We start from the raw sequence: 576,716 nt of genomic DNA, 5'->3' as shown, positions 1-576,716 counted from the left end.
GATGGAGAGGACCTTAAAACATTAAATGAAGTAAGATGCATTCTTACAAGTTACAGTCTCAAAACAATATTTAGAAACAACTTAAATTATCATCGAAAAAAATCACCAGTTCTACTCAAAATCTGCAGGGTGTTCAATCTGCTCAATAAAAATAGGCAAAATTAAATGTTTCCTTTCCATTTCCCCAAACTCTGCACAAACACAAATCATTACTGTTACTGTAATAAGAGATTGTAGGGGTGCAATTTTTGAGGTGAGGACCATAATTTGGGGGCCATTTTGTGCTGAGTGTTGGTGTTGCCTACATATCAATCTCTAGTAGTCCAGTGGTTCAGTCAGGGCTTTTGCTGCCAGTGATATTCAGCTTTGAGGTCCTGCAACATAGTGGATTTGAGGTAATTAAAGGTAAGCATCAATATTTTGTCTTCTTTCTCCATGCCTGTTCACTAACTCTCACTGTAACCATGAACCATCTGCAAAAAAATAGCTTCCTTTTTGTTGTTCACTTCTTCATGGCTGTTGCCAAAACCTCAGGCATTGCTGGACTTATGTTGTGAACAGCTGCTCTGTTCTGTTTTGCTCCTTTGCCAAGACAAAAAACATCCATGTTTTAGGTTGTTGTAAATTTGGAACCTGCATCATTGCTCAGACTGTTGCCTTCTTGTTCTCTGCCAGTTTGGATTGTGCTTCATCCTTCATCTCACCTAACCAACTACCTTTCTGTTCATCATGGAGTTACAATGTTATTCCCCATAGTCTTGCAGTGAAGTAGACCCCATGTCCAATTCTTCACCCTCTCAAAATGCTCATCATTGGTGCAGATGAATCTTGCTTTATTTTCCACAATGATGGACTAAAATGTAGAGACATATCTCCTTTCTCCCTCTGTCCAAACTTCCTTTCTCCAGAGTCCAGGACCCTATCCTAGTGGTATCAAAGTGTAGGATCTTCACTAGTTTTATAAAGCACTGAACTACCCAGAGTGCAGTTAACCTTCCATCCATTTTCTGGTGCTACTAAATGCACATGGCTAATAACTTATGCAATAACTTTACATTGGTCAGGTTTGTGGTTGGATGGAACGTTTTTTCATCACTTTGTACTATTTATGTATTTGCCACAAATCCTGAGACCACATAGTGACACTTAGTTCTCAGATGCCCAGCAGTACAACAAGGCCTGCCCCATTGCACTTTCCCCGATACTGGACTCAGAATCTTGAAACAGAACCCTGCTGCTCCCAGAGGGGTAGCGATGGTCCTGGGAGGTTAACAGTTAGATAATCTTTCACAATATGAGTCACCTGGTCAGGCAAGAATGTCACTCTGTCTGAAGATTCTGGGTCTGAATTGCCAGGTATCCCAAAACAAGCATAGGTTAATTGTGCTTCACTGCCTTAATTTGCTCGGACTTTATTGAAGAAATTACTAGCTTTGAATTCCAGTAGAGAGTCTTCTTGGAAGAATTTTTTTAATGTACCTTCCAGGAAGTCAGTCTGTAAGACAAAAGCTCAAATTTGGTCGGCCCCCTGAAAATGGATCTAAAGATTACAAAGTGTGAATAACCCATACCTGGTCATAATGTCAAAAGAAAAATAATCAGCCTGTTTGCCTGCACTTGCCTTTTAAGTCAATGCCAGCAACCCCATTCAAATGACCTCAAGACACAGGTGTGGAGTCAGAGGTGAGCTGACTGTGGAGACAATGTCACTGGCCAGAGGTGAGTAGTCTTTGGCCACTGCTCAACTCACAACAATCCCACAACTAACCACCCAAAGATCTCCATCAATTAGGACTCAAATCCAATATTCTTTACTTTCATATCACCCTTATCTTTATACTTAGAATGAAGGAAGATTTATATTAATACCTTGTCTTTCACTTGTCTGCCAAATCACCTCAAAGCACTCAACAGCCATACACCACTTTTGAAGAGTAATCACTGTTGAAAGTAGGGAATTCAGCAGCCTATTTGCACACAACAAACTCCCATTAAGAGTGATGTTATTAAAACAGATAACCTGCTCTAATGATGTTGACTGGAGGATACATATCATCCAGCACTTTGTGTCAATTCTTCTGTTCTTCTTCAAGAAACTTTGATAACTTTTATGCCTTCCAGGGAAGGCAGAGGGTTCCTCGGTTAAGCGTCTCACCTGAAGACAGTACTTCCAACACTGCAGCCCTCTGTTACAATACATAAATATCCATCTGATTACTTTGCTTGTTTCCAGGCTATTGGAAGCCTCAAATTCACATTTCACAGCTTGCACACATTATTCTATTACAATGTCACCCAAACATGTCACACATTAGTTATCAAAGTACATCCCTCCTTTTGCAGAAAAAGATGGTGCCCAACAGGACAGAATAAGAACACTCCTTAACCATGCTGTCTCACAACATGGCCAGCTAAATGAGGTTAATTGGTTGCAATATGGTACTCCAAAACATGGCATGGGTATATTCAGATTTGCATACAGCATTTTGGAACCTTAAGTGACTGGATTATACAAACAAGGGTACAAGCAAACCTAATTTTGCCACTTAGAATATATTGAAAACAAATGTGGAATTAATTCTTAAGAATGTACGAGTGATACATAAATCTGCCATCATGATAAAGGATGGCAGGGCAGAAATATCCAATTGGAAGTATCAAAATATAAAGGCTGTTTGGATTTAATCCAGTTTCTATCATATTCACCTTGACTGTGACCAGGCAAAGATTATTGGCTGCTGGTGTTGATCTCTGTGGGATAGTGAAACACAAATTTCAGCTGGTTACTTTAACCAGCAGCCAGTAATATACAAGTATCTGCAGTTAGCTTCTAAATGATCTCAGAAGTTTACTAATTACTTGAATTTAATTATTTCAACATTTCTCCACAGGGAAACGTAAATACAACTTAAACAGTGGCCTAAAGACAACATTCCAGTTCTATTGCTGATGCATTTTAGCAATAAGTTACCATGTTCCAGACCATCTAGGACCAATAGCCATAAGAGATCAGCTATGACATACTTGCCTAGAAAATGTATTGCATTCTCTTTTGGTGGGTTAAACAGCTGCTGTGTATAGTGCTTATGCCCTGCCAGATCACCTGCAAACATTTGGGAAAATGTGCAAAATTACAACAGAACAGTGTACATTGAATATCCCAGTTCTGTGTACAGAATCCTGTGCTAAAATAAGACCTGTGGAGCTCTCATTGGAAGCTCCTGAAGAGCACAAGCCATTGCGAAGCGTATCTGACCTTAAATCTCTCTCCATGTCAGTCACAGAACAGCTGCATAGAAGACTGGTAGAGGTGAGGAAAATGCAGGGAGTGGGGGGTGACATAGTAATCCTCGGTATGTGTGGTCAGACCCAGGTGAAGACCAGGTATGATCAGCTCCCAACTCATAGTTGGCCTGATGCAGGATGAGGACTGATCAAGGGATGATTAAAACATGCAGCTCAGAAGTGATTTGCATAGAAAGGGCTGCAAACACTGAAGGGTGAGGACTGAGGCTAGCAGACCCTTTAATTGTTGTCTCATTGCCAGTCCTGTTACAATGTGCTCCTGGCTTTTCTGTGAGTGACCAGTGAAAATCATTGGTTGCCCCCAAAACTACAACTCATGCCAGTGGTGGAGGATCTGTGATGTCATTAGGACTGTAAAGGATGGTGGGAAAATGTCATCCACCACAAGGTGAATCCCACCACAGAGCAATTTTGTAATTGGTGCAATTTCACTGGAAGTGATTGTTAGCATAATCTATGGCAAAAAATACCTTAATACATGATTTGTCCTCCAGGTGCTCCAGTTTCCTCCCACATTGCAAAGATGTACGGGTAGGTTAATTTGGGTTTAAAATGGGCGGCGCAGACTTGTTGGGCTGGAAGGGCCTGTTACCATGCTGTAAATAAAATTTTAAAGATTTAATTTAAAACATACACAAATGGATCCAATTTCTAGATAATCATTAAATGAGAAAGGTCCCCAAGGAAAACACTCTAAAATTTGACTTGAAAACTTTTCATTAATGCTTCTTTTCTCCTTCACTTTCTCAAGACCACTTCCTCTGTTCTATGTGCATCCTACCTTAGCCATTAATCACCAGCCTGAAAATCTTGTTAAAAGCTTTCTGAAAATCCAAGTTTATGGGATCAGCTTAATTTTTCATCTGGCATGCCCAGTGCGCGTATTGAAGAACTGCACATTTGATTGAATGCATCAACTAATAAGTGGCCAAATTGCTGCTTTTAGTTGATGTTCAGATTGTTTTCCAAACATTCTGGAATAAACAGAAGTCTGACAGAAAATCACCCAAAAGCACTTGCTTTCTTTCTAATCTCACTATCTCCTCACTAATGGAAAGCAAAGTAGAACACTTACTGACAACAGGCTTGTCTTCATATTTTAACAAGGATTGTTACTACAGCTTATCTGTTTTTAATCTATTGCAGCACATTGTTTTTAAAACCAAAATCTCCTAATGCATTTCTGCGGTGTTATTAGCACAGAAATAAAGTAAATTTATTTTATCTATAGATTTTTAAATCAAACTGTTATTCTCCCCATTCATTGTACATGTTAACTCAGTAATATTTCATCAAAGTATGTTAGTGATATTGAAGTTCCCTTAATATTTAATGATTGAAAGTGTTGAAGGTTTGATATGTGACTGAAGATTCACAGAATATCCCATTAGTCTATGCAGTTTGTGATTGAGTCACTGTGCTTAGGAAGGTTGTGAAGTGTTTCAGATCTGATAATCTTATATAATTGATCTCAACTGTGATATTTTCCATTACCTTGAATAAGAATGTTTTGGGATATTAAAGATTGTTTAATTAGCTTTGATCTTATCAGATTTTAAGTTAAGTGGCTTCCACTGTATATAGAGGTGGTTGTAAGAATAGCTAAAACTATTCATTAACACTTCTATAGTGTGATCATCTCTAATCTTCCTCTTTTTAAGATCATATGAACATCCTTCATAATGAGGCAAGACTGGACTAAAGATGTGTGAAAGGAACTATTCATTCATTTTCCATTTCGTAGATTTTAATATTGCTATTTCAGACATCACTCAAGCTCTTATCATCTTCCCTTTACATCTTCTAAAGAACTGTTAATGGATAAACTCTGAGCCATTTACTGAAATTTTCTTTCCTTCTGATACTGTACTAATCATTTGGTCCAGAAAACCAAATGGATGTTGATCTAGTAATTTAATAAAATAAATGTTAAATTTTAATATTCCTCTGAAAATGCTAGCTCTTAATTAATTTTGACAATATAGAAAATAACCTATTTATTTCTTTCCCTCATCAATACCATTACCACAAATTTAAGTTTCCAACTAAAACATCAGATCTTTCATTAATTTAGCCTTTATAGTATAAGGTGAACTGCCTTGTAATACAATAGTATGGTAATGACAGTCACCATGGGGAAGGACCACAGTCTAAGGTCCAACCACCACAGGACTTGGAGGGGCCTCATGAGTGTATTGTTTAAGAAGGAAACAGGAGTGGCATTGACACACCTAAGAGGTGTATTGAATTGATGGTACAATGATTGTGAAGAAAGGCATGTCCTGATTGCATCTACTCTGTATGAGTAAAGTATACTTTTGGAAAATAATTGACATACTTGTGTTTATATGGAAAAGCCTAGAAAAAAAATACATTTTTTATGGAAATAGGTAACAATTTCTCAATTTCAGAGAATTACTCAAACTAGGCCTTGGGAACAGAGAGAACTTGAATTAAGATAGTGCCCTGGAAACTCTTAGGATATCACAAAATATTTCACAGCCAATGAATTACTTTTGTGGTCTAATCCCTGTTAGGTTGGGAAATCTGGCAGCTTCTCTGTGCCCAGCAAAGTCCCAAACAGCAGGAGTCAATTAAACTGGCTGCTTTGTGATCTTGATATGCTCCAACATGGCAGGAAAAACATTTGTTGCATTTCTGGGGAAAATGCACTACCCTCCACATGGGGTAAGGACATGGAAACAGAAGATGCTGGAAATGCTCAGCAGGTCAGTCCACATCTGCGGGTAGAGGAAGAGTTAGCGTTTCAGTTTGAAGACCCTTATAAACAGGCAAACAAGCAACATTCTCTAACCATATCTGAAGCTTGTGTCAATCCACTTGCATATGCAAATGTGACCTTCAGATGACTGCTGGATCTTTGATTTCTCCTGCAACATCAGATGGCAAAGTCAGCTGTCTCACAAGAAAAACTTCAGCATCATAACAATAGAATAAAATGTCAGCAACTTCCCTGTTGATTCTGGTCCTGAGAGGTATTGCCCCTTGATAAACATCAGTCAGCATCCACAATAACTAGGCCTTCAACCTGCATCAATCCCATTGCCATTGATATTCCTTCTTACTTGGAGATTACACTGGATCCTGGTCTCTCTATTGTGTTATTATGTGTTGTTATGTAGTTATAATAAAGAACTACAGTTCCCAGTAGGCAATGCAAGGGGTCACATGGGGGAACAGGAAGTGGCTGGAAAGAGTGGGAAAAGCCAGCCAGCCTGTCTGTCTGTTGTAAGTCTGTGCAGTCTGTTGTTGTTGTTTTAATAAATGTTCAGATGTTAAACCCAAGCCAAGTTTGTCTCGTGATGAAGAACAAACATAACACCTATAATGGATATTCTTGGGTCTGAAATCATTAGAAATTGTTCCAAACTCCAGGGCTGCCACTACACCATCAGAAAAGGAAATGAAGGATCTTGAGTGAGCAGGAGCTTGAAAATCCCAGTGAAACCCTGAGCTGAAAGTGAGGTGTTTAGCAGTTTGGCTCTAGGTCATTAGCATTGCTTCCCATGATCTATTGCCATTTTCCCAGAAAATGTCTTAAAGGAAGGGAAATCTCCATGGTATCTGAGACCCTACTGTTGTTACAATGGACAGAAAATGCCTATTCAGTGCACCTTTAGTGAGAATGGTGGACATTGCCCATTTTCTGCCAACTGATTTCAAATTGGATCATGGAAGAGATTACCAGTCTATGATTTCTATAATAGTTAAAGTACCTGTGTAGCCTTGTAACTTGCTATTACCTATAGAATTAACAATTAGTGCCTGCAGAATTTTATCAATCTTTTCATTTTTGGGAAATAATGAAAACAAATGAAGGAAGCAGAAATTTGACCACAAACAAAATTGTTCAATACCATTTAGCAAAAAGAATCCCATAAATCCATTGATATCTGCTATAGATGAATTATTTTTGGATAAGTTTTGAAACATTGCATTACAAGATAACTCTTTTCCTTTCATTGTAGATCCTTTCTGACCTGTTGAGTATGTCCAGTATTTATGTTTTATTTTGTTTTAGACTTTCAGCTCCTGTAGCATTTTACTTTTTATATTGCTACTGGATTATCACCTTCCGTCTATCTTTGATATCTTACCTCACCACCTATCTAGGCTGTGATGCTGATTGAATGTTAACCCAGATATATTTATGTTATCCAGCTTGATCAAGAGCTCAGAAACAAACCACAGAGTTTGCAATTTTTAAGCTTTTGCACCAGGTTCACTTCAATATTAAACTCTCCATTGCTTTACCTCTTGGCACAAGCACTCTGCAGTACATGGTGCTAATTAACAAAGAGCCGAACAACTCATTCAACTTTTCTGCCAACATTTATCTCTCAAGCAGCAGCACCAAAACAGATGATTTGGTAGAGAAGAGAATCAAAGGGCTAAAGATGCTGGAATCTAGATGAAAAACACAATGATATTGGAGGAAATCAGCAGGCCAGGGAGCATCCGTGGAGAAAAGCAGGTGATCAACGTTTCGGGTCAGGACCCTTCTTCAGGACTGAAGGTAGGAAGAGGGGAAGCCCAATATATAGGAGTGAAAAGCAGAGCAGTGATAGGTGGACAAAAGAGGGGGGGACGGGGTGAGCACAGGGTGGTGATTGGTAGATGCAGGTAAGAGATAGTGATAGGCAGGTGCAGGGGAGGAGGGGAGAGCAGATCCACGGGGGGGGGGATGGGTCAAAGGTAAGGAGAGAAAGGAAAAATTTGGTAATTTGGCAATTGAGGGATTTTTTTGTTTGCAAATTAACTAATTTATGTGTTTACTTAAAGACAATCACACTTCAAACAAGTTATCGATTAGCTTTGAAGAACTACGAGGAGTTCTGAGGTTATGGATGGTGCTATACAAATGCAAGTTTATTTGTTCTACATGAGGTAGTTACTGAGAGCCAAAGTCCAGGGGACCAATTAAAGCTTAGTGATATAGCATTTTTAAAATGCAGATCACAACACTTAACTCAAAGCAATAGCCTCAAATATTTGGGGAGGTTGTACCTATCACTTGCCAAAAATTAGCAATACCCCAAATGAAACAATAGTTAATAACAGCCACTTACACTGTTTTTCTATTGGCTTATTTTCAATGCTTGTAGAGCAATCATATCCAATCTGGATATAGGTAATTACAGAAATAAAAGTGGTAGCAAAGGTTAATTAAGCTGCAAGATGTTCATCTTTGGGTTTCTAGGTTTTATAAACAGTGGTATGGAGAATGTAAGAAGAAGATGAAGCTGAACCTGTACAATCACTAACTATACATCAATTAGCTTATTGGGTGCAGCTTTAAGGGTGGCATGGAACCAGGTAAGATAAAGAAATGCTACCAGAGATGAGAGCTTTTAATTAAAAGGAGAAACTTCTTTAACATTTGAAACAAAGGTTTGAAAGGTTAAGATAAGATCTGATTTCCCTATTCAAAATTGTGATAGGCATGGTAAAGTTATTCTATATAAAGCATTTCCACTGGTACATGAATCAGTAGCTCCAGATGATTCACTTAAGATCACTACTGAAGACCAGTAGAATTTTAAATGGTGGGCTGTTCAAGCAAAAAATAACCCAACATTAGTGGCAGTGGAGACACAATTGATAGCCACTGCACAAAGGAAAAAGTGGATAAAGATGAGGGAAAGAATAGCATCAAAAGGGTGTGGTGATCAGGTTTGAAATTTAGATTTTGATAAACTGGGTTCTGCTCAGACCTTGCTCAACTCCCAGACAGTAAAGACAAATGACTCTGTGATGTCGGTGCAAACCACAATCTATTCCTAATTCTTAAGACGTTGGTGAGAAATTTTATTTTCTGAAGAAAGCAAGATTTAATCTTTCTGAGCTGCTCACCCTGCAAGTTTGCTAATGATTTCCACAGTATAAACTATAAATCCAGTTTATATTATCTTCTGATTTTGAAATAAAATTATTTATTCTTAAATGCAGATCTCAGCACTGAAACGACTAATAACATTTTATACATTTTAATATGACTATCCTTACACCCACTTTCTGCCTTCTATTTATGAGCCAATGTACTATCCATTCAGCTAATTGTCTCCTGATTCTACATGCCTTAACCTTTGTCATGTGATACTTTATCCAGTGCATTTTGACAATACAAGTATATCCCTTGTTCCCCGTTGCCCTTCTTACTCTTTAGCTCTTCAAATTAACAACCTTATGTTTGCAGCTGGAAGTTCAATGTTTAGATTTGTGACTTGAATAGGTTATATGTTAATGAGCAAACTACAAGGTTAGGTGGGTGGACTGTAAGTGCTTGCTTTTCCAGAGAATACTGGTTCTACTTTGCTAGTTGCATATTATCAATTGCAGCATCCAACTAATTTGAAAGTTTGAACATCCTATGAATTTAAAATAATTTCGATATAACTCTTCCCTGAAGACAATTCTCTTCCTTAAGTGGGGAAGGGAGACGATATCCAAATCTGCTGAGCAAAGCTAAGGATTGTGTGAGATAGCTTGGGGTGTTCCTGATATCTACTTGGTGCCAGTCTCTGAAGCATGCAAGTCAGACATCGCTATCTCAAGATCTCACTCTATCCATCTGCAAAGGAAAATCAATAAGTAACTTGTATCCACTGATTTGAAAGGAAATGTTTTTGTTAATCGGCATATCATCTCTGTATTCTTCCTATTGAGAGGGAAGTCCCTAGTGTGGACATTATGTTCAACAAAATCTAAGTTAATTCTGAAAAGAATGTAGAGACATGTTTATGACCCTTCCTGCTGAGGCTACATTTTCCAAATTTGGAAGTAGAAATTAGTGACCTTCCAAGAACCTTGCATAGCTGTGAGAAGTTTTCATCACAAAAGGTCCATCAAATCTATGCAGACTCATTGTGAGACCAGTCCGTTCCATTGCCCTGCTCTCTCATCTATTAGTCACTCAATTGGTGTTAAGTGTGTGTGAAATTCCCATTGCCTGTCTCAAGCTTACACTTCCCAAAACATCACTAAAAAGGGCTGTGTGCTACAGTCCTGAATTATAGGTGCCTCCATAATCTTCAACACTTTTGCCTTCTGCTGTTCTCCTGTTCTACTTTCACAGAAGTGCAAACAGAGTGCTGGAGTAAAAGATAACAACAAATAACTTGCCACAGTTTCTGAAAGCATCTGCAAGAAAGTATATGCATTCTTCATTTTTTTAATTCTACTTAATAATAGATATCAGTTTTTAACCTTGCTACACAACTGTTTAAGATCTTAACTCCTTGTTGAGTGCTTGAAAAATGTCTTTGGACATTGGGTCTCTGCCCTCTGAAAATAACTTCGTAAGTTCTAGGTATTCCCTCTTGATTCAAAGTTGCACAAAGGTGAGTTACTGTTTGGCTTAAAACAAGTTTTTTTTATATTTTTCTATTTGTAAAACATTGAGATTGTGGTTTTGGGCTACTGGTCATGATTTGGAAGCATGATTTCCGTCACAACCAGCTTCATTTGACAATATTTTCCCACTTTATTTTGTTCTTTCATGAATGCAGATGTCGCGAATGATGCCAGCATTTATTGTTCAAGGAGGACAGAGCATGTAGACTAGTCTTATCATCTGACAGTGGTTTTATGCAATTCAATGGAAGAAGCACTGAGAATAGTAAGGGCAGAGAAACTGCTCTGGGTGGGGATCTTCAATGTCATCAAGAGAATCCTGATAACACCACTTCTGAGCTGGTCAAACTGTGAAGGACGTGTGCTAGACTGAGTCTGTGGCAGCTGGTGAAAGAAGTAAGGCATGGATAAACATACTGGACCTCGTCCTCTCCAATCTACTTACTAGAGATGCACTTGTCCAAGAGTGATCACTACACCTTCCTTGTGGAAAGAAAGTCCCTTCTTCAAGCCAAAGTCAACCTCCTTTATATTTAGCATGACATTACAATCATGCTAAACGTGAGACACAACCGGTCTAGCAGTCCAAAACTGAGTATCCATGAGATGCTATTAGCCATTAGCAGTAGTAAAAATGTACACTAGCACTAGCTGTTACCTCATGGCCCAGCACATTCTGCATTCCAACTTTAGTATTAAGCCCTGGCTCAATGTGGAGCTCTAAAGAACATGCAAGAGCAACAGCAAGTGTACCCCAAAATGAGCTTCCAACCTGGTGAAGGTACCAGACAGGACAACATGGATGTTAAGATACCATACGGCATGCAAAGGACACAGCAAAGTGAACAGATCAAATCAAAACTCTACAGGCTTGCCACATCAATTCTGAATGCTGATGGATGGTTAAATAGTTGATGAGAGAAAGAGGTTCCAAAAACGTCTGCATTGTCAACAATTGTACAGAACGAGAGACACGGATGAAGAATGTCCAACCGCATTCAGCAAGAACTGCCAAGTCCTAAGATTCCCACAGTCACAACCTGGTCTCCAATTTGATTCATTCCACACAATTTGAGGGCATCGCTGATAACACCGAAAACAGCCTAGACTCAAGGCCTGACATCTCAGCCGCAACATGACTCAACCCTTGCTGAAACTGTCCTTCACTCCACCCAACAGTGTATTATCTGGTCCGCTCTTGTACAGAAGTTGAGAAGGTTTATGACAACTGAAAGGCATAAGGTCTTGGAGCAGATGGTATCCCAGCTGAAGTTCTAAAATTTGTCTGAGAGGAACTTCAGGAACAATTTCAGAGCCTGATCTCCCTCCTCTGAGAAGATGAAGACCTGCCAGGGACCTTGGAAATGCCATAAGTCATGACAACCTTCAAGAAAGTAGATAAATGTGACTACAATAACCACAGATGAATCACCCCACTGTCCATCACAAGGAAAGACACCTCCAGGGTTGTCCTTAACTGCCTCCTTCCAGTCACTGTAGAATCATTATCTGAATCACAGTGTGCTTTCTGTTCATCAAAAGGCACAATGTACATGTCCTTCACCACAGTACAACTCCAAGGGAATAGCGTGGCCTTCTTTGCCCCTACAAAAGCATATAACTCCATCAGTTGAGAGGCATTGTGGAGAACTCCACTCAAATTTGTCTGCCTGCAGTAATTCATCCTACTCTACTTCTGATTATAACCAAAAGGTCCACCATAGACCCAAGCAATGGAGACTGGGGTCAAGCAAGTGATGTTATTGCATCAACCCTCTTCTCAAACTCTTTTGTTGCAATAATGCACCTCATCTCCAATAAGCTTTCCACTGGAGTCAAACTAATCTACAAGATAACCATTCAATCTCTGCTGCCTCTATATGAGAACCAAGGTAACTCTAACCTCAGTCATTGAGCTGCAGTATACAGATGATGCTTCTTTATGTGTACAGTTACAAGCTAAGCTCCAAGCTCCGAGACAATGTCGACTCTTCACTGAAAAGAATGGGCCTTACACTAAGTGTTCACAAAGCAGCACGACCAATCTGTCCTCCGTAACACAGTCCCTGATAATAAATGCATATACCTGACCCTAGAATAAATGAACCACTTTCTGCATCGTGGGAACCATCGCTCAGTGAAGGCAAACATAAATGATGAAATTCACCACTGTATTCAATGCAGCACCACACCAACACAGCCTTTGGCTAAACAAAAAGCAAGGATGGTTGAAGATCAAGACCTCAAACTTACCAATAAAATTTATAAAGGAGTCATATCCATCCTCCCGAATGCTTCTAAGATGTGAGCTAACAATAGCACTGGGGGGGGGGGGGGGGTGGTGCTGCCAATGCAGTCTGTATAAAATCCAACAAATCCACAGGCAGGATAAGTGAATCAATATCCTAGCATCAAAGCTGACTCTATGGGCTGGGCACAGTATTCGTATGTCCAACATCAGACCCCTGAAACAGGCATTAAAGTTCTGTCATGGCAAGATATTGGCAGGAGGAAAGAGGAGATGATTCAAGGATGCTTCAAAGACTATTTAAAAATATGTACCAACTCACCAGCTTATAGGAATCCCTGACTCATGACCTCACAAAATGGAGGAGCATTTGGGATGGAACGGAGTACCTCAAGCCTCTCCATTGGGTGCACGTAGAAGCCCAGCAAAAATGACATAAGTGCATCCCCTCCCAAACTTCCCGCACCTCCCCTGTCAAGCAGCTCCGAATCCACCTGTGGTTGAGTATGCATGGCCCACACTGGCCTCAGCAGCCACCTCAACATCCACAGAACTGGAGTGGAAACAAGTTGTGCTCGACCCCAAGGAGCTGCCAAAGAAGAAGAAGATCCTGAAAATCTGAAAAACGTTTTTGAAGCTCATTACCAACCAGGAACAAACAGTTCCATTAATTGACTCCCCATCTGAATCATGCTCATTCACTGCACTATGGCTATAGTGTCTAACTCATTCAAGATACATTGTAGCAACCTGACAGGATCTCCCAAACCCATGGCCTGTACCAGTAAACAGCAGCTTTACCATGTTTCCAAGTGTCACGGTATCCTGATATCATTACAGATTGAAATTTCTGGAGCTCCGCACTAAAAGCGCCCTGGGAATCCCTTCACAAAGCAATAGCAATTCAAGAAAGCAGCTCACCAACACCTTCTCGAGGCAAATTAGGAATGAATGAGTCATCAGTTCTGTCAGTAACACATTCAGGGAGAGATTTAAAAAAAATTAAGGGAACCTTGTACACAGTGAAAATAGACTGCATTGAAATTTCGTAGTTGTGATGATGGTGAAATTATGGGTATTCGCTGTCAAATCACCACAAAATCGACTACAACTTCAGAATTCCTTCATCTGCAAAGTTCAATGTAGAATGTCAGTGCCATTGAATCAATAGTTCTCCCGATGCTGCACTGCCCAGTGCAGTTGAGGGAGTCTATTGAACTAATAAAAATGTCAGGTACTTACATTCAGTCCTTACTGTAAAATACACTGAAAATTTTATGCTTTGTGATTGTGTTTTTAGGTATACTAAGCCATATTTTCTGCTTTCCTAATTTCCTTCCTTAAATAACTAATCCTGTGCATAGGGATTGTAATTCCCTCACAAGAACGTTTTTAAAATTTAACAAACTTCAAAATAAAATAATTTTGAAAAGAAGTATTTGACTCCTAATCATATGTGGATGTTTCAATCTTTATCCAGTGCTCTATGGAATGTTTAAAAAGTTCTTCAGCTATACTTTCTTGATGTATGTAAGAAATCTTTAATGGAAGCTCAGTCAGCTTGATGCTATTGTGCTTTATCAGTCGAAGATTCCCCTTGAACTGACACTTGACAGCGATCAAGGTTGGGAAAAGGTAAGTCGCCACAGTGATCACCAAGTCCTTGTATGCAATTTTGTTGAATGTCAGTGGTAGGTAACATCACTATGTCAGTTACTGTAAAATCCAGGCTAAGGTTTTCTTTGTTATTAAAGATGACTGACACGCATATTGATATCATCCCACCTTAAATACCCAATCAATTGGGTGTTAAGTGAACTGGAAATACTAGACACCTTCTTGAACTATTGGACATTGCACTTCAGATCTGTCTGCGCCTGAAAGAGAAAGAAAACTTTCATGATGTCATCACAATTGGTAAATTTATTCTGAAACATTAATTAGCCTTTTTTTTAGCAGTTGAAAGTAAATACACAAACCAGACAGCATGTGATACTATTGATAAAATTAAGCATCGCAGTTATAATCATATTAATGTTTGGGCTGTAACTACAAACGGCCTTCAGAAGGTAATCAGGATGAAAGTCGTCATTTGCCTTCTTGTTTTTGTTATCACCTTTGGCATCCTCCCAGTCGGTGCTTCAGCTTCAGAATTCCAAACACACAATGTTATCTAACCATGCCATCTTCTGTCAAGGTCACAGGAATAATACAGGAAATCTTCTTGAACTAAAACCTTATGTTCAAAAAAGTTACATTTTGAATCAAAAACTCTCAATGTCGAAACCTTTATTGAGATCTGTAACTTGGACAAATTCTGTGGTAAATCACATGTAATTTAATATTAATATATTCCTGTGCAAGTATTACATTGTAATTCAGACTATAGTAGAACAAAATACAAACAACCTAATTCCACAACTTGCCACAGCTCTAGACAGCTTTTGAAATAGTTCTTTGTAGATGATGGAAAACGATCAAATTCTGATGGAGCTTTCTGCTGTGATGAATATATTTGAGTGCAACTTTAGGTGGAATCCAAGTAACTATTTAAAAAAACCTGATTATTGTTTTAATGAGACTATTGTGTTCCATTGAGCCATCTCTGTGGTAGCACAGGAGATGCAGGTATGCTGTGTATAAAGTCTGCAGAGGAAATGGAAAGCAAAATATTCACACACTATTTTATCTGTAGCACGATTAATCAGCAGAACCATTCAATAAGACTTAGTCATTCTTGTAGCTCACTTTTAAATGCTTATTTTTGGAACAAAATTGGGAAAGATTTGACAAGATAAAGAGACACCAAATACTGAAAGGTTGCAAAAAAAAACAGCTTGCTGGAGGAATTCAGTGGGTCAAGCAGCATCTGTGGATGCAAAGGCATAATTGACATTTGAGGTGGAGACCCTGCATCGGATAGCCAGTATAAAGAGGTGAGAGAGAGGGGTGAAGCAGGGGCCAGGAGGTGACAGGTGGAACCAGGTGAGGCAGGAGATGATAGGCAGATGGAGCAGGGTGGGGGAGGAGTTGGGAGACAGCGGCTGGTGGGCGATAGGTAGACACAGATGGGGGGAGGTGCAGAGGAGACGGGTGGGGGAGCAAGAGTGGAGGAAGATACAAAGAGACAGAGGCTGAAAGGTGATATGTGGAGACACAAGAAGCTGCAGATGCTGGAATCTGATAAGTAAGGAAGGTGATATATGAGGGATGATGGCAGACAGAACCAGTTGCAGGAGGGGATAGGAGACTCAGTAGATATAGTGTGTGGATGGAAAGGAGATGGAACCAGGTGGGAAACGGGCACAAAACTGAGTGAAGGTTGTACACAGTTTCATTTTCAGAAGTAATTGGCCAGAGTAGCCTAATCACATCCAGAGGTGGAAACATCAGGATTAAAACATCTGAATCAACAGATTAAAGATTCATGTGCCACAAACTGTAATCAACCAGTGCTTGAAAGACTAGAGAACTCTTGCCAATTTCCATTTTATCCACACAATTACATGTTCTTATATTGCCACTGTTCTTACATCATGAACTTCAAAACTTTTTCCAAGCAGGAACTTGGCACATATCCATGATAGCACTTTAAAAATAAAACTAAAAGTGAAATATAATATTTGTCATAAAAAAATTAAAGATGATGGAAAAAAAAGCATTAATGAAGCTTGGCATCTACATTACAAATGACCTCTATTATACAGTTTAACTGTTGGCTCTAAATCATGTTATCTTGTTTCATCCCAGAGACTAAAGATGCATACATTGGGAAGGGAGAATTAAAAAGGTTTAGAAAATATCAATGGCTTTGATACTGGAAAAATCATATATATTTAATTATTTATCATCTTTTGGGAAAAAGAATCAGGGCTGGATATGCAGGTCAGAAATTGGAAGCAGTTTAATTTTGCCTCACAAAGATGTGCAGGGTAACTCTTATCTTCTCCTACTGTCTATAATTATAGAAAGGAAAAAGCAGCTGAGATTCAGAAGGCACAGCTGACGAGATCCATTGTATTTAGCAATAAAATCCAACCAGAGCTTCTTGGTTCCAAGTGATGTTGTTGAATAATTTGAAAACATTCAGAAATGTTCATAAATTAGATTTGGTTTAAGAAAAGGAGGATTTGGAAGAAACAAGTTCTGATGCAGGGTTTTAACCTGAAATGTCAGGGTATCCAATCCAAGGGTATCAGGTAATACAGTAGGATAGGCAGGAAGGTAAGGGAGGTGGGGTAGTGCTCTTAATTAAGAATGAGATCAGAGCGATAGTGAGAGAAGATCCAAGGAGCAGAATGTTGAGTCCATTTGGGTAGAGATTAGGAATAGTAAAGGGAAAAAATCACTGGTGGGAGTTGTCAAAAGGCCACTAAATAATAACATTACAGTGGCACAGGCAATAAACCAAGAAATATTTGATGCATGTAAGAATGGAACAGCAGTTGTCATGGGGGACTTTAACTTCTACATAGATTGGGTGAATCAATTTGTTCGAGGCAACCTTGAGGAGGACTTCATGGAATGCATCTGTGATAGCATGTTAGTGAACCTACAAGGGAAAATGTTATCTTAGATCTGGTTCTGTGCAATGAAACAGGTAAAATCAATGATCTTGTAGTTAGGGATCCTCTTGGAAAGAGTGATCATTAGATGATTGAATTTCTCATACAAATGGAGGGTGTAACAGACCTATCTAAAACCAGTGTATTATGCCTAAACGAGGGAGACTACAATGGGATGAGGGAGGAGATGGCTAGCATAGACTGGGAACACAGGCTATGTGGTGGGACAGGTGAGGAGCAGTGGAAGACTTTCAAAGAGATTTTTCACAGTGCTCAATAAAAGTACATTCCAGTTAAAAGTAAGGATGGGGAGAGCCAGCTTTGGATATGAAGGAAATAAAAGAAGGCATCAGGCTAAAAGCTCATGCATACAATGTTGCCAAGAGTAGTGGGAAACTGGAAGATTGGGAAAACGTTAAAAAGCAACAAAGAACCACTAAGCAAGCAATAAGGAAAGGGGAGATAGATTATGAAAGCAAACTAGCACAAAATATAAAAACAGATAGTAGAAGTTTTTATTATTATATAAAGCAGAAAAAGGGTGCAAAGGTGAACATAGGTCCCTTGGAAGATGAGAAGGGGGAATTAATAGTGGGTAATGTGGAAACGGCTGAGGTCTTGAATGACTATCTTGTGCTGGTCCTCATGGTGGAGGTCACGTCTAATATGCCAAAGGGAGGTGTTATGGATGTGATGGGAGGTGAGGATCTCAATACAATCGCTGTCACTAAAGAGGTAGTGATGAGCAAACTAGTGGGCCTAAAGGTAGACAAGTTCCCTGGTCCTGATGGGATGCATCCCATGGTACTGAAAGAATTGGCAGAAGTTATTGTAGAGGCGTTTGTGATAACTTACCAAAATTCTCCAGACACATTCCAGTGGATTGGAAGACAGCATATGTCATGCCATTGTTTAAAAAGGATGTAGGTAAAAAGCAGGTAACTATAGGCCAGGTAGCTTAACATCTGTAGTCAGGACAATGCTTGAAGCTGTCATTAAGGAAGAAATAGCGAGCCATCTGGATAAAAGTGGTTCCAGTAGGCAGACACAGCATGGATTTAGGAAGGGCAGGTCCTATTTGACAAATTTACTGGAGTTCTTTGAGGATATAATGAGCACAGTGGATAGAGGGGGACAGGTTGATGTTGTATACTTGGATTTCCAGAAGGTGTTCGATATGGTGCTGCATAAAAGACTTATCCATAGGATAAGGATGCATGGAGTTGGGGGTAATGTATTAACATGGATAGCAGATTGGTTAACCAATAGAAGGCAGAGAATTGGGATAAATGGGTGTTTCTCTGGTTGGTAATCAGTTGTGTGCAGGGTGCCACAGGGGTCAGTGTTGGGCCCGCAATTGTTCATGATATACATTAACGATTTGGAAGAGGAGACTATCTAAGTTTGCTGATGACACTAAATTGAGTGGAAATGTAATTTGTGCAGAGGATGCGGAGAGTCTGCAGAGAGATATAGATAGGTTAAGTGAGTGGGCAAGGGTCTGGTAGATGAAGTACAATGTTGGTAAATGTGAGGTCATCCACTTTGGAAGGAAAAATAGAAGATCAGATTATTATTTAAATGGTGAAAGATTGCAGCATGCTGTTGTGAAGAGGGACTTGGGAGTGCTTGTGCATGAATCTCAAAAGGTTGGTTTGCAGGTGCAACAGGTTATCAAAAAGGCAAATCGAATGTTGGCCTTCATTGCTAAAGGGATTGAATTTAAGAGCAGGGAGGTTATGCTGCAAATGTATAGGGTATGGTGAGGCTGCACCTGGAGTACTGTGTGCAGTTCTGGTCTTCTTACTTAAGGAAAGATATACAGGCTTTGGAAGTGGTGCAAAGGAGGTTCACCAGGTTGATAACAGAGATGAGAAGGTTAGTCTATGAGGAGACATTGAATGGCCTGAGACTATACTTGCTGGAATTCAGAAGAATGAGAGGGGATCTTATAGAAAGATATAAAATTGTGAAAGGGATAGATAAGATGGAGGCAGGAAGGTTGTTTCCACTGGTAGGTGAGACTAGAACTAGGGGACATAGCCTCAAGATTTCAGGGAATAGATTTAAGACAGAGATGAGGAGAAACTGCTTCTCCCAGAGAGTAGTGAATCTGTGGAATTCTCTGCCCAGGGAAGCAGTAGAGGCTACCTCATTAAATATATTTAAGACACAGTTAGATAGATGTTTGCATAGTAGGGGAATTAAGGGTTATGAGGAAAAGGGAGGTCGATGGATCTGAGTCCACAGCCAGATCAGCCATGATCTTACCGAATAGCGGAGCAGGCTCGACGGACCAGATGGTCTACTCCTGCTCCTATTTCTTATGTTCTTATGTCGACAATTCCTTTCTTCCCACAGATGCTGCTTGACCTGTTGAGTTCTCCCAGCAGATTGTTTGTTGCTTTGAAAGAAACCCAACTGAGGAAGAGCTTGGAATTTAAAGAAATTGCACAGGAAATTCATCTGAAGGGACTATGGGGTTGGGTCTGGGCTTGAGAGCTTCTGCTCACATTGTTGATGAGTTCTGAAAGCAAAAATCTCTGATTTTCAGATCATCACTTCAGATGTATGCCAACATCATTTGTACTGTTGCTGCTCACAGCAAAAATAGACACAAAAATATTTAAACAAGGCACCAGCATTGTTATTATTATTCCTTTCTTTTTTCTTTTCTTACAACTCCAAGGTTGATTGCCAGGGATATGTGGATACTTGTCGCACTATGGGAATGCAAATGGTGGGAAATACTTAATGTAAGTTACTTCCTCCCTTTAAATGTTGCCATAATATCCCCTTTCTAGTGGAGAGATTACCCAAAAATGATCACCCAAAAACCCAAGGTAATGTTGGTAAAGAAGGGATATAGATTCAGAATAATTACTATCTCCTCCAAGTTTCACCCTGCCTAAAATGTGATGTTTTTTAAAGCAACACAATAACAATGAAAGTTCAAAGCTGTGGTGGCCCTCTGTTTAAAAAAAATGAGTAAACTAGGACTAAAAATTCATTTGCATAAAGCCTTGTTGTTATGTGCTTCACAACTGAATTTAGCGATCTCATCTTAGCAGGTCAAGAAGGACTTGCTTCCACCACAGTTCTGCGAGCCCTGAGCTGGCTGAAGCATTAAGTGGGATCGACCGACTCTGGTGATGGTGGCCTGGGGAGAGATGTTGATGTTGCTTCATCTATCCTGCCAATGGATTGGGAGTATTTTATGGAGACAGCATTGTTTGTATATGTTGAGCTGCCAACAGTAGGTTGCTCATGCTGCCACAGCACAAGGGAGGAATCATTGCTCCTCAGTAGATTATAAGGTCGCGGCTGTCATGTGACAACACTGCCCCCACCTGGTCGGATGATAGTACTTCCCCAATCTGTTCAGAAGACACACCACTGTCAATCAAGGCCCAGCTCCACCCCACCCATCAAGTGCACACCTGACGATTTGTCTTTCAACCACCTTTGTACCTGGTGATTGGCCTGTTTGAACTACCTGGGCTGGACCACCCAGCCCTCCAGCAGTATAAAGAGTGCCACATGCTTGATTCTGTCTCTTTTGTCTCCAAGGGATGCTGAGGTAAGCTGTGCACTGCTTAAGAGTAATTAGTTAGCATATCCCTCTAACATAGAGCTGATGCTTGCATTGAGTTGAGGGGTGGCAGGTGTTGTATTGTTTCTTCCTTGATTTGTTTGTACCCAGTTTGTTGTGTGTGTGCGTCTCACCCTTGTTGTGATATCCCCCATGTTTGTGATCACCTGTGTGTGTTTGTTCCTGTTCATCCTGTCCTGTGTTGTCTTTGTAAATAAATTATTTTAACTCCAAAGACTGTGTCCAGAGTTCTTGCCCTTTGAGACCTTTCAAACTTGTCCTACAACAGCTTGGTGCTAGGTGGTAGCTCTTGATCTTTCAACATTCTTTCACTGAGACAAATGCAATGCTGGTGTATCGAATGTGAATCAAAACTTTGACAGTGTTGTCTGCCTTTACTGAGTGATGATTGATGGAAATGACTCATGTTTTCCAGGGCTTTGTTATGGATCTTGTTTATTGGGAGATGGTTTTGTAAACTGGGGGTTGATTGATAAAGAACTTCTGTCATCTGGATGTTTGACATATGGTAAACACTCAGTGAATAAGCCAATAATCACTTGGGACTTGGTCTATGAATGCGCACGTACATAATCTTCACCAGTGGGGTGCAAGTGGATGGCTGAGATTATCGTGAACTTGGTTTTAGAGTGGAGGTGGCAAAAATTGAACAGTTTCCCATTCTTCCTATTGATTGGCTCTACTTCGGTGGGAGGTTTGTTAGAGGTCAGGTGTCGTACTGCGGTGAGGAAGATTGAGATGAGGTTTGAAGTGATGATGTCACTGCAAGCTGATGACACAGCCCAGAGCTTGCACGAAATTTACATTTATGTTGGATCTGTTGGCTAGGATCATGGCTTCATGGATGCCATCACGTAGCAGATATAAAAATGAATTTCTGAGAACATTCAAAAGATTCTACGTAATCCCTCTTAATTGGGGGCAAAGAAAGGCCATGTATGATGGTTGGTTCTGTTCCCTTTTCCTTGGATTAGTTGCATGGTGAAGATTACATTTATTGTATCTTTGATTAGATGGAGTCCAGGTCATAACTCTGGAAATGGCTCTTCAGCTACTGGGAGGAGACAGTTATAATCCTTATAAGATCTTTATAATATATTTCCCTCTGGCAGACAACAGGAAGATCTTCCCCACCACTGATACTCTCCTTGGATTTGCCCACTCTCTTGAAGATGGGCAAGATTATGGCATCTCTCAATTACCTTGTCATGCTTTCATTTCCAGATGAGGTTGTGAATTCATGTGAGAAATACTCCTCTGCCATGTTTTAATATTTTGGTAAGATTTTCATCTGCTCCGGAGGCCTTGTCTTTTAGCTATTCTAACATCATGCCAGGCTGGTATAGCAGCAGAAAGTGTGCTGTACAATGGAGTGAAGGATGCCCATGTCAACAACAGAGGCCTAGTGAGGAGTCCTGCAGTTCTCCTTCCAGTGGGCAATGACTGCCTTGCTGCACTAGGTATGCTGCTCCCCCAACCCTGGCTTTCAGCAAGTGGGCCCTTGGGTATTTGGGCCATCAATGGCCTTGACAGTGCTAAAGAGCCCACGCATGTCATGGTTATCAGCAAATTGTAGGATATTCCCTGCTCCTTCCACCCACTTTGTTCTTGATGGACATTGCCCTTCAGAAGCCTGTTGATCTATTTTTTCTCCTTGTGACATGGTGTATCCAGTCTAAGAATGCTGCATGTTTATGATTAATTTGTTCCTACATCTCCTATCGTCAAACTAGTCTCACTGTTTTCATTAGAGAAGCCAAGAGTGCTGTTGATTTTTGTGGAGTTCAGAGCAGATCTGGCACAGTGGACATGCTGTGGCTCTGAAATTAGTGATCGGGTACTTTGTATGTGTGTAATTCACTTCCATAAAGAAAATCCCTGTTCACTGCCCAATGCATGAGTGGAGGCACTGGACCTATACAGACATCAATCACTACACAACCTTTTAGTTTGCATACATGTATGAGCAAGAGGTTCAGACCTCGATTACTGCAGTGGGTCTTAACCTGCCCATTGTCGGAGTTCGGAAGTCAAGATTCCCTGAGTTTGCATAGATCTTTCCAAAAATATGTTCTATTTTATTTCCACTTCAGAAATCATTGTCTCCTGCTCCATTCCTCACCAAGCTCAATCTCTGTTCCCCAAAAATATTTTACATGGCTTCATGGATCTCCGCTCTACCTCCCTCAGTGGTTTTGACTTCCTTTCTGAACCATTGAATTCCTCTACAATATCCTTCAAACTCTCTGAACATTTGCCCAGCACCAATCTTCCTTCCAAGTTTCCTGATTATCTCCCCAGACTTCTGATTCCCTCTCCTCATCCCCCCCTCCAAATGTACACTCCAACATCAGCCTTCTCCCTCTGTCCCTGTGACCCTCTCCTAGGACACTTTATCTTCTCTCTGATCACTTCATTCTGCACATCATCTCTGTAATCTACTCCCCATCACCTTCTTCATGACTTTCCACCTTTTATCATGGTGGGTGATTTTGGAGGATTTGTAGTCAATGACATCTGCAAGATTGGCATTTGACAGCTCTACTTTAGGTGACATAGACAATGCAACAATAGGCCCCCACGGCTGACTGAAATAGCATGGGCTCCCATACAGCAATATACAAAAGCATGTACTGAAGTATGTACAACTTGTCCCTGTGCATTAGTTAGTGTATGACTAAGACAATTACATTCTTATCTTCATTGTGAATATTATAACTTGCTTTTTAGTGCTAATATCTTTAAGCAATTGTAGTCCCTTCCTTACGCTTTTCTTTTCAACATATCCTGCCCCCACTGAGAAGATATGTACTTATTCATACACCCAGGAGCAAAACTCACATGGGAATTCTTCCTGTTGTCCACTAGAAATCAGCAGAAATCCATAGAAATTGGAGCTTTGCAGAAATGCTGTGACACTGCACCGCTTAATTCTAGTAACTGTCAAATCAATTTTTACCAACAATACTCAAGGTGAAAGTAAAAAAAAAAAATGCAGGTGCTAGAAATGTGAAATAAAAACACAATGCTGGAAACACTCAGCAGGTCAGGCAGTATGTGGAAAAAGTTAACATTCCAGGCCAAAGACTTTGTCAGAACTGGAAAGAAAACAAGTTAGTTCCAAGTTGCAGAGGGTGGGAGAGGGATGGGTAGCACAAGGGATCATCTCTGATAAGATGAGGCCAGAATTGCCATAGGTGTGAGCTATAAATGAGGTTATGGGTCAATGGGGGATGGTTAGAGAGATAGAACATTGACAAAGGAACATAAAAGCTATGAAATTTGATACCAAGCCCCACAGGTATTAGGAGATGTGCCCAAATGCTTAGTCAGAGAGGCAGATTCGAAGGAAGAACTGTTTGTGATAAAGGCCTGTTTCTGTGTTGTAATTTCAATGTAATTCAATGAATGCCTAATGAGTCACAGCATTTGTATTATTTGGTTCTGATGAAGGGTCTTGGACCTGAAGCACTAACTCTGTTTCTCCTTCCACAGATTCCATCTGACTTGCTGAGTGTTTCCAGCATAATCTGTTTTTATACTGATGCACCACCTGGGAAAAAAACTCCATGCAAACTGTGTGCAGACCTCCGTTTATTACAAAGGCTTCACTTTCACCTGGATGAGATGCAGGTCAAATATGCATTAAGTATCATTAACTGGCAATTTTTACCAAAAAAATGCAGTAAGTAACAGCTGGCAAATTGGGTGGTTAGTGAAGTCATGCTCTGGAAACAAAAGATTAACTTTTTGAACAGGTCAAGGGGTCAAATGGCCTCTTCCTGTGTTTCTAACAGAATGCACATTAGGAGATGACCAGCAAATATCAAAATAATATTTTAAAAACCAATGGCCAGCAAAATTAGCAAATATAATTGACATCTTATGCAGAAGGTTTGTGGGGTAGGAAAAGTTTGCTGCAGAATGTTATGAGCATCCAAGGATTTGATAGCTTGGTTATAGACGATCTAAAAATTAGTCAAGTACATAAAAATATTGCTGATAAAAATCATGAGTTACCATAATATTGTTTGCTAATTCACTGCAAATTTCCATGAGAAGAGAGTATCCTAACTCCTTGAAATTGCCTTGTAATGATAAAGTAATGATTCCCTTTCATTATTTTGCAGCAACACAAAAAAAAAATAAATTAATTAAACCAAATTTTTATACCCTGTCTGAGTTAGCAGTTCTGAAGTAGATTCATTGTGCTTATCTTCATTACAAAAACAAATGTAATTTATTTCATTTTAATTATGTTGTACCATTGATGTACTTGCTAGGATACCAATTTTAGGTAGAACAGTATACAATAAGATTGGATTATTTTGGCTTAAAATAAACTATTAGATAAAATACAAATCAACATTCCTTACCCACATTATTTACAGAATGATTATGTCAGAAGTTGTGTCTCTTTTCCCTCTGTTTACCTACTATATTTTATACGTATTTGTCAGTACTCCATCAGAAAAATATAGGCAAATGCTAATGGCAAACAAAATATACTAGGTATCTAGGAATAAAAGAGACAAAGTAATTTAAAATAATCTAGAGAAAAACTTCTGGGCAGACTTTTGTGAATAAAGGCTGATAAATCACCTGAACTCAGTGACCTGAATCCATGGGTGCTAAAAGAGATCCCTGCAGAAGCAGTGAATGCATTTGTTATCTTCAAAAGTTCCCTATATTCTGAAAAGTTCTAGTGATTGGAAACTAGACTGCTGTTCAAGAAAGAAAGGACAGAAAAAGCAGGGAATCGCTCTTCTTTACATACATTGTACACATGCACATAATATGCAGGGTACATAACAAAAGATCAATCCATGTACAAAGCAAATTTTTCACCACTTGGGTAGTCTACAAACCAATGGTATGAACACTGAACTTTCCTGTTTCAGGTAACCTTTGTGTTCCTTTCCTACTCTCTCTGGTCCACCCAAATGCTCTCTCCCTTTATTTACCTTTCCCACTTCCACCCACCCAACATACACACACCTGTCCACCTGGTTTTCTTCTCCTTTGGCTTACCCTTCCTATTCCTTTCCCCATCTGTCCATCATCCCTTCCTTATCTGACTCCACTTATCACTTTCCAACCTCTGTCTCTACCTTCCCCACATAGCTCCATTTGCCCTTATTTTTTTCTTTATCTGTTTCCAGCCTCAGTCTATAAATTCCACCCTACCTGGTTCTATCCACCCATTTGTTCCACAGCCTCTGTCTCACCCCTCTCTCTCTCTCTCCCTCTCTCTCTCTCTCAACTCTTTATACTGGCTACCTTCCCTCTACAATCTCAGTCCTTACGCAGGGTTTTGACCTGAAACATCAACCATCCCTTTGCCTTCACAGATGCTGCTCATCCCGCTGAGTTCTACCAGCATTTGTAGACTCTTGTCTCTCCAATATTTTGCTCTCCTGGTAAAACTGGTCTGCATCAATGCACCTAACACACAAAGTAAGCCATGTATCAGAGGTCAGATGTAACCCATAAGAAAAATCACACACACAAGGTCACAAGACAAAGGAGCAGAAGTAGGCCATTCAGCCGATCGAGTCTGCTCCAAAGAAAAGGGGAAAAACGAGAAAAGGAATGAGAAATGGGGGGGGGGGGGGGGGGGGAGCCTGCTCCATGAGCAACAAAAAATGAAACTATTCTAACCCTGATTTCTGGCCTTATCCCCTTATCCCTTGATACCTTGACTAGTTAGATATCTATCTATCTCCTCAAATGCCTCCACTGCTGTATGTGGCAAGGAATTCCATAAATTGGCTACCCTCTGGCAAAAGAAATTTCTCCTTATCTGCTTTAAACCTGTACCCTCTAATTCTAAGATTGTGCCCTCTGGTCCTGGACTCACCCACCAAGGAAAACAGCTTGGCCACATCTACTGTCCAGTCCTTTCCACATTTTAAATGTTTCTGAGGTCCCCTCTCATTCTTCTGTACTCCAATGAGTACAGTCCAAGAGCTGACAAACGCTTATCATATGTAAGCCCTTTCATTCCGGGAATCATCCTTGTAAATCTCCTCTGAACCCTCTCCAACATCAGCACATCCTTCCTAAGATATGGGGCCCAAAACTGTACACAGTATTCCAAATGAGGCCTCACTAGTGCCCCATAGAGCCTTATCAACACTTCCTTACTTTTATACACTATACCTCTTGAAATGAATGCCAACATAGCATTTGCTTTCCTTACCACCAATCCAACCTGGTGGTTAACCTTTAGGGTATCCTGCACAAGTACCCCCAAATTCCTTTGTATTTCTGTACTTTGAATTTTATCCCCTTCTAGATAATCTGCCCATTTATTTCTGTTTCCAAAGTGTACAACTGCGCATTTCCCAACATTGGGCAAAGAAATGGCAGATGAAATTCATTCTCCTAAACTGTCTAGGTCTCTCTGCAACCTTCCTGTCTCCTCAATACTCTCTACTTCTCCACCTATCTTGGTGTCGTCCACAAACTTAGCCACAAAACCATTTACTCCATCATCCAAATCATTAATGTACAGAGTAAAAAGAAGCGGCCCCAACGCCGACCCCTGCGGAGCACCACTAGTAACCAGCAGCCAACCAGAACAGGATCCTTTTATTCTCACCCTTTGCTTTCTGCCAACCAGCCAATGCTCCACCCATTCTGTTATCCTACCTGTAATTCCATGACCTCTCATCTTATCCTCGCCCATGCTATTTAAATAGCTCTTTAATTGCTTGTTGGGTGGAAAATGGGTAGAACAGGGATAAAGGCAGATGGTGGAAGACTGAAGCTTTCTCTTGCCTAATGCTGTGCTGAAAGATGCCTTCTGGTGTTGAGATAGTTGTGGTCATTCCAATTATGGACCAGCAAAGAGTTATGCCTGTATCACTCTGTTTTGCCTCTAGCAACTGATGTCTGCCATGTATCACCAGAACTCAGGATTGAATCCAGGTTGCTGGAAATGTGAGGCAGCAGCTCTACCAGCTACACCACTGTGTGGCCCCAGCGTAAAAAAAACAGATCTGAATTTCTGTTTGTCATTGCTTCACTGCTTCCAAAGCTTGCAATGACTGTAATGGATGTTGATGTGAGCATTTCCCCTTTAAGATACACAAGCATGACTTGAATCAGTACAGTTAGATTCATCCATATTGGCAAAAGTGTTTCCACAATGTCGTGAACCAGAAGCTCTTGTTATTCTTTGTAGTGGTTTGCCACTCTTCAGTGGTTTTCCAGATTGCCTCAGAAGCTATTAGGTATTAACCATAGTGGTGTAGAACTGGATTCAGACAGTAAGCATTGTTTCATTCCCTATCAACCACCTGACAGCTTCGTGACTACTTTAACATACATCAGCTGCTTCATGTGTATAGATTTTTAAAAAAACCCTGATTTCAGATTCCTGAATTACTGTAGTAGGATTTCAACTCAAGTTCCTTAGCAGATTAGTTGTCCAATAACATAAAAAAACACTTTTGCAAAGCTAATATCTGTTAAAGCCTGTAGAACTTTAACAGCTGTGAGGGTCAGTTCATTGATAATGTTAGCTTCACTTCATGGTCAGCAAGAGTGGTTTCACTTCCCTCTACATTGGCTCATCACCTTAGCATTCTGATTTCAATCTGTTCCATTAAGTTTGAACTTAATCCTAAATAATTTAATTTAGATCGAGAGCAACTGCATGAAAAATGACTCATTGGTTTATCTTTTAATGTTTTTGACTAGATTCTAGAAATCCAGACATGTATTATGAAGTTTTAGAGGCAGATTAAAACTATGCTGGACTGCAGAGCAAGGACATTTCAAGGAAGCTATCTACTTATTAAAGCAGGGAACAAGCAGTATGAAAGAATCCAAATGTCACTGTGACATTACTCATGCTACCAGATCAATGTCACATGGTAATTGTGAGCTCCTTAATTCTAAAATTAGGAAAATATTTCTTTGCTCTCTGGTTTGAGCTGAAACTGGCTGAAGTTTTGTTGTTCCTCTGCCTCCCCACTAAAAGATATCAGACAAGGTCAACACAATATATCTGTAACTATATTTAAATGAAAAACAGCATGTAATGATGTGTATGTTGGATGAAATGCTTAGTCTTCATTCTCATTGTTTATTAACTAAGGAGGCATTTGTGTTTATCACTGTAAATTGGTTGTAATATATATATTGTCCAACTTCAAATAAATATACAAGGTGATTGTTGCCATTTTCAATAATGTAGTAGACTGATAAGATTTCTTCTAATTTTGTCAGACTTATCAATTTAACAAGTTTAACACCTACACCATGAAGCCAGTAAATTTTCATCATCACTTAAGTGACTATCACCTGTAAATCCTCTATTACTGTGTGTTAAATGAGTTTTAATTGCATTATTTTGGAAATGTGAAACAGTCATGAATTGGCAACTTGCATGAATTTAGCATGTGAAAACAGAATTAATTTTCCTCACCTTTAACCTTTAGGGATGCATAGTCCTTGAGCATAAATGCCAGAAATATGGAAGAAGGGATCTGTGATAAAGGGCTGCCATTTTCCTTATGAAATTTGGCCTAGGAAGCAGACAAACTCTAGGCAAACTTAGTCTGAAAATAGTTGCCACATTATCCATATAATATAGATCCTAAGGCATCTACTGGAAGTTTGTCCCACTGCATCTTGAGATTAGTCAAATGCCCTTCCTGTGTTTCCACCCATTTGTCACCACAGTAAGCAAACCCACAAATAGGGAGGGCGTGGGAGGGTGAAAAGTCACACACATCAATTAAGCATGGTTATTGCAGTTGGTTGTTGTTTCCATTACTTGAAGATGCAGGCTGAACACGGGAACATATTTTCTGAAGTAACAAACAGTCTACTGGAGGAACTCAACTGGTCGAGCAGCATCTGTGTGGGGAAAAGAATGATCGACATTTTGGGTTGAAACCCTGCATTTGTCCTGGGTCTCTGGTGCTGTGTGACAGTAGCTCTACCAGCTGTGCCACTGTGCTGCCCTCTTCATTAATTTTCTCTAATGCCAGTGACATTCAAAGTCCTTGAACAACTTTGACACCTGAGGAGGTGGGGTGCAGTTTTGGCAGCTGTCAAAGATTTTTTTCAGCTCCTTCATGAGCAGCACTTCTACAGGCCCGTACACGACATCATTAGGCTGCACTAGATGCTGAGGTCGCACAGGACCTTGTCATTTTAAACCCCCAACCCACCAGCAAGCCAAAACTAAGGGTCCACAAAAGATTTTCCATGTGTGAACAGCACACATGGCTGGTTCATCCCAGCAAGTAGGTCTGGCCCAGTGAATTTCTTTCCTTCAATTCTTCCTGTGTTTAGTGGAGATACAGTATGTGGAGGTGACAAGAATGAGTGTTTCAGAATTTATGTAAGTAATACCCATCTACAGCTGTCTATACCACATTACCTTTGGACCCTGGGGAACATATGTTTTGTTATATTTTATGGTTCAGTCTGTGTTCATCTGTCACCATGGTATAAAGTTTAGGAATCCCACTTGCAGCTATTTGCATTGAAAACACTGCTGCGTCAGTGAAGGTGTCACCAGCTTTTAGGTAGTCTCTGGTGATGTTAATCTCAGCAATCAGTCACAGTTCATTTCAGCATCTGCATTAAGCACATTATGGATCATAGTTCTGGTGTACAATTGAAATTCATTCAGTTTCACATGGAAGCAGCCCTCATTTAATCCCTTATGGCACATTCCAAGGTGCAGAGTGCCATTGGTACTACTCATGACTGAAAGGCCTATGACTTCATCAGAAGGAAGGGATTTATTTTCTTGAATATGGTGAATGATATTCCAGATTTCAATGCATACTACCTGGAGAATTGGCATGATCCATTTAGTCAGACAATCGAGGATACTTCAGCACTGGGTTATAGCATTGCTACAGGATTGTTGAGAGTTTCCTTATTCACCCATAACCAATCACACCCTTCTAAGTGCCTTGTTATCACAATGATGGATTCCTGCACTTTCCTTACTTCTGATATCTCACTAACTGGCCTGTAGTTTCCAGTCTTTCCTTTCTCTCCTTTCCTAAATAGTGTGCTTCCACTTGGTACCTCTCGATCTGTAAGGACCATTTCTGAATCAGTTGAATTGTGGAAGGTGACAACCGTTGCATCAATTATCTCAATAACCACCTCTGTCAAAACGCTTGGATGTAGGTCATCAGGTCCTGGCAATTTATTGACTTCAGGTGTTAAATGCCCCAATACTAGTTTTTACTAATGTAAATTTTGTTGAGCTCCTCCTTTACTCCAGACTGGTAGCCCTCTGCTGTTTACAGGAAGCTTTCTATTTCTTTGGCACAACCAGAATCCCTGTGAACATGGCCATCTGTAATCTGATCGATATTCACTTAATCACCTCTGATCTCCAATTTTAATTCCACTTACTTACCTTAACTGCAGGAAGCTTTCTGACAAGTGCAAAGCACTTGGGCAATAATAGAGGGGGATTTCAATTACTCTAATCCTAACTGGGATACAAGCAATGCAAAAATATCGGTGGCATAGAATTCATATTCAGGAAAATGTTTCCAACCAGTATGTCAAACAAGGATGAAGGCAGTGCTGGAACTATTATTAGGGAGTGAAGCAGGACAGGTAGAAGGAGTATCAACTGGAGAGAGTATTATTCCAGTAATGATCATAACTCAGTTGGCATACTAAGAGTCATAGAGCCATACAGCATGGAAACAGGCTCCTGCAACCCAACTCGTTCATGCTGACTGTGTTGCCCAGTGAGCTAGTCCCACCTACCTTGTTTGGACCAGAGCCCTCTAAACCTCCGCTATCCATGTACTTATCTAGATGGCTTTTAAATCTTGCTAATGTGCCTACCTCAACCACTATTTCTGGCAGCTCATTCTGACTACACCATGCTTTGCATGAAGTAGCAGCCCATGATGTCCCTTTTAAATCTCTCACCTCTGATCTTAAACCTATACCCTCTTGTTTTTAGCTCCCCCTCCCTGGGAAAAAGACTATGTGCTTTCACACTGTCTATGCCCCTCATGATCTTATATACCTCTATCAGGTCACCCTTCAATCTCCTACGTTCCAGGGAATAAATTCCTAGTCTACACAACCTCTCCTGGTAACTTAGGCCCCCAAGTTCAGGCAACATCCTTTTCTGCACTCTTTCTAGCTTAATTACATCTTCCTTATAACAGAGTGACCAAAACTGTACACCATGCTCCAAGTACAGTCTCACCAACATCTTATATAACTGCAACATAACTTCCCAACTTCTATACTCAATGCCCTGATTGATGAAGACCAGCATGCCAAACGCCATCTTCACCACCCTATCTACCTGTGACGCTACTTTCAGCGGACTATGCACTTGCACTCCTAGTTCCCTCTGTTCCATAACGTTCCCCATGGCCCTACTATTCATTGTATAAGTCCTACCCTAGTTTGAGCTTCCAAAATGCAACATCTCACATTTATCTGAATTGAAAGCCATTTGCCCAGCCTCAGCCCACATACCTGGCTGATCAAGATCCCCCTGTAATTTTTCATAATCTTCTACACTGTCTTCAACACTATCTATTTTAGTATCTTCCACAAACTTACTGACCATGCCTTGTACATTCACATCCAAATCATTTCTATAAATTACAAACAACAAAGGTCCCAGCAGTGACGCCTATGGCACACCACTAGACACAGGCCTCCAGTCTGAGAAACAACACTTAACCATCACCCTCTGCTTCCTACCACTGAGCCAATTATGAATCCAATCCGTTATCTCCCCCTGGATCCCATGGGATCTAACCTTCCAGACTAGCCTGTCATGAGGGACCTTGTCAAAGGCTTTGCTAAGGTCCATTTATACCATCTCCATTGCCCTGCCCTCATCTACCCTCTTGGTTACTTCCTCAAAGAATTCCAAGAAATTTGTCAGACACGACTTCCCATGCACAATTCCATGCTGACTATCCCAGGACCCTGTCTCTCCTGTTGCTCAGAATCCCCTCCAGCAATTTACCCACTGCTGATGTCAGACTCACTGGCCTGTAGTTTCCTGTCTTGTTTTTACTACCCTTTTTAAACAATGGTACCATATTAGCCACTCTCCAGTCCTCCAGAGCCTCACTTGTGGCCATAGGTGAAGCAAAAATCTCTGCAAGGGGCTCCACAATTTCTTCTGTAGCTTCCCACAAGGTCCAAGGATGCACCAGGCCAGGCCTTGGGGATTTATCCACCTTAATGCACTTCAATACCTCCTCCTTTCTGTGATAAAACTAGCTTAAGTACGATTATTTGGGTTGAGGAGTGATTTAGCAAAGCTGGATTGAAAACAGTTATTGGAAGGTAATTTAGCCTCAGAGCAATGAGAAGCATTTAAGAGGGAGATCCAAAGGGTTCAGGTCAAAATGTACTCAAAGAAAAAGGGTGAGGTTGTCAAATTGCAAGCCACATGGATGACAAGTCAAAGTCGAATTCATTGTCATATGCAGAAGTACATGTATGCACAGGTGCAATGAAAAACTTACTTGCAGCAACATCACAGACACATAGCATCAGAGACACAACAATCACAAGAAAAACGTAAATTAAACATAAATTATGCATGAAAGAACACACTTAGAACAAAAAAAAGCAAAGTCCGTTGTAGTGTAAAGTGTTCAAAGTTGTCATTAGTGAGGTAGTGATTAGGGTTGTGCAGGTTGGTTCAAAAACTGAATGGAAGTAACTGTTCTTGAACCTGGTGGTGTGGGACTTCGGGTTTCTGTACCTCTTGCCTGATGGTAGCTGTGAGAAGTTGGCATAGCTGGATGGTGGGGATCTTTGATGATAGAAGTAGCCTTTTTGAGGCAGCGCCTCCTGTGGATACTACCGATGGTGGGGAGGATTGTATCCATGATGTATTGGGCCGAGTCCACTAACCTCTGCAGCTTCTTACGTTCCCGCGCATTTGAATTGCTGTACCAGACCATGATGCAACCAGTCAGGATACTTTCAAAGGTACATCTGTAGAAGTTTGTTAGAGTGCTCAGTGACATGTTGACCTTCCTTATCTTCTAAGAAAGTAAAGACGCTGGCACACCTTCCTTGTAATTGCTTCTATATCGTGATTAGTGTTGCGATTAGATTTGTGCAGGTTGCTTCAAAAACTGAATGGTTAAAGGGAAGTAACTCTTCTTGAACCTGGTGGTGAGGGACTTCAGGCTTCAGTACATAATGGCAAAAAAAGAGAGAGCTTAATACAGCAGAAAGAGTATAGAAAGTGCAGGAGTGAAATTAAAGGGTAGTTAGGAAAATAAAGAACATGAAAAAGTGCACATGTGAAATCAAAGAAAATCCAATAATATTTTACAAGCAAACAAAGAACATGAGGATATATAAAGAAAAAGGTGGGCCTATTAGGAACCAAAAAGATAACCTGTGCAAAGAGGAAGAGGATGTGATAAAGGTTCTTCATAAATTCCTTGTATCTGTCTTCACAAAAGAGGGGAACGATACTCATATTGCAGGTGTTCTAAACTACAATTTTCAATCCTTTCTGGTTACAGCAGTGATGCTGAAGGATCTAGCAGTGTACCATTCTTTAAAAAGGGAGGAAGGGATTACAGGCCAGCTTCAGTGACGGCAAATCATTGTTAAAACTTTCATTTAGATTACCTAAGGGCATTCAGCATGGATTTGTTATGGAAAGTTTTAGTCTATCAAATTTAATTGCACTTTTTGAGAAGGTAACTCAGAAGGTTGATGAGGGCAGCGCATTTGATGTAATTTTGCCAGGGTCCTACATGGCAGGCTTGTCAAAGAGCCAAGGGAGAGTGGCAAATTGGCTCAGTGCTAGGAAGCAAAACTTAATGTCTGAGAGGTGATTTGTATCTGGGTGGCTGTTATCTGTTGCTTTCCACGGGGCTCAGTCCCTTGCCTGTTCTAGTATTTATCAATGATTTAGATATAACTGTAGTGGCCATGATAAAAGAGTGTGCAGATGAGACTAGAGTTGGCCATGTGATTGAAAGAAGAAGAAACCAGTTACAATGCCAGAAGATATAGGTGGTCTGGTCAGTTGGACAGTAATATGGCAAATTAAATGAAATCCAGTGAAGTGTGAGGAGATGCTGCAAGATAATGAAATCTACTTAAACTGGGAGGATATTGAGTGGTAAGGAGGAACAGACCTTAGGATGTATATCTACAGATCCTTACAGGTAGGAAGACAGATCAATAAGATGGTTTAAAAGGCAAATAAGATGTTCTGTTTGATTAATTAAGGCACAGAATATAAGAGCAGGAAGGTTATGCCAGAACTATATAACGGTATTTCACAGCTTGAGATCTTCATACAGTTTTGGTCACCACATTATAGGAAAGATGTGAATGCAGTACAAAGGAGATTTATGAGAATGTTGCCAGGACTGCAAGATTGTAACAATGAGTAAAGTTTGAATAGACAGACATGTCTTCTTTGAAACAGAAGCAGCTAATGAGAGTCTTAAATGAGGTGTATAAAATTATGGACAGCCTGGATGGAGCAACTGGGAAGGACCTATTTTCCTGAGCAGGAGGGTTAAAAACTAAGGAACATAGATTTTAAGCAACTCGCAGAAGGATTAGAGGGAACGAGAGGATTTTTTTTTCACCCAGAGAGTAGTAGGTCTGGAACTAAATGTCTGAAGGATGGTAAAGACAATAACTCTCATTATACTTAAGAAGAGCTTGCAACTTCACTTGGCAAGTGGTGACCTGTAAAGTTAGAGACCTCTACTGGAAGGAGGGATTAGCCTAAGCAGTCCTTTTCTTATCCAGAATCCATGATGGGCTGAATATCCTCTTTCTGTGCCAGAAATTTTCTTTGATTTTTGTGATCTTCTGACTCCTCACAACAAAAAGCTACCATTCACGATACTGAAATGTTCAATTGACTCCCAGCCTCCTTAGTCTTTGGGATAGAAACTCCAGACTTTCACTGCACTTTTTGGGACAATGTGTTTCCTGACATCAGTCCTGGGCAGCCTACAGCTGAGGCTAAGGTTATACATGCCAGATCTGGCTCCCACATCAGAGGAAATCCTTTCTCTCTATTTATCTTATCAAATCTCTTAATTTGTGTAAACAACCCAGTATTGTGGGCACTAGATAGATGTTTACTGTGTGGTACTTCAGTTCTGGCCATCAGTGCTATCTCCGGGAAGCCCTTTTTCTGGGGTGTGAGACATTTGTGCCAAATGCCTGTTGCTTACTGTGTTTTTGAAATCTTGCTTTGTTGTTGGAGGAAGTTGGTACCTAATCAGCCTCCAATACAAGCTCCCCTACATCTCCACCACCAACCATCCCCTGCCCCAAACCCATCCACAACTTCCTGTGCCTCATTCAGAACTGCTTCCTTTGTAATTCCCAGAAATGAAGCTCTGCATGATGTTATGCTCCCTCCACCAGCCTCCATGTCATTCATGCCGTATTCGAAGGGGAGGCAGTGGGAGAAGTGAGCTGAGAGTGCGCCGCCTCATGTGCAAGGGCATTTCATTGCCTTCATCAACTCCTAACTCTTCCATTCTGCCTTTAGCTTCTAATCAGGATGTAAAGCTAGCACTTATATTCCATTCCACGACACTACAGTGTAAGTGTTTCTGTGGTCAAACTCCATTGCAATATGCAGTCTTGATTGAAGAGGGACAGTGACAGAGCATGGGTGTGAAAGACAGAGTGGTTTTGGATGCTCAAGGCTGAAAATACTTGTTCCTGGTTTAGTGTGTTCACTTGCTTTATAATCAACATTCAGTCTGCCTACATTTGGCGATTTTTGACTCAACAGGCTCATTTACACATAGGTCATCTACAGGGAAATTATGTCAGATGCTGGTAGAAACAATTTGGATAAATCTATTACTGGAGTTTGTCCCAAAATAAATGAATGATTATCAGTGTGACAGGGAGATTATGGTAGTATTAGTGAAATTCTCTGTGGTCAGATCATAAGCACAGTAGAAGTCTGGCCCAAGAATGCTCATACTGCTGCCACAGAGAATACAGTTTTCATACTTCTGAGCAAAATATTTACTTGCTCTAACACACTTGGAAGACATATACACACATTCCAAACCCATTGATTCACAGGCCTCATAGATAACACTGCTCTGTCTCTCAGATAGATTGATGCATATGTCAAAAAGGTGCCCAGAAGTAAGAGTGTATATTGATTGGTTAGAGATCAGACAATTGCCTGTAACATTGGCAAGGCAAGAAGCAACTTTATCTAAATGTCAAGAGACTCACTAATGGAAAGCACCACAATGTACAGTCTTATTGACGTCAAACAGAGTGAGGGTTCTTCTGGTTCCATTGAATATGGCAGATTAAATTAAATTAATTCAGATGAGAGTTCTCCTGGTTTGACAGATTCAAGTTCCTAGGAGTGAACATCACCAATAGCCTGTCCTAGACCAACCACATAGATGCCACGGCCAAGAAAGCTCACCAGTGCCTTTACTTACTCAGGAGGCTAAAAAAAATTGGCATGTCCCCTTTAACCCTCACTAATCTTTATCAATGCACCAGAGAAAGCATCCTATCCAGATTTATCATGGCTTGGTATGGCAGCCACTCTGCCTGAGACTGCATGAAACTGCAATGAGTTGTGGACACAGATCAGCACATCACAGAAACCAGTCTCCCTTCCATAGACTCTGTCTACATTTCTCACTGCCTCAGTGAGCAGCTAACATAATCAAAGACCCCACCCACCCTGGACATTCTCTCTTCTACCCCCTCCCATCAGGCAGACGATACAAAAATCTGAAAGCATGTATCACCAGGTTCAAGGACAGCTTCTATCACGTTATTATAAGTCTATTGAATGGTCTGCTGGTATGATAAGATTGATTTTTGACCTCACAATCTACCATGACCTTGCACCTTATTGTCTGCCTGCACTGCACATTCTCTGTAACTGCAACACTTTATTCTGCATTCTGTTATTGTTTTGCATTGTACTATCTCAATATACTGATGTGATGAAATAATCTGTATGGATGGCATGCAAAACAAAGTTTTTCACTGTACCTTGGTACATGTCATAATAATAAACCAAATTACCTATTTATCAAATTATTACTCATGGAGTTCTAAGGCCATCCCAGCAGGCTGCCACTGAAATCTGACACCCAGTTGCCACACCTTTAAAGCAAAACAGTTAAACTTGTTAAGAAAAATGTCATGATGAAGGCTGTATTCTCATCTACAGGGTCACAGTGACACTGGAAGAAGACTTCACACCTGGAGGCCACTCATATCTGCAGAGTATTGTTCCATTAAATTCTTCAAATAAGTTAGTGGCTGTAATAATGTTGATTCTGCAGAGCATTTCAGGTAAATAACAAGCTTTTGTTTGAAATGAAGAGTTTAAGATGCATTATTCCCAAAGCCTTAAAATACTACTTAATATTTGCACTCAATGTTTGTTCAGTTCTGAAATGCTATCAAAGATATAAATGGCACTCAAGAATAGTGAAATAAAGTACATGAAATAAAAATGTAAAACAGTGATTTTTAATAAAAATAAGTCATTTACTCAGTTAAGTATCAACAGAGTTGCTTTCCAAAATTCCAAAAATCAAACAACTATCAAATATCATTTGTCTTTAAGAACCTTGTTTGAACAGGACAGGTTGCAGGATGTTCCATACACTCCATTGGAGACATTTAGAGTGGATTCTCATCCAGTGGTGTGAGATAGAATGGGAATCTAATGTTAATATTAACACTATGATAATATAGCACAACCTCATTCATTCAGCAAAAATCACATGCAGGAAAATGCAATGGAAAGAAAATTGGGTAGCAGCTTGCAGTAAGAAAAGCAGGTCCTATTTACTTATCTTTGTGGAACCATTCTATTATCTATCAAAACATAGTTCACAAACTTTGTTCCAAATTCTTATACCAGACATGTGAACTCCTCTTCATTCCTCCACCCCTGTATTGTCTCGCTCCTGTGAACAGAATTATGTTGGGTCTACTGGTTTAAAAGTGATGAGTTTAGTGTATTGCTTTTCTGCAGGAAATGAGGAAATCTTCTCAATATGTGAAAAATTCAGTTACAATTTAAGCCTTTATCTTCATTATAAATCACAGATAAGATGAAAAGTCACCCATCATTAAAGTTCATTTTCACTTTTGTTTGAAAGAACAAAATAATGACAGTCAGGCACTGAAGAAAATTCATCAGGCTTAATGAATATGAAGGGAATGCAATTAGTTTTTTGTCTCAAAAGAAGATGATACAGCATTCAAGCCTTTGATTAAGACATATAAGACTGTTAGGTCTGTGGGTCACACCTTTCTCAGTTCAATCACAGTTGCAGAACCAGGTTTAATTTCTTGATCATCAACTTATTGAAAGTTGCTCTTTGGTCAGAAGTACGTGCAGAGGGTTGCACTGAAACTTGGTGCAGCCAACACAATGGCTCTGTGGGGAAGGACCGCAGTATCGGCTCCTTCTGCTACTGCACATGGTGGGGCTGAGTCGGGTGGGGCAGCCTTCAATGAAATGGTGTATCACCCCAAGGGACCAAATGAATGGCAATGGTGCCATGGTCTTAAAAAAAAGCTTTAACACTATTGAATGTATTGACCAAATGACACTAAGAATGTAGAGAGTTTTGCACTATGTTTTTCTTTTGTATATTATTATGAATAAAGTTAATCTTGAAATTAAAAAAATCATTCTTCCTACTTTCCTTCATGGTGTCTTTCAGATTCTAGCTCACTCCCAGCATGAAAGGTAGTAGAGCCACTGCCTCCCAGGTGCCAGAGAACCAGGTTCAATCCTGACCTCGGGTGCTGTCTGTGTGGAATTTGCATGTTCTCCTTTTGGTAATGCGGGTTTCTTCCTGTGAGTTTACCCCACATCCCAATGATGTGCAGGTTGGTAGGTAAATTGGTCACTGTAAGTTGTCCCAAGTGTCTCAGTGAGCAGTAAAATCTTGGGGGAGATAATGGCAATGTGGAATCAATGTAGGATTAGTGTAAGTGGGTGGTTGATGGTCAGTGCAAACTTGGTGGACAGAAGGCCCTGTTTCCGTGCTGTGTCTTCTCTATGACTTTGCTTCCCAGAAATACTGCATTCCCTGTGGATGCTGTTACTGTATATATCTGTGATGTGCCACCTATGTCACCCCTTAAGCGGTGTGATAGGAAGATCACCCAGTTAGAGATGAAGGTCCATCCCAGCCCAGCTTCATTCAGCTTCATATTTCCACCTAATGTGAGTTTCTCTCACATTCCTAGAAGTATCCCTGCAAACTTCTCACTTCTCACTCCTTGCTTAATATTGAAGGATAGGTTATCTCTATCGCTAGTGCATGGTCACAGTCTAGAAAATGAGATGAAAATACAAAAAATTATATAGAGAGAAGGATACTAAAGTAAGGTTAAAATATGCCCTTGGGATATATTCAGTGCTGGAGTTATGATAAAAAAGGTAACACAAAGCAATTGATCAGAAGACCTACTGACATTATGCAAGTGAACTGAAATCAGAGGTACTATCAGAGCATTCCTTGTCAACCCTTAGTTGAAGGAATTATCTGTGATATAACGGCATATGAGGTTGGGAGAGATTTGTAAGAGAATCCTGGAAGAATTTACATATTATCTTACAACATAGAAGAAGGACATTTGGCTCATTGGTCTATACCAGCTTATAGAGCAATTCCAGTCACCACTAATTTTCCCTGCAACCTATTGTCTCCCCATCCCTATTAATTCTATCATCTGTCTACACAAGAGGCAATTTACAGTAGCCAATAAACTTACCAACCTGCACGTCACAAGGATGAAACTGGAGCACCCAGGGGAAACACATGTGGTCACAGGGAGAACATGCAAACTCCACACAGCATAGTCATAGAGTCACACAGGATGGAAGCAGGCCAGTCGGCCCACCCTGCCCACATCAATTGATGGCCACCCATCCGTATTAATCCCATTTTACATGCCTTTGGCTAGGCGATGCATTTGCTTGTTTGAACACTTAAGTGCTGTCAGCAACTCTGCTTCCACCACTCTCTCTGGCAGAACATTCCAGGTACTCACCACTCCCTGGGTGAAAAAGATCCCCCTCAGATATCCTTTAACACTCTCACCCCTGATCCTAAATCCTAAGGTTGGATTGTATCTGGATTGCTGGAGCAATAAGGCAGCAGCTCTATTAGCTGTGCCACTCTACTGCCTGAATTTGGCATATATTAACTGAACCAATGGAAATAAGAGAAACAAGTCACATAAAATCAGTATAAAGGTATCTAAATGGTAGCAAAGATCAGAAACAAGCCACTTAAAACCTCAGGGTTTTACTGCTGATTGCAAGTCTAGTGCTGGAATGCATCTACAAGGACTAAAACGACTGAAGATGCAAGTTGTGGGAGATTTAGATGTAAAAGACAAGCTGTCATAATATTCTAGCTTGAATCACCAAATGAATCTGTAAGAAGAATGCCAGTGCCATTTGCCTGTTGTTCTGAGCTAAGGTGGTTTTAGCATTGCTGGGTATAATATTAAATGGTTGATAGATGTCAAAGTGAAGAACGCTCCAAGATCTTGCGGCATGCAGTTTAGACAAATTTAAAATGCAAATTACTTTGAAGATCCTATTATTTTTCTTTTATGTCCAGGTTTCCATATAAAATGCAATCAATCATGTGAAATAGAGAGGCACCAATGGAACCAGCTAATATTAGCCAATGAGTTGGGGGAAATATTGACTGCAGTTGTTGAGCATATGGGTGTTCACTAACAGTTGCACAATGTTCAAATGCATTCATACCCTCTCCTCAGTTAATGAAGCAGCCCACATTCACAGGCAATAAGATCTAGACAATATTCAGGGCAACAGGACAGATGGGACAGCTCTGCTGGGAACTGGCATAGACCCAATGGCTGAATACCCTCCTTGTGCGTTGTAGTAAGTGAAGGAGTTCCGATTGTAATCATGCTGCAGTTTCTGTGAGCTTCAAGAGCCAAGCTTCCTTTACTCTTGTTGCTGGCAGTTTACTCCAAACTTGTTTTCTCTTTGGACAAAAGATTATAATTGAAAACAATGTGTTTTTTTTGTTCTGGCGAGGGGTGTGGGAGAATGGGTTAAATTCAAGTATCTAGAAATGGGCTGGAATGTGCGGAATTCTGGTTTAAGCTCAGTCATGTCCATCTACTTGTGCTTCCTGAAGCTCAATATTGAAACCAAAGCTTAAGGATTCAATGGCAATTCACGGGGCTCAGTAATAGTCAGACACACAGAAAGAATAAATGATGCTTTCTGGGCCCCAATTGGAAAAGGTTTCATTGAGAGCGTTTTATCCTTCAGAGGGAAGCAGCAGTAACAGCAACAGCCTGCTGAGGAGAGACTGTAGACGGCCAACAGCAAAGGGAACCAACACCAATCCAACTTTCAGGACAAAATACCAATGGAGCAATGGTTGCTGGGTGTCTCAAAAAGTCTATGTCAGTGAATGCTTGGCTTAATTTAGTTAATGTTTTAAATAAATTGTTAGGGTCTTTACGTGTTTTTAACTAAGTTTATTTATCACTTTTTTATTGTTTTATTCTCTTTGAATAGTTTTTTGATTTATGGTGAGCAGACAAAGGTTATCAGTGTGTCCTGGGGGTGGGCTGCAGGGACAGAGATCTGAGGGTGAGCTGTCGCTCAGATCATGCTCTACCTTGTTGGTTGGTGCTGAGTGCAACATGTCAGCTCATTCAGCTCTCTGTGGGTGCAGGCAGGCAGAGGCAGTGGGCAGTGAGCCCAGGCATCAGACCATGTCCTTGACAAGCTGCTCCAGTAACTGCTAGGTGCTCCTATTAAACAACAGAAACTGAACTATATGACATTTTCTCAAACCCCATGTGCCTATCCTTGTGCAATTATAAATCTTTACTCTTCCTTTCCCTTTTACTCCTATGTGGTGTAGCCCGTGTAGCAGAGGGCAAGGATGCTCCTTAGATCCTTCATCTGACTATTGGGAAGGTCTTGGTTGTCATGATCTGGATGCTTTGGGTCCATGAGAGCCTCCTGCATTGGCTCTTCCTCCTGCATCTGTCCATTGGGCTATGATGCATTTTGCCAGGTAGTCAATGTTATGTGGAGTAAACCAGCTTGGTTGTCCTTGGAGAACTATAATGGTGGAATCTTGGAAGGAGGCCAAATGGGACTATTCATCTGAAGTGTATGACAGTTGATGGTTGTTGGACTCTTCTGTCTTTTCTTCTCATACCGAGTTTGAAATATTGTTTCATGTAGCTAAGTATACCTCATGTTGTTCCATGTACCAGATAAGAATATACTGATCAAATGAAGAAATGGTGATTGAAGGCATTAAAGAAGGTAGTGTAAAAAAGCTGCCAGCACATTAAAAAGTGTGCCTTGATTCCCAAATTCAGCTCACAATAAATGTATTTGGGCATATGGAACAATTTGAACCCAAATTTTAATTTGGGGCAGCTATCCTTCTGGTGGGACTGAGTTGGGTGGCAAACCCTCCTGATCTTGTCAACATTCTAAGCCCCAAATTGGACTGGATGGGAGGAGCCTACATGGGATACCTAATGAATTGCCTCAGTCATTCAGATAAATGATGAAGACAGATTTACTGGGAATATTTCATTGGGAAGGGAAGCACAGTACTGAGATATCCACAGAAGGACGGCCAGGGTTGGAGTATCCGAAGATTTCAGCGTGGGACTTGATGAAGTTAACATGTTACCACTGACAAGAAAAATCAAATAGAGTATCTCTTTCAGCTTTGTATAACAGCAGCTTTCCTTCCCATGAGCCATGAAATTTAGTGCACTCCATATAAAATGCATTAACCTAGTTGAGGTTGGATTAGGGTAACAGGAAAGCAACCGAGAACTTTTCTATTATGGACTGAAATTTAAACTGGACAATGAAACTGTGGGGATATTTTCATGTAAGTATTTAAAATAGAAATTGTTGCGCTAAGCATTTTAGTAAAATTCTTTCATTCATTTTACAAAAAAGCAAAGCATTTATATGCTATGAATGAAAAATCACTTAACAGCATGAAGGAATTTATGAAATCAAACTACATGATTTAAACTTACATTTCAGGGTAGTAAAAATGAATTGGTTTTGGAGGTATCATCTGTTGGCTGAGATGCTAAACCAATTTGTTTGCATGGGTATACAAACATCCCAAGACCAGTTGAAGAGAAGGAGGTTCTCCTGGCCTTTCCTTAGCTATAGCTTGAATTCAAAAATGACCTGATCCTTCATTCACTTTCAGCAGTTTCAAAAATATTTAATTGATGGGAAAGTGCTTTGGAAGATCATAGTGCACTACATAAATGCAAAGTTTTCTTTCTTAGTTTCCTTCACCATTTTGCCATTTTTAATTTGCTTTGTACTTTAAAAAAACCTCGAAATCTTCTTGGAGCCTTTGTTGTTGTTAAGTACACATGCTAGAAATGTATTTAGTTAATAGCAGTTAAACATTGCACAGGCTGATTCCCCTGTTATTTTATGAACAATGAAATTCCATAATAACTTAATTTGTTAAGACACTGATAATTTTAGATATATTTTTGCAGTAGCATACAAGACATAACAAATAAAGCACTGAAGCTTGGATAATCCGTATGTAAGTAAATGATAGATATAATCAGCTTGCTAGAGACACAGTTCAAATAACTGCAGATTTCTCATTGTAACGTTCAAAGGAATAGAAAAAAATACCTGGGGAGTTAAAGCATTGTTAAAAAGAAGCGATCTGGCAATAATCAAAAGAGAATGAACCTTAGACAAGGTAAGGACTGAATCAATTTAGGCAGAAACTTGTCAAGTGAAGGAAAAGAAGTTAATGATTGGAAATTGTTATAGCCCACCAGAGCAAAAGGAAGAAACTGATACAGATTTATTGAAGCAAATAAAAAGAACATCAGAGTACGAAGGGTACTAATTATGTACAACTTTAATTACAGACATCATGTATAATGATGGTTGAGATCTTTCAAAGAAGGAGGAAATTCATAAAATTAATAGAGAACTATTTGATCTGGGTGCTTAGAATGGCGTCCAGAATAACCGTTCCTGATCCAGTTGTGATCCAGTTCAAATACTGTGCCTTTGAGTCTTGTGCTTTTTCCAATGCATGGACCAGGTAAGATGGATGTAGGGTTTCAAAGGTGAATGGCTTTAAGACAATAAACAAAGATAACAGAGGAAGACAAACTGGCAATTAAACCTTGGATGGAAATACTAAACAAGCAGAATGCTGTGAGCAATATAGTAAATTGTATGAAAATGGCCCTTAAGTATAGAATAAGAGAGCATTATCAAATATTGATCCAATGCTTAAATAGGAATATTAAGGCAAAAATTACCAATTTTTATTAATCCAAAAATTTAAAAGAATGAAAGATTAGAAATGGTACCAAAATAATAAATGGATGAAAAGAAATTGAGAAAATCAAAGGTGAAAGTAAATTTATTTTGGTTTGTTTACAACTAATTCAGATTTATAAACATTGTGAAAGGAAAAAGTCTTCACTTCCTGCAGTGAATTGATAAATTCAGTTGTTAAGAACACATATAAAAATTGGCAACCGCTAGAAAACAGTCAGTCCCATCCCAAAATATATGCCTCTTTGTTGTGTTGTACATTTCCCAGGTGTAATGAAGGGAAAAGATCTACCTTATGATTTAGCTTGCTATTTTCACAGCAACATGCATTAGAAATTATAGAGAAGAAAGAGAAATGTTATAATGTTAAAAGTATTCGAGGAGAGGACATATTCTACATTAGTACAAGGAAATAGATATAAAGATGTATTCTGTGCACCTGTGTCTTTAACCTGGGATATGCAGAATGTATCAAGCTGTTACTACTGCAGTAGGTAAAGACCCAGGCCTATGGATGTTAATAAGGCTCAAGTTCTTGGTGTGACCAGGCTATGGTAGAACGGAAAATTAGTTTAAAAGATACAACAGTAGACAAGTAATGCACAAACTTTAAAGAATTAATACACAGTTTGCAACAAATGTATATTCCTTTAAGGCCACAAAAAATCAATAAGAAAAATAATTTAACCATAGCTAACAAGAAGAGGTAAAGTTGACATTAGATCAAAGGAAAAGGCTTATAAAATTGATGAAAAGAGTAAGGATTGAGAATTTTTCAGAATTCAGCAAAGGGGTCCAATTGATAAGGACAGGGAAAGTCAAATATGTGTAATCTAGTGAGAAAGAAGAAAAGAGACTGCAAAGGCTTGTTGTAATAGTCCGTAAAAGATACGCAAAAAGTAAGTTAGCAAATACTAATGTGGATCCCCTAACAAAACCAAGAACTATGTTGGGGAATAAGAAACTGGCAGATAAACAAATATTTAGCATTTGTCTTCCTGGGAAAAAAAATCAAAAGTAATTGGGAAAATTGTGGAAAATAACAGGTCTAGAGAGAATGAGGAGAGGAAAGAAATTATTGTTACTAAAAATAGTATTGGAGAAATCAATGGAACTGAAAGCCAACAAGTCCCCAGGATCTGATAACCTACTTTACAGGATATGAAACAAAATGGTGATAATCAACGCACTGGTTGTCATTTCCAAAATTCCAGAGATTCTAAAATGGTTCCCACAGATTAGAAAGTAGAAAATGTAACTCCATTATTTAAGAAAGGAAAGATTACTGGAATGTCCCACAGCCTTATGTACTCAACATATAACACAGACAAAGATGTATAATGTGCTTCCAAGTGCCACATTAACCCATTTGGTGTCACCTTATCAGAGATATTCCCTTTCTTCACCCCATTCACCCCTCCATCTTCTCTGAAAACTAACTTGTTTTCTTGCTTCCGCAGTTCTGACAAGGGGTTTCGGATGTGAAATGTTAAATTTGTTTCTCTTCCCACAGATGCAGCCTGACTCACTGAGTGTTTCCAGCATTTTCTGTTGTTATAAAAGAAGTAGTAACAGAATACTCAGAAAATAATAAACAGATAAGCAGGGTCAACATGGATTTTGGAAAGGAAATCATGCCTGATGGATCTGTTAAATTTCTTTGAGATTACAAAAAGCACTATAGATAAAGGTGAACCAGTTGATATGCATTTGGAATTTCAAAAGGCCCTCAGTTAAGTGCCACACAAGAGGTTATCAAGCAAAATTAGAGTGCACAGATTAGGGGTAACAGGGATTAATGCAGAAAACCCAGAGAGTGTGGGTTTGGATATTGGTTGGAGAGCAGTGTGACCAGTATTGTGCCATAGGGATTGGTTCTGTGCACTCAATTCTTCACAATCTATATCAATAACTTGAAAGGGGCTGGGGGGAACCAACTATAAAGTGTTCAAGTTTGTTGATGATACAAAGCTGGGTGTCAATATAGGTTGTGTGAGGATTATGCAGAAAGGCTCTAAGCTTCAAGAAACAAGCTAAGTGAATGGGTAAGGATGTAGCAGACAGAACATAATATGAAAAGAAATGTGAAGTCTTCCACTCTGGTTAAAAATAGCACAGAAGATTATTTCTTAAATGGTGAGGGATTGTAAAATGTTGGTGTTCAGAGGAGCCTGGGTGTCTTTGTACACGAACAACCGAAAATTAACATGCAGGTAAAACAAGCAATTAGAAAGACAAACAATATGTTGGTCTTCATTGCAAGAGAATTTGCTTACAAGAGTAAAGATATCTTAGTGCAATTATATGGGGTCACAGTGAGACCTGACCAGGAATATTATGTCCAAGTCTAGTCTCACTCACCAGGATATTTACAACAGAGGGATTGCAAGGAGCATATCATCAGATTGATTCCTGGGATAAGAGACTGTCCTATGAGAAGATTCATTCAATAAGTCATAGATATCCAAACATAAAAATGGCTGTGCTGAGCATCGACAGTTCTGATTTGAACCATCAACAAAATTCATCAAGGTATAACCCATTGAATTCCCAGCAACATTTGGAGCTCTAGGTCTTGTCTTCTAAGGCTTTCTACTCCCACTGCTCTCTGTGCCTGAGAGACTGATTGACATCTCTTCCCTACTTTTTATCTCTCCCTTTAGGTCCCCAAGAAGCTTAGAGCCCACGATTTTCCACACTGTACCATTTTTTGTAACTTCTTAGTTCAGGTTCATCTTCCCATGGTTGCCAACATCCAACACCCATTTAAGATGTGCAGGCTCTTTCTTTACCTATTCTCAGACACATAAAATATGCTTCCCTGCTAAGTATTGCCAGCCAATAAATAGCACAATTAATATAGAGTGGAAGCAGAAATTATTCAAATGAATAGTCAGCATAAATTTGATGTGCTGTTTCATTTCAATCAATAGAAGTGGGTTAACTACAAATGGTAATCCTTGTATCCATTTTTGGGGGCTATCCAATTTATCCTCCCTCTTTTCTAAATATCCTTCTGTGATATTCTCTATTCTTTCCAAAACATTGAGTCACTTACTGATTCTTGGTCATATACAAATAGTTTTGCTGCTTTATTTATAGAAAGTAAATGCAATTATATAGAAATAGTCAAAGCAAATTAATAACACTTCACTCAATTTCATTGGTCCATTCATAAAAAAAATGTAAATAAACACTGATTCAAATGCCCTATCCTTTTAGAGCAGTGACTTTTTTTTGATAAAAAATGGAAAACAAATGACCTTCTATATCGTAGCTTCCTTCTCCAAGCCGAGGCCCAGGACTGTCTCACGCAGGATGTGCTTTAAAATTTGTCACTCAAGATCTAGGTCTTGAAATTGTCCATAGAAACACCATACCGGCCTCCTGTGTGTGCAATTTCCACAACCTACTGATGAAGGAGTAGTAATTAATTTTAAGGTATGCTCTCTGGCTTTGAATTGCCCAGCAGAGAAAATTGTTGCTCTCCTAATTATCTAAATGTTTTGATTACAATACTCCTCAGCCTTCGACGTCAAAGCAATACCAGTCGGTTATGTAACTTTGCCTCAGAATTTAACCTTTTAGGTCCTACCTTCATTATATTGAATATGCATTGTAACTTCTCAATGCCAATATACCTTCTTCCAGACTAGAAAGCTGTTCTCTAAACAGGGGCTGTTCATAGCGCAGTAAAACCAAAGCATCACTAACTTACTTTCGAAAACCAACCTCTTTGAGACGAAAGTCAACAATCCTTCAGACTTTCTGATAACGTCCTGTACCAGAAAAGGGCCTGAATCTGATAACTGGGCAACTAATACAATGAAGATAACTAAGCTTCATTGGTTCGCTATTGCTTGTAGGATGCCAGAAAACTGCTTCTCTTCATCTTGACACTTTAAGCTTTAGAGTAGGATGTTTCTGTTTTAGATGTGATCAATATGCTCCTGAAGAATGTGTGCTCTTCTCATTTTTGCTGTTCTACCTCAGGAGATGCTGCTTCTGATGCTTCAAGTTAGGACTGCACCTTTCTGAACCCTGTCTACCCACACACATCCTCTACCCCCACTCCACCGTCCCTGCTGCTTCTATCCCAGATAGTCTCAGGTTACAAGGATGAAAAATCTCGGTGCTTTGTCAATCTTGTTTCAGCACTTTCTTTAATAGAACTTCTCTTTGAAGCATGGCCTCTACTAACCGTTCTGCATGTATTACTTCATTCCACAGCCATTTCCTCACTGCATTACATGAAGTGGGAAGGGAAATGAGAGGCAGGGGAGTGAGGAGTGAAAGCAAGAGGAAAAGGGGGAGGTGGCCTGAAAAGCCATAGTTAGAAACATGGTCAGATGAGAGGCTGCAACATGGGACCGGGAATGGGGCCTGGTATGTGGCTGGGCAGAGGAGCTGGAGACTGAAGCATGAGCAAGAAGGGGGTGAAAGGTGAGGGAGAAGACAGTGGGCACGGTCTGCAGTGCCTATAGGTTTGTGTGGATGCTTGAGAAGTAAATATGCACTTGCCATATATATGTGTGCCTGGCTGTGTGCAAGCAGGGCCTGGTCTCCAGTCGTCTTGTTTATGTTGTCATTGGATCAAGCCCTTGCTCTGTGAAACCTGTGAGGTAGCTAGTATGCAATGGCTACCCAACATTAATAGAAACCACAGGCAATTTCCACTCCACAATATGAAGTTCGGGACCTGGGAATGTCAGGACCTGGACTACCACAGCAAGCACCTCAAGGTTCCAGAAAAATACCACCAACACTGTCTTGGCAAAATCCAACAGACTGAAGTACAAGTGAACCAACAACAATGTCCTCTCCCAGGTCAACATCCCCAGTACTGAGGTTCTAGTTACAGTCAGTCAGCTACTTTGGATAGGCCAAGTCATTCACATGCTCAATACCAGACTTCTGAAACAAACATTCTATTTTGAATTCTGTCATGGGAAGAGTTCACCAGGTGGACAGAGAAAAAAATCAACAATGTACACAAAGACTCCTTGAAAAACTGCAATATCCTCACTGACTGTTGGGAATCTCTAGCCAATGACCCCTTAAAGTAGAGAAGGGACATTCGGGATGGCACTGAGAACCTCAAGGCCATACATCGGGAGAGCACAGAAACCTGTGTAAGTAGCAGAGGAATGTATTACCTCACCAACTGCCCATCTGATTGCCCGGTCAAGCATCTCTTGCCCATTCTGTGGAAGAATCTGCAGTTCCCACACCTCAGAACCCACAAAACTGGAGTGGAGGTGAGTCATCTTCGATCCTGAAGACTGCCTAAGAAGGAGGAGATTACATCCTCTAATATTTGATTATATTCTTTACCTTCTTACTTCATAATTCTAGTGATCTGGGCTCAATGCTCACCTCAGGTGCTGTCTGTGTGGAGTTTATATGTTCTCCCTGTGAGCATGTGTTTTCACTGGGTGCTCTAGTTTTCTCCTGCCTCCCAAAGATATGCAGGATGGTTAACCAGCTGCTATAAATTACTCTTGTGTATGTGGGTGGTAGGAAAATTGCTCTCTCTGTGTGTGTGTGTGTGTGTGTGTGTGTGTGTGTGTGTGTGTGTGTGTGTGTGTGTGTGTGTGTGTGTGTGTGTGTATGTGTCTGTGTGCGTGTGTGCGTGTGTGTGGGGGGGTTGGTCGGGGGGGTGGAGTTGATGGGCATATGAGAGAGAATAGGCTACAGGGACATAAGTAGGGGAATGGAACTGATAGGAAAGCTCTGAGAGCTGAAATAGACTTGATGGGCCAAATAGTTTTCATCATAACTATGATAAGAAGATAATGAAAAGTATTCCTCCAGCGGTTTGGTCTTGCCAGCTGCTGGCATATAATGGTTTACAGATGTTAGATGTAGCAGCTCCTTTTCCGGAAAGAGAAGCTTAGACTTGCCTACTTCACCATTACCAATGGATGCCACTGTAGCAGATCACTAGGTTGTGAATCCCATCCTAAAAATCTTCCGAAATTAATCGGCCAGTGTGTTGACTCCAATCAGGAGAGCTTATGGTGGCTTGGAAATCAATAGCAGCAGTTTGTTTGTCTTCACTGGTTTTAGGAGCTGAGATCTACTGTATATAGGCCAGCACAAGTTGAGGGCTCGACTTCAGTGCAGACAACTGAATGAATTTGGACTTACTGGGCTCCTCTGATCCTAGACCCAAAAACTCTTATCGATGTTCTACTTCAAACAACAATTTCCAAATGAGGCCAACTCTCCATGTCCTCCAGTACAATACAGACAGTACTGGCCCTTGAGCAGCCTGTGACTGCTTCTCCATCTTTTGAATTAGGACTGTCCAGGTGCAGGGTCCTTTTGTTCCCTCTTCAGAGTCTCCTGGCCATGCATGGCTGCACTAGTGGAAAGAGATTACTGTGAGGCACTCTTGGATGTGGGCAGGCTTGATGACAATGATTGTGCTGGCTTAAGGGAGAGCCATTTTTAGGAGATACAGAGATGGCAAGGTTGGGGTTTCAAGCTGCAATACCATTTTAACTGACAATTGAAACAAGCTGTCATCTTGATATGAAGTGGAAACCTAAGTTTGGAATGACTGCTGGAGGTGCGATTCAACTTATTAGCACCGCTTTGGTGCCTGTTCATGATTTTTCACTAAATTAACGCTGATTCTTACAGGCCAACAAAAAGAGGAAGGGTGTATATCAAAGTGATGACTCAGAAAACCCTCTTTAAAATAATCAGGGAAGGAAAAAAATCACACCACAGAAGGATGCTGTGATTTGATTATTTCAACTGCACTAGAGCTAGCTCTTAAACTGGAGTAATCACCAGCTATTTCCCAACACTCTCATTACATCCTATTATATTCCCAGTTTTCAAATGCTTATGCCTTTATATTATGTTACAGTCCTTATCTCAATAGCCATCTGTGGTAAAGCATTCTATGTTCTAATAGTATTCAGAATAAAAAGAATCAAACTTTCCCCTTCAGTGAAGTTGCTTATTATGGGATATGGATGACATTGGCCTGGATGTTACTGATTTATCAATCAGTGGAAACAATCTTTCCGTTAATCCTCTCAAAGCTATTTATCATTTTGAGAATCCTTCAACCATGTCTGCACATGTTCACCCCAGGTTATGAATGTTCAACTTATGGACATCCTGTACATACAAATGAGCATCGGGAAGGCCAGTGGGATGGATGAGGATGGATTTGCCAGCTGTGGTGGGCCTGCAGGCATCTTCTGCTGGGGGGGAATGGGGTACTTCTGTGTGCCTTCTCTCCCCACCTCCCTACTGAACCAAGCAGAACTGGAAACACTGAACAAAGTCACCGGTTCACTCACTGAATCAGTGAGGCCAGCTGGTGGCCACTTTTACTGTGCCTGCTCGCTCTCCCATCACACTGTTTCTGTGATCTTCTCCCACAAATTGTTTTCGTTCATTTACCACTCATGAACAGTTGTCAGGAATGGAATCCTGTCCTAACCTGGAGACTGCCGGCATCTATCAAACCTTTCTTTCTAATTGTAACCTTTTATTAATGGTATACTTTTAGTGAAACTTCATAGTAACGTCCTCATATTTTTATTATAATTTCTAGAAAATAAGCCTCAGAAGTGTATATGATATTTCAACTGAGGTTTAACTATTGTACAAATTCAACTTCGCTTCTGCATATTCAATACCTCTGCACAAAATACACACCAATCAGCAGTCCTTTCATTGCAATATATTTTGTGCGACATTGTGCAATTGAGATTACGCCTGTTTTAGAAAATAGGGAGTTGACATGATGAATGTTCACCAGACTGATTCCTGGGATGAAGGGATTGTCCTTTGAGGAGAGAATAAGTAGACATGACTAATACTCTCTTGAATTTACAAAAATGAGAGGGGAACCCATTGAAACATTCAAAATTCCTACATGCATGGCTCAACAAGGTAGATGCAGGGATAATGTTCCCTGTGACTGGTGTGTCTAAAACCAGGAATCACAGAATCAAAATAAGGGATTCAGGAAAATGGCTTGAAGTAAAAGATCGCCTTTGGTCATACAGTATGAAGAGGCATGACTGGCTGAATGACCTACTCCTGCTTCCATTTCTTATATTCCAGTTGGAGATGGATACGGATTATTGGGTATCTGTAGGATATTGTGGGTTCTTCTGAAGTGGTCTGGAGCTGAGTTACACCTTCACTCATATACTTGCCCAGGCACAAGTGAGCACCAACTTGTGGTGTGATCATGTTTCAATGATTAATCTTGTGACATAGTCCTTAAGATTAAAATGACCCCACTATCCTTAATGTAATCATAACCCCATGGTTAATGGGCATATACCACACTCTTTTCCCTTTAAATGGGCGGTAGTAAACAATGCTGTCTAAGTACCTAAAAATGTTTATGCCAGAGGTTTATATAAATCAACATAGGTCAATTGTAAGATTGTATGTTTGCTTACATTCAAAATATAAGCTTGTAAATCTTGTTACATTAATGAATTCACATACACATATGTGTACTTCAACAGCTCCTGCTCTTGTAGTACCCCGTAGTTTTGTAGCTGATCCAACTGGGTCTCTGCTCAATGGTGATCCCCAGGATATCAATGGTGGGGGACTTGGCGAAGGTAATCCCTTTGATTGTCAAGGATAGGTCGTTACACTGTCTTGTTGGAAATGGTCATTGGCTGGCACTTCTCTGCTGCAAATGTTATGTTCCTCAGACTAGCAATGCCATCTCCAATTGCTTCCTCTGGTACGTCTTTACAAACATGTAACTGAAATATTCTGAATGGTGCTGGGTTGAAGTGCGCCTTTAGATACGCAACCATTGTATCAAATGTAGCATAAAGTGCACTTTGTGGTGGCAACAAATTTGCAAGTGTTGGAGCCCACCTTTATTAATTATTCAAATTTTTTCCACTCAGAGATAAACATATTTTGTTCTTCAACATTGTTGCATGTTTTCTCTTTTCTCACAATGCCATTAGCCCTGAAGAACATGTCTACATGCTCCATACTTTTCTGTTTTCTTCCATTTCCCAAGCTTTCCAGTAAATCCTATTTGTTTTGTTCCTGCCATCTTGTCTTGAGGACTCTTTAGGCTGCTCATCTTATGAGGGTTTGGGCATGTGCCTCCTGTTTTACCACAGTTTTGCAAACTCATCCAGTCTTTCTTTCGACACCCTGGGCATTTCACCTTCATCACCAGTGTAGCGTATTGTGACTTCTTCTGAAACTTTCCATTTATTCACCCATTAAGATACACAGTAAAAAATAAAACACAACTGTTTCTGATGGCATTTGGCTTTCAATTAAGGTTACAAGGATAGAACAAACAATGCCACAATGATTAGCCATATGATATAGTTCCTAAACTGACAATGATTCCACCATCCTTAAAGTAACTACTACTCCCACAGCAATAGACATCGCAGAACGTCTTGTGAAATGGAAGGGTAGGGCAGTGTGGTTGGGAGTGGAGGGTAGAATAGAAACAGAGGAAGGCCTCCTCTGGTACAGTTACGCACATGCAAAGTGGCCAAAGGAGATGATACGTGCAATTCCTGATCCCCAGCTGAATAACGTTCTCACCACTGGGTCAGCATCAACCTGGAGAATTGTTAACAAGTGTTGGAAAGGAAACAAAATCAACAATGAAGGCAAACCAACCAACTGATAGAGTAAAATACAACCAGCTGCATCAGATCTCAAAAATGAAATTAAATTTATCTTTTGATTTTAAGAGGAAATTAATTAAGTCGCTTCTTAGGTATGGGTCTGCCACAGTGAATAACCTTATCTAAGCTTGGAAGATGGGGTATACTTACATTAGGCTTGCATGTGCCTGAAAGCTGCTCTCAAAATAAACTCCAGAGGTTTGATTGGAAAACCCAATTACATCAAGTGCATGTGCCTCTTCAAGGGTAGCAGAGAGTCAGCCCTTCAATACTTGCTTAAAACCTCTCTATTGCTCCGCATGGCAACAATTTCATGTTGCCATTGGTTTGTCTGTGGTGAGGTTGGGAGCTTGTATAGCTGCTTACATAAGTAACAGCTATAAACATAAATATCAAGCTGATGGCAATTGCCCACAAGCCTTCAGTAACCCAGAGTTCCTAATAAACTATCAACATCAATTCTAAGGTTCTTGTTTTAGATAAAGAAAATAGCAATTCACAAGATGTGAAAGAGTCTAAAACCAGCTGTATTCAGCAAATAGGACTAATAGAGATTGAATATATTGGGTGTGAATATCATATTTTAAGTCACTTTCACATTCATTGATAATGGAGATTGATTTTTCCATAAAAGAAGAATGATATTCTGTTTAAGTCATGCTTAAGTTCCTACAATTAAATCACTTTAGTATAAGGAGGAATAAGTGCAACCTTCTCCAAGGCTATTAAGTACTGTTACCCCATCACAATGCATGGTTTGTGACAGTTAATCTTACAGGTAAGACTGATCGACATACCCAGATGATATAAGTAGTGTTCTTGCATTGGTTCATTTTCCAGAATTTTGTAATTTATCACATGTTCTATCTTTCTTGAAACAGATGACACTAATGTGAGCAATCATTTTAAATTCTCAAAAGGTGCAATCTCTTGTCATTACGCATAGAGCCAAAGTCAGATCAGGCAATAATTTTATGTGTCAAGATCACCTTGTTTTATACTATTAGTTTTCTAAAGGTTGATGGTCAGATTCCATGGCCCAACTTCTTCAAAACTTGACAAAGTCCTGCTGTACACAAGGACATAACCAACTGGATTTTGCTCTCACCAGGTGCAGTGTAGTAAGTAGTGGGACCAGCAGAGAAAGGAAGCATTATTATATATGCTGTTGAGACATGGGTCTATGAGTTGGCCTATTGACAGGAAATTAAAAAAAAAGGACACTTCAGAGGTAAGTCTCAACCTCACTACAGGCAAAACCAATGCTCATGGTGAAATTGTTGTCATGTGGAGCATCAGCAATGGTTTCAGCAAACATTGAAAAGTTGACTTTCTGAGATTCTACAAGATTCACAGTGTTGAAAATGTTCTTGATGTAATCAGTAATCAGTTGTCTGTGTTTCCAGCTGGTAGTATGCTTCTCTGGTACTGTCCCAAGATGAGAGACTTCATTTAGAAAATTCAGAATCAAGACGAATAACACAAAACACTGCAGGAGCTGGAAATCTGAAATTAAAATGGAAATTACTGGAAATACTTAGCAGGTTAGGCAGAGTCCTGGTGAAAGCTCAAACTGTAATATTTTTGTCTCCACATATGCTGTGTAATGAGCCAACCATTTCCAGCATTTTGTTTTTTTTAGTCGAAGCTAAGTGTTTTGCCTTTGACCAATCATCTGCAAGTAGTGAAGTCTCAAAGTAAGAGATTGGAAACTGGCAGGAGATTACAAGGCTATTATTTGCCTTTGTCATGCCTTTTACCCCAACTTCAAATATGGCAATGCACGAAAAGCTGGAGGAACTCAGCAGGTCAGGCAGCATCTATGGAGGCAAATGGACAGTCGATGTTCTGGGTTGGGACCCTGCATCAACCTGAAATGTCAACTGTCCACTTCCCTCCATAGATGCTGCCTGATCTGCTAAGTTTTTAAATAATTTTTTTTTAAATTTTATTTACAGCGTGGTTACAGGCCCTTCCGGCCCAACGAGTCCGTGCCGCCCATTTTAAACCCAAATTAACCTACCTGTACATCTTTGCAATGTGGGAGGAAACCCACGCAGACACAGGAGAACATACAAACTCCTTACAGACAGCGACGGGAACCGAACCCCGATCGGTGGCACTGTAATAGTGTCGCGCTAACCGCTATGCTACCGTAGTGTGTTGCTTCAGATTCCAGCATCTGCAGTCTCTTGTGAATTCAAATATGTCAAGATTTTTAAACCATCCTTCCAACTACTTAGATGGAACAATGAATTCCTAAAATAAAATTGGTAAGGTATTAAATATACAAGAATGCTTTCTACTGTATTCTTATTCTTTACACAGTTTAATAATGCAAAATCCTTTTGGTTATTATGAATGTCAGTAAACATGTAAGAAAAAGGTAAGTAATTATCCATCTGCATTAATCCCATTGGTAATCATTGAAGAAACAGAAACTGGCCAAACATTTTTATTAATCCTAAAGTACAGTTTATAAATTTAAGTTTGTATTTTACATTCATGTCACCGCTTGTCAGAATGTAGTTCTTTAATTATTTTCTGAATTTGTCTTGGCTGCTGATTTCAATAGCATTTCTGATGGTTTGAACAACTTGTAAAAAGCAGTGTTAGGCACAACAAAAGAATTGTTCATTGGCAACAATAGGAATTCTTAGTTTATGACATACAGTTATAACACAGAAGAGATTTTTGATGCTGTCAAGAAAATAACAATAATAGCTAATAATTAACCAATTGTCAATTAACTTGTATTAGGTTACACTTTATGATAATTTAAGATTTTAATTATGTGCCAAGATTTTAATTAGGTGCCTAATTTGGAAATGGTGCAAATGGGACGATTTGTAAACCTAAGAAGAAGGCAGTTATATATAAGTAGCTTTGAGTGCAACAGCTGACATTCTTTTGAGAAGGAACAGAATCGGAATAGGGATAAGGTCAGTCAATAGTAGTAGTATCTGAAAACGTATATCTATGCTAAAAGCTCTGTGTTTTTACACACCATTCTCTTAGATCAGTGTGAACTTTGGTGAGGTTAGATTACTGGTGATAGAATTAAATAAATTAGTTAAATTAAACAAATAAACTATTTGAAGACAGGACCAGATGATGTTTAACAGCTGTGTTGCATGGAAGTTGATGGAAACAATTGGGATCCATGAGGACCACATCTGCGGGATGTGCCTGTAGTTTGGAGAAATTCGGCTCAGATCTGATGAGCTGGAGTTTGAGAATCCAATATTGCAATATATCAGGGAGTGTTAATTTATCTGGATAATTTGATCCAGAAGACAATCACACCCCTTTGTCTAAATATTATAGAATCGGATCATTGAGGAACAGGAAGGTATGACTAGGTGTACAGCAGGTGTAGGAGTCCAGAAGATAGAGATGCAAGAGCCTCAGTGCTTGCAGTTGTCCAACAGATACAAGGTGGATGAGGGTAGAGACAGTAGGGTGGATGGGCAAAAGAACAGTGATACAAGGGGCTATTCAAGTTGTCTAAAAAGGAATGAGGCAGTGATATTTAACGGTATAGCTTGCAGGATAGATACTGTTCTCTGTAGTCATAAGTATGAGTCACAAAGGCTGTGTCGCCCATCCATTGCTGGGGTAAAGCATATCTCCTTGAGAATTGCAAGGAGTTTGTGTGGGAGGGATAGATCTAGTTGTCATAGTCCATGTGGGAGCCAATGACATAAATAGAACAAAGAAAGAGGTTCTGTTGAAGGAATACAAACAGATGGGTCCAAATTAAAATCAGAATTACAAAGGTATTTGTCTCTGGATTGCCACCTGAACCACATGCAAATTGGCATGGGGCAAATAAGGACCGAATGTGACTTATTGATTGGTGTAGGACAAATGAGGTTCGGTTCATCAGGGTATTGGCACTAGTATTGGGGAAAGAAGGAACTGTTTCATTGGGACAAACTTCACATGAATTGGGCTGGGGCCTGAATCCTAGCAAATCAAATAACTAGGTTTATAGATAAATCCTTAAACTAAATAGTGAGACACTGAGTTCTGGGGACAGGCAATTTAGAAAGTTAAAGAGAAATGATAAAGTGAAAGTGTAGGGTACCAAAATGGATTATGATCATGAATCTGTCAGGAAAAGGCAATTCATACAATAAAAGTACAGTTTGAATTAGAGTCAAAGCAGGGAAAAAATAATCAAAAGGCAAAATTAAAGGCTCTTTATCTGCATGCGCAATATTTGTAAGGAGACAGGTAAAGTAATGGCCCAGGTAGAAATAAATTGATACGACTTGATAACCAATATAGAATGCGGTTGCAAAGTAACCAAGGTTGGGAATTAAATATTTCAGGATACTTTACTTTTAGAAGCTATGGACAAAATGGTAAAGAAGCTGCAGAGGCCCTGATATTAAAAAATAGGATAAAGGTGGTAAAGAGAAAGGATCTCAGCTCAGAAACCAAAACATAATATTGCTTTGAGTGGAGCTAAGAATCAACAAGGAACAGAAAATATCTGTTGGAGTTGTATATAAGCCCAAAACATAAATGGCTATACAGGGCATAGTATAAATCAGGAAATTAGAGGTATATGTGACAAGAGTAGTACATTAATTTTGTAATACATTAATATGTTAATCTACACATACATGAGCAAACCAAAATAGTGATAAATATGTGAAGGATGAAATTAATAAGGATGAGATTAAGAGATGTGTTGAGGAATCAATAATGGAACAGGCTATTTTAATTTCTAATGTTCTAATATTGTGTAGTGAGAGGGGATTATTCATAATATGTTTAAAAGGTCTTTAGGGAACAGTGATCATAATATGAGAACATTTATAAAAATTGAAATTGATTTAATTCAATCTGAAACCAGGGATTTAAATCAGATTAAGCCATCAGTGAAGGGCTGAGGCATAAATTGGCTATAGTAATTTGAGAGACTACATTAAAAAGTCTGAATTTAAACAAGCAATGAATAATGTTTAAAGAAGTAAAACATAATTGACATAATATAAATTCCTTTGAGGCACAAAACCAATAGGAAAGATGGTCCAACAGTAGCTACCCAGAGAAAACAGAGGTAATATTAACAAAGTAAAAGGCTTATAACATTGCCAAATAAAAAAGGACTGGGACAATGACAGGATTCATCAAAGAAGAACCAAGAGAATGAGGAGAGGGAAAGTAGAAACCAAGCATAGTCTGGTGAGAACAATGGAAATAAACTGTAAAAGCTTCTATATTTATGCAAACAATGAAAAGGTAAGTAAAAGTTTGTGTGGGTCCTTTTCAGATTGAAACAGGAGAAATTACATCGAGGACTAAGGAAATAGCAGAAAAATTATACAAATATTTTGTGTCTGACTACACAAATGAAGATACCTCCTGGAAATAGTAGAGAACCAGAGTCTAGAGTAAGTGAAGAGCTGAAAGAAATTAACACTGCTGAAAAATTAATATTGGTCAAAAACTAGTGGGACTGAAAGCCAATAAATTTGCAGGACCCGATAACCAGTTCTCATGGTTTTGAAAGAGGTAGCTAAGGAAATGGTGGAAAGCTTTCCAAAATTCTGTAGATTCCAGAATGTTTCCCACAAATTGGAAGGCAGTGCATGTAACCTCACTATTTAGAAAGGGGAAGAGAGTGAAGACTGGGAACTGCAGTTCTTATCTTAACAAACCAGATCATGTTGATACTTACTCTCTTCATATGCAATGTTACTAATTTTGTGTGCCCAGCCTGTTCCCCCTTGGTCCATCTACCTTCCTTTAGTCATTTATCCAACATGTTAAGAAAAGCTGAAACCTGAATTCTATCAGAATTCCTTCTGTTCCACACCCATCATTTTTTTCCAGAACATTATCTTTCATGATCTCTCCTTCAGATCCTTTTTATCAACCATGAGGCACAAGCCAGCAGTGATGGAATACTTTCCACTAGTTCCTTTTATTTTACTGATTATACTTCATTCCATTGCCTTCTTTATCTCTTAATTCCTTCCTTCTCTTTTATGTTCATACTTTTTTAATCATATCCATGGGCATAACATGCCCTCCTTTCCAATTTCAGTTCCCTACTATATTTATTCACAGCACTTGGAAACTTGAAATAGTGTTTAATAGCATGTATTTATTCTGTCACTTTGTAATGTTCTTTAAAACAAAACTTAATTGTCAATCTCCAATTTCTATTCCCACCTTGTCTCAACTGGCTCACTAATTTTCCTTTGTGTTAGTTTAATTGAAATGTGTGAAATGATAGCAGATGGTTCAAGATTTTCTGTAATGAGAACATTGGGGAGGTGTAAAAAGGCAGGGCAATATATAATAAATGAGAAGGTATTGAGTGACATGGAGGAACTGAGGGACCTTAGAGTTCATATGTGTGGGACAGGTCAATAATGTATTTAAAACAGCACACAGTTTGCTTTCCTCTTATTACTTTTGTTAGCTGACTGTGGACTTCAGGAAGAGGAGGTTGGGAGACCACACACCAGTATTCATTGAGGGGTCAGCAGTGGAAGGGGTGAGCAGCTTCAAGTTCCTGAGCATCAACATCTCAGAGGATCTATCCTGGGCCAACACATTGATGCAATCACAAAGAAGGCATGCCAGCTGCTCTACTTCCTTAGGAGTTTGAGGGGATTTGATATGTCACCAAAAACTCTTGCAAATTTCTACAGATGTACGGTGGAGAGCATTCTAACTGGTTGTATCACTGCCGGGTATGGAGACTCCAATGTGCAGGATCAAAGGAGGCTGCAAAAGGTTGTGGACTCAGCCAGCTCCATCATGGGCACAAACCTTCCCGCCATTGAGGACACCTTCAAGAGATGGTGCCTCAAGAAGGCAGCATCCATTAATAAGGACCCTCACCATCTGGAACATGCCCTCTTCACGGTACTACCATCGGGGAGGAGGTACAGGAGCCTGAAGACCCACACTCAACATTTCAGGAACAGCTTCTTCCCCTCTGCCATCAGATTTCTGAACGATCAATGAACCCATGAATACTACCTCGTTGTTCCTCTTTTGCACTATTTATTTTGTAACTTACAGTAATTTTATGTCTTGAACTGTACTGCTGCTGCAAAACAACAAATTTCACAGCATATATCAGTGATAATGAACCTGATTCTGATTCTGAAGCATTGACCATAAGAAAGGGGAAGCTACAATAGGAATCTATACAAAGTTTACTACGTTTGTATACTATATATAGTTCTTGTCACCACATTACAGGAAAGAATTAACTGTATTGGAGAGAATGCAAAGTAGATTTATAAAGATATTGCTGGAACTAGAAAATTGCAGGCACAAAGAAAGATGGGATAAGTTAGGGTTACTTAACTAAGGTATATATAATTGTGATGGGTCTTGGATAAAAAGAAGGGCCTATTTCCATTAGCAGAAGGGTCAAGAACTAGTGGCCATAACTTTAAAATATTTGGAAGAAGGATTGGAAGGGAGATGAGAATTTTCTTTTCACTTAGATGGTGGCAGGGATCTGCAGCTCTCTGTCTAAAAGGCTGGTGAAAGCAGAAAGCCTCACCACATTTAAAAAGTTCTTGGGTGCTTACTTGAAGAGCTCTGATTTTCAGGGCAATGGACCAAATGCTGGAAGGTAGGATTAAGCTGGTTAGCCCCTTTCAACCTGCATGGGCTCATTGTGGCTACTGAGTTTTTTTTATTAATACTGACTTCTTCAAATGAGTTGATGGTGATTTAATGAGTATACTTACATCACATATACAATACTTATATCCTGTTGAAACCTCAAAGAATCATCCATTTCTAATTATGTGAAAACAAAATAGTAGGACTTGACCTTATGCAATGGTATGTGGCAGATATTAATGGGTCTTACATTCAATAATTTAATTTCAAATTGTATAGTCAAAACTTATCCTCAATAGTCCAAAAAGCAGCTAAACTTCCAGAACATTGCTAATTTCCTCAGTCCTGATGCAGGGACTCGACCTGAAACATTGTCAATCCCTCTGCTTCCACAGATGCTGCTTGACCTGTTGAGTTCTTCTAGCAGTTTGTTTCTTGCAGCGTTTGCCTCTTCCACAATAGACTGTGGCCAACACTACCAATGAAAATAACACTAACTGAAAAACAAATTGTTTTGAAATCCATTTGCAATCTTCTCACACGAGACGGGATATCTTTCCTCTCACCCACTGTGCCGTGCTCCTAGCAACCAGGGACTCTCACTGAATTCATGATGCATAAATAATGGGGAATAAATCTAAATGACAATTGTAAAATAGCTACCCTTACTTTGTTGAACATATACATTAGATTTTGGAAATTACATTAGCATGACCGAACAGGATATTCATCCCCAAACTGCACTTAATATCTAAAATGGATTTCCCAAAACTTTGTCCAACTTTTGGGTATTATTGCCATCCATGAAAGATGACAGCAATTTTAAGTAACTGATTTTTTTAAATATTGCCCATTGAAAAAAGGCAATTTTGTGAATCTGTCCATCAACCACAGCAATAGTCTATTAGAAAGGCGGCCATCACTCTGTCAATGACAAATGAAATATTTAACTTTCATTGTAAGTGAGGGTAGAGGGTTTTTATGAGTTGGCTCCATGCCATAAATTTTGTACCATGAACTAATTTTCTTTTAAATCAAAGATGTCATCCGTAACAACTTGTTAATAACTATTTCTTGAAATTTAGATTCACTGCCTTCATGAGTTCCATCTTAGTGTCTTATCAAAAAATCTGTATTAAAATTCACAACAAACTTATAAGTGCACTTTGATTTGATTCCTGTTACAGTTTCCTCTGAATATTTGCATTTGCAATTGCAGTGGGTTGGGGTGTGTGTGTGTGTGGAGGGGCGATTTTAACTTTCATATACTGGCAGAGGCTCAGGGGAGAAAGGTTATATAGTGTGGGAAAGGGATGGGACGTACCAGTGGGTGGAACACCCCACATTGTTTCACAAGGCAATTATCAGAGCCTCTTGAACACAACCATTAAATTAAAATATTACTCTGGATCTAATGGCTGATCAGGCTGAATGAGCTTGATGACATCATGTGCATCTCAATTTCAGCTCAACAATTGAAAGGGACGTTGTAAACATAGCATTTGATAAATTTTGAAGTTAGCAGCAAAACATAGGAAGACTATAAAATGGACAGCGGGTTAAACAATATCTTGTTCCTGTGGATTGGAAGTATCTGCTCTCATTGATGTAACACTCCAAATATCCTGAGGCTTTGCTGTTCAGAACTATCAAGAGAGCCTATTCTTTGTTTGCACATTCTTTGTGCTGGGTATGGCCTCCTTTGAACTGAATCTTTCTCTGTGGTTTCCCCTCTCTCCTCTGCAACTGAAGATCTTTGAGGACCAGCCTGTAAACATTGCTCTGGGTCTGACTAATGTTGACTGTGATCCTCTCCTGGGTCACAAAGTATGGCAGCCTTTACAGCACCAATGTGGATTTCATCTTAGAACACACTTCACTAGTTACCTGCAAAGTTTAACTGAACTGTTTACAAATGACTCTCTGAAAGCTATAACTTTATTTCTGAGGGTTTCCATTTAACCTTTCAGGTCAACTTCTTTGAAGAAAGCCTTTCACACTATCATTCAAAGAAGCAAGTATGAGTGTGAAATATTTACTGACAGATATGCCTCTCAACTGTGCTCCTTCCTGATTTCACTGATAAGTTCCAGGAAACTCCGGACACTTGTGTTCATTAAAGTACCAAACTTTTGTTAGTTTTGCTCTTAGTACTTAATTACCATCTTAAACGTGCCAGCACACCCCTCGCAAAGGTGTTACCCAATCACTGCCTAATTCGCTTGGATAGAATGGAATCGTCATTGTTGAGTTATGTGCATTTTACCAGCCAGCTCATATCACCCATTCTAAAACCCATCCAATTACAGGTTTTGAAGTTCCATTCAAAGTCTCATAGCAGTGCAGCTTTGGATAGCATGGGTGAGCTCATTAGTCATTGATGTTGTGAATACAAACATGCCTGCAGATGAAAAAGTGGCTTCTTAGTTTTAAAAGACAAATTTGTGAAGTATTTACATGAATTAAATTATTAACTAAATCATTATTTAACAAACTTACATGCAATTTAGAAGTTATTCAGTTGGAAGATATTATGCAAAGCAATCTTTTTTGGAAGAACTAGGATTTTTTTATATGATGATGGGTCAATGGATGACTTTTTTTTATCCCACAAAGCAAATATAATCCACATTTAAAAGATTATATGCAATATTTTGTTTACAGATGCTGACACATGATATAGAATTGTGGCTTTTTCTATTTTTATTTTGTCTCTCCAATGTTTGCAGTTCTCTTTTCTACTTTTCCATTTTGATAACCAAACAGTAGGATTGTTTATATATTGGTTATTCTCATTGTAATACCATTTCAAATTAGTAAATTTTTGAAATTATACTTTTGTATAGTGCCCAAGTGATTGTCTGGGCCTTCTGTTGTGATCAGGTGTTCCTTTGGGCGATAAATTGAATAGAAATGAAAAATTGAGACAGGATCACAATGTGTGATTAACCCTTGGCCATTTGACTTGGTTATCTAATTGGAAAAGTAGAAAGCAGAACTGCAAATATTGGACACTTGAAATAAAAATAGAAAATGTCAGAACTGTTTATTATGCATCAGCATCTGTAAACAGAATATAACATTTATCTGGTACACACTGGACACAAGATTTCATGTTGGATTTATTTTGGCTTTTATGTTCTAATCAACACTATAATATTCATAGAGACATAAATTGATACAGCATGGAAACAGGCCCTTCAGCCAACTAAGTCCACACCAACTATCAAGGACCATTTTTGTGCTAATCCTATGCTAACCCATTTTATTCTTCCCACATTCCCATCAGCTCCACCACATCCCCCCCCCCCCCACCCATCTCAAAAAGATTTCTACCACTTATCTGCACACTAGGAGCAACCTACACTGGCCAATTAACCTGTCAATCTGCAAGCCCTTCGGATGAGGGAGGAAGCTGGAGCACCCAGAGGAAACTCACTCAGCCACAGGTAGAATGGGCATAATTCACATAAACAGCACTGGAGGTGAGGATTGAACCCAGGTCATAGGGGCTGTGAGGCAACAGGTGTGGTGTTTTGCTGTCCCAAATAATGTTCATTAATGGATGTAAGATATTGTTGAGATCACCTTGGAACATCTTAGAAATCAAATCAGCATTTTAACTGATCTCCACGAGTGTTTCAAAGATTCATCCCAGGAATTAAGCTATTAAATACTGACTAAACTATGCAATGCAATAAAAACACTAAACACAAAAATAATATTTAGTGAGTTGTGAAAATTCATGCTAATGCAGAACTTCTACTAACTTAGGTAAATTAAACCTGGGCGTAAGGGAGTCCATGTAACCCACAACCAAACTCAGGACAATGTTTTTAAGGTTCTGGGCCAGAAAAATATGTATCAATCACAACGCCATAGTCAAAAAATTGTCTCCCAAACATAATCAAACAAATTGAGTTAATAATGAAACAAAAATGAAACATTATGCTATTGGGCTCACACTATACAACTGTGCCCTCAGAACATTGAGTGACGCTTTATAATGATTTTTTAATAAAAAAAATTAATGTTCCAACTGTCAGAGAAACCCTAAATTTAATGCTGCATTCATCTTTGTGATTGTGTAACATTTCACCTAATTTCACTCATGAAGGGTAGATTTTAAAGACATCAGTCTTCAGTTATATGTTCACATAGACCTGCATTATTGCTCTGAAATCCTTTCAAACCTCCCTATAATTGGATAGCGTGTGATACTGCATGACACTGAATTACTTTGAACTTTACCACTTAGCTCAGATAAGTGGAAAGTCCATTGGTTCAGGGAGCGATTTTCTTCAACCTTTTGAAAACTATAATGCAAATTATGAAGTACTTGATGACTTTACATATTCTTGAAATCAATTTTATAATTTCAACTCTTGATACAATCATCAAGAATGATTGCCAAGCCAGAACTTGGAACATGTTTTCACTTCTGGTATCCAGTAATGGCATCAGAACCTCCAAAGATAAAGTGTGGGATAATGCAGAAAAATTAGTACCTGTCTTTGGCCTTATAGCAATTTATTATAAACAATGATTAATTAAGACATGGCATTGTTGGTGCTATTGAATAAGAACTCCCAACGGAGACCATCCAAAGTTATCTCAGTTAGGTTCCTTTTCATCAAAGGTGAAGGAAACTTGACACCTTAATTGTCTGATCTGAAGAGAAATCAAGGGCCAGGAATTAACTTGTTGCTTGTGTCACCAAAATCGCTACTGTTCTGTTCTTTTAATCATATCCGAATCTATCTGGCATTGATCCAGTGAGCCAGTTGTGCCAGAGCAGTTCTATGATTCTACAACTAGATCCCATTTGTCCTGAATCCAGTAGAGATTTATTTTGGTTTGATGTCATTTATTAAAGTTTTATCAACTTTTCCAATCTGTTGAAAACTAAATTCAATATGTACAACAAATTTGAACAGACTCATCAGGTAAAATGATTGTTGCTTTAGAATATGTAGGTAAATTTTAACTTCCTGACACACTGGTGGCAGGATTGACTCTTAGGAGACATTGGTAAACTAGGAGATCCCCAACAATTCTTTACATCAGTGTTTTTGATGCTGTGGATTTGAATTATCAGCTCCAGTTTAACTGACCCACTAGGGGAGCAGACTTGATGATGTTGCTTGCAATTCAACAGTACATTATAAGCACTATATTTGGTACACTTCAAGGGAGGAGGGGTTTTGCCAAAAATGTCTAAAGCTTCATTTTCCACTACATCGATGACTGCATTGGTCCTGCTTCCTGCCTTCCAGAACTCGTCAATTTAATCACTTTGCTACTAATTACCAACCTGCCCTCAAATTCACCGGGACAATTTCGGACACTTCTTTCTACTTTCTCGATCTTTCTATCTCCGATTAGTTTCCACATCCAGCATATCATCATTCGCCATTTCCACCAGCTGCAACGGGATCCCACCACCAGTCACACCTTCCCCTCTCCGCCCCTTTCTGTTTTCCATAGAGACCACTCTCTCCATGAGTCCCTGATCCGCTTATCCCTCCCTGTTCCTGGCACTTTCCCCTCTACATTTTCAATCCTGATGCAGGGTCTCGGCCCGAAACATCAACTATTCCTTTGCCTCCACAGGTGCTGCTTGACTTGCTGAGTTCCTCCAGCAGTTTGTTTTTTGTTCCAGATTCCAGCATCTGCAGTCTCTTGTGTTTTTATTGATTCCTCATTGGTGCAGAGTGGAATTCATCTTTCCCACTGAAGTCAGAAAGAAGCCTGTAGTTGGTACCAACAGTGAGTGGCTGGAGGTGGCCACAGAAATAGAAGCAGGTATGTATGTTCAGTACGGCAAGCTTAAAGACTTCCTCAGATCAGTAAAGGTGAGCAAAGTATTATCTTGACCTATATCTCAAAGTATATACATGTCTTACCTCCCCCACTCTGCCACTTAATGCCTATTCCAGGATGTCGTTGCCCATCATTCACCTTGCATCTTTGCCTATGTGCACCCTCACATTGCTGTCCATCCAGTGAACCTTGAGTTCATGCAATGTTATGCCTCACCTTCAAGTCACTATCAACAAATGTTCTCTACCCATCCAACTGTTCACATGTGTCTTTACTCTTACTCATGAGTTTCTTTCCTCCAAACAAGAGGAGAGAGAGCACTGGACACCCAGGAGATGGTGGACAACTAGAGCTGGCCCTCCAGACATTAACTTACATCTCCTGGAGATGATCAGATTATTGGAATGCATAAACAGAGTGTGGGAGATGGGAGCCTCACCACTACCTGGAGGAAGAATTCTTTCACATCTACCCACATTGGATAAAACAACCCTTCACCTTACTGATGCCAGGGGATGTTGAAAAGCGATCATTCCAGAAATTCACTTCCTCCAAAATTAATGCATTAAAAAAGCATTGCACGTAGAACTAGTATTGACGCCAAAGGATTGTGATCTTCCAATATGATCCTCGGGCAATGGCACAGACAGACACTTTTTCAAACATGCTTGCTAGTATGGAAACTGTCATTAAAAAAGTGTGGAACATAGAACCAGTACTGGCTTTACAAAGTGCTGAAGAACTGTTGTCTTATAACCTACAAACAATGGCATCGGCACATACTTTCCTCATATCCTTACTTGTAAAGAAACTGTATCATCTTACAAAGATCACAGTGTAAGTTGATGCCACATAGGCATGCATGTACACAGGCACGCACACCTCGAAACACTGGCAGAGGAGATCCACAACAGGGGAACAATTCTTTGTGCCAGAGAGCCTGGAAAGCATTCACACAAGAGGGGGGGACCGAGCTCACCTCCAGAAGCAACAGGCCCCAAATATGCAGCAATGGAGGAAGAAATACTATGGGTTGACAAGGTGTGAGAAAGGAGGAAGAGAGAAGATGGGGAACTACAAATCAATTTGCCTGATATCAGTAGTAGGGAAATGGGAATATCAACTATCAACAAAGTGGTAAAAGGGCACTTAGAAAATAAATAATAGGATTAGTCAGAGTCATATGAAAGTGGCATCATGTTTGCCACGTCTGCAAAGAATTTTTGAGGTTGTAACAGAATAGATAAGGGAAAGTGAGTGGATATGATTAATTAGGATCTTTAGAAGGCCTTTTATAAGATGCTACTAAATAGTTTTTAAATAAAATTAGGAAACGTGGAATTGTTTAATATTCTGAAGTGGATTAAGGATTCATTATTGGAAAAAACTTCTACTCAAGTAAATGGATTATTTTCAGGCTAGGAAGCAGTAACTAATGGGGTTACATGGGGGTCAGTGTTGGACTGTACTCGCTGGAGTACTGAAGAATGAGAGGGGACCTCATAGAAACATTTTGAATGTTGAAAGGACTGGACAGAGTAGATGTGGCTAAGCTGTTTCCCTTGGTGGGTGAGTCCAGGACTAGAGGACACAGTCTTAGAATTAGAGGGTACCCATTTAGAACAGAAATGAGGAGAAATTTCTTTAGCCAGAGGGTCATGGATTTATGGAATTCTTTGCCACGTACAGCAGTGGAGGCCAGATCATTGGGGGTGTTTAAGGAGGAGATTGATAGGTATCTAATTAGTCAAGGTATCAAGGGATATGGGGAAAAGGCAGGAAATTGGGGCTAGATGGGAATAGTTTAGTTTAGCTCATGGTGAGGTAGCGGAGCAGGCATGATGGGTCGAATGGTCTACTTCTGCTCCTTTGTCTTGTGATCTTGTGACTGAAGATCGAGACTGAACATCTCCTCCTCCACAAATACTGACAATCAGACTGTACCCCACCCCCAAACACACTCACTGACAGCCAGACGCCCAAACCTCTCACCCCCTATCACCAAGAACCAGACTGAAGCCCTCCACACACACAAACTCACTGGAGATTTGAGGATTCCATTTCAGAGTGCCATGACGCAGCACACCTTGGCGATAATATCTTTGTCCATGGATAATATGGCTGCTTGCTTGAGGGACAGGACTGGCTGCTCAAAGTTCCTGGGTTTCGTTGTTTTAGATGTGATAGAGAGAGGGGTAAAAGAGATGAAAGGGTGGCACTACTGATAAGGGAAAATGTCACAGCAGTACTCAGAGAGGACATACCGGAGGGCTCATCCACAGAGGCAATTTAAATTGAGCTCAGAAATAAATTAGGTACAATTACGTTGATGGACTTATACTATAACCCCACCAGAAGCCACCAAGAGGTGGAGAAGCAGATATGTAGAGAGATCATGGAAAGGTGCAGAAACAACAGGGTTGTCATAGTGGGGGACCTTAACTTCCTCGGTATTGATCGGAACTTCCTTAATGCAAGAAGCTTAGATAGGGCGAGATTTCTTCAGTGCATCTTGGAAGGGATTTGAAGCAGCATATGAAGAGTCCAACTAGTGAAGAGAACATGCAGGAACCTCATTTTGGAAAATGAGTCAGGCTCAGTGACAGACCTGATGGTGGGTGAACATTTTGGAAATAGCGACCACAACTCATTATGTTTTAAGATTGCTATGAGTAAGGATAAAATTGGATCTTGCGGGAAGGTAGTAAATTGGGGGAGGGAAAATTATGACAGGATAAGACCAGGAGCTAAGGGCTGTTGATTGGGAGCAGCTGCTGTCAGATAAGTCCACGTCTGACATGTGGGAGTCGTTTAAAGACCAGCTGATCAGAGATCAGGATCGGCGTGTTCTGGTAAGGAGTAAGGACAAGGATGGTAAGGTAAGGGAACCTTGGATGACCCGAGTGGTCCTAAACTTAGTCAGGAAGAAAAAGTAAGCATACGCAAGGTTTAGGAAGCTAAAATCAGACTGGGCCCTTGTGGAATATAAAGATAGTAGGAAAATGCTCAAGCAGGCAATTAGGAAGGCCAGAAGAGGTCATGAAATGTCCCTGGTGAGCAGGGTCAAGGATAATCCCAAGGCATTTTATACTTACATTAAGAAAAAGAGGATAACTAAGAAGATAGTGGGTCTACTCAAAGATAAAGGAGGGAATTTGTGCTTGGAGTCAGAGCAAGTGGCTGAGGTACTTTGAGCTTTGTGCGGAGCAGGTCATGTCTTACAAACTTGATTGAGTTATTTGAGGAGGTGACCAAGGTGCTTGGTGTGGGTAAAGCAGTGGGCGTTATCTACATGGACATTAGTAATGCATTTGCAAGTAAATGAGTACTTTGCATCGGTATTTACTGAGGAAAAGAAATTGGAGGATAGTGAAAACAGAGTGGAGCATGCTAATGCGCTGGGACATTTTGAGGTTAAGGTGCTGGGTCTTCTGAAAAACAGTAAGGTGTATAAGTCTTCAGGGCCTGATCACATCTATCCCAGAATATTGAAAGAAGCAAGTGAGGAACTTGCTGGGGCTTTGACAAGGATCTTTGTGTTCTCATTAGCAATAGGTGAGGTCCCAGAGGACTGGAGAGTAGAAAATGTTGTGCCTTTGTTCAAGAAGGGAAATCAGGATAATCCAGGTAATTATCGGCAGGTGAGCCTCACATCCTATTGGAGAGGATACTGAGGGATATGATTTATGCACATTTGGAAAGGCATGGCCTGCTGAGGGACAGTCAGCATGGCTTTGTGCGGGGCAGGTCATGTCTTACAAACTTGATTGTGTTTTCTGAGGAGGTCACAAAGGTGGTTGATGAAGTTAAGGCAGTGGACATTATCTACATGGACTTTAGTAAGACATTTGACAAGGTCCCTCATGGCAGGTTGATTCAGAAGATAAAGATGCATGGAATCCAGAGTGAATTGCAAGTTTGGATTCACCCCTACAGAGAGTAGGGGTGGAAGGCTGTAATTCTGAGCGGTGGTGTTCTGCAAGGATTGGTTTTGGGACCTCTGTTTGTGATATATATCAATGATCTGGATGAAAATGTAGATGGGTGGTTTAGCAAGTTTGCAGATGACACCAAGACTGGTGGTGTTGTGGACAGTGTAAAGGATTATCAAAGAATAAAGCGGGATATAGATCAGATACAGATATGGACAGGGAAGTGGCAGATGGAGTTTAATCCGGACAGATGTGAGATGTTGCACTTTGGGAGGTCAAATGGAAAGAGGAAGTATACAGTTAATGGTGGGCCCCTTCATAGCATTGAGGTACAGAGGGATCATTGGGTCCACGTCCATAGTTCACTGAAAGTGTCTACGCAAGTGGATAAGGTTGTAAAGAAGGTATATGCCATGCTTGCATTCATTGGTAGGGGTGTTCAGTATAAAAGTAAGGAAGTCATGCTGCAACTATATAAAACTTTAGTCAGACCACACTTGGAGCATTGTGTGCAGTTCTGATCACCCCATTATAGGAAAGATGTGGAGATTGTGGAATAGGTGCAGAAGGGGTTTACCAGGATACTGCCTGAATTAGAGGGCATAAGCTATAAGGACAGTTTGGACAAACTTGGGTAGTTCTCCTTAGAGTGTCGGAGGCTGAGGGGAGACCTGATAGAGGTTTTTAAAATTATGAAAGGCATAGATAGGGGAGACAGTTAGAATCTGTTCCCCAGAGGACATGCTTTTAATGTTAGAGGGGGGAAGCTTAAAGGCGATGTGAGGGTCAAGTTTTTTACGCAGAGTGTGGTAGGCGCCTGGAATGAGTTACCAGGGGTAGTAGTGGAATCAGGCAATTTGGTGGAGTTTAAGAGGCTTTTAGATAGACACATGTATATGAAGGGAATGGAGGAATGTGGATGATAAACAGGAGGCTGACATTTAGTATAAATCATCATCAAGATTGGCACAACATTGTGGGCCGAATGGCCTGCCTAGTGCTGTACTGTTCTATCTTCTATCTCACAGCAATGCTGCATGAGCAGCTCCCATGCAGCCTCCTCAGGGAGAGGGCAAACTAGTGGACAGATCTAGATGCACTGAAACTGAACATTTACTACATTAGCACTAATCCATTCAGATAGTCTCACCCATTTTATGCTGACATTACTTTAGCCACACAGAAAAAACACCAAAGAAATTCTTGGGATTTATTCTTCAGTAACACATCACAGAGAAACCTAAATCTTCTCAGAATTAAATTCTACCATGCTGGAGAAACAGAAATTGCACAAGTGATGAGCCAATGACCAATTATAATTTTTTTTTGCAAGAGACTACAGACCAGCTTTAACAATCAAGGTTTTCACAAGCATTTACAATCAGCTTCATTTCCAATTTGTGACAGAGTAAAAAGCACTTTAAATGTTAAAATGAAACTGTAAATGGGTTTATGTGAATAAAATGATTTGTACCGTGAATGAGGTGGGAAAAATACTGTTTCTTTAGAAGTGTCCACTGCATTCAAAAGAACAAAACTAATTCGATGTTATTTTGAAAGATTCCATTGTATTAAACTAAAACTAAACTTTTGCCATTAATGATACAAAAAGGAACAATAAGTACCCAATAAACAAGTGTGTTGCAATGGATGTCACAAACTGTTGTAAGATATCGTTGTATTTGATGTGCCCTATGCAAATTGAGTGTGACATCACATGACCGGGTAATGGAAATGAGGGTTGTGGCTGCGGAAATAGAGATGGTTTGAGGTGGCTGCCACCATGGTGCTTCCCTTAGCTGCTACTGTTTCCATCTAAGCCCTGTTTTCTCAATCCCGATGTCATTCTTCACAACCAAATATGCACTTAGGATTGTGAAAGGTCATTCAACCCATTCTCCTAACCCCATTGCCTTTGCTCCCTCACACCCTCCACTCATCTTCTATCAAGCTTGCCTCCTTCATATTCAGCTCTCACAAGAACATCAGCAATAGAACCAAACTCCTGACATTAGAGAAATCAACCATTAAGCAGTTTTTGCTGATTATTGTTAATAAAGTGAATATTTTATTACACTCCATCTCAAATGCTTTGAAGCTGAGATGAGTCACTAAATGCTCACTCCTGAATCTAAAACCTGATCTTTCTCCCTTTTACATGCTCCAGACGGTGGAGCCCTATTTATTACAAACGGTAAACTTAGAAATAAAATACTGTTTCCTGCTTAACAAGCTAGAAAGGTTGCTGAAGAGTAAGAACTGTCACAGTAATTAGGTTCCATGAGCTACCTGGTACATCTTTAAAGTTAAAAGTTGCTCATTCGGCTTTTCCTTTAATCAAACACTTCAAGAGGAACCCACTCCCATTTGTTTCTTGCCCAGTAGGCACATGCAGAGTTGACCCCATGGACACCAGAGGTATTCCTTAATAATAAGTTGGATATTTTGTCTGTGCTAGCAACTTATTTTCACTAATCACTAATCAATTAAGATATAAGTAACTTATGTAGCACCTCTCCAAGTCTACATATACCCTTAACTGTATTATGGTCAATTAATATAAATTTGTGTAGCTGAGGAAGCAGTTGTAGTTGTATATCCATTCAATGGCTTCAGGTGTGGCAGTGTGTATGGCTGTAATGCCTCCACAGATAACTGAGGACAAGGGTTCAGTATCTGACTTGGGTGACCACAGCCACAATTTGCACATTTTCTCATTTTCCACTTGTGAAGCAGGTGGCCACATCTTCTCTGAGCTGTCCTTATGTGACTGAGTGCTGTCTGGTTTTCCTTGGAAGGTTAACACAAGTTGTGGCTGGTGGTGCTTGCAGTAAGCCAAGAGGTGCACCGTTAAGAGGTGGGCCTTTTATTAGTTTGTAAGGTTTGGAGTGTCTTCCAGTAGGGTTCAGACAGATACATGGAGGTTTACTCGAGGCATCTTGCAAGTGGAATTTCATCAGCATTCAGTCTGTGGTGTCTTTAAGGACATTGTTTTCCCAGCAGATATCAGGAGGTTCTGTGTTGGTCTCAGTGAATGGCTTTTGATCAATAGTTACTATTATGCAGTAAATATACAGACAGGGTGGAACAAAACAAAATCACAACAGGAGCAATTATAACTTCCTATGATGGTGGAAAATGCATCAGCTGATCATGGACAACTCTTCTGATTTGAGTTTCCATTGACATCTATGAACCTTTGGTCTCTGAAACTCAATGGTCAGATTCAAACAAACCCTCAGGGGCTCCTTCACAGCTGGAATGAGTGGCTGATTAGCACATGCCACCTATAGGTAGCACAATAACCTGCACCTACTTCAAGGTTTCCCACAGCATGAGGCCATTCAACCCATCTGTCTGCTCCACCAATTAATAAGATCATGACTAATCTTTTACCTCAATGACAAAAAGTCCTGTACACACCCCAAATCCTTTAAATCCAAAACAATATTTTTCTGAAAGAATGCTGCAAGAGTAATTCCAGTCTTCAAACAAAAATAACTTGCTTATGTCAAAAGTACAATTCCTTTCCAGTGGATTTCCAGACTTTAAGTACTTCCATTTTGGCAGCTATGAATTGGCTGTTAGATTTAAAGAACCAAATCTGAAACTTGCATAGATTTTTGAAAGTTTGAGCAAGGCCAAGCCCCTGGTGTGCAAGTTTGTTCAAAAACATTCAATTTACTGGAGTCTTGGGGAACTCTTAAAGCAAAGAAGTAAGTTTCCAATTGCATTGAGTTAAATATGCTTTCAATCCTCTCACCAGCATTTCAAGCATTGGTTGGTTTTGCATGATGGCTTTTCAGATTTGGCTTTTTGGGATTCATTCCCCTCACATACATTTAATGTTTTTCATTTTTCTGGCAAAATACTATCTTTACAATGCAATCTTCACAACTCCCTTTACACAGAGACAAGAGTGTTTTTTGCTAATGCAGCTAATGAAAGGGGAAAATAACTTTTATGAGGGACCAACAAATGCAAGTATTTTGTCCCAGACATGTGCCTGCACCTGCCATAGGTGTCAATTCATCACAAGGCAGGCTGCCATGTGATCTTACCATTCTGCACACTGTGATGTTCACTCAATATCTAGATCAGGACCTTCTATTCTGTTGATAGGAAGGCACAACGATATTCATTGGTACATTCACATTGGTACATTCTTCCAAATTATCATTAGGTAGGGCAATACTATGTATTTTCCCTTTGAAATGGAGTTACCAAAGATGAAGCAATTTTGTGAGACAGGTGTCTCCTCACCTAGGGATGGCACAGTGGCCTCACAGCTCCAGCAACCCTGGTTCAATCCTGACCTCTGGCGCTGTCAGTGTAGAGTTTGTACATCCTCCTTATAACAGCATGTGTTTCCGCTGGGTGCTCCAGTTTCCTCCCACATGCCAAAGACTTGCAGGTTAGTAGATTAATTTGCCACTGCGACTTGTCCTGAACGTGTAGCTGGGTGGTAGAATCTGTGAGGGAGGTGATGGGAATGTGGAGAAAATAAAAACAGGATTCTTGTGGGATTAGTGTAAATGGGTGCTAAATGGTTGGTGAAATGTTGGTGAGACAAAGGGACCATATGTATGACTTGATGAGGGACCATATATAAAGTTCACAGATGTCAGACCAGTGCCTTTAACCAATGGCAGTTGTGGGATGTGTCTGGCATTATGGCTTGGACAGCAGAAGATTTGGAAGACCAAAATATTTCAAAGTAGATATATAAATCTGGGGAGAGTGACTTCATAATCCAAGCATGGAATTCCACCAAACTTTCTAGATCTGATGTTTTCACATTCTTTGAGATTTTTTTTACAGATCTCATTGGACAAGATCATAGAATGATTTACATTGAGCTGTTGAATTTTTAAATAAAGCGATTTCACACATCTTCAAAGAAGCTGGAGACTGAAACCACTTTATATGTTCATTTGTGAATGAGCATTGAAGTCAGCTGGTCCTGTTTGTGGACTGTCAAGGCTTAGAACCATTCAAAAAGAAAATGAAGATCAAGTTTAGAAACCAAAGATCTTATAAGGCAAACTCTCCAATTAATCAGCAAACTGAGTCTGAGGAGGATCCTGTAATAGCAAGAAAATCTTTGTTCATCTTAAGCCCAGAGTAGGTTAGCATCAGAAAGCTAACTGGATAAGGTTAAGTACCATAGTAGGATAATGTGCTGTACTTTTGTTGTGTTTAGAACAATTGGAGTGTTGTGCATGAGCCTGCAGGTGGAAATGTGGGGAAGGAGGAAGAACATTGTTTTTAGACAGAGAGCTGAGCTTTACCATTCTGTGTTTGGTTCCCCAGTTCCCAATCCTTCTTGTGCCCCTGCAGCCCCTTGCTGAATCTACACTGATCACTTTGCATAAGTCAGAACAATGTCCAATGATTTAATTGCTGGCAGATTCCTAGGTTTACTTGCTGCCAATGAATCTGAGGTAAACAAGAGTCAGGTATTGGGCAGAATCACCTAATCTAATGGGGAAGTGTTTTGAATCTGAAGAATTTAAACATTGAGGACATACCTTGTGATATGGCACTGCTTTTGAACCTCTGATACTCTGCACCTGCCTTTGAATGCTTCTGTGAGGGATCATATTAAAGCATATTTTCAGACCCTGCTCTCATTCAGACCACCTCAGGTTTTGCAATGCCTTTTATGAATATTTGCAAGCCACTATTATGGAGGAAGATCAGCACAGAGTGGAACTCAGGAGAATCAGGTATCATTTAAGAAGGATGTAGCCTATCAAATATTACACTCCCACCGAAGATAAAGGCAGCACAATGGTTAAAAGGGCCATTTTGCATTAAGGATGTATTCTTAGAAGTTAGAATATTAGGTGCCTGTCTAACTTCAGATTGAGTAAATGCATCCATGAAATCATTGATGCCATTTCCAGAAAAATACTATTCATCACATTTAGCCATAAGGGAAAGTAGAATATGGAACCTTTCAGTTTTATGGGCTGGTTGGTTTCTTCAAATTGTCAAAAATGCTGCTGATAATGTTTTCCTGTAGAATTGGCATGACTTGTGAAACTTCTCCCTCGTTATCAGTTTGTTTCATGTACCATGGAGGAAAAAATGGGCACTTGTCGTATAACTATAACTTAAACGTGTGCTGAGACTTTGTCTCTGTCTTGAGAGAGTTGGGAGAGACCAAGGACCATTGCCACAGTGCCAAAGATTATGTCCATTGCTAATTTTGGCACCCTCCAGAATGATTATCTGCTGGGAAGAATCAGATAGCTCAAATATTTTCTCCTCAGCACCAATGATACCTGCTTTTAAATTGTGCAAAGTTATAATATAATTCACAGAGTCATACAGCACAGAAACAGGTCCTTTGGGCCATCGTCCATGCCATCCATTGTGCCTACTTACCCCATTTATCCACATTAAGTCAGTAGCCTTCTATGCCTTAGTGATTCTAGTGCTTGTCTAGATGCTTCTTAAATGTCACTAGACTATTTACCTTCAGCAGCTCTCAGGCAGCACATTACAGACTCCAACCATCCTCTTTGTGAAAAACTCCCACTCAGAACCCCACTAAAGCTCTTACCTCTCACCTTAAACCTGTGCCCTCTTGGTTTTGTCACCCCCACCATAAGAAAAAGATTTTTACTATCTACCCTATCTATTCCCCTCATAATTTTATATATCTCTATCAGGTCACCCTCTCAGCCTCCTCCACTCCAGGGAAACAAGCTCAACCTATCTAGTCTCTTCTTGAAACTGTAATGCTCCAATCCAGGCAACATCCTGGTGAATCTCCTCTGCACCCTCTCCAGCTCATTCATATCCTTTGTCTAGTCTGGTGATCAGAACTGCACACAGTACACCAGGTACGGCCTTACCAATGTTTTATAAAATTGTAACATGAAATCCCAGCTCTTACATTCTATGCCTTCAGCGGAAAGGAGGGGAGACATCCATCATATCCTACTTAGAGGTCGTGAATAGTGCTAGTTTAGAATTAAATTAGCAATCCTGACACATGACTTTGTTCAGTAAAGGAGTTTTGTCAGGAATTCTGGTGCAGAATCGGCATAGCTGGCAAAACTTTCCCCTCATTATTAGTTCTTACGGGTCATCAGCCAGTAATCTTCTATTGATGAGAGATCACTCTCCCACAGATCATGTGACTCAAGAGTAATTTATGGGATTTACAGCCTTGAGTTTCAAAGCATCTGTTTTATTCAATGTGTTGCTTTTTTTGTAAGTTCTGCAGGAAGAGTTAAAGTCTTATGCTGCAGCTCATTCTCAGTGCCTGTTTAGCTGAGAATTTAAAGTACCCTTACACATTTTACACATTCTAGACGCAAGACAATTCTGTAAAATGGAAATGGAGTTATTTAGAATAATTGAGAAATGGTGAACATTCAGCAGCATTACAATGCATAATATCTTTCTTCACTGCATTCCTGACCTTGCAATTTGTCAATCCCTTATGTAGCTGAAACTGAGAACTCACTTTCTCTTCCATCCACTTTTTAGTAAATGGCCTTGTAACTTGATGCAGCATTGATGGAAGAAAAAGGAGACAAAGACCTAGAAATTTCCTGCTGCGGTGTCAGCTTTTCAAGTATTAAGCAGGCATTTAACTTTCCAGCTGGCAAAGAGCACAGGCTCCTCCTGACTGGAAGCAATCTATCCATAGTAATGTGTGAGGCAACAAAACAGGCACCCAGGACCTGAGCCTGGAACAGGATATTATCCCTTTGCATTTGTGAAGGAGTCTAGCTCCGGTCTGAGGGCTCTGACCTGGGCTATCCTAAACTCAGATTATGTTGCCAAAAAAATAAGTTTTTCAGAAACACACAACTGAATGCAGAACAGGAATGTCGATGAGTGGATCTCCCGGTGCATTTCAATCTTTGGCCCATATCACACCTCTTGCTGTCCTGACAACTTCACCTAATTAAATTCTTTCCTCATGTCTTGTCGACAATACAGAGGCTTGAATGTGGAGGCCTGAAGTTACAAGCCCCACTGATGGTAGGTGACCTGGAGATGTGCAACAGGTCTCAGGTATGGTCTTCCAGGCTCAATGTCTTGTGGGATTTGGACCTACCTATTCAGGACTCCATGCAGCAAATTCTTGGTATTATTGGCATTGATACTGGTTTATTATTGTCACTTGTACCGAGGTACAGTGAAAAACCTGTCTTGCATACCAATCGTACAGGTCAATTCATTACACAGTGCAGCTACATTGCGTTTGTACAGAGTACTTGAAATAGTGTAAGTAAAAACAATAGTGAAGAGTGTCACAGCTACAGAGGAAGTGCAGTGCAGGTAGACAATAAGGTGCAAGGTCACAACAAGGTAGATTTGAGGTCAGAGGCCATCTCATCATATAAGGGAACCATTCAATAGTCTTATCACAGTGGGGTAGAAGCTGTCCTTGAGCCTAGTGGTATGTGCCCTCAGGCTCCAGTATCTTCTGCCTGATGGGAGGAGAGAGAAGAGAGAATGACCCGGGTGGGTGGGGTCTATGATTATGCTGGCTGCTTCACCAAGGCAGCAAGAGTCCAAGGAGGGGAGCCTGGTTTCCATGACGCGCTGGGCTGTGTCCACAACTCTGCAGTTCCTTGCGGTCCCAGGCAGAGCAGTTCCCATACCAAGCTGTGATGCATCCAGGTAGGATGCTTTCTATGGTGCATCGATAAAAGTTGGTGAGAGTCAAAGAGGACATACCAAATTTCTTTAGCCTCCTGAGGAAGTAGAGGTGCTGGTGAGCTTTCTTAGCTGTGGCATCTACATGATTTGACCAGGACAGGCTATTGGTGACGTTCCCTCCTAGGAACTTGAACCCTCTCGACCTCAGCACTGTTGATGTAGACAGGTTCATGTACACTGCCCCCTTTCCTGAAGTCAATTACCAGCTCTTTTGTTTTACTGACATTGTGGGGAAGGTTGTTGTCATTACACCATGCCACTAAACTCTATATCTCTTTCCTGTACCCCAACTCACTGTTATTTGAGATACGGCCTACTACGGTGGTATCATCTGCAAACTTGTAGATGGAGTTAGAGCGGAATCTGGCCACACAGTCATGAATGTAGAATGGATGGCTGAGGATGCAGCCTTGTGGGGCACCAGTGTTGAGAATAATTGTGCTGGAGGTATTGCTGCCTATCCTCACTGATTACAGTCTGTTGGTCAGAAAGTCAAGGATCCAGTTACAGAGGGAGGTGTTGAGTCCCAGGTCTTGGAGTTTGGTGATGAGTTTGCTTGGAATTATAGTATTGAAGGTGGAGCTGTAGTCAATAAACAATAGTCTAATGTAGGAGTCTTTACCGTCCAGATGCTCCAGAGCTGAGTGTAGGACCACGGAGATGGCGTCTGCTGTCGACCTGTTTCAACGATAGGTGAATTGCAGTGGGTCAGGGTTGTCTGGGAGACTGGAGTTGATGCATACCATGACCAGCCTTTCAAAGCACTTCATGATGGTGGATGTCAGAGCCCCTGGTCGGTAGTCATTGAGGCATGTTACCTTGCTTTTCTTGGTTACCGGGATGATAGCGGTCTTCTTAAAACAGGTGGGAACCTGAGATTGAAGCAGGGAGAGATTAAGTATGTCTGCAAATACCCCCGCCGGCTGATCAGCACAAGATCTGAGCACATGGTCAGGGACACCATCTGGGCCAGATGCTTTCCTCGTGTTCACTCTCTGGAAGACTGATCTTACATCCTCAATGGTGACCACGGGTTCAGTTGCATTGGTGGCTGTCAGGGTGGGTGGTGACAATCCACTTCCCTTCTGTTCAAAATGCATATAGTATGTGTTAAGCTCATCAGGAAAGGATACGTTGTTGTTAACTATGCAGCCCGTCTTTGTCTTGTAGCCTGTTATGGCATGTAAGCCCTGCCATAACCGACAGCTGGTCAGGATCACCAGATTTGTGTGCAGCAGTCCTCAACTTCAGTGGGGAGTGGATCTCCCAGTTCATCCATGGTTTCTGGTTTGGGAACACCTGTATTGTCCTCTTTGGTACACAGTCGTCAACACACTTGCTGATAAAGTCTGTGATGGTGGTGGCATACTCATCTAGGCTGGCAGTTGAGTCTTTGAACATAGAACATGAACATGGTGGCTGCCATACCTCCAGATCACCTCACGCCATAGGAGCAATCCAAAATTCCACCTAATTTTGCAGAGTTCTCTGGTTATGGATGTATATATAAGAGCACACTATACATACCCAAACTGCACTCTTCATCCCCTCCCCTCCTCAATTTTCCCTCTCTCTCATATCTCCATGGCAGCTGCTGTCTGAATATGCAAGTTGGCTTCTATTGCTTTGAAAATAAGAGAAAACTAGAATTTTTCTTAAAACACGGATGTCTCAATTTTGTGGTTTTGTTTCTGATGACTAACTACCTGCCTGTTGGACAGAATGCGGGGCCCAGTTAGTACACAAGCATGGGTGAAATCCAATTTATAGGCAATTGTGTGTAACATTTTAGTTAAATACCTCATTGCCTTCAATTTCTTCCCCAGAAAACATTTTAGTGAATGTCTTCTCCATTTCACAGTAAGTGCTAATTATGTGTCAGACCAACACAGATGCGGCAATGCTCATCATGTCCAACCATGGAAAAAAGATTTCCTTTGTGCACTTTGTGTAGTTCAATCATAAATACAGTCCGAAAGAAGAGGGTTTTTGTCTTGTTACACAGAGCATTCAGAAAAAATCCTCTCCATTAAATGCCAGACATGGAGTTTGATTTAAAATGCCAAATCCAATAATCCAGTACCTCAACATTTTTGAGTGGAACACAGTGAACATCCTTTATGTACGATTTGAAAACAGTCAATAAATCTAGGTTAAAGAACACCCTCAACTATTTGGGATAACTTCTTGTATAAACAGAATTAACAGCATAACATTGTGTTGGGCAAATAACTGCAAATATTCTCCACTAATTAAAATTTTATTTGAATATTAGAAAAGAAAGCAAATGGAAAATAAAAGAATATTTACAACACAGACAAAAAGAAAGGTAATATCTTTCCAGACTCAGTTCTTAGCATTTAAACTTGTCGAGCGCAACCATTTCAGGAACAGATTTCAGAAAAATAATGTCAGTTGAAGAATATGGGAACCCCTTTCCTAGCCTGATAAGCTTCAGTACTAGTTCGTTACCCTATATCTTGAGCCTTTCTGTCCCACAGTTGAGTTGTTCTTGGCCCACTAAAGTGTGATGTCTTTCTCCAATTATAAAGGCCCCAGTGAGACTGCATCTGGTCTCCCTTCTTAAGGAAGGATATATTTGCAATAGGGAGACTGCAGCAAAGGTTCACGATTGATCCCTGAGATGGTAGCTTTGTTATGTAAGGAGAGATTAAGCAGAATAGATTTGTACTCTCTTAGAAGAAAGAGAGCTGATCTCAATGAAACATACGAAGATTTTACGGAGCTTAACTGCGTGGATGCAAGGCCGATGATTGCCCTGGTTTGGATGTCTAGAATAGAGTCTCAAAATAAGGGTAGAGATGAAAAGAAATTTCTTCACTCAGAGAAGGGTGAATTCTCTCTCCAAGCGAGCAGTAGAGGCTAAGTCACTGACTATATTCAAGATAGAAATAAATAGATCTTTAAATATTAAAGGAATCGAAGAGTACAGGAAGGGGAGGTTCAGGTGAAAAGTTAGCCATGATCTAAATGTATGGCACAGCAGGCAGAATAGAGCAGAACTGGAAGACTGTTGAGTAGAAGTTCCAACCTCCTTGTTCCCTTTTGCAACTGAGATTTCCTGAACCAGCACTACAACATCCCTGAAGCAAATTACTAAGATTTCTGTAAAAGCATAACCCAAACCTCCAACTTCCGCCACAATCAAATGGATGAAACTACAATCACTTCGAAGTTTCCCTTCAGGCTCTAAAGTGATCGCACTTGGAGACACAATGTTTTATTCATTGTCACTCGGTGAAAATCATGGAATCCTGTTCCTTCATCTTTTTGACAGGACCACTCACCACTCAGACTCCTGGAGCTTCTTGTGTGAAGCAGATTTGAGCAACAGTTGCCAGAATTTTCAGCAAAAACTATCTCATGAGAAGGTTTTTATTTAAAATAATACACATCACTGAGTGCTTTTGGTAATCATGCTGAATTTTACAATTATGTGCAAGGGCCAGATAAAGTGAATGCATAAGTGCTCCTGAGCAATGATCAGGTAAGTTCTTCAGGTACACAATATTAAAAGGAGACATCTGTTCCGAGGTCTGTGCAATTGCACACTATATATTCGTTTCTTTGTTGGGTTGTCCAATATTTTTGTAATTTTACTTTATTTCCACTGTCAATATTTTCTTTTATACTTCTAGGTAGTGTTGTAATAGAGCTGTAAACATATGTGTACTTGGATTAGATCTAAATGAAGAATTTCATGAAGAGGTAACCAATGTAGGTGTTTTGCAACATGATACATTTCAAGTAAATTCGATCATAGTATAGAATTAACTTTGTCTTAAGCGATCTTCATCAGTCAGGGCATTGAGTACAGAAGCTGGGATGTTATGTTACAGTTGTACAAGATTTTGGTGACGCCGCATTTGGAATATTGTGTTCTGTTTTGGTCACCCTGCTATAGGAAAGATGCCATTAAGCAGAAAAGAGTGCAGAGAAGATTTACGAGGATGTTGCCAGGACTCGAGGGACTGAGTTATGGAGAGAGGTTGAGCAGGTTGGGACTTTTTTCATTGGAGCATAGGAGAATGAGGGGTGACATTAAGGAGGTGTATAAAATCATTAAGGGCATAGATAGCATCAGTGCACATTTTTCTTTTTCCCAGGGTTGGAAAATAAAGAACTAGAGGGCACAGTTTTGAGGTGAGAGAAGAGAGATTTAATAGGAACCTGAAGAGCAACCTTTTCACCCAGAGGGTGGTCAGTATATGGAATAAGCTGACAGAGGAAGAAGTTGAGGCAGGCACATTAACAAAATTTAAAAGGCACTTCAACAGGTACATGGATTGGAAGGGTTTAGAGGGACATGGGCCAAATGCAGCCAAATATGACTAGCTTAGATGGGAATCCTGGTTGGCATGGACATGCTGGGCCATAAGGCCTGTTTCCATGCTGTATGACTTCATGACTCTATGACTCCATGACTCTGTGACCAAACTTCACAAAGACAGTTGCTGCAAAACAAATAATTTGGTACCAAGTAACTTGTGGTCAGTATTGAGGGAAAAATTAACACTTTCTCCAGAAAATAATACTGTAATTGAAAAAGATAATGGTGTGCTATACATCTTAATTTATGGTCTTTTATTAACTCCAAATGTTTATGCTGTGTGTTCCCTTGTCCCTTGTAGCCAGGGGGTCCAAATAAATCTTTCCAGCTTTGGGGTACATTTCACCACAGCTGTTATGTTACTTACTGGCTGGAACAGCTTAAATGAATAGAAATAGAAGTTTCCAAAAGCAGAAAAATCAAGTAGTTTCACAATGGTCAGTGTTCCTGATGATGAGTTCTCATTATTTAAAACAGTTGCCTGAACTTGTTAACACTAGTTCTGGAAAAAGACTTTGAATTTTGTTTTGTAGATCAAAAGATGGTTTATAATTTGCAATAGAAATTAAATGTTCAGGTTGCCAAGTCATTTCATAAATCACAGAGAATATTTGCCATACTAGACGGTCCTCTGTTGAAAACTATATCAAGCAACTGGGAAATACTGAACTGGGATAATGGACAAAGGTGCTCGGGGTGTACGGATGGTGGAGGCAATAAACGTAGCTATTATCACCAAGCAGAAACTGATGGTAAGATATCAGCAGCAAATGTTCGTTCCCAAATGCATTTGCTCGGGACAATAGTTTAATCTTCGAAAAGCAAAAAAAAACGTAGGTGCTTGAAATCTGAAATAGATATAGAAACTGTTGGAAGTACTCAGCAGGTCAGGCAGTGTGTGTGGAGAGAGGAAAACAGAATTGACATTTCAGTTGAATGACCTTTCTTCAGAGTAACTACATTTGTCTTTCTTATGAAAAGGACAGTGACCACTGCTCCCTAACCTTTAGCATTGTCATGGACAAGGATAGGAGCAAAAAGGACAGGAAGATATTTAATTGGGGAAGGGCAAATTATGAGGCTATATGGCTAGAACTTACGAGTGTAAATTGGGATGACATTTTTGAAGGGAAATGTACTATGGAGATGTGGTCGATGTTCAGGGATCTCTTGCAGGATGTTAGGGATAAATTTGTCCCGGTGAGACAGAGAGGGAATGGCAGGGTGAAGGAACCATGGGTGACAAGAGAGGTGGAACAACTAGTTAGGAGGAAGAAGGCAGCATACATAAGGTTTAGGAAGCAAGGATCAGATAGGTCTCTTGAGGAATATAGGGTAGCAAGGAAGGAACTTAAGAAGGGGCTGAGGAGAGCAAGAAGGGGAACATGAAACGGCCTTGGCGAGTAGGGTTAAGGAAAATCCCAAGGCTTTTTTCACTTATGTGAAGAGCAGAAGGATGACGAGAGTAAAGGTAGGACCGACTAGAGACAAAGGTGGGAAGATGTGCCTGGAAGCTGTGGAAGTGGGTGAGGTCCTCAATGAATACTTCTCTTCAATATTCACCAAGGAGAGGGGCCTTGATGACGCTGAGGACAGTGTTGGTAAGGTTAATGTTCTGGAGCATGTAGATATCAAGAGGGAGGATGCGTTGGAGCTGTTAGAAAATATTACAACAGATAAGTCCCTGGGGCCTGACGGAATATTCCCCCAGGCTGCTCCTCGAGGCAAGGGAGGAGATTGCTGAACCATTGGCTAGGATCTTTGAGTCCTTGTTGTCCACAGGAATGGTACTGGAGGATTGGAGGGTGGCAAATGTTGTCCCCTTATTCAAAAAAGGAAGTAGGGATAGTCCAGGCAATTATAGACCAGTGAGCCTTACATCTGTGGTGGGCAAGCTGTTGGAAAGGATTCTTAGAGATAGGATCAATGGGCATTTAGAGAATCGTGGTCTGATTAGGGACAGCCAGCATGGCTTTGTGAAGGGCAAATCATGTCTCACAAGCCTGATAGGTTTCTTTGAGGAGGTGACTAGGAAGATTGATGAGGGTAGTGTAGTAGATGTGGTCTACATGGATTTTAGTAAGGCATTTGACAAAGTTCCAAATGGTAGGCTTCTTCACAAGGTCAAAGGGCATGGGATCCAGGGATGCTTGTCCATGTGGATTCAGAATTGGCTTGCCTGTAGAAAGCAGAGAGTTGTGGTGGAGGGAGTGCATTCAGATTGGAGGGCTGTGACTAGCGGTGTCCCACAGGGATCGGTTCTGGGACCTCGACTTTTCGTGATTCTTATTAATGACTTGGATGGGGGAGTAGAAGGGTGGGTTGGCAAGTTTGCAGATGACACAAAGGTTGGTGGTGTTGTGGATAGTGTGGAGGACTGTTGAAGATTGCAGAGGGATATTGATGGGACGCAGAGCTGGGCTGAGAAATGGCAGATGGAGTTCACTCCGGAGAAGTGTGAGGTGGTACACTTTGGAAGGGCAAACTCCAAGGCAGAGTACAAGGCTAATGGCAGGATTCTGGGCAGTGTGGAGGAGCAGAGGGATCTGGGGGTTCATATCCACAGGTCCCTGAAAGTTGCCTCACAGGTGTATAGGGTAGTTAATGAAGTTTATGGGATGTTAGCATTCATAAGTCGTGGGATCGAGTTCAAGAGCCACGAGGTAATGATGCAGCTCTACAAAACTCTGGTTAGACCACACTTAGAGTACGGTGTCCAGTTCTGGTCACTTCATTATAGGAAGGATGTGGAAGCATTGGAAAGGGTGCAGAGGAGATTTACCAGGATGCTGCCTGGTTTAGAGAGTATGCATTATGAGGAGAGACTAAGGGAGCTAAGGCTTTATTCTTTGGAGGGAAGGAGGATGAGGGGAGACATGATAGAGGTATACAAAATATTGAGAGGAATAGATAGAGTAGACAGCCAGCGCCTCTTTCCCAGGGCACCAATGCTCAATACAGGAGGGCATGGGTGGGAAGTTCAAGGGAGATATCAGAGGAAGGTGTTTTACCCAGAGAGCGGTTGGGGCATGGAATGCGCTGCCTGGGGCGGTGGTGGAGGCAGGTACATTGGTCAAATTCAAGAGGTTGCTAGACAAGCATATGGAGGAATTTAAAATAGAGGGATATGTGGGAGGAAGGGGTTAGATAGTCTTATGCGAGGTTTAAAGGTCAGCACAACATTGTGGGCCGAAAGGCCTGTATAGTGCTGTACTGTTCTATGATTCTATGAAGCACGAACTGGACAAACTTTAAAGTGTGCACCAGGTACCAGTATTCCCTGGTATTGTGGGTAACAATCACTGAAGTTCTTCAGGGAGACTCCCTGAAAAACTTCACACTCTGGAGTTCCCAACGTAACTAATGTACCACACCAAAAAGAGCAGAATTGACCAGTATATCTAGCCTCATCATGCTTTGCTTCTGTCCTGGTGTCTGCTTAGCTGGAACATCTGCTCTGCTTGCATGTTATCTGTGGACTATTGACGGAGGTAGCTTACATAGTGTGTTCTTGTGGTCAGATATTAACTGAGTGAAAATTTCATTCACAAATTCCTACATTGTGAAACACACTATGTAAGTTACCTCTGTAAATAGTCCTAGCAGAATAAGACACACCAGATGGACCTCTCTTAGGAGAAAGGTGATATTATTGATAGCTGATGAGTCCACTTAAAAACTTCTAAAGGTAGAGGAAATCTTCTGTCCTAGTGTCTGGTTGGCTGGAGTATTTGCTCTGATTTCATTGAAGCCATGGCTGTTTCGAGGTGGTGGTTGCTATGGAATAATGTATGCAAAAGTTTTCACACTCTGGAGTTCCCAACTTAACTGATGTACCACACCAAAAAGAGCAGAATTGATCAGTGTATATAGCCTCATCATTCTTTTGCTATCTGCCAACTTAACCTTCACTTGCACCTAGAAGGACCTGAATCACAGCAATCGCTCCTTCAGAATCCTCCCTCCATCCTAATTTTACTAGATGCTGACCATCTGATCCAAATGAAGCCATTCAGCTTTGGGCAACTCTTGTAGAATGAGTTATAGCACTAACATAAAATATTGTGACTCTCTCCATATGTTTCCACTGTACCTTTGGAAAACAATTAACCATCCTGTCTGTCATTATTATACTTCCCCTTTTAAACTGAACTAAAGCTCTTTAAGAGCAGTTGTCTTGTCAGACACATATTATTCAGGTAAAATCAGAAAACCCTGGCAATCCTCAGTAGGTCAGACAGTATCTGTGGAGAGAGAAAGTGTTAACATTTCAGGTATCTCCAGGATTTTCTGTTTTTATTTCAGATTTCCGGCATCTGCAATTTTTCTTTTGCTTTTTGACATATCTCCAGGAAGTACCAATAACAATGTAGATTAGGGTGGGAAGTAGTCATACAGTTTAAAGCAACCTGAACAGACACACCCAGCACAGCACAGTCCAAACTCCTTGGGGTGGAATTTCATCCTCTTCTGCTTGTACCAAATGCATATTGCAGTTACGTACTGAATTCAATCTTAGATGCCAAGTTCAGCACACATGACCACCACATCATGTAGTCTGCAATTTTCCAGGAGAGACTGGACCTTGCAAGGCTTACTCGTAGAAGGCTGTCATCCACCATAGGAGCATAGGATATTTCTATGGTTTGAAGATTCATGTTCCTAAGGTTATTTGATCATTCCTGCCTTTTATTTCTGAATTGTGCTCTTCACAAGATATTCACTCGGGTGTCTTTTAGAAGAAGTCAACAAACCCAGCATTAATTGCTTTTGCTGGATGACTGTGGGATATTGAAAATTGTTTGAGTCTCTTTAAGCTTGTTAATTTTGTGTTAATTTCCTCTGCTTCTGCATTCACAGCCCATTAAATAAGCTACTCAAGTCTACAGTATCCGTAGTTAGCATATTAAACATCTAGATCACGACTTGTTCTTTGCCTTTAACTATAATAAAGAGATATTCATTTTAGTGACTAAGTATTTCAAAGCACCTGAGGTATTCGCAGTGCTGTTCTCTAAATTAACTTCAATTCATTAAGCTATCTTGAAAGTAGTTGTCTCAGTGTGCATAATCTGTAATTTGTAACCTAGCAAAAGAGGGAGAAATGGTAAAATATCTTTCTTTCACTTAAAACCAAATAGTCCTTGAGATTCTGAATATGGAAGGATCTGGCGATGAACAATCTACATGCTTCACCCATTTAATTTCTATTTAATTTCCACAGATTAGTGTTAATATTTCAGCTAAATTCAAACTCTCATTAGGACTTCAAACAGTGTTGGATTAAAAAAACCTGCAGATGCTGGAAATCTGAAGTAAAAACAGAAAATGGGGAAATACACAGCAAGTCAAACAGCGTCTGCGGAGCCAGAAAAACAAAGGACTTCAGGTCATTCTTTTTCTCATTCTGGTGAAGCGACTTCGATCTGATATATTAGTTCTATTTCTCTCTGTGCAGATGTTGGCTGATCTTCAAAGTCTTTTGTTCAGTTCTGTGTCAGAATAACCCTGACCGAAGCAATAGTCCCTGCAGGAGTAAGAATACGTCCAAACCATAACCTCAGGGAGTGTGGAATCTGCCAAAGGAGTTCAGAGTGAGGAGAAATATTGGTGCCAAGAGAGATACCCAGAAAGAGAGAGTGAATTAGAGAATTCAGTATGGGAGGAAAGAGAAATCTCATGGAATACAAAAATATGAAGGTGAAAATAAATAATAAGGAAGAAGTACTAAGGGAAGCAATAGAAGCAAAGTTTAATATGGAAAGAGAGTTAGAAATATGGAAAAACAGGGATAAATTTAACTCATTTTCAGCAGTAGAGAGACAGAAGAGAGGGAAGCAGAAATGAGGAAGAAAATAGTTGTTTGAACACATGGACAATTCTCCACCCCCTTTTGCATGAAACAGATGGACTGAGAAATTGAACACTAACATTTTTGGAGACATGGTCCTGATGCAGGGTCACAACCCGAAACATCGATTATCTCTTTGCCTCCACGGACCCTGCTTGACCCACTGAGTTCCTCCAGCAGATTGTACTTTACTCTAAAACTTCACCTCACCTGCTCAATAAGGGTAGGGTCTCTCTCTCACTCTCTCTCTCTCTCACTCTCTGACTCTCTGACTCTGTCTCTCCCCTGCCCACCACCCCCCCCCCCAATCACCACTACACCTTTTATGATCTTCAGTAAAAGAACAAACAAATACTGGAAGAGCTGGCCCAAAGTTCTGATGTCTGCTATATCTTCTATGGTAAGAAATGGAAGATGATTACCAGCACAATTCAGCTCACCACTCTGTTATAACCAGCTGTAATTTTCATTTCCATAGCTTTCCTTCATGGCAGGAAGAATGCAAAACAGTTCTTTACATTGAAGAGAGGCAAAACAATTGAAATTCAGCAAATGAAATGCAAAATACTTCAGATGCTGAAAATCTGAAATAAAAACACAGAATGCTAGAAATACTCAACAGATCAGGCAGCATTAGAAGAAAGTTCTCTGGTTCTCTTCACGGATGCTGGCTGACCTGCTGAGTATTTCCAGCATTCTCTGTTTTTTTTCCAGAAATTCAATCAATAAAACAAGTTGGAATAAATCCTGTTTTTTCTTGGATGTTTTAGGCATGACTTCAAACTTTGCTAACAATGTGAGCAGCAGCAGTGTGACAGTAAAGGCACAGATTACCAACATTAAGAAGTCTCTTAGCTTCATGTCAAAATTCTCATGATACTGATAAGTCAGTGTTGCTATCTGCACTTCCAAAAACAATTGGGTATGACAGCCCAATTTGTACTAACAGTTAAGGTGAACTTGTGTCCCAATAATCCTTCATAACCATCAAAGCTCTGGGGGAAAATTGCTAAAGAGATTAGTACTTTTTCAATGACCTTGTTCCATGTCTCCTTACTTCCTTTTAAGAGTTGGGCCGAATCTATTGGCCCTGGCATCCCATGAGCATATACAACAGGGTCTTTGTTACAATGGTGCTGCCAATAATGTAGTCAACAAAGTTCTGGAAGGTATCTATTATGCTGGGCCTGAGGTGGGGAAGGGCATTATCCTGTAATTTTCTTTGTTTTCTGACATTGCCATCACCACTTGATTTCTTCGTCTAGCGATGGGTGCAAATTGCTCCCATGCAAAACTTTCCACAAACAGGTTTAGGTCCAATGAGCCTGAGTCAGCTCCAATTGCCCTTTGGAGTTTCATAACTTTACCCTGCAGCAGGGTTAACCCAAGGAGTAACCATTGGAAGAGGTCCTTCCACATAATGAGAGCGAGGACACTTGAGAGTGCAGTGAAAGTAAGTTACAGGAGGACTCCCACATTTGTCTGTAATCAGAGCTCTTCAGCAAAAGCTTGTAGCAGAGGACATCAACTAAATATTCTCTGCTTACTTGCATTAACAGTTCTGATAAGCGTTCATCCATTTACCCCACTCCCCTCCCCAACCCTAATTCTTGAATAATCAGCATCTGCCCAAAGACCAATCATCATGTCACCTATTTCTGCAAGGTTATTATAGGAACACTTGTTGCACACAGTGATAACCAAGCACCCTCATGTTGCATATTCATAGAGCACCTGTATGGATTAACACTTTAGTGTGAGTGGGGTTTTCTCAGACTTTCTCTGTCCCACTTCCATCCACTGGCTACTCCTCCAATGGCTTCAGTATGTGAGACAAGTGACTCATCCACGGATTCACCTAAGGTCCTGAGAGGGTCCAGGCGCAATCTGGCAGCTTCTGGGGCATTTTGTCCCAGATGCCTTTCTGGCAGAGGGTGTGCACTGCTTGAACACCAGGTAAGGAAGCAGATGTTCTCTCTTCCTGACAAGTATCCCATTGTCAATCGACCATTATGTGTCCTGCTGGGTGGCAGATTATTATTCCCTCTGATCTATACTGCAGCAGCCTGTAGGAAATTCAAATCCATAAGATAAGATAAGATAAGATAAGATAAGATAAGATAAGATATCTTTATTAGTCACAGATACATTGAAACACACAGTGAAATGCATCTTTTGCGTAGAGTGTTCTGGGGGCAGCTCACAAGTGTCGCCACACTTCCGGCCCCAAAATGGCATGCCCACAACTTCCTAACCTGTACGTCTTTTGGAATATAGGAGGAAACTGGAGCACCCAGAGGAAACCCACGCAGACACGGGGACAATGTACAAACTCCTTACAGACAGTAGTCAGAATTGAACCCAGGTCGCTGGCACTGTAAAGCGTTACGCTAACCGCTACACTACCGCGCCTGCCTGTACAAAGTGCCTGTACAAAGTGGGAGAACTGGTTACACCAAGTGTATGACTCCAGTGAAAGTATCCCTAAAGAATGCAACTTCTGGTTCCATGGACTCCAGCAAGAAAGGGTCAGCTGGTGCACCGATTGAAGTAAGGTGACTACGTGATCTAGAACTGACTGGAGAATGGCAGAACTCCAGATAATTTGGTTATGGACTCCTCCACATGCTCCATTTGTGTGTTACAAGCTTGCTGGCTGGTAGTCCACTATGTATATTCAGTAGAAAGCAGAGTTACACGGAAACCATGTTGCCTCCACTGTGCTTTTCACCTATGTCCTTGTCAGCAGATCTGCAACTAATGTGTTCATTCTGGCACCATTTCATGTTTATCCTTTCTACCTGCCCTGCTCACATGAACTCAGTGCAGCCTCATCCAATTTGATACCCAGTCCAATGAGATGCTGATTTCAACGCTGATGCAAAGGCAGGTAGCCTTCCCTCCACTGGTGTTACAGAATCCAGGTCATTGGAATGATTTAGAGGAAGGGGGATTGGCCAAGGGTTGGCTTCCAGTGGCCCAATTATGCAGTAACAGAGGCAACAAAAAAAGAAAATGATGGACATGTTCAGCAGGTAGAGAAGAACAGAAACTGAGGAGCAATGACGTTAACAGCACAGGCTGATAACCTTGGTATTGGTATTGGTTTATTATTGTCACTTGTACTGAGGTACAGTGAAAAACTTGTCTTGCATACAGTTCATACAGATCAATTCATTACACAGTACATTGAGGTAGTACAGATGCATTGAGGAAGTACAGGGTAAAAACAACAACAGAATACAGAGTAAAGTGTCATAGCTACAGGGAAGTGCATTGCAGGTAGACAATAAGGTGCCTTTTACTAGAAGTGGAAATAATTAGAAATATAATTGCATTTCTGGCATTTTTATTTCAGATTTGTTCTACATTTGATAACATCTCCTTTAGGCATTTTTCCCAATCTTTATCTTGTCCTTTTTGTCACTTAATCTCCCTTGCCTTCCACACCATCAAATAATTACCCTCTTGAGTTGTCTTTCTGACCCCACACCCCCAACTCATCTTTCTCCTCATCTTTAAAGTTATTTAATCTCTAACAATTTTCCAATATTAATGAAAGGTCATTGTTCTGAAACATGAACTCAGTTTCTTTCCCCACATTGCTGTCTGATCCACTGAGTGCTAGAATTTGACTAGAGTAATGGCACAGTGCAAAACAAGGTTATTGTGCTGCGTATAGGTGAGATTAAAGGGTTTAAGTGGACAGGGAAGATAAGAGATATGTCCGGTTGCCTCCCTGTGCCTGGATTCCAGTTTGACAGTCACCTCTACTGCTTGTCCATTTCTTGCAACAATGGCATTTGATGTCCCTTTCATTGTCCAAATACCTGTTCTTGAAGTCTCTTTGATGTTTTATGCCAGCTTCTCTTGCAAGAAAGAGAGCTATTGGTTAGTGTGTGCACAGAATCAGAATCAGAATCAGAATCAGAATCAGAATCAGAGTTAGAATCAGAATCAGAATCAGGTTTATTATCACTGACTTATATGCCGTGAAATTTGTTGTTTTGTGGCAGCAGTACAGTGCAAAGACATGAAGTTACTATAAATCACAAAATAAGTAAATAAACAGACAGATAAATAAATAAACAAACAAACAAACAAATAAAAAGATAGATAGATAGATAGATAGATAGATAGATAGATAGATAGATAGATAGATAGATAGATAGATAGATAGATAGATAGATAGATAGATAGATAGATAGGGCAAAAAAGAAAGGGAAAAATGAGGTAGTATTCATGGGTCATGGACCGTTCAGAAATCTGATGATGGAGGGGGAGAAAGCTGTTCCTAAATCATTGAGTCTTCAGGCTCCTCCCTGATTGTAGTAGCAAGAAGAGGGCCTGCCCTGGATGGTGGGGGTCCTTAGTGATGGATGCTGCCCTCTTGAGGCACCGCCCCTTGAAGACCCACCATCGCTGAAGTACTTTGAATCTGTAGGACAGTTGAATATAGAATGAGTGCTGAGAGGAAGAATTAAGGACTGGAGGAGGGTGCAGCTATGAGGGCCACGATTGGAGGAGAGGAATGAGAAACACAGGAGGGAAAATCATGGTAATGCTGAGGTTAAGGTTATGTGGCACATAATTGTAGAGAGAGAGTGATAAAGGGTCTTACCTTAGTAGTTCTGGTGAGGTTCTTAAATTTCTTCAAGTTTTGCAGTCATGTCCTGGGAAGCGTCCTGCTGGCATCAATTTATTCAGGCAATTCTTTCTACTGCTGCTGGTTCATTTTACAGCTAGCACAAAACAACCAAAGGGGAAGCAGACCCCTACAGAGGAGAATGTTTTCAGACAAAGGAAGACCATGATAATTGGGTGAGTTCCCAATGGCCCTACTGTGTGAGCAGAGCTGATACTCCGGACACCTGCTCGATAAAATGTTCCACATGGAAAGTAGAGAAGTGTGGGCAATGCCAAACCTGATCCATGAATACTTGGTAGAAATCTAGGATCAACGTCTCTCAAAAAGCATCAAGTAAAGCATTACCACATGCTTGATATAAAAGAAAAATTTTCCAACTGGAACGTTTATCTTCAAAGCACAGTGCTGTGGTTTTTGGGAAGACAAACTTCCTTGAACAATGTGGTCCAAAAACATTTACTTCAGACTTGCCATATGTGGCATTCTAACGGATCTGCTACAGTGCAACTCATTGTGTTACAGATACATTCTTTTAATTAAGTTACAAAAATGTGGCATGACTCATTCCTTATGGAGAATTGAGGAGAAAATAAAATAGACAGGATATTAGAGAGAGAAACTATACCAAGTTGCACATTAATAATAAAAATGTTTAAAAAGCAGTTATGATACTTCAACAAGGTTTTCCAAAGTTATTAATGAGCTGTATGATTAGTGTGGTGTAAACAGCCCCATTGTGGAGATGTCTTCTGTTTATGGTTTTGGAGGATGATGTTGTGAAATTGTGAAAAAGAAAGGTAATAAAGTTAGAGAAAGGAAAAGAGAAGTAGAGATGTAAAAAATATTAAATCCACAAAAATATCACAAGAATAGAATCTGTTGGATTTAATGAAAACACCCTTAAACCTTCAGTGGTGATGAAAAATGCAACTAGAATCTAAAGGTGCACACTTGAAGTCACACCACAGACTAGAACCGTATCCTTATTTTCTATATGATGCAGAAACACATTCATGTATTATTACCATGGCAGCTGTAAAGCAAGACATAGGGAATGGGATGCACATTCAGGAGCTGCTGTCAAACTGTTAACAGATTTTTAAATCTAATATTATGTATCACGTGCAGAAATTGGATCAGTTCTGAATAGAGAGATAAACCTTTGTTAGATGATTAACCCTTGTCTGTTCATACTGATGTAGCTTTCATTCAAGATTAAATCACAGTTCTTGTTAAAATGTCTTTGTGAATTTGAGTGCACAGTGCTGTTTCTAAGTACTTAAGTCATGGATCCTTATCCTAAATAATTCATTTCCCAAACCTACTGGCATATTCCTGTACTAATTGACTCCTGTGTTTAACAGGCATTTTGCACTAAGCCTCATCACTCCTGGAAAGGGTATGTGTGGTGCTCTTTCATTCAAAATGGTTGCAAAGGAGGTTGCATTAGAGAGGGAGTGTCTCTCCATCCCTCCTTTTCAGATCCAACCCTAAGTAATTGTATATGAAGTGGAGCACTGGAACCATGTTACCTATGACTGGGAGTCTCGAAGATCCTCTGAAGCAGAGATGAGACATGATTCTCTCGAGATTTGGGAACCTGCTGAAGTAAATACCTTGGGATTATAAGGTACATCAAAGCACAACCTTGGACACTTTACTGCCTTTAAATGCAACCACTTACACCAGTTGCCATCTCGGATCTCAGCTGGGCACCACAGAAGTACTCATGGCAAAGAAGTATCAAATGTAGAAGTGTCAGTCTACACCCTCAGTGGAACTCTGCACCAAACTCCTGAGTCGTTCAAGGCAGCCTCATGAGTCACTTTTATTTCATCCCTTCTGCCCACATCAGGGACATCATGGAAGAAGATTTATTCTGTATCTAACCCTTGTTGCCTCCCCCCTCCGGAGCACCCTGCAACAGACACTGAATTGTGCACCACTGATGAATAGTCCTTTAAGTAGTGCAGCTGCAGTGAATGGAGTGGAATAAAGGCATGTTTCCTTTCCAAAAGAGAAATATGTGACCCAGTTTCAGCTGGCAATGCTCAAAGCGCACATGGGTAGCTCATGCACCAAATGTCTGGTATCTGCTGATGTGTACCCCCACCAGAGTGCCAGTTAAAATTCAATAGACTACATGATTCTTGCAAACTGACTGCGTTTTTACAATTTCCTCACAAAAAATATTAGCAGTTAATTGCATAGTGTTTAAATAACACAGCAACTAGAATCTGGTTGAAGTCAATGAAAAATTAGATTTTACCTCCCTGAAGCCTCTGTAGTAAATAACTAAAATTTCTTAACAGAAAATCTGCGAAACATGTATCTTCTTGACATCTTGCCTGACTCTCTTCAAGGTAAAAGCTAGTGTTTGTAATTAAGGTCAAAAGTGACGACATTGGAACTAAAAATACGCATTATGTTTTTAACTGGTCACTTCCATCTGTGCATCATATGTACTCCTCCATGTCAGAGGAAACAGTCAGAGAAGCTTCTGTACTTGACCATGGATAGGAAGTTATATCAATGTCATATAGCCCAGAATTATTTTTTTTTAAAAAACTATTTTAAAAACTTTTTTTAAAATCTCTATCTATGCAGCACGGTAACAGACCCTTCAGGTCCAATGAGCCCGCGCCGCCCAATTACACCCATGTTAACCTACTAACCCGTACGTCTTTGAAATGTTGGAGGAAACCCACACAATCACAGGGAGAACGTAGAAACTCCTTACAGAGAGCGGCAGGAATTGAACCCCAATTGCTGGTGCTGTAATAGTGTTACACTAACCCCTACCCCACTTTGCCACCGCTGATGATTATTGAATTTTTATTATTGATGTTGAACATAACAAAATAAAACAAAATAGTATCAATAGCTTGGTCTAGAAATTCATTTGTCTCTTTAATGGTATACTAAATGATTGTTATGTGATGCCATGGCCCAAGTTTTTGCTACTACTGTTTGTCCTGCATGTACAGTGGAGTTCATAATGGATCTTCAGCTGGGACAGGGTCTGGGGGTTGTTGGGAAGAGAAAGTTACAGTCAGGATCCTAAGTCGGGCCTTGGAGAGGCAGTGGTGGGCCCAGATATTGAGGAATTGGGTGAGTGGCATGGAAGATTGAAACTGGGTCTGGCAATCAGTCTGGAGTATTGTTGGGAGGCCATGGGGCAGAATGGCCAGGAAAGTTGGCCCAAGTACAACAGATAAGTTAATACACTCCAAGTGAGCTTACCAGGGTGAATTTCTCACTGTTGGGAACTGCTCTAGGAGGGCCTCTTTAAATAGCTTTGTTGTCTCTGCAGCAGGATGGTTGTTACTGGAGGGCCCAATACTGGGTGCACCTTGTAGCAAAGGAGAAATGTACAGAGAAGCCCAGACACAATTAACACAGAAATCACATCAGGCACACAAGGGTGATTTACCACTGGAAGTACACTTCAGAGTCTGCAGAGGGATATCATCTGATGCCGAAACATTGACAATCACACTCCACACTCTCCAACCTTTCGATGTTAGTAACCTTAATTCTCAAGAATGCCTATATTTATGTAACACCTTTAATTTAAATAGGAATATTTTGCTTTGTGCAACGTGGGGCAATATTTACTTGGGTCATGTTGAAAGTGATTACTCAGTACTCCAAACATCAATGTCATTAATCTGATTGTAGCTCACCAAAAGTGTGCCAACAGCCTCAGGCTTATCATTAAGGTGCTTGTTTCCAGTTTTCCTATTTGCAGGCAATGGATGTTGGGCCTTTTGCCTTATCACCTCTTCTGGGAGTTGAGATGCTTTGGAGGTGCTCTGGGGGAGCAAGAATGATTGCAAGGCTTGTCAACACAGACATGGTGGGCTGAAGGGCCTGTTTCTGTGCTGTACTTTTCTATGTTCTGAAGAATTCTGAGCAGAGCAGGACTCTCATCTGCTTCACTCATCACTAATGTCCTTCCACAAATAGTAGGCCTCTTATAAGCATACTGTATGTATGGAGTCTCATTTAGAAACAGAAACATTTACTACCTCAGCTCACAGGGGACCCAGAGCAGGATTAGTTTTGAGACTGTTGAATAGAATTTATTTTTTAACAAAATTATGGTGGTTCCCTGCAAATGGGCCACAGAGGACACATGATATCTCCACAGAATATCTGGAAAATGCATCCTGCTCTCACAGCTATACATTTTGTTTTTTATATCACAACAACTGCTTATTTCCACTCCACAACACCCTCCATTTTCATTGCAAACTTGGCTCCTCCTCTGCACTGAAATGTTTTCATATGGCCTGTGATCATTTCCATAATCTCTTGCCTCTTTTCTTAAGATTGCCCATTACACCTCATTACCAATAATGCTGTAAATATTTGCATGCCTCTCCACTCTTGTAGAAATGTGAGGGAGCTAAACCTGGGAATTATAGGTCAGCATACCTAACAACTGTTGTGGGAAGGTTGCTGGAATCTCCAATTAAGGATAGAGTGACCAAACACCTGAATTTGTTCACAACCAACCAGCAAAGTTTTCAAGGGTTGGTCATGCCTGTCAAACCTGAAAAACTTTTTGAAGAGGGATGCTGTTGGGGGCATGTCTGTGGTTTAAATTTTTATGGGCTTCCAGGAGGCATTTATCAAAACGTCTGAGTAAAGATTGCCAAGTAAAGAAAAAGCCCTCAGAACTGAAGGAACATTTTGCATAATTAGGAAATGAGTGGCAAGGAACAGAATATCGACAAAAAGCTGGTACTCAACTGTCAGGAGATGACTGGCAGTATTGTCAACTATCTCTATTGGGGCCACAACTGTAGCTATACACAATTTAGCTAATGGGATAGAAAGATGGACTTCCATGCTTGACAATGACACAAAAATAGGTATTAATTTGCAATAATATATTAATAGATCAAGGGACTGAGCAAAACTATAGCAAATGGTTCTCAATGCAGGCAAATGTGACATCACTTGAAACCAAAAATGGACTAGGAACTGTAGAAGTATTGAAAAGTTAGAAATAAAATTGGTCCAAAGGGACTTGGACTTGAACCATACACAAATAACAATAAAGTGTCATGGAACAGATACAGAAAATAATCAAAAGGAGTAATTTAGCAGAGGCCTTAAGGTTAAAGGGTTGGAGTACAAGGTGGCAAAAGTTATGCTACAATTCCAGAAAGCCATGGTTAGCCACACCAAGAAAGCTGAGATCAGTTCTGGATATCACAGTTTCAGAAGGATAAAGTGGCCTTGGAGAAGTGTAGTATTCATTTTCCAAAAAGGTACCTGCATTTCAAGTTTGAAATATGAAAAAAGGTTGCAGAAACTGGGGTTGAAATCCATGAAACTTATGAAGCTAAAAGATGGCCTGATTAAAGTTTTCAAAATATAAAGGACACCAACAAAGAGTAACTGCTTTCACTGGCAAACAAATCACGAGCTGAAAGACATAGTCCAAAAATTAGACACAAGCCCAAAGCTAGAAAATATTCTACATCTAGATGGTGGCAGATGTTTGAAACTTTCCTTCACAAATGGCAGTTAGTGGTCAGTCAGTTATTCATTTTAAATCTCATATTGATTGATATTTGCTGATGAAACATTTTAAGAGGTTTGGTATTGATGGATGAAAGTTGGATCACCGATCAGCCAAGATTTCATGGAATAGTGGAAGAGATTCAAGGACCTTAATAACCTACTCCTGTTTCTATGTCCTCATATATTACCGGATGTGGCATGTCCAGCACAATATCTCTGACATCCCTTATTTTTAATGGACAGAAGTCAAGTAAGAATAATTATGTCAAACTAATTAATGTCTTTTGAATGAGACATCGAAGCAAATGAGGCCACTCAGGCCAGAACAGATTTCGCAGCTCTATACTGAGCAACTATGAGGCACGATTGGCCATCAGCAGCCATAAGGTTATATGGGCAGCACAATGGTGCAGCCAGTAAACCTGCTACCTTGCAATGCCAGAGACCCAGGTCGAGTCCTGACCTTGGGTGCTGTCTCTGTGGAGTTTGCACATTCTTACCGTGACTGTGTGGGTTTCCTCCAGATGCTCTGGTTTCCTCCCACATCTCAAAGACATGTGGGCTGGTGATTTGGCAGCTGTAAAATCCATAGGTCATTGGTAGAATCTGGGGAGACAATGAGAACAAATGGAAAAATAATGATTCATGTGGGATTAGTGTAAATGGGCGGCTGATGCTGAGTGCAGACTTGGTGGGCTGTAGGGCCTGTTTCTGTTCTGCATGACTCTATGACCATATGTCACCTCCACCTGTAATCTGAGGGCCTGGCATATCCCTCACTGTCATTACTATCAAGCAAGGGTCCAGCAATTGCAGTGAGTAGAATGGTAAGTGAAAACAGCTCCTGACAAACTAAAAATGAGCTGCCTATCCAGCTGGAGAAGCTGCAACACAGGATTACATGTCTGTATAGTAGAAACACCATGCATTACACAGAACTAACAGTTGGCGCTCAGTCAGAGTCACAAATAGTAGATTACATCAAAACTCTCCAGTCCTGTCACATCTGATGTGAATGGTGGTGAGAATTAGAACAGCTAATGGGAGGAGATTCCATAGGTATCCCAAACCTAAGCAATAGTGGAGTTCAGCACGTGAGTGGCAAAGAGGTGGTTGAAGCATTCACATTCATCTTTAGGCAGAAGTGCCAAGTAGGTGAACCGTCTTAGCCTCTTCCTGAATAAACACATCACAGAAAGGGCTGAGAGCATTGGATACAGCATAAGGCTACAGAACCAGACAGCATCCAGAGCTCACCTTGGCATTGGTGTTGTAATAGTGTAATAGTGTAATATTGTAATGTTACAAATTTCCCAGAAAAAAAAGAAATACAGAGCATTTTTTAAAATTGTGAGACACTAATAAACATTATTATTCAGAGGAATTGGGTACCATTTTTGTTGCAAAATGCAAAAACACTGCCATAAGAAATACAGCAAGCAACTTGGATCCTAGAAATTGGAGTCACTTACGCACAAAAACAGTTTTTGATAGGTTAGATTGTGCTGGTGATCACTTTCAGCTCAATTAGCACCCACTGGGAAATTGGTCTGGACACTTCTGTGCATGATTCCCCATTGTGTAGCTGTCATTTGGCTGACGACAATCACACAGCTATCATCATGCGTGCAGGACCTAACAACCTAAATCATTGCATAAAGATGCAATCAAAAACAAAGGCACAAAAAAGGAGCAAACCACAGATGGGGAAAGACATATGACTTATAGGGTTCCCTGTGTGACATACTTAACTCATTGCTCCTGAAAGTTCATTTCTCACTGCTTCATACATATCCAGAAGCATCACAGCATTTCTATGTTACGTACTACAGTACAAAATGCTGCAATATCTGCCAGATTGATCAACCCCCAACTCACAGAGTAGTGGGGCCATTTCTGCCATTCATGCACTGTGTCACATGGGAGGGATTTGGCTACACATGCTGTCTGTTGTTGTATGTTCCCTCAATCCATGCCAGCCTTTTCTGCAGTTGGTCTGTGACCACTGTGGAGAGGAGTCTTTCGGGTCTGAATGCCTTCCCAACAGTCAACATGGCAACAATGTAGGACCTACAACACCCCCCCCACCCCCCTCCACTGCATTCAGTCCAAACGGGGACTGCACAGGTGCTATTTTCAAGCATGAATCAAAGCAGTATGCTATTAATCTTAATCAATTTTTGGCCAAGTTTTGCTAATTCTTGCAGAGAGCCATTAGTCTATGTGCAGCATATCTTAGCACACCAAAAGAGGGTGAACTTGACTTTTAGGTAATGGTGTGCTGGTCTTTTGTGCAGCAGGGCTGGAGTACAAGAGCAAGGAAGTCCTGCTACAGTGGTGCAATGTTTTGTTGAGACCATGCCTGGGATACTGCATGCTGTTTGGGTTTCCATCACCAAAGCTCCATGAGAGGACATATTTGCCTTTGAGACACTGTAACAAAGTGCACTGGATTAAGTCCAAGAATGCAGAGATGGTCCTGTGAAATGAGACCGGGTACCGTTGACCAATATTCCCTAGGACATAAGAGGAATGAGACGGGATTTCGATGAATCATACAGGATTTTGAAAGGGATTTGCATGGTGATCTCTGAGGCTGTTTCTCCAAAGTGGAATATGCTTAGGATAAGGGATAGGCCTACGACGGAGATGATGGAAAATTTCTTCATTCAGATGGCAGTGCATCCTTGCAATCTCACAACACAAATGGCCATGGATACTCATTCATTCAAGCTTGGGATCAATAGATTTTTGTTGGGATCAGTGAATCAAGGAAAAGAGGGATCAAGCAATAGAGAGGACTTATGGCCAATAGAGAGGACAAAGCAGCCCAGGTGTGCAATATGGCCTACTCTTGGTTGTAGTGCTTAGCTTCCTATTATTCTTTGTTGTCTTCCTTTAAATTAATTGAGAGAGGAGCGATGCACATAGCTGACAAATCAATTGCAACAGAAAGAAATAGTCATTGCAACTCTATGTAGGAACAAACCCAGATCTTAAGACCCATTTGAAACAAATAAAAATTCTATGCTGGATGTTCATGTTGGTGCAAAAGAACTGGAATAGCGCACATGATTTGCAAGAAGCAAGGAAAGTCCTGGGCTTGTTTATAATACAGTTTAAAAACAGATTTGAAGTGATAATGAAGCTGTCGCATATTCGCTATGAGAGAATGAGTGGTGCCAACACACATTTCCAGGCAGCAATTGAAACTGCAGTGCAGTGCAAAAATTTATGGGCTTTTTTAAAATTCTTCTTTTCCTTATAATGCACCACTTAAAAGCTTAATAAAAATTTTAAAAGGCATTTTTATATTTCCTCTGATTCTTGAAAGGATAAGGATTCATCACAGACAAACAATTCTTGACCTGAAAGAAAGATGCAAAAGTGAATCGAGAAGTATACTCTGGCTGCAAATGTTTGCAAAAATAACAGACTGACGAGAAGTATGTTGAGAGAGATTGTGTTAAATAAACAGCCTACACTTCAATACTGCTGACATGGCCTCGGATCTAACCCATTGCAAGGAAATCTCGTTGGGATTGAATTTTACCTTCAACGTATTCTTTTCGTAATGTCATTTTAACTCTTCAGAGGTAAATGAGAAGGAAAGCAATAAGAATACAGTCCCTTCTTCTAAAAACCTCTGCTAAAATATTCTGTTGCTTAAGGTTACTCTTTATTGTAACATTCAGCAATTGCATACTAAATTTCAATAAATGCCTTGAGAAAGAGAAAAGGATGACCTAAATTGACATCACAACTGTGTCAGAATCAATCCTATTAGACAAGACTTATTTCCCATATCTTGCTCAGGAAAAAATTCATTTTTGTTGATATTTCTCAAGTAAAATTTTAGTGCTAAATAATTGTTAACTCCTTTAATAAGAATGTAAGTGCTTCAACCAATGTTCAGTAGATTGATCCAACTGTGAAGTACATATTTTGAAGTACCAATGGAGGAATTCAACCTACAAAGAGATAATTAACTGAGAACAGCTCTGAACAATAAAGGACTGTCTTCAAAGGACTGCATGACTGATTGGAGAATGGAAAATTGGACAACTTTGATGCCATTTAACTGTATATCTGCCTCTGAACTAGAAACTGCACTGTAACTGTGGACAGGAGGGAATGTTCTGAATAGAAGAGTGGCATCTGGAGCTATAGATCAGGCTCCTATATTTTGGAGGCATGGATTCAACCAACAGACTGTAGGAGACCAAGTCTTGAAACCCCAAGGCAGCAGTAAAGAGTTCAATTGGATAATCCAGGCAGCAAAAGCATTACTGGAACATGCCAATGGTCTGCTCAATAATATTTACAGAGGTAATTATTGTAAACATACTCTGCAAAAACATTCAAATTTCTGATATAATTCATGTGGTCCAAAGAACATACATCTCTGGTTGCCAAATAATTGTGTCCTCATTGCTTTGTTGAAGGAATGGCTGCACAGAGGATGGGTGCAAGATAAATGAAACATAACTGCTGCCAGGTAATTGAGCACAGACAGGCTGTATTTTCAGGCTGTGGTTTCCCTGAACATGGGTGCTGATTACAGCTCCTTTATCTCAAAGCAGGGTGAGCATAGATTATTACTTTCGTGTCCAGTTTCACTATCCATTGGAATGTAGTGCTTCTCCTGGACTAGATACCCCATGACTGGAGTAGAGCCAAATCCGTGGTTTAGCACGGATTTAATTGTGAAGGTCCGAATTCCCTTGTAGAACAAAAAATATAACCAAGTTAAAAGACACAGAAATTAACCAGAATTGAAAATCAAAAAACTACAGATCCACATTCAGGGATCATGCTTTACAATTTTTTTCACATTCAATGGGATTCCATTGCCAGACGCATCTTCTCCCCTGCTCCCATTTCAACCTTCCAAAGCAGCTGTTCTCTTCATGACTGCTTGGTCAGCTCCTTCATTTCCACCAACCACTCTCCATCTCATGGCATAGCCCCATGCATTGCAGGAGATGTTACACCATCTCTTTCACCTTGCCCCTTGCCAAGTCTCATAAATAGTTCTTTCAGGTGAAGCAGTGATTCAGTTGGACTTCTTCTAATCTGCTGTACTGCATTCAGTACTCACAGTATGGTCCTGACTGCATTGGAAAGACCAAAGGCAAATTAGGAGGCCACTTTGTGGAGCATCTGCATTCAGACACAGTGGTGACCCTAATCTTCCCGTTGCTTGCCACTTTAGTTCTCCATTCCACTTCTAGTCTGATCTGTCTGTGACCCCTTCACTCTTCCAATAAGATCCAAAGTAAACTGGAGCGACAACATTTCATCTTCCTTCTGGACATGTTGCAGCCTTTTGGATTCAATATTGAATTCAACAATTTCACATAATTTACTTTTTCTGTCTGTATCAGAACTGGATAGTTAGCAGATCTTTGCTAACTGTCAACTCCATGAAATGCTGAGTGAGTTTATCACTAAGTGAGTCGGGTACTGGGGTAAACCAATTTCACAAAGGATTGTTCTACACAGAACATAAACCCCACTTTAAGTATATGAATCTACATCCTAAATGGTTTGAAACCCACATACCTATAGAGGAATGAAAACAGAAAATGATGCAAATACTCAGTGAGTTGAGCATCATTTGTGGAAATAGAAACAGAATTAATGTTTCAGGTTGGAGCCTCTTCATCGGTGGCTACAGTGGAACCTGATCCACCGAAGAAGCCAACCATTTCCATTGTGGTTGGAGACAGTCTGCACCATTTCTTGTATCCTTAGGTTCTTGTTTAATGCCAGAGATAGCAGTGGGTTATACACTGAGGTCAAAGTGTTTGAAGTAAGCCTGCTCCCATGATGAGGCTTACTTCAAACACTTCCATCACCATCAATGCTGCCCTAACCCGTATCTCCTCCACTTCCTGCATGTCTACCTTCACCCCCTCCCACTGCTGACATAACAGGGACAGGGCTCCCCCTGTCCTCACATACCACCCCACGATCCTCCGTATCTAACACATCATTCTCCGCAACTTCCGCCACCTCCAACGGGATACTACCACCAGACACATCTTCCCCTCACCCCCTTTCTCCACTTTCCGAAGGAACCGCTCTGTCCATGACTCCCTTGTCTATTCGTCCCTCCCCACTGATGACCCCCTGGCACTTATGCCTGCAACCACACCAAGTACTGCACCTGTCCCTACACCTCCTCCCTCACCACCATTCCGGGTCCCAGACAATCCTTCCAGGTGAGGCAGCGCTTCACCTGTGAGTCCGAGGGTGTCATTTATTGCGTCCGGTGCTCTTGGTGCGGCCTCCTGTACATTGGTGAGACCCGACACAGATTAGGGGACCGCTTCGCCAAGCACCTTCATTCCGTGCGCCGCAACAGTCAGGACCTCCCAGTGGCCAACCCTTCAATTCCACATCCCACTCCCATACTGACATGTCTATCCATGGCCTTCTCTACTGCCAATTTGAGGCCAGATGCAAATTGGAGGAACAACACCTCATATTCTGCCTTGGGAGTCTCCAACCTGATGGCCTCAACATTGATTTCTCTAACTTCCGGTAACCCCACCCCTTCATTCCCCCTCCCCCCCCCCCCCCCATAACTCCTTTCCTTATTCCTGTGCCTCCCTTCCCCCTCCTTGATGACCTGCCCATCTCCTCTCCTCCGCTCCTCCATCCTTTATTCCATGGTCCACTGCCCTCTCCTACCGGATTCCTTCTTCTTCAGCCCTTTGCCTCTCAGCTTATTACATCTTCCCTCACCCCTCCCCCACCCACCTACCTTCTCCCTCTCACCTGGACTTGGCTATCACCTGATTTCACCTATTCCCTGCCTGCGTGTGCTCCTCCAACTCCCCCCACCTTCTTATTCTGGCTTCTGCCCTCTTCCTTTCCAGTCCTGATGAAGGGTCTCGTCCCGAAAAGTCGAATGTTTATTTCCCTCCATGGATACTGCCTGACCTGCTGTGTATTGCTCTAGATTCCAGCATCTGTAGAATTTTTTGTGTCTCTAAAGTAAGCCATAGTTCCACAAGTGTTAAAAAAATGCTAACACTAAAGTTGACTGAAGTACAAAAGAATTAGGCACTGAAACAGTTATCTGAAGTCACGATGCAATTAGTGCTATGTTAGCATTCGATAAACACCAGTTGTAAAATCTAGAGCAAGGACAGGGCTTAAGCATGTTTACCGACCCTAGTTTTTGAATCCCACTGTGTCAAAAATAAACTTCATCACCTCTGTGCAGAAGCAACATTTAAGCATGTAGTCTGGAAATCTTACAGAGGTTACAAGTGTGTCTTGTATAAAAAATAAAAATGCACAGTGGAGCATTGCTGAACACTCCTATGAGACTTTAATAACGTATGCGATGTGGAATGCAAAGGAACCTTTTCTTTTATCTAATCTGTTCCATACGTTACTTGGGATAGGGTGCAGATAATGATGAAAAATTACAGAAATATTTCATTCCCCAGCATTTTAATTTAAGAGATCAGGATCACAGTGAAAATTTTAATTCGTGTTGCCAAAAAGGGTCAGGATGACATTTTATCACAAAGGATAAATGCAGACTGGGTCTGATCATTCCAGTTCCTCTGAAACATGTCACTTTGGCCATATTTGTATGTAAGTGGCTAATCTTTTGTTCCAAGTGAATGAATCCTCTGAAAACTCACAAAGGATGTCAACTGCTTCATATTCCAGAAATTTTTATTTTGAATTTTATTCTAAAATCATTTGAATTAATTCAATAAGTAGGTACAAATCTTATATAAAATGTGCAATGAATAAAAATCAAAAGCATTTTGGATAGCCATCCTCTCCAATCGTGTCAGAACTAGTCAGTTCCATTGAAAGGACATCAACCTCCAACATTAACTCAATTTTTCTCTATCCACGGATGCTGCCTGAGCTACTGACTACTAACATTTTCTTTTATTTCAGTACCTGTGGTGTTTTGCATCTCACAATTCCATTTTTGTGCTATTTTTCTTTCTTTTGTCAGTTCACTTTCATCTCCACCTGGTTATATCTCCTCCACAGTGGGTAACAAGCCCCTCTCAGCCAGCACAACCGTCACTGTGCTGTACTGTTCTATGTTCTATGTTTGTCATTTAGTCTCTTTTGGTCTCCAACCAAACCTCTCCACCCCTCTCCCTTCTCTGCATCTTAAAACATATTTGTTCTTTCATTTTTTCCTAGCTCTAATGACAGGCCAGTGGCCTAAAATGTTAACTCTGTTTCTCTCTCCATAGAAGCTGCCTGGTCTGGTATTTCCAGCATTTTATGTTTTTATTTCTGAAAATGAATACTGTTTTTTTCAATGTCATCTGATAATTGCTCCTGTGAAAGCCCTTTGCAGATTTTAGTATGCTAAAGGCATTATTTCTATGCATGTTATTATTGCAAAAACCCTGAGAATTTCATCAAAGTAGACCAGTAAGGTTTTATACCTAGGAACAATAAGCTGACTTCTTCATTTATCTCTGTTCATTCTTTCGAGGATTGTTCTTTCCTCTGGTTCTAATTGTGGTCATCTTGGAACTGGTATTCTTTGAACAAAGAGCCAAAATATCCTTTTTCTTTGGCTGAACTTAACCGATGGTTAACTATTTTACAAAGAGCACGTTTTGAAACATGGAAGTCAGAAACCTATTTTACAGAAAATGTTTTACATTTAAGAACAGAAGAAAATAGGAGCAGGAGTAGGATGCTCGGTCCTTCAAGCCTGCCGCCCCATCCAATCTGATCATGGCCTCAGCTCCCCCTCTGTGCCAGTTCCTCATGGTCCTCAATTCCCTGAACTTTTGAAAATGTAACTACTTCTTCTTTAAACATTCCCAGTGATCCAACCCCTACGACCCTCTGAGGTAGAGAATTCCAGAGATTCACCATTTGTCCTTGGGCAGCAGAATACAATCAAGAGGACAACTAAAGGTATCAGAATGTGTGTGGCTGTGCCGGGGGGTGGGGGGTGGGGAGGTGGTGGGTGGGTGTGAGTGTTCCAAATGGAGAGTAGGTGTGGTTGTGCCAGAGGGAGAAGAACATTATATCAAAGGAGATTGGATGTGGTTGTGCCAAAGGGAGCTCGTGCTAAAGGGAGAGTAGGTGCAGGTGTGAGAAAGGGAGGGGGTGTGCCAGAAGGAGAGTGGGTGCAAGTATGGGAGGGAGATATTGAGCATGAGTGCCAGAGGGATAATAGATGTGAGTGTGGGAGAGGGAGAGTGGGTGCGGGTGTGGGAGAGGGAGAGTGGGTGTTGGTGTGGGAGAGGGAGAGTGGGTGCGGGTGTGGGAGAGGGAGAGTGGGTGTTGGTGTGGGAGAGGGAGAGTGGGTGCGGGTGCGGGTGTGGGAGAGGGAGAGTGGGTGCGGGTGTGGGAGAGGGAGAGAGGGTGCGGGTGTGGGAGAGGGAGAGTGGGTGTTGGTGTGGGAGAGGGAGAGTGGGTGCGGGTGTGGGAGAGGGAGAGTGGGTGCGGGGGAGGGAGAGGGAGAGTGGGTGTGGGTGTGGGAGAGGGAGAGTGGGTGCGGGTGAGGGAGAGGGAGAGTGGGTGCGGGTGAGGGAGAGGGAGAGTGGGTGCGGGTGTGGGAGAGGGAGAGTGGGTGCGGGTGTGGGAGAGGGAGAGTGGTTTCACCATCTTGAAGATCTGCAGTAACAGTTCATCAGGACTCTTGGCTTGAATCAGATTAATAGGGGAAGGAACAGGGGTCTAGGGTGTGATATTTAACAGTGGTAGCATGCATTACAGACTATAATAGAAATGATAAATAAATGCCATTGTTATATTGCTCATTGCTCTCTGGGGCAAAGAACAAGGTGTCCTGTAATTCTCTGAATAGAATTACATGAATATTGGGAAAGCGAACAGACACCTGTTTTTTTTATAGTGAGATGCTCGATTAATCAGGTTGCTGTGAACTAATCTTTGATGACTTTGTGAGGTCATTATATTTGGAGTCTACAAGGGAGTCCTTGGATTTATGGATGTGTCACACATAGCTCCCCATTTCAACATGGACTGTGCTATTGAATCTGATGGCTTCTGCTTAGCTGTTTCAACAATTTCTTCCCTTCTTTTTCTGGTTTCCATGGCAGAGTGTTCAATTGGTGTAACCCTTCAAGTAAATAAGCTCTGCTTATGCTCTAACTCTTTCAAAAATGTTTTGCCCTGCCAGAATCATGGAAATCTTTTGATCCCAGGAACTCTCATTGGGCCAGCTTCTTGACGTTTTTCAACATTCCAATATCCAGCTCCTCCACACTTACATTACAAATGGGACGCAAGAGTCTGGGGACTGGAAGATTCTTTATTGGAATGAACATGAATATAGTTGCAAAATATACTGAAGCTTTCATGACAAAATAAATTTAAGGCAAGGCTTGTCAAGCCACATTCTTGAAGGAAACTAGAACACAAGTCAATTTCAAATTGGTCTTGGATAATTTGCGTGCTGATAATGCATCAAGTCAGCCTCCACTGCTCACTTTCCTGAGAGGTACATTACATGAATTTTCATGCACTGACAAGTTTACATTTAGATGGAAAGAAGCACAAACATCCTTTCTATTCACAAAAGCAATAGTTTTAAATAACTGCACTCAGCTTGAGGCAGAATATCAAATAACTTTCACTCTGTATTCTATTGCTGTCATAGTTGAATATATATCAGTTGTATGGTCAACTAGCATTTCAGAGGCAACAGAACCAATTAAAATTTATAAATATTATATTTTTAACTTATCTGCACCAATGACTGTATTATTCACTGATGCCAGAGCTGCTAAACTGCTGGTACTACTTATTACACATTTCAATCAATTTTCCTTTCCATTGAAGTCAAAGGAAACCCAAGACAGAGTCTTTCATGGGCAGCCTACGTGACATTTTCATTTTGTGTTCGTTGAAGATTTCAGTTTCACCTCCCTTTTTATTAAATGCTTGGAGATTTGGAAAGATTAGGTCCAATTCCAATCATATAATGGCAGAGATAACTGCTCTGACCAAGTGCAAATTGGCATAGGATTAAGAACTAGTATTAGTTTGTGTGGAGCTAAAAAAGGAAGCAAAAGGCAGTGTGTGTTGATGAAAGTTGACAATGGGCTCCAAACAGAAAGTGCAATGTGGATTATAACAGTATAAATCAGGAATTTAGAGGCAATGGGATAAGGATAATACAATAATCATGGGGGAGGTTAATCTATGTTTAGACTAGGCAAACCAATTTAAGAGTAATAAGGTGCAGGGTAAATTATAGAGTGTATAAGATTTAGGTTTCTTGATCAGTATGTAGAGGAACCAGTGAGGCATCATTGGTTCTTCTATTTTAGATCCAGTATTGTGAAACAAAAAAGGGTTAATTGATTATCTGGTAATTCGGAAAGCATTATCACAACATTTTAGAATTTTATATAAAGATTGAAAGTAATGTAATTCAATTTGAATCCAGGTTTTTTAAAACCTAAACAAAGCAAACTAAAAATGAATGAGTTGTCTATGGTAGATTGGGCAATTGCACTAAAAGTTATGACAATAAAAAGAAATGGCTAACACTTTAAGGAATAAACCAGAGTTTATAACACATATGTATCCCTTAGAGACAAAAAACAGGGAAAGTACTCCAACTGTGGTTAACAAGAGAAGTTAAGTGTAGTATTAGACCAAAGGAAAGGGTTAATGTTGCCAAAGAAAAGCTGTAAAAATTAGGCTTGGGAAGATTTCAGAATTCAGCAAAGGAGGACAAAATATTGTTAAAGAAAAGGAAAGTAGACTGTGAGAGCAAACTAGCAGGAAACAAAATCAGATGCTATAAGCTCCTATGGATACATAAGTAGGCAAGGATTCGCAATTTTCAATGTGGGTCTTTTACAGACTGAGACAGCAAAAATTATATTGGGGAATAAGGAAATGGCAGAGAAATTAAGCAAACATTTGTTTCTGTCTTCACAGAGAAAAACATAGAAAACCTCCCAGAAATATTGGAGAAGAATCTAGAGTGAAGAAAAGATCTTTGAGAAGTTGAAAGAAATTAGCATTGGTAAAAAAGGTGGTATTGGAGAAATTAATGGAACCAATAAATTTCCAAAACCCAATGACTGGCAGCCCAAGGTTTTGAAAGAAATGGTACAAAGAATATGGATGCAATTGTTGTCATCTTACAAAATTCCATCGATTCTAGAATGGTTCCCACAGACTGGAAGAAAGCAAATGTAACCCCATGATTTAAGAAAGGAGGGACAGAAAAAATGAGGAACTAACAAAGGGTTAGCCTGACACCACCTATAGGGATTTGTTAGGTGCATCCAAGGGGGATTCTTGACACAACGTGCAGACAGCCTATTGGAGTTTTTTGGAGAAATCACAGGTAAGGTGGATAAGGGAGAGGCGGTAGATGTTGTGTATTTAGACTTTCAAAAGGCCTTTGATAAGGTGCCTCACAAGAGACTGATTAATAAGATGAGAGGTCATGGAATTACGGGCAGGATAACAGAATGGGTGGAGCATTGGCTGGTTGACAGGAAGCAAAGAGTGGAAATAAAAGGATCTCGTTCTGGTTGGTTACCGGCTACTAGTGGTGTGCCGCAGGGGTCGGTGTTGGGACCGCTCCTTTTTACCTTGTACATTAACGATTTGGATGATGGAATAAATGGTTTCGTGGCTAAGTTTGCGGATGACACCAAGATAGGGGGAGGAGTAGGGAGTATTGAAGAGATAGGATGGTTGCAGAGGGACCTAGACAGTTTAGGAGAATGGGCAAGGAAATGGCAGATGAGATTCAATGTAGGGAAATGTGCAGTTGTACACTTTGGAAGCAGAAATAAGTGGGCAGATTATTATCTAGGAGGAGAGAAAATCCAAAGCACGGAAGTACAAAGGGACTTGGGGGTACTCGTGCAGGATACCTTAAAGGTTAACCACCAGGTCGGATCGGTGGTAAAGAAAGCGAATGCTATGTTGGCATTCATTTCGAGAGGTATAGTGTATAAAAGTAAGGAAGTGTTGATGAGGCTCTACGGGGCACTAGTGAGGCCTCATTTGGAATATTGTGCGCCGTTTTGGGCCCCACATCTTAGGAAGGATGTGTTGACGTTGGAGAGGGTTCAGAGGAGATTTACGAGGATGATTCCAGGAATGAAAGGGCTTACGTATGAGGAGCGTTTGTCGGCTCTTGGACTGTACTCGCTGAAGTACAGAAGAATGAGAGGGGACCTCATAGCGACATTTACAATATTGATAGGAAAGGACAGAGTAAATGTGGCTAGGCTGTTTCCCTTGGTGGGTGAGTCCAGGACCAGAGGGCACAATCTTAGAATTAGAGGGTACAGTTTCAAAACAGAGATGAGGAAAAATTTCTTTAGCCAGAGGATGGTGAATTTGTGGAACTCCTTGCCACGTACAGCAGTGGAGGCCAGATCAGTGGGGGCGTTCAAGGAGGAGATAGATAGATATCTAAATAGTCAGGATATCAAGGGGTATGGGGATAAGGCCGGAAATTGGGATTAGAATAGGTTTTTTTCTTCTTCTTCTTCCCCCATTCCCCATTTCCCATTTCTATTTCCCTTCCTTGGAGCAGACTCGATGGGCCGAATGGCCTGCTTCTGCTCCCTTGTCTTGTGATTTTGTGATCTTGTGATAGCCCAACCAAGGACCTTATATTGGAAGTGAGCCTGGCCAAGTGGTCAGAGATTCAATAGGGGAGCATTTTGGGAACAGTGATCATAACTCTGTAAGTTTTCAGATAAGTATGGATAAGAATATGACTGCACCTTATGAGAAAGTGCTAAATTGGGGAAAGGCTAACTACAAAAGTATAAGGCAGGAGCTGAGGAGACTAGATTGGGAGCAGTTATTATTGGATTAGTCCCATCTGACATATGGGAGTTGTTTAAAGGCCAGCTGATCAGAATTCAGGGCCAACATGTTCTTCTGAGGAAGAAAGGCAAGGATGGCAAAGTGCGGGAACCTGGGATGATGAGAGATGTTACAAATTTACTCAGTAAGAGAAAAGAAGCATATGTAAGGCTTAGGAATCTGAAATCAGACAGGACTCTTGAGGAATATAAAGGAAGCAGGCAAGAATTTAAACAGGGAATTAAGAGGGTTAAGGTAGGATTAAAGAGAATTGAAAACAAGAGGAAGCTTGGGAGAGGGTAGGACGACTCAAGAACAAAGGAGCCAGAGAAGTGGGTGAGGTACTAAATGGGTACTTTGCGTCAGTATTCACCAAGGAGAAGGACGTAGAGGATAGTCAGACCAGGGAAGGGTATGCTTATATTCTAAGGTATATTGATATCAAGAAGGAGGAGGTGTTGGACCTCTTAAAGAACATTAAGGAGAACAGTGTTATGAGAAAGGTTCTTTGGGTCTCAAAAGTAGAGGTATCTGGACACACAGCCTTGTATTTTAAAAAGGAGAATTTATTTACAAAGACAGACGCGGGAACAGAATGAAAAGAAACGGATGCTCACTCGCACACTCGCACTCAGGTAATTGCGCAATGTGAGGGAACTCACAACGGGGGCGAAGTGCACACAAACACACAGACACACACACAGACACACATACACACACACACACACACACACACACACACACACACACACAGACACACACACACACACACACACATGCACACACACAACGAACTGGTACAAATGATCAAGGACTAACAATACATTGCCTGAGCCCCCTGAATCTGGACAAGCAACGGCTCTACACTACTGGGAATCTACTTAAGATGCTCCTAGACCCCTGTGGAAGTGCACCCTCTTACCAGTGGTCCCTCGGTGTGGTCTTGACCCCGGCAGCAATCAGCAAAGAGAAAGAGCTGCCCATGTGTACCATCTATTACAGGGCTGGAGAGCTGGGTGGAGCCCCCTCAGGTAATTCAAACAAGCCAATGATTCAGGGTCAAGAACAAAGGTGTGTTACAAAGCCAACCCTTAGGTGTGCTCTTGATGGGTGGGGCAGAGCCGAACCCTTGATTGACAGTGGTGTCGCTTCTGACTCGATGGGCAATGCTATCATCCGACCATGGGGGTCAGTAGTGTTGTCACTGTCATTGGACAGCCATGGCCTTTCATACTACATTCCACGCCTTGGAAGTTACACCAATTGCCAATCATGGGGATAGCTGTAACTAAGCTAACAGAAATACGCATCAGTGTGCGGTACTTAATGGAAGGCAGAAGTGGTTCTAATAAGTTGGCATACACAGAAAAAAATGCAGACTGCTATTATAACTAAAATGAGGGCGGTGGCCCAGTGGACAATAGTTGCCCACCATCCCCCCAGAGACCCAAACGGCCACCAGTTTCCCTATGAGGTGTCTTGCTGGAGCAGCTTGTCCCTTGCCTTTTGAATTTTAGTTATTGAGTCCCCAGTGTGAGAAGCCAGGTCCATGATGTTGCTGGACGCTTCTGGGATAAAGGTACAGCACTCCTTCCCGACCACTGCACAGGTTCCACCTTCTGCAGCGAGTAGGTAGTCCTGGTCCATCCGGTTCTGAAGGGTCATCTGTCTGATGGCAGCCAGCTCCGCTGCCATCTGCGTCAGGGCATACTTAGTACGTTGCAGTGACAGTTTCTGTTCATCAGCCATTGTCTGGAGCACGATGGTCATCTTGATGACTTCTCGGGACAGTCGGGCTGTGCCATACATGGGGAAGGCAATCATCCAGAACCTCTCTGCCTCCTTGATGGCTCTTTTGTTCCGGTGGTCGATGTACGCTGGGTGCTCCCCGAGGTCGTCAAGTGCGTGGATATAGGGCACCACAAATGCTGGGAAGCAGCAACCGTACCAGCTCATGGGGAGCCACAGATAGGCACGGTGCCCGCACACCCAGTGGGTGTCATTCAAGGTCCAGGGAGCTCCCAACTTAGTGGCCCCGCTGGCAGTGGTCACTGTGGCCCCTGGGTACCAGTTGCTCTCACAGTCACTGTAGCCGACTGGAAAGGTGGAAATGTGGTCGTTTTGGAGTCTGCACCAACATTCTCTCGGCTGACTGGATGGCTTCGGGGTGACTCTGAGGGTTGGGACTTGGGTTGAGGTCAGATTGTAAGAAGGGAAATACCAGCTCCTGAAGCACCCACCCCATCGGGAATCACTGGAAGAAATATTCTGTAATGGTGAGGGGAGTGGTGAGGGACTACCGTCCGGCCGTCCCCAAACCGATAGACCGAACCCAACAGGCGCAAAAAGTCTGTGTCAGCAGTTCATTTGGAGATCATCAAGGGGAATCGCTGTAAGTGGGAGAGCTTCACCGGCGTGTGCTGGGGTTCAGAGGCAAATCCACCAGTCTGATTGATTGGAAGTGTTGGCGAATTCGTAGGCGACGCGAAGGAAGGTGATTGTAGGCTCCCCGATGCCGATCATCGCAGTTAGGAGGAGTAGTATCTGGAGCAGCGCCATTGTCCTGTAGGGTGGGGGGGCGGAAGGGACAAACTCATTCTCGGTGGGTCAGGTTTTGGATATGAAGGCAGGAGAGGTTAGTTTGACCCGGGATCGCAACCCAACGAGTGTCCCCAGGACTGCACGCGACAACTTCCCCCTTCTGAGGGGACCCTGTGGCTGTCGGACCCAGACCCTCCCAGAGTCCTCAGTCTGGGGGGTTCAGGGTCTCGTAAGTCTGATGGTGGGGAGTGGGCCAGATGGCGAGATAATGGAAACCCCCCTTGGCCAGTGGGCCGTGGGTTGAGCTGATCGACGGCCTGCTGCAGCACGCCCGAGCACCCCTGCAGTGTGCGGGAGGATGTCAGCATGCGTATCATTTCTTTCAGCAGGCCGTTCATTCTTTCTATCAGGCCCGATGCCTGGGGATGGTAGGGGATATGAAACAGCCACGAGATCCCTGCCTCCGCCACCCAGTTTTGTACCTTAACCCCCGCGAAGTGTGAACCCTGATCGGATTGCACTTCCCACGGGACTCCATAGATGGAGGAGAGATGCTGCAATCCTTTGATGGTGCTGTTCTGGTCGGCCCTCTCACAGGGCACCGCCACCAGGACACCTGAGTATGTGTCCACCATCGTCAGGACGTACTGTTATTTATTGTGACATGGGACCGGTCCGATATAGCCTATTTGCCACAAGCGACCTGCTTCCGTGCCACAGTGAATGTGACCCGGTGGCCCCGCCGGCCAGCCTCGTGATTTTACCTGCTGGCAGGTGGGGCAATTTGCGACAGTGGTCTTACACTGATCCACTGTAAGGGCGACCCCGAACTGTTCTGCCTAGTGCAGTGTACCATCAACCCCTAAGTGGCCGCTCTTACAGTGTGCCCATGCGGCTAGGGCGCTGAGTATTTTCTGTTCTTGTTTTAGATTTCCAGTATCTGCAGTTTCTTTTTGATTTTCACTTTGTTGTGCTTGCTCATCAGGCTTCTACTAGCCCTGGCACTGAGGTCCTCATTGTGATCTCCGTGACTGAACTTGTCTGTGACTTTGCTCTCTGGGGAGTTTGTAGGTTGGGCTGACTCAGGCTGCAGGTCCCTCCTACCCAGTGGCTTGCCGTGTGCAGATCTTGCCACTAACTAACTCTGACAGTACATACATGTCAGTATCTGAGCTGATGGGTGGGAGAATTAGATCAAATGGTGACATATTTTTTTATCTCCAATCTGTTCTCTCTCTTGCTGAGTTAATGTTCTTGGTTTTCTGAAAGGAGAAAATCAAAAGGAGAGGGATGCAGTATTGATAGGTACAAGTTCACATCATTTGGGAGTTTTTGAACCAGCGGAGCTTCTAGGATGACAGGAAAGTAGGACTTGACGAAGTGGATTTGGTAGGAGGATGCCATCATCTTCTATGATATTCACTGCGGCAGTCCATAGATCCTGTAAAGGCTATCCCAGTAATGGCAAGCATCCACACCACCATGGAAATTAGAATGTAGGAAATAGAAGCAGGTTTCAGCTATTCAGTTCCATGTCTCTGCTCTCAAGAGAATCATGGCTTATCTTTTTACCTGGGAACCATTATTCTGCACGGGCACCATATCTCTTGCTATCTATCAACCTCTGACGTGAATATACTCTGCATCCAGGTCTCTGCAGCCCTCGAGTAAAGAATGATATTCTTTGGTCTTCATCCTCTGTACTGAATGGGTGCACTTTATTTTGAAACTGTAACCCTTTGATCTAGACATTTCAACCAGGGGAACCATCTCCCCTGAATCTCCTCCAGAATGGCCGTAAGATTTTTGTACGTTTCATTGAGATCACCACTCATTCTTCTGCACTCAGAAGAGCTAAGGTCCAGTCTGTTTAAGCTGTCATCATAGGACAAAACTTTCACATCACAGAAATCAAACTGTTGAAACTTTGTTGCACTCCTTCTATTACATGTATATCCTTCTTGAGATAGAGAAGAAGACCTGAAGCTAATATTCAAGGTCTGGTCTCCCCAGGGCTCTATATAATTACAATAAGATGCCCTTACTCTTGTACACAAATCCTCTTGCAATAAAAAGCAGCATACTACTTGCCTTCCTAATTGCTTGCTGTGCCTACATATTCAAGTGATTTGTGTATAAAGGCATCCAGGTCCTTTTGAACTCCAATATCTTTCAATCCTTCACTATTTATAAAAAGACATTGCTTCCCAATTCTTACTAAAAAATTGGATGACCTCTCACATTTTTCTGCATAATGTTCCATCTGCCAAGTTTCCACCCATTCAGTTAGCCTGTCTGTATTTCCCAAAGCTGCTGCATCCTCCTCACAATTCACACTGGCATCAACTTTGTGTCATCAGTGAACTTGGATATATTAGACATGACCCCCTGAACAAAATCATTAATATAGACTGTGAGCAACTGGGGCCCAGCACCACTCCCTGCAGCAGTCCACTGCCTTTCAACTTGAAAGGCACAGCCTTTCAACTTGAAAATGAACCATTTCTTCCCACTCTCTATTTTTTTTGTCTTCCCCCAGACTCTTACGTGGTACCTTATCAAAACCCTTCTGTTAGTCTAAATACATTGGTTCCACCTAACCTATTCTGCTAGTTGTAACCTGAAACAAAGTCTGACATGATTCCTCTTTCATAGAACAACAGAACATAGAACAGTACAGTACAGGAACAGGCCCTTTGGCACACAATGTCTGTGACAACCATGATGCTGATTTAAACTGCACATCTGCCTGCACATGGTGTGTATCCCTCCATTCCCTCTCAGTTCATGTGCCTGTCTAAATGCCTCTTAACTGTTGCTGTCTTATCTGCTTCAACCACTTCCCTGGCAGCACGATCCAGTGCTGTGTAAAAATCTAGTCTTGTAAATCTCCTTTACACTTTCCCCTTCTTACCTTAAAACTATGCGATCTAGTATTTGACATTTTCACCCAGGGAAAAAGACTCTGCCTCTCGTAATGTTATATAGTTCTATCAGATTGCCTCTCAGCCTCCGATATTCCACACAAAACAAATTGAGTTTGCATGACCTTTCCTTATAGTTAATACTCTCTAATCCAGATAACATCCTTATGAACCTCTTTTGCACCCTCTCCAAAGCCTCTTCATCCTTTCTGTAGTAAGGTGACTAGAACAGCACACAGTACTCTAAAAGTGGCCTAAACGAAGTTTAATACAGCTGCAATTTGACTTCCCAAATTTTATACTCAGTGCCCCAACTATGAAGACAAGAATGCCATATACCTCCTTTACCACCCTATTTGCTTGTGTTGCCACTTTTAGAGAGCTATAAACTTACACCTCAAGATTGCTCTGTACATCAATGCTCCTAAGGGTCCTGCCATTTACTGTATAGTATCCTCTTACATTTGACCTCACAAAATATAACACCTCACACTTGTCTGGATTAAACTCCATCCACTATTTCTCTGCTCACAGTTCCAACTGATCTATATCCTACTAAATCCTTTGACAACCTTATGCACTATCTGTAACTCCACCAATTTCTGCATCATCTGCAAACTTACCAATCAGCCCACCTACAGGTTTATCCAAATCACTTATATCTATATCACAAACAACAGAGGTCCCAGCACTGATCCCTGTGGAACACCACTGGTCACAGTCCTCCAGTCAGAATAACACCCTTCCACCATCATCCTACGGCAAAGCCAATTTTGAATTCAATGTATGAAGTCACCGTGGATCCCATGTGCTTTTACCTTTTGGATCAGCCTACAATGAGGTACTTTGTTAAATGTTTTACTAAAGTCCAAATATACAACATCCTCTGCCCACCCTTATCAATTATCTTTGTCACCTTGCCAAAAAAATCAATCGTTTGTGAGACATGACCGCCTCAGCACAAAGCCATGCTGAATGCCCCTAATATCTATGCTTTTCCAGATGTGAATAAATCCTATCTCTAAAAACATTCTCCAGTAACTTCTTTAAAAAATTTACTCAGTAAGAGAAAAGAAGCATATGTAAGGCTTAGGAATCTGAAATCAGACAGGGTTCTTGAGGAACATAAAGGAAGCATTTTTAAGGTTCACTAACCCATAATTTCCTGGTTTGTCCCTATTACCCTTCTTAAACAAAAGAGCCACACTGGCTATTCTCCAGTAGTCTGGGACCTTGCCTATGGCTAAAGACGATACAATGATGTCTGTCAAAGCCCCAGCAATTTTCCCTCTTGCCTCTCTCAATAACCTGGAATAGATCCCATTAGGTCCTGGGGACCTATTTGTAGTATGAAAGGCCATGGCTGTCAGATGACAGTGACAACACTACTGACCCCCATGGTCGGATAATAGCATTGCCCATTGGGTTGGAGGCGACACCACTGTCAATCAAGGTTTCGTCTCCCCACCCATCAAGAGCACACCTAAGGACTGGCTCTGTAACACACCTTTGTTCTTGACCCCGAATCATTGGCTTGTTTGAATTACCTGAGGGGGCTCCACCCAGCTCTCCAGCCCTATAATAGATGGTACACGTGGGCAGCTCTTTCTCTTTGCTGATTGCTGCCGGGGTCGAGACCACACCGAGGGACCACTGGTAAGAGGGTGCACTTCCACAGCGGTCTAGGAGTGTCTTAAGTAGATTCCCAGTAGCGTAGAGCGTTGCTTGTCCAGATTCAGGGGGTTCAGGTGACTATTGTTTATTCCTTGATCATTTGTACCAGTTCGTTTTGTGTGTGTGTGTGTGTGTGTGTGTGTGTGTGTGTGTGTGTGTGTGTGTGTGTGTGTGTGTGTGTGTGTGTGCGCGCGCGCGCGCACTTCACCCCCGTTGCGACTCCCCTCACGTTGAGCAGTTACCTGAGTGCAAGTGTGCGAGTGTGCATCCATTCCTTTTCATTCTGTTCCCGCATCTATCTTTGTAAATAAATTCTCCTTTTTAAAATACAAGACTGTGTGTCCAGATACCTCAACTTTTGAGTCCGAAAGAACCTTTCTCATAATAATTGGCGCTGCAAGCAGGGTCTTAAGGGTATTGGCTGGACACAGATGTGGGTAGGATGTTCTAGAACAAGGGAAAGAAGGAAAATGTGGACACTGAGGAGAGGATTCCCGGATGGACCGATGAGAGAGAGGGATTTGGGAGCCTGGCCTGTCTGCTGGCAGACCACAGGAGGCCAGTGGACTGGGCTGAGCAGTTAGATCCACGTGGTAAGAAACCGGGGCACCACGTGGTGGCCCTCATCCAGAAGTCGGGGTTCCCCAGAGCCAAAGGGAGTCAAAGGGGTGCCTTCTGGCTCCTGGCATCCCTCTTGAGATTACTGACTAGTTACGGGATACCTGCCTACAGATGGAAAAGGAGATAGAAACGCTTCGGTAGCGATGTTGCATGCTGCAAGAGCCAGTTCAGACCACCCAGGCTCGGGCCAACAACCTCGAGGCCCAGGGTACCGAGGTCGCCTGCCGGCTGATTCAAGTACAGCAGGCACAAGCCGCCTGCAGGTCTGGCTGGCAACCAGACCCATTTAAAATCCATGCCTTGGTCAAGCGTGATGACAAGCTGGACACGTGGCTGGGGGATGGGGACCTATGGATGGACAATGATGAGGAGGGTGCACCTGAGGAGCCCGAGCCCCATCATACCCGCCCCCCGCCCTATGCGCCGGAGCCCCTGCAGGCTTGACCCATCACCACGCGGTCCCAGGTCCGCCATAGAAGGGAAGGGAGTCAGGATGGGACCCCTGCAGGGGAAAGTGCCCGCGGCCCCTCCGAGACCACGGAGACCTGGGACTTCTCCGTTAAAGAGCTCACCCAGCTGGCGGATCAGTACCGCCAGTGGCCGGGCAAACCGCTCGCCACGTGGCTGCTCCGACTGTGGGATGAGGGGGCCCCCAACGTGAGCCTTTCTCACCAGGAGGTGAGTGCCCTGGGGAGCTTGTCAAACCAACAGAACATTAATAACTGTCTGCGGGCACCACCGGGAGGGATCGGGGATTGGGCAGTGGCCGTCATGAGAGTCCGGTACCCTACCCTCCTCGAGTGGGATTTATACGCGCGACCACGGTGGAACACAGTCAGTGAGGTCACCAGGGTCATCCGGGAATGGGCACTAGTGACCGGCATATACACAGGGACGGGTGACCTCAGGCTGTTAGAAAATACCATCGCGACCAGTGTGCTAGCGGGGTACCTGGTCGCCACTGCGCGTCCCAACCTGAAGCCAGTGGTCCTGCCCCTCATTGGACCTGCCAGCAGGAAGACCGTACGGGAAGCCATTACCCTCCTGGAGGGGTTAGAATACATGCAGTGGGGGGTGCCCACACTGGTCCGTAGAGTGGAGACGAAGGCTGGGGACACCACCTCTTGCCTCACGTGCAAGCAGCTGTACCTCGACCTGTTGCGCGCAGGGGTGGACCATGCTACCATAGATGGGATCCCGACCCCTGCTCTCCATGTACGATGGAAGGAGTTCTGTGGGGGAAAGCCTGGCCAGGGGGACGCTCTGTGACCACCCCAGGGCTAAGCCTGACTCAGGGGGCGCCCCCAACCACCGGACCACTTGGGCTGCCACCGCAGACACCGATACTGCCTCTGCACCTCCCCCACCTGAAACAGCTTTCCCTGCCCTCCGGGCTCAGCTCCGGGACCCGCTGCGACAGGAAATGTCCCACTTCCGCCAGCAGGAATCCTCGCCCACCGGGTGGCAGCCCCCTACCCCTCTCCCATAGGATGAAGGTCAGGGTTCCCAGCGCGTCCGCTCTATCACCCTTCAACGCCCGGGGGACCTGAGGCCACACATACCCGTAGCGGTACACTGGGGAAAGGGGAATATGCAGAGATGGATGGCACTCGTCGACACAGGTGACCAGCACACCATCGTCCCGGGGAACCCTGCTGCGTGGAAGGGGGCCCAAATGCAGATAGAGGGGTTGGGGAGTTCCCTTCTGCCCGTAAAGGAGGTCAGGGTCTGCATGACCATCGGGAACCAACCTTCCCGAACTGTGACTGTTTTAATCGCAGACTCCACGGAATGTATACTGGGGAGTATTCTGGTCTCAGAACAGAAATACTCAGCAGATGAGGCTACTTCTGTGAGAAGAGAAACAGAGCTAACGTTTCAGCTCCAAGACTCCTCATCAGAACTTGAAAGGGAACAGAAGAAGCTTGTTAAGCTGCAGGGAGGGTGTGTCTGACAGGTTAAAATCAGGGTGACCATGGAGGTGAGCTGTAAACAAGGTTATCTGGTTAGTGAGTGAATGGGAGCAGTTAGAATGAGAACATAAACAAAAAAACATAGACTGAAGAATGTAGGAATTGTGAGATGCAGAGTGGGAAGACATGCCTGGCAGCTCAGGCTGGGTGTATCCTCCACTTCCAAAGAAAAAAATAGAAAAAAGACAATCTAAGCCAATATCATAGATAGATGACTGATACAGGCAGAGAAATCTGTTACCTAAAGTTGTAGAACTCAACATTGAGTCCAGAAGGCTGCAATGTGCCCAGAGAGAAGATATGTTGCTGTTCCTCAAGCTTGTGTTGGGCCTCAGTGTAACAGTACAGGAGGCCATAGACTGATAGGTCAGGGTGGGAGTGGGATGGAGAATTAAAGTGACAGGCTGCTGGTTGCACCATGTCTCTATGTACATGTAATACAACATCAACTCAATCACTGGCATCCTGCAGACTCAACCCAGGTGTTCCACAAAGCCGTCACCCAATCTGCATTTGTTTTCTCCAGCGTAGAGGAGGTCAGGTTGTGAACATCGAATGCAGCACACTAGATTGGAAGGAGTGCAAGTGAATTGCTGCTTCACCTGGAAAGACTGTTTGGGTTCCTGGATGTTGGGAAGGGAAGAGGTGAGAAGGACAAGTGTTGCACCACCTATGGTTGCAAGGGAAAGTTCCATAAGAAAGAAGTTGGTTGATAGGAACTGAAAAATGGACCAGGGAGTCATGAAGGGAATGGTCCCTGCGAAATGGTGAAAGGGGAGGAGAAGGGAAGATGTGACAAAGTGCTTGGCACATTGTTAGGTGTGCCGGGAAGGCAACATATTATTATATCCTGGAGGATAGCAGCACCAATCTTACACAGAAATGGAACTCATCATGGAGAGGAGACACAAGAGACTGCAGATGTTGGAATCTGGAGCAACAAACAATGCGCTGGAGGAACTCAGCGGGTCGAGCAGCAGCTCTGGGGGGAAAGGAATTCTCGATGTTTGGGATTGAAACCCTGCATCAGGACTGAGGGTGGAGGCAAGATGGCCAGTGTGAGGAGGAGAAGCAGAGTGGTGAAACAGGAGTCCGAGGTGATTGGTGGACTGAGGAGGGGTGTAAGATGACAGGTAGGGGAGGGGAGTGGGGGTGGAGTTGGGAGACAGAGGAGGTGAATGATAGATGGAGCAACAAACAACCTGTTGGAAGAACCTGTCCTGATGCAGGGTTTTGACCCGAAATGTCAACAATTCCTTTCTCCCACAGATGCTGCTTGATCTGCTGAGTTCTTCCAGCAGTTCGTTTGTTGTTCCAGATTCCATCATCTGCAGTCTCTTGAGTCCCAAATGATAGATGGAGGCAAACAAAAAGAGAGGCAAAATGATTACGGACAGATGAACCTGTTGCCCTCAATGAATATAACACCCACCACTGCCCTAGCTGTTGTCTGTCAGTCAGCCAAACTGAACTGTAGTCACTCCTGGTGAGGCGATACAGTCAATGTCAGGATATCTAACTCCAGAGCTGCTTGATGCCATCCTGAACTACATACAGCCTCGTCCTTTGTGTCATGAGCCTTCCATGACCCTATATTGAAACAACAGGGCAGACAAAGTCCCAGAGGAATTCACAAGTGCGATCAGCTGCCATTAACACAACATGACTTTGGCGCAGTTTGACTTATAAAGTTACTTTGTTTCGGAATGCTCATTTTGTCTTGGTTTTTGCTCCTGCACTGAGACCTGGTCAGTGTTGCGATGGTCGACCACACAGGGAAGGTAACATAGGAACTTCTGTGAAAGAGGACTTTTGGTTGTTTATATCAGTTTCTCAGTCAAATTGATCAAGCACAGACACCCTGCCCTGAAGAGATTTCCCTGTAACCTTCTCCCTGTCTCCCCCTCTCTACCTCCTCCTTGTCCTCTAACTTACTCTGCTGTTGTTCACCATTCAGCTGGCAGTAGCAGCTGAACTTTTGAGCAAGGTTGTGCAACATACAGGTCACCACAGTGAACCTCACACCTCGTTCTAACTAATACTGCAATGCCCCTCTCGAGTGGTCCTGAGAGCGGAGCCTCTGTGTGACCATGTTTTGTGTTCATCACATTCCATGTGATGGCTACAAATATTGATAGCATAATTAACTACCATAAGATAAAAGCACTGTGCCTCCAGCTTCATAACATGACCACCATTTTTGCCACAGTGGTCAGGCAGCAGGTGGATGACTGAAGAAGAGGATCCTTTCTGGTTGCAGTATGTCTCTATGTGCCTGTGATACAACATCGACTCAACCAGCAGCGTCTTGCACCATTGAGAAGCTTGCAGTCCTGCAAAACTCCATGCACACCTCACCCTCTGCTTTCTTGCAAGGAAGGGTGAGATGTATTCAGTTTAGATGGAATGAAGAGAGTCTGTGCTCTCTCTAATGCAGCAGTAGACACCAAACCAGAATATGTGGCAGGTATTCCCAGCTCAATCTAGAAGAACCTTTATATCTAGAACGTGTGGTCACTATTAACTTTACAGCAAACAATGGTTGCCCAGCACTGCAGTTATAGTTATGGCTGTAGCATGTAAAGAAGTTGTTCCTGAATCATAGAGCTCGCATATTATTCTCTCCTAATGCGGATTCAGGAGAATTGCTCCCAAGCTTCCTTGGTGCGTATATGTGCTCCAGCTGTGTGCCTTTCTGAACCTCCTCTTTGGAGTTACTTTTCTTTCTCACTGCTCATTCTCCACTCATGACAGGTATTAAAACACTCGGGTCTAGGAGCTGTGACTCACTGCAGAATCTTTAAAGCCAAGGCAAACTTTTCAACTACTGGCACAACATTCCCTTGGACTTTACAAACTCTTAAGAAACTCTGAAGGAATCAAACTGTGGCTGAATTTAATGAATACTTAACGGAAATTAATGAGCAGCTAACCTGCAAGTAATTGATCCAAATGATATTTACAGCATTTTCTGCTTTTATTGCAAGTAATTGATGTCTTGCTTAAGAGCTCTGGTGATAGGGAAAGTTGCAGGGTGGGTCTTCATGTTTTTGAATGTGAGTTTATGTGTGTAAGACTTAACAGAAGTATTAGTTGCTTTGTTTGTAATCCTGTTTGGCAGCATTTGCATCAAATATGCATGGCACTAAAGTTGATGTCACAATTTAATAAACATAGCATCCAAAAAAAAACGTCCTTAAGGCAAAAAAATGGGTTCCAGGATCCTCACTTGATGAATTCAGATGAATATAGTCTCTGCAATAACTGTGAATGTGAACAGCCAGTGGAATATTAAACTAACCACAATGCTAGTTTCAGATATCTTCTGTGACAATCAATAATGTGTCTGCCACCTCTTTGGTCCAGTGAATGTAATTATATTAAAGCAAATTTAAACTTTGCACATAATTCACATTCATGTCCTTTCTTTGGAAAAAAATGGTCAAAAATCCATAATTATGACAAAAGGCAAAAATTGCTGTTGTAGAATTTCTGCTTCTTTCTCAGAATTGCACTTGATTAGGTTAACTGTATAGTGAAGAAGAATGTCAATCAATATTGACCGAGGAAGTATTCACAGTTTATATTTTAACACTGGGTTAACTTTAAGTTGCTAGGTTTGATTAAAGTGATTGCAATTCTCTGTTTCAGCCGTGCTGTTGAGAGCATCTTGCAAGTTGCCCTTCAGCAGTTTTGCCACCGTGGAACCAAATTTCAGAAGTGATGTTCATGGAACAAGCTTTGCTGAATCATGAGCTTGGCACACACAGCAGATGACAAATCTCTACCCTACCTTTGAATTTCATGAAAAGTCACAATTTGATGAGTGAACTTAATAGATATTCTACAAGAACATAAAACATAGACATAGAACAGTACAGCACAGTACGGGCCCTTCGGCCCATGATGTTGTGCTGACCTATATAAACCTTATGGGCCGAAGGGCCTGTTTTGTGCTGTATGGTTCTATGGTTCACATTCAATCTATCCCTCTCTCTACTTCACCTCCCATAACCCTCTATTTTTCTTTCACCCATGTGCCTATATAATAGTCTCTTAAATGACCCTATCGTATCAGCCCCTACCACCACCCCCGGCAGCACATTCCAGGCACCCACCACTCTCTGTGTAAAAAACCTACCTCTGACATCTCCCCTGAATTTTCCTCCAGCAGTTTAAACAGGTCACCTCTAGTATTGGCCATTGCCACCCTGGGGAAAAGATGCTAGCTGTCCATTCTGTCTATGCCTCTCATCTTATATACCTCTATCAATTCTCCTCTCATCCTCCGTCGCTCCAAAGAGAAAAGCCCTAACTCGCTCAGCCTCTCCTCTTAAGACGTGCTCTCCAACTCAGGTAGCATCGTTATAAATCTCTTCTCCACCCTCTCCAAAGCTTCCACATCCTTCCTATAATGTGGTGACCAGAACAAAACTACAAAAGGAAATGGTTCTTTTTTAATTAGATACCAATTTGAATGAGTTGGTTTGCCTTTTGATTTAAAATACAGGAGTTGTCTCAGCTGCTTAATATTCAAAGACAACAATCATGATTTGGTCGATAGTGTTAGTTCTTATGTCACTGTCACACTATACAAATACAAATACACTTATGATCATGATCACACAGACTAGCTTTTCTCTGGTATCAAGTATGTAAAATGACAAGGAAACAAGGAGATCAAAATTAATTCCATTGTTTATAAGCTGTGTAAAGTAGTATCATAGAGGCAATTTTAACCTTCTCTACCTAGTAGAAATGAAAGAGGTTAAAATTGCCTCTATGATACTACTTTACACAGCTTTACACAACGAAAGTCAGTACAGAGTGCTTACTGGTCCACTCTGCATTCCTACTATCTTTTATTTCAATGGCATAGCTTTATATTCCGCTAATGAATTAACAATAGCAGGAGGGGACTTGAAAACATTTGCAAATTGGGCTAATTAGGATTTTAATCTTATTTTAATGTAAAATTGTAAATGTTTCTGCCTAGTATCCAATACATTGGGATTGGTCTTTAAGCATCATGAGAAGCTCTCTTCAAAGAAACCTTCAACTCCTGGTAATTGGAGCATTGGAGCTATTTGAATTCTACCAAGAATTTGCAGCTTTCAGGTTATTTATTTCTGACTTGTTTTTACCCTCAATAATCTCTAATTGCTCATTCTATGCTATTACTGTAAATCTGATCTTGATGAAGAAAAGACTGTTACAGGAACAGCGATCTCAGCAGTAAACATCTAAAGCAGCTGAGCTTATCACAGGTGCAGGTGCTGTGTGGGTTGGGTTCTACCAGCTATGAAAGGCAAGAGTTAATTTTGAAATGAATGTGAGGAGCAGCCAACAGATGATTGTGCTTCTCCAGACAGGCTGTCACAGATCTCTGTTTTTCCAACAGATGGTTGGCTGATTTGCTCCTCTCTGTAAAGTCAGTATAGCCCTTTAACTTTTAGTCGCTGATTCACCTCAGGCAGCATATTTTACAAATCTCAGAATATATACAAAGCGACATTAAGCAGATCACCAATGTTCTTATCGGAGCAAACATTATTTTCTCATTAGTTCACAGTACAAGAGCCAGGGGTATGCTTCATTGGTTGGCTTTTCTCATGTCCAGGGCATATAGAACCTAGAAAGATCTTACTAATGCGGTTCACAAGATTTATAAGATGAATGAATGCGCAAGTTTTCACTAAACTCCAAAGGCTAGTAATAATAACTTCCATCAAAAGAAAGGGTTTTCAGTGTGCTTGCAGGTTCTCACTCACTCCATGGTAGATTCTAGAATGAAACTGACATGTGAAATAACAGTGCACAACCTGGAATCAAACTCCACCATTATTTTGGCTATGGCTCTTCTTGGCTGGCCTTCTAATGCCTTGTGCAATAGCTCAAAGATTCCTAACTTTTCCCATTCAAAGTTCAAAGACGAGCCAGTATACAAACCATCTTCTGGGCTGACCTGCCACCACTATTAGCTCTGACTTACTCGAGCAGAGTCTGCCAACATTCTCTGTACTAATGAGTGAGATGGAACAAACAAACATCTTCTGGGGATTTGTTCACTTGTAGGTTCCAGGAGTTGAGAAGGAATGAGAGGGAAGAGGGAAGGGACATGAATTGTTGGGAACCAACAGGCTGGGCATTAATAGCTGGCAGTTTTAAGAACATGATTGAAATTGTTTGATCTCTTGAGGTAAGTAAATAAACAGTCACCACATTTATCTTGGTCACCTTCTCCTACCCTCAGGCATCAACCCAAGGAACTAAACTCCAGGGATTACTTTTTAAAACTTTATTTATATAGCATGGTAATAGGCCCTTCCAGCCCAACGAGCCCACACCACCCAATTACACCCATGTTAATCTACTAACCTGTACGTCTTTGGAATTACCTTTTGATATTGATGAGTATAGCTGGAATAATGAGTATATTGGTGAGTACAGCTCCTTCTATTTTCAGGTTTGTTTTACAAAGAGAGAGAAAGGAAGTTAGTGAGTAGCTGTTGGAAAGGAAATGAGGGATCAGGAGCACCTCTGCCCATAATGTATTGACTGAGTGCTGAAGGAGAGACAAACTAGAATCAGGATGGGTTGGTGATGGATGGAAAGCCAAGTATTGGAATATGAAATCAGGAAGTTATGTGGGCAGTTACTGGTTCTGTAATTGCAACCAGATGAGAAGAGACTGCTGTTAGTGCATAGCATGAAGGTATTAAAGGAAAAGGAAGGTGAAATAAGAGGGGGACAGAGGGGCCCCTTGTAAGGGGATGAGGAAGGGAGGGATAGAGAATTGCTCAGAATGCTAGAAAAGTGGGTAACAGGACTGTTGCTAGATGTCACAGAGAGAGAGAGAGAGAGAGAGATGGGGAGAGAGGGACAGAAAGTGAGACAGAAAGGAAGAGAGAGAGGGAGATGGAGAAGAATATGAACTGCAAAAATATTTGTCCTTAGTCGGTAACCTTCAATACTTTGTACTCCCACATCCAAAATTCAGTTCATTTGACTGCAATCTAATATACCAAATAAGTATTTTGCAATAGTGTTTACTGAAGAAAAGAAATTTTTTGAAGGTGTTCTGGTATTCCAGATAGAATGCATTCTGGTTTGCTGAGGGAGATGGTGGCAGAAATGACAGAATTCCTTGCTCAAGGACAGGAGGATTGCATAGGTTGCAGTCTTGTTTTGAGAAATGGGGAAGCATAAACCTGACAATTACAGGTAGGGAGAAACAATGATTGGGGAAAAAAATAACAGCTGTTTGACAAACATGGACTGAACAATAAAAGCCAACATGGAATTGTAGAATGCAAAATATGTTTTTTTGTGCAATAATAGAGAGCATAGATGTGGGCAATCCAGCTGCAGTTGTGTACTGAGACTATAGAAAGATGATTGACAATGTATCACCTATTGAGATTTTTAAGATTTTAAGATATCTTTATTAGTCACATGTACATCGAAACACACAGTGAAATGCATTTTTTGCATAGAGTGTTCTGGGGGCAGCCCACAAGTGTCGCCATGCTTCCAGCGCCAACATAGCATGTCCTCAACTTCCTAACCTGTACATCTTTGGAATGTGGGAGGAAACCTGAGCACCCAGAAGAAACACATGCAGTCACAGGGAGAATGTACAAACTCCTTACAGATAGCGGCGGGAATTGAACCCAGGTCACTGGTGCTGTAATAGCATTACGCTAACCGCTACACTACCGCGCCTGCCAGTAGGCAGAATTGGAGCTCATGAGATAAAAGGGACAATAGCCTAAAAGTCAGGAAGCAAAGTTGTGACGAATGGCTGTTTTTTAGAGTGGGAGGATGTATACACTGGGGTTCCTCAGGATTCAGTACTAGCATCACTGAAGTTTGTACATGCACTAATGACTTAGAAACAGAACACGGCATAATTTCAAAATTTTGCAATTTCGGAAGTTTAGTAAACAGCAACAGTGATGGTAAATGACTTCAAAAAGAAATATACAGATTGATAGAATCGATGGACATTTTCCTAGTTTGAATGAGGAGAGGCAATATAAACTGAATGGTGCACTTTTAAAACATTGCTAGAAAAGTGAGACCTGAAGGTTTTTAAGCAGGGGAAGTTACCAGTTAACAAAGCGCATAATAATTTCTACAGAATTCTTTGTAAGTAGAGGCAGAATAAAAAAAGCCTGAAAGTTATTCAACTACAAGTATTAGTTTGAACTCAGATTGAGTTTTGCATCTTTTGCATCGAATTTTAGACACCACTTTAGAAAGAGCAGGCAGGCTTTAGAGAGGGTACGAAGAGTTTGACTGGAATGATTCCAGGGATTACTCATTCAAGTTACCTAGATAGACATAAGATGATGGGTGGCCTTCCTCGAAGCAATTAAAAGCAATTTTTTGGATGTGCTTAAAATCATGAGTAGGTTGAGAAAAGAAAGTGGAGCTGTTTCCAATGGCTGAAATGTTGATAATGAGAGGACATAGATTTCAGATGATTGGAAAATGAATGTGAGGCAGCATGAGGAAAACCTTTTAAAGCAGTGATTAAAATTTGGAATGTGCCGCCTTTTAGGATGGCAGATACAGATTCAGTATTAACTTCAAAAAGGACATTAGGTAAGTAATCAATAGAGAAAGAAATTTGCAGTGATATAGCAAAGAGCAGGAGAGTGTGCCTGACACGATAGCCCTTTGAAGAGAGTAAATCACAGAGTCAATCAACTGAATGACCTCTTTCTGTGTTGTGCTGCTCCATTATTCTGAATCCAAATTTACATGTGCAGATATCATCAGTTGCACATGTGAGTAAACTAAATGTTAATTGTTTATACATCAGCTTGCTTAGCAGTAAAGGATTCATATATATGCTGACTGATGATTGATCAACATGTTCTTCATACTTCAGTCATGCGCAAGCAGTGGGCATGTAAGAGTACATTCAAAATTTTCATAATATGTGAAGTGGATCATAAGCTATCAATTGTAATTTGCTATCAATTTTACATAAAATTCAGTATGATAGCACTTCAAAAGCAAGCTCTACGTAATTGAATTACTGGGCCTTAAGTTTCTCCAGAAAATGTAGGCAGGTGTTATCATGTAGATGAGGCAGAAAAAGAAGAAGAAAAGTAAAAATTCCAGTGTAACATGAAGGGAATAGAAATAGAGGCCAATTCTGAAGATACTCTGAATATAATCAAATGGATGAAAATGGGATAAAAGAGGACAGCCCTACGCTGAGCTAGTTGTGTCAGGCAGCCATTAGAGAGGATGCAGAGGGGGATATTGGTGGATAAAGTATCACAGTCACAGTTGCGTACACTAAAATGTTTTTCTGTACAATTATCACAGTTTGTACATAATTAAAGCGGTTGCAATTTATTGAAGGGGGCTGTGATTTTTTTTTCTTCTCTTCTTTGCTGCACCATGGTTCATTTCCATGCAGCGTTAATAGATTTGGAAGGTGTTTGCAGGAAGTAGTTCCACAAAGTTCACTGGTTGGAACATAGCAACCAGAGGTCAGCTTGCTCATCAAGATGCACAGTTTCAGGCTGTGCTGCCTTCAGCATTGCAGCCAAGTATCGCTTCAACTGAAACTTTCTCACTTCATAATGTAAATCTTCAGATCTCACCTTGCAATGACCCACTTGTGGCTGTTTTATCATTTAAATTGTTTGGCTCCACAGGTTATTTCTCTTTAAAAAGCAGAAATGTCTTTTTCTTTCTGTCTTCACAGCCTCCAAAGAAAACAAGATGTCTTTGATGCAAAGAAACCATGAATCTCATGCAACCACTCACATGCAGAAGAGGAAGACAAAGTTGTTGAAACAAAAACAAAAAATGCTGGAATTAATCAGCAGGGCAAGCAGCTTCATTGGAAAAGAAAACAAAGTTAATGTGCTTTAGTCGCTGATCTTTCAGACCAACTGGCAAAAGTTCAGAATCAGAATCAGATTTATTATCACTGACTTCTATGACGTGGAAATTTGTTGTTCAAGATATAATAGGTTTTAGGCAAGTTAGAGATGGAAAAATGGAGAAGGAGGAGGAAAGAACAAAAAGGAAGTTCCATGATAGCATGAAATGCTGGAGAGATTAGAGAGCAAAGGGGTAATGGTGCAATGCAAAAGGGGAATGATGATGAAACAAGTGAATGCAAAGATCAGTCTAGTACAGTTGTAAATGGGAATCATTTTTAACAGCTCCTGCCTGAAAAATGGGGGTAATGAAATTATTGAATTCAATGTTAGTCCCAAATTATTGAACTCAATGCTGTCCATAAAGTATACAGATGACTAATTGAATAATGAGGTGCTGTCCCTCAAGCTAACATTGAACTTTATTAATACTGTGTAGGAGGCAGAGAATCAAGGACAAAGAGGGAGTGGGTGGAGAATTAAAGTGACAGGCATTAGAATCACAGGATTGCATTTGAGGATTGAATTAAGGTGTCCTGCAAAACAGACCTCCTAAGTGCTTTTGGTTGTCTCAATGCAGAGAGATTACACTGTGGCCAGCAAATACAGTGTGCTAAACTGAAGGAAGTTCAGGTGAATTTTGGAAAAAAAAGTCATATTGCATAATTGGGACTGGATCTTGAACCCCTCTAGTGTCTGTCCTACAGAAATGTGAATCTCAACATGACACATGACTGCTCTGAGGATCAGGATGGTGCTGATGAAGGAGGGGCCACAAGTTTTAAATTTCAGAAAGGAGGCAAAGAAACCTGCAAAAGACCTGTGCTCTGCTGGGAATACACTCATGGAGAAAACTGACAGGATCTATTGAAATAACTCTGGAATTTCCAGAGCACACTCTGTGGTCCAGTGAATGGCACAGAAATCCCGTGGATCTGGCTTTGGCTCGGTTTATGACTCCTATTGGAACTGAGCTCTATTTCAGTTCCATAATATGCATGATGTCTGATCCTGTGGGCTCAACATCTTTTGCTCATGTTGCTCATTCACACATTGTCCATATGAATAATGTTTAACTGTACACATGCTTTTCTGGAAGGCTGGATTTACATTGCAGCCTGCAAATTATAAAACGGGATTGAAATCTGAAATAACAATGTTTTTCCTCCTATTTTAATGTAATTGTGTCAGATCAGTGACTTGACCTATGCCATTGCTACTTCTGCTGAAGTCGTTTTGCAATGTAATTTATTGGTCATCTGCTACAAGTGATCATCTCTGTTTGAGATTTTTATATTTAATAAGCAATAATTCAAGGATGTGAGTAATAGGAAGTGGCAGTCTGTCCCAAAACTGTCAGCCTGTAATTTTTTTAATTGATGTAATGTGTGGAAATAAATAAATATTCATGCACTCTAAATGACCTTTACTAATTACAGTTCACCACCTATTTTCTCCTGCCAGGGTAAACAAGTTTTCACATGGTTGACCTGTATATTCCTCTGCAGAACACACTTGTCCAACACCAACAAAATTCATGGATATCAATACACCTTAATATCTCAAGGAGCACAAAGAATTTGCACCAGGAGTATGATCCAGATACTTTCAAATTTCCTAAGGTCATTGTCTCATTATATAAGGGTGACCTCACCAAACTATTAACCAGAGTTGTGTACACCCACAGGAGTATTGGTAGAAATATCAACTATACTAGAAATTCAACCCCAGTCAGCAGCACTAAATGTGCTGTACAGTGGTGACTGCACATCTTATTTCACTTCTGGAACAGAGTTCCTTCAATTTCAATGGAATCAGATTTCAGAAGTGGAATAGGATGCACACTGCTTCAGGTCAGCATGCTTAATACCATTGATCAGGGATGAATTTCCAACCAGTTACATCATACTGTGTGCCGCCACACATTAGATTCGGAATAGATCTAGCAGATCAAAACTGGGCATCCATGGCACACTGTGAGCCATTGGCAGCTTCAGAATTGGATTCTATTACAATCTGTTGTCTCGTGGCATTTCACACACTCTCCTATTATTATCAAGCCAGCAAATCAACCTTAGTTCAATGAGAAGTATAGAAGATTGTGTCAGGAATAGCACCAAGTCTCCACTTCTGCTTACTGAAGAGTGAAACTACGGTGCTATAGCAAGAAGCAATCTATAACCAGATTTACCCCCTGCAAGATGGTTGAGTTTGGGATTGGGTATGTCAAGAAGCTTGTGTGCTTTGTAACTTGTACACTTCAGCTATGGTGGACCAATGGAGGAAGTCAATGCTTTGGATGGTGAATGGAGTGCCTATAAAGAACTGCACTCATTCAGGCAAACAGAGAGTATTCCATCCCTCTGCAGTTCTGCCACATCTCGTCAAGAATGACAGTGGGCATTTTAACCACTAACCTTAAAAAGATACTGGTGGATATCCTTAGTGGAGCCCAGATGTGAAGGCAAAAAACAAGGCTGGTCTTTGAACGTTCTTAAGCTAAAAGTTTTGAATAAGTGATTAATCCATCCCTAGATCCTAGTCAAAACAGAAGCCAGACTTCAGTTGATTTGATTCACTCCACATGATATAAAGAAATGGGTTAAATGGTCACACACAGCAAAGGATTTTGGGCTTGATCACAACCTGTGTATAAAGTTGAAGCCAAGAGGATTGATTCATTCACTAACTGGAGTCATACCTTACAAAAAGAAAATGATTATTGGACATTCATGGTCTCAGCTGCAGGACATCTGTGTGGATGTTCCTCAGGTCAATTTCCTAAGGCCAGCCGTGATCATTCCTCCACTACGAAGTCAGTAATCCAGATTTTTCGTGAGCATTTAGTTGGACAATGACAGTTAATGCCTGCATACACCAAAGCCTGGCAAACATCTAGGTCTAAGATAATAGATGGGGAAGTATGATTCACACTACGTCCATCAGGAAAGGGCCTAACCATCTACGCTTCTTCAAATATCCCATCATCAATTGTCCTGGGGGCCAATGTTGAAAAGCACAATTGAACCAGCTACATAAATGTTTCGTCTACAAGAGCATATTGGAAGTTAATTTCACTGTAGTGAGTGACTCACCTACACCATCTGCAAGACACAAGACTGGAGAGAGACGAAATACTCTCTATTTGCCTAAATGAGTGCAGTTCCAACAGTACACAAGAAGACAAAGTAGTCTGCTTGATAAGCACTCCATTTACCATCCTAAGCATTGACTCCCTCCATTGGTTCAGCATAGCTGAAGTGTACAATTTACAAGGCACATAAGCTTCTTGACAGACCCAAACCTAAACTCAACCATCTTAAAGAGGTAATTATGGTTATTACCTTTGGGACTGAAACTGGGCAGGTGGAAGACACATCAATGGGAGATCACAATTCAGTCAGATTTAGTATAGATGAAGAAAATAACAAAATAAGAGTAAAGATTCTAAATGCAGGCAAAGTTCATCTTAATGGAGCAAGAACTGATTCAGCAATCATGGACTGGAAGTCGTTATCTGAAAGTAATTCAGTATTAAGCCAGCAGAAGGCATTTGATGCGAGCTTCAGGATAAATTTGTTCCCAGAAAGAGAAAGGATGTGACTTCCAAATCTAGAGCCTCCTAGATGACAAGGTGCATGGAGGGTAAGGAAAGGCAAAATAGGGAAGCTTACATCAGTCAACTGGGGTTGAATATAGCAGAAAACCCAAAAGGGTAGAGAAAATGTGGAAGTTAAAAGGAATTTAGGAAAGCAAAAAGAAGTTATGAAAAGGCCCTACAAGTAAGATAAGAGAGAATTGAAATATGTTGTATAGGAATATAAAGAGAAGGAGGATAGCTAAGGAAAAAGCAGGGCCACCTCCTAACCAGAAAGGTAACTATAAGTTGAAATGAAGCTTGTGGATAATGTTCTTCATGAATATTTTGCAGCTGCATCCAATATGTTTGTTTTCATAAACATATTGGATGATTCCAATCTGTAGTTAGGATGATAAGTGGATGGGGATGAACATATTAAAATATGAACTATTAAGGGGTTTAACATCTCTGAAAGCAAATAAATCATTATGCCTGGATGAAATACATACCAGGCTTCTGGAAGAAACTGCAGACTTTAAATCCTCACTGGCTATAGCAATGTGCAAGAGTGTCACTAGCATTGTACCATTGTTTAAGAAAGATGGGAAAAAAAAAGGAATTACGAGCCAGTTAGTTTAACTTCGATGATAAGAAAATGACTGGAATTATTTAGAAAACCGCTGTTTAGTCAAGGACAGTCAGCATGGTTTTTTTAAGCGTAATTCAAGTCTGACTGATGATTGGATTTTTTAGAAGGTCACAAGGAGGGTTGATGAGGGAATTGGGTCTGATGCAGCAAGTTTAGTAAGGTTTTTGTCAAGGTCTCATATGACATGTTGGCCAAAAGAGTAAAAGGACATGGAATACAAGGGACAGTAGCAACTGAATCTCTAATTGACTCAGCAGCAGGAGTAAAAACTAACGGTTGGTGGGTGCTTTTGTGACTGAAAGTCTGTTACCAACGAGATTCCACAGGGCTCCATACTCTGTTACTTGCTTTATGAAATATAAATTAATAATTTGTGAGGGGCCGATCATGCCTCACGAGCCTAATTGAGTTTTTCAAGCAAGTGACAAAACAAATTGATAAAGGTAGAGCGGTGGATGTGGTGTATATGGACTTTAGTAAGGAATTTGACAAGGTTCCCCATAGTAGGCTCATCCAGAAGGTCATGAGACATGCGATCCATGGAAACTTGTCTGTGTGGATTCAGAATTTGCTTGCCCACAAAAGGGAGAGGGCAGTAGTAGATGGAACGTATTCTACCTGGAATTCAGTGACTAGTGGTGTTCTTCAGGGATCTGTTCCAGGATCCCTACTCTTTGTGATTTTTATAAATGACTTGGATGAGGGTTAGTTAGTAAGTTTGCAAATGACACAAAGGTTGATGGTGTTGTGGATGGTATAGAAGGTTGCCATAGTTTACAATGGGATATAGACAGGATGCAGAGCTGGGCGGAGAAATGGCAGATGGAGTTCAATCTGGAGAACAGTGAAGTGATACAGTTTGGAAGATCGAACTTGAAGGCAGAGTACAAGGTTAATGGCAAGATTCTTAGCAGTGTAGAGGAACAGAGGGATCTTGGAGTCCAAGTCCACAGATCCCTCAAAGTTGCCTCACAAGTTGATAAGAAGGCATTTGGTGTGCTGGTCTTCATTAGTCAGGGGATTGAGTTCAAGAGCCATGAGGTAATGTTGTAGCTCTATGAAACTCTGGTTAGACCACACTTATTGTGTTCAGTTCTGGTCATACATTATAGGAAGGATGTGGAAGCTTTAAAGAGGGTGCAGAGGAGATTTACCAGGATGTTGCCTGGATTAGAGAACACATCCTATGAGGAAAGGTTGAGCAAGCTAGGGCTTTTCTCTTTGGAGCACAGAGGATCAGATGTGACTTGATAGAGGTGTATAAGATTATGAGAGGCATAGACAGAATGGACAGCCAGCACTTTTTCCCCAGGGTGGCAATGGCCAATACCAGAGGATATCCGTTTAAGGTGAGTGGAGGAAAGTTTAGGGGAGATGTCAGAGGTAGGTTTTTTCACACAGAGAGTGGTGGGTGCCTGGAATGCACTGTCAGGGGTGGCGGTAGAGGCTGATACAATAGGGACATTTCAGAGACTCTTAGATAGGTACATGGACGTAAGAAAGATGGAGGGTTATGGGCTGTGTAGGAGGGAAGGGTTAGATTGATCATGGAGTAGGTTTATATAAGTCAGCACAACATCGTGGGCCCAAGGGCCCATAATGTGCTGTACTGTTCTATGTTCTATTTTCTAATTTATACTTAAATGTAAGGGAGATGATAAAGAAATTTGAAGATGAAACAAGACTTGGCCTCAGTGAGGAAAGAAGTTTTGGACTGCAGGAAGAGATAAGTGTTCTGGTTAGTTAGGCAGAAAAGCAGTAAATGGAATTTAATCCAATGCAGTGTGGGGTAATGTTTCTTAGGGAGGTGAAACCCAGAAGGGAAATGCATAAGGGGTGAGAAGTTGTTAAGTCATACAGAGGAGCAATGGGATCTTAAAGTATAGGTCCACATATTCTTAAAGGTAGCTTGACTGGTCAGTAAGGTGATTATAGAAAAGACGTGATTGCACTGGAGTGAGAGCAGTGGAGATTTTCGAGGATGTAGTTAGAACTTTAAAGTTGTAGTTATGAGGAAAGATAAAATAAACTACCATTGCTTTCTTTAGAACAGAGGAGGTCAAGGGGAGACTTAATTGAGGCATATTAAATTATCAGGAGCCTTTGCAGAGTAAATAGGAAGATCCTACTTCCCTTAGTATAGGATTCAAAAGCTAGAGGGCATAGATTGAAAGCAACTAGTAGAAGGATTAGAGGAGTAATGAGGAAAATTGTTTTTCACCTAGAGGGTAACAGGACTCTGGAACTCACAGCCTAAAAGGTTTGTAGGGGTAGAAGCACTCATAACTTTTATGAATTGCTTGCAATGTACTTGAAGACCCTAACTTGCAGGACTGCAGACCAAGTGTTAGATGGGGAGATTAGGCTGTGGATCTCTTTCTTCACCAGAATAGGTGCAAATCTATGAAGGATGACGGAACAAACTGCATGATAACACCACCACTTCTATTTCTCTTCAAAATCACACACCAAACTCTCTCCAAAATATATTGCCTTTGCTGGGCCCAAACCCTGAATCTCCTCACCTAACAACATTGTGGGGTTACCTTCACCACCCAAGTTACAACAGTTGAAGGATGTGGTATTACAGATGGGCATAAAATGATGGCCTTACTTCCAGTATCCCTGTTTTATAAATGATTACATTGTTACATTTTTTGCTTGTTCAGTCTTACCATTACTCATGTAATTAGATTATATCATTGGAGAAATATTCCTAAAATTGCTTGGATACCAAGATGTTGGACTTTCCAGCCTGTAGGTGGAGTTCTTGAGACAGGTGTTTTCTCTTTATCGAATTACTGTAGTGTAATCAAAGAATACCAACACAATATCTGAAGAGAATGGCTCTAAACAAAGCAACGACAGATATAGATAATTGTCATGGAGCATCACATTGGCTATTTTTGAGAGTCTAGTGCATCCTCCATCAACCCTAATACCTTATCTGATGAATTGACTTGTCTTTGTCCAGAAGAAAGTAGAACTTTGTCTGTTTACACAGATTGGGGGATTGATGAATAGTAACCATGCCAACTTTTGATGAACACGTTTAGACTTGGAATGCTATAACGTAATATGGACCAGTCGTAACTTTTTACAGGGTTTTATAGTCCAAATGCATCTCATTACTATGTGGATGATGCCCCATTACGTAACTTTATGGCCCAGAATGTGAAGCCACTGCAATTGTTGCTGACCACAAGGAAATTTCCACACAAAGATCTAACAATCTCTGTTGTGAGAACTTCCCTTTTACTGATGTCAATTGCTGTTAGATGTTAGTTTCCAGAGAGCCCTTGAGTTCAGCAGCCGGCTGAGCAGCCAATCCAATTAGAGAATTATGACACCAGTAAAGAAGCAAATATCACAGCTTTTAATCAACTTTTTAAACATTATACAGAACTCAAATATGTCAATGTAGAATTTGATGTATCATATATAAGCCTTTTTTATATTTTAAAATCCTTACATTATGCAATAGATATTTGATGCAATTCCAATATACAGGCATAAAATTAGTTTTTGAAAGCATTTAGTTTACTGGAAAAGAATTTTTAAAAACTCACTTGGATCTTATGCAATGAAGTATTCAATTTCTGTAATATTTGACACAAGGACTCGTTCATAACAAGTTTAAATTTATCTCAATTCAAGTGATTGCCCCAATTCCAAACATTACAACTGTGAAGAAGCAGAGAGGAACTGAGAGCAACTTTGCATTTTCTGAGTTAAATTTAGCATGCTTGAAAATCCTTAAGCTGCTTTCTTTGTTTTCTGGAAAAAAGCTACAAGTGCACAATTCAAACTATTAATTTCAATGAACAGTTGACTTTACATTGCATTATGTCTTGTAGGAAGAGATAGATTTTCATACACAATACAAAGTGTTTTTCAAACTGGGCAGACAAAATCAATGAGTAACACTAAGTACTTAGGAATCCACTCATCAGCAGGTATTCCAGCTAATAATTCATAGCATGCTTCTCCAGTGTTGTAGCCTGAATTTCATCAGATATGTACAGGAAGGATGGTAGCACCAAAACTCTGGAGTGAACAAAACCAGGTCCTACATGCTTTTCACAGCACTGTTTCCCATGCATATCCCATCGAAACAATGAAAGGATGATTCGTCACCACATTTCACCCAAAAAAACAGAAAATGTTGGGAACACTCAGCGACTCAGGCATCATTAATGAGAAAAAAAAACAGAGTTAATATTTCAGGTTGAAGACACTTCATCAGAATGTTCATCAAACTGAAACATAGGCTCTGTTTCTCTTTCCACAGATGCAACCTAACATGCAGAGTGTTTCTGGCATTTTCTACTTTTATTTCAGATTTTCAGCATCTGCAGCTTTTTTTGATTACCTTTGACTTCCTAGTCTCATTCAATGGGCAACAAAATTATTGACCTGTTCACAAAGGTCATTTGGAAATAGTAATGAACCATTCCAACAAACATCTTCAAGATCTATGAGAGATTGTAATAATTGCCACAATAGAGAAAGAAATAAAATTTTTATTTAAATGGAATCTGCATCTGCATGTCTGATAAAAATACTTACAGTACACATTGTGCAATATTTACAATATTTACAGTACCTATAGTTTTGCATGTTCATAGTGATTACAGATCTCAATGCTGCATGCTCATGCTAATAGCATTGACTCTGTCATGATCACAATATCTACAATACTCATCACAGTGCAGTTTGTACACAATGTTTGTACAGGCAGGCGCGGTAGTACAGCGGTTAGCGTAATGCTATTACAGTGCCAGTGACCCAGGTTCAATTCTGGCCGCTGTCTGTAAGGAGTTTGTACGTTCTCCCTGTGTCTGCGTGGGTTTCCTCCGGGTGCTCCAGTTTCCTCCCACACTCCAAAGACATACGGGTTAGGAAGTTGTGGGCATGCTATGTTGGCGCCAGAAGCATGGCGACACTTGCAGGCTGCCCCCAGAACACTCTACGCAAAAAAGATGCATTTCACTGTGTGTTTCGATGTACATGTGACTAATAAATATATCTTATTTTATGTTTAGAGCAGATGCAATATTTACATTATTTTAGAGCAGTTCACAATATTTACAGCGATCATAAAGCTGTGTGCTTACGTTGCTTACAGAACTTGTGTTCACTATATTTACAGTACTCAGTGCAGTGATCACTATAACTACAGTAATAGTGAAGTGTATTCAAATTACCTACAGAACTAATGCATCAAATATACAATATTTACATTACTTACAGTGCAGTTTGTTCTTGATATTTACATTTCTGATTATGCAGCATTTTCACAATAATTACAGTACTAATAGAGCAAGAAATGTGTCCATAATATTACATTATTCATAGTGCAGTTTTCTTATTATAATTACAGTTCTCATAGTGCAGTGTGATCACAATATTGACAGCATTCATGGTGCAGTATGTTCAAAATTTTTTCAGAACTCAGTGCAATATGTCTACAATATTGCCTATTCTTCGTATATGTTCTGAATATTTACTGTACTCATAATGTAGTGTGTTCACAATCCAGTAGTTTCATTGTCACTATTAACTTTTTATTCCAGATTTATTTATTCACTTGAACTTAAATTATCCAACTGCCATACCGAATCAAACTCATGGTTCCAGATCAGTAATCCAAACTCTGAATACTAGTCCAATAACTTAACTATGATGCTGCAGTACCTACTGTATCTTCTAATGTTAACTTATGCCCACTCCACTTACTGTCAACAGTCAGCTCTCCCAAGTAAGGCATAATATGGACTGCATGCAGACCAAAGATTTTTGTCACCTATAAATAACGTGTCTTAAAGCCAATCTCAAAAGAACAACCTGTACTGCAGGAGTGTGATTTTTCTTCCTATATTACCTATTTCCCAACTACTTTCAGTGATTTTGTCATGTTATGCTAATTTTGTGGAGTTCAGTGGCATGAGTCACATTCACCAAGGTTGTAGTTTGAAGATGCCAGGATTACACCATAGCTCAGTGAGCAGAGAGGACTTTGTGCTAACCTTTGTGTCACCCAGTCCTTACTCCAAGAGTGATTTAATAACTCTATGAGCTCTAATGGTGTAGCCGGCAGAATAAGGTCTTCAACTTTACTCTGGGAAAAGCACAACTCTTAAATTAATGGCTTCAGTCAAGGTGATTTTTGCTAAAAACTTTTGAACTAATTTCATCATATTTGAGAATCTGAGGCGAGAGTTTTCAGAGAGAAATTCAGTCTCTGCAATGAGGCAACATGGGCAGCAGCAGATTTAAAAGTGCAGGTAGTCGATCCACTACCATTCCAGCTGAAGCTGACTTTGACCCCATTTGTTTCCTTTCCACTGAAAGTGTTTGCTCCATCTGGGTTAAAAAAAAGTCCTTCTACAAACAATTGATCTCAGATCTGGTTTGGCTCTAAGTTAGAAAGCTATGGGTTCAGGCTCCATTGTAAGACTTGTACACTTGATATAGGTTGAAAAATTATGTAGGATCAGGAAGTTTTCAAGGCTTGCTAGCCAACATTCATCTCTCAACTAATATTCTAAAAATAGCTTATCTTCAGTTTCACTGTGGCAAAGGCATGGCATTTACCATTGACCTTACATCCATTCGTAAGGATACAGTGGACTCATGACTTCAGTGAGCAGAGAAACAGCATTTTAACTAATCAGACTGAAAACTCACCACTGAGACACACAAAGGCTAAAGCAGGAAGCAACAAAGAACATATGCAGAAAGTAAATTTATAATTGGTAAAGAGAGATAATGTGATGGAGAAAAATAAGAGACAACTATATAAAAAATTAAAAATTATTTATCCTTATGTTTAAATGCTGAAACACTGGTTTCATTGTGCAATATGTTAGTTAACTGTCATCTGGCACTCTGTGTGGCTGTAGCTCTGGACATGATTAGCATCACTTCAATGAAATACTACCATGTACGTGATGCATGCAAATAGCACAGACTTTGAACATGGAAATAAGTCTTAACCAACCAACGGTTTGAAGCCTATTTTGGAAGTAGCACAAGCAATCAGTCAGACCTGAGTCATTTCAAGGATGTCTGAGGCATCCATCTTCCTCGACATTAATGTATTCTTCAAGTTGCCATTGTTACTGACAGCCCAACACCCATTGACATCCTTGGGTGAAACACCTACCAACTTCCAATAACGTCTCCAATCAATTCACTCCTATCTCCTTTATTTTCCTGATCACATCTTCATCACAGCCAATATTCTCTCCGACTCCCACCCAAATATCTGACCCAACCAAACGTTCCACGTTATCTCCCTGACTAACTTATTACCTTCCGCAATCATCTTCAGGATCAACTACGCCCCTATCATCTGAACTTACACACCTACCCCACTCATCTTGCTAACCAACTCCTCTCCAATCACCTACCACTTCACAACTCCCCAGCACTCTGAGTCTCAATAGACAGCCCCCAATCTCTCTCCAAAAGCCTTTCTCCATGATCTCAACTTTCCACAATAACATTAAATAGTAGATGAATGCTCTTTGAGGAAGTTTTCCTCAGAGCTTCTAAGGATGCATGGAGTTGGGGTAATGTATTAGCATGGATAGAGGATTGGTTAACCAATAGAAGGAGGAGAGTTGGGATAACTGGGTGTTTCTCTGGTTGGCAATCAGTGGTGAGCGGGGTGCCACAGGGGTCAGCGCTGGGCCTGCAACTGTTCACGATATACATTAACAATTTGGAAGAGGGGACCAAGTGTAGCGTATCTAAGTTTGCTGATGATGCTAAATTGAGTGGAAAAGCAAATTGTGCAGAGGATGCGGAGAGTCTGCAGAGAGATATAGATAGGTCAAGTGAGTGGGCAAGGGTCTGGCAGATGGACCACAATGTCAGTAAGTGTGAGGTCATCCACTTTGGAAGGAAAAATAGAAGATCAGATTATTATTTAAATGGCGAAAGATTGCAGCATGCTGTTGTGCAGAGGGACTTGGGAGTGCTTGTGCATGAATCGCAAAAGGTTGGTTTGCAGGTGCAACAGGTTATCAAGAAGGCAAATGGAATGCTGGCCTTCATTTCTAGAGGGGTTGAATTTAAGAGCAGGGAGGTTATGCTGCAACTGTACAGGGTACTGGTGAAGCTGCACCTGGAGTACTGCATGCAGTTCTGGTCTCCTTACTTGAGGAAAGATATACTGGCTTTGGAGGTAGTGCAGAGGAGGTTCACCAGGTGATTCCGGAGATGAGGGGGTTAGCTTATGAGGAGAATTGAGTCGCCTGGGACTATACTCAATGGAATTCAGAAGAATGAGAGGGGATCTGATGGAAACATATAAAATTATGAAAGGGATAGATAAGACGGAGGCAGGAAGGTTGTTTCCACTGGTAGGTGAGACTAGAACTAGGGGACATAGCCTCAAGATTCGGGGGAATAGACTTAAGACGAAGATGAGGAGAAACTGCTTTTCCCAGAGAGTAGTGAATTTGTGGAATTCTTTGCCCAGGGAAGAAGTGGAAGCTACCTCATTAAATATATTTAAGACACAGTTAGACAGATGTTTGCATAGTAGGGGAATTAAGGGTTATGGGGAAAAGGTAGGCAGGTGGATCTAAGTCTACAGCCAGATCAGCCATGATCTTATTGAATGGCGGAGCAGGCTCGATGGGCCAGATGGCCTACTCCTGCTCCTATTTCTTATGTTCATAATGTCTGTTTATGTGTACATGACATCACGGCTCATGTGCGCAATAATATATTGCAGCTTGAGTTCCTTGCAAAAAGCTGACATATGCCCCATGAAGAAGGATAATGAGAATTCAAATGTATTTTACTGATGATAAAGTACTTTGTGTGTCCCAAAGATATGAAAGATACTAAATAAATATTAGTCTTTCATTGTGACCTGATGTGATATTGCTTACTACATGTCAAGTGCATCAATGCTTCAGTCTTACTTATTTATTTTAAGGATAAACTATACAAATACATATATTTAGAGAGAAAGCATATGACGATCCTTTAACCTTCTGATGGATTACATCTGTCTCCATTGATCAATCAAACAAAGTTCTGATTTCTGGGATGGCAATTTGCATGGCAATCATTACCATCTTGCAAAAAATCCTGTCTTGTCACGTCATTGTTTGTTATCTTAATCAGAATGTGAAGCCTTCCAGATGATCAAATATCAGAATTCAGAAAAGACCATGAATTGAAGTTAACTCCACTTTTTAATCTGTTAAAATGGTGTTACAATCACTAGTCCTTAAAAGTCTCCATTGTTGCCTTTCCTAGGTGAAAATCAAAGAAAGCTTAATGGAACATTTCAATTATCACTGGAGATTGTGTATTGATATTTTCCCATACGGACAACCAACACTTGGTTCAGCAATCCAATTAAATGCAGCAGATCCCAATTATGACAAAGAAATATACATTGATTGCTGTGAGGATGTAAATAAAGGGCCATCTCAGTTGTCATTTGGATGCACAAGACAATTTGCAGGTGGGTGCTCAGTAGGGTAGGTACCTGCTTAATAATCCCATCTGCAAAGTCTGGTTCCAATTGCAATTTTCAGTTATAAATGGACATTCTCTGTGCACACTCAGTTCAAATGTCCCACATGATGAGTAGATTAACCTATGGTCTTCAAAGGAACCAGTGAAAATTGAATGGTTTAGCATTGGAGCCAATGAAACTCCTGCCCTTCCACAAACACCAACCTCTGCCAGAACACCTGTCTTTGCTTCACAGTATTCAGGATACCTAAAATTAGGCTCAATTTGAAGATTGCTTAGGGCATTCCAATCCTGACATTAGACTGTAGAAGTCTTCTTGTAATCTATGGAACTGTGATGGGTTTTAATTATTTGTCTACTATTTGCTAATGCTCAAGTAAAGCATTGGGTTGAAATATTATAGATATAAAACAGATGAAGACTGAAGTTCATGTTTCTGAGACCAAAGTTACTACTTACAAATCTATGGATTATGAAGTTTTCCTTTCTACATCAGAACAAGTCTCCAAGTGAGGCATATTCACAATATTTATAGAAATTATAGTACAGAGTGTTCACAAAGATTACAGTACTGATAGTGCACTGTGTTGACAATGTATACACTAGTCACAAGGCAGCCTGTTAATAATATTTACAGAATTCATCATGCAGTGTTCATGATATTTGTATTACTCATAGTGAAGTGTTCATATTATTATGTACAGTAACAATAGTGCACCACATTCACAGTATTTGGAGCTCATACAACAACATGTTCACAATACTAACAGTACTCATCATGAAGAGGTTCACAATTTTACATTCCTAATAAAACAGCATGTTCACCATACTTAGTGCTCACAGTCTTTACTATACTCATAGTACAGTGATTTTACTTTATTTACAGAACTCAGTGCAGTGTATTCACAGTATTTACGGTACATTTACTGCTACGTGTCCACACTATTTACAATATTACTTGCATTGGTAGGTCACAATGTTTACAGTGTGCAGCATATTAACAAGGTTTACAGTGCTCATGGTGCAGTGTGTTCACAATAGTTGTAGAAAGCATGCAGAATAACAAAACACGGTGCATCATTTTACAATAGTTGTAGTACACAATGTGCACTTTGCAAACACGTGTTCACAATAATTACAGATGTAAAGGGAAAGCATGTTTGCAATATTTGCAATCCTCATTGTGCAACATGTTCACGATCTTCACAGTCCTAATCATGCAGTGTGTTCACAATACTTACAGACTCTTAGTGCTGTGTTTACATTATTTATAGTTCTCATAGTATAATCTGTTTAAAACATTTATGGTAATGAACACATGTATTCACAATATTGTAGTACACATAGAGCAGGTTTCTCACAACATTTACAAAACTCATAGTGTATGTGGTCATAATATTTGCATTACTCATAGTACAGAGTGTTCACAACATTTACAGTACTCATAGTATCACCTTCTTACAATATTCACAGTACTCAAAGGGCAGCTTGTTTACAGTATTTTCATTGCTCATAGTGCAGCTTGTTCACAATAGTTACACGAGTCATAGTACAGAGTATTCACAATATATTCCAACATCTTCATGGTCTTTACTGTACTGATAAAACAGCATGCTCACAAAATTTACAGAACTCAGTGTGTAGTGTTCACAATATTTGCATTACCCATAGTGAACTGTGTTCACCATACTTATATTACTCACAGTGAAGTGTGTTCACCATATTTGAGAACTCATAGTGTTGTCTATTTCAATGTGTTTCAATATTGACAGAATTTGCAATGTAGTATGTTCACAATGTGTACAGTACTCAAAATATAGCATGTTCACAGTGTTTACAAAACTCATTGTACAGTGTGTTCTCAATATTTACAGTACTCATAGTACAGCATGTTCACATTATTTACAGAAGTTAGTGCAGTGTGTTCACAATATTTACATTATCCATAGGATTTTATGTTCAGAATAACCACAGAACACAAAGTGTAGTTGACAATACTTATTTACCCACAGTGCAATGTATTCATGATATGTGCAGCAGTGCAGCATGTTCACAATATTTATATCATCTGTAGGATTTTATGTTTACAATAATAATCGAACACGAAGTGCAGCGTATTCACAATATGTACAGTAATTACAAAATAGCATATTCATAGTATTTACATTATCCACAGTGTAGTGTGTTCACAAAATCTCCAGGACCCTAAGTTTAGTGTGTTTAAAATATTTACAGTGCCCATAGTACAATGTATTCACAATACTACATTCATCAAATGGATGGCAACTACCATACTTAGTGAACTCACCGTGCAATATATTTCACTACTTACAGATCTCACAATGAAGTGCATACAGGATATTTATTGAAATCACTGTACAGCATATTTGCATTATAAACAAAACTCATAGTGCAGTATTCACAATATTTACAGTGCAGTGTTTGCATTGTGCAGTATGTTTTCAATACAATATTCATAGTTCACATTTTTACAGTATTCAGTAGTGTGTTCACAATATTTACAGTACTCAATATTTACAATAATAATAATGTGCAACAAATTCACAATATTTTCATTTTTCACATTGCAGTTAGTTCTCTATATTTACATTTCGGATTGTGCATGATTTTCACAATAATTACATTAATAATATAACTATATGATCACTATGCAGTAAAACTCTGATACTCAGGACTTTGGTGGTAAGAACTGGTGGATTTTCCATTCTATTGTGTCACACAGTGGTATATTAAACTTTCCAGAGAACCTGGTGAGTTTAAAGGGAGAATAGGAAATAGGATCCTGGTGAATTTAAAGGAAACGTAGGAAACAGAGTACTGTGTGTTTAAAGGGAGTATGGGAAACAGGGACATAGTGAGTTAAAAAGGTGTGCAGAAAATAGAGCCCCAGTGAGTGTAACCAAAGTGTGCAGGAACAGGGGCCCTGATAAGTTTAAGGGGAGCATGGGAGTGGGGCCCCAATGAGTTTATAAAGAGTGTGGGAAATGAGGCCTCAGTGAATTTAAAAGGAGCATGAAAGCAGGGGCCTGGTTAGTATATAAGGAGCACCAGGAATGGGGGTCCATTGTGTCCATAAGGAGCACCAGGAATGGGGCCTGGTGACTTTAAAGAGAGCTCAAGAAATGGGGTCCCATGGACTGATAGAAGCATGGGAAATGGGGCCGCAGTGAATTGAAAGCAGTGCAGGAAATGGAACCCTGGTGAGTTTGCATGAAGTTTGAGAAACTAGGCCCTGCTGAGTTTAAAATGAATGTGGGAAACAGCAACCAGAGAACCAACTGCTGAGCCATTAGGATTTCTGAACAATGGGATAGCAGATTATCAGAGTTTTCCTGTACTTACATTATTTGTCTTGCAGTTTGTTGATTATAATTAATTACTCACGGTCTAGCATGGTCACAGTATTGACAGCACCCTGGTAGAGAGTTTGTATAATGTGCTGAGAGGAACTACCCTCTGCCTTCAGCTCCTTCTCTGATTGTTTTTCAGAGCATCCTGGATGGAATCAAGGTTAGATAGGATAGTCGTGCACCATAATTCTCCAGTAGGATTCACTACTAGGAATAAGATGCTGATTTGGTAGAATTTGTGAATAACAGATATTCAGTATCACCTAAGAAATTAAACGATGAATGCTTTGGCCCACTTTGTAACGAGCACCAGCCCTTCAAGTTCTCCTACTCTCCGGTTGAAATGAAGTCAATAACCAAACTATGATGAGGGCAGAGAAAGGTTCTTTTCACAAATATTTAACCACATTGGGATTCAAGACAAAAAAAGTTACTGCAGGGGGGGAATTGTTTGAGAAATGTGTGCATTTCAGACAATTTGGATGAAAGGAAGAGGCGTGTTTGCCAATGATACACAAACCCAGAATTGCAATGTCTTCACATCTACTATCCCTTTAAATGCTGCTAATTTTTACCTTTTTCCTTTGGTAAGCTCTGAATGACAGCTAGATCTGCAGTCAGGAGTTAGCCCAAAATAATCAAATGATGCCAACCCCAGAAACTACAGTGAGTTAGTTCATAGTCAATACAAGTGACAGAAACAACAACACAAAGGACTTCCACAAATCAGAGAGTCTGTGCATTAAATCTTTTTTGATATTTTGTTCTTCTAATTATGTTTGCATGGTATAATATGTATAAATTAACAGCTTTTGTTACATTAAAGAGTTCAGTTCAATTTTACACCTACAGGGATGGTAATAACTTCACTAATAATGCTTAAATTTATGCTGAATGTATGTTTATTTTAATATGTTATCGCCAGGCAGCAGTCTAACAATAGAGATAAGGCTGTGCAATGGTTTCGGGGAGGGTTGTTGGGATGGGAACAGAAAAACACAAGAAAATAGGAGCAGGAGTAGGCCATTAAGCCACGAGTCTGCCCCACCATTCAATATGATCGTGGCTGATCTATGCCGGCCTCAATTCCTCTTCTGCGCCAGTTCTCCATAACCTTCAATTCCTTGATCTATAAAATTAATTATTTATCTCCACCTTAAATATTTCTAGTGATCTGGCCTCCACCACGTTATAGGATAGAGAATGCTAGAAATTCACTACTTCCTGAAAGAAGATATTTCTACGCATCTGGTTTTAAATGACTGTTCTCTTATTTTGTAACTATGTCCCCTTGTTCATGACTCTTCCACTTACTGAGAACATCTCCACATCCACCCTATCAAGCCCCCTTGGGATCACAGGAAGGGGGATACAGGCCCGCAGCTACCCCTCCAACAATTATGCAAAAGGGTAAGGTTATAGATGTTTAAGACACATTCCCCCATAACATTCAGGATGAGGACAGCTCTAGTCACCACACTACAGGAAAGATATGATTAAGCTGGAGAGGGTGCAAAAGAGATTCTCCAGGATGTTGCGTAGACTGAAGGGCTTGAGTTTGCAGGAGAGGTTGGGTAGACCGAGTAGGCTTTGGTAGCTAGATTGGATCGGCTTTCCCTGGAGCAAAGGAGGCTGAGATGGCTTGAAAGAAGTATATTAAATTATGAGAGATGGTATGAAAGAGGTATATTAAATTATGAGAGGCTTATATAGGGTAGATGGCCTGTGTCAGTTTCCCATGATTGGGGTGTTTAAAACAAGAGGACGTAGGTTTATGTGAATGGGACGAGGTTTAAAGGGGATCTAAGGATACATTTTTCCCACAAAGAATAGTTGGTATCTGGAATGAGCTGCCAGAGGAGGCGGTGGAGGCAGGAACAGCAACAGCATTAAAGAGGCACCGGGACGGGTACTTGAATGAGCAAGGCACAGAGGGATATGGAATTAATGCAGGCAAGTGGGATTAGTACAGACAGGCATAATGGTCAGCATGGACGTGGTGGGCTAAAGGGCCTGTTTCCATGCTGCATAACTCTATGACTCTATGAGCACATGTATCCCTCCAAAAGGCAGCAAGGGTTCTTTATGACATTCTTGCTCATACACTATACGCCTATTCCCTCACACTTTTTAAACCATTTTCTCAAAATGCCTTGTTACTTTCAACAAATTGTGCTCACATACCTCCAGATCCCTCTGTTCCTGTACCCCCTTCAGAAAGGTGATCTCTGGTTGATATTACCTTTCCTTGTTCTTCCAATTGAAATATAACATTTTCATTTTTCTGCATTAATTTTCACCTGCCACATGGCCACTCATTTTCACCTGTCACCTGTCTGACCTTATGTTATTGAAGTCAATTCTCATCTTCCTCACTATATTTCCAAGTATTGTGTAGATTTAGATGAATGTATTGTCATATACACATGGATGCAATGAAATTCCTTGCTCGCATGAAGCTCATAAACAGTATACATGACGGTAATAAATACAACAAAAAATACAGCAAACCAGCAGAATGGTGCAAAGACTGTAGTACAATCTGAGGTGGTGCAAAAAGAAATGCTGAAGTGACAATAACAGAATAAACAAGAGAGGTAGCATTAAGAGTCCTAGAACGTGGCAGCACCACTGGGAAGACGATGTGAAAAAGCTTATTGGTTCGGAAGTCTGATAGCAGTGGAGAAGAAGCTGTCCTTAAGTCTGAACATCTAGGCTTTCAAGTTCCTGCACCTTCTCCTCAAAGGTAGGAGAGAGAAAGGGGAATTGCCAGGGTGGCAGGCATCCTTGACAATACCACTGGTCTCAAACAAGGTGCTGGAGGAACTCAACGGGTTGAGCAGCATCTGTGGGAGGAAAGAAACTGTCGACATTTCTGGTTGAAACCCTGCTTCAGGACTGAAACTTGCCACTCCCCTCCTCTTTACACTGGCCATCTCACCTCTCTACTCTCAGTCCTGATGCAGGGTTTTGACTTGAACCGTCAACAATTTCTTGAGAAACTAAGGACTGCAGATGCTGGAATCTAGATGAAAAACACGATGATGCTGGAAGAACTCAGCAGGCCAGGCAGCATCTGTGGAGAAAAGCAGGTGGTCAACGTTTTGGGTCAGGACCCTTCCTCAGGACTGAAGACAGGAAAAGGGGAGGCCCAATATACAGGAAGGAAAAGCAGAGCAGTGATAAGTGGACAAAAGAGGGGAGGTGGGGTGGGCACAGGGTGGTGATAGGTAGATGCAGGTAAGAGATAGTGATAGGCAGGTGTGGGGGAGGAGGGGAGAGCAGATCCACTGGGGGATGGGTCAAAGGTAAGGAGAGAAAAAGGGTGGGTAGAAAAAAGAGAGATAGGCTAGGAAAGGGAAGAAGAGAAGAATGGTGGGGGGGGGGGAACGTGTGGGGAAGGGGGGTGGGGATTACTTAAAGTTAGAGAATTCAATGTTCATGCCATTAGGCTGCAAGGTTCCAAGATGGAAAATGAGGTGCTGTTCCTCCAGTTTGCGCTTGGAATTCTCCTGGCAGTGGAGGAGGCCGAGGACTGACATGTCAGTGATAGTGTGGGAGGGGGAGTTGAAGTGACTGCCAAAGGGAAGATGTAGATTGCTGGGGAAGGGGAGGGGGCCGGAGGACCATGCCGCAGCTCCCCGTTACCGATCTGCATCTCCCCATTGCCAGTCACTTCAACTCCCCCTCCCACACTATCACTGATATGTCAGTCCTCGGCCTCCTCCACTGCCAGGAGAATTAAGCGCAAACTGGAGGAACAGCACCTCATTTTCCATCTTGGAACCTTGCAGTCTAATGGCATGAATATTGAATTCTCCAACTTTAAGTAATCCCCACCCTCCTTCCCCACACCTCTTCCCCACACACCCCCCCAACTATGCGTCTTCTTTTTTTTCCCTTTCCTAACCTATCTCTGTTTTTTCTACCCCCTTTTTTCTCTCCTTACCTTTGACTCATCCCCTGGTGGATCTGCTCACCCCCCCCCCCCTCCCCCGCACCTGCCTATCACTATCTCTTACCAGCATCTACCTATCCCCACCCTGTGCCCGCCCCGCCTCCCCTCTTTTGTCCACCTATCACTGCTCTGCTCTTCCCTCCTATACATTGGGCTTCCCCTTTTCCTATCATCAATCCTTAAGAAGGGTCCTGACCCGAAACATTGACCGCCTGGTTTTCTCCACGGATGCTTCCTGGCCTGCTGAGTTCCTCCAGCGTCACAGAAATTGACAATTTCTTTCTTGCCACAGATGATGCTCGACCTGCTAAGTTCCTCCATATTCCAATATCTGCAGTCTCTTGTGACTCCATAATACCACTTGCCTTCCTGAAGCAATGCACCAGAAAGATGAAAAACACTAAGATGCTGGAGGAACTCAGCAGGCCAGGAAGCATCTATGGAGAAAAGCAGGTGGTCAACGTTTCAGGTCAGGACCCTCCACCATAAAGATTGTCTGGAGGGAAGCAAGTGATGAGTCTGTGATGGACTGGGCAGTATCTACCACTCTCTGCAAGTTCTGTCGGTCCTGAGCAGAGCAGTTGCCATACCAGGCTGAGATGGGTACTGTATACCAAAATCCAAATCACTAATATACATCTATGAAAGCAGTGGTCTTGGTACTGACTTATAGCGAGCACCTCAGTATACCTCCCACCACTGTGATGTGACTGGTTCCTTCAACTTACGATCAGTGGTAATCACCAAAATGCTGAGCAAATTCCCTCATACACACTTCTGGTTAGTGAATTGACCAATAATCCTTTGCACACAAGGCCCATTTTCTAATTGGCAGTAACTGATAAAACATATCCTCAGAAAACAAGGCATGGTTCCACACGACTTTATGTCTGCCCATCCATATCTAGTTTGTAACCTGGCAAATGTTAGCAACCAAATGTTGAAAGAAAATAATTGCATACACTGAATTTTATATACCATAGGAAAATGTTAAATAGACCAAAGAATAACTATACTAAATTAATGTGGAAGATCTCAGTTTTATTGGTCAATAATAACTGTTGTAGAAGAGCAACCTCTTATCCTGTAAATTTAAAAGAGCCCTTTGCACTGTGCTATTTAAGGAGTTAAAAGTCTTACTTATTCATAAATAGAAATAGTTATTTGTCAAGGCTGGAATTCTCAAATAGCCAGGTGTTTGGAAGCAATGTTGTCTGACACAACATCGGTGTTTCAGCTTTTCATTACTGAATGTTACTTAATAATTTATGAGGAGTATTTATGTCCTCCATTCATTAATATTTTGATTTTAATCCGACTTTTTTATTTAATCCTGCATGTTTAAGATTATTTTGTGCATACTGAATTCCCTGTGACCAATTTAGCTGCCAAACTTTGCTCAGTAGTATTCCTGAGCTTGGCATATTTATCACTAATGGACTGACTAAATGTTTTGCATCAGCAGCACATTGTTTAAATGCATTCTTTTTGAGTTTCACGTATGCTAATTTAAAGCAAAATCTTCTTGAAAGACTTACCTAAAAGGTAATTTGCTCCTTTTGTGCTGATAAATTGACAATGAAAGCCCTTATCTGTTGATTGGAAGTCAAAGTTATCTCTTACTTGATATTTTCTTACTTTTGGTTACTCCTTTTTGGCACTGAAGTGTTGAGCTGCTTTGGTGGTTCCATTTATACCCAACCTCACTTGACTGCCTCAACATTTTCTTCTGGAAATGCCACTAACTTGGAGGAAGAAGAGGAGAATTAACAAAAGAATGCATGGTGGGTCATGTGGGAGCATAGATGCTCTGTGTTCATTTGTTAATATCCACATTTACACATTTCAATATGACAGTGCAGCAGAGTTTTCTCAGATACAATGGAAATTGACAAGTAGGATGATTGTCAAAATCAGTTTGGATAATCTCTGTAGGATATCCCATAGTTTTACAGATTGCAGTCATAGAGTGCCAGAGCTGGATTATCCAGTGGCAGGACATCTGATCAAATGGATGGTTCCATTCAGTGAAGTGAAACATTCATATTTCTCTGTATCAGGTTTCATCTGCTACATGTCCAGCCATTCCGTCAGTCTGAATATATTCTCTTAAAGTCCATTGCTATTCACCTCACAGTGTACCATGCTTCCAAGATTGGTGCACTCTGCAAATCTGGAAATCGTACTCTGTTCATCCAAGTCCAAATTATTAATACGTATCAATAAAAGCAGTGGACCTTGTACTAACACTTGTGGAACACCACATATCCCCTTCAGCCTGGTATCACCGATCCTTCAATTTGCCTGAATCACCCGAAGTTGGTAATGGCAGATTAGATAGCCATCACATGATATCAATATGCTGCAAATTCTTTCTGCCACTTATCATCCTAATCATAAACATTGCCCGGGTCCTACAGCAATAAGATTGAGTCCCATAAGACTGACTATCCTCCCTGTGTTGAATATGAGAGATGTTCCATTAGATCACCTTCAGTTTGCTTGGACTCTCTAATTCATATTTAGTCATAGGCTGCTCTGATATTGAAGGCAATAACTTATTTCTCCTCTGGCATCCAACTCTTGCGTGGATCAAAGTTTGATCCGACTTTGATCAATGCTTGAAATTTGAAATAAAAGCAGAAAATGTGGAAACACTGAGGTCAGATCCTTCATCAGAACAGGACACGGGGTCTTTGACCTGAAACATTAACTCAGGTTCTCTTTCCATAGACACTGCCTGACCTGTTGAGTGTTTCCAGCATTTTCTGTTTTTATTTCATAATATAATGAAGCTGAACTCAGAAATAAAAATGGGGCAGCATAACTGGGTGCTTTGTCTATATCATCCAACCTCTGATTGGACTAATGCTGAATTGGATACTCCTACATTCTACTTATGTTATATTTTCACTGCAGGCTGTTATATTCTTACATTGTTTCTGACTGCACATTAATGCACCATTTGATCACCTATAAAATTCACTAGAATATAAATTTCCCTCTTAAAATATTAAATGACCACATTTGCAAAAAATCCAGTCACCCATTGAAATTCATACATTTTATTTCCTTCATTTTGATTCCCTTCTTCCTCCAAGCTATCTCCACCACAGCTCAAATATAAAGGTTCTTCTTAAAACCATAATGCACTTCAAATGATTTTAATTGCAAAGGAAAATTCTTTCTGTAAAAACAATAATATTAATTTCAGAAAGCTTAACGACAATTTCATCACTGATAATAAATCTCTCTCTCATGTTGTTTTGTTTTTGATTGGCATCAGTAGTTGAGTCTGGTTTGTTAAGTTATTCCCTGTTTAAGGGCAACTGATATGATTATTCATTACTCCTGATCTGTAACTCGCCTTCTGACTTGTACTGCTTTCCTTTAGTTTTCAGTTTACATTGTTTTGGTTTTGAAAAATAGATAAGCAAATCTTAATGCAGACCCTAAAAGAAAACCATCATCACATATAATCAAATCAGAGTACATTGTGAGGTTGTTACTAAGTGCTTACTGACAAGGAGGATTGCAATTCAGACCATCAACCATTGTGCAAATTATAGCAAATTAGGGATTCCATTTAAATCAAAAAATAGTAGTATTCTTTTCTAACTCATTCTGATTAACAGTTGTAAAAGCTGGTGGATTCTTGTGCCTTTTTCTTTGAAATTATTCATTTAATTTCCTGGCTACAATACACACTATCAATTGCTCTCCAAATCAGCACCATAGATCCCACACACTGCTGACAGAAAATTCAAATTATAAGTGTAATGCAGTGTATTTTCATGGCATGATATTCACCTGCATGCTTTACCTGTATGTTTGACCCTTTCCCTTAAAGAAACACCAGAAAAATTGCCAGTAGATTAAAATAGTGGAATTTTTTTTCTCTTTTTTTTTTCTCTCTTCACTAAAATGTGCTTTGACTTTCTGTGATTCAGAGGAACCAGCCATGATTCAGTGTTTTGTTTCAACTACTTTTACAATCTGTCAAATGATCTATTTCCTTACCACTAAAAGTAAATATTTCCTACATTTTGATTGATCTTTCTGACAGAATTCATTTGTGCATCTGTGAAAAATGAGAAGGTATATTGTATAAACATCTTCAGAAAACCATGCTCAAATGTATCTTGAACTTGAAAAGTGCGGCAAGGTGCATATGGATGCAGATAAGAGTTGGGGAGAAGTAGTTTCTGTGTAATGGTGTTAAATTTGCACAGGAGGATGACTACTAGTTTCATACAGCCTCTGATAGCCAGCTCCAATAATCTTCCCTGCTCTTCTGGGGAAAACAACTTTCCCTTAATCTCTCAAAATTTCATTGTATGATACTTCTATAAAGTATCCCACATCACTTCACAGGAAAGTTATCAAGCACTGAGCCACTCAAGGAGATTTTAGGGAAGGTGACAAAAACCATGGCCAAAATGATAAAAATATGTAATATTTAATTCTAGACAAATCCATTTGAAGGGATAATGAGAATAATTTGGATTTTTATTTTCCAAATATATGTGACATATTCTTATTTCAAAGTACAATATTTCCCACATGTCCATGTTGAAAACCATTTACCGATTAAATGCCTGTTTGCAAATTTGTTAGCCCTCCACGGTACAGACTATCTTCCTTGCCAAACCCCACAATGGGGTCATTTGCACATTTAAAAAATCATGATTTTGATTCCAAGACCTAAATCATAGGGAGTGATCTCAGCACTTATAATTGCGAAACCTCCCACCTTTTGCCAATTTGAACAGATATCCTTTCCCCATGATTTCTGCTTTCTGCACTGCAACCTGCCAACTATCCATCCTGCTACATATCCCATGACTTCATGTACACCTTACGAAAGACCTATTGGAGATCCAAACCAAATACTCTTCATAACTGCCCTCTCTTTTTCCCTTCAAAGAATTCAATAAGGTTTAATTCAATCAAGTTAAAGATTCCCTTTTGAGATCCATGTTGTCTTTTTATTCTTATGCTTTTGGTTTCTTGATACTTTACTACTTTCCTTTTTGTCAGGAGGTTCATATTTTTCCATCCCACAAAAATTAAGCAAACAGAATAAATTACAGGAGCCAGGGCAGGTTGAAGAGGAAATATCTATTCCCTTTGGAATAGAGGTCAATGATGAAGGAACATAAAATTCAAACAATTGATAAAAGGATTAAAGAGCAGCTGACGACTTTTTTCACCCAACAAATAGGATCTGGTAGGATAGTGGAGGCAGAAGAACATTTATAAAATATCTTGAAAGAATGCATGTGTATCACCTGCCTCTATGGGATGGACTGAAAATTAGGATATGGGAGTAGGTTTAAAAGCTCTTTTTTTTTTGCCTGAGATGGGCCAAATAGATTTCATTGATGCTATAAATGTCTGTGAATCACTTATATGGTTTTCAGTTCTCTGGAAGTTGAATTCCAGAATCACAGATTGGTTATAGCACTGAAGGAGGCTATTTGGCCTACCTCATTCCCTTCCCAAACTCTCTTCCTAAAGCCCTGCAAATTCTTTCCCTTCAGATCCTTATCCAGCTTCCTTCTGAATGTCACGAATGAATCTGCATCCACCTCCGGATTTGGTCAGCATTTGGGTCTGCATTCCTGATGTTACTTTGCTGCGTAAAAACACCTTTCTTCCTGGATGGCACAGTAGTGCAACAGATAGAGCTGCTGCTTCACAGCTCCAGAGATCTGGGTTCGATCCTGACATCTGGTATTGTCTGTGTGGAGTTTGCACCTTCTCCCAGTGACCGCATGGGTCTCCCCTTGAGTTCTCTTGTTACCCTCCATGTTCCAAATATTTACAGGTTGGTAGATTAATTGGCTGCTGTAAATAACCCCTTGTGTTGGGAAGTTGATGGACCAGGAATTGGATGCAATTCTGCATTTGTGGCAAAACTGGTCTTTAATAATGGTCAATCATGACTTCCTTGCTCTTATACTCTCTCTATTTATAAATCCAAGGATCCCGTGTGCTTTTCAACCTGCCGTGGCACTTTCAATTAACTCTGTGCATATACCCCCATGTTTCTCTGTTAACACAGAACATAAAACAGTACAGCAATGAACAGGTCATTCGGCCCACGATGTTGTCCCAATCTTGATGCCAATTATCCATGTCCTTTCATTCCCTTCATATTCATGTGTCCATCTGGAAGCCTCTTAAGCTCCACCAAACTGCCTGATTCCACTACTACCGCAGTAACTCATTCTCTGTGTATAATGCTTGCCCCTCACATTGTCTTTAAATTACCCCCTCTAACCTTAAAAGCATGTCCTCTTGTGTTTGACATTTCTACCCTGCTAAACAGATTCTGACTGTCTACCCTATCTATGCCTCTCATAATTTTACAAACCTCCATCAGCCTCCGACGCTCTAGGGAGAACAACCCAAGTTTGTACAACCTGTCCTTGTAGCTCATACCCTCTAATCCAGGCAGTATCCTGGTAAACCTCTTCTGCACCTTTTCCACAGTCTCCACATCCTTCTTATAATGGGGTGACCAGAACTGCACACAATACTCCAAGTGTGGTCTTACTAAAGTTTTATATAGCTGCAGCATAACTTCCTTACTTATACTCAACAGCCCCACCAATGAAGGCAAGCATGGCATATGCCTTCTTATCCACTTGCGTAGCCACTATCAGTGAACTATGGACCTGGACCCCAAGATCCCTCTGTACCTCAATGCTATTAAGGGGCCTACCATTAACTGTATATTTCCTCCTTCCATTCGATCTCCCAAAGCACAACACCTCACATTTGCCCCGATTAAACTTCATTTGCCATTTCTCTGCCCATATCTGTAACTGATCTATATCCTGCTGTATTTTTTGATCGTCCTTTACACTGTCCACAGCTCCACCAATTTTGGTGTCATCCACAAACTTGCTAATCCACCCATCCACATTTTCATCCAAGTCATTGATATATATCACAAACAACAGAGGACCCAGCACTGATCCTTGCGGAACACCACTGGTCACGGACCTCCTGCCAGAATAACAGCCTTCCGCCCCTACTCTCTGTCTTCTATGGGCAAGCCAGTTCCGAATCCCAGCTTACAATTTACCCTGGATCCCGTGCATCTTTATCTTCTGAATCAACTTACCATGAAGGACCTTGACAAAAGCCCTACTAAAATCTATGTAGATAGCATCCACTGCCTTACCCTCATCAACCACCTTTGTCACCTCCTCAAAAAAAATCAATCAACTTTGTAAGGCATGGCCTGCCCTGCACAAAGCCATGCTGACTGTCCCTAAGCAGGCTATACCTTTCTAAATGTTCATAAATCCTATCCCTTGTAGCGGTTAACGTAACTCTATTACAGTGCCAGCGACCTGGGTTCAACTCCGGCCACTGTCTGCAGGGAGTTTGTACGTTCTCCCCATGTCTGTGTGGGTTTCCTCCGGGTGTTCCGGTTTCCTTCCACATTACAAAGACATACAGGTTAGGAAGTTTTGGGCATGCTATGTTGGTGTCGGAAGCATGGCTACACTTACGGGCTGCCTCCAGAAACACTCTACACAAAAGATGCATTTTCACTGTGTGTTTGATTTACATGTGACTAATAAAGATATCTTATCTTATCAATGCTTCCCTACCACTGATGTGAGGCTCAATGGCCTATAACCTACCTGGATTATTCCTATTTCCCTTCTTAATCAAAGGCACAGCATTTGCTACTCTCCAGTTCCCCAGGACCTCGCCTGTTGCTAGTGAAGACATAAACATCCTTGTCTGAGCCCCAGCAATCTCCTCACTTACTACTTTCAATATTCTGGGATATATGCCATCAGGCCCTGGGGACATCCACCTTAATGCTTTTCAGAAGACCCAGCACTACCTCCTTCTAAATCTCAAAATGTCCCACTCTGTTTTCACTATCCTCCAATTTCTTCTCCTCAGTAAATACCGATGCAAAGAACTCATTTAGTACCTCAGCCACTTGCTCTGACTCCAACCACAAATTCCCTCCTTTATCCTTAAGTGGACCTACCCTTTCCTTAGTTATCCACTCTTTCTTAATGTAGTATAAAATGCCTCGGGGGTATCCTTGACCCTGCTTGCCAAGGATATTTCATGGCCTCTTTTGGCCTTCCTAATCGCCTGGTTGAGCACTTTCCGGCTGTCTTTATATCTTTCTATTCATGTACTCCTTTTTTATTATGCTCTCCAGTTTATATTTCCTCTTGTCATCTTTCCTTTTAAAACATTTCACATTCATCAGTATTAAGTGTCATGTGCCGCATATCCATCCATTCCGCCAGACTGTCTGTATCTCCTTGAAGTCTCTTACTATCCTCCCCACAGTTTTGTGTCATCTACAAATTTGGAAATTGTGTCATGCCCACCAACTCTAGATTATTTATATTAAAAAACAATGGTCCTGATACCAGTCCATGGGGAACTTCACTGAACGTTTCCCTTTAGTCAAATAAAAATTTTTATTTCCACTTTCAGTGCCCTATTACTGAGCAATTTTATATACATGCTGCTGGAATCCCCTTTTATTCCAAGGCCTACAAGGCTCAATGACAAACCTATTACTTGGCACCTTATCAAATTTTTTTCAAACTTCATATACACCACATCAATTGCAGTGCCTTCATTTACCGTCTGTGTTACATTGTTAAAAAAATTAATGGATTTAGATAAATATGGTTTTCCATATTCAGATATATGCTGTTTTTTTCAAATGAATCTGCATTCATTCAAATGACTTCTAATTCAGTTCCTGACTACTAAACTTTCTCCACCACCAAGAATGAATTTGTTGATGTACAAATATTGGGTTTAACCCTCCACCCCTTTGTAAACAAGGGTGTAAGGTTTGCAGTTTTCCAGTCCTCACACAATCCCTGAATCTGTAGATTTTTGGAAAATTTTGCAATTTCCTCCTTTACTTCTCAACAACCTAAATACTGTACATTTTTATCTAGAGCTGCTGATTTGTTCACTTTATGAAAAGCTAACCCCTATACGATCTCCTTCTTATCAATTTTTAGCCCATTCAGAATGTCATTTACATATTCCTTTTGCTGATTGTCTATTTTCTTCTATCTTCTACCTTTCATCTTAAAGACGTATTTAAAGCTAGCTATATGTCAGCCTTTGATACGACACATTTTTTCTAATAAATTATTCAATAGGTGAACTAATGTTTTTGCTATCCATTCCCTAGACTTTATTTAAAATACATAGATTTTAATCTGTTGGCACTTGAGCTTTAATTCTCTTTGAGCCAATTAATTTATTTAATGGGCCAGAAGTCACTGCTATGCATGCTCATTGCTGAACTGTAAAGTAATTATGAAGATACACTTTCCAGATGAACTGGTGTTGACGCTCCCTGGAGCTATTCTGATCCAGAAGGACAAGGTACTTCACGGTAATAAAGTTTTGTTGATATAATGCCACACATTGGTGGCCAGAAGAAGGCACATTATTTATCACCTGAACAAAGTGAAATCTAGCTAAGCCATGCACCCAGCTAAGCTGGCTCTCAAAACTGTCAATGACGTTGAATGGTTCCAAATGTCCTTGACAATCTAAAACATTTCAGAACTATTAAAATCAACGAATCAATTAAGAAAACTAGCATTTAACATGTCAAGACAAATAAAACACTCAAACACAAAAACAATTAGAAACATTAATTCCAGTCATACAAAAACTGTGATTAATACCTTCCTCCCTTTTCAGCCTTTCCTCTCCATTGAAATAAATCGATGCTGCTCTCCTGGCAGGCAGAATCCTCAGTGTAACTAGTAGGGGATTGCAGTGAGCACCTCTGCTGGATACCAACATCAATGTTCACTCAGGAAATCCAGAGTGAGAACTAGTCAGCGGGTTTGGATGCTTCAGTACTCACGTAGGAATCTGAGCACTTATGGGGAAAAAATAACAATTTGGTACAGGAGTGCTGCATTGCCAACATGCTCTGGATCAATATTTCTCCTCCCATTGTTTCAGATGGGCTTATATCATTTCTATTCTCATCTTCTGATGTCACTTCCACCTGATCTGTCTCTCTGGATATTTCTGAAACAAATGTTACTGCCCTTTCTTCACCATTCCCTGTGATTTTATGCTGTCAATCTACAACCTTATTGCAGTGAGTGCTTCTTTTTTAATTAATGTGGCTGCAGAACCATTTGTTATTTTGTTTTATCTTCCTTGATAATTTAACTTCTTCATCTTCGTACATGTTTTTTTTATCTTCTCTCTTTGTCTCTTCATATCTTCCTTCATCATTTTCCCCCCTATAGTCTTGTATATTCCTTATAATCTTCATCCATGGTGTCTCATTAGGGTTTAGTTTCTCTTTGTTGTCACTGTTCTTCATCACAGTTTGCCAATATTCTTGTCTTTATTGTTTTCCCAAGTTCAAATCCCAGCTCTCAAATATCACCTTCTGTCCAGTCTATTACTCTGATCTTTATTATATTGTGATGATTATTATTATATGTTCTCTTACTTCAGTCATCTAGTTTTATGTCCAGTGACTAGATTCAACAGCGAATCCTCCCTTGTCGGCTTCAATCTCGCCTGCTGGATGCACCTTCAAACATTTATGATATATTTATCGGACATAAAACTCCTTTTCAAAAATCTGTTAGTCTCCTCAGTCTGCAGGTTTTCAAGAGCATTTTATTTACCAGACCTTTAATTATAGATTCTAGAATTTACCCTGTTACTTTCTCAATGATTGTGAGCTTCATTGTATTTTTGACGCTGTTTACAGGGTCACTCCAAAGAGCAGTTCAGAGTCAGCCACATTGCTGTTAGCCTGAAGGCACATACAGGCCAGACCAATAAAGGACAGTAGATTTCCTACCCAAATTGATACTAGTGAACAAGATGGCTTTGTAAGTAACAACTCATTTGTTTCACAGTCACTATTATTTATATTAAACCCCCATTTCAGCTGCCATAGTAAGAATGGATCACGTTTCCAGGTTGATAGTCCTGATGTCTGGCCACCTATACAGTAAGCTAATCATTGTGCCACCATACCAAGAGTTCTGATGTTATTTATGTAAGGCTAATGTAAGGCTTTTAAACAAGTACCATCCTTGGCCATTCCAGTTTATCAGGCTGTACGACTGTCCAGGGTAGTTCTTGTTCTTTAAGGAATATACATTTAGTGAGAATTACTTATTTTAATAAATGCTATTATTTAACTGCTTTCATAACTTTTAATCTATTTTCTGAATCCATTTTAGCCAATTCACTTCTCAAACAAACAACAGCTTTGTTTAAACTTAAGACCATTGTTTCAACTTAACCACAATGGTCACAAACTTAACATTCTGTTACATTGTGGTCACTCTTCCCCAGAAGATCCGTTGCTATGAGATGACTGAGTAATGTTTTTTCATTACAAAATAAATACTGTTTCCTTGTTTGTTCCTTAACATGCTGTTCTAGAAAACTAGCAAGTCACAAACTTGACGTCCAAGCTTTCTAACCAATTTGCTTCTAAGTGATGAAAGAATCAAGGATTATGACAATATCCTTGTTATTTACACCTCTAGTTTCTTTTTTTCTGCTTTTACTGCTTTCAACTTTTGGTGAAACCAATATTTCCACCTGTAGTATTTCCTGGCTCTGCCCATACTAAGCCTTCAGTACTTTAGACCACAATTATTTTATGAAGTTTTATCACCTGGAAGCATAGTAAAAATCTCTTGGAGAAACTTACAGCAGGGAACAAGCTATATTTGTGTTCAAAAGATTCTACAACAAGTATTTATCAATATCATTTGTGTTGTTGATGTGGACTACTTCTATAGGTGATCTGCCTTGCCTAATCTTTTTGGCTCCAATGTTATTTACCCTGACCTTCCCATTTCTCATATGTGCACTGCTTCTCGGCAGCATTTTCCGAAAACTTGGTACATACACCTTACCAATATCTCTCTTTATTTCTCCACCATCTCAGCCCATTTGTCCAACATCCAGTACCGAATGAACAGAAATTTCCTCTGATTAAATATTGGGAAGACCCTGATCCCTGTCAAATACTCTTTTCCTTTCTCTCTGATCACCAGCCTCCCTGACAACTGTCTGAAACTGAACCAGACAATGCACAAGCTTGCTATCATATTTCAAACTTTTATCTCTGCCACTTCTAAGATAACCTTTTCCTCTTCCATAACATCAATCAATTGTGCCATGATTCCGCTCACCTGCAGCGGGAATCCTCATCTGTGTGTGTCCTAATTTGCACCACTCCATTCACCCATCACCCAATGAGCTTCCAGTTAATCTATGTTCTATTTTAATACTTGCATCTGCATTTTCAAACTCGTCCGTGGTTCTGCCTTCCCTATCTCAGTAATTTCTTCCAACCTTTGAGGCTTTGAACATATTTGTACACATCTTCAAATTAATTCACTTTGAAGGTGACAGTGGAAGATGTATCTTCAGTCCCATGCCCTGGGCTTCTTTAACTTTATTCCTCTCTTTCCTCCCTTTAGGTTCTTGTTAAAACCTACTCTTTGCCAAACTTTATCTGCTTTAGTATTTGTTTGTTTTTACTCCTGTGAAACACCGCTAGAGGCTTTTGCTACATTAGAGGCACCATATGTGGCATTTGTTGTTATTGTTGTTGATGATGCTGTGATAAATCTTTGAATTTCCCATGTCAATCATTTTCAAACAACTCCATAGACGTTCCACCAGCAGTTTTGACTACATCTTAAGACAGTGCTACTGGTCTACTGATACCCTCACAATTGTTCAGTTTTATTATTCCAAATACTTTAATTTATACCATGGCCTTACTCAATAGAACCAGGTCCTCTTTTGAGCTTGTGAAGATGATATTGAGGATACCTCTCATAAGCAAACAATACATGCTAACTGGAGCAGAAAAAAACAAACTGCTGTAGGAACTCAGTGGGTCAGAGGCAGCATCTACAGAGGGAAATGGGCAGTATACATTTTGGGTCGAGATCCTTCATCTCGACTGCTCTAGTTTCCAGCACCTGCAGTCTCTTGTATCTCCAATATATGCTAACTGTTATGCACATAAGATTTATCTACTAGTTTCTCTGAGATGTCGTTGTGTCAGGAGGAAACCAAGCATATTGCTGATCACTTCTTTAAGCATATAATAAATGTCATGACAACAAAGCATAGACTGGAAATAAGACTTCAAAGGCATCGTATAATGCATAATGGAGACTTTCTATGAGTATATGTTATCAAAGTTATTGACCTGGGGAAGTATTACTTTATTTAGTTTTATTTCTATGTTAGAGAGCCCCAGTTGACTTACTATGAACAGATTTAATCTTTTGTTCTGTATCGATGGGAAAAAAATTGAGTATAGACTAAAAGTATTAAGAGTTGGCATGATAATTACCTTAAATAAAGGATAAATGCTGCTGTTGACCTTGCCATTTAGAAACAATTCCTGATAGGGATAAATAAATAATAAATTTTAAATTCCATGTTAGCACAATAATGCAATGAATTAGACCACCATGATGTGTTCCAATAGGAAGCTGAGAGTCAGATTCACTTCTAACTCCACATTGCTCTTGGAAAGAGAAACTTAGCTGAAGTGACACACCTTGTACAAGGGGAAGGGGAACGTCATAGGGATGCATATTCTCCCATGCAGAAAATTACTGCTGGTGTAGGTAAGTGACAAAAGAATCAAAGGATAGTTGATGAGGATGAGAGACAGTAAACAGGACTTATGAGATGGCTCTGTTGGCAGCCAACATGGACCTGATCATCCAAATGGCTCCTTTTTGTGTCATAATAAATGAATAGTTAGAACTAAACCATAGAATATAGAACTAAACATTAATCTTCTTTATTTCATATCCAGAATTTCTAATGATCACTCATTTTAGCTGTTCAATTATGTCTAAACTAAGTGATCTATATGATACCCATTTCTTCCCAGGACTGCAATTTCTGTATTTTTGTAGACCAGCAAAGGTCATAGAGTCATTTAGCACTACAGCACAGAAACAGGCCTTTTGGCCCATCTAGTCCATGCTGCCTGGTTTTCTGCCTAGTCCCGTTTTTCTGCCTAGTCCCATCCACCTGCACCCAGACGATAGCCCTCCCTACCTTTTTCATTCATGTACCTACCCAAACCTCTACTGAATGTTACAATTGAACCCTCATCCACCACTTCCACTGGCATCTCATTCCACACTCACATCACCCTCTGAGTGAAGTAGTTCTCCCCCAGATTCCCCCTAAATATTTCACCTTTCACCCTAAATCTATGACCTCTAGTTCTAGTCTCACCCAACCAGAGGGGAAAAAGCCTGCTTGCATTCACCCTATCTATACCCCTCATGATTCTGTATACCTCTGTAAGGTTCTGATGTGCTCCAGGGAATAAAGTCCTAGCCTATTCAACCTATCCCTGTAACTCAGGTCCTCAAGTCCTGTCAACATCCATGTAAATTTTCTCTGCACTCCTTCAAGCTTATTGATATCTTTCCTGTAGGTAGGTGACAACAACTGCACACAATACTCTAAATTTGGCCTCACCAACGTCTTAGACAACTTCAACATAACATCCCAACTCCTGTACTCAGTGCCCTGATTTATGAAGGCCAAAGTGCCAAAAGCTCTCTTTACGACCCTATCTGCCTGTAATGCCATTTTCAAGGAATTATGGATCTGTGTTCCCAGGTCCTTTTGTTCTACCACACACTTCAGTGCCCTACCATTCACTGTGTAAGTCTTACCCTGGATTGTCCTCCCAAAGTGCATCACCTCATACCTGTCTGCATTAAATTCCATCTGCCATTTTTCAGCCCATTTTCCCTGCTGGTCCAGATCACTTTGCAAGCTTTGATAGCCTTCCTCGCCGTCCACTGTGCCCCCAATCTTGGTGTCATCCACAAATTTGCTGATCCAGTTTACCACATTATCATCTAAATCATTAATATAGATGATAAACAACAACGGATCCAGCACCAATCCCTGCGACACACCACTAGTCAGAGACACAACCATCCACCACCACTCTCTGGTTTCTCTCGCTAAGCCAACGTTGAATCCAATTGACTACTTCATCCTGAATACCAAGCGACTTAACCTTCTGGAGCAGCCTCCCTCAGAATACCTTCCAATAATTTACCCATGACTGTCAGACTTACCGGCCTATAATTTCACGGCTTATTCTTAGAGCCTTTCTTAAACAACTGCACAACATTAGCTATCCTCCAGTCCTCTGGCACCTCACCCGTGGCTAAGGATGTTTTAAATATCTCTGCCAAGGCCCCTGCAATCTCTGCACTAGCCTCCCACAAGGTCCAAGAGGACATCTCGTCAGGCCCTGGAGATTTATCCACCCCAATTCGCCTCAAGACAGACAGCACCTCCTCTTTCGTAATCTGGATACAATCCATGACCCCACTACTCTTTTTCTTCAGTTCTATAGACTCTATGTCTCTCTCCTGAGTAAACACAGATGCAAAAAAATCCATTTAAAAATCTGCCCCATCTCTTTCGGCTCCACACATAGATGACCATGTTGATCTTCAAGAGGACTAATTTTATCCCTTACTATCCTTCTGCTCTTAATATAGTGATAGAAACCCTTGGGATTCTCTTTCACCTTGTCGTCCAGACCAACCTCATGTCCTCTTTTAGCCCTCCTGATTTCTCTCTGAAGTGTTCTCTTGCATTTCTTATACTCCACAAGCGCCTCATTTGATCCTAACTGCCTATATCTGATATGCACCTCCTTCTTTTTCTTTACCAGGGCCTTACTATCCCTCAATAACCAAGATTCCCTAAATCTGTTAGCCTTACCTTTTATCCTAACAGGAACATATAGATTCTGTTCTCTCAATATTTCACTCTCGAAGGCCTCTCGCTTACCAAGCATCTCTTTGCTGGAAAACAACCTATCCCATTGCACGCCTGCCAGCCCCCTTCTGATGCCATCAAAATTGGCCTTCCTCCAGTTTAGAATCTTAACCCTAGGACCAGTCCTATCCTTTTCCATAATTATCTTGAAACTAATGGAATTATGAACACTAGATCCAAAGTGTTCCCCTACACTCACTTCTGTCACCTGCCCCGTCTCATTCCCTAAGAGGAGATTCAGTATCACACTCTCTCTAGTTGGGACCTCTACATATTGATTAAGGAAACTTTCCTGAACACATTTGACAAACTCGATCCCATCCAGTCCTTTTACAGTATGGGAGTCCCAGTCAATATGCGGAAAGTTAAAATCACCTACTATCACAATTTTATATTTCCTGCAACTGTCTGTTATCTCTCGCCAAATTTGCTCCTTTAAATCCCGCTGACTATTGGGAGGTTTATGATATAGTCCCATTAATTAATCATCCCTTTCTTATTCCTTAGTTCCACTTAAATTGCCTCGGTAGTCAAGCCCTCCAGTATGTTCTCTCCGAGCACTGCCATGACATTTTCCCTGATGAGTAATGCCACCCCTCCCCCTTTAATACCTCCCCCTCTATCATATCTAAAACAACAGAATCCTGGAACATTGAGCTGCCTGTCCTGCCCTTCCTGCAACCAAGTTGATAGGCCAGATGGCTCCCTTTTGTGTCAAAATAAATGAATAGTTAGAATAAGACCATACAATTTAGAACTAAACATTAATCTTCTTTATTTCATATCCAGAATTTCTAATTATCACTCATTTTAGCTGTTCCATTATGTCTAAACTATGTGATCTTTCTGATACCCACTTCCTCCCAGGATTGGAATTTCTGTATTTTTGTAGAACAGCAAAGGTGAACAAACACGAGCTACTAACAGCAAAAATGTTTCAATGGAATCAGCCAAGTAGCCTTCTACCTGGTTTATCACAGCCATAATCGAGATAGTGCACAGCAGAAGCAGGACCAGCAAGCAAAGGTGGAAAGCTGCCACTAATAGAGAGCACAGGTATCATTGTAGGGATCACATACTCGCATATTCCCCTGTACAGCAAGTTACTGCTAGTGTTGGTAAGTGACAAAAGAATCAAAGAGTAGTTGATGAGGATGAGAGACAGGGTAAATGGGACTCACAAGATAGCTCTGTCGGCAGCCAGCATGGACCGGATAGGGCAAATGGCTCCCTTTTGTGTCATGCCTTGGTAGCTAATAAGTCTACTGTGATTGAGTTGACAGAGCCACTAACTCATTGTGAAGTGTTCAGCACTGAGTAATCCAAATATTGAGACAGTAAATAAATTTATAGGCCAAGTTATTTTTTTGTTTGCTGCCATTTTCAAACAAGTAGCCCATTTGAAAATAAATTAATTATGTTAGGAAAACAATTTTTCACGTAATTTATATCTTCTTCCATTTTCATGGCTGTTCTCTCTACTTCATTGAAATGAATTAATATTCAGGCCATATCATACAAGGTCCTCCATGAGCATTCTGGACTCTCTGGACTACTTCCAACTTACCCATCTCTTTGGTAGATCACAATTTGGTGCATCTGTGGCTCCAAATATCCTTGATATATATGAAACAGGCACCACCTATATATCTAAATAGGTCATCTGGCTGACAGAAAATTGGTCATGAGTTACTGCCAAGGAGGCATGACTGACTAAAAGAAGGTAGCAATGATAAGAACTGTAAGCTGTGCTGAAGTTCAATTTAACTGCGAGATTCCGAATTTTCAGGCGCAAAATAAATTGGCAGATTGAAATTTAGAAGTGAAATGCTCCTTGGCTACTGTGTCAAACAGAGATCTAGTAATTGCCAAGTTTAGTCTATTGCCAACAATGACAGGTTTTTCTTAACCAAGTAAACAGATTGCAAATCTATTTACATGAGGAACTTTTAAAGTGAGACACACAAACATTCTATCATTTTCTTTTTTAACAAAATCGCTGGGTTATACAGATATTCAATGAGATTTGACAAGTCTGACACCTCTGTTAGAGAATGAATTAAGGCAGATCAAGAAAATAAAACTAGGTTGCTATTTAATGTAGAGCAGCCTATAACCTTTATATATTTAAATAAAACACTTTTAGTTGACTACATTTCAGCCACATTAAAATCAGCCAACATTAGGATGTACCAACAGTTTGAGAAGGACCTTTTATTTTTCTCCCCAAGTACAGAGTGAATGCTCTGATTTTATTTCTTTAACTGTTGATATTGTTGCACATTTTTGAGACATCATCAATTTTGCAAAACTCTTATTTTTAGTAAAATACTCCAATGTCAAAAGATGTTGCAATACTGAAGGACAACTGTGTCTCCTTTTTGACTTTGTAATAAAAAGGATTGGTGTCAGATGTATGTTAACAGGATAAAAGAAACACAGGCCGTGATCCCAGGTTAACCAATGGGATTGCACCCATCAGGGCCCATAGACGTTACCCAGCCAGGGTTTGTGTTCAGTTTGCAGTTGGAAACTTTACCTTCACCTTCCTTTGCATTGTAGCCCCACAAAAATAATTTTAAAACTACTTTTCCCACTTTTATTTGTGTATGGTCTGTTCAGGTCTCTTAAGAATCATTGATAAAATCAAATACGAATGCATTCAGCAATTGGTGGTACAAAGATAGGAAACTTCTTTAAAAAACATTGGACCCTTAAATGTTTTCCAAAAGAGTGAGATATAATTAAACTGAAAAACCTTCTGAAAACAAAATACCTGCAAGTTCATTTCTTTTTTTTTTGGATTAGAATACAATTGGAGTGGAATAGCATTACAATGGAAATTCACCTGGGTGCTTCCACTCACAGAGAGCCCTTGCACATCTGGTGCACTCTCTACTAGAGATGTGCACCAATTACATCATCACTCTACACCTTTCGGAATGTTGCTGAGGCAACCAGTTCACATTGCCCTGCAAATGCCTGCCGTCAGAAGTCCCCGAACAACCAGGTTACATTAACACCATTGTAGGCAGGGAACCCACTCCATTATGTCACATTATTCTGAGTCAGGCTCCTTCACCATCAACCAATTATATCCTCAGCCACCGTGCTTATCACCTGATTAGCTGCAAACCCGCCCACCGCATAATCAGAACCCAGCCCTCAACTGGACTGAGATCTGATTCCCTAAACACCCCCTGCACCAACTCTTCAATCAGTCCTGCCCTTATTCCCAGAATCCTCGAACAGCCTCATTCCCAACTCCTCAGTCAGTCCCCTTTTCAGTCCCCCTGAAGTCCTAAGTGACCCTTGCTCCGATTTCTGGACTACTGAATCCCCAGTTGCTCTGGAGCCCCCCAATTGTCTCCACCCAAGACATCCTGATCCCATTTCTCTGATTGGCTCTGGCCACAGCTCTCCAATCATCTCCAGCCTCATCACCTAACTTCCAGTTCAATACTGTCCTGAAGACCCCAACTCCCTGATCAGCTCCTGCCCCAGCCCTCAACTACATCAATTAGCCTCAACTCCGCACTGCTGACTCCTCAAGAGGCCCCAGCTCTCACCCTGTGACTACATAATCATTGCTGACCTCTACACCCTGAATCCCTCAATGGTCATGACTCTGAGAGCGATCAGCCCAGCCTTTGTCCTTCAGCTCTCTGATGCTCCAATCGGCCCCTGCCCTGGATCGCTCCTTGACAACACCCTCAATCCTTGATCTTCCCCACCACTGATCTACTGGCTCTGATGGGCTCCAGCCCTGGCTCTCCAATCAACCCCAACACCCCCTTTCCAATTGTCCCAGAGCACCTGACTCAAATCTTCCAACTTCCTGAAAAGTCCTGGCCTCAACACACTGTAGTTTCCATTGGCCCCAGGCCTATTTCTCTGATAATCCCCAAATCCCCTGTCAGATATGCCCCCTTGCCTCTCTGATTAGCCCCTGCCCCATTTCCCCAAATATCCAATCATTCCTTCCCTGACTGATTAGTCCCTACCCAATCATTTAACTCACCAATTAGTCCCTGCCCCAATCACCTAATTGTTCTTACTCTGCCCTTGCAATCCCCTGCTTGGTCCCCACCCTCTTCCCCACAACTCCTCAATCTGCCTTTGCCCTGATGTCCTGACTGACTCCAGCTCTTGCTTCCCAATCAGTTGCGGTCCCAACTTTCCAACTCCTGGATCAACTCTGCCCTAACTGCCCAACACCCCAATCAGCTCTGAAACAAAAGCACCAACTCCCTGATAGTCCTCTGCTCTGATCCCTGTGAATATGAATTCCCTGATTGACCCTAGTCCTGAACCAAAATTTCCTACTTGACCCCAATCTTCCTGACTCCCTGAATCCTCAATCAATCCCAGGCCTGATTCCTGGTTGATACTGACTGGTTCAGGCCCCAACTCCCAACTGACACCCATTCAAACATCCAACTCCCATACTGAGCCAGGCCCTGATCAACCCTCCAGATAGGTGCTAATTGCCTCCTAAATACCGTCTCCTGACAACTCTGGTGCTGATGAAGCCACCAACCAGCAGCCTTTCTTGTTGGTTGGTCTGAGTGTTGTTTTACAGCTCCCGAGGAAATGTATCCAACAGTGGCTCAGTCAGACCTCAAACCTGAAGCTTTCAGCAGTCAGCCCACAACCTAAAGAAAAATGTCATACGTGTTTTAGGATGCACAACTCTTTTCAGAAATTCATGTTTATTTACTGAATGGGTGTGCAGATGACGAATGAGATTGGTACATTTTAGTCAGGACAAATAGGAAGGTACAATACACGATATTTGTAAAATTAGGGATCGTGGAGCAAAAGGGCCGAGGGGATCAAATTTCCACTTTTTAAACAGAGCAGCAACACAGGGGCCCACAGAATGACAAGAATACAAGCAAAATACTGATTTGATTTCTAGAGAACAGAGCAAACAGCAGGAGCATTCTGATAAAACTTTGGTTAAACTAGATAAAGTATTGCACACAGTTCTGAAAGGATGCAGAGGTAATGGAGAAGGTGCAGAAAGATTTACAAGGATAATATCAAAGTTGAGAGGTTATAACTTTCAGGTAATGTTGAACAAGCCAAGTTTTTTCTTCCTTTAAATTTGGGAGTGCTACTAGAAGATATAACAGAATTGTATAACATCATGAAGTGCTTTGATAGAGCAAATTTTGGGACAACGGATGAGAAGTTGCAACTTCCCTGTAAAAGCACATTGAAGCCATAGTTTACTGAGAGCCTGTGACGGTTCCGGCCAAGGCCTCCTGGCAGAGACATGCTGTTGCCCACAACAGAACAGGCCTTGGACACTTGAACACACACAAGGGCTTTCATCAGCAAGAATCGGCTGCAACAGAACTCCCCCCAGGAGATTAGATAGGCTGTGGCTCCCAGTGGCTGGAATAGAATGGGTGAGGAAGTGTATGGTAGAGAGAGATCAGGCAGGTAGAAAGGCTGGGGTTGGGTGGTGGGGGGGATGCTGTAAGAGATGATGGGGGTGTTGGTGAAGGAGTCAGGGAGATGATTGTGGAGGAGACCATTGTTTTAGACCCACAGCAATGTGCGCGACTCTTATGGGTCCTCTGAAATAGCCAAGAAATCCTCTCAGGAATGGGCAATGAGTGTTTGCCTAGCTAGCATTGGACTAGAAAATGAAAACACCACCACATCAAATCTGTCACGATGATTATAAATTCAATTAAGTTGTGCCTTCAAAAGCTGCCAGTTTTTGAAAATTATATGGCAAATCCAAATAATTTTATTCAGATAATCTTAAAATCTTCAAGTGAATGGAATCTATTTCCCCAAGATTATGTCATATTTTGGTATCCTACACATTGCTGTTGTGCTCAACTTAATTTCAAAAGGTTGAGAGAACAGGACAGTGCGGCTACGAGCGTATAGAGTCATTTAAAAAGAAAAGGTACTTGAACATTCATGTAGCCATTTGCTGACTTCAGTTGTGACAAAACTATTCAGCTCAGCACTGCCTATTGAGCCTGGTGCATTCCTGCAAATAGCATTGCTGAAGGTTTTTATCATGACTCCAAGCCAGGGGAAAAATGAACATCAACAAAGTTTCAGGTAATGTGCTAGAAAAGGTTCCTGAGATGGTTGGAAATAATAAACAAACATAATCCCTAAACAACATTCAGGATGAATTTTATCCAGTATGCAGCAAGCCTGGTAAGAGTGGGTTATTCACAACAGGCAGATAAAGAAGCATTAATGTGTTTGTAACTGCCCCTGTTAGCCCATTTGGACTCATCCCATCAGAGGAATTTCTTTTGTTCTACCTATCCCTCCTCTACCTTCTCTGCTACTGAAAACTAACTTGCTTTTTTTCTTTGTAACAAAGGGTACCAACCTTGAAACGTTAACTGTTTCTCTATTCACAAGCATTGCCAGACTTACTCAGTAAGTTTCCAAATGTTTTTGTTTTCATTTGAGGCAATTCTGGATCTAGTTTTAGGGAATGAAGCTCGGCAGGTGAGAGGAGCAGCAGTGGGTGAGAATTTTGTGGCATTGATCACAATTCAGTATTAATTAGTATAGTTATGGAAAAAGACAGAAAATAGGAGTAAAGATTCTAAATTGGTTTAAGACCTTGTTTCTACAAGAAAAGCATGTGACTGCCAAACTAGAACTTCTTGCATGACCATTGAGGACAGGACAAGGCAGAACGAGAGGTTATGCTTGACACCGAAGGCTCAATACAGCAAAAAAACAAGAAGGATATAAAATATGTAGGAACAAAATTAAAAGGGAAATTAGAAAAACAAAGGAAGTGCCTGAATAAATATTGGAAAGTGAAAACAAATAAAATCCAAAGATATTTTATATTTACATAAAGAGCAAGAGGATGGTGAAGGAAAGAGAAGGGCTTTTTAGGGATCCAAAAAATAATTCCTGGAGGAAGAGGACATGGGTTAGATTATAAGGCAAACTTTGCTGGTATTTTCATAGAAGAAAGAAATAATGTCGATAATTTAGCTAAGAAGGAAGACTGTGAAATATTGCGCTGTGAATGTAATATTTGGCAGTTTTGAAAGCGGATATATCACCAGGCCCAGATGGATTTTATCAGAGGCTTTTAAAAGAAACAAAGGAAGAAATTGCAGAGGGCCTGACCATCATTTTCTGATCCTTCCTGACTACAGGATTGCAGGATGGTGAATATTGTGTCATTACTTAAAAAGGGAGGAAGGACAAATCAAAAGATCAGAGGTTAGTTTAGTTACAACTGGAGGCAATTTATTAGAATCAGCCAGAAGGGATGTTATTAATCTTCATTTAGAAAAGCACAAAATAATCAGGACAATGAAAAGCATTTGACCAATCAGTGGATTTGTCTGAGGAGATACAAAGAGGGCATTGGGTTGGATGCAGTATAAGTAGATTTTAGCAAAGCTTTTGATAAGGTCCATGTGATGAGTAAGTCAAAAAAAAAGTACGTGGGATCCAAGGAAGAGTAAAATTGAAAATGAAATTAACTCAGTGGCAGCAAGCAAATGGGAATGCTGGATGGGTGATTTTATGACTGGAAGGCTGTTATCAATAGTGCTCCACAGACCTCAATGCTTGGTCACTTGCCTATTGTAATATACATTAATGATTTAGATTTAAATTCTGGGGCATTGATTAAGAAGTTTTCAGCTGATGCAAAAATTGGCCATGTGGTTCAAAGTGAAGGGGGAAAGCTTTAGTGCAGGAGGATATTGATGGACTCGTCTGTCAGCAGAAATGAGTAAATGGAATTCAATCTGGATAAGTTTGAGGTACAACAAGACAAGTGAATGAACAATAAATTGGTGCGTAAGAACAGAAGGACCTTTTAATACATAAGTCCACAGATCCTTAAGGTAGTGGGACAGGTCAATAAGGTGGTTAAAACCACCTATGGGATGATTTCTTTTATTAGCTGGGTACAGCGGTTATGCTACATCTGCTTTTGATATTAGTTAGCCTACAAATTGATTACCATTGCGGAATTCTGGTCCCCACATCACAAGAGAGTGCAAAACGAGAATATTGCCAGGACTGGAAAATGTTAACTATGAGGAAAGATCAGATGAAGTGGGTTGTTTTCTTTGGAATAGCAGAGTCTAGGATAAGATTTCGCTGAGGTGTTTAAAATTATGAGGGGCCTTGATGGAATAAACAGGAAGGACTTATTTCCCTGAGCAGAAGGGTCAATACAAAAGGCACAAATCTAAAGTAACTGGTAGAAAGATTAGAAGACATTTCTTTCACCCAAAGGGTAGTGAGAGTCTGGATCTCACTGCCTGAGGGATTGTAGACGGAAACTGTCATCACATTGAAACATTACTGGAGCGTGCACTTGAAGAAACTGCAGGGCTAGGGACCTAGTACTGGAAGGAGGGATTTGGCTAGGTAACTCCCACTCAACTGGCAAAGACTCAAGCTGAAGAAAGGCATCTTTCTACATTTCTGTATTATGAATTTTATATGATTTTTTGATACTATGAAAGACCAGCAAAATAAATCTGCAGCTATGAAATAAAACTGAAATCAAAGAACCCAGGGAGAATTTACACCTCTGAGGTAAACCTCAGTGGATGAATATGTACCAAAAAATGAGCAGGTTTATGCACTTATTTTATAGTTTCTTTCTGCATTAAAGTTCATTTATGTGCTATTTCGTATGTTATATTTTAGGGTTATTTAATTAACTGATTATTGGAATCTCACCTCTCTTTCATTTGTTGTGCAGCAGTTTCACATATCTATCTCTGAAAAGAAAGTGTGCAATTATTGTTTGGTGTTCTGGGCTGACAACTTTTCCATCTTGGGGGGCGTTCAAGGAGGAGATAGATAGATATCTAAATAGTCAGGATATCAAGGGATATGGGATAAGGCCGGTAATTGGGATTAGAATAGTTTTTTTTCTTCTTCTTCCCCATTCCCCATTTCTCATTTCTATTTCCCTTTCCTTGGAGCAGACTCGATGGGCCGAATGGCCTGCTTCTGCTCCCTTGTCTTGTGATCTTGTGATCTTGTGAACATAATTGAGCAAATTAATGCAGTTAATAAGCTTGTAAGAAAAATACTTCGAATAGTGACAGAAAATTTCCACAAACAATATGGCCACAAATTGGATGCAAAAGGTTTCATTATATGGGTGTTCATTTGGTAGTACATTTTATCTAATTTCTCCCATTTCTGTACTCAGTATTTGTTGGATTTTTTAACTACACTTATAACTCAAGGTTCTATGCATATTGGTTATGCCACAAATCCATATTAAAATATAGCTTACCTTTTTCTTCTAATTCTTATAGAAGGAGGATATTCAGCCATCAAGTCTATGCCAGCTCTCAGTGAAATTCTGTCAAAACTTAATCCCCTATTTGTAGCCCTAAAAACCTATTCTTTCACATACCTATCACTCTATGCTGATTCCTCCCACCACCCACCTACACAAAGGGTAATTTACCAATTAACCCGCCAAACAGTTAGATGTGGGAGTAAACCAGAGCATGTGGGGTGGGGTTGGGGGTGTTGTGCACAGGAACCGATGGGGTCACAGAGGATGGTACAAGCTCCACATAGACAGTAGACTAGGGGTTCTGCTTTCAGAGAAGGAGATTGTCTGGATTCTCTGCACCACTCATGCATACTGGGCTGAATGTACCAACTACACAACCTATCTAAATAGGGCATTTTATCCTCTGAATGTTTCTTTCCACACAAATGTCACAAATCAATTCATCTTTAAACAGATGGGTTCCTTTTCACTGAACTATCAACTACTTTATAAAGGTCAGAGATGTAGAGTTATATAACAGAGAAAGAGATCCTTCAGCCCATCATGTCCATGCCAACCATTAAGTATCTCTCTCTCTCTCTTTCTATGTATGTATATATATATGTGTGTGTATATATATATATATATATATATTATATATATATATATATATAAGAATTGAACTAGTTACTGCAGGCTGCCAGTTAACAATGGGAGGCCACTTAAGGAATTTGCTTTGCAAACTGACAAGGTGATCTCCTTTATTGATACTTGCATCCTCCAGTTCACAGCAGGAGGCTACATAAGGGATGTGTAGAGTGAACTGGCAAGCTAGGGGTTAGGCATATATTTCCTTAGGGTGTTCTTGGGGCAATTTCTGTGGTCTAGCATTTTATTTTGATCTGCCACCAGCCAGATCCCAAGGATGCAGGACCAGAGAATTTCAATCTGCATCTCCATTCCAATACCAGCCAGAGAATGTATATGAAAAAGTGTACATTTTATTACTATTATCACCACAATAATTTCTAACCCACCAACACTTAGCTTCCCTTGCCAAATTTCCTCATTTTACCATTTAATGGATACTATAGCACTATGCAAATTGAAGCATTCCAAATCTACCTGCTTTAACAATACATGATAGTTTATAATAGCAAGGTAATATTATTCACTATAATAACAAACAAACTGCTGGAAGAACTTAGCAGGTCGAGCAGCACCTGTGGGATGAAAGGAACTGTCGACGCTTTGAGTCAAAACTTTGCATCAGAGTACAGCAGGCACAGTAGTGTAGCGGTTAGTGTAATGCTATTACAGCGCCAGTGGCCCAGGTTCAATTCCCACCACTGTCTGTAAGGAGTTTGTATGTTCTCTCCACTGCGTGGGTTTCCTCCAGGTGCTCCAGTTTCTCCCACATTCCAAAGATGTACGGGTTAGGAAGTTGTTGGCATGCTATGTTGGCGCTGGAAGAGTGGTGACACTTGTGGGCTGCCCCCAGAACACTACGTAAAAGATGGATTTCACTGTGTATTTCGATGTACATGTGACTAATAAAGATATCTTATCTTATTCCACCAGATTCAAGCATCTGCAATCTCATGTGTCTCCATAATTCACGATAAGTCAGGAGTTTAATTATTTAACATAATCTGGAAATTATAACAAATAAATCATATTTGATTTCAATTCTTTTGAATAATAGAGAATACTAAAGCAACCAAAGGATATTAATCCTGCATGATCAGTAAAATGAGGCAATTGTCTCCTGGCCAGTGCAAAGATTACCTGGGCAACAAAGTCAGGCGGAGATCTAGCAAACTAACTTAATTCCAGAAATATAAAAATGCAGCAGAGTACCGAAGAGAATTGGAGGAAGGTACAGTTCTGTAACCCAGTAGTAACTTGAAGTTAGAGGAAGAAAGATAGGACCACTGCTTGTGTCTAGAAATCAGCTCTGTTACACTGATCAAGAAACGTAGCTACAGATAACCAATGAGAATAAAGATAGTTATTGATCCATCTGCCAGAAGTAAAGAGGATCCAATTACAACTTGTATATCAACCAAATCAGCCATGGCATGTTTGTGAACAAAGAATAGGCTTGTGCATGTTCTAAATCCAGGAAGGCTGTACATATACTTTCAGAGGAAAGGGTTAATGAAGGTGAAGGCCGATCAAACCTCAAAGACAGCTTAAAAATTATGTTTGAGTATTAACAAGGTAGGTAAGCTAGCAACAGTGAAAATAAATGGTTTACTGCTTGCACTAAATAGTGGATAGGATATCATATCAAGAAATTAGATTGAAATTCTTCAAAGTTGGTATAGTTGAGAAATCTTGTAACCATTGGTTGGAGGATCCTTTCAGTACCAAAATGGAGCTGACACAAACTTACGTTTAAGTGCGGAGAAATTAAATGTTTTATTTGCCTTTTCACCACTTGTATCATTAACTTTTCCAAAATATCCCCTTTAAATGTTACATTATGAACTACATTTTTAGCAATGATATGAGGAGAAGCCATTTTTAAGTTACCTGCTCACATAACTGTTGAATGGAAACTTGAAGCTCAACCATAAGTACTCAACCACTAGTGTCACCTACCGGCTGCATCTTCTTTCTGATGGTGAGGCAAGGAATCAAAGGATGTACTTGTTTTCTTCTATTATTAGGTTCTAACTGACATTATGGAAAGTTACCAAGAAATGTTTTTCAAATTTATAAGCTTACATAGTACTGTGGGATCTTTTATGTCCACCTTAAGAGGTCAGAGGGGCTGCAGAAGCTTAGAAGCACTCCCTTAGGCCTAGTCAGCCTGGATTTTGTGCTCAGGTCACAGGTATGAGGACTAGAGTCCATGGACCTTCTGACAGAGGAGGGAGGGCTATCAGTGAGCCACTAATGTCATTGCATATAAATTGAAAGTTGCGAGTATGATACAAAGAATAAATATTCATTCGATACTCTACATAGCCCAAATATTGTTCTCAACTTTTCTGGAGGAAGTCTAAAGCCCACAGTTTACCGGGTCAGGTCTCAGAAACAACTGACAACTATGAATAGTTGTCTTTTATTGATTAAAATTATATAAAACAAACTTTAGTTCACGTTCAACAGACTGACGAGACAGTAGGAAGATCTCTATCTCACATTGCCCATAGATATGACATTGGATGAGTTCATTCAGGATATTTGAGTCCTTTCTTTAATGTCGTCAGGCTTCTGAGTTGTATTGGATTCCATATTTTTATTGCCACACCTTAGAGGCTGCTAATCAATTTTCTACGACGTTGAAGTACTTAAGAACTTTTGGAAGCCTTTCTAAACATCTTTTTTTTAATTTATGCATGTCTTTACTCTTTTGTAGTTGTTAACATTGATTTCATGCTAATGATCTGTCCTGTTAATTTATGTTTTATTTCTTAAACAAAAAGGATGATGTAGAGTATACAGTATTTATTATTCCCCACTGCCCCTCTGTACTAATTACATTGACAATCCTTAGTCTTTGCCATACTAAAAGAAATTGATATTTTTCCATCTGGTAACTCAAAAAGTAATTAATTCTAAAAAAAGGAGTGGTAAAAATTTGTAAAAAGGACAACAAAACCATGTTCTACAATAATAGTAATTGCTCAAGAAAAGGGTTAATGAAATTAAGCAATTGTCCTATTAATGATCTATCACTGGATAAACAGGTCTTGGCAAAAAATAGATATTTAAAGTGCAATTTTATGAGTTTCTGCTATCAGGGGTGAAGCAATAGTTTCCCTTTCATTCAATTTAAGTGATGTAAAATCACGGGTCGTCAGGCCACAATTTCTCAAAGCACACAGCTGGCTGATCAAATGTCTTGCTGATAGCACAAAACGAAAAAACGATTCTTTTACCATCAGGTCAGACCCAATATTAATCAGTTTAACAACTGTCAGGAATTGAAGCAGTTAGCATAGAAGTCAAAGGATGATACAGCTCTGCGGAACCCTGTATTCCAGCAGAGAATCTGTATAATAATGCATAGTATAGGTTCAAGGACCCACCTTGGGGATTTCCCTATTGGGAGCGGAGTGGCCTCATTTGAAAAGGGGTCATTGAAGGTGCATGTCTTGACCAAGTACCACACCAGACAGCAGATCTATACCAGTACTGCCAGGTGTGTCCATGGGCATTATGAGGCTGCAGTCCCCAAAAAGTAGCTGATTAACTGTAGGGATGTGATTGAGCTGTGCCACTGCTTTCAAAACAATTGGCAAGAACAATCAACAAGCCATTCTGCAACATTGGTGGTGGTTAAAGGTCCAAATGTTCTCAACTGTTATATCGCAGTAACATTCCAGGGATTCTCAAATCAGACAGCCATTTCTAAGGCACTCTTCTGTTACTATCTCTGTTTACCTATAAACTTCAACTCCACGCATTTGTAACAGCAGCAATCTTTTGTTTCAAAATTCCTTGCATGCCCACAGATGAGCTTAACTGTTTCTCTTTTATTTCAGATTTCCAACTTCTTTAGTTTTCTTATTTTAGTTTCTTATCAATACTTTTAGTTTGTAACCATCAGCACATACCACCTATCATTGGGGATGCTTAAAAGTATTATCATTGAACTTATATATAAATGGCATAAAACCACAACCAGAAATTGCATCAATGCGTTATTTCCTGGGTAGCCCTCATGTTGCTTTCAGTCAAACTTAGAATGTGTTTTGGAGTTCTGAAACAAATACTTCAAATGGTTGGACCATTCATGTCCTATGGTCTTAACAAATAAGAGTAAAATGGCAACGGAGTAGTATTCTACACAACTGTTCCATTAGCTCTGTCACAGTGCAAACTATGGAAGACCCAGCTGAATGTGATGTTCAGCAACCTACCAATGACTATAGCCAGCAAAAGGATTTATGAGGATCTCATTGACCATTTCTTCCTGGACCATTTGCAATTATTATATATTGCACACATTGAAGATGATTTGAAGGGCCCCATTAGTGTTGGACATTAGCAGGTCAGTCACTGCCCCACCCCCCAAGCAGATTTCTGATTTCAAAGCTGCCTATCCCAATGTGTGATGTAAAATGCATCTAATCCAACTGGCCTTAGCTCAGTTATTTTAGTTACAAATAAAAGCAGAAAATGCTGGAGATATTCAGCAGACCCAATGGCTTCTGTGGAGCGAGAAGCAGAGTTTATATTTCGTCCATAACTTCTCATCAAAACCAAAAATGTAAGAAAACAAGTGGCAGAAAGGGGGAGAGTTGAAGAGAACAAAGGGAATGTCTCATATATAAGGTCAACCAGGTGACATAAACGCTTTTGAAGCTGCCCAGCCAAGTTCTTTTAGTCCACAGAGGTGACCCTGAGCATCCAGTCAACAGTAGCTTTAATTCAACGTCCTGGTCCCACCATGACCACTCTGTCTTTTGCCTCTGACGACATTCCAATGAAACCCAACGCAAGTTCTTGGAAAAGCACCCCATTTTCTGTCTAGGCATGTTGCAGCTCTTGGGGCTCAATATTAAATTCAAGAATTTCAGATAACCAGCTTTTCCTGTCTGCATTAGAACTGGCCATTCAATTGTGGCATTAACTCAGTTATTCCCTCTCCATGGAATGATCTGCTGAATACTTCTGGCATTTACCTTTATTTCAGATTTCCAGCAACTGTTGTGTTCTGCATCTAGTGGTTCCAGCATGTTATTTTTGTCCAACTGTTCTCTATATTTATTGTAGTCCCTTCCATATAGAACAGCCTTGATTAACTAGGCAACTCCCAAAGCATGTGCCACAGGTCACTTGGACAACCTTGGTCTCCAGCCTATCTCAGACATTCCTTCAATCTCTCCAGCACACCCACCCAACTTAAACCATGCTTGTTTTCTCATGTTTTCCAAAAACACAAAACATTAACTCTGTTTCTATCTGCACGGATGCTGCTTGAATTGCTGAGTATCTGAAAAATTCCTTGATTTCATTTCAGACTTCAGCATCCGGAGATTTTGTTTTAAGCTTACCTTATTTTAGAGCTTTAATAGGCATCCAACCCAAGTGGCCACTATACGCAGTTTTACATTTGTTGCATGGTTGCAAGCCGGAACAAGTAATCTTATAAAATGTCGTGGTAACAGGACATTACAATGAACTCTTCATGGTTCAATTAATGAGGAGACTGTGGTATAACACTAAATCAAAGACCAAGGAAGATTTCGGATCGATCCTTTGTTTATTTAATATGTGAAATCATGTGGCTTAAAAGATTATGCAAGTTTACTTGTGAGTTACATACATTGCAATCACAATATATACAAGACTCATATGACTGGAAATTGTATCAAGTGCTGCATTATTTCTAATGACAATGTGATATGATTTTTTGAGGGGAAATGCTTTAGAATACGTGAGGAGCTATTTACTGCATATTCCAACACTCCACAGGTGCAACCAAGGCTGATAAATGTACACAAATGAGCACAGTGGCACCCAATAGCTGAGGTGCCATTTAGTTTTGTGTACACATGCATGCCCATGAACATACATATACTTATCCTCACCAAGACCTACTCTGGTGAGTTGACTTGTTTTATTCTGTTTTATATCAAAGTGCAAGTCCACATTAAAATTTGAAAAGCTCTGCAAATTGCATGTTCTGGTGGTGCCTGATGGGCATCGACAGTGGTTGAATGTGGCCACACTGTTGTGACTGGAGTTTCCATGGCACCTGTTGTATCAGGAGGCTTCCTCTGGTTTACGACAGTTCACAGCCAGCGGAATTCTGGCGCCTTCCACTAAAATCAGGCGTTTTTCACAATCGACGATACGGCCGCAGCTTTAGGTGCATCCCGACTTGCGCCCGTGATTGAAACCCCAGGCCTGGATTAATATTTCCTCACATGTATAGTGGGCGCATCAAATAAATGCCCAAAATGGCAGGATTCACCAGAGAAATTCCGGTCACAGTTTTACCCACAACAACTCTCCATAAAGTCTCCGAGTTACAGAATGGCTGCTCCCAATCATTATCAGTGTCGGGGGTGCTCTGCGTTAAGTTCACCATTCACTTCTTCTCAGGACGGTCACAGGGGAAGGGTGGTCTTTGCTTGGGTGTGGTGACAGGGTAGAGCGTGGAAATCATCTTCGGCTTTGCAGCGACCTTTGGAAAAGAAAGGAGAGAGAGAGGCAAGGACTGGAAATGTGCACTGAATTTTCAGCAATATTTCACCATTATCTTTGATATTCTGATCCAATGATTGCCCCGTTGTAATCGCACTTTTTTTGTGGCAGTGAGTCAATATTATTTCCTTTAACATGTTATAGACCCCAAAATCTGGAAGAAAATATAATCGAGAGACATTCATTATGTCAAACATGCACACTATCTTGGCCTTGTCAAGCCCATTGTCTTGAACGAATGCTATTGCAACATCTAGATTGGCAGACCGGGTACGTGTACCTCGTTGTTCTTTCACACGTCACGTTTGTAGATCTTGGGTAACAGGATGTAATTTCTCAATAAGAAAGATATCGTGTCCATCCTCTAGTTCCTGTTAACTACAGACCTTCTTTATATGATCCATTGTTGACTTCCCAGTACCCCACGCACTCCCCAACCCCCGCACAAAACAAAAACATTCGTGAGCCACTGGCTACCATACTTTAGTGGAACTTCCCGGTACTTTGATAAAAACTCCTATTTACACACAGCAAATGATTTTTAGATTGACGCCTCTGATTTGCGAAATCCATAGTCTTTTTTTCTTTTAAACAGCAGCAGGCGGCCCCTTTCTCTGTTCAGTTCATGAAGTGTGTTCTTAGTTTCATTACAAAATACTGAACTGCGGTTTTTAATTTAATTTTTATGCAGTATATATATTTTTTAAAAAGATCTGGAAAGGCGCATTTAGTTTGTGGCACTTTCACCTTAACTCAGCCCGGTCAAACCAGTGACCGCCGGACTTTGAGGGAGCAGCTGTTATTGACCTGAAATTGACAAGGACTGAGCTCTTCGCGGGAAATCAAGCGACAACGCGGCTTTCAGGCAAGCGAGGAGGAGGATAACATGACCCCGGATGTTTCTACCTTGTAAGTCAAAATTTTCAGGAGTAAACTTTTTTTGTGACGTGTGATGATCGCTGCACAATACGTAAAGTCTCACATCTTCACTCACACGTGATAGAGGGAGAGCTGAGACAGCGAGGGGAAGGAGACAGAAGACCAGAGACCAATCCGGCTACGATCGCGCTTTGAAGCGTTCAGGTAGGTTTTGTTCTCGATAGCGAAACGAATTAATAAAACTGAAAAAAATGAAACCTTAGTTATAAAGCGGGGAGTTCTAACTGACAATCTACGCATATAGCTGGCGCTTACAACAAAACTCCGAACTACACCGGAGTTAGTTCAGTTCTGTACCCCAACCGGCATCTGTAACAATTAGACAACAAATATTGGTCCGTACCGAGGGGTTTCAACTGGTGATTCGAGGTTTGCCTTAAGAAAAATCAGCGGCACCGGGATTCCTAAATTAGCGAAGTTTTAAAAAAATAAATCTGAGTTCGCCCTAATGATGCTTAGACTTCACCGCTTACATTTAAATTAAGTGCTGATATCATTAAATCATTAACTTTGTTCCGCCCGCAGCATTTGGTTCAGTGCTCGATTTTCAAACATGTCAGTTTTAATTGTAGCGAGCTAGGCAGTGAAAAGTTGTGCAGTTTGATAGAAAATGAAAGTTTGTGCTAAGCACTGCCCTGGTGCCTTTGACAGTGAGGTGAGCAGATGCGTGGGATGGAGTTCATGCTTGGGGAAAGTTGCGGAGTCGCGGTTGGCGGAGTTCAATCTTGAGAACCAACACAGCGGGCAGAAAGCGAACACAAGCTGCTTCCTGTACACTTTCACCTGTGAATGGATCAAGAGGGCATGAAAAACATGGACGAGAAGGAAACAGCTGACAAGGTTCTACCTTACTCTTCTGAAACTAGTTCCAGAGATGGGTCCACAACAGACTTGCTAAAGGCGGTCTCCGACTCAATGGGACTGTATATGGATGACCTGCTTCCTCAGACTGAGCTGACGACAGCTTTGGATAGGAAAGTTGAAAGTGACTCGGAGAAAAGCGGTATTTCTCCCAAACATCTGGAGGGCATGGCCTTATCGTCTGTATCCAGTCTCAGTGAGGCGGCAGAACCGTCCACTTGGACCAACTGCGATTTAGGTTTGAGTGAAAGCACTTCTGAAGGGATCGGAGCGGGGAAACAGCCCATCCCCTCCGCCCCCGCGAGTTCCTGGTCGCTTATCAACACAGATAGGAATATCCCCACGGATCCCAAACTGCTCAAAGTGTGTCCCGGGGAAAACCCGAGTTCGATGGACCAAGTTGGTATCTCCGCCACTCTGCAGTCCATGAAATCCGAAATCTGCCTGGAGAGAGACGATGGATGTCACTCAAGCTCCCGGGGGCAAATGTCACCTCTGAATATTTTACGTTTCCCCTTCTTGCCCCTCAATCCGATCTATCTGGCCGCGCGTACTCACCAACTTCTCGGCACGGATGATTGCGACCACGCTCCTTACATCCCGGACATTTCCAGCTCGTACGCCTATGCTGAGACTGGCAGCTCCTCCAGTTCAAAGGGTGAAAGGAACATGCAACCTGACTCGCAGCCGCCAATAAACATGAGCCAGGAAGCCAGCAACACATTCGGTTACATGCCCTCTGGTTATTCCCCGTATAGCGACTATTCCATTTCCCCTCAACAGCAAAGACCCATCGTAAGAGGCGAACCTCTTGAAGATGCTGTCATGTTTAAGACTGAACCTATAGATTCCTATAGTATCCCACACCATGAAGCAGGACTCAACTGCAGCTTCTTGGTTCAAGATGACACCATGCCGTCAACTTCTTCAGCTCCCGTGACTTGGTACCAACCCATTACATATTTGGGTTATCAAGGTGGAACTAAAACAATGGCAGACAATTATTCGCAAAGCTACTCTCAGTACACTGGTTTGATAAGGTAAGTAACGTTTAATTACTACACTGTTAGCCAAGCTCAATTCCCCCCCCCCCCACCCCCACCGTTGAAACTTTCTGTGCTATCTAACATTTTAACAAAAATGAAACACGTTCCAAAGCGATCTGTTGAGGAAAATTACCATTTTCAGCTGAGATTTACATCGGCAAAGTATTGGGAGAGAATTCACTAAAATTTAAAACGTCTAAAGTCGATAGCCGAAGACGTCATTACAATATATTTCGCACTTTTTAAAATACCTTCAAAATATCTTGTACAATTGGCCTTAATCTGTCTCTAAAATGGGCGACTTTTCCGCCTGTTAGAAGTTTTCTGACCCAGAAAATTATCTTTGATCTATTCGTTATTGACATTAGCTGAATATTGTTACTTATTTTGTAGACAGCTGTAACTCTGACTTCCCTGCAAAATATACTTCCTGCACTAATCATAGCTACCATTTTAATTTTAGTAAATTATTTGGTTCCCTTGTGCTTCATATTGTCTTTGCTTCCACCCTATGTTGATTCCATCCAAGCTTAATATTAATGCAATTCCTTAAAACAAATAAGACCAAGTAATTGTATTGGTGTATAAAATTCATCAGTGTATTCAACAATGTAGCCCTCACCATGCAGTTCAAGTCAAGACATGTTATTTTTCATTTCTAACATTGATTTTTTTCCATGAGCAACTGGGCTTCATTTCCTTCAATTTGTACATTACACTTTGTTTTCTGTTGCCATATTTATAGTTGATTGGTCAGGTTAGGTATTGAAATTGTTAATCCAGAACAGCGATTGAAGGCTGTGGCTCAGGCCTACAGTATAAGGAGAAGAAAACATTAGTTTATAGAGAAGTAAATAAGAAGATTTAATGTTAATTTCTATCTCCATAAAATAACTTTGAGGTTGGCGCTTTGGAAAATAAATACTTCTGCTGAATGAAAAGGCACTTTCTAATTTTATAATGATTGCAATGTCTAATTTTCTACTTTGAAAAGATTTATTGAAAGGTAAAGGTAAATAAAGTAATCAGAGAAAGAAACAATAAATTTAGTCTTCCCTGCTTTGCACAGCTGCTTACCTTTTACCAGCACATTTTTGAAGACTATTGAAAAAAGGTCAAATTAATTTAAATTACATTTTGTTTAAAGGTTATGTGTGGGAACCAGTGCACAATTCAATAACCACAGATAACACCAAAAACTGAGTTCAGTATTGATGTGTGATCATTAATAAAAGAAAAACATATGTGAAATGGGACAACATTGATTAATACTGCAGTATTTAAGTACAAGCAGGGGAATAGCAGCCAGTTAGGCACTTTGTAATGGATAAAGTCGAGAGAGAGAGAGAGAGAATGAGAACACAGGCATAGGAAGCTCCTAAGTCACAATATGTTCTACATCAGGTAACAAATCCACCGGAATGGAGCCAGCTACCTGGATGTGGTGGAGGAACAATGCTTATATTAGCTTAAATGTTTTGTGGAGGAGATTTGTACCTGTTGCCATAAATATGCTGGTAGAGACAATCAGTTGTAATGCAGAGCCCTTCAAGGTGAAGGTTGCTGTTGCTTTCATCTTTTGATGCCCAAAACTTTCGGGCATACATTGAGGAACCTTGAATTGTTTTTTGCTCCACTGAGGAAGTGACTGAAACCCAGTGTTGTTGCACATGTACCTGTGCTACATCCATTGCGGCAAGAATAAGCAGCTTAGCAGTTTCCATTGGGAAGCTGAAGGGTGCTATGGGGTCTAATTGATCAGCTCAGCCACTGTGCTCTACAACTAGTAATTAATATTTTCTCATTAATATATTTACAATCACAGAACAGCTGTTTGCCATCCCTATTTATTCTTTTGGTTTGTAGTATTTGGTCTGTTTGTCTTTTAGATGTTGATATTTAATTTTCTGTATGACAGAATGACAGACTCCAAGATGTATTCCCAGTGAAATAAATTCGGTTGTGCAGCACCAGTGGCATGTGTGCTTACTGTGGCTTTGCCGCTGCATTTACTCTTTGTTTATGATCTATATTACCAAGCCCTAACAGTAAATGTTTTCCAAGTTAAAGGAGTACCACTGGTAGCTGGGTCCAGCTGACACTGAAGGATTAGCATCAATATCAGGGGCTTCTAGGATTGTAGTCACAACTTTTGCAAATGGTATTTCACTCATGCCACTGATCAATGGTGTCATGTTCTGAGATACATTGATCCATCCATTAGATTCCATACCTGACTGCAACCAATTTTTATCTGGTTATTATTGTGTCTTAAAATTTAAACCTCAAAGCAACCAAAGCAGGAGTGATAAGAATTATGTGAATGCTCATATTTCTTTCATTTCCTAAGTAACTAATACTGCAAATGCCGTTGTGATGACAACACATAGCTTAAAGTTAGACACTGCAACCTAACGAAACTACTTTTATGTTAGATGCAAATAACTTCTCAATATGCTCAGCTAATATGGAAGCAGGGTCACTCTATTTGACCTCTGATATGAATCAGTATTGGGCTTCGTTCCTGTGCTGGATTATTCCCCGCATTAGGCATTGGGGCTGCTGCTCTTTTCTTACCAGAGTTCAAGTGCTTCTTCCGTTTTTGACGCCCCATTCTGTGCTTTGTGCTGTATGACATTTGTACCATTACCAACATCTTTTGCAGTGTGCTCATTTGTTCTGCTTCAAAATTCAATTGTTCATTAACTTTGCTCTTCCAAAATTATTAATTATGGCTTTTTGTCATTGCATGGACAATTGCACCCTTGTGCATAACTAATTCATATGAATGCATTCATGAAGTATGCCTTATATAACTAAAAATATATGATTAATGCAGTTCACGAGTTTAAAAGTCCTTTATCCTATTCTAGTTTTCATGGTCTGAACCCATTTCAAGCCCTCAGTTTAAAAGAAAATCAGATGTTTGACTTCTTCTCTCAGTATGTATTTCTTCTCTCAGTATGAGGGTTCATTTCACAGTCTACATTATGGCCTACTATTGTGTGAAGGTTTTAGGTTTCCAATGATGGAGTTGTACAAGTGGAGACAGTAATTTGATACCTGAAAATTATTTTACTTTTAAATATTCTTCAGGTGGAAAAAGGATGTGCACCTCATTTCTGTGGTGATACTCATGTTTTACTGTTGTTTGTTATTTCTCAGTTCTTTTTCTGGCCCTTCAGTACATGCCTTTGAGTGGAGAAGACAGAATTGCAGTTGTCATTTCCAATGCAGGCAACTTCTACTGATAATTAAGCAGGTGTCCCTTCCCACCAAACATGAGCCTCAGTCTTACCATATCTCTGCTCACAGAATATGCAACATCTTCACACTGAAACCTGTTGCCACTTTTGTTGTAAATCATTTGTATGAATACTCTAAGTTCCACGGTTATATCTTATGACTTTATAGGGGCTATGCATCTTTAACTGCTTCAGATATGTGAAATAAATATTGCTGTAAATGGTCAAGATTGTTACTTTTTATTCCTATTTCTCAAAACATCTATTTAAGAATGTCATTCATTATGGTAATTTTATCTATGGATTTGTTAAAATTTCAGATAGAATCTTTAAAATCTGATTTCTGCAAACTAGAATGTCAGGTTCAGTATGATAAACTAGTTAAATATTTATTTCTGATATATGCTGGGGAAGAAGGGCTTGTACAGGTGGTTAACTCCAACATTTTCATTGGTTGCTTTAATTACACAAACAGCTTGGGCAGTTTTAATCTAATTCAAAATGAGCAAAAATTGGTAACATAAATCTGCCCATTATTCATTTCTGAAAGACATTACATTAGTAAGATCACGTCTACATCAGTAATCTCATTGAGAGAGACCACAAATCTGTTCAGTGAAAACAATAGGAAAGTTAGGTGCAGGAATTATATTGCTCCTAAAACTAGGACTGACAGTATGTACTTGGATTACAGTCACAAGTGAGCTTTCAGTGGTGTATTAACCCATGAAAGTTACCATTAGTTAAGGCCTAACATAGGAACAGGAGTTTAGTCCTTCAGCTCTACTCCACCCTTCAATATGATCATGATTGATCATTCACTTCAGTACCCTATTCCTGCTTTATTCCCTTGATCCCTTCAGCATTAAGACATTTTTCAACCTCCTGAATATATGTAATGACTTGGCCTCCTAGGTTGATTGGTGCAGGAAATTGAAATGTGACAGTTGTGTACTTGCGAGCACTCTTCTGAAGTTAATAGTTAAACATATTATTGGGACAAATCCCAGGGCACTTAGTACTGCAGCTGTCCCTTGCTATACAAGTTATAAGTACTTGATACTGACAGTGGTGTATGAATGAGAAATTGTTCTGTTTCACATTAGTAAGAATAAAAGAAAATAAATAACATTTTAAAAGTACAAAAAATTAAAATTAGATTGGCCATCATAGGTACTCTTCTAGGATTTCTGTATATCAGGAATAGAGAGAAATTTACCACACATTGAAAATTTATACTACCTACTTTAGACTTATAAACTGTTGACACTGAGTTCCAGAATTAAGAAAGTATTTTTTTTTGGCACCAAATGACCCTCGACTTCAGTGTAAACTTGAACCTCTTCCCAACTCTTGAGGAAATTACACAGAGCCTTATATTTAACTTGTTAAAGTCATTCACAGCTTCTTATAGAAACCTGTTGCTGCAGCTTTTTACTGTTTGATTCTTTTTCAAGTATGGATAATGTCATTGGATTGTACTAGAGAAAGATTTTGAGTTCATGCAAATGCAAAAGCACCTCTCACACCATCAATGTATATGGGGCGGGGGGGGGGGGGGGGTGAGAAGCAGACAATGCAACACAGAGTATTTTAGCTTGCATTCTGTAACTATAACTCTATTTAGGAGATTGATAAATATGCCTTTGCCTCTTAAAGAAATCAACATGTCTAAAACGGTCTTGATTTTATATTGTGCTGTAGACTTAATGGGATGGATCTGGGTTGTAAGTAGTTCTTAACAAATACTAGCACAAGGTAGCTCTTGTAAATTAACACAGAGAATACTCATTAATTGAATATTACTATTATGTAGACATTTAAATATACAAATATATAGTGAATAGCTTGATATTATTTCATGCAACTGACAAATTATTCTTGGATTTGATCAATCAATCATAAGATTACATAGGTTACAATACTATTAAATTGTGGATGCTTAAGATTTGATTTCAGAACATCTATTTTAATGGTAAGTGCATAATAAGCAGAATTTTCCATCTGAATTATACATTTTTTGGCATCTAACTTGGACAAAGACCTGGACCAAAGGGTCTCCACACTCCTGTGCTCATCCCAAATTTCTGGTCTTGCTTGTAGCAGAAACTGGATGTATCCAAGTGTACATGAATAACTGAAGTGATGTTATCAAAACAGTTGACCTGCCAAACTTTGGATGCCAGCCACCATTTACATGAGGTCCATTGATACTGGGACCACCAATGTTTAACAAAGAATATTTAGATAAATTACTTCAGAGAAAGTGGTTGATTAGAGAGTGATTAATTTCAGAATATCCTGCTCTTATTGGCAGCAGATCCCTTTAAGCTATAATGAGTGCTCAGTGCAGTTTGGCATAGCAGATTATTTGCAAGTGGTCAACCTCAGGAAAATTAGGGAGGTCAGTGGTAAGATACCCTTCTGCAGTGATTTCCCTGCAATGGAAATTCTTGCCAGTCATATCTTTCATTTAAAGTCCTCAAAGATGTCAAACGTTATTTACACAAACTTCACAAATAAATGTTACCAGCTTTTGTTGTCATTTTGTCCATTTTAGCTTCTTCAGCCTTCCATAATAAATTGATATGAATTCTTGGACATTTAGTTGCAGGTACCAGTACTTTTCTGCAGCAATTGAGAAACATTTATAGTGACTTCATGCATCATCATTAGTGGCATTGCAAATTATAACTGACAATACACTCTGCTATTTAAAGTGAGCTAACCTTCAAATTGTACTATGGGGAGTTCATACAATAGAAATTATCATGCTTTGAAAATGAGTATGGATATAAGAATTTGAGGTTTGTTGAGGGTGAACCATGTACCATGCTTTCACTTCCTTTGTCATTACTTTTTAAAAAAAATTATATTATAACTAAAATCCAATATGTTCAATAAGCATTTAGAATCATAGTCATGGGCAGATACAGCCTTTGGCATATTGAGTCCAATCTGACCATCAACCATCCATTTACTCAAATGCTACATTTAGGTTTTTAAAGGTAGAAGGTTCTCTATGCTGTTCTTAATGAGCTGGTTAAATGGTTTGGGTGAAAGTTCTGTGTTTTTAATAGTCATATAACATCCAGGGAAATTCCATCTTAAACTACCAATCAATCAGCAAACAATGTAGTCTACAGAGCAAATTCCATCTCTCAGGACGTTTTCCTTTGAGCATTCAGTTTTAGTGACCAAAACTGATACCAATTCATTACAAATTTATTGTTAATTTCTACTGCCAATTCAAGTGCTTCCATTCTAATATAAGTTAGTATGTTAAAGAAACTTTACAAGAAGTTGTATTCCCTCGGATTCAAGAGTTATTAACTTGTTAAATACCACTTTGGAGATACTAATAAGAATTGCACAGTGGATTGGGTCAGAGGCTGGGAAGATAGCATAATATCTTTTATCAAAATTTTGACTTTAACATCAAGTTAATTTAATGACAATATTTTATTGGGGGCAGAAATTAACATTTTATGAGATCAATACATAATAAACTTAATTGTAGTTTGCCTGACAGAAATATATAAATGAATAAATTGCTCAATGCAACAATTTTGTAACATGATGAAGTGATATGATTTAGTATGTACTAAATGTGGTTAATTTTAAATATTTCAACATTTTATTGCTTTTTTCAAAGTGTAAAATGCAATAGTAATTTAGAATTATGAGCTAATGCCTGTTTTATTTCAAATTCAAAACACTGTTTTAATGGTTATAGAAGAATGCACCTGGATTTATAGTGACTGTTAGGATGTTACAATAATGGATTTTTGGAACTTTTTAACGTATAGGAGCTTTGAAGGTGCTGATTGTTTATATACCAGCTGGTCCTAACTCTCAATGCAATAAAGAAAGCATGAAACTGTTATGCTTGTGCCAATATTTCCTAGTTACCAGTGAGTCATGGAGGCATACAACAATTTTCAGTGTCTAATTAACCTACCAACCTGCATGTTTTTGGCACATGGGAGGAAACCAGAGCACTCAGAGGAAACTCATGCATTCACAAGGAGAATGAGCAAACTCCACAAAGACAGCACCAGAGATCAGGAGTGAACCCAGATCTCTGGAGTTGTGAGACAATGGCTCTAGCAGCAGTGCCACTGTGCCATCCTAATAATGTCGACATTATTACTTCACATATGCTTCATACCCATTGTTTGAAACCCAATGATTTGAAGTTTTGTACAATAGGGGGGGGAAACAGTAATCAGAGAAATGATTAAATACGTGCCTTTTTAGTTTATATAATTTTTGCCTCTGTTTGACTTAACAACCATGTTCCTCAAACAGAAACAAGCACATTGTGAATTGTGGGTCTCATTTACTTCACAGTGCACCTAAAATTAAATAGGTTCCAACTGAATGTATCTGTTCAAAACAATTAGACTTTATACCTTTAAGACGATAGGTGTATTAAACAAAGCACAGCTCAGAACTGGAATAATGTATTGTGTGTTATATAATTGATTCACCTGCCTTTGCTAAACATTAGCTTGATTTTATCAAACAAGTCAGGTAGCAAAGGGGGAGGTAAACAGTTAAAATCTGAAAAATAGACAGTTGACTCCTATTTTAGCTTTGGTGATGTTTTAAGACCTAATTAGAAAGCCCCTAGTTACAAACGGTGAATGCCTTACTAAATTCAGATAAGAGTCTTATAATGTCATTTGGGATTTTAATTGAGTGGGCAGAAGTTTTGTCTGTTGAGCGGCAAATCTGCCAAGTAAAGGTGGTGGGATTCATTTACAGACTGACTAACATTGCACGCTGAACCTAAAGGATGACTCACCTTCATCCACTCAGGTCACTGTGATCTCTGTGTCATTGTGAAAAGAGTATTTCCAAGGTAGTCCTGAACTACCACCTTGCCTCTTTTGATTTATTTTTTTGCCTGGTTTGCTTACCCTGATTAAACATTCACTATTTATCACGGGTGCTGTTATTGCTTTGCACCTTTGGATGAACGACCAATATGAGGAAGAGGAGCAGCAACGGCAACCAATCAGAGCAAACAACAGGTGAAGTTGGCTGCCTGCAGAAGAGCTCAGCCACCCATATAATATTCAATCATCTTGGGCCCTAACCTCTGAGTCTGCCTTAATATTGCCTCATTTGGCTTGGCATTACATCTGTCTGACAAAACTCTCGGTAGAGCAATAGAAACTGGCTATATTACTACATCTTTTATGACTTCCTTTATTCATTCAAAGAATAGGCATGTCACTGGCAAACTTGACATTTATTTTCCATCCTTTATTGCCCCTGAACTAAGGAGTCATCAACATATTTGGGACTGGGGTAACATATAGGCTTGGGTAAAGATGACCAATTTCCTTCCTTGAAAGGTTGAAGCGAAGTGGAAAATGCAATGGATGTTTATGACAATCCATTGATTTCATAGCTATGGTTAATGAGACTTTTTTTTTTGCTTTAAATTCCAGATATATTTGATTACTTGAATCTAAGGTCCCCAGCAGCCATGGTGGGATTTGAACTCATGTCCCTGGACCAACGGTCCAGAATTCTGGCTGGCAATCCAGTAACATGACCATTGAGTATCTTGTCCCATTCTGTCAAGTGCGAAGGGAGTATTGATTTCTGGTGCCTACTGTTCCAGCTCCCGTGAGTTTGGCCATTTCTTCCCCTGTTCTTGCTTCTTCACCTTGCGTGCTTTCCTCTATTTTTTTTCCCAAAGAAAGATAAGAGCTTATGTTTTACTTCTGCAAGAGAAAGTACACTTTGGTGGGAATTGAAATGTGATGTAGGAATTGAGAACAAGATGCAGTCGGGATGGGAAAGCCTTGAGTGGAAAGCCATATGTAGAGAGTGAAGTCATGGATGAGCCAGTTTGCACGAGTGGGAGAATCCTGAACATGAGGACCTTGTTTCAAGATGAGAGGCCGGTCATTTAAAACTGTGGTGTGTAGAAGTTTCTTCTCACAGAGGGTAGTGTTTCTGTGGAATTCTATACCACAGAGAGCTGTGGAGGCTAGATCATTAGAGTATTTATGGTAGATACATTTTTTGAAAAATTGGCCAGTTGAGAGCTGTGGAGAACAGACACAGAAGAGGAGTTGATGCCTGTGATGGCAAGACAAACTTGAGAGGCCAGGTGGCCTCACTCCTGCTCCTATTTTCTCCTGTTTCTTGTGTGTGAGAGAAGCAGGTGATTGTGCAGACACCAGCAGCTGAGAAGAAGCTGGTGTTGGTGGCAACTGTGACGAAAGCAAGAAGGTGTTCGTTGTAATGAGAATAAGAAAAGTGATCTTGTGGTATTGGCTACTGTGAATGATAGGGATGAAAGAAAGGACTTCTGAAGTACATCGAGTATGGAATCGAAGAGCTCCTCTCACCTGCTTTACTCTTAAGAGGTTGTCATACAGGTTCTTGGGATGGTGCATATGGTGCAGAGTATCCCTGTGCTGTCTGTTCCTCCATGATGGTCCTTTAGGATCCCCCTTCTAGTAGTTGGAAAAGTAACTTCCCTCCTCACCCTATCTCCCACAACAGAATTTCCAGGCAATATTCAGAAAATCTGAAATTATTGCATCGCATTTCTGAACAATTTCCTTTCAAATTAATTAAATATCAAGATCTTGTGGAAAGGAATTTAAGAGATACATTCCTGCTTTAAATGTTGGTTGCATTACTGGAGCCTTCCCATTACCTCTGTACTCTGGTACTACCTGCTGCCCCTCAGCAACATTGCCAGTAAACATGATGCCAGTTTCCACATTTGCTGATCATACCCAACTACATCTTTGCCTTTTCCTCTTTTGAACCTTTTGCTATATTCAGATTGGCAGATTAATTTTCAAATATACCATCATTGAGACCCCATAATGTCATTCAACTTTGACCTCACCTCAACTCATCTGCTGTTGCAAACCTCACCCATCCACTTCTGACTGTTCCGCACAATGCAAGTTGGCCTCTCTCATTCTGCTCCCTGTAGAATTTTGGATTATAGAACCATTGAAGAACACAGCACAATACAGGCCCTTTGGCCCACCATGTTGTGCCAACCTTTAAACCACGCCTAAGACTAACTAACCCCTGCCTCCCACGTATCCCCCAATTTTAAATTCCTCCATGTGCTTATCTAACAATCTTTTGAACTTGACCAAGGTACCTGCCTCCACCACAACCCCAGGCAGTGCATTCCATGCACCAACCACTCTCTGGATAAAAAAAATCCCTCTGATATCCCCCTTGAACTTCCCACCCATTACTTTAAAGCCATGTCCTCTTGTATTGAGCATTGATGCCCTGGGAAAAAGGCACTGGCTGTCTACTCTATCTATTCCTCTTAAAATTTTGTATACCTCTATCATGTCTCCCCTCATCCTCCTTCTCTCCAAAGAGTAAAGCCCTAGCTCCCTTAGTCTCTCCTCATAATCCGTACTCTCCAAACCAGGCAGCATTCTGGTAAATCTCCTCTGCACCCTTTCCAACGCTTCCACATCCTTCCTATAATGAGGCGACCAGAACTGGACACAGTACTCCAAGTGTGGTCTAACCAGAGTTTTGTAGAGCTGCATCATTACCTCACGACTCTTAAACTCGATCCCACGACTTATGAAAACTAACATCCCATAAGCTTTCTTAACTACCCTATCCACCTGTGAGGCAACTTCCAGTAATCTCTGGATATGAACCCCCAGATCCCTCTGTTCCTCCACACTCCCCAGAATCCTGCCATTAACCTTGTACTCCGCCTTGGAGTTTGTCCTTCCAAAGTGCAAAGTCCTGTTCATCCATCACCCCGTGCCAGTAGGCATACATTGACTGCCAGCTAACCAGTGCTTTGATTTTCCTGCCTCCTTCTGCTCTATAACCCTTCTCATTCCCAAATTACATTGCTCCATTATTGGGTGGAATTTTGTCTACAAATCTCCTATGTTCTCCATCCCTCATTCTTCAAGAAGTGCTTACAAACCTACCTCTGACCAAACATTTGGTCAGTCACCCTAGTAACTCCTTTTGTAGCTGTGACACAATTATTTTTTTTATTTGCTAACACTCTTGTGAAGTATCTTGAGATATTCTTACAACATTAAAGGCAAACTGTTGTTGTTATGAGCAGCAACAACAAGGAGACCTCTTCCTATATTCATTGTTTACATTTGGGTAAAGTGGCTGCCATGAATACAATAAAATCTTCATTTTAATAATGTAAGTAATTATTTTGTTTCAATCTCACTTATTGTAAAGTATGGAAATATATTTCATTCATTGGTTCCACAGTAGCTGTTAATTGTTCAACAAACTTTTTGTCGGCAATGAAAGATTATATTTTTAACAAATTTGTTACTTGGCATGCTTTGATCCACGTAAGGTGCTCATAAATGGAATCTGAAAACTTCCTGAATCTGAAAAAAGGAACATGTCAGATATCATTAATGTATTAGCTGGCACATATTTTGTGTTTTACATATATGTTTAATACAGTTCAGTGTAAAAATAAATTTGCTAATAAGGAAAATGGAGATACACGAGGCATAACAAGTGATGAATAACATAATATTTGGTCAGTGGCTAATTTTACAACTGATGGCCAATCTGTTGCTAGGAGTTGTCACTTACATGCAAAGCTTATTTTTTTCTTTGTATTTTCTACTCTTTTTCATTCTGCATGTAAACTCCACATTCTGAATTGCTCATTTTTCTTCAATATATAATATTCTTGATATAACTCCTCATGGATTTTTTGCCATATGAAATATTTACATCTAGGCATTTATATACATATACTGTATACTACTGACACCATCCAGGCCCGTCAGTGGCTGAACACATCACTGACTCAATCTCTCAAAGCAAATCTTTGTTCCCATTTATATTATAGGTGTTTATTTATTGATAACTGGAAGAACGCACAAAGCACAAAATGCTTGATACCAATTCTTGACCAATATATATTCAGCAGCCTTTTCTCCAATGAGTGTGAAGTATACTTATGTAGGACCTACTCTTTTAAATGTAGCTTTAATCCATACACATGTATTCTAAATCAGTTTTATGATAATTAGCCAAGTAAAAAAGACATAGTAATTAGAGAGCAAATGTTTTGTTTTGGGGGTGGCAAGTTTTATAAATGCTGTAAATAAGGATTCCAGTTTTATGGAACCATTATGTATTTACCTGCTAGGCTGCAGTGCCTATTCACCAGACTTTTCAACAGTTATATCAATCAGTTGAGATAATTTGGTTGCCTGAGAAATGTGAGAGAGATATTGGGCCTGGTGGCACCTTGTGGTGATCCTAAACCAACCTCACAGCCAAACCAACCATCTTACTGCTGCACAGCTCCCAAAACCCTCCAAGATCCACTGCCATAGTGGTTTCGCAAAGCAGAGTGACAGCTGGGCTTCAGGGAGTGCAAACTGAGGTCTCACCAATGTTCCACCCTAATGGCCTTCTGATACCTCAGGGAAGGCCTTTCCACTGCTGCCAAATTTCCCAATGATCAAAGACATTTACAATCATTTCAAAAATGATAAGTAATAAAAAAAATCTCACTGACCTAAATCAATTAAAACATTAAAAAATTTAAAAAAAACTGATGTTTGCTTAACATTTTAATGAAGGTCAGCAGCCCCACTCAATGAATGACTCTGTGCTAGATACACCCGCTATCGCCTGTGTAATGCGAGGGGCCAGATACAAAGTGTGTTTGGACCCTTGGCCCAAAGTGAATGGAACTGATCGTGGACTCAGTGCTGTAGCTAGCCTGTCATTCCCTCTGGACCCTCAAGATCCATCAGCAGATTCTGGCCAATTATTACAGGCACACCATGAATGGCTGGTTTTCTACCATCATCACTAATAAATTGAAGCTATTAAAATTAGTTAAAAAGCAAGATTGTTAACAATTTCAGCTGCAAATAATAAAAACTTGTCAATATTTAGGGGTGAGGAGTTAAAGGTTTGGGCCTGTGACCCACAGTCAAGAATAAAAATTGGTAAGATTTTCAATGCTTCTACAATTGTTATTTTTCAGTTTATTCTTAAAAATACTTCCCAACATAACTCTACTTGAAATATTTACTCATTGTAATATTTCTTCAGTATATGTATGATTGCATTTATTGTGCTGTTAAAGCTGGAGCACGGGAGCTAGTGGTGCAGTAGTGCTGCCATCCCCTGGCTATGAAACGGTTGTTGTGGCTGTCAAGCCAAGCTCGGGTTATTGTAAATGGCTTTCAGGATCCCCACCAGAATAATAATGGTTCCACGGGCCCTGTACAGCAGTAGGAACCACTCCACACTTGCACAAGGTAATATCATACGTCTTGTGTATTGTACACTGCTTCTGAAATTCAGTTCCATTCAAAACCACCAAAGTTAGCTCAATCAAACTGAAGAAACAAAGCACATCTTGCATAAACTACTCCATTCCATATTAGACTGCGGATGAATTTCTACTCCATAGTCTTGCATTGAACAAGAGTGTGTTATTTAACTTGCTGGACCTGCTTTAGTTTCATCTGCTGGAGATATCAGCTTTTTAAGTTCCTTAAGGGTAGGTGAAAGTAAGCACAGCGGGTAGTAAAAAAGACAAAAATGCTTGAAGGTTTTATGTACTGTTGTTCAGTGAAACCTGGAACTGGTGTTAAAATCACTCTGCTCTTCCCAACCAGAGTCAAAATGGTTCAATACCTCCCCTGCAACCACATTGCTGTAAGTGACTAAGATTGAGTTTTTGTACGTATTTGTAGCTATCTTCCACTCACTGCATTTTCTTGGAAAAAAATGAACGATTTTCATTGGAGGAAGTTGCTGTCGTTTCTGTTTTCTCTGTTCTTAAAACAGATAGTTTTCTGAGTAAATTGACTTTATCTGCTATACCATTTTGTGTTTATCATGAGCCCTACCCCACATGCAATTCTTTGGCTAGCACATAGTTATCAATAAATACTCTGTACTTAGCTTTATTCAAGATGTTAGTGATTTCACAACAAAGGAAGGACATTGGAGTCATGGAAAAGATGAAACAAAGAAGCACCGGGATGATACTAGGATGAAAGAAAGAAAACAAATTGGTTTTAAGCCACAGAGAGATGGGGAGGGATGAATAAAACAAAAAGAGTCTCTCTGACTTTAACAGTTTTATTCCCACAGTAAACAATACAGCAGGTGCTCACACTCATCACTGCTTTTACAGGCTTCTAATTACAATAGTACAATCAAATTTCATACCAGCAGCCACTCATTTCTCACTTTATATGAACTATCCTGATTTTAATATGTGGAGCCTACTGACTAGAATATGATATCCAAAGCAGAGATCATTAGTTTTGAAGAATGATTTGTCTTATTCTAACCTAACCTGTTTCTTGCAAAAACTTGGAAGATATTTTTTCTAATTTGGATACATATGCTTGGTCTAGTTGATTGTGTGTTATTTAATGATGGCGAAGCTATTAGTTTTGAAGCTGGGATTTACTTTTGTTCAATGTTGTAAAAAGAAGTTCAAGTGTATAAAACATAAAGTGCTGGAAACATTCGGAAAGCCAGGAAGCATCTGTGGAATAAAGAGCCTTCATTAGAAAGAGAAAAGTTGGCTTTAAGTTGCAGAGAGGGTGTGGAAGGGTTGGAAAAGACAAAGCAGTTTAGGAAATTAAGCCAGGCAGAACATATACAGTGACTGGCAGACACCTGGCGACTGTTCTTGAATACCGAGACCTTGGGATACAAGTACATATTTCCCTGAATGTGGCAACACAGGTAGACAGGGTGGTGAAGAAGGCATATAGTATGCTTGGCTTCATCAGCCTAAGCATTGAGTATAGGCATAAGTACATCATGTTACTGTTGTACAAATGATTGGTTATGCTGTAGTTTGAATATTGTGTGCAGTTCTAGTCACTGATTTGATTAAGCTAGAGAAGTTGCAGAAAAGCTTAACAGGAATGGTGCCTAGACTGGAGGGCTTGAGCTATGAGAGATTGGACAGGCTGCGACTGTTTCCTCTGGAGCTGAGGCTGAGGGGGTGACCTTATGGAAGAGAGACACAGATAGGGGACATAGTCACAGTCTTTTACCTAGGGTAAGGGAATCGAAAACTAGAGGGCACTGGTTTAAGGCGAGAGGGGAAAGATTTAAAGGGGATCTGAGGGGCATGTTTTTGAAACAAGCTGCCAGAGGCAGTGGTAGAGGAAGGTAAAATTACAATGTTTAAAAAACATTTGGACAGATACATGGATAGGAATGATTAAGAGGAATATAGGCCAAATGTAGGCAATTAGGATTAGCATAGATAGACATCTTTGTCGGCATGGACAAGTTTCCATGCTATGTAACTCTATGAATCTAAAGGGAGTATCTCTGATAAAGTGAGCCCAGGTTTGTTGTGGAAATCTTTATTGAATCATCCAGTTGATGAGTTGATAAGTTAGAGACAGAGAGAGAGAACCTGAACAAAGGAATGTAAAAGCTGTTGAATAAGGCCAGTGAGAGAAAGAACACAAACAAAGAGGTGTAATAGTTGCAAAATGCAAGGATGCAGAGTAAAGGCTGTGCTAATGGCGAAAGAAAACCTGACCCGGGATGAAAGGTTCTAATTATAAATAAATGGCTGAAGTAGTTTTCCAATAGAAAATTAAGATGGGATCAATGAATAGTTTCAAAATGTGAATGCTGTTAGGATGTAAAGAATGAAAGATTCTTTACACCCTAAATTTCTGATTGGTTAAAGGGCTTTTCAACAAGGTGATAGTCTCAGAACTCTCACAAGATTTTTTTCACATATTGTCTTCATAAAACATGGAAGCATTTGATGATAAATGACTTAAGGACGCATTACAAGAAGACATGGAAGGAAATTGGTTGAAAGGCAGAAATATAAAAGGATAAGAAAAGAAGACAAGCAAATGTCATCCAATAGCATTGTATGAAAAGTTAACAGCAGACTGAGTGCAGATACATCTCAAAGTAATGAAAGAGGGTAATAAAAGAAGTAAGTTGAACATAAAGGAGAAAGAGGCAGATCTGAGTAAATGTTTTAAAAAGAAACGACTGAGCAATAAAATGGATGGGAGAAAAATAACAGTTTATGAAACATCATTAACCAAAAGGTGAAACATACCAAAGATTCAGAAAGGTGACTATAAATAAAGAGATAGGAAATAATCAGACTAAATTCAACAGCACCTGAATTTGGGGGTCACAAACTGATATGAAACTGTGATCATCCAGTAGAATGCAGGCTGCATACCAACTGGGTGGTGCTGCTGGGGACCAATATTGTGAGCAGCCTGCATCTCTGAATAGCCCAGGTTTATGTGGTTGGGCCAGATGCTGGCAAGTTTTCTTTTGCTGACCTGGTGAACTGTGTGGAATGGTGCTGCATGGGAAGCTTTGGTGGAGGATGTAGAAAGTAGGAGAGAAGTCCTATATCCCTCCTCAAGCAAAAGATGTGCTCAAAAAGCAATAAGAGGTGATAGTTATAAAGGCCAATGTCAGACGTTCAATCCCAAGAACCTAAATATAGTGCTGCAAAAATTGTTATGACCTTCCATGAATGGTCAATGTCAATTAATGCATCTTCAAATCCATATCCCAACAAGTGAATCACCCAGCTCCACAAGGTGCTCAAACTGCCACACTCCATCACTTACCTACTAACAATATCTTGCAGTCATGACTAATATCTAGCATTGATTTACTCTCTGCATCCTCACTACTGCAAGCTTCACACCCTCACAGTTTGTATACACTTTCAGCAATACAGTAATGACTCACTCTGTGTCTCTACAACAATGGTAGATACAGTATTGGCCATCATTGGAGCACCTATTGCTCTGGTCATGATTAAAGACAGTACTGTGAACATCAATGGTAACGGCATTCTCTTACCAAATCATCCTACTAATACCTCATTGTCTGCTCAGTTGACTCTCTGTTTTGACTGATAGATGATGTAAGCGTGCACCTCTTACTCCCTCACCCTACTGCACCACAAGTTACCTCCATGTTTCAGAAAACTTAGAACTTGATACAGTGGTGCAGGAAAAGGTTCATGATGATGACATGTCATCACTTGGTTTCACGCTGCCATTCACCAGCTCCTGAAGGAATAAAAATTAAAAGCTGAACACATTCAGCAGTTCAGGCTGCCTTAGTGGAAAAAGAAATGGAAATAATGTTTCGAGTCAAAGAGCATTCATCAGAAGTGGGAAAGCGAGAAAATAAATTAGCTGTTTATTGCTGAGAGATTAAGGGAGGGGTGGATAGAACAAAGGGAATATCTCTGATAGGGTGAGGTCAAGGTTGCCATGGAGATAAACTGTTGATGAAGTAACCTAGTTGATGAATGAATGAAGGCAGTTAGAGAAAGATAACATACAATGAAACCTAAAATCTGTGTGATGAGGGCAATTAGAGAGAAGATGCAAAGAAAGAAATGTAAAAGCTGCAAAATGCAGAGACAGTCAAGCAGTTCTGAGCATGATAATGTAGAGAGGAAACCAAGCAAATATTATACATGAATAACCTACAACAGAATTCTTCAGTTCTGATACAAACAGAGAACAAATCACCTGAAGCTGTTGAACTCAGTTCTGAGCCTAAAGGGTGTAAAGTGCTCACATGGAAGATGAGGTCCTGCTCCTCAAGCTTATATTACAATGCAGGAGGTCCATATGAGACAGGTACCAAAAGAGTTCACAAGGATATTTAGTTCATGTTGCTATGAAATATGCTTGGCATCATTTATATATTTGATTTGGGGTGGTTACTTTCTGGCAGATTTTATTTCCCCATCTGGATGCTGTAATACATCACTGACAGAAGGAAGGTGAAGAAGATTGGGCTTGTGGTTACTTGATTCACAGACAAGCCGGGAGGAAGGGATCGGTCCAGGTTTTCTCCTCCCTTCATTGGCCATTTCCATTTCATGCTCATCATCCTACTCATGCTCCTCAGCTCCTCATTGTGTAGCTCGTGCTGTTGGTTGAGATAAGCCCTTGCAGTGGCAATGGATATGTGCTGAACCTGGCACCTGCTTTATCGACTGTGAATGACTCCTCTAGAGTGGTGCAGACAGCACAGGATGCCCATGTTCCTCTTTATCGCAGTTTTCCGTGCACCATTTTGTTGTCTGCACACTGTTTACATTGGTAGGGCTGTGTGCAAACAAGACATTGGTTTGTTGTGGTGTCACAATTACAGGTAGCACACAGAAGTGATATCCAGCCACTGAGCCATGTCATCCACTGCCAATGGTCACATACTAACTGCACAGTCAATGCAGGTGAAATCCTTTCCAGTTCTGCATCAGTAACATGCGGTATCTGCAGAGCGACGTGTGTAGACAATGGCAGCCAGAACATGGTGAGGAAATCCCAATGTTCAGCAATATCGTATCCTCCTCTGCCTACTTGTGTTCTAAGCAAGGAAATGTAACTGTAGTTGGCTTGATTGGAATAGAAAGAATCCATAACTCTGCTTATGCAATGGAGGACAACACACCAGGATATATAGCAAGATGCTGCAACTCCAGCCTGAATGGAACCAGGTGCATAAAGTCTTTAGCTGCACTTACCTTGACAGCCATAGTCAATATGGCTCTTGCCCTGAATCTATGACTGTAGTTGTCACAGAAACTGGCAGATTTCAGCAAGGACATTGTTATAGAAGTGCAGAGATCTTTGTTCACCTCAGAGGTTCAGGTAGAAAAAATTATTTCATGAACTTCTTGGGCATGTATGCCCCCCCCACCCTGCCCCCCACCACCACCTCACCCCTGAATCCAGCTCCCTCTTCTGGCAGCCTGTCTTGCTTTGCATGGATTCCCAAAGGTCCAAAAAACAAACTGCTGGAGGAACTCAGCTGGCTGAGCAGCATCTGTGGGGGGAAACAAATTGGTGACATTTTGGGTCACAAAAGGAATTGTCGACCCGCTGGATTCCTCCAGCAGTTTGTATTTTGCTACAGATTCCAGCATCTGCAGTCTCTTGTGTTCCCTAAGGTTACCACAGATAAGAACTTTTATGTCATAAATCCTTCCTCACTACACTACCTATTGCTCACACTTGTGTTTCTGCTTTTACTTTTAGAATATAGAACATTGAATATAGAATAGTACAGCACAGGAACAGGCCCTTTGGCCTACAATGTTGTACCGAGCTAATTAAACTATTAATTAAATGCCTAACTAAACCAATCCTTTCTGTCTGTACGGTGTCCATATCCCTTCATTCTCTGCACATTCATGTGCCTATCTAAGAGCCTCTTAAACACCTCTGTTGTATTTGCCTCCACTACCATCCTTGGCAGCGCATTCCAGGCACCACTCTCTGTGTAAAAAAACTTGCCCGCGCATCTCCTTTGAATTTACTCTCTCTCACCTTAAATGCATGCCCTCTAGTATTAGACATTTCATTCCTGGGAAAAAGATATGCCTCTCATAATCTTATAAACTTCTATCAGGTCTCCCCTCAGCATCTGCCGCTCCAGAGAAAACAATCCAAGTTTCTCCAGCCTCTCCTTATAACAGCTGCCCTCTAATCCAGGCAGCATCCTGGTAAACCTCTCTGCAACCTATCCAAAACCTCCACATCCTTCTTATAATGGGGAGACCAGAATTGAATGCAAAACTCCAGATGCAGCCTAACCTGAGTCTTATAAAGCTGCAACATAACTTGCTGTCTTTTGAACTCAATGCCTCGACTAATAAAGGCAAGCATGCCATATGCCTTCTTTACCACCCTTTCAACCTGTGCAGCCACCTTCAGGGAGCTATGGACTTTGACCCCAAGATCCCTTTGTACATCAACATTGTTAAGGGTCTTGCCATTAACAGTGTACTGTCCCTTTACATTTGAGCTCCCAAATTGTAACACCTCATATTTAGCTGGATTAAACTGCATCTGCCATTTCTCTGCCCATATCTGCAACTGATCTATATCCCACTGTATCATTTGGCAGTCTTCTACACAGTCCACAATGCCACCAATCTTTGTGATTACTAGTGTTTCTTTGTCACCTCAACGTATCTATTCAGCCTACATCCAGTTGTTTCAATCCTTTTCACTTTCTTGCACATCTCCTCTCTATCACCTTTCTTTCACAATGTCCAACTCTTTACATAGTCTATTAAGTTTATCTGCATGGATTTTACATACTTAACTGAAGAGTTTGATCAACCTTTTGTGAGTACATAGTTGTATTAGAATAATTTGTAAAAATCTGCTAAACAGAGGGAAATACTGAAGTCCTTTTCTATTACTGTTGTCCTTTTCTATCCCTGCCTCTCTCTTTGTCCTTATCTCATTCCAAGGAGACCGAGAGTCACCTACAGGAATTTCAATGCTGTGAAAATTTCAGAAATTATCTTGCTTGTCCCTGAACATTGAGGAAGAAGCCAAAGGTCAGACCAATACACAGACACACTAACTCTCTCACATGTACACCCAATACAATTCCACATACATAGACACTCCAATACAAAAATTATCACTGTTGATTTTCAACTTACTGCTCAGCTATAGACTGATTTGTGGCTTAACTGCTCATTGTATGATCTAATATAAATTTTATTTCAAGTGAGCACTTGATGGAGAAGAAGTTGGTGGGAGGGGGGGGAAGCAAAGCTATATTTGTGTCTGGACGGTACCAAAAATCTATGCTATTTTGATTCTTATGTTGGAAGAAGAGTAGTTGGTCGAGCATTCAGTTCTGGGACCTCTGTTCAAATTATTCCAAGTTAAGTGAGCCTGGTCAGGCCTGACCCAATCCTGAATGGAAATAGGCTCATGGCATTCAGTACAAATTGATATTCTGCAAGCAATGTCATTTCATGATAGCACGGATCTGGGAATGGAAATGTCACATTGACCCTTGGATGGTATTCCACTGGTGCAAAGGTTGATCATAAACTGCCATGTACATATCCATTGCTGATTTACAGTAGTGGGACATGTGTCATGCTAATGTACATCTCTGGAGAGGCAACATCTTTTATGAACCTAAAACTAGAGGTAACAACTTCATTAACAATAAAGATAATATGATAAAAGTTCAGAGCTTTCAACTCAGGAAGAGTCATGCTTTGTGGGTCAGGAAGAGCAGATTTTACCCTGCTCCCTTTACAATAGACAACAGTCTCCCTTTGCCATTCACGGCCTCCCTTTTCCTCAAGGTGATGGCAGACATCCCTACCGTCTCCAGCTATCGATGTCCTCTCCTTGCTGTGATCAAGGCAGACTTCCTTTTCTCCCACCTCCCAGTCCCCACTCTCCGTCCTGCCCATCTGCAGTGATCGCCACTCCATCTTCACTACTACCCTATCTCCCAAGCTCCTGTCTCTGGTTTGGCTCTTCTTGCTGTTTGGAGACCATTTTGAAGAATCCTTGTCTGTGGCTTCTTGCTCTTGTTTTCCATTCGGCAGCTGGCCTATCTATTTGGCTCCCCGCCAGATGGGAAACAGACCAGAAGAATTATAATGAGATCTGCTGTTTGATGTGACAGGACCCCCTGTCCTTGGCCTCATAGGTTGCCTGGATTCCTTTGCCCTCCCCACAAATATCAGGACCTTTCAGTGTGATATCGCCTGATAAAAGTAGGACAATAATTTTCCACTCCGACAGATTTCTCTTTCATTTTTCATTGCAACAAATTTTGGAAGTCAAATAATAAAATTTAATTGCGACATAACTCTACATGTTGATTCTATTTCATTAGTCTCATCTGCTGCAGAGTCACAGATGCCTCAACACAAGTTGTACCCTAGAGGGAAGAAGGCATTCTGCTGGAGATTTTTCTCCCCCAAAATTGAGGATATGCTGGAAAATGTTTTAGAGTTAAAGTAGAATTTGTAGAGGTAAGGGCTGTAAAACAAAACACAATATAGAGTAAAGGTCAATAACACTGTGAAAACACCACCAGCGTGGTTGTTTCACAACTGCTGAGAAACTGCAACAGAAGGCTGCATTTCTGCAAAGACACATGCCCATGTATGTTAATTGTGCAGATAAATGAGCCAACTGTGCACACAGAGCTGCAATAAATCACAAGTGCAATGAAGAAAGTGTTGACTGTTGTGCCTTTTGAAGTCACATGACCCAAATCTTCAGTATACTATATTAAATGAGTTTGGCTATGGTTAGATTAAATTAAAGGTTACATAATCTGCCAAGCAGCTCGTCGGTGGGGAATCATACAGTGTTTACAGAATAACTGCAGGATAAGTTCCTAATTAAAAGGCAGCGCTAAATACCAAATGACTGCACATTGTCCTTAAAAAAATGCTTCACCAAAGATACTTGTTTTGCACATTAAGCACTAATCAGCCATAAAAGATAATGTCTATTAAATAGTCTGGAGTACAGTTTGAAATTTAATGTCTAATTTTAATGCTCCATTTTATGTGTCTGAAGTGTGCTGTAGAACTTTCCACGGGATTATAACTTAATAAATAAATAGTAATTTTATTGTCTTGATAATAAAGTAAAGGAAAATATATGAATCAGTGGATGATTAAAAATTAAGATTGTAACTTTAATTGAGGGACTGATTGCATCATAAATTTAGCAGGTTGTTAGCATTATTGACAACACTTGTAGATTAAACTGCAACAATATAACTGCCTCATAACATGAGGTATTTTATAAATAATTACTTTTATAATTACAAAATTATTCATTACCATTACACCAACAGGACAATAAATTATTACAGCTGCTTTCTGCAGACCGATGCAATCAAACAGCATGTGATATCATTGACACAGCATATTTTGGTTCAAAATAGTGCAAATCAGCAAATCAAGCCCAAGTAAATGTAATGGTTTGCTGTTACACAAATCTAATACATATAAAGCAAAAGTCAAATTTTCCACTATTTCAATATTAAATGGCACAATGTTGGTTATTGCACCTAATACAGGACGTGAAAAATGGGACAGACTTTCCACAAGTGCAGTAGAGCTGCAATTCTGAAGGTGCAGTTTAGGTGTTGTGAAAAGAGCTCCTCTCAGTATCCAACCATGATGGAAGCGAGCTGGGAATGCTTGAATCTACATGGGACTTGAAAAGGAAAACACTTTCTTCTCCAGCAAGTGCATACTTGTGTTGATGACAAAAGATGCACAAACTATTAATAAATAATACTGATACTTGCACATGCATTTCACTTTTTACAATTCTGTCATATATAAATCCTGAATTTAGATGCTATCAAGTATGTAAATTAACAGTTACATTAAAAAATCAAAATATTTTCCTCTCATAGATTAGGAAGATAAATAGGAAAATGAATCATGTTTTTCCCAAGATCATCAGAAATTTTGTTGTGATGCATGCACAGCAGCATTAAAGCTGCAAGATAAGATAAGATATCTTTATTAGTCACATGTACATCAAAACACACAGTGAAATGCATCTTTTGTGTCGAGTTTTCTGGGGGCAGCCCGCAAGTGTCGCCATGCTTCCAGCGCCAACATAGCATGCCCACAACTTCCTAACCTGTACGTCTTTGGAATGTGGGAGGAAACCGGAGCACCCGGAGGAAACCCACACGGACACGGGGAGAATGTACAAACTCCTCACAGACAGGTCGGAATTGAACCCAGGTCGTTGGCACTGTAAAGCGTTACGCTAACCGCTACACTACTGTACAGTTTTTATAACAAACACAATCAATCTGTAACATAAAAAAAATTAGTATTAGAAATATGCTAGAGGTGATATCTGTTAAGTTAGTACTATATGTTTAAGTTTCTATATGTTACATTATTTACATTAAGTTGCTATAAGCTCTGATTTATGGCAAAATGAATGACAGTGTTATATTCTACTTTCGGAGACCTGAATTCAACTCAGCTTCAGGCAGCTGGGATGAAACACTTTGATAGGATCCTTTGTGAGATTGATTTTGACAGTCACAGAACAGCCCATTTCTCACAATGCAATATTTGCACTCTCTTAGCCAACTCATTCAGAAGCAAAATCATAAACTCCTGTCAATATGAAGAAAGTTATGAACAAGTACACAAAAAACACAGTCTGTTTCCCTAGAATGGAAAAAAGGTAAAAGAGATTTTGTGGAGGTTTTGAAAGCTGCAAAGATTTGAAGATTGTAGATATTGTTTTGTTTTCCCCATGAGATAGGAAATTCTTGACAAAAGGGCATATACTCAAGATGATCACCACAAGAATTAAAGAGGAAATTTCACATTCAGAGTAATGAAAAACTCAAAATGACTTACTAGATTGAAGTAGAGGTTATGGCATCATCTACAAAGGAATGGGATAGGCCCCTGAAAAGAAAGAACATGAACGACTTGAGCAAAGGTTATGGAAGTAAAGTTGATTACAGGGTTACAAGATTGTACCAGCATGACTATAGCGGACCAACTACCTTTACTTTCTGGAATTCAATTAAGTTCAAAATAGGTTAGTGGAATCTGAAAAGGAAGATTTGTTAATTATATCAATGCTTTTCAGTATTTTAATATCCAGGAATGTGTGGACTTGGAGCAGTTAAGAGCTTAATCCATGGAAGTTTACAGTGCTTTTTGAAATTGGTTCCAACCTGCCACCTTTTGGGTTTTATTGAGTGGCATGAGAGATGGCATTTTACAAGGAATGGTTGGCCTTTTAAGTATGCTGATGCCATAAGAAGTCTCTGATTTAACTTGCTCTAAGTGTGAATAACTGTATTTGGCAAGCTCAGGACCATGGTAGCTGCAGTGAGACAAGAACAAGTTTGAAAAGAAGGTATGCGCATCCTCACTACGGCTTGTGGTCCACAGGGTGCACGAACATGGTAGGGTCAGAGATTTAATTCAGACTGTGAAGAGACCAGTCCCTTGATTTGGTACCAGACCAACTCCCACAACCTACCACCATTTTCTCCAAGTGTTAGACTTGCCCATTTCCTATGGCCTATTCTGAAGTCTTGCTCTCCCAGCTGAAAGCCAGCACTCTCAAGCAGATAGTTTCACCAGCAACAAGCAATTTGCTGGAGGAACTGAGTGAGTTGAGCAGCATTTGTGGGAGGAAAGAAATTGTTGATGTTTCATCCTGATGCAGAGTTTTGACCGGAAATGTCAATAATATCTTTCCTCCCACAGATGCTGCTCCATCTGCTGAGTTCCTCCAGCAGATTGTTTGTTGCTCCAGATTCCAGCATCTGCAGGCTCTTGTGCCTCCAGATAATTTCTCTTTTTGGCTGAAATTCTCCCTTTTTGTTCTCCTTCTTTGATCATCTCTACTTCTTTTCTACCCCTCATTCCTACCCACAGCCACCTAAGATCACTCCCAGTAACTGTCCAGGGCTCTCTTTCAAATGGGGCGGCTCGTAAGGGAGATGAAAAATTTGGGAGTGGTGCAGCACTTGCATAGTGAAATATGCTGTTGAAAAACATTCACTTAACCTTGGTTCCAGATACACGACAGAATTACAGCACAGAAACTGGCCATTTGGCCCAGTTGTTCTCCACTGACTCCATACAAGCCTACCCAATACTCTTCATCTAATCTTTTTAATCTACCCCATTCCTTCCTTCCTCATCATTCCTTCTTCCTCTCCTTCTTCTCCTTAGACTGTCCACCAGAGTTGAGGATGAGATGCTTCCACTGCAGTCCTTAGGTACTAAGGTGGCCGATGAGACCAATGTGGGGAGAATAAGTTAGAGGGAAAATTAGTGAGGCATGGGATTACCCTGTGAGCTGACATTCACTCAATGGGTCAAAGTAGCCTCCTCCTGTGTTGTAAGGAAATATGGTACGTGATTGTTGACAATTAAGACGAGGTTTTTGATGGGATGGATTGGTGGTTCGTGTGGGAGGTGGTGTGATCCTTCTGCCAATATTGCTTGGCTTCCACGCATTCACAACCAAGGGACCCGATGCTTCTAGTGGTATCCTAGATGCTTCTTCTTCATTTTGAGTAATCTTGAATTATCCAGCTTTCCTTTAACTCTATGATGGGGGAGTGCACAACACTCCATAATAGGATCCTAAATATTACACAGCCAGAATCAGATTTACAATTGGTTAACTTTTTGTCTTTTTCTTATCATTTTGGCAGGTATTAAATTATTTATTTGAACTGGATGGGCAGCAGAGTGTAAAATAGGACTCTGAAACTACTGGTTAACTCTGTCTACAGTGTAATTTTGAGGCCCATGTGCTGAATATGGATGAAAGTTTATCGATCTCTGAAATACTTTCAACTTAAAATTCCATCATCAGTAGATAAGTAAAACTTGTCAAGCATTTCTGCCCCAGTGATACTTATTTACTTTTTATAATAGGTTACTGAAACCATTACAATCTTAATTATGCTTACCTTGGGATGATTAATGGTTAATATCTGAGGTGTTTTTCTACTGGATGAGGAGTAGAAGAACAGAAACAGTAGAACTACCCCTTCTCCCCAAACAGCCCCCACAATGCTAAAGGTGCTGGCATTTTTTAGGGTTACTGTGGCCTTATATAATTATGAAGAATGAATTGGAGAAGATCCACTGCAATTCACCCCCATTCTTGGCAGAGCTTTCTTTTTCAATGAAAACAAGATAAATAATGATACATGAACTGATTAATACAAACTGTATTAATACAAATGAACATAGGCAAGTTACTTGTACCAAAAATAAAAGTTGTCAGGTATGTTGAAATGACTAAACAGTCATACGTTGCTGCTGGATACCGATGATAACCTTGATCTATTTCAGTTGATACAACCTAACCCAAACTCAAATGTGTTAGCCAAAAAGAGTAAGCCTAGAATATACAGCATCTGCATAGTTAGTGTTATGAGCTTATTTCCAGAACTCTTTCAGATATTTCTATTTTTCCCAACTAGAGTTTCACATTATTTAAATTTTAATGACACAGTTCTTTTACATGCACCTTGTTGTTGTAAATGAAGTTGTTGAGTTCTGGAACACTTGGAAGATTTCAGTTGTCATATTATTTTGTGATTTTTTTTGTGTTTTCCTATTAGCTTCACTTTTTCTTTTATCTTCTCTACATGCTGTTTGTTATCTGTAGTATATGTTTCTTCTATATTTATTCTCCTCTCCACCACTATTGATGTTTCAGCTTGCCTGAGTTCACTTTCATTTTAATAATTTCTATTTCTTTTGCTTTCTTTTCTGTGGTGCTCTGCTTTCCCTGGTTTACTTATTATTATTATTTTTCCCTCTTCCCATCTTGAGTGTTTTTAAGCATTTATTTCCACTTTTCTTTTCTTATATATTCCCTGTTTTCTCCAATTTGCACTAGCAAGGTTATTCTCGATATGGCTTGACCTGCATAGAAGCTAAACCTTGCACCGTGCACTGGAACTTGTACTTGCTTTCAGAATATATAACAACTTAGTCCAATGTGGGTTTACTTCACTGCATCACCATTTGTGAATTCATTTTAACTAGATTACCTCGTGTGTCACTGGAAATTATAACTTTTAAAAGATAGATGGAAACATCAATGAGTTTATTTTTCCTTATTAAAGAAATCAGTCTGAGTTAGTGAAAAATATAATGACAAGCAATATCTTCTATCTTACAATCTCAGGGAGACTTGTTTGGATTATTTTCCATGTTGTAGGCATTTCCAGAACTTCTCGTAAAAATAATAAAGGTTTACTGCTGTTTCATAAATACAAAGAGAATAATTATGTTTTCTTTTTATTTTATTGTAATTGCATCCAGCTCAAGAGCTCAAAAGGAGCATGTTGATATCTGACCCAGGAATCCATCGCATTTGTGTGCTATGCAATCGGCTGGAAGTCAAACAGAATTGAATGTGATCACCGGTTATATATGCACTTAGCATATACTCTGAAACTGTGTTGCTGTTTTTTGGAAGGGATGAGTGGCTTCACGGCTACAATAATGAAGTGCAGATGCATGTGAAAATGCAGTCTGGACCTTGAATGTAAAAATAGATCTTAATGGCATCACTGAAGGCCTGCTCAAGTGTGAGATAAAGGGCTAGTTCTTGATAGGGTGAGTTCTTCAGTTGGTGATAGGGTGTCCTCTACTGACCATCCCACCATTCCTGATTAGATCAGAAGATTCAGCACTGGTATTTGAAACACTGACCCTGTTGGGAATTGTTTGAAGAGCCTATGCCATTGTCAGGATGTGACACAGGTGATTTAGTGCTTCCCACGTTAATCCTGAGATTATGTGCAATTTACTTTGTCTGACTGTGCAATCACACCTTTCACAACACGTGCCTGACAAAATTGCAGCCCCAGAAGATATTAGTGCAGATGCACCGCCCTGTGCCCTTTTGACACATCTTTCTATGCACTTTTACAATTTTTAGTCCATTGTTCTTCTGAAGTCATGTACTTTTATTAATATTTACATTTTATCAATATTTGGATAATAACCACTCTTAATATAGTATAAATACAAAATGCTGGAAAAACCCAGTGGGTCAGGCAGCATCTGTGGAACAAGAAACAGATTAAATGTTTCAGGTCCAGCACCCTTCATCAGAACTGGGAAAGAGGAGAAACAAATTGGTTAAGTTTCAGAGAGGGTGTGGGAGCGATGGATGGGACAAAGGGAATATCTCTGACTCTTAACACCTTTGTTGCAACAAACATACAGGAAACAATACAGGACATGTTCACACTGATGGCTGCTTCTGCAAACTGCTAATTGCAATAGTGCAATTAAATGTATTGCACAAATAAATGTATTGCACAAAAAATTAAAACAAAATGCAAAAAATACATCTTTTACCAGTGTCCCCACCCCCTTGCCACTTCATAAGAACTACCTTGATTTTGCACCTGCATTAAGTCTAGAGAGGCAACCCTGCACTACCTGTTGCCTGCCACTTTAATTCTTCATCCCACTTCCACTCTGACTCATGCATCTGCATATTTTTGTTTTTATACTTCAGAAGGACAGTTTTTAAAATATTGACACAAAATAAATTCCTGCTTTAACTAGTAAATGACTCACTGTCTTAAAATTACATTTCTGGAAGTTAACTGGACCAAGAATATTTATCAAAATCAAAATTAAAATTATTCTTGAAGCATTTTCAAAAAATAGGTTAGCTTAGAGTAAGACAAAGAACTTTTCACACTTAATGTTCAATGCCAATCGATGGTGAACTGTGTGTCAATTTATTATAGGGAGGAAGAACGCAAAGCTGTGCAGGATCCCAAATTGTCACAGTATGAATGCAGTAGTCAAAAAGGCAATGCTTATGAGAAATGAATGTGTTCCTCTTCTAATTTATAATGCGATGAACATAGGAGTCTTAAAGCTTTTAGTGTTCTTTTGTTTAACTACATACACTCCTTTCACATGTAAGATAAATCTTGATTATATAGATCCGGGAAAGTATATTTCAATTATATTACAATCACATGCATTCAACCACTTACAATAAGTGGTTGTAATGATATGTAATGATAAATTACAATCCTGTGTTTGACCTTCTGGTTAAGTAACAACCTATCTAAGTACTGTCTCACTTGACTCAACTCATTTGATGTCTCCATTGCCTTCCTCCCTACAATGCTCTTAAAAAAAGTTGAGAAAGGCCCGCATTTATGTAACATCTTCCACATTCCTTTCAGAATGTCCCAAAGCATTTTACAACCAATTAAAAACTTCTAAAATGCTGTTATTGTTGGCACATAGGCAGTTTGACTACATGGAGCATTTATAAACAGCAGTGTAATAATGGCAATTTATTTGTTGATTACAGGACAAAGATTAGTCAAGATACCAGCATAACTCCCCCAGTCTAGTTTGGGGTAGTGTTATGCAAAACGCTTGAGAGAGTAGATGGATCCCAATTTAATATCTGACATTGCAGTACTCCTTCCATACTGCACTGTAGTGCCACCCTGGATGTACCTTTAACTTCTCACTGCCACAATGTATAGGAAGGATAGGCAGGTAGGCAGAGGGGGAGGTGTGGCCATGATGGTTAATAATGATATAAAATCAATAGAAAGGAAGGACATTGGGTCAGAAGAGGCGGAATCCTTATGGGTGGAGCTAAGAAATAGCAAGGGTAAAAGGACAATAGTAGCAGTTATATATAGGCCCCCTAATAGCAGTCAGGAAGCGGACGATAAGTTGCAGTTTGAAATAGTAAAAACGTGCCAGAATGACAATGTGAAGATAATTATGGGGGATTTTAACATGAAGGTGGACTGGGAAATCCAACAAGGCAGTAGAACTCAGGAGAGTGAGTTTGTGGAATGTCTACGGGACGGTTTGTTGGAGCAACTTGTTGATGAACCCACCAGGGGATTGGCTGTTTTGGATTGGGTGCTGTGTAATGAACCGGAGGTGATTAAGGAACTAAAGGTAAAGGAACCATTGGGAACTAGTGACCACAATATGATTGAGTTCAGTTTCAAATTTGAGAAGGAGAAGCTGATAACTGGTGTATTGATATTTCAGTGGAACAAAGGAAATTACAGTGGTATGAGTTGGAGTTACAGTAGGAGTTGGCCCAAATTGATTGGAAGAGTAAGCTAGCTGGAGGGACGGCGGAGCAGAAATGGAAGGAATTTCTACAAGTAATAAGGAAAATGCAGGATAGATATATCCCAAGAAAAAAGGTTTTGAATGGAAAAAAGGCACAAATGTGGATAACGAGAGAGGTGAAGGCTAAAATAAAAGCAAAAGGGAGGGCATACAAGGAAGCAAAAATTAGTGGGAAAACAGAAGACTGGGAAACTTTTTAAAACTTTTTAAAAACCTGCAGAAAGAAACTAAGAAGGTTGTTAGAAAAGAAAAGATGAATTATGAAAGGAAGTTGGCAGGTAACATTCGAAATGGTACTAAGAGTTTTTTTAAATATATAAGGAGTAAAAGACAGATACGGGTTGATATAGGACCAATTGATAATGGTGCGGGAGAGATTATAATGGATGATAAAGAGATGGCAGAAGAACTAAATGAGTATTTTGCATCGTTCTTCACTGTGGAGGACATCAGCAATATACCGGTTAGTCAGGGGTCTCATGGAATGGAACTGAGTTCAGTTAAGATTACCAGAGAGAAGGTGCTAGGAAAACTAAATGGGCTAAAGACTGATAAGTCTCCCGGACCGGATGAGGTGCATCCCCGGGTTCTGAAGGAGGTGGCTTTGGAGATAGCGGAGGCACTGGTGATAATTTTCCAGGAATCGATAGACTCTGGCATGGTTCCTGAGGACTGGAGGGTCGCAAATGTAGTTCCACTGTATAAGAAGGGTGGGAGGCAGCATAAAGGAAATTACAGACCTATTAGTCTGACGTCAGTGGTGGGAAAGTTATTGGAATCGATCCTCAGGGATGGGGTTATGGATTACCTAGAGGTGCAAGGCAAGATAGGTCCTAGCCAACATGGTTTTGTGAAGGGAAGATCCTGCCTGACCAACCTATTGGAGTTTTTTGAAGAAATCACAGGTAGGGTGGATAAGGGAGAGGCGGTAGATGTTGTGTATTTAGACTTTCAAAAGGCCTTCGACAAGGTGCCGCACAAGAGACTGATTAATAAGATGAGAGGTCATGGAATTACAGGTAGGATAACAGAATGGGTGGAACATTGGCTGGTTGGCAGGAAGCAAAGGGTGGGAATAAAAGGATCTTGTTCTGGTTGGGTACCGGTTGCTAGTGGTGTTCCGCAGGGGTCGGTGTTGGGGCCGCTTCTTTTTATCTTGTACATTAACGATTTGGATGATGGAGTAAATGGTTTTGTGGCTAAGTTTGTGGATGACACCAAGATAGGTGGAGGAGTAGGGAGTATTGAGGAGACAGGAAGGTTGCAGAGAGACCTAGATAGTTTAGGAGAATGGGCAAGGAAATGGCAGATGAGATTCAATGTTGAGAAATGTGCAGTTGTACACTTTGGAAACAGAAATAAACGGGCAGATTATTATCTAGAAGGAGAGAAAATTCAAAGTACAGAATTACGAAGGGACTTGGGGGTACTCATGCAGGATACCTTAAAGATTAACCACCAGATTGGATCAGTGGTAAGGAAAGCGAATGCTATGTTGGCATTCATTTTGAGAGGTATAGTGTATAAAAGTAAGGAAGTGTTGATGAGGCTCTACGGGGCACTAGTGAGGTCTCATTTGGAATACTGTGCACAGTTTTGGGCCCCATATCTTAGGAAGAATGTGCTGATGTTGGAGAGGGTTCAGAGGAGATTTACGAGGATGATTCCCAGAATGAAAGGGCTTACGTATGATGAGAGTTCGTTGGCTCTTGGACTGTACTCACTGGAGTACAGAAGAATGAGAGGGGACCTCATAGAGACAACTAAAATGTTGAAAGGACTGGACAGACTAGATGTGGCTAGGCTGTTTCCCTTGGTGGGTGAGTCCAGGACCAGAGGGCACAATCTTAGAATTAGAGGGTACAGGTTTAAAACAGAGATGAGGAGAAATTTCTTTAGCCAGAGGGTGGTGAATTTGTGGAATTCCTTGCCAGGTACAGCAGTGGAGGCCAGATCATTGGAGGCGTTTAAGGAAGAGATAGATAGATATCTAAATAGTTGGGGTATCAAGGGATATGGGGATAAGGCCAGAAATTGGGGTTAGAATAGTTTTTTTTCACCTGCCCCCCCCAATTTCTCATTTCTTTTTTTTCCCTTTTCCTTGGAGCAGACTCAATGGGCCGAATGGCCTACTTCTGCTCCCTTGTCTTGTGGTCTTGTGAATATTCGTTATGAATGTTAGATAGCATATCCCTCCTTGAATAAAGTCCTCATTCCTAATCTCACATATTCTCTCTAAGCGTCACTGTTTTTCCATCCCTCTGATTTTCATCCTTGCTTTCATGCCTCTGATTATCCTCCAAATGCCTCCAAAGTCCATCTGAAGCAGCTGTGCGCCCCCCCAACCCCCAGCGTGCGCGCGTGTGTGCGGACACACACACACACACACACACACACACACACACACACACACACACACACACACACATATCTCCATTTCATAACTGGTGAATGCTTTCTCACTGGTTCCCTGGACTTTCCTACCATTCAGTTCCCTGGAACTGCCAATTCCATTATTGTTTTCTCTGTTTGTAACCCTGCCAACTCAATCTCTATAATTTGTGAACAAAATAGCTAACAACTGTTCAATAAAAACATCACTGAGTTTGGAATTACTAGCTAAAGACAACAGGAGTCCTTGACAAAAGTTCGCCTTAAAACTATGAATCCATTTCAAAACTTTTTTTTCCTCTTATTTTTCATTCACTGTCCATTTTCTTCCATCCTAGAATTCCCTACCAATAGTACTGTGGGAGTATCTTAGCAAAAAGAACAACAGCAGTTTAAGAAGGCAACTCACCACCACTTTCCCAGGGACAATTATGGATGGACAACAAGTGCTGCGTTTGCTAACAATGCCCTCATCTCATAACTGAGAACCTGCCATACTTCCTGTGCATGAGGATACAAGTCAAAATGTGGTCTGCATTTCCATGCAGTCCATGATAATTTAAAAATAATTGTGATTGCTCACAAGTTTCACCAATATTTACAACAAACTTAATTTACAATGGTATTGACCTATGATGTTATTGCCTCTTTTGTCATTAGTCGTTGGGTTAAAGTTAATTGGTGCACATATTAACCAGTTCAGTTTAGTACTTTACACATTATAGAGAAGGGACTGATTACACAAGGAAGATACTGGAGGATGATTTTCAGCTGATGTACCCGATAAATTGGCTTATCATTATCAACCATAATATCCAGAAGATACAAAAATCAGCAATTATGTGTTTTTTAGACTACACCACTGAACTCTGAAGTGCGTGTTACTGAACTAGGGAGTAGGCTGCTCAAATGCCTAATTCAACAATGTTAAAATAATGACATTTTTCAGACCTTACTACCTTATTCATAGAGTCATACAGCATGGAAACAGGTCCTTCAGTGCACTGAGTCCACACCGACCATCAAGCAGCTATTTAAACTAACATAGTGCGGAAGCTTCACAACCTCTATTGTAAATTCTCTTTGTAGACCTCTGAGATTCTCATGCTCTGCTCATTCTATTAGGACCACATTCGCTTATGAATTGGGTGGTAATGTAGCAGATGCTACCGCAATGCGAGAACAAAGACACGAGTCTGCAAGCTGTGGAACAAGACTGATTTATTTACCCGCCTTGTGCGGGCCTTTTAAGCCGCGCGGTTCCCGCCTTCCAAAAACAGAAATGATGTACGTGCTACGTCATCGAAATCTTTTCGCGCCCACGGGGTCTCCCCCGTCACTCAGGGAAGACAAAGGCCCAGCGCCATCTTGGGCCCCGCCGCTCCGACGACACGCGCCCCGACCGCTGAGCTGGTTCGCCTGCGCGAGCGATGAGTCGCCACAGTAAGGCGATTTGATCATTTAACCTTTGGAAGGTCACAAAATGATTATGACTAAGAAAGATGGTCTGATACACATTATTTCATCTATTTAGTTTATTATAGGAATTGATGAGCCCCTTTGCAGCATTAGTTGTTTGCTAAAATAATAACAAGGTGTTTGCCTCCACCAACCCACTGATAAGTCAGTATTGATCATGGTGGACTAGAATTCCACTAAGGAGCTGCTCTTGCTTTTTGCTATAATTTTGTTGGGGTTTTCTGCTGCAAGGTAATGAAGTTGGCACAGTAGAGTACAAACAGCAACAAAGACATGATTCATCATGTTACACGATGATACATTCATTCGGAAAAGGCCTGGTGACTAGACTAGCGCCCTTTTCCCACCCCTAATTCCCTCAAGAAGCTGATAAATGAACCACCTTTTTGAACTGATACAATCCTCCCCAGGGTTACAAGTATATCTACAGGGCTATTAAGTGTGGAACGTCAGGGTTTTGACAACACGGTGATAGGAGAATGGCGTTATATTATTAAGGCAAAATGGTATATGATTAAGAAGGTATGTTGCAGGTAAGCAGTGGATCCCTATATACCTGCTGCCTTTGACCACCTATATGTAAAGGCCAAGGATTCGGGAGGAAGCTTTGACATATTTCTGCAATCCATTTTGAAGATAATGCACACTTCAACCATAATGCAGCTTTAGTGAAAGAAGTGAAGTTTAAATAGAGTGGCTAATGGGCCCTGGGTACCACTGAACTCTTAAAGTTGCTGCTGGAGCTACACTCATCCAGGCAAGTGATGAGTCTTTCCTCACACTCATGCCATGTCTCATGGATAGTAGAAATACTTTGGAGGAGTCAGGAAGTGAGTCATTCACAACAGAATAAAGAACAACTGATCTGCTACTGTGGTTATTTGGCTGATTCAGTTAAATTACCGGTCAGTGATGATCCCATAATTTTGAAGACAGAGGACTTAATGAAGGAAATCTCAAGGGTGATTACACTCTTTTACTGGAAATGTTGATTGCATAACAGTTGTGCACTACAAAAATTACCTTCCATGAGCTCATAACTGAATGTTGTGAAGGTTTTGTAACGACTAGGCAGACATGCACTGCCTCATTCAATAAGGAACTACAGATGGAATTGAGCATTGCGAAATCATCAACAAACTTCATGACTTCTGATCTTATGATAGAGGGAAGATCATTGATGAAGCTGGTTGGCGTGATTACTGCAGTTATGTTCTGGAGGGGAGATAATTGACTTTCAACAACCATCATTCTTTATCCAGGGAATGATTCCAGCTCTTGATTTGAAGTGACTTCAGTTTTACTCAGGTTACTTGACGCCTCACTAGACATAATTCTGCCTGGTTCATGGCTAGTTACTGTCAGTTCACCTCTGAAGTTCAGCCCTTTTACCATGTTTGGGCTGCAGATGTAATGCATTCTGGAGCTGACTAGACCTGGCGGAACTCAAACTGAGCATTAAAGAGCAGCCTAACAGGGAGTGCCACTGAACAAATTGTTAATGATATCTGAATCTTCCATCATCCTGCTATCCTGCTTTCCATAAGCAGGTCATCCCTTGACATCCTTCCATACTGTAAGCAAGATACTGGTGTGACAACTGTACTCAGAGGAATTGTGGCTAACCTGAAGTAAACATCTTCAGCACTACACCTGGGATGTTGTTGGGGCCCTTTGTATTTGCTATGTCCAATTCCTGTACAAGTTTCTTGATAATACATAGTGTCAATCAAAATGACTGCAGTTGATCTTTTGTTATGATGGGGACCTCAGGAGGAGACATATCAACCATCCACTTGGCTCTTCTCTGGCTGAAGAATTTTGCTAAGCCTGCAGCATTTCATTAGCAATGACATGCTGGACTTTGCCATTGTTGAGGACTGAAATGCTCATGGATCTTTCTATTTCATTAATCGCGTCATTGTCCACCACCATTCCTGACTGGGTATGACAAGACTGATCTCTGATCCTTTGGTTGTAGGATCACCTAGCTCTGTCCATTGCATGCTACCTTTGCTGTTTAGATTACATATGTATGGTATATGTTTAGACTGCACGGTACAGTTTTTTGGGTGGTCCATCAGGTGCTGCCTGAACATGCTCTTCTGCATTCCTCATTTCACCAGGTATGTTCCTCTGGCTTGATATTAACAGTGGAATAAGGAATGCACCTTTCACAAATTATAGATTACAGCGAAATATAGTTCCACAATTTATGCAATCCCTTATGGACACTCAGTTATGAGCATGCTCCTTTGCACAGATCTAGCCCATCTAACGTGGTAGTAGTGTCACACAACATATTGAATGCCTTCTTTGTGTGAGGGTGGGGCTTTTCTCCATAAGAACTGTGCAGTGGTCATTTTCACCAGTACTTTCATACACTCATGTATCTGCAACAAGTAGATCAGTGAGAATGCTTTCTGCTCAAGTCTGTCTGGAAGCTTCAAGGTTTCAAGATGCATCCAACTCTGTTGATGATGGTGCTTGAGAGGTAATCCTACCATTGGACATTGACGCTCCCAACCAAATTACAATTTATGGCTTTACTGTTGCCAGTGTTTCTTCCAAGGGATCTTCAGCATGATTTACCAGTGGAAGGAGGGTTTTAAGTGATAATTAGTAGGTTTTGTTGACCTTGCTCAACCTGATGTCATGAAACTTCTTGGCTGTTGAGGACAATGTCGAGGACTCAATGAGTCAATGTTGAGGACTCCCAGAGTCATTGCTTCCTGATTGTTTACTACTGTGCCATGGTGGGTTCATCCTCCTGATGTAATTGGACACACAGGTCTGATGATACATGTGTCTGGCACTTCAGCTTAAATGTAAAGAAGAACTTTCTCCCATAGTTATTCCCAGTGCCTATTATTTCTACTTGCCCAATATAATTTAAGTACATTTTCCAGATTTACCTTGTAATATCATTTGGTACCTTATATCAGTAGAATCACTCCTCACTTGCCCTTTCCCATAGTTCAGAACTCTGGCACTAGGGATCAGTCTTGTGGCTTTTCTCTGACTCTGTTATTAATGTTGTGCACAGGATACTTTTTGTCATAAATTTTATTATTTTTTGTGTTATTGGATGTCTTGACTTTTCTACTGAATATTTCACTCTTGCTTTTTTTACTTCAACTCATGAGCTAAATTTAGTTTTACTTTTTAAAGGATTTTTTTTAACTATGTGGCGACTCACCATTTAGTCGGGCGAACCGGCTCGGCAGTCGGGTCACGCGGCGTCGGAGCGACGAGGCTCAAGATGGCGGCGGGCCTCGTCTTTCCCGAGTGACGGGGAGAACCCGCGCGCGGGAAAGTCTTGATGACGTAGTACTTACGTCATTGCCGGTTGCTTTGGGCGGGAACAGTCTCCCTTAAAGGGCCCGCGCAAGGCGGGAAAATAAACCACTTCTGTTCGACAATCCTCTGACTAGCGTTTTGTTTTATTTCGCGGTAGCAACCGCTACATTGGTGACCCCGACGGTCCAAATGGATTTTGGACCCGCACAAAGGCCTACAGGAATTCCTTGGGATGGTCAACTTTTACCATCGGTTCATCCCTGCAGCAGCCCGTATCATGCGCCCTCTGTTTTCGCTGCTGGCTGGTAAGGGCAAGGACATCAAGGGCTGCGGCTGCTTTCGTTAAGGCCAAAGATGCCCTGGCAGACGCCACGATGCTTGTACACCCTAGGACTGACATCCCGACTGCCCTCACGGTGGACGCGTCCAACACCGCGTTGGGTGGGGTACTGGAACAGCTACTCGAAGGCCGCTGGCAACCCTTGGCATTTTTCAGCAAGCACCTTAGACCGCCCGAACTGAAGTACAGCGCTTTTGATCAGGAACTTCTAGCACTGTATCTGGCGGTCCGGCATTTCCGATACTTTCTAGAAGGCAGGCCTTTTACTGCTTTCACCAATCATAAGCCTCTGTCCTTTGCCTTCTCCAAAGTCTCCGATCCCTGGTCAGCTCGTCAGCAGAGACATTTATCCTACATTTCCGAATTCACAACTGACATCCAACATGTCTCCGGAAAGGATAATGTCGTTGCTGATGCACTTTCCAGACCAACCATCCACAACCTATCCTTGGGTGTCGACTACTCGGCCCTAGCTGACGCACAGCAAGCCGACGACGAACTGCCCAGCTACAGAACCGCAGTCTCGGGTCTGCAGCTCCGAGATTTCTTGGTTGGTCCAGGTCAGCGGACCCTACTTTGCGACATTGCGACTGGTCAGCCCCACCCTATAGTCCCTGCAGCCTGGCGTAGAAGCATTTTTGACTCGGTACATGGGTTGGCGCACCCATCCATCAGATCTACTGTCCGACTGGTCGCCAGCAAGTTTGTCTGGCATGGCCTGCGCAAACAGGTCAGTGAGTGGGCCAGGACTTGTCCGCACTGCCAGACGTCAAAAATCCAGCGACACACCAAGGTCCCACCACAGCAGTTCGAGCCCACCCGTAGGAGGTTCGACCACATACATGTCGACCTCGTGGGCCCTCTGCCGGTTTCAAGAGGAGCCTGGTACCTCCTTACCATCGTGGACCGGTTCACGAGGTGGCCTGAGGCAACCCCCCTGACTGACATCACAACTGATTCCTGCGCCCGGGCGCTGCTCACAACTTGGGTCTCACGTTTTGGTGTTCCGGCCCACATCACTTCAGACAGAGGCACCCAATTCACTTCCAGTCTCTGGGCTGCATTAGCGAACCTGCTGGGGACGCAGCTGCACACCACCACGGCCTACCATCCTCAATCAAACGGGTTGGTGGAACGTTTTCACCGCCATCTGAAATCAGCCTTGATGGCCCGCCTGAAGGGTCCTAACTGGGTTGATGAGCTGCCTTGGGTCCTGCTCGGCATACGCACTGCCCCCAAAGAAGACCTCCGCACTTCGTCAGCTGAGCTTGTGTACGGGGCGCCCCTAGTTGTCCCCGGGGATTTCATACCTGCCCTTTGGGACCAAGGGGAACAACCCCCAGCAGTCCTACAAAGACTGCGCGAGAAGGTTGGCAACTTGGCCCCGATTCCCACCTCACGGCATGGTCAAGCCCCATCCTGCCAGCCCAAGGAACTACGGGACTGTAAGTTTGTTTTCGTTCGCAGGGGCACACCTCGGGCGCCATTGCAACGACCATATGAGGGACTGTTCCGAGTCATACGGAATAACGGATCCACCTTTATTTTGGACATTGGAGGCAGGGAACAGGTTTTCACGGTGGACCGCCTCAAACCGGCCCATTTGGATCTGCAACAACCTGTCGAGGTTGCAACGCCGCGACGCAGAGGCCGGCCCCCTAAGTGGCAGCTGGCACAGCCCGCGGACCTTGGGGACTGTATCGCCGGTTCTGGGGGGGGTTGTGTGGCGACTCACCGTTTAGTCGGGCGAACCAGCTCGGCAGTCGGGTCGCGCGGTGTCAGAGCGACGAGGCCCAAGATGGCGGCGGGCCTCGTCTTTCCCGAGCGACGGGGAGAACCCGCGCGCGGGAATGTCTTGATGACGTAGGACTTACGTCATTGCCGGTTGCTTTGGGCGGGAACAGTCTCCCTTAAAGGGCCCGTGCAAGGTGGGAAAATAAACCACTTCTGTTCGACAATCCTCCGACTAGCGTCTTGTTTTATTTTGCGGTAGCAACTGCTACAACTACAGCTTTTTCTACAACAATTTTTACTCTAAACTACTTGTTTAAATTGCAGTCAGCAGAACGATCAGCTTGTGAATTCCTTGAGGATCCCTGTGGTGCTGTTAGATTTATATGGGGAAATGTAGTTTCTGTGGAAATAAATGCAACTGTGATCACATTGAGTCATTTGACATTCATTTATCCTCACTTTATAAGGTATGTGTTCAGCTGTAAGCTTAATAATCAGAAAAAAACCTGTTATTACTGCCTTCACCACCTACAACAGCAAGGTCAACACCAAGTTATGTCAATACTGACAAATTCAGATAATTTTCTCTCCTGGGGAAGAACTGCCCATGACTGTGAATAGTCAGGAAGTGAAACTCCTGTTCCAAAGTCAGAACTGAGAACAGCGACACTTTGGAGCAAAATAAGGTGGTTGGTTCCTCAGTGGTAGAAGATTTCTACTATAAACAACAATGCAAAAAGAAAATATCTCAATTCCATTGATATCCAGAGCAGCAGAACTAAATCATAGAAGAGTATGTTCTGCAGCCCACTAGAAGCAGGGTTGCCTATCACCAGCAGCGATAATCCCTTATTTCAAGGATGATTTTCGCAGATTCAAACATAGGTTCCAAGATGACTCAGGAGTCTACTGCTGGAATTACAAACCTATATGATTAGGTGCAGGCATCTCTTAGCTCACTAGTTGCCTCAGCAGTGAGTTTTTTTTCCTTTCCCTTCCTCTTCTTTTTCCTTTAAGCTTTTGAGAGCAGAGTGCTTCCTGAAGCAGGCTACAGCCTGAAGGAAGCCGTGTCATGATTGAGGCCAATTGAGGGCTTCTCCTCCCAGATTATTGTGCCAATAACTGTACTCTTGAGATATGCTTTTCAGTGCATCTTTGTAGACAGGACAAACATGGGTAGGTTGGGAGTAGAGGGCTTGTTTGGCAAGATGAGAATCTGATATCTGCACAAAAAGTCTGGTCCAGTGCCATTGATGCCCAAGTTTCATCACCTCAACACTGGTGGCATTGGCTTCAGTGAGGATTGATTTCACACCTAATGTGAGGTACCATTGGTGCAATCATCAACTTTATACAGACGACTCCCATGTTACAGCTGCTTGGCTAATAGAAATTTGCCATCACAAAATTCACAAATCATGACCCAAAAATTTGAAATACAGAATAAAATTCACTCTTACAGAATTTATGTGAAAGAAGTAAATAAATAAGCACACTTTTTCAACTCGCATTTCTTGATGCATGCACAGGTGACAGAGCTTCGCATTATGGAAAATCACAATGCTATTTTCTAGGAACACAAGCCCCCTCCCTCCTTAATGTGGGGCTCACCTGTACTCCTCTGTGGCTGTAAAAACTGGTAACTTTCTGTCAACAGTGCCATCTTTATTGTGCATAAGTCCAATTGATATCAATATGATTTGAAACAGCAGTCTGATTGTTTACAACATTCAATTTGATATCAGGCGTATTAAGGTATCAATGCAGACATAACTAATAACGAAAGTTAAGAGCGCTGTGAACAGACTTGGAAACTAGATCTAAATGAAGCTCACGCCTTCTGAATTCTGGTGACTATACTACTGGCATACTTGCATAGAAACGTTGTTAGTTGAAGAAATCAGGCAGGCCCTGCCAAAGTCTTTGGACATAATTATGTAAACATGTAGGGGAGGACCCAAGCAAAATGGTAATGAAGGGATGCACTTTCGTTCTTAAGATGAGGGTGGAATAGGAGAGGAAGGGACATGGTGTGGGTTCCAGGATAGCAAAAGAATAACTGAAGATAACTAGCTGCTGGGAAAACTTGCTTAGCAATCACTGATTTTTAACACGTTTAATTATTTTTGGATCAACAATGCTATGCTCAGCAGCACAATTTAGCATTATGCCCATGATCATCATGTTCACCACAACATTGAACTAACTCACCACCATAAGTCAACATCACCTTCTCTACTACCTTAATTTCGGATTGTGTTGAGAAAAGTGTGACAATTTTATTTCCCCACGGATGTTCATTGATTATGCTTCTGGCTTCCTATTTGTTCTTTTCATAAAAAATTGAGCTTCTTGGATTGTCACTGAAAAGAGAGAATCTTTCTTTCTAAACCTGTTCTAAACTATTCATAGCATTGCAAGTGTCATTTGATCCCTCCTAACTTTCTCTATTTTAGAGAAACAATAGTATATTTTAATCTTTCCATTATAATTATAGCCTCCCATTCCTGGCATCATTCTAGTGAATCTTTGTATACAAATTCTTCATATGGCACCAGTATCCTTTCTCTAGTGTGCAAATGCATGCAGTTATGGCACGACCATCAATTTAATTCCATTTTTTCTATGTAATATAGGAAAATACTTCCACTGACGAGGCTTTAATGCAAAGGCTTAACTTAGTTTAGTGCCTAGTGAGTTTCACTGAAAACCACTGAATTTTTAACTTCATGTACTTTCAAAATTAGTTTTACATCTGGAGGATGATTTGAAAAATTACACTTTTAATTTACTGGTATAAAAAGTAAATCACATTGTGTTAACAATGTAATTTATCCAATACAAATGTATTCTTTCCCCAGCATGCAGGGGTAGAGATATCTACATTTATTCTGAGTAGCTTTATATTGCAAAATCTTCTTGAGATAACTAAACTGATGAATTTCACAACTGTAGAAAGTGGGGCTTGGCAGATATTTCAATAGAAGTAAATATTAGGCATACCGTATAATGACTGGTAATGCCAGGTATATGATTGGACTAAGAACATCTTGTGTGACTTAGTGTCAAATATTGTCTGAAAGACCTCTTTTAGAATGCATTGTGATGTTTCTATTACTTTAAGTATGTTCTACAAATGCAAACTGTTTAAGACTTGTTTAAAAGTGGTTGCGGTTTAGCCAAATTTCTCTTTAAAATGCAAATTTTCAGCTCACAGAAAATGGACAGAAAAGTTTAAACCGTTTAATGACTGTCAGCTAAATGCAGAGAACCCTATTAGACTATCACCCATATTATTTACTGAATTACGCAAAGAAAAATACTTGTATGTTTCAAAATGAATTGTTAGGAAAGAGGATAATAAGTTTATAATTGGTCTCCAGCCCACTAAAGATTTCCAGAGTACATTTTAAAATCCATTGAGACTGCTAAGTTAATGATCTAATTGCTTTTCTTTTGTCTGTAAATTGTTCATAAATGTGAATATTGAAAAAGATTACCACACTGAAAGAGGTGCTTAATAATCACCATTTTAAAAAAAAATCTATTAACAGACCTTAGAATAAACATTACTAACCTGGTCCAGCACACTTCTTCCTCAGTGTTTCAAAGTTACTGGTCAACTTGCCCTGGGAGCCCTTTTATCTGACAGCACTACATTAGTCTTGATTGCACACAGCAATCAAGACTAATGTAGTGCTGTCAGATAAAAGAGGCTTGGGCCAAGAGGCTCAAGGAGGAATATTGGTGATCTGCCATGGCTTAAAATCTTCTCTTAATTTGATGTTTGTATCATTGTGAGTTGAACATGTTTTTGTTGGAGATATCTTTGTTATTTTCCACTGTATCTCCAGATCCTCTTATTTATCTTTCTGTTTTGATTCTTTTTTGTTTCTGTAGTGGGATTCTCTATAATGTGCAGTGTGTCCATAAAGTTATGCATTGTTGGGTGTGACTTCCCTGTCCTTATCTCTCTGACATATTCCTGTACTACTGCCTGTACTTTTATCAATGGCAGAGCAGGTTGAGAAATGTGGTTAAAAAAGCATGTGGGACACTGCAACTTAAAATTGGCAGGAATCATAGAGGTCCTTTGTGAATAGAGATCTCTGTGGAGATTTTAAGAGTCAGGAAACCTCCTGGTAAAAGGATGGTTAGTCTGGAATGAAGGAATTTTTATGGGGGAAATGTGATCATTTGCGCAGAGGCTGGAAGGTTCCTTTAATTTAATTAGTTGCAAGTTAATTTTATTATAAGGTGCAGATAGTTTAAATAGTTTTGGATGTGAGGTGTAGCTTTGTTGTGAAAAAGGTTGAAGAAAGTGTCAAGGTGATTATGCAGCCTTGTTTTTACACCAGTCTTCACTGAGATTGGCTCTGTTGTCGGTCTGTTGATGAGGTTCATCCCAGTGAAAGCAGACAATGATGATGAAATTCACCATTACCTTCAAATAGCCAGCACAGCCTTTGATTGATTGAAAAAAATTAATGTTTAAAGATCAAGACCTCATGCCTAGCAAATAAACTGATAGTCTAGCAGGCAACAGTGATCACTGCTCTCCTATATGCTTCTGTAACCTGGATCACCTACAGCAGACACAGAAAGGCACTGATGCTGTTTCTGCAAAATTCTCCAAATTCACTGGAAGGAAAAGCAAACCAATGTTAGTGTCCTCTCCCAGACCAACATTCCCAGCATTAAGGCCCTGGTTACACACAGTCACTATGTTGGGCAGGTCATGTCATTCGCACGCCTGACACCAGACTCCTGAAACACTGGGCTCTGTTACAGGAATAGATTATCAGGTGGTCAGAGGAAAGGGTTCAAGGATATCCTTCTTGAAAAAATGAAACATTGGCAGTGACTCTTGGGAATATTTGGCCCATCTTTGGCTTCAAGTGGAGAAGGAGCATTTGGGGTGGCATTAAGTCAAAAGCACACAGAAGCCCTGTGTAAATAGCAGAAGCAACAGACCAATTCAAGCACATCTCCTGCTTCATTTCTTGCCATGCTGGTCTCATCAGCTACCTCAGAAGCCATAAACCCTGTGTGGAAACAAGTCACCTTCAATTCCAAAGACTGCATATGAAAAGAAGAAGAAATAGCTTTGGCAAAACTAACAGATTTCTGGTAGCTTGGTCCAGCAGAGGTTTTTATACCGTCATTGTAAATTCGAAAGAGAGGAATCCATAAGTACAAGTCAGGAATTTAACATCCAAAATAAGATTCAATATTAGAATCGTCAACAGTATTCAAACAGTGGCAGATGATATTTTTCATAGGCTGATCAGCTATTGTGAGAAAGAAATGAGGAAAGAATGAAGTCAAAGAATTAGGCAGGAAGTCAAAGATTTCGGAATATTCCATTGATAAAGTATAGTATAGCTGACATGCTCAGCTAGTCATGTAATATTTGCTCATATCTAAAACTAACTGTGTGATATTTGAATGGTGTGACCACTCATTGTTTTTAACAGTATATAATTAGATTAATTAATGTTTCTTATTATCAGTCACAGATTAACTTTATAGCTATTTGAAATGTGCATTAATTTTCATCAAAAAGGTGATGTATCAGTAAATATGCATTAATTTCAGGAATGATCCTACAATTTAAAGTCCTTTATGTGTAGGTGTCACCACAGAACACTTCATACACAGGGTGTAACTTTAGTTAATGCATTTTAAGATACATGTAAGAATTATCCAATGTACACACACATTGGATAACACCAGTTTGCAGTACTCTCATTTCATTTTGCTAATCTTGTGAAGTCATTAAACCTCACCTTGCATTGAAGAGAGTCTCCAGGAATTAAGTACTTCCCATTAAGTAGCATGTGGCCCAGACAATATTAATAGCAGCCCTCCTGTTATATATACATCCCCATTTTTGCAGGATTCAAAATTTTACTACAAATTTTCAAAATGAGATCTGGCTCTCAAATTTACCAAAATGTAGAATATTTACTGTAGTCTGACATTGTAAATGTGACACGAATAACTTTAATAATCTGTATTGACCATATTTAAGTTTAATTTATTGCATATGCTTTCATAAAAACTAGGCTAAATTACAATGACATAGCAGATATGCTACATAATTAAACAAATCAAACTTTGTGTTTTTTTATGTTTCCTTTGCCACATACAAAGTGTGGGACTACATTAAAAATTTTACATTTTTTATGTGCTGCATGATTGCTGCTCAGCACATGGATTTGTAGATACAAGGCACTCAAGTGATATGAGCCTTCAGTGAGAAACTAAACATGAGGTAGAGAACCAGCATGAGTTTAACTGAATGACTCCCATTTCTTAAGTTCTTATGTTCTTAGCTGCCAAATGGCAAACTGGATTGTTTCTGTAGGTGAGGCCAGGTGAGCTTTTGAGAGTGGAAGAAATTATAGAAGAATTAAGGAATGATAGGGAACATGACATTAATGTCTCTGGGAATTGGAGATGGAATTCCCAATAGTATTGGCCTGTAATTTGGTTTGCACTTAATTTGTTTTTCTCATGAGATTTTGTGATTTGGAATTACGTTAAAATAGATTGCAAGCCGTATTTTGAGATTTCTGAGTAACAAGTAAATTCATTAGTAAATTTTCAGTTAAATTGCTGCTACAGGTTCATAAGACAGCAGGTCTATCTTAAAAATATTTCTTCTTAATTCTCTCCTGGATTCCTTGCTATTTTAAGGTCATAAATACTTAATCTGCTCAGCAATTGGAACATCTCCAGGGTAACCCAATTAAACCCTTTCACTTTTCTAAAGAATATCTCCAGGTCACTGCTCACTTCTACTTTTTTGTAGGAAACTCCAACCTTTTCAATTTTTGCAATAGTTCCAATCAATTTCATTGTCCCGACTTTCTGAAATTTAAACTGTTCCCAATTCTCAAGTTTGCTACTTTGTCTGACATTATTTATGCTCCTTTTTGGATCTAATACTATCCTTAATTTGTTTTGTTAGGCATGATTAGCATTAGGGTTAGAGTTGTTTTTCCTTTTTTTAATGTTAGGTAAGAATCTATAATTGTTGTAGTCCCTGTGTTTGTTCCCTTTGTTTACTTTTAGGGCTCTAGATTTGGATTGAACCACTTCACTTTTCATCTGAATGAAGAATTCTCTCATGTTATGGTCACCCTTCCCTAATGGATCCTGCAGAACAAGATCATTAACTAAACCTTTCTCATTGCACAATACACAGTCTCAGACAACCTGTTCCTTAGATGGCTGCTCAAAGCACCATTCTGTACGTTTACACTAGTCTTTTGTAAATGTTGCACTAAGGCACCAAGATTCCTTTGCTTCTCAGAGTTCTGCAATATCTCACTGTGTATAAAATATGCTTCTTTTTTATTTTTCCTGCCAAAATGGACATTTCCATATTTGCCCACATTATATTCCATTGCCAGATCTTTGCCCACTCACTTAGCCTATCTATATCCCTTTGTGGGGACTTTCTCTCAGTTTCACTGTCTCCACCACATCTGTTCTCAAGATGAGGCTTTCCATTCCAGCAATTTTGAAATGTCCTTTTTCAGGAGAAGTGGCTTCCCCTCTATTGTGGCTGATGGAGCCCTCGTTTGCAATTCCTCCATTTCCTGTACTTCTCCACTCACAGCCCCTCCCCCCAGACAGAACAGAGATAAGAGTTCCCTCGGTCTTCGCCTCTCACCCTACCAGTCTCCGCATTTAGCACTTCATCCTTTGTCTCACTGGTCTCTACGCCTCGTCTCTCACCTCCGTCCAGGGACCGAAAAAGCCCTTCTCGGTTAGGCAGAGATTCACATGCATCTCCTTCAACTTTGTCTGTTGCATTCCGTGCTCCCAATGTGGCTTCCTTTACATCAGCGAGACCAAGCATAGACTTGGTGACCGTATTGCTGTGGTCTGTGCTCTGTCCGCAATGGCCATCCTGACTTCCTGGTCGCATGCTGTTTCAACTCCCTTTCCCATTTCCATAGTGACCTGTCTGTCCTCAGCCTCTTCCGCTGCCAGGGTGAGGCCAAATGCAAACTAGAAGAACGACAACTCATATTCCGCCTGGGTGTTCCACAACCTGATGGTACACAGTGAATCTTCCAGTTTTAGGTAACCTGCACTCCCTGTGCTCCCTTCTCACTCTTTCTGATCCATCCTGGTTCTCTCAACACCCCCCTCCCAACCCCTCCTTCACCCAGTTTTGTTACCTACCCCACTTGGTTCCGTCTGCCTATCACCCACATACGACCCACTGCGTCCCCCCTCCCCTCCCCCAATTGCTTCCACCTACCCATTATCCCTCCCTTATCTTGTTCCACTTATCCTCTTCCTTACATCAGGTTCCAGCATCTTCTGCCTCTTGTGTCTCCACATCACCTTTCAGCTTCTGTCTCTACCTCCATCCTACCCCCTTGCCGCCCCTTCCCCATCTGACTCCATCTGCTCCTTTTTTTCTCTCTCCTTAACTATCACTACCTTTCATCAACCAGCTGCCGTCTCCCTACTTCACTTCTCCGCTTTCCCAAACTGGATCCATCTGCCCTTCATCCCCCTGCTGACCTGATTCCACCTATCGCCTGCCTCACTCCTCCCTCTTGTATCTTTACACTGGCTATCTCCCCTCCACACTCTCATTCCTAATGCAGGGTCTCAAGCTGAAATGTCGACCATTCCTTTGCACCCCCCCCCCCCCGCCAGATAATTCTGACCTGTTGAGCTCTTCCAGCAATTAGTTTTTTTTTGTTTTTTATATCCCTTTGTAGTTTTTGTAGGTCCTCTCCCCAATTATTTTCCTATCTATCATTTAGTCATCAGCAAATTTAGAACCCATACCTTCTTCAAAATCAGCGCATAAACTGTAAAATTTTGAAACCTGGGATTGATCCCTTTGGCATACCAATCGTCACATCTTGCTTATCAGAAGAAGACCAATTTATGCCTGCTTTCTGTTTCCTTAGCCAACCAATCTTCTATCCCTGCCGATATGTTACCTTCTACACATTGAGCTATCGTCTTCCACAATAACCTTTGATGTCGCATCTTATCAAATGCCTTCTGGAAATCCGAAGTTATATACACCCATCAATTGCCCCTTATTGACAGCACATTACTTGAGTGAATTGGACAAACATAACTTCCCTCTCATAAAACTATTGACTTTGCCCGATTATCTTGACTTTTTTGTAAATGCTCTGTTATAACACCTTTGTTGATAGCTTCTAACAATTGCCTGTGACTGATGTTTCATGAACAGGCCTGTAGTTTCCTCCTTTCTGTCTCCCTTCTTTATTGGATAAAGGAATTACATTCACTATTTTCAATCTAATGGAACTTCCCCTGAATCTCGGGAATTTTGGAAAATTAAAACCAATGTATCATCCATTTCAATAACCACTTCTTTTATGACTCTAGAGAAGGCACAAAAGAATCAGTATAGGATGATGTAAAATAGTGCTGGAGTATGATGACTCTTTGCGAGCTGTCCCCAGCAGGTCCACTCATTACATCTATAGCTGCAACACTATATTCCACAATCTATTTTTCTTTTTACTACCTCAATGTACTCATGTACGGCATGATCTGACTGGATAGCACCCAAACCAAAGCTTTTCACTGTATCTCAGTACATCTGTCAGTCCACGGCTCCACCCAGATGCTCTGTACCACTGCCCTTAGGATTGCATTTCTCTTCCAATTTCCGATTCACAGCTATTCCTCTGTAGTAAAGACAAATGAAAAATACCTGTTTAATTCATCTGCCATCTCCTTGCTTTCCATTATTAATTCCCCATACCATCTCTCACTTGTAGGACCTTCTCTCACTTAGTTAACTGTTTTTAAGGATCTACAGAAACTCTTACCATTATTATATTTCTGGCTAGTTTTATCTCTATTTTTTCCTTCCCATAAAGTATTCTTTGCTGTTTAAAAATGTCAAAGCAATGTCTGTTAAATCTAACTTCAGCACAACCCTTGAGAGCTTTCACAGTGAACCATCTATGAACCAAAAACTTCTGAGTAAATATTTAAGATTCAATTGCAAATTTCAAAATGTCAGTGTGGGAATTTGAGATGTGTTCCAAAGGACAGATAGTTTTGTTATCCTTACCTAAAGAAGGATATACGTGTGTTAAAGAGAATCCAACCAAGGTCTTCTCTAATCCCTGGGCTGCCCTCTGGAGAGATTAAGTAAGCATTTTTTTATTCATTTGTCGGCTGAGGATGTCACATTCTAGCAAAGAGGCCAGAACTTGAGAAGGTGGGATTGGGTCATCTTTGTGAACTACTGCTGCCCTCTTAAGTGAGTGTAATCCCACAGTATGGCCAGTCCCGGGTCATAGGGATCAATCCTGGGACCTCAAAATTTTACTATTTAAATAATGACTTTGATGGTTGCTAAATTTGCTGATCACTAAATGATAGATAGGAAAGTAATTGGAGGGAGGACACAAGGAAAATACAAAGGGATATAAAAATACAAAAAAAAACTGCTGGTGGAACTCAGCGAGTCAGGCAGCATCTGTGGAGGCAAAGGAATGGTTGATGTTTCAAGTCGAGACGCTGCATCAGAACTGAGAGTGTGGAGAGTGTACCTGCATGGATATAGATGCAGTGATAATGAAGGAATGATAATATATTTCCAAGTCAGAGTGATATGTTACTTGAAGGGGAACCTGCAGGTAACAGAATTTTCCACATACCCACTGACCTTATTCTTCTTGGTGGTAGGAGTCATGGGTTTAGAGGTATATATCCTACAGAGTTTAGAAGAATCAGAGATGATCTTCATAATAAGCCTTAAAAGGACGGATACTGAGAAGCTGTTTCCTTACATCAGAGAGAGCAGAACTATGGAATATATCCTCAGGATAAGAGCTTGGGCAATTATCATTGAGAGATTTCTATTCTGAGAGGGCTGTGAACTTTTGAAATTTTCTCACCTAGAGAACTGTGGATTCTTAGTTGATAAGATTGAAATTCATAAAAGTTTGAGCACAAACACAATTAAGGGATATAAGGGTAGAAACAGCAGTGAAATTGATATTGATCTTCGGCTATAATCTTATGGAACAGCAGTGTAGGCTCTATGGACAGCAACTTCCATTCCTACTTTTGTGGATAGTAGGAAGGCTTACTATGGATCTATGGTATTACTGCTAACTGTGGGTATCAGACACAGGAAGCCAGTGGGTGTTCAGGGCATTAGTCCCTCTACTAATATTTGACACTACTAATATTTACAATGGCTGTTCCCTTTATCCCTGCTCTTACCTTCTACTTCCTGCCATTTTTGCAGTAAGTGCCATTGCTGAGACCTGTTGTGAGCAGAGAAGCTCCAATTTGCACAGTTCAAAGTCTTGCAATAGTAACAAGAGAAGATGGTCACCTGCAGCTGGAATGGAGGAGAGGATGGGTGCCACCATGAATTGGGAGGGAGAGTGATAACTTCAACTGAAGATTGGTGGGAAACAAATACAAATGATGAGTGGTGGTTGGTGGTGGCGAAGAATATCAAGAGGGAGAAGGGAAATAAATGGTACCGGAATGAAGTGCACAGAAAGTCTCAGCTTGACCTGGCTGATGCTTCCCTCATTTATCAACTAAAGGCATCTCTCTCTTTCTGCCTATCGACATCTGAATACTAAAACTTTATTGTTAGTTATTACTTTATTACTTCTCATTGCTTCTCCAAACTTCAATGGTCTGCACATTCCAAGCTGTTTCTGCCACAGTTGACAGCACCATCCTCCTCCAGTACCTCTCTACCATTATCCAGCTGGGTGGAACAACACTCACCCAATTCCATGCTTATCTATCCACCCACAGGCAGGGAAGTAACTGTGCTGACTCCTCCTCTCACACGTGCATCTTTGGTGTCCCCAAGGATATATGTCTGGTCATTCCAATGACTCATCTAGATGCAGCTTTTTTGGTAATGTTATCAGAAAATCAACATCAGTTTCCACCTATGGACTGATGATACGCAGCTTTATCTCATCACCACTTCTCTTGGCCCCTCCACCGTCTCTAAATTGTCAGTCTGCTGATACCAGATGAGCAGAGATTTTCTACAGCCAAACATTGGGAAGGTTGAAGCCATTATCTTTGGTCATCAGGATAAACTCCTTTCCCCAGGCCAATGACTCCTTTCGCTTCCCTGGCAACTGTCTGAAACTGAATCCAGCTGTCCACTGCCAGAGAGGAATTTGATCTTGAAGTGAGGTTTCAAAAACATATCTGCATCAAGTGCACCCACTTCCACCACCATTGCACAATCCAACTTCACTCCTGCATCCCACCCCCCTACTTTGCTTCATCTGCCCCTCCTTTTTTTCTCTTTGTCTGCCTTCATCTATCATTGATCTGCTACTGTCTTCCAACTCCACCCCCACTCCCCTCACCTACCTGGCACTACCTGCCTGTCATCTTACACCCCACCTCAGCCCATCAATCACTTTGGACTCCTGTCTCACCACTCCCCTTCTCCACTTTATACTGGCCATCTCCCCTCTCCACTCTCAGTCCTGATGCAGGGTTTCAACATGAAGCATTGACAATTCCTTTCTCTCACAGATGCTGCTCGACCTGCTGAGTTCCTCCAGCAGATTGATTGTTGCTCCAGGTTCCAGCATCTGCAGTCTCTTGTGCCTTGACTTCTGCATCAGCTTGTCTACTGCTGAAAGGCAAATCTGTGCTTTTGTTCACTATGGACTTGACTATTCAAATGCTCTTCAGCCTGGTTTCTCTTATTATACTCTCTGTAAACTTAAACTCAGCCAAGCTCTACAGCCCATGTGCTAACTCACACAGAGCCCTGTTCACATTATCAACTCTGTTTGCTGACCTACACTGGTTTACAGTTAAGTAACACCTCATAAGTTTCTCGCCTGTCCTTGCCCTGGACTTTTCTATTTCTGAAATGTCCTTCAGCCATACACCCTTCCAAACTTGGGGCTCTTCTGGCCTAACTTCAGTCACACCTGTATTGATTGCCATGCCTTCTAGGCTTCCCTCCTTAAAACTATCTGATAATCAGCCACTCTTTCCTTCTTTACTAGTCACTTTAAACCCCAACGTTTTGGCCAAGCTTTTAGTCCTCTGCTCTAATATCTTCCTATGTTGCTGCGTGTCAATTTTTCTTCGATAATTTCATTTCTGAAAAGCCTTGGGATGTCAATGGTGCCATGTAAGTGCAAGTTATAATTGTTCTTATACATCACCTGGTACTCTATTATGGAGCAAATTAGATTTCCAGAGCTTAATAAGTAAATTTTATTTTACTATGCAACTATTTTACTATTATCCACAAAAATCTTGCACTCCACAGCTACATCAATATACCTTTTGATTATAACACTGGATCAGTGTCTCATCAGTGGTGTGAAGTGATCTTTATAACGTGTATTATATTCTCATTACTGCCTTCAAAATTGGCATAATTTTGCACTTTGATTTTATTACAAATTCAGAAATTTCCAACAAGCAAGACTTTGCAATTCTTGTGGAAAAAAATGTTAGTATGCTTCAGTTGTCTTTTAATAATTTCTAAATCCCATGATCTGATTTAACTACACAACTGCCATTTTCTTTTCTATGACAATCATGACTCAACTACTAATGAAAAGAGTTCTGCAGTTTAATCGTGGGAGCTAGAAATGTTTGCGGTAGAATTCCCTGTCCACAGGAGGTTTTTAGTTCGGATATTTAAGATTTTATTTCAATTGACAGACTCTTCCCATTTAAAAAAAAGTTCTGCAGTGGTCCACAAATAAAAAATAAACGCATTTTCAAAATATAGAGCAGTGGATTGCAAAGCTTCTGACCATTTGCAAATATATAAATGCCTGGTTAATGTACACTATTCTGCAGACTGTTTTAGGAAGAAACTTTGAGGTCATTCTATTCTTCCAGAACAGCAAGAAGAAAAGATGCACAATGCTGTTTATTTTCATCTGTCTCTTTCATGTCTCTGTTTAGCAGGAGTCTGTTTTATTATGTGAATGTTATTTCTCCTTCAATATCTCTATCATGACATAATATCACACTGTACGTTATTAACAGTGAGTTGATCTTTATGTATCTCATCATGCCTGTAATGCTTTATTACTGATCAGTATTTGGTTAGAACTTGTGTCATACTTCTTATATGCTAAACTGTAGCCGACATTAATATTTTAAATAAATTATATTACCATGAGAAAGACATGCCACAATTTGTGTGTAAGTCCACTGGTTATGTTTTCCAGCACATTTAACAGAAGGACACATGAAAAGGATTATATGTGCAAATTAAAGCTCGAAATACTGTTAGAAGTCCAGCATGAGGCTCAAATAGGTGCAGAAAATTATTTTTATTTGCCCAAGCAGCTTATATGCAAAAATGCAGTTTAGAATTGCTAAATCGAAAGTGTTGAGTTCTTATCTGATGTTAATACAACTGCACATTTGATAGTTTCCATATGAGAAGCAAAGTGTTAAATTCTGGACTAAGCCGATTGCTTCAAGTCAATCTTTACCTCTATTTCATGCACTTGCAGCAAATTGAGTGAGCATTATCTCAATAATGATTGTGATTACCAGATCAGAAGAGTGATCAAAGGTTTTTCTAGTTTTTCCACCATAGCACAGCTGTTAATTGGCACTGGGTAGAAGACAGATGATCAAACAAAATAAAACACCATTTCCCGCAAAAATGGGCTTCAAAAGAAACTTTACTAATTAACTGATTTTTGGCAATTAAAAGTCAGCTGTTTAGCAGGAGTCTATTCCATTTGCAGCTTTATCACTTTGAACGTGAATCTATTCATCTGTATGTCTATATTCTGAATGTTACTAATGTATTATATGTAAGAAATGTTACAAGACTGGTGAATTTTCACCCAAACTGTAGATAGAACTTCTAAACCTAGTGTTTTATTGTAATTATTTTTAATGGTGAAGGACACTTTGAAATCTTTTTCTTTTTCTCTCTTCTTTGAAGGCCAGAGAATGGAAGGGGCCATGTCTCTCACTTTGCCCCAGGACTGAGTCTGCAGAAACTCTGTCTGATCTGTGGTGATGAAGCCTCAGGTTGTCACTATGGAGTCCTTACATGTGGAAGTTGTAAGGTTTTCTTCAAGAGGGCTGTTGAAGGTAGAACTCTTATATTCAACAATAGTTTTGCTGTTGTGGTTTTACCCTGGCTGCAGTTTTGTGAATATCTGCTCATTTTCTTACTCAAAGTATACTTCCATATCAATTTATCTATGTACTTTGAATCTGCAAACATTAGAGTTTTGTAAGATATATAATTGCATCATATCTTAAACTGTTTCAAACGGGATACAAAGAGGATTAAATACATGTGCCGGTTCTTTAAAATGTAAGTTTCCTTTCAACTGGACATTCATTACCATTGCTTTATTTTCTGATTGGACATATTGTGTGCTATATGCAGTCCATCAACTTAAACTTTGATCCAGGTCAGAAGCTTGGCGAGAGCTTAGCAGCAAAGTGAGGGAGAGGCTACATGATTGGACAAACTATAGATCTGCACATAAGCTCTGGAACATATACCTAGCACCTTGTTTGCCAGCCTCTGAATTAGTCAGCTCACATATACACTGAGGGGAATTAACAGAAAGTACAGCTCTTCTCCAAAGGTAAGAGAATGCAGCATCCTTCACTCATATAGTTTAAGCTTTTGTTTAGAAATGTTAGACTTGGGAGCACCTGCTTTTTGGACTGGAAGCAGCCATTTTTTGAAATGAAGTTGAACTTGCATAGTATCTTAAATAAAAAGGAGACTGAATTTTATCTTACAATTTTATTTATTGTTTGCAAGCCCGGTGAGCCAACATGTCTGCTGAACACAACTCTAAAAGAAAAAAATGGTGTCTACAGAGATCAAGCAGTAACAACATGATAATCTCCAATATAAAATGACTCCTACATTTACTTACAGACACAGAGGCAGACACACCACTGGACTCAGAGGAAAACTATCAATTAGACATCAACCACCCTACTATACAGTTTTAAAAAAGAAACAAATATCTCACATCATCACATCTAACAAAACCCTTCAATTAAACTGGAGATTTCCTCTGCCGGGGTAGAATGTCTGACTTCCACTTGAGGCAGACCAGGTTGTTTCTCAGTGTCCTCATGTGCAGTGGAAACCTCCTGTGACCCACCCATTTCAGAAGATGTCGTCCCCACTAATTCTTCCGAACAACTTCCCTTTGACATACAATTATCCAGAGACCAGTCATGCTTTGAGAGCGGTGGCAATGCAGTGACCCTTGCTGGTAGTTGGCCTAGGTGCCATGTGGATGACTTGTTCATTGCCCAGAAAGGTCCTGTACTCTCCTCAACCTCAGCAAGAACTCACGTTAATCCAAAACTGACGTTATAAACAAATGTTTCATCTCCAGGTAGGATATTCCATGGTTTTGCATTTTTGTTATGGTATTCTTTCATTTTTAATTGTTTGTTCTTTATGTTTCTTTTCGGGTTGGGAACATTGACATCTAAAGTTGATCTCAATATGTTTGCCATGAACAAATTTGTGGGAGACTGCTCGGTTGTAGTTTGTGATGTAATGCAATAACTGAACAGGAACCAAGACATTTGGGTTTCAATGCGACCTCCTTGCATTTTCTTGATTTCTTCTTAAGTCTGAACAACTCCCTCTGCTACTCCATTAGAGGAAAGAAGACCTAGGCAGACGTCATATGAATTATGACATTTTAATTCATGAAATCTTTAAAACCTGCACTCTTGAATCAACTTCTAGCATCTGATAGCAACATGTAAAGCAATCCTTTGACAATGAAATTTTTAACGCTTGAAATTCAACGATCCATTGGATGTACATAGAACAGTACAGCACAGGAACAGGCCTTTAGCCTACATTTATCCACTTTGAATGAGTATCAATTATAACCAGGAACACCGTCCAACATAATCGGCATGAAATCTCCTCCATGGTTCCTTGGGGCACCACCAAAGGAGCAGACAGAGATACATTTCTATTTCCTTGAACACTTGGTGCAGAAGCACTGATAGTGGTTTTTACCTTTTCAAGAGAACTGGGAGTTAGCCCTTTAGCATTCACACAGTCTCCAATACATTATTTGCCAAAAATAATACACTTCTCTTTGGACGTAGGCCTGCCTTTTTCAGTCCACTCAACCCTTCCTGACTCTGTCAGTGTTTGTTCCTGGAGGGTCCTATAACCAGGATACTAGACGAGTATACAGTGACCTTGAAAAAGCAATCCCTCCACGTCTCTCTCTGGAAGATAGTGGGTGCAGACAGAACTCCCAAGGGTAGTCGGTTAAATGTGAACAAACCGATGCATCTGTTGATAGTCAAGATTGTTTGACTAATACTCTAATACTATCTGTTGATATGCATGACTCATATCCACCTCAGTAAATGCTGCCCTCCTGACAAAATTGCAAATCTTTTCTTTTCTAGAATGGGATACTGTTCCAGGAACAAAACTCAATTAGTAAACAACTTGGAATCTCCATAAATCTAAACAAATCCATTAGGCTTTAAGACTGACACAGTGGATGCTGATTAAGATTATTTTCCTTCTGCCAATTTTTCCCTCCAACTTCATTGCACAAAATATTGACCTGGGCTTGAAGAACAATGGTAGGGGTTTGAGATCAACATAAATTTTCTTTATATGTCCCTAGTTCTTCCAGTAATGTTCCCTCCTCACCCAGGTGGATTTCTTTAGCCTTCTCACTGTTTTTTTGGACAAAAAGTGTCGTATGATCCTTTCTGATGCATGTATTCATTTAAGTTCAGGAACAATTTTCCTCATTGCCAGTATGTAATATTTTGAACAAGAAGGATGCTGTGCTTTATTTATTTCTTGCACGTCTGCTGAGCTGGTACATACCTGCCAACCACAATCCTAACACAAAAATATGACATTGGATAGTAACCAGAAGATAATCCCCAATGCACAAGGACTCTTGCTGGCTCAGAGGAGAATTATCACTTAGACATCATTGCAACTCATTAGCATCTATTCTTTGGATTTGGAAGCAACTGCTCTTTGGGAGGAAGTTGGACTCAATAGTGCCCGCTTTTAGGATGAAATTGGACTTGGGAGTGCCCTTGCTTTGGTATGAAGTTGCACTCCATAGCAACAATTGTTTGCGGTGAAATTGCACTCTATAGCAATTTTTTTTGGAGTAACGTTATATGTGGTAGTATCTTTTAGGGTGATGTTGGACTCCATAGCAATGGTTCTTTGGAATAAAGTTGAATTCACAAGTGTCTGTTCTTTGAGATAAGGTTGGTAAGAGCCACGTGTGTCTATCAATGCCCATCTTTTCCTTGTTTTTTGTCTGCGATAACATCTCTGAACCAGCATTCCTCAGTGACTGCTGATTGTAATCTCCTCCATGGAACATATGGATTTGGAGAATAACCTGAATCTGGATTTAGAAGGCCAGGCTTTCAACTCCACAATTTGCTAAGGACGACAGGAACTGGGGCTAACAAACCACAGCACAAGACTGGCAAGTGGTGAGGGTGGGATGATGAGTCCAATCTTCCTGTGAGACTGTAGCTCCATGAAGCCACTGACACTCCATGGAGTGGTACTTCGGTGATCTGAGTTAATCCTTTAGAGGACAGATTGACGTGCAGTTGTTGAGACCCCACATGGCCATATGAACACTGTAATCTGCGGCCATGATGGTGGTACTCTGAATTTCCAGTGCAGCAGTATTGGATGGCTGCAATGTGTGCAGCAACTTAAGCTGTGATTTTTGGCTCTCAGGCACTGCATCACTACTGGACCACAGGTGTGAATAGATCTGACTACCATTTCCATGCTGGGAAGTATGGGCTCCAGGGTCTACACAAAGCCTGATGCCAAGTTGTTGCTAGTTTACTCAATGCTCCTTGACAGTGAATGCAATCCTTCCAACAGGCTTCCCATGCACAATGCATTTCATTGAGGCTACCCATTATCCTGACCCATTGAGGTCCTTATTTGAGTCTTCTGCAATGGAACTAGTGCTTGATATAACTTGGCTGCAGCCACATGTGATCAGAGTCTTATTGCTATGCCGTCCTCTAAATTATGTACAGCTACTGGACCCAATGACTTTCCACCAATTGGATGGCCGCCCAGGTTCAACCCCACTGACCTATCCCCTGCCCTAATGCTGGCACTGCTTTCAATGGCCCTCTGGACAAGGGCTGTACCATGAGATGTTTATTTCAAAAATGTCATCATTCAAATATGGAGCCTACAAACACATTTTACAAGGTGCACTTGCCACGCCACTACAGAAATAGCAAGACTCATCCAGGGAGAGAGCAGGAGCCCTAGGCTGGGGGATTCTGCCCCTAGCCCCAATTTTGTTCCATTAATTGCGAAGGAATCTTTGGACCATGGAGTATTTACAGCACTCACAGGACAGGGTATTATCAGGAATAATATCTCAGGCTGAGAATAATACTTGAAAATATTCAAATAGTTTCCACTAAGTAAAGGAGGTTAAAGGGATATTTGTTGGAGCCTTTTAAGTCAAAGTCAAAGTTGGATTTATTGTCATATGCACAAGTACATGTATGGACAGGTGCAATGAAAAACTTACTTGCAGCAGCATCACAGACACATAGCATCAGATAAGCAGCATTCACAAGATAAATTGAGCATAAATTATACACAAATTTTATAAGCAAGAACATAATTAGACCAAAAACAGAAAGGAAAAAAACAAACATAATGTAATGAGATAAGATGAAAGGAGAGAGACTATTGCCTTTGACAAGGAGCCATTAATTTAAAATTATAACTAAGGAGAGGGATTAGAAGAAGCTCTTCTGCATAGCTTGGGATATTTTGCCTTAGGGCATGGTTGGGGCAGATCCTATTTAAGAAGTAATTAAAAAATTATTACAACCAGAGGCAAATAAATTACAATGAGGGTTTGTTCAATATTGTTCTGGTAATCACTGGATGACCGGGTTCCTTCCATGATGTAAACTCATATAATCTGTAAATGTCTCTTTTAAAGATGTGGTTCCTTCACTTTGCATTCAGACAAAACATCGCTCCATATGGTCACAGTTTAGCTATATCAGAGTTATGGAATGTCAGATGTGATTGGTGCTGTGGCTTAAATTTATTGCAACAAGTGTTTCTGATTTTTTTTATTGATTTACATTTAAAATATTAGTTTTATTCCCACCATCTGATTGTATCTGGATCAATGACCTTGCATTGATAATATGCTCACACTAGTGTGTCATGCCTGTTATTTCTGGTGAACCTGTAGAGGAGGAATACAAGCCCTGAAGTTAGCTTCAGTGATAACAGGACATGTTAACCTTAGGTGCCCATGTACCACTTTCCTGGTTTTACTGCTGATTGACCAAACAAGCTATGCATTCTGGATAAGGAATAGGCAGTACACAAAACGCGCTGGAGGAACTCAGCAGGTCAGGCAGCATCCATGGAGGGAAATGAACAGGTGATGTTTCGGGCCGAGACCCTTCATCAGGACCGGAAAGGAAGAAGGCAGAAGCCAGAATAAGAAGGTGGGGGGAGGGGGAGGAGCACACGCAGGCAGGGGATAGGTGAGTCCAGGTGAGAGGGGGAAGGTAGGTTGGGGGGGTGGGGGAGAAGATGTAATAAGCTGACAGGTGATAGGTAGAAGAGGCAAAGGGCTGAAGAAGAAGGAATCTGGTAGGAGGGGGCAGTGGACCATGGCATAAAAGATGGAGGAGAGGAGGTGGGCAGGTCATCAAGGTGGGGGAAGGGAGCCACAGGAATAAGGGAAGACAAAGGAGTGGGGGGTGGGTGAAAGAAAACGAAAACTCTCACACTGCCACTGGGTCCTACTGCTCCTCTGCTTTCACTACCACACCCCACCCTCCCCTGGTCTTCCAAGCCTTCCACCCCCCCCCCCCCCACCCCGACCCCCCTTCATTCCTCTCAGCTCCCTACTTCCTCCCACCAAACCTTCCCTGACCCTTCTAACTCTGCTCTCTCCTCTGGCCCTGCCAACCCTCTACCCTCCCCTGACCCCAGCTCCCACCCCTGCTACATCTTCACTATCCCCTCCTACCTTCCCTCTCTGAGGCAGAACACTCTGTCCTCAGCAGGGGCCTTTGTCCCCCTGCGCCCACACCTCAACAAGTTCCGCGCCCGCCATGATGCCGAGCTCTTCTTCTGCCACCTCTGTCTCCAGGCCTACTTCCTTAGCAAAGATTCCCCACCCCCCACTGATGACCCCTTCTCCTGCCTTAAGCCCGCTTTGTCCTCTTGGACACCTCGTCCTGGCCTTCTGCCCACTCTGGATCTCTTCATCTCTAACTGCCAACGGGACATTAACCATCTCAACTTCACCATCCCCCTCCCCTATTCCAACCTCACCCTCTCTGAACGCACTGCCCTCCACTCCCTCCACACCAATCCTAGTCTCACTATCAAACCCGCAGACAAGGGGGGTGCTGTTGTCGTCTGGCGGACTGATCTTTACATTGCCAAGGCCAGATATCAACTCTCGAACACCTCCTCTTACTTAACCTGGACCCCACCAAGGAGCATCAGGTCATTGTCTCCCGTACTATCACCGACCGCATCGCCTCCGGAGACCTCCCCTCTACAGCCTCCAACCTCATAGTTCACATACCCTGCACTGCCCGTTTCTACCTCCTACCCAAGATTTACAAACCCAACTGCCCTGGTAGACCCATTGTTTCTGTCTGCTCCTGCCCCACTGAACTTGTGTCCTCATATCTTGACTCCATTTTGCCCCCTTGGTTCAGTCCCTCCCTACCTATATCCGTGACACTTTGCATGCTCTCCATCACTTCAACAACTTCCAGTTCCCTGTCCCTGACAGCCTCATTTTCACCATGGACATTGAGTCTCTGTACACTTCCATCCCCCATCAAGAAGGCCTTAAGGCTCTTCATTTCTTTCTCGATAACAGACCCAACCAGTTCCCCTCCACCACCACCCTCCTCCGTCTGGCGGAACTGGTACTCACCCTTAACAACTTTCCTTTTGGCTCCTCCCACTTTCTCCAGACTAAGGGCGTAGCCATGGGTAGTCGCATAGGCTCCAGCTGTGCCTGCCTCCTTGTTGACTACGTGGAACAGTCCATGTTCCAAGCCTACACCAGTAATGCCCCTCAACTCTTTCTCCGCTACATTGATGACTGCATTGGGGCTGCTTCCTGCATCTGTGCTGAGCTCGTCAATTTCATTAGCTTTGCCTCCAACTTCCACCCTGCCCTCAGATTCACTTGGTCCATCTCCGACACCTCTCTCCCCTTTCTGGAGCTCTCTGTCTCCAGAGATGGAGACAAATTAACCACAGACATCTTCCAGAAACCCACTGACTCCTACAGTTACCTTGACTACACCTCCTCCCACCCTGTCACTTGTAAGGACGCCACCCCCTTCTCCCAGTTCCTTCACCTCCATCGCATCTGTTCCCATGATGAGACTTTCCATTCTAGGACATCAGAGGTGTCCTCCTTTTCCAGTAACCAGGGTTTCCCTTCCATCACCACTAATGCTGCCCTAACCTGTATCTCCTCCGCTTCCTGTATGTCTACCCTCACCCCCTCCCCTCATCAACATAACAAGGACAGGATTCTCCCTGTCCTCACCTACCACCCCATGAGCCTCCGTATCCAACACATCATTCTCCGCAACTTCTGCCACCTCCAACGGGATCCTACCACCAGCCAAACCGTCTCCTCACCCCTCCCTCGGCTTTCCGAAGGGACCACTCTCTCCGTGTCTCCCTTGTCCATTCGTCCCTCCCCACTGATAACCCCCCGGCACTTATGCGAAGTGCTACACCTGTCCCTACACCTCCTCCTTCACCACCACCCAGGGGCCCAGACAATCCTTCCGGGTGAGGTAGTGCTTCACCTGTGAGTCCAAGGGTGTCATTTATTGCATCCCATGCTCCTGGTGCAGCCACCTGTACATCGGTGAGACCCGACGCAGATTGGGTGACCGCTTCGTCGAGCACCTTGGCTCAGTCCACTGCAACAGCCGATGGCCACCCACTTCAATTCCACATCCCACTCCCATACTGACATGTCTATCCATGGCCTCCTCCACTGCCACATTGAGGCCAGATGCAGGTTGGAGGAACAACACCTCATATTCTGCCTTGGGAGACTCCAACCTGATGGCCTCAACATCGATTTCTCTAACTTCCGGTAACCCCACCCCTTCATTACCCTTCCCCCCCACTCCTTTGTCTTCCCTTATTCCTGTGGCTCCCTTCCCCTGCCTTGATGACCTGCCCATCTCCTCTCCTCCCCTCCTCCATCCTTTATCCCATGGTCCACTGTCCTCTCCTACTGGATTCCTTCTTCTCCAGCCCTTTGCCTCTTCTACCCATCACCTCTCAGCTTATTACATATTCTTCCCCTCCCCCACCCACTTGCTTTCTCCTTCTCACCTGGACTTGCCTATCAGCTGCCTGTGTGTGTTCTTCCCCCTCCCCCTACTTTCTTATTCTGGCTTCTGCCCTCTTCCTTTCCAGTCCTGATGAAGGGTCTCGGCTCGAAACGTTGACTGTTCATTTCCCTCCATGGATGCCGCCTGAGCTGTTGAGTTTCTCCAGCGCTTTTTGTGTATTGCTCCAGATTCCAGCATCTGCAGAATTTCTTGTGTCCAAGGAATAGGCAGTCTTGAATTCAATGTAAGACTTGATGGCATGACTGAAATAGTTCAAGATAATCTAAGCAAAGATTTGAGAACAGATTTGCTAATGATTTCCCCAGACAAATCACTCAGTTCTAAAAATACAGTGAAAGAAATTTGAAGGCAGCTACTTTTTGTGATGCCGAGAGCACAAAGAAGGATCCTGACACCTAACTGGTGACAAATGAGGTGCCCCTGATATTGGACATTAGGACGCAGCTCCCCTACCAGAATAGTTGAGGATCAGGCTCTTGTAAAACTAAGTATTTCCTTCAGGAAAATGAGGAAAGTGGGCGTACAACTTGGGGGGGTTAGCAGGCAGTGATTGAAAATTGAGGAAAGGAAGTGGGATGTAGGCCCAATAATAGAGGGACTGATTGTTTTCTGGGAAGATAATGATTGTTAGAGCATAGAAGGACCCAAAACTGCCCAGAGTTTAGATGGCTGATCCCAGAGGTGATCAGTAATTATATCATTGAAAGAATGGCTGTGTCCATGGGCAATACTGTGGCACTGCAGTTGACTGTGGTCATAGTTCCAGAGGCTCAGGTTCAATCCTGATTTTTGGGTGCTGTCTGTGTGTAGGTTGCACATTCTTCCTGTGATGATGTGGATATTCCCCCTGGTGTCTCATTTTCCTCCCACATCCCAACAGTGTGTTGATAGGTTAATTGCCTACTGTAAATTGTCCCTATTGCAGGTGGGTGGTAGGAGAACCAGGAGTTGATGCACATGAGAGAGATTGTGGGGGAATGGGAATGGGCATGCTCTGAGAGGTGGCATAGACTCGATGGCCCAAATGGCCACCTTCTATGTTATAAGGAAACACAGAAATAAATGTTCTGGACAAGTAGTGTTACAAGCAACAATTAGAATGATTTCTTCAGCCTTTCCTGACTCCTTCCCCACATTCCCCCACTGGAACCAAGGGTACCAATCTGTGTTTTATCAGTACAGGTGAGAGCTGCTTCTCTGATACCTCTTCAGGGGTGAGCTGTCAACACAGAATAGTGGTTAAAAAAAGTCCACAAGTCTGCAACTGGTGTTATGTCCACATAATCTTTTCTTGGTGAATACAGTTCCATCACCATCAACTTCTCAGTGTGGCACTGCAGGGATCCTAGGGTATTTAGATCAAATTGTGTTCTGTAAAGATCATATACAGCATGTAACATTAGGGAATCTGATATAGATCAGGTATGAACTAAGTACTGGAAATATCTGGACTGATGTTGTAAATGTAAATTACCAGTCGTAGGTCCTGCCCATTGGCTATTTATGTATCAGGAAAGCATGACCACCCTACCCATGGTTTCCCGTGCAAGGACAGTTTATAAGGCTAATGTACATTTGTGTATTTGCTCTTTAGACATTTTGAAGAGCAGAATAATTATTATGACTTCAATCGCACTGTACTAGCTCCTTAGTTGTAATGAAAAAAAACACTAACATCACTCAGTATTGGCATTAACTACATTATGGTTTGGAATCACTGGTTGCTGAACACAGCTGGCTGCAGGTGTAGTTCATGATACTCTTTTTCCTTAATTCAAAAGCATTGAAATACATAACTGAAAAATGTTTGATGTTGAGTTTGAACATACATGAGAGCAGCACTGCCTTGCTTCAACTGTAGTTCTGTGTGTTCTGTGGTGGCAAGTGAGGCCAATGTTTGATCCATGAACTCTGCCACATGTGGGACAAGTGGGTGAGTGGTATGGGAGCTGATGCACTCCTTTCACCATTTCTGCTGGTCTTCCTCATGACAATGACAAAACGACTCAAGGTTCTCAATGCCATCCCAGTGTCTCTTCCAGGCCAAGGTTTCCTACAAATTAGTAAGGATGATGTATTTATTTCAGGACACCCTCAAGCGATTCCTCTGCCCTTGTGGTAAAAACCTTGCTGTGACAAAGTTCAGAGAAGAGCAGCTGTTTCCAGAGTTGGGTGTTGGGCATTAAACAATGTGGTCTATCTATCAGAAGTAGCTAGGTGTGATTAAAATATACTGCTGGTATTTTGCAGAAACAATTTCAGTGGTACCTCTCTGTGTCTTGAGGTGCATTATGTAGTTAGTCCACTTCTCCACTGCTCACTAGTGCACCAAGACTTTATATCTGGTCTGAGGTCTTGATCTTCAAGCACTCCTTTCCTCGGACACCAAAATGCCATCTTTGTGCATCACACCATCAGTTCTAACACAATTTGCTTTCAATCTTAATTTGCATAATTCAGATACTTCTTAACATTTTTAAAGATCTGATTTTCTTTACAGAACTGATAAATCCTTGGTTAATGATCCACTCATGAGTTATATTGATGTGATAAAATTCTGACAGAGTTTTTCAAGATCTTTCTGATTTTTGTTTCTTAAGTCCTGCCCTTCAAATGAACCATACCCAAAGCTAGGTCTGTCTTTATTAACTGAATATAGAAAACACAAGAATATTTCAAATCATTGAATGTTGACTGCTTTATACAATTATTCATTATCTAGGTAACGTTTTTAAATGTCTCTCTTATTGTATTGTTTCAAGCAATGTGCATGAGGGAGGAGAGAATAAATTATCTTTATCTGTGTTCTGTAGTCTGTCTCCAGCTGGGACACCATAGACCACACAGGCAGCTCTTTGTTTTCAACAATGCACGTTTTAAAGCTTACACAAAGAATCAACAAAAACAGCAGAACAATTTGCAATTCATTCAAAAAACATAGATTTTGCTAAACTATGAAAGTAATGAAATTCAGGAACACTGCACCAAAATTAGCAATGCCGCTCTCCACACAAGGACAGCAATGATGTTCAGTTATGGTGAGAGGCCATATTTCTTTAAAAGCAAATTGTACATCATAGGCAGTTCTTATGGAGGGGAAGGCAGGCTGGGTGAGCTGAGGGGGCTGTTAACTTTGGTGCAATGATACTGAATTTCACACCTTTCACTTTAATTTAGCAACATTCATGTTTTTGAATGATCATGTGATATGCTGCAGTTTGTGGTGAAACATGCAATATTAATAACCTCCTTGTTAAAAGCGACACCACGCCACACTCATTTTTATAACACGTCTCCGAAAAGATGCAGCATATTTTCATGTGTGTGTTTAAACATGAAAGTGTCTAGTGAATCCAAACCAAGGAATGGTTTTGTAAGATTTCCAAATTCAGCATCTCGCTGAAGTAAAATACTAAACTGTTTCATATTCCTACATTTCCATTCACGAAGTACTTCAAGCTAAACGACAGATTGTGCTGGCAATGATCCAAGGAAATCTGATTTTGTTTTGTGTGTGTGTCCTCGACTCTTCAATCCCTCTGTTCAAAACTTAGTGGTTTCTGTCTTTTGCGTAAGTTGAGTTTTCTCAATCAGATTTTTGCATCAAATAACACCAAATAATAGGCTAACAAAATTATTTCTCTGCCTTCTACACTTTTCAAAAATATTTCTTGTTTGTCACTTGTACTGTGTGGTAGTACTGTCCACAATGACAGGAAGTTCTGTACATGGCTGTGTCATGAGTTAAAAATGTTTTATTTCAAGTCTGAAACTGCCCAGTACATGATTAAAGACTGTACTGACCTGACAGGATCTTTCTGTGTTCGCCATTTTGGAAGTACAATTTATAAAGCTAGACAATTCGAAAAAGTTTATATTCTGAGAAGTGAGCATTATTCCTCTGGAAGTTTATGAAAAATATTTTAGGATTGATACTTAGATGTGCATAAGGCATCTCAATCATATATAAGATTCAGTCTTGCCCTTCTCTCTCTGCTCCCCTCCCACCTGTCCCCAACAACCAACCATTGGCAGATCTCAGTTACTGCGTCTCCATCCAACTAACAGTCAGTTGGCCAAGTGTGGCAACTTGGACGTGCTGTGGTGCCCTATATGCTACAAGCATAGAACGTTCTATGGGCAAAGTAGTGAGTACTGTTCTCGTCAGGTAGCGAGAGAGAGAAATAGAAACAGTAAAGTACCTTCTGTGCTTTGGCAAATGCCCAGGAGTAAGTCACTTTTCTAAATATTCAGTCATTCAAGGAATCCAAAAGAGTGGGAAAATAACTTAATAAAAGGGTCAGAAAGTTGCTGAGATCAACATGAGTGATACTTAGTTAAACTGGCAGTAACCCAAAAATATGCCATGCTCTAATAGATAGTTATGCAATTATTAGAAAAATAGCTCTCCATCCCACTCCAATGCACCAAGATGATTACAGCTCATACAAGACTAGACAGTAAGCAAAATTTTCCTAGCACTGATACAGTGTAGGAAATGAAAAATATGGCAGAGAAATAGTTCTGTTCATGCCAAATGTTCCAGGGGTGTATCAGAGTATCTACACAGCTTGATCTGCTCTTTTCCTGTTGCATGCTATCAAACTGCCTGGGATGTCTTTGCTGACTGACTGCAGCAGTTTCAGCTGAAATACTCAACAGGTCAGGCAGCAGCTACAAGTTTGGACTCTACTTGTCACCACTGGCATTTCAAGTATTCTTCAAAGTCTTTGTCTTGTCAGTGATGTGTTAAATCTGTCTGTTGTGTTAAATCTACAGAGAAACTCCATCCTCTGCCCTAGTTTCAGTCTAGTTTAAAGCTAGGAAGACCACAGGATTTGCGATGGACACTGTGTCATTCTCTACAGCACTTGAAAGATATCAGTGAAGCTTCCACAAGACAATGCTTGCAGCTGAAACAATGGAGTTGCAGATAGATAGGCCATGCCTCTTTTACTATGAGATAAATGTAAAACATACTTGTGTGAAAGTTTTTAGAACATTTCACGTGACTGAAATTCTTTCCTGTTTCACCTGTATCTCTGCCCTTTGCCTGCAAAGATTTAAACACAGCATTGATTAACAATACACTTCAAAGTACTATTTCATATGAGAGTTATAGATAAGTAATGTGACTGATTGTGATTATCTAATACACCCTACAACTATAACTTTAAATTCAATTTGAATAAATTTGAATTTAAAATTACAAGTTGATTTCAAAAATTTAATCTCTCGCCACTTTTGTTTGAACCCATTAGTATTTTCATCCCAGTAAATCCAAAATAATCCCTAATAGTCTAACAATACTCAGACTAAAGAGACACAATGACTCCAACGAGATTCCGCTTCACCAGACGCATCTTTCCCCAATTCCCCTTTCAGCATTTCGGAGGGTTTGTTCCCTTTGTGCCTCCCCCCTCCTCCCCCCTCAGCCACTGCCCTTCTTATGGCGCTTTCCCATGTAATCATTGGAGGTGCAACTCCAGTCCTTTCATCTCTTCCGTCCCCACCATCCAAACAGTCCTATCAGGTGAAACAGTGATTCACTTGCACTTCTAATCCAGTGCCCTGCATTCAGTGTTCACAATGTGGTCTCATCTATATTGGAGAAACCAAACACAGCTTGGGTGACTGCATCATGGAGCACTTACATTCAGTCCACAGGGGCAAGCTTGAGCTTCCTGTTTCCTGCCACTTTGGTTCTTTATCCCACTCCCACTTTGACCTGTCTGTGGCCGCCTGCTCTGTTGCAGTGAGGCCCAGTGAAAACTTAAAGCACAGCTTTCTCGTCTTCCATCTGGGTACATTGCAGCCTTTGGGACATAATATAGAATTCTACAACTTAAGATAACTTTCTTTTTCTGTCTAGACCAGAACTGGCCACTTCTGTTACAAGGCATCCATCCGTGCTATTGGCTCAGGTTTCTTTTTTCTATGAGGAAAACCTAACCTGCTGGGCATGCTCTACAGCTCTCTATTTTGCAAGTTTTATGCTTCTGTGTTCGTATTCTTACTCTCCGTCTCACAAGATCACAAGATCACAAGACAAGGGAGCAGAAGCAGGCCATTCGGCCCATCGAGTCTGCTCCAAGGAAAAGGGAAAAAGAAATGGGGTGGGAAACAAAAACTATTCTAATCCCATTTTCCAGCCTTATCCCCATATCCCTTGATACCCTGACTATTTAGATATCTGTCTATCTCCTCCTTGAACACCCCCACTGATCTGGCCTCCACTGCTGTGCGTGGCAAGGGGTTCCACAATTTCACCACCCATTGGGTAAAGAAATTTCTCCTCATCTCTGTCTTGAAACTGTACCCTCTAATTCTAAGATTGTGCCCTCTGGTCCTGGACTCGCCCACCAAGGGAAACAGCCTAGCCACATCTACTCTATCCTTTCCTGTCAACATTTTAAATGTCGCTACGAGGTCCCCTCTCATCCTTCTGTACTCCAGTGAGTACAGTCCAAGAGCCGACAAACGCTCATCATACGTAAGCCCTTTCATTCCCGGAATCATTCTCGTAAATCTCCTCTGAACCCTCTCCAACGTCAGCACATCCTTCCTAAGATGTGGGGCCCAAAACTGTGCACAGTATTCCAAATGAGGCCTCACTAGTGCCCCGTAGAGCCTCATCAACACTTCCTTACTTTTATACACTATACCTCTCGAGATGAATGCCAACATAGCATTCGCTTTCTTAACCACCGATCCAACCTGGTGGTTAACTTTTAAGGTATCTTGTACGAGTACCCCCAAGTCCCTTTGTACTACCGTACTTTCAATCTTCTCTCCTTCTAGATAATAATCTACCCGCTTATTTCTGCTTCCAAAGTGTACAACTGCACATTTCTCAACATTGAATCTCATCTGCCATTTCCTTGCCCATTCTCCTAAACTGTCTAGGTCCCTCTGCATCCTTTCTATTTCCTCTATGCTCCCTACTCCTCCACTTATCTTGGTGTCATCTGCAAACTTAGCCACACAACCATTTATTCCATCATCCAAATCATTGATGTACAAGGTAAAAAGGAGCGGCCCCAACACCGACCCCTGCGGCACACCACTAGTAACCGGTAACCAACCAGAACGAGATCCTTTTATTTCCACCCTTTGCTTCCTGCCAACCAGCCACTGCTCCACCCATTCTGCTATCCTACCCATAATTCCATGACTTCTCATCTTATTAATCAGTTTCTTGTGAGGCACCTTATCGAAGGCCTTTTGAAAGTCTAAATACACAACGTCTACCGCCTCTCCCTTATCCACCCTACCTGTGATTTCTTCAAAAAACTCCAATAGGTTGGTCAGACAGGACCTCCCCTTCACAAAACCATGTTGACTAGGTCCAATCTTGCCTTGCGCCTCTAGGTATTTGGTAACCTCCTCCTTGAGGATAGATTCCAATAATTTTCCCACCACTGACGTCAGACTAATAGGTCTGTAATTTCCTTTGTGCTGCCTCCCACCTTTCTTATACAACGGAACTACATTCGCTACCCTCCAGTCCTCCGGAACTATGCCAGAATCTATCGATTCCTGGAAAATAATCGCCAATGCCTCCACTATCTCTACAGCCACCTCCTTCAGAACCCGGGGATGCACCTCATCCGGTCCGGGAGACTTATCAGTCTTAAGCCCCTTTAGTTTTCCTAGCACCTTCTCCCTAGTAATCTCAACTGAACTCAGTTCCAATTCGTGAGACTCCTGACTAACCGGCACATTGCTTATGTCCTCCACGGTGAAGACCGATGCAAAATATTCATTCAATTCTCTTGCCATCTCACTATCGTCCATTATAATACCTCCTGCACCGTTATCAATTGGTCCTATGTCAACCCGTGTCTCTCTTTTATTCCTTATGTATTTAAAAAAGCTCTTAGAATCCTTCCGAATGTTGTCCGCCAGCTTCCTTTCATAACTCATCTTTGCTTTCCTAATGACCTTCTTAGTTTCTCTCTGCAGATTTTTAAAAACTTTCCAATCTTCTGTTTTCCCACTAATTTTTGCTACTTTGTACGCTGCCCCTTTTGCTTTTATTTTATCCTTCACCTCCCTCGTTATCCACATCTGTGCCTTTTTTCCATTCAAAACCTTCTTTTTTCTTGGAATATATCTATCCTGCATTTTCCTTATTTCCTGTAGAAATTTCTTCCATTTCTCCTCCGCCGTCCCTCCAGCTAACTTACTCCTCCAATCAATTTGGGCCAACTCTTCTCTCATACCTTTGTAATTTCCCTTATTCCACTGAAATATTGATACACCAGTTATCAGCTTCTCCTTCTCAAACTTGAAACTAAACTCAATCATATTGTGATCACTTGTTCCCAGTGGTTCCTTTACCTTTAGTTCCCTAATCACCTCGGGTTCACTACACAGCACCCAATCCAAAACAGCCGATCCCCTGGTGGGCTCCTCAATAAGTTGCTCCAGAAAAACATCCCTTAGACATTCCACAAACTCACTCTCCTGAGTTCTACCGCCTTGCTGGATTTCCCAGTCCACCTTCATGTTAAAATCCCCCATAATTATCTTCACATTGTCACTCTGGCATGCTTTTTCTATCTCAATCTGCAACTTATGGTCCACTTCCTGACTGCTGTTAGGGGGCCTATATATGACTGCTACTATTGTCCTTTTACCCTTGCTATTTCTTAGCTCCACCCATAAGGATTCCACTTCCTCTGACCCAATGTCCTTCCTTTCTATTGATTTTATATCACTACTAACCATCATGGCCACACCACCCCCTCTGCCTACCCGCCTGTCCTTCCTATACACTGTGTACCCCTTGACATTCAGTTCCCAATCACATCCATCATGAAGCCACGACTCAGTGATTGCAACGATGTCATATTTATTAACCTGTAGTTGTGCCACTAGGTCATCTACTTTATTCCTGATGCTACGTGCATTTAAATATAGTACGTTTAGACTAGTATCTGCTATTGATTTTATTGTACTTCTATTGTTCAGCAGATTATCCTGACTTTCTAACTGTCCATCCTTCTTACTATCTTCGCTACCTACTATCTTAGACATGTTCCTGTAGACCTCATCCCCTATCCTAACATTCGGTATCCTAACATCCTGATTTGTTGTACTTCTATTATTCAGTAAATTATCCTGACCTATCACCTGCCTGTCCTTCTTGCCATCCTCATTGGATTCGTTTCTATACACTTCCTCCCTCACCTTAGCATCTTGTAACCTAGCATCCTGGTTACCATCCCCCTGCCAGATCAGTTTAAACCCTCCCCTACAACTAAATTAAACATTCCCGCCAGGATATTGGACCCTTTGGAGTTTAGGTGCAACCCATCCTTAGCAAATAGGTCTTGCCTCCCCCAAAAAAGGTCCCAGGTATCCAAGAATCTGAAGCCCTGCCCCTTGCACCAGTCACTCAGCCACGCATTCAACTGCCAGAGCTTTCTATTCTTCCTGTCATTGACACGTGGCATGGGTAGTAGTCCTGAGATTACTACCCTTGAGGTCCTACTTCTCAACCTTCTCCCTAATGCCTTGTATTCCTCCTTCAGGACCTCTTCTCTTTTTCTACCTACATCATTGGTACCTACATGTACCAAGACTTCTGGCTGCTCACCCTCCCCTCTCAGAATATTCTCGACACGGTCCGTGATATCCCGTACCCTGGCACCAGGGAGGCAACACACCATCCGAGACTCATTGTCGGTATCGCAGAATCTGCTATCCGTACCCCTTACCATCGAATCCCCAATAACCACTGCATTTCGCTTCCTCTGCTGGACCACAGTACCAGACATGGTGCCAAGGTCCTGGCTGCTGAGGTCTTCCTCTATGAAGTCATCGTCTCCAACCGAATCTAAAATGAGATATCGGTTTTTGAGGGGGACCGCCACTGAGGTGCTGTCTACATATTCTTTATAACTCCTGTCTATCTCCTGCTCGCTCTCCCTAACCAACTGAAGGTCATCCAGCTGCTGCTCCAGACTCTCAATCCGTTCCTTGAGGAGCCGCATCTCGGTGCACTTTGCGCAGATGTAGTTATCAGGGAGTCTGCTCGTCTCCCAGGGGCCCCACATCTGACACTCCAAACACAACACTAATCCCAGATGCATACTGCTGAATATCACTGAGCTCAACAACTAAACTAAACTAATAACTTACCCCCTCTCTATAACCTCGCCTCTTTCCCGCTCTCGCTGAAGCCCGTTGAGCCAAAGCCTAACCCACTCTGCTCCCTCACACTCCGCTGCCCGCTCCGACGCTGCCCGCTGGATATGCTCGTCTGCTTTTTAAATCGCCCGCGCGCTTCCGAGTGACGTCACGCGCCTGCGCAGTCACTCGCCGCTGTCCCGAATGCTAGAAAGAGAAAAAAAAACTCGCTCATTATTTTCCGGCACTCTCCGCTCTCTTGTCGCTGGAAAGAAAACTGAAGGCGAACCTCCGACTTTTAAATCGCCCGCGCGCTTCCGAGTGACGTCACGCGCCTGCGCAGTCACTCACCGCTGTCCCGAACGCTAGAAAGAGAAAAAAAAACTCGCTCGTTATTTTCTGGCACTCTCCACTCTCTCGTCGCTGGAAAGAAAACTGAAGGCGAACCTCCGACTTTTAAATCGCCCGCGCGCTTCCGAGTGACGTCACGCGCCTGCGCAGTCACTCACCGCTGTCCCGAACGCTAGAAAGAGAAAAAAAAAACTCGCTCGTTATTTTCCGGCACTCTCCGCTCTCTCGTCGCTGCCCCAATAACTCATCGGCTGGATGACCTCTACAACTTATCCCCGCAGCACCACTAGCCTCACCTTTGTCCTATCCATCCCTCCCCCAGCTTCTCTGCACCCTAAAGCCAACTTTCTCTTCTTCACGGTTCTGACAAAGGATCTGAATCGTTACCTCTGTTTCTCTTTCCACAGATGCTGTCTGACTTTCTGAATGTTTCCAGCACCTTCTGTTTTTATTTCAGCCTGATCATGTTTGGCCATGGCATTGAACCCTGAAGTTAAAATCCACATTTCCAGTAAGTTGTCTGTGGGTTTCCAGCATTCTTCACAGCTGACTGCTCTCATGTAAAGATAAAATAGAGGCTCAGTTTATCAGTGTCCTCCTATTTTGCCATGGGTATTATTTGGCAGGTGTATGTAAATCAATTTCGTTGTCTGCAAAACCCATTCCACATATTATTAAATCTTTTTTGCTTTGGTGATAAACCTGGTTTTTCAACCATAGACAATGCCATGTCCATGCCAGCCAGTTATATCATCTACATGTGTAGTCAAATCCTGTTTTCCATCACTCGGTGTACTCACATGACCACTGGAATATGACCAAGTGTGCAGTGCCAATTATCCATGCAAGAAACAACTAAGTACAAAAGGTGTATGGGCAGTACAAGGCATAGAACAGCCAAAAAAATGAATGCTATTGTACAAATCCAGATTGTGTACAAATCAAGGTGTAAAAGTAAATTTAAAAGATGAATAACTCAGTGACAAACACAATTGCATTTGTCAATGGGAATTTAAAAAAAAATCCCTGTCTTTTCCTTCTGAAAGTAAGCCATGCTGGGATACAGTATTGCTCTGGTAACCATTCTTTAAGAGACTCTGAATATCGACAAGCTCTTTTGCCAGAAAGATTCCAGTCATGGAGCATCCCATCCTGATGCTGGATTTACATTGGTGCACTTCTACCGTGCATCCCTGCATTCTAATCATAGGTGAGAACTTTGAAAACCACCCCACCATTTCAAACGTTCATTTCTTGGTGTCTTTTTTCTCTCTCTGTGATGATAATACAAACTTACTGAGAACAGCAGTGATTGGGCAGATCTTTTGGGCAGATCTTTTCATCAGATAACTTCTCAAAAAAATTACCATAAAAGACTTTTATTTTGCCAACAGTCAATTACATTTTCAATAAGGTAAAATTTAAACCAACGATGGTTTTTTCTCATGCATCTCCAAGCAAGAAAGCTAAGCAGAGATGAGTCAGTCTCTCTCCCTCACTGGGCAAGCAGTGGGAAGAAGCTAGGTTGGTCACATTCTCCACTGTTTCACACCATTGCTGATGCATTATCAATACAGAAAGAACTGCAGCTCATCAAGTATGTCCTCAATTTGAACTGCAATTTATTTATTTCTCAAGTGGTTTTTAGATAAAAATCATTGATCTTTCCTGTATTGGTCTTAACTTTGTTTCCAGGCTATGCCTGCAATTAAGTTGCATGGTCAATTTAAAATCAAATAAAAACTTTAAACTTTATTTATACAGCACGGTAACAGGCCCTTCCGGCCCAACGAGCCCGTGCTGCCCAATTACACCCATGTTAATCTACTAACCCGTACGTTTTTGGAATGTGGGAGGAAACTGGAGCACCGGGAGGAAACCCACGCAGTCATGGGGAGAACGTACAAACTCCTTACAGATAGCGGCGGAAATCGAACCCTGATCACTGGTGCTGAATTAGCGTTACGCTAACCGCAACGCTACCATGCCACCCAAAAAACTGTGGTTACTAAGCTGTGATAGAAGATTAAAAAGAAGATCTCAGATTAAAAATAAAACCTGCACGTACTGCTGTATGTGACATAATTAAAAATAAATAACTCCTCATCTCCCAGCCACCAGGGCAATGGGAATATGTTGGATGTTGTGTATTTGAATTTCGCGAGGTAATTTTGATTTTATCTCCTCAGTGTGGCTGAGGGATAGGTGGGGCTGGTGGTTGGATGTAGTTGTCAGGCATATTCTCTGGTGTTTGAACTCCATGCGGTATATCTTCATTACTAGTTAGTTCCTCATCTTCAAGCCAGCCTGGTTGTCAGGATTAGTTTCTTTTGTGGCAGATAGTGGCCTTTAAGAGGCTATAGTCTGGCATAGATATGGGAGTAGTGATGTCATGGGTGCAGTGGGGTGGTGGGATTATGGCTTTATTTTAGGGGGAGTGGTGGAAGCATTTCTGTTTGCATTAGCTCATAAGCAGTGCAATGAAGGAACTTATCTCTTCTGTGCAGTGGGCCTTGCTCCCCTTTAACTTCTGGGATTCCTGAGGGCTCAGAAACCTTGCCAGCCAGGGTTAAACCAGAAAGACGGAAGAAAGCTGAGCCACGTAGCCACTGAGTATGGTGACTGCCTAACTCAGCTGCTTGGCTGCCACTCTATCCCACCTTCTATAAAACCAGCAGTAGCAGGTTGTTGGGTGATTGAATTGGGTTTGAGATTATATCCCACCAAACCCATTCTCCCCATTGTTAGAAATCAGGAGAAAGGTATAAATAGTGTTTTTTTCCATCTCACACTTTTATCCAAACTCAAACATCACCCCATGCATCATGAAAGTCTCACATCTTGAAACATTAAAGTGTGCAGTTTTAATGTGACAGAATAGAAAGCCCAATTGACAGACATGGCTTCACCTGCCCCTAAGTTCTGGAATTACTGCCTAAACTTTTCCAACTTCTTTCACTCTTTCCCCCTTAACTCATTTCTTTGGTCAACCCATATATTTGCCTTTGTATCTTGTTCCCCAGATATATTCCTGTGGGTGTTTAGAAGGGTATGCCGGAAGCATACCAGGCATACCTGAAAAGAGGTGCCAAACTGGAATGCATGGATGCTAAACATGAAAGCGGCATGCGACTATCTGAGCTAAGTTATCCCACAACTGATGGATCAGATCAAAACTAGATTGTCTTGCCACAAGTAGTGAAATGTGGTGGACAATAAAACAGTTATCTGGAAAAAGTGGATCCAAGAACATTCCAATTTTTGTTGGTTATGGTGCCCAACATGAATACCAAAGATAGGGTAAAAGCATTTGCAACAACATTTAGCTCTAAATGTCTAAGGAATGATCCTTCTCAGCTGCCTCCATCACACTACCAAAGAAACCAATCTTCATCCAATTCTATTTGCTCTCTACAATACCAGGAAAGTGCTAAGTCGGTAGGACTCAATAATATCCCTTCACCAGAAGGACAGCAGAAGTTCGGGAAGGTGGCTCACATCACCTCCTCAAGGCCATTTCAGGAAGGGCTATAAGCACTGCCTTTGCAATGATACCCCATTTGGCCAGTGTACTACTGATAGGAATTGCTGACAATTATCGGAGGGCATAGTTATATCAGAGAAATGAATGGATGTCTGAAAAATGTGGATAAATTATGAGCTTCTTATTTTAAGAGAAAAGAGAGTATAGCAATGTAGCCTAAATGGTTAAATCCTATATGTAAAGATACTACACAAACATTTAGGCACCTTGATCTGCAGACTTTTAAAAGTAGGAATGTACATGGTTACATCCAGAAAAGGCAAATAAGAGTTTGGATTTTATTAACAGAGGCAATGAATAAAAAAAAACATTGGAACAGTTAAAATACGGGAAAGTTCAGCTCAAATCTAATAAGAGGAGAACAGAGCTTTTTTCAGAGATGGAAGACCTGCAAAACAGGGACTGCATTCACTGCAGGAGAGAACATTAAGAAACAAAAAACTGAAATGCTTAAAGGGTCTGAAAGTGAAAGTGTGACAGTGAATCAGTAATGGAGAAGCATACATTTAGAATTACTTAAATGGGCAACTTATTAAAATTTGTAAAGTATAAAATGGTACAGACAGAAGTATAACTGCCTTCAAATACATTGTAGAATATGAATGTTCATCTGTGCTTACTCTGCTATTTCAGGAGAAGTAATAACCAATTTAAAGTAATTGGGTTAACACCTCTCTTACAATAGTAGCTGAAGACATTTTCCTCAGTGTTATTCACTCACCTTAGTCAGACTATTCTGGTCAATTTTCCTCTGAAGCTCTATGTTAACTCTTACACATCTTTTCTAGCAGCTGCCTGTCTTTGGTCTCCTCTGTCATTGCTGTCCCCTGTTGTTACATGAACTGCTAAAGTGAAAGTAATTGAATACAGCCCACTCATTCCTTGAATGGTAATCATATCTGTCAGAGTATTGAAACTCAGTTTTGGGTCGGTGGTGGAAGACAAATGCTCAGGGAATCCTGATTGGTGAAGGGGAAAAGCCTGGAGCAAGGCACTTCAGTTCCTTGTGAGATTGGGCATCAATGGAAAAGCCAACATTTAAAGCCTATCCCTAATTGCTCTAGTAATGAATCTTCATCTTGAATTGCTTCAGCTTGTGCATTGAGAGAGCTGTTACGAAGGAGTTCTAGCAATATTGAACTTTTAATGATGGCAGAGACCAATATATGCATGTATATGTGTGTGTGAGTGTAACATGGGAAACACTTTGTGACCACATAGAGCCAAAACATACATTTAAAAGATTATAATGGTGGGATGTTTCTGGATCTGATTCCAGTTGCCAGTCGTTGTGAGGAAAGAACTAATTAACCTTCACTGAGGCGTCAGTTTGAAATTACAGGTTAGGCTCTGGTTATCTCATTATAACCTAATCAGCATATTTAAAACACAACCCACCTGCTAGGGATGGGTTCTTTGTCATGTGCAATTTAAAATTACAGACAGCCAGATTGGAATGGGAAAAGGACTCCATTTTAAAACTAATTCCAGTGAATTTGTCATGTTTACTTAAAATGGTATACATAATGAGGTCACTACCCTCAGATTCCTGAAAGTAATTCCAATAGTGAACTCTGGGGAGTTTATTTCCAAAACTTACCCCAAATCAATTATATGGGGGTGTAACTCCTGTTTTACCTGTACATATGTGCCATGCAGCCAAACATGCAATCAAATAACCCCAATAGTATTTACCGGTTAAAGCTGTTAAAATGTAAACAATAGTAGTTACTGATAATTATTACAAGCTATCAAGTAATTTTCTCTCCAAAGATTTGAATTTTTAGGTTTTCTGACTTCACCCTTGACTTCTCTTCATGGATACATATATGTTCCTATCTGTTCCCTTTGTGTTTTGCCTGAAATTGCAGCATCAGTGAGGAAAAAAGCATCCCTTCTAATTTAGAATGTGTACATTTGCACACGAGTACACCTGAAGGGTGCATCAAGTGTGCATCAGAACCACCTAAAACTCTTTAGGAAGTGGAAGCTATGGCTAAATGGTGTGGTCTTTAGAACCAGTCTTCTGCTTTGTCATGACACAGCACCTGGCAAACAGCACCTGGCTGTTGTTGATGTCATTGAGACAAGAACTGAACGGCACCCTTCAGATCTAATAAAGATCCGTTTGGGATGACCACTGTCAATTCTAACATTAGCCATCTCTGTTCAGATACTGCCCCAAATGCAGGTACCTGTCCAACTCAATTACAATCACTCCCATCTGTCTTTTTCTCTCATCAGAGGATGTTGCATTATTTTTATCACCACAGCTAATCCATGTAACGTTATAGTCTACAATTCCTGTAACACGGATCCCAACAGCTTGCTTTTCTGACCTGGTAATGTTGGCGCTGGAAGTGTGCCGACGCTTGTGGGCTGTCCCCAGAACACCCTATGCAAAGATGCATTTCACTGTATGTTTCGATGTACATGTGACTAATAAAGAAATCTTATCTTATCTTATTATCTGTGCCAGGTAGCTACTTATGAAATGGTTATATGTTAGCTGGTTTCCTTCAAGGGCTGAAATCACTTTGTTCATTCCTGTAAGAGTGATGCGTGTGTGATTATAGTGCAATAGTTCAACTACGTGAATAACTAGTGCGCTTTAGAAGTGACTGTCAAGTACTATGTAAATTTGTCAGAGACCAATCAAAGAGTTATTGACAGAAGATCCATTGATATATAACTTTATTTGCATCTATAGGATTTAAAATCTGTAGTAATGTTCCCATGCACCCCTCTCCTTGTTCTTCTTGGAGGTAGAGATCACAGGGTTCGGGAGCAGCTGTCAGAGTAGCCTTGGCAAGTAACTCTAGTGCATTTTGTAGATGTTACACACTGCAGCCACCGTGCAGAAGTGGAGGGAATGAATGCTAAGGGTGAAAGACAGGATTCTAATCAAGTGGGCTGCTTTATCCTAGATGGTGTCAAGCTTCCTGAGTGTTACTGGAGCTGCACTTATCCTGGCAAGTGGAGGGTATCCCATTGTAGATGGTGGAAAGGCTTTGGGTTGCCAGGCAGTGTATTACTCAACACAGAGTGTGCAGTCCCTGGTCTGCACTTGTCACCAGAGTATGTATGTGGCAGATGCTGTTGAATTCCTGGGGTCAGTGGTGGCCACAGTATTAATGTTGCAGAACTTGGGAATGGTGATGGCATTGAAAGTCAAAGGTAGGTGATTAGCCTCTTTCTTCTTGGAGCTGGTCTTTGCCTGGCTCTTTGGTGCCACAAGTACTACTTGCCACTTCTCAGCTTATGCCTGAATGGTGTCTAGATCTTGCTACATGAAGGTAGGGACTGCTACATTTGCAGAAGAGTTGTGCAATCAACAGCAAACATCCCCATTGTTGGCCTCAAGATGAAAGGAAGATCATTGATGAAGCAATTGGTGGTTGATTCTTGGACGATGCCCTGAGGAACTCTGCCGTGACGTCCTGGGGCTGGGATAATTGACCTCCAACAACCTGCAGAGGTAGCTTCCATTGTGACCTTCAGGAAGGTATTAGATAAATTTAGGGTGAGGAAAACTTTGCAAGGCTGCAGAGAAGGGAGTGTGGTGGTGGGGGTTAGGGTTAGGGATGATGGGCCAGCTGGCCTCTTTCTGTGATGTAACCATTCTATGATTCAACAGTTCTCCAACCACATCTTCCTTTGTGCCTGGAATGACTCCAACTATTGGAGCGTTTTCATCTTGGTGCCCAGTGACCAGTTTTACGTGGGCTCCTTGGTCCCACACTTGGTCACATGCTGCCATGGTGTCAACAGCAGTCACTCTCACCTCATATCTGGAACTCAGCTCTTTGATTCATGTTTGGACCAAAGCTGAGATGTGGTCTGGAGTTGCGTGTTCCCTGCAAAGCCACATTACGCATTGAAGAGCAGGTGACAGTGAGCAAGTGGCTTTTGATAGCACTGTTGACAGCGCCTCCCAGAATTTTGCTGATGGTTGTGAGTAGACTGATTGGGCAGTAATTCACTGGATTGAATTAGCCCTGTGTTGTATTAAAAGACATGCTGGGCAGTTTTCCACACTGTTGGGCGGCTGCCAGTGTTGCTACTGCATTAATACAACTTGCCTGGAGATGTGGCTAATTCTGGAATGCATTTACAGTGCTACAGCTGGGTTGTTGTCTGGTCTTATTCCCTTTGCTGTATCTGTTGCTCTCAGCAATTTCTTGATGACATATTGAGTAAATCAGATTGGCTTTGTGAAGGAGTGATCACAGGAGGAAGCCCAGATGGCTTATCAATTTGACACATTTGGCTGAACATTGTTGTGAAGCTTCATCATTATCTTTAATACTCACTTGCCAAGCCCCTTAAACACTGAATATGAAGATGTTCTTGGAGCTGCCTACTCCTCCTTTAAGTTGTTTAATTGTCCACCAACATTCAGGACTAGCTATGGAAGGACTGCAGAGCTACGACCCTATCCATTAGATGACTTTGCTCTGTCTGTTACACACTGTATTTGTTATTAGTGCAAATGTAGTGCTGTGTTGCAGCTACTGAGGTCAAAACCTCATACTTAGGTATGCCTAGTGTTGCTTCCAGCACATCCTTCAAACTAGGGTTGATGACCTGATTTCATTGTCATGATGGAGTGAGGGCTGTGCTAGGCTATGAGGTTACAGATCGTGCTGCTGTACATTTCTGCTGCTTCTGCTGGTCCTTAGTGCCTTGTGGATGCCCAATTTTCAGTGTCACTTCTGCTATGAGTTAATTTCATTTAGCGTTTTTGTAGAGCCACACAATAGTTGGGAAGTGTCCTTGGTGTGAAGACTGGACTTTGTTTCTGCAAGGACTGTACAGTGGTCACTTTTATCTTTGCTATCATAGAAAATCTAGCTCCTACAGGTAGATTTGTGTGTTCAATTTATCCCTTGAGTTTATATACTCACTACCTGCTACAGACCCAATCTGGGAACTACCTTTGTCAGGGTCTGGCCAGCTTGGTCTGTACTGGTGATACCAAGCCATCCACTGATGGACAGTGAGGTGCCCCACTTCGAGCTTATTATGTGCTATTTTCTACTTTCCATGCTTCCTCCAACTGCTGTTCAACATGGCAGAATACTGAATCCTCAGATGAGGAAAAACAGTAGTCATGAAATGGAGATTTCCTTGCCCATGTTTGACCAAATACAATGAGACTTCATGGGGTTTAGAGTCAATGTTGAGTCCTCCCTATTTCCTCCCACCCCCCTTTGGTGGGATTGTCAGTGGAGCAGAATATACACAGGTTCTGTGATGGACATGTCCTGTGTAATTCTGTAAGGATGATTATGTCAGGCTCTTGCTTGATTAGTCTGAGGAACAGCTCACCCATTACCACTACCTCAAACATTTGTGAGGAGAACTTTGCAAGACAACTGAACTGGGAGCAGCTTTGCAATGTCCAAATTTGGCACCTGGGTCAATGCCAAATGGTCCATGCAGTTTTATCACTGTTTCAAAATATCTTGTAACTGAATGGTTTGTTATTTTATCTACATATAATGGTGTCTATTTTGGAGGGCATTTAGAGTCAACCACGCTGATGGATCTGGAGTCATGTAAAGGCCATAGTGGCAAAGGATGGCAGATGTCCTCCCATCAACGGCATTGATGAAGCAGTTGGGTTTTTACAATAAATTTTTTTTTTGACTAATGACTAATAATAACCAAATTGCTAAATGAACTCAGTGCTGCCAAGGCTGGATTGCTAGTTTCGTAACTTAACCACTACACCAGATAATTGATTCACCCTAATTACATCTCCTCCTAGCCTCCTTTGCTCTGAAGAAAACTACACCGTCTAACCAGGAAAGAGTGGTAACACCCAACAGTTTAGACAGCATCTGTCTCTCTTTCCACAGATGCTGCCTGACTTGCTGTGTGTTTCCATTGCTTTCTGATTATATTTCAGATTTTCAGCATTTGCATTTTTTAAAAATTTCCTTCTAGCCTAACCAATCTCTCCTCATAGCTAACTTCTCTGCCTTTGTAACATCTTCATCAATCTACTCTTTACTCCAGTATGATCAGAGCTTAACTAATCTTATCTACAATGACAAAGAAGGTGGTTAAGTCGCTAAACTAGCAATCCAGTTTTGGCAACACTGAGTTCATTCAGCAATTTGATCCATTGAGTCTTCCCAGGGAAGCAATCCCATTCATCCCTTCCCATCTCCTTATTTTCATGCAACTTATTCCCCTTAGATTCTTTTTGCCATGAGCTTACACTAAGTGGTAATTTACAGCAGCCAACTAACCTACCAGCATGTCTTTGTGATGTGGGAGGAAAATCAGAGCACTGGAGAAAACCCACATGGTCACAGATAGAATGTGCGAACTCTGTACAGGCTTCACCTGAAATCAGGATCGAACCAAGGTCCCTGTTACTGTGAGGTAGCAGCACTCTGTTTCCAGTAAGGTGGTAACCAGAGCTGCATGTCATTCTTTACTTCATCTATAGCCTGATCAGCATCTTATGCAGTGCACAGATTTATGTAATGATTGCAAAACAGAAGACCATTCAGCCTATCAAGTCCAGACCTTGCTCTAAGCAAGGGTAATCCAGTTCGAACCACTCTACTGCCCTTTTCCCATTGTCCTTCAGATTTCTTCTTTCAGGTATTTATCTGGCTTCTTTTTGAATGTGACAATTGGATCTGTATCCACAGGTCATACAATCCAGACCCAAACTATGTGCTGCAGAAGCTTTTCCTCATGTTAATTTTGTTTTTTTTGCCAACCTCCTTTGTTTCAAGAAGAACAATTCCACCTTCTTGAATCTACCCACATAACTAGAGTCCCTGGTCACTGATATTTCTTCTGCCCCCTCTCTAAAGGCTTTATACCTTCCTTAGAGTGTGATGCTCAGAACTGGGCACAATACTCCCGTTGTTGATGAACAACTGGATTAAGCCTTGGATTCCTGATGCGTGTTCAACCACATTTTCAGCCTGCTCTACCACTTTAAATGAATAATTCCGTTTGCTCTTTTACCCCTTTCAGAATTATAGTTTACATGGCATCTACTCATTCTCCCTACCAAAATGTAACACTTTGCATTTCCCAGTATTCACGTCATCTATCTAACCGCCCCATCAAGCTGTCTTTAAGTCTTTAAAGTCTCTTCCTTCCTCCTCACAGTACACTATGCTCTTAAGTTTTTGTCATCTGTAAGTATGGAAATGGTGACCTGTATACCCAGATCCAGGGTATTCATATGTATTATGAAGAGCAAGTGGTCCTAGTACTGACCCTGGGGGGACTTCAGTGTGCACTTCTGGCATGATGATTGAAGTCCATGGAACAAAATGTGTTTTGCCCACCCAGAGATCTCTGCCTTTAATTCCTACCAAATACCTCATGGGAATGGACCTAGACTGTAGCTGAAGCATCCCCACCAATAGAGACCTCCATTATTTATTGACACCTTTCCCTGCCCTGCTTTAATTTCAGTTTGCCCAGGGCCAAATCTATTCATATTCTTATTACGACTGACCCTTCTGTAATTGACTATTTTTATCTCGGATCAGTCTCCATCCCTTTCCATGGATATTCTGAACCTTATGATATTGTGTTCACTGTTTCCCAGATGTTCCCCCTCTGATGTTCCTAGATGTTCCCCCATTGCTACATTTGTCCTGACTCATTTCCCACGAACAAGTCCAGCAATGCCACTTTCTTGTCGGGCCAGAAATGTACCGATCAAGAACGTTGTCCTGAACATTCTTTCCTCAATTTGCCCTTTGTGTTATTGCTACCCCAGTCTATATTAGGATAGTTGAAGTCCTATAAACCATGCAATTTCCCCACAGATTTGCTCTTTAGTATCATTCCCACTGATTGATGGCCTATAGAATACTCCACGTAGCATAATTGAAGCTCTTGTATTCCTTAACTCTAAACAGATAGGTTCTGTCCTTGATTACTCCAGGATATTCCCACATTGCAAAATTCTCCTTAAACAATACCACCACTCCCCACCTTTCTTCCCTTCCCTTCCTTTTTGTTTTGATCACTGGATATATTTGGACCAATTCCTACCCAGTGTGATTGCCACGTCACCAGTATCCCACATGGTTAAGTGCACCTGCAGCTCTCCAATTTTATTTAATGTGCGAATGCATTATAAATCCACCGTAAACCTATGAAGCTTTGTGTACTCTCCCAACTAAAAATATCTTGCTCTGTTGCTGCTTATCTCTGCCAATTCTTTCCAGACCCCTTTTTCTCCTTTTCATTGATGCTTTCCTTTGTCCAACCCCTGCTAAATTAATTTAAACTCACCCCCTCTGCCTCCAGCGCACAAGCAAGCCTGCAAGTAAGGAAATTGTTTCCCTTCTATTGAGGAGGAATCTCTCCAGCCTGTGCCGTTCCCACCTCCCATAGAACAGGTCCCAAGAATCTAAATCCCTCTTTCTTGCACCACCTTTTCAGCCTTGCATTTATCTGTGTGATCCTCAGTTTTCTGCATTTGTTGGCTTGTGGCACAGAAAGTAATCTGGAGATTATCACTTTCAGATTCTTCTTAATCCTTTAAATCTGCTTGCAGGACATTATCTCTGGTGTCCTAACTTTCAACTTCCCTATAGCTATTGAATCCTCGACTTTTCTCCACCGTCCCTGTACGGTTGCTTCATAGAAGCATAGAGAATGGGAGCAGGAAGAGGCCAGTCAGCCCTTCGAGCCTCCTCTGCCACTCAATATAAGGATGGCTGATTCTCTATCTCAATACCATATTCTCACACTCTCCACATCACCATTAATGTCTTTTGTGTTGAAAAATCTATCTACTTTTCCTTCTTAACTATACTTAGCAATATGCCTTCAGGCTCATCAACCCTGAATGAAGAACTATCTCCTCATCCCAGTCTTAAATGGCTTACTCCACAATCTGAGTCTGGGACCCTTTGTTCTAGTGTATCAGCTACATCTTACCTACACACAGTCTGTATGACTTGGTCAAATTTTGTATTGAGGTTCCTTCTCATCCTCTAGTGAATACAGGTTATGTCGGCCCAATCTCTCTTCACACTACAGTTCTGTCATCTCAGGAAATCAGTCTGGTGAAGCTTTGCTGCACTCCTTCTGTGGCAAGTACATCCTTTCTTAGATAAGAGACCAAAATTACACATTGTACACAGGTGTGGTCTCAGTTAGGCCCTGTACGATAGAGGTTTTGGATGTAAGAATGACAAGAGGGCATTGTCATTCTTACATCCAAAATCGCTTTCAATGAAGGCCAATGTACCATTTGTCTTCATTACTGTTCTCTGCACCCGCATGTTTTCAGTGACTGATGTGCAAGGACACCTAGAACCTTTTGTATATATCAACATTTCCTAATTTATCACAGTTTAAATAATATTTTGCTCTTCTGTATTTTCTACCAGTGGATAACCTCACAATTATCCACATTGTGCTGCATCTGCCATGGATTACCATGGTCTTGGCTCTGGATGAACTCTCCCAAGTAAACTTCTCTCCATTAATACTCAGAACTGAATACAGGTTAGGGAACAAGATTCCCTCAGGGGACTCTTGAACTACCTGCCTGTTCTTTTTTGTCTGTATGCCCCTCATTAATTACCTTCTTGCCTGTGCTGTCTTAAACTGTGGGGTAACCACCTCCTGTAAATACTATCCACGAAACACTCAGTCTCACAGCTGAACTGACAAAGGATGTTGCTCAAGCTCCAAAATCCAGGGCTCAAGCTCCTTGTGTTGACAACACTTCCTAACCCTGAGGTTGTCCAGGATATGGGAAGAGTCCTGGAGGCCCAAGACCAATAAGAAGTGTTGGAGGAGTCCTACATGCCAATATTTATTACATTAACAGATAAAATTAACAGGTAAAAAAATAATTTAAATACTTTTGCTACTGAATTATTTACTCAACCTGAGTAAGTTTTTAATTCCCTGTTTTTTTTTGTTTAAACCAATTTAATGCTTAAATTTTCCAGGGCTTGTGTTTCCATCATTCTTTTTAAATTTACTGGGACTCCATTGCCTACATAAGACATAGGAGCAGAATTAGGCCATTCAGCCCTTCGAGTCTGCTCCACCATTCAACCATGGCTGATTTACTTTTCCCTCTCAACCCCATTGTCCTGCCTTCTCCCCGTAACCTTTGACGCCCTTACTAATCAAGAAGCTATCAACCTCCCCTTTAGATATACCCAATGACTTGACCTCCACATCCAAGTTGAATTCCACAGATTCACCACCCTCTGGCTAAAGAAATTCTTCCTCATCTCTGTTCTAAAGGAACGTCCTTCTATTCTGAGGCTGTGCCCTCTGGTGCTAGACTCTCCCACTACTGGAAACATCCTCTCCACATCCACTCTCTCCAGGCCTTTCAATATTCGGTGGGTTTCAATGAGATCCCCCCTCATCCTTCTAAACTCCAGTAAGTACAGGCCCAGAGCCATCAAACGCTCCTCGTGCGTTAACCCTTTCATTCCCGGGATCATTCTCACAAACCTCCTCTGGACCCTCTCCAATGCCAGCACATCCTTCCTTAGATATGGGGCCAAAAACTGCTCTCAATACTCCAAATGTGGTCTGACCAACATCTTATAAAGCCTCAGCATTACATCCTTGCTTTTATATTCTAGTCCTCTTGAAATGAATGCTAACATTGCATTTGCCTTCCTTACTGCCGACTCAACCTGCAAGTTAACCTTTAGGGAATCCTGCACTAGGACTCCGATTTCTGAATTTGTTCCCCATTAAGAAAATAGTCTATGCCTTTATTCCTTCTGACAAAGTGCATGACGGTACACTTCCCTATGCTGTATTCCATTTACCACTTCTTTGCCCATTCTCCCAACCTGTCCAAGTCCTTCTGCAGACTCCCTGCTTCCTCAACACTACCTGCCCCTCCACCTACTTTTGCATAATCTGCAAATTTGGCCACAAAGCCATCAATTCCATCATCCAGATCATTAACATATAACGTGAAAAGTAGCAGACCCAACACCAACCCCTGCAGAACACTACCAGTCACCGGCAGCCAACCAGAAAGGCCCCCTTTATTCCCACTCTTTGCCTTCTGCCAGTCAGCCAATCTTCTATCCATGCTAGTACCTTTCCTTTAATACCATGGGCTCCTATCCTGTTTAGCAGCCTCACTTGCGGCATCTTGTCAAAGGCCTTCAGACTCTCCTTTGTCTGTCCTGTCTGTTGAAACCATTCCATTCCATTGAAGCACAGCAAGATTCTGTTTTCTGCACCCCTTCCTTTACTCCAGCTGCAGTATAACCTGCTTAATCATTCTTTCTACCTCTCCAGCTACCCTGGGGTACTTGTGGATATACACTCCACTCTCCCTCTGTTCCTCCACACTTCTCAGTTTGCTACTATTTATTAAGTATTCGACTTGTTTACCATTCCCAAATGCATTACCATGAGGGCTTTGTTTCCTGTGCTCCTTTTGTTTCTTTTATTCCACTTTCAGCATAAGCTCTCTGTTCGTACATTCTCTGCCTTCATTAACAAAGAAAAATAACACCCCTTTGCCAGTTTAACCATTTTTTTCCTACTTTTGCTACCCTTGGGAAATCTGTGAACATAAACTCCAAGGTTCCTCTCTTCCATATTTCCCTGTTTCCCTCCATTTATTATATATTCCCTTAGCCTGATTACTCTCCTTAAATGCATTACTTCACTATTATCGACACTGAACTCAATGTGCTTTGTTTGACATGCATGGATGATAGATATCAAAGAATATATTGCCACAGATAGTCTTGATTGTGGCTCCAGATTCTGGCATCTGCAATTTCTTGTGTCTCATGTCATCAAAGAATATATGTTGTGTGCTGCCTAATTTCTGCAGGTTTGGATTGTTTACCCCAGCTTGTTTATACCCATTTTCACATTCCAGCATGTGTTCATGACATTAGCAGGAAATTTGGAAGTAAATAGATGTTAGCAAAATGGGTATACAAATAGACACAACTGTTGGGTGTAGCTTCCCGATTACAACTTCACAGGAAATGCCAAAACACTGTGCTTAGACCTTAAGTTGCCTCCTCACTGGCTTTCATAGATTTGGGGGATTGTTAGCAGATCCAAACATAGCAGCAGCTTAATTCATTATCTGCCATATTCCCTGGTTAGTAAACCATTGATTTTTTTTTGGTTAGTTGTACCATTTTCCAATCAATTCTGGCAACAGTGTTATAACTCAGTTACTTATACAGATCTCAAGATTGTTTTACAGTTTGTAAAACAAAAGAGTGGCGTCAAAATGCAACAGAGGTTTAACTTATAACTGGCAGTAAATTAAAAGCCAGTGGAGCTGAAAATAAAGCATAATCAATACCCGAATAGAATTACCAAAAGGAAAGATCCAAAGCAGACAGTCCTAGCAGACAGATGATAGAGTTATATCTTATTTTGAATAGTAGGCTTTGCTTTTTTCAAGTACCAGTGAAAGAAAATGGGTTAAGCTGTAGAAAATATTAATGTGATTTACTGAATTTAAAGGTATGGCTATTATATCCATCCCTGCTTAGATTTTTTTATATATTCCTACGGATAAGCAAATCATAGACTAATTTAAACTTCAGGATATGAATAGACCTGCATATTCTCTTTTTTTTGGGAAGAATTTGCAAGATTGAAGTTATTATAATTCATTGATTTTTGAATTTAGTTTTGAATACCTTTTCCTTAAAAGTAAAGTCATAGAAATTATTTCAGCACATCATGATTAAAAACACATTTTTCCTCAGAGGGAGACAATGATTTCAAAGATGTTTTCATCATTCTGTAAGTTTGACCAAGCACTTGCCAGTGTGTCACTCTTCTGTATCTAACACGGTATGTACATCAGACAAACATTAAGTGATGTTATTGCTGTGTTATACTCATTTTGGATCATGGGGGAAATTAGACCATACTGTTCTGATGTCACCACTGATCACTCCAGGAACAATATGGTTTTGCGAGCATTGTACCAGACTGGTATCCCGTCAAGGTAAATACCATTAGGTACCTTCTATCATTTGGGACATCCCATTCCCTCACCCTCCAACCTACTGATTTCATCTGCTTCCCCCTAGAATAGACCCTGGAACTGAACACAACACCTCCTTCACCCTTCACCCAACAGCAGCACCCCCCCCCCCCCACCACCACCACTACCCGCCTCCCCCCCCCACCCCCCCCCCCCGCCCAAGACTCTAAGTTCCCAAAAAGGTTTAATTTAATTTAGTTTTAGACAATGGAAGTAGTCATTTGCAAAGTATGTTTCAATTCAAATATTAGTTTAAGCATTAGAAACAGATCCTACTGTGTGCCTTTGCAGATTCAGTAGAAAAATATTGCCCTCACGGGGATCTAAAAGCCATTGTTCCAGTACAATTGCTTTCTGAACTGAATCACTGAATCAACAGGTATTTCTAGAATTGTTAATACAGTTCAGAATATCAACAGCTATAACAGCAGGAGGCTACAATTAGAACATAGAACACAGAACAATACAGCACAGGAACAGGCCCTTCAGCCCACAATGTGTGTGTTGATCATAATGCCAATCCAAACTAATCCCATCTGCCTGCAGATTATCGAAATCCCTCCATCCCCTGCCTGTTCACTTGCCTGTCTAAATGCCTCTTAAATATTGCTATTGTATGTACTTCCATCACCTCCCCTGGCAGAATGTTCCAGGCACCTACCACTCTCTCTGTAAAAGAGTTACCTCATAAATCTCCTTAAACTTTCCCCCTCTCACCTTAAAGCTATGCCCTATAGTATTTGACATCTCCACCCTGGGATGAAAACTCTGACTGCCTACCTTATGTATGCCTCTCATAATTTTATATATTTCTATCAGATTACACCTCAGCCTCCAAAGCTCCAGAGAAAACAAAACACATTTGTCAACCGGTCCTTATAGCTAATACTCGCTAATCCAGGCAACATCTTGGTGAAAAATTTGCTTTCAGTTGAATTTTAATCAGTTGAGTAATAATCCTCAATAACATCAGAAAATACTCAGCAGGTCAGATGGCATTGGTGGAGAAAGAAACAATTAACATTTCAGGTCAATGACCATTTTAATGACAGGTCATCAACCTGAAACATTAAATCTGTTTCTCTCTCCGTAAGTGTTGCCAGAATTGTTGATACTTCCAGCACCTACAATATGTTGCCAGTAGAAATCCTTAGTTAATTACATTTTTTTAAAATTCAAAGCTTTGAAAGGTTAACATGACATTGCAGCTAGTCTACAGTGGTCTATGTTGTCCCCAGTAATACATCTAATTTTTCGAGCAGAGATGGGGCTGTCAGCCAGTGGGGTTTTGTGCTTCATATTAGCCTCATTCTGTCTTATTCACACAATCTTCAATTCCTTTCCTACTAATCCAAACACCTGAAATTATCTTAAATGCACTGCTTCTAATTGGCAGCAATTTCAATATTCCATTAAATGTTCCTCCTGAATTTCTATTAGATGTCAGTAATCATTTTATATTTACATTCTGAGAAGCAGTGGGGGTTGGAGGGACTCATGGATGTAGGAATGATGCGAATGGCATTTAGTGCTTCAAAGATGAGCCAATTGCATTTGGGTGCATTTTGATCTCTCCTGCACTCTGCACAAGGCTGTTGAGACCCAGTAATCTTTCATACTCCAGTATCCTGATCTTCCACCACATCCACAGGATGCATTTATAGTAGTGGTGGACTTCCGCCTCGCCCTTTCCAGACCTGCAGTCCTATCAGTAGTTAAAATTGTAGATTGAGTCTAAAGTTAGGGCCAAACCTGAATCCCAAGGGGTTCCTTGGAAATAGGGAGCTTCACTCCATAATACATGAGTTACAGTGCACCACCAAGGTGAAAGTACACAGATTTATTATTGGAAGGAGTGTTTAATGCTACATTCAGGTGCTGATTCAGCACAGCTCACTTTAATTTAGCTTGAAATTTTTATTCTTTTTTGGAATATGATTGTCACTGGAAAGGCCACCACTTATCACCTATTACTAGTTGCACTACTTAGGTGGTAATGGGCTCCACGCACTGTCCACCATATTTATAGGTGAGGAGTCTCAGAGGTTAATCTGTTCTTCCACATATGGACTGCCATTTGATTTGGAAGGGATATTGGAGATGATTCAGCAGAAGAGTTGCCCTTGTTGCTCTAAGGGGAAGAGATCACAGATTTGAATGAAGAGATCTTGATGAGTTATTGCTGTATATCCTGTGGATAGTACATGCAGCAACTGTAGGGTATGCCAGTAGTGGATATAATGAATGTTTGATCGAGGGAGTGGGATGCTGGTCAGACAGACTGCTTTATACTGGATGATGTTGAGTTTGTTAAAGGTTAAGAGAATTCTATCAAGCTCCTGGTGTGCCTTGTCTGGAAAAGCTTTGTTGTGTTTTAAGGTGAGCACCTCTCTAAAGAACTGCTAACATCTACCTTCCATATCAGTCACTGCCTTTGTGTAGCCAGTCCAATTACATATGTCAAAATATCATCAACTGGTGTAGGAAATGGTACTGTAATATTAATGCAATTTTAAGAGGGCAGATTTTGAGAAAATAACTGAAAAAGCGAAGAGATAAGCTCCACAATAAGAGGAAATAGATAGAGTTATAGAGTTATACAGCACAGAAGCAGGCCCTTTGGTCCAACACGTCCATGCTGACCAAGGTGTCTTTCTGAATTAGTCCCATTTGCCTGCATTTGACCCATATTCCTCTGAACCTTTTCTATCCATATACATGTCCAACTGTCTTCTAAATGTTGCAATTGTTGTAATTGTACCCATCTCTACCACTTACTCTGGCAGCTCATTCCATATACCCACCATCCTCCATGTAAAATACTGGCCTCTCAGGTCCCCTTTAAGTCTTTCCCTCTCACCTTAAACCTATGTCCTCTAGTTTTAGACTCCCCCAACATGGAAAAAAGACTGTGACAATCCATTTATCTATGCCCCTCATGGTTTTATAAACCTCTATAAGGTCAGCCCTCAGTCTCTTTCGCTCCAGGAAAACAGTCCCAACTTATCCAGTCTCACTTAATAACTCACTGCCGACCCTAATGCGAGACTGGACCATGTGAGGAGCTTTTCCTCCATGGTCTTTTATTTCCTGGAGGTTTTTTTCCATTTTGAATGATAAGCCCAGAATTTTGAATGGGTGTTAATCTAACCGATGATGACTGATGATGTTAGAGTCATAGAGAGATACAGCACAGAAACAGGTCCTTCAGCCCACCCACCATCAATCAACCATTTGCATTCATCCTACATTAATCCCAATTTTCATTCTCCCCACATTTTGATCAACTCCTTCCAGATCCTACCACTCACCTGCACACTAGGGGCAACTTACAGTGGCCAATTCACCTACCAACACTCACGTCTTTGGGTTGTGAGAGGAAACCAGAGCACTCAGAGGGAACCGATACAGTCACAGAGAGAGCGTGAAGACTCCACACAGACAGCACCCAAGGTCAGGGTTGAACACGAGTCTCTGGAAGGGTTTCAAGTGTCTGGATGACTTTCTTGTTGTAACTGAATAGTTCACAGTGCATAAATATGGATTTTGTGATATGATTATGAAGCTTGGAGGAGTGGTGATTGTGTATCAGGCTTTAGTGGGGTGAATGGAGTCCTAATTGATAAAGATTGTTGGATATATCCAGCATGAAGAGCAGTGTGCAGTTTTTGGGAGGTAGAAGTTGATAATGCCTTTATTGATGCTGATCACGTCTTGTGACATTGCTTGCATAACTGTAGTGCTTCATTCTCACGGCCTAACCTACTGCTAGACTGGGCCTGTGAGGAGACCTTGTTCCTCCTCCCTGTTGATCATTAAATCTAGAATCAGTGTCTTCCTCTGATCACTCAAGCTTTGATATTGCAAATGTTATAACTGCACCACCAGTCTGGCTGAAGACCAACTTCTGAGCAACTGAAGTTCTGCCAAATCTTCCATCATGGTTGACTAGAATCTTCCCTGAGCCTTTCCAGCCATATTCAGATAACTGACCACTTCTCGGATACGTCAACCCACCTTGACAGATTTGAGACATGGATTGGGGGAGTGAGGAAGGTACCCAACTGGCTCACTGCCGGCAGGTCACTCATTTAAGTATTTCAATGTGGCTGTGCACCTCAAATTTGTCTCTTGTTCATTAACACAGTTAAGATTCCTAGTGACTGGGGCCCCATCACTGTCCTTAACTCCCTTCCTGAAGTATTGTGCTCATAAATGAGCAGTGTTTTAAAGATTCCAGCATGCATTCTTTGTCTTTGTAAACTATCTTTTCATTGATGAAGGTGAGGATCACAGATGCTTTTCTTCTGAACTTGCCTTGCCATCTTCGATGATTTTTTTACAGACATTCCCAGTTCCTCAACCCCTCTTAAAATTGTACAAGTTAGTTAATGTTGCAGTTCCTCTTTCTTCCTACCAAACAATTCATCACACCTCCGTGCACCATATCTCATCTGCCCGTATCCTCCTGACATCATCTTCACTCTGCAGACTTTGAATATATAGCCTGTAAATGCATTTTCAGGTCAATAATATATAACAAAAAGAGCAGTGTACCTGACACTGACCCCTAGGTACAGCTCTGTGTGTGTTTCTCTCTAGACATCTGAAAACAATGGGCCACCACTACTCCCTGCTCCTGAATCACGTTTGTATCCATTTGTCCTGTCTCTTTATTTCCAGGAGACTTAAATTGTGATACCTGGTCAAATACCTTTAGAAAATTCATTTACACACCATCAACTTCACCACCCTCATGAACTCACTTAGTTTACTTTCAGAAAAGAACTAAATTACATTAGTCGAACATCATTTGCTGCTAACAGATCAACGCGGACTTTCATTTCCTAGTGCATACGTCTCCAATTGACTATTTTGTCTGGGATTATTTTCTCTAGAAGATTTCCCGACACTGATGTCACACTGAGTGCTTTGTAGTTGTTGGATTCATTTCTTTTGCTTCTTTGTTAAACAAAAGTTTAACCTTTGCTAGAGTCCCTTGCAAAACTCTTCACATCCAAAGAGGACAGGGAGATTGTGGCTACAGTCTCTGTCATTCCTATATTCACTTTCCTCAGGATGCCTCCTGTCCAGATTGGGTGACTTATTTACATTCAGGGCAGCCAGTCAACTGCAGGTTCCCCATTTTTGTTTCATTAAAGACCCTTTATCACTCCATTAGTAGCATCCTCTTCTGTAACAAAAGCTGATGCTTTGTGCATATTTAGTAGCTCAGCAATGATCTCTGCCTCACAAAAAAATATTCCTTTTGGCCTTAGCTTTTCTTTACCTAGTCTTTTTGTCATTTCTATATTTGCAAAATACCTTTAAGTGTCTTCTTTGGTGCTTACCAGTCTATTCTCATATTCTTCCTGTGTCTCCCGCTTTCTTTTATAAGCTCCTCTGTATTTTATCTACTTTATTGTGAATCTTGTATTTGTCACAAGCCTCATCTAGTATCATATAATATCTATTTATTTATTTCATTAGTCATCCAGGGAGCTCTGGCTTTAGGTATCATTCTTTACTCCATCATGGATATATGTTTATTCTCTACTCAAATCTCTTCCTATTTGAAGGCCTCCCATTGTTCTGTGGCATTGAGTTATACAGCATAGAAACAGGCCTTCCAGCCCACTGAGTCTGCACCAACCATCAAACACCCATTTTACACTGTCCCATTTTATTCCCTGCACGTTTCCATCAACTGTCCCCAATTCTACCATTCACCTACACACTAGAAGCAATTTACAGTGGCCAATCAACCTACCAACTTGCTCATCTTCGGAATGTGGGAGGAAAGCAGAACAGCTGAAGGAAACCCTTGCAATAACAGAGAGAACATGCAATACCACACATACAGCACTGAAGGGCCTGAATGAACCCAGGTCTTTGGAGCCATCTCTGCTAGATGCATCGCTGTGCCGCCAAAATTATGATCACTATTCCCCAAAAGCATTCCCATGAAAGCACTTCCCATTTGGCCCACTCACTCCCCATGTATTGAGATGCCCACAATTATCCACACTCTATAATCTGTGCATCTTTCTTGAGACTGCCTCAAAATGTAGGCCTCTGTTTCATTCTCAAGAATAGAGTGCAAATTAACACTTGACTGGAGAAATGGTGCAGAAAGGAGGACTTAAGATTGGTGGTACATTTAGATTTTTTTTTCTATTGGTTCCACATGGACCTTAACTTCTGTCTGTTCTCCTTAAGTGCACAAAATGATCTGCACAAATTTAGCAATGCCCTGGCACTAAGAAATCAACACATCAAACATAAGTCATATCAGCGGGATGCCTAGCTAACCTGGCACTTCACGGAAACTTCTCCATGACCTTCTGGAGTTTCTACATGACATCGGATTTGCAAACAGTTCAAACCAAGAGAGCTAGCTGACGATCCTTCTGTTACTCTGACAGAATGTTATCATTTAAGCAGCAGGTCAATAGGTGGAGGTAGAATCTGTCAAGGGTCATGGGAACAGCATCTTACTCAGTAGACTGGCTTTGGGTTATCAAGCAGTGAGAAACTCTGGCCTGGTTAGCCAGTCACTTTTAATCAGTAACCATTAAGCTGTGCTCTGACTCGTATTTGGACCACACCAAGACTTCCTAATCTTACTAATTTTATTAATCCTACTAATCTTACTAACCCTGTGGCTAGGTTTTATTCAAGGTAGTAGGATGTAACGAAGATTTTCCTAAATCTGAGCACTGAATCAATGCCTATAGTGAACATTGGAAAATAGACTTCTAAAGGACCTTTGAAATACATAACTTTCCTTGTTTTCATGTTGGGAAAAGTGTCTCTTGTATCTCGATAAATGCCTTTCAGATCAAACAAGCAGATGTGTAATTATTGATAGCGTGATTTGGAAATTTTTAAGCTTGGTGACGGGATTCAAGACTGTTGCCTGGCTGGGAAAGAATTGTATCTTAACCCAAAAAAAATGAGTATAAACAAAACATATTCCAGCTCCTAGAACTCTTAAATCACAACTTCTTCGTACTTTGTATCTGTAAACAGCTGTGAAGAACTGGAATAGTTACAAGACCTATTCTCCTTCTTGGTGCAAACTGACAGCAAAAGGAGTGCACCATGAGCTGTCCTGAAGGCACTCAATGCAATATTGGAAACAGAGGAACTTCCCAGTCAGAAACAGTCTTGAAGGCAATCGTACCAGTGATGGTGCAGGTACATTCAAAGTCAAAGGAATTTTGTGTTTTACAGAAGAACATTTAAACTTCCATCATATGATATGTAAATTCTTCACTTAATCTTTGTAAACCAGAAGTGGTGATTTGCATGTAGATGGTCTTCATGCTAGTGCAAAGGGATTGCTGTAGGAGCACAATTGTGCCACGCCTGGAATGTGGCAGCAGCCAGGGAGGAACCCATGTGGTTTGGCTTACAGGAACTAGTGAGAAGGCAACATCATTGTGTTAAGTGGGAAACAAAGGAACAGGGAAAGCATGTGTGGGTTGAAGGAGTGATGGTATGGGAACCAGATGCTAGTTTAACTTTGACCCCTCTGTACCACTGTGACCTTTACTCCTGTGACCTTCTGTGAATTCAATGCACCTCCAGTTCTGGCCTTGAGTGCATCCTCAATTTTACTTGCCTCACCACTAGTCCTCAACAGCCTGTGCACTCTGGTTTCATACTTTCCTTCCAAACCTTCCCAGTTCTCTCTCATCTTTTGTAATGATGCTTAAAACCACCTCTTCAACCAACCTTCTGGTAATCTGTACTAATGTAACAATACTCAGCATCAAATTTTACACAATAACCTCCTGTGAATGGCCTTGGAATGTTTTATAATGGCAAAGGTGCTAAATAAAAGAAAGTCACTGTTGTTTTTAGGGGTTTCTCCCTTTACTCCAGGTGCCATGAAGCAGCTGTAAGTAGAGAAGAAGATGAGAGCTTCCGATTCTGTAGTCGGGACACAGGTGTTTCAGGAGAGACCCGGGAAACGGCTCAGTGTTAAAAGACCCTCTGGTTATTTCTCACAGCAACTTTCAAATAACCTTATCACAGATAGAGAGGGGTTGTATTTACACTGGGCACAACTTCAAGTGTAAAATAGCAGCAGCATTCTACAGCAATTCCTGAAACTGTCAAAAATAAAGGCATGTCCTGCTTGACCCAAAACGTTGAACATCCCTTTTCCTCCACAGGTGCTGCTTTACCTGGTGAGTTCTTACAACAATTTTTTTTGTTCCCGGTTCCAGCATCTTCAGTGTCTCGTGTCTCCATTCCAACTATTGTAATCTGTTATCTCAAAATGATGGGTATCCACCTTTATATCATGTAGGTTTGAGAGTAAAAGTCCCAATAATCCCAATATGCTCATTGCCACTCCATTCCCTTCATTATATGGTCCATGGTGATTAAGCTGGAAACCATGAAACAGTGTCCAGCCAGAACAGCAGAAACCCATTAATATATGTAAATTAGAAGCCTGTGCCATCTCTCAGACCTGTGTGCAACTCCAGTGAAAATGAACAGAATAACCAAATCTTCAGGATGCTCCAGATTAGTGCACTGCTAATTTTCATGGGCCGGGAGAACCTGCTGATCCCACAAAGACTTTCACACCCACCCACCCACCCACCCACAAACCCACCAAGTGTCCCCCAGGAGTGCCCCTTCAGACTTCTGTCACAGCTTTGCCTCCCTGTATTTTAATCCTACCCAATCATAAAAATTGTTTGGCTTCTCACTGGCATTACTGAGCTGCCAAAATAAAAATCCATCCCTCTGAGAGGTTTGAACCACACCTCAGGAATTGAAAACCCCTGTTTTATCTTAGTACAGTATTTGGTAATATTTAAGAAATTCTAGGGTAAACATCCTCTCATGCTGGCTAAATGTTTGCATTGCCATCGATTGTTGTTGGATGGAGGTAACAAGAAGTCCTGGAGGAAGTTTGCCTGGGGTCCGAATCAGGAACAAAATGGAGGCAAAGACGTTGGCTCCAATTTTATCTACAATGCACTAACGTCACCTTTTAATAAGTGCTATGAAAGCTTAATGTGTTATAATGCTAAGTTAAATGTAACTGTCCATATCTGAGTAAACTTTATTTGGTCATTTTGGCTACTTTGCCAATCAGAATTTAATACCATAATTTCCAAGTATGTTCAGTGTTTGTGATTTAGCCAATATATTGATTGTACCACGTAAAAAGCAAGAGCAATGTCTGTTTGCTACAATGCAGAGTTAGAGGTAGGGTGGGTCATATAAACCTCAGAGCAAGCAGCTCATTGTGCAATAACATCAATTTCCTCAGAAAGGGGAGACTATCCAAAGAGTGGAGAAAACAGAAACTACAACTTCTCCCTGTAAAAGCAGGGCAATTTCTCCAGAAAATGCAGTGAGTGGAAGATTGTTTCTTATAAATTATGTGCATAAAATCAATCTCAGTCACTTATTGCAGCACAGCCACCAAGTTTGATTGACAAAGTAATTATCGAATTATCTTCATTCTAGATGGCAGGACACTATACAGAGCCTATTGAATGATAACCTTTTCTTCAAATGTGATAACTTCATAAAATGTGATTATAATTTTAGATTCTTAAAGGTCATATCCCTTGCCATATTGCACTCAGTCCCATTTAGCTGCAAAAGGAAAAATGATTCCAATTAAGGAGTCCTGTAATGCTGCACTATTGCTGGCCATTAGGATTTGGACAATTTTGACCAATTTGATCTGGATTCTTATCTTTACCTCTTGTCCTTCAAGTTTCATTCAAAAGCACGGCATTCAGCGAAATCTACCAGTGTTCAGCTATTCTCACTGAAGTAAGTCCTGGACCCACTGTAGGTCTGGCACTGACTGAGAGACTGATGCCGCCACATCTGTCCCTCCTCCAATCTGTTGCAGAGCCCAGTCCCACTGGGATTTCCCAGCACTACCCCTGAGAATCCACCCCTTCAACTCATGTCAGGTCAAACCTGAGGAAGTATTGGAGATCCATTTATTTGAAGAAGAATTCTCAGATTGCAGAATAAGGAAACTAAGTTTTTACTTATAATAATCTTACTTTAGTTTAATGTTTTTAATGAATGATACATGTTTTAATTAACAATTTTTTAAAATTTTTATTTTATTTTATTGTTTATATCAATTTTAATAAATTTCCCTAAATTGTGAGAAACTTTTAGAAACTATTGAACAGCTTGAAGAGTTGAAATAAGGCAAAAGTTCACTGGCTTCTGTCAGGAGTGTCTCAGGGCAGGACCTGCCAGAGACTTATTCACTCCTGAGACCTTACCCTCCCAAGTCGAAGTGCAGTGTCAGAGAGGTCAGCCCCATGCATTTGCTGTTGCCATTTATCCTGTATTGCACAGGAGTCTCCATACCTGAATGGAAAGTTGTTGGTTGTGTGTGGCATTGATGCGGAATGCCAGATTATCTGCAAAACCAATGGAAGCAGCGGGGTCAGGCCAGGGCTCCCCAGCACAGTCTCAGCTCTTTAAAGGGAGTGGCCAGTGCTGTTACCAATCTGCTGACACTGGAGCTCAGTGCCACATGGTTACTGAGAGGAATGCTGTGGAGACTGCAGCTCAAGGCTCGGGTTAAGGACTCTCCGCACTATCTGCCCAGTCCCTGCGGCAGAGCAGATGCTGGGTGTGGGTCCTCAGGGCCCAGCCAATGTCGACTGCACCCAGCTGATGTTGGGGCTGAGTTCTTGGGTCTGCCCAATGCTCATCCCAGGTTTTCAGGGCCCATCCAGTGGCAGGCCTGTGTCCTGGGGTGGTGAATCTTTGGAATTGTCTACTCCAGAGAGTTGTGGAGTTTAGATCAATAGAGGTATTTAAAAAGATGGAAGATAAATATTTGAAAGAATGGGGAATTGCTGGCTATGTGGAACTGGCATGGATGAGGAGTTGAAACCTGGGACAGATTAGCTATCAACAGATTGAATAATGGGGCAGACATTAGGGCTTAAGTGCCCTGTCCTGTTCCTATTTTCTAGTGTTCTTGCATTTTCAGGGCCAACCCAGTGCTAGATCTGGGTCCTTGGTATCTATGTGACAATGGGCCCATGTCCCACATATTATCCAACTCATAGACTCCCATGATGTCAGGCCTGGGCACCACGGACAAGCTGAGCACCAGGCACCATGTTGTGCTGGTATAAGATAAGATATCTCTATTACTCACATGTATAATGAAACACAGAGTGAAATGCATCTTTTGCATAGCGTGTTCTGGGGGCAGCCTGCGAGTGTCGCCACGCTTCCAGCGCCAACATAGCATGCCCACAACTTCCTAACCCGTAATCTTTGGAATGTGGGAGGAAAACGGAGCACCTGGAGGAAACGCACGCAGACACGGAGAACGTACAATCTCCTTACAGACAGTGGCCGGAATTGAAACCGGGTCGCTGGCGCTGTAATAGCGGTACACTAAACGCTACACTACCGTATTACAATTGCAAAGAAAGAGCTGTTACAGGCATGACGGGTATTAGGATCCTTTGAATCACTGTCCCTGCCCCAGCCTCTCTCAGGTCTTACTCTTATCAGAAATGAATGTGTACGCATACACTTAAGGGATAGCCAGTTATAGCTGACACTGTATATGGCAGTTGTTGATGGGGTCGATGGGAAGGAAGCAAATTCAGGTTCTTAACTTACGGCAGTGCAAAATGTTTTCCCCCTGAGATTAAAGTGTGAACAGCTAACTTTTAGAAAAAAAAGTATCTGAGAGTTTATGTGTATTTTATAACAGGCCTAGAGTGCTGACTTTATTGTTTAGTGATCAGGTTTTGGAAATAGGTAACTGACAGATGGTGTATTATATGCTCTTTTTCATCTTCCACTTACTATCATTTCATACACCTTCTGCATTTACAGGAGACAGAATGGCCCATTGAGCCTGAGATGCTTGTGGAATCTTCTCTTATACAATGCCCCTGCAAACCTGCCCACCACTAGCTCCTCCCAAACCGAGTCCTGTCCACAATGAGCTCCACCCACCACGTCCCACCCACCACAAGCTCTGCCCACTAGAAGCCCCTCCCACACCAAGGCCCGCCCACAACATGTTCCATCAGCAAACGCCATCAACACAACCCTCATATACAGCAAGATCTGCCCATGACAAGATCAACCTACAGCAAGCCCCATCCATAACAAGCTCCTGTCACAATGAGCCCCACCAACAATAAACCCCATCCACAAACTGTTCCTTATTACTGGAATACAACGTTGGCAATGCCGTGAACAGATGAGTACAGATGGGTAAAGATTTCAAGCAGCAAACCAGGCCCAGGAAGGTCAAGTCCAGATCCCACAGATTTAAAATTAGATCCCAGCATTTATTCACATGGCTGCGCCAAAATTGGACTAATTTGCACAGCTTATCTGTAAAGAGAGTATAAAAGTGACTTTGTTGGTGTTAGATGGTGCTAATGATAATTTTCAAGTCACTGAGCCCCATTGGGTAATTGGCCCAGACACGGTTCCCTTTGTGTGGCTGGCATTTACCCGCTATCATTTGTACAACGAACGATGGCAGAAGTTTCGGCGTGTATGAGTCCTCCACTGCTGGCAGAGCTTGGAACTTTTGGAGAAAACTTATGACTTTCCTGAACAATCACAGAAAAAGCAGGCACACACTGGTAGGGTGGCAGGAATGAGACAGCAATTAATGAGTCTGCACTGTCACATCTCAGTGTCCCACACAGAACAGCTCCCGGCCATCAGTGTCCCACACAGAAAACCACCCAGCTGTCAGTGTCCCACACAGAACATGCCCTGGCCATCAGTGTCCCACGCGGAACACCTCCCAGCCTCAGCTTTCAAGGCTTTGCATCATATTACATAATTCCCTCGCACTCCCTTCACTGACAGCAGCGTTCTCCTCACAATCATGTGAGCTGCATGCAGCATTCACTGGTCCATTGAGCATGGTGGATTAACACTTCTCGTGGTACAAGTGTTTATCAGGCCAGTTCATTGCAAAGGCAGATTCCAGTCACAGAGGAGGGTGCTGTGTCCCACTCTCCTGTGTTTTTTTTAAAATGCCCCATATTCTGTAAACAAATAAATAACATTTTCATATTGCAAGAAGGTTGGGCCACCTCATGCTTTTTGCTTGTACTGTACCTTGCTCATTAAGTCTCTGCTTAAACTAACCTTGTCATCCTGCTGTTTCTGATTTAGACGTGTCACGAACCAGCAACAAAAGAAACACACTGAGCATGATTCAGTGTTAAAAACTATTTTATTAATCACTACTTATGATAATACGTAAAATAAAAGTAAAAATGTTAGTATGTTAGAATTCAAAAATGTTAAACCTCGAACGTTAACCCCAAAACTAAACTCTTCGTGTGTGTGTGTGACAAAGTCCCAAACTCCAAGTTCCGGAATGGTTCTTAAAGTTCAGTTCCGCAAGCCATAAGGTGAAACATGAGCAAGGGCTTCTTCAACAACCACCGTTGTCTGAAGATAAGACGTAGACGTAGAGAAACATAGAGAGAGTAAATACGAAATCCAAATGTTCCACGATGGAACCCAAACGACACTTCAGTGTTTACTCGGTAGTGACTTCCTCACCCCGAAAAGCATCCGAATCGTGATCGTCCACACAAATACCTGTTTCCTTCTACAGGTCAGCAATAAAGTGAACTCCACCGGATTACTTCCAACTTCCATACATGGATTTCAGTGGCAGACACAGTTATTGTTTCTCATCCATCGATAGAGAAAACTAGCAGGCTGGTGTCTCTCTCCCTTCTCTCTCTCTCTCCTTCTTCTCCTTCTGACTTCTTCAACAACGTCATTACATCCTTTATCTTCTATTGACGTAAGCACGCCCCACACACACATACACACACACTCTCTATCTTAAAGGGACTTTCACTGAGTCCGTAACAGACGCTATTTAAATTTTCACATGTAGCTGAAGAAAGTTTTAAAAGCCATCGACATATATTCTTCCTGGTGTCACAACTGGGAGGTCAGTGATGTCACAGTAAGGCTGCTAGTGATGCAGGAGCAGCTGTGTCACCAGAAACTCTCATCAGCAGGTGGAGCAGTCACAAATGGTCTCTTCGTTAGGTGGTCCCAACAAGGATTTGGGGGACTTACAACACATACACTGATCTTCCTTGTCGACTCAGTCCAACAAGTACTGAATTATGAAACCCGGAATATTTGTGGAGATTGTTGCTGTCAGGGCAGTACCTGAAAATCCTTGTCAGATTCTTGGTCCACATAATTTGCCTTTGCTCAGCAATGGTCTAAATCTCTGTTTTTCAAATTAGGAACAGGCTAGAATCGTTATGTGCTGATGGCTAGAAAACGGCAGCAGTGAAAAGCTAGTGTTACCACTGGCCAAAAATATTGCTTAAAAAAATCACCATGTATTGGTATTGGTTTATTATTGTCACTTATACTGAGGTACAGTGAAAAACTTGCCTTGCATACAGTTTGTACAGGTCAATTCATTACACAGTGCAGTTACAGAGTGCATTGAGGTAGTACAGGTAAAATCAATAACAGTACAGAGTAAAGTGTCACAGCTACAGAGAAAGTGCAGTGCAATGAGGTGCAAGGTCACAACAAGGTTGATCGTGAGGTCATAGTCCATCTCATTGTATAAGGGTTCATTCAGTAGTTCTATCACAATGGGGTAGAAACTATCCTTAAGTCTGGTGAGCTCAGGCTCCTGTATCTTCTACAAGATAAAGTAGAATATGTGAGCAGAGTTGCAAAGTCAACATGGATTACTAAAAGGAACATCATGCTTGACTAAACCACTGGAGTTCTTTGAGGATGTGACTAGTAGAAGAGATATGAAGGGACTAGTGGATGTGGTGTATTTGAATTTTCTAAAAGTTTTCAATAAAGTCTGAGGCAGAAAGTTGGGCGGCAAGGTTAGAGCACATGGAGCTTGGGGATAATATACTGACAAGGGCTGAGAATTGGTTATTGAACAGAAAGCAAAGTGGGGATGGATCATTGTCAGATTGACAGGTTGTGACTATTGGGATACCACAGGATTTGGCACTTGGCTTCGAGCAATTCACAATCAATATCAATGTTTTGATTGTTCTAATGTCATATTTCCTTGTTTCCTAATGACACAAAACTAGGTGAGATTGTGAATAAGGAAGATGTAAAGAGGCCTCAAGAGGATATGGAGAAGTGGAGGGGAACATGGCAGATGCAATCTAACATGGAAATATGTAAAGTTATCTATTTTGGTGCACAAGACAGACAACCAGAGTATTTTTTAAATGTGGAGAGATCAGATAATTTTGATGTTGCTTGTAGGTGTCTGTGGACAGACATTGCTGAAAGTCAACATACCAGTGAAGCAAGCATTTAGGAAGGCAAATGGTATGCTAGCCTTTGGAATGAGATGCTTGAAGACAGGAACAAAGATGTCTTACTGCAATTATACCAGGCCTTCGTGAGACTACACCTGGAATAGTAGGTGCAGTTTTGACTGCCTTATCTGAAAAAAGGATATACTTACCACAGACAGAACTCAGCAAAGGTGCACTAGACTGATTCCAGGGAAGGTGGGTTTGGTATATGAGGAGAGACTGAATGAACCAGAATTGTATTCTCTAGAGTTTAGAAGAATGAGAGGTGTCATTGAAGCTTACAGAATTCTTACAGGGCTCAACAGAGAGTGAATGCGGGGAGGATGTTTCTGCTACCTGAGGAGTCTATGACCACAGTCTCTATTAAGGGATAGGCCATTTAGGACTGAGATGAGGAGACATTTCTCCATGCAGAGAGTGATGAATCTTTAGAGCTCACTATCCCAGAAGGTTGTGGAGGCCAGGTCATTATGTTTTTCAAAACAGAGATGATTTCTGGATATTAATGAAATCAAGGAACATGGGGATAGAGTGGCAAAATGTCATTGAGATAGAATACAAGCCATGGACTTGATGAATGGCAAAACAGCCTTGGAGAGCCAAGTGGACCCTATTCCTAATTTCTTATTTTCATATGATTATCATTCCCCAAGACACTGGGCCTGAGTGAAGTTTACCTCATTTTCAATTTGTATGAATGATACCTTGGAACTGATATCCTGAAGATCCCATTTCCTTGAAAACATAGATTTTTTAAAGTCCATTTTGATAATGTTTAAATACTTCTGACCAACAGTGGGCATTTAAAAACTTTCAAAACTGAGGAGCTATCAAAGGCTATCATGCCATTTTAGGAGACAAGGGCTCAAGATACGATATCTGGAGCCAAGTTGAGGCACAAAGCCTGGTGCAGCTCATGGGATACCTCTGACGTGCAGGGAGAATCAGTTCATTTGGTCCTCCACATCTGGTAAAGGCCAATGTGGGTACTACAGATGACACCTGGTTGCAAGTTGAATCGAGCACAATTCAAACCATAATGTCTGCTGTCCTTTAAAGAGCAACTGATCCTCAGTGACAGGCACCAGGGAAGACTTTTCCATCACTCTAGCTTACCTTTGGGGGTACGAAACCATATTGATGTGGTGCAAAAGTGCATTTTTCAGTTTGTTTTTGCAGAATTCCATTTAAAGTAAAAGAAACTTGTTTAGTATCATCCTTTAAAGTTCATTCAGCCAAATATCTATCTTGAGCATTCTAAATGAACTTTGACCTCTGGGTGTTTGAAGATAGTACTGTGAGCAAATTAGATGCTATAAAAGCCAGTACTTGATAATTGGATTAGTCTGTAGAAATTGTAGTCCCTATTAAACTACCATTAAAAAACTGCATCTTTAATGGTTACTAATATTTATGATACAAATTCCCAATATAAACTCGGATTCAAGTGGGTCAAAATGTAGCTTTACAAATGCAAAGTATCAGAGTTTCTGCTGTTTCTTTGGATTTTTGATGCTATTGGCCTAAAATTGGCTTAACTCCCAGTGAAAATGGCAGAATTTTATATACTAATTATATTCAATATAAATAAAGTTCCTGCAATGCTTTACCCCAGTTTAAAAACATCATGCCAGAAACTGGAGACACAAGAGACTGCCAGTGCTGGAATCTGGACCAACAAACAATCTGCTGAGGGAAATCAACAGGTCAAGCAGCATCTGTGGGAGGAGAGAAATTGTTGGCATTTCAGGTCAAAACCCTGCATCAGGACCGAGAGTGGAGAGGGGAGATGGCCGGTATAGAGAGGAGAAGGGGAATAGTGAGAAAGGAGTCCGAAGTGATTGGCGGACTGAGGAGGGGCGTAAGACGACAGGCAGGTTGCACCAGGTAGTGGAGGGGAGTGCGGATGGGGTTGGGAAACGGTGGCGGGTGAATGATAGGTGAAGGCAGACAAAGAAGAAAAATAATTGGGAGGCAGATGGAGCAAGGTGGGGGCAGGGCAGTGTAAAGGTAGGTGACAGCTGCTGGAGGGAGATCAGCAGGAACACAAAGGACAACCAGTGCTGGACTCTGAGAAGTAACGGAGGTGATAATGGGAATCATTAGGGGAGAGATGAATGTCAGTTGGAACCAGAACCAGAACCAGATAGGGGAGGGGGTGGAGAGGGGGGGGGTGAACTATGTGTGTAGTGGGTGATGGAACCGGGGGGGGAGGGGGAGAAAGATGGGTGTCAGGGGTTGTGGGGGGTGGTTGAGGGAAAGGGGACAAAAATGGGAGGACCGGAGGAGGATCGGGAAGGAGAGAGGTGGGAGAGGGGGGGAAGAAGGGGGGGTGAACAGGGGGAAACAACCGACCTTGGGGGGGGGGTTACCTAAAACTGGAAAACTCAATGTTCATGCCATTGGGTTGTAGACCACCCAGGTGGAATATGAGGTGTTGTTCCTGTTAGTTTACGATGGGCCTCACTCTGGCAGCAGAGAAAATAGATACTATTTAAGAATGGCACCATTTTGGGGGTAATTTGTACTCAAGTCACCAAAAACATCAAAGATAGAAACTCTGCTCTAAGAGTATTGCACAAATGTAATTCCAATTAAAGCTAATTTAATATCATTTTAGTATATACTTTTAATTTCAAATACGAGTAATTTCTGAAGTATGACTTCCTTCCCTTGTAGCTGAATCTTTAACATAATTGCTATCTTTAACCCCTATTTTAAAACTCTGTGTATAACGCCAATAATAAGATGTCATTTGTGCAGCATATATATTTTATATTTTATTCATTTTATTTGAAGAATGCTGCAAATAACTTTCAAAATGCTTATGAAGACTAGTGACCAATTCCAACCATTTATGGGATATGTGGGATTGTGATCCTGATGCAAGGTTTCGACCCGAAACTTCAACAGTTCCTTTCCTCCACAGATGCTGCTGGACCCGCTGAGTTCTTCCAGCAGATTGTTTATTGCTCCAGATTCCAGAATCTGCATTCTCTTGTGTCTCTCATTTGTGGGATAGGCTGGTCAATAGAGCTGGTGAAAACAGTGGTGAAGATGGCCAAGGGATAGAAGCATGAGCAGAAATGGGGTGAAAATCAAAATGAAATGAAGAAATACCTCAGGTCTAGACTGAACTGGTGTGTAATCAATAATGCCAGTTTCAATTTAGTTTCACTTCATAGTGCCTAATAGCTGATGCATCTTTCTCACAACTAAACAACTTCCCAGGTCACTATTGGAGATAACTGTAAATACCTGATTTTTATGAACATTAAGGAAAAAGTAAGAAAAACCCTGAAATAAACCAAAATCGAAAGATAATATTTGAAGCCATTACTTTTTAATATCTGTTTTTCAGCAACACAATTTGTGAAAAATAAACAAAGTAAAGAGAACAGATTCTCCAAAACTACAAACTGTCAAATTATGAACTCACTTTCATTACTACCTCTTCCTCCTTAAATTTGTCAGCGATTAAGTATGAACTTAAAGAGGTAATGTCTCCTTGAAAAAAGGCTTATCAATTTTTCCTCATTTATTTTCAAACGTAACTCAATGATGTCAATTGCATTCATGATCTGTGGGATTTCTGCCCAACAGCTTATCTCGGTCTTTGCCTTTCTCAGGACAACATCTTACCAAAGTAATGTGTCATTTTGAGATGTCAGTTTGAAGGATTCCTGTCATTCCTGGTCTTGCATAAATAATTCTACATTGCTGGAGTACTTGCTCACAACTCAAAACTTTTCCAAGTCACTCTGCTTGTGGAGATATCTACAGATTGACTATTGAGCATATTACGATATCTCTTCTTGACAACCAAACAACTGAAACAAAGATGGCACATTAATTATCTTCTTATTTTCTTTGTAAATGCTAAAAAGGAATTAACAATGGTATCTTTTGCAAGCTCCTGATATCTTTACATTATAATCCATGGCAGGCCACAGTGGCTGCAACAGACTAGATCCCTTTTAAACCCCAAAAGCACGTCCACATAAAATACTGGTTTCCCTGGCTGCCAAATTCATTATAAGCTGTTAGTAGCAACTCAGCACTTATCTCGAGTATTTGTATTCCTGCTCAAGCACAAACAGTACCAGTCAGGAATGTCGCAGTGGTGCCAGTGCAGATTTCTAGTGTCTCACGCAGCTGTTATTGCAGGAAAACTGCATTAAACTTTAAAAGTTTGCCAAGCAAAGCAATTTAAGAATAAAATATGAATCAGAACATATTAAACTAGTTGTGTAAAGGCATCATTTTTGTTTAGTAAAATCAAAGCAAGATAGAATAGTGCCCAATTTTATTATCTTTAAAATCAAAGTGACATTACAGAAAGTTCGTTAAGCAAAGGAATAAAGAGATTCCTTCGTTGTATAGATCACCTGCATAAAGTTTTTTGGATTATACCAAAATTAGAAAAATATCTCATGAATCACTAAAGCACTTGATTTAAAAATGTCACACATTTATGCACATATTTGAAATCAGCTTTACCCATAGCTTATTCAAGATGAGCTCAACAATGTATGATTATTGTTTTTTTTCACCTTTTACCTTTCAATGTGCATTTTTAATTTATTTACCCAACTCCTATGTTCATACTTCCATGAGGTGCAATCTTTTCTAAGACGTTCAGTGTTTGTGTAGATATCACTCTCCGTTACAAATTAAAATAGAGCTTAGAAATTACCAACAGTTACATTTGGCTTATGAATGCTTAATATGTGTGTAGACTGTGCTTTGGTTTAATTTGGTGGTGAACTAACATTTCAGTTGAACTATTCTTAATGTTTTGCTATTTTAATTATTTAACATCAAGTAACAAGGTGAAAAGAACAAAAGCTAAAAAAACTAAGTGTCAATAAAGAAAGGATTCAACCAAGTGTCTCACTTCTTGACCAGATCACTGTTACTGATTGAGTACTGCATAGTTCAATTGGATTAGCATATTGGAGCATTCACTTTTGGTGAGATGTACTGATTTTTCAAGCAATTTTTTCTCTTTCAATTGTTTGTTGTCATTGTCAGTTCTTTGTGTACATAGATTTAATCCCAATGCTATTGAGGCTTTACCTCTACTTGGTGTGGTCTTCTACATAAGAGCTAATCCTAACTACAACAAAATCACATATACGATTTTAGGTAAACCAAAGCAATATTTTTAATTATTAGGATGAAAGGTGAAATATATAAGGGGAATCTGAGGGGAAACTTCTTCACTCAGAGGGTGGTGCGAGTGTGGAACGAGCTGCCAGTGGAGGTGGTAGATATGGGTTCAATTGTAACATTTAAGAAATGTTTGGATAGGTACATGGATGGGAGGGGTTTGGAGGGATATGATCCAGGTGCAGGTAGACAGAACTAGATAGAAGATCAGATCAGCATGGACTAGATGGGCTGAGGGGCCTGTTTCTGCGCTGTATGACTCCATGACTCTATCTTTTAGATGAAGTATTACCCCATAGCTTGGAACTATATCTGGCTAAAATAACAAAAACAAGCATAAAAGCATAACGCCACTACAGTTTGCACTAACAGTCAAATTTAAGACCACAAAAGATTCATTTATTCTTCTTAGAGGCATCTGCCATGGCTCAGTGATTGTACTCTTGGCTTTTGAATGAGAAAATTGTGGGTTTAAATCTGAGTACTTCACCATCGGAGGTGCAGCCTTTCAGATGAGCTGTTACGCTGGTGCTTTATCTGCCTTTTCAGGTGGACGTAAAACTTCAATGGGCAAGAACAACAAAGTTGTCATTGGTGTCCTGACCAGGCTTGATAGGTGCATTGGTGACAACAGTGATGACAATGATGCAGTGATATGATTGTGCTTATGATGTTGAAGGGTGATCTCTGATACATAGTGAGCTGCACTGTGGACAGGAGAATCTGCAAATGCTTGATGCTAAGCTCTGCATTACCTTTCACATGAAGCCTGGAAGTGGTTTTGTCAACAAAGTTTGAAACTGTCACTTGCTGTTTTTGTCAAGGACTACCAGTCCTGGTCAATATTTATCCCTCAATCAACACCTCTAATGAACAGATCCAATTCGTCCGATAAATGTATGATCATTGTTCTGTTCGTGGGACATCCCTGTGCACAAATTAACTGCTACATTCTCACATTCCTTCATAACTGCTCTATTGCCTGCAAAATGCTTTGAAGCATCTTGCGGTTGTGGAATTCATGTTATAAATGCAAGCTTTTCTTATTTTTTTTCTTTGCAATTGATATGATTTAAATCATAGAGTCTCAGAATATTCTAACTCCTCTGTTCATTGTTTCAGGTTCATACTATTATTGCATGGACTAAGTTGTCATTCTTTATCATTGGCGAGACTTGCATCAGCTCATTAAAGTCCCTCCAACATTATGTCCATGATCTTGGACCAATGCTCCTGACATTGAACTGGGCAGATATTCCTTCCCATTAGATCCTGACCATATGTTTTGAAACCTCCTCCCCCTCTGGAGATGCAGGACATTTCCCCTCCTTTATGGCTATTGCACCAAGGCCTGCAGTGCACAGTTTGAAAGTGCTGCTGTTCCATCTCTCGTGTGTTCAGTCATAGCCAGGACTAACTTGTGAAAGATCTGTAGAAAGCACTGTCCTGTTAGCCACACATGATATTGACCCTTTGCCAGTGATGTGTGGAACCAATAAACTTATAAATTATAAACGGCTGTAGACATAAGTTATTATTTGACCTCCTGTCTTCATGCTAAGATAAGATATTTATTTATTAGTCACATGTACATCGAAATGCACAGTGAAATGTGTCTTTTTGCATTACTGAGAATGTTCTGGGGGCAGCCCACAAGTGTCACCACTCTTCCAGTGCCAACATAGCAAGCCCACAGCTCCTAACCTGTATGTCTTTGGAATGTGGGAGGAAACTGGAGCATCCAGAGGAAACCCATGCACACACATGGGGAGAATGTACAAACTCCTTACAGACAGTGGCGGGAATTGAACCTGGGTCGCTGGCACTGTGATAGCATAATGCTAACTGCTACACTACCGTGCCATGCTAGTGAATGGAGCTGGATTTGTGACTCAGCACAATTCCCCTGCCTGTTCCTGTCGTCAACTTCTCCCCCATGCTCTCATAATCAAATGCAGTACATGCACTCTGGTCCTCCAATATTAACAAAAAATCTATGACAATCAGCATAACAAACACCTTCATGTCTCCAAGCATGAAAGTTTCATTGCCATGATGTTATTAGCTTAGACACCAGCTGACACCTGGTAGATTATTTGACATTTCATATCCAACGTTCTCACTGAAATTCAGCCAGGCAGGAGTCAGCAGTCAAATTGGTTTTAAAGATACCAGATCAAGATTTGTTCAAAAAGATCAAAAAGACAGTTACAGCTCCAGTTCGCAGTTAATCAGCAGTTCCTATAAGCATGGCAGCTCCCTTTGGAGCCACAAATTTCACCTTCATCTTCTGCAACAAAAAGTATAAATAGCTCAGAATAACAAGGCAGGCAGAATTATGAGGAGTCCCCAGGAACCTAATATAGCCTTGGAAGATTCACTTATCTTACAGTCTGTCTGTTCTTGGAAGCACTTGGGGGTATTTTGAGTCCGTGAGAGAGCAGGAAGTTGGTTGTGTCTGGGTGTGGGGTGGGAACTGATCCTGAAGGACAGCAAATCCGGACAGCACCAGGAATCAATCTTTTCACAGAGACAGTAGGAGCACCTCCACTCTTTGCACGGACCCCTTTTGTGGTGCAGACAACAGAGAAAGGGCAGGTCAAGGTGTTAACTGCCTGATGTGAATGGTACATCTCCAACCGATTTGATTTTTAAGGTTGCCATGGTGACTCTGCTCTTCTAATTTGCATGCAGGCAGTCTTCGTGTTACATAAGGGTTCCTTTCCTGAGCCAATAAGCCAATTTCTCCAAAGGTCAGAAATGTCCCTTTTTTAGCAACCAATATCATATCGCTCTCCATACACTCGCTATAATCCCTTTGTTTAATTGAATATTCACTCAAACACCACCCATAATTAAACTAATAGATGCACACTGTATCCTCTCATTAATGAATACCATAAAACGTTTTATTATTATTTTTATTACTAGCTTGAAAAATGATCTAAAAGTGTATGTGAGAATTTGCGTAAAGTTGGATTTCTATAAATCAGGTCATCTCTAACCAGGGGAACCCATGTATTGAAGTCCCCCAATTCCAGGACTGCCTGAGGATTGTACCAGAGGGACCCCAGTTGTACAAGGCTTGCCCTAGCTCCCCTTCTGTTCCCCACCACTACCCCTTCATCCCACCACACCCATCCTCCCTCCACTGCTACGGCTGATTTCCCACTGCCTGACGGCAATTTGACAGCAAGAAACATCTAAAAATTGTCCACAATTCTCCAATGGTAAGTAACCAAGAGCCCTTGTGTAACCCAGTAAATGTCAGTGGTGAATCAGAATGGAGAACTCTGAAAAAATCCCTGGATCCTTTATGAATTTCACCTGAACTTATTCATCAAGAGAGCTGCATTAAGCTCCACAAAACAATTTTCATCTCAAAGAATTTCACATCTTTCCGGACATACTGATTCCCATAAGCTGACATTAGTTAAAAAGCATAATCCCATCTATCAAACTACATCAAACCAACTGTAAAACAGACATTTCTTGCCATCTCATGGACAGACCATCTGCCATTTTCCATTTTGACAGCTTCTCTCTTTTACAAAAGCTATTTTTAAACAAATTTGTCTTCAGTTTCAATTTATAATCCCTGATTTGCAATATTGGAGCTCATTCTGATCAACAGGTAAAAATTATAAGCATTGCCTGCGTAAATATTCTCAGAAGACAATTAATACTAAGACTCTGAAATAAAAAGGAAAGTGCTGGAAAAACTCAGCAGGTCAGGCAGCATCTATGGAAAGAGAAACAGCTGATGTTTTGTGTCTGTGACCTTTCATCAGAATTAGGAAAGAGAGAGATAGATCATGTTGGCTAAGTTTTTCTTATCCTTACTCGTAAAGGTCTGACTAACAGTAACACATTACCAAGAAGCTTAATGTGCTGGTAACTGCCCCCATTAAGCCATTTCAACTCACCTTATCCCAGACATGCCTTTTGTTCTACACGACCCTCCTCCACCTTCTCTCCCACTGAAAATTAGTGTTATCTCTCTCTTTCCGAGTTCTGACAAAGAGTCATAGATCCAAAATGTTGACTGTTTCTCTTTCCACAGATGCTCCCTGAATTGATGTGTTTTTCTGGCATTTTCTGTTCTTATTTTAAATTTCCAACATCTACAATTTTTTTTTGGATTTTCAGTACTAGGACTCTGATTGCAAAGAGCATGCTAACATTGTGGAACTTCATTCCTGGTAGTTTGCACTAAGTGTGCATATGTGGGACCAACTGCAACTTGCACTCCATTTCTTAAATTTGGTTACATTGACTTCAGCAAAGTTGATTTTCAGAAGTGGAGCAGAGAAGTGTAGTCATTTACCACACATGACCAAGCTTTGCCTATTCAGATATACCACAATGAAGCACAGAGGTTAGAAACTATAAGAAATACAGAGTTATTTGCATGAGAGTAGGGCAAGTTGCATGAGATTTAATAAGGTTTTTAAATTTAAAAATGAGTGCGAAAAGATCGGGGTCACAAATTTCAGCCCTGTAATATTTGTTGTTGGAGTAACAAAGGGTACAGACATTTGTGGCTTGTGTTGCATCTTCTACCAAATTAGTAAAAGTAATAGCCCATGAATTGTTCACATCCATCAGAAATAGGCAGAATAGGTAAATGGTGACATCAGTCCTCAGACAAGATGCCGGCATTGCTGTAACATGACTGCTGGAAGAAGGGTCTCCTGTAACAACCAGCAAGGCCTAAATTTAGGCTACATGATCTCAGCATGAGCAGCAGCAGGAAGTACTAAGACACCAGTCGAGTGGCAGGAGTGGGACTGAAAACATTTTTATACCTTGACTGGGACAGCTAATTCTGAATTCAAATTTAGATTCAGGTTAATTTATTGGCATATACACCAGGGCACAATAAAATCCCTTGCTCACATGAAGCTCACAGAGTAAACAGTATACGTGGTAATAATGAACGTAATGATAAATACAGTAACGAGCCCAGAAACAGCAGAATGGTGAAAGTATAGTAATGCAATCTTAAGTAGTGCAAAAAGAAATGCTGAAGTGACAATAATGGAAGAGATAGAATTAAGGGTTCAAGAAGGTGGCAGCACCACTGGGAAGTGGATGTGAAAGAGGTGATTGGTTCAGAAGTCTGCTAGGACTGGGGAGGAAGCTGTTCGTGAGTCTGGTCAGCCAGGCTTTCCATTATCTTCTCCTAGAAGGTAGAAAAGAGAAAGAGGAATGGCTGGGGTGGCAGGCATCCTTGATGATGCTGTTAGCCTTCTTGATGTAACAGACCATGAAGATGGACAGGATGGAAGAAAGTGATGGACTGGGCTGTGTTTACCACCCTCTGCAGGTTCCATCGGTCCAGAGCAGAGCAGTTGCCATACCAGACTGAGATGCAACCATCAGGGTAATTACTATAGCTAATCCTTATAAGTTTGAGAAAATCCTCATGGACAAGCCGAATCTACTCAGACGTCTAAGAAAGTACATACGCTGATGTGCTTTCTTGTTCACCACATCAATATGGAGGGGCCAGGAGAGGTTGCTGGTGATGTGGCCTTGGAACTTGAAGCTACCAACTGCCTTTATAGCAGCTCCAGCTCCCTTGATGAGGACAAGGTTGTGTTCTCCCCCCCACCCCACACTGCTTCAACCAGCTCTTTGATCTTGCTGACATAAAGGGCTTGGTTGTTGTTCCGACACCATGACATAAGGTGATCTCTTTCCTGTACTCCATCTCATCAGTGTTGTTGATCCAGCCAATAACAGTGGTGTCATCAGCGAACTTGAAGACTGAGTCGGCGCTTTATTTAGCCACACAGTCATGGGTATTCCATGAAGTTACTGCCTTCCCATTGGGTTAGTGCCTCAGCAATCTTAGTAACTGTTGGGTAAAATATTGCTGGAGTGATATAGTTGCCTCAAGATCCCTTTTAAACACTGGTACCAGAGCCTTGGGGGTAGCAACCTGAGCTCCTAGTCTGTTTGGGGCTGAACTGTCCCCCACTGGTTACCTGCCACTGGCACCGCCAACATGCTGTCTTCTCGTGTAAGAACTGAGGGAACTGTGTTTTGCAGTGCATCTGGGTGATGTGCCTCCCACAATTTGTTAGCTGGCAGATTGTGAGGCAGAGAAGTGGAGCTTGGAGTGGTGGTATGTGTGCACTGGCCATCTGAGGCAAAGTGTCAATCCAGATCGATAGCAAAAAAATCACTGGCTCAGTTGACTGCAAGGCCTCCTCCTGTCCTGTAAAATAAAAGTGACCACTTGGGGAGAGTGATTAAAATCGGAACTCCTGCAGAACAGTTGTTGGTCAGTTGGTGACTAGAAATAGGCAAAACTGAACTCATCCTGAATGGACAGTAGGGACATTATTCGGAGTGCAATTTATCGCAGTTGGTTCCCTTGCTACCCCAACTCAGCAGTTATGGTTTTACTTTGAGTAAGTAAACTTAATGGGGCTGTTAAGAAAGAATTTATGTCTAATTGGTTTTCTTACCAGCAGGAGTACTGCCAGCTGATGAGTGTACAGTAGTGAAAATGCATCGGACATGTAACCATTTGGCTGTGGGTTTACAAAGAAGCTCTTTTATTACATGTTAACAAAATGTCAAGGGTTAGAAATTGCTTTGACTCATTTTTCATGTGTGCACAGGCCTGCAACAAGAATTGGTAGGAAATGTTCTTGGAATCTCATGAAAAACTGGGGAAATCTTGCTGGGCGCATTCATATTTCCACAAACAGCAATTCCAAGGGGGGAGAAATTTTAGACCACCCCAATAGGGGAGGGAACGACGGTTTGGACAACAGTGGAGACACTCACAGGCACTGTGGTGTCAGGAGATGCTTCTGCTGCCCTTGAACTTGTGTTCAGTAACATAGAATACATTTTTAATATCTATAGATGTTACTAAAATGAATTAAAACTATAGGAAGCAGCACAATGACGGAGGTAGTAGAGCTTCTGCCCCACGACTCCAGAGAGCTGTGTTGAAATGTAACCTCCAATGCTGTCTCTGTGGAGTTTGTGCATTCTCCCTATGAACCCATGGGTTTTCTCCAAGTGTCATGGAGCCATAGAGTCATAGAGTAATGCAACATGGAAAACAGGCCCTGTGGCCCAACTCATCCATGCTGGCCAATTTGCCTACCTGAGCTCATCACTTTGCCTGCATTTGGCTCATATCCCTCTGAACCTTCCTATCCATGTACCTATCCAAATGGCTTTTAAATTTTGTAATTGTACCCGTCAAAGACCTTCAGCAAATGTAAGTTGTTCGTAACGTGTAGCTGAGTGGCAGGAATGTTGATGGGAACGTGGGGAGAATAAAATGGGATTAATGAAAATGGATGCTTGATTTTGGCATGGACTTGTTAGGATTGTTTATATGCTGTGTGATTCTATGACTCCAGGTAAACATTGATTAGACCTCAAATAAAAATACACTCTATTGTGTTATTGTTTTATTCCTTTTAATTTCCACATTCTTAAGTCATCGAGTGGTTCATTGGCAAGGCACTGTCAATGAAGTTGTAACAACAAACAATCTGCTGAAGGAACTCATTGGGTCAAGAAGAATCTGTGGGGGGAGAGGATTTGTCGGTGTTTTGGATTGAAACCCTGCATCAGTTCAATGAATGTATGCTGCTTTAGAGAAGCTGAGGATCTATTACTAGGAATTACCCGGATTAACAAGTCTGCATGATAGGAAGATAAGAAACAGGAGCAGGAGTAGGCCATTCAGCCCCTCAGCTTTTTCTAACAGTCGTAAGATCATGGCTAACTTTTTACCTCCATGCTATTTTCTGGGACTAACCCTACATCCCTTGATTTCCTTAATATCTAAAAATGTAGAATGAGATATGATGAAAGGGACAGAAGGGAGAATTGGCCTATAGATGTGCTACTTTCAATGTCAAGGGCAAAGATGTAAAGAGAAATAAATATCCTAGAAGATCTTATAAATAACTACATCCACATCGACACAATTTCTCCAAGGAATGAAGCTTGGAATTGGAATAGTTTTATTATTGTCACATGTACCAAGGTACAGTGAAAAGCTTGTCTTGCATACCATTCATACAGATCAATTCATTACACAGTGCATTGAGGTAGTACAAGGTAAAACAATAACACAATGCAGAATAAAGTGTAACAGCTACAGAGAAAGTGCAGTGCAGACGGACAATAAGGTCCAAGGTCATAACGATGTAGATTGTGAGGTCAAGAGTCCATTTTATCGTACTAGGGAACTGTTCAATAGTCTCATAACAGCAGGATAGAAGCTGCCCTTGAGCCCAGTGGTACGTGCTTTCAGGTTTTTGTATTTTCTGCCTAATGGGAGAGGGGAGAAGAGAGTATGTCCAGAGTTGGTGGGGTCTTTGATTATGCTTGTTGCTTTACTGAGGCAGCAAGAAGTGTAGACCATGAAGGGGAGGCTGGTTTCCATGATGTGCTGAGCTGTGTCCACAGCTCTCTGCAGTTTCATGCAGTCACAGGAAGAACAGTTGCCATACCAAGCCATGATGCATCCAGATAGGATGCTTTCTATGGTGCATCAATAAAAATTGGTGAGGGTCAAAGGGGACATGCCAAATTTCTTTAGCCTCCTGAGGAAGTAGAGGCACCGGTGAGCTTTCTTGGCCATGGTATCTACGTGGTAGGACCACGATAGGCTATTGGTGATGTTCACTCGTAGGAAGTTGAAGCTCCCAACCCTCTCGACCTCAGCACCATTTATGTAAACAGGAGCATGGGCACTGCCCTCCTTCCTGAAGTTAATGACCAGCTCCTTTGTTTTGCTGACATTGAGGGAAAGGTTGTTGTCATGACACAATGTTACTAAGCTCTCTATTTCCTTCCTGTACTCAGACTCTTTGTTATTTGAGATACAGCCCACTACGGTGGTATCATCTGCAAACTTGTAGATAGAGCAGAATCTGACCATGCAATCATGACTGCATAGGGAGTAGAGTAGGGGGCTGAGGACACAGCCTTGTGGGGCACCCAATGTTGAGAATAATCATGCCTACAGTGTTTCTGCCTATCCTTATTGATTGCGGTCTGTTAGTCAGGATGTCAAGGATCCAGTTGCAGAGGGAGGTGCTGCAGAGGGAGCTTGTCTGCTATCTAAACTGCTTAATGTTATTGGAATACGTTAAGGCTACAGAACCAAGGTAAAAATGTTATTGTTTGCATTAGGCCAAGGGTGAAAGATAAAAATCTTTTTTATCTTGTGCTTTTCATATATGTATTTGTCAAAGGTTTTTATAGTCATTGATGTCCTTTTCAAATTGGAAAGATAAATTCCATCAGCAAAAGTAATTTATCCTACCAAGGTAATGGGACAGTTGGTGGTTTTAAATCCAATTGGTAACTTAAAACCAGATTATTAAATCAACATTTGCTGAGAAACTATGAACAGAAGACAAATTTGAAAGAAGCAAAATTATAAGTGAGCAAAAATATAAACAGAGCAGATGCCAAGAAAATTTGAATTTATTCAAAATTTACTGCTATTAATGAGTTATGGAAATGCAATTATACAATGAAGTTATTAAATGAGCAGGATGAGCTTTTCTGTCAGGTAGGTTATTAAAAGTTGACTTTTCTTGCATTCCTAATGCTTACTCTCTACTGTGTCTATGAGTATTTAATTATCTTGGCAATAAAATATCAGCAGGACGTAAGATCATGTATTACTTTGTTTCATAATACAGGGGCTCTCTGGGTTACAAATGGGAAATCTGACTTTTTGCAAATTCTCCTGTACATTTTTAAAGTATTTTTCAAGCTAGTAATAATATTAAAATATTTCATGGTTTTCATTAATGACTGGATACTGTATATATTCCATGAGTTTAATTATAGATAGTGTTCAGGTAATTAGGACGTTTCTGACCAAAGGAGAACTCATCTTATGGACAGTTCTCAGGAACGGAATCCTTAACTATCCCAAGGATTGCCTGTATTTCTAACATTGTGTGGTTTATTTCTTCAGCAATTCTTCTCCAGTTTTAATGATAAACAATTTTTTTATTGGAACACTGATTGTACTTCCGTGTGATGATCACTGTTCCTTTTTGCATTCCCACATCCATGTGATAAAGTGACACTAAACACACCTTCAAAAGGTGTTTGCTGCAGGACAATCCAATAGGAAAAATATTTCCCAATTCTGTTAGAATCTGACATTTAGTTCCAAGAACGATATTCAGTGGTCAAAATCACAATATGTATATCAAAGACACATTGGGTAATGTGAGAAACCAGTGAAAAGATGCTTTTGTTTCCCAAAATGTGAACTTTCTTAGTGACAGTAGATATCCCTGGTCAGCCTTGGTTTGTCCTGATGGATCAAAAGCAGATTTCACAGCAGACTGTTTGTTGCAGGATGAAGCCAGATAAGGATCTGCAGACACTTCATTCTGTTCATTCTCTGCCAAAAGCAGCAAACCTTAGAGCTGATATGCAACACCCACAGAATGATGTGCATACTGTCAATGGCACTCTCCACCATGGGATCCCTGCAATTTTAGTAAAGATGAGAAAACAAGAAATAGAAAAAGGAGACAGTTGTTCAGCTCTTTGTGCATTCTCCACTATTCAATAAGATCATAGCTCATTTTTCAGTCCCTATCACTTCCTTGAGCACAATTTTGCTTTCCTTGGAGGGGGTGGGGGGGAAGAAAAGTTTGCAATATTCCACGTACATCCCCATATAAAATTGCAGTAAGATCTCAGGCAAGAGAAATTGAAATATTGTCAGCTTTCTTTGAATGGAATGTGATAGTGATGTTCCTTTGACCACAGTAGGCAGCAATCTTTAAGAAAATCACCAGCTCCATCCAAGAAGAAGCCTGATACATACTACTGAATGCTGTCAGTCACTTTGATGGGCACTGGTAATGCAGTCCTGCCTGTGCTTTGAGTTTGTAGTTGGAGCAGAGGTGTCAGACTTCAGTGAGGTTATCATTAGGGAATGGACATTTCACTTTCTGCTCCTCACTATGATTCAAGCAAGGGGATTGCTCATTACACATGATGGATACTGCAGCATCAAGCACAATTTGTGCATAATTGACCTTTTTGGAAGTAAAGCAGTTCCCAGACCAAAGAATATTTGCATTGAACCAAATTTTGTGTCCAGAGTTTCACCTGCATTTGAAAATGCCCCCATACTACTCTTTTTCCAATTTATTTAATTTTGACTTTACAAATTCTTCTTTCTTTAAGATAAAAATCATTGATCATATTATTGGGGAAAATGCCTTGAGGAGTTATTATGAAGGAAATCTCATGATTAAGTAGACAGAATGTAATTGCAGATAATTCCTTTTTTCCCTCTTCTAATTAATTAATTGACGGTGAATGGTTAACACTTGAATATGAGAGCAGGCAAAGTAATTCTGAATGAAATGTATTAATACATTCATAACTGAGATAGTGTGAGATTAATTCAACAGGGTCTGACAGGATGATAGAACTAAATGGATAATCATTTAGTCTCTTTGGTATTTCACTGACCATATCAATTTAATTGAACTTATACTAAACACCACCAGTACTATTACATGGAAAATCAAAAAAATCCCAGCAGATATTGGAAATCGGAAGTGAAAACAGAGAGTGTTGGGAAAACTCAGCAGGCCAGGCAGCATCTGAAGAACAAAAAATAAAGTTAACATTTCAGGTCTAGGACCCCTTGTCAGAAATGGGAAAGAGAGAAAAATAATTTAGTTTTAAATTGCAGAGAGAGTGGGGAAGGGCTCAATGGGACAAAGGAAGTATCTCTGACAGGTGAGGCCAGGGTTGCTGTTGATGAAGTAATTTGGTTGATGGATTACAGCGTTGACTGGAAACTTGCATTTAAGCAGTTCATAGTCATTACATTAGGAGAGCATCTAACATAACGATTTTGTAGAGGGCAACTGCAAAGTTACTATGGTAATAACTTCATAAGTCATTACTTCAGAGTACTTACTATCAAAGGACCCTGCCTTTGGCTAGAAATTTCTTTCATCAACACTTCCTCATTAAGTTACACAGGGTAATCACACAAATTTGAACCAATCTGATGATCATCTTTCAAATTAAGCTTATTGAACTCCTCTGCCTCAGCATTTAGTCTGGGTTTAGGATCAAGCTAACACCATGAAATAGTGGGACGCAACTGCTGCTTTTCTCACCTGGTGGAAATCCCCAATAACTGGGCTGCAAGGAACCAAATGGTCAGAGACCCAGTTTAAGTGGAACTACTCCTGATTTCTTTTACCTTGGTGAGACCAGATTTTGATGCTAAAATTTTAATCTCATTATTTTCTCTTCAAGACCAACGCCATACTGATATGGCACAAGTAAAGGCATCCTCAAAAGCTTACATGAGATGTTATCCAAAAGTTACAAAGTATTTGAAACATGCAGATTCAGATACAAGTGACCCCCATGTTATGGTCATTTGGATAACACAAATTCACCCTTTCAGAATTCACAAATCACTCCCCAAAAATTCAGGATATGAAATAAAATTTGCTCTTATGGAATTCATGTGAAAAAAGTAAATAAATAAACACAAGTTTTTTTCAATTGGCATTTCTTAACACATGCGCAGATGACGTAGCTTCACATTATGGAAAATCATGATGTAGACTGTTTTCTGGCAATGCAAAACCCCATAACACAGGGGTCACCAATACTGTAACAAACAGAAAGCTGCAGTTTAATATACAGTTCCAGTTGTGAACATTAACTCCTTATCCACTCAATTATGCACTCCATGAATAATTATCACAAGGTTTTGGCTCTCTGCAGCCTCCAACAATAAATGTAGCCTCTATGTCTTCTTCCATTTAATGGTCCCTTTAATCCCTCTAATTGATGCAATTACTGAAAGAGTTGGGTTAGTTTTGCTCTGTGGCATGCCAGTGCCTAGATTATTTAAAATACTGTCTAACTCTGGGTTACATTAACCCTTTCTTGCTGTGCTGTTTTCAAGTAACCCTGCCATGTCTGAGACCAGTCCTTCAGTGCCATTCACAATGCATTACCATGTGTTTGTAACCTCAAACGTCAGGAAGTATTACCCGAACATAAACTGATATCTCAGTATCAGGCCACTTGTATCTTTTGAGGCAATGACACAGCCTTGCTTGACACCATTCTTCACTGAGCATGGTTCTGTGGTAGAGCCATTGGTTGATATTGTGGCTTGCCTGCCATTGTGAAGCAAGTGTAAGAGGGAGATGAACTTCTGTGGGCAACTGAATTCGAGGAGGGTGTTCCACCATCCCTCCTGACTGATGAAGTCAAAGACTTTGATGAGGTTGAAATATTCCATGTGTAATGGCTGGTGTTGCTCCCTGCATTTTTCTTGGAATTGTCACACAGTGAAAATCGTGCCTTGGATGGACTGAATCCACAATGTGAATAGCCCTTTGTCCACTGGCAAGATTTGTTTGAGGAGGACGCTGGTGATGACTTTCCCTGTGGTGGAAATCAGGGAGACTCATCTGTAGTAACTGTGGATGGACGTACCTCCTTTCTTGAAGATGGCTACAATTTCCCTGGAACATCCTTCTCTTCCCAGATGTGGACAATGAGATTATGGATTTGTGACTAAAGCTCTTCACTGCTGAGTCTTAGGACTTAAGTGGGGAATACTGTTTACTCCCAAGGCATTGATATTCTTGAGTTAGGTTATGACTTTCCCAAATTTTTCGTGGTCAGGAGCGATGGCAAGGCTGGCCCAAATAGTATGGAGTCAAGGGTGCTCACATCAAGGACAGAGTCACGCTTAAAGCTTAGCAACTTGCAGACATTACATGCATGTGTTCTTCAGCATTCTAAAAGCCATCTATGGCCCAAACATTCAAGGCCCACCCCATTGAGAACTAGGAGGGGGGGTGAACATCAGGAACGGAGGGGCAATCAATGCTCATGGGAAGGAACACTTTGATGTCGTGATCACCTCATGGAATGTACTTGTGTGTGCGCTCACACATCTTCCAATCTCAAGTAATGCTTCTGGAACCCATTTGGTTGTGTGATTTTTCCAGCTGTTATTTTCAAATATCCTCAATTAAATTGTAAATACTTGTTTCTTCAGGAGCACTGGAAGAACTTTACTGCAGTGGCCCGTATACTGAAAAATAAACAGACCTCTCGTTAATCAGCCTTGCAGTTAGCATATGAATGAATGCTTGTCGTTTGTTTCCTCAACCTCTACATGAATTCAGAATACAGTTAAACTCCAATAATCCAGCATGCTTAGGACTTTGGTGGTGGTGGACTAACAGATTTCCTGGACTATTGGATGTTATTTCTATTTATAGCCTCATCACACTTTTAATTGACATGTTCTTAGATGTCACAGTATCATAATAAATTTTCCAGTGAACCAGGTAAACTAAAAGGAAGTGGGGAGTCAGGGCCTTGTGAGTAGAAATGGAGTATGGGAACCAAGGCTCTGGTCAGTGGAAAAGAAACATGGGAACCAGGGCCCCAGTGAATGGGAAGGGAGTACAAGAACTGGGGCCCTGGTGAGTGGGAAGGGAGTGTGGGCACCAAGGCCCTGGTGAGTGGAAGGGAGTGTGGCAAACAATACCTGATAAGCCAAATGCTGAACCATTGGGATTTGTGATTTGTCAGATAACGAATTATCGGAGTTCATAGGAATTATGAGCAGGAGTAGGTCATCGAGCCTGCACTACCATTCATCAGATCATGGTTAATCTTCTACTTTAGCTCCATTTCCTGTTACTGTTACCACTCCATTTCCTGTTTCCACTGTTACTCAATATCCAGATATCCATCAGTCACAGTTATGAACAAATTCAGTGCTCCAGCTTTCTCAGTCTTCTGCAGTAGAACATTTTAAAGGTTCACCACCTTCTACATGAAGAAATTTCATTTGACCTCAGTCCTAAATTGTCCATCCTTTATTATGGGACTGATTCTTGGTTCTAAACTCCTCAGCCAGGGGAAACACCTTCCCTGCATTCAGCCTGTTGAACCCTGTAAAAATGTTGTGAGTTTCAATGCGAATACCTGTCAGTCTTCTAAACTGTAGAATAGGGGGCCAGTCTACTTGACCTCTCCTCGTATGGCAAACCCGCCATCCCAGGGACCAATCCAATGAATCCATGTTGCATTTCCATGACGGCAAGTGTATCATTTTCAGGTAAGGCACCAAAACTGTTCAGATGCAGTCTTACCCAGGCCTTATAAAATTGAAGAAGACATCAAATTTTAGTCAGTTCTGTACATACACCATGCTCGTAAAGTATTACCACTTACAATCTTATCTGGGAAATCACCTCTCTGATCCAAAATCAGGTCAGACCTGGTGCAAGGTCAGAGATTCCATTTAGCTCATTGAGGATTTTCAATGGGTGAGTGTTCCTGTGACTTTATGGGTCCTTCCCAGTTTACGAGCACCTGACTTATGTATAGCCCGTACATATGAACGAGTGTTTAGGGGACCGGCAGAATGGATTTACTGACTGCTGTGGGGCTGCAGGCATCCTCTGCCCTGTGGGAACTCGGTTCACAGCTACATTTCTGACTTGCAAACTGTTTGGGTTACAAACAGTTCGCAGGAATGGAATCCTGCCGTAACCTGCAGAGCACCTGTACCAAGTAAATGAAGGGCACGATCAATGCAGAAATGAACAGAGCCTTGGTGGCAGCATTCTGAGCTTCCAGCTGTCATCATTATGGAACCCACCATCAAACCTGGGAACATTGGTGATTTGCTGACTCTGAGACCCTGTAGTCCAGTAAACAGTGCATGTACAACTTTAATGCTGTGTTCCATACACCCAGGCCTTAGAGAGGGGGCTGGCTTTTACACTGGCAGTTATCTCCAAAACACTCAGAACCCCAGTAATTTTCATAAATCTCTGGAGGGTCCAGAGATTTATGAAAATCAAGAGCGTCCCAAGTGTTTGGAGTGCACTGTTCAGGGAAGGAAGATTCGTGAGTGTTAGAAGTTGGGAGTTATACCATACCAAGCCTGGTTAGTTCATTAACTCCTTGCAGTATAGCAGTTTGGTTGCTGCTTTGCTTTTTGCCTTTGTTCACTACGAGCCAACACCATATCCTCCTGTTGCCTTGTGGGAAGATGGCATGCTTCATTTGGTGACCACCTCCTCCAATATTTCCATATTCTGATAACTAAAAGTCCCTTTCACCTTCTTCTTTGCCCGACTTTGTGAAGAACCTTTGGTGATAGCTGATTGCAGTCAACCTTTGTGGGATATGTCCTTTCTGTGAATTCTTAGCATCCAACAAAGTTCCCTTGCAGAGTGTGCGGACAAGAACACAAGGAGCTCAGAAGAAGGTGTGCCCTCTTTACTCTGTGGAAATCTCTGTAAACACTGCTGTTGCCCAGAAACCAGTCACATGACACACTCCTTCAAGGAGTAACAGCTTTAATATGACAATTATTGTTCAAACCCATTTATATGCACCACACCTTTAAAAGTTGCAGTCTCAGTTAGGGTCATCGAAACCTGATATTCACATTCCTCTAACGCAGCCTCCCGTCTCTGAATCCTTTATTAATAGCACCAGTGACACTATCAGTCCTCATTTTTATCAACAAGCACCTCTGTTTGTTTCCACTTCCAAGGTGTGCTCATTGGGCAAAGCTGCTTGCACAATTTGAATTAAGCTCCAGGAATTTCTTCTCCAACAGCTTCAGAGTAATTGATCCAATTTATGTATTTTTTAAGATGTTAAAATTATTATTAGACTTTGCAAAATTACTTAGCACTTTCAAAGAGCAAAATATACTTGGAACAATAAAGATTATTGAACAAATACCATTCCCACAGAGAAAGCAGAATTAAATTTCGAACTGAAATAACATATTTAGGGATTAGCTGTTATTAGTCTAGTAGGGCAAGGGTTTCTGTTGTGAGGAAAAAGCTATTTGAAGAACAAGACTTCATTCCTGGCATGGTCTATCTAGCAGCATTGATCCCTGCCCTCTTATATGCTTCTGAGACCTGGCCTATCTCAAGGTAATGGGAAGCTACCACTGATGCTATCCTTGCAACATCCTCCAAATTCACTAGAAGAATAAGAAAATCAGTGTCAGTGTTCTCTCCCAAGCCAACAAAAATGCAGCCCAAATTACACTCAGTTGGCTCTGTTGGACAAGCAACATCACATATACCCAACATCAGAAACAGACGTTCTATTCCGAGCTCCATCACAGGAAGAGATGACCAAGTGGAGACAGGAAAAGATGCAAGAAAGTGCTCAACCTTCTTGAGAAATGCAGTATCCCTACTGACTCCTGGGAATGTCTTGCCCATGGCAGCTCAGAGTGGAGTAGGAGCATTTGAGATGGTATTTAGTATCTCAGATCCATGGATTAGTAGCATAAGAAGCCCAACATATGCCGAGGAAGGAGCAGACTGCTTCACAGATTACCCGCCCACTTGATCTGTCAGGACCTTCTTGCCCCATCTATGGAAGAGTCTATGTTTTCCTCACTGGTCTCATCAACCACCTCAGAAACCACATTCTTGAACCCCAGGGGCTGCTGAAGAAGTGTTTCTGCTATAGATAATTCATCTAGTTCAATACAAGCCCTTAAACTGTAAATAATTGAATACAATAGAAAAAGATTAGCATGAAACAAGCAACTGTTAGGTTCCCTCCCCTTACTGCTCCCATCTGCAAACCTTACCTCCCTTCCATGCTCCACTTTCCTTTCCTATCAGATTCCATTATCTGCAACCCATTGTCACGTCCACCTATCGCCTCCCAGCCTCTGTCACTCTTCCCTCCGCCATCTGCCTATCACCCCTCCTCACCTAGATCCTTTTGCTTGCTAGTTCTTGTTCCACCCCTTCCTTTCACCTCTTTATACTGGCTATCTCCCCCCTAGTTTTCAGTCCAGAAGAAGGGTCTTGACCCGAAATATTGACTGTCCATTTCCTCCCACAGATGCTGCCTGACCCACTGAGTTGCTCCAGCAGTTTTTTTTTGCTCCAGATTCTGGCATCTGCAGTCCCTTGTGTCCCCAAGTACTTTTTCTTTGTCATACTTTTGGCATGCGCTGGGTGTAAAATATTATGTGTATTCCTTTTTTCTGAGAATTATGATTCAAACTTCCAACTCATTTTTTGAGGGGGGGGGGTGAGATGATGGCATGGCAAAGTTGTACATAATCGAATAGGGGTTAGAAGTTTTAATTATGTTTTGCACCCAATGCAGTGGAGTTTTACTTAAAACCTTAAGGTTAGTTATGATTGGGAACCTTGTACTGCATAGGGCATATTGGAAATTTCAATGCCAATAGCTGCTGGGTTTGCACTGTGATGTTGTTTGGCACATTGTGCACAACTGAGATAGTTCTTCAGTTCGTTTTACTGTAAATATGCACAATGTGAAACGTTTGTATCTCTACTTAACTGGAGGGTTAAGTCCTTCTCCTTCAATAATCAAAAGGCTTAAATTTACATGGCTGCTACCAGGAAGTCAAGTCATGAAGAATACAACACCATTTGTTGCTCTTCCTTAAGCTATTTTTTTTAAAGCTGCTTTCTCAACAATTCCTCTGCCCTTCCTGATACACCTGTTCTTTTCTCTGACCCTCAGATCTCCTTCCAACTCACTCCTCACCGAAACCTCTTGGCCCCTTCAGATCTCTTCACTATTCCCTGATTTTCTGCCCCATACTATATTCATTTTTTTCCAGTCTTCTCACCACCTCCAGAAATTTTGTCCCTTGCAACCAGCTCCATGTGATCTCCTGCTGCCCCTATGATATCTTCCTGCAGTCGTTTCCCGAAACCAATCTTTTACCCCATGTTCCATGGTCATACATCTGACTGTCTCTCGCCTGCCCCCAGGACTCTCTCTGGCCCCTGCCAACTCTCTGCTCATTTACCATGGTGTGAAATTGTAGAGCCAAAGTCTACTGTGTAGACCCTTAGCAATTACACATGTAAGTCAGGTCTAATGTGCATGAGCTAATGGATGCCAGTATAACAATCCCTCACGACTTGAATGTAGCTGACATGGATCCCCCAAGCAGAGAAAAATTTCTAGACCTGTATGCCTATTTTAAAAATGATGACTAATATTCTGATTTGTGTCAGTAATTTCATAAAAGTTCAGTCCATGTAGTCCTTCTTGGCATTTACCATCCATATGAGCAAAAAGCCCTAACCATATTTACTTATCCTGTTCCTGTTTCAGTTTATCTTCTTCTATCATTCATCCACCTACCCAATTTAATCTCAAATGTTGTCATAGTTTCTTCCCAACCACTGAACCAGGAAGTGAATTGTACAATGAAGTTTTTTGTTTCTCTTTACATTCTTACATCTAATATTGTATCTGTACTTCTGGATGAATCACCTACTCTGCAGTTTAAAGCTATCTTGTTTTCTCTTTTTCCCAGTTCTGACAAAGGGCCTTCCATCTGTTTTTATTTCAGATTTTCAGCACTTGCAGGTCTTTGATGTTCATATACCAATGTTATCTTGCCCAACCTCCTGTCAATAAACTGCAGTTGCTGCAAAGTTGCAACCCCTATCTTATTCCACAACAGTCCCATCAACCCAGTGCCCATGCTTACATTAAATCAGACTGGAAAAGTATCATAGAATGGCACCGTAGAATTATTGGCATAGAAAGAAACCATTTGGCCCATTGTCCCTGCTGGACCAATCCCACTTTTAAATTACAAAACTTCCAGCCTTCTCAGCAAAGTACTTTTTACATGTGATGAGTGTTTCTCCCTCCGCCATCATTTCAGACCCACCATCCTCCATTGACTCCCAGTCCTCCAACTTCTCTCATCTAAAATTCTCACTCTCTATTAAATTCCTTTATAGCCTCACACCTTCTATTCTGCACCTTCTGGTAAAATCCTTCAAGATTTGCATTCTTCTGACTCTGCTCTCGCGTATCCTCAAACTCCTTTTGTCTCCTCACTGGCAGCTGCTTAAACTCCACATTGTACTTACTTCCATGAATCAGTGCACCTCTCTTCCCCTGAAGCACTTTGTCAAACCTATCTCCTTAACCAGACTTTTAGACTCACCTACCTTATGTCTTCTTCATTAGGTTGGTATCTATTTTTGTATGCTTCTTTTATTTTGGAAGACTGTACTAAATGTGTGATGTAAACACAGTTTGTCATTGTCATAAGCTTATCGTTATCTTGGACTGTTCTGTATGGCCATAGGCATCCTGATGACATGCATCAGAGTAAACCTTGGGTCCACAGAAATACAGGCAGGGGGAATTAGACACAAAATATTCTGTGTACTAACAATATACCATCATTAGTAACCTTTCATGCAGAAATGAGCCAGCTATTTTACTGTTATGACAATCAAAAAAAAACTGCAGATGCTGGAAATCTGACATAAAAGTAAAATGCTAGAAACACTCAGCATGTCAGGCAGCACCTGTGGAAGGAGAAGCATAGTTAACGCATTAGGTCTTTCCAGAGATTCTGCCCAACCTGCTGAGTATTCCCTGCGTTTTCTGTCATTAATCCTGGTATTCAGCCATTCTGCAAAGGACACCACAACAATTAGAATGATCGTCCCATTCCAACCTTGATGCTTGTTCATTTTGCTCAATGAGGAGCAATGTTTCCTCAAAACAAACAAGCCACCTCAACTCTTAATAATAACTGTAAGAAAGTATCGGCCTAAAGTCAATCACACACAAGATATAGTAGTGGAACTCTGAAACTCTCTCCAACACCTGAAAACTGAAATTGATGAACTGTTGTTAAATAAAGATTACAGAATGAGGCTGGGTTGATGACAAAGATCAATCATTACCTAACTGACTGACAGATCAAGATCAAAGTGGTGAATGACCAACTCCTTTCCTGTGTTTCTGGGAATCATCTCTCTGAAGCCCATGGAACAACCAGTTAATCCAGAGGTTTAGTTTGCAGAGATCTTATCAGGACCACAGAGATATCCGCCCCACCCCCCTCCGTGGATAAGAAGGTGTGAGCTAAATCAACATAACCACTAGTATTTAGGGCCTCACTTCCCTTATGTATACCAGAATAATCCACAAAACAAATTACCTCAACCCTTTGCCTTCATAATTCACAGTGCAGCCACAATGATGCAGAGAACTGAATGTAAGAGTGCTGTTATGTTAGTTTAGCAAAATATGTAATGACTTCAGTACGTGAATGTGCTTTTAAAATAATTTAATTACAATGAGAATCATTGCAAGATATTTAATTCCCAAACATTTCTATAAGGGGAAAAACTTGGAGGAATATAATATTCATCTGTTTTAAAAGGTATAGTTGAATCTTTTTCATGTTTTTCCTGTAAATATTCAATGCAAAATGCACCAACTAACTGTTTTCATAGAAAATTGTAAAAATTATATTTGCAGTGCCTTTTGTTGAAAGAATAATACCCTTATTGTTTCAGACTAATTATAGAAGTTTGCAGCAAATTCTGAGCTATTATTCTTTTTACAACACTGTTGTTAGCTTTAGGAACAACATAGTAACAGTGTTGTTGAGAACACCTTAGCAACAAAATGAACAACGCTGCCTTCTGCAATTCTCATTATAAAATTCATTATCGGCTTGTTTGAATTGGAAAATTTGGGTAAAACATCAGTTAATAATTAGCTCTAGCCTAAATTTCCCTGAGTAATCAGAAGCATGATGGCGCCCTCCTTTATGATCTCAAATTCAGAATGCAATTTAGCGTTAAGTCAGGAATTCTGTTGATTTGCTTGAAGGAAAGGAAACCAGGTGTGGTTGTTGCAGTTAAGAAGCTGTCATACTCTGACGATCCTGGTCATAAGGGGGTAGAGACAGACCAAGAGCACAGGCAGAGGACAATAGGGGGAGGTAGAGAAGCAACAAAGCATCTGGTGTATTAAAGGCACTAGGTTCTCGTGACGTTTGGAAATATAAAGGCAAGGAAGCTAAGGAATTTTGGAACACAACATAAAAATACCCCAATGAGCGTGTTGCCATCCATGAAGTAGTTAATATGCATAGATGAACAGCACCCAATGACCTACACTCCGTACCAACCACCAGAGCCACACACATTCCTCTTAAAACGTTTCCCTTCCCATTATCCCACACTCTAATTTAATGATTGAATGAAGTGCTGCAGAGCCTGCCTGTGCTTAAAAGTATGACCATCATGGAATGCTTGAAGATACCTCAGTAACATTTAATTTTACATGTACTCCTGCTTCTTTTTTCCCAAATTATTATGTTTTTTCGCAAAGGAAAAAGTGCCCCTTATCAACAGCACTTAAGAAGCTAATGGTATATGAAGGACAATGAACTCTCAATAAAATTGAAGAGGAACCTTCACAACTCCTGCACAGCTGCAATGATTATAACTTGTATTTATGTAGTGCCTTTGACATAGTAAAATGACCCAAGGAAGTTCACAAGAACTTCATGAAACAAAGTTTTAAAATGAGCCTCGTGAAATACAAGAGCAGATATCCAAAAGCTGGGACAGAGGTAAGCAGAAAGCACAAGAGAAACACAGTCAAGGTCAAGCTTAGGGCCTTGACAGCTGATGGTCTGACCACCAGTGACGGAGTAATAATTAAAGTCAGAGTGGAGAACTTGTAAGGTAGTGGAAAAATAAGATGGTGACAGGAAGGAGAGATCGAAAAGAGAGAGAGAGACAAAAGATGCAAAAAAAAGAAAAACATGGGAATGGAAGTAGTTGGCTTACCTGAGCAGCCAAGCAATACACATAAATGGACACAGGGAAAATTCCAGATAAGTGAATCTGGTAATCTAGATTTTATTAGGAAACAGACATCCTGGCAGTGAATGGCATCTAGGAAAAAGAGAATAGGAGAGAGAAGAAGATAATCTCAGAGAGGTTGCAGTGGGATAAACTTGATTTGGGTGGAACTAGAATCCCATTGAGCATTAGAAAACTGTTCCCTAAGCTCAGAGATGTGTCACGGGTGAGTGAAGTCCAGGAGAAATTTGGAGAGTAGAATATCAGAAGAGGAGGTGGTGGGATTAAAGATCACAGAGCTATGCAGAATGGGTTGCAGAGCAGACAAACGTGGTGGCAAAGTTGATGATCACTGCCATATGTGGCAAATGTAATATTTCATTGGTCAGGATCTTTCAGGCCAACAAAGCACATATCCAATTACCAGTACAGGTGTACACGCTAGTCCACAAACTCAGGTGTGCATACATGGTCTGACAGAGGAAGTGAAGCACTGAGAGGGGCCTTTCTACTTACAGTCACATAACATATAAATAAGATTTTAAGCTTGGGTATGGTGACAAGATTTAATAAAGACAATTAGTACATGTGAATGTCTTTGGGAGGTTGGCGTGTTAGGGAATGTTTATGAAGGTTTGTAAGTGCTCATTCCATGAGAGGCTATGAAATGTCTGCAGACTTCAAATTTTTTGATTTTTAAGTATTGCAAAGTCACAGATCATCCTGACCTGAAAATATATCATGATCACAAGTCTAAAATCTGGAATCCCCTGCTCAACAGTACTGTGTCAGTACCTTCACCAGAAAGACTACAGCGATTCAAGAAGGCAGTTCAGCATCACTTCTTGAGGGCAATTACACATGGGCAATAAACACAGGCCTTGCCAGCCACACCCACATCCTGAGAAAATGAATAAACAGGAGACTCCTAACAGTATTACACCTTTGGATATTGGATGCGATAATTCTGATAGGGAGGCAGAAAGGAAGGAAGTGGGAGGATCTTGCAGGAGAAAAACAAATTCTCCTGCTGAATCCCACAGAAATACTGGAGCTGCCTACCTGAGAGCATAATGAGAGAATCTTCTCTGCAAAGACTCCATGACTCAAGATGGCATCTCACCACCACCTTCTCATAGGCAATTTGGAAAATGCATTTTAGCAATGGCCCCATCCCAAGAATGAATAACAGAACCTGATTTTTGGAATTATTTTCCCCAGCCAAAACCAATCAGTTTGGAAGATTACTGACTATTTTGAATGTAGGTTTGGGGTACTGGGTTGTAGCAGGAGGGCAGAAGAGATCTGATAAGAGAAGGAATAATAATGAGGGGGACCTGAGAAGATTGGATGCAGTTTGAGAAAACTGCAGGACATCCATCAATGACAGTGGGCAGAAGTTATTGAGGGCCTGGAGTGCTATCAGGTTTCTGGGGTTTGGGCTCACCGTTGGGAGGTTAATGAGTCAGAGGGCTAGGATATGAATCACTGACCCATAAGTATTGAAAGGGCCTTATCTGTTCCATCAACAGTACATATTCCCATTCACCTGCCAGATGTCTGAATGGTGCAGGAATATCAGCCAGCCAACATTAACCCCAGCACGAAAAAATCTTTAGACAAGCAGCTTCACTAAATTATTCATTCTTTTTGGGAGTGGGTTGGTCATTAGCTGTCGGTCTCGCCTCTAATAAAACTAAAGGATGCCCTTTTGGAATTTGTTAAATATTAACTTTCCAAATGAGCGAACACACTGGTTTTTGGGGTTAAATTGACTCCCTTTGTTTTTGCTCGAACAAAATGCTGAAACTTCAAATCTAATGTTACAGTGGCAGCAATATGCTGTTCTGTGGCATTTCTTTCCTGAGTCCTCTTGTAAGAACGAAGAAATTGATGGTTGACGTCTTCCTCCTCTTCACCTTTTGTAGAAGGAAGGTAAAATCCATTATTACTCTAGCATTATTCAATGTGCAACACCCCAGTCTCATTCAAGACATCCAGCTACGTATTGAAGCAAAACCTGGAATACCAATTGTCTCTTCTACAATCATGGTGTGAATGGAAGGCTTTGTAGAACCTGTCCTTGGCCCTTGAGTAGCTCAGTAGTGTGATAAGCTAAGTTGGAGCATGGAGTGAGTAACTGGCACTGAAAAATATAGGTAGCATTGGCAGTGAGGGAAAATGCTAAACGTGGCAGCTGCCATGACAACAAGCATTCACGTGGTGAATGATCTGCCTGTCACCACTCACAACAAGCACATTCAAAGAACTTAAACACTATGGAATGTAATCACTCTCAGTCAAGGTCTTGAATGCCACATGATTGCTATCAATGACACTCCTGTACTGGGGAAAATTTTCCTGCTCAATGCAATTCCAGATCTGCTGTCTGTTTCATTGAGTACCAAGGAGCTGAATTTTGAAACTGAATTACTACATCATGACTGTATGGCACAACTAACTCTGCCAACCAGAGAATGAAAACCTAGGCAGGGAAACTTTGGGTAATGTGAAGAGGGAACCCGCCATTTCTTTATTGCTGTATTGTACTGCTGATTGTTAATAACATTGAGATTGCTGGAAATAACCAGAGCTGTTGCTACCATTGAATCCAACTGAAGAGTTATATCCCTGATAGGCAGAACACACAGATCTGATGTAACAACTGGCATAATTTACTGCTGCTTGAGAAGACTCCAGTTTTATTAAAACAGATTCAATGTCAATGCATGTTCCATTCCACAAAGAGTGGTTCACCTGCCCATTATAGAACTCAGCTGATTTCCACCCCAGGGAGTTCATTGAGCAAGGATTTGCAGTCGATGGTGAACTACCTTACTTCACTGTCCACCTCTAAAATAGTCTGGATTTACCTAGAGTGTGTCCTCCCTTGGGAACTTCCAGTCTGGAACTGATGGCATCCCAGTCGCAATCCCTGCATGATGACAGGTTCTTCCAAATCTATTGGGATCACACAGAAGGGAGGAGGCCAGAAGGATCCTCACCCCTGTTCAGAAAAGTGCTGGTTAGATCATCTGGTTTAAATTGAGGTTAAAGCTGTGAAAATACTAAATATATCTGAACATTTCTGCCATTTCAGAAATATTCTAAAACATTCAAAATCTATTAAAAGCTATTAAAATCATTAAATGCTTACTCTAGTTTTTTTTAAACTATAAAAGCACCAGAAACACTTGAAAACATTATAAATTCTAACTTATAGCAATAACTTACCAGTCTCAATTTTTATTTCCAATGGAGGCAAAAGACTACTTGTAGGAAGAAAAATAAATTATCCACATTTGCTTCATCTATTATTAACTGTGGCCTATTTAATGTCCATTGTTTTCTTTTGAGATGTTTAAATGTATGCTTCGTCAGTTTTTTCTGGAAACTATAACATCCGTTAACTTTTAATTTTCAGGGCAACATAAATATTTATGTGCAGGAAGAAATGACTGCATTATTGACAAAATTCGCAGGAAGAACTGTCCAGCCTGCCGTCTCAGAAAGTGCTATCAAGCTGGAATGGTGTTGGGAGGTAAGAGAAAAAAGTTCTTCGATTTAAGTCAAAACAGGTAAATCTGTTCTAATATATTTTGCATCCTATCAAGATTGTATTGAACACTTTGATGTATACATGTAGAATTATAAGTGAATGCATCTTATTTTATGACTTTAAAATTATATCCTTTGCCCAGTGAACCTGTAATTTATACATGGAAACTGGTATTGGAAGTAAGTGGTATATTTGACTGAATGGTTTAACATTTTCTGCTAATGTTCTCCAGTGTGCCATGTCATCTATAGTGCACATTTTCAAGGGTGTTCTGTGCAAATAAGGTAAATATAATTACAGTCATCAAGTGCAGCACAAATATTAACAATATTGCAAATAAATCGCACTCTAACATCCCAATGCCCTGTCACCTAGTACCAGTGTTACGTCATCGCTGGGAGTGCGCAGAGCTAGAGGAAAATGAAGGTGCGCTGCCCATTGAATTTCCAATATTTCCTTTCACAATTCCATTTTCAAACAATAAAATGAGAACAAAAACGCTGCATGGATAAGAGAGTTTCCAAATGGATCTTTGTCATCTTAATATTTTGAGGGAAACTATGAGACTTTGATGAAATTCTGAAGCAGATTTTGTTTTTAATGCACTCCTTATGATCATTGGAAATAGTTGTTTATCAATGAACTGTGTAACCCACTTCTTAGCCTGCATTCTGATATTAAAATAGATCTGATTGAATATTGTAATTTTCAAATGAACATTCAGTATTAGATCAGACTAACTTCAGAGAGATTGCAATTCCTACACCATTTTCCAGAAGGTGGCTCATAGCTCATTAATAATGAACTGAACAAAATTCTTGCAAGTGCTGACTATTGAAAGAAAATCTAGCTTACTTGGGCCACATGGTTTGAATGGCCTTTCTTACGAATAAGTGAATTGTATTGTGCAATGGGAACATGTTCTTGTGTATTATTTATGTACATGTATGAAATACCATATTGGAAATCATGGCAGTTGTTTATGCTCCTCCTTTTTGCATGAACTGATGATACCAGTGACTGGGAAGAGAGTGGTTGAGAGTGAATAGGTAGGTACTTCAATGAAAAGTTTTACTCCAAAAATCTTTGCATTTCCCCTGACGTTTGATATGAGTCTATTAACAATATTGTAATCTGGAGGGATGCATGTGCCAGTAACTTTCTACCAATTAAATAAAGACAGCTGATGCTTTCCAATTGATATAACTGAAAAGATACCCAATTACAAAGTTTTTTTTAATTGAAAGTTAATGATTAGCTCCTGATGGCCCATGAGTAAAGGCACCACTCAATGTAGCCGTTACAAGATGCAAATTCAATTCCTGCCCTGTGCTGAATTTTTATAGTGACAAGGGGAAGATTCATAATCCTAATCAGAAAATTGCAGCACCTGAAAGTCAAAATGCCTGTATGGTGCAAGAAGGATCTTCATTCATACCCTTCACAGGACTTGCACCCATTCTCCCAGGTTCTCCCCAGTGCCTTCAATGTGCACTACCTGTCTCTTGTGTTTCTCAGAGCTAAGCTCTTTTGATGTTGTGCAGCTTGGATTAAGACTGCCAGCACACACTGTACTCTCAAACCTGAACAGCTGAGAGAGCAGAGGGAGACTTTATCCCCTTTCTCAAGGTTAAAGAACTAAATTCAAACTTGGATTGCAGAAGATGAACACAGTGTGCCTCAAATACACAGCACTGTGTACTGTGTGTTAATGTTTAACAGTGCATTATTCAAAAAGCAATTCATTTTCAATTAACAGAACACAGCCATCTTTGCAAAGAAAATGTCCAGTAAACAGACTAGAAGGCCAATCAGCCATAAGAAGGTTATTTCCTTCATGCAGAAGAAGTTAACCTAGACATTAGATTCCACTTCATTAATATAACAGCAGTTGCTAACTTTATTAATTATGCATATCAACATGGCTGGCCACATAATCTGCTATATGTTTATCATTCAAATCAATTGCAAACATTTTACCAAAATGCAACTTCAAGAATCGGTATAGTTCTGAAGCTTTCCCTTTCCTGATATATGTGCATTTTTGAACAAACATTGAATATAATCTCAAGTCTGACATTACTTTAAGAGTAATTATTATCTTAATGAACATCTTAATTCAACTCATCCACACTTTTCAATCTTAATGGTGCATTGCACCATGGATCTTGACCTTTCATGTATGCATGGAAAATGGGTTAGTATTCCAGATGGATGAGATCAGAGTTCCAGGATTTTTTTCAATGGGTTTGTAATAGGCTAGCATGAAATGGGTCTTTGTTGCCACCCAGTAGACATAATTTTCTTTATTTTTGGAACCTGTCATTTTTTGCAATACACTTGAAAATTGATTTTATCAAATCAAACTCTGGTGTGAACCCCCAGAAGTAAATTTTAGGGAGTCAGAATCATAGAACCATAGAACAATACAGCACAATACAGGCCCTTTGGCCCACCATGTTGTGCCGACCTTTAAACCAAGACTATCTAACCCCATGCTCCCACATATCCCTCTATTTGAAATTCCTCCATATGCTTATCTAACAATCTCTTGAACTTGACCAACGTATCAGCCTCCACCACCACCCCAGGCAGCGCATTCCATGCCCCAACCACTCTCTGGGTAAAAAACCTTCCTCTGATATCTACCTTGAACTTCCCACCCATCACTTTAAAGCCACGCCCTCTTGTATTGAGCATTGGTGCCCTGGGAAAGAGGCGTTGGCTGTCTACTCTTAAAATTTTGTATACCTCTATCATGTCTCCCCTCGTCCTCCTTCTTTCCAATGAGTAAAGCCCCAGCTCCTTTAGTCTCTCCTCATAATCCATACTCTCTAATCCAGGCAGCATCCTGGTAAATCTCCTCTGCACCTTTTCCAACGCCTCCACATCCTTCCTATAATGAGGCGACCAGAATTGGACATAGTACTCCAAGACTTTTGTAGAGCTGCATCATTACCTCACGGTGGAATCATGATGGAAAATCACGAGTAATTTCCAATTCTTACTATCTCCTTCCGGTGACCAAGGATCCATGTTGATAATGCACATTCATAACATTAAATATTGTGTCTAAATTGTTAGAAGTAAGGTTTTGCTTCATCATTAACAAAACACACTGATGAAAATGGCAGTGTTTTGAAAGGAGATCAGAGCAATTTGATCAGAATATCTTATCTGTAGGTCATGTTTTATAATCCTGCTGATGTGGTAAAAAACAGGACAGTGAGTAAATTTGCAGTAGGTTGAATATATATTTTCCAGTTGAATTAATAACATAAATAAGCTTTTCATTATGCTCAGGGGAAAGGAGCATTTTTTATTAATAGCATGTATGCATAACTTTTGACCAGACTGTTACAGATATATGCCACAAAAAATCAGCAGCAAATAATTAAGGACACAAACACTTGTTCTGTACTCCTGCCAAGCTCATTTTGGACCTCAATTTCCAAATGATTGCAAATCATAACTATAGCCCAATTCATAAACCCTGAACTACTAACAGAAGTATTTAATTACTTGAGCATACTAATTTAACCACTGCTCTACACCTTGTGCTGGTGTACAATTACTTAATTACTTGAGCATACTAATTTAACCACTGCTCTACACCTTGTGCTGGTGTACAATCTCTGATGGTGGGCAATCCTAGCTCCATGGTGATCTGTAAGCTCTGCTCTTGAAATCTCATGTCAAAGTTCTTTTTTTTTGGGTGAACACTGCCCCAGGTCTCCACTTGCCCACAGAAGATGGGAGATTAATTGTTTAATTGACCTTGTTTGCAGAAGCAGTTTTTAAAAATGAACAAACACTACTATTTCGTGCAGTTTGTTTCTTTTCTTAACTTGACATTATTATCTATACAGCCATTTTTGCAAAAAAAAATCCTTTTTTCTCAATATTAACATTTCTTGGGGTTCCTCCAGTAATTCATGAGTTTAATGTGGAAGTTATTTAATTTTATTTGTTTACATACTTCTTAGGCATGACAGGAGAAGGGCTGTATGTGTGACTTCTGCTTTAGTGTCACAGATCCACACTAGCTGCTTGCAGGAATTTTTTCAAGCATGCACATCTGTGTTGTGACTGTGAATGTTACCACTGTTATGGTAAAAGTTTATTGCTGGATTGACAAACCCACAACAGGACACATTCAGCAGATCATCTATAAACAGCTCAAGCCAATGGTATATGGTATGCTTGAAAGGAAGATCAACAACAACTTGAATTTGTACAACTCTTAAATGCTTCCCAGGTGTATAATCAACAAAAAACTGGCATCTATCCAAAAATTGAGACATTAGGAAAGGTGTTAATAAAACTTCAGTCAAAAATGTTGGTTTTAAGAAATGTCCGAACAGAGAAAAGGCAGAGAGGCTGGGAGGGAGGCTGGGAGGTTTAGAAAGGGTTCTTCAGATATAAGGCATGAACAGCTGAAGACAGTGCGGACATTGGCAGAGAAATGAAAATTGGACGTCTAACAACTTCCTGGCATTTTCCATGGAATCACGGCACCAGCTAGATAGGGCATAGGCCCTTCAAAGAAAGGCAAGTTTAATCATAGCCCAGTGCAAAGCAAGTAACAAATTTGTGTGCATGTGGGCTCTTCATTTCAACACTATTTCCAAGTAAATGTAAATAGTTTTCAATGAGTTTTCAATAGTGTTTAATGTTCAATAAGTATTTGACAACAAAATGGTGGTGCCAGTAAATATGCAAAGCACTTTTGCTGCTGAGGTCAGGCAGCGGTTGATAATGGTGATAATATTTCACAGATTGACCAAATGCCATTTAGGAGACAGTACGTTGGGAGTGGGTGGTATAATAGACAGTAATGGTTAAAGACACTGCAGAGAAATCCCTGAAGAGCAGCATAATGTCATTACAGGCCGTCCCCAAGTTATGAATGCCTGACTTATGGACACCTTTACATGCGAACAAGCTCGCATAATATAAAATTCAAAAGTCCAACATATGTACATATGTTCATTTCTATGAATGGCAGAACTAGTTTCCTCTTTCTCTCCACTTTTAACAATTCTTCTTTCTTATCAGTCTTATGTGCTTTTGATGCCACTCATTACAATACTGTGGAGGTATAGTTACCATATTGAGTGATTCTTGTGTATTTTCCGAATTATGGCCAAAATTGATTTATGGATGTCTATAAAAACCCATTCATTACCCAGGGACTGCCTGCATAATGAAGCTTAAGTTTCTCTGGTGCAACATTGTTCTGGATACAAGTAAAAAGAGGTTGCCCTGGGTAGGTGACATACTCAAGATGTGAAATGTAAACGGATAAATGAGGAGGGTTTTCAGCTAAGAAATTATATCTTGTAGAATAACAGTTGCTTGAGCAATGCAACACAAATTAATTAAAAGATAAATGATGAAGGAAATTCACAAACCTAATCTGAAGTCTATGAAATGTTTAATTTTCTCTCCTGGTATTCCATGCATATGATGTGTTAATGCAGGAGACACACAGACTGTTGTAAACAGGCCGCAGTTCCTGCCTGGAAGTCACTTCCATGATTTTGGTCCACCATCATGCAGAAGCAGGTTTTCACAGCATTTGTGTGGCCTGCTTTGTTGTTACTTAAAGGATACCTCTCTGAACATGTTCCATGCCCTGGAGTCCAGCACTTAGAATATTCCTCACCTAGGTCCTTCCCAAATAAAATACTTAACCTTTACTGCAGGTATCCCTTGGGACCCCAAAATCTCCCCTCAGTCCTGGTCATAACCATCACCTTGACCACTCCCCCCATAGCACTTCAGAGCTCCGCTGCCCCCAATCTGCCAAACCATTGCACCAAACCCTGCTACCTCTTCCCCAGTAGCTGTTCTCTCCCCCAATAACCTTATTGACATTCAGGTCCTAATGTTTCCCCATCCAGTGGATATCCCAGTCCTTTGCTCCACCCTGACCTCTTGCCCTGTGTCTTCCCTCCATGCCCCTAATCCATGAGTCACCTATTTTCCTTATGTTGGAGCACCTGAAGTAAAGGTCTCTGAATATACAGAATGCCTGAGGCCTATTCTGTAATGCACAACAGCTTAACTTTCATGCATCAGAGAATTTTGCAGCGCCAAGCCTACAAACAAAATATTTGTTAGCCAAGGCACACTGCCAAATTTGTGTGCCTTCCTAGGCAACGTGTAATTCCTTATGCTTAGTTTCTTCAGGGTCTTAAACTACCTGTGTTTTGAATCAAGAATATCTTGTGATAGGGCAAGGAGCAGAGGGAGGGAGGACCCAGAGGAAGAAATGGTGCAGTTAGTGAAACTGATTCATTCAATAATTTGAAGCAAAAAACTGCAGATGCTAGACTCCTACAACAAAAATAAAATTTGCTGGAAATACTCAGGAGGTCAGGTAGCTTTTGTGGGGGGTCAATATTTCAGGTCAGTGAGCCTTCATTATTTTATCTCTTGTTCAGTGTGATCCTGATCGAGGTCATGTATGACAGCAGATAAAATGCTACTGCTGTGCAACATAAGGTCAGAAAATTCATCATGGCTGCTTCTTCTTGGCACTTAAATGGCATTTCAAACACGCTTCCAGCCAAATAACTCTGATGGAGTGGGAGCAGTTCTGAGGAATTTCCCAGCCCTTGTCTCTATTACTGAGTAAGAAGTGTTTTAATCATAATTAATATTTGCTAAATAATGACCAACTCTTTACCAGCATTACTAATTCTCTCCTTAGCTCTACAGGCCATGATTTTTTAGGACAATTTGCACAAAGGAAGGCAGTTACCTCAAGTTGAGAGATTCTTCACATATTTTTGTAAAATGCCTTCCAGATGAACAGGTGGGATACTCTGATGTTTGAGGTTTCTTGATGCATTGACATCCATTTCTGTGATCACTTTGCATCACTCCTCGTAAATATGCATTCTAATTCAGTATACCCTACCAACATTTCTGATCAGACTTTCAATACGTTGTTTCACACTGTCTCTTTGTAATAAGAAATGCACAAGAGAATGTCCCTAAGCTTCAAATGCCACCTCTATGTTTCCGTAGCTCACTAATTTTATACTGGCCTCACAAACTGTACACCCATAAGTTGTGTTGGACACATGTACTCTAGCATTTTGCCTGGTAAACATATTCTTCAATGGCTGTACAAATAGTCCTTCTCCCCCTCCATCTGCCGCTTCGGCAAAAGAAGGGACATGCTGCAAAGAGGAGAATTGTCCTTTGCTGTGACACCGTGGTGAGACATGTAAAACTTCTTCAGTAGTAATGGGGAGATTTTCCCACATTTATGCTTTCAGACATTTTTCTTGTTCCCCAAACTCTCCTCTTCCTGTTGTATTGAGCCTGCAAGAGCTTTTGATTCATTGGCATTCCTTCTCCCATCACTCAAGTTGCTGACCAGGTTTCTGATGCTCATTTGCAAGTGCTGGGAACTTACTAAAATGAGGAGAATTTGGACTTGCAAAACTTGTAGAGGTTGCTGGGGATAAAAGGATTAAATTATAGGAACAAGTTGATGCACTCCCTTAAACATAGTAGATTGAGGGATGATATAATTGGGGTAGTTAAGCTAATGGAAGGAATCAATTCTGAAGGTAATAATAAAATAATTACGCAAGTGGAGAGTCCTGTGCATAGAGGTAGAACCTTAAAGTTAGAGCTGGGTTGTTCAGGGGTGATGTCAGGAAGTAGTTCACACAAATTGTAATAGTAAACTGGAATGCTGTTCCCCAAAAAACAGTTGAGCTAGGATTTACAGGAAATATTAATATCTAGATTGATAAGCTAAATAATCAAGAAACTGGCATTAAGATACAGACCAATCTTAACCTAACTGAATACTGGAAGAAGCTCAAAAGGGTGAATTGTCTATTCCTGTTCCAGTTTCTCTTGGTTAGTTACAGGATCATTTGCACCAAAGACAGGCAGACTCGACTTTGTTAACGTCGTGTCCTCCAAACTATATAGCAAAAAATACCTGGCAAATATGCATCAATGAACACTCATCAAAAAAGTTGTTTCGCTCCAGTAAGAATGAGCATTGACTACAGCATGAAAGTAACCGGTACAAAGCCTTGACAGAAAAGCTGAAGCTTTAAAGTTAAAAACCAACTTCTAGTGGCCTTTTTTGTCATCATTCTGAGTTTAATGATTGAAAAATATATGGCAATGGAAGTGTTTCCTCTAAAGGTTTGTCAACACAGTTTGGGTTCTTTGCAATCTTGAACTTACCAATGTGAATAAACAATGACAGCAGCATGGGCAATGATAAAAAGAATTCCCATCTATTGAGTAATGCCAGCAGCATTTTCAGAGCAATGCACATGGAGAATTTCACTTCCCATTTAGAGAGAAGCAGAACTCTATACCTAAACAAGCAACTAAATGCAGAAATGCTTTTACAGGGTTATGATTTCTTGAAGGTCTATAATTGTACTAAAAACTTAAATTAGTGAATGTTTTCTCTTTTTGAATCTAGAATCCTTTTTTCTTGGTTTCCTACTCTTTCTTGTAGATCTGACTAACAGTCGATCAGGTCAATGTCACTATTGATAGATTTTCTTTCATTGTTTTCCAGGAAGAACATAAATTTACTTTATTGAGATGGAATTATTCCAGTTAAATGAAATGGCTTAATTGCAAAAGTGCAGCTTACCATTTAGATAAAATCTTTTCATTTGGATCATTACAGTTTTGATACAATCTCTTCATCTGAATCATCACAACTACCCAAGATGTATGTTGGGTATGATCATGAAACAAAGAGAAAATTACCGTTTGTGGCCCATCTAAATTACCTCATCATGAATTCATTCCCAAGCACCTAATAGAAAGTTGCTCAGAATCAGATGAAAGTAAAGGGATAATTCTCCAATTTCAGTTGTTATTGGGGATCTCACTGACAGCTATTTAAGATCTCAGTAAGCACTGCAAAGAATTTTTCAATAATTTCATTGAGATAGTTGGAAAAACTGCTCTGCCAAAAAGGTAGTCTCAATATTGGAAGAACATATTGAAAATTGTTTGAATGTCCCATATTCTGTCCTGTCAGGTGACCCTTTAATAAAATCAGTATTTTTTATGCATGCTGAAGCTGAAAATTCACATGTGTTTCAATAATTTGTTTAATGAATTAATTTCCATTGTTGGGACTTTTTTTGGTGATTAATGCAGTTAGCTTGAAATTATTTATTTAGCTTGAGTTATTTCTGTAATGTGAAAAAAGATAAAACTTATGCCAGCAAGATTAACAAAGGTATCATATAAATCCCATCCCAAACTGATCTTGAACTGAATGGCTTGCTAGACCATTTTAGAGATCAGTTAAGAGTAAACTAGAATACCATAGGTTTAGAGTCAGATGATGGCCAGAGCAGGGAAAGGCAACGGGGAGGATAGAGTAGATTCATGAGGATAATATTCACATGAACTACCAAATCCACAAGGAATAGAAAGAAGCCAACACAAAAAGGGGAAATAGAGACAGAGAGCAAGTTATGTAAGTTTTTTGATACAATTAGAAGCCTTCATAAAGTCACAATCTTATAAGCATTTCTGCATTTATTTGCCCATTTATGTATGGAATTCTGCTTCGCTCCCAATGGGCAGTTTATTCTCCATGCACATTAGTCTGAATGTGCTATTGGCACTGTTCAGGTAGATGGGAATTATTTTTATAAAGACCCATCCAACATTCCTGATGCCAGCATTTTAATTTAACTGAATTTAAAAGCCTAAGTTCTATATGTTGGGATTTGAACTAACATCACTGAATTATCAGTCTAGTCTACTGGGTGTCTACTTCAATAACTTATAAATTACGCTAATGTATTGTGTCCCAGAATTGGATGATGAGTGGGTTGAACATTAGTGCAGCAATAGTAAGTACTGAGACATTTATTTCTTCCATGTGTATCACAATTTTAACATTGGCAAAAAGTCATCTCATTGTTAGATCAGCTGGGATAGGCAAGCAATGCTGCTGACATTTAATATTGATGTTAGGTATACAAGAGATGTGTTTTGTTCCATGATTTTGAGATGCAAAGGAGCTTAACGACCCTGCTTTAAACATGAACTGCGGCTGGGGCAGCATGTACCAGCTCACTGTACTAAATTACATTTTGCAGACTCCTGCTGTGACTAAAAAATGAAATTATCTTGCCAAGAGAAAGAAATTAAGTTGTCTGTAAACAAGAACGTAGGAGTTGATTGTGTTATGTGACATAGCTGTCTACTTCTCATGTATTGATTGGATTTAAAGAGACAGCATACCACTGTTAAACATTCAACTTACAATTTAATTGAAGCCCTATGAATAACGAACTCATCTCACATGGTAGTGTGTATTCATTAAGATACTTTTGCCGAGACATTCAAGCGTACTCAAATAAGTGAGCTTGATGGTCTTTGCAACTTTGTCTAAGGATTATTTCAATTATGGAGCCACCCTTCTAAATTTCAGTGGTGTCACACTCCCAGGGCATTGAGCCCAACTGAAAAATGTGTTACACGTTTTTATAGAAACTGTGACACCAGGACCAAGAACAGTTTGGGGGATTTTGGTGGGGGATGGGTGAAATTGCTGTGAGGAGGGACAGAGAGAGGTGGCCGGTGTCCAGATATTGTATCCTGGGATCAGGTTGGTAAGCAAGGTAAGAGGCTGGGAAGTGAATGTAGGGTGAAGTGGGGAGGGTGTTGTTATTTGCATTACAAATCTAGGCTCGGGCCCTTGGGTCCGGAGAGAGGGTCTACCAATTGGTTGGTCAGTATTTGGGGAAAGAATGATTAGCAGAAGGGTGTTATGCTCTTGAATAATCAGAGGATCTTGCCAGTGATTGATAGGGATCATCGGGGGATTGGGGAGTTGGTTTGTCAAGACCTGGCCACAAAAGAGATAGGGACCCTTATGGTGTAAGGGATTCAGGACACCAGGAGCTGGGGATTGTTGAAATGGGGGAGAATGATGGCTGAGAGTTCAGATTGGTGACATGTTTTGAGGGTTTGGCTCAAAAATCCCTATGGAACACCTGGTTAGGGGTCTCCATTCAGCATTGCAGCTTTAAAGCTTGTGTGTTCCAAGGGTAACCTCAGCCTTGGGCAACTTTGTCTCATTTCCCCCACATTACCCCAAAAGGAATAAAACCAGAAAATGCTTGAAACACTCATCAGTTCAGGCTACATCTGTGCAAAAGAGAAATAGAGTTAAGGTTTTGGGTTATTCTGACCTGAAACATTGTTTCTCTTTCCACAGATGCTGCCTGACCTGCTAAGTGTTCCCAGCATTTTCTGGTTTTATTTCAGAGTTCCTGGTTCTGCGTTCTTTTTTGATTTTCACACCACAAAAGGAGCTTTGTACATCATTATGAATGGTCAATGTCTGACTGCAGAAATTACATCAAACGAACAAGGCTGAATCACTTGGGGTAGTGTCCAATTGAATTTCTGGAGTGATGTAGAAGGACCTGGAAATTATCATGAGTGCTTTTCCCTCCAGTTCAAGTCAAGTTTTAATCACGTAACAGTGGAAAAAATAATCTTAAAATATCCTGATCTCCATGATGACTGATAAAATAAAAACAGAATGGCTTATTAAAAAATTGTTTGCTCGCAAGTATTGAAATGAGTTTGAAATTATATCTAATTAGAATCTAGAAAATACATTTATTTAATGTCAATTCCCATGGCAGTGCCAACTCCAACTAGAAATTGGAAATGAAATCTAGTACTATCATGTGGTCAACAGAACAATGATTACCAACTCTGAGAGTTAAAACCTGTTATTCAAATATTTACCATTCTGAATGTTATACTTGAAATTGCATTACTCAAATCATAAAACTCCTCTCCAGCCAAGTTAAGTTTTCCACCCAATACTGTTATAAGTTAAAAATCTTTTCAAGAGATTTTCCTTTCCTCTCATCTGAACTTGCATATATGGAGACTTTAATGCACAGCACTTTATCAAAGTGTTTCCCACAGACAAACTCAACCAAAAATTAACACTCAGTAAAGAAGGAGATACAAAGAAATGAGGGTGGGTGACTAATAGCTTAGTCACAAGAGGTAGTTTTTAAGGATAAAAGAGCAATGGAGCTTTAAGGAGACAGGTCAAATTCTTAAAGTCTTAAAGATGCACCCACCACTGATGGGGTGAGGGAAGTTATGAATATATCAGTTCCACGGGTCTCTGAGAGGACCCTAGAGTTGGAGGAGGTCATAGACATGACCTAAGAAATATTCTTGTATGCGAGGTTGAAAATTTGAAAGTTTTTTTTGGATCAGAAGCCAATATAGATGAGTAAGCACAGAGATGATAGTTGACCGCAATTTATGATTATGATGTAGGCAGCAGAGCTTTGGACGACTTCAAGTTTATGGAGGGTTGAAGGCTAGGCAGGAGAGACAATAATAATTAACCTTATATCAGGATTTCAGCAGCAGAAGGTCTGAGACAGGGGCAATAACTGGTAATTTTACAAAGGTGGGAGTCGCCTGTCTTTGAGCTAGACAGCATATACATCTCATTGTGATATTGATTGGCACATTTGTGAACAAGACTTCAGCGTCCATGAACTGTGAGAGATATGGATTCAGAGTAAGAAGAACTGTTTATGGCAGGTGCCTCTGACAGTCCCATTGGTCATATTTAATTGGCTAAAGCATCGGATAGCACGGAGGTAGAGGAGGGTTGAGAGAGCTGGCAGTGAGGTACAGCTGGACATCATCAGCAGAAATTGACAAACTTACCAATGTCTTTGGATGAATTTTGCTAAAGTGCAGCAACTGGAAAAGAAAAAAAGATTGGGAACCAAGGATAAAGTCTTGAGGGACTCAAGTAGGATAATCTTGCAGGCATAGGAAGATGAAGTAGCATAGTATGTCAGGACAGAAGAATGAGGAGGAATAATGCTCATCTTGAGGTTAAAGGTGGCACCATAGTCATGAACAGTCTGCTTTAGGTTCAGACAGTTTCTCAAAAGAGGAATGGAGTCAGTGGCTGAAGAACATTATTTGCGGTAGGGACCGAAGACAGTGGTTTTAGTCTTTCCAATGGAGATTCCCTGTGGAAATTCAATCTCCAGTACCATGACTAATTTAGTCTATTAGAAAGGAAGGAAGAAAATTGACAGGGATAATAAAAAGAAAGTGCATTTTAACATTTTATCTTTTTGGTTGCCAGCCAAGTTAGCCTTCACTCGGTGGTACCAGTCCCTGCCTCTCAGAGGTCAGGAGTCTAAAACCTTACTCTCAGGATGCGAACACATTATCAAACTGTTATGTCATTATAATGCTGGGAGAGAACCATAGTGGAAGAGGTGCTGGCTTTAATGTAGGACATTAAATTGAGCCTTTGTTTGCCATATTAGATAATATTAATGGTTCTATCTCAATATTTTACTAAGAATAGCAGGTTACCTTCAAGCATTCAATATTTACCTTTAAACCAACATCACCAGAAATAGATTATTTGAACATTTTTTTCATACCTATTTGTGGGGTTTTGCAGTGTACAAATTAGCTGTTTGCAAACAATCCACAGAGGGTGTAGGTCAAAAAAGATTCATTGACTACAAAATGTTTTGGACTCCTATGGTTGTGAAAGGAACTATATAAATGCAAGCTACTTCTTTTTATTATTTGAGGAGTTACTTTAGTTTTCTTGCAATGTTATTTATCTCTAAAATGTCTTAAATTTATTTAGCTTAATTCCCAATAGTCCTTTGGCAGTGTTTATCTCCCAGCAACTAATTATTTAGATTCAACCTTTGAGCTGTGAGTTATTTGAAAGCTATAAAATGTTGCAAATCATTATTTTGGAGAACAGTAATTTACAACAGATTTAACTTGTCATAAATCTCAAATTTAAAATAGATAGAAGTTATTGTTTACAATTTTTTTCCTTTTTTTCCATAAACCAGGGAGTTTTATCAGCAAAAAATCAGGTTAGAGACACACATTTACTTTGGGTGTTGTCTGGGTGCCAAAATGACTTCCATAGTACATCTGCACGCTTCAGTCGCATGTTGTGCTGGATGTCATATTTGGGAGAGAGTTAGTGAATGCACATTGAATACCTGCTGGAACTGCGCAGTCACATGTGACTTGAATCAGCAAGGAACCATAGCCAACCCTTTGACAATCATGTGTAGCCAATCAGCTGTGTATTAAGCAGGAGGAAAGCTCCATTCCACTTCCTTCCACCACCAGATTATCGAATACTTACAGATCATCTGCTGATTTCTCACTGCTGTTGCCGAGTTTGGTCATCTGTAGGGAATGGTATGGAAGGTATGCAAGAACCTTTTGCAGATTTAAGTATTCTGCAGCAATAAGCCAATCCTGGACATGTTGCATTAGTAGATATCCCCTTGGAATACAGCTCGGAGTTTGGGCAGCGGCCCCATGGAGCAGGGGAGAGGGGGGGTGGAAGAATAGGAAGATTTCTCTCAGCAGGTGTCCATTGTCCACCCACTGTGATCAGGGAATAATTGTCCCAGCTGAACTGCAATGGAAAAGAAGCACTTGTGTAATAATAGCTCCAATGTAATCAACGCTTACTGCAACCAGACATGCAACTTCAAAGCAGGGCAAGGACTGAATTGTCAGTAATTCTTGAAGTGATTGTGGTAATGAGCTGTTGTTTATCTGGCTTCTTCCAATTTGGAGCAGAAATATTTACAGCATCTCCCTTTTTGATGCGAACAGCAATTATGTTAACAAAAATCACTCACATTCTTTACTAAAATGTCAGCTGTGGCTCATTTGGTATCAATCCCACCTCCAGATCACCCGAGAGACTTGATCATAAAATCCCTGTCAATGCCATTCCAGTACTGAGGGAGGTGCCATCTCTTGATAAACTGTTGTCTGCATTCTCAGTTAGGTATAAAAGATCCAAAACTATTATTTTGAGGAAGACCAGGGACTTACTCTGAATGTCGCAGCAATGTTTATTCCTCAATCAACATCACTAAAAGAAGGCCATTCACACATTGCTCTTCGTGGGAACTTGCTGGGTATGTCCTATAGTGAGTACACTTCAAAGAGAGTACTTCATCGGCTGTAAAGTATTTTGAGACAACCTGAGCTTGTGAAAGGAACTTTTTCTTCCTTTTTCATTCATTTGCTTTTGCTGCAGCTCAGTTAGTGTCCCTGGTTAGCCAGGATTATAAGCCTCACCTTGCCCAAAGCACTCCACAGAGTGCCGCTGATGGAACATTCATCACATGTGAGTGCTACACATCAGCTCTGGCTTAGATCAAGTTCTGCTCCCTCAGCATCAAGCTGGTATATGAGGTAGACAGTGAATCAATACCCATCATCTGGCACCAGTACATTTCATCATCTACACTTGAGTCACCACAGCAAACAGAATGGTTGCTAATGGTAGGCATGAGCTCTCCACAGCTTTTAGCAGATGGAGTGCTGCTGAGGTGCTGGAGCAGGAGTATTCAGAGGAGGAAGGGAAAATGAGGAGCAACACTCACAGCTCCCTTCTGCACAGGATGTCTGTGAAGAACTTATCCAAGTATGCTTCCAGTAAATGAAAACCCACTTCTCTCTCTGTGATGGTCCTATATTTTACTGAACGGTCTATCCCTGAACAGCAATGTATCTGATTGGCCACAATTCAAAAATGAAGCATGCACAAAATAAACATGCCAGACCACATTTATGAACTGAATCATGCCATATCCCATACATTGTATGTGCCTGTCTTCCATGTGCCTTTATCTGTCCCAGGGCCTTTAGGTAGTGCTCTTTCAGTGGGTGCAGCTTGCCAGTGGAATCCTGCTAGTGTTCTCGAAGATGAAAGATGATGTTGGTTGGCAACCTCAAACAGCTTAAGGCCTAGAAAACCAGGCTTCAGACTATAAATGGTAATGCTCTAAGCTGGCTATCTGTCAAGAGACTAAGCGTGCCTTTTCACTAATGGCATCACACGGATGGAATCTCAAAAGCTCCCAACCTGAGAAATCTGTGTTCCATAGAACCAGTGCCACTCCCCAGGCCAGCCCTCCAGCAATACCAAGCATCCATAGGAGGCAGATCACTGGACTATAGTGAGAACCTGTGAGCATCTTTGCATAGAGATACACACAGCTACACTGTAAGCACTCTGAACTTCCAATGCAGTAGAAGTTGCTACTTAGGCCATCAGACACACACAATTGTGTTTGGGTCAGTTAGTGTTGGAAAGGAGTCAGCCATTGTTTCCATGCTGGGATGGTTGGACCTCAGGCGTAAATCCCTGCCTCAGGTTGGCGCTGGAGTCTATCACACTATTTAATATTAAATGTAGGATTTCCAGTATACTTCCCAATGGATTATGGTAGACAGGTAGACAAATCTCCAGGGTCTGACCAGGTATATCTGAGAACACTGTGGGAGGCTAGAGAAGAAATTGCAGGAGCCCTGGCTGAGATACTTGCATCATCATTAGCCACGGGTGAGGTGCTGGTAGACTGGAGGGTAGCGAATGTTGTGCCTTTATTTAAGAAGGGCAGCAAAGAAAAATCTGGGAACTATAGATCAGTAAGTTTAACACTTGGGGTAGATAAGTTACTGGTGAGGATTCTGAGGGACAAGATATACATGCATCTGGAAAGACAGGGGTTGATTGGGGGTAGTCAGCATGGCTTTGTGCGTGGGAGATCATGCCTTACAAACTTGATTGAGTATTTTAATGATGTGACCAAGAAGGTCGATGAGGGCAGGGTAGTAGATGTGGTCTATATGGACTTCAGTAAGGCTTTTGATAAGGTTCCACATGGTAGGCTGCTCTTGAAGGTTAGATTGCATGGAATCCAGGGAGAGCTGGCTAATTGGATACACAATTGCTTGATGGTAGGAAGCAGAGGGTGGTGGTGGAAGGTTGTTTCTTGGACTGGAGGCCTGTGACGAGGGGTGTGTGTCAGGGGCCGGTGCTGGGCCCATTGTTGTTTGTCATCCATATCAATGATTTAGATGAGAATGCACAAGGCATGGTCAGTAAGTTTGCAGATGACACTAAAATTGGTGGTATAGTGGACAGTGAAGAAGGTTATCAAGAATTACAGGGGGATCTTGATCAGCTGAGTAAGTGGGCCAAGGAATGGCCATTGGAGTTTAATTCAGATAAGTGCGAGGTGTTGCATTTTGGAAAGTCAAACTAAGGTAGAACTTTCACAGTGAATGGTAGGACCCCGGGGAGTGTTGCAGAACAGGAGAACATTGGATTTCAGGTACATGGTTTCCTGAAAGTGGAGTCACAAGTAGACAGGGTGGAGAAAAAGGCTTTTGGCACGCTGGCCTTCATCAATCAGGGCATTGAGTATAAAAGTTGGGAGGTTATGGTGCAGTTGTACAACATGCTGGTGAATATTGTGTTCACTTTTGGTTACCCTGTTGTAAGAAAGATGTTATTAAACTGGAAAGAGCGCAGAAAAGATTTACAAGGATGTTGCCAGGACTCGAGGGACTGAGTTATAGGGAAAGGATGGACAGGCTAGAACTTTTTTCCTTGGATCGTGGGAGGCTGAGAGGTGATCTTACAGTGGTGTATAAAATCATGAGGGACATAGACAGGGTTACTGCACTCAAGTCTTTTCCCCAGGGTTGGGGAATCAAGAACTAGAGGGCATAGGTTTAAGGTGAGAAAGGAAAGATTTAATAGGAGCTTGAAGGGCAACTTTTTTTACACAGAGGCTAGTATGTATGTGGAATGGGCTGCCAGAGGAAGCAGTTGAGGCAGGTGCAATGACAACTTCTAAAAGACAGTTGGACAGGTACATGGATTGGAAAGTTTTAGAAGGTTATGGGTCAAATACTGGCAAATGGGACCAGCTTGAATGGGCATCTTAGTCGGCATGGACCAGTTGGGCTGAAGGGCCTGTTTCCATGCCGTATGACTCCAGGACTAAGTATTTGTCCCTGTCAGCCTCGTACTGCAACCTGTTCCATTCTCTGTAGCTGAACCTGTGTGCAACTTCACACTCCAATGGCACCTATACTATCCCTCCCTCCAAGGCCTGGCTGCAACCCCCTCATACTCCACACCTAGCCCACCCTCTAAATCGATTTGGACTGATAGATGTGTTTGGAAGTTCCAGATCTTCAATATTGGAAATGTAAAGTTGTGTTGAGGAGAGATAAAGGAGGGCAAGGGAAAGAAGTACTGCATGCATACATCAACTATTGCTTGTGAATCAAAAGAAAGTATGGACTGTGGATAAGGTGGGATGTGAATAGGAGGATTAGATATGAGGATCAATCACCTTTGGTGCCTTCACCCTCACCACTGGCCACAGCCACAGTCTTCCAAATGTTAGAAAGCAAGTTCTAACGGAGGTTCGAACCTGCCTTGTTCTAATAATTAGCTGTCCTGTATGACTATGCACAATTTTCTTGTCAAGAGCATCGTGCATTATGATTAGATAATGATGTCACCCCCACAGTTGAAGAGTTGGCTATGGCTGCAAGGTATGAAATATGGATCTGTAAGGCCTAGCCCAGCAGTCTGTGTGTGAAAGGATGTGGACATTAGGTACAATTTGTGTTTAGAAAGAGTTGTTGGTCAGTAAATGATGGAGGTGTAGTGATTTCAAGAGTGTATTTCCAGGCCTTGAGGTCAGTCTGAGGTCATTGCAGCATTGCTTCCACTCCCTTGGAGCCTGACTCCTTGAACTGACCTCCTGGTTTATCTGATCCCATTGCCTTTTGAGAGTTTGTCCAGTGCACCTCCAGCTCTCTTCCAGTACAGGACATCAGTTTCCTTTTCCACTATCTCCCTTAAGGCCTTCAGTGCACCATCTGTAAACCTGAAGCCATCAAGCTGCGTGTATCCCTATGAGTGGGTATGGCTTCATTATGCCTTGTTAAATTTTGCCCCCAAGCTGTATTATTTTCAAAGTTCAACAGTGATCTTCAGGACAAGTCACCTGAAGCAGTCTGAATATTTCCAGCCAGCTGGCACCTACCACTGGAGACACTAGAGACTGCAGGTGCTGGAATCTGGAGAAAAAAAATTGCTGAATGAACTCAATCCTGGTGCAAAGTGTCAGCCCAAAACACATACCATTCCTCTGCAGATGCTGAGTTCCTCCAGCAGTTTGTTTTTTGGCATCTACTATTGTGCGGAGTTACCAAAATAGCATAAGAATTCTAACAGTGCATTTGTTAATTAGCAAACAAACCTTATTTCACAGAATTTACCAAAGGATTTTGTATGGAAATAAAAATAAGATTGCAGATGCTGGAAATCTAAAATAAAAACAGAAAAATGTTGGAAGCACTCAGTAGATCAGGCAGCATCTGTGGGAAAAGAAACAGTGTTAACATTTCAGGTTGTAGATCCCGTTTTCCTTTTGGAGTGTCAAATGTTCCAAGGGAGGGTAGAACAGGAAGGAGCTGCCAAACAGGAATTAACAACACACGATGACATTTAATCTGTGTGTAGTGCACTAACTGATGTCACACTGTTTGTTCAAAAGGAGGCAACACATTTCTCATTCAAGCGGAGATTGTAGTTCTAAATATTTCCTATTCAATACATATAGAAACTGCTTGGAAAGTGAAACATAGCAAGAAGATACAAAACAGGAGCAGGAGTGGGCTAATTGGCCCTTTGAACCTTCTCCTCCATTCAATAAGATTATTGTTGTTTCATTCTTGGACATCTCTCCCTCTCTACTCTTGCCTCCCTTGTATTTTAAATGTTTGTCAATCTTCACCTTAAGTACATTCAATGACTCCACCTCCACAGCTTTCTGGGTTACTAAAGAGGAACAAACCTCTGAAAGGAGCTATTACTTCTCACCTCCGTCTTAAATGGGCAAACCCTTATTTTAGACCATGCCTTGTAATTCTACACAACCCCACTGGGGGAAACACCTTCTCAGCATCCTCCCTATCGAAGCCTCTTCGAGTCTTAATTGTTTCAATACGATCACCTCTCCAAGAGTAGAAGCCTAACCTGCTCAACCTCTCTTTGTATGCCAATCCTCCACCCCAGGAATCAACCTAGTGAACCTATTCTGCACGGCCTCCACAGCAAGTACATCATTTCCTTAAATATGGAGACTAAGACTGTACACAGTACTTCAGGTGCAGTTCAGCAGTGTCCTGTAAACCTGCAACAAAAACTCCCTATTTATATATGCCATACCCTTTGCAATAAAGGCCAGCATTCCACTAGCTTTCCTAATTACAGAGTACATGCAGGCTAACTTTTATGTTTCATGTATAAGGACCACTAGATTCCCCCATATGTACCAAAATATTACCCCAAACCTATGCACTTATATCTTGTCCGGTAACTCTTTATGTGGCATTATCAAATACCTTCAGGAAATCCAAAAACACCACATCTACTTGTTCCCCTCTGTTACATTCTCAGATGTATCAAACACCATTTCCCTCTCCTAAAATCATGTTGACTTTGCTTGATTGTGTTATGAATTTCTAAACATCCTGCTATCACTTTGTAAAGTCAAGTCAGGTTTATTGTTATGTATGCACAAGTATGGTGAGGTACAGATGCAATGAAAATCTTGCCTGCAGTATCATCACAGGCATGTAGATTCAGACAACACACAGAACATAAATTATAAGACAGTGAAGAAAAAAGACTACAAGACAAGACATTTGTGCAAAGAAAACACAATAGGAGACAAGTCCACAGTAGTGCAAGAGGTTAGTATGAATTCTAGCATTTTCCCAATGAAATATGTTAGGCTGACTGGCCTACAGTTTCCTACTTTCTACCTCCCTCTCTTGAATAATGGCATTACATTTGCAGTTTTCCAAATCTCCCTAACATCCAGGAAATTTTGCTAGATTATAATCAAACACTTTCTCTGCAGCTACTTCTTTTAAGACCCTAAGAAGTATCTCATTGCCACTCTCAATGAAGGCAGATGTTGACAATGAAGTTCACCTCTGCCTTCAAAGCACCAGCACAAGCTTTGGTTGATAGAGGAAATGTTTTTTATAAGACATCAGACTTGCCACAAAACTCATGGTCTACCAGGCAGCAGTGATCTCTACCCTTCTATCAGCTTCGGAGACCTACAGCCTGTAGCTTCAGGCACTGCCTTGAGATGCTTGCTGTAGGTCATCCAGATCTCCAAGTGTAAGCAAATCAACATCAGTATCCTCTTCCAGGCCAATAACCTTAGCACTAAGGCTCTAGATATTCTCAATCAGATAAGCCCAACACCAGATTCCAAAAACAGACTCTCTATTCCAAGCTCTGTTATGAGAGAGACCACCATCGGTAACAACTAGTACCACTCTTTCCAAAACATTACAGATTTCTTCCAGATAAGTGAAAATCACTCAGTTTAAACCATTGCTTTTGCTGCACTGATAACATAAGAATATATTTGTGCCAGTGAAGGCCCTCACTGTGGTGGGCATGGGTTTACACCTGCTGCCTTGCAAACTATTCCGTCCCTAATTATAAGCATATTGTTCTGGGAAAGCACTCAGTGGAGGCCAGGTGCTTACTTGCAGGATAGGAGATAAATTGGAGAGAATGCCAAGCCCAACCACTCCCTCACCTTCTGGCATCCACTTCAGAGCCTGGGAACAGATTAGCTCCAACTCCCCTAAGTTGTTTGATGCACAGCCCTTGGAAGTTCAAATAGGAGAAGGGGCTAACTCAGACAAAGTGCTGCATCCACACACAGAAAAAATCATACCAGCTCCTAGGTATTGAATCTTGTTTGGATTAACCCAGGACATTGGAGTGAATTTTACTTTTAATATACCAGGGTCAGTCATTATCTCAGCTATATACTAGACTCAACAGAATCCACATTTCTGGCCTTTAACCTTGGAAATATACTGTTTCCCCATTCCAAAGCTTAGTAATACTGGTCATAAGCTTAATGAGGTCTCTGTTCCAAGATTTTAAAAAGATTTTCTCCCTGGAATTAATAGGGGTATGTACAAGATTTTTTTTAATGGAGGAGGGTAAGGCAGGCAGGCAGAGGTTTATCAATGTTTTTCTTTTATTTCCTATCAGATGTGGGTATCACCAGCAAGCCAGTGCTTATTGTTTATAGTAGGAGCGAACCACTACAGTGTTTGCAGTAAAGCTACTCATACAACATTGTTGGACGATGAGATCCAGCATTTAGACACAGCAACAATGAAGGAATGGCTGTATATTTCAGGAGAACATGTGACTGGGAGGGAAAGTTGCAGGTGATATTGCCCCCATATATAAGCTGCCTTTACCCTTCTAGGTGTAGGGATTAGGTCGTGTTGTTGTAAAAAACTTTGTAAAGTTCTTATAATCAATCTTCTGGATAGTGCACACTGTAGCTATCGTCTGCCAGTGGTGGAGGGAATGAATTTTTAAGGTGGAAGATTGGGTCTAAGCCACTGTTCTGAGGAGCTCCAGCAGTGATATACTTGGGCTGAGATAATTTTCTACAATCACAATTATCTTCTTTTGTGGAAGAAGACTTTCCCTTTGCCATTTCCTCTAGTTTTACAAAGGGCCTTTGGTCAAGCGCTTCTTTGACATCAATAACAGCCACTCTCACCCCACCTCTGGAATCAGTTCTTTTGTCCATGTGTGGACCAAGGATGTAATGTGCTCCAGGGACAAGTGGTCCTGGTAAAGCACAAACAAAACATTAGTGAGCAAGTTAATGACGAGTGCTGCTTTACAGCACTGTCAACAATGACACTTTCACCGCATTGGTGGATGACTGCAAATGGACCGATGGTACACTAATTAGTTGGATTGGATTTGTTCTGCTCTTTGTGCAGAAGATGCCTCTGGGTAATTTTCCACAGTGCCGGTAGATATCAGTGTTGTATCTGCAGTGGAACAAATTGCTTCAAGATGCTGCTGGTTCTGGATCACAAGTGTTCAGGACTGCAGCTGGAATATTGCCAGGTCCCCTAAGCTTTTGCTCTGCCCATTGCCTCACTGAGAGTGAACTTCACTGGACGAATACTTGCCTCTATGGTGGTAGGGAACTTGGGAAGCCAAGCTGGATAATCCACTTAGCACTTCTGACTAAAGGTGACTATAAATGCTTTAGCCTTTTCTTTGGCTCTCATGCCATCATTGAATGCATAGATGGCTTTGAAGTCTCCTTTTCCTGCTGGGCACTTAATCGTCACCATCATTCATGACTGAATGTGTCGAGATTTGTTTATCCGTTGTTTGTGAGTTTTCCTGGCTCTATCATTTGGATGCTGCTTTTCCTGTTTAGCAGTACTTTGGCTTCCCCAGGTTGGTGTCTCATTTTTTAGGAACACCTTATGTTGCACCTAGCATGGACATCTGCCCTCCTCGCTCAACAAGGATTGCCTAACTTGTTGGGTAGAATAACGGTGTTACTGGCTGATGAGGTTACAGATTATGATGGAATTGTTTCTTTGGCTCTTTGATTATAAGATAAGATTTCTTTATCAGTCACATGTACATCGAAACACACAGTGAAATGCATCTTTTGCATGGAGTATTCTGGGGGCAGCCCACAAGTGTCGCCACACTTCCGGCGCCAACATAGCATGCCCACAACTTCCTAACCCATATGTCTGTGGAATATGGGAGGGAACCGGAGCACCCGGAGGAAACCCACGCAGACACTGAGAGAACATATAAACTCCTTACTGACAGCGGTCGGAGTTGAACCTGGGTTGCTGGCGCTGTAATAGTGTCACGTTAACCACTACACTACCGTGCCTGCCCTTTATCATAAAATGATTATCATAAAACCAAGATGTCCAGCCTCAGTACTGAAGACCCACAAGGCCAGTCTATCCCAATAATCTATCAGCCTGCCAACTCTTCTGACCTGCAAGTGAAACAGGACATAACAAGGGATTGTGCTGGAGTGCCCTGACATGTTGTCTGACAGGTATGATTATGTGTATCAAAAACAGAAAATGCTGGGAGCACTCAGTAGGTCCGGTAAACTGAAATATTAATTCTGTTTCTCTTTCTACACATGCTGCCTGACCTGCTGAGTGTTTCCAGCATTTTCTACTTTTGTTTCAGATTTCCAGCATCTGCAGTTTTTTTATTTCAAAGAATTCTATGCATATCATGTACGTCAGGTTGTTACCTGGCTAGACTGTGGGACACCATTCTCCAATAAGGCACAAACAAGTTCCCCATGAGGGTAGCTTTGCAGAATCAACCCCAGGACACACTGACAACCTTCTGACAGGATACAAGGCTGGGGGTGGAGTCTCACCTCCAGACAAAGTAGTCAAGGTTTTATAACAGTTTTAAATAGCTCTGATATTCAGAAACAATTAAAACGTATTGAAATTGCTTCAAATAATAAAAAATAAAAGATTTTAAAAATTATAAAATTAATTAAAATGCATTACTGGCCAAAGAATAATGTAAACATTATAATAAGTAAAAAATAAAGAATTTGCCCTTCTCCTCCTGATTTCCAGGCTGGGGATCTCTATACAAGTGAAATGGGCCTCCGATCCCACAACAAAGAAGGATCAGAGAAGCAGGTTCCCCAGCTAATCCTGGGAAAACCCAGCACAATTGGGCCCCACTGCTGGGCTCTACATGTATCCCAGTGACAAATGCTTCTGTCATTCAACGTATCCCAGACTTACATTGAGTCCACATGAGTCTGGAGCAACAAAAAATCTGCTGGAGGAACTCAAAAGGTCAAGTAGCATCTGTGAGAGGAAAGGAATTGTCGACATTCTGGGTCCGAAACGTTGACAATTCCTTTCATCCCACAGATGCTGCTTGATCCACTAAGTTCCTTCAGCTGATTGTTTGTTGCTCCAGATTCCAGCATCTGCAGTGTCTCATGTCTCCATTGAGACTGGACCAAAGCTGGGAGCAGCTGAACATCAATGGTTCCCTTTGGAATCACCAACAACAACCAGCAAACATTTTTCCTTGAGCTCCATTTACCAATACAATTGTTGTATTCCAGTTATTTATTTTGCTGAATTTAAATTGTCTAACTATGTAATGATATTTGAACTCTTGTCTCTGGATCTTTAGATCCAGTCTCTGGAATACTCATCTATTTTGTTTCTCAGTCAGAACAGCCACAGGGTGGGGATATATGAAGGCAAGGATGGTAATGGAGGTGGGGATAGCACAGGGTTGACATGTGAGGAAAGGTTGAAAAGGTTAGACTTTAATCTGCTTAATTTGATGTGAGTTTTTATTGAAGCATAAAAGATTCTGAGAAGTTATGACTAGACGTAGAGTGAATGTGAAGACGTTGTTTCCTATTGTGGAAAACTAGAGGTCACAGTTTTAAAATAAAGGCTCACTCATTTAAGACACAGATGAGGTAAACATTTCTCTCAGAGTGTTGAGTCTTTGGAACTTTCTTCCTCAAAGGACGGGGAAAATAAAGTATTCTTCAGGCAAAGATAGATAGATTCTTGCTAAGTGAGGGGGTGAAAGGTTACTATGGGTAGATAGGAATGCAGAGTGGAGGTTACAGTCAGATCAGCCAGGATCTTATTAAATTGTGCAGCAAGTTCAAGCAGCCAAATAGCCTATTTCTGCTTCTAATTCATATGTTCATAGGTTTGTATGTTCATTCAGTGTTTGGTGTCCATTAACAGTTGGAATTAAAATGGCAGACATCAGTTCAGCCCTGAAATGCCTGTATTCCCTTTCCTGCCAATTTTAGTTGTTGCTAGGCTACTCTAAGAGGGGTGCTTACACTGCACATCCCTGGCCCATACAACTGCTGGGTGCACTATTCCTCTCCTATATCAGAAAAGAGCGAAGCCAAGAATATCTGCCCAAATCACAGAAAAAGGGTGTGTATTACACATATTCAGAATAAGAAATTAGTTTTATTTAGTTCAGTGTATTTGATCCAGATGAATTTTGAAAAAAATGTCTGAAAGGAATGACTTGCATTTACATAGTGCCTTGTATGACTTCGGGAAGTCCCAAACAGCCAGTGAACACAGTTTCTCCCTTTCAGTATGGTCACTCCAGTGCTGCAACCCTCATCTCCACTCCAAGCCCAGTGGATGCTGACTTGAATGGATATGGCAGATTAACAATCCACCAAATCTGCCTGGTCCATGTAAAGCACCATCAGATCCAGCTCTCACCACCAAATCTTTGGATTATCCTGGAATGCAGAAAAGGCCCCTTGACTTTTTGTTCTACTGCAAACCATCTTCCCTGTTTCCTTCGCCTTTACCTTCAGTAACAAGTATGAGGAGCTCTTGGATTTCTCTGTTGCTAAAACCGATACCATCCTATTTGCTTCCTTTTCTTCTTCCTCCAGCCCAACAGGCCAAAATTAAGTTTCCTCCAGCACTAGCCTCAGAGCTTCACCTGTTTTACCCAGAACTCTGCATTAAATCCCTCTAATCAGGTCTCTGCTTCTACCAAGGAACTGAAAAAGATATGATCAAAGTCATTAATAACATCCAATGTGATGGAGATAACGATGTCTTATCCCCCTTGCTCTCTACAGCCTTGCACTTGGCTGACCACATCCTCTTCCTCCAGCATCTCTCTGTTTTCAACCAGTTGGGTGGGCTGCACTTGTCTTGCATTCTTATTTATCCAGTCAGAGCCAGAAAATCACCTTCAAGGCTTCATTTCCCACACCCACAATATTAGATCTGGCATCGCCCAATGATCTACCACTGGCCCCCTCCTATTCCTCATCGATGGGCTGGTCCTCATCAACATTATTCATGTCTACAAGTACCCTGATGACTCCTAGTTTCAACTCAACACCAAGCCCCTTGACTCTCCACTACCTTTAAACTATGAGGCTGCTTGTTCAACATCTAGCACTGGATAGGCAGAAAAGATTAGGAAGACTGAAGCATTGTCTTCAGTTCCTGTTAGAGCCTGGCTACTCAACCAAACCATGATGGGACTCAGACTAGTCCCGATCAAATGTGCCATGTTTGGTGTGGGTCAATTGTATATTGCACAGAACATTCACCTTTGCCATCCCAGCCTGGCTCAATATTTGATCCAGATTAGGATGATTTGTTTAGTATTACCACCTGCCCTCCATTGCTGATTAATATCAATGTATATGCAGCATATGAATTCTTTTTGCACTTCTCTGCAGACACCTTTGTCAGGTTGAGTCTGGAAAACTTTGGAAGTCCTTGGGCTTAGCTCGGGCTCAGATTGTCTGCGTCAGGTCAGGTTCGTGTTGGATTTTAATTTTAGACCCTGATGGACCTCCAGTCCTCATCACAAGCTTTGCCCCTTAGCCATTGACTCCATCCTTCTCCCTGTCCATTGTCTTAAGCTGATCCATTCATTCCATAGCCTTTTGACTCCTAGGTAAATTTCAGACCTTATTTCTGTACCATGGCAAAGAAACCCTGTTTCTACCTTAGCTGGCATTGCCTGACTACTCCTTATCCCAGTTCATTTGCTGCTGAAACCCTCCCCCACACCTTTGTCACCTCTATACCTGTCTGTTCCAATGAACTCATGGTTGGCCTTCCTTCTGCAGTATTCTTTCTTCCTTCCTTCCTTCTTCATGGTCATTCATAACTTTACAGCCCATGACCTACCTCCCATTCACCCTTCACACTTCTGCTTGCTCCCAGTAAAGCAAAGTGTCAGATCACCAGTCTTAAGAGGTGAGAGGGAGTGGTGAGACGGGGGCTGTTAAGTGAAAGGTAGAACCAGGTGAAGGAGGAGGGGGCGGGTGATGGACAGATGAGGGAGGGGGAATGTTGACAGAGGCTGGTAACTGATAAGTGGAAACAGATAAGGGGGTGGGGGCAAAATTAGGCAGATGGAACTGGGTGGAGGAGGGGAGCAGGAGGGTAGAGACAGAGACTGCTAGGGGGAAACAGATAAGGGAGGAATGATGGACAAGTGGAACCAAGTAGGGGAAGGGGAGAAGATAGGAATGGTGAAATAAGGGAGAAGAAACCAATGCAGTTAGTTATGTGGGTGATAGGCAGATGGAACCAGGTCTGGGAGGGTAATGAGTCTGGGTAGCAAGGAGGGGGGGGGGGGGTTGCAAAAGATGAACAGGGAGAGAGACCCTGGGTGGACGGGTGGGAGTGGGAAAGCAACACAGGGGGAATGGGTTACCTGAAACTGGAAAACTCAATGTTCATATCATTAGGTTGTAGGCTACCCCAACAGAATATGAGCTGGTGTTCTTCTAGTTTGTGTTTGACCTCACCCTGGCAGTGGAGAAGACCGAGGACAGATGGATCAGTGTGGGATTGGAAAGCGGGAGTTGAAATGACATGTGACTGAAAGTTCAAGAAGGCTATTGCGGACAGAGCGCAGGTGCTCTGCAAAATGCTCACCTAGTCGATGCTCGGTTTTGCCAAAGCAGAGGAGGCCACATCGCGAGCACCAAATGCAAGATACAAGGTTGGAGGAGGTGCACGTGAATCTTTGTCTCACCTGGAAGTGTTGTTTAGGTCCCTGGATGGTGAGGGAGGAGGTGTAGGAACAAATGTTGCACCTCCTATCAGGGAAAAGTACCCAGGGATGGGGAGGGGTGGATGGAGAGGGATGAGTGAACCAAGGAGTCACAGAGTGTGTGATCCCTATGGAAAGGGGGGTAGAGGGGAAGATATGACTGGTGGTGAGATCCCATTGGAGCTGGCAATAATGGCAAAGGGTAATATGCTAGATGTGGAGGCTGGCAGGGTGAAAGGGGATGACCAAGGGAACTTTATCTCTGTTCTATCTGGGAGCGGCAGGGGTAAGAGCAGACAATCGGGAAATGGAAGAAATGTGCGTGAATACAATGCTGGATGAACTCAGAGGGTCAAGCAGCATCTCTGGAGGCAAAGGGGTAGTCGACATTTCAGGTCGGGATCCTGCATCAGGACTGAGGGTGTGGAGGGAATATAGCTAAGTTGTGCAGATGAGTTGTACCTGTGCATCTTGAGCAGTTGAGGCCCAGCCAAGTGATAGTTCAAACACAGCCAGCGATCAATACTGGAAGATGCCAGTTGGGGACACTGAATGGTGATTTCCCAGCACCCTGTTCCTCCTGGCTCACCAGACAATCCAAAAATATTTTACCTTAGCTACTTAGCTTCTGGGCCACAGTTGGAATCCCAACTGATGGGAAGTAACAGGGAAACTGGCAGTGCTTCTGACCTTAGGCCTCAAACTCTAGCGCAGCTGGTATTAAAGAAAGAATTTGTAATCTCCCAATGGGCATCCCCCACAGTTTAATAGAAAGTCACTGCATCAAGTTAGCTGGTTCACAATGGAGAAGAACCAGGTCTCATTTTGATTGGCCATCTTGTCTGGTTTCTGCCGGTCCAATCAGAGTTAAGGGTGGGATGTTTAACTTAGTGCAATGGAATTAACTATAGCAGATTATTGACATTCAATACCTTACTGAGGGTGAAATAATAAAAAGGGATACAGCAGAAGTATATATTCCACTAAAAAGGAAAATATTACAGAGGTTAACATAGAAGTAGGTAGATCCCAAATACATCCACTGTATTACAGACAACTTTGTTCCCCTAACAGCTCCTATTTAAAATAAACACAGAAAATGCTGGAAATACTCAGCAGTCACATTGTTATTTGAATCGCAAAACAAGGCATCCATGAAGCTATACCCACAGACACCAGGTTCCCAAGATTCCCTGGGCAGGGACAACCCAAATGTATCTAAAAACTAATCATCTTACCTCCAAATCAACAGTAAGTTTAATGGTCTTAGGAAGAAATTCAGCTTATCAGTGCCCACTTTTAAGGTGCAACAAATCCTCTTAGACTTTTAAAATGATGTCCAGTCACTGCACAACCATTCAGTGAGGGCAATTGCACACAACAACAGGAAGCTCAAATACCAGGCCTAGTCAGCATATTTGTTCTGATGAAAGTTCATTGACCTCAAGTAGTAGCTTCACAAGTAATGCCTGACATGCTGAGTAACTCCTGCATTTTCTGCTCTTATTTCAGATTTCCAGCATCTACAGTTTTTTTTGCTTTTCTAATGAGCATGCTGCTGCCCAATGTCTCATCCAAAATGGTAGCTGGCTGGCCATTAACATGGGAATGCTTGGAGGGTATTGGTTGAGCACATCAGAAATCCTGGCTGTGCAGCTGAAAGGAATTCCACCAGGCCCCACAAAGGAAATAAATAGACTAACTCAAGGGGCCTCTTCTCAAATATCAGCCCGCAGCCAACTTCAGCTTGATGAGAAGGCTATTTCCCCTTTTAAGGAAAATCAATGTATTTAGGTAAGTCCCCATTGGTTTTGGGGAGATGTACTTAGCACATGGGGTCTGCAATTCAAGTTTCCCATTCCATTATAACTGAGCAGGAAGAATTAAAATTCAGGTTGTATTAAAAAAAGGTAAGGTTATTGAAGGAGTTGTCTACATATCATGCGGAAGGTAGGTCTGCAGTAATGCGGACAGATGATAGAGTATTGCAAAGACACTTTCTTTGACCTATAATGAGAAGAATGGGTGAAACTGCTTTCTTTTACTCATGTCTCATGTGCATTCATTGGATAAAGCACCAGCTTCTTTCATATATTACTATTTCTTGGTCAGGTTACTGTGTGGGGTACTACCTTATAAGTCAGAATTCAGTCATAATCGAACCAACCTATCAGCACAGGGCTGTTCACAAAGTGTATCCCTTCTTCAGAGTGCTGTTGCAGTCAAACCTCCTGATGTTTCTGAAGGAAATACTCTTCACCTGAGTCCCAGTGTTTCGTGAAGTGTGCATTCAGAACTGAGGCAGTGGAGGAAGACATGGACATGAATCCTGGATGTATGAGTTTCTATGGAAAACTTGCCTTATTAGTCACAAGGGTGGAGGGTTCATTTTTCCTTCAATTTTCCCACCCAAAATCCAACCAGAAGACTTCCTATTGGGTGGAATATCCACAAGGCCTCAATCGCAAAACTCTTAGGCTGCACAGTTATGGAATGGAAGGATCAGAGGATAGGTAGGTTGGGGAGAGGTTGCTGGAAATTTGAAGGGAAATCAGAGTTTGTTGATAAGGGGTGGTCATGGAAGTAACAGGTCATAGAGTGACCTGGGGTTGGGATTAACATTCCTGCTCGTCTGGCCTGCAAGCTCCACTGAAGAAAATATTAATCTTAATAATTCAGCTTTTTTGCCTCCTTTTACTTGCCACGTTTCTCAAGGCCATGAAACCTGGTCCACATGTTGAGATAGTTGGTATTATGCCTGACTGATACTTACATTTTAAGGCAGGATTAATTATCACCCCTCATCTCAACTCTGTTAAAACCCAAAGTGCATGTGTTTAGAATTTTTAATATTTAATCCTCCCTCTTAAACAAAACCCACTTGTATTGAGGTTCAAGTTCTCCCTCAATAGATTTACTCCCAGCATCAGTTTAGAAGCATCATACAAGAGCAAGCTAAAATATACTTTCATATGAATAAGAAATCCTCACAACCAGAATTCTGCTGTATGTGAAAACACTATCTTATATTGTGGTGCGTTCCATTTTATTGCCATTCTTTTACCTGAATAATTACTCTGCCTTTTTATTTCCTACATTGACTTAATCCATAATAAATAAGCACACAATGACTAAGGCACAGCTTACTCAACTATTAAAGGAAATGCTGAAAATTAAAATAAGCCAGGCTGTCATTTCCCTCATTTTAATGTTTACTCAATGCTTGCACAATAAGACAATTTTTGAAGAAGAGCCTAATAACTCCTGTATGTTCAACTAATACATAGTCATAAATATGCCATATGTTTTTCAACTAATTATAAACCTGTTGCAATTTATATAATTATAAGGAGTCATTAGCATTTGGTACATCGCACTTTGAGAGATTTTCAGATTTGAACACAATCCATAAGTTTTACCGCAATTCATAATGACGAATCTGTATTCTGTTTACTTATGTGAAAAATGAAAGACATTCAACTCAATGTATCAGTTATTGATGTTATCTGAAACAAAATAAGCCCTTCTGCATATGGACATAAAGGAGTGAGATGCATGGACCATATGTTCCTAACTATCTCCCACGATACATTCTCAATGTTTTTTTTTTCTTTTTTAAAAAACAATAACAATGCCATATACAATTGGACAAGTGCCAACTTTCTCTTCCACTGGTCTACCCACATCTCCACTCCCTCACTCCACTCCTCCTGATGGTCCCACAGATTGTTCAAGAAACAGAATCAAAGGCAGAAGTTGCCCTACCTATTCCTGCGCCTTCCCACATGATCGAATGTATGGAAATTCCATCCATTCCTGACCCAGTGGAAATTCTCTGCGGTGCGGAAGGACATTAATTTTATTTTCTGCCTCTTGTACTGTATTCCCAGCTGGTCTATGCCAAAAGAGTTCACAGGGCAAGAGAGGGTTGGTGCTGCTGCATTGCTCCAGGACATGAATTTTGAAGGCTAGCTCATCAGCTACAGTAGTTAACGCTTTACCACAGCTGTGCCTCTGCCAGCATATCTAATTCCTGTGACGTGTCTGTGCAGTTTGCCTTCAAGTACTGAGCTTGTGGTGTGGTAAAGGTTGGCTTTTTAATTTCCAAATGGTCATGGTGAATTTGGGAGCACCTCATATGATTATGTAATATGGTATTTGTAACTTCAGCTGTAATGAGGCCATTCACATATTAACAGTCAGAGCTGCATGGCTTACAACTTAATATCAGAATTATTAATCTTACCAACTCAAATTTTGCTGAGCTTTGTAGGCCATACCACACTGAACTACTGATATTCCTCTGTGAAAGTGCCAGCACGTTTTGAGACTCCCACATAAATATAACAGTCCTGAATGTACTTGCAGAGCTCATCCAACAATTTCCCAGCTATGCTTCACTGCTGAGCTCTGTTCACCTGGCAGGATTCCCACAGCACCTACACTGAGGAACCTGCTGTCAGGTCTCAGTGCAGGATTCAAATGTCTATTCATTTGAGTGGAACTTGCAAGGAAGTATGGTATCTGAATGTGGGCAGAGTGGGTTACAGGGAAGATCTGAAGGGGAATGGGGTTGCTTTCTGAGCTGGCATTGTCTCAATGGGCTGAATGGCCTCTTTCTTTGTAGTAGGGAACTATGAAAGTATGAAATATGAAAGACTGAGATAAGATACAATTTCCAATCAATTGTAGCTCTATTATTACTTCAAACTATTTATGTATTTTAGTAGATTTTATTTTTAATGCATCTTTATTTTTAATTGTTATTAACTTTTTAAAATGTTTTTGAATTTCAGGGTCACTCAGAAGTGTTAAAAAATCTTGAGAGCTTTGATGACAAAGATTTTCCCTGTAACCTACTCTCCCCACACTCAGATACCGTTCTTCCTTGTAATTTCCATTCAAATGATTGGACTCTTGGATCCTGCACTGAGCCCTGACAGCAGGTTCCTCAGTGCAGGTGCTGTGGGACTTCTGCCAAGTGAAAAGAGCTTAGCACTGGATATGCTGTTGGGGAGGGAAGTGAAGGGGGGTGGGGATTTGAGGGCAAGAATGATGTCAAAGGTTTCCAGAGGTACTTTGTGGGTAGGGCTTGGCTTGGCTGACTCACATCTCCCAGTTACATTACTCAGTGCCCATGTGGCAAGCAGGACCTTAGTGGTTGGCACCAGGACCAGCTCATCTATCCAGAACTGGACATGGTATCTAACAGAGCTAGGGAGAGCACAAGTGGTGAGTGCAGGCTGTGGATCATACTCAATAAGATCCATGTCTAAATCACTAATAAATATTACCATTGACAGAGGGTTCTCAATGGAGCCTACAGTCAAAAATAATTTCTTATAGACACCTACTTTTGTCTTTCTGGAAAAATGAATTGGTGATCTTTGAAAATTCATTTCAAGCTCTTGTAAATTTGCACCTTCCTTAGTATCGCTCCTAATTCCATAGATGTTCATATTAACTAATGGTAATCAAACTGCGATGATTGTAATTTGCTTTTGACATGACTGTGAGGGTTGGCTTTATTTTACCAAAAAATTAGTCACAATCCATCTGAAATTGTGCTTTTCCAAGCCATGTTTCTTAATTTACTGACAATGAAATCTAAATAAAATATTAAAATGATAAACATTTTATTTTTGGTTATTCGGCATTTTATTACCCTAATTCCTTCATTGTTTTCATTCAATGCCTTGGCATTTTGTTGATTGTAATTTACTGTATGTGATAAACAAATGACTTGACAATGCTGGGCCCTTCCCACCCAATAGCTGCCAGCTTACCTGTACTCAATCTCCTAGCAGCAGCTCTTGGATGAAGCTGCTTCATACCCTAAAAATAATAAAATATGTTTGAGTAAACTCAATTAGTTCAAAGAATGCAAATTATCTGAATCTTACCATCTCCTTCTCAGCACTTCCTCTCCACTGAAGTAATGGAGTCATAGAGTCATCAAAGTCGAAGTCACAGTCAAAGTCGTTTATTGTCATATGCACAAGTACATGTATGCACAGATGCAATGAAAAACTTACTTGCAGCAGCATCACAAGCACATAGCATCAGAGAAGTAGCATTCACAAGAAAAACATAAATTAAACATAAATTATACCCAAATTTTACAAGAAAGAACACAACTAGAACAATAAAAAGGTCCTTATTAGTGCAAAGTGATCAAAGTGGTCATAGTGTTGCTAGCGATTAGGGTTGTGCCAGTCCGTTCAAGAACTGAATGGTTGAATTGTACAACGTGGAAGTAAGCCCTTCTGCCCATCTATGCTAACTACCAGGCATCCATTTGCATAAATCCTTCTCTAATCCAATCTTATTCTCTGCATGTTCCCATCAACTTCTCCTAGATTTTACCATTCAACTGCACACTAGAGTCTATTTACACTGGCCAATTAACCTACTATATGGGAGGAAATCGGAGCACCCAGAGGAAACCCACACGATCACAGGGAGAACATGCAAACTCCACACACCAGAGTTCAGGATTGAACCTGGGTCTCTGGAACTGTGAGACAGCAGATCTACTAGTCACCTCTAACCTGGTAGGTTTCCCAGTAACTGCAAGCAGATGGCTCTCAACTGCTGGATTCCATGGATGAATCCATTAGTGAAGAGTAGTCAGGAATGCACCATTGAGAATCTGTCAGTAAGTTTGGGACTGATACATTCAGGCATGGGTGCCAAAGTTCCCACCAGGTGTGGAGGGAACTGCTTTAATTCCACATGTAGCTACTGCCAGTTCATAGTAAAATCTAGGTCAATATTCTTGTAGTTTAGTAATGACTTTCTCAGATAGTAAAGTGACCACTGTAGGTCAGAGTGGTTTCTGTGAGGAATCAGTTAATAGGAGATTAGGTATTCCTCATGCTTGTTGCTTTCTTGTGTTCCTGTGCTGACATGAATCACACAGACATAATTACTAAAGCAATCTTTGCACTCATGGCCAAGGTCATTCAACCTTCTGTCATTCAGGACACAGCGAAATTCAGAAGGATATTTTTTGTAGAGACTTATGAACTCAGTTGAAGAAACAGGGTAACATGAAGGTAAAATCAAAGCAGTAGCTTTTCCACTCCTTTATCGTCCCATATCCACTTTAATGTCACTGTGTGCTAGGGTGGTTCTTAGTTGTCATAGTCCTGCCAACATCCATTTTGTATTCATTTCACAGATGCCACAGGACTAATTTCCCCACTAAGTCTAATTCTAGCACAGACACCCATGGGTCTATTTGGTTCTTTCTGTTCTACTGAAGATTTTCTGATTCTTTCAATGGAGTTTTTAATTTTTTTATTCTAATGTCAAATGTTGCTGATGCAACATTTCAAGTGGCTTTGAATTAATGATCCATCCACATTATTGTCAATGTTTCCTACAGCTTACTGCTTTTCTTATAATTCATTGCCCCTCAGTAATCATAAAGTTTATTTAGGTATTGTTCTATCACTGCTGGGTTTATGATTTTGAAATCTCTAATGTCATGGAAACTTTAATTAAAAGAGTTTGGTTGTTATTGCTTTCAGTATTTACAGATAATGCTATCTTCCATGTAGCACAGGTTTTTTTCAGTATTATACATATTAAAGACATTTATTTCCAGAGTGGAGTGCAATTCTGTCAATTTCCAGGCCAAATTGTACCACTCCTGAAATTCAATAGGGCACATTTGGTTGCAAATCAGTTATGTGATTTCATGTCCATTGTACATGGAGGGATGCTATCTCTTGTTTAATGCTCTTTTAGAACATTTCTAGGAGATTTATGTGCACTTCCTGCTGGGCATTCTCAAAACAGCCATGTTTTACCAGTGCTTTTCTCTAAGCAAATTCCAGACTTAAGCAGGTTCCTTCACTGACTTCCTCTCCTTCCCACAGAACTGAACTTCCCTCCCTCAAACCCACTGACCACACACCACAATAATTTGGTTGTCCCTCCAATCTCCCAGCTCCAGGACCACACCCTGATTGCACTTTCCATCCAATTGAAGTCCTGATCCCTAACTAAGGTTGAGACTCCAAATTGACTCCTGACTTCTGATGCTGACCACCTCTCACTCCAAATCTCTCCTGCACCCCCTTCCCCCACCTAACCTTTGGGCCTTGGGCACTGCTGAATTTTGCTATAGCAGGTCCACAACTGAAGCAGACATTGGTATTCCACACAATAATGTTTAAAATATCCCTCTCTTCACAATGAATTTCAATCCATCATTTCTATAGGTGGCAAAAGAATTGTTTCTGCTTTAGATGCTGTGTCATGCCTGTGAGGTACAGTAGCATTATTCTCCCCCAGCTCTTGCTATCCCAGTTTAATTTCTATTGCATGATTATAGAGCTAACATAATGCAGATATAAATAGCATTAGCATTGTTTCTTTCACTCTTTCCCTTTCTGCTAATAATTGTACCTTGGACTGTGCCAAACATTTGAGATAAACTTTTCACCTCTGCAAAGTCTACCTACTGTGATGTCGGTATCACCGTCCATGCCAATTCAGCACAGAGCAGGTATTGAACCAGGAACCATGTGGTGCATTTACTCATTGAACCATTAGTTGCACTTTATATTCAATTTTATATTACTTTAGAATACACTTTTGCTCTCAATTGGCCACTTGATTCAATGGATTGGAAGGTATTGTTTTGTAATTTCATTTTTGGATCTCATCCAGTATGTTCTGGAGTGAGTCCAGTTTCCATGACTTCTCTTTGTCCCCTTTAGCAGGTGCTCAGTCATGCCATCCCATCTAAGTACACCTATTTTCTAAAACTCTATTTTAATCTAAGATACTTGCCTTTCTGGGAGGGCTAAATGGAAGAATCATATTAGAGCTGAACTGTTCAGTAGGATATAACTGAATGATCATGTTTGTTTCTAATATTCTGACCTTAACTAGAAGCATTGTGGCCTTTCTCCCATGTGAAGCTTTATTCCTAACTAAGGATGTTATCTGCAGATACATACAGCTAAAGACAGCAAGGCTGGGTGGTTTCACAACTTCATTTTTCAGTGTCCTTTGTTACCAGTCAGCAAGTAACTTCTGTCATTACATTGGGAACAATTATAAATGAAAGTTACCACGTTACTCTCTATAGATGTCAAAATATCCACATGAGTTTATGTGGGATATTTTTTATTGTCCTCAGAAGAACATAGCTATTAATTTCTGTTAGAACTGCCATGGGTAGGTTTCACATGTTCTTTATGGACATACATGTGTGAACCTTGATAGTAAATAAAACAGAATACCCAAGTGAAGGTGATTTGGAGTGGGCAAAAAACTGCCCTTGTCTAACAGTATACAAATGATTACCAAAAGGAACTCACTGGAAAGCAACCTAGAGTGGAAATTCTGACCACCCTTCCCTCCTATAACACAGATAGGTGGGAGAGGTTAATTTTATTACTCCCACTACTGTCTTAGGTGAAATATCTGACCTTCAGCAGAGATGGTTGGAGTTGAAGGATTTGGAAGATGGTGGGTGTTGAGGCCTGGGATAAACATCCAAATGTGGCTTTCTTGGTCTTAAATAGCCAATTAAACATCCACCAATGTCTTAGTGCAATTCACATCTGACGCAAAATGACAACACAACCAAGGTCAGGAATTTAAAAATTGAACGGATAGCTTGTTTCCAGCAATTCTTTGAACAAGTCCTGACAAGAAAAATTACCAACCTCACAACTAAAACTAAAACTACCAACCTGACGAGAGGGCTGTGACCACCATCATGCCCACCATCTAACCCTTCCAGTGACCTTCCTTCTAGCTCCACCACTAAGCAGCCAATTGATCTAGATTCCAACGTGGTTGCTTTATCAGCCTGTGTAAGCTTTTCTTTAAACATAGGAGCACTGGGGATTGAGAAGTAATGAAGTAGCCCAGGAAATTTCCTTCCTCCAGTACTGTCACTTTCCCAGCATGAACTAATGTAATTTGCATGACCTTGTTATTTTCTCCCCTAATACCTTACTTGCTATATTCTTGCTAACATCTGTGTCAGTGAAGCATTTTTGCATATATTTTGTACAACTACAACTTTCCTTCTTGTGCAGATATGTCTTGTGCTCCTACTTGACAACAATATTCATGCCTTAACTTTGTCCACCTTCTTCCAGACCTTCTGCCAGGTCGTCCTCTGAGTCGTGAAGACAATGGTGAAAAACTGCCATGCTTTGTGCCTACTTTACAAGTTGGAGGGCTTGGCTCCCCCATGAAAAAAAATGTGGTTGCGTCACTTCATGATGGTGTCTACCAGCAATTGCAGACCCTCATCATTAAAACTGGCTTTGCGCTACAAGCATTTAACTATTTTTAACTAGCAATCACGTGCTGTGCAGCAAGCTTTTCAAAAGCTGAGGGTCAAGTGGCTCCTACTGCTTCAGAAGCGCAAATATCTTAAAAGCTGATCTATCGCAATTGGCTGATATTTGTCTTTGCCATTTATGACAGCGCACTGTACACTTTCTGCATTTAGGAATGTTGTGTGCTTGACTCCAATTTCGGTGCGACAGTTGCAAAGCAGGCATTTTCCCTACTTTTTGACATTTAAGAAAAAACAGGCCACCTCCTCCACACTACTGTCCCTGGATTAATAAATAATTCTAAACAAGAGTTGCTGAAGTCCATGTTTTTCTTTCACAGCAACAGAGTTAAATAAAAATAGGTTTAGCTACTTTTCTCTTAGATAAGAGGACTGCGCAAAGTTATAACCATACTTTTTTTCTTATATGTCATGCACTGGGGAATGAGCCCAAGCTCCTAGTGCGCAGTTTAAGCAATTGATTGTAAAAATTGCCATGAATGCAGAACTTAAGATGATTTTGGTACAAAATATTTGCTTCTTCAAGCCGAAAATGGAACAAAAACATTGCTGCACAATCACTGGGTGGAATTTACCAAATCAAGTTTTTGGCGCGTGGAACTTTGCGCCTGAAGTGTGAATTTGTAAAATCTACCTTTAGAAATCAACGTGTTTTATAAGTGAATGCCTTTACAGAGGTCGCAAAATGACTGGCGTTTATACAAACCATATGTTACGTACAATGAAGATTGATAGATAATATTGCCAGGCATCAGAGAGTTTTCCTCCTTGACAGCACCATGCTGCTTTTCCCCTTCCTAATTCCTGCATTCATTAGCATTCCCCTTTGTTATTTTTTTAAAATCAAATTAACCTCAGAAAGCTTTCCTGCCAAAGGAAAATATAGAGGCAATTTTCAAAAGATATCCGAGCCTGAAAAAGTCATCAGCAGCTGGGTTCTCCCGTTTACCCAGCTGTCAGTGACTTTGGTCAGCTCATCTGTTTCCCAAGTGGCATCAAGACTGGTCTGGATGCTGATGTACAGTGTTCTCTAGGAAGGCAGTCACTGCCACTCCCATAGCTGACATCATCAGAATGGCTCCCTGCAGAGAAGGGAGACCCAGAATCAGGGTCTGAAAAATTGAAATGAAAATAAGGACTTCTCCTAAGAGGTAAGAGATATTTAAATTTTCTTTTACTTAACCATTGCCTAGTTAGGAAACGTATTTTAAATTGAAAGCAAGATTCCCCCCGTTTTCCTTCTCCTTAAGTAAAGTTAGATGGATCTTACTCCTTGAAATTATAATGCTTTTGATCTCAGCCATATCGTCTCCGATGAATTTTTGCCTCGTCAAAGTTAAAGTGCTGATGCCTGGCAGCATCACATTTCATTTCTCTTATGTAGCTTCGCACAAAATATGATTTACCATTATGTTTAAGAGACAGCAGACGATTCATTTTTGTATGTTCAAAGGATGCTGAATCTGGAAACCGAGGCAGCCGAGAAAAGTGAGATCAAACAAAATCCAACAAATGTAGGCGTTGGTTTGTGCAGTATAAGTATGTAAACTGAACAGTAATGAATATTGTGTTAAAAGTTCAGTCATTGAACAGGAAATTATCTTTTGTTTTTCAGCGCGAAAGCTAAGGAAATTCAGTAAATTAAAGAACATCGGCAACAACCAATCTTCTCTGCAGTCCGAAATGACACTTCCAAGTGTCAGTCCAGTCGCAGTACCAAAGATCACATTACATTCTGCTGGAGGAGTCCAGTTCACTCCGTCACTCGTTTCCATTTTACAGATAATTGAACCCGAAGTTGTTTATGCAGGCTATGATAACAGTCAGCCGGACTCGTCTAACTATCTGCTAACCAGCCTGAATAGGCTTTGCGAAAGGCAACTTGTATCTGTTGTTAAATGGGCCAAATCTGTACCAGGTAACAGTATAAGTTTAAGTGACAAAGTACCAATCGTTAGAGAACATAGTGCACACTACACTGTTTTTCTTCCCCTTTTTGAGGATGTTACGGATTAAAGTAATGTGTTTGACCTGTTGGGCAGTGGAACACATTGTGAAGCCCACTCTCACCACCAAATACTCCAATGTGAGGTAAAGTATGACTTGTGTCAAGTAAAAGAAACCTTTGTTTCATCTTAAAGGTGTCTCTAATCTCCAACTGTATCCCCTACTTAAAGCCAAGTGCCATTTTGTTTTTTTGCACCAGCAAGAAAATGTGTCAACTGTTCTCACAAATCATTTGCTCAAGTAATTTGTTTTCTATGCCAGCAGTTAAAACCAGCCCAGCCATCTTCAATGCAAATTATGATAAAATTTTCAAACTTGATGAAATTGCATTCCTAAGAATGCATTTTGGAAACCAGTTTGTTCTTCGGTCTGTGATATAGTGTGTCAAAGCACTTGCATATAGTGATAAAGAATTGGCAGTGGAGTGGTCTTGTTTTGAATCCATCATCATCAACGACTAGCTTAAGGCTTGCCGCTGTGTACTGCATTTGATAAAGCCCAGGGATACTCTACAAAAGAAAAATGAGAGGGTGTGCCAACTGTTCCAGCTGCAGACTGTTCCCTTGCAGAAAATAACATTAGTGCGCGCCTTGAAGAAAATCTATTGGCTTCCTGGTTTTAACATAGTGAAATGTGAGCCAATGAAATCATCTGTAGTAAACAAAGATATTATCCACCAGAGAAAAATTTTAAAAGCAAACAATTACATTTTATTTAGAGTTTGACTGTTGACATCTTGGATTTCAATTACCAGCAGAATTATTTCAATAATGTCCAACTCAAAAATCATTCAAGATCCTTTTGGATATTTCCTGGTTTCAAACTCTCATACCTGGTTCCTGAATATAAAACTTCAAATTGAATAGCATATTTATAGCTACAAATTGTTTTACTTCGTCATCTAAAAGTTAAGTCTTACATAGAAAGAAATAATGTCAGGAAGTGGTTGAATCATCCGTATTTTCTGTGCAGATATGGTCTAATTTCCTCATGAGTCTCCTGGTTAGAAAGTCAGGGCTGCATATTGTTGTTCTTTCTCTGATGTATACACACTTTGAGTTTTGATTCCTGCTGGCAATCTCGGTTAGCTGAACACCGTTCTCATGAACTAAAAGGTTTTAAACAATTGTTGACTGCTGCATAAAATTGAATTTTTTTTGAAAATTCTAGGTCATTATGACTATCTGGGTCACTATATTTCAGACTCTTGGCAAATTAGTTCCAAAATTCTCCAATGCACTTCATTCTGCTAGTGCTATAAAAAGCAATAGGCTGGATTTTGTTCACAGAAGTTGCCTTTTACACTTGCATTTATCCACAGCCTTTCTGTGGACTTTTGCACAGGAGCTTAGCTGTAGACTAAGAGAACCAGAACACCACCACTTCTTTTATATTGGATCTAGAACCTGCACAAAGAAAAGGCAGCAGGGTTTCTACTTAACCAATCAAATTGAGAATTATTAACTGGCAGACAGAGACTGAATCAGAAAGTATCAGTCAGAATAATTAATTCAATCTCAAATCAAGAGGCCTAAAAAGAGGAAAATGAAAGAGAGAGAGAGAGAGATAAAAGAAGCAGAGAAAATATAAAACTTCTGTTAAAATTTACAACAGTAATTAAAATATAAGAGGATGAGATTCCAGAATATAGAGTGCAATAGGGGTGTTTTGTTCATAATTAAGATTAAAGCTTCCATAGACTGGAATGGACTAGCCCCCAACTGTTTCTGTTATGCTTAGAGGGTATGAGTCACATGAGGGTAGCAACTTAGATGGCAAGTCTCTCAGCAAGATCATGGTATTGCACAAGTCCAAGAGGAACAGGAAAAAATGTAAATCATCTTCCTAGTTTCCATGTTTAACTGGGTATGATTAAACAGTTGAAGTTTCTGACCAATTTCCATTGTAGTATCAGTGAGCCCCATTAGCTACACCATTATTTCTGAAGCAAAATCCAGGCAATTTTAAAACATACAAATATTTTTTCAAATTATTCACTGCCTGTCAGCCTTCTAGCAACAGCCTGTAGAGACAGTCTCAAGCTTATTCTCTCCAGCTTCAGAGTTATTCAAGCCTCTTTGAAAACAATATAAATAAAAGTGGCTGTTCAGATGGGATAAAAAAATATGGATGTTGCAGGAACATAAGCAGAAATTTGTATTGTCCCAACTAATATTAATAACCATTCCATCAACAACATTTTTCATGCAGCCCCTTATGCAAGCATCCTCTGGCACAACACGAGAATAATATTAAACCCAATTTGATATCAAGCACCATAAGGGAATATTAAGAGAGAGGAACATAATCTAAGTTTTAAGGAGCATTTTAAAGGAATGCATATAGAGATGGGAAGGTATAAAGAAACAGAAGTATAGGGGCGAAGTATATAGATGCAGTGAGGTTTATAAAGGCAAAGAGGAATAGGAGTGGAGCTATATAGAGTTGAAAGAGGTAAAAAATGTAGAGGCAGAGAGATATATAGATGGGGAGAGGCATATGGAGACAGAGAGATATGTTGATATGTGAGGAATATAGAGCTGAAGGGGTATATAGAGGTGAGATGTATAGAAGAAGAGAGGTATATATAGCAGAGAGGAGGATAGAATCAGAAGCATATATAAAGGAAGAGAGGAATTTGGAGATGAAAGATATGGAGGTAGAGATGTATATGAAGGTGGTGAGGCATGAACATAGAGGAAATTTAAAATAACCAGCCTTCCCTGTCTGTGTCAGAATTGGTCAATTTTTACTGAGAGGGTCATTCACTTGTAATATTAACTCTATTTTTCTCCATCCACAAATGCTGCCTGATCTGCTGAGTATTTCCAGCATTCCCTTTTATTTCAGGTTTCCAGTTACTGCTATGTTCTGCATCTCCAGCATGTTTTTTTTCTCCTCTAACTGCATTCCCCCAGGCAGAGATGCTGTGATTAACTAGCATTCATTTCCCCCTCCTAGATGAGTCCGAAAAAGAAAATTGTGTCAGCTGCACAGCTTTGGCGTCCACCCTATCACAGACATTTTCTCTGTTCTCTCTGTCCTTCTCCTCTCTGTAGTATGCTTGCTTTCTTACTTTTCTAGTTCTGATGAAGTATCTTTGACCTGAAGCGTTAACACTGGTTCTGTATCAAGGCTGTCTGACCTCCTAGGAATACTTTGTTTTTTTTGCTTTTATCTTAGAGAGAGGGCAATTTAATATGCTGAGAGGGGATGAGGAAAGGAAGGTGTGTGATAGAATGATAAAAGTGGTCAAGGTGCAAGGTAATAAAAACACGGATTAGTTGAAAGTGCAGAACGATTATCTGAAGTTACAAAAGGAATTGGGTAAGAATGATGACTTCTGGAATAAAATCACTGGCATGTTATTTATTTGAAATTATTGAATGCATTGAGTTTGAAAAGCCAGAACATGAAATGCTAGGCATCTGAGAGCTCGGAGTCAGGCTTAAAGATTGAAAAGAGGTGTTCTGCAAACCCGTTGCCCAATCTGCATTTGGCCTCCCCAGTGCAGAGACCATATTGTGAGCAATCAGTGCAATATACCACAATGGAAGAAACAGAAGAAATTGCTACTTCACATGTAAAGGGGATTTGGAAAGATGAGGAGGGATAGGGAAAGTATTTTGAACTGACAGTTATTGGTATTCATTTCAAACTTTTAGCTTTAGAGTTTCAGATGCACCTAATATCATCTGCTGGCTTTAAACTACCAGGACGGATTATGCTACCACGGTAGGCTAAGACATTGTTAACTTACAGCACTTTACAATTCCTTTAAATTTCTAAAATCTAGCTCCACGGTTTAGTTCTTTTATTATGCAATTAACAGTCTCACTTTTATTCTAATTTTCATGAAGTGTTCAAAATTCTGTGTTTCTATAACAATAGGATTCAGATACAATATTAATTTGCTTAAGAAAACTAGTACCATGTGAAGCACATGGGCTGACGGTCATATTTACAGACTTTGAGGAGGTTTTTAACAAAGTTTAGTTAAAAAGGGTGTAAGAAAGTTGGCATAGGATAACAAAGTAAATTAAAAATGTGTTAAAAAGGGGATAAGAGTTTTTCAGAATAGTTGGAAGTGGGAAGTGTTCCATGGAATTCAGGACTTGGACCATGTCTGTTCACTGGTCATATCAATGAATTGGATATCAGACTGCAAAAATTGCAGCAGAAGTTTCCAGATATAGCAACAGGAGATAATGTTAATTCTTAAACACCAGAGAATCCACAAAGAATAATTGATAAGATCACATAATCATAAAATAGAGCAGCACAGAATGGGTGGAGGGGAGTGAGTGGGGGCAATGAGACCATCAAATCTCTCCTACTCCTTCAAATGGATATCCTATCCCCTATTGAAAGTTACTATTGAATCTGTCCTCACTACCCTAATCAAAATTGCATTCGAAATGTCAAAACTCAAGCACTGTAACAATAAGCTCCCTTTACTCCCTCTATCTAAACCCTTCATGATCTTAAACAAGTCTATCAAACCTCTTCTTAGCCTTCATTGTTATGCTCCCTTACATGTCCACGGGATAGTAATCCCTTGGGCCTGGAACCATTCCCCAAAACCACCATGGGGTAGCAGGAGGATTGAGGCAGCAGTTATGTTTTGTCAGAGGAGCGAGGAACTGGTGGAGGGGAAAGAGTAAATTCGCAACAAGACCTCAGGAAAATGTTTTGTTCAATGTTATGGTTCACAATATAACAAAGATAATTTGAGGTTAGAAAATTCATTTGGGATGAGGAAATATAAATTTGAAGGTGTGTCATGGATGAAGTAATGAATTGGAGTGTTTAAAATGAGGAAAGATGAATAGAAGCAGACCTTTGTAGTAGCCATGAGATTGTGTATGAGGTTCATAGAACCTAATTTAAACGTACAAGATTTAGAACATGTGGGTAAGACAGTACGCAGAGAGTGATGAGGCTTTGGGATTCACTGCCACAGTGGGTGATTGAGGCAGTCCACATTCAGGTTTAGACTGGATAAAGAAAAAGGCATTTAACCAATGCAGAAAGAGGATGTGTTATAAGATTCCATGTTATAAGATTTCTGAAATTCTGATGATTCTTGAGTTCTGATGAAGGGTCTTCAACCTGAAATGTTAACTCTGTTTCTTTTCCCGCAGGTGCAGCCTGTCCTCCTGAGTATTTCCAGCATTTTCTGCTTTATTATAAGACTTCTTTGAGGACAATTGATTAAGCTGTAGTATGTGGAGAACTACTGGGCGAACCTTAGCAAATGTTTTTCCTGTTGGTACTTTAAATTTGTAATGGGCCCCCAACCTCCATTATATATTTAACAGATTACTTGGCTGTTGATACGAAGGCTACAATCACAGTGGCAGTGAATGGGGCAGAGAGAATTATTACACAATTATTCGATTGTGAAAGCAAAAATTGCAATTGCATTGACATGCTGGTGTCAAACATTTCAAACTACTGATTGACTTACAGTGATTATAAATAACTGGAAAATCAGTCTGGATCCTAAAATTAGAGCTCTCATATGTGAGGACATTATTGGGCATTAGGCTATGGATTGATAGATATGAGCAGCTCTAACTTTTAGTTTAAATGTGCTGATGTAGATTAGTGGATGGGAAAAGTTGTAGCAGCCGGAATTCAGTGTTTGGAAGTGCAATGTCATCTCTTAAGATCCAGGAGAGAAGTTCAAATATTTTACAACAGGAACTATTCCAGTTACTGCCACAAAACTAAGGGTTCTGAGAACGCATGAACACACAAAAAAAGTAAAAGCAGAAAGTAATCAAAGAAAAATAATGTTGCCTTTTTCTCAAAAGGGTCTCAACTGCCAGGAAGCTCTGCTGCAGTTGGTCAGACTCCATCTGGAGTATTGATGTTCAATTGGACACCACACTTTGGAAAGTTCCTTGGAGGATATGGAGAGCAATGTCCAGAATGATACTAGGGCTCAGGTTAAATACTAAGAACAGGTTAAAAATGTAATTTGTATTGCCTAGTGTATAGAAGATCAGACAGTGATTTGATCAAGATGTTCAATATGTGAAAGTGGATTCAGAAGTGTTGATACAAAGAGACTATTTGCTTTGGAGGAAGTCTCAAGGAAGAAGAGATCATATCTTAAAATTTCAGCTGAGTTGTTTGAGAGGGAAATCTGGAACTATTATTTTGTCAAAGAGTAGTAGGAATCTGAAATTCTCTCCCCACAAATGCTGGGAGATTTTGGAGTATTCAGAACTGGGCTTTAAGGGTTTTTGTTACAAAGAATATGCAAACAAAACTGGTCAATTAAATTTAATCAGCTGTGAGCCAATGGACCAATGAGTTTGCACAATGGATAGAATGGGCTATTCCTGTTCCAATATTTTTTAACATTATCTTTTAATTCAAGGGAACTGAAATTTAAAAGTGCAGAATCGATTTTGCTTCTGTCATAAGATGATTGTTTGGTTTCTTCTGAAATCAGCCATTCAATATTGGGTACAGAACCTTGAGACAGAGGGAAGGACTGCAGCTCAGTGCTAACAGAATAATGCAAAGTTGAAAAGGTTCAATTATAAGATAAAGTTGCATAAACTTGGTTTATGTTCCCTTGATCATAAAAGGTTATGGGGTGATCAAATTACCTTTAAAATGATTTGGATATTAAAAAGATTTAGAAAATAAGAAGAGGGACTTTTAATGGGAGGGTTTGGGAGCGCTTAGGTGGTTAAATGTGTTTTAAGTTCCAGTGCATTGGACTCGCTGACACTCTGACATCCACATTTAACTCGGGTACATCAGACTGCATCTGGGTAACCCCCACAGAAGTGGATTAACAATTAAGAACTATACCATGGAAATTTCAGGTTCTAACTCTACATGCATGGGTTTCCCAAGCTTCCTGGAATTTGCAGCATTGAATATCAGCTGCAGTGTTGACAGATAGGTCTGCTGATTGATGTGGCAACCCCAAAACTTTTTTGACTGGTGAAAACCTTTCTTCACAAAAGTTGTCGTAGAGTCATTGAGTCACGTGACATGGAAACAGGCTCTTCAGCCCATTGAATCATGCTGATGATCAAGCACCAATTTACGGTACTCCCATTCTATTCTCCCCACATTCCCATCGATTCTCCCCCAGATTCTATCGCTCACCTACACACTAGCGGCAGTTTACAGTGGGCAATTATGCAACCAACCCCACGTCTTGGAGATGTGAGAAGAAACCAGACCAGTGGTATCAGGAAGAATGTTCAGGCTCCATGCAGACAGCACCGGAGGTCAGGAAGTGCCAACTTGTTATCTGCACTTGCTAGCTCTCCTCAACCACATCATCATGATTGGTGTTTATATTAAGGCCGTGATGAGCAACAGCAATGACCTCAGGACTGGCAGCAAGCTACTCTTCACCTACCTACAGGTGCACAAGAGAAAGGACATCAGCAGATATCTTGGCCTCAGGAGTCTGAAGAAACCTCAGTAGAGGTAGAATTTCCTGAATGTTGTGGGAGGTCAATTATCCAACCCTCTGGACATTAACTGCAAGAGTTCTTTGGGTACTTCATCAATGATTTAACTTCTATCATAGGGTCAGAAGTGACGATGTTCAATTCAAATCACAACTCCTCAGAAAATGAAGCAGGCAGCAAGATGTGGACAACATTCAGAATATACCAATTAAAAGAAGTATCCTATGCGCCATACAAGTGTTAGGCAATAGCCATCTCCAATTAGAAAGAGTCTAACTGCCTAGTTTTGACATTCACTGTTATTGCCATCACCAAGTCCCCCATAATCAATGTCCTGGGGACCACCATTGACCAGCCACATAAATACTTTGGCAACAAGAGTTGGTCATAGGCTGGGTGCCCTGACATCCCAAACATCTACAAAGCACAAGTCAGGAGGATGATGATAGACCCTCCGCAGCACTGAAATAGCTGAAACGATCCAGAATAAAATTTCTGCTTGATTGGCATCTCATCCACCCTCCTAAATCACTACCAACACACTATGTCTGTAATGTGAAGCATTTGCAGACTGAACAGCGAGATCTATTAACTTTGCTTGCAGTGAGGGCAACCAGTATTAGTGTTGCTTGCATTTTTGTTTGGCTTATTTCAGATGAAGAGTGTTATATGCCATGTGTGGTGGTCTATCAAGGCATCCCTAGGTCACACGGGTGTGTCGTCAACCAGAAAGTCTTCCATTCCTTTGATATTTAACCACAAGAAGATAATTCTGCAGGTTTGTCCAAGATTCTTGCTAGCCTCCTTTTGCCATCCACCCTCACTTAACCTCTTCACCCATCCAAGCAAACCTACCATTAAGTATTAAAAGACTTTTGGAATATGACTGTTAATGTACTTGAAGAATTGAACCAATAAGACCCAAGAACAGTACAACTAAAGCCAAATGGCAAATAATGAGGAATCCCATTCAGCAAGCCATTGTCATGCAGAGGAGGTGCTTGTGATGCCTTGATGGATTTGGAGGTGCTCTTTAATATGAACCAGCCAGAGACTTCAGTATAATGATGGATTGCTGCATTCTAAGCAGCATGGCATGGCAGTCAGTATTAGAAATGCAAGCTTGAGAAGACAAAACCCGTTTGGATGAAGAGGAGGAATCAAATGCGGAGAGTAGCAGAGAGCATCACATATCAATACCCGTGATGCTTTCAATTGTGCAATGTTCACTTAGACTCCATCAATCCACTTATCTGAGACCTGGATATCGAACCTGTTTTTTTATCCCTACTTCCAGGAACACAAACTGGATCCGTAAACAGCCACGCATTCCTTGTCTTCTCCAGTATTCAAAATCAGTCCATGTGTTACAGAAGGTAACACCCAGAAATGTTCTTGACCAATAAGTTGTGTCAACAAATAAGACCGAGTAGAAACAATTAGAACATTATCCTCAAATATTGTGTTTTATGCAATGTGCATGTTCTTGTACACCTACAAATCTTTTCTTCTTCCTCTTCTTTTAAGTTTTATCCAAAACAACCCCTATGGTTTTAGCAAAGGTAGAGAGGGCTGTGCAGCTCCATGCTACAGCTGAGTGAGGCACTGAATGGCCCAGGGAGGGTCTCATGGTAACGTTCATGATGTATACAGCTCAGTGAGGGTCTATATGCCTTTGTGATGTTAATAACAATTTTTTTCAACAATTTCGAGACCTCTCCAATCATCAGAGACATTTGAAATCAATGAAAAGGGCTTTGACAGCACCAGCTATAAGAAGGCCATCAGGGAGATTCATGGGCAGGGCCTCTAGATGCACTGTCTGAGGTCTACTCACCTCTGGTGGCCTGCTGTGTTTATTAGAACAGTTTGAGGTTACTAGGAGCAATACAACCCCGGTTAGTCCAGCTTCAGGCTTAGCAGCAGAAGTTTGCGAGGGGGAGGGGCAACCATAAGCTGACGACAAGTTGCAGCAGAATCTGGCCCAATTACTAGGTCCAGTTGCCCTGCTCGTTCTTAACATGAATTTATCTTTGTTACCATTTTACAGTCTGATGCTTTTATTCTCCATTAACATCGACGTAACAAGGCCAAATGGATAATGGGTTTCCAATTCACAATGGTGTGATTTGGTCAATAACTTAGAGTTCAACTTCCACTTTTAGGAACATATAAAATTTTATCTTTGTACCAACAGCTTTAGAAGCATTGACTACTGAGTGAAGATTTTTTTAGTAGGCCTACTAAATTTTTCATCCTACCTTTCAAATTCTGAACCCAAATATAGATCAAAAATTACACTCATGATCCGATTTCTTTACATGCAGGTGACATTTTCTCTTAACTTCAAACTAGAATATCTTGTCGATATGACAAGATATAGATATAAAACACTTGGAAACGTGCAATTAACATGTCATAACAAGAGAATTAATTCAAAGCAAGTATTCTCTAAGAAATATTTTAATTAATTTTGTTGCAAAGTCGTAATGATGGCAAAACCATCAAGGTTGGAGAGATTAAAGAAGAGCTTAAGTTAATTAAGAAAATTGTAACCAATTAATGTTGAACTGTTGTTTAAGAAGCCAGCATACTGTAGGCTACAAAGAGGCCTACCAGCGATGAGGAGTTCCACAATTTGAGCCTTTTGAAAAGTAGAAGATGGTGCAATAGATCATAATTTCAACACAGCGGGGAGATTAAGAGGAAGATGAGCATATAAGATGTTGTAAAGTAAAAAGAAAAAATACTAGAAACACTCAGCAAGTCAGGGAGCATCTGTGGAAAGAGAAACAGATAACTTTTCAGGTGGAAGACTCTGTTTTGTGAAATCTTTCCCTTTCCACAGATGCTGCCTGACCTGCTGTATATTTCCAGCACTTTCTGGTTTTATTTCAGATTTCCAACATCTGCAGCTTTATGATTTCCATATAAGCTGTTGTGTTTGAGCTAAGAACAAACAGGATTGGAAAGTTGAGAGGACTCATTTGGATTTTCCTGGTTATGGTTTGGGTAGTATAACTGATACGAATAAATAATTAGTAATACATTGGAAAAGAACTGACATATCTTTTGCCATGAATAGCAAGTTGGAAGAAGCAGTATAGCAGGATAGAACTTAAAAAAAATTGATTGATATTTGATTCAGGTTAGTAAATCTTTTACAAATCTCTAACCAGAATTAAAAAGGCATCATAGAATGGAAAGGATATTTGCAATTGATTTTCTGATAAGACTTTCAAACCATTGTTTTCTCCTTTTACCACATACTCGCAATGTGAAAAAAATTTATGACTCCCCTTATTAGGTGAAACTAGAACAGCCACAGGGTCAACATTGCTTCCAGAATCTCACCACTCATTACTGTTCGATTTGCTCCGATCTTCACCTAATCTGGGTCCTTTATTTAGGCAATTGAAGGACATGCTTGACTCAGTCAGCAGAGCCATTAACACCACGAGGTTTTATAATGTTTTTAGGACCCTAGTAGCATTTTAACCAATGGATGACAAGGGTGCCCACTGCCCACTTGTCATTACCTGACAGGAAAGAAGCAGAGGCCCTAGAAGGTAAGTCAACATTGAAAACAAAAAAAAAGCTGCTGATGCTAGAAATCTGAAACAATACAGAAAATGCTGGAGACACTCAGCAGATAAGGCAACACCTTTGGAAAAGATAATGAGATCGTTTCAGGTCCAAGACCCTTGTCAGAACTGAGAAAAATAGAAAATAAGTGAGTTTTCAGTCACAGAGAAGGTGGAGGATGGGTAGTAGAACATAGGGAATATCTCTGATAAGGTGATACCAAATGTGTTAATGTAGCAGTTAGAAGCACATCATATTTCTTTGTTTTTGTGTGTTGCGAATAGTAGGGCTATGGGACATGCTCAGCAGGCCACAGAGAGAAAGAGAGAGAGAGAGAAAATCACAGATGATCAGTTGGCAGAAATGGCCAGTTCTGATACACACTGAAAGAAGTGTTACAATGAGGTCCAATATATGCTTAAGGAACAAAACTTCATCTTCCATCTGGGCACTTTGTAGCCTTCCAGACTCAATATTGAATGGTGAGTATTCAATATCGAGTCCAGTAGGTTAAAAGTGCCCAGATAACGATGAGCTTTTCTTCCTTAGGCTTATATTGGACCACATTGTAACAGTGTAAGAGGCCTCAGCCAGGTAGATTAGAATGGGAATGAATTGGAGCATTAGGCAGGCAGGGAACTGGAATTTCAGAGTCACGCTTGCAGACTGAACACAGATGTTCCGCAAAGTGATCAACGTTTGGTTTCTCAAATATAGTGGAAACCACATTGTGAACACGAAATGCAGTACACTAGATTGGAAGAAGTAAAAGTGAATCGTTGCTTCACCTGGAAAGACTGTTTGGGTCCCTGGATGGTGGGAGGGGAGTAGGTGAAAGGACAGCTACTGCAACTCCTGCCTTAGTATGGGAAGGTGCCATACGATGGGGCTTAGTTGGTGGAGAGGACCAGGGATTCACGGTGGGAGCAATGCCTATGAGATATTGAAAGGGGAGGGAAGGGAGTTTGTGTCTCGTAGAGAACCCTTGCAGAAGCTGGTGGAAATTGCAAAGGATGACCTATTGAATGTGGAGGGTTGAATGTAAGGACCAGGAGAACTTGCTCTGTTCAGGAGGAGAGCGAATAAGTACAGATTAAAATTGGCTTGGTTGGTCAGAAGAAGATGGATCAGTGCCTTAGTGCCCATTTAAGGGACAGAATTTGGCAAGCAGAATATAAATAAGGAATTAAAGAAACTTGGCCTCAGGTTGGGAGAGGCTCATGTTGGAAAAACTGCACATTTGAAAATTGCAGGGAAGAAATAATTCCTTCCTATCACCCAGTAAAGGACTATCACTGCACAGCCCTTGATACTCAAATTGTTGTACACATTGCATCCTTTTAACATGCAGATCAGAGTCTATGATGTGCATGAAAAATATGATGCTTTAGAGTTCACTCGGCTGGAGCATGTTCCACGTTGCTACATTCAAATTTTCTTCTGATGGAATAATTTATAAAATTTTCATTCTGGGGCCAGAACATGAAAACTCTTCCGAATTAGCCAATAACACATTAATCTACTCTCAATCCTCACCACAATTATAACAACACCTGACTTTGCGTTTGGCATTGCCAACATTCAGGCAGTCTATTGTTGTGCCAGTGAAGCTACAGCTGGGTGCCAGTTCAGTGTTCACAGTGCACTGACAGGATGGTAATGACGGAAGGCTGCCACTACACACCAAGTCTACCACTGGCAAATATAGTGTATGTAACCAAGCTTTCTGACAACACCAAATTATCTGGCACAGTAAGTAGAGTGAATGAGAACAAAAAGTTACATTAGTAAATCAGGCATTTGGGCAAAATTGTGGTAGATGGAATTCAGCTTAGGGAGACAAAAGATCATCCAATTTGGATCTAAGAGGTTAGAGCAGACTCTAAATAGTGAGAAGTTGAGAGGTGTGGTGAAGCAATGAGACATATAGATGACTATTACATTTATCACTTAAAAACAGTTATTGAGTACAAAAAAATACAAAAGCTACTGCAGAATTAAACTTTAACTGAAAAGGGTAGGAATGCAAAAAAGCATTATGGTTATGCAGAACCCCAGTTAGATACTATTTGGAATATAAGAAGGATGCATTGTCGTTGAAGGGGATGAAATACAAATTTGCTAGAGTGAGGCTGACAAGAAGAGCATTGAATTATGGAAATAAGTTGCATAGATCAAGCTTATGCTTATTTGAATGTAAAACATTAAGTTTTGCAGTAATTATGGTGAATAAGATGGTCGGCACATTTGATAACACTGATTCTGGAGTTGGGTGAGTTCAGAACAAACAAGAGTAATTTTAAAATTATGGACAGGCCATTCAGAAGTAATGTCAGGAAGCGACTCTTATTATGAAGAGTAATGCAAAGCTGGGCTATCTCGCCCAAGACATTGTTGAATTGAGATCAATTGAAAGTATCTATGAGAATGGTAAGTTTTTGTTTGGGTTATAAGAGTCCATAGAAATATGGATTAATTTATGGTGTAATTGAATGGGAGAACAGACTCAAAGGGCTGAATAACTTATACCATTTGCTGTGTTCTGACAATCGCATTTGCATTGATAAAATTAGATTTTCCTTTCACTTGCAATGAATTCAGCCCTGAAAAATCCAACATTAAAAAAATGATTCTTGCATTTGTCATTTTTACTACATACACTTGAATTGTTCTAGATTTGATCCTGGTTTTTGCTCATGATATGGCCTCCTTTAGATTGGAAAAAAAACAAATTCTGATTGGCTGCTCAGTGACAGGCAAGCCATATTGTGTTTTAGTGTCTCAGGAGGAGGGACAGGAGATCAACAGAGATTCCTTTTTCTGATCATTCTAATCAATTCCAGGCAGAACAATGGCAGAATGGATCTCTGCTGGGATCAGACTTATTCTTAGCTGCACTGCCCCTGCAGGAGAATAGTCTGCCAATGTGAAATGTCTTTGTTCACTCAAAGAATGGATATTTGGCCAATGTGTCATAAGATGACAGACTCTAATGGAAAGTTATATCAGCAAATTATCATCATCCAGTGAAAAACAGGGAAAGAAAGAAGTAAGGACAGAAGTGAAAACATCTTTAGAATTCCAAAAGCTTCTTCTGATAGTAGTGACTGCGGCAATCTCCACAATGTGCCAATTGCATTGTAAACCACATTTACTTGATTCTCCATTTTTCCTGTTATCAGTTTGGTAGCCATCTTCACCAGTAATAGAAATGTGTTTTTTTAGATCTTTTCACATGCTTTCTTTCAAAGCTTTGTTACATCATGCAGTTGTTTGCTGGTACCTTTTATATCTTTCCATCATTGTATTGACTACAATAAGAGCCTTTCCCAATATGGATGGAGAAACAATGTTACAGCAATTTGCAGTTGTCCAACATCATGAATGTAAAAATTCTTCACCAGGTTCTTCTCAGAGTGTAATGAAATGGACGCCAATGCAATAAGACAGATATTTTGAATCTTTTGTAGAGCTTCATCCACCAAATGCACACATCTGTAACTTGACCATGAGGTTAACTGAACCCTGTACAATTTTATTTTCATTGTTATTTCCAGTGACTGTGAATAGGCAGTTTGCTTTTGTCCTTTAGCAAGTCAATGATGTGAAATATTTCAGAGGTCCACTGAGCAGAACTGCGCAAAAATATTTAAAGAAATGACCATATCTTTTTCTGCACCCGGCATGCTGGAGTCCTCTGTGTTCAATGATACACCAACATTAGTGCTTCTTTCTCCAAAGTATTCTGGAGACATAAAACTATCTCAACATCCACAGAAGAAGTGAATCTTCAACCAGGTCAAAGACCAGCAAGTAAGTTGTGAGCAACTTAAAATATTAAGGCAAAGGTAACACAAAACATCATGTTATAGGAAAAATCAGCCGAATCAGCAAACTCGATGAAGTTAGTGTCCACATGCTGCATTTGAAAGAAGCCATGAATGTTGGGTTTAATCTCAATTATTATCCAAGAAGGGTTCACACAATGAAGAACTGTCAGATAGCCCACCACTCTTCACCATCCTATCTTGAACTGCTAAAGGTTAGCAGGAATATTCCAACCTTGTCTGTTCTAAAGGATGAATTTAAATTCTCGTTTTACATGCAGTTTGAGCTGCTTAATTTTCGGGTGCTGTCCTAATGAAAGGGCAAGAAGCTAAAATGAATTAAAAGGAATTATACGGATGTGCTGCTTTGTGCTGCATACACAGCATCAAATAAAACTATGCAACAAGGAACAATTTTTATGTCCTTTTATAAAATTACTTTGATCAGAGCTGCATCTCAATAATGCATTGGCATTAGTAACAGATACACATTGGAATTAACCTAAAGACTGAATGCAAATTGATCCAGTGGGTCCAAGCATACTCCAACCAGACAATAGCCCCAGCCACCAAACAGTTTAAGAACAAGGACTGGATTATGAGAAGAATCAACAGGAACTCATCTTGGAAACTAATAACTACAGAACCTCTGAGCTATGATTCAAGCTGTTTATTATGCTTCTGGTATATGTTCATGCAGAATGCATTTCCTTTTAATTCTTCTTGATAGCTGAGCCTAGTTTTAAGATCTCGTTTATCCTCTTTGAATGTCTGGTTTTGTCAAGCTTGTTTTAAGTTGGAAAATAGAGATTTTGAATGCATTGACCTCAGCAAGGAAGCTTATTGAGTTACAAGTCCTCCTGGCATTCAGATTTTCAGTGGTGACTGCTTTGATCCTCACTGATTTCCAAGTCCACGCAGTGAATTTTCATCTTCGACTGAAGGCCGATAATCTGACAAAGAAAATTACACTTCAACTGCCTGATTTGTTCCCATAGGTCTGCTGTACCTGATTACTGCTCATGAGGTAAAAATGAAAATTAGTCCCATAAGTCTTGGAAAGCCAATTATTCACGAGTTTAATTACTCCAATGTGTATCAAGAGCACTGCTTTGCAAAATGATTTAAAAAAATCAAAACTTATATAGATCGTAGGACCTTGGAGTGTTTTATAGTTATAACTAAAACAATATGCTGAAATTGGGAACACTAGAGACTGCAGATACTGGAATCTGGAGCAACACAAAAGGCGCTGGAGGAACTCAGCGGGTCAGGGAACATCTATGGAGGGAAATGGACAGTCGACGTTTCAGGTTGAGACCCTTCACCTGGACCCACTGAGTTCCTCCAGCACCTTTTGTGTTGCTGAAATTGAGAATACAGTATATCTTGTGTTTCCAGAGTTTATTTTAATAGAAGGTAGGAATTGCAACTCTAATCAAACTTTTAAGCTTATTTCAGTTTCAATATATTAAGATCTCGTTGAAAGTTAATTAACTGCTTCTCAACCATATTTTAGTTGGTTTCCTGTTGATACAGAGCCTTGTATTTCATTCATCTTGGCTCTCTGTATACCTGTGCTCAGTGCTTCAATTACAAAGATCATTGCAATCACAGCATTACAAAGGAATATGTGTAAGTTGCTTGGAGTGCAGCAACTTCGACACTGTCAGTTTCCTTAAGAGTCATGTGTAAGTTCATTGTGTAAATTAAGGGTTCTTAATGAACATGCATTAGTTGTTCATCATTTGCAGGTGTCCTTGTTTTTAAAAAGTCATTACAGATGCAGTAAATCAGACAAGACAGATGTTTCAGAATTAGCTGAATCTCATGATATATTCCTTCCTTTTACTTATCCTTACCTGGGAGTGTGACTAATTCTGATTGCCTCCCATTGGGAAATGATTCCAGTTAATCCTCTGTTATGTTCTTCTGTATGTTGCCATCTCTTGGTCCTTTTCTGAGAAAGGAATGATACCTCCATCCTTAGAGATTATATTGATCAAAGCAAGGTGAATGCTGTCAGGCCAGGATATCTGAAATATCAATACAATTTGTGGGGGATTAATGTCTTATAAACCTCTGTCCAGGACCCCACTGTCCTACTCCAGCTGCTAATGTTTGAAGTACTAAGGGGAAGGGGCTGTTCTTAGCTTATCTTTGCCTTGCATGCAGTGGATTATGTTTGCTGACTCTGATTGGAGACATTTCTAAAGTTTGATACTCTGACCACCAATCATCTGACAAAAGGTGTAGAATTACTGGCATCATATCACATGACATTGGATCATACTTCCGGCCAATGTCATTGGAAGTACCTTATTACAGTAGTTCAGAGCTTTTATTTGCACTTTTGTGCTGCTGCCTGATTCAGTTCAAACAAAAAGAAGCCAAAGGAAAACTGTAGGTAAGGGGAAACTCTGTCTGTTAAGTCCTTTCCAAGCCCCATTTCTCTTCCCCTAGTCCCTATTTCTCAGGCCCCTTCCATAGCACCCTGTCTCCATTCAACATATTAGCCCCAATTTTGTCAGAAATTCAGGCTCCACAGGAATGTCATTTATCAGTGTGTTCGGATTTGGAGCCTAGCTATACATTATTATGTGGGAGTAGTTTCAAAGGCTATTTCATATGTTTCATAATGTACAGTACTTGATACTTGTCCATTTGTTGCTAGAGTCCATTTTGTGGGAGTGCCCATTTATAGACATTGATTATATGCTGCTACCAGAGCACATGATGCTTTGTGTGCCGATTATATCATTCTGAATGGAAAGTTAATCCTTCAGTTCACAACAGAGATGAGCAGTGTCAAATTGTTAGAAATACCATTCTTTGGATAAGATATTAAACCCAGAACTTATTTGCATGTTTAATTGAATGGTAAAAGTGGTGCTGTTCAAAGAACTTAGATTCCCAACATTCCTCTTACAATTAACACCACCAGAAGCAAATTGACTGCTCTTTTATCTCAATACTGTTTGTTTGATCTTTCTGTGCGCAAATCAACTGCCTTTCAATGCAATTTTTGATACATGAAGTATAATGAGACATGGATAAACCCTAAAGGCACGCAGTTGTTTTGCTTTGCCTGTATATGCCCTCAGCACTGTAAGAAGGCAAGTGGTTAAGGTAGGAGATCCATCGAGCATTTTTAAAATATAGGTGACATTTCAAATAATTGAAAGACTTTATACATCAGAAAAGGTTTCAAAAATGGTGGTATGCTAAATGCTGTGCTATATTACTCTGAGCAAAGGCATGATGGAAATAACTGAAGAGTAACAAATAACCATGAGACCTGTGGATCTAGTAAAGGTTGTGTCATTGTACTGCAATGAGCCCATCTGCATTCTGTCTCCCAGTGAATTAAATATGAATATAATCACACCAGGAATTATGAATCTTAACACCTCAAAGGCTGCAGTGAGAGTGATCACAGAGGACTCTCCTACAATGTGTATTTTGCACCTGTTAGATCTCTGAGATAGATACTGCTTGTTTTAATGAAGACACCTATTGTGTAGTAATAATGCTCAGGATGCATCTGGTGGATTAACTCTGAGTCAAAGTCTTCATCACAGTACTGTGATCACCTTTCAGTGTATGCTTAAACAAATCCTCTGGATAGTTCTTCTTAGTCTGAAAGCTGGCTTTTAAGATCTAACTGCTGAGGCAACTAAGGTCAGTGATGATACTGAACCTCTGCTATTGCAATTCTGCATTTTTCTGTCCTTCAACACTGCTCTTTGCTCACCTTTTAAGTGCAATTTTGTGATTCAATTTTGAAACCACTTACCACTCTCCAAATGGCATATTTCTAATGGAAAGTTGATGAATATCAAGTGTGCTCAGATGTTGGTTTTAACTCTGATGAAGAGCTTGGAGCCATTTGGAAGCAGTCTCTGTGTGTGAGAGAGAGAACAGTGCAAGGGACTTTTCCCTTTTCATCATTCACATATTTTGAAAGAAGATACGGTTAGGTTGATTTTCTTGCCATCTAGTTAAAAATGCTGAATTCTGCAAATTACCAAGTCATTTTGTGCCCAAATAATTGCAAACCCTATTGTGATTAAGATACCAATTTAATGTAAAGATACAACCCAGTATCTCTATGACATCCGCAGTTTCATGTTGCCCCATACCTCATGCTGTATACCTAAAGTCAAATTGCTGCTCATTTTGATTTAGGGCCCCTCATATTAGTAAGGATTGTGTACTTGGAGTTTCCACTTTGTCTCATTTCCAATTATTATCTGCCACTTTCTTCCACGGTTTCAACCAAAATATTAATTGATCAACAACATTAATGTGCTTTACACTGTTTCTGACATCCTGCATGGATCTATATTATTTCCACAAGGATTCCATCTCAGTACCATTTCAATGCCAATCCAGTTCTCTCCAGGTCTTGCAGCACCAGACTGTTCATTAATTAATTAATATATAATTAATAGTTTTGTCAAAATTGTGAAGGAAAGTAGCATTTAATAATTGGAACTGAAGCATATTGGTGCTCTACACAATCCTTACAAATATGAGGGAATTTCCATAAGTCATAGCCTTTCTGCATCTGAACTATTCAAAATCTGTTGGAAAAGGAGAAGAAACAATACATCTTTCTGCTTCCAAACGCCTAGATGGAAAAAGGGGTAAAGTTCGCCAATTTGTAATGATGACCACTAACCATGCTATTTTAGACAAATTTAAATAATCATTGTTGGATGACTCTGGTGAGAATAAGGTGGAATTCGGCTGAAAATTATCTCATAAAGCAATATCAAAAAGCCATAATTCAAACCTTTGGAAGTACAGCCTTCAGATCAATGGGACCTTTGTTAAGATAAATTAAGTTACTCTAAATTGCAGGTGAGTAAACTATCAGTTTTAACAAATTACACTCAGAGAAGTGGTAAAGTGTGATGATTTATTGACTTTTAAAGCGAATAAATGTTTTTTTAAATTCTAGATACTGCATACACAATGGTACATTACTGCCAATAGTGCTAGCAACAAGGAAATTTTGTAACATTGCCTTATGTATTTACAGGATTTCGGAACTTGCACATAGATGATCAAATGACCCTTATTCAGTACTCGTGGATGGGCTTGATGGTATTCGCAATGGGATGGCGATCATATAAACACGTCAAAGGAAAAATGCTGTACTTTGCTCCAGACCTGATTTTTAATGAGTGAGTAAATGCATCCTTTCATTTTGTCCTAAATTTATACAAATTTGGTGTAATGATTGTCATGAAACTTCCTGCTGTTTATTTCAGTGCAGCTTGCATATCAGATTATGCTTTGAAGTATGAAGTAATAGTCTTGTTGTTGCAGACTAAATCGAGCCGTTCATGGTTCAGATTGTGATGAACTTTTGTATTTGCTCAGGCAATTGTGGAAGCTTGACTTGAGCTATAGATCAGATTTTAGCACATCTAAGGTCCCGCTGAGTGGGTCACAGGTGTACTGTGCAGTGGAACTGAATGCACTTTGCATCTGACCTACAGCTTTATACCAGGGTGGGTTGACTTGAGAATGGTAGCCCCATTCATTTGAATTGTGCTGCTGACCCTTTGGTAAGAGCAAACCACAGGTAAGTGCTTGAACTATTTTACTTCATTTTATGTTTTCTGTTATTTATTATTGAAGTTTTTTAGTACACCTAAAATGTTAAATAATATTTATTTTTTTAAATATTTGAATCTAATTGCTGAATGCCTTTGATACCAGAAAAAAAATTAAAAACAGTTCAAAGGCTTTGAGAGTGGCAACGGCTGGTGCAGGACCTCAGGATGTGCTGCCTGAGATCTCCTCACAGCCCGGAGCTGATCCCATCACTTGGAGCACTTCTTAGGTGTCAGGGGTCTTCTAATTTGGTGTTCTGCAAATGGAAAATGTAATTCTGGGCTGGCAAACAGGCACCACACGTGACCAGTTGGACAGTGGACCAGATCGATCCCAATCCAACTGTCTGTATCTGAATGGCCATATTGTGTGGGTATATCATACAGATAGAATAGAGGCCCAACCTTGTTATTAAAATTGTTTTCTGTTCACTTTGAGCCATGCACAATCAGTACTTTAGAAGTATGAATAAAACATCTACCATAGGTTGCTTGGAAAAGTTAAAAGAATGAAAGGGCAAAACTATTTCAGAAAGATTGGAAGTAATTTTGAACAAAATTGCCAGCTTTTCCAAATTCCAAATGGAGGAAAAAGAGACAAGTTAAAGGAAAAGGATAGCAAATGATAGTCAAATCCCTTGGATGAATTAAAAAGTATCACTAATTGCTGTCTATCAACCTGTTTTTAATGTATTGCTCATCTGCACTAATCTCCCACACAAACTTATGCTCCTTTCAGTATATTTTATTTGTCTCAGCAAAAGAAGCATGGCAGTTATGAATATCCAGAGTAGGCTTCAGTTGGATAAATTCTAGCTGGTAGAGACCACATATACTTCTAGAATCAGAGTAAAACAATTTGTTAGGAAGTTACCTAAAGCTTTTATATAACACTTAAATTCGTATTGCAGTCCTGGACTTAATAGTTGAGGACAGCATTGACCTCACAAGCCAATAGTAATAATGTTAAAAGTTGGCTTCGGATATCCTTGCTGTAGGTGAAAAGAATATTTTATCTGGCCTCCCAATGAGGGAATTATTCTCTGCAAGTTACAAAAAGGCATGCCAAGATACACAAGTATGATCTTTCTGCCATTTCCATTCCATCTGCTATGAAATTTTTCATGGTGTCCAAGAATCTCATAAATGCTCCTTTTTCAAAGAATAAAATAAACCTGAATTGTATTATTGCCTCAAGACAAATATTAACAGTAACTTTGGAACTATGAAAAAGATACTCTGTATAACAAAACCTCTCTATCTCGATGAGATATGGTAAACATTGCAAACAAATGGCTATAGAAAAGTTTCTTTACACTAACCATTACCCTAGTTACCAATAAAATTTAACACACAAGTTGAGGGCAAGCAAACTTGGAGCAAATACCAAATAATTATGCTAAATAATTATTTACATTATATCTGATACCTTAATAATTATGTCATGACATAGCCAGAAACATCTAGCACAAAATTGCAACTGAAAGTGGGGACAGAACTGGCATTTCTATTGCAATCGTTCTCCTGTCCACTTCACCTCCTGGTGTACCTCAGTACTGATTGTGTTCCTCATTGTTACTACACCTTAAGCTAAGACGAGTCTTATGGTATTAAAGAAACTTCTGCAAAGTCTACTTCAGAAGTCAATTGCCTTTTCTAAACATTTTCCTCGGATGGCTGTTAGTTGTGTTTCTACTGTGAAGCAGGATCCAAGAGAAAAGGGGGAAACTTATTTCATTGCATTACATTACTCAGCCACAATCAACATTTTCCTGCTGCTCTTGACCCCACAGAGACAGTGAAAAAAAAACACAACTTACCTCTTCTGGCCTCATCACAGAAATGGCCAGGCAGTATATTCATTGCCACTTCCTCTTCAAGCTGTCTAATGATAGTTACACTGAGTTCTGAGCACATCATCAAAGGGTTCCATTGGCTTTGGGTTGGTGTTCATGCCACCTGCTCTGAAGAGCAAGTTAAAATATAAATTTGTAGTTCCTGACAACTCCAGGTTAGGTAACTTGCCAATTTTAACAGTAAATGAAAATTTTTAAAAACTGCAGATGCTCGAACTGCGAAATAAAAACAGAAAATGCTGTTAAAACTCAGCAGGTCAGGCAGCATCTGTTACACATTACACAGACTAAAGAACTTAATGTGCTGGTATCTGCCCACATTAAGCCATTTTGACTCTCCCTCTACATCCCTCCCCCACTTCTCTCTACTGAAAACTAGCAATTTCTCTCTTTCCTATTTCTGACAAAGGGTCACAGACCCAAAACATTGACTGTTTTACTTTTCACCTGTTGCCTGACCTGCGGAGTATTTCCAACATTTTATGTTTTTGTTGCCAATTTTAACCATTCTCATCAACAGTTTAACTCATCTCTGCATTAAAAATGCTTCAAATGCCCTTAACTCTGCAGAGTTTCTATTCCGAATAGAATCCTACACATCCGAGCTGTGGAATCTACCACACTTATCACTATGTAACGAGAACACCTAGATTGATGGTTTAATACTGCAACAATGTCTGTGAAAACATTTTCCCACATCCGTCTTCCCGGATCTCATCATTGTTAGGTCTGAAGAAAAAAGAAACAAAATACAGATTCATATGTAATGAGTATTCCTGTACTGCGTCTGGCTATAAATGGAAAGTCACAAAAGTAATCTCTGCACCAGAAGCAGACATTTAGATATCATTTCTAATCAGTAGGAAGTGGTCAAGTATGTAAAATGCCATACCATTTCAGGAAGTTATAACATTTCAGGAGAAAATAATTGTAATTTGGTTTGAGGCCGAAGAGTTACTCTTACAAAATGAACTGCCCAGTCCTGTCCATTCACCCATCCTGGAGTTCTTCCCCTTCAGTTCTATTTCTTCAAATACCTCACAGGAATTTTTGTGTACATTTGAAAATCCCTAGTCCTAGTTATAATACCTACTGTCTTGGAGAAATTTCATATGAGGCAAAAGAAAAATATTGTCAGTGGTCAGTTTTCAAAATTGTTAAATGCTCTCTTGCCTTGTGAGCACAATGAACACCTGACCACTTAAAACATAACGTAATACCGATTTGTGTGTTGAGTTCATAGATTGCAGCATTGTACAGCACAAAAACAAGACTCTTTTGGCCTACATTTTCCATGCCAACCATTTAGCCTGTCTACACTAACCCCATTTGCCCGCATTAGGCCCATATCCCTCTATGTCTTTCTTAACCAATTACCTGTCCAAATTCCTGTTAAACGTTGTAATTGTGTCAATCTCCACCACCTTCTCTGGTAGCTCATTCCAGTATTCACTGTGTGAAAATCTTACCCTCAGACCTTTAAATTTCTTCCCTCTCACCTTAAACCTGTGCCTTATCATTCTAGACTCTGACTATCTATGCTATTTATGCCCTTCATAATGTTATAAACCTCTATGAGGTCACTCCTCAGCCTCCTAAGTTCTAGTGAGAATCAACCCAGCCTATTCAATTTCTCCTTACAACTACACCCTTGATTCCAGGCAACATCCTGGTGAATGTCTTCTGCACTCTCTCTATTGGTACAACATGCTTCCTGTAGTGTGGCGACCAGAACAGTGCACAATACTCTAAGTGCAGTCTAACCAATGCTTTGTACAGCTGCAGCATCATGTTCCAACCCATACTCAATCAGACTATAAAAGCAAGCATACCAAAAGCCTTTTTCACTACCCTTTCCATCTGTGTCACCTCCTTCAGGGAGCTATGGGATTACGTCCTATGGTGTCTCTGTATATCAATGCTTGTAAGGTCCCTGCCACTTATTCTACATGTCCTACCAGAATTTGACTTTCCAAAGTGCATTACCTCACACTTTTCTGGATTAAATTCTATTTGCCACCATCCCACCCAATTTTCTAGCTAATCCATGTCCCACTGTATCCTTAGTGTTCTTCCCTATTCACAATTCCAGCAATTTTTGTGTCATCTGCAAACTTACTAATCATAACACCTACATTCTCATCCAAATCATTTATGTAACAAACAACAAAGGTCCCAGCACCAATCCCTGTGGTACACAACTTGTAGCAGACTTCCAGTCAGAAAATCCACCATTCACTACTACCCTCTGCATCCTATCACCAAGCCAATTTTGGATCCAGTTTACCAACATGCCTCAGATCCCTTGTGCCTTAACCTTGTGGACCAGCCTACCATGCGGACCTTGTCAAAAACTGAACAAAGTTCCATGTAAACCATGTCTACCACTCTACTTGTCCTGCTTAAGCTGATTCAATGAAAGGGTCCAGCTTAGTTTTGCTACCATGTGGCTTAAAGTAAAATAACCTTGAATTTGAACCTGTTTAATTGTCCAACGTGCACATAAAAATCATTTTGGTCTTTTTTTTTAACTCAATTCCTCCTACGTTCAGATAAAGTTGCACCCACTGGGAATTTGAATCAGGGAACTCCAGTCACTAGTAATCACGTCATCAACATGCACAGTTCTCCTTCTGACAGATATTGAAGCAATATTATACAAATATGCTCTTTTAGCTTTAAGTAAAACAAAGAGCAAACCACACAGAAAGATGACAAGCAGACATTGTTAAAATGTCTGGGATGCAAAAGTAAAATTGATGAAAGCGCTCCGTAGGTCAGGCAAAGGGTCTTCGACCTGAAAAGTTGATGTTGTTTCTCTTTCCACAGATGTCTCCTGACCTGCTGAATGTTTCCAGAATTTTATGTTTTTATTTCGGATTTCCAACGCCTAGTTTTTTTTTAAATTTTCACATGTGACTTCTTCCTTCACTGAAACAAAACATTGCTGGATCTTATAGTGTTGCACTGTCAAAATCAGTGTAAAAGTGTGGTGTAGTATCTACAGGCTCAGTGGTGGGGACAACTCACAGCATGGGAGAAGATTAATGATGAGGTGCCAAGGGCAATGTGGCCTGTCTGACTGTGATTCTGTTAAGTGCTTGGAAATGTTGAATAAGCTGCTCTGAAGCAATTAACAGATGAAAGACATTGCTTGTATTTGGTGTGTGTCACATCTTATCAAATTCCAAAGCACATCACTTCAAACTGAATTACTTTTCAAGTGCAGTAACTGTTTTATTTTTGCAAGCAAATGATTTTGTCGATATCCACTCAAAAAGCTGCTGCAAATAACAATGAGAAAAAGACTACTTTATTTGCTTTTGATTGATGTGGTTGACCAAAATAAATGATGTCCAGATAGAGGTCCCTTCTCTACTTTGAATAACATGAATGAAATTTTCATCTAGCTACCTATGTAGATATTCCTGATAATTGCAGCAATAGAGAAGTATCATCTGAGATATTATGCTCAAATCCTGCAGCACACCTTAAAGCAGCAACCTTTTGGACAGAGTGCTTTTACCAAGTTAATCTCACATTTCCATACTTTTCCTGAGAAAAAAGAATGGGCCAGCAATACTTAGGAAATGGTAAGAGGATTCAGAAATGAAAAGACCATCTTGTCTACAAAACCAATCATCTTGCAAATTATGCACATTTTTATGTCTTTGAATGGTAACACTAGCTATACACCAGCCTTTAGCAGCAAATGATCTTACTTCTTAGCTTCTTTAAGTCCTGCCCAGCGCTACAAGTTATGCCAATTCTGGTATGCCAGATAGAAGTTTATGTGTTGTAGTGTGCCCATTTAGTCACACAATCAGAGTTGTTAAAAAACTAGGAGGCCATTGAGTTCATACTGGCTCTATCTAAGAGCAATCTAGCTAGTCCCATGCCCCACCCTCTCCCCAGAACCCTGCAAATTCTTTTCCTTCAGGTACTTACCCAGATCCTTTTTGACTGCTGCAATTACCTCGAACTACGAATACTACCCCTAATAGTGCATTCCAGATCCTAATCATTTGCTGCATACATTTTTTTCTTCATGTCACTTATAATTATTTTGCCAATCACCTTCATTTCGTATTCCCTAGTTCTTAATACTCTTGTCGACAGGAACAGTTTCTCTCTGTCTGCCTGTACCTTTCATGGCTCTAAACACCTCCGTCAGATCCCTTCTCCATTCCATGGAACAAAATCCCAGATTCTTTAATCTATCCATGTAATTAAAACGATTCTTCCCTGGAATCATTTCAGTAAATCTCTTCTGCACTTTCTCTGAACCCTTTCAATTATTGTTAAACTATGGCCATCCCAAACTGGATATAATACTCCAATCATGGCCCAATCAGTGTATTATAAAGGTTCTTCCTGACTTCCTTGCTCTTTTATTCTTAGCCTCTATCCTGTACATTTCTTGGCTACTTTTTCTAACTGCCCTGACACAATAATGCACAACTACCCCTATATTTCATTGTTCTTGTACTCCTTTTAGAACTCCCCCCCCCACCCGCTGATATTGTCTTTTCTCATTTTTCCCACCAACATGTGACATTCTGCATTTCTCAGTATTAGATTTTGTCTGCCACCAGTCGAACATTTCACCAGCTTGTCCATCTCTCCCTGACATGGACCAGGGCAGAATGACAGTCACTTGAACAAAGATGAATTAATTTTGAGAAAAGCTGAATGTATTTGTTAAAGGCAAATTATGTCTAACTAGCTTCATAAGAATTTTATGATGACGTAACAGAGAGAGTTGATGGGGCAGGTGCTGTTGATGTAATACATATGACCTATATGCGGCACTTTATCAAAGACCTTTAGTGGAGTCCATACATACCACATCATCTGCATTTACCTCAACTCTCACAGTCCACGAGGTTTTGTGTCCCTGTACACCCAAGTCCAAGTCATTAATATTTACTCAGTGGTCATGGAACCAACCCCTAAGGAATTCCACTGAACAATTTCCCTTTAGTCCAGAAAATAAATTCCCTCTTTCTTTTTACTTGGGCAATTGTCTATCCACATTGTTCCAGCTTCTTTTTACTCTGTGACCTTCAATCTTGAGGACAAGCCCAACAAGTGGACTTCCAAAAGGCATTTTGGAAGTCTACTTGCCGCATTTCAATGTTGTTTCTCATCTACTATCTTTGTTACTTCTTCTAAAACTCTTTCAGTTTGAACACCGAGGTCACAGCTTCATTAAACACCTGTAGACTTCACTGGAGTCCCTCTCCTCTTCCCAACCTGCCTTTCCTGAACACATTAGATTGGGAGTGTACTCAACATTTGACCTGATCTGACCTGAATTCACTTGTATCTGTTGCTTAATCTGATTCCACTTATCACCTTCATTACTTAACAGATTCCAGAATCTGCAGCCTTTTGTTGTCTCAACATCATCTTTCAGCCTCTGTCTCTTTCTCCCCCTAGCTGGCTCCATCTGCCCATCCACCTCTCCTCACCTGGTTCCACCTTTCGCCTGCCAGCTCTGGCCTCACACCTCCCATCATCTCTTTGTATAGGCTATCTCCCCTCTACACGCTCAGTCCCGATGCAGGATCTCGACCTGAAACGTTCAATGTCCCTCTGCCTCCACAGATGTTGCCTGACCCATTGAGTTGCTCCAGCAGTTTTTTGCTCCAGATTTCAGCATCTGCAGTCTCTTATGTCTCCAAGATTACTCACTCACCCGACCTTGTATCATGGTACAGACTCCATACCAAAGCATTTGAATGAAATACTTTCAAGACTTGAAGAGACAGCCTACCTCCAAAAGGAATCTCTGTCACCTTCCCTAGAAAAGCTGGGAAAATCAGAGGGTTAAGCAGATATCCCTTTCTGTCAGAGATGATTCTTCCATCACTTTCACAGAGAGTAATTAGCAATGGGAATGAGTGCTGTGTTTTTCCCTGTTGCACATTTTCTCAGAGTTACTGTTAGACAATCATGGCTAACTATCTCCATCTGAGTTACAAATGGAAAGTTAATTCCATTCCATCAATGTGAAGCTGGTCTTCAAAGGCACAAATTTATGCATATGAAAGCCTGCTACCCTCATGATAGTAATGAAACCTTCATCATGCAGCCACCTTTGGTGCTCTCATTTGAAAGGGCTCTAAGTTTGGTGTGTGGCTCCTGGGAACAAATATTCTCTCTACAGTCCTGGGTCATGTCCAACTAGAAAGGAGCATGAACAATAGATGTAGAGTGTATGATTGAAGTTTGTGCAGTCACTACACAAAGTAGTAGTATTCAAATAAATGTTTGAATGGTATGGCAAATGGTGGGTATAGTAGAAATCTTCAAATGTCTGTGATCATTGTTGGACATAACCTTAGAGCAAACAATAAAACTCCAACGCTCTGACATCCTCAGGACATTGGTGGTACCAGATTGTCCCTGGTGGGTTTACAGGGACCATAGTTAATTCCTCAAAAGAAATACACTTCCATCCGCTCTCTCTCCACACTGCCATATTATGTGGTCTCAGAAAATCTTGAAATCTGAAAAAGTCAAACTCAGCTTTAATATAGTCAAAAGCTCTTAACAAGCTGGTGACTTTCTTCACATCCAACTCAGCAACCCTACCATGTTCCCTGCACGCTGACTAACCTTCACAGGGAGTAAACGGGAATGACTGAAATGCCATGAAAGCAGCTTTACACATGGTTTGCTCCACGTATAGATGATGCAGAGCACAACTGCCACCTGGGTAAAAAGTATCCTTAAATTACATGGGAACTTGGGAAAGTAAAAAGGCCCAGAACTTCCTGGCTGGAAGACTAAGCAACTGGTTATCATTATTTTTCCGTTGGAATGAAGGTTGGGGAAGATCAAAGTTGGGAGCAGTGTGCGTATTGTATGTGAAGATTACTTGGGTGATTTTCTCTTTCAGGCAACGAATGCAGAAGTCAGCAATGTATGATCTGTGTATAGCTATGCGTCAAATCTCACAAGAATTTATTCATCTTCAAGTGACTCATGAGGAATTCTTATGCATGAAAACCTTAATACTCCTTAATACAAGTAAGTGCAAATACACTGCAAAGCTGAACAACCAGCATTAAAATTACATGATGAACTCTATATTGGAATGGATTCTCCTGAACTTCATATATCCTGTGAATTATTTTCTGGTTAAGTCTTTAAAAGTGCTCTGCTATAATGCCCTTTTGACTGTTTATCTATCAACTTAGCTTCAGAGATTTGTCATATTATTGTCAATTATCCTTGATTTCTAAGCATTTTAAACTATCTCGGTTGCACTTTTAACCTAAGAACTGTGAAAATCTCAAGATAAAAAGCCACAGCAAATGCAATGACTTCTTATTCTTTGACTGTGCTGTTGGGTAGAGTTGATTGAACTCTTGGCTTAAAGAAGATCTGTTGTCTGTTGTGATTATTGCCTATTTAAGGAAATCCCATAAAAAGAATTCTTATTGGAGAAATCAGATACTTGGTCTTGTCCAAATTCCATGGAAACCAGCCAGGTCTGGCATCAGATTTATATTGGGGCCACACAGCTATGAAAAGCTGTAGGTCTTAGTAATGATTATCAACACATTGCTGCCCAGTCATCACCTAAAGCAAGTAGCCTCCCACCGCTGCATATCACTAAAGTGAAGCCATGCAACTTAACTCTTAATTAATAGATATCTTTTAAACATGTACATTTGTTAAGTGCTAAAAGAAGTCAATTTTTATCTCAGATGCTCATTGTGAGATAAAGGGGACTAGAAATGTGATACTAGTCTTAAAGTATCAGATGTGCTCCCACTATCTTTAGAGTTTCAGATCCCTCTCATCTGGAGTGCTGAACAAAAAGAGGCTGCCAACTGACTGCCTCGTTATTTGCATCAGCTAAGTGCTTCTATGACAACTTTGTGGGCCTTATGATAGATCTCTGAGGCAATACAACAATAACGTTAAATGTTTCTTTCAATTGAAAGCATTTAATTCAGTTGATTTAATTTGGGAAAAGGAAAATCTCCCAAGAACAATTGTAATGTATTAAATGGTATTATTTATGCCAAGAAATTCTAAATTGCATAAATGAAAACAGACATTCGGTGGAAAAGAAACTAAGTGGAATGGATTAAAAGGAAGATTCAAATAAAGACAATTCAAAAGTTTTGCTGTGGAAAGCAGGAAGGGAAGGGGGATGACATGGAAGAAATGGAAAAGTACTCTGGATAGGAATGACTCCTGAGGGGTAGAACTGTCATAGGTGAGTGAAAGATGCAAACAAGCATTTAAAGCTGAAGGAGAATGCTGAACATTTAAAACTGTCAATATAAATTTTAAATTGATTTGTAGGAGCTCCAGCTAATGAAGCCTGGGGAGGAGCACGGTAACTGAAGTCATCAGGCTGTCAGCAGGCAATAGCTAATGTAGCCCCATTCTACAACTGGTGGGGCTGCTAGTAAAATGGAAGCAGGATAGTCAATCAGGACAGGTTTTGTAAAGTCACCCCTTTAGGTACAAGGTAAAGTAAGATTCCACTAAAATCACTCAATTCTGAACCTAACATTACCTTTAGCATTCGTGTGCATGTCGACCTACACAAGACAACAGGGTATCTCATTTTACATATCTGTGTCAATCAGTCAAATTTGTGCCTTGGTCACTCATAGTAACTAGGTGCAAAAATACTGCCAGCAGTTGCATTTACCTCTGCATATACAATTCTGCTAAATCAACAGGCTCAGGGGCAGCACAGTGACGCAGTTAGTAGATCTAATGCCTCACAGTGTCAGAGAGAAGGGTTCAGTCCTGACTTTGGGTGCTGTCTGTGTGGAGTTTACATGCTCTACCAGTGAATTGCGTTGATTTAGTCCATGTGCACCGGTTTCCAACCACATCACAAAATGTGCAGGCTGATAGGTAAGTTGGCAAATGGAGATTGCCCATAGTGTGTAGGTGAGTGGTAGAATCTGGGGGGAGCTGATGACAATGTGGGTTGATAAAGACAAATGGGATTAACGTAGTGTAAATTGGGTGGTTGATGGCTAGCACGGGTCGGGTTGACTGAAGGTCCTGTTTCCGTGCTGTGTGACTCTAGGACTCTCTATGAGAACCAGATGTGTAGAGGTGAGAACAATATGGAGAAGGCCAATACTTTGTATGCTTTTATAATAACCAAAGTCACATTTCTCCCCCAGAATTATGTCAAAACAATATGGATTTATCTTTTTGTAAACCTGGAGTTCTAAGGTATCATTGCAATCATTGTTCACTTGTTAAGATGATTCACCATTGGGAAAGAACTCAAACTGGGTAACACAGTGGTGTAACTCGAAGGGCTGCTGCCTCACAGCTCCAGTCGTTCAATCCTGATCTCCAGTACTGCCTTTGTGGAGTTTGCCTGTTCTCCCTGTGACCACTTGGGTTTCCTGCAGGTGCTCTGCTTTCCTCCCACATCCCAAAGACAAGTGGATTGACACAATTGTAATTTGCCCCTATGTGTAAGTGAGTGGTAGAATATCGCAGGAGTTGATTGGAATGTGGTGAGAATAAAAAATGGGATTGGTGTAGGTTTAGTGGACGCCAATGGGGACTCAATGAGGCATAGGACCTGATTCTGTGCTCTGTGACTCCATGATGATATACTCATATACAGCCACAGTGACAGGGTGTCAATGTACCTGCCATATAGGATGGATGCAGCATGCAGCCAGCACTAACCACACTGTCAAGCAGCTACACACCTTAGCAGGAGGTACAATATTTGAAAACTGCCCTGCTTTACATGAAAACAGTCCTTGCTGTTAAGGAGCAGTGCCCTGTGATTGCAGCAGGTGGGAGATTTCAGTCAAGGTACAGAAGGTCATATTTCTAACGCACTGCACCTCAGTGAGGTTCAAGGAAGATGTCAGCTTCCTCATCTGGCGTTTTGTCCCTCTCCTTGCATCCCCTTTTCATTCTCCCAGCCATGCTCTGTTCCTAAGGAAATGCATACTATCGGAGCCATGTGTGGGAGCAACTGGTTTGCACAGAAGCCTTGAAGTAAGAACAAAGCTCACTAGTGCCTGGCAGACCTCTCACTGTATACTTTATTAGCATTAAAGAGCTGTAGAAAGCACCAAACATTTGTACAGCCATCATTACAATCTACCTATTCTGCATAGTTCTGGCAATCATTAGCCATTTGTGCCCAAATGCCCTGACTAATATGGCACCCTGTGTGACAGAGCCTGTAAATTTACACACATATAGTTGTTGTGATTCTTTGATCAAAAAGCACCATGGTACAATTCCAAATTTGTTCCCCTTGCATCTTTTACCCAGCACCCCAAAAGTTGTACATTTGAAATGACAATTGTTCTGTTTGGTTTGACTGTTAAAAATGGACATTGTTCCACATGCTGAATAGGTTTGCAAACCTCGTCACTTTTATTCATTATGATTTACACTTTGACTCAGTGGACTGATTGACCTCTATCTGTGCTGCAACAATTCTATGATTCTGTATTTAAAGATACAGATTTTTTTAAATGCAGAAATACTCAACAGACCAAACAGTATCTATAGAAAGAGATACAGAGTTAATGTTTCATCAGAAAAGGACATCATCCTGAAATGTTACCTCTTTCTTTTCACCAGTGCTGCCTGATCAGCTGAATATTTGCAGAAATTCCTTCTTGATTTCAGATTTCCACCATCTGCAGTATTTCATTTCCATTTGTGATTGTTTTGCTTAACTTTGTAAGTTACTATTGTACAATCTTTTGGGCCAAGAATTATCATTTGGACAATGCAGTCTGGTTCAAAAAAATTATTAGTTGATAAGTGGAGAATGTTATTTTCCTTAAAAAATTCATCATTCTCATGATTGGTACATTCCAGGTCCATAAGATCGCTCATGTTTCTAGCAAATAGAGGCTAGGGAAACACTTAAATTCCAATTTATCTCCATGAAATCTGATCTTGCATCAAGAAAGGGTTCTCTGAATGTGTTGATATTTCTATCAGTGTCTTGGAACCAAAGGGAATCTCAAAATTGGAGAAGCAAAACTATTGGTAGGCCGTAGGTGTGAAACCTAAAGAAGAGCAATTATTTAATTTTCCTCCTTCCAGTCTCAGTTTTATATGGCTTATGGAAGACAAGTCCTTTTTTACTCTTTTTACTTGCTGGTTGTGCAAAGTATCCTGTAGAATCATCGAGAAACACAGCACAGAAACAGATCCTTCAGCCCACATGCCAACAATCAGCCACCCATTTATACTAATCCTATATCAATCCCATATTTTTTATTCTCATATTCTCATGAACCCACCCCCTCCCTCCCACACTCCCACAGTCCTACCACTCACCTACAAACGAGGGCAATTTATAGTGAGCAAAAAACCTAACAAGCCTCACACCTATGGGATATGGGAGAAAACCGGAGCACCCAGAGGAAACCCATGCAAACTCCTCACAGACAGCGCCCAAGGTCAGAATTGAACTCGGGTCTCTAGCGCTGTGAGGCAGCAGATCGACCATTCCCTGTGCCGCCCAATCCTCCCAGTTGTAGAGAATAGAATAGCTCATAAGCAGCGCATGAAATAAAGAATTTTCTCAGTTCCCCATGTAAAAGGAATAGTCTTTACTATTGACCAATGTGGTATTTGGGTTCCTGAGAGACCACCAACCTTTGTCCGATAAACATGAAATAAAATGATCAAGGCTAGTAATCTATACAATAAAATCTACACAATGTTGTACATTTGCAATAGGTGGTGTCATAGACAGTGAAGATGGTTATCAGGAATTACAGAGGGATCTTGATCAGCTGGGTAAGTGGGCCAGGGAATGGAAAATGGAGTTTAATTCAGATAAGTGTGAAGTGTTGCCTTTTGGGAAGACAAATGAGGGTAGCACTTTCACAGTGAACGGTAGGGTCCTGGGGAGTGTTGTAGAACAGAGGGACCTACGAGTACAAGAACATGGTTCCCTGAAAGTGGTGTCAGAGGTAGGCAGGGTGGTGAAGAAGGCTTTTGGCACGATGGCCCTCATCAGTCAGGACATTGAGTATAGAAGTTGGGATGTTATGAAGAGGATAGGTAAGCGAAGATTTCATCTCCTGATGTCAAGGGAGTAGATTTTCACATGAGTCATACTATTTTTAAAGTGTTGCAGTGTTAAAGCAGTCTGGTCTTTCCTAACCATTATGACATCTGGCAGAAATACTACATCTGTCATGAAATAATGAAAGACAAAAAAAAATCATCAAAAAAAGTTGTCCGATCTCTGCATGCCCTACTTGGAACCAAGTTCTCTGGATACTTGGATCAGCAGACTTCCTTCAGGTCTGGCCCTAACTCATTGCTGTTCCCCTGGGGCCTGTTGTTGAGCAGTGGTCTACTGGCTCAGTGATGCAAACATCTCTATCTTTCAGCAAGCCTTGTTACTGGTCTTCTTGAGATCTCCATTGTAATGATATATGTTCTGGGAAGAGGTGTGTGTCCACTCATCACTCCCTTCTGCCATATCTGGTATCGTTCTAGTGTGGTCTTTATCCTCACTATGTCCCAAACAGGTCTTTAGCTTCTCTATTATGAGTGGTAAATCTCTTGAATTCTCTAGCCTGGAAGGTCATGGTGGTGAGATCATTGGAGGTATAAATGTTTGGTAGATCTGGAAATTGAGGGCTTTGGGAAACAGCCTATAGAGCGGGCAGCGTCGGAGCGGGCAGCGGAGTGAGTGGGAGCAGAGTGTTCTGGGCTTTGGCTCAAGGGGCTTCGGCGTGAAGGGGCAAGGAGGGTAAGTAGCTGGTAAGTAGGTAAAGGCAAGGTTTACCTGTTGTTCATTATAGATTTGTAGGTGGGACTAACTAGGGAAAAAAGAAAGGTAGTCAGATGGAGGACATGGTCATATGCTGCACCTGTTTGATGTGGGAACTCGTGGACCTTGCTGCGGTCCAAGATGGCCACATCTGCAGTAAGAGCTTGAGGCTGGATGAACTTCGGCTCAGAGTTGATGAGCTGGAGTCGCAGCTACAAACACTGCGCAGCATAAGGGAGGGAGAGAGTTATGTAGACACGGTCCATCAGTTGACAGTCACCCCCCTTAGAGCAGGTACATCTGAGGTTCAGGAGGCAAATAGAATGGTGACTGTCAGGGGAGGGAAGAGGAAGAAGAAGTCAGGCAGGCAGACAGAGCAGGGAACCCCGGAGGCTGTTCCCCTCAGTAACAAGTTTTCTGCCTTGGAAGCTGTTGAGGGGGATGACCTGCAGGGGCCTAGCTGCAGTTACCAGGTCTCTGGCACTGGGACTGGTACTGCTGCTCAGAAGGGAAGGGTGGGAAAGAGACATGCGGTAGTGATAGGGGACTCGATAGTCAGGGAAACAGATAGGAGGTTCTGTGGCAGTGAGCATGAATCCCGGATGGTATGTTGCCTCCCAGGTGCCAGGGTCCGGGATGTCACTGATTGGGTCCACAGGATTGTTGAGCGGGAGGGAGAGCAGCCAGAAGTTGTGGTCCATGTTGGCATCAACGACATAGGTAGGAAGGGGGATGAGGTCCTGAAGAGTGAGTTCAGGGAGCTAGGCAGAAAATTGAGGAACAGGACCTCAAGGGTAGCAATCTCTGGATTGCTGCCAGTGCCACGTGATAGTGAAGGCAGGAATAGGAGGAGGTGGCAGATAAATGCATGGCTGAGAAGCTGGTGCAGGAGGGAGGGTTTTAGATTTCTGGATCATTGGGATCTCTTCTTGGGAAGGTGGGACCTGTACAGAGAGGATGGGTTACACCCGAACCAGAAGGGGGCCAATATCCTTGTGGCGAGATTTGCTAGGGTGGTTCGGGAGGGTTTAAACTAGTTTGTGAGGGGGAAGGGAACCGGAGGAGTAGGTCAGAGGAAGAAGGGGATGGGGAAAAGTTAGATCAAACAGGTAGAGAGGCTTTGGGGAAGGAGAAGCAGAATACAGGCTATAAAAGTAGTAAGGTAGATGGACTGAAGTGTGTTTACTTAAATGCAAGAAGTGTCAGGAATAAGGGGGATGAACTGAGGGCTTGGATAAGTATGGGGGACTATGATATCGTGGCTATTACTGAGACATGGCTGACATCAGGAGAGGAGTGGATATTGAATATTCCTGGTTTTTGGTGTTTTAAGAGGGATAGGGAAGGGGGGAGAAGAGAAGGAGGGGTGGCGATACTGGTCAGGGACACGGTTACGGCTGTGGAAAAAAGGCTGTGGAAAAGATGGATGTTGTAGAAAGATCATCTCTAGAGTCCGTATGGGTGGAATTAAGGAACAAGAAAGGAGCAGTTACTCTACTAGGAGTATTCTATAGGCCCCCCGGTAGCAGTAGAGATATAGTGGAGCAGATTGGTAGGCAGTGTTTGGAGAGAAGCAAAAATAACAGGGTTGTTACAATGGGAGACTTCAACTTCCCAAATATAGACTGGAACCTGCTTAGTGCCAAAGGTTTAGATGGGATGGAATTTGTTAAATGTGTCCAGGAGGGATTCCTGATGCAGTATGTCGACAGGCCGACTAGAGGGAATGCCATGTTAGATCTAGTTTTAGGAAATGAACCGGGACAGGTGAAGGATCTATTGGTGGGTGAGCATTTGGGGGACAGTGACCATTGCTCCATAACCTTTAAAATTGTCATGGACAGGGACAGGTGCAGAGAGGACAAGAGGATTTTTAATTGGGGAAGGGCGAACTATGAGGCTATAAGGAGAGAACTTGGGAGTGTAAATTGGGATGTCCGTTTTGAAGGAAAATGTACCATGGAGATGTGGTCGATATTCAGGGATCTTATGCAGGATGTTAGGGATAAATATGTCCCGGTGAGGCAGAGAAGGAATGGCAGGGTGAAGGAACCGTGGATGATGAGAGAGGTGGAACGACTTGTTAGGGAGAAGAAGGTAGCGTACATGAGGTATAAGCAGCAAGGTTCAGACAGGGCCCGTGAGGAATATAGAGTAGCGAGGAAGGAACTTAAGAAAGGGCTGAGGAGAGCTAGAAGGGGACATGAAAAGGCATTGGCTAGTAGGGTTAAGGAAAATCCCAAGGCCTTTTTCAAGTACGTGAAGGGTAGGAGGATGGCTAGGGTAAAGGTAGGTCCGATTAAGGACAAAGGTGGGAGAATTTGCCTGGAGGCGGCGGAAGTGGGAGAAGTTCTCAATGAGTACTTCTCTTCGGTATTCACCAGGGAGAGGGGTCTTGATGACGCGGAAGGGAGTGCTGGTAGGGGTAATGTTCTCGAGGTTGTAGATATCAAGAGAGAGGATGTGTTGAAGTTGTTAAATAATATTAAGACAGATAAATCTCCAGGGCCTGACGGGATTTTCCCCAGGCTGCTTCGAGAGGCTAGGGAGGAGGTTGTTGAACCGCTGGAAAGGATCTTTGAGTCCTCGTTGTCCACGGGGATGGTGCCAGAGGATTGGAGGGTTGCGAATGTTGTCCCCTTGTTCAAAAAAGGTAATAGGGATAGGCCATGGAATTATAGACCGGTGAGTCTCACGTCTGTGGTGGGTAAGCTGTTAGAAAGGATTCTAAGGGATAGGATTTATGAACACCTAGAGAATCTGGACTGATTAGGGACAGCCAGCATGGCTTTGTGAAGGGAAGATCTTGCCTCACAAGCCTGGTAGAGTTCTTTGAGGAGGTGACCAGGAAGATTGATGAGGGTAGTGCGGTGGATGTGGTTTACATGGATTTTAGTAAGGCTTTTGATAAGGTTCCTCATGGTAGGCTTCTTCAGAAGGTCAGAGGCCAAGGGATCCAGGGAAGCTTGGCTGTGTGGATTAGGAATTGGCTTGCATGTAGAAAGCAGAGGGTTGTGGTGGAAGGAGTGCCCTCGGATTGGAGGGCAGTCTCTAGTGGTGTCCCGCAGGGATCAGTTCTGGGACCTCTAGTTTTTGTGATATTTATAGATGACTTAGATGAGGGGGCGGAGGGCTGGGTTAGTAAGTTTGCGGACGACACTAAGATCGACAGTGTTGTGGATAGTGTGGAAGGCTGTCGGAGCTTACAGAGGGATATTGATAGGATGCAGAGCTGGGCTGAGAAGTGGCAGATGGAGTTCAATCCAGAGAAGTGTGAGGTGGTACACTTTGGAAGGACAAACTCCAGGGCAGAGTACTGGGTAAATGGCAAGGTACTTGGCAGTGTGGAGGAGCAGAGGGATCTGGGGGTTCATATTCACAGTTCATTGAAAGTTGCCTCACAGGTGGAAAGAGCAGTTAAGAAGGCCAATGGGATGTTGGCTTTTATAAGTCGCGGGATGAGTTTAAGAGCCACGAGGTGGTGATGCAGCTTTACAAAACTCTAGTTAGGCCACACTTAGAGTATTGTGTTCAGTTCTGGTCGCCTCATTATAGGAAGGATGTGGAGGCGTTGGAGAGGGTGCAGAGGAGATTTACCAGGATGCTGCCTGCATTAGAGAGTATTGAATATGAGGAGAGGCTTAAGGTGCTAGGGTTTAGTCACTGGAAAGGAGGAGGATGAGAGGAGACGTGATAGAGGTATATAAAATATTGAGAGGAATAGATAGAGTAGACAGTCAGCGCCTCCTTCCCAGGGCACCAATGCTCAAGACGAGAGGGCATGGCTTTAAAGTTATGGGTGGGAGGTTCAGGGGAGATGTCAGGGGGAGGTTTTTCACCCAGAGAGTGGTTGGTGCATGGAATGCACTGCCTGGGGTGGTGCTGGAGGCAGATACATTGGACAGGTTCAAGAGCTTGTTGGATAGGCATATGGAGGAATGTGAGATGGAGGGATATGCAGGAGGAAGGGGTTAGGTAGTGTGAGGGTGGTTTGATGGATGGCACAACATGGTGGGCCGAAGGGCCTGTTTTGTGCTGTATGGTTCTATGGAACTGGCACGGAAGAGGGGTGACTATCTGTGGCATATTGTATTGTGGAGCAGTCTTAAAGGGACAGATGGCCTACTGCTGTTCCTATTTTCTTGAGTTCTTCTTGTGTTCTTGTGGTGTAGAAGTGAGCCTTTCTCTTTTGACTACCTCCGATTGTTTTCTTCCTGACAGCCTTATTGTTGATTGTAGAGTCCTGGTTTTTCTAGTATACTGTGCTCACATATTTTAACCATATGGACAAGAACTTATTCAGGTAGTTTACAAATCCCAGAAAGTATTACACTCCCAGACTTATCATTTCCTTTGCCTTGACGTTTAGGACGGCATAGTGGTTCAGCTGAAAATTACCCCTTGTGGGTCAGTGGTTGGTGGAATCTAGGAGGGCAGTGATGCGAAATTAGGGAGAATAAAAAACAGGATTAATGTAGGATTAGTGTAAATGGGTGCTTATTGGTCAGTGTAGTCTTGGTGGGCTGAAGGGCCTATTTCTCCACTGTTTCTCTCTGTAACTCAATGACTCCATGCTGGATCGGGCATCAGGCCAAATCTGGTGATTAAGCAACCCATGCTGGCGATTTCTGTCATTTTGAAATTCAGATTTTTGCTCGTTCAACATTAGTTGCATCACTCTGCATTAGCTCATCAAGGCTTTAGATTTCACTTGTGGTTTAACTCTGCCTCTTTCACAGTTTCTCCTCCTCCAAAGACCAATATGTCAGCTCAAATTGTCTTTTCCTGACTAGGACTTTCAAGTGCAAAGCCAATCTTTGCATTTCTGTTTGCACTTTTCCAGTGTTAACTCTATTTCAGATAGTACAGGTTGTTCCCTCAGGCTGGATTCCATAGACAATCCCCCCACCATGATTCTCTTCTTCCCTTTCCTAGTCTATCTCTTTTTTCTACCTTTTTTTTCCTTTCGCTCCTTACCTTTGACCCATCCCCCAGTGGATCTGCTCTTCCCTCCTACCCCACACCTGTCTATCACTATCTCTTACCTGCATCTACCTATCACCACCTTGTGCCCACCCCGCCTCCCCTCTTTTGTCCACCTATCACTGCTCTGCTTTTCCTTCCTATATATTGGGCTTCCTCTTTTCCAATCTTCAGTCCTGAAGAAGGGTCCTGATCTGAAACGTTGACTGCCTGCTTTTCTCCACAGATACTGTCCGGCCTCTGAGTTCCTCCAGCATCTTGTTGTTTTTTCATCTAGATTCCAGCATCTGCAGTCCCTTGTTTCTCCATTCTCTGATGAGTGAGTGCTTCAGTGCTGTGAAATTGCAATTATCTGCAATTGTCTTATCTCCATTCAGTAATTATCAAAGGATTCTCCATGCTGCTGGTTGCATAGAAAGAAGCTGTGATTTCTAGGTGGGCTGCAATATGCTCGTAATGCAATCTCCATGATCTCACTTGAGGTCTTTATGGTATAGTATAATTCTAATAACCATTGAGATACAAGAACATCTTTACATCCATTTGCTCTGGTTTATGTGCCATAGCCTTATCAATACACAGTGTGAACTCTTCCTTCTGCAGTCTCTATTCTTTAAAAGAGTTATTTGCCCAGAAATCCAGCAGCTTGGCTGTCTGTTTGCTTCATCAAATACTCTCAATCCAAGTATCAACACAGATGTGAGGGATTGTGCCCAGTGTTCAACCCTCTGATTCAGGTATGGTATCTCTATTGTTCATTCATTCACTAAGGTACTAGAAATAGTAATTCAAACTAACAACAATGGTACCATTAAATAAAAGTAAAGGTTACAGTATCAGGGAGCATTTTCCACAGTGGCAAACAAACTTTCTGATGTTCCACACTAAAAAAAGTTGCAACACAGATGGCAGTAAGTCATGTGATAAAATCCTTAAAGAGGTACAGCCTTAAAACAGCAATGATTGTTCCCAAACACAAATACATGATACATATCTTATTGATCACTATAGAAGTGAAATAGGTATTCAATGGAAGGATGAAAATTAGTTTCCCCACCTGGTATTCCAGAGCACCCTATATAGTATCACCACCAGGTCAAAGTCAAAGCCTGTGTGATAACTGGCATGCAACAGCTCCACCACATTAAAAGAAACCAGACACAAGCAACTTCCACTCCACAATGTCATGTTTGAGACCTGGAAGTCAGGACTCTCATGGACAACACCAACAGACACTTTGACATTGCTGCATTGAACGAGACACAATGCGCAGGAGATAACCAGTTTAAAGAACAAGGCAGAGGGTGCACCCTCTCCTGGAGGGGCAAACTGGAAGAAAAACACTGTCTTAACAGAGAGAGTATCACCATCAAAAAATGAGCTGGTCCACCATCTCAACAACTATTACTGCAAAATTAGTGGACACCCTATTCCTCAGGAACACAGTTAGGCCCTGTGTAAGTACTGGAAGGAGAAAACCAGCTCACAAACTATCCATCTGCCAGCTCTAACAACAACCACCAGCCTCATCTATGGAAGAGCCTAATGCTCTCATATTGGCCTCACTGGCCACTAAGAACCCATAAAACTGGAGCAAAAGAAAGGCATCCTTCATCCCAAGGGACTGTCTAAGCAGAAGAAGGTGGCAACCAAGTTTAGCACTGTGTAGAGTCCTCAAAACTGAGAAACCCCTAAAAAAATATAATAAACCTTGAAAAGGCTTACAGAGTAAGGTAACGCAATGATACCACAAAGCAGTTAAAGAGGCTAAATATGCATTCTGTGAACTGTTACCTGGTAACCTTAATATCTTTTAATTACCCAAACATGCAAACCTCTCTCATTATTGTTCCTTCAAAGCAGGATACACATTCAAGCTTTAGCTTACAACTGACCTCCTTAACCCACTGTCCTCTTAACAGGAATTCTCACAGAAAATTATTGTAATGCAACACAACTGCAAGACATGGACACTACTAACATGAAAGTTGTGGTGCTGGGCCTCTCTAAAAACTATTTTGCTTGTAAGGCATACCACTATCGCTGGACCCAGACTGGTGAGGAACCAGGAGCTCTTGTCTTCAAGTAAGGAGGCCACCCCTGGCCTCCTTGCTTAAAAGACTATTAACCAAAGGCTCTTAAGCTTAAGTCCAATATAATCATTAAATGAAGACATGGCTACTATTTTAAAACCATTTCACACAGTGATTCACCAAGAGTGCTGAAAGTGGCTCTCAGAGTCAGCTTCCCAATATTTTCCTCTTCTCCTGTTGGCCTGAAAAAGCGGTGATAGTCATGACCCAAAAGAAGCTGACACTATGCTGCAGCTGGCATTCCCCATACCAAATTGTCAAGTAATAACAATAACGTCCAATTATGCAATGACTTTCGAAGATCTTTGCTGGCCTTGATCAGACACTAAAGCAAAGAATTTAATACAATCCACAACGCAGAAACAGGCTATTAGGCTTACTTCCCCGTGTTGGTGCTTGAGTCTATTCCACCATTCAATAATATAATGGTTTATTTGGTATTGGCCTCACATCCACTCTCCTGTCCAATCCCCACAACCCCTGATTTTTTCCAACAGTCCTTGAACATAATTAATGACTTAACCTCTGCAGCTCTCTGGGACAGAGAGTTCCAAACAGTGACAACTCTCTAAGGAATTCTTCCCCATTGGTCCTGACATGGGGTCTTGACCTGAAACATCAACCATCCCTTTGCCTCCACAGATGCTGCTTGACCCGCTGAGTTCCTCCAGCAGTTTTATATTTGCTCCAGATTCCAGCATCTGCAGTCTCCTGTGCCTCCCCACCTCTTAAATGAACAACCCCTTTGTCCTGAGGCTCTGCCCCTTAGTTCTAGGTTCCCTCGCCAAAGGTAATAACCTCTGACTATCTGCCATGTCAAACCCCACTCCCCAAGGCCAAAATCATCTTTCTTTCTTCTCAACTCCAGAATAGACACAATCTGCTTACTGTCTTCTGAGGCAATACCTTCATATTAGGAATTAATTCAGTGAACCTTCTCTGCACTTCATCCCAGGCAAATATATCATCCTTGAAATAAGGAGACTAATACTATTATCAGTTCTTTTAGTATTCTCTTACCAAGGTCCTGTACAATTCTATAAAACCTCTTTATTTTTGTTCTCCAAGCTCCTTGCAATAAACCCTTCCTGATACATCCCAACCTGCCACCACATCACTTTGTTCATGAATCAAGGCTGAACATTAATACTATTTGCTGCAATCGCTCAACATGGGAGCAAGGGCTACGTTCTCATTGTGTAAAATTTCTCTTAAATTCTGTATTTGATCCAAGATCAAAAGAACACCAGAAAAGTAAGTAAATGAAACAATCCCTAAATTCACTCTCCAGCAGACTTAAGGGAATCGGTTTTTGATTTATTTCTTGTTTATAGATTTTGTCAATCTCAGCTTTGAATACATTCAACAAACCTCTAAGATACTAAGTTCTAAAAATTCACTGCACTCACTAAGTTTTTTTTTCCTGAACTCAGTACGAAATGGCCAGCAGCTGATCATGAGATCATGAGTCCTCGTTGTAGATGCTTCAAGGAGAGGAATCAGCTATCAACATCTATCCTATTGATGCTCTAATGTTTTTCAAAGAGATAATCTTTCACTCTTCTAAATTCCAGTGACTATAGGTCCATCCTACTCAATCTCTCTTCATAGGACAATCCTTTCTGCCCAGGAATAAATCTAATGAACCCATTGACACCAAGATAAGTACATTCTCCTTTGTTTGGAAACCAGAGCTCTACACAGTACTCCAGCTGTGATTTCATGCCATGTCTAATTGTAAAACCCCTTCTTTATGCTGGTAGTCCAACTCCATTACAATAAATAACACTTCGGGGGATTGAATTCGAAAGCAGAATACAAGGTTAATGGCAGGACTCTTAGCAGTGTGGAGGAATAGAGGGATCTTGGGCTCCACGTCCAAAGATCCCTCAAGGTTGCCACACAGGTCGATAGGGTTGTTAAGAAGGCGTTTGGAGTGTTGGCCTTCATTAGTCGGGGTATTGAGTTCAAGAGCCGCAAGGTGATGTTGTAGATCTATAGAACTCTGGTCAGATCACACTTGGAGTATTGTGTTCATTTCTGGTCGCCTTATTATAGGAAGGATATGGAAGCTTTAGAGAGGGTGCAGAGGAGATTTACCAGGATGTTGCCTGGATTGGAGAGCATGTCTTATAAGGATAGGTTGAGCGAGCTAGTGCTTTTCTCTTTGGAGAGAAGGAGGATGAGAGGTGACTTGATAGAGGTGTACAAGTTGATAAGAGGCATAGATCGAGTGGACAGTCAGAGACTTTTTCCCAGGGCAACAATGGCTAACATGAGGGGACATAATTTTAAGGTGATTGGAGGAAAGTATAAGGGGGATGTCAGGGGTAAGTTTTTTACTCAGAGAGTGGTGGGTGCAGAAACATTCGGGACATTTAAGAGACTCTTAGATAGACACATGAATGATAGAAAAATAGGGGGCTATGTGGGAGGGAAGAGTTAGATAGATCTTAGAGCAGGATAAAATGTCGGCACAACATTGTGGACCAAAGGGCCTGTACTGTGCTGTACTGTTCTATGTTCTATGTTCTAACAACATACCACTTGCCATCTTGCTTGCTGTAACTACCTGTTAATTTTCTGCATTCTGTATGTCAGTGTACACAACCTCCTCTGCACATCAAAGTCTACCAGAGTTTCACCATTTACATTTATGTAGAGTCGTGGAGCTGTACAGCTCAGAAACAAGCCCTTCAGCTTGTCCATGCTGATCTCCAGGTGCCTGTGCTAATCCCATTTGTCCGCATTAGGCCCGTATCCCTCTACTCCTTCCCTATCCAAGTTCCTGTCCAAATGCTTTTTAAACATTGTAATTGTACCTGCCTCTACCACTTCCTCTGGAAGCACATTCCATATAACTACTACCCTCTGTGTGAAAAACTTGCGTCTTGTATCTCCTTTAAATTTCTTCCCTTTCACCTTAAACTATGTTCTCTAAATTTAGACTCCCCACTCTTGGAAAAAGACTCTTAATATCTACCCTATCTATGCCCCTCATAATTTTCTTAATCTCTGTAAAGTGAGATTACATCCTGCTAAGTCTCTTCTGCACTCTTTCTAATGCTATTACATCCTCCCTGTAGTATGGCAACCAGAAATGTACACAATACTCCAAGTGAGGCCTGAACATTGTTTAGTAGAACTGCAATATGACGGCCCAACTCTTTTACTTATTTGTAGCATTCTTACATTTATGTCCACTTGTTTTGAGCTCACTCATATGGAGACAGTTCCTCCACATCCATTTTATGAAACTCTTTCACAATTTTATCAGATCTCCTCTTACTCTTTTCCAGGAGAGTGACATTGGCACTGTGGAGCTGTGACATTCTGTCCTCCCACAAATGTGACACCATTGATCCTCACAAAATGTTGATAGGAAAGGACAGAGTAGGTGTGGCTAGGCTGTTTCTTGGTGAGTGAGTCCAGGACCAGAGGGCACAATCTTAGAATTAGAGGGTACAGTTTCAAAACAGAGATGAGGAGAAATTTCTTTAGCCAGAGGGTGGTGAATTTGTGGAACTCCTTGCCATGTACAGCAGTGGAGGCCAGATCTGTGGGGGCATTCAAGGAGGAGATAGATAGATATCTAAATAGTCAGGATATCAAAGGATATGGGGATAAGGCCGGAAATTGGGATTAGAATAGGTTTTTTTTTCCCATTCCCCATTTCTCATTTCTTTTTCCCTTTTCCTTGGAGCAGACTCGATGGGCCGAATGGCCTGCTTCTGCTCCCTTGTCTTGTGATCTTGTTACCTGGTTTCCCATCTCATACTATTCCTACTTTCGGCCAAATAGCTGGCCCAGTCTCCTGCTGTTCATGTCTACAGTCAAAACTTGTCCTTGTAGGGTTCCATCTGTTTGACGTCATTTGAGGACATCTGCAGTCTCCTCCACCGAAAGTCAACACCCTCCAACAGCCACATGCAATCACTGGGAGATTAGCCAGGAGGTCTGGGACAAGCAAAGTTACATAGAACTTAGGCACTTAGGCAAAGTAGAGTTGTATTGTCATTTTGATGTTAAAATGTTATGTGTGGCATGCCTTAACCTGTGAATTTTGTTTAGAGTCTTTAGTTTAGACTCGTAGGCTTGAATTCTATTTCTGCATTGTGTCTCAGTGGACGCTGTGAAGACTGCAGGAAAGAGAAAGTAATTGGGGAACAATAGGTAAATGAGGAACTAGGTTGTGTTTATTGCTACTACAGGCAGATAAGTAGGATAGAAGGGTTAGTCTAGTTTGCCTCCTCTCCTCCTCTGCTACCTAATCCTCCCTTCTCTATCCTGGGTAATTAATAATGAAAAACAAGAAGATGGTGGATGAATTAAACATGTATTTTACATCTGCCTTCACTATGGAGGATACAAGTAATATTCTGACATAGCTATAGATTAGGAATTGGAAGGGAGGTCGAAAATCAGGAAAATTACAATCACCAAGGAAGTAGTACTGAGCAAAATGCCAGAGCTATGAGCTGACAAGTCCTTGTGTTATGATGGACTTTATCTCAGGATCTTCAAAGAAGCAACTGGTGAGATAGTTCATATGTTGGTTTTAAATTTCCAAAATTCTCCAGATTCAGGGAAGGTTGCATAGGTTGGAAAAATGGCAAATTTAACTCCTTTATTCAAAATGGAGGGAGATAGAATGCAGAAACCTACAGGCTAGTTAGCTTAATATCTGTCATTGGAAATTGTTAGAAGCTATTACTGTAGGTTAATCAACGTAGTCAGGCAAAATTAACAAGGTTTTGTGAAAGGTACGTCCTGCTTGAGCAACTTATTGGAGTTCTTTGAAGTAGTAAAATTTTGAAGCAGTTTTTTGGATGCAGGGGAACTGGTGGATGTAATGTAGTTAAATTTCCAGAAAGCATTTTGTAAAGTGTTTTGACAGAGGTTATACCAGAAAATAAAAGCTTATAGACTGGGAGGTAAGATATTGGCATGGATTGAATACTGAGTGGCTAATAGGAAAGAAAAACTGGAGGGCAAGTCCAGTAAGTAATCAAGAAGACTAGTAGAATGTCATTGTTTATTGCTAGCAGAAAAGTAGGGAGGTTATGTTTCAGTTATATTGGGTGAGAACACATCTGGAGTACAGTATTGGCCTCCTTACTTAAGGTAGGATATAATGCACCGGAAGCTGGTGTTCCCACACACTTGATGCCCTTGTCCTTTTTGGTGGTACAGGCTGTGGCTCATGGACCCTAGATGAGTAAAGGCAGTGAATTTTGCAGCTGGTATACGCAGCAGTCACTGTGGCCCTGTAATGGACAAAATGAATGTTTGAAGCAGTGGATGGAATGCCAAACAAGTGAACGATTTTTGTCCTGAATGGTTTGAGCTTCCTGAGTGTTGTTGAATGACAATCATCAAAGCAAATGAAGGGTATTCCATCGCAGTCCTGACCTATGCCTTGTGGAAGGGGGTTGAGATATCAGAAGGCAAGTTACTTGCTGTAAGTCACCCAGCCTCTAAACTGCTCTCATAGCCATAGTATTTATGTGAGTTTTTTTGGTCAGGATGGTGATGATGGCTTTGGGAATGCCACTGAATATCAAAGGGTAGGAAGTTAGACTCTCTCTTGCTTGAGGTGGTGATTGCCTGGAACTTCTGTGGCACTGGAGTTACCTGTCACCTATCAACCCAAGCCTAAATGTTGTCCAGGTCTTGCTGTATGTAGGCAGGTGCTGCTTCATTTGCTGAGGAGTTTTGAAAGGAAGTGAACCTTGTGCAATAATCAGTGAACAATGCCCATTTCTGACCTTATTATGGAAAGCAAATCATTGATGAAGTAGCTGAAGATAGTTAAGGACACAGGCCTGAAAAATTCTGTGGCGATCCTGAGAGGCAGCATGTGCGACTTCCGACAATCACAGACATCTTTCCGTCTTTGAGACATGATTCCAACCATTGGAGTGTTTTTTCCCGTGATGCCCATTGACTTCAGGTTTTCCAGGACCTTCGATGCAATACTCTATCAAAAGCCTTGATATCATAGGCAGTCACTCTCACCTTACTGCTTGAATACAGCTCTTTGGTCCATGTTTGAACCAAGGCTGTGATGAGGCCTGGAACCAAATGTTTCTGACTCCACCATCATTGTGAATAGGGATGTTCTTGGAGCCTCCTCCTTACATTAGCTGTTTAATTGTCAACCACCATTCATGACCTGATCTGGTCAGAGAGCAGACCTTTGATCTGACCTGTTCATTGGGGGATGAATTGACACTGTATATTTCATATAGTTTAGCATGTATGTAGTATTGCGTTGCAGCTTCACCAGGTTGGCACTTCATTCTAAGGTATGCCTGGTGTTACTCCCAATACATCCTTCTGCATTCTCCAGGGCAGATCCCCAGCTGATCATAATGATAGAGGGTAATGACAGGTTGAGGTGATGCACATTGCTAATGTTCCATAGAGTTTATGTTTTAAACTGGCAGATCTATTCCACATCTACTCCATTTTGCACAATTTTGGTTCCACACTACATGATGGAGGATGCCCTCAGCATGAAGATGAAAATTCATCTCCACAAAGACAGTATTGTGATTAATTCCACCGATCCTGTCATGGACAGATGCATTTGCATCATTGGCAAGGACAAGATCAAGTAGGTTTATTTCTCGTGTTGGTTCCTCACTATCTGCTGCAGACCCAGTCTAGCTGCTCTGTCCTTTAGTACTCATTCAGAAGAGGTGCTACCAAGTCATGTTGATGGACATTGAAGTCCACCAACCAGAGTACATTTATATGCCTTTGCTACTTTCAGAGCCTTTTCCAAGTGTTGTTCACCACGGAGGACCACGAATTCATCAGCTTTGGGGGGAAGGTAAGTGGTAATCAGGAGATTTACCTTGCCAATGATGAACTGATACCATGAGACTTCATGGATTCTAAAGTCAATGTTGAGGATTCTCAGGGTCATTCCCTCCTGCCTATATACCACTGTACTACCACCTCTGGTGGGTCTGTCCCGTCACTGGGACAAAATGTACCAAGGAATTTGTGACAGAAGAATCTGGCACATGTCTGTAAGAGCAACTGTATCAGATTGTTGCTTGACTACCAAGTGGAACAACTTTCCCAATGTTGGCACCAGTCACCAGATGTGTGCACTGGTGGCAACTTTACTGTTTCTGAATTCAGAACGGTGATCCACCCAATTTTATCCATTTTCTGTTTCAGTGTAATAGTTATGATACAGCTGAGTCGCTTGCTAGGTCATTTCAGATGGTAGGTAAGAGTTAACAACATTGTTGTGGATGTCACAGAAAGGCCAGCCCAGCTAAGGGAGGCAGATTTCCTTCTCTGAAGGACATTAGTGAACCAGATGGATTTTTATGACAGTCCAATAGTTTCTTTTTATAAATTCCAGCTTATTAATTAAACTTAAATTCCACAGATGTTATGATGTATATCAGCGTACACTGCTAAATAACCACTGCTCTGACACTGTACTAGTTCATTCTGCTATAGTCCTCTCTGCTCATTCTCTCAGTCCAGCTGTACTCCAGGAGAACATCCATTAATCCACCCATGTTAGCAAGCCCTGATTGATGCAGAAGTCTTGTAGTCAGGGTAAAGTTCTTCCGCACTTGACACCACTTAATGCTAGCAAACTTAAAGTACTAAACACTTCTACAATGATTGCAACAGTCAATAGAAATCATCAGTGATTGACGTGCAAACATTTAATTATTCTTTTACATTTTGCTGGTGTGAGATTCTTCTCACTACTGAATGTGTATTCAGGTTTGCAATGTTACAAGTGAGCATTAGCTGATAAAAATCAGTATTGCATTCTTATGAACCACAACCTTTCTAGTCTGCATACTTTCAGCAGACATCAGTTGCATTTGTGCTAACATCTCATTCAAGGGGTCTGGGCTAACTCACACTCCAAATGCATGTTTCAGATGCCATATGTGTCCAATCTGACATTCTTAACACTAAAAATATAGATGGTTTGAAACCAGACTTTGTATCCCTGTTTTATAACAAAAAACACTCCAGCCTGCTGCACCCTGGTGCGTGGGTATGAAGCATGGTCAGTTCTCATTGAAGGGAATGAGATTACTACTATGAGTTAATCAATGACAACTATCATTATGCAACTGTATAATGGAAGCAAATAAAGAAATACTGAATATAGGAAAAGGCTTAAAAGAATTTATTAGAACAGATCACTGTGGTACCCTGCAAGTTCCTTCAAACCCTCATATTTGAAGCGGTGAAAACAGCAGTCTGAGTTTCCATGATCTAAAATTAAGCTTCCACTGCTGCATTGGAACTCAGACATCAGGTGCTTCAAATGGGGATGTTGTTATGTTAATCAATGAAGCTTCTCGCCATGTCGTTTTGGAAATGATGAGCTCCAAGCTCATCATTTCCAAAATCCGTGCAAGTTTGGTGCCATACCCTTTAACACACACCAGTCAAATGCACAGTTTGATCACCTGGCCCATTTTCCTGTGCTATCCAATTTAACTCCCAGCACTGCTCCCAATTCTTTGTGTGGACTAAGCAAGGATCCATGTAATTAACCATTCTCTCCAGTTTTATGTATTCTATTCCTCTAGAAATAAAGCCCAGTACTTTGCACTCTTTATGATCTAATCAATTTGTATGGCTACTTTTGGCGATAATATCGCTATGTGGCTTTGTTCCTTCATTGATTCTGTGATTCTACCTAGTTAAGTTATTTTTATTTTCCAAGCAACAATTGGCCTCCTGATTGCCCACCTGCTCTGTAAGCCAGTCTTCTTCTCTGTTGGTTTTCCCTGCATTGTTAATGACAACTTCCATCCCTCTCTACATCCTGCACTCCCCACTCTCAATAAAGCATCATCTGCAAATTTGAATACATACTTCAAATTTCTGAGTCTAAATCAATTTTCCATAAATGGTGAACATCTGTAGTCTCTGCTTCCTAAAGTCAACCAGTCCTAGAAATTTGTTTTAACTGCTAACCTTTCTTTGTTCTGTAGTCTCCTTGTATTTGAATACACCCTTTAAACACGGGGAGGTATGTTGACAAGGTTAGATAAAGGGCAGTGTCTGTTGTGTTTGGGGCCATTGTGATAAAAGATAATGCACTGGCTGTTGATACCCGTTAGTCAGAGTAATTCATATTGAGGAATGCCATTTTGTACCCCTTCATACATTATGCATTTAAGCAGACCATTAGTGACTAGAACTTTCGCCTTTACAAGTGATAAACCGCCAATGATTCATTGAATGGCCTCCATCGACATTCCAGACTCTTGTAACTTCTCTTCAGAAAAAGTGTCCAATTATTGAAAATAACTGAACTAATAAAATTATTCTAAATTGGCTAATCACAACATTTTCTGTTTTATTGGCCTTATCATGGAATGCTTTAAAATTCTGACTAAATGGCACAGTACAATGTTCTCACACCAAAGCTTAACAGTGGAAAATTGCATGATTATAGAAATCAAGAAAACAAGTTAGGTTTGTATCTAATGCATTTCGAAAACAATATTGTTTGCAAATAATATTCTTTTCAGTTAAGAATAACTTGACAGTTTTACTCACGGAATTTTTCAGACATGCATTGCCAGAATCCAGTGATAGTTTGCTCATCTTGCGCAATGGAAGTTCTGATTAGACTTTGCATTCAAACATTTCCCCAGTCTAAATATCTCTTTGTACTGCTGTGCAACTCTGCTACCTGGGTACCAAAAAGCATTACTGCACACATTCTCATTGACCTGAAGCAAGTCTGACTCATTTTTGTTTCTGTCATATTAAATGGTATAACTACCTTAAAGTCTCCACACATCTCCAGATCAGTTACTTGATTCAGTCTTGTATCTTGTATCACTCCAAATGCTAAATCAGTGTTAGCCCCAAAGTAATACCAGCTTTCGCTTGTCACCCCATCAAGGGCAGAGAACAGGAAATGCAGAGCTCCATTCCCTTTTGCTTCCTTTTTGCAATTATTTTGTCTCCTTTAGGAACAAAGGTGAAGAAAATTGCCCCCTACTGTGGGATAGCTACAACATTCAAATGTTGGAATTTATGCCATTAGCATAGAGAATTAATTTGCACCTATTTCTTCAAAAGCTGAAGTTTGACTCGGGCAATGTAAAAACGTTCTTTTAACTGTTGGAAAAGAATCTGAGGAACCTGTTTGCACAGTTCGCCTGTTAGTAAACATTACAAATTTTTTTTATTGTTATTAGATAGTTTCAAGGAAGCCGAGGAGACATCAGATGTGTAAGCCAGTCACTGGTGTATAGTTGCATCCTCCAGCATTCTGTTTGCCAGGGCACATGATTGTTTTTGGAATGGATGCAAGCTGCAAGCTCAAGAGCTTGTTTGTTTTACATCTTGTTGGATATTGCTGAGTGCAGGTATACTCTACTGAATCCATATGGATCTGAGAGATGAAGAAGCCCTTTACTAAATTGTGAAATACTGGAGTATCCAGTAAGTATGTAGTTGTAGGCACAAAATAATGCAGGTGGGTTGGCAGACTCATTCACAACAGACATAATTGGGTAGATTTTCTTAATCACTACCAGGATGGAGCCCAGAAAGAAAAATCTGTTGGGGAGGATCAAACAACAATTAGGAATCTGTTTTCCTTTCCACTGTGGTCAGCAAATTAGTCTATTGTTTTAACCATAGCTACATAGACAACAATGTGGAAAAGAGCAGCATCTCTACATATTATTTTTAGAGACACCAAGAGAAGTGAAATTAGACCTACCTTGAGACTGAGTTCCCATATCCATGACCTTTTCCAATATTTTCTTCATGACCCTGGTGGAATGATAGTGTTTTCAAAAGCATAATATTTGAGCCAGCCCTTATACAAGTCTGTCCACAAAGGATACCACAGTGCAGCCAGTGGGCTGTATTGCTGCACTCAGAGCTTTCGTTATGCTACAGCAAGGCTTGTGTCATGAAGCACTGTACTCTCAGATAAACTCATTTTTATGTTGAGCATAATTTATGTCATTTTCCACAGACAGCTCAAATTTAATGACTTGATACATAAAGTAACACAGATTATAGCTTCACACGGTCTCAGTGGTAGTGCCAGGGATATATCCATTTGATTAGTCCTAATTTGATATCATTGCAGATTATATGGAGGTGGTGGGTGGGGCTGGGAGGAGGACCATTTTTAATTTTCGCCCTTCAGACTGATGCAGATACAAGTGCTGGCACATTTCTGGTACATTTTGTCAGTGGAGATGGTGGAGGGTGTGACATTGTTAGTGGGAAGAGAATGTGGGAAGGGGAAAGTTGGAGGTGGTTAGGTCCTTCCAGACTGTAGCCATATCCTCTCTAATCATCCATACAATAGTGTCCAACAAGACTTCAAAAAACTACAGTTCAAGGCTGTTGACTGATTTGTTTTTGTCCACTTTTCCCTCAATGTATAGACCTCTTGTACCATGCCAAGTCTCAAATGAGCCAGGAAAATATATTGAATCTCACTTCATCCATTGCCTTTGTATATCAGGCAGAAAACAGGTACAATTATGTCACTGCTATTTCCCATGGATTCCCTCTTTCTTCCAGCAGGATCTCAGTGGTATTGAGCACAACCCCCATTGATTGCCTTGAACTATTGTTTCAAATTAAATAAGGACTGTGGCAATAAATGGAATTGCTTAAAAGTAAACTTAATAAAATTATCTGAAAGTACTTCTTTACTGGAAGGATGATATGTTGAGTAGATATTGTAAAGTCAGCTCATTTGGATGGTTGAATGGAGATCTAGAAGTGTTGTGATTCTTGCGGGTCAAACAGACTTTTTTCTTCCCCAGTTTTCCCCAGTCTTTGTGCATGGATTGTGAACTAGGCTGGGAGCTCTAAACTGCACCAATATGCTGGTAAACATCAGGAAATTAAGAACAAGGGCATGCATTTTGTTACAAACCAACTGCAACAACTGAACTCTTGATCTTTACATCACAATGATGTTTGTTAATTGCAGTCATACATCTTATTTGCATAGTTAAAAACAAATGCACTACACTGCTTTCCCCCTTTGAAGAAAGTGTGTATTTCCAAAATATGTATAGCCATTGCAGATTCAGTCTGTTAACTGGCTTCTAGAGATTATCAGTTTAGTTGAGATTTTTTGAAATGGAGAATGTGCCTCAGTGTTGCTGTGTGGTACTTCAACAGCAGTTAATTACATCCACCTTGGAACTGGACACCTCCTTTCAGTACCTTTAAGTGTGCCTCTTGCAGTGATCATCTGACTGGTATGCATGGTTCTGACCTTTTTTCCAAAACATACCAGATTCTATTTCGGGGATCAGTTCCCCTTTGCCCCTTTTTTGTGTGTCATTTTTGCTCAATTGTCTTGAGATTTTGCCTCTTGCACCCTGTCTGAATTGCTTCTCTCACTGTTGCCTCACTGTTGCCTTTTGTTTCAATTGCTGCCTCACCATGGTCTCCTCCAAGCTATACTGAGCTCCACTGCATTCAGTCAAGGCCACATTAGCAACTCAACCACACTGTAAACCACGGGCAAGTTTTGTGTACAGCAGCATGTAAACAAGAAATTAGCCAACCAATGACTCATTGCCACACTGAAGGAAGCTGGGAACACCTGCTTCTTCAGGGCTTCAGTACATGTACAGCTCTCTTTGTTGCACAAATTGAGGTAGAGCGATAAAGAGGAACCAATGAATGCTTCTTACCACCACATGGCATGAAGCAGTCAAATGGTTGCAAATTGAACTGTGGTAATAACTGCTCTAGCATTCCATGTGGCTCAAAGCTCTGTCAGAACTCTTCGATCGTATGTAAAGCCCCACAATGTCTGACTTCAATCCATGTTTTGTTTTGTTTTTGACACATCAGCATGAATTGTTTGGAATGGTCATATTGGCCATCCTCATAACTGCAGTGGCATCTTAGGCACTGTTGTTCCACATTGCTGGCAATGGCTTCCATGTTAACAATAGCCAAATGTTTTGCCTGCAATTCATCCAAAATCTATCTTCTGAGAATATTTGGAGTAATGACTTGACAGCGCTATTTTAAGCAACCTTGCTGTTGACAGTTCAAACTTCATCTTGTAGAACATCTGGAAGTCTGAATTTGAATACTCGCCCAGGCTGGCTCATTATCTCAGGCTATGTTTGTAGACTCACATCAGGAGTGCGTCTTGCTGGGTTGTTGGCACAATTTCTGTGGTTCATTTATGACTTACAGTGTGAAAATTGTATTCTCACTCCTTACATCAGAAGCTCCGTAAGCAAATCTAGATAGAGCATCAGCAATGGCCTTTTGCTTCGAAGAATGATATTTGATCATATAATCACATTGTGACCATAAATAGACCTGTCTCTGCATCCTAGAAGGCACCAGCAGCTTCAGAACTCAGATGGGTATTTTATTAGAAGTTAACAGCAACATCCAAATATGTAGTGTTTATGTGAAAATGCTGCTTTTTTATGTTACACAGTCACAGGACTTACTTACATAACTAAAAATTCACCACAGGAATTAAAAAGCTGAGGTGGTCAAACTCTGCATCACTTTTCTCTCCAACCAAGTTCCCAATGTGTGCTGTCACACCCTGTTTTGAGCCAGGCATGTTAATGTGTGACATTTCTCACTCACAGCCCTACCGCCCTCAAACCATTGTTGTTTTCAGCTTGCTCTGTAAATTTCTTGTGATTAGAGCAGAGATGGATAAGGTGTGATTTAACAGAGTTGTTCAAAGTTATGGAAGATTTGAATAGAGTAAATCAGGTGAAACTGTGCTAATAGATTGGAGGATAACCAGAAGATGCAGATCTATTGTAATTTGCCAAAGAACCAGAGGTGAAATAATGATATAATTGTTTTAGAAAACAGTGCCTATATACAGATTAAATAGTAACTCTCAAAATGGAGGTTGCCTTTGTTTATTCACTAAGGGGTATATTAAATATTTATTATTAAGTGAATATTGCTGGCAAGGTCAGCAATAAGTGCCTATCCCTAATTAGCCCTGTATTGCGACAGTAAGCAGACCTCTTGAATCGTGCTCCTTGTGGAGAGGATACTTCCAGAGTGTTGTCGGATAGGGAGTTCCAGGCTTTAGACTCAGTGGTGATGATGGAACAGCAACATATTTCCAAGTCAGGATAGTTTGCAGCATGGAAGGGAGCTCTTGGTTGTGATATTCCTTTGCACCTGTTGTCCCTGCTCTTCTTGGTGATGGCTCATGAGTTTGGGAGGTGTTGTGAAAGAAGTGCTGACAAGCTGCCGCAACACATTTCATAAATGGTACGCCATTTGACCACAGTACCTCAGTGGAAGGAGAAGAGAATATTTGAGATAGTGGATGGCATGCCAGTCAAGTGAATTACTTTGTCTCAGTGATATTGACATAGCGGTATGTTGCTGTTTGGAGGTGTATACATCAGACAAGGGAAGAGTATCCCACTAGTGTAGCAGCTAATGTAATGCTTTAGAGCACCAGCGACCCGGGTTCAATTCCGGCCACTGTCTGTAAGGAGTTTGTACGTTCTCCCCGTGTCTGTGTGGGTTTCTTCCAGGTGCTGCAGTTTCCTCCCACATTCCAAAGACGTACGGGTTAGGAAGTTGTGGGCGTGCTATGTCGGCACCAGAAGCGTGGCGACACTTGCGGGCTGCCCCCAGAACACTCTACGCAAAAAGATGCATTTCACTGTGTGTTTTGATGTACATGTGACTAATAAAGATATCTTATCTTACATTACCAACTCATGAACTGTAGATGATGGAATGCCTTTGTTGAAGCAGCTGTAGATGGCTAGGGTTTGGACACTGGTCTGAAGTACTTGCAGCAGTTATGTCCTACTGCTGGAGTGATCAGTCTCCAACAACCACAACCGTCTTCTTTTGTGCAAAGTACGACTCCAGCCAGAAAAATATTCCCTTTTATTCACGATTGATTCAATTTTACTATAACAGCAGGATACTGCACAAAATATTTCTGGACCCATGAGGACATAACAGGGAGGTGGGACTAATTGTGAAACTGCTTTAATGAGCTGACACAGACATGATATACCCTCCTGTGCTGTATGATATGTTGATTCGATCTGTTTCTCTCTTTGGGTCTCACTGGCTACTGTTTCATGTCCAATATGATATTCTGGCTCAGATCTGATATTTTCTTGGCAGGCAAAGTGGCACACAAAACAATAAAGACAATCAGCACAGGAGGAGGGCTTGCTACTACAAATACTCACTCCTTTGGAAGATGCTGTTAATAATATATTAACATGGCAGATTATCATGTTTAGCCTCGACACTGCTCAACAGGCAGTGTGAAGGCTAACCATGATCAGCTGCCATGGCCTACTGTTGTCACTGAACAGGCAACTGCTTGCCAGTAATACTGTGGGCTACACCTTGTTCCTTTCTCAATATCTTGGATTTTAATACCAAAATAGCGATGGAAACCTGATAACAATAGACTATGATTTGTTTTTAATGCAGCAATCATCAGAACGAAAATGGCTGGCATCCTTAGTGAGGGACCTGCACTGGGGATTCACTGAGCATATGTGAGCAAGAATTAATGGAGGTGTCAAGAATGGTAGAGGGAGGAGCTGACTAGAGGTCAACTCTTGTGTTAATACTTCTGAAAAAGACTAAGGTCAAAGGAGTTTTCCGCAGAATATTTGCTAAAGATATTGGACTGTCTTCCAGCAAGCTTCAGAAGACTTAGACTGTAGTATAGTAGTGTACGTGATCTGCTTGCATGATGTTCTCATGCATGGCAGTGACAGTTTGTGGTCTCCTCAAGGGTTGCTGCATCTAGGCTCCCCTGAGTTTCAGATGTGTCCAATAGCAGCATCTCTCCAGTACTAAAACAACCAGGCAGGCCTTGACGCAAACTGGGTGACTGCTTCACCAAGCACCTTCACTCCATCCACTGTGGCTGCCTGGATTTCCCTGTCGCCAGCCATCTTAATTCTCCTCCCCATTCCCACACCGACATGTCTGACCTCAGCCTCCTCCACTGCCACATTCAGGCTAAATGCAAACTAGAATGCAAATGCAAAAAAGAGGAAAAGCAACTTATATTCTGCCTACAACCTGGCAGCATGAACATTGAATTCTCCAACTTTCGGTAACGGCTCCCCCTCTGTCCCTTTTCCCTTTCCTCTCCTCTCCTGATCTACCTTGCCCCCAGCACCGGGTTTCTTTTCCCTCCTCCAGCCCCACTGTCTGCCCATCACCCACACACACCTCCCACTGGTTCCGCTCATCCACTACTCCCCTCTGCCCTCCCCACAACACTCCCTTTATTCCATGCTCCACCTTCCTCTCCTACCAGATTCCATCATCCTCAGCCCTTTGTCACTTCTACCTATCACCTCCCAGTTAGTGACGCTATTCCCACTCTCCCCCCTCCCTCATCTGCCCATCACCGCCCCCCCCTCCACCTTACCTGGATCCACCTGCCAACTCTTGCTCCACCCCTTCCCTCTACCATTTTATACTGGACATCTCCCTTCTATCTTTCAGTCCAGATGAAGGGTCTTGACCTGAAACATCGACTGTCCATTTCCCTCCATAGATGCTGCCTGACCTGCTGAGCTCCTCCAGCTTTCTGTGTGTTAGCCTTGGTGGACAGGCTGGGAAATTAAATACATGAGAGCCAAAGTTAGCTCAGTTAAGGGGGCCATGCTAAGCTGCAGCCCAATAGCAGGGCAGTTCTGGAAATGGAGAATGTTGCACCTACTATGATAAAAACATATCTGGACCTTTACAGCTTCTTAAGCCAGTGCTTGCCTTGGTTCCAAAAAGCAAGCTAGCCCAAGGCATAGAGCATGGACTGGTCCCAAGTCTTCAGATGGGCCTTTGGAAGTCTGAGCCCCAGCCAAGTACTGATGGTGTGCACCTCGATGGGGCTGGTTTGAGCTATGGCAGCCCCTCGAGTTGCTGACACCTCCTCACTGAAACACCAGACCTTGGAAAGTTATGAGAAGCTGACAGTAGAACCTCAGACCAGGCTCACAAATCATTTGTGGAGTGAAAGTTTGTGAGGCAAAAAGATCTTTGAATTCTTTGTGATCAAAGGTTATTTTCAAGGTGGCTGAGCTCTTGCAGTACGAATTGGCACAAGGAGCACATTTGATAGTTGGACGGATGCTTTTAGTTATGGGTGAAAAGATGGGACAGATGTTCAGCATCTTAGTTCAACTAGGGGAGAAGAAAGTCAAAAGTTTATTGTCATATGCACAAGTACATGTATGCACAAGTGCAATGAAAAACTTACTTGCAGCAGCATCACAAGCACATAACATCAGATACACAACATTCACAAGAAAAACATAAATTAATCAAATTATACACAATCTTCACAAGAAAGAACAACTTTGAACAAACAAAAACAAAGTACATTGCAGTACAAAGTGGTTATAATGTTGCTAAACTGAGGTAGTGATTAGGGTTGTGCAAGTTGGTTCATGAACTGAATGGTTAGAGGGAAGTAGCTGTCCTTGAACCTGGTGGTGTGGGACTTCAGGCTTCTGTACCTCCTGCCCGATGGTAGCTGTGAGAAGAAGAGCTTGTTCAGCTGAGATTTCCTTCAGTGAACTGCTATTGAACAGCTCTGGAAGCAGTTAACGATTGTTCAACAGCTTCCCTTATATCATCAGTGATCTTGCTGGAGACCCTTCATCAAACATTGCTTCCATGTGCAAATAAAGTTACGTCAACAAGAATGAACAGGAGGAAATGATCACATGGTTGCGCTCTGTGGACTGTATTGCTGGATGTCACTAGAAGTGTTGAAATAGTAGAATTGTTTTACAATCCAGCAACTGGTCAATGCAGCTCAAGTTGATCTATGGGTCTGATCAACAGTAAATGCCAGGTCTAGATTTGAAATTCCTGATGTGTCGAGAGTACGATGGTGTGGGAGCTGTTGATCTGGTACTACACAGGAAATTCTGATACCTAAGTGCAGAGCTTCAGTGAGTGGTACTTTAACCCAGCCAGTATATTTCCTGATTTCCCAGCCAATCAGTGTGTGCAGCCACAGTGATGATCCAAGTAACTTAATTTTATGTTGCACTTTAAAGGGACTCTCCAACATTCAATGAGAAGGATTTTGGGGCTGGAATCACAGCAGGGGGGAATACAAAGTGGAGTCCAGGCATTCAAATGCTGTACCTCATTCTGGTAACCCTCAGGTATGCTGCTGGGACCTGTTAGGGCATTCAGAAAAAGAAGCTGGCTAGTTAAGCAGCAATAATGTGGTTGAAGGTTGGCCAGGAGGTTGCCCAGGCTGCCCGAGCTGCAGGAGGATATGCCATGCACATAAATTCAGTGCCAAAGAGTTGAGGTTTCACCTGGTGACTTACACATAGCTGGGTCAGAACAGATGGGGGAGGAAGGATGAACAGTGGAGATTCCATACTAAAAGTCTGGGTACTGTGCCTAAAGGATCTTCGATGAATAGAATACTTCTGGAACAGCAGTAATGAATTTGGAGTATATTGACTGGCGTTCCAGCTGGACACTCAAACACATCCTGTGACTGGCCTTTGCGATGGTATCTTTGTACCCGGAAAGAATGGCCATCTGCAGGTGGCATCAGAAGTGGCAATCAAACCAATGAAGTCAGACCTTACCCGATGGCTAAAACACTGTGACTCACAGCTTAAATATGACACGTGATGGACTAGCCTTGGCAATTTATCATCCCACTGTTCCCTAGAAAGTGTCATCCCGCTCATCATGAACAGAAAAGTGTGGGTGGGCCACCTGGGAGATGGTGGTGAAAGTGGGTGTACAACTGAGTACCTACTTCACCATGCACTCACTCTCCCCCAGCTCTGGTCAGCCTTCAACATGCTGTCTCCTGTCCAGATGGCCAAAACAGCAATAATGAATCAAGGCAACTTTTACCAACGCTGTCCATAAAAAGATATCCATGCCCCTTTGCCTGAGACTGGCTGAAGATTCTTTACCTTTGTTTTTGAAAAAGCTGCCAATATGTTTCATCACCTAAACCTTCACAAGGATGCAGGAAGGTGCATCAACATCTTATTGACGTCATGTGGTCCTACTTGGGTTATTTTAAGAGCATCCTGAGCTTGCTTTAGAAAATCTGGTGATTTCTAAACCTGGCACCAAAGAGAATGTACACAAACTTTTCCACCTGATTATACTTTTTTTTCAATTACAAATGGTCACAAACAAAAATGAACATTACAATTTTTCACGTTATTTTACATGAATTGTAGCAGCATGTTTTCAAATCAGTTTTTTACAACATCCACAACCGTTTTGTAACGAATGTTACAAAATTGGGTACCTCTTGCTGAAGGTGGGAATTGTTGCTGTAGGCTTAAGGCAAGGTGCCATATCATGACTGGTATTTAGCAAGAGAACGTGGATCAAATCTGTGGACATGGAGGGAGGAAGTCCAGGAAATGTGAGGTAGGATCAAAAGAAAAACATTTTTGTTTGTGGGAGAAGGGTGGTGGTGGTGGTGAGATGCTGAGACCATGTAGGCCATAGTCTGGCATAATGGGATACCACCCTGATGAAATCATGGGATGCAACAGTCATTTAGACCAGGCCCTCCTCCTCTGGGTGAGCTGCCATCCTGTGCCTACCGGATAATTAAAACTGGTGAAGGGAGCAGGAACGAACTGAAAGCTCAATGTAATACCAGCCCCTCCCCAAGCTATTTTAATCACCCCACCCAACCCCCAATTTCTCCATCCCCATCTCCTCACCTCATAATTCGAGCTGGGTGGATGAATATCAGTGTTAATAATACAAAAACAACATTGTTTTCAGTTTTCCTTAAATAATAGTTACTAACTCAAGATTCGGAATATTTGTGAGTTTCTGTTAACTGCTCTTGGACCCAGTCACTTCCCAGTGATACTTTATCAAATGGTCCACATACAAAGTAATGGTTTATCACATTTGTTGTGTTTAGCTTTTAAACACCCAGATATGGTGGAGAATTTCAGCAAGGCACATTGCAAAGTGCAAACTAAATGGTTATAATTTTCAGTGTTATTAATAGGTGTTTTACACATTTTGAAAATTGATTATTTGTGGCATTACTGAACAGTTACTGTAGTACCCGCAGTTCACTCCCCAATGTTTTCACAGGTGTAAGCCTCATCCAATGCGCTGTTTCCGCACAGTCGTTTCATAATTGTACAATGCGATGGTTGTTGAATAGGACATGAGTGGGAGGCATAATGATGAAGGGAGTGGAGGATCGCACCAGATCATTAACCCATGCCTATTCCTTTCTGGGCACTCCTGGAGCACTCCAACCATGCTGCTCCACATGACTGCTGCATGGCAGCAGCACCAAGATATGGCACATTGGCTGGAGACCTCAACGCAGCCAATGTTATGTGGGACTAGCTCTGCATAAAGTCAGCCAGCAACTCACAGAGGGGAAGTGTATTGTGGCTGGACTAGATATTGGCATGCATCCTGGAACTTGGTTTGACTTGGGAGACGTTGAAGAATGGCTCCACAAAGAAGAGGGTATACTAGAGGAGTCTCCGAATTTGCGCTTAAGACCTTGGTCAGGAGGTGGAGAGGCAGAGAGATGCGTTGTTTCAGCAAGGGTACAAGATGCTCACAAGACAAGTTTCCTGAAGGCAGTAATAGCTTAGATGTGGCAGATAAAGGACCTGGTGAGGACATTCAACAATCTCAGATGAATTGTCAAGGTCAGTGTCTGTTTTATTTAAATGCCACACTTCACCAACTGCACCACAAGCGTCCGACACTGGTCAATGTCGTGGATTTCCATTACTTACCCACCAGTCATCCCCTCTATGCCTAATATTCACTTTATCTTTGAAAACTTTGCTGCAAGCTTCACACTCATATCTCATAGCTTACCAGATATTCAACCATGAAAGATATAGAATGGAAACACATTGCGAGTCACTCAGTGACACACTTCCCTCCTGCTGCAAGGCAGAATGATACGTAATCACAGCCAGCAAGGATCAGGTATGACTGCATGGCTTTAACCAGAAGGAAGAGACTTGGTTCACCTTCATTGGTGGAGGCATTGCTGAAACAACAGATGACAGCTTTCTTGTATCTAATGGAAGACAGGTAGTAAGGCAATGTGCAAAGATGATTAGTTAGTGTATTTTTAAAATAATATCTTACTTTGATTTGTGGTGATTTGCAACATTTATTTAACATTGGCTTTTATTTTTACCTTTTGACCTTGTGGTAGTCAGCAGCAGGGGGACTGCAAGGTGATTTGGGAATTGGTTGTATTTATTGTTTTAGCAGTGGACTGATTTGCCCCTGCCATTTGGAAACAGTTAAAAACTATTAATGTAATTACAACATTAAAGAAACACTTAGATTACTTTTAAATAATGCCTCCACCATTGCTACAAATGTCAATAAAGAAACATAACTTATCTTATTCTGACATTTTTTCATCACAGCTGCAAAATTTTCTTTGAAATGAATGGACATGGATCCTGTGCTGTAGAAATGCTGGAGAATGCTGTGCTGGTGACTCCATGTGGAATCCAGCAGCAAAGAGCAGCTAGGAAATACCACTGGAGCTTTGTCAACAAATCCCAACAAAATCCAGGCCTGATATTTTCTATGGACTGGGGTTAATGAGGGAAATATTGACTGCTCCACCCCAATGCTTGTCCAAGTAGAGGTGAATCTACTGCTTTCCTTGCAGCATGCAGACCAGAAAGAAGTTTGCTGCTTTAACAGCCTAGCTATCTTTTTAAGTTACTAATGTGTTGCTAATGAGAAGAATGGACTGGAAAGGATTTTAGTGAGAAAGCTCCTGCAATAAAACTGCTAGTAAGCATTAAAAGAAGTCCAGGTTGTTAAAGCAGCACAAGAATATTTTGGATATGAAGCTATTATGGTATTGACCCTACAAATGAATTTTAAATGAAAGGTTACAATCTACTGGTTTTTCACGATATGCAGGAATTAGGTGAATATTATAAATAGTGTTTGAATCTTCAATATTATCATAGCTTAAATGTTGAAGTTAAAATTCCGGCATAGTTCAATAGAGAAATTTAAAGCTCAGCAGGGATTTTAACAACTGATTAAGTAAATTGCAAGTTCATTTTAGTTACCTTGTAGGTGATTTGTTTTTATAATAAATAGCATGTAGTTTATGATGATTAACAGGGTAAACTATCACCAGGATGTGGCAGATTTGGCAGATATAATCTTTTTGTGACTTGTAAGGTTAAGAGAATGAATAACAACATCACATTGAGAAGAGAATGGAAAGAGGAACCAGAAAATGTCAAGTAAATTTTTTGATTACTTACGTTATAGGATTTGGAATATCAAAGGATTCCTGGTCATTCAGGAAAAATGAAGCCTTCCCCTTTTGTAGAACCCCACCCCTGAACATGAGACCACCACAGATTGACCCAGACGTCATTTTCACCAGTGTTACTTGTTTGTGCAGACAGCTTCTGGACTGCACAATTTCTGCCACTTTCTGTCAATCCCCTACTCATCCAAGGCATGATGAAGTAAGCAGGGTTTAACTAATGTTCAAAAGTAAAAATGGGTGGAATCTCATCCCTTGAACAGTGATGAGTTATAATTTCATTTCACACACACGGCTACCCACCCAAAACCTGTTTTTTTTAGGTGTAGGATACAGCATAAGAGAGGGATTCATCAGAGAATATTGATAATATTCTATGATCATGTAATATTATAACAGAGATATGCAATACACCGAATAAACAAAAGTCCTGAAAATAATCAGCGTTTGTTCAACAATTTACTTTGTATCCCCTTCAGTAACTTCATTTTTGTGAGTAGTGTACATGGACCCAGCAATGTAGAAGGTAACACATCCTTGATTCAGCAGTAACCATGAGAAGTCAATTACATCTCTTCCTTGTTGAGTGTATTTTCCATAGTGAATACTGTTAGAAAGGCTCTCACTAAAATCTCACCATATGATTTATTTTGAAATTTCCTCTTCAGTTGGATATTCTTTCTTCCTTTAAATATCTGTTGCAAATGTAGCACTGTTCTCCAGATTTCCAGCTGATGGGTGGAGAATGGTGCTCAAATGTGCCACATTTTTAGTGCTGCTGATGAGTGAGATTCCCCATGGAAAAATCATTAAGGACCACATACCAGCCATTGATATTTTATTAAAATCATTTTTGTTTAAGTCAGGGTAAATATATCTCTCAGAACCTTGCCTAAAAGGACAATGAGTGTAAGAGCACTTTATCTGAATGCTCGTCAGTGAACTTGTGGCTCAAATCAGTACAAAAGGATATGATTTAGTGGCCGTTACTGAAACATGGTTGCAGAGTGGAGATGAGTGGGAATTAAATATCCAAGGGTATCAGGTACTACGAAGGGATAGGCGGGAAGGTAAGGGAGGTGGGGTAGCGCTCTTAATTAAGAATGAGATCAGGGCGATAGTGAGAGATGATACAAGATCTAAGGAGCAGAATGTTGAGTCCATCTGGGTAGAGGTTAGGAATAGTAAAGGGAAAAAAATCACAAGTGGGAGTTGTCTATAGGCCACTGAATAATAACATTACAGTGGCACAGGCAATAAACCAAGAAATATTTGATGCATGTAAGAACAGAATGGCAGTTGTCATAGGGAACTTTAACTTCCACATAGATTGGGCGAATTAAGTTGGTTGAGGCAGTCTTGAGGAGGACTTCATAGAATGCATCCTTGGTAGCTTTCTTGAACAGCATATTAGTGAACCTATAAGGGAAAATGCTATCTTAGAAATGGTCCTGTGCAATGAGAGGTAAAATTAACAATCTTGTAGTTAGGAATCCTCTTGGAAAGGGTGATCATAGTATGATTGAATTTCTCATACAAATGGAGGATGCAATAGTTCAATCTAAAACCTGTGTATTATGCCTAAACAAGGGAGACTACAACAGGATGAGGGAGGAGTTGGCTAGTGTAGACTGGAAACACAGGCTATATGGTGGGACAGCTGAGGAACAGTGGAAGACTTTCAAAGAGATTTTTCAGGGTGCTCAACAGAAGTATATTGAAGTTAAAAGCAAGGACAGTAAGGGTGGGGAGAGCCAGCCTGGGATAACTGAGGAAATAAAAGAAGGCATCAAGCTAAAAGCTCATGTATACAAAGTCACCAAGAATAGTGGGAAACTGGAAGATAGGGAAAACTTTAAAAAGCAACAAAGAACCACTAAGCAAGCAATAAGGAAAGGGAAGATATTATGAAAGTAAGTTAGCACAAGATATAAAAACAGATAGTAAAAGTTTTATAATTAAATCATAGAAGGGTGGCTAAAGTGAACACATGTCCCTTGGAAGATGAGAAGATATTGAGTTATGTGGAATTGGCCAAGGCCTTGAACGACTATTTTGTGCCGATCTTCACGGTGGAGGTCACGTTTAACATGACAAAGAGAGATGTTATGGATGTGATGGGAGGTGAGGACTAAAGAGGTAGTGATGAACAAATGAGTGGGCCTAAAGGTAGACAAGTTCCCTGGTCCCAATGGGATGCATCCCAGGGTACTGAAAGAAATGGCGTTCGGTAGAGGCATTTGTGAAAATTTACCAAAATTCTCTGGACTCTGGGCAGGTCCCAGCAGATTGGAAGACAGCGAATGTCATGCCACTGTTTAAAAAAGGATGTAGGCAAAAGGCAAGTAACTATAGGGCAGTTAGCAACGTCTGCAGTCTGGAAAATGCTTGAAGCTATCATTAAGGAAGAAATAACGAGACATCTGGATAGAAGTGGTTCCATCAGGCAGACACAGCATGGATTCAGGAAGGGCAGGTCCTGTAATGACAAACTTACTGGAGTTCTATGAGGATTTAATGAGCACAATGGATAGAGGGGAATAGGTGGATGTTGTATACTTGGATTTCCAGAAGGCGTTCAATAAGATGCTGCATAAAAGACTTATCCATAAGATAAGGATGCATGGAGTTGGGGGTAATGTATTAGCATGGATAGAGGATTGGTTAACCAATAGAAGGCAGGGAATTGGGATAAATGGGTGTTTCTCTGGTTGGCAATCAGTGGTGAGCGGAGTGCCACAGGGGTCGGTGCTGAGTCCACAACTGTTCACAATATACATTAACAATTTGGAAGAGGGGACCGAGTGTAGTGTATCCAAGTTTGCTGATGACTGTAAATTGAGTGGAAAAGCAAATTGTGCAGAGGATGCAGAGAGTCTACAGAGGTTTATAGATGGGTTAAGTGAGTGGGCAAAGGTTTGGCAGATGGAGTACAATGTTGGTAAATGTGAGGTCATCCACTTTGGAAGGAAAAATTGAAGATCAGATTACTATTTAAATGGTGTAAGATTGCAGCATGCTGTTGTGCAGAGGGACTTGGGAGTGCTTGTGCATGAATCACAAAAGGTTGGTTTGCAGGTGCAACAGGTTATCAAGAAGGCAAATGGAATTTTGGCCTTCATTGCTAGAGGGATTGAATTTAAGAGCAAGGAGGTAATGCTGCAACTGTGCAGAGTACCGGTGAGACCAGAACTGCATGCACTTCTGGTCTCCTTACTTGAGGAAGGATATACTGGCTTTGGAGGAGGTTCACCAGGTTGATTCCGGAGATGATGGGGGTTAGCCTATGAGGAGAGAATGAGTCACCTGGGACTATACTCACTGGAATTCAGAAGAATGAGAGGGGATCTGATGGAAACATATAAAATTATGAAAGGGATAGATAAGATAGAGGTAGGAAGGTTGTTTCCACTGGTAGGTGAGACTAGAACTAGGGGACATAACCTCAAGATTCGGGGGAATAGATTTAGGATGGAGGTGAGGAGGAACTGCTTTTCCAGGAGAGTAGTGAATCTGTGGAATTCTCTGCGAGGGAAGCAGTAGAGGCTACCTCATTAAGTATATTTAAGACACAGTTAGATAGACTTTTGCATAGTAGGGGGATTAAGGGTTATGGGGAAAAGGCAGGTGGATAGACTTGAGTCCACGGCCAGATCAGCCATGATCTTATTGAATGGCGGAGCAGGCTCGACTGGCCAGATGGCCTACTCCTGCTCCTATTTCTTATGTTCTTATGACACCAAGGTGTCGTCAGAACCAAATGATCTAAGAAAATATTTCATAAACTTGATGGTTGCTGGGTGCACAGGAAGACTTGAAAACATTGTCCTGAAACACCAAAAGGAAATACTTTAATATCTGTTCAGGATGACTGTGAATTTTGTGCTAAAAACAAAGGTTTTAAAGCTAGAATAAGGAACCATTTGAGGCAGTGTCTGCAGGTTTTATCCAGCATTTAGAAAGTTTTATGTCGGAACTGGCATTTGTTTTTCAGTTCCCTTGGAAGGCCTCAAGAGCCAGTCCTACTTTGAAGAGATGCGGAGAGACTACATTAGGGAGCTGAGTAGAGCCATTAACTTGCAGGAGAAAGGTGCACAGGGCAGCTCTCAGCGTCTTTACCAGCTCACTAAACTCATGGACTCGATGCATGAAGTAGGTGTGGTTACCTAATGTGATATATTGGATAGCTTTCTTTTTCTACTCTTCCACTATGAGTGGTGGTTGAGGATTATCGTTAATGTTCCATCATATGTTTCATAGATTTATTTAAATTATGTTTACCCAATCAGTTCATGTGCTAATAAGCCAGTTGTATTCCCAGAGACAGAGATTGTTGACAGTGCTACAACTAAGATCAAACTCTATTAATATGTTAATAGCCTATCTGTTTTTTCTTTTTCTTCCTATTTCTCTTCACCAGTTTTTATCCCAGCTAAATTGAAGTTATTAAGTGTTGACTGGGCCATGGTTTCAAGAGGCAACTGTCAACCACTGGTACCTTTATCATTGTTCATGTTTAAACCTGGCATGTCAGAACTCTGCCTAACTTCAGAACTGTAACAGTCAGGTCCTATCCTATCAACATCACCTGCCCTTGCACACATCTTCTCAGTGAAGGTCCCTGGAGAGCAGTGGTGTGAGAACCTTAGATAATGTCCCTATCTCTCATCCTGTGACACTGAGGTCAACATGATTCTCCCACTGAAACACTGCGATCAACAGATTTCACATAAACTTTGGATTGAACATGTGACTAGCTATTTTAATCGGCACAGTATTGCTTTGTCCTTTTACGTATTGAATTTTTTTTAGTTAATTGAATTCTGCTTTGAATGTCAATTCTAATTTCTCACATTCCTCATACAATGGGATTTCTCAATACTTAAGTGTTGTGCCTGCACATCTTTACATCTGTGTGATTAGGCAGCTTTTGTGACCCTATTTTTCCAAAGTAGCCTAGAAGCCTGTGAGTGACCACATTAAGCTTTATTCCTTTTTTTAAAGAAATATGATTAGACATGGCGGTTGTTGATATCAGTGAACAAATATTTGGCACTTTTATATGGTCATTCCTATAATGGACATTGAAAATAAAAGATCAATGTTTGCAATTAAAACTGACAATCATGAGTAGGTGTTAAGTGTTTGAGATGACTATCAACATGACTTCTGGCTTCAATCTCTGCTTATGTGATCCAGTGAATAAAGAAAGCCATTCAAAATGTTGAAAACTGATCAGGTAAAGGAAAGCACATTAAGATTTGGTAACTTTACTGTCTTTTTTCAATAGCTTGTCAAGAGGTTGCAGCAGTTCTGCTTGAATACATTTGTTCAGTCCCAGGTGCTGAGTGTGGAGTTTCCGGAGATGATGTCAGAGATAATAACTACACAGATACCCAAGATCCTGGCTGGGCTGGTGAAGCCACTGCTCTTCCACAAGAAATGAGGAACTTTCTCTCTTTGTCGCATCTGACTGCTTTGATTCATGGGCAGGGTTTTTTTGCATTATGCAAGCTTTATTCTATTTTTGTGACCATGACAGTAATGCAAATGAAAATTGTTTTCAAATTTATTACAAAAGACTTAGCAATGATGTTTGGTATCAGTTTTGGTGGAAGTACATTGTCTTAGCTGCACTATATGTTTTATAAGCAATGAAATGTGAATTTAGTCTTGTTGTTTAATGTGTAATTTTCAGATCAAAAAGATTTTGTATCTTTTGGTACTTCCTGGTATTTTGTAACATTCAAGTTATGTAAAGTTTCTGCATCTGCTATAACATTAAATGGAAATGCTGTATTCTTCAGTTTGAAAGCTGCTTAACCCCCAAAATTTCTTCATTCATCATATTTCATGTGCCATAAATGGTACCCATACTTTTAAGCGGCTTTTCAGGTAGTCTTTCTTTACTATTTCCAATCAGAAAACCTTGGCTATTATGTTTTTTTTCTTCTGCCACAGCCATCAACTGTATTGAGTGCTGCTTTACTGCTGGAGAAGGTAAACATTGCATAGGTGACTGTGTCACAAGGTTATTGTTTATTGAAAGATATTCAGTGTTCATGTTGTTTGGGGAATTTACATTACTCTGGGCTCCTCAGGTTTTAAATTCCACTTTGCCCATAAGAAATCCTCAGTAGTCACATTTTGTTTCCCTTCAAACAATAATTGATAACATGGAAATTCACAGCATTGTTAAGGGAAGACAAGGAACAGAGATTCCAGTGTGCCTCAAGCCAAGCTCTAAATTTGTGCATGATAGGAACTAGTAAATGGATTGATATTTACTGCCAGGTTTGTAAATCCCAGGTGCAGAGCTTTTACTGGAGCCTCTATAACTTAATGTGGTGGCACTGTGCTTTCCTTTCTCAGAGAATAACCATCCAAGTCTCTCTCTTAGGCTGGAAGGTGAAAAATCAGTACATGCACTCAAACAAAGCAAAAATCTGGATAATGTGCTTACAATGCTGTTGAAGTTCTCATCTGCCCACATACATAACCAGGGCATTATATCCTGCAAGCCAGGAAATCAATATATTTACAAGTATAGATTTCCATTGTGGTTTCAGGATCAGGGAAGCAAGTTTACTGCATGCCATGCCATGACTCCCTCCAGACGCTGATTCATAAGACATTTAAATTTCTATTGTGATTGCACAGATATGTGACTTTTCAGACCAGAAAGTGAATGACATCATAATTGTGTCTGTGCACTCACATTTAGAAATAGGACAGTAATGTAAAGGAATTTGTGTTTTTTTTTCTCTACCAAGGAATTAACTGTGCAGAGTATTATTTTCTCAGTTGGGATGCAATCATTCTTGTACATAAGCCTAGGTTATCTTACATTTCCAGGAAGCAGGGTGCCACTATATCAAGTGACAATAGGCACCAAATGCAGTATCCACTATTCTGGCAGGAACTGCTCAATGAGGGGTTTAATTTCAGTTTGATTTAGACATGACATCTGGATCAGTGTTCTATTAAAGCAGAGGGTATCACCTCCTCAATGAAGGGCTTAGTTACAGTTAGATTTAGACATGACATCTGGATCAGTGTTTCGTTAATGTAGATGACTCAGGGATGAAATCATTGGTCAACTAGTTAATGATATTACAAAAATTGAATTTTCTCTCCCGCCCAAGTATTCTTTAAGATCTAAATTTAGAGAATTAAAAGTAATCTTTTATTCCCTCAATCGTTAAAACAAGTTATAAGCTACCACATAGATATAAGAGCAATTGAAGGAAAAAGTGACTGTTTCAGAATTCTGTTAAATCAGACAACTTTCCTCAACTTTATCCCTTATTTCTCCAGACATCCGCCTTCTGAATCATATAGACCCCTCAAGCACTTTAGAGAATCACCTGTTGTATTTCCAACAGATTAAAAAATACATTGCTGTTTGTCAGCGGGGTCCAAGAACATGGATAATATCTAGCTGTGTACAATGTAAACTTCATTTGAGAATAAATATTCCCCTTCCTGAAAGTAACAATGCTCATGTTGAATCAAGCCTTCTGTCTGCTTTGTTCACCTCACGTTGAATGTGTCCATTTGAGATACTCATAACTTAATGACTTAGCCTGGAGACCTTGTTGTCAGACATTCTTCCTTATAATTCATAATAAGATCCCAGGATATAAGACCAAGTCTAATAAGGCTGTCTAGCTCTTTTATATTGAAGTTCAAGGAAATATCAGGGAGCTCCTTTTGAAATCACAAAAATATTTCCTTCTGGCTAAAATCCTTTTAAGTTTCACTCTTTAATCAAAAAGTGCAGTTCAAAGAATAAAAATGTAGTACAACACAGCCATGTTCTTATCTGCGGAACAACACTGATTCTGAACTGTAATACCGTTGAACAGGAAAGACTGTTCCCCAAAAGCTTCTCTGCTGAGTTGCTTCATCTTAGCTGGAGAGGTAGTAGGAATATTACATTGCCTTCTCCTCCTCCAAACCAGTTAAATAAAATTAGAGATAATTGCTAGTTCTGGATTGTATTTGCTGCATTGGATGAGTACGAGATTAGTTTGACTGTAATGACCTTTAGTCCACTCATTCCCATATCTCCCAACTCCATAATACTCTAATAGTTGCTTTCATAGCTCAAGAATGACCAATTGAGCATGTACCAGAGGGAATCCAGTGCCTCATGAACCAAACTCTAGCATGGAGTTAATGCCAGTAGGAAATGAAGCTTGATGCTAATCAAAGGAAATTGGGAATTAAAACAATATGTTAAATATGCTTCAGCTTATTATTAACGTCTATAATCTGCATGCTGAAGATCTGCATAATATGGTAACATTTCTACAACTTCTGCATAAGATTGCACATCAAAAGATATGAGTCTCAGCATTTAAGATATTAAAACTCTATAGGAAGGGAGGTGGGATTTCAGGTTGCAATCTCATTGTGAGAAACACTGATGCTGTTCAGAATCTCTGAGCCTTGTTCCCTTGATACTGATACTTTAATTCTGTGAACTTCCAAACTGGAAAACTCTTACAGAACTGGACCAAACTTCATCATCACGAATATCTTTCTTTTTTTTGGGGGGGGGGGGCAGGGAGGATATTCTGTATCTCCCATTTTTCAAAGTTGTGGATTGCATTTTTAAAATTTCTTGATCTGGTTGTACCTGACAACAAAATTTTGAAGTATTCAGTATGCAAACAAAACTGGATCCGCTTAAAAATGATTCATTCTGAAATTCCGTGTTTTAAATAAGTGTCAACTTGCCATCTAATCATGTCATTTTATCACATGTATCCCCTATTGAACCAGGACTGCTATTCATCTCATAACACATTGGGAAAGGATGCTACTTTTGTCTTTCACTTTGGGCTATTGAATCAGTGTCTTAGTGTTGAAATAACTCAGCTTGATTTGGCATGTGGCTTCATATTAATGCTTCCTAAGAAAAATATAAGCATAATTTCAAGATTCAGAGATATGTAGGTTGGCGGAGTTGTGATCGGTGCTGCTCTTAAGAGAGATGTCCTCCTTCTTCCAAGCAAAATACCTGTGGCATATGCAGTTAACAAAACAAGAGGAAGATTATTCTCCCTTTGCGATAGTAAGAAATGTTATTCAGCTAAAGTTATTATCCACAGGCCATATACTATTAGCCTCTGACTTCCCTTGGGTCTGCCCACTTGGATTTCAGGATTTAGTACCATCTATTCAGTTCTTTTAAATCATGATCCAAGTGTTCAGAGTTTTTGATGTTCATACAGTTTCATCTATTAAATCTTAGTTTTTTTTCTGATTTTCCCCAGTTTCTGTTATTTGAATTTATTAATGCACTTTCAAATCTATCTAAGACTCTATTGTAATAAACATTTAGAATTTGTAATTCCTGCTTGAGCACACCATAAGGGATTGATTTTCAAGCCCATTCTTGTTTATCAGACTTAAATGGAATAACCTCACAGTCAAACTCTGTGCTGAGATTCTTCCTGCAGCTAATGCTATGGAAAGCCCCAAATGGGGCAAGTGTTGCTTACTCGTGTCAGACATATGAAATTTCCGAAAGAATGGAAATACCTTGTGTTTTCCAATTTGATTAACCTTTATTACTAATGGTGTGTTGAAGTAACTTTTTACACATAACGTTGAACAACCACAATTCAAGTAATCAAAGCCTGAAAAGTATCATTTGAATCTTAGCATATTAAGTTCTTGTGTTTTTCTTGATTAATTTATGATTATGCCTGTGTTAAACTATGTACTGAGGAATTTGAAATGAACGTTAAGTACTTGTATATCACATAGCAAATGTTTAATTCTGTCATCATTTCCTAAATGTTGATAACTTTAAAAGTCTTTAATTCAATTTAAATAGTGCAATAAAGGTTATGTATGCTATTTGTTTTCCTATAGAGATGTATGTCAGTAGTACACTGGTATCTCCAGTGAATTAATGCTCAAACCATCATGGTTAACAAATTTTGCAGTATAGCAGCTGAATAATTCAAGAGTATTTTTGATTTTTTATTTGTTTATTTAATGAAATATTTTTAAATTATAAGCAAAAGATTGGATGTCAAATTTTTAAAAAAATTTTTGGAACTAAAGAAATTGAAATGTTAAAGATTCCATCATGGCAATCCATTCTCTGTCTGAGTTTATTCATGTGCTTATTTCATTAGCTGTTCCTGGGTAGGCTTGACAGGATGGCAATAGAAGCATGTAATTATGAAGAAATTAATATATTGAATGAAGGAAATTATGGGATTCATGCAGCTTTACATTAGTATGTTATTATAAATATTTTTACAATTAATGCGGCAAGAAATGTAAGAATGTGTGAGTGGTTGATCATTGCTACTGTTGTTCTCGCCTTAATTAAGGAGCCAAAAGGAAATAATATCATCCACTGATTACTACTGACTCCTCTCCCCTGCAATCATTTTCTACAACAATTAACAACATAATTGGTTGCATCTGACCAATCCCATTTACACTTGCACTTTCCAAATTACCAAGTTTCGAATTGCAAATACTTGATCAAAATTACTACTCCGGCGAGCAGCATGATACCAGGATGAATGGAACAACAATAACAGTACCGGATATGAACTCCAATCACATCCCATGAAGACAAAATAGTTCAGTAGCATCTTAATACTTCTAATTGTGGAAAATGATTGGAAAATATTATTGGGGATGTATACCAAATGAAACTGCTGATGATATTATTGAGTTTACCTCACCTCTTGAAAAAACATTTCTAAAAGTCTCAATGAATCATAGCAACTATGTTCTCATGAACTAAACCTTGACATTTACCTTTAATAATGAATATCCAGTTTTCATGCAAACAAATATAGTTATTAGTTACTGGTCACATTTTTTGTTTCATATATCAACTTCTTTTCATAATGATTTGTTTAAATGTAATCCCTTGTTCTAGTTAGATACTAGTTATTAAGGGAGTTTGCATTTATTGAAAGTAGATTGTAAACAAATCTGAGTTGAATCAACAATTCTTAATTCAATTTCCAACAAGCAACCTGCAAGAAAAAAATCTTATTTTCCATTCATTGGTTTAACAAATTTATCCTTCGTCATCTCATTCATTTCATGAAAAGAAATGAGTTTAACTGCATCCAAAGCAACAAAGCCTCCAAAACTAAAACTGATAAATTGGAGCAAGACCAAAAAATATAACAAGACACAAGACCACAAAAATGTATCTGTATATTCCATTGAAAAAATGAACATTAAGGTAAACACAAAACTTCAACAATTTAATCTACTATAGGGTTATACATGTTTAATGGTGAAAATATCTAGTCATTTTAGTGCATTAGGCAACATTAACAGAATTTTGGTTTGAATTATGTTTCAAAGGTTATTTATTATGCTTAATTAACTGAAAAAATTATAACTTAGCTCAGTTATTTATAATGCAGAAAAGCACTTCAAATGATTGAAATATTTAACAGAAGTTAAATTAGGGAAAAATATTGTCCCATTGAAGGCAAGGGAACAATATTTCCTTTGCATGTTAGAAGTAGCAAAATATTCAGCCCTTTTTGAAACATTTCTCCACCCATCACAGTGGGAATCTTCACCTAGTTGGCAGGGTGAGTTTCCAACACAATCAAACTATGAACCCCTATTTGAACTGAGTTGAATTTATGATGCTCCCTGTGTTCAGAAATCTTCAGCAAAATATACTTTAAAAACTTGAAATTTAATACCATTCAAAGCAAAATTCTCACAATAGTTATTTCTTTTCTGACAGACTTTTCCCATCCTGACCCTGCCAAAATATTTTACAAGTGGATGAAGGTAACTTGAAGTCTGTAATAACTCCTTTTTGTGTTTAAATATTTTAAATGTCTGTATTTGTAAACCACTTTATTTGGTGCAAAGCTCCTGTAAATAATCAATATTTATAATTTAGCAAATATTACTGTCTTAGTTACCCAAAATCTCTATGGGGCCAGTAGCATGATATTCAACAATATTCATAAGCAAATCTTTGCATGATTTGGTGACAGCTTGTAAATACCTATTAGGGTACTGCTGCATGCAAAATAGTGATGGGAAAGTATAAACGTTTTGGGCACCTTAGAGGAAAAAGGATGAAGCTAAAGTGGTTCCTACAGTAAGGTAAAAATCAGAGATTGTTAAACCTCATATCAGTCGAAGAATCCACATTGCAATTACAATGAACCTTGAATTCTACTTTGCACTATTTGTGTGTTTTGTGAAAATTCAACCAATCTGCAAAAATTAAATAATATTATTAACATTATGGGGGAGAAATTAGTTTTGATTGCCAGTCCTGAGCATGCATGAGAATGTAGGCTGCCAGTTGTATTCACCTCTCGCACATTCAGTTCTATGGAACTGAGTATATCTAGGTAAGTGCGATCAGCTGAGATACTCATGCCCATGTTTAGTGCTGGTGACCAAAGGCAAGTTCTCCCTCCTGTTTTTTTTCATTTTGGAGGGTGATGGTAACCATCACTGAAGTAGCTTAGTATTCATGTATTTGAAATTGCTGAAAATTTGATCCATTTGACAAAAATGTCTGATATTTTGCTTCAATTTTCACACAACTAGAGTGCATTTTTAATTAATACTTTAATTTAACCCCCCCCACCTCTTTAATTTGACCATCAAAAGGGAAGTAACCGAGATCATGAATCTACTAATTCACTTTCAATATACCCTTCAGGATGGAGAGCTGACTCAAAGCAAATCTCATTCAAGTGGAGAAAAGTTAGGTTGAAACTAATCTGGACATATTCCAGATAATATAATCAAAACTCTGCATTATCTGTTTAATGCTACCTTGTTATGCAATGTACAGGGTGCTGCAAAGAAAATAGTGCATTTCCCAACATTGTTTACCTTCATATTGGTGAACATGTAGTAATTTAATGAATGGCATTTCAACCACTGAAGAGGCATAACTGATTGCAGTATCAATATAATCAAGTGCACACATTTACAAAGCATAGTTAATATGAATTATAAACAATACTGAATTGTTGCCAAATCTGCATTTGCGTTTTCCACCCAGATATACATTTGACTTCATTAGTGCTATTTTACTGCATACCGTAACTCAAATTCATGTTGTTGTGGCTCATTTAGAAATTCAGCAAATGGCTTTTGTTAGTCATTGCTTTATCATGAGACATATGTTGCAAGTAGTGGTCACTTCCTAACCAATCAACAATGTTCAGCAGGCTGCTTGTCAAAGTGTTCTATATAATGGAAGCTTTTGTCTTCATCAACTGTATCTTGTGCTTTCGATCTGATACTTTCCAGCATCCTTGAATTGTTTTAATTGTTGATTTTTGTACATGCCTGTCAGTTGTAGCTGTTTTGTATGGAGCAACATTACGGCTGCTTGCTAATGTAAAATTGACAGGTTTTAAAGATTAAAATCTTTGTTTAGTGCTTGCCTGGCTCTAAAATGAAAACAGAGGTCAAAACATAAAGGAGTATTTTGTGGGTGTGTTTATTCTGTCAGTCGCAACATTATCACAATGGAACAGTTACATTGTCACTTTCACTTCATAATTTTACCAGCATTCAAAGAGAGAGACAAAATGGTGTGTGTGTGTGTGTGTGTGTGTGTGTGTGTGTGTGTGTGTGTGTGTGTGTGTGTGTGTGTGTGTGTGTGTGTGTGCTGGGGAGGAGATCCATAATCCTACTCTGCACAACGAGGGAAGATGTTTATTTTAGAATTCAATGCTTATATTTTAAATGATAATGCTCTATATAAAGCAAATTTTGAAAATCTCCTTTCTAATAATAGTAAAGCTTCACTTTGAATGTAAAGATAACTCAGACAGGTAATCCTTTAACAATTCAGGTTTTCTTGTCAGCCTTGGACCAATCCTAGTTCATTACTGCAACGCCTAAGGTAATTAGTCACTAAAGCTCAATTTAAATATAAATTATTACAGTTAAGTCACAAATCAATTTTGACAATTACACTTTTTGCAGGCTATTAAATTATTTCATCTATTCAGCAAGTAAAATTAGTTCTCAGATGTGTTAACTGTCCACCAGAGTATAACTCAGGGGTGATAAAAGTGGAGTGGTCAAGTTAATAGTTTTCTGGAACTTGTATGACTGGACTCCTCTCAAAGGAGTCTCTTAAACACTGAACAATGTCAGTGCAGGAACATATGGACATATGAGAAACAGCGTAACACAGGAAACATTGTGCACAAACCATACAAACACTGTATTTATGCTTTACAGAATAAGTAGTCAATGGATCTATTACAAATTAATTGCTGACTACATCCAAAGGAGTAATTTCAGATGTTCCTCAGTTCATAATAAATCCTTGTTCAAAATTAGCGCCTTCCATCTTCTTCCCTTATTGATGTGCAAAGCTATCCCCATTCAGATCTAAAGAAATAAAGAACTTACATGTCCTCAGTCATCCTTAACTGCTTCTCAGCTAATGAATTAATTCAAAAATGTAGTCCTGCAATGTTCCAGTCACACACAGTAGACATATTGCTCAAAGCAAGCTCAAAGATAAAGCTGTTGGATGAAAAGTAATCCCCTGCTGGCAGGACACAAAAAAAAATTAAAAATGCTGTGGGTGTTGGAAACCTGAAATAAAAACAGAGAATATTGGATAAAGTTAGCAGGTTGGGAAGCCTCTGTCAAGACAGAACCACCTGCTGTTCTTGAGAAAGAGGTTATTCTATTGCTTTTGGCCTGAACAGCTACATACACTAGGGTTTCAGTTTAACTTGTCTTCAGAAGTGCCCCTGACTACATTATACATCCTCAGGACTGTGCAATTAATCTAGATTATGTGCTGTCAAGACAGCTAGTAGGACATGAATCCATTAGATCAGGCTCAGAGAGAGAAATTGAGCCAAGCAGGCTGACTTCGTAACATAAAACTATAATTTTGGAATGAGCCTGGTCATGTCAACATCCCATCTAATAAATTGATTCGATAATTTAAGTATTTTGCAGGTGCCTGCTGTAAAACAGAACATTCTCTGTAAAACAGAACATTCTCTGTCCCTTCCATAATCAGAGAACATATGTGAGGTGCTTTTATAGCACAACATAAGAAATTTAAATTGGCTATTAAAAATAAATGCTCCAGGAAAATGTAACCCTTTCATCATCACTAATTTATGGAGCAAGTGACATTAATATATATGTGTCTTAGTTTGAAGGGATTCTGCTCCACTGTAGTATATCGTAGGAGTAGCAGAAGCAAAATAGTTCCATATAATAAATTGAAATTTATTAAACATTATTATTGAAGTAAGATTTACCTCAAGCTGTTTACATGTCAAGCAATCTTTGGAACAAAAATAGAAAACGATGAAAATACCCAGTAGGTCAGGCAACGTATGTGGAAAGAGAAAACAAAGTTAACATTTCAAATTGGTGATCTTTCTAGTATTTCAAGCATTTTCCACTTTTAGTTCAGATTTTCAGCATTCACAGTCTATCAGTTTTGAATTACTTTTGGAACTCTGTGATTTTGCTAGTTAAGAAAAATGATGTACAGACAAAATATATTTGTTGCAATTATATTTATCAACTAAGTCCATGCCAAAACATCATATTAATGCAAATAGTATCTCTTTTTTTGGAAACTTTTATTTTGGACCATAATAACAGTTGAGAGATTTGATCCATTTTGTTGGCTTTCATGTTTAAATAATTTGACATTCATATTACAAACAACAAATATATTGAGCCAACTCCCATGATGGCTCACAAAATTATCCAGTGTTGGCATAACCATCCACATTTCAACATTATAGTCCACAATTCATCACACTTTTCTAGGATTGGAGGAATGGAAGCCACTCAGGGATCCTGTCACTAATCACTACCCATGGAGTCCTGCTGGAATTGCATGTGCAGGTGGGATTATGTTAGATTCCATAATGGTATTGTGGAATAATGGGAGGTTGGACAAGTAAAAGATGAGGAAACTGAAACAGCAAATCTCTTCAAAAGGTGAATTAGAGGCAAAAATTTGTGTAGAAATTATAATTACAATAGTAACATTAGAACACAAGATTTTCTTTTAAGACTCATGGCATGTGTAGTTACTCTGGAACAACAACTTCCCTTTAAATATTGTATTTCAAGCAAAAAGTGACTGTGATGTACTTCAGATTGGAAAAAATAGATTGCATAGCACTAGAAGATTATAGCTAATTTCTTCAAGCACAATTTAATTTTAGGAGCTTTCTAAAAACGGAATTATGTACCAATACAAAGGGTTTTAAGGATGGTGCTTCCAGAGACTAGGGCCAAGATACTTTAACCTCTGAGTCAAATGAAGAACATCTGGAGGAAAAAATGCATAAGCAACCAGAATCAGTGAATACCAGGACATTGTCTGGGTCGCATTCATTACAGCAGGAATACAATGTAGAAGGGATATTTATTATATATGTACAGAGCTTTGGTTATACCCCATTTAGATTATTGTGTAAAACTCTAGCATTTGGTCTCAGGGAAGATTTATAGTTCATAAAAGTTCTGAAGCACAGTTTTCCTGAAATAATATCAGACTGGAAGGGTAAAATTGAGAATAAACTGAAAACAAGTTGTATTACCTTGAATATAGATTAAAGAATGAAATAATGGAAGAGTTTAAAATGAATAATGGATTTGATACAGTGGATGGAGAGAAAGGGAAAGCTGGACTCCTCTTTGCAGCCTCCTAACCTTTGAAAATGACATCCAAGATGTGCATGAACACTTCACAAGAGAAGTGTGCTAGAAAGAGATTTGGTAAAGGAGTTTGCAGGTATGGCACCTGATGTTAAGACAGGTATATTGTGATGTCAGTGTGTCAGTGTGCAGCAATGATTTGAGGCCTGTGCTGCCATTGGTAAATGTCACTCTCTAGCCTCTGTAATGTCTCAAACTTACACAGATAGAACCTATAACATAGAACAGTACAGCACAGGAACAGGCCCTTTGGCCCTCGATGTTGTGGTGAATTAATTAAACTAGTAATTAAATGCTTAACTAAACTAATCCATTCTGCTTACACAATATCCATATCCCTCCATTCTCTGCACATTCACGTGCCTATCTAAGAGCCTCTTAAATGCCTCCATCGTATTTGCCTCCACTACCACCGCTGGCAGCGCATTCCAGGCACCCACCACTCTCTGGGTAAAAAACTTGCCCCAGACATCTCCTTTGAACTTACCCTTCTTACCTTAAATGCATGCCCTCTAGTATTAGACCTTTCAACCCTGGGGAAAATACGCCAGCTGTCTACCCTATTTATGCTTCTCAGAATCTTATAAACTTCTATCAGGTCTCCCCTCAGCCTCTGCCGCTCCAAAGAAAACAGCCCAAGGTTATCCAACCTCTCCTTATAGCACATGCCCTCTAATCCAGGCAGCATCCTGGTAAACCTCTTCTGAACCCTCTCCAAAGCCTCCACATTCTTCCTATAATTGGGCGGCCAGAATTGAATGCAATATTCCAGATGTAGCCTAACCAGAGTTTTATAAAGCTGCAACATAACCTCCTGACTCTTGAACTCAGTGCCTCAACTAATAAAGGCAAGCATGTCATACACCTCCTTTACCACCTTATCAACCTGTGCAGCCACTTTCAGGGAGCTATGTATTTGGATCCCAAGGTCCCTCTGCACATCAACGCTGTTGAGGGTCTTGCCATTAACCATGTACTGTCCCTTTACATTTGATCTCCCAAAGTGCAACACCTCACATTTGGCCCAGTTAAACTCCATCTGCCATTTCTCTGCCCATATTTCCAACTGATCTATATCCCGCTGTGGCAACCTTCTACACTATCCACAACACCACCAATCAACATGCAGATCAACAGATCAACAAAAAAAGACCACAGATCAACATGTGTTAAATAGCATGACTCCCACCAGAGTTATTTAAAGGGATTGTGTCTATTTACAGGTTGCTGGCCTGTTCATTTTTTTTTAACTGCAGTTGGAGATTTCTACACTTGCCTAAAGTTTTCTCAATTTACAGGGACTGGTTTGAATGGTCCTGAAATACATTTTTGACAATTTAAAAGCCTGTGCTGAAATATGTTGCTCAAGCTATGTTATTCCCAGCCTGTTATTGCCTCTTGTGAAAATTGAGCAAGACTGGGTAAATGAAGAGGGATGGGAATAGGACAGAGGTCACAACTACTGCTGGTCTTTAAGGAGCTATCCTCTTATGCTAGTGTCGGTGGAGATCAGTGCCTGACTGTTCCTTACTCAAGAGACTGGAGGTGAAACCTGACTGTGACTGCAGCTACAACAGCAACCTCAAAGTAGGGTATGTACTGCATTGCCTCCAAATGGTAAGAGGAATTTAGCTTTTAACTTGTTCCTCAGACCCCATCCAAGCTGCTGCTGGAGATAAAGGCAACTTTTGCTGTATAAGAGGGTATGGTTTGGGTGAGGTGTCGTGGGGTTACTGGGGCTCTCAAGACAGTTTCAGCTCATTCCCTTTTTCCAAATGGAGCAACTTCAAAAGTTTGCGCAGATTGTAGGCTTCTCCATTTTGTGGAATGCCATTGACTCAAATCCATTGCCTTCCACACAAATGTGGCCATTTGCATTGGCTCAAAATGTAACAGATCATTCCCCCACTTCCTGAATGCACAATCCCTTCGTTCTGCAGTAGTTCCCTGTGTTACCTGTACATGAAGCACCAAAGTCAAAGATTGGCGATTGCGTTACAAGAAGCGTCAATTCATGCGGTGGCAGTGACTGGTACTGGGTTCACTCACACATGCACACAAAGCTTATTAAGGTACAACTTAACATTGGCTCTTTAAGCAATTCTGTCCTTGACTGAACCATTCTGTACCAGCCCTGCAGTGCTCCTATGAGTGGATATTGGGCTTCATCGTGCTAAGCTGCATGCTGCATAAACTGGCCATTGTGAAAGAATGACTTTTGCAAACATCTGACCAGCATGAAGTTGGAGAAACAGGAAAGAGGAAGGCAAGCTCAACATCTCCTTTAACGTGACTACCTGTGGTTCACCCATACAAATTCAGGACTTTAGTGCATATATATCTGAAAGTGGAAGTCCTGAACATATTGATGAAATCCCCCAGAAAAACCTGTCAACACAGTCTGCTGCTGGAGTCCAACAGAGTGGTGTCCAATGACACAGTGTCCAGCAGTGCAGAGTCCAGCGCTGTGGAGTCCAGCAGAGTAGAGTCCAGATGTGCAGTATTCAGGGATGCAGAGTCGAACAGCACAGTGTCCGGCAGCATCCAGCACTGTAATTCAGTGGCACGGAGTCCATGGCGTATTCTGCCCCGGAATCCAGCAGTGCAGAGTCCAGAGGTGCAAAATCCAGTGGCCCAGGTTCCAGCAGCGCAGTGCAGAGTGGCACAGTCCAGTTGTGCAACAAACAGTTGCACAGCATCCAGCAGCAAGAATCCAGCCGTGCAGGGTCCACTGGTGCAATGTTCAGTGGCACAGAGACAGTCGTGCACACCCACCTGAACACCTGAACACTTAAGCTGGTGAGCTTGCTCACAAACCCCACATCAGCAAGACTATTGATTTTAGATTGATTTCAAGGCTGTGAGAAAGAAAGGTAGAGATTAGGTTAGTTATATCTTTCAAAAGTTTGTGTTTGCAGTTTTTAATGACTTTGTTAGCTTTTTAATAGAACATAGACATAGGACAGTACAGCACAGTATGGGCTCTTCAGACCATGATGTTGTGCTGACCTATATAAACCTTATCCACATTCTATCTATCCCACTCTATTTTTCTTTCGTCCATGTGCTTATCTAATAGTCTCTTAAATCACCCTATCCTATCGGCCTCTGCCATAGTTTAGGTGATTTCTTTTACTTTATCTAATCAGTCACCCATTGCATTCTGACCAAATCTACGATGATGATTATTGCTTCCTTTTTTCTTAGCTTTGCTTCACGCTGTTTAGTTGACAGCTCTCACCCATGTCTGTTCTATTTCTCGCACGTCTGCTCTCACCCTGATCCTCTCTGCTAGGTCAAGGCCAGGATTCCACATGTTCACATTTCACCCCACCAATCTCTACGTTCAACAGCTCAAATTTCTCCCACCTCCAGTGTGATGCCACCACCTGACACATCTTGGCCTCTCCCCCACCACCCTTTTTAATGTTCCTAAGGGGCCATTCCCTTCATGTTCTCTGCTTCAGTTTTCCATTTCCACCAACTACATCCCTTCTCGTGGCCCTTTCCCATGTAACTGCAAGAGTTGAAACATCTGTCCTTTTACCTTCCCACCATCCAGGGTCTCAAATATCATTCCAGGTGAAGTAGTGATTGATTTGCACTTCATCCAATTTATGCAAGTCATTTAGTGATCACGGTGTTGTCTCCTCTAAATTGGCAAAAAATGAAAACAAAATTGAATGACCACTTTACAAAACACCCTGAGCTTCCACTTATCTGTCACTTTAGTTCTCCTACTCTGACCTCACTGCCAACGGCCTTTTACACTAGTCCAACAAGGCTGACAGAAGCTCCAGGAGAAGTGGCTAGGCACATTCCAGCTCAACATTGAATACAACAATTTTAGATAACCATCCTCTCCAGTTTGTATCAGAACTGAAGTGTTATGAAGGTTCATCAACTTACAACATCAACTCAGTTTTTTCTCTCTACACGGATGACGCTGGACTGCTAAGTTTTCCACAACAGTGATAAATGCGTGAAACCAAAGTAAAGCCTACAAATTTTGATATGAGCACTGATTAGTAAAGGTTATTGATAGATGGTTTCTTACATTGGTGCATCTGTTAACTCAAGAACAGAAACATAATACCATGTAAGAGGCTAAACTCTGTCTACTCACTTGCCAGAACATAAAACCAACCATGGGGCTACTGCAAAGAAGAGCATTGTTATTAACCTGGGTATCATGGACAATGTCCCACACTGAACGTTGCCAAAGTAGGTTGTCTGTTCATTGCCCTGATGCTGTTTGGGGGAGTTTGCCATTTAAAGGTGGACTGCCACATTTCCTACGTTGCAACAGTAGCTGCACTTCAGGGTGCTTCATTGAGTGAAAGTAATGGGAATTTCCTGAAAGGGACATAAAAGGCACTGTGTCAATGTGAATCCATTTCTTCTTATCAGATTCTCATTTGTGTTGACTTAAAAACAATTTTCATAGTATCTGGCTTCCTGCAACCTTTTTTAACATCTAAGTATGCTTAATCACTCATGTGGTCTGATTCCTGTTCTACATTAAATCATTGCTCGTTACTCATTGCCTCAGTCCTTGTATGGTAAATTTTGTTCTAAACATCATTAATCCATCTGGTGGAATATTTGAAAAGAAAATATGATTTTTTTTTACATCAGCCATGAGTTTTATTTTAATGGCGGAGCAGGCTCGAATGGCCAAATGGCTGTTCCTGCTCCAATTTCTTACATTCTTGAAACAAAAATATCCAAAAATCTACGAGGGGTACATCCCAGATAAAACCGTGCCCGGTTGGGACTTTTTCCATTGGTTCAGCCTAATCTTGTGAGCCACAGGGAGGTCCATTAAATATCAATGGCAAGCATTCTGATCACACAACTTACATATGTGGTCTTGCTACTAAATGGATCAGAAAGTACTTAGAGTCCTTTTCTCAACTGAGAACTATATGTGAACAGATTCGCCCTAAGATTAACTTTTGTAAGAGGTCTATATCCAAGTCCTGGTCCCACTCTGGGCTGTTGGTGTTCAGCACATTGTTGATGCTCAGTAAGGCCTACCTCAGCAGACTTTCCTCTCCCAACCCAACCCACAGGTCTTAGAGAAATGGATTCCCAAAGCAGGCAATTTTCTTTGCTGGCCTTGTATTCCATCTTAATGTCATTATTTGGGTCTGAATGTTATCATTATTCTACGAGAGGTCAATCACACATCAACTGAGAACCTTGATGTAATTTTCAAAGTTTCTGTCAGGCTTCCACTGAAGTTACAATAGAATGAATTATACAGATCTTCAAAGGCAATATTATTAAAATTACATTTTAAGACTATAAAATCTAACCAATTGGAGAAATTTTAGATTCAATTCATTCAAATGAAAAGATTGTTTATATCCATGTCAAAACTTTGGTTTCATTGGTTGGTTGGACAATTAATAGGTAATGGATATTGTGGTCATCACATTGTATTTGCTGGGGAGTTTTATTCATGCATATCTGATGAATGCCATGGTTCCTTTTTATTTCAAGAGTAACATGAAGGCTTGTATTAGGTATCAGCAGTAATTTAATGGCAGCCCTCTCACTACTGAATCCAGAGCTCATAAATTTATGTCACACTCCAGAGCTTTGAGCACATAAACTAAGCTGAGACTTCAGTGCAGTACCTAAGGAGTGTAGCATTAGTGAAAGGGCTGTTTTTCAAATGAGGCATAGAGCCCATATATCCTCTGGCATACATCTCATTTCATTACTTTGAAGAAGAGCAGACAAGTTCTTCACTGCCTCCTGGCTAACCTCACTGAGAGAGAGAGAGGTTTTCCAGACATCTGATTATTTTTGTGAAATTTTTAAACAAAGTAGTCATTTATGTCATTGCATTTTGTGATGCCTTCCCCAATTCAAATTGACTGCTGTGTCCAAGCACAAATGGAAATGACTATACTTCAATTACATTATGAGTTTGTGAAAATCACCGTACAAGTTCATTTGTTCCTTCTTAACAGACAAGAAGAGTATCAGGGAGTTCACAAGAAATAGTAAACATGCTTTAGGAAATCAGAATACCTATAAAAAGTTGCATTGCAATTCTGCTTCCAAAATCACTTCAGTATGATCATACACAAAACATACCATGGATTTTCTAAATACTTTTAAAGTAACTATTTAATAAAATTATTCCACCTTCCCCAGATGAAGTACTCAATTATTGGACTCCTTAATTGTTTCAACACAAGTAATTGTTTATTGTTACACATTTTATGACTGGCAACCTTTTCTTTTCAACAACCGACAAAATTGTTTTCTCATGATGCATACATTATGAAATCACTTAGTCCAGAGGTTTAGTTGTTTCTGTGAGTAGAGGAAAATGTAATTCTTACTTAAAGAACTTTAATGATTTGAAACTTTTTACTGACTTACGTAATGCAAAGGTGCTGGGAAATGAATTGTCTTCCATTCTGCTTTCAGTGATGGCATCAAGTGTGACTACTTACAGTCGAGACAAAGGCTGCTGAATAATACAGAGAGTTTAATCACGTCATCCTGACAATGTGCTGCAATGCCCCCACCAGCCCCTCATACATAACCATACATACACGCCAGCTCCCCCGCGCGCATATGCGCGCGCGCGTGCACACACACACACACACACACACACACACACACACACACACACACACACACACACACACACACACACACACACACACACACACACACGGCATCTTTTGGCAATCTGTTCAATTAGATTTCCGAATTACATGTCGGTCATTGCGCTAAACTGGGAAGAGGTTTTGTACCATGGACTTGATTGTGACCATCTAAGCTGATTCCATTTGGAGCCCTTAATCACTATCAGAGAAATAAGACTTTAATTCCATCTGTCTGCTTTAGAAAGGGCAGTAGGTACATGATGCAACATTGACCTTCAAGCAGAGAACATTTTGAGGAAATATTAATAGCCTTTTTCAATTTTAACAAACTGAACACATGGTGCACCTGCCAGATGCATGTTTAATTGCTTACTTTCACATTAACCGATTGTACCGTTTGAATGTAAATCTCATCACTGGGTTGCTGTGTTTAAGAAAGGAAATAGATTATAATATAATTCTTTATTGCCAGTTTGGTAAATCTGTACACTTAGTTAGAAGCAATACAATGCTCTTAGCAATGAAAAAATACTCATCATCTGGCAGATCTATTTTATCAAAGGAAAAGGTGAAGAACTTCCCTTGAAATTAATTCAGGTTGCTCTGACATTTTCTGTCAAATGAAACTGGAATCCAGCAGAAAATGCCAAACCAATCTGGCCAGATTCATTGTGAGATATTCTCACAAAGAATCCTATTAGATACTATTGACTTTTTCATTATTTATTGGAACAAGTTCCACACGATTCAATGAAGGCAGTAGTGTAGGAAGTTGCTAATTTAATGCTCCAGATTGTGCCGTCAGTGGTAACCCTCAATGCTCAGCATGGATCTCCAGCTTAAATTCTCACTCAATTTATTCATAGCTCATGGTCAGAACTTAATGGGGGAAACCAAATCAACTCCAAACTCAGCAATGAGGCCCTGTGCACAGCAGGACTTTTTCCTGTGCATCATGTCACGTGGTTCAGAAGACGCCCTGCCCGTGAAATTTCTGAAAAGGTCGTTGACAGCCAGCTAAGATATTCAACAATATTCAAAAATTCCCAAATACTTAGAAATGAAACAAAGTATTCAACAATTATTAAGAAGTCTTTTAAAAAACAAATAAATAAGAAACATTTAAAAACAGCCACTTAAAGTTAAATAATAAAAAGAAAACTGCACCTTACCTCAATTCCCACACTAGTTCTTCTCAATAGAGAATCACAGTGTCATGTCTAACCTGACACAAGTTGTTTGAGTGGAATTTGTAATGTAAGTGTTGGGGAATTGCCACAATTTTACACTGCACTGCCTCTCTCTGAGGAGTCTGCTGGCAGAGGAAAATCACAGAATCATTGATGAGCAGCTGTCATGAAGTCAGGAACTCATGTGTCCAGACAGATGAACACGCATGCACTGGAATTCTGAACCAGCATTTCCTTGAAAATCAGACCCATTGCAAATATCATTGCTTCATTTCATAGGAAAATAATGCAATTTTTTTAAAGACTCACGATGTGTAAATTTGGGTGATTCTACAAATGAAAGTAGTAATTTTGATGCATGGTGAAATATCACTATTTGTAATTGAAATCATGAAACTACTTGAGTGAAATAAAAACCCATCTGGTTCATTAAAATCCTTCAGGACATAAAAATCTGCTATCCTTACCTGCTCTGGCCTGTATGTCTCTAGCTCAACAATGTGGTTGATTCTCAACTATATCCTCACTTCAGGAATGGACAAATGCCAACATTGCTAATTTTCATATCCTGTCTGTATCCTGTGAACAATTAAATGAAGCTAAAGTGTGGTTGCTTTGGAGAGAGTTTGTTAAGGCTGAGACCAAACACTCAGGATTTCTAGTGGCAAAGACACGGTAGATCTGATATCTGCAGGCTGCTGCCTTCAGGAACCACGCAGGTTTTCTTTAGTACAGTACCCAGGGCATAAATCGCCCGAACAATTTTTATAGAACACAGAACATTGAACAGTACAGCACTGGAACAGGCCCTTCTGCCCATGATGTCTGCATCGACCACGATGCCAAATTAAACTAAATCTCTTCTGCCTGCACTTCACCCATATCCTTCCATTTCCTGCATATTCATAGATTTATCTAAAGGCCTCTAAAGCTCCACCATCCTATCTGCTTCTACCACTACCCCTGGCAGCCCATTCCAGACACCTGCCACTCTCTGTATAAAAAAACTTGCTCCACACATCTCCTTTAAATTTCACCCCTTTCACCTTCAATGCAGGTCCTCCAGTAATGGTAAATATTAATGTTTATTAAAGGGAAATGTTTACAATTTCCTCATTTCTTGCATATTCTCTAGTTGACTGTGAGCTCTTAACAAAAGGGAGTGAACTCCAATTTTTAGGCAAAAGATTTTATGGGAAACAGGATCCATTCATAGCTAACTAAAGTAGAATGGTATTAAACTGAAAGGAAATGATAAGCTATGAAGAATAGTGATAGGCCCAATCATTAGAAGAATTCAGAAACCAGCAAAGGATGATTACAAAATTTATAAAGCAAGAAAAAGTAGAACATGAGAGTAAAATATCAGGGAATGTAAAAACAGACTGGAAGAGCTTACACAAATCTGTAAAACAGAAGAGACTGGCAAAAGCAGGCACTGGTCCTTTAGAGGATGATTTGGGGGCATAAATAATGAGGATATGGCAGAGATGTTAAATAAAATATTTTGAATTTTTCTTCAGCACAGAAGACACTAAAAGTATACCACATATAATAGGAAAGAAGGGAATAAACAAAGAGAGTAGCTCAAAGCAATCATCATCACCCATGAAAAAGTACAAGGTAAGCCACTGGGGCCAAAGATTGAGCTGCTGCTCTGAATCCCAGGCTTCCTAAAGAAGTGGCAGAGGAGAAAATGGATGTATTGATTACAATCTTTCAAAATTCCATTGACTCCAGAAAGATTCCAGCAAATTGGAAAATTGCAGATGTAACACTGTTATTCAAGCAAAAAGGGAGAGAGAGAAAATAGAGGACAATTTGACAGTTGGAGTGTGTAGGTGAGTGATATAATCTTGGGGAAGTTGACGGGATTTATGGGGAATATAAAATGGAATTCATGTCGGATTAGCGTAAATGGATGCTTGATGATCGGCACGGACTCAATGGGCCAAAGTGCCTGTTTCAATGCTGTATGATCACACAAGCACTTTACATGTTAACAGCTGATTATATCAACTTCGATTTCAGTGAAGAAGAGATTACGTTTTGGCTAGTGGAATTTGTAAGTATTGCATGCTTCCTATAAACGCAGACAGCAACTAACTGCACCCATGTGCTCGTAAAAGGTCCAGTCAATAACGTCATCATTAGAGGTGGCACATTCAACATAAATATCATGGTGGATCATCAGGAGCTGCTACTCTTGGGCACTACAATGTCTCTGGGAAGCATCCACGATGCTCTCATCCCTGGGCAGGGCAGACTGCCAGACATTTTCAGAGCTGGCCACTGCCCAAAGAAAAGGAGCCTGCGGGACAAAGGGATACTACTTGTTTCCCCACAATACAAAGGAATTGGGTGTGTTTCCCTTACACTCAGAGCACCACTGTAATGAAAGTCATGCAAGGACCAGCAGCATTGTGGAGAACGCCACACAGGTCCTCATAATACCTTAGTGAGGTCACTCGTGGACTAGTGTGTGCACAGTTTTGGTCTCCTCACTGAGAAAAGGATACACCTGTCATAGAGAAAGTGCAGCAAAGATTCACCTCACTGGTTCCTGGGATGGCAGAATTGTCATATAGGGGCAGATGGGGTTGACAAGATGTGTATTCACTAGAGTTTTGGGGGTGACAGGACTAGATAGACTGGATGTAGGGAGGAAATATTCTGGTACTAAATAATCACTGGTGAACCAGCATGGTGCCAATGACATTAGTACACAATCCTCACAATGAAGAGGGTAGCTGATGGACAACTGCAATGCTCAGTGGGTTGCCATCATTCAAATGAGGAGTAGCCTGGAGCACCATCACTTGGTAAGCATCGACTGATCAGACTTCCTGGAAGAAGAAGCAACCATGCCAGCACGTGACACAACATGCTCAGCTACACCCGACTGATAACAGATACAATCACAAAAAGTAAAAACTGACTTTCATCAGTGGGCTGTGTTTTAATAAAAAGTTATAACAAAACCAACTGAATTTAAACAAAAAAATAAACAGACAATCTGTCTTAATGATAACTACTCGTGTCCCATGTGGTTTGTTATGTAAATATAGGCTTACAGTTCTTAGCATCACATTGTAGTCTTCCCTTGGTAGTTTGGCTCCCTTTGTAAACATGTGTTTAAGTGTGTGCTTATGTGGTGCATGTGTGTGTCTGTCCACATGTGCATGAGGTGTGTGTGATTTTGTGCAGAGGTGTGCACATGCATGCATATGTGAGTGACACGGTAGTGTAGCGGTTACCATAACGCTATCATAGCGCCAGTGACTCGGGTTCAATTCTGGCCGCTGTCTGTAAGGAGTTTGTACTTTCTCCCCGTGTCTGTGTGGGTTTCTTCCAGGTGTTCCGGTCTCCTTCCATATTCCAGAGACGTATGGGTTAGGAAGTTCTTATATAAGGGTTTTAGTATAAGGTTTTGTTTTATAAGGTTCTTTTTTATAAGTTTTTTATATAAGTTCTCATCAGGAATAGTGGAGGCAGGATTGCGCAGGCGCGTGACGTCAGCAGGTAAAGTGTGGGCAGTTTAAACAGCAAACCGCCATATGCAGCGGGCAGGGTCGGAGCGGGCGGCGGAGTGAGAGGGAGCAGAGTGATTAGGCTTTGGCTTAAGGGGCTTAGGCGTAAAGGGGTGAGGCAGGTGAGTAGCTGATAAGTAAAGGTAAGGTTTACCTGTTATCTGTTAGAAATATTTAAGTAGGAAAAAACTAGATAAGGGGGAAGAAAAAAGAATTAGTTCAGATGGAGGACATGGTAGTGTGCTGCAGCTGCTTGATGTGGGAGCTCGTGGACCTTGCTGTGGTCCACGATGGCCACATCTGCAGTAAGTGCTTGAGGCTGGAGGAACTTTGGATCAGAATTGATGAGCTGGAGTTGCAGCTTCAAACACTGTGGAGCATCAGGGAGGGAGAGAGTTATGTAAATACTGTACATCAGGAGACAGTCACTCCCCCCTTAGAGCAGGTACTTCTGGGGTCCAGGAAGTAGATAGAAGGGTGACTGTCAGGGGAGAGAAAAGGAAAAAGAAAACAAACAGGCAGATAGAGCAGAGGACCCCGGAGGCTGTTCCCCTCAATAACAGGTTTTCTGCTTTGGAAGCTGTTGACGGGGACAACCTGCAGGGGCCTAGCAGCAGTAGCCACGTCTCTGGCACTGGGACCGGTCCTGATGCTCAGAAGGGAAGGGAGGAGAAGAGGAAGGCAGTAGTGATAGGGGACTTGATAGTCAGGGAAACAGATTGGAGGTTCTGTGGCAGTGAGCATGAATCCTGGATGGCATGTTGCCTCCCAGGTGCCAGGGTCCCGGATGTCTCTGATGGGGTCCACAGGATTCTTGAGCGGGAGGGAGAACAGCCAGAAGTCGTGGTTCATGTTGGTACCAACGACGTAGGTAGGAAGAGGGATGAGGTCCTGAAAAGTGAGTTTAGGGAGCTAGGCAGAAGGCTGAAGAACAGGACCTCGAGGGTAGCAATCTCGGGATTGCCGCCTGTGCCATGTGACAGTGAAGGTAGGAATAGGAGGAGATGGCAAATAAATGCGTGGCTGAGAAGTTGGTGCAGGAGGGAAGGTTTTAGATTTTTGGATCATTGGGATCTCTTCAGGGGAAGGTGGGACCTGTACAGAGAGGATGGGTTACACCCGAACCTGAGGGGGGCCAATATCCTTTCATCCAGGTTTGCCAGGGTGGTTCGGGAGGGTTTAAACTAGTTTGCGAGGGGGATGGGAACCGGAGGAGTAGGTCAGAGGAAGAAGGGGATGGGGAAAAGTCAGATCTAACAGGTAGAGAGGCTTTGAGGAAGGAGAAGCAGAGTACAGGCTATAAAAGTAGTAAGGCGGATGGGCTAAAGTGCATTTACTTAAATGCAAGAAGCATCAGGAATAAGGGAGATGAATTGAGAGCTTGGATAAGTACATGGGACTATGATATTGTAGCTATCACAGAGACAAGGCTGAAGTCAGGGCAGGAATGGAGGGGGGAGGGGGACGGGTGGCGATACTGGTCAGGGACACTATTACAGCTGCAGAAAGGGTGGATAATGTAGAAGGATCCTCTCTAGAGTCAATATGGGCGGAAGTTAGGAACAAGAAAAGAGCAGTTACTCTACCGGGAGTATTCTATATGCCCCCCGGTAGCAGTCAGGATACTGAGGAGCAGATTGGGAGGCAGATTTTGGAAAGATGCAAAAATAACAGGATTATTATAGTGGGAGACTTCGACTTCCCAAATATTGATTGGCACCTGCTTAGTGCTAAAGGTTTAGATGGGGTGGAGTTTGTTAAGTGTGTCCAGGACAGTATGTTGACAGGCCGACTAGAGGAAATGCCATATTAGATCTAGTTTTAAGTGATGAACCGGGTCAGGTGACAGATCTATCGGTGGGTGAGCATTTCAAGGACGGTGACCACTGCTCCATAACCTTTAGAATCGTCATGGACAGGGATAGGAGCAAAGAGGATGGGAAGATATTTAATTGGGGAAAAGCGAATTATGAGGCTGTAAGACAAGAACTTGGGAGTGTAAATTGGGATGACATTACTGAAGGGAGATGTACTATAGAGATGTGGTCGATGTTCAGGGATCTCTTGCAGGATGTTAGGGATAAACTTGTTCCGGTGAGGCAGAGAAGGAATGGCAGGGTGAAGGAACCATGGGTGACAAGAGAGGTGGAACAACTAGTTAGGAAGAAGAAGGCAGCATACATAAGGTGTAATCAGCAAGGATCAGACAGGGCTCGTGTGGAATATAGAGTAGCAAGGAAGGAACTTAAGAAAGGGCTGAGGAGAGCAAGAAGGGGACATGAATAGGCTTTGGCGAGTAGGGTTAAGGAGAATCCCAAGGTTTTTTAATCGTACGTGAAGAGCAGAAGGATGGCTAGAGTAAAGGTAGGTCCGATTAAAGACAAAGGTGGGAAGCTGTGCCTGGAAGCTGTGGAAGTGGGTGAGGTTCTCAATGAATACTTCTCTTCAGTATTCACCAAGGAGAGGGGTCTTGATGATGCTGAGGACACTGTTGGTAAGGGTAATGTTCTAGAGTATGTAGAGAGGATGTGTTGGAGCTGTTAGAAAATATTAGGACAGATAAGTCCCTGGGCCTGACGGAATATTCCCCAGGCTGCTTCGTGAGGAGAGGGAGGAGACTGTTGAACCATTGGCTAGGATCTTTGAGTCCTCATTGTCCACGGGAATGGTACCGGAGGATTGGAGGTGGTGAATGTTGTCCCCTTATTCAAAAAAGTAGTAGGGATAGTCCAGGGAATTATAGACCAGTGACCCTTACGTCTGTGGTGGGTAAGCTGCTAGAAAGGATTCTAAGAGATAGGATCTATGATCATTTAGAAAATCATGGACTGATTAGGGACAGCCAGCATGGATTTGTGAAGGGAAGATCTTGCCTCACTAGCCTGATAGGGTTCTTTGAGGAGGTGACCAGGAAGATTGATGAAGGTAGTGCAGTGGATGTGGTCTACATGGATTTTAGTAAGGCGTTTGACAAGGTTCCGCAAGTTAGGCTTCTTCAGAAGGTCAGAGGCCAAGGGATCCAGGGAGGCTTGGCCGTGTGGATTCAAAATTGGCTTGCCTGTAGAAAGCAGAGGGTTGTGGTGGAGGGAGTGCATTCGGATTGGAGGGCTGTGACTAGTGGTGTCCCACAGGGATGGGTTCTGGAACCTCCACTTTTTGTGATATTTATTAATGACTTAGATGAGGGGGTGGAAGGCTGGGTTAGCAAGTTTGCAGATGACACAAAGATCGGTAGTGTTGTGGATAGTGTGGAGGGCTGTCGAAGCTTGCAGAGGGATATTGATAGGATGCAGAGTTGGGCTGAGAAGTGGCAGGTGGAGTTCAATCCAGAGAAGTGTGAGGTGGTACACTTTGGAAGGACAAACTCCAAGGCAGAATACAAAGTAAATGGCAGGATTCTGGGCAGTGTGGAGGAGCAGAGGGATCTGGGGGTTCATATCCACAGATCACTGAAAGTTGCCACACAGGTGGATAGGGTAGTTAAGAAAGCTTATGGGATGTTAGTTTTCATAAATCGTGGGATTGAATTTAAGAGCTGCGAAGTAATGATGCAGCTTTACAAAACTCTGGTTAGACCACACTTGGAGTAATGTGTCCAGTTCTGGTCACCTCATTATAGGAAGGATGTGGAGGCGTTGGAAAGGGTGCAGAGGAGATTTACCAGGATGTTTGCCTGGATTAGAGGGTATGGATTATGAGGGGAGACTAAAGGAGCTAGGACTTTATTCATTGGAGAGAAGGAGGATGAGGGGAGACATGATAGAGGTATACAAAATATTAAGAGGAATAGATAGAGTGGACAGCCAGCGCCTCTTTCCGAGGGCACCAATGCGCAATACAAGAAGGCACGGCTTTAAGGTAATGGGTGGGAAGTTCAAAGGAGACGTCAGAGGGAGGTTTTTCACCCAGAGAGTGGTTGGTGCATGGAATGCGCTGCCTGAGGGGGTGGTGGAGGCTGATACGTTGGTCAAGTTCAAAAGATTGTTAGATAAGCATATGGAGGAACTTAAGGTAGAGGGATATGTGGGAGGAAGGGGTTAGATAGTCTTAGGAGTGGTTTGAAGGTCGGCACAACATAGTGGGCTGAAGGGCCTGTCTTGTGCTGTATTGTTCTATGTTCTATGTTCTATGGGCATGCTTTGTTGGCGCCGGAAGTATTGGTGACATTTGCAGGCTGCCCCCAGAACACTCTACACAAAAGATCGATTTCACTGTGTGCTTCAATGTTCATGTGACTAATAAAGATATCTTATCTTACCTTATGTGTGTGTGTGCAGGTGTGTCTGTGTGCGTATGTGTATGTGCGTGTGAGTGTGCACATGTGCACAAATGCACACGTGTATATGAGTATGGAATTGCTCCTTTATATGGATTTACACACTTCATCCCAACATATCTTGTCAAATCCTGATACTTCTTGCTCTACAGTACAGGGATCTGTGCTGTGGCGAGACTCCATCCTACCCACCTTCCCACAAGCTCTCCTAAAGTCAGCCCTTCTGAGTCTCCTGCACCACCACACCCTTCTTCCCCCCTTAGCACCTCTCAAGAACAGGACTACCTTCCTCAGACAAATTGCATGAAATAGCACTTCTAAATCATGCGGGGTGAAATGCAAGCCCTTCTCCCCTCCCCTCTCTGTCAAGCCCTGCCATCATTATGTGTGTTACTACTGTCTGTATTTGCTAGGGAGTGTGCCATTAAGGGCATGGTTTGGTGTGTGCAAAGTATGTGCAGGTCGACAAAATTGGGCTGTGTGCCTGGTGAAATGGCCCAGGTCTTTTTTACTGTGTAATTCCTGATACAAAATACTCTGGCTTTTCTTTAGAGGAGCTCTGGCCAATTTTGCGATACTTTGTAGGAAAATGTTTAATGCACCACCATTTAACACTGTGGAAAGGCTTAAAGGCCAATTCCTGAGCATATAAATTTTGCCTGTATTCTTATTTCCTGCGACTCCAGTCTCTCTTATCATCCCTACGCACCCTCCCTTGACTATAGGCAACTAATGTCAAGGTTCTATTCTCTGGAATCCCTTCACTGAATCTGTATCTCTCAGCTGACACTCCCCATTTCATCAAAAAAAACACATCAAGTTTTAGTCATAACACCTAATGTTCCTTCCTTAATTCTGCAATTATTTTTCTTTGTTCTGCCTTTGTGAAACACCTTGGGATATTTTCCTACGCAGAAAGCAAAACATAAATGCAAGTTATTGTTGTTGATTTGTACTTTTGTGAGAAGAATCCTTGAATGTTCCTGTTCCTATTAAATACAACATTGTTTGTTTTCGACTAACAATATGCCAAGGTGACATTAATTAGTTGAAATTAAAGTTGATACTAGATTTAAATTAAATTTGCAGTGATCATTTTTAATTGAATACATTTTATCTGTCATTTCTTTATTTATAATAATACTTTGTGAGAAAGTGTCTCAGTCGTATCTTTAATGTCATTTAGTTCAGGGCACCTTTGTTAGGTTCCATTTTGAGGTAAACTTACATATTCCAGACTTTGAGGAAGTAGCTTTTAGTAAGTGATAATTGTGAAACACAGCCCCAACAACAGCACCACTGTGCACCCACATTGATACTTGCAAGAGCCTCAATATACATAGCTACTGCACGCTAATATATGTGCATCTGGTAAAGCATGCATTTCAAGTTCACTGCCAAATCAATAGTTTAAAAGCTCCGGCAATACACACAAATGTAAATGTATCTGAGATAAATAACATGGTGATTTAAGAATTATTGAAATGTGATTGAGCTCAATTTTAGGAGATGTCAAAATTGATTTAATGATGTAATGGTTAAGAGGATTCATTTGAGATAAAATGGTTAAGACATTTCCTTTGGAGACACAAGAAACAACAGATGCTGGAACAGGAAGCAATGCACAAAGTGCTGAAGGAACTCAACGGGTCAGGCAGCATCTGTGGAGGGAAATGGACTGTCGACTTTTTGGGTTGAGACCATTCATCTGGACTTCTTTTGATGTCATTTGTGTACCAGTACCCCATTAATAACCTTCAGATGGTTCACCGCTAATCTTTTTCTAAGATTCCCTGTTAGCTTTTTCCTTCTGTATATTCCATGACCTTCTTAGTCCTTAACTGAATCCTGCTTCTAAAAGTTAGAAGTTTCCAACTTCTATTATATGCTTTTTTTTTCTATTTGTCATCCAGACAACAGTGATTTCAGATGCCCTTTTCACTCCTTAGTGATACAGCTAGCTTATATCTAAGCTGTCTCTGCACAGAACGCCCATCATTACTAATCTACCTACACCTGGCTCCTTCTCAAACCACTGAACTGAGTTTTTCCCTCATTGACATTTTTACCTTTTATTTTGTTTGCTAATCTCTTTTCATCTTTACTTTAACCAAGTTATCTTGTGCTAACTGTTGGGATGCTCTATTTAACAGTCTCTACCAGCCTTACTCCATTTCCCAATCTCAAACTAAATGCTGTTTTCTTCCTTATTTAATTAGACAAGGATTGATTAAGGAAGTACCCCTGGACATAATTCTTCTTCTTTCCTAATCTTAGAAGAATTTATGATGTAAGTACAGAGAACTTTCTTAATCAATATTCTTCAATCAGTCTTCAAATATCACTATAGTAATTTAAGTGCTTCTGCAATTTGCTGGCAAATCTGTTCATCTATATCCTTCACACTGTGAGTTCTACATTTTCAAGTGTGCCCTCTGGGTTTTACAAAGCTTGTATTTGCCTGCATTTACTCTGTTGACTGAGTAGAAGTTTGTGACTCTTGAGTACAGTTTTAAGTCCGTTTCTCACTCAACTAAATGCTGCACACATGACACTTGTATTGCACTGTTGCACTCCTCTCAGGTTCCAGTGGTGAAGCACTGATCCTCAGATTTCCCAGTACTGAGGCAGCTACATAGGTCTGATGAGTCCATTTCAACTTAACATGGCCAAAGTTCAACATTCCATTTGATTTCAAGAGGAAGAAGGAACTATGGAGAAAATAGTGAGCACATTGCCATTTCATTTGATTTAAACCAGTTGTTTAAAATATATTTTTTGAAATAGAAGACCAAAAACATTGCAACACAACTTTTAAAAAAATAAGTTTTTTTCAGTTTTAAAAAAAAATATTTTTGAATATTTGTAGATTTCAAAGAGATGCACAAAGCATTCCATTTAAACAGCTGACGGGGGAGCCTCTCCAGCTCTCAGGGCATTCTGGAGGATCAGGCTGTCACTTACAATCAAGTAGTGTTAAGTCCTTTCAGTCAGCTGGTAGCAGAGTCCCCAGTGGAAAGCAGAGCCCAGGGTCCTGCAGCAAGAAAACATGTGTTCCTAGAGTAGGTGACCAGCGAGCTTGGACAGCTCATGTCAGAGGAAGATTCTCCTGTTAGTTTCTCTTTTTTTTAGATCTCAGGGTCCATCTGTGGCTTGTTTACATCATTTATGTAGGGTTGAGTGTGAAACCCATCATCTTGTAATTTTCACTGAAGAAGTCAATAAGGGGTTGGAGCTCAGCCTCTGAGCATGCACAAAGAATCATTTGCACACTGCAGTTCAATCACTTAATTTTGAGTGAGCTTGCTTCTAGAATGCAGTGACTGTAGGCTGAACAACAGTTTCTGAAGAATAACTCCACTCCCTTAGGAAGTTGTTGGTTGTGAGACACAACATTGTTATAAGAAAAGTTAAGAAATAATTGAGGCAAAGCTGCAAATTTGTTTGACACTGCTCCTCATTGACATAGTTCTCTTGTGGATCTAAAAATTAGATTCACGGTCTGCAAGATATCATGGTGGAAATGTGAAATGGAAACAAATCCCTGTAGGCCGCCAAATTTGAGGAGGCCCCTCCTAATTGATGGAGTCAAGGCTGATGAACCTTGCACACAACACCTGCAAGAGAAAGGTTCTCTACCAACCTGCTACACCGCCCCATACTATCCTCCAACAATAAAGGTTCATGACCAGACCCTGGAAAACATCGACCACCTCCCAGATCTTAAGAACCATCTCTTGGCCACAAGGAGACAAGATGAAATTCACCACTTCAATAAACCAGAATGGCCTTGGATTGATTGAAGGGAAGAGTATTTGGAAATCAGGACCTCAGACCTGAGACAAAACTCATGGTCTGCCTACCCTCCCCTACAACAGGCAACTTGAGGCACTGGAAAAATACCACCAACGCTGTCTCTGGAAAATCCTCCAGATTCATTAGTAGAATAAGCAAACCAGTGTCAGTGCCTTCTCCCAGGCCAGTGTTCCCAGCAGTGAGGCCCTGGGTACACTCAGTCAGCTGCATTAAGTTGGCCACATCATTTCTATGACACCAGACTCCCAAAACAGACCCTCTATTCCGACCTTTGTCATAGGAAGAGAAGAAGATTCAAGAATGTGCTCAAAGTCTCCTTAAAGAAATACAACATTCCCACTGACTCCTGGGAATTCCTGATCCATGTTTGCTCAATTCTCAAGAAGACAGCATCTATCATCAAGGATCACCACCATCCAGGTCATGCCCTCTTCTCGCTGCTACCATCAGGCAGGAGGTACAGAAGCCTGAAGTACCACACCACAAAGTTTAGGAACAGCTACATTCCTACAACCATCAGGTTCTTGAACAGACCTGCACGACCTTAACCCTACCTCAGCAATAGAACACTTTGGACCATCTCTTACGCTACCATGGACTTGTCTCTGATTATTTTTTTTTGCACTAACATCTTGTTTTTACACAGTCTTTGTTTCTCTTCACTGTCTTGTATAAGTTATGTATAGTTTATGCTTTGTGTGTTGTCTGAACCTACCTACCTGTGATGTTGCTGCAAGCAAGTTTTTCATGTTACCTGTATCTTACCATACTTGTGCACATAACAATAAACTCAACTTGACAAAGTGGCAAAGGAGCAGTGGGAGAGATTGCACAAATCTGCCAGGATCCTATTAATAAGTTCACAGAGGCTCGCTTTTTGTTTTGGGGAGAGTGTTTCAAATAGGAACCTAAAGCTTTAGTCAGCTATATACAGTGCAATTAGCCCTAAACAGGAAAAGAGTATTGATGTGAGTTCACGATCCAATGCTCCCATTGGAGTGGAATACTCACAAACAGCAAATCCTGGAAGCAATAGACATAAAGTACAGCCTGTGCTTACCCTCTGTTAGAATTAATGAAAGCAAAATATCTGTCAGTATGTTTGCAATTTCCCAAGGTGTGTTCTTTGTGAAGTCTGTGCCCAGCTACATGTCACAGATTACAACATAGTTCACTGTGCAAAATTACCAAGCCTCGAGCCAAGTTCTGAGAGCGGTTTTATTTATTCCTTTCCAATATATACTTGTAACAACTTGTAAACAAAGGACGACATGTATAATATGTGAGAATGAATATAGAAATAATAAAAACAACAAATATTGGGAAAAATTGGGTTAAGCCTAGCCCGAAGCACCTTCCCAAAAGACTGGAGCTGGTCCAGTTTTGTAAGATATTCTCTTCCCCGAATTTGACTCTGCCTCAAACAAAGGAAAAACCTAAGAGCTCACCACATTGATGAAGGTCAAAAGACTGATCAGTGAGCAAAAAGTCAATGGTTTTGTCACAGGAAATGCAGCAAAAGATGGTTTCTCTACCTGGATCTGAAGATCAGACTTTCATTAAAGTTGCAGGATCCATCTGTATGAAAGGAAGCTGGTATCCAATCAATCTTTGAGTTAGTTCCCTCAGCCTTGGCTGTAAATAAAAAGGAACTATGCTATTGCCTGGATGAAGATACAGGTAACTTTCACAATTTTTGTGGGCCCATCAAGCAAGGGAAGATCACAAATCACAAGTGCTTCTGGGAACAACCATTGGAGGCACAGTTCAGAACAATTGCCATTTGGGGAGCCATGTGGGGAGCCAACTGACCAATGCAAGCTATCTAGAGTACCTTGTAAAACCCCCATGTTACAGCAGTTCAGGGAATTCACAAATCACAACCAAAAATATTAAGATATGGAATAAAAAATTATTCTTATGTAATTTATGTGATAAAATAGATATAGAATATATACTTGTAATTTACCAGCAGTAATCAAATAGATTGTAAACAATCCGTAAATATTGTAGCTGCCGGTTCATGAAGGGGTCCACTAAGGAGATTTACTTTGGAAACTGACAAGGCAATCTCTTCCATTGACACCAATCTAGATAAGTCTCATATTTCAATAACACCATTTCAAACGTTTATAAACAGCTGACCAGAAACTTAGACTTTTCTCATCTTCTTGTTTTTTTCATTTTCTACTTCCTACATTTTCCCATAGGTCTTGCCAAGGGAGTGGGATGTATCTTACATTAAATTGAAATAATCCATTTGATTCCCTAGCTGGAGATTACTGCAGAAGTGGCTCATTGTGTGTGATATTCTTCAACCAAAGAGGCTTCTGCTTTGTTTTAATGTAATGAGACACATCAAAATGTACATTGAAATATAAACTTCTCATTCTCATGGCTGAACTTGCATCTGAGCTAGGAAGAAAATTATTGCAAGTTTCCAGTTTCAGAATTCCCTTGATTATAATAATGCATCCATGGGGTCATTACTGTTGAGAGAAAAACATGTAGTAACATATCTTTTGTTCTAACATGGGATTCAATGAGAAATGGTTCACAAAAACATAGGAATGCCACAGTCACATAATAAAGGGGTTGCTTGTACGGGATAGAAACCAGCCAAGATGTGCCCAGTCCAGTTGATGCCTCCTCTCCATTCGGGAGGTAAGGAAGATACTGGAGTCATAGTGACTATCATTTTCTCATCGCAGACTAGCCCTAGAAACTGTCTAATGGTAGGATCCATATTTCCTTATTTCCTTACAACATAAAAGGAGATCAATTTGGCCCATCAAGTCTATGCCAGCTCTCAGAGAAACCCCATTCTCCCTTGGTTTTCCCTGTAAACTATTCTTCCCATATTCCCATTATTTTTTTCATGATTCTACCACTCACCTACACATGGCAGGATGGCATTGGAGTGTGGCAACTCTTTGCGAGCTATCCTAAGCAGATCCACTCATTATACTTATTATAACGTTCTACACTTTTAAATCTCAATTCTGTCACAAACCAGCAACAAAAGAAACACACTGAGCATGATTTAGTGTTAAAAACTATTTTATTAATCACTACTTATGATAATACGTAAAATAAAAGTAAAAATGTTAGTATGTTAGAATTCAAGAATGTTAAACCTCGAACGTTAACCCCAAAACTAAACTCTTCGTGGGTGTGTGTGACAAAGTCCAAAACTCCCAGTTCCGGAATGGTTCTTAAAGTTCAGTTCCGCAAGCCATAAGGTGAAACATGAGCAAGGGCTTCTCCAACAACCACCGTTGTCTGAAGATAAGATGTAGATGTAGAAAAACATAGAGAGAGTACATACGAAATCCAAATGTTCCTCGATGGAACCCAAACAACACTCCAGTGTTTACTCGGTAGTGAATTCCTCACCCCGAAAAGCATCCGAACCGTGGTCGTCCACACACAAATACCTGTTTCCTTCTACAGGTCAGCAACAAAGTGAACTCCACCGGATTACTTCCAACTTCCATACATGGATTTCAGTAGCAAACACAGTTATTGTTTCTCATCCATCGATAGAGAAAACAAACAGGCTGGTGTCTCTCTCCCTTCTCTCTCTCTCTCCTTCTTCTTCTTCTAGCTTCTTCAACCACGTCATTACGTCCTTTATCTTCTATTGACGTAAGCACGCCCCACACACACATACACACACACTCTCTATCTTAAAGGGACTTTCACTGAGTCCGTAACAATTCTAACACTATAAGAACTATTAACAATGTTCTTTTAAATCTCACTTTATTTGTTTACCTGCACTGCACTTTCTCTGTAGCTGCAATATTATATTATGTTGTTTTTATATTATGTCGTTTTTCTTTTTACTACCTCAATGTATTTATGTATGGAATGATCTCACTGGATGGCACGCAAACAAAAGCTTTTTACTGTATCTTGGTACATGTGACAATAATAAACCGATACCAGTACTACTAGGGGTAATTTACAGTGGCCAATTATACCTGCCAACTTTCACGTCTTTTGAATGCTGGAGGAAACCAGAGCACCCAGCAGAAACCTATATGTTCACAGGGAGAATGTGCAAACTCCACGCAGACAGCACCAGAGATCAGGATTAGGCCTGGATCACTGGAGCTGTGAGGCAGCAGCTCTGTCAACTGCACCACCATGCTATCCAGTAAGATAAAAGCATCCTGGTTCAGCAACATTCACTTATACGTGTAGAACTGTTTCCAACTAAAATATAATGAGCAAATCAATGTGTTTGATATTAAGTGAAGGAGAATTGGCAAAGATAAGTCTCCATCGACAGGCTCAGATGTGGGGTCCAGAGCATTGTTCTACCTGTAGTTTTTCCTTCTCATGGTGTGTGATTTTCATCGAAATTACTCAGCTAGATCTTTCAAAGGAATGTCTCGTTTTATCACTCTGTACGGAGGAGCTTCAAAGCCAGCCAGTTAAAAAGATAACGATGGGAAATACAAACAGGAAAGGAAACCAAGAACTACAAAATGGGAGGGTTAACTATCAAAATTAATGAATGTACATGGCAAAATAGAGTCAAAGGCAATTACAAAAAAAATCAAAGCACCCTACATTTTAGGAAGGACATTTCAGCAGGAACACTTATAGAACTCTTGTTTTATTATGAAAGGAGCCACATTCATAAAAAACAGCACTGCGTTAAATTGTTTAAAGAAGACAACACATATTGATGATACTGCCTCATAATTTGTGTAAAATAATGCCTCATGAAGTGGGTGAGACAAGTACCAGTATGAAAGCACCTAGATTTATGACCTCCTGCCATGGAGTGCATGGCCCTGGCAATGAATCCCCACACAATTCATCCTGTAAAGCAGATTCTGAACCCTATACTGTATAGTAGTGCTGCTCAACCTTAGGTGCATACCCCATCAGCATGGGTTCACCAAAGGTTAAAGGGCTTTCACAATATTGAGGAAGATTAGTTAGAATTTTTCCCTGTGTTCCAGAGGTCTCTGCAATCTATAGGCTGTTCCCAGGGACGCATTCTAAGACAAACATTGATAGCTGCTGAAAGAACATCAACTCAGTGAAAGACACATTTTGGTCTGCCTGAAACTTGTTGGTCCTCTATTGTAATGAGAAGTCCACAAACGAATCCTGCCAACTGGTACATTCCAAGGCGCAGGAGAATGTGCTGAGGGATGCACTAAAACTTCATGAAGCCACTACAAAGCCTTTGTGGGGACGACCACATGTATAAAATCCTACTTCCACATTGAGAGCCTAGGCGCCATGTAACAGCCTCTCAAACATTTTAAAGGCACATTGTTAAGAAATAAATGCCAGTGGTGTTAATGCATTGTAAAAGAATAGTTTGGAATGATGTATTAATTCTGGTCGCCTCACTACAAGAAAGATGTGGAAGCCATAGAGAGGGTGCAGAGGAGATTTACAAGGATGCTGCCTGGGATGCGGAGCATGCCTTATGAAAGCAGGTTGAGGGAACTCGGCCTTTTCTCCTTGGAGAGACGGAGGATGAGGGGGACCTGATAGAGGTGTATAAGATGATGAGAGGTATTGATAGGGTAGATAGTCAGAAGCTTTTCCCCAGGGCTGAATTGGTGGCCACAAGAGGACATAGGTTTAAGGTGCTGGGGAGTATATATAGAGGAGATGTTAGGGGTAAGTTTTTTACTCAGAGAGTGGTGAGTGCGTGGAATGGGCTGCCGGAAATGGTGGTGGAGGCTGATACGACAGGGTCTTTCAAGAGACTGTTAGATCAGTATATGGAGCTGAGTAGAATAGAGGGCTATGGGTAAGCCTAGTAATTTCTAGGGTAGGGACATGTTCGGCACAGCTTTGTGGGCTGAAGGGCCTGAATTGTTCTGTAATTGTTCTATTAATGAATAGAAAAACACATAGCAATTGTATCTACTGTGTATATATCATGAATAAAGTATATTTTAAAAGTAAAAAAGTTAGAGTTTTCCCAATACACTCAGTGCCCATCCTTCCCCATGCAACAGCTTCTGAGTCAACCCCCACCTTCACCATTACTGATTTACTGATAACCCATTTTACTGATTTAGCAATAGAGCTTTTCTTGCTGGTGGATTATGTCTCGGAATCCCCAGAACAGCCGCTACACCTTACAAGGAGCAGCCTGTGATATCAGGGGGCAGTATATTTAACTGTGCATGAACAACTCAGGCTTTTGTTCAATGGGAAACACTGCTGTAAAGAATGCCAATACTCATTTATTTGGTTCAATTTATATTCTGGTGAATCAAATTTTATTCAAGAAAACATTAGCAACAACAAAGTGGAACAAGTTTCAAAACCTGCAAAGCTCAACCAATTCATGGATCCAAATGCAGTCAAAATTCAATTCAAAATATACCTTTTCAAAGCACTCTACAATACTTCTAGCATTTTTTTTTCAGATTTCTTGTTTTCTCTGTCCTTCACCTTCATTAAGGAAAAGGACTTGTTCTTCTGCAGCGCCTTTCATGATCACAAAGCATTCAAAATACTTTCCAACAAATGAAATCCTTTTGAAAGGTAATTACTGTTGTCATTTAGGAAATGAGGGGATCAGTTTGTTCACAGTAAGCTCCCACAAAAAGCATTGTGATAAAAACTATGTTGCTTGATAGGTAAATATTTTCCAGGACAATTCTTCTTCAAAGTAGTGTTTCAGAAGCCTTTATGTTCAGCTGAGAAAACAAAGCTCAATTTAATGTTTTAACTAAAAGTCAGCACCTCCAGCAGTGCAGAACTCCCCCAGAATTCTACTGGAGTGCCTGATGAGGCTTTTGTGCTCAAGTCTCTGAAGAGTAACTTGAAATCAACCTTCCGGATCAGGGGTAGGAGTGCTACCAATGGAAGCACAGCTGATACTGCAACAAGATAATATTAGCTTAACCTGGAAACTTTATTTGAGGATACTAGATCAGGGTCCCAATGCACTTATTTAAAATAGGCTAGCATTACAGTGCCTCATCCGTATTTTGGATGTTTGCAGAGGAACATGACTTGATTAAACATTGAGTAAAACCGACACCCTTGCATACCAGTAACAACTCTCATTCCCACCGCAGACCATCACAAAATCAAACCTATTTTAAATGCAATCATTAAGTTCAGGATCTCATTTCCCAATGAATAAAGTTCCACATCATATGGATAATCTCAGGATATCGATGTCATAAATGTGAAGCAAAAATATTGGAGGCTATCTGATACTCTACATTTCTGCTGCCTTGTGATCTGAAGTGAAATCAACTCAATTTTTATACCCTTACTGTAAATATAGTTATTGACAGTCTAGCATAACATTCAGTAAAATTTAGCACTTCAAGCTCTCAGTCAATTGTAGTGCTCCTTGTTAACAATTGTTGAAGACAAAGTATGCAAAGTGTGGAACGATTAATATAGCAGTTCAGCAGGCTAAATTTTAGGAATAAACCAGAGGACATTTTGTGTTAATGGGAGCCCTATCTTTATGAAAATTCTCTGCATTTTTTGTTGTTGTTGGAGAAGAACCGTTTGCTATCATCTTAAGGATCAGGTGGCACACAAATGACATAATGATGCACTTTATTATGATGTACTATGAGCAAGTTGAAGGAGCCGAAGACACCTTTTCTGAAGGAGATGGTGCTTTATATAAAGGAGGACAGGCTGCTTCTCTTCATCAAGCTCAAGTTAATTAGTCCTGCCTATTCTTCCAATGTTAGGAAAATATATTGGCACTACATTACAGATTGCAACTGATCTCATGTCAGAAAGTTGCTTGTATAATTTAATGATAAGCATAATGGATAATGTAATGGTAGGTGTAACGAGATCTCTCATTGGGGGAAAAGGGTGTTTTTTTCTAATTTGAAGAGATAAGAACTTCAATAAAAGTGTTTTTCCACCTAATAGGAAGATTCTCAGGATTGAAGGAGTTAACATAGTGATGAAAGGTTGAGCAGGATGGGCCTATACTCAAAGGAGCTTAGTAGAATGAGATCAATTGAAACGTTCAAGATTCTGAGAGGGATTGACAGTGCAGATGCTTCTAGGATGTCTCCCCTTGTGGAGTAACATAAATATATGAATAAGGAGCAAGAGTTGCCCACTTGACAATCCCTCCCCCCCCCCCCCCCAGCCGAATGCTCTGTCATTCGATAAGATCATGGCTGATCTGATTGTGGCGTCAATTCCACATTCCCACCTACCACTGGAAACCTTATAAAGAACCTGTCTACCTCTTTTAAAAGTACTATAAGACTTGGTATGCACCTCCCTTTGAAAAAAAGAGTTCCAAAGACTCACAACATATAAGATAAGATATTTACTTATTAGTCACATGAACATCGAAACACACAGTGAAATGCGTCTTTTTGCATTACTGAGAATGAGCTGGGGGCAGCCCACAGGTGTCACCACACTCCCGGCACCAACATAGAATGCCCACAGCTCCTAACCTGTAGATCTTTGGAATGTGGAAGGAAAGCAGAGACTCAGAGGAAACCCACGCAGATAAGGGGAGAATGTACAAACTCCTTAGAGACAGCGGCCAGAACTGAACCCGGGTCACTGGCGCTGTAATGGCGTTACACTAACCACTAAACTATCATGCCGCCTAAGTATGTCCTAACTTTATCTGACTTCCCAAAATGCAGTACCTTGCACTTGTCAGGATTAAATTCAATCTGCCAACACTCCTATCAACTTTCCATCTGATCTATATCCTGCTGTAGCCTTAGACAACCTTCCTCGCTACCAACTTTCATGTCAACTTAGTAAACAAACCTCCTACATTCATATCCAAGTTGTCAATATACATCACAAACAAGGGTCCCAACATCGATCTCTGTGGAACACCACTGGTCACAGATGTCCAATTAGAAAAGCATCCGTCCACCACTACCTTCTTCCTCTTTTCACCAAGTCAATTTTGGATCCAAGTAGCCAGCTCACCTTGTATCCCATGTGCCTTAACTTTCTGGACCAGCCTACCATGCGGAACCTTGTCAAAGCCTTACTAACACCCATATAGACAACATCTACCACACTGCCTTCAACAATATTCTTAGTTACCCCCTCAGAAAACTCAATTAGGTTGGCAAGACAGGATTTCCCTGGCATGAAGCCATGCAGACTATCCTGATGAGTTCAAATGTACATAAATCCTTTATGATTTTCTCCAATAATTTCTCAACAGATCAGGTAGCTACAGGCTGATGACATAAGCCTTGCTGGCCTGTAGTTACCTGGCTTATCCTTGCTGCCCTTCTTAAATAAAGGAACAACATTAGCTATCCTCCAGTCTTCTTGCATGCTCACCTGTGGCTGACAATAATGCAGAATTCTCTGTCAGGGCCTCAGCTATCTCCTCCCTTTGATTCCCAAGGCAACCTGAGACAGGTCCCATCTAGTCCTGGGGATTTATTAACCCTATTCATCCCATGACATCTAACACCCCCTCCTTCCTCATACTGACCTGCTCCAGCTCATTCGTGTGCTCCTCCTTGAATTAACTATCTGCCACATCCTTCCCCTTGGTGAATACAGATGACAAATATTCATTTCGCACTTTGCCCAAATGGCCTGGTCCCACACATAGATTACCCCTTTTGTCCCTGTGAGGACCCACTCGTTCCCTGGCTACCCTCTTGGCTCTGATATACTGAGAGAATGCCTTGGGCAACAACTCAATCACATGATAGGGATTCAGGTGCAACCTCGCTAGCTTTGCATCCATCCAGTGAGGAGATATACTCAGCTTCCTTTATCCTGTGACATTTTGCTGTAGATTGTCAGTTGAGTATTGTGATGGCTTTGTGTGTGCTTCCAATTTTGGTTATTTTTTGCCAGACTTGATTCATTTCCCAGTAAATTCAGAACAAATGGCATAAAGCATTAGTCTGGAGAGAATAAAAAAAAGGCTTTTAAACTGATGGAAATATTAGTTAATGAGAGCCAATGTTCCAATCCAAGTCCATTGGGAATAGTGAGAGATGGAAAAATACATATATACGTCATAACTAAGTGCCTAAGATTGCAGGAGCTGAGAAGTGGAAATGTCACGGTGATATTATAGAATCCAGTTCTGGATTAATATTGTATGACCAATTTAAAGTGAACTCTAAACAGTGCTAACAGTCTTGCAGAAAATGTGGGAAAAGCAGAAAATATATACCACACCCAAAGATAATTAGGTGTTATAAAATTTCAAGTAAACCAGCAGAATTTTCAGTTTTGTTCGCATGTCATCAATGTAAACACATCTTTGGAGAGAAAAGTATTATAAAATTACTTTATTGTCAGTGGATGATGGAAAGGAAGCATTAGCACATTGCAGAATTGTCAGTACATTACTGTAGAGAAGCATTAGCACATTGAGGCATTGTCAGTACATCATAATATGAGAGAGTTATCAAATTGCTGTACTGTCAGTACATCATTGAAGAATATTAACACATTACTATACTGTTAGTAGAGTAGGACATTGTAAATACATGAAGTATACACCAGTTATGCAATTACTGTACAAATATTAAATAGTTGGCTTAGTAGGCAATCTTCCAACATGAGTTGCTAAAGTCACTATAATACTAACACTTTCATCACCACTGCAGCAGGCCTTCCTCTTAATAATACACTATTTCTATACCTGGGGAGGGAAGGGCTCATTAGTTTTATCAAGAAGTGTCACATTATGTTGCAATACATCTGTTTCACAAAATTGCATCATCTTTGACAGTTTGCCAAATCAAGATTCAATCTGTTTAATAACCCGAAGAAATGGTCATCCAGCTGGAAACTGAGGGTGTGTGGTGGTGGGTTAGGTTGTTGAAAGGGGCATGTTGGTTGCCCCATTGCTGGCCAGGATTAGCACCTGGGATTATGATATTGTTGCAATCACAGCGATATGGTTGAGAGAAGGGAAGGACTGGCAGCTCAATGTTCCAGGATGTAGAAGTTTCAGGCATGACAAGAGGGGGTGCAAAAGGAGAGGGGGTGTTACAATGCTACTCAAGGTTGTTACAGAACTACTCAGGGAAAATATCCAGGAGGTTTCGGTCGATGAGGCTATATGGGTAGAATTTAGGAATAAGAAAGGGGCTATCACTTTGATGAGGTTATACCATAGGCTTCCCAATTGTCAACAGAAATTAGAAGAACGGATATGTGGGCAGCTTGCTGAAGTATGTAAAAGCTATAGGGTTGTAATAGTAGGGGATTTTAATTTTTCCCAGTATTGACTGGGAAATGTAGAGGGTATCAAGGATCTTGTGAAGAAAGCTTTTCTCAGCCATTGCCTCACAGATATCCTGATGACTCCCACCCAACAGGAGATGAAGAGTGCCCACAATGCTTGCACTGCACAGACTGTAACAGTAAGTAGCATCCGTGAAGAGTCCCTTTCTTGGTTTTTCTACCAGAAACACCTGATGATGATGATCAGGAGATCCAGGAGCTAATTGACCACAAAGCAAGGTGTTTCATCAATGCAAACTTCATCATTCCTCAATGGAAATAAAACAGTTCTGGAGACACCTCACACCTGAGGTCCCACAGAAAACCTGTGACCTAAGGAGCAGATAGTGGGTGAAAAGAGTTCAGGAGACCCAATAATTCTCCACCAATCATGACACATCCCCATCAACACCCCCTTAGCCCTCCCCGTCTCCAATTCTACTGCCACTCACCTACACTAGGGGCAATCTACCAACTAGCATGTGTCACAGGAACAATGTACAAACTCCACACAGACAGTACCTAAGATGAAGATAAATCCTGGGTCTCTGGAGCTGTGAGGCAGCAGTGCTAATTACTGCGCCATTGTGCTGCTCTCATCAACTATATCTTCCAAGAAGCTGAAGCGTTGCTCCATAAACCACTATGCAGATTCTGTCACTTTAGAGGCTCAGTGGATGTCTTCCACACAACAGCTGCAAGAAAAATGCACAGGATGCAGCATCAGCCACAGAGACATGACCTCGCAGAATTATTTATACTATGGTAGTGAGCAGCTGAATCAGAATTATGAGAAAATGTGTGGGATCATCTTCATTTCAGAACCAGAGAGTGACTGATACTATCTGTGCTGGCCATTACACATTTGTTGCAGGACTGAGCTGTACCATCCCAGGTGGAGCCTGGGAAGTGCTGGTTTCATACTTCCTTACATTCGGCCTCTGCTGTCCAAGACTCTCTATGTGCCCTTCTGTATTGTTTGCTGCAACAGTTATTCTAATTGTACCAGATTAGCAATGGTCTCTAGCATTGAGTTTTAAGCCTTCTCAGGCTGAAATCAATGCCAGATATTGACTAATTTATTGGTAATGACTTAGTGATTCCCAGCCTTCTCAAAATATTGCTATCTCCTCCACTAATTAAAGAAAACAATTTCTAATTTCAATCAGTTAAATCTTTTTACATAGATAAGGAAGTAATTACTCAATGAGTAAATAATGAGAAAGCTCACATGAACACTCCAAGAGGCTGCACAGATTTAGTCTTTTGAACGCTTATGTTTGAAAAGAGAGTTGAGACCATTGGAATAATTGTAAACTAGCATTGAACCATCCGCTTTATTCATTTGGGATAATTAACAGATGTATCAGCAAACTCATATAATTGCAACAAGCTGGAATTCTTTCAGATGTCCAGATGTGCAGATAACAGTTACCATCTGGATACTTTTCCCACCTTCCACCAGGCTTAACACTATCTTCCAGCCATAAAGCCAGGCTCCCTACTCAGACCATTGCCCAGGTCATGCTTCAACTCTCAGTCGGACATGATGTTCACTCAAGAGATCATTAATTTCATAGGCTCATTTTTTTCTGAAACATACAGCAAAACAGAAAAGGGAGACACAAGAATCAGCAGATGGTGGTGTCCGGTGCAATAAAACAAACTGCTGGAGGAACTCAGCAGGTCAAGCAGCGTCTATGAAAGCAAAGGGGTGGTCAGCATTTCAGGCTGAGACCCTGCATCAGGATCGAAAAGGGAGATGTGTGATACAGGTCATTGTGGAGACAAGCCTACATTATGAGCACATTGTGCCTTTGATTCCTCAAGTGATATTGCATTGCATATCTGGGGAATCCAAGTGTAAAACATTGCTGACTACTTTACAAGAATGGCACTGAACGTCCAGTGCCCTGTCACTTTAGTTTTCCATCTCAATCCCACTCAAACTTCTCTGCCTTTGCTCCCTTACTCTGTTTCAATGAAGCTCAATGTACGATTGAGGAACAGCATCTCATCCTTTGACTTGGCACATTACAGTTTTCCAGACTCAGCACTGGATGCAATCATTTTGAACAATCAAACTTTCCAGTCTAGTATCTCACATTTCCAATGTTCAGATGTTCTTTCTCCCCCTCCTCTTCTGGTATTTCAGATTTCACTCATCTCCTCCTATTTACACCTCCCACCTTCACCACCCTCTCTCAGCCAGCACCACTACCATTTGTGTCATTCAGTCCCTCCTTGTCTCCACCCCATCACAGACCACAAGTCCCTCCTTGTCTCCACTCCACCCCATTTATTCTCTCACCTACACGCCCTATCCCCACTTTGCTCTGGAGTTTTAAACTTCCCAGACTTTTCCCAGCACTGGTGAAAGGTATTGGACCTAAAATGTTAACTCTTCTTCTCTCTGCACAGATGCTGCCTGACCTGTTGAGCATTTCTAACATTTTCCTATTTAACATATAATTCTAAAATCTGACATTATAAGTAACAAAAGTTTCAAAGTATCAAGTTGAAGCATGCTGAGAAGGATTGAGGGCTTTAAATTTGACAGAGCAAATATAGGTGGGGAATAAGGATGCTGATCTGCTGGAAATTACAAATATGTCACTTATGTTTGCTTACATGTGCCTGTAGTATGCAGAAAGAGCAGATTATGAGGTCTATCCTAATTTATTACAGATTTGAACCCTGTACTTCTAAATTAGACCATGATAAACCTTCCAATGCTATATCGTCAAGCATTTAATAGCAGGAAAAGCACTCCAACTTGTGCTATTTAAAGGAATACTCAATGGCTTGAGATTTATGGGTGATGATAGGATGGAGGGTTAGTGGTTGAAATTTGCTGGAGTTTGATTGTCAGATACATTTGGAGTTTGAAAAGTCATGAGAGATGCAATGATTTAAGATCTAATATGAGCCTGGACCAGTTGCAATCAGGCACAGCAGCTTTAGTGGCTATAGCCATTGACCTCAGTACAATGAGAGGAAGAAGATCCTCAAAGCAGGACTACCTGCTACATGGTGGAAAGGCTTGAGGGCTATTTGGCTTGCTGCTGCTAGTTTAATGTTCTAAGACATAGGAAGCACACAGCAAACCACTAGGGAATCATATCCCCATTGGGTTTCCAGGAACACTAATTCTGCGTCCACATAGAGTCAGTGCTGGTGGAGACACCTTCTCCAAGGAGATGTTCGTGGTAATGCTGCAGCTGAACACCAGGGCCAGTGGTAGTGGCTGTCACAGTCTCACTGAATTTCCATTGTCTACCTCTTTTCAGGTTGACGTTAGAGATATTTTGATTTATCCCCTTTGCAGCATGCCACTATTTAGAGGAGGTTATGGACACTTTCTATTCCTGGAGAGCTAAATTCATCTCCATTTCTCTGAATGGAAAGCACTGAGTAGATGGAACCATGAGAGCCTTTCGGGATAGCAGCTTCCCAATGGAGCAAGGAGGCATTGAATTCACTCACACGACTTTAAAGGCTTAATTCCCTAATCTGAAACCGTACAGGATCAGAAGATAAAAATGGTGAATTTTCCTTGTGGTGATCTTCCAAATCTTTCCAATTTCTGGAACTGTCCCAGTTGGTTAGAAGGTAATGTAAGGTAACTAATATAACATCACTCTTTGCAAAAGGAGAGAGAGGAAACATATAAACAACACAATAGTCTCCTTGTATTAGTAGTTACGAAATTCCTAGGAATATTTGTAGTGAATGTTGTATGCGGGCACTTAGAAAATCATAATATGAATACGTACATAAAGTTGGATTTATGAAAGGAAATCATATTTATCAAATCTCATAGCTTTTTAAGAAAGTTAAAATAAGCTGTGAGGAAGATGTAAAGTGTCTACAGAGGGATGTAGATGACCAAGTGAGTGGGCAAGGTGGTGGAAGATGAAGTAAAGTATTAGAAAACTTGGAGTTATTCACTTTAGAAGGAAGAACAACCAAATATGCAAGCTCTTAGCAAATGTGTTGAAGCAAACTGGACATCTATACATGTTTCTGTGCAGAGAGGCCTGGGAGTGCTGTTACACAAAACCCAAGGGACCAGAGAGCATTGCCACTCCCACTACTTCGCCCCCATGTTAGCCACAAGGCTACATCAACCTTTTTACCACTGAACGGTGGCCAAGGACCTGTAAGTGTTGCTACCTTGGTCATTCCACCAAGCATGGTGACCATGAGCAGCCAGCAGGCAGCAAGGAGTGGAGAGTAGGGCTACCCCTGTGGGCTGCCCAGATGGCCTGCTGACAGCTCAAGCTGCCAGACAGCCTTTTGACCGTTTCCAAATGCGTCTGATGATCAGACATATCTGGAAACAGTCTGAAAAATAAATAATTAAAATTACCAAGAAGCAGTATGTTTTTTTAATGCATTAAATGCCCATAAGTACAAAAAGAAAAATAAACAAAAAACTTAACTCACCTTTCAAGTAAAGGTTTACGACCCCATTCAAATAAATGGGCTGATGTTACTTGTGCCAGTCACAGCTGCCTTAAAGCTGAGGAGCCAGAAACAAAGTATATCCAGTCCCTTGGTTCAGTAATTTATAGGATGCCCCTCGACTCAAATGGTGCATAACTGACCCCCAGGTTGATCCTAGTTCCTGCACTGCAGTACAGAGATGTGGATGTCCAGAATGAGCTGCTGCATGCACTGCAGCAAGACAGTAGTCCTGCCAGATAACCAACAGTGCGTTTTGGCCCAGGAGGTATAGGTTACACACAGGTATAGGAAACAGTTAGGAATGAAACACTATGTTGGTCTTTATTACAGGTAAAGAAGTTAGTATCAAAAGTAAAAAAGTGTTCCTCCAGTGATACCATTGATGGCAAGACCATACCTAAAACACAGTGTGCAGTTTTGGTCTCTATGCCCAATGGAAGGATATAGTTGCCCAAGAGACAGTCCAATGTGGATTTACAAAATTGATTCCTAGCATGAGGAAATTATTCCCCAAGGAAAGACTGAGTGGATTAGGCCTGTATTCTCAGCAGTTTAGAATAATGAGATGTGATCCTATCCTCTAGGTTGGATTGACAGTGTAGATGCTGAGAGGTATTCTTGGGCCTGAAGAGTCCAGAACTGGGAGCAATGTTTGGGATAAGGGATTGGAAAACTGGGAGCCTGCTTTTGCAGATAGTCAGCAGTGAATTACAGCACATTCCAGAAACCCATGGAATGATTCCTATGAGCAAGTAGTGCAGCCCAGTGGTGTAGCTGGTAGAGCCGCTGCCTCAGAGTGCCAGAGACCTGAGTTCGATCCTGACCTTGGGCTTTCTGTGTGGAACTTGCACGTTCTTCCTGTGACTGCATGGGCTTTCTCCAGGAACTGCAGTTTCCTCCCACATCCCAAAAACATGTGGGTTGGAAGGTTAGTTGGCCAATGTAAATCGCCCCTGGTGTGTAGGTGATTGGTAGAATCTGGGGTAATTGATGAGAATGTGGGAAGAATATAATAATGGGGTTAACATAGGATTAGTTTAAGTGGGTTTTTAATGGTTGGCATGAACTCAATCGTCTGAAAAGCCTGTTTCTTTGTCTAAGAGCAAGTGCAGTCTTAAGTATCTCCCCTTTGAGAGGCAGTGGCATGGATTCAGTCTGCACCAGTGAGCTTCAGTTAGTGCTGCTAACAACAAAGTTGTCACTGGGTATGTGCTCTGAGGCAATAACCAATGTGATATAACTGGGTGATGAGCAGTTGCTGAAATCTTTGAACATCTTCACACAGATTGAATGCAGTCCAAGTAAATCCACTTTGATGTTTCAATAGTCACAATAAAATGTTGAAGGATCATTTGTTCAGTTCCACAATAGGAGAACAATTTGATGATGTTACACCATAAACAGAAGACAAAGATTTCTAAAAGATAATGAAAAAAACTGCGTGCATTCCACAGATGTTGCCTGACCTACTGTGTAATTCCAATATTTTCTGTTATCTCAAGGATAATGGTAGGCATTAAAACAAAACAATTATTGAGAATGAAGCTACACTTAAAGATTTTGTGTTAATAGTTTCTCCAGAGATGTACAGAGATCCATAGGAATATCCCTTCTCCAATGTTCAGCTAGTCCATGATCATGGATGGAAGATAACAACTACAAAGGGTCTTTTCATTGATCTTGAAAGGTGAACTGATTATTTCAGCACAGAACCTGCTTGTCCTGCTGAGTATTTCCACTACTTCCTATTTTTATTTTGGAATCTAGTACCTGCAGTATTTTGGTTTCAGTGATTTTTAACTTGAAAATTTGACAGATTGTAAGCTGGTGACAGTGCTAAAGTAAAGAAGCTTTGAATGGATGCTCGGACAGAATCTTTGCAGGAATATCTTCAGCTGGAGACTTCACTGTCATGTCTATCCGAAACAGATTTTTGTAAGTTCGGACTGACTTTGCCCATCATCCTTTTCATGAATTTCAAAGATCGGCCACATGATCAGCAGCAGCGACCATAACAAAACTAACAACTGCTGTCAATTAATTTTTTGAATAGCAAGTAAGAAAATAAAGACTTTAGAAGTGATCTGGTAAATTGTGTTTTGAAGCATATTCAATGCAAAGGACAGGAATCACAGGATCAGTGAGTTTCTGGCCAGAGAAAGTGAGACATTAATGATCTGTTCTGAAGCCAGGTTGCGTGTGCTGGCTTCATATCATCCTGCTAATTCATTTCACTTTTGCTGAAACAGTGAGTAAGCCACAGTTACAGCTGAGAGATGTGAGAGAATTACAAACCCACAGGAGCAAGGGCTGAAATTCCTTCTGTGGTTCATATACACTCCTCCACAAAAATAATCATCACGTGTACAAAACCAGTAACTCCATTAAACTGGATTTCAGAACATACTTACTGTTCAGAACATACGATGAGAAGTGACACCATTTCATGTTGAACAAAGCAGCATGGTAGTGAAATATAGAATTAAAATGGAATTACCACATGATTACTTCTCTGTAGGTATGGATTGATAGCATTGCTTTGTGCTTGACGCAAAATGACACATTGGCCTTCTCACAGTTTTGTATATATCACCATCAACTGTGGATTAAGACACTTCAGGAAGTCAGAATCTTAGTGAAACACTTCACTTTACCTGTGAAAGGCATAAACATAAATAAGAGTCAGTTTCCATAATTCCCAATACTCTCAGGTTCAGAATTTCTGAGACCAGCAACAGCAACTTTGATCTATAGAGCACCTTCAACATAGTAAAACCCCATCATGCTTTGCCAAAGCATTATCAAATACAATTTAATAATGTCATAATAATGAAATATTGGCACTACTGGGTATTTCTAAAACTCTTCAATACCATATCTGTATCAATAAGCCTTTGACACAAAGACATGTTCTGCAATGCATTGATACCAAGTCTGGTTCTGTAGTTCTTTGATGCCAATCTTAGTTCCACAACCTTTTGATACCAAGGTTTTACTCTGCAGCTCTCTTATACAGTTTCTGAGTTCCCCAACCCCAATAAGAGTTCTAAATTCTCTATAATTCTTTGATGTTAACAAAGGGACCAATTTGCTTTTTACAAAATTTAAGGAAATATCATATTGATAAACTACCCAACAGGTTCCTCTGAGTTATTTTAAAAATATATAAATTAAATATTGAATCAGGAAACACCAAAAGAAACAGAAATAGGAAGGCTATGGGTTGTCATATTCAGTCCAAAGTGTACAACAACATTACTTCTAAAGGTATTTTTAGATCTTGCAGGGAAAATGGAGGACAGAGATCACTGCAGCCTGACAGGCTATGAATTCAGACACTCTATTCCTCTATTAGTAGAAGTTGTGCTGGCGCAATGAAGATGAATTTTGACATTGATATCTGTCTTCACCAAGAGGTGGCTTCCAAGGTATGGGAAGTGGTCCACATTTTCCAGGGTCATGCTATGAACCTCTATTGCTGGAGAGCAGTGCAAAGCAGCAGGGGCAGTTGGAAGGGAACCCATATCTTGCAGATATTATAAACCTATCTGATCTTATAATAAACCTGATGGCTTGAAGCTTGGCCTCTTGAGCATACTGCAGGTCAACTACTGAGGTCTGGATAAGTTTGGTGCTGGAGAGTAGTTGCTGCAAGTTGAACGGCTTCCTGTTAGTTCTGAAGATTAGCTCTATTCCCACAAGAAGTTTGTTGCAGATGAATTGGATCATTGTAGTGAGAAACAGACAAAGTTGGGGCAATGATACAGCCTTGTTTGACTCTTTCATTATTCACCTGATAACAATCACCAACAATCATGACTGGGGTTTTACATTCATATGCCACAACCTCACACATTTACCTCCAGCCTGAAAATTGCAACATCACTTCTATGCCTTCCAGCTTCCACACAGCCACAGCTATTCACCATAGCATCCAAACACATTGTGAGATGCTTCCAAACATACTCCCTTCTCACCTGCAGAACACAGAATACGTCTGCTGCTAAACCAGTGGCAGACAAGCCTGTCTTCAATGGCCCTCTATTACTGGACTGGCCAGCAAAGCCACTGCCTTCTAGTTGTGCAGACACTCCTGAAGATGACAGTGCACTGTGTCATTTAACACCACAACACGGGAACAAAACATGAATGTTATTTGAAACTGTATGAAGAAAGTTCATAATTTTATATCAAACAGAAATGATGAATTACAAATAAGGTGCGTTTCAATGACAGATACAAAATGGCATCTACGGCAACAGTCACAATGAGTAAAGAAGATTACGGTCAACCAGCGATTTGGGGCTTGCCACTAGTCATGCAATAGCAAGAGTCCAGTTGAGAGACAGAGGAAGAACAGCTGAGTGACAGTTCTTATTCAAAGTTCCTCAACTATCACCATGGTAACAATAGCATCATGAATAACAACAAGGAGTAATCACCGGAGTTGTATAAAACATTGGTTGGTGGGACTGCACTTGGAGTATTATGTGCAGTTATGGTCATGGCACTACAGGAAGGATGTGATTAAGCTAGATAGGGTGCAGAAAAGATTCACAAGGATATTGCTGGGACTGGAGGGCTTGAGTTATAAGAAGAGACTGGATAGGCTGGGACTGTTTTCACTTGCGAATGAACTGAGGGGTGACCTTATAGAGGTTTATAAAATGAAGGGCTTGATAAGATGGAATGCCCCAGTCTTTTCCTAGAGGAGGGGAGTCTTAAACTAGAGGACATGGGTTTCATGCGAGAGATGGAAGGGAATCTGAAGAGCAGGTTTTCCACACAGGTGCTGTGTACGTGGAACAAGCTGCCAGGGGAGGTGGCAGAGGCGGGTACAAGTACAACATTTAAAAGATATTTGGACATTACGTGGATAGGAAGGGTTTGGAGGGACATGGACCAAACACAGTCAAATGGGATTAGCTCAGATGGACATCTTGTCCAAATGAATGAGTTAGGCTGAAGGAGCTATTTTCATGCTGTGTAATTCTCTAAATTTTAAATTGGCTATAGTTGGCTAGTAAAGAAACCACCTTAAATCATCCAGTAGTGATTATTATGAGAAGTTAGGTCATTGAGTTATGCGATATATATATATGCATATTTAATGTGGCCACCATGTGTTGGGAGTTACTTGCTGTTAGAGTGACAGCAAACACCTTCATTCAAAGTTCCTATTACTGTAAGTAGAACCTACCACCACTCTTACAGAATCTATTGTTGACCCTAGGATACTATACTATTGGCAATAAGGATTGGTAAGGTTAAAGAAAATCGTGAAAAAAGAAATCAGCATGGTGCCTTTAAGAGCAGAGTTCTTATTTCATGCATTCGGTTGAAACCTTGTGGCTGTAAGCGAAAGCAGTAACAAATGGCCCCAGTGTTGAATGTCCTGGCTCCAGACTAAGTACATAGTCTGCAGCTCTTGTGCATCTGTTCAACTCCAGGAGCTGCTATTCACCCTGAAGCAGCAACACTCATTCTTAAAGATGTACCTACCAACTGACTTTTAAAGTAGAATTAAATCAATTAAGACAGTGAACATTTGCAAATAGAGGAAGTAGCTGAGAATAAAGGTGAAAATACAAAGGAAGCTTGAGTACAGGAACACCGATTTAGCAGGCAGCAAAAAACATGATGGTTCAAGAACAAGCAGACTTCACAGCAGCTTGTGGGTGTAAAGCAAGGCATTTGTATGGTACAAATCCTACATGGAGGAGATGAAGATGTTTTTCATGTTCAATTATATTCTCCAGCTGGAAGTACTGAAGATGTGCAGATATTGAACAGGGCAGTGAGGGAATGAATGAATGCTGGATTACTAATTGAAATGGCTTGGAATTATATCTCACACATTAATTTAGCACAAAAATTAGTGATGCAACATAGAACATAGAACAGTACAGCATAGGAACAGGCCATTTGCCCCATCATGTCTGTGTTGACCATGATACTAGTCTAATCCCAACTGCCTGAACATTGTCTGTATCCCTCTATTCCCTGCCTGTTCTTGTGTCTGCCTAAATACCTTTTAAGCATTGGCAGTGCATTCCAGGCATCTACTACTCTCTGTGTAAAAGACTTTCCTCGCAAATCTCTTTTAAACTTTCCCCCTCTCACAAAGTTATGCCCTCTAATATTTGACATTTCCAACATGAGAAAAAGACTATCTACCAAATCTATGCCTCTCACTAATTTTATATGATTCTATCAGGTCACCCCTCAGTCTCCGATGCTCCAGAGGATGGCAGACATGGTAGCGTAACACTATTACACCACCAGTCACCTGGGTTCAATTCCTGCCACTGTCTGTAAGGAGTTTGTACATTCTCCCCGTGTCTGCGCAGGTTTCCTCCGGGTGCTCCAGTTTCCTCCCACATTCCAAAGACGTACGGGTTAAGAAGTTGTGGGCATGCTACGTTGGTGCCGGAAACATGGCGACACTTGCGGGCTGCCCCCAGAACACTCTATGCAAAAGACGCATTTCACTGTGTGTTTCGATGTACTTGCGACTAATAAAGATATCTTATCTAATCTGATTTTAAAACAATCCAAATTTGTCCAACCTCTCCTTAAAAGCTAGTATAATCCAATCCAGTCGGCATCCTGGTGAACCTCTTCTGCAACCTCTCCAAAGCCTCTACATCCTTCCTATGGTATAATGAGTATAACTGCACACAGTATGCTAAATGTGGCCTAACCAAAACTTTGTTCGATGAAGGCAAGCATGCAGTATGCCTTCTTTACCACTCTATCCATTTGTGTTGCCACTTTCAGGGAAATAAGGACTTGCACCCCAAGATCCCTCTGTACATCAGTGCTCTGAAAGAGTCCTGATATCATATACTTTCCTCTTTCATTTGACTGTCCAAAATGCATCCCTCATAATTGTATGGGTTAAACTCCATCTGCCATTTCTCTGCCCAAATTTCCAAGTGACCTATATCCTGAAACCTTTGACAACCTTCCTCACTATACACAACTTCACCAATTTTCAAGACATCTGCAAACTTACTAATCAGACCACCGATATTTTCATCCAAATCATAAGCATATATTTTACAAACAGCAGAATACCATTGGTCACAGACTCCAATCAGAATAACAACCCTCCATCTCTACCCTCTGCCATCTATGACCAAGCCAATTTTGTATCCAATTTACCAGATTACCATGGATCCCATGTGATTTAATCATCTGGACCAGCCTACTGTGAGGGATCCTGTGAAATGTTTTACTGAAATCCATGTAGATAACATCCACTACCCTACCCTCATCAATGATCTTCATCACCTCTTCAAAAAACTCAATCAAATCTGAGAGACAGGACCTCCCCTGTGCATAGCCATGCTGAATGTCCGTAATAAGTCCATCCTTTCCCAAAGGTGATTGAATCCTGTCCATAATTTTCTGCAATAATTTCCCTACCACTGATGTAAGGCTCAACAGGTCAATTCCTAGATTATCCCTGTTGGACTTCATAAACAAAGGAACAACGTAGGTTTGGACAAAGATAATTTTGTTGACTGCCTAGGGCAAGTGGTTATTAGTGGAAAAGTGCTCTTGGAAAAATCCCTGTGGATGGCACTTCTTGATCCCTCATCTTTCCCTTCTCCTTTTAGCTCTTCTGCATGTTGCCTTGTTCTGTGGACTCTGTCTTCCTAATGACATGCTTAAGGTTAGAGTTACTACCGCCAACCTCATGCCTAAATGGAACTTTTAATTACCTTGATTACCTCAAGTAATTACCTTGAGGCACAGCATTCCCTCATGACCTCTGAAACTCCAATAGTGTCCTTCAGTATGTCCAGTCAGTGAATGTACACAGCCAGCTCTCAATCCAATCAATTTTCTACAAAACTATAAGTCATTGAGGATCCCTCTGTATAATTCAAGTTGTTGGGAGGTGGTGAGAGGTGATAGACAATTCTTACTGCTGCAAAATCTGGGACCTCCCTGGTGTGATTAGAACCTGGCATCAGAAGGTTCATTGTAGTCAAGTTGGGCAAGACAGTTGTCAATCAGTGTTGTAAAAGGATTGACATTATGATCTGACAGTTCTAGATACTTTTGTCATGCATGTACAGCTGAATCCTATGGTCATGAATGCTAGATTTTTATTGTTTGGAGTGTGCCAAGCCTCACTGAGATAATAGATTCATAAGAATATAAGAAATAGGACCAGGAGTAGGCCATCTGGCCTGTCAAACCTGTTCTGCCATTCAATAAGATCATGGCTGATCTGGCCGTGAACTCAGATCCACCTACTTACCTTTTCCCCGTAACCCTTAATTCGCCTAATATGCAAAAATCTATATAACTCTGTCTTAAATATACTTAATGAGGTAACATCTACTGCTTCCCTGGCAGAGAATTCCACAGATTCACTACTCTCTGGGAAAAGCAGTTTCTCCTTATCTCGATCCTAAATCTATTCCCCTGAATCTTGAGGCTATGTACCCAGTTCTAATCTCACCTACCAGTGGAAACAATCTTCCTCCATTTTATCTATCCCTTTTGTTATTTTATATGTTTCTATAAGATCCCTTCTCATCTTTCTGAATTCCAGTGAGTATAGTCCCAGGTGACTCATTCTCTCCTCATAGGCTAATCCCCTCATCACCGGAATCAACCTGGTGATCCTCCTCTGCACCGCCTCCAAAATCAGTATATCCTTCCTCAAGTAAAGAGACCAGAACTGCATGCAGTACTCCAGGTGCAGCCTCACCAGTACCCTGTACAGTTGCAGCATAACCTCCCTGCTCTTAAACTCAATCCCTTTAGCAATGAAGGCCAGCATTCCATTTGCCTTCTTGATAACCTGTTGTACCTGCAAACCAACCTTTTGAGGTTCATGCACAAGCACTCCCAAGTCCCTCTACACAACAGCATGCTGCAATCTTTCACCATTTAAATAATAATCCGATCTTCTATTTTTCATTACGAAGTTGATGACCTCACATTTACCAACATTGTACTCCATCTGCCAGACCCTTGCCCACTCACTTAACCTATTGATATCTCTGCAGACTCTCCGCATCCTCTGCACAATTTGCTTTTCCACTCAATTTAGTGTCATCAGCAAATTGGTTCAAAGGGAATCAGAAGAGGAAGAAAAATTTGTTACTTATGGGGCTGGAAGGAATCTGCCAATCTCTCTTCTTTTCACTTTCCCTTAGTAGACAGCACAATCAATCATTCCTTGAATTATTTGAAGAGTTGCTTCTTTACGTTGAGAGTTTCTTCACATTGATAGGACTTTCATCAGCCCTTGTTAGCTTCTTGCAGTTTTGGACAGCCATCTTTAAGTCTGACAAAACATACATGTTAGCAGTTGGAAGGGAATTCTATTGTTTAGCCTATTTGACAAATTGTGTGAGCGGATTGGAAAAAGTGCAAGTTGGAAATTGCCAGTTGGAGCAAAAAACTGCAGATGTTGGAAATTGAAACAAAAACTGAGAATGTTGGAAGCCTCTGCTGGTCAAGTTGCATCAAGGTCAGTGTTTCAAATCAAGAACCCTTCTCGAGAACAGGAAAACTGAAAAGACAAATGTGTTTTAATTGCACAAAGGGGGAGGGGTGAAGGGGACACAATGAATGTCTGTGATACGATGCACATCAAAGCTCTCAAGGTGACAAATATATTAAAAATCAGCAATTGCAACAAAATGATACAGAAAGAGTCTGAAACAAAGCAAATTGAAACAGAAAGACATAGCCATACCTGTCAAGTAGTAAATTGGTGTTTTTCTGAAATTGTTAAACTCAATATCAATTCCTGAAGGTTATAACGTACCTAGACAGAAGACGAGGTGCTGTTCCTCAGGCTTATTCTGGGTATTGTTGGATCAACGTGGGAGACTGAAAATAGAGGCCAGAGTGTAAGTTGAATGGAGAATTACAGTGATAACTGAATGGAAGCTCAGACTGCCAGCACGTGTATCACTTGTATCACTCCCAGTTACCAGCAGTAACGACAGCCATGCTCTGTTGTAGCAGCATAGTAAATAAACTATAGAAATGTGGATACAGTTTTAGCAAACACTGTTAAATTATTCATATTTCCTTAGAATAAAATGTTACAAACCTGATTAAGACCAAGTTTGCTTGGCATAATAATGTGTTGTTTCTTGAACAGAATGGCATAACATGAAAACAAAACACATCAGGCCCAGGGATATAATTTCTTGCTCAAATAATCTGGTCTAATCCACTCCATTAAACCACCCAAGGGATTGTTCTTCAATGTTTATCACTGTCCATGCAAAGGTAGATCAAACCAGACTCAAAAATACTTATCTGATATGACACGGATGCAGCGTCAGAACAGGCAGTGGAGTGAGTGGGAGCAGAGTGTTTTGGGTTTTGGCTCAAAGGTCTTCAGCATAAAGGGGTGAGGCGGAAGAGAGCAGGTAAGCAAAAGTAAGGTTTACCTGTTATCTGTTATAAATTTTTAAGTAGGAAAAAAACTAGGGGGGGGGGGAAGAATTAGTTCAGATGGAGGACATGGTGGTGTGCTGCAGCTGCTTGATGTGGGAGCTCGTGGACCTTGCTGTGGTCCACGATGAACACGTCTGCAGTAAGTGCTTGAGGCTGGAGGAACTTCGGCTCAAAATTGATGAGCTGGAGTTGCAGCTTCAAACGCTGCGGAGCATCAGGGAGGGAGAGAGTTATGTAGATACTGTACATCAGGAGACAGTCACCACCACCCCCCCCACCCCCCCTTAGAGCAGGTACTTCTGGGGTCCAGGAAGTAGATAGAAGGGTGACTGTCAGGGGAGAGAAAAGGAAAAAGAAAACGAACAGGCAGATAGAGCAGAGGACCCCGGAGGCTGTTCCCCTCAATAACAGGTTTGCTGCTTTGGAAGCTGTTGAGGGGGATGGCTTGCAGGGATCAAGCAGCAGTAGCCACGTCTCTGGCACTGGGACCAGTCCTGCTGCTTAGAAGGGAAGGGAGGAGAAGATGAAGGCAGTAGTGATAGGGGACTCAATAGTCAGGGAAACAGATAGGAGGTTCTGTGGCAGTGAGCATGAATCCAGGATGGTATGTTGCCTCCCAGGTGCCAGGGTCTGGGATGTCTCTGATCGGGTCCACAGGATTCTTGAGCGGGAAGGAGAACAGCCAGAAGTCGCGGGTCATGTTGGTACCAACGACATAGATAGGAAGAGGGATGAGGTCCTGAAAAGTGAGTTTAGGGAGCTAGGCAGAAGGCTGAAGAACAGGACATCAAGGGTAGCAATCTTGGGATTGCTGCCAGTGCCATGTGATATTGAAGGTAGGAATAGGAGGAGATGGCAAATAAATGCATGGCTGAGAAGTTGGTGCAGGAGGGAAGGTTTTAGATTTTTGGATCAATGGGATCTCTTCAGGGGAAGGTGGGACCTGTACAGAGAGGACGGGTTACACCCGAACCTAAGAGGGGCCAATATCCTTTCATCCAGGTTTGCTAGGGTAGTTCGGGAGGGTTTAAACTAGTTTGCGAGGGGGAAGGGAACCGGAGGAGTAGGTCAGAGGAAGAAGGGGATGGGGAAAAGTCAGATCTAACAGGTAGAGAGGCTTTGAGGAAGGAGAAGCAGAGTACAGGCTATAAAAGTAGAAAGGTGAATGGGCTAAAGTTCATTTACTTAAATGCAAGAAACATCAGGAATAAGGGTGATGAACTGAGAGCTTGGATAAGTACATGGGACTACGATATTGTGGCTATTACAGAGACATGGCTGACATCAGGGCAGGAATGGATATTGAGGGCACCAATGCTCAATACAAGAAGGCATTGCTTTAAAGTAATGGGTGGGAAGTTCAAGGGAGATATCAGAGGGAGGTTTTTCACCCAGAGAGTGGTTGGTGCATGGAATGTGCTGCCTGGGGTGGTGGTGGAGGCTGATGTTGGTCAGGTTCAAGAGATTGTTAGATAAGCATATGGAGGAATTTAAAATAGAGGGATATGTGGGAGGAAGGGGTTAGATAGTCTTAGGTGTGGTTTGAAGGTTGGCACAACATGGTGGGCCGAAGGGCCTGTATTATGCTGTATTGTTCTATGGTTCTCTGACACCTTTTCCATTCACAACCCATACAATGGCAACTGTTAGTATATTAAGATGGCTGTTGGCTTTGCAACAGACTATCAGCTTGTCAATGTTTCACAAGAAAACATTAGTATCTTCTCTGCTGCCAGAGGCTGCAAAATCCAACAACTGAGCATTTGAGACTAGAATCGATCAGAGGCTGTTTTCTCCCAGTGCACAAATTTGAAGGGGAAAAACAAAACAGAGATTCACATTTGGGGTTGTCTTTAACTAGCCTTTTCCCAAAAGAGTTATAGTTAACTAAACTTCTTTTCCTTAAAAGGATCTTTCTGGGGTATGTCTGGCTGTTATCTCATATGATAACATATTTTTGCACTGCAGCTGTTTTTTGGAACAGAGCAGATGTTTCCTGGTGTGATTGCTTTATACTAGCTTAACATGATGATTCATGTAATTTTATCTGCGGATTGACAACAGTTGGAAATAAATTATGACTTGGCTTAGAGAGGTAGAACAGTTCATTTTATTTTTAATGAAATGAGATCTCCATTCCAAATGATCAAAAATGCCAAAGGGTTAGGGTAGGGGCAAGGGCACCTTAAGAGCCAGCTTACTAGAGGGCAAGGTTGCATTCTACTTCCGTAGAAGTTGACGCTGCCGCTTACTTCGAAGGCTACCAAAGAAAACTAATGCATATCTTCTGTGAAGAGCTTGTTGGGGAACTTGCAGAGTGTGAAGGACCTCAGTTTCACTGTGTCTTTAGTTTTTGTGCATGAAGACCTCTCTGTCCAGCATTGACCAAGTATGGGGCTCCATCAACATGTAACGCGGAACTTCTGCTGACAATATTTGGCAGTTTCCATGACAATGTATATTTCTGCACAATAGCTCAGTCAGCTAATATAGCCCTTCACTCTTCTGCTGTGCAATCACAAATGACTGCTACCTTAGTTCTGTAGGGCTGGTGTCGAAAAGTGACAACAGTCTGTCACAAGAATGCTGAGGTGCTATGCCAGGATAGTCATGCCTGTTCCTGTACCAGACACTCAATATGCTTCTCCTGTCACACAGCTGGTTGGGCCAGTCAGCTCTATGATGAGGTGCCACAATCCACAGCCAGGCTGCCTAGCCCCAGAACTACTCACAGTGGTCCCTTTTGGCCATCTGAAAGCTCACACCATTCCACTCTCCCAAGCTGCAGCCACCTGGGAAAAAACCCATTGGAACAGTGGGAGAGGGAAAGGAGAATCCAAGAGTGATTCTAAATTATTTCTGTCAGTTGTTACATAGATGAGTAATTAAGCTGATGGATACACTTGTTTTTCTGGATTTGATATTGGTGCAATTTTTTTTGGTGAGATTAGGTCAATACACTCAAATCTTAACTGAAGCAATGGTGACCGTTAGAGGAGAGGTAAGGATTGGTGGATCGGGATGTGGGGTAGGTCACTGATTCAGGGAGGTCCTCCTCAATGAGCTGCTCTCTAGGGTTTCCAGCACAGAAGAGCACTGGTGATTGTTGTCTTGCCTGCTCTTCCTCCTCTTTGTGATCCTGTTCCATCCCCTGGATACAGCTGCCTGGGTGATAGGTAAGAACATGGGGCTCAGAGTGGCAGGGTTGTGCAGCATGCAACAGATAACTGCAAATCTGAATAGCAGCTCAGACGCAAATTGTGGATCTCCTCCAGAATGGTTCAGAGAACAGAAACGTTCCTTGTGCGCATGGAAGGTTTGCTTGATTACATTTTCTGTGGCAGCATTTCTCCTATTGCCTGCTTGCAGCCTTCCTGGCTGAAGGGGAATAGCCTATGTCATCTAATAGCCAATCTGTAACTTGGAAGCTGGAAGAAGGGTATAGAGGACTTGTAGACTGATAACTGATGTCGGAATGTCAAGCACAGGCATTGTGGTGGACTGCCTATGGTGGTAAACCATCTCAATGTTGAGGGAATGGAATATCCATTGATTAATGAAGGTGTCAAACTAGCCATTAGAAGCAAGTAAGGTAATATGGATGCAGTCTAGGACACCTATCTCCTGTCACATCCTACCTCATTATCCATAAGAAAGGAAATCTAAGCATTTCACCTGATGATGGATAATTACAGTGCCAACTGGGAGCTGATGCTGATATCATCAAAGGCAATCTGAAAAGACGTAAAAGTTGAGAGTTATGTTGATCTTGATCACCAAAGGCAGTCATCTTCATAACCTGGTTGGAACAAGGAACAAAAATCAGAAACATCTATTTTACTGAAGCAAAAGCCATCCAGACATTGATCCTGGGTAAAGCTAATGCAGAAGCAGCTCTTAAATGTTTATAGTGGATATGACCTTCTATACAGTGCCCAGTGATTTTAATTCTGACTTTTAATCCCACAATGCTGAGGCGAGGTCTGTTACCAGAAAATTAATCATGAGTGTGTCCTGATTGGTCGGGTTTACATGTGTCTATCTTTTATGATGTTGATGCTCTCAAAGCAATTGGGCATGGGCAACATAACAAGAAAATAGACACATAAATGCACACAGCTGGGATTTTCTTGATATAATAAATAAAATCCAATACAATGAGTTGCCATATTGATCAGGAGTGTGCTTATAAAGTTGAAAAATGAGGGAAATTCTTAAAATGATTGAAACAATATGTGATACACCATGGAAGTAGCTATCTGCAACCATTCTGATTGGCTCCTATTGTATCTCCATCAAAACACCTCTGAACAACTCTAAACATTTCCAGAAGCTGCATTCTGCAAGTTCTGGTCAGTTAGTGAAGTTTTCAACACCTGAGCAGGCCTTCTGTTGATCCCTAAAAGACCAAGACATTAGTCAGGTTTTGGATGTGTTGGACCAAGGACATGGCAAACTAGAAACTTTAGTATTCATTTTGGGATCTAGTCCAGATAATTTCTCTTGATGCCATTGGACATTGTCTTTTTATATAAGGAGGGTTATGCCCAGAATTTGAGCTAGGGCTTCTGTAATGGGGGAAAGATCCTTTATCTCCAGTACAATTAACTCACTGCTCACAATGAAGGATCTGACCAACCAGCTCTTGATACTTACACCAGGGCTTGGCCTCCACCACTGATTTTCAGTGATCATGCCTTTAATCAATGTGAGCTGATGATTCTAAAGCTTGTTATGTTGAATTTATTCAAGCGATGCAGTATCCGGATTGTAAGATCAGGAATAAGCCTTCAAACTTAAAGTGTTCCATTGTTCAGTTAGATTATGGCTGATTTTGTTTCACTCCTTTTACTTTTTCATTCTGAAACAATTAACAAAGCTATAATTGCCTTAAACTTACCTGGATGTAATGCCATAGGTTTAGCACTTTGCGTTGGGCATTGTTTACTATTTGTCAATTTTAAAATAATTGTGTTTAATTTCAAGGAGTGGACATGACAAGCTATTTCATCAGCATGAATTTTTAATAATTTGATGTGAACCCATCAATTGTGATAGAATGACATTTTATTAACACCAATGAGCTAACCAAATTGTCTGCAAGAAAACTATTGTCTTGATGAAACACTTCACTCAATTTAACTTATAAGCTTAAATAAGATGAAGCTTCATTTTAGTGCTGGCCACAAAGCTCACTGAGCTTTCTCATGAATTGTTTGCATTTCTGTATCTAAAGAAACAGAATGAACTTGGCTTAGGCTCTGTAAGGAGGTGGAAATGTTTCAGTTAATTTGCATTGCAAACTGTTAATCGTGATTGTATGTTGCTTACATCTGGATCCTCTTGAAAATCAATGTTTGTACAGTATGCCAGATTTAAACTGGTACAAAGTAACTCAATAATTTCTTAGTGCTGATATGGATCTAGTTATGGAGCCATAGAGTTGTACAGCACAGAAACAGACCCTTTGACCCACCACACCCATCCCAACCTTTTATGCCCATTTACTACTAATGCCATTTGCCTGCATTAGGTCTGTATCCTTCTATCCTTTGACCATCTTAAACATATTAATTGTGTCTGATTCTACTGCGTTCTCTGACAGCACATTCCAGATATCAACCACTGTGTGTAAAAAAAAATTACCCCTCAGATCCCCTTTAAATCTCTTCCCTCTCACCTTAAGACTATGCCCTCTTGTTTTTGATACCTCTCTCATGGGAAAAAGATCCTATCCATGCCTCTCATAATCCTATATACTTTTATTGTCACCCCTCAGCCTCCTTTTCTCCAGGGAAAACAAGCTTGGTTTATCCAATTCCTTCCCGTAACTAAAGTCCTCCACTCCAGGCAACATCCTGGTGAATCTCCTCTGCACTCTTTCTCACGCAATCACACCCTCTCTGCAGTGTGGCAACAGAACTGCACTCAATACTCCAAGTGTGGCTGAACCAGTATTTTGTTTGTAAGTAAATATAATTTGCTGGAATAATATTTACTTCAGGACAAACAGACTCAATGAAGGCCCAAAGAAACCTGTAAATTAGGAACATCTGGGGTTGCATAATCACTTTAGAGTTATTCTTGCAGCTTTTGTCATGTTATTCTGTCTAGGACACCTGATCAACTGCTCCACAAGTTTCCATGCTTTACTGGTCCCTTTATTGGACACACACGGTAAGTGCCATCTGTTTGGGCCATGGGTCATGTTAATACCAAATCACTGACATCATTATTTGCTTCCATTGCCTTTCTCTCTCCAAACGTGTTTTCCAAGCTGCATCTCTTCTTGATCCACAGATCCCCTCTCCATGAATCTGAACTCATGAGCATAATGTGATGCCGATCTCCCAAGTTGCTCAGGTTCCTAAATTCACACTGAATCCTGACCCTTTATTGTACCTGTCACCTATGCTTATGTCTCTCACTAGTCAGAGACCTGAGCTGCTGGTCCCACCTCTATGTGGCGGTGGGCTTGATATGCCTAGGCTGGAGGTAGGGAATTACCAGTGGAGCCAGTGTAACAGGCATCTGCATGGAAGACCTTTACCAAGCACCAACGGAGTTACGTCTTGTTTGTTTTCCACGATAGCTTTCAGTAATTAAACTTCTATATAAAGATCTGTGGCTTAGCAACTTATTTATTCTTGCATTCTCATGCAGTACGCTCTGACAAATGGTAAAATATATTCACTTTAAACAGAATATAGTGCACCAGTGAGTGATGTACAACATATAAAATGATATACTTATACTTAACGATATAATTCTGTATATCTGCTTACAATATATACATAGTGATAGAGAGAATCCTGCTTTGAGATAGAGCAGGTGTTCAGTCCCAAAGATAAAGTGATTTCTCTGCCACTGTGAACACTACGTAAGTAGATCTCCATTCCAACAACACCATTTCTTTCACATGTTGCTTTGCACTTGTTTCAAGTTCCACATTTTGGACCGTAAATGGATTTGGTGTCTTTAATTCATAATACGTGGCTATCCATGTATACTACTTCTAACTGTTATAATGCAAGTCAGCTACCGGCCTACTTTTGCAGGTGTCCACTGACATAAACTTCACACAGAAGGGTTGCTGTTATCTTAGATTTTAAGCTGTAGGCTTCTACGTATATTTCAGTAGCTTTGTAGTTGTAAACAAAGATTATGGTCAGATTCAGAGATGGGCTGGCTTCAACCTTTATTCACTTTAATGAATTATCTGATTTTTCATGGTTAATGTATTTTAACCCTCGTCCCTTTTCTCTTGTTATATTTAGCTGCATCCTACTTTTTCAGATGGGGAGGGTTGACTACAATTTTTTCCTCATGCAATATTTTCATGTTTCATTGTGACACAGAAGGAGTCCGGCTATTTGGCCCATTGAGCATATATTGCCTCTCAGGCCACAAACTTCAGTCCCATGCCACCACTGATCTCCCTGCAGCCTATTCTCTCTTATATCTGCCCATCAACTCCCTCCTATTCTCCAGCCACTCAGTTAAACTAGCAACAATTTACAGTAGCCAATTAACCCACCTTCATGCCTTTGGGAAGTGGGAGGAAACTAGAGCACCCAGCGGAAACCCATGGTGTTATAGGAAGAATGTGCAAATTTCACACAGACAGCACCCAAGGCTGGGATTGAACCTGGATCTTGTAAAGCGGCAGCATTACCTGCTGTGGCACTGTGCCACTCCCTCTCTGACTTGTGTCTGATTTAAAGCCTCGTAAATTTCAGGTACAAGATATGCTTAGACCTTTCCTTAGGTGAATTGGTCTCTAGACAAATGAGCAATGTTTGTTGCAAAGAGTGTTGCTAAACCTGAGCTACATAAGCAATGTGTCACATTGAATATTTAGTCACCAGCAAGACATAAATTACAAAAGAGATTGCAAAATTACAGAAGATTTTATTTTAAGAAACAGATTACTTCCATGCTGTGGGGCATATGCCCCTGCTCTAGTGGTCCATTTGTTGAACTCCCATGGTGAGTGCTCAATTAGAATCAGAGAGCCATGGAGTAATAGAGATAGGCCCTTCAGCCAAATTCATCCATGCCAACCATGGTGCCCACCAAGCTAGTCCCATTTGCCGGCATTTGGCCCATTGCCCTCTAAACCCTTCCTATCCATATACTTATCCAAATATTATTGTACCTGCCTCAACTACTCTGTCTGGCAGCTTATTCCATATATGCACCACCCTCTGCATGAAAAAGTTGTCTCTCAGGTTCCTTTTAAATCTTTCACCTCTCACCTTAAATGTACACCCTCTAGTTTTTAGTTCCCATGCTTTGTGCATTCATATCCAACCATGCCTTGTACATTTATATCCAAATCATTTTTATAAATAATGATCAAAGGTCCCAGCTCCGACCCCTGAGGCACACCACTAGTCACAGGCCTCCAATCCAAGAAATAACCTTCGACCATCACTTTCTGTTTCCTACCATCAAGCCAATTAGATATCTCTCTCTGGACCCCATGTGATTGAACCTTCCAAACTAGCCTGCCATATGGGATCTTGTCAAAGGACTTGCTAAAGTCCATATAGACAACATCTACTGCCCTACCCTCATCCATCCTTTTGGTTACTTCTTCGAAAAACCAGAGAGAGACTTGTCAGACATGATTTTCAATGCACAAATCTGTGCTAACTATCCCTAATTAAACGTTGCCTGTCCAAATGTTGATTAGAATCTGTCCCTTAGAATCCCCTCCAGTAACTTACCCGCCGCTGATGTCAGATTCACCGACCTGTAGTCCCCTGGTGTGTCTTTGCTGCCCTTCTTAAATAATGGTACAACATTAGCCACCCTCCCATCTTTTCTAACTTCACCTGTAGCTAAAGATGAAGCAAATATCTCTTGAGGGGCATCCACAGTTTCTTCCCTAGCTTCCCACATGGTCCGAGGATGCACTCAGTCAGGCCCTCGGCATTTATCCACCTTAGTGCGCTCTAAGGCCACCAGTACCTCCTCCCTGGTAATTTGTATGCGGTCCAAGACTTCATCAATCATGTCCCTCATCCTTTAGCATTCATCATTTTTTCCACAGTAAAAATTGATGAGAAATATTCATCTAGCCCATCTCCTGTGGCTCCACACATAGACACCCATACGAGAAATAAAAGTTAGACAAAATGTTAGATAAAAGTCTTATGTCTTGTTCCCAGTTCTGACAAAGGATTACGTACCCAAAACATTGACTGTTACTCCTTCCACAGATGCTGTCTAACCTGCGGAGTGTTCTAAGCATTTTCTGTTTTTATTTCAGAGTTCCAGCAGTTGCAGTTTCTTTGATTTGATTTTTTTGATTTTTGCCTACATCATTATATTTTGTTATAAGTGGCTGGAAGGAAAAATGAGTTTAAATCCAGGAAATTCACAATGAAATGGTGAACATGATTTTGAAAGTGGATTTTTTTTTCTCTGTTTAAGCTAGTTTATTGTTCATGTGGCCCAAAAGTCTCAGCAAATTATACTGCAGGGTGAATAACAGCAAAACTCACTTATTCCATTATTTCTTGCATTGATGTTTGAGTAACAACACATGCCATTGATCAACCAAGGTGCATTTTTTTGGAAATACTGGTCCATTATTTGAAATGACATGTTTGTCATTCATTTACACATCAAGAGGTAACTTTTTTTGAATTAATGATATACAGTATGCAGCAATAGGAACAGACTTCACTTGAGGTTTACAGATGATTTCTTTCTCAGGTTTTCTTTGCCTTTGTCACTTAATTTGTTAAATCCTATGCTTTTAGTATATAATACACAAAACTGATAAAAGAACATGAGCCAAAGACAAAGTTTTAAGTGCTCTTAACCATTTAAAATGCTTTTAAAGTGTGGGGTCTGTACATTTTGGTACAGGCCTGTTGCAGCCAATCCACCCTAACTACCTTGCCTTGTGGCATTATTTCATGATTATCCTCTGTTAATGGACTTAAGCATCCTTCATTTTGAAATTGTTTTTCACGGCATAATAAATTGTGGAACATATTACTGACATGTAGATTAGTGTGCCTTGCTTTTCACTTTGAGAGAATATAAATTCCCTGGATGCTGAAAGGTCGGCCACAGTAACATTTCAGCCAACTCAAAACAGAACACATGTTTTGAGGTCGAGAAGTTTTCATTGCAAATATGTTAATAGTTCAACAATAAGCGACTACAGGGTATTAGCAGTCAAAACAAGTGAGATAGTGGAGAAGTTATATTACGGGACTAGAAATCCAAATGCTTGGTCTAATGATCTGGATGCAGATCCAAATTCCACTATGGCAGGCAGGGAGTATGAATGTGAGCATGAAACTACCACAACTAATTTTCAACAAAAGCCATCTGGGGCACATTTGGGAAGGACATCTGAATTAGCCAGTCTGTAACTCCAGACTCCAGACCCACTGCAATGTGCTGGGACCTTGGCAGCCTTCTAAGATGGCACAGAAGCCTCTCAGTTGCTCCAAACCACCACTACAACATGCAGCAATAAGAGTAACACTGGATGAACTACCTGGCTTCAGATCTGGACATGACATAGGCAGGTGTTAGCTCTGTCAAGCTTTCCCCTCTAACACCCAGGGACTTGTCTGGGCTCTCTATCTCAGTACTGTCAAGCAGCAGCCTGAGATAGTTATACTCATTTTAACCATCATCCAAGACTCCTCTATTGAGAGAGGAAAAAAACAGAAAATGATGCCAACAGTCAGCAGCTCAGGCAGCATCTGTGGAAAAAGAAGCAGTTAATGTTTCTGGTCTAGGACGCTTCATCTACTCTGTGGCAGGGTTTCCACCTGCCTCCTTGCCTGTCCCCTCCTCCACTGAGATCCTGGTTATGTCCTGTTGTACTGGTAGGAAGTTGGCAGCACAACCAAGATGAAACGCCTTGTCCCCTTGCTGGAAAGGTCCACCAGAGGTGAGGACACAGTCTGGGAGAACTCACTATCCCTTGGCATCTGGTCAAACCTGCTGCTGATCACCGTCCTTCAGCTGAAGAATCAGTATTTCTCCAACACCTCATGGAAAAAGCACTGAGAGTAGTTAGCAAACAAAGTGTACTCTGGATAGTGACTTTAATGTCATCATCAAAATTAGGTTGCTAATTGGTAATTAGCTTATTATTGTCACATGTACTGAGATACAGTGAAAAAATTTGTTCTGCATGCCACCCAGACATATCTTTCCAAACATATGTACATTGAGGTAGTATCAAAGGAAAAACAATAACAAAATGCATAGTATAGTGTTACAAATAACAAAATGCAAAATAGAGTGTTAACACCACCATTCATTGAGCTGCCTAGAACATAAAGGGAATAGCTGCCATACTGCTCATGTCTTCACCAATTTGCTTATTATAAATACATCCATTCATCACCAGTTGGATTTAACATCAGTTGCACACTTTGCGGAACCTTCCATCATGTTTTGTAGATTTAGACCAGATTGAACACCTCTCATGAGGCAATGGGAGCCATCAGCAGAATAGGATGGTACTTCATCAGAATCTGTAACCTCATTGTCTTCTTTTGACTGGTACATCCCCATTCCACTACATGGGTTCAATAAGGAATTTAAGAGACCATGCCAGGGACCTCAGTGTAGAAACCCAAAGATCCCTGAAGGTGACAGTAAAGATAAATAAGTTGATGAAGAAGGCATGGGGGATATTTGCCTTCACTAGCTGGGGTGGAGAATATAAGAGCAAGGAGATTATGGTACAACTTTGTAAATTATTGATTAGACCACAGATGGAGCACTGTGAATAGTTCTGGTCTGCTTTCTTACATTCTGCTGGTCCAGGAAGAATGTGATTACACTGGAGGGAGCGCAAAGGAAATTTCACCGGGACATTGCCTGAGATTGAGTGTTTCAGCTATGAGGAGAGACTGGATAGGCTGGACCTGTTTGCCTTGGAGCAGAGGTAGTTGAGGGGGGACCTGATAGAAGTAAACACAATTATGAGGGCATAGCTCGGGTAGACGGTAAGAAACTTTTCCCCATAGCAGAGGTGTCTAAAACTAGAGGTTTAAAGGAAGGGGTAAGAAGTTTAAAGAGAATCTGAGGAAATATTTTTTTCACCCACAAAGTGGTTGGAATCTGGAGTACACGAAAGGTGGTGGAAGAAGGTACTCTCCCAAAATTTAAAAAATATCTAGATGAGTACTTGAATCGCCAAGGCACAGAATTTTATGAACCAAGTGCTGGTAAGTGGGACTAGGTGGGGTGGCAGCCTTTTGTGAGTTATATGACCCTATGACTCTCTTCCTAGGATAAGGAAAATGGTTACACCAGTTGAGTGTCAATTATTTCAGCCTCAGAACATTGCAGAAGAAGTTCCTTGGGGCAGTGTCCTAGGCCCAGCTATCTTCTCTCCATCATAAGGAGATGTGGGACTATTCACACTATGTTACAATATTAATTTCCATTCACAATAACTCTGATAGACATCAATCTATATCTGCATGTCCAGGTTTGGGTTGTTAAGAAGCAGAACACTTACATCACACAACTACCAGCTCCAACAAAAAAGAATCTCATTGTGGGTCTTCAACCCGAACGTTAACTCTGTTTCTCTTTCCACCGATGTTGCCTGATCTGCTGAGTGTTTCCAGCAGCTTCTGTTTTAATTTCTAACTCCCCTTGACTTATTATGACATTTATATTGTTGAATTCTACCAGAATCAATATCCTGGGGATTGGCATTAGTCAGAGACATAACGATATATCATGCAAATACTAACTCCCAAGGTCTTTCCCACTACTAAGAAGGCACAACTCAGAATTGTGATCAAATATGCTCCACTTACACACATAGGTGCAGCTCATACACCGCTTACGAAGCTGAACACGATACAGGGCACTGTTTGGCACACAAATCAAAAAAAACAATAAAACCTTGATGTCGACCATTAGCTTAATGAGCCTCATGAAAACTAAACTGCACATTAAGTATCAAGATAAGCATAAGGAAAATTTTGTGAGCTGCATCTTCCTAGGCAGGCAGTACCTTGGGATCGAGGATGACTTATATCTACTTGGGTTTTGTGGATTGTGAGGAGACTGATGAGACCAATGTGGGAACTGCTCTCTTCCACAGATGGGGCAAAAAGTGCCTGGTGGAATGGGCAGATGAGTGTTCTGTGAGGTGGTGCGTTCCTTCTGTTCTTTACCCAGGCTTCTGTGGGCTGACAATGCATGGACTCGAGGCTCTTGGTACCATGCCGAATTCTCATTCTCCATTTTGCAGGATCATGGGCCAGGAAATGGCAAGAGTCAGTGGGTTAATGCAACTTTTTAATGAGGTTTTGAGGAAATCCCTTGAATCTCTGCCTGTCTGGTAATCTCTTACTGTGACAGAACTTAAAATAAAATGCCTGTTTCAGGAGTCAGGTGTGATAAGTGGACAACCTCACTTACCATTAGCACTAAAAGTTAACTTCAGCCCTCTGCATCTATTGGTGAAACTCCAGTTAATTGCAGGATAGGACTGGAAGATGGCAAAGAAAAACAATTATCTTACAGAGATTAGAACCTGCATTAAACTATCACTCCATGGAATGCTGTACCAATCTCTTAAATATCTTTTCATTGACAGCTGTAATTTATAGTCTCCCATGTATTAGGATTGTAAAAACAAATATGTCTAAAATTTCATCAGCAACTCTGTGGTGTGTTAATCAGACATGACTAAATTAATCTGCTACGAAGGGGAGGCCTTTTATTTGTGCACTGTGCAAAGTATGCAGAAGGTATCAAGTCATTCCAGTCTGGGCAAGTTCAAGGGTGTCATTAGAGAGGGATGCAATGAGGGGCTGAGTGGTAAGTCAGAAGAAGATGGGATAAGAGAGGGCTGCAGGTAATCAGTGGGGGTAAATTCAAGGTTGGAGAATGGCTAGATGTAGTGCTGAGATCAATGATGGATTGTGAGAATGCAATTGGTGGTCCTGTCTCTTGCTGTATCAGTGTTAATGGGCAGTGTTGGAGGGTAGATCAATTTGAATATATGGTAGGATGGAGATTAGTTTATTAGTTTATGGAGGATGTAATCTGGTGATCAATTATTGGTCCGAAGTGGGAAGATGGAGGAGTTAGTGATAGCCTGTTAAGGTTTGTGAGCTGGGAAATGGGGATTAGATATGGGTACCCTGAAAGAGAATCAGAAAATAACTCAAAGGGGATGTATTTGTCTTGGATTCCCATTGCCAGCATGGGACTCATTCGGAAAAGTCCCCTTTATTCATCAAATAGTGCTTGGAAAACATCGTTGGCTTGAGGTGGCTAGCAGCAAACAATGATCCATGTTCATCCACAGAGCTTGGAGCAACATGGCCTAATTTCTCCCCTCAACACTCTAAACAAGCATTGCACCAGTAATGATATTATTTCATGTGCATGCAATTCAGAAAACAGCTCATCTATGCAAGTTCAATTTGCAATGGAACCTGTCCGGTTAAATTTCCACAGTGATTCAATTCAACCCAGAAAAGTATGTAATAATGTCATACTCTGAGCACTTCTGATGTGGATTGCTGAGAGAAGCAGTACTGTACAACCACATTTCTGAGCAAATCAAACAACTTCTAAGATTGAAAAGATAGTCTAAGTTTGGAACATTCTTTCATCAGAAGTCATTTCTAATGTTTTGTTTCATTGCTATTATCAACATTTGTTCTTCCCATTGTCTCTCAAAGTTTGTGAGCTACCTCTTCTCTGCTTCATATTTCAATGAATAATTCTGTGTCAATATCTATAAAGTTCTGATGCAAGGTCTTCACTCTGAAGCATTAACCTCACTACCTCTCTTCACAGGTCCTGTCTGACTTGCTGTCTTCAGCATTTTCTGGTTTTATTTCATTATCTCACCACCAGGACAAATGGGAACTTTATTTTTAACAGCAAGCAGAATGGGTGAATCATTATCCAAAGACTAATGTAGGTTTTGTAATCATATCTATTTGTTATCTGAATAATTACTTGGAAAGACCTTGCTCTATGCAAACCCAGAATAAGATTTAGTGTTGCAGTTTTAATTATTGAAACACAAAAGGCATGCAGCAAGTCTAAGCACCCATTAAAACAAAATCCATTGGATGGACCCGTTTTGTTTGAAATGCTAGGGTTCGCTTGTAGAGGCATTTAAACTATTTGCCAAAATAAAGTAATTACAGCAAAAGCTGGGGTTATGAATGTCAGTAGATATGGCAGTTAACAGCTTCTTATTGTGCAATTATAGAAGCTGTCTTCAAAAGGCATTTAGCCATGTTAATGATGAATACATTGGAGTGCAAAATTTGCAATAAAGCAGACCAGTGACTTTTTAAAGTATTGGCCAGAACACCATGGGGAACATGTGATTTTTCTAAAAAGTGCCTTTGGATGTTTTACATCCACCTGAGAAAGCCTTCATTTACTGCTGCATCTAAAAGCAAACTCCCTTGTGGTCCTGACCAACTTTTGTTTTTCTACTAGTAGTATTAAAACTGATAATGCAGTGGCTTATCTTTTTTTCTCTGAGATCTTGCTGTCCACATTTGCTGTCATATGTCCTTGCCTTGCAATAGTGACTCCAGGTAGCTCATTAACTGAAGAATGCTCTGGGACATCCCAAGGTAATTGGAGGTATATGATATCACTTCCTTATTACTTAACAGTAGGTTGCCAAGTGCAATTACATTGTTTTAAACAACATTTCACATTATTTTCAAGTGTAAATCTGAAACCTTGAAACTTAACCTCCTGAACCAATTTATCTTTTGAGTGTCTATAATTACTCAGTCATTTGTTGTCATTGCAAATGATTCCAATCCACAAAGAGGTGGCATACTTTCAGAAAATGCAGTAGTATTGTGCAAACAAAGCACCTTGGAGATAATGCAGAAGTGACAGCATCTTGTTCTTATGTATCCTCTCTAAAGTAATAACATTTCCAAAGACGTTTCTCAAGCAGAAATATGAGAAAACACTCAAGAGAAGAACTGAAGCAGAAAAGCTGATGGCTTTGTCAGAACTTCAGAGGGTCAGGCAGAAAAAAAACTTGAAGCTGTGGAGAGATAAGATAAGACATCTTTATTAGTCACATGTACACCGAAACACACAGTGAAATGTATCTTTGCCTAGAGTGTTCTGGGGACAGCCCGCAAGTGTCACCACGCTTCTAATGCCAACATAGCATGCCCACAACTTCCTAACCCATATGTCTTTGGAATGTGGGAGAAAACCAGAGCACCCAGAGGAAACCCACGCAGACACGGGGGAGAACAAACTCCTTACAGACAGCAGTCAGAATTGAACCCAGGTTGCTAGCACTGTAATAACATTACGCTAACTGCTACACTACCGTGCCTGCTGTAGCAGGGCTGAATGCTTTAGGAATGGATTATTTATGGACAATTTCCAGAATGGTATATATCAGTGGTAGAGCCTTCAGCTGTTGCTGAGACTGCCAGGAATGATAAAGCAAGAAAGCTGAAGAGTACACATTTGGCTTGTTACGGACTCGGTGAATGTCCCTTTAAGATAGAGTTAGTTGTGTGTGTGTGTGTGTGTGTGTGTGTGTGTGTGTGTGTGTGTGTGTGTGTGTGTGTGTGTGTGTGTGTGTGTGTGTGTGTGTGGGGCGTGCTTACGTCAATAAAAGATAAAGGACATAATGACGTTGTCGAAGAGGTCAGTCGAAGAGGGAGAGAGAGAGAGAGAGAGAGAGAGAGAGAGAGAGAGAGAGAGAGAGAGAGAGAGAGAGAGAAGGGAGAGAGACACCAGCCTGCTAGTTTCTCTATCGATGGATGAGAAACAATAACTGTGTCTGTTACTGCAATCCACGTATGTAAATTGGTAGTAATCAGGTGGAGTTCACTTTGTTGCTGACCTGTAGAAGGAAACAGGTATTTGTGTGGACGACCACGATTCGGATGCTTTTCAGGGTGAGGAAGTCACTACCGAGTAAACACTGAGGTGTCGTTTGGGTTGCATCGTGGAACATTTGGATTTCATAATTACTCTCTCTATGTTCTCTACATCTACAGCTTATCTTCAGACAACGGTGGTTGTTGAAGAAGCCTTTGTTCATGTTTCACCTTATGGCTTACGGAACTGAACTTTAAGAACCATTCCTGGACTTGGAGTTCGGGACTTTGCCACACATACATGAAGAGTTTAGTTTTGGGGTTAATGCTCAAGGTTTAACATTTTTACTTCGAACATACTAACATTTTTACTTTTATTTTTCTTATTATCATAAGTAGTGTTTAATAAAATAGTTGCTAACACTGAATCATGACTCAGTGTGTTTCTTTTGTTGCTGGTTCATGATAAAATTGGGGGCTCATCCGGGATCGTTCCCCAGATTGACGAGATTCGTTCGGGATCCAATCCAAAGGTTGATGAGGGAGGTCTAAGTTTGAACAAATTGGGGTCTTAGTGGACGACTGATTGTGGTCGGTCTGATAAAATTCTTTTTTTTAATTGGCTTGTGTGTGTGGAAACCAGCAGCGATGGATATTGAGGCATTTTTGGAGTCACCAACCCTAAAGGGATTGGAGGTGGCGAAAAAGGATGATTTGGTAAAAATTGCTACAAGGCTAAACCTTAAAACAGTAAAGCAGTCTATGAAAAAAGCAGTTATTCATAGAATGATAGTTGACTATTATTTGGAGAAGGAAGTGTTTGAGATGAGTGAGATAGTCGAGTTTCCTGAGATTAAACCAGTGATTTCTGATGTGACTTCTCAACCAGTGGAGTTGGAGGATTTGGAGGAGGAAGAGTTAGAAGAGTTTCTTGAGAGTGAGTCAGAGATTCCTGACGGTCGGGTGCAATTAGCAAAGATAGAGTTAGAACAAACGCGAATGAAGTTCGAGTTAGGACAAAGGAAGCTAGAGTTAGAGCAAAGGAAAATAGAGTTAGAGGAAAGGAAGGCCCAGATGGAATGGAGGAGGATGGAGCTGGATAGGGAGGAGAAGGAAAAACAGTGGCAGCATGAGTTAAAAATGAAGCGAAAGAGTTTGGAATCTGACTCTGATGATGGTTTTTCAGCCAGCAGGGAGGTTTGATTAGTCCCGCCTTTTGAAGAAGATCAGGTTGATCAGTATTTCCAACATTTTGAAAAGGTTGCTGTGCGTTCAAACTGGCCAAAGGAAGGATGGGCTCTTATGTTATAGAGTGTAATTAAAGGTAAAGCTCAAAAAGCTTATTCTGCTTTGTCTGTTGAGGATGCAGCTGATTATACCAAGGTAAAACAAGCTGTGTTAAAGGCCTATGAATTGGCACCTGAAGCTTATAGACAAAAATTTAGAGACTTGAAGAAATCTGCGGATCAGACGTACATGGAATTTGCCAATGGAAAGAGAATATGTTTTGAACGATGGTGCATGGCTAAAAATGTAGTTGGGGATTATGATAGATTGGCAGAATTGATGTTAGTGGAAGACTTTAAAAGATGTGTCCCAGCTGAGATAACAACATATTTAAATGAAAAGGAGGTGGAAACATTACAAGAAACTGCTAGGTTGGCAGATGATTATGTTTTAACCCACAAGTCCAAATAGAGACCACCTAAAACCTTTCAAAAGAGTTATAAGGACAATCCAGGTAAACTGGAGATTAAATTGGGAGGTAATCAAAAAGGGAAGGATGAAAAGAAGCCAGTGCTGGAGAAACCTGTTGAGCGTACTTGTTATTATTGTAAGAAACCTGGCCATGTGATAGCTAATTGTGCCCTTTTGAAGAAAAGGAAGGAAGCCGTGCCCAATGCTTGTTTTCAGGTAATTAAAAATCAAAAAGGTTTAGGGGATGTTGTTAAAGATCAGTCCTTGCCAAAGATGAAAGCTGAGAAGTCAGAGGAGGTGAGAAAGGAATTCCATTCTTATGTATCAGAGGGTTTTGTTTCACTGAATGATGGGTCACCCCAGGTGCCAGTGAAAATCCTTAGAGATACTGGGGCTTGCCAATCTCTCTTGCTGGACAGTGTTTTAAATTTTGGTGAAGAAACTGACACTGGTGAGGTAAATCTAGTGCGAGGTGTTACAGGTGACACTATGTCTGTCCCTTTGCACAAGGTGATTTTAAAGTCAAAGTTCGTAGAAAGACCTGTCGAGATAGGGATAAGACCTAGTTTACCAGTGGAAGGAGTTTCTTTGTTATTGGGGAATGACCTTGCGGATGGAGAATTTGTCCCTGTAGTACGGTTAACGACCAAACCAAGGATTGATGAGTCTGAGAATGATCCAGATGTTTACCCATCATGTGCAGTGACTCGAGCTAGAGCTAAAGAATTAGCCAAGGCTGACAGTCCTGTGCAGCCTGATGTGGTTCCCTGCAACAGTCCTAAACAGGAAGAAAATTATGATGACTTGTCTGAGACTTTTCTGTCTTCACTGGAGGATCAACATCCTTGTAGTGAGCCTGAGTTTAAAGATTTGTCTTTGTCAAGGAGAGAATTTATGGTGGAACAGATGAAGGACCCTGAGCTTACAGAATTGAAAGAAAAAGCACTCTCATGTATGAGATTGAAAAAGTGCCAATTGGATATTATGCCAAAAATGGAGTGTTAATGAGGAAATGGAGACCTCCTCATGTCCCTGTTAATGAGGAATGGGAAGTTATTCATCAGGTTGTGGTTCCAAAAGTTTATAGGAATGAGATTTTAAATCTGGCCCATAGTATGCCCTCGGGTGGTCATTTTGGTGTGAATAAAACTGTAGGGAAGATCTTGAAACAATTCTATTGGCCTGGTATGAGAAAAGATGTGGTGATGTTTTGTCAAAACTGTCACACATGTCAATTGGTAGGTAAACCAAATCAAAAACCCCCTGTGGCTCCGTTGAAGCTAATTCCTGCTTTTCGTGAACACTTTGCGAAGGTGATTGTGGACTGCGTTGGCCCCTTACCAAAGTCTGAGGCTGGAAATCAGTATTTGTTAACCATCATGTGTGCCACTTCTAGATTTCCAGAGGCAATACCCCTTAGAAATATTAAGGCCAAGACTGTGTCAAAGGCTCTTTTAAAATGTTTTACTTTGTTTGGTTTGCCAAAAGAAATCCAATCTGATCAAGGCAGTAATTTTATGTCTAATTTCTTCCAACAACTAGTCAATGAGCTGGGAGCAAAGCAGATTGTATCATCTGCATATCACCCAGAATCTCAGGGAGCTCTGGAGAGATTTCATTCTACTCTCAAAAATATGCAGAAGACTTATTGCTTTGAAAACACAAAGGATTGGGACGAGGGCGTTCATTTACTTTTGTTTGCCGTTAGGGAATCAATACAGGAGTCATTAGGATTTAGTCCATTTGAGCATGTATTTGGACATCGGGTGAGAGGACCTTTAGAATCGTTAAGAGAACAATGGGTTAATGAGGAAGTGCATTTGAGTCTGTTGGACTATGTCCAAAAATTTAAAACTCGGTTGGAGAGGGTCTGCCAGCTAGCGAGAGAGAATTTGAAAACCAGCCAGATAAGAATGAAGACATGTTTTGACAGACATGCTCGGCCTAGGACATTTGCAGTGGGGCAAAAGGTGTTAGTATTTTTCCCTAGCCAAAATAATCCATTGCAATCTCGTTTTTCTGGACCATATATCATTGAATCCCGAGTAACTGATTTGACATATATAATCAAAACACCAGATAGACGCAAGAAAACACAACTTTGTCATGTAAACATGCTGAAGCCTTATCATGAGAGAGATTCAGTTGTGGCCATGGTGGATGATATGAAGGTTGTTTCTAGAATGCCTGATGTTGATAATGAGTAAGGCCAATTTAGACCAAATATTGTTCCATCAAAACTAAAAAACCAAAATATCCTGGAGAACCTTGAAACGAAGTTGGACCATTTACAAATTTCACAAAAACAACAGATGAGAGAATTAATTTTACAATTTAAAAATCTGTTCCCAGATGTTCCAAGCAGAACATCCATAATTACTCATGATGTTGACGTTGGGGATGCAAAACCAATCAAACAACACCCATATCGAATGAATGTAGAAAAAAGTAAACTTGTTGACCAGGAGATTAACTACATGTTGGAAAATGATATTATTAGACATTCTACTTCAAACTGGAGTTCGCCCTGTGTTATTGTACCTAAACCTGATGCAACTGTTCAATTTTGCACAGATTACAGGAAAGTGAATGTTGTAACGAAGTCAGATGCTTACCCTATTCCTAGGGTGGATGATTGCATAGACAGAGTGGGAAAGGCTAAATTTCTTACAAAGATTGACCTATTAAAAGGGTACTGGTGTGTTCCATTAACAGAAAGAGGAAGGGAGATTTCTGCCTTCGTAACCCCTTCTGGATTGTATGAATATAATGTTTTGCCATTTGGAATGAAAAATGCTCCAGCAACATTTCAACGAATGATTAATTCGGCGATTCATGGGTTAAAACATACAGATGCCTATATTGACAACTTATTGACAGGGAATGATACATGGGAGGATCACATCTCTGCATTAGAAAGGTTGTTTGAAAGACTTTCCAAGGCTAACTTTACAGTTAACTTGGCTGAAAGTGAATTTGGCCATGCCACTGTGACGTATCTTGGCTATGTTGTAGGTCAAGGCAAGTTAGCTCCTGCTCAGGCAAAAGTTCAAGCAATATCTGAGTTCCCTGTTCCCATGGGTACGAGGACTGTTAGAAGATTTTTGGGAATGGTTGGATATTATCAAAAATTTTGTAAAAATTTTGCTGATGTTGCTCTTCCCCTAACTAATCTTCTGAAGAAGGGAGTAAAGTTTGTTTGGACAGATCCTTGTCAAGAAGCATTTGAGAAGCTGAAAGCCATTTTATGCTACCATCCTGTGCTCAAATCACCTGACTTTGAAAAGCCATTTTCATTAGCAGTAGATGTCAGTGATGAAGTTGCAGGAGCTGTGTTGTTGCAGAAGGCTGACCGTGATGATATTGACCATCCTGTAGCTTACATTTCAAAGAAATTTAATGAGCATCAAAAGAATTATTCCACCATAGAGAAAGAATTACTGTCACTTGTTTTAGCCTTGTAACATTTCAGTGTATATGTTTGCACCGCTCAGAAACCATTGACTGTGTATACAGATCATAACCCATTGGTGTTTCTGAGCCGAGTCAAAAACAAGAACAGAAGACTGTTAAACTGGAGTTTAATTTTGCAAGAGTTTGATCTCATGATAACTCACATTAAAGGCAAAGATAATGTGATTGCTGATTGTCTTTCCCGATGTTAAATGGGAAACGTGTCTTTACTAATCTGATATTCTGTAACTGTGTAGAATGATAATTATTAACATTACTAACTGTATGTGCGGTTAAATTTTTTCTTGGAAAAAAATTCTTTTTAGGTGGGAGGTGTTACGGACTTGGTGAATGTCCCTTTAAGATAGAGTTAGTTGTGTGTGCGTGTGCGTGTGCGGCGTACTTACGTCAACAAAAGATAAAGGACGTAATGACGTTGTCGAAGAGGTCAGTCGAAGAGGGAGAGAGAGAGAGAGAGAGAGAGAGAGAAAAGGGAGAGAGACACCAGCCTGCTAGTTTCTCTATCAATGGATGAGAAACAATAACTGTGTCTGTTACTGCAATCCACGTATGGAAATTGGAAGTAATCAGGTGGATTTCACTTTGTTGCTGACCTGTAGAAGGAAACAGGTATTTGTGTGGACGACCACGATTCGGATGCTTTTCGGGGTGAGGAAGTCACTACCAAGTAAACACTGAGGTGTCGTCTGGGTTGCATCGTGGAACATTTGGATTTTGTAATTACTCTCTCTATGTTCTCTACATCTACGTTTTATCTTCAGACAACGGTGGTTGTTGAAGAAGCCTTTGCTCATGTTTTACCTTATGGCTTACGGAACTGAACTTTAAGAACTATTCCTGAACTTGAGTTTGGGACTTTGCCACACACACATGAAGAGTTTAGTTTTGGGGTTAATGTTCAAGGTTTAACATTTCTACTTCTAACATACTAACATTTTTACTTTTATTTTTCTTATTATCATAAGTAGTGATTAATAAAATAGTTGTTAACACTGAATCATGGCTCAGTGTGTTTCTTTTGTTGCTGGTTCGTGACAGGTTGAATTCAGAAAAAGAGGGCGACAAATTAGGATATAGGTCTTGCAGAGATTCCAAAGGTAGGGTTGGGAAGGTTCTTGTCAATGAGGATGAAGGTTTCAATGTCAATGCACTTGTATGCTGAGAAGCATTTAAGCTCCCTGAAAATTTGGTTCAGTATAATGAGACTTTGTGTGTATCACATAAGTTAGCAGTATCTCTTGCTACCAATTTCTCATCATTAACAATCTTGACTGGCACTATGTAGCTGGCATTGCCACCTGGCCTGTGCTACCTGCCCACATCGTGAATCCAGACCACTGCTGCTTGGCTAATGTTAATACAAAAACTTTGGGTGTTCTATATTTTAAAAAAATATAGAATTTCTTACTTATCAGGGCTACCCACAACCTAAGCTTAATTTAAAAAAATATCATTACTCTAAACTATTAAAATAGATTCACAATACTTAAGTGCCCTATGTAGTAAATCTGTAAATTTGCAAATCTGTAACTTACTGGAGAATATGAATGATGGACAGAAAAAGGGAGAAGGAGAATGACAGCCCTTGTTTGCCAATAATTATTCTTTAATGAGCTGGAGTGTTTTCAAAACTACAATAATTTAGTAGAAACCATCAAACAGGTGGGATATACTTATTGTCCATCACATCAGTCAAAAGTTTTTCATACAAAGTAACATGATGGCTCTCTCTCAGTCTCATTGAGGTACATTCATACATTTACATATATTATGTATATTAACCATCTCATTAAGATATCATAACAATTTAATTGACTGTATCCTTTTCATTTTGCGTTTTCAAAGGTGTAACTGAACAGAAAATTACAGAGGGAAAATATTGCAGTACACAGGAAGATTTGACCTGGCAATAGTGTACAAAACTGCTCACAAACACAGTGTTTTGTGAAGAAATCCACCCTGTCACAATGGATTAAGTACAATAAATCAAATTGATGTTTTAACTCTATTCAGTCATATATCTCACGGCAGAAATTTATTGTCCCATAATGAATATATAAATAGTAATTTTATTTTAGGAAACTAAATATATAGTTAGTAGAATAAGTGGTTATAATTTTCAATAATGTTAAAATGCATGTCACATGCCAAACATTAAGTTTCTCTTTTCTGGTTTATTCATCGACTGAGAATGTGGAATAGCAGCAATTATTGTGATTCTTGCGTGATTCCAACCCATGCCTGTACACAAGTACAATAACACATAGAGAAAATTTAACCAGTTTAATGGTTACCAAATAGGGCTGAACCTGAACAGAACTAATCGATGAGAAGAGCCAAACATATCTGATGCACATGAGTAAAGGAAAAACAAGCAAATGGTCACCATCCATAAGATATCCATTGTTAAAATTATAAAAGTAGTGTATTTACTGTACTAATTGATTCAAAACATGAGACTATGAGTCTGGACAAGTGAGTGTTTTGAAAAAGAATCACTTTAATACTACAATATTATTTATTCCAAAGCACTGAACAGGCAGAATATATTTATTGCACATGGCATCAGCAATCAAGGAGTTTTTTCTACACAAGGTGCCAACCATAAGGTAACACAGTGTACCTATGCCAGTCTCAGCCACATGTTAAGTCACATGACATAATCCAAATATCATGTCATGCAAACTAAAACAGGAATAAACATAAGGAGAAATAAAGTAAAAATGGACACATTGCTAAAAAAAATTACACCCTGGAATAGTTGCAGGCGTCATCCAATGTGTATCTTCCATTCAGTGCTTTCAGTGAGGGGCATTACACTGTGCCTCTGCCTGTTGGTATTTGTCCATTTAATATATCCTACTACCAAATTGGGTTGTTTACATGGGTAGACACAGCTCTAGTTAGAAGGCTTCATTTGGTATTAAAAAAAATAATCCGGTGAGTAGACTTTAGCCTGGTTTTCTGCCAAATGCACAGATTTTTCATTCTGCAGCTAATGTGTTTTTTTTAATTTGAGAGGAAATCCTACTTTCTGTACAATAAGCTTGATAAAAGATCAAAAGCATCTTAATCATTCATGTCATTTTTGTCAATCACTGAATGCCATTTAAAAATAATATATCTTTGTATCTCAATGTGGTAATGCTTTCAAACAATAGCAGTCAATATATTTTGCAACCGGGTTTGAAGAGATGCTCCAAGTGGATTCCTTGTTTGCCAGAACCAACTCCTACATAAACCTTTCAATGAAAAACAGTGAGAAACTAAAGAAAACAAGAAACTTTCTCCATGCCACAGGCTTATCCAAAATGCTAGTGCTTTGCTGATGGCACATTATAACATTATATTGGTTAGACACCATTAGACACCATTAACATATATATGTGAGGGTATTCGGATAGCAGTTTTGACTTATTTGATTTACAGCAATAAAAAGGGAAAAAAGAACTGTCAATGAAATATTCCAGAAATCAGAGCAATGGTTAGACACCATTAGACACCATTAACATATATATGTGAGGGTATTCGGATAGCAGTTTTGACTTATTTGATTTACAGCAATAAAAAGGGAAAAAAGAACTGTCAATGAAGTATTCCAGAAATCAGAGCAATGTTGAATTATTGGAAAATTTATGATGATACAATTTTTTGAAGAAGCTGCAAAATTGGGGGCCAATTATATCATCTAAAATAACAAAGGAGAAATATCACCTAGTCTGAAAGTGTGAAATAAAAGCAAAAAGAGTTGGAAACATTCAAAAAGTCCATGGAGAGGGAAATAAAGTTAATGTTTCAAGTTAATGAGCATTTATGAGAAGTGGAAATATTTAGAGCTTTAATGATAAGTAGGCAAATAACCTATCACCCCTTGTCATTTAGCCGTCGCCATCCAAGGTTTAAAGGATGTGGGAGAAGGATGTTTCCTCTTGTGGGAGAATCTAGGACTCATTGTTTAAAAAAAAGAGGGCACCTATTTAGGCCAGAGATGAGACAAAAATCTTTTCTCCTGGAGGACCCTGAGTCTTTGGAACTCCCTTTCTCAAAGGAATATGGAAGCAGTGTCTTTGAATATTTTAAGGCAAATTCCTGATAAGGAATAGGATGAAATTTTACAGAGTGCAGGCGAGAATGCGAAGCTGAGGATACAGTCAGGTTAGCCATGATCTTACTAAATGGGATCGCAGGTTCAATGGTGACCTACTCCTGCTCCTAATTTGTTTCTCTGAAAGAACAAAAGGTTAAATCAAATGTTGGAAAAGAAGCTGGTGCAAACCAAAGCTGGTTAATAAAGAAACATAGATAATATCCACTTTTTTTGGATAATAGATGCCGATAATGATTTTGTTATAAACATTTAGACCTCTTCTAACCCCCCTTTGCTTATTTCTGGCTTTGTTCAGGTGAGGTATGGGCATTACCACCTGAGATTTCCTTTTTGGGGCTCAGAGAATCTGAAAAAAAGGTGTATTGATACTGGCAATAAAACAAAAGACATGGGAAAGAGGAGCAGGATCATGTGCAGGCCACATGGAACCTCAAATCGAATGGATTAACTAAGGCATAATTTAATAAGGGAAATACTTAGTTAACCAATTTGATAGAATTTTTTGATGTTAATAGAGCTGATGAGGGTAATGAAGATGATGTGGTGTACATGGACTTCCAGATGGCTTTTGAAACGGTGCCTCATACAGGCTTATCAACAAAGTTGAAGTAAGTGGCATAAAGGAGATATTGAGAGCATTGAAATGAAGTTTGCTAACTGTCAGACAATAAAGGATCATTGTGAATGATTCTTTTTCGGACTGGAGAAAGGTAAATAGTAACATTCGCCATTGATTAGTATTAGGCCTTTGTTTATTTTAACTATATTGATGACCTACACTTTGACCTACACTTGGAGGTGCAAGTCACAATTACTAAATTTGTGGATGATGTAAAACTTGGCAGTATCGTGAACTGTGACTAAGACAGTGATAGATTGCAACAGGATATAAACAGGCTGATGGAGCAGGCAGATAAATGGCAGATGAAACTTAATGCAGGTAAATGTGATGTACTGCATTTTTATGGGAAGAATAAGGAGAGAATATAGAATAAAGGATACTGTTCTCAAAGTGATATAGGGATAAAGAGGGACTTGGGGGTATATGAGTAGAAAACATTGAAAATGGAAAGGCAGTATGAGAAAGTGGCTAAAAAGGCAAACACGGTTCTGGGCTTTATCAATAGAAACATAGATTATAAAAGCAGGGAACTTATTGCTGAACCTTTGTAAAGCACTGCATGGCCTCAGCTGCAGTATGTCGTTCAATTCTAGTCACCACATTATAGGAAGAATATGAAGGCATTAGAGAGGTTCCAGAAAAGATTCATGAGAATGGTTCCTGGATGAGAGAGCACAGTTACAAGGATGGATTAGGGAGGCTGAGATTATTTACTTGGGGGAAGAGGCTGAGGGGAAATCTGATAGAATTACTGAATTATGAGGTTGATGACTAGAGGCCAAAGGAAAAAAAATAAAGAGGAAAGGAATTAAGAGTGTATTGAGGGAAACTTTTTTTTACTCAGAGTGTGGAATAGATTGCCTGCAGATGTAGTGGAGGAAGGTCCATTACAGCCTTCAAGAGACAATTAGAGAATTGAATAAATATACAGTAGAGAAAAAAAATGTGAGGCTACAGAGGAAGTGTTGGTGGTAGAACTCAAGACTGACTCTGCTAGAAAACTGACATGGACATGATGCACTGAAGGACTTCCTTCTGTGCTGCAACCATTCTGTGATTTTACATATCTTAACTATATGGAGGGTCAAAGAGGAGAGAATCCATTTTTTTGCACTTCCAAGCTGCACCACTACTCTTCCCAATTTGTTAAGTGATGTCCATCCAGTATATCTTTCAGCCACAAATCCTGAATGGTTCTTTTAATGACATCTCTTTATTTCCCTAACTTGAACTGAAGGTTTATCAGAACAGATTCAGACAACTCAAAACTTACTTTGGTTTGTTTCATTTACAGTTTCCACCTTTCTCCTTGTTTTTTCCCCATTACCCATCTCAACCTCAATATTTAGTCAATAACCTTTCCCCTTCTAGTCTTTCCTTGGTCCACCTGCAATTAATTCCAAATATCACAAATAGCTGCACTTAACTTTGGAATTAGTCTTGCAATTTTACAGTTGTAATCTTGCATCATAAAATAATACCACATTGTATTGATGTCGCAATACATCATTAGATTGTTTTGGTCCATTTCATTTTTATAGGACAAATATGTGCACCTTCTGCATACAACTGCCTCTTCAGTTTTGCTTCTGTATAAATTATTTTCCCATTGTTGTCTGTGCAAAGTGATTGTCTCGCTGCTACTGTAGTATGACAACATATCTCTAATGCTCCTTTCACTTGCAAATAAGTCTGAAATGTTCTTTGATTTTTTAAAAACATGTTTATCATCAATTATGAAAACTAATATATATGTACTGAGGGACAATGTACAAGAAAAGCTCATTTAATATGGACCAGAAATTCTTCAGAACCTAAACAATGTTCACTCTTAAAGCATTAATCACTTATATTGAATGAAGCTAATTTGCTTCTAAATTTATAACAAACGTGTTTATTATAGCCCAAAAGAACTATTAAAATTGCTTAGCAATTAAATATCCCTGACTAGTTTATTTTTTCTGCATCATTAGTAGGTGCAGATGATAATTTATATAAAGTTTGATGTTTGTTACAAAAGCACCAGTTCCAATGGAAACATGCAGACTGTTTGCACTGAAGGCAAAGACCATATTGCAAAATAGTGCAAATGCTGGCAAAGCTGTCAAATCTGTCACATAATGTAAATGGGACAGTTTTTATGATGATGAGGAACTACTTCATATCTGCTGACATGCATGCTGCTTTCCAATAGGGAAGATCAAGGACCCCAACAAAAGATCGTAAGATTAAATATAAGAGAAACAAAGGACTACAGGTGCTGGAATCTAGATGAAAAAACAACAAGATGCTGGAGGAACTCAGCAGGCCAGGCAACATCTGTGGAGAAGAACAGACAGTCGACATTTTGGGTCAGGACCCTTCTTCAGGATTTAGATTAAATATAATCTCGTTTGAATAGGATATTGACATGTCTGTCCCACAATTCTAATGGAACATGTTTTACAAGAGCTGAAACTAATTGACAAGATTGCATCATAAAGCCATTTAGAAATACCAATGCACTCTATGATTTATTGTCCTGGAAATAAATCATTTTGAAACTACACACACTTCATGAAAAAGTTCTCAGGAACGGAGATTGAATGTGACATTTTGTTGAGGTGAAACAAACCAAAACCAATCAGATGACAGGGAAGGATAAGAAGTCATCTCGGTATGACTGGTTCATGTATCTGGAAAGATGCCACTATATCATAATATTCATCTGTTTCTTAAAGAGTACCAGATTTGAACACTTATATAATGTAGTGGTTATGATCCTGGATTAGCTGCCTAGAAACTGTGACTTCCTACTGCATTGAAAAATTATGAAGATGGATTCTGTAAATCTGTAATTATGGGCTCAAACTAATTAAAATGAGAATGAATGCTGTCAAACAATCATCCTATAATGATATTTAAGAAAGGGAACTTGATTCTTTACACTAACAGGACTGCTTGTGATTAATCCCAAAGTCCAACCACAAAACTCAGAAACCTTTGAAAAGGGAACAGGATAATAATGCACAGGTGTTAAGACACATTAATAAATTAATAATATCGGGTGAATTATTTAATTAATATTGACATAGAATATTCAATATTGATTAAACCAAAGTATTAAAAATCAAACCACTTACCTTCAGTTATTGTTTCAGTGAAGGTTGTGACTCCATTCAGATTAAGGGTTTGCACATTATGTGCTAACTACATCTGGTGTTAATCTCAAAGGCCCAATATGAGATGTACCTGGCCCCTCAATTCAGTAATTACAGAATGCCTCTGGACTCGATGATGATGTGGCATTATCTGACCTCCACCATGGCAGATTAAACATTGAATGAAGAGGGAAATATAAGTTAAATGCTATAATTTTAAGTGGGGTGCAGGAATAGAAAGACCTGGTGTTGTATGTACACAAGTCTCTGAAGAGGAAAGAAGAACTTGAGTTGGCTGTTATAAGAGAGAGCCACATGCTCTGTTTTTATAAATAATGACATAAGATAAAAAAGCAAGTAAGTCATGCTCAGTATTTTAAAATGCTGGTTAGGGCTCAGCTAAGCAGTGGTGATGAATTCTGGCCACCACACCTCAGAAAGGATGTCAAGGCCTTGGAGAAGGTGTGGAAGTTATTTATAGAATGGTATTAAAGAACAATACATCTGTTTTGTGGAAGGATCAGAGTGATTGAAATTGTACTTTCTAAAACTTAGGAAGTTTAGAGGAGTTCAAGGACCTTGATCTTTTGATCAAAATGGCAAATGAGTAGGTAAGCGGAAATTGTTTTTAATGGCAGCTGTGTCTGTTACGGTTGTGGCGCATCTGTATATTTGTAACAATTTGTGTGGATATGCTGAGATGCTGTTAGACAGGAGAAGAATGTAGTGTGCATGTTTTCAAACAATAACACTGACTGGAATATTTGGCCTGTACAAAAGCTTGAAGTTTCAACAGACATATAGGCTATGCGTTCTGTAGCATAAATAAACTATAACCTATTTGCTGTATGTCTTATATTATAACAATATAGAAGGGGGGCCATTCAAATGGAAGCAATCCCATTTGCCCCATTTCACTCTCCTCATATCCCTGTATCCTTGCAACTTTCGTTCTCTCACTCAGGTCTATCCACTTCCCTTGTTTTTTTTGGAACTAACCTACATTAAAGGGTAATTTACAGTAGCCAACCAACCATCCAGCATATTTTTGGAATGTGGGAGGAAACCAGAGCACCTGGAGAAAACTCACGCAATCATGGAGAGAGTTTGCAACCTCAGCACTGGCAGCACCCAAAGACAGGATCGAACCCAGGATCCTGGAGCTGTGAGGCAGCAGCATTAAATGCTATGCTACTGTGCTACCCTGTAGTCATTGAAGATTGCAAGCAAATGATCACTAGAGTGTAGATACATAAAATCAATATTACCATTAATCCATGACTCTTTTGGTAACTCCAACATTTGTGTTGGTTGTTGTAGGTTATACATCACACTTGAAATGCCAGACATTAATTGATTTTATTGTTCAACCAAATAATCTATTCCAAGGAACCATACCCTCTCCCTTAACAATTGTTTAGTTGTCATGATTCCCTGACAGCTTTCATGAGAAATGTCTGTAATGCATTGTTAATGACTACAGAACGACAACACAATGATTTGTAGCACAAGATCGATGATTGATGCATTCATGAGTTCATTCTGAATAATGCAAATCTTGCAGTATATGTACAATGTCACAAGACTATACGCGAGTGTGATAGAGTCATAGAATCATAGAGTCATCCAGCACGGAAACAGGCCCTTCACCTCAACTCGTCCTTGCTGGTCCCATTTGCTGCGTTTGGCCCATATCCCTCCAAACCCCTCCTATCCATGTACTTATCTAAATGTCTTTTGAATGTTGTTATTGTCATATCATTTTTTGGGCTAAGTTGCTGTCACAGACAAAGATAAAGCAGCTTTGATTTCACTCATTGTCATCATTTTGGGCACTGAGTTCACAATCCTCAAATCAATATGCTGTTCTGTGACTTCCCCTGCAGCTAGTGGGGTCAGTTGCAAGCACTGTGCTGTATGTGTGTTTTCTTCAGTGAAGGAAACTAACACTACGTTGAAACTAAAATGGGTATCATAGGCACCCAGTATCAGACTGAATATCAATTTGACATTCTTGGATTTGAATATCATTGGCAATGAAAATGTTCTCAGAACTGTCAAAGATGTAATATTATTGTAAGGAAATATCTTGGCATTTCCTTCTTGAATTAGACAACCAGGGCCACAGGTAAGCTCCCAAAGGACTAGAAAATATCCTGTGTTGTTTGTTTGTTTAAGAAAGGCAATAGGGACAGACCAGGAAATTATAGGCAGATGAGCCTTACATCAGTGGTAGGGAAACTAGTGGAGAAGAATCTTAGGGTTAGGATTTACACACATCAGGAAAAGCATGGACTTATTAGGGATAGTCAGCAAGGCTTTGTGCAGGTGGGGTGGGGGGAAGTCATGTCTTACATATTTGATTGAGTTTATTGAGGAGGTGACGAAGATGATTGATGAGGGTTCCACAGTGGATGTTGTCTACATGGATTTCAGGAAAGCATTGGGGAATGTCCCTCATGGTAAGCTGAATCAGAAGATTAAGGCACATGGGATCCACGAAGATTTGGCAGATTGGATTCAAAATTGGCTTGCCGATAGAAGACAGATGGTAGTGGTGGAGGGGTGTTATTCTGGCTGGTGATCTGTGACCAGTGGTGTTCTGCAGGAATCGGTACAGGGACCTCTGTTGTTTGTGATATATATAAATGATTTGCATAAAAATGTAGATGGGCTGATAAGTATTTTTGCAGATGACACAAAAAGAATGACAGACTTGTAGATAGTGAGGATGGTTGTCAAAGGATACAGCAGGATACAGACCAATTGGAAATAAGGCTGGAGATATGGCAGATGGAGTTTAATCTAGACAAGTGTGAGGTGTTGCACTTTAAGAGGTCAAATGTCAAAGGAAAGTATGCAGTAAATGGCAGGAACCTCAGGAGCATTGACATACAGAGGGACCTTGGAGTGCAAGTCCATAGCCCCCTGATAGTGGCAACACAAGTAGGTACAATGGTAAAGAAGGTGTGCGACATAGTTGCCTTCATCGGTTAGGCCATTGACTATAAAAGTTGGGAAGTCATGTTGCAGCTGTAGAAAAGTTTGATTCAACCACATTTGGTGTATTGTGTTCAATTCTGATCTCCACATTACAGGAAGGATGTGGAGGCTTTGGGCATGGTGCAGAAGATGTCCATCAGGATGTTACCTGACTTAGAGGATATTAGCTATAAGGAGAGGTTGACAAACTAGGATCGTTTTCTCCAGAATGTCAGAGACTGAGGGGAGACCTGATAGAAGTATACAAAATTATGAGAGGTATAGATGGAGTAGGGTCTTTTTCCCAGGGTGGAAATATCAAATACTGGGGGGCATAGGTTTAAGGTGAGAGGAGAAAAGTTTAAAGGAGATTTGCATGGCTAGTTTTTTTACACAGAGAGCGGTGGGTGCCTGGAATGCACTGCTAGGGCAGCTGGTGGAAACTGATTTAATAGTAACATTTAAGAGGCATTTAGACAGGCTCATGAACAGACAGGGGATGGACAAATGTAGACCATGTGCAGGCAGATGGGATTTGTTTAAATTGGCACAGACATCTTGGGCCGAAGGGCCTCTTCCTGTGCTGTGTTGCTCTATGTTCTGTGAAGATTGTTGAAGATTCATTCACTTATCACATTGACACATGTGTCTATATCAATTTGTCTATTTATCCTTGAGCTACAAATATTTACTTCTACCCATGGGTAATTCCTCAGAATAATGTGGTGAATGACAAAGAATCACTGGAATTGTCATTGATCCCTGCATTGAGTTCAATTACAATTGTCTGCTAAATGGTTGAATTTACCAGGTAACTTGTACCATTTCCCCTTAGAAGGATATTCTACCAGAATAATAGGATATTCTATTCTACTCTATACTATTCTACTTTGATATTACAAAGCCTTGTAAGAATTTTGTTTGCTTCCTCTCAGAAATGTGTGGGCCTGGTCTCTCGTCATAGGACAATCCCCTCCTTCCAGCAATCAATTTGATGACCTTCACTGCACTCCTCTATCTCAAGTATATCCTTCCTTAGGAAGGTAGAGAGTAGACTCGTCAACGATATTCAAGCTGCATTCGCAACAGGGCCCCATAAAATTTCATTTAAAATAAACTCCAAGTATTGCTTATGAGAGCTTCAGGACAGGAACCAATTTCTGCTGCTTGTGGGAGGTTTGGAAAGTACTTCAGCTGCACCATGGAAGACTTAAAAATAGTTTGGAGTTCCACTTGCAGGCCAGTTGACATTGATGTTTGGCTTTAAGAGATGGTATAGCTTTACTGCTAAAACACAAACAGCCATTTTATTCCCCCTAGCCATTAATTTAACTCAGTGATAAAGAAGGATTAAATCTGTTGTGTTCTAGAATCTCACAGTCATTAATGCCTAATATGGGATTAATATAGCTAGTCATTGTATCCCCGAGGACCTTCCAGACAGGATTTGATACCGTCTTCCAACCACAAACAGTGATCTTGAAAACTAATTCCTCTTAATGATTCTAAGCAAAAGGAGGAAAGACCATTTCATTTTTCTGGCATGGATTCAAAACAGGGATCTACGCTCATTGTAACTGACTCACCCAGCAGCTACTTATCACTGAGTACTTAAACAACATGCCATCTCATGTTCAATTCTATAAAACAATATTTTAAGTTGTAGACTAAATACAGTGTTTCTTTTCCCTCAAGGACATTATATCTCATTTGTTTCAAATCAACTTAAATTTGACAGAACTAACAGAAATCCTTTGTACACAGTGGCTAATGCATCTCATGGCTTGGTATAGCGACCTGTATAAACTATAAAGGTGCCAAGTTCAATTCCTAGTCTGAGCTGATATAATAGATCCCAGCTGAGCTGTTGCGAGGATGCAAAGACAGGTTTTAATTTCCCTAGTGTACCATACATTATGAGAATTCCTGCATATTGTGGAACTTCAATTTTGCATATTACTGTTATTCTGACAGAAGAACAATTCAGCAAAAAATCTCTGATTATACAACTTTCTGGAACTAGAAAGCTTGCTGATGAAACAACCCTATAGATGAAATACAAAATTTACTTTCCATTTATTTTATAATGCAAGGAATTTACCATCATCTCCCATCTGCCCACCTACTGGAATTGGAGAACAATAGAATCAGAAAAAGTTTATTTTTTCAGTACTTTTTGTTACAAATGTATACATAATGCATTATAATATTATTTATCTTGCAATGAAAAGATAACTGAACATTGAAGCCCTTACATTGTACTTACTATAGTAAAATTGTGCCAGTCTTTGAAATCCAACTTTTTCCTCAACTTGCATAGCCCAGAAAGTGGTGAACCAAAAAGCCACACTCAACCTTTCGAAAACATATGAAATATAGGAATGCTCTATCTAATACAGTCTTGACAGAACAAAGTTAAGGTTGTAAGCTTGCATTTGAAACAGAACAAAGTTACATTTAGTAAATGTTGGTAAAACTATTTTGTGAAGAAATCTTAAAGAAGTACCACATTTTGTGAAGAAAAATATAAAAAAACATGAATTCTCTGTTTCTTTTGTCAAGCTTTTTTGCTGGGATCAGACATATTATCACCTCTTATGGAAATTCAATGCTTTTTAAAGCCAATACATTCACAAGTCACCCTGTAATATGGGGAGACAAGCTTAATTTAATTACGCATTTGAGGAATACTAGAGCAGAGAGAGAGGGCTAAATGACTCATTTTCTTTACTCCATTTGAGTTGACCCACTTGGTCATTAGTCAAGTTATCATTTTAACTGGGGCACCTCCTTTTTGTTATAGGATGTTTGAAAACTTCCTTAAGCCATACAGGAAAAACCCAACATGTTACAGCCGGCAAGGAATGCTAACAATTCATGGAAATCAAAATATGGTACTTGCACCAATCTTTCACATCAGTAGTGCTCATAATTAATCCTAGGGACAAATTGTGGACTGAATCAAAGTGGTTCATGGGAATCAATGTGTGGAGCCATGGGAGATGGGCAAGGTCTTAATTGAATACAATGGAGAAGGTCATGGAAGCTGGTCAGTTCAGGAAAGAGAACAGTGATGTCCTGAATTATATCAACATTATGAAAGAGGAGGTGTTGTCAGTCTTGAAAGTGCATAAAGCTGGATAAATCCCTGGTGCCTGACCAAATATATCCTAAGATATCATGGGAAGCAGGGGAAGAAATGGTTGGAGCCCTGGCGGAGATTTTTGTATCTTCCTTAGCCACAGGTGAGGTACTAGAAGACTGGATGGTAGCTAATGTTGTGTCTTTATTTAAGAAGGGCTGCAAACACAAGCCAGGGAACCCCAGGCTGGTGATCCTAACTTCAGTGGTGTGAAAGTTACTAGAGGGGATTCTGAGAGACAGGACCTATCTGTATTTGTAAAAGCAAAGACTGATTAGCAATGGTCAGCATGGCTTTGTGTGTGGGAAATTGTGTCTCATGAATTTGATTGAGTTTTTGAAGAGGTGACCGAGAGGTTTGACGAGGGCAGGGCGGTAAACATTGTCAACATGAACTTGAACAAGACCTTTGGTTTGGTCGCGCATTGTTGGCTTGTCTGGAAGGTTAGATCACATAGGATCCCGGGTGATCTAGCCAAATGGATATAAAATTGCCTTGGTGGTAGGAGTCAGAGGGTGGCAGTGGAGGGTCACATTTCAGATTGGAGGCCTGTGACCAGTGGCATGCTGCTGGGATCAGTGCTCGGTTCCCTGTTGTTTGTCATATATAATAATGATTTGGATGAGACTGTGTGGTTTGCGTGATTAGTAAGTTTGCAGATGATACCAACATTGGTGGTGTGGTGGACAGTGAAGAAGGTTGTGTAAGGTTACAACAGGATCTAGATCAACTGGGAATGTGAACAAAGGAATGGCAGATGGAACTTAACTCAGACAAGTGCCAAGTGATGCATTTTGGGAAAATAAGCCAGGACAGTACATACATATTGAATGGCAGGGCCCTGGGGAGCATTGTGGACAGAGAGACTGAGGGGTACAAGTACATAGTTCCAAGAAAGCAGTGACAGAATTAGACAGGGTGGTGAAGAAGGTGCATGGTGTGCTTGTTTTCATCAGTCAGGGCATTGAGTACAAGAGTTGGAGAGTCATGTTACAGCTGTACAAGAAATTGATGAGACTGCACTAGGAGTATTGTGTGCAGTTCTGGTCACTATATATAGGAAGGATATGATTAAGCTAGAAAGGGTGCAGAGTCACAAGGATATTGCCAGGACTAGAGGGCCTGAGTTATAAGGAGACACTGAATAGTTCCCTGGAGTGAAGGAGGCTGAGGGGTAATATAGAGGTTTGTAGAATCATGAGGAGATGGTGGATGGTTCCAGTCCTTTTCCCAGGGTAAGGGAGTCTGTAACTAGAGGGCATAGGTTTAAGTGAGAGGGGAAAGATTCAAAGGGGACTGGAGAGGCATTTTTCACATGGGAGGATAGCGGGTATATGGAACAAGCTGCCAGAGGATGTGGTACAGGCGGGTGCACTTACAACAATTAAGAGACATTTGGACATTTACATAGATAGGAAAGGTTTAGAGGGTTATAAGCCAAATGCAGGCAAATGGGACTAGCTCAGGTAGGGATCTTGGTCAGTATGGATGTGTTGGTTCTGTGCTGTATAATGCTATGACTCTCTGGTTGTGTACGATATGTAATATATGCAGGTCAATAAAGCATATATCATTGAATGACTCAGTGTAGAATATATGGATGAGATGAGAAATTCTACAGAATTTGGAAATAAATAGATTCATCTTAATATTTCTGGTGAATTATTAGAACATTTTAAGTTGATATTTGATATAAATGGGATGATTATGGGTTAATTTTAAATTTAAGACATAGCATGATCAATAATTGAAATCAGCTTGTGATTGACTAGCTGAGTGGGTGAAGAAAGAATCAAATTATCTAGAGAATAGTCTTACTAAAACATGTTCAATTTTAGGAATACAAATTAAAATGATAAAGCGCATTTAAATAAATAGCAAAACAACATTGTACAAAAACAAGTCAAGTTTTCTTTTAAAATATGGAAACATCAAGCTTCAGGATTTTAAGCTATCAGTAAGATAAAAGATCTTCATATAAAAACTCACCCTGGGAAACAATTAGTTCCATTGTTCACAAGCAATACTAAAAAGCAAAATATTTAATTTGCTTCCCTGCTATAAAGAAATTATGCATCCACGGTTGAAAAGCTAAGTAAATCCACCAGAAATCAAATGGAAGAGAATTGATGAGACAGGAGGTTGGGCTAAATATCGTATACATTACCTCAATGGAGATATGAAGGGATCATAATATGGAAGTGGAAAGAAACATCAGAAAGGTTTGTTTAGATATTCTCAGGGCACTCTGTTTACAAGAAGAATTAAAGAAGTTTTACTGAGTCTGACTACAAAGAAAGCAGATACTAAGATCAAGTTGAATTGATACAACTTATTATTTTGGCATACAATGATTTTGAAAATCTGCTTGGTCTGTAGCTCCAAAAATTAAAAGATGGGAATCAAATAAGTTCAAAGAGGGCTGTGTACTACAGAACTGTGGCTTTAAGAATACATTGTCCAACCTAAGGGCCATGCTGAATAGTGAAAGACCACTTCATATGCGAACCTGAGTTAGAAAAATTAGGGGGCTATCAAGAAAACAAGAAAGAAGCACTTGTCCAGTCTGGTGCAGTAATACTGTACTTATTTGGATTATGCGTCTGCTCTGTCTGACATATGTGTTCTGCAACCAACATGCCACTTGAATCAACTTATTTTAAACTTCCAGTTCTTCTGCACTTAGAATCATTTTCAAGTATAAAGGGATGAAAGGAGGACATATATAAAATCATAAAAGGATTGCCTGGGATGGAGCTTTTCAGTCATGGGGAGAGACCAGGGTCTGTTTTCCCTGGAGTGGAGAAGGTTAAGAGGGGACATGAGTGAGGTATATCACATTATGAGGAGTATAAAAGCAGTAGACTGTAGGAAACTGTTCTCCACATCAGAGGTAGATGAAATTAGTGGACACAGATTTAGGGTTAGGGTTAGGAGTAAGAGATTTAGTGGATCTGAGAGGGACTTTTATCATACAGGGAATGGTGAATATCTGGAATACACTGCCTGAGAGTGATAGAAGCAGAGTCACTGAGAGCATTTAAAAACTGTCTAAACGAGCACTTGAATCGCCTAGGCATAGAAGGCTGCTGGCCAAGTGCTGGTAAATTGGTATTGGAATTGGTTTATTATTGTCCCTCGTACCAAGGTACAGTGAAAAACTTGACTTGCATACCATTCATACAGATCATTTCATTACACAGTGCATTGAGGTAGTACAAGGTAAAACAATGCAGAATGCAGAATAGTGTCACAGCTACAGAGAAAGTGAAGTGCAGGTAGACAATAAGGTACAAAGGCATAAGGAGGTTGATTGTGAGTTCAAGAATCCATCTTATCGTACTAGGGAACTATTCAATAGTCTTATAACAGCGGGATAGAAGCTGTTCTTTAGCCTGGTGGTACTTGCTTTCAGTCTTTTGTATCTTCTTCTTGATGGGATAGGGGAGAAGAGAGAATGACCGAGGTTGGTGGGGTCTTTGAATTGCTGGCTGCTCTACCAAGGTAGCAAGAAATATAGACAGAGTCGATGGAGGGGAGGCTGGTTTCCGTGATGTGTTGAGCTGTGTCCACAACTCTCTGCAATTTCTTGTGGTCCTGGGCAGAACAGTTGCTCTACCGTGTCATGATGCATCCAGATAGGATGCTTTCTATGGTGTATCAATAAAAATTGGAGAGAGTTGATGGGGACGTGCGAAATTTCTTTAGCCCCCTGAGGAAGTAGAGGCGCTGGTGAGCTTTCTCAGCTATGACGTCTCCATGGTAGGACCAGGACAGGCTATTGGTGATGTTCACGCCTAGGAACTTGAAGCTCTCAACCTCAGCTCCATTGATGTAGACAGGAGCATGTGCACCACCCCCCTTCCTGAAGTCAATGACCAGCTCTTTTGTTTTGCTGACATTGAGGGAAACGTTGTTGTCATGACACCATGTTACTAAGCTCTCTATTTCCTTCCTGTACCCTGACTCATCGTTATTTGAGATACGGCCTACTATGGTGGTGTCATCTGCAAACTTGTAGATGCAATTAGAGCAGAATCTGGCCACGCTGTTTTGGGTGTACAGGGAGTAGAGTAGGGGGCTGAGGATGCAGCCTTGTAGGGCACCAGTATTGAGAATAATCATGGCATGCTGCCTATCCTTACTGATTGCAGTCTGTTGGTCAGCAAGTCAAAGATCTAGTTGCAAAGGGAGGTTTTGAGTCCCAGGTCTCAGAATTCGGTGATGAGTCTGCTTAGAATTATAATATTGAAGGCAGAGGTGTAGTCAATAAACAATAATCTAACGTAACGATGGGATTAATACGTGTGGGTGCCCACTGGTTGACATGGACACGGCGGGACAAATGGCCAATATCCATGCTGAATGACTCTATATGATTAAAAATGTTATGGGATCAATATGTATCTATAGGGTACAAGATCACGACGAGTGATCAACCTGATTTTAGAAGTGGTGGATTCCTCACAAATCTAATAAATTCTTTGAAGATAAGAATCCAGTTCACATAATCTAATTGTTCTTTAAGGAGAGCAAAATCATAAAGCATCAAGAAATTAATGGTAGTTTATTTATGATTAAGCATTAATATTGGCAAAAGAAAGGAAGTGCAAGGAGTAAGGGAGAAAACCAGTGTGGTTCCACAGAGGTCTATAACTGGTTTTCTACTATTCCTGTTTTATTCCATTCCCATGGCACAAGTCTTACAAGGGAGGATTAAAAGGAGACTGATAAAGTTACAGTGATATGAACTAAATTATAAAATGATTGTAATATAAATATCTGTCTTAATTTGTTCATCTTCACTCAAGGAGGGAAAAGTTCTGATCATCAGATTCTAAAATTGTCCAATAATGTTGGACTATTGGTTGCACATCTCATCTCTGCCACATAGGAGCATTCAGTAAAAAGCCAAAGCAGACTTCTTTGTGCTTTGTCATTTATCAAGAGGCCACTTATTTCAGAATACTCCCCGATCAATATCATTGATTCACAGAAAAATGTAAAGTGCAAAGGAGGATTCTCAGACTAATGGCAGTAAGTTATGAGGAGATGCTCGTAGAATTTAATGTTTTAATTAATCCAAAGGATTGTGGCTGTATCATGAACAAGGCCTTTGGTATGTTGAAGGGGACAAATTATTAAGCTGTAAGTAGGTTATTTAATTTCAGTTATGATTGCAGAACTAGATGACATAAATACAAAGTTCACAAGCCTCAAGCAATTTTCCCTCCAGACTGAAAACCAAAGATTAATTTTTTTTAATTCCTTTTGTTATGGAGAATGTAAGTGGGGAAAAAAAAGCAAAATATTCTCCTCTGCGAACTTTTCCACATGGAGATTCCCTTCTATCTGCAAATGTTCATTTGTAAGTGCTTCTGAGGCACTGATATCCTTAGGGTTTGGAACGGTGAAGCACAGCTCATTTAATTCATCCAGGCTGCGCTTCTGTTTGTTTTCTTGTTGGTCTCTTGTCTAATCCCGTGTCCTTGCTCTCTCCCGACTCTCTCATTGTTCTTTTAATAATCAGAAAACCACCTTATTTCTATTTATGGCAAAATCATTTCACATTCTTACTTTCCTCAATTACATATTTGTTAAAACTACTACTTGTGTTGCGACAATTTTAAATTAATATCCCCAAAACTATCTGCTGATCAGTTGAACCATTCCCCTCTCTTCAATTTATAATATTGGTTCAGGGACCCCACCCTACCAGCTTCAACAGAACAAAAAGTGCTCACTTCTTAACCCTCTCTTCATAAATAAAACTGTTGGTTCCTGTTAATATCTCAGTAAAGCTATATTTCTTTTTAACATTGATTTTATATCTTTGGATGCCCAAAACTATGCAGCAATCTCCCAAATGTAATGCAACTATATAATGCTGCAGCTGCTGGAAATCTGAGATAAAAAAAACATGAAATACCGCAAGACTCAGCAGGTCAGTAAAGCAACATCAGTGGGGAAATAGAGAAACAAAGGACCGCAGATGCTGGAATCTAGATGAAAAACACAATGATGCTGGAGGAACTCAGCAGGCCAGGCAGCATCCATGGGGAAAAGAAGGCAGTCAACATTTCAGATCAGGACCCCTTTTCGGGATCTAGCAGTCCTGAAGAAGGGTCCTGACCCGAAACGCTGACTGCCTGCTTTTCTCCACAGATGCTGCCTAGTTTGCTGAGTTCCTCCAGTATCATCATGTTTTTCACCAATGGGGAAATAAATGCTTTAACACTTCATGTCTGATGAAAGACTATTGACCTGAAGTACTAACTGTTTCACCAGATGTTCATGTCTTTTCCGAGAATTCCAAACCCGGTCATCCCAGTGCTCTAGGAGGCTGGTAATGACACTTTTTACTTTTTAATGACTTTTTATTTTAAGAAAGCAGAGGAGCCTAGCCCAAGGTGTGGGCCTCCACCAAGACAGTAAACTATGATGGAATGTGACTAACCTATATTTAAAAGTCTGAGGATTTTATGAAGACGAAAATGGAACTGTATGATCTCCTATCATTTTCCTAGTCCTGGGAAAGAGTAAATTGCAGCAGAACATTACATTGGCATTTAATTTTAACATAAGAGGGCACAGATGAAAAGGACATGCATCCAAGGAGAAACAAATAAGAAAAAGTCAATGGAGCTCTGATTGTTAAGGTAGAAAACAAGTATAATGGAAAAGAAAAATTAAAAGCTAAAGATAGACCATCCATCAGACAAATTATTTTTGTATCCTGTCTAAGACAGCAAAATCAGGCAGAGCTGAGTTTTTTTTTAATGGTAATTATAACTTTTGCCAGAATGGAACATGGGCAGCAGTGGATGGATTACCTGTTCTGTAGCTCAATAGGTTTTCTTTGCTATTGATTTGAAAGAAAAGGAAAAGTGGCAGGTTGTATATAACAGGCTTCTGCTCTGCCAAAATCCGCCTGGATGCATGGAAAAATTCATTTCTCCTCAGAGTAGATTTTTTTGTTGTACAATTCGTAACGTGGGAATTTGACTTGAGGTCAAAGGAAACAACACAAAGAGTACAGATAGATGAAATTTAAAATATGTATTTCAGGATGCGTATGGTAATGACACACCTTATTTATTGCCCATCCATGTTGCCCAGAGAAGGGGCAGAGGACTCTTAACTCAAAGTGGTAAGGATAAAATCGTCAGAGGGAGAGGATATTCAAATAAATATTCAGAACTTTTATCGCAGGAATAGGAGTAAGCCATTTATCCCTCCAAGCCGTCATTCAAACAGATCATGACTGATTTCTACCTCAACTTCATTTAATTGCCTCGGCTCCTTGTTTGGCAAAGTTTCTTTCTTTCTTTGCCATGACATAGTTCAATGGACACTGTATCAGTGAGTCATAGTACTTTCACATTATAGCCAATCAATAACTTTCAATGTGGTAAAAAAAAAGGCACAGTCATTCTCTTCTTCTCACTTTAAACGCAATCCTTCCGATTAAGCTGAAATAAATAATTTCTCATGGATGTCCATACACAGACATCCAAACTATAGACAGTCAAAGTGACCTCAACTGTATCATTTATACCAGACACATTCTACTCCCACTGCCTGGCTGTCTGCAATACAACACCTCAGGGAAACCGCTAGATTTTGTCCCATTTATAATTCTCATTAATGATCTGGATGAAGCAGCTATTATTGATTTTTTCAAGATGATAGAAGGCTATTAGGAATTAAATTAACAGTTCTGCTAATAGTTTTTAATAGTTTCAACTCTGACAGTCTGAGAGAGGAATCTAAATATTAGTTTAAAAGAAACACATGAGGTGAGGAGGGATGGGAGAACCTTCCTCCGTTCAGCATCTGTCACAGCGTAATGTTGGAAAGTAAAGCTAGCATGAGTAAAAGTGTGCTAAAGCAATGCAGCCGTACACAGAGGAGAAATTTCCCTTCGAAGTGCCAAGTGGTGCAAGCAGAATCAATTGAAACACCCATGTCTCCCAGCAGCAAGTGCTGCCAGTTTATCCTTCCATTTAACAAACTTTATTTTTAACCATCCTTTTCTTTTATTCTGGTTTATTTTTTCATAACCATATCTGTATACTTCATCCTGAGTGACTCAGCACTTATTTTATCTTCCTCCTTTGAGAACTTTTTATTTTCTCTCCTCTCCCTAGCCTTTATTATCACTACTTTCATTGATATATCTTGTCACCATTTTAAATGGATCTGTGAGAGGAAAGTGGTCTACCACTAGTCAAGAAGTCAGTTGGAGCCGGACAAACAATGGAACATATGGAATACACACTGTTGTTTGTCCAGGAATCAAAATAGGAAGCTTCTGCTTCTAGTCCTTTGCGCAAATGGTGACAGACCTCCAGAGGTACACTCTTCATTCAGTGACTAGCAATCATAGTGTCTGGAGATACAACTTATTCCTCCAGCACAGTACTAATAGTGAAAGACCCCTCCTCCTACCCAAAGGTACATACTGCCTTGAGTGCCATGCAATATTGTAACAAATATTCAGACCTGTCTCTGCCTGACCTGTGACCAACCTCTAGATTTTTCAACTGCCTCTAGCGCCTTGTACTAATTGTGAACACCGTCCAGAGACGTGCTCTAACACTGATGCACTACACCGACAGCAACAGACCCTCCACATAGTCCCTCTGCCTCTTCTGCCTTTTACTGTAGTTAATAGATCCCCTCAATTAACAGTGGCCTATGATGCCTTGCAATAGAGATACGGTTTGTCTCTTGTGCCCGACAATATTGTTAGCAGATCTCCTCAGGTAAGTTGCACCAATGGTGAAGGGTTTCCATTGGTCCCCTTTGACCTCTGCTGCCTTGCACCATTATGACACATCTCCAAGAATTACCCTCTACCAGCAGCTCCTGGTGACAGACACTGCAGTAACTTTGGCCTTTAGTTAAAAACATAACAAATGGGAGCAGGAAGAGACCCTAAGGCTCTATCAGCATAGTCATTCATGACAAAAATAATGGCTGATCTGATCCTTACCTCACTCCCCTTTCTTGCCTGTAACCCATAGCTCTCAAATGATCTATAAAAACCTTTAAAAATGATTCAATAGATAGGTTAATTGCCCATTGTAAAGTTGCCATAGTGTGTAGGTAAGTTGTAGAATCTAGGGGGAGTTGATGAATATAAGGGGAGAGTAAAAAAATGGAATTAATGTAGGATTAATGTAAGTTGGTGATTGATGGTTGGTGTGGACTCAGTGGGCCAAAGGGCCTACTTCCATGCTGTATGTCCCTCTGACTCTGCAGCTCTGTGGAACAGAAAATTCTGAGGATCCACAACCCGTAGGAAATTCCTCCCCATCTTCATCTTAAATGGAGACCTCCCAATTCGAAACCATGTTCTCTAGTTCCAGATTCCCCCACAAGGGGAAACATCTTCTCAACGCCCACTTTATCAAGTCATCTCAGAATCTAATATGTTTCAATAACATGATTTCTCATTCTTCTATATGGCCCAACCCACTTAACCTTATCTTATAAGTCAATACCCTCATTCTCGGAATCAACCTAGCGAACCTGCATTGAAGTGCCTTCAAAGCAAGTATACCTTTCTAAAATGAGGAGACCAAAACTGATCACATTTCTCCAGGTATGGTCTCAGTCCTATACAATTGTAACAAAAAGTTCTCTTATTTCTTACTCCTGGACTTTTACCTACTAACTTTGTGTTTCATGTACAAGAACACGCAGATCTGTCTGCTTCGTAGCATATTGTAACCTCTCTCCAGTTAAACAATATTCTGCTGTCCTATTCTACTGACTAAAGTGAATAACCTGATCTATCCCCATATTATATCAGTCTGCCAATTTTTTGCCCACTAATTTTAACCTATCTTTGACCCTTTGCAGGCCCTTTCCATCCTCCCTGTTTTCCCACCTATTTTTAGATCCTCAGCAAATTGGCTACAATACACTTAATTTCTTTATCTAGGTCATCAGTATGTATTGTAAATAGTGGAGGTCCCTGCACTACTCTGTTTTACCCAATCAGTTACAGTTTGCTTACATGCAAGTGACCCCTTTATGCTGATTTTCTGTTTTCTATGAATTAACCAATCCTCTAACCATGCAAGTACATTTCCTCCAATGCCCTGAGCTCTTTGGTTGTGCAGTAATTTTTCTACATAGCTCTTTATTGAATGTCTTCTTGAAATCCAAATGCCACATCTACTGGTTTCCCTTTATTCACTCTACTTATCACATTCCCAAAAAAACTCTAATAAGTTTGTCAAATCTGATTTCAGCTTCACAAAACCCAGTTGACTCTGTTTGATTTTATTCTGATTCTCTAAATATCCAGCTAGTTCCTTAATAATGGATTCTAACATTTTCCCAACATCAAACTGATGGCCTAATAACTTTCTGCACATAGTCTCCCTTCTTTTTTGATTAGGGGTATTACATTAGCAGCCTCCCAATCCACTGGGGTTAATAAAATCAAGGGAATTTTAAAAGTATCCATTATCCCTGCAGCTTCATATATTAAGACCCTGGCCATCAGGTCCAATGGCCCCATTAGTTTGCCCTGGACCTTAGCAATACTGAATGTTTTAACTTTCTTCCTCCCTTTTGCCCGTTGATATTCTACAATTATTGGGATGCTTTGTCTTCTGCCATGATGAGAGATGTAAAATATTTGGTCAAATTCTTTACCATAATGATGACAGATCTCCAGATGTTCCTTACTTATTACAACTCAGGAGGAGGCCAATTCAGCCCATTGTGTTCATGCCAGCTCCCAGCAGAGCAATCCATTGCCTCGCTTGTTACCTGCAATCTATTCCCTCTCACTGGAAATAACTTCTCTGTTTGTAGCCTCCTACCACGTTACAACGTAGTCCAACAAAAGCTTGAGGAACAACACTTCTGGGCACATTACAGCCTGAATCCTCCAACTTGAGCTAATTTGCTGTGTCTTTCTGTCTGTATCTGCACTGGCCATTCGTACTTGCCATGCTTCTCCCCTTTGTTTTCCTTCCTGGCCTGCTCAGAGCACACAACACCGCCCAGACCTCATAACATTAGCAACACCTTACACAAAGGAGCATAACTGTTCATTCAATGGCTACATCAATTTACCCCATTACTGACATTCCCTTTATTCCACTCATTGCCTTACCCCATTTTCTCCACTACTTAGACCAGCTTGCATTCTCTCTCTCAGTTCCGATGAAGGGTCTTCAGCTTGAAACTTTAATTGGTTTCTCTTTCCACAGGTACTGTTTTTTTCGGCTGAGTTCTTCCAGTATTTCTGGTTTTATTTCAGATTCCAGCACTTACAAGTCTATTCGTTTTCGGTTTCACATGGTATTGGCTGGCTAACTGCATGATAGTACTTTAAAGCTTATTCCTGAATTGTGTCAGCTTTTTTTCTGTCTTCAGTGTAGCATAGCACAGTGTGATGATGTCTTACTGCAATCATATAGGTACTGGGGAGACTACGTTGGCAAAGTATGTACTGATCTGGTCTCCCTCCCAAAGGAAGGATAGAGGGAATACAGTGATAGTTCACCAGGTGATTCCTGGCATGGTGAGATTAACCTTCATAGAATTTGGAAGATTGAGCAATGGTTGTACTGAAACATAAGAAAAATTATGGGACTTAACAAGGTCGATGCAGGGATGACGTTTCCCCTGGCTGGTGTATCTACAACAGTTTCAAAATAAGGAATCAGCCATTCAGGACCCAGATGAGAAAAATGTTCTTCACCCTAGAGTACTCTGGAAACTGAGTCCCAAGGCATTCAAGATGGAGATCCATGGATTTTGGATGTTATGAGAATTAAGGGTTGTGGGCTGAGTACGGAGGGAAAAGATAAGCCATAATCTTATTGAACCGTGGAAAAGGCACACAGGTCTATTTCTGCCTCTATATTTTACTTATGATATAAAAGGAGGCCTTTTAGCCCATCAGGTCTCTGCCAGCTCTCAGAGCAATCCCATCAATCCCACTCCCCCACTGATTTCCCTGCAACCTATCCTCCCTCACATACACCCATTGACACCCTCCCTAATTCTCCCACCACCCACCTACACTGGGGGGTTATTTACAGTGGGTGATTAACTACAACCAGCAAGTCTTTGAGATGTGGAAGGAAACCTGATAACCCTATTATGTATCTTATTTTCTTGATGTATTTATTCATTGGACTGCTTACACATGGATTCCCATCCAATGCCTTTCAACACCTTTCCTCATTGGCTGTTTGAGTGGTTCACAAAAGTGCTCAGGTGGGGCAGGAATTTGCACAACTAATTGACAAATCCTATGCCACATTAGACCCAGTAACATCTGTTGGGCTAGGTTTTTCCATGATATGTCAGTCCTCGGCCTCCTACACTGCCAGGAGAATTCCAAGCACAAACTGGAGGAACACCACCTCATTTTCCATCTTGGAACCTTGCAGCCTACAAAATGAATATTGAATTCTCCCACTTTAGGTAATCCCCACCCCCCTTGCCCACAACTCTCCCCCCCCCCCCCCACCATGCTTCTTCTCTTCTTCCCTTTCCTAGCCCCTTTTTTTTAGCCTTTCTCTCCTTACCTTTGACCCATCCCCCGGTGGATCTGCTCTCCCCTCCTCCCCTGCACCTGCCTATCACTGTCTCTTACCTGCATCTACCTATCACCACCCTGTGCCCACCCTGCCTCTCCTCTTTTATCCACCTATCACTGCTCTGCTTTTTCCTCCTATATATTGGGCTTCCCCTTTTCCTATCTTCAAACCTGAAGAAGGGTCCTGACCTGAAATGTTGACCGCCTGCTTTTCTCCATGGATGCTGCCTGGCCTGCTGAGTTCCTCCAGCATCATTGTGTTTTTCATCTAGATTCCAGTATCTGCTGTCTTTTGTTTCTCTTGGTTTTTCCATCATTGCCTTCACTTTTGCTGGTTCTGGTTTGAGTCCCCCTTGGTGACCAGATGAACTATGGTGGAATTCTTCATTTTGAATTTTAATTTCTGTACGTTGCAACTGCTTCACTCTGTTCTGCTCACTGAGGCTCTCATCATTCTGCTGTGGTCCATCCGTGCCTCTGCACCAGCCTGTCCTTCCCAAGGTCAAGACCATCATCCACTTTGGACTTCATGCCAACAAACCCTGCACATGCCTGATTCAACCTTTCTTGAAACAAGTTGTACATATTGCTGATCCCAAGAGGAATCCCAAGCCACCAGCATCTCCCAAAAGGATGCCGAAGAACATCAGATATAAATTTGCATTGTCGAGCTGTATATGCCACAATCCATTCCTGCTTTACTCTGTGCTGTTCTACCTTCAATCGTCTTCATCAGATAATGGTCTCCATCCAGTGCCTTATTTATTTGGTGTGGATCCAAACAGATCCTGGGCTTATCCACATACACCAGGGTTGATACCCAAGGGGAAGGAGCTTCTGCTGACAGGTTGATCACTGCCTCTAGGAGTCTTTTAAGTTTTCAGTTTCTCTTTGCAGCTGCTGGAACATGTTGATGGATGAATTACCAACGGCCTGCTCTCATCTGGCACTAGATTTTTGTTTTCACTTTAGATTTCTAGCTCCTACAAGCATATCTGCAAATTCATCTGGCAGCTGCTTCTTGTTAAATTCATCACTTGCATCTGCAACAAGGATCGGTGTACAGTTCACTTCAAGAGGAACATAACTCGAAAGAAACTGCTTTTCACTTCTTCAGTTTTTCAGCGTGCATTTTCCCAAAACGTTGTGCGAGATTGTGACCTGACCTCATTACTTTATTTGTACTCTTCTCCCTGCTGTTGGCCTTCTTCCCTCTGCACTGGAATGCAATGTGTTTTACTTTTTGCATGTGGGACATTCCTTCCCATAAGCCGGGTAATTCACCTTCTGCCATCCATGCTGTTTGCCACAATATTTGCATCCTTTAACCTGCTGCTCTTCTGTCTGACTGCATGAACAGAATTATGTTACCTGCTATCCAGCTCCGGCTTTGGCCAATTCTAAGGCCATAAACATTTGGCACACTTTTCCAAGTCTAAGATTCATTCTTTTACAGCCACTCCCACACGCTTGTATCTTGAATTCCTCATACAATCTTGCCATGGATCAATGAGTCTCTGAGACCACCAAAATTTCAATTTGCAGCCAGCAATATCAATTCAGTCAAGTATGTGTTGAATGTCTCCATATTCACCCAACGTGTTCTGAGGAACTTGAATCAGTCCACTGTCCCATTGAATGGAAGATTGGAATGTTACTCAGAGGCCTTGGACACCTCTTGTTGCAGAATCCCTTTGAAAAGACTGATTGTTCAGTAGAACTGTCTGCCTCGGTGAGTAATCAACTGATGATGATCCCAACGTGTCTGATGAGAAATCCTGATAAAGAAGCAGTAAATTACATTTCCTACTAGTCTTGGATTAATGATCTTTGACCCTTGGAAGAAATAAATCCAGTGGCTCTTATAACACTATTTCTGACATTCAGTACTAGTGCTGAGAATTTCACCAAGAGACATGACTGAGTTTCACTCTAGTCACTGCAACAGGTGCACTCCTGTGCTTATGAACCTGCAGCAGCACAAGTTATAAATGGTTAAGCACAGCATTGCAAAGAAAAACACAACAAGCTGCCCATTTTCTGGGCACAGTGCTGTCTAACCGACAGTAATTTATAATACTGCAGTGGAAAATAGCTCCCACATCAGGAATATAGAGGTAACTCCCCTCTTCCCTTCCCCAGGAAATAAAACAGGTTTGTGCCAGCGAGAGGCAGACTTTCCCATCCTGTGTGCCTATGCAAATTACACAAGTATTTCTGGTGAAACTGGGAAATTAATCAAAGAGATAATGCCTAGTTTTCTCAGTTGCATGTTTCAACAACTTAGTCAAACAAATTTCCCCAGGAGGATCACAATATTAACTTCTGATGAGGATGAAATTCCTCTGCCTGGCTGTAGCTGTTTAATGAAAAGTTCCACAGATTCATGGCTTGTGAAAAATATTTCAGTTTTTGAGGATAAATTAATAGAGCACAACCAAAATGATGTATTATTAGACTCCTGCATGGTGACTTAATGGTGTCAGTGTCACCCAGCAATCCAGAAATAAAAACTTCTGCCAAGTGATTTACATTCTTGAGAATTCAAATAATTCAACACAACTATAAGTGATACCATTTGAAAATTTGTTGTAGACCTCACAAGTACGCAGTATAGCAAAATGGGTTTTAGATGAAAAAATTAATAAATTTGAACAGTGATCCGTCTTGCCCTCCTAAATGTATTTGAAGGAAAACAATGAGAATTTGACATTTATGGTACAGAAACATGGTCACTGAGCACAACACACACTCAACTAGATCTGGCAGATTAACTTCCCACTTTCACCAGAAATACTTGTGTAGGCGAGGGAGAGGGAGAAACAAAAACGTGCAGATGGTTCATGGTGGGCAATTAACCCTCACCCACTCATAACATTGTGGACAAGCCAACAAATGCCTGCTGTTGGTTCTCTAAAGTGCTTTACAATTACAGCCAATTCTACCCGCTTTGTTCATTAACGCAAAGTTGTGTACAGACAATGTGACTTATAGTTGGACTGAACCCCACCAATGGGTGATATTTATGACACCAACAAAGGGTGGTTGGGGGGGTTCAGGAGGTAATGTTATTTCACAAATCAAACATAGCTCATGGGAATAGGGACATTAAGGGATAGACAGTGGAGTAACAAGGGCAATCATTGGGAAGTAGCAGAAATATTCAATCAATATTTTGCTTTTGTATTTCCCTGGAAGAGAGCTGGCATTAGGTAATGAAAATCTGGGGAATGTTAATGGGAATGTAGGGAGAATAGATTATAGGGAAACTTAGTGGGGAAATGGGATTGCTCTGTGAGCTGGCATGGACTTCATGGGATGAACGGTCTCCTATGTTGCATGAAATATAAGTGTATTTAAAATAGAGAAAAGAGACGTTGAATAAACTGATCAAATTCAGAGAGTAAACTCTTAACCTGTATAGTTTGCATCTATGCATTTTAAAAGAATCTAGGGAGGACATAGCAGAGACATAACTGCACATCTTTAATAATGTGTTAGAAAAATGTGTAGTGCCAGGCCAGCTAATTAATAATATATTTAAAAAGCGGAATGGAACCTATCCAGGGAATTAATGACCATTCGACTTAATGTCAGTGGCAGGGAAAATGCTTGTATCTTTACTAAAGGAGAGAGTAAAACAACATCTATAAATGAAAAAATAACTAATGAATAATCAAAATGGATTTCAAAAAGTAAAGTCCTGCTCGATTGATCTTGTTGAATTTTGTTGAAGAAGTAACAGAGAGAGCAGACAATGATAATGTGGTAGATGCAATTTATCTAGATTTTCAAAAAGCTTTCAGTGAGGTACTACAATATTGATTAATAAATAAAGATCAGAGAAGGTGGAGTCAGAGAACAAATAGCTGCATGGATCGTGAGTTGGCCCCAAGACAGAAAGCAGTGAGTCACTCTTTGACATTAAGAACAGAATTTACAAGCTTGTGAATTATATTAAATTATGTGTGGGGGGGGGGTGGGGGATGTCGGGGTATGGTGATTGTCAATAAAGTGGAGCCTGGAACAAATAACAGGAGGAAAATAATAAACCTACAGAAAGGGCAAATAATTTTGCAAATGAAGTTCATTGTGGAAAATGTGAGGTGGCACATTTTGGCTGAGCTCACTAGTTATAGTAGGGTGCAGTCCAGGTGGATAAAGCAACAAAGGGAACTCAGAGAACAATTACACGGATCAATAAAGGTGCTTCACAGGTTACCGACGACATACTCAAAGCAATCCAAGCACTAAGATTTATTTCTAGAAGATAGAATTGAAAAGTAGGGGAGGTGAGACTGCAGTTAGAGTACCACATCCAGACCTGGTCATCACATTATAAAGAGGGTGTTGAGGTGTTGGAGAGTGTGCATAGAAGACTAGATGATACCAGAAATGCAATAGTGTACATATGAGGGAAGGGTGAACAAACTAGGTTTCTCTTCTCTTGAAAACAAAAGATTGAAGGTTATTTATAAGTATGAAAGGTTTGGAAAGATACAGAATATTTCCTTTCAAGGGGAAAAGCATAACTAAAGCCATCAATGCAAGATAGAGGGGAAAGATTTAAAGGGGACCTCAGGGCACAGAGGGTGGTAGGTTTATGGAACAAGCTGCCAGAGGAAATGGTAGAGGGGGGTACAAATACAATGTTTTAAAGACATTTGGACAGGTACGGGGGTAGGGAAGGTTCACATGTATATGGGTCCAATGCAGCCAAATGGGACCAGCTCAGGAAGGCACCTTGGTCGACATGGACGAGTCAGGCCCAAAGGCCTGCTTTCGTGCTGTATAACACTATGACTCTAACAAAAAATCCAATATCCTTGCCCAGGGCATGGGTCGAGATGAATACCACAGACGAAATTGAAGGGAGATTAGTCAAGTGTAGGCTATTTAGGCTGAATACCCTGTTCAGGTGGCTTTATCCAATGTAATCTTGTGTATTACAACCAAGGGCACCACAAGCCTCAGCCACAGCTGAATTCTTCCATCCACTCACAACCACCAACAACTCCTCTCTATTGGCACTCACCCCAAATATTCAAATATTTTATCTCAGCTTCACACACCTAGCCTTACACCCTCAACACACACCTCATTCTCACTGGCAGCTATTCAACCATGCAAGTCACAACGCCCAGACTTATTGGATGACGCTCACCAACACACCCTTCCTGTCATATTTGCAGATGGTGGTACTTAATAGCAGGCAGCAGCCAAGGACTGCACATCTGTATGTTCTAATGGCCCTGAAGAAGACAGTGCTGGCTATTACTGAGGCTGTGGAGACTGGAAGGAAGCTTGACAAATTATAACGCAGCCACTCCTCCTGTCACACTTTTCCTGTGAAATACAAGCTCCTCTGATAAACATGCTGCTGGTCACTTCTTAATACCTTCCTTGTCACAGCCCAGGCTGCGTTCCTGTCTGATTCAGGTGCCCATGAACAGGAGCCTTGCCAGTCAGCAGAGGGAAGTGGGAGAAGAAAGTGAGCATGAAGAGACAGTGTAACATGGTTGCACTCTCACAGCCACCAGCTCAAAGACCGGCACTGCCTGTAGGCTGGGAGCCAAGACAAAGGCACTAAGCTTTTCACAGATCCTGAAGTTCATCCTTTTCATTATGAACTGGATGGCGACCTCCGCCATGATGGCGTGTGAAGACGGGTGTCTCTGCTTCCCGCAGCTGCACAAACACTTTCCATCAAAGTCCAGAATGCTACTATCTTGGGTCTACATGCCACCTTTCAGGGAGTTGCCAAGCTAGCAGCCCACCGATTCCAGAGGATCACCAGAGTTGCTGAAGCTATGTCCCAGAGGAGCACAGGTGACTCCGCGCCTGTCAGCCTTGTCCTGTGAGTTCCAGAGCATCGTCATCCTTTGAATGAAAACATTTTTCCTCAGTTCCCTGAGAGACGTTACATCTATTCTCCTACAATTATCTTAAAAGGACACAACTACAACTTGGGCCGAAGGGCCTGTTTCCATGCTGCATGATTTTAAATCTCAGTACCAGCTCGTCTGAGTACTGCAGGTCTGCCAGTGCCCTCCCGATTGCCTGTCAGCCAGCCGTCGCAGTTTGGTGCAGCCCTGCCCAAGTATGCAGAGTGAAGCCAGACCTTCTTGCCTCAAAACTGCTCGAGGTCATCCTGAGGTAATCTCCCCAACCGAAAGCCAGCCCACCAGCAGTGCACTGCCCATAGGGAGGCTCATTGGGTGGGGAAAGGCACATGAAAGGCAGGTACTTTGGGCATGTTCAAGCATGATCTGTATATTATTGAAGACATTACATAGTGATTAAATTTATAAAATTAGATTAGTGTCTGACTATTGGTTTTTATTTTTATGCTGATAAGAGGAGATGGAGGAAAGGAAACAGCATGGAATTGTTGGACAATGGTGTGTTCAAGATAAGTGGAATCGATCATGAATTGGCTGATCATTTAGACCCCAGGCGGAACAGGTCCATCTGTGTTATAACCGGACTTTTCCTGCTCCCCCTCTTTCTGTTGTACCTCCTTACCTTCCTCTTCCTTGTACTCCATACTTTATAGGTGGTGACAAGAGCCATGCCTTGATGTGCTGTCATGACAAGGTTGAGTAGCTGACTGAATTGTGCAGAACCATTGAATTCTATGGCACAGGAGAAAGACATTCGGCCCATAACATCCAGGCTGACTATTACAGAGCTATCCCACTTCTCAGCTCTTGCCTCCTGGCATTGTAGTTACAGCAACTCAAGTGCTCATCCAAGTACCTTTTAAATATGCTAGCAGTTTTTGCATTGTCCTGTGAGTTCCAGCTCATCAGCATCCTTTGAATGAAGACTTTTTTTCCTAATTCCCAGAGAGACTTTAATTCTATCCTCCTACAATTATCTTAAAAGAACACAAAAAGTCTCAGTTCCAGATCAGCAGGTTCCTCCAGTGAGGTCAGGCAGCAGAACCATGGTCTGAGTTTGTCAATATTGCTCTCACAAGTCTCCGCCTGGTTGTCTCCGACCACAGGAAGTGAGACGAGGCTGCCTGCCTGTGTACTGTGAGACTCAAGTGCCTCCCTTATGCAGCAGTGTGCTGAAAACAAAGAGATGATGCTTTGCAGCTCCTGCAGCAGCTGAGAAGGAGCCAGAGTCGTAAAAGTTAGGAGCCATGGCCATTTTAGCAGTCACATTTAGTGAAGGAAATATAAAACGTTGGGATTATTCCTCGCTGAAGCCGAGTGAGGGGAATTGCTCCCTGAAGATTCTCTGTGTATTTGGCCTGTAGCTGAGATCACTTTACCCTCTTCCTCCTTCCTGTTCTGACAGCTTATCCCACTCCCTCAAGCCTCCCTTCATTATTGGTCATCCTTAATTCCAAGAGGAAGGTTAGCAGGCCACTCTAATATGTAAATAATTTATTGCTTCTGAACTTCTAATGAACACACTCATGCGTCAACACCAGCCAGGTCAATTCCTTAGATGGCTGAAAAATTACCTTCAAGACAGTGGTGCAGCTGGTAAAGCTGCTGCCTCACAGCTTCAGTGACCTGAGTTAGACTGTATTCAGCTATTGTGATAAATACGTAAGGTGTGCGTGCAATCTCCCTGCAGAAAATTTCTGTAGAATACAGGGTCCATGTATTATGGGGCTATCCTTACTAGTCATAAGATTTAAATGTTGGTAGTCCTGCATTAATTTTGTGGATGACATTGATATCATTGTCAAGAAAGTTTAAGTATAAAGAAGAAAATGTAAACTTCCAACCAGAAAGAAATTAAAAATTTGCCTTTACAGTTGAAGATGGCAAATCATTGTGCCTTCTCTACAAAGTATCATTCACTACAGACAAAGCAAATCAGAAGCATATCAGTTTTAACCTGGATCAGAATTAAGGAAAATCAGTGTAACAGCATTAAAATCATGGCTAAACAACCAACAGACACAAATTTTAGTATTCAATAAGGAAGCTGTTTGGAAAACCAAAGCTGTTTTTCCTATTTTAAGGAATATCATTCATGCTAAAGTCCATATTCTGATGGAGAATGTGCTAAAAAAAAAGCAAATGATTAAAATTCTACATCCAAATTACACAAAAATTGAGGGACTAATAAAGCAAATTGTTCCAGCCGTAATTTGATCTAATGCAGCATGTCTGTGTTCGGAGTTTTTTATATAAGTTATATAAGATACAGCATAAGCGACAAAAATGTGTGCATGAAGGTGTGCATATCTGGTGGTTCTAGAAGTTCTGAAAATTATCTCAGGTGACTACAAGGGCCAAAAACAACTAGAAGAACCACATTCAGTAACTTTTCTCAAAATAATAAAGTCAGCACATGTTAATAGATTACAAAGTAAGAAACTTGCTTTGAGAAGTGAAAATTCATGCACCAACTAGTTAATGTAACCTTGAAAAATTCAGGTAATATTTAATCTGCTTTGCCTTTTGTTTGATATTACTATCTAATACTACCCAACAGAGGGGGAAAATATCCTTTGACATTGAATCAATCCAGTCAGTAACTTAGATGAAGCTATAATTTTTAAGGAGATTACAAGTAACATTAAAGAATAAAATATTCATTACCAAATCAGTAAAGATGTCAGAAATACTTTATGTTTCATTAAATAATCCTTCCAGTTGATTTTATAATGTCAAAATGTGTACAAAACATGAATATGCAAGTAGAATCGATTAAAAAGTAACCAAGAAGGTTGATGAGGGCAGGGTAGTAGACATAATCTATATGGACTTCAGTAAGGCCTTTGATAAAGTTCTGCATAGTAGGCCACTATGGAAAGTTAGATTGCATGGGGTCCATGGAGAGGTAGCTAATTGGATACAGAATTGGCTTGATGATAGGAAGCAGAGGGTGATGGTAGGAGGTTGACCGTCGGACTGGAGGCCTGTGACTAGTGGTGTTCCCTAGGGATTGGTGCTAGGCCCATTGCTATTTGTCATCCATATAAATGATTTGGATGAGAATGTATAAGACACAGTAAGTTTGCAGATGACACTAAAATAAGTGGTGTCATTGACAGTAAAGATGGTTATCAGGATTTACAGAGGGATCTTGATCAGCTGGGTAAGTGGGCCAAGGAATAGCAAATAGAGTTTAATTCAGTTAAGTGTGAGGTGTTGCATTTTGGGAAGACAAATCAGGGTAGGACATTCACAGTCAACAGTAGGGCCCTGGGGAGTGTTGTAGAACAGAGGAACCTAGGAGTATAAGTACAAGGTTCCCTGAAAGTGGTGCCACAGATAGATAGAGTGGTGAAGAAGGCTTTTGGCACGTTGGGCTTCATCAGTCACGACACCGATAGAAGTTGGGATGTTATGTTACAGTTGTAGTAGACATTGTTGAAGCCACATTTAGAATATCGTGTTCAGTTTTGGTCACCTTGCTTGGGGAACGATGCCATTAAGCTGGAAAGAGTGCAAAGGGGATTTACAAGGATGTTGCTGGGACTTGAGGGACTGAGTTATGGAGAGAGGTTGAGCAGGTTGGGACTTTTTACACTGGAGTGTAGGGGGAATGAGGGGTGATCTTAAAAAGGTGTATAAAATTGTGAAGGGCATAGATAGGGTCATTCTGCACAGTCTTTTTCCCAGGGTTAGGGAATCAAGAACTAGAGGACATAGGTTTAAGGTGAGAGGGGGGAAATTTGATAGGAACCTGAGGGGCAACCTTTTCACCCAGAGGATAGTCAGTATATAGAATAAGCTGCCAGAGGAAGCAGTTGAGGCAGGTACATCAACAACATTTCAAAGGTAGTTAGACAGGTACATGGATAAGGAAGGTTTAGAGGGATATGGGCCAAACACAGGCAAATGGAACTAGCTTAGATGGGAATCTTGCTCAGAATGAACCAGTCGGGCTGAAGGGCCCATTTCAATGCTCTATGACTCTAACTGATCAGCATCATAGACTGAAATTTTTAATAATAAGTTTTAAAGAATTAAAATCCAATATTTTTGCATATTGATATTTCAGACTGTTATCAATACACAGTTTTTCCTGAATTGTCTACCTTTAATAAAAAAAAGGCTATTGCAATTCTTTCTTCTTTGCTTTACACTAAACTGAACTCAGGAGCTAGAACAGAAAGATAAAGAACCACGACCAGGTTCAAGAACAGCTACTTCCCTTCAACCATTTGGTTCTTGAACCAACCTGCACAACCCTAATCACTAGAGTTTAGCAACACTATAACCACTTTGATCACTTTGCACTAAAAATGTTTGTTCTAATTGTGTTCCTTCTTATAAAAATAATATCTAATTTATGTTTTTCCTGTGAATGCTGCTTTTATGATGCTATGTACCTGCGATGCTGCTGTAAGTTTTTCATTGCACCTGTGCATACACCTACTTGTGCATATGACAGTAAACTTGACTTTGACTTTGATAAAGAACTCATGATGGACAATGTGAGTGGCTGAGGATGTAGGAAGGAAAATGACTGAGGATAAGTGCATTAATGTAAATAACAGCATCAAATAGTCTTGTTGCACAGAACTATATTAATGTACTTTCCTCACCAGGAGGAAAAAACAATTCTGCAAAAATTAGTAGCAACTTAGTGCGATAAAAACAAAAGCTGTGATGAAAATTGAAGTTCTCTGAAGGTGATTCAGTGGTGCAATATGCTGACATTTGCTAATGTTACAAAAACAAATACTGTATATTTGTCTTGGATGATTTGTTTGCTGTGTGTAAACATTGTAGATACTGAGATACTGGGGAATAGGAAAGGATAGTGCAGAGAGGAGGAAGCAGAAGTAGAGGTCACTTGGGGGAAATAAAGTACACAGTCGTGCTCAAGAGTTGTTTTCAGCAAACAGGCAGGAAACTGAAATAGAGGAATTGTACAGTCTCATGTAACATTCATACAAATTTCCATTTGGTAGAAATAACAAGAATACAACAACACAACAAAATAGGAGCAGGAGAAGGCCATTTGGCCCCTCAAGCTTGTCCTGCCATTCAGTATGATCATGGCTGATCTACCCCAGGCCTCAGCTCCTCCTGTGCTCTCAGTTCCCTGATCTTTCAGATATTTATCCACCTCCACTTTAAAGAATTCTAACAATCTAACCTCTAGGTTAGAGAATTCCAGAGATTCACTACCATCTGCTACATTTTAAATGACTGGCCCCTTGAAACTATGTTCCCCCTCATTCAAGAATCTCCCATTAGTGAAAGCTTCTACCCAGTCATGTCCCCTTACGATCTTATATGTTTTGCAAAGAATACAGATCAAACCTGTTTAGCCTCTCTTGACAGGAGAACCCTGGAGTTAGCCTGGTGAATGCCCTTTGGAGTATCTCCAATGTCCTTTCTTAGGTAAGGGGATCGATTATGGTTGCAGCAGTTCTGTGTGGTCCAGAACTTCCAATAACTGAAAGAAAAATTGGCCAGACCTTGTGACATTAAGGGAGGATGCCAGTTTCTCATTAAAACCAACAGAAGCTTGAGGTGGGTTGGTGGTGGTGAGATGGGGGTGCACGGGTGGGATGGTGGTAGTGAGCAGACAATGGCTTGTGGTTAGCAGGACAGCCACAACTCATTAGTAGCCAATGACATCACCGCCTTACTTAACTGGAAGCCCTGTACTACGTGGTCACCAGTAGAACTACGGAGCCTGCGGATGAAGACTTGAGACAAGCTCACGACTCTCCCTACTTTCTGCCGAGTCCTTCAGGCCCACGTGACATCGGGCTCAGCACCAGGGACCAAGCTGGTCACTCCCAGGGACCAGATTCTTTGCATTACTATTCCCGCCTTGGCCTGCCGCTCAGATGTTACCCTCATCTGAAGGCAGCAACATGCATGTGAACATGACAGATTCCCAATAAAACCATCTCTGCATCTGGCAGTGTTTTTTTGCAGATGGACAAGGAGGAAATACATCCAGTTTAGTGACTGAGGGGGATGTAAGGTGTTTGAGCACTGAATGTCAGTGTGAACTGTTGGCTATGTGAAACGCAGACCCTTTATGTATTTTTTTACAATTGCCTGAAGTGTTGCCTTTAGAGTTTACTTCTGAATTTACATCACACTCAGAACTGACTGTTGCGTTTTTAAAGTACTGTCAAACTTCATCAATGGGTAACTGCCAGATCCTGTATTTTATTTTCCATTCCTTCTTTCACTTACCCATTCTTGAAATCTGCCCATTTTTTAAAAAAGACTACAGTCTTCATTGGGTGTGCTGGGACATTCAGAGGTAAACCCTAAAGGCAACACTCCAGTTCACTTCATACATTGTCCACGCTTAATGGAATCAGTGTAGTTCATTGAGACTGTGCTGCTTCTGAGATCTATTATACGACGAGGACCATTGTGGCTCTACTTGCAACAAGTCCCACCCGCAAACCACCCCTACAGCCTGTCCCTCATTGTTAGAGTACAATGTTGGCGGTCATAACTTTAATAGAATTGTGGAATTAACTGAAAGGCAAGCCGGTGTGAGTTGGTCAAAACAGTTGTCCACTTTCAGGGTATTCTTGGTTCATGAAGGTGAAACAGAACAGAATTAAACAGAACAGGATTGTCATAAAAAACAAATTGCTGGGCGATCTCAGTGGGTCATCTGTGGATGCAAAGGGATAATCAACATTTCAGGTAGAGACCCTCCATCAGGACTGTATAAAGAAGTGAGAGGGAGAGGTGAGGCAGAGGCTGCCAGGTGATAGGTGGAACCAGGTGAGGAGGAAGGTGATGGGTAGATGGATCCAGGTGGGGGAGGGGGAGGGGAGGAGGTAGGAGACAGCAGCTGGTGAGTGAGAGGTGGAGACAGATAAGGAAAGAGAAGAAAAGGGTGTCAGATGGAGCGAGGATGGGGGAGGGAAGGATGGGAAGGTGATAAATGGAGACACAAGAGGCTGCAGATGCTAGAATCTGATGAGTAATAAAGGTGATAAGTGGAGCCAGATAAGGGAGGGATGATGGACAGATGGAACCGGTCAGGGGAAATGATAGGAGGTTAAATATGTGCGTGATAGGCAGGGTGGAAGCACGTGGGGGAGGAGGTAACCTGGGTGGATCAGAAGGACAGAGAAAGGAGCACAGGGAGTGCGCGTTACCTGAAATTGCAAAGTACAATGTTCATGCTATTGGGTTGTAAGAAGTCCCGGTGGAATATGAGGTGTTGTTCTAGTTTGTGTTTAGCCTCACCCTGGCGGTGCCAAAGGCCGAGGACAGACAGGTCGGTGTGGGAAAGGGAAGGGGAGTTGAAGTGGATGCGAACGGGAGCTCAAGAAGGCCAATGCAGACAGAGCACGGCTGTTCCGCAGAACAGTCGCTGAGTCTACGCGTGGTCTCGCCAGTGTAGAGGAGGCCACATCAGGAGCACCAAATGCAGTAGACGAGGTTGGAGGAGGTGCATGTGAATCTTTGCCTGACCTGGAAGGGCTGTTTAGGTCCCTGGCTGGTGGTGAGGGAGGGGCAGGGAGCAGTGTTGCACGTCCTGCAGCTGCACAGGAAAACACCAGGGACGGGGAGGGCGAGGGGGGAGGAGGGGGAATGGATGAGCAAACCAGGAAGTCACAGAGAGAATGGGGTGGGAAGGGGATGATGTGACTGGTGATGGGATCCTGGTGGAAAGCTGGTGGAAATGATGAGGGGTGATGTGCTGGACTGGTAGGGTGGTAGGCAAGGATTAAGGGAATACTCTCCCTGTTCTGTCTGGGGGGGGGGGGGGGAAGGGGGAAGGAAAAGTGAGAATGAGAACAGAAGTCCAGGAAATGGAGGAAATGTGAGTGAGGACTTCATCAGCCACAGTAGAGGGGAAGCCACATTTCCTGAAAAAGGAGGACATCTTAGATGTCCTGGAACAGAATGCCTCATCTTGAAAACAGATGCAGTGGAGACAGAGAAACTGAGAGAAAGGGATGGCATCTGTACAAGTGACTGGGAGGGAGGAGATGTAGTCTAGGTAAATGTGAGAGTCAGTGAGTTTATAGTAAATATCAGCAGATAGTTTGTCTCCTGAGATGGAGACAGGGTGATCCAGAAAAGAGAGAGAAGTGTTGGAAATGGTCCAAGTGAACTTGAGGTCAGGGAGGAAATCAGTGGTGAAGGTGATAAAATTGATGCGTTCTGCAAAAGTTCAGGAGGCAGCACAAATGCAGTAGTCGATATAGCAGAGAGAGTTGGGGAGGGGTGTGGAACAAGAACTGTTCCAAGTAGCCAGGGAAAAGGCAGCCATAGCTGGGATGGGATTGTTAATGCGGATCGAGAAATTTATGCCCATTTTAAGTAAATATGGAAGATAAAATGGAGGGGATTGCAGAAAGTAACGTTCATAAGTTGGTGGGTGGTTAAAAAAAAGAAACAGAATATAAGTAGAATAAAAATCCCGTCAAATGAGTGCCTCAGAACTTTTCAAAAAACTGAAAGATGATATAAGCTGCTTGGTCCTGGAAGCATTACAAGTACGCTTTGAGGCATACAAGGACATTGAATATTGACATTCAAGGGTTTTCTGAGACATGAACTGGCCATCGAGTCCATCAAACATCCTTTAATGGGAAGATAATCAGTATTCTGAGATGTCCGATGAGTTGGAAAGTTAGAAAAGACACTGCAGAACACGTGCTTTGTTGTAATCTAAAAGTTAAACATTATAGATGTTGAAAATCTGAAGTAAAAACAAGAAAATGCTGGGCAAACCCAGTGGGTCGGACAGTACCTATAGGGAGAGAATCCTGCTAACTACCCTCAAACCCATCTCAGTAGCCAACTCCTGCCCAATCACTTCCCACATTGATCACCTCAAAACTCACACACAACAGGAATGTAAGCAAGTCATCCTCGATCCCAAGTGGCTGCCTACAAAGAAAAGGAAGACATACAATTTAGTGGAAAAACAATTGAAATCCCTGTAGAACAATGCAATACACACAAAAATCATACAAGTACAATTCAATAGCAGTATCTTGCCATAAATCCCATGAAGAAATCACCTCAATATTTCCACACATCTTTTTGTACTGCAGCTGTCATACACAAAGTTAGTTGGTATAATCAAGACCAGATAACAACTGCAATTAAAATAATTCTGAGGAAAAGTAAGGTTCCAAAATTATTTAATTATTTTATCATACAGTTTATAATACTAATTTATTTAATTAAGCATAATAAAATTGAGTTTTAAAGCGAATAGTTTCCAAACACTGACTTTAATTCTCCAGATGTGGGTGTCACTGACAAGGGCAGCATTATAATTGTCATTTCTAGTTGCCTTGGTGATAGGCATTTTCCCTCAATTTCTGTTTGCAGTTTGATTCAATATAATGATTTACTCAGTCACTCCAAAGGACACTCACAAGTTAACACAAAAGGTAATGGAAATCTGGAAAACTCTCCTTGAAACAGCGTTGAGTCAATTAAAAATTTCAAAACTGAAGTGCCCATTCCAGCTTTGATCTTCCTCATTTGAATTGCACTGAGTGGAACACAAGTCATTATGATGGCTTATATTCTGTAAAGGATGGTTAATGAACTAGTTTATAATGAAAACCCAACAAATATTTATTCACTTTTACAGATACTTGTTTATTATTTTAAGATTTAATATCTGAATTCAAGTTCTCAAAGTGTCATGTGGGGACTTGAATTTGCATTATCTGGATTGTTAACCCAGTATTCAGCACTACTGAGCCATTATCATACTTCCACTACTGCATCCGATGTTGGTAAATGTTAACACAAGGCCATTGCCACCATATGATCAATGCATAAAAAAATTAAAATCTTAACCATTAAAAATAATGTTATTTAAATCCCAGTAAGAACCATTCTTGTTCTGAGCAGAACTCATTTCTGTATGCTCAAAATCATACTGCTGTGGCAACTCACCGTCTAGTCGGGCGAACCGGCTCGGCAGCCGGGTCGCGCGGCGTCGGAGCAACGAGGCCCAAGATGGCGGCGGGCCTCGTCTTTCCGAGTGACGGGGAGAACCCACGCGCGGGAAAGTCCTGATGACGTAGGACTTACGTCATTGCCGGTTGTTTTGGGCGGGAACATTCTCCCTTAAAGGGCCTGCGCAAGGCGGGAAAATAAACCAGTTCTGTTTGGCAATCCTCCGAGTAGAGTCTTGTTTTATTCCGCGGTAGCAACCGCTACACTGCAGTTTTTAAAAAAATCTTGAGAACATACAGGTTTCTAAACTACAAAATGATCAGAGAAATATTGAAAAAAAAATAATTGCCAAGAATGTCCTGGAATGTAAACCTATTAAAATACTGTTAATTTCTTTTTAAGATGGAAGCATTTCAAAACATGCCTCACTTTTAAAATACAATTATTATCACTGCTAATGGTCTGAGGTGAGAAGTGCTGATAAGTGGTTCAGGCAGTTTAGTTTATTAATCAGTGAATTTTAAAATAGCTGGTCTTCTTGAGAGATTTATTGATCAAAAGAAGAAATACATTTATGCTCAGAAGAAGATTCGTGCTTGACTCATGAAGAACATATTTCTTTCAGAAAGAAACAGACTTAACTGTATATTTCCAGCTTTGCATATTCTTTCCTTTTTTATCGCTACTAACTGGGTAATTGGTGCAATGGCTCCCATCTCAAGTGACTAAAAGGCACAGAATATATTCCACAAGAGTAGGAGGGGAAAACATCTTTTGACACTTTTCAAAAAGGCAATAAATCAATTGAAACTTCGTTAAATAAAATTCAAGTAAATGGATTGCTTTGAACTTAGAATGTTGAAATCTAGGAAGAATCTTAATCTTTGACATTTGACTATGTAATTTATAACATGTATAAAAATAATACTCATGAGCAATAAGTTTCCAACATTCTCTAGAATCATGAATTGTATCTTTGGGTCAGAAAATCTCAAGAAATGATTAGAAGAAAAATTAGCAAAACCATTATGGTATATTCAATTGCATTTTGATAAAACAAGTTAAGGAAGTTGTATTGAGAACACACAGTGGGCTGGTCAGACCACATCTCATGTACTAAATTGGGTTCTTGTCAACAAACTCTGGAGGCATTGGAAGACATTGAGGAAAGTATGGAAAAACTCTTGAAAGGAGACATTTTAAGGATGGTCTTATAATAAACAGTGAAACAGTGCAGGAGACCAATGTCATGTACTGCTCATAATGTGGTCTTCTCCACAACAGCGAAACCAAACACAGACTGGGCAACTGTTTAGCGGAGCACCCGTGTTTGCAGGTGTAGAGCACATGACATCTTGTGTCATGTGGTTAGCAGGTGGCAAGTTTGAAGGGGTTGGAGATTCTGTATTGTCAGAAAGTTGACGATAACAACTTTGAAAGAGAGGATGTGCCATGTGCCCTTCACCAATAAGATTCTTTATTAGTGACATGTACATCGAAACACACAGTGAAATACATCTTTTTGCATAGAGTGTTCTGGGGGCAACTCGCAAGTGTTGCCATGCTTCCAGCACCAACATAGCATGCCCACAACTTCCTAACCCATACGTCTTTGGAATGTGGGAGGAAACCAATGCAGACACAGGGAGAACGTATAAACTCTTTAAAGACAATGGCCGGAATTGAACCGGGGTCGCTGGTGCTGTAATAGCATTATGCTAACCGCCATACTACACTTTGGCAGGCTGTTGTAAGACAAGTTCATAAGGACTTAAAGGGCAAGGACTCTGGACGCAGTCTTTGGAGTTAAAATGATTTATTCACAAAGACGAACACGGGACAGGATAACGGGGGCAATACACACATACACACACTCACATGGGTGATCGCGAACGTTTGGGGGGAGATCGCAGCAAGGGTGAGATGCACACACACTGACAACAAACTGGGTACAAACAAATCAAGGAAGAAACAATATGACACCTGCTACCCTCCTTGACTTAGTGCAAGCATCGTCTCTATGCTAGAGGGATATTCTAACTAACTACTCTTAAGCAGTGCACAGCTTACCTCAGCGTCCCTCAGAGACAACAAAGAGACAGAACCAAGCATGTGGCACTCTTTATATTGCTGGAGGGCTGGGTGGTCCCTAGGTGTGCACTTGATGGATGGGGTGGAGCCAAACCTTGATTGACAGTGGTGTGTCATCCGACCAACTAGGTGCAGTGCTGTCATCCAACCAGGTGAGGGCAGTGTTGTCACGTGACAGCCACAACCTCCACAGTACACAGGAAAATGGTTAGGAGTAGATTGAGAGGGTGGACTTGTATAAGAGCTGAACTTAAGAAGGATGGTGGCAAGGGAGCTAGAAGCTATAGCATGGTAAACAAAGAACTGGAGCAGTGTCCATGATGAAGAAAGAGCATCCAATCTAGGCACCAGTGTGGATGGTCTCATTTACATTTGACACTTACTCAGAAGCTAGGATCTTGGCTGAGCAATGAAATAGGGCTCCAATACAGAAAATAACAACAGCTACTGGACAAATACGAACATATTTTAAGAGGCTGATGGGCTATCTCATAAGGACAGGAGTAAAACATTGTTGAGGTTATATTATGGCTGGACAGAACTATGGTTTGTGGTTGTCATCCAGTTCTGGATTCCAAACTACAGGAAATGTGTTGGCTTAAGACTGGGTGGACCATGCATGCATTGAATTGATCGCCGGATGTGAAAAGTTACATTGAGAATAGATTGCACAGGCCAGTTCTGCAAAGCCTTGAAAAGGACAGACTAAGGAATGAACAAATTGAGGTGTTTAAGATGAACAAAGGAGTTGATGGTGAACAGAGGAAAACTATTTCCTCAGTGGGGAGCCCAAAACAAGGAAAATAACTTTAATTTAGAGCTGAGCCATTTATTGGTGATGTCAGAATCCTCCAAGTTCAGTGGAAGGATAAGCAAATCAATGTCAGTGCCCTCTTCTGGGCCAATGTACCCGGCATTGAGGCCTTACACTTTTTCTCTAGGGTGTCTGACACTGGAGCAGACTATCTATTCTGAGCTTTGTCACAGGAAGAAATTACTGAGGGACAGAGGAAAAAATTCAAGGACCTGCTCAACACCCCCTTGAAGAAATGCAACATCCCCATTGACTCCTGGGAAGCTTTTGCCCATGATCATTTAAACTGGATAGAAAGGGGTTCATGTACCTTGAGGCTATGCATCAGGAGCTCCATGAAGCCAAGTGTAAGCAGTAGACCACCTCACAAATTGCCCAATCCACCCCCCCCCCCCCCCCACCGACTCCGTCATCCATGCTGCCTGCATTAGAATTGGCTATAAATAGAGATTGGACAAACTTGATTTTTTCTCTCTGGAGTGTTGGAGGCTGAGGGGGACCTGATAGAAGTATATAAAATTATGAGAGGCATGGACAGGGTAGATAGGCTGAGACCTTTTCCCAGGGTGGAAATGTCAAATACTTCCAAATACTGGAGGGTATAACTTTAAGGTGAGAGGGGGAAAGTTTAAAGGAGATTTACAAGGCAATTTCTTTTACACAGAGAGCGGTAGGTGTCTGGATCATACTGCCAGGGAAGTGGTGGAAGCAGATATGATGGCAACGTTTAAGAGCATTTAGACAGGCACATGAACAGGCAGGGAACGGAGGGATGCAGACCAGGTGCAGGCAGATGTGCAGTTTAAATTAGCATCATGATCAGCACAAATATTGTGGGCTAAAGGGCCTGTTCCTGTGCTGTATTGTTCTATGTTCTACCTAGTACACATTGTATCACCTGCCCCATTTGTGGCCAGAGTCTACAGTTCACACGTTGCCCTCATCAGCCACTTCAGAACCCACAAACTAGGAGTGGAAGCAAGTCTCTTCAATCCTGGGGGACCATCTAAGATGAAAAAGGATGTCAGAAAATATTTCTTCACAAAATGTAGTTCAAATCCATAGCTGAGGTTGACAGATTTTAGTTGTGGGAAAATTAACACTTGAGAAGAGAAGCCAGGTAGATGAAGTTAAAAACAGATCAGCCATGAACTGAATCACAGGACATGTTTAATGGGCAGAATATGTTGCTATTGGTCTTAGTTTATGAGCAGTGAAGGAGAATAATTCTCCTTCACTGGAGAACAGACACAATGGGACAGGCACGGTAGTGTAGCGGTAAGCGTAACGCTATTACAGTGCCAGTTCAATTCCCGCTGCTGTCCATAAGGAGTTTGTACATTCTCCCCGTGTCTGCGTGGGTTTCCTCCGGGTGCTGCCATTTTCTCCCACATTTCAAAGACGTACAGGTTAGGAAGTTGTGGGCGTGCTATGTTGGCGCCAGAAGCGTGGCGACACTTGTGGGCTGCCCCCAGAACACGCTACACAAAAGATGCATTTCACAGACACATAAGAAATTCTGCAGATGCTGGAATACACAAAAAATGCTGGAGGAACTCAGCAGGTCAGGCAGCATCCATGGAGGGAAATGAACATTTTGGGCTGAGACCCTTCATCAGGACTGGAAAGGAAGAGGGAAGAAGCCACATTTCACTGTGTGTTTTGATGTACAATTGATTAATAAAGATGTCTTATTTAATTCAGCAAAGATAGGCTGACAGAATGGTTTGTCTTGGAGAGAATTAAAGCTGTGTTGTTCATGCCTCTAGGATGACTCTGGAATTAATAAGATTTGTCTGTGGAAAAAGGAGTGTGATAAATGTTGACCAAATGGAAATTTGATGGTGGATGATTAGCTCCGTTATGGACATATGTGATTTTTAACAGTAAGTCATGAAGATGGAAGTAGTTCCAAGTTAACAATAGGGGTGGAAGATATCAAGTGACTTAAGATGGAGGGTGTTGAAGGCAGAAGAGACCAGCTGCTAGTGTTAACAATAGTTGCAATGTCCTGATGGGTTGATAACAAGGAGCTGAAAATTAGTTTTCCATGTTTGAGGTACAGGAACATTGCAAACAGTGTGTGGGTCATTGCCAGAATAAAGTGAGGTACATCTGAAGCAGAGCATTTATGATACAAATACAATCCATACAGCCAATTTGCAACAAAAAAATGGTTGCCACAGACAGAAAAATAAAGAAGCCGGGTTCTTTCATGAAAAATACATTAAACTGACTGTATAACAACTGCACCATTTCACAATAAAAATCACATTGTGAACAATGTCTCTAATAATTAAATAACAATTGGAGAAAAAAATTAGTTGCTTGTTTTAGAATGTAGTGGTGATGATGATGGGAAACATTAGTGTTCTTCATTTAAATTGAAAAACTTGCTGTAAAAAGGGATATGGTGAAGAAGGGGAGAAAGTCATGGAAAAAGTGAAATATCTGTACAGACAGTGAACAAGCAACTGATCCTGTGCTGTAGCATTCTTTGATTGCTTTTATTGCTGAAGCTTTAAAAACTGAATTAGAAGAATTCTACTAGTGAAAGAATACATTTATTGTTGTATCCAAATTCATGGATTGTTATATTTGCATTTTTTTCAGATATATAAGTTTTGATTTTAAATTAGGCATCTGCTCAACTAGAGGATATCAGAATGAGATAAAATTGTCATGCAGAAAATTTTCATCTCCAGCTGTCACACATTTTTGAAATAAAAACAGAGTATGCTGGAGCAAGTGGCATCTGTGGAGAGAAGACTGGTAGTGTTACAGCTCAATGAGCTTTCATCAGAACTAGATCTATTTCTCTCTCCATTGATGCTGCTTCCAGAATTTTCTGTTTTTATTTCAGATTAACAGCATCTGCAGTTTTTTTCTCTTTAATAAGGTGACTGTGTGAAGCAGTCTTCCAGTCAAAGTCAATAATATACTGCAGGATATTTAGTTCAGAATAAGGCAGAGGTTGTATAACAAATAGAGATGATCAAACAGTTCATCAAACAAAACAATTGGGACAATAAGAAACAAGTACACTGTTGGATTGTATTAGTTTGATTTCCTGCTAAGGTCAGCAAGATTTCACGCCTCTCTGGAGTCTAAGTGGCGAGATCAAGTCGCAGACGATCCCTGAAACAAACCTGCATGATCAAATATATTTTCTCATGAAAATTCCCAATAAAATAAATAAACTCCCTCCTCCATCCACACCAAACTCTTCCACACTCTCCCCAGCACCACAGGACCAGAACAACAAGGTCTGAGAAATAAAACAGAAAGTTCTGGAAATACTCAGCAGATCAGACAGCATCCATGGAGAATTAACATCTCAGTTCAATGATCTAACTGGGAAAAGTTAGAAATAAAGTAAATTTTAAGATGCAGTGAAGTTGAATGAGGCATGGGGTGAGAACGAAAGGAAAGATACAATCAGGATAAGACAAATAATTATCTACATTTCACAAGATCACAAGACAAGGGAGCAGAAGTAGGCCATTTGGCCCATCAAGTCTGCTCCATTAGCTAAAGAAAAAGAAAAAAGGGGAAAAAACTATTCCTTTCTAGCCCCAATTTCCAGCCTTATCCCCATATCCCTTGATACCTTGACTAATTTGATGCCTATCTATCTCCTCCTTAAACGCCTCCAATGATCGGCCTCCACTGCTGTACGTGGCAAAGAATTCCATAAATTCACTACCCTCTGGCTAAAGAAATTTCTCCTCATCTCTGTTTTAAACCTGTACCCTCTAATTCTAAGACTGTGCCCTCTGGTCCTGGACTCACCCACCAAGGGAAACAGCTTGGCCACATCTACTCTGTCCAGTCCTTTCAACATACGAAATGTTTCTATGAGGTCCCCTCTCATTCTTCTGTACTCCAGTGAGTACAGTCCAAGAGCCGACAAACGCTCATCATTTGTAAGCCCTTTCATTCCGGGAATCATCCTCATAAATCTCTTCTGAACCCTCTCCAACATCATCACATCCTTCCTAAGATATGGGGCCCAAAACTGCACACAGTATTCCAAATGAGGCCTCACTGGTGCCTCTTAGAGCCTCATCAACACTTCCCTACTTTTATACACTATACCTCTCGAAATGAATGCCAACATAGCATTCGCTTTCCTTACTGCCAATCCGACCTGATGGTTAACCTTTAGGGCATCCTGCATGAGTACCCCCAAGTCCCTTTGTACTTCTGTACTTTGAACTTTCTCCCCTTCTAGATAATAATCTGCCCGTTTATTTCTTTTTCCAAAGTGTACAACGGCACACTTCTCAACATTGAATCTCCTCTGCCATTTCCTTGCCCATTCTCCTAAACTATCTAGGTCTCTCTGCAACCTTCCTGTTTCTTCAATACTCCCTACTCCTCCACCTATTTTGGTGGCGTCTGCAAGATAGGTGGAGGAGTAGAAGAATAAAACTGTGAGTAGCACAAATGTGAAATACAGAAGTTGGAATTTGTGGTGTCGAGTCCTGAAGGCTGTAACATGCCCAGATGCCCAGTGAGAAGATAAGGTACTGTTTCTTGAACTTACGTTTAGCTTTATTGGAACAGTGCAGAGGGCCAAAGACAGAGGGATCAGAGTGGGAGTGGCGCAGAGAATTAAAGAGACTGGTAACTAGAAGCTGAGGATCACCCTTTCAGACTGAACAGAGGCGCTCTGCCATGTATTCACTCCATCTGTATCTGATGCCCTGATGCAGAGACCACACTGTGAATAATGTACTAAACTGGAAGCAGTACCACTGAAGGCTTTGGACAATGGGAAGAGAGGAGGTAACATTAAAGTATGACACCTGCGACAGTTGCTGTGGGAGGAAGAAGAAGTGAACCAGAGAATGTTTTCTTTGGAATGCTGAAAGGGAAGGGATGAGAAAGAGGCCTCCGATGGTGGCAGAAATTACAGAGGATGATCTGCTGCTTGTGGAGGTGGGATGGGAGGTGTGGGTAAGAAAATTCCTATTCTATCTTTCCTGATTCTGGAAAGGGAGACAAGGTATGTGAAGTGCTAAAAGAGTAATGGACATGGTCAAGGTGCCCGATAACTGTGGAGAAGGGGAAATGGCATTTGATGAGAAAGGAAGACATATTGGAAGCACAAATATGAAAGAGAACATTATTAGTGTACATGTGATGGAGACAGATAGGCTAGGACAATGGAATAGAGAGATAATATGAAGCAAGGTGGAAAGTAGTGTAATCAATGTTGCAGTGGGAGTGCATGGCTTGTATTGGATTGGATTATTAACGTATCCCCTGAAACGGAGAAGGAAATATCAAGAAATAGATCACGCCAAGGTGACAGTTGAATGGAAATTGGCTGCAAAGGTGATGACATTTTTTAATGCAGAGTGAGAGCAGGAACCAGCACAGCTGCAACCATCTATATCCTGGGAAAAGGGAGTGAGGGGGACTAAAAAGGACTGAAACAAGGAATGCTCTACATATCCCACTAAGAGACATGCATAGACCGGGCCCATGTAAGTTCCCATAGCAATACCATATATTTGGTATTGTGAGCAAGTGAGTCTGCTCAGTGCTCCCAGCTCTGCTCAGCTTGACCTAGTCCCCAATTGATATGGCTCAGTGGAGGGGTGGGGGGAAATGGGAGAGGATGGTGGAAGGTGTTGGGGAGAGAAGGCACACAGAAATACCCTGTTCCTACCTGGCAGAAAATGCCTGCAGCCCCACTGCAGCCAGCAAGTCCATCCCAATGACCTCCCAAACATTTGTTTGTATGTGCAGGTGTCCATAAGTTGGGCATTCGTAATCTAGGGAGGGCCTGTATTTTGTTTTTGGAATGTCTTATAATTTGTGATCAGCAGCAAAGCAACAGCACTCACAGCCAGCCTTGAAAATGCACCTTACAAAGATCTTGCAATATTTACCACGAGACCAATGTCATCAAACAAGCTGAGCAGCCAATTACATCACAGCATTCTCACAGAAAGCACTCCAGGAAGCAAAGCTGAATTTCTAATTAACTCTCTAAACATCACACAGAGTTTTAAATGAATATTAGAGCATATAACAATGATTAGGATAGATGCTGAAATACCATGTTTTTCCATTAAATAATTAAAATTCCTTATATTTGAAATATTCATGTGAATACTATTCAAAATTCACAGACCTCATGTAACAAAACCTTAAGTTTATAGGATATTTTATACATGACTAGCTTGTAAAGTCAAGTGATTTCTTTTAACTTTTTTTGGAGAAGGCAGCTAACAGTGCAGCCTGACAGGATGCACTGAATCACCGACAGCAACAAACAATCCATGTGGAAACCCCAAGGTACTGTCACTTTCCAGTGTTATGATGGTAAGCAGCAATAATTTCTCCATAATTGCTATGGCAAAATCTGGGTCCATATCTTAGTAGAAATATTAGCTAAGTTGGCAGTATTGGTATTTTTATTCTGCAATATCTTTAAAGTTTCTCTTCATGTTGTACAATGGTGGTGAGATGGTGGAGGGAGCTGTAGCTGACAGATTGTGCCATTGTAATCTTTGAATAAGAACCAAGGTGACAGTTATGCTAATTGGTATCCTGATACTGAAATAGAATATTTTAATAACAAAAAAGGGACAGAATTTGAGGATAGATCATTGCAATCCCCAGCTGTGAAATATTATTTAAGTTCAAAAATTTAATTATGACACAAAGTTTTCCTACTAATTATGCTGTTGCCCAGATCTCTGAACAATGATTATACATGAACAATGCAGAGGAGAATTCTGCGACCGGTAAGAATTGTAGAGCTGGGGGAGTTTGGAGATATGGAGGGATCCAAGCACAAACTGAGAATTTTGAGAGACTTTTGTGTTGATTATTGGGAGCAGCATTGAATCAGCATAAGTTATGATGCAGTTGGATGGATTTTGGATTAATCAAAGATAATGAAGGTGAAAGGATGGGAGATTGGCCAAGAGAGGAGTAATTGATGTTAAGGTACTGAAGGCATGAATGAGGTCATTATTGTGGAGTAAGTAAATTGGGGAGGTGGGGATGACGTTAAATTTGATTGCTGTCTCTTGTCCAAGTTTGTCACCATGGAGAACAGCTGTTGCACACAGACACATTCTCAACAACAGGAACAGTTTTACCATTGGCAAAGATATAAACATCCTGAAATAACTTTGAACATTGCATGCTGTTGCTTCTAGTCAATATGTGTCAGCCTCCCCTACGTCCAGTTTTCAGTCTTCCAAACTATTTTTTCTTTTATGATAGCTGCTGTACTTTTGAATTACAGCAAAAACATAAACCTGGAGGCCAGGCTTGAATAGCCATAACCTGTAGGATCATGCACAAGTGGTGACTAACCTAAACTTCATTTTTTTGCTAGCATGGTCCCAATGGGCTGAATAGCCTCCTTCTTTCCCATAATTTTCTATGATCCCATCATAAACTTTCTGTATGAAAAATAATGTTAAATTATGTATCATGAACAAAGAAATGTCCCAAGTCTCTGTATTGGTGGAAGACAATAATAAAAGAATTAAAATAACACCTGTAAGTATGGTGGAAGGGTAACCAAAAGTATGTGCCTTGAGCAGCCTTTTAAGGTTTGTTGGTCAGGAGATGGACAGTCAAGCCATTGTAGACAGGAATATCAGGAGGTCCAGGGAAGAGAAACCTGAGGATAATGTTAAGTCAGTTGAAGACTCTGTCACCAACAATGGAGCAAGAACTGTGAAAATGCACATGGAAATTATAATTGAATAAAGGGAGCAGTGAAGTGTACAAGGTTGGAGGAGGTCCAATGAGAAAAGATGATATTAGCCTGTGGAGGCAATCACAAATATGTATCTTATGTTTAATGGACAAAGGGTCAAGGCTGTCAGTATATGTTGGGTAATCCCATTTCATAGCTCTTGGTTCACAGTCCTACTGGTTATGGCTCTTCAGGGACTCATCCAGATACCTCTTCAGTGCAGTGAGGGTCTCCACTTGCACCATCCTATCAGACAGTCAGTCCCAAATCCCCACTACTCACTGAGAGACTTCGTTTTTTTTTTGCATCAACTCTCCTCTACTTCATCTACCATTTAACTTAAATCTATAGGCCCCCTAATTGTTGGCTTTGCTGCTCGGAGAAATAACTCCTTTGTGTTTACTCTGTTTAAGCCTATCCCCTTAGTTAAATTTTCCATCAAATCTCTTTGTTCCAAAGAGAGCCCCAGCCCAGACAGTCTCTCCTCATAACATTAGTTCTTCAGCCCTATTGTTATCTCCACTGCAATCTCTCTAGTGCCATCCTGCCCTCCTGTGGTTTAACTAATGCTTTATATATTTCAAGATTGAGCTCCCTGCTCCAGTATCTACCTATTCTTTGACCTACAGGGATAAGTGGATATGTACTCCAAAACTGTTCTATGCCTGTGCACATCTTGGTGCCTTACCATTTATCACATGAAAGCATTTTTGCTTTGTCTAAATTCATACCACTTTTCCAGACTGAATTCCATTTGCCACTTTCGTGCCTATCCAACCACCACATTCATATCTTCCCTTGGCATAAAACTTGCTTTCTCCAGTAACAACACCATCAATTTTGCTTTCATCATCAAACTTCTTGAACACTTAAGTCCAAAGCATCTACATACTCCGGTCAAAAGCAAGGGGCCTGGTAGCCCTGCAGAACCTCAATGCATTCAACCCTCCAGTCACAAATTCTCATCAACTGGAGCCTTTTGCTTTCTGACACCGAGCCAATTTTTAATCCAGCTTGTCACATTCCCTTCAATGCCCTGGCTTTTCTTGATCAGCCTTCCACGTGGGATTTCATCAAATACCTTGTAAAAAATCCATGTGTACATCACCCAATGCACAGCACTCATCAGATATACTCAGATTGCCTGCATGCAGGTTTTCACTCAGTATGCAAAACATGAACTCCACCTTGAATAGGGAAAAATGGGTTCCAAGATTTGGCTCCATGTCACTTGTTATTTGGGTGCTACAAATGCTAATTTATTTAAAAATCGTTGTGTGAAGCACACACAGGATTTGTAGTGTGGGCCATATCATCCACCATACTGGGAAGAGGGATATGGTGCTTGTGGGCATTGCAAGTAAGCACAGGAACATCATTAATGTGCCATGTTCATCTCACACCAAAGGTCCCAAATTGGGCCTTCATTATACAACTAAAGCTATTCACATAGCTTGCATTGAGAATAGAGCAACATGACTGAACCTCCCTAACCTACAAACCCCTCATCTTGAGTTATTACAAGAGATCCAGTACTAACCTTTTATTGGTGCTGACTTAAGTAAATTACAGGTCAGTCTTTCTGTCATGGAAATGTTGGACTTATTTTGGAAAAGGAAGCAGATTTGTTAACTTCAAACTTGAGCATATGGTGACAATTTCAGTAGATATGCAATCTGAAAATGAGATGGTCACAGTTTGATAGAAGAGAATGAGGAAGGACCTGTTGAGCAGAAGAGGAAGAGGAGGACCCACAACATAAATCTCCATCCACCAAGGGTTCTAAGGCTTCAGTCTCTTTCCTCACCCAAGGCACAGCCTGTTCCTGTTCCTATAGGTCTTCACATTGCCCTTCTCTAGGTACACACCATGGTCACATATAAAGTGTTGGTCATGTGACTTTGGGAGGTATAAAGTGCAAACTCCAGTCTTTAGAAGATGAACAGCAAAATTCTTAAACCTAGCTCAAATGTGAACAAAACTTTCTCTAAAGTTTTCTACACAAATTCTCAGCACAGCTCATGTGAAGAAAGTCTTTCACTGTCACTCAAGAAAGCAGCTGTGAGGCTCCAGTACATTGCTGGATGTGCCTGTCAGCTCCTCAGCTTGTGTCCAAACTGTTGTGCTTTTGCCTTGATGAAAAGAACATTAGAAATAGCAGGAAGAGACCATTCAGCCCCTGCACCTGATTCACCATTCATCAAGTTCATGGCTGGTGTTTTGTTTTTGCCACTTTCCTGAATTGACTGTCTCCAATAATCAAGTGATCTGTGCTTTGAATGCATCACCATTGCCCTCTTGGGCCAAAGAAAATTTTATTTATCTCAATCCTAAATGGCTACATGTTATTTTGAGGCTGTGACCCCTGGTTTAGACAGCCAAGAAAGGAGAAAAAAAATCATCACTACATCTACCCTGTCACGATCCATAAGAATTTAGACTGGCATCATGGTCGGTGCAGACATGGTGGGCTGAAGGGCTTGTTCCTGTGCTGCATTGTTTGTTCTAATTTTGTATGTTTCAATGGGATCATCTCTTATTCTTGTAAACTCAAGGAAATATAGGCCCAGTCTGCTTAATTACTCATACAACAATACCCTTATCCAAAGTAGTCAATCCTGGCTGCAGAAGTATGTTCTTCTCTTAGTAGGGAGACCAGACCTGTACCCAATATTTCAGGTGTTCCTCAATGTACCCAATATCCTCTCCTGCACCCTTCAAAATTGCAGTAAAATGTCTTCACTCTCGTTCCTTACTGGTGAATTGCAGGAAGCTCCAATCTTGTCTCAAAAATAGACTGCACAGAGCTAATTTTTTTCATCTGATTTATGATCCAAGTTCTGGTTAATATAAACTGCAAGCAAAAATCAGAAGCTGGTAGCATGGCTTGCAAAGTCCACTATTTTTGTTTTTGTGTCTTCAAATTACGCAACACGTGTAGTACAAAGACATTTGCAGTGGTGTGCAATCCATGTTTGGATGTTACTTCTGGAAATTCTGTCTGCTTTCATGGCCTGTCCTTTCACCGGTCACTCCCGCAGACGACCACAGCTTTCAATACACCCGTATATTCTGTTTCTCTGGGACTTAAAGGGGGTTTCCCCAATCTCGTCTTTGGCCAGTGGTAAGCACTGTTCTCAGGTGGGTTTGCCTTAAGTTACTAATTTTCTGTCCATCCTTTTGAGCCTCACACCCAATGTTGCTGGACTCCAAGTACTCCCGTCATCACAAATACCTCTCTCCTTGGGTGGAGAGACCAGACCTACACACAATCCAGGTGCTAGCTCACCAAAGCTCTATATACTTATAGTAAAATGTCTTTAATCTCCTACTTCACTGGCAAATTCCTGGAAGTTTGGTCATGTCTAGAAATGAGACTTTTGCCCAACTCAAACCCACATCACGCGACCAAACCACCCCACTCCCTACACTACAGATCAAACACCTACTACTATCAGTAATCAGCAGCATCCTACTCATTCTAATCATAACCCTCCATCACCAGCATTCTCCACTGCTCACATCCTAAGGCCTCTCATCCCTACAAGCCTCCTGAACTAAGTTACGGCCCCAGACTTACCCAATTTCCTTTGCCCGCTTGCATTACATGAAGAGTCCCGTTGGTCCACAAGTAAAACACTTATTGGCACACCACACTGTGCCCACATAACTTACTCCCACAGGTGCTGAGGAAATTCTGCTTTTTTCCCCTCATCTTCCAATCGAATATACAACACCCTCGATTCTGTCAGATCTACAATTATTCAGTGAAACTTTAACTCCAGCACTACCACCTACCCCGAACTGCTCCAGTGGACTCACCATGGAATCCAACAGGGCAGAACTAACTCAGCCTGGGGGAGCAGCCTACAAAACAGAGGCCAGATTAAATCTGTCCCAAGCTATCCCACTAAAATTACTGGGAAGAAACAGCTGCTGGGAGAATGGTAAGTAGATGTGTTTGTATGATTTGATTTGGCTAGATTAAAGCATTTAATTCTTTGAGGTGTGTGCAAGTGCTTTTTAGTGTTTAAATTTAAATACTTTAAATAATTTAGATTTTACTTTTCACCAGCATTCAATTTCATTCTGAGCAGGTAATCCTGCTGTCAAAATCATTCCCTTGCATTGCGAGGGGCCCTCCTCAGCTTCATGCTGCTATGGGCATCTCAATGAATTGGGACCAAGTCTCCCAGCAAAAGCCTGCAGCTGTGGCCATGCTAGAGAAAAATGTGATCCACATGCAAGCAGAAGAGCTTCCTCAAAGTATAAATCATGTTACTCAGAGTGTTCTTAGATGGGAATCAAAAACATACCATGCCTGTTATTTTTAGTTGCTTGTAGTTAAAAACAAGTATTTGAATTAACAGTAATCCTCTGCTTTGCTTTAAGATTTTCATTGTATTTTAAAAAATGACATTGTCATTTTTAAACGCCTATTTGTGGATTAATGCTGCGAATATTATGATTCTTAATCTTATTTAAATTATTTTCTATTCTTACAAAGTACATAAACCCTTATTAGAATATTGCCATGGAACTGCTGATGGTTCACCCCAGCATTTCTCAGTGCAAGTTCCAATTTAAAACACAAATTTTCCAGCCGCACTTTGCCATTGGACCTCTCAGTGGAGAACAGCAATGGAGGAGAAGTTTACTGAGATTTCCCATCATTTACCCTGGCAATCATGTTAGACCTGCCACAAGATCCATGAGTCCATTCATTTGAACTGGAATTGTAGGGCTATGGGGAAGTAAAAGAAACCAGTGATATCATTTGGAGGTGGGGTTTTACTGGCTGTTAAAATTTCTCAGAGGTTTTCAATCTTGACCACATTATTCCCTTTTGTCTGGTGCCATTGGGGCCAATGAGATCAACTTTCCGGATCCAGAGAAGATAGGTTTAGTGGAAAGGGGAGCGTGGATAATGAGTGCAGGCAGCAGGCTCCTGTTAGAAAACCAGGTCCATGGTGGCATTAGAAATAAAGTTATACAGGGAAAAAAAAGGGTTTATCCCAGTCCATTACAAAGACAAGTCATACAACTGATATCAAAAACATACATCTCCTTTTTGCACAACACTAATACCTTGAGTGACATTTCACATGGATCTACATCAATGTATTAATGTCTTTATCTCAAGTGGTCTGGAAGATAAAAAGTTTATGCTTCAGTTGTCCAATCCCTGATCAAGCCCCATTTAGATAACTGCATTTTGTTTTGGATGCAGCAACATAGGAAGAATATTTTGGACCTAGATGGGGTACAACACAAACTTCCCAACCAAGTTCCAGGCTTTAAAATGCTAAATTAGGAGATTGCCTAGGAGATTGTCTGCATATCCCATCAAATTAAAAAAAAAAATTATTCCAAGGCTAGATACAGAGGAATTACATCTACTGGTCAGAACATCCAG

At 40.7% G+C, this 576,716-nt stretch overlaps 1 protein-coding gene and 1 long non-coding RNA gene across 7 annotated transcripts; one reads left to right on the top strand and one right to left on the bottom strand.

Annotated features, from left to right (window-relative positions):
• Window positions 1-187,568: 187,568 nt before the first annotated feature.
• LOC127575653 (uncharacterized) lies at window positions 187,569-190,885 on the bottom strand. The gene is made up of 3 exons (XR_007957110.1): window positions 190,831-190,885; window positions 189,379-189,593; window positions 187,569-188,452 (listed from the first exon to the last, which is right to left on the bottom strand). It is a non-coding gene; the product is annotated as an uncharacterized LOC127575653 (long non-coding RNA).
• LOC127575652 (progesterone receptor-like) lies at window positions 189,020-442,495 on the top strand. 6 transcript variants are annotated; one of them, XM_052025534.1, is made up of 10 exons: window positions 189,339-189,381; window positions 189,476-189,555; window positions 190,063-191,312; window positions 246,290-246,441; window positions 328,517-328,633; window positions 368,993-369,295; window positions 389,295-389,439; window positions 398,638-398,768; window positions 437,906-438,063; window positions 439,202-442,495. In XM_052025534.1, exons 3-10 carry the CDS (start codon window positions 190,201-190,203, stop codon window positions 439,355-439,357), a joined length of 2,274 nt encoding a protein of 757 aa, XP_051881494.1. In that variant the 5' UTR covers window positions 189,339-189,381; window positions 189,476-189,555; window positions 190,063-190,200; the 3' UTR covers window positions 439,358-442,495. The 6 variants fall into 6 exon arrangements, with proteins under 6 accessions (XP_051881495.1, XP_051881498.1, XP_051881494.1 ...); XM_052025535.1 differs by lacking the exon at window positions 189,476-189,555 and having other exon boundaries at window positions 189,020-189,381; XM_052025538.1 differs by lacking the exons at window positions 189,476-189,555; window positions 190,063-191,312 and having other exon boundaries at window positions 189,072-189,381.
• The last annotated feature ends 134,221 nt before the right edge of the window (window positions 442,496-576,716 follow it).

The sequence above is a fragment of the Pristis pectinata genome, chromosome 11, assembly GCF_009764475.1.
Source record: "Pristis pectinata isolate sPriPec2 chromosome 11, sPriPec2.1.pri, whole genome shotgun sequence".
Lineage (NCBI taxonomy): Eukaryota > Metazoa > Chordata > Chondrichthyes > Rhinopristiformes > Pristidae > Pristis > Pristis pectinata.
This window is presented reverse-complemented; position numbering and strand designations above follow the sequence as displayed.

Coding starts and splice junctions, on each gene's coding strand:
- LOC127575652 (XM_052025535.1), top strand. CDS start 190,201: ATGGATCAAGAGGGCATGAAAAACATGGACGAGAAGGAAACAGCTGAC. Junction 191,313..246,289: donor CAGTACACTGGTTTGATAAG/GTAAGTAACGTT, acceptor TCTTCTTTGAAG/GCCAGAGAATGGAAGGGGCC. Junction 398,769..437,905: donor CTTAATACTCCTTAATACAA/GTAAGTGCAAAT, acceptor TTTGTTTTTCAG/TTCCCTTGGAAGGCCTCAAG.